The sequence below is a fragment of the Gorilla gorilla genome, chromosome 17 (assembly GCF_029281585.2).
Source record: "Gorilla gorilla gorilla isolate KB3781 chromosome 17, NHGRI_mGorGor1-v2.1_pri, whole genome shotgun sequence".
NCBI lineage: Eukaryota > Metazoa > Chordata > Mammalia > Primates > Hominidae > Gorilla > Gorilla gorilla.
In genome coordinates this window covers 78,305,226-78,838,972 of record NC_073241.2, presented here as the reverse complement: position 1 = coordinate 78,838,972, position 533,747 = coordinate 78,305,226, and the positions used below count along the sequence as shown (strand labels likewise).

The 533,747-nt window shown below is 39.9% G+C and overlaps 3 protein-coding genes, 2 long non-coding RNA genes, 3 other non-coding genes and 2 pseudogenes across 21 annotated transcripts; 7 read left to right on the top strand and 3 right to left on the bottom strand.

Moving 5' to 3' along the window:
• Window positions 1-57,993: 57,993 nt before the first annotated feature.
• On the top strand, window positions 57,994-60,196 carry LOC101124469 (signal recognition particle subunit SRP72-like; annotated as a pseudogene).
• A 2,210-nt stretch (window positions 60,197-62,406) lies between these two features.
• RPL17 (ribosomal protein L17) lies at window positions 62,407-66,471 on the top strand. Of its 5 annotated transcripts, none has more exons than XM_004059402.5 (7): window positions 62,407-62,496; window positions 63,370-63,422; window positions 63,509-63,549; window positions 64,004-64,138; window positions 64,384-64,482; window positions 65,397-65,588; window positions 66,382-66,471. In XM_004059402.5, the coding sequence occupies exons 2-7, from the start codon at window positions 63,383-63,385 to the stop codon at window positions 66,427-66,429; spliced, it is 555 nt and encodes a 184-aa protein (XP_004059450.1). In that variant the 5' UTR covers window positions 62,407-62,496; window positions 63,370-63,382; the 3' UTR covers window positions 66,430-66,471. The 5 variants fall into 5 exon arrangements, with proteins under 5 accessions (XP_004059450.1, XP_055224796.1, XP_004059452.1 ...); XM_055368821.2 differs by having other exon boundaries at window positions 62,435-62,496; window positions 63,121-63,422; XM_004059404.4 differs by having other exon boundaries at window positions 62,480-62,679.
• LOC115931478 (small nucleolar RNA SNORD58) lies at window positions 63,225-63,290 on the top strand. The gene has a single exon (XR_004067963.1). It is a non-coding gene; the product is annotated as a small nucleolar RNA SNORD58 (small nucleolar RNA).
• Window positions 63,607-63,671, top strand: LOC115931476 (small nucleolar RNA SNORD58). The gene has a single exon (XR_004067961.1). It is a non-coding gene; the product is annotated as a small nucleolar RNA SNORD58 (small nucleolar RNA).
• LOC115931477 (small nucleolar RNA SNORD58) lies at window positions 65,639-65,702 on the top strand. Its single transcript, XR_004067962.1, has one exon. It is a non-coding gene; the product is annotated as a small nucleolar RNA SNORD58 (small nucleolar RNA).
• A 1,201-nt stretch (window positions 66,472-67,672) lies between the features above and the next one.
• On the top strand, window positions 67,673-74,271 carry C17H18orf32 (chromosome 17 C18orf32 homolog). 2 transcript variants are annotated; one of them, XM_031003625.2, is made up of 3 exons: window positions 67,673-67,767; window positions 71,184-71,371; window positions 73,521-74,271. In XM_031003625.2, the coding sequence occupies exons 2-3, from the start codon at window positions 71,207-71,209 to the stop codon at window positions 73,584-73,586; spliced, it is 231 nt and encodes a 76-aa protein (XP_030859485.1). In that variant the 5' UTR covers window positions 67,673-67,767; window positions 71,184-71,206; the 3' UTR covers window positions 73,587-74,271. The 2 variants fall into 2 exon arrangements, with proteins under 2 accessions (XP_030859485.1, XP_030859486.1); XM_031003626.3 differs by having other exon boundaries at window positions 67,729-67,931.
• LOC134757375 (uncharacterized) lies at window positions 74,135-86,805 on the bottom strand. Its single transcript, XR_010131239.1, has 2 exons — window positions 86,662-86,805; window positions 74,135-74,781 (listed from the first exon to the last, which is right to left on the bottom strand). It is a non-coding gene; the product is annotated as an uncharacterized lncRNA (long non-coding RNA).
• Window positions 85,626-86,256, bottom strand: LOC129528437 (proline-rich protein 13-like; annotated as a pseudogene).
• A 7,875-nt stretch (window positions 86,806-94,680) lies between the features above and the next one.
• Window positions 94,681-504,712, top strand: DYM (dymeclin). 9 transcript variants are annotated; one of them, XM_063699213.1, is made up of 19 exons: window positions 95,297-95,608; window positions 121,499-121,707; window positions 122,985-123,177; window positions 159,640-159,692; window positions 171,538-171,631; window positions 172,598-172,731; window positions 188,067-188,139; window positions 217,361-217,486; window positions 219,207-219,349; window positions 264,740-264,922; window positions 269,182-269,360; window positions 280,776-280,901; window positions 292,566-292,679; window positions 293,948-294,042; window positions 341,276-341,440; window positions 385,636-385,738; window positions 430,485-430,667; window positions 451,889-452,002; window positions 504,310-504,712. In XM_063699213.1, the coding sequence occupies exons 3-19, from the start codon at window positions 123,038-123,040 to the stop codon at window positions 504,457-504,459; spliced, it is 2,175 nt and encodes a 724-aa protein (XP_063555283.1). In that variant the 5' UTR covers window positions 95,297-95,608; window positions 121,499-121,707; window positions 122,985-123,037; the 3' UTR covers window positions 504,460-504,712. The 9 variants fall into 9 exon arrangements, with proteins under 9 accessions (XP_030859481.1, XP_030859483.1, XP_055224681.1 ...); XM_055368706.2 differs by lacking the exon at window positions 121,499-121,707 and having other exon boundaries at window positions 95,277-95,608; window positions 264,743-264,922; XM_031003624.3 differs by lacking the exon at window positions 121,499-121,707 and having other exon boundaries at window positions 95,277-95,608.
• Window positions 500,039-524,870, bottom strand: LOC115931435 (uncharacterized). Its single transcript, XR_004067925.2, has 5 exons — window positions 524,834-524,870; window positions 524,264-524,351; window positions 522,421-522,537; window positions 508,468-508,536; window positions 500,039-500,385 (listed from the first exon to the last, which is right to left on the bottom strand). It is a non-coding gene; the product is annotated as an uncharacterized lncRNA (long non-coding RNA).
• Between the last annotated feature and the right edge of the window lie 8,877 nt (window positions 524,871-533,747).

Here is a 533,747-nt window from a genome sequence, read left to right as displayed (position 1 = left end):
TATATTTTTATTGGACATCCTAAAGCCTCAAGATCTGGCCGTTGGCCTCGTTAATGCTAATTCTGCAAGCTTCAGATAGCTGTTTGCATCCTTTCCTCAAAGCGACTTTCCCTCACCCCTTGCCTAGGTTTCCTATAAGCATATTCCCTTCTTTTGTAGAACTTACCTTAGTTCATAATTATACATTATTTGTCTGGCTATTTGATTAATGTCCATCTCCCTATTAGGGTAAAAGATCCATGAAAGCAGCAATTGCATTTGCTTTCCTTTATTACCATTCTCCCAGAGCCCAGAATAAAGCCTGGCAGATAGAAATAGCTTATTACATGATTACATAAATGAAGTGTGTTGTGAATCTTCAAGAAAGGGACAGAATTTTCAGCTTTTACTAAATTGATCTGACCACAGAACCCTTGCCCCACAAAGAGTTTAGTGAGTGTTACAGCAAACTAAACATGGCCTGAGAAGGATCTCTACTTCTTTTTTTGTTTGTTTTAGATGGAGTCTCACTCTGTTGCCCAGGCTGGAGTGCAATGATGCGATCTTGGCTCACTGCAACCTCCGTCTGCCAAGTTCAAGTGATTCTCCTGCCTCAGCCTCTCAAGTAGCTGGGATTACAGGTGTGCACTGCCATGCCCAGCTAATTTTTGTATTTTTAGTAGAGACAGGGTTTTACCATGTTGGTCAGGCTAATCTCGAACTCCAGACCTCGTGATCTGCTCACCTTGACCTCCCAAAGTGCTGGGATTACAGGCATGAGCCACCACTCCCAGCCAGGACCCCTACTTTCTATATTTCTTACTTCTATATTTCAGTCCTTGTGGACAAATCATAACCTAACTTAGTAGGTAGACAAGATCGAATGTTGTGGGAAGTCAGGAACCCTGAACGGAGGGACCAGCTGAAGCCATGGCAGAAGAACATAAATTGTGAAGATTTCATGGACATTTATTACTTCCCCAAATTAATACTTTTATAATTTCTTATGCCTGTCTTTACTGCAATCTCTGAACATAAATTGTGAAGATTTCATGTACACTTAGCACTTCCCCAATCAATACCCTTGTGATTTCCTATGCCTGTCTTTATTTTAATCTCTTAATCCTGTCATCTTCGTAAACTGAGGAGGATGTATGTCACCTCAGGGCCCTGTGATGATTTCATTAACTGCACAAATTGTTTGTAGAGCATATGTGTTTGAACAATATGAAATCTGGGCACCTTGAAAAAAGAACAGGATAACAGCAATGTTCAGGGAACAAGAGAGATAACCTTCAACTCTGACTGCCGGTGAGCTGGGCAGAACAGAGCCATATTTCTCTTCTTTCAAAAGCAAATGGGAGAAATATCGCTTAATTCTTTTTCTCAGCAAGGAACATCCCTGAGAAGGAGAATGCGTCCCTGAGGGTAGGTCTCCAAAATGGCCGCTTTAAGGGTGGCTTCTTTTACAGTTGCAGCTGTAGGGATGAAATAAGCCCCAGTCTCCCTTAGTGCTCCCAGGCTTATTAGGACAAGGAAATTCCCACCTAATAAAATTTTGGTCAGACCGGTTCTCTGCTCTCAAACCCTGTCTCCTGATAAGATGTTATCAATGACAATGCCTGCCTGAAACTTCATTAGCAATTTTAATTTTGCCCTGGTCCTGTGGTCCTGTGATCTCGCCCTGCCTCCATTTACCTTGTGATATCTTATTACCTTGTGAAGCATGTGATCTCTGTGACCTACACCCTATTCGTACACTCCCTCCCCTTTTGAAAATCGCTAATAAAAACTCACTGGTTTTACGGCTCAGGGGGCATCACGGAAGCTGCCAACATGTGATGTCTCCCCCAGACACCCAGCTTTAACATTTTTCTCTTTTGTACTCTTTCCCTTTATTGCTCAGACCGGCCGACACTTAGGGAAAATAAAAAAGAACCTATGTGACTATCAGGGGCAGGTTCCTCCAATAATTGAAAACCTAATTTAAGAGTATGTGCCTATAACAATAGCTGAGTCTTGGCCAATCCCAGCAGCCACACTTCAACCACTCATAGGCTGCTGAGTGTTCAGACTGTTCAAATAAGGCAAACACCAACCTGTAACTAATCCAGTTGTTTCTGTACCTCCCTTCTGATTTCTGTATGTCACTTTCCTTTTTTTGCCTGTAAGTTTGTTCTGACCACGAGGCATCCCTAGAGCCTCTCTGAATCTGCTGTGATTCTGAGGGCTGCCCGATTCGCGAATCACGCATTGCTCAATTAATCTCCTTTAAATTTAATTTGGCTGAAGTTTTTTCTTTTAACATGAGGGATCAGAATTCTCCAGGAACACAGTCTGGGAAGCACCGGGTGACAGACTACAGAGCAAGGTGACTGAGCCTAAATTGAAATCTCTACTTGCAGTACGACCTCAGTTCTCCTGAATGCTGAAGGTTGCTTCTGATAGGTGTATTTCGGTTTATCTCTTTTTTTTTTTTTTTTTTTTTTAGAGATGTGGTTTCACCATGTTGCCCAGGCTGGTCTCGAACTCCTGAGCTCAAGGGATTCGCTCACCTCAACCCCCCAAAGTGTTGGAATTACTGGGGTGAGCCACCATGCCTTGCCTGGTTTCTTTAATTTTTATGCTTCCCCTCATTTGCAAATCATGAGCTCCAATTTCTTGAAGGCTTCCATTCAGAGGACATCTAGGGGAAACTGAATAATTTATTTTCATACAACTTCATGCATGCTACTCATGCATGGTTGTGTTTTTCTCCTGCATTTATATAGGCAAGAAGCATGTGAAAAATTAGCTTTAACCAGCATTTGGGGGAGTTCAAAGGGATTTACTTGAGAGACCAGCCAGGCCTGGCATATTTCTTTTGAGAGAGGTTGTGCATGGTAATTGGTCACATTAGGAGAGGCTCAGGGAACAGTTGTTGGGTTCCACTCACCCCACCCTCCCCACTCCTATAAAAAACAAAATATACCAGAGTGGTTCAGCTCAGAGTGTTTTTTGTTGTTGTCGTTGTTTTTTGAGACAGAGTCTCGCTCTGTTGCCCATGCTGGAGTACAGTGGTGTGATCTGGGCTCACTGCAACCTCTGCCTCCTGGGTTCAAGCAATTCTCCCACCTCAGCCTCCCATGTAGCTGGGATTACAAGCGTGTGCCACCACACCTGGCTAATTTTTGTACTTGTAGAGACAGGGTTTTGCCATGTTGATCAGGCTGGTCTTGAACTCCTGACTTCAGGTGATCCTCCCAAAGTGCTGGCATTACAGGCATGAGCCACTGTGCCCAGCCCAGAGTATTATTTTAATTTACCGGATTAATATTCTTCTCCTACTTGTCCTATACACAAAAGCTAAATGACCACCTATGAGATCAGCCAAGAACTTCACAACTCTGAGCAAGCCTAGAGATCAGCAGCTCCTGTTGACAGTTGATGTGATACTTTGGTTCTTGTCTTCATGGCTTAAAATAATTTAAACAGGGGACACACAGCAAAGGAGGTGTAACATAGAGTAATCTGTTGCAAAAGAAAAATAGTATTTTGAAAGTTAGGTGCAGAATAGACAGTTGATATGGTTTGACCCTGTGTCCCCACCCAAATCTCACCTTGAATTACAATCTCCATAATCCCCATAATCCCCATGTGTCAAGGGCAGGACCAGGTGGAGGCAATTGAATCATGGGGGCAGTTTCCCCCACACTGTTCTCATGATAGTGAGTGTGTTCTCATGAAATCTGATGGTTTTATAAGCATCTGGCATTTCCTCTGCTGGCTGTCATTCTCTCTCCTGCCTGTGAAGAGGTGCCTTCCGCCCTGATTGTAAGTTTTCTGAGGCCTCCCCAGCCATGTGGAACTGTGAGTCAATTAAACCTCTTTTCTTTATTAATTACCCAGTCTTGGGTATTTCTTCCTAGCAACGTAAGAATGGACTAATACAACAGTGCACCCTGAGAGAGTTCAGGGGAGGCTGCACGTAAGGATGAGACAGCAAAAACTGGCACTAGGGGACTCCCTTTCTGGAAGTCTTACATGATTATTCATAAGGTGGGAAAAGGTGTTGCTAGTAAGCATGTCCTAGGAGGTCTTCTGGGTGCACATGTGCAGTAGCCATACATATTTGTTCATACATCTCATGTCTCATTAGCATCTTAAATCTCCACCCAGGGGTGTCTTTTACTATTATAATGAGCAAAGGGTCAGTCTGAGGACAGGTAAAATCAAAATGGACATGCTTTCTAGAGGGGAAAGTCCCTACTGAAGATAGCTTTGCTTGAATGACCTCAGTTACAATGCAAATGCTGAGGCTTATTGTGTTGGCTGTATGGTCATTGTGGTTGCTGCCTCCCAAGAACATGGTCGCTTCCTTGACCACCTATCCTGCCCCACTCCCAGGGATAGGACTGTAGCCAGCACTGTACTGATGAAACACGGCTGAACAAACCATGCAGCCCACCTGCTGGCATGCTTCTCTCTCCCATCACTTCCACAGACTGGAAGAGAGCAAGGCAAATCGCAGACTGGAGGCCTAGATCACCAAGTGAAGTTCAATTTTAATTGCTCTGGGCATCTCCAAAGTTCTGTGGGGGAAAAAAACAAAACAAACAAAAGAAAAAAAACCCGATCCAAAATGGTCCATTCTCTAGCAAAATATGTGATAAAGAACTGATGCTACAAGATATAGAATATCTAAATGGACCAATAAACACAAGAAAAAAATTAATAAAAATGACTATCCTATCCAACCTCCCACCCCAAAATGTCAAGGGCATATGGTTCCTCAGGTATACTTTTTTAAACCACCAAACTCTTGATTAAATCCAATTTTTCACCTATTCTGGTACCTATACCACCAGAGCAGAACAAACTAGAAAAAAGCACTGCTAAATTCAATTAATGACCACTAACCTCAACAGGTCTTTTAATTCTGCCTAGCAATAAAATTCTATTTCCCTGGACCATGTACCCCGTCTACTCCTCCTTCTAGACGACCCTCTCACATCTTCTTTCTCCTCGAACCTCCATCATCTCTCCCATCCTCACCCTCAGCTGATGACCTGACTTCATATTGTACTAGAAAAATAAAACAACCAGAAGAGAACATCCATGAGCCCCCTCCTCTATCACACCCATCCAACTATTTGTATCTGTACCATGTCCTCTGCCTCCCTTCCTGTTCAGACTGTCTGTGCTTCTATCTAAACTCACACCCCCTCCATTTACACACCAGATTCCATCCCCTCTCACTTACACAAGGCCACCACTCCAACTATTTTTTGCTGTCTACTGGATCATTCCCATCAGCATGCAAGTCAGTTATAATTTCTCCCTCTTTAAAAAAATGCAATTAACTTCCCTCTCTAGACTTTTTTGCTTCCCTTTACCATAAAATTCCTTTAAAGAGTCCTCTGTGCTCCCTGGTTCCAATTCTCCCCCATTGCCTCCTATTAGGCTCCAGCCAGCTTCTCCCCCAACCCCAACCATTCTCATCAAGGTCCCCTGTGGCCTCCACCGAGCCACAATCCTCTGTTCTCACCCCCCGCTCATGAACCACTCCCTCCTCCATGAAGCCCCTTCTGGTTTCCCTCCTCTCTCCCTGGTCCCTCATCTCAGTCTCCTGTGTTCACAGACTCCTTGTTGCTGAAGAGCCTGAGGTTCAGTCCATGGACCTCTTCATTTTTGTTTACCTAAAACCACTCCTTTGATAATCTCACCTACTCTCATGGTTTCAAAGCCATCTTTATGTCGTTCTCAAATCTTATCTCCAGCCTGAACCTCCTCCCTGAACCCCACACTTGCCTATTCCCTTACATACATGAAAAGCATCTCAAATGCATCATGTCTGAAACTGAATCACTGATCATCCCCAGGAATCTACTCCCGCCTCTGTCTTCCCAATCTCAGTAAATGGCAAACAAATCCTTCCAGTCACTCCAGCCAAAAACTGGAGTCAGATTTGACTTCTCCCATTTTTTCTTATCCCACATCCAATAGCCAACAAATCCCAGTGGATCCACCTTCAAGATTCAATGGGAATCTGACCACCTCTGAACACCTCCATTGCTCCCACACTGGTCCAACCACCCTGAGCTGTCACCTGAAATAAGCCACCAGAAATACCCTCCAGTGACTCCTCAATTCACTCATTGTAAAGATGACTCCTTACTCTCAGGGCCCCCTCTACCTCTGATGTGAATTCACACTTCTTTCCCCCTGGCTTAGCCCTCCTCATTCTGATCTTCTTATTGTTCTTTGAACACCCCGGGCAGTTCCCATCTCAGGGCTTTAGGACTGCTGTTCCCTCTATTGATCTCTCAGTACATACACAGCTCATTCCCTCACCTCCATCAGGTCTTTGCCCAAATGTCAATGCCTCTGTGAGGCTTCCCTGACCTCCTCCCCCTTTTTTTTTTGTGAGACCAAGTCTTGCTCTGTTGCCCAGGATGGAGTACAATGGTGCAATCTCTGCTCACTGCAACCTCTGCCTCCTGGGCTCGAGCAGTTCTCCTGCTTTAGCTTCCCGAGTAGCTGAGATTACAGGTACCCACCACCATGCTTGGCTAATTTTTAGTAGAGATGGGGTTTCACCATGCTGGCCAGGCTGGTTTCAAACTCCTGACCTTAAATAATCTGCCTGCCTTGGCCTCCCAAAGTGCTGGGATTACAGGCATGAGTCACCATGCCTGGCCTCCCCATTTAAAATGGCAACCCCTGCCCTGCCTCCTAGCACCTCTGTCTCCCTCCTCTGCTTTATTTTCTCTAGAACACTTACCACCACCTGACATATTATATATCTTAACTATTTCTTTGTTTACAGTCTGCCTTCCCCTGCTAAGATGAAAGGCATTCTTGTCTATTTTGATCATTGCTGTATTTCCAGTGCCAGTACTTAATAAATACTTGTTGAATAAATGCATGATAAATTCTGAAGCTATTTAAACTTTTTCAGAGACAGACCAAACAATAAAAGTGTCAAAATTTCTACAAAGCCAGAATAATACTAACAACAAATCTGAAAAATAATTGAAACGCAAAGAAAATCATAAATCAATCTCATTTCAAGTATTTTATATCTTTAGCAAATAAAACTCAACAGTGCATTAGAAGGTCATGACCAATTGAGGTTCATTCAACCCAGAAATGCAAGCAAGCGGGGCTCAGTACAAGGAAATCTACACACATAGTTTACCACATTTACACATCAAAGGTGGATCAAAAATGTTTTCAATAGGCATTTGAAAAACATTAGAAATGAAATACTTTAATAACAAGGGTGATTATATACTTAATATACAAATGTCTACTTTTTTAATTCAGTGGTAAGAATTTACTTTTTCAATCTCATAAAGAAGGGCTCTCTAAGCAAGATATAAACACAGAAAATAAAAGGGAAACATAATAAACTTGGCTATACACTTTTTTTTTTTTTTTTGAAACAGTCTTGTTCTGTCACCCAGGCTAGCGTGCAGTGGTGCAATCTCAGCTCACTGCAACCTCCACCTCCCAGGTTCAAGCAATTCTCATGCCTCAGTCTGAGTCATGTGCCACCCGCCCCACCCCACCCCACCCCACCCCCAGCTAATTGTTCTATTTTTAGTAGAGACAGGGTTTCACCATGTTGGCCAAATTTGTTTTTAACTCCGATGAAAATGAGTTAAACAAAGTCAAAGATAATTTGAAACTAGGTCACAAAATATTTGCAACATATAAGAACTTGTTTTCTTAGTTTTCAAAAAATTTTCACACTATTTTTTTAAAAGACAAAAATCCCGTGTGTCACTTTGATGCAAATTAGAAAAAGGACCCCCTTCCTCATCATACTTTACCTCCACTTTTTGGAAAAACTATCACAATGTGCTAATTTTATTAGAGCAAGACACTTCACTGGCATCTGCCAGAAAAATGGCATAATAAATATTAAAATCTATGATTTCTATGATGTGAATAGCATCTCCTAGGTTGGACAGAACTGAACAACTGTTAACATGTATATTCTAAATTTAGAGCATAGTAAACAGGATTTTTCACTTATATGAACATCCACCAGGATTAAAACATTGTGTTGGATGCAGGTAAATTCTTTTTTTTTTTTTTTAGGATGATAAACATTCTTTACTCCCCCAATTCCGTAATACCTGCAATCATTAAAACAATCAAAAATGCTCCCCAACCTTTCCAAAGTGTCCCCAGGAGATGGCATCCCCCCTTTGAGAATCAGAGGTCTAGAAGTCGGCAGGGAGGCGGGTATTTTAACTCTTAATTTTATGCTTTTTGATGTGGTTTGGATGTTTATCCCCTCCAAATCTCATGTTGAAATGTAATCCCCAATGTTGGAGGTGGTGCCTGGTGGGAGGTATTGGATGATGGGGGCAGATCCCTCATGAATGGCTGGGTGCTGTCCTCGCCATAATGAATGAGTTCTCTGGAGATCTGGTTGTTTAAAAGTGTGTGGCACCTCCCCCTCTCTCTTGCTCCTACTCTGGCCATGTGATGAACCTAATCCCTATTCGCCTTCCACCATGAGTGAAAGCTTCCTGAGGCCTCCCCAGAAGCTGATGTGGCACCACACTTCTTGTACAGCCTGCAGAACCATGAGCCAATTAAACCTCTTTTCTTAATAAATTACCCAGTCTCGGGTATTCCTTTAAAGCAACACAAAAAAGGCCTAATATACTTTTCTGTACAGCTTGAATTTCACCGTGTGCATACATAAAAAATGAATAACTAAAATATAAAAATATAAATAAATGAAATTAGTACTCTAAGGAGGAGATCAATGTCAGGGATGGAGGGGTGATTCCAATAAAAGACACATAATATTTATGCCGGTATATAACGGTAACAGAGGTCTGAAGTCTATCTCAGCAGTAACTAGTTGAAAAGCCTGGTCCAGAAAGCCAAAGGCTTGCATCTCATGGTATCTTGCACCTCTAAATAGATGGACGGCCAGGAGTGCAGCAGTGCTCAGACCCATTCAGATGGGAGAGCACCTACAGGTCATGATACTTTCTGCTGAAGTGCATTAAATGTGAAATACTTCATTTTATCACATAAAAATGATCTCACAAACACCATTCATTTAGCTAATGTGCCTTGATTTAAAATGTCAGCTTAATTAAATTTGCATGCTTTCAAAGATAATGGAAAACATGATTTTAAAATACAGAAGAAAAACCAGCTTTCTAAGCGTTATTGGCAACTCTTGAGTCTTTTCATTACAACTCCTCTGTTACTTGTTTATGTGTTATTTTATCTTTTGAAGCATGAAAGTTGTAGAAAGTACAAAAGCTTTTTTAAAAAGTAAGGTTTAATTTTCCACAACCCTGGCCAGGCAAAGCGGCTCATGCCCTGTAATCCAGCATATTTGGAGGCCATGGTGGGAGGATCACTTGCAGCCAGGAGCTCAAGACCAGCCTGGACAATAAAGCGAGGCCCCATTTCTACAAAAAAAAATTTTAAGTTAGCCAGGCACGGGAGTTCAAGGCTACAGTGAACTCCTAGAATTAATAGAAAGCTATGGTCTCACCGCTGTACTCCAGCATGGGCAACAGAGCAAGACTCTGCCTAAAAACATAGAAAATCAAAATAATTTTACGTAAGCCTAAAGTAAGTTCAGAATAAGTTTTTTAACACGATAACATTGGCCAGGCATGGTGGCTTATGCCTGTAATCCCAGCAATTTGGGAGGCCAAAGTGGGCAGATCACTTGAGGTCAGGAGTTCGAGACCAGCCCGGCCAACATGGTGAAACCCCGCCTCTACTAAAAATACAAAAATTAGCCCGGTGTGGTAGTGAGTGCCTGTAATCTCAGCTATTCAGGAGGCTGAGGCAGGAGAATCGCTTGAACCCAGGAAGCAGAGGTTGCAGTGAGCCAGGATCATGCCACTGCACTCCATCCTGGGTGACAGAGCGAGACCTTTTCTAAAAAATTAATGAATGAATGAAAATAAAAGGATAAAATTCAAGTAAGTTCCGTAGTTTAGTTAGTAGTATTGTGCAAATATTGAGCTCCTAGTTCTGCTCATTTTGCAGTGATTATGTAAAATGTTAACATTAGGGGAAGCTTGTGAGGGATATACAGGGCTCATTATACAATTTTTGCAACTTTTTTGTAAGGCAAAAATTAGTTCAAAATTAAAAATTAAGAACATTATGGGAGAAAACTTGCAATTGAAAATGACACTTACATTACATTAAGTTTTTTTGCAAATTGGGAAAAGGCAGTCATTCCATTGTAGTTAAGAATGTTTTATTCCTGCTTGAAATGCGCCAGAGGGAATACAGTTTGGAAAACAAGGTCTGGGGCTCAGAAGAGACCTGAGACCCCAGCCCGGCTCTGCTGCTAATTCAATCAATGCAATATCTTAGTTTCCTCATTTGCAAAATGAAGGGATAAGAACAAATGGGTTCCTTCCCAAGAAGCCCACACATTTGTGTGTTGCAAAAGCTCCTCAGGTGATTTGAACCCACACCCTTGGTAAGAATTGCAGGGGGAGGTGCTCTTTAAAGTCTTTTTCCAATCCCTTTGTCATGTCCATTTGGCAATGTCCTATTTATTCTTAAAAATCTAAGTCAGAAATCACCTCCTCTATGAAGTCCTCCTGCCAAGAAAAGACCAACTGGAATTCTGGAGACGCTGTTCCCAGGCGAAGTAAATTTATATTATAAATCTGGTGGAGCTGCCTGGCTCAAGGTTATACTGCAGTGGGCATAGCAGTGCATGATTCAAATGCCCCTCTCAGGTCCAATGCACTCATTTTCTCAGTTGATAGAGTGTTGGCAGCTGAGGATTCAGAACTGAATCCCTCCCTAGGAGTTACTCTTGGCTTGAGGGAACAAACCACCTACACATAAATCTCTTCATCAAAATCCATTTTCAGGGCCAGGCGCAGTGGCTCATGCCTGTAATCCCAGCACTTTGGGAGGCCAAGGCAGGTGAATCACCTGAGGTCAGGAGCTCGAGACCAGCCTGGCCAACAAGGCAAAATCCCGTCTCTACTGAAAATACAAAAATTAGCTGGATGTGGTGGTGCTCACCAGCTACTCGGGGGCTGAGGTAGGAGGATTGCTTGAACCCAGGAGGCAAAGGTTGCAGTGAGCTGAGATCATGCCACTGCACTCCAGCCTGGGCAGAGTGAGACTCCATCTCAAAAAAAAAAAAATCCATTTTCTGGAGAATCCACCTGAAGACAATTACTACTACCAATACCCTGTACTGTGCAAAGTCACATATGTGCAGGAAAATTTATTACAGCATGTTTTCAACAGCAAAACATTGTAAACATTGTCCATCAGCAGGGAGCCATAAATCATGGCACATCACACAACAGAATAATATCCAGCTGTAAAAAAGAATGAGAAAGCACCTTATGTCACGACATGACACAAACTTCAATGGGTAAAGTGGCTGGACACAGTGGCTCACACCTGTAATCCTAGCAACCAGGGAGACTGAGGCGGGAGGAACTTGAGGCCAGGAATTGGAGACCAGCCTGAGCAACATACCAAGACCCCATCTCCAAAAAAATAAAAATAAATAAAAATAAAAAATTAAAGTGAAAAAGCAAGGTATGGAGGAGTGTAATATGCTACCATTTTTTTTAATGAGAAGCTTTGACAAATAGAAGTAGCTAGTTTTAAAAATGAGGAGAAGGCCGGGCGCAGTGGCTCACACCTGTAATCCCCCCACTTTGGGGGGCCGAGGGGGGCAGATCACCTGAGGTCAGGAGTTTGAGACCAGCCTGGCCAACATGGTGAAACCCCATCTCTACTAAAAATACAAAAAATTAGCTGAGCGCGGTGATTCACACCTGTAGTACCAGCTACTTGGGAGGCTGAGGCATGAGAATTGCTTGAACCCAGGAGGCAGAGGTTGCAGTAAGCCAAGACCGAGCCACCATACTCTAGCCTGGGTGATGGAGTGAGACTCTGTCTCAAAAAAAAAAAAAAAAAAAAATTAGGAGAATATATATAGTCGTCCCTCAGTATATGTGAGAAATTGGGTCCAGACCCCCTGTGTACACCAAAATCCACGCATACTCAAGTCCCACAGTCAGCCCTGCAGAACCCATAAATATGAAAAGCAGCCCTCTGTATACAGAGGTTTCCTATCCTGTGAGTACTGTATTTTCCATTTGCATCTTGTTGAAAAAATATTTATGTATAAGTGGGCCCTCCAGTTCAAACCCATATTATTTGTTTGTTTGTTTGTTTGTTTGTTTTTGAGACAGAGTCTCGCTCTGTCGCCAGGCTGGAGTGCAGTGGTGCAATCTCTGCTCACTGCAACCTCCACATGCCAGGTTCAAGCGACTCTCCTGCCTCAGCATCCCGAGTAGCTGGGACTACAGGCGCGACACCATGCCCAGCTAATTTTTGTATTTTTAGTAGAGATGGGGTTTCACCATGTTGGCCAGGATGGTCTTGATCTCTTGACCTCGTGATCCACCCTCCTCAGCCTCCCAAAGTGCGGGGATTACAGGCGTGAGCCACCGTGCCCGGCCTCAAACCTATATTGTTTAAGGATCAACTGTATACATGTTTATATTCATATTTCTAGGAATGTTTAGAGGAAACTAGGAACATTGGTTGCCTCTTGGGAGGGCATTTTGGATGGCTGGGGGAAGAGCTGAAAAGAGAATTTCTTTTCATTATAGAGCTTTTTGTACCTTTTAAGTTTTGAACCACGAGTACTTTAGTCAAAACTAAAGTGATTGAAAAAAGCGAAATAGAATAAATGTTGAGGACTGAAGAGAGACCTTTGGGCTTGGAGAGCAGGAGCCATGGATGGTCCTCAGGAAAGTTTCAACAGAGTTATAGAAATAGAGCATTTTGGCCAGGTACAGTGACTCACACCTGTAATCCCTGAATTCTGGGAGGCCGAGGCAGGTGGATTGCTTGAGCCCAAGAGTTTGAGACCAGCCAGTTCAATGATGCAAAACCCCGTCTCTACAAAAAATACAAAAATTAGCCAGGCATGGTGGTGCGCATGCCTGTGGTCCCAGCTACTTGGGAGGCTAAGGTGGGAGGATCACTTGAGTCCAGGAGTTCGAGGCTGCAGTAAGCCATGATCATGCTACTGCACTCCAGCCTGGGAAACAGAACAAGACCTTGTCTCAAAAAATAATAAATAATTTTTTAAAAAACGTAAAGAAAAAAGAGAAATAGAGCTCCTCCTGAGGCAGAGTGTGTGGAGAACAGGAGGAGAGGAAGTGAGAGGATACACTCAGGTGACTCTTCCAAGATGTCTGGGAGAGCAGGGGAGGTTTCCTCTGTGTGTCCCTGGCCCCGTCTTCACAGGTGGACACCTGAGCCAAACACAGCTACTTCCTGGGCGGGCCAGCAGCCTGTGAGGTAACAAGCGCTCTAAACTCCGCCCTTTCAGGAACAAACTTGGCTAATCAAGTTTCTCTCTATTCAGCCTTTAAACTGGGGAATATGTAAAGCATCAAGGAAGAGCTAAGAGTGAAGCCAAAGAGATGCACAGAGACGGGCAGTTGGATGGCTGGGCGCGGTGGCTCATGCCTGTAATCCCAGCACTTTGGGAGGCCAAGGCGGTCAGATCACCTGAGGTCAGAAGTTTGAGAGCAGCCTGACCAACATGGAGAAACCCTGTCTCTACTAAAAATACAAAATTAGCCAAGTGTGGAGGCACAGCTTGTAATCCCAGCTACTCGGGAGGCTGAGGCAGGAGAATCACTTGAACCTGGGAGGCAGAGTTTGCAGTGAGCCAAGATCGTGCCATTGCACTCCAGTTCCATCTCAAAAAAAGAAAAAAAAAAAAAAAAAAAGAGAGAGAGGCAGCTGGATTGAGGGACCCTGTTAGGCCATGCAGGGTCAAAACCACCAGTGATAAAGCAAGCTGAGATGTAAAGACACAGGGAGCAGGAGATGTGAACAATCCTGAGAGAATAAAAGCACCAAAAATAGAGAAAATAGGCCAGGCACAGTGGCTCACGCCTGTAACTGCAGCACTTTGGGAGGCCAAGGAGGGTGGATCATCTGAGGTCAGGAGTTTGAGACCAGCCTGACCAGCATGGTGAAACCCTGTCTCTACTAAAAATACAAAAATTAGCCAGACGTGGTGGCGGGCGCCTGTAACCAGCTACTTGGGTGGCTGAGAGAGGAGAATCGCTTGAACCCAAGAGGCAGAGGTTGCAGTGAGCCGAGATCACGCCACTGCCCTCCAGCCTGGCAACAAGAGTGAAACTCCATCTCAAAAAAGAAAAAAATAGAGAAAATAGAGGAGGTAGCTACACAACCAACATGACTCCACATGGCTCAGGCCAAGATCCATGGGCGTCTGTGACTGAGATTGCCAGGCCTGCTTTAGACATGGGGAGGTCTCAAAGTGTGGGGCCTGGACCAGCAGCATCAGTATCACCTGCAAGGTTGTTAGAAATGCACATTCTCTGGCCTCATTTCGGTCCTACTGAATCAAAAATCCTGGAGGTGAGAGGCCCTGAAATCTGGGCTTTCGCCAGCCCTCCAGGTGATTCTGGTGCACTTTAGTTTGCAATCCACTATCTTATACCCAGTCTCCACAAGGGCCAGCTGTAACAGGACCCCTATGCGTGGATCCCTGGCTGCGTGTCTTTACAACAAATGCCACTGCTAAAGCTAGCAAAAGCTCTCTAGCATAAGATCTCGTTTCCTTCACCAAAAGAGCCTAACACAGCCATGCCCTGCTAGTCAAGCTAACTCCTATTCTTACTCTGAGTCACCTCCTCCAAGAAGCCTTCCCTGAAGATCTATCCCAGTTTAAGTTAGACATCACTCCTCCGTGCTCCTGCAGCCATCCTTGTTGTGCGGAACCCCTATCAACACCAATGGGGATGGCATCAGGTTCAAGAGGCCAAAGAAGAGACCCAAAGCCAGCCAATGAGACATGAGGTTTTTACTGGGTACTTACATATGGGGGAGAATGTCCAGGGCAGGGGACCGAGCAGGAGAACTGCAACCACTTGCAAAAGGCACACAGTTTCAATAGCATTTTCACATAGTATCCTCCCTCTGACGACCTCCACCTGGCAAGCTTCATTTAACCCCAAACAAAGGGCCTGGGTCCCCTGTACAGCCTAAATTCCACGGGATGGGGATAGGGTCGGGGGCTCAGAGGTTCTTCATAGACAAGGAATGAATCTCCGGGTAAGCCATGCCTGGATTCCTTAGCTCAGAACTCCCAACCGCATGCAGGGGCGTCTGCCATGCAAGGTCTTTCTCAGGGTATGCTTAAGTTATGCTATCAGGTGAGTTTACCATATGCCGCACCCACCCCCAACCCCCTGCAACTTCTAGCATAACACTATCACCCTGTCCTGTCAGCAAGGATTTATTAGTGCACCTCTCATTAGAGTGGGACTATGTCTTCTCTGTATCTCCAGCACTGGGTACTCAATTAATACTAGCTATTAATAACTATTATTATTAAGCAGTCTATACATAGAAGAGGGAGGACAGAATGCTTATTATTTTACATAAACCATAGCAGTTTCTTAAATGTCTAACTGCTATCTGGTGAGTTTGCCCAGCAGGACAAGCCTGCTGAGCCAAGTGATAATTATTAATAATCCTAAATTGAATTAAACCCATTGTTTCTGTGCAGGGAATTCCAGGTGGTTAGCAGATGATCATTGGGCAGAAGCAACAGAAGAATGCCAGGTGGCATGCCCAGTGGACTGGGCCTATGTTTGGTGTATATATAAAAGGTCTCTTCCCTCAAGGATCCTGCCTACCACGGAGGCAGACACATATCAGATCACTATAACACAAATGTTAAGTTCTACAGGGATGGTACGATAATGAGATAAAGAGAGAGAGGGGCTGGGTGCAGTGGCTCGCACCGGTAATCCCAGCACCTTAGGAGGCTGCAGTGAGTGGATTGCTTGAGCCTAGGAATTCAAGACCAGCATGGGCAACATGGCAAAACCCCATTTCTACAAAAAATACAAAAATTAGCCAGGAGTGGTGATGTGCACCTGTAGTCCCAGCTACTCAGGAGGCTGAGGTAGGAAGATCACTTGAGCCTAGGAAAAGGAGGATGCAGTGAGCCGAGATTGCACCACTGCACTCCAGCCTGGGTGACAGAGAGAGTTCATGTCTTAATGATAATAATAATAATAATGGGAGAAGGAGAGGGAGAAAATAAGAGAGTACTCAATATAGACACATAGCATATACATGTGAGTCAAAACCATGAGTGGATAAAGGGAAAATATGCATAGCTGCTACTATCTTCATTTCTTTTCTTTTTTGAGATGGAGTTTTGCTCTTGTTGCCCAGGCGCGATCTTGGCTCACTCCAATCTCCACGTTCCAGGATCAAGTGATTCTCCTGCTTCAGCCTCCCAAGTAGCTGGGGTTGCAGGCATGCGCCACCAGGCCCAGCTAATTTTGTATTTTTTAGTAGAGATGGGGTTTTTCCATGTTGGTCAGGCTGGTTTCGAACTCCTGACCTCAGGTGATCCACACGTGCCTCAGCCTCCTAAAGTGCTGGGATTACAGGTGTAAGCCAGCGTGACCGGCCTACTATCCTCATTTCTATGCTAGTCACAAGGCTGCAGTTGATAAGCCTTTCTTCTTCCACTAGTCATTCCATGTTCCATTTCCTCAGCCAGTACCTCAGCTGCTCAAGTTCTGTACTTGGGGGGTGACTCAAACCTTCACTCCCAAAGGGGCTGAATCCTTGGTAGGCCTACCTTTTTTACTTGCTATATTTTTACATTTAAATTCTCTTATTGGGTATGGTAGTACTAAGAGGTGTTCCAGAGACTGCTCTGGGTTCCAGACATGGCCCTCCTTGCCTCTATTGTGTGACAGCCACCAAATTCCCCCTGGTAATTGGAATCAATCACTCCAGCCAGTAGTTCATGGCCAAGTGGCCATCTTATCTCCAAATCAATGGAAGCATCATGGTGTCTCCTAGTGGAAGAATTCCCAAGACCTCCAAACCAACAGAGCCCAAAGTTGCAGGAATAGCAGGCAAAAATTCTGTGAATGGGTTAAGTGTGTAAAAAGAAACATCTAAGATACAATAAAATTTTAAAGACTTTGAGTAAGAAGCAATTTACAAATTGGGGAACACCAGGCCAAAAGAGGTTTAGTATTCCAATGACAAATCATCAGGGGCAAGTATTTTGGGGGTAAATGTGGAAGCAAAATTTAAAAATTATTTGGTTGCCAGTAATCAAATTGCATTTTTTATTGGAAAGTCCCTAGTCACATTAACTGGCTGCTTATGATTGGCTGAGCTTAAGTTTTCTAACATAAGCATTCACCAAAAATGACGAAAGTTAAGTTTCGCTTACATTCATAGTTATGACCCAAGTTAAATTTTGCCTGTGTTTGCAGTTTAAGCAAGGTTAAGGCTATTTTAAGGCCTAGCTGGTTTTGTTTGCTCAGGAATTTTTTAGGCTCGATCTCCATTTTAATTTTGCTTTAACAATTCCCCGCTTTTGTTCATCCAAACAGCAAGCTGAGAACGTGACCAAATAGCACAGTGTTACTCTTGGCTGTCACTACTGACATAGATGGAAGAAAAGTTAGGTAGATGCTGTTATCATCAGTAGATACGCTGGGCTTTGGAGACGTATAGCTGCTGCTAGGAATTACATAGTCAGTGTTTATTAGTTTACTCAAGTTGTCTGAGCCTGGTGGCAATTATTTGATGTATGAGTGGCTGCTGGAAAGCATTGAATACCCTCAGGAAGCATATGACATACCAGGGAGGTAAATACAATAACTGTAAGGAGAATGGTGGCCGTGGACTGAAAGATTCCTCTGAGCAAAGATTCCTGGGAAGCAAGATTTAACCAGCTGAGTCAATGCAGGAGGCAGCGCTCATCTGACGGAAAACTCCTGTTATTCTTAAAGACCTTTTAAATTTTGGTCAACAATGCCTGACTTGTTAACATCAAAACAACACTTGTCACCAATTAGGTCACAAGCTCCTCCTTGTTGAGCAATCGAAGTGTTCAGAACTCTTCTAGTTTGGAGTACTACTGAGGCCAAGTAATTCATCTCAGATTGCACTGCTTAGAGAGAATCCAAAATATCAGCAAAGCTTTTTTCAGGAGTTGCTGAAATATTAATAAGTCATTTTTCCAATTCAGAGATTCCCAGCTGAGGAGAAAGTACTCTTACAAAGGAATGGAGGCAAAACTCTTTTATATGATTGGGTTTGGGAGATGGGGGTGGGTGTCTTTTTATGAGGGGTCACTTCATGTACAAGTGGCCCTAAATTAAGGATTTCACTAGCATATAGGAGTCTCATTATACCCTCTTCCCTTTTGGAATTTGGGAAAAACTGACCAGCATTTAATTTCAACAGACCTTAAGTCTGATAGGAAACACAATCTATTCTCTCTGAAGCCTGCTACCTGGAGGCTTCATCTGCATGATAAAACTTTGGTCTCCACAACCCCTTATCATAACCCACATATTCCTTTCTATTAATAACAATTCTTACAACAAATTGCCAATAAGAAAATGTTTAAATCTACCTATGATCTGGAAGCCCCTACTTCGAGTTGTCCTACATTTCCGGACTGAATCAATATATATCTTACATGTATTTGATTGATGTCTCATGTCTCCCTAAAATGTATAAAACTAGGCTGTGCCCCAACCACCTTGGTCACATGTTCTCGGGATCTCCTAAGGCCTGTGTCACTGGCCATTGATCATTCATATTTAGCTCAGAATAAATCTCTTCAAATATTTTAGAGCTTGACTTTCTTGTCAACCATTTTAAGACCAGAATGTTTAACAAGTAAGATTCTCAATCTAGCCCTGTAATCACGAAGCAACTAATCTTTTTTTGGCTTACACATGTAAGCAAAAAATTTATTTTTCCAAGGTTAATGACATGCCCAGGAGGCAGGTGTCTGTGCCTTTCTTCAAAGATAATTTTGAAGGCTTTAATATTTAAAGGGGAAAAACAGGCTGGAGAGGAAAGAGGGAGGGTATGGTAATCCACGTGTTGCAAGAGAAAAGGAACAGGTAAGGGAATAGTCAATTATGTATTCATCTCCTGCTCAGTAAATCGTGAGATAAGATGAATATAGAGGAGCTACCTGTTGAGATATTCAACATTTTATCTGTAGCTATCTGCTTAGAAACAAAAGGAAAGGCAGTTTCTTACATACTCAGCTTTCAGCTTGATTTCTTTTCCTTTTGTCATAGTGAATTGGGGTCCCAAGTTTTTATTTTCCTTTTATATTCCTCCTCTGTTTTCTTTTGAAAATCTTTTGGAGAAAACATTTTAGAAGAAAATGAGTCGCTGGTCTTGGATTTTGCCTGATCTTTCATGGCTAAGAGAGTTTATTCCTAGACAAATAGGTCCTATGTTGTTGGGAATGCTCATTTGGAACAGGTTGTGAACTCTCACATCCTATGAAGAAAAAATAGGGGAAGGAAAAGAGAAAACAGACGGGAAAAAGGAGGCAATAACCAAAAAAAAAATAAAAGGAAGAAAAATCCCAGAAAACTGATACAGGCCATATTACTCTGAAGTCCACACATCAGTAGGCAGATATGAAAATGGTTTATGTATATAAATAGGTTGCTGTCATTTTCTTCCAAAGTTTCATTTGTCTAGCTTCAGTAATTCAAATCAGGAAAAATGGGGAGGAGGAAAAAGAAAGAAAGAAAAAAAATTGAAAACATTATTTTAAGACTTGTGGACAGGAAAAATTTCTGGATTCAGTCCAAATTTTAGAAAATAATAAAAATTGGAAAACACTGCACAAGGCCAGAATCTAATAACATGTGTACTATACATTATTTTGAAACATAATTTTTCTCTCTCCAATTTCCCAATTTTATTAAAGACAAAATCATAGTAGGACCAGTTTATTTGTAAAATAAGTTTTAGCCTTATTATACTTGGCTTGATTATTTGCATAAAGTGCAGCAAGAATAATCATTTGCCATATAGACTCTCTATTTTTTTTTTTAAATTGACTTTGCTGGAAGCTTTTCCTCAAGGCATCTGAGATTAGACCTTTTAAAAAACCTCAAGCTCAGCCTGGGTGACTTCCTCTTTTCAATATGCCAAGAAAACTTCGGATTCCTCGGCCTGTCAGAAACCAACATTCTTTACTTGTCACAGGTCAGAACCCTATGAAGGACAAGGTATGGGGCCAGTTTTTCTGAAGGGCTTTAATTGGCTCTATAGGTCAACCTCATTTCCTCAAGGCAATCTGAAAATATGCCATTCCAGTCAAAGACTTGGGAAAATAATCAGTGTCTCCAGGTATGGCCTGTAATAAAAGAAAGCAGGTTCCTATGGAACTTATACAAATAAGTATATTGCCATAAATTAAGAACACTCACAAATAGTTTCTGAATTTCAGAGAAATTAGGTAGAGAGAAATAAATTATGTTGTAAATTTTGCTTGCTAGAAAACACTTTACTCAACGTTAAAAACTGTAAATAACTTAAAAGAAGAAAAAGTTTTCTTCACTCTGAAAAACAAAACAAAAAGAATCAGCAAATGTGTTAAACAAAAAGTAATGAAAGATTATTTCAGGCTTCTGTTAGTTTAATCCATGCGATTAACTTCTGTTCTTCCAATATTGGATCAACAATCCTCATGAATACATCAGTTCTCCATGAGAGTCCTGGAAGTTTTTCTCTCTATTCCAATGGCACAATCTCTAAAATTATCAGAGTACTCAGAGTTCTATAGTTGATTATAAACCACTCTATAAAAGGATCAAAGTAAAACAACAATTGTGGATGACAAAGTCTTAGAACAGCCATGGTTAAAGACACAAATGACAAGAAAATTTGGTTACTTATGTGGCATGCAACAATTTTAAATAATAATCATAATACTACCATAATGTATACTAATACATATCAGAATTATAGGAATTTCATATGCCTTCATTTGGAAGGCATACTAATAATACATTTATATAAATATAATCCAAAGAGGGTTGAACACCATTTCACATTTAATAATGTTTTCTGTATGCTTTTATTATACGAAATAAGCTGAAAATGTGTCTTTTGGACTTCAGAGGACCTAAATTCAAAAAATTAATGAGGTCAAAAGGATTGAACTTAGAATTTGATTTTGGAAAGTTGGTCAAACATAAAAAGTTTTAAGAACATTTGATATCACAAAATAGGATCACAAGTCGATGTAAAATAAGTCATTTATTTAGACCACATTATAACTCAAAGATTTCCCAAAAAAAAAGAGGCAGAAATCTTTATTCTTTGAGAAAGGAGACTTAATTTCCTAAATAATAAGCCTTAATAAAGACAACATGAGGCCAATTATATCTCTCTTAAATCTTATCAACAAATCTATTACATTTTAATCATCTTGACCATCAGATATAATTTTCATAAGCCTTGTTATAACTGTTTGTAATTTTTTTTTTTTTGAGACCGAGTCTTGCTCTGTCACCCAGGCTGCAGTGCAATGGTACAATCTCAGCTCACTGAAACCTCCGCCTCCTGGGTTCGAGCGATTCTCCCGCCTCAGTCTCCCGAGAAGCTGGGATTACAGGCATCTGCCACCAAGCCTGGCTAATTTTTTGTATTTTCAGTAGAGACAGGGTTTTACCATGTTGATCAAGCTGGTCTCGAACTCCTGACCTCAAGTGATCCACCCGCTTTTGCCTCCCAAAATGCTGGAATTAGAGGTATGAGCTACCACACCCAGCCTATTTCCCATTGTTATAATTTATCTATAATTTATAAAGTTGTAAAATAGGCTGGGCGAAGTGGCTCACACCTGTAATCCCAGCACTTTGGGAGGCTGTGGCAGGCAGATCATCTGAGGTCAGAAGTTTGAGACCAGCCTGGCCAAGAAGGCAAAACCCCGTCTCTACTAAAAATACAAAAATTAGTTGGGCATGGTGGCAGGAGCCTGTAATCCCAGCTACTTGGGAGGCTGAGGTGGGAGAATTGCTTGAACCCAGGTGGTGCAGGTTGTAGTGAGCCGAGATCACGCCACTGCACTCCAGCCCAGGCAACAGAGCAAGACTCTGTCTCAAAAAAAAGTGGGTTAATTCTCCAAGAAAACCTTGTTAATCCGACACAGGGACCCAGATGCTGGTATTGTATCAGTGTGCCTTTGATATTAATGTTTAATTTATAGAAAAACTCTGAACAATTTTCTCTCTCAAAATCAGCCCTTACAATCTCATGTGCCTACCTCTTCTGCAATAGTCTCTGGGCCTAGAGAAGTTGAATAGTTTTAATTTTTGGCCCAGTGTCTCATTAACACAGTTTATTTTGATTGTCATCTTCTCTGGATCTGAAGATGAGGCTTTAACTGCTGTCAGTGTTTAAGGTTTAGCAGGATTTGAAGTCCTTTTTAGACCCAAGAGTCAAAGCCCTATAACTTAACAGCACAAGGACTTTAAAAGCAATGTAGAAAGTTATGTAGATGTGATAGCCTTGGATTTTTCATCTTAGTTTTCCTAAGCAAATCAAAACTTAATGACAATGAAGTAGGAATTATTTCAAAAAATGTAAAATCTGTTTGTTAGGCCAGTTACCAAACAGCAAATGAAAAGACCTTCTGCAGTGTGATTGTTTTTCCCTACAGGGAGTACATTTAGATAACCTGCAAGTCAAAACTCGTGAAAATGGTACTTGAATTAGTTAGAATAGGAAGACTGTGTCTGGGGTCATAAGTGAAAATCTTTGATTTCATAGAACAATTTAAACCCAACAGCACAGAATGTTACATTGGAAGAAAATATTTCCTTCAGACCTTTAAGATAAAATATTTTAGCGTAAGGCCACAACAGCAGTTAGAACCTGCAGAGATTACTTATGAAAACTGCGATAGTTATCATTTAAAGTTATTTCCCTGTTAACCATTTTTACAGCCTATGAATTTCAGTTGTTTACGTAAGTAGGAACCTTGAGGTTAAATAAATGGACTTTTTTTGCCAATAACTCAGAATTTCATTGTTTTCATTAAAACAACAACATTAAAGGTAATTCTCTTTTGGGCTACATTTATAGCTTTATAGCCCTCATGCCAAATTTTGACACCTTATAATATCTAGCAGAGATAAATATAAAACCACTTGACCAATAAATCTAAACAATAATGTATGTTGATAATTCAGAAGGCATTTCTAATTTTATTTTACCAATAATTTTTAAACCAGCTTATTTATTAAAGATTAGTGAGTCATGTGAACCTGAAAACGCATTTGAGCTTAAAGTCTCTATTTTTCTGATAAAATATTTGATTTAAGTGCCTCTTTTTTTCTTTAAGCTAATTAGAGCTCTTATATATTTTGGGTAGTGAAACCGAGAGAAGAGAGACAGACCCTCTCATATCGTTTTACATTGTTTTATACTCAGAAAAGAAAAGAAAAGTGAAACAAAAGTCAGGTAGCCCGGTGCCTAGGAACCAGACCCGAAGCCAAGGAACCAGACCCGAAACCAAGCCTGGGCTCACCTGACCTAAGCCTGGTAGTTAAAGATCGACCCCTGACCTAACCGGTTATGTTATCTATAGATTCCAGACATTGTATAGAAAAGACATTGTGAAACTTCCTGGTTTGTCCTGTTTCACTCTGACCACTGGTGCATGCAGCCCCTGTCACGTACCCCCTGCTTGCTCAATCGATCACAAGCCTCTCACGCAGACCCCCTTAGAGTTGTGAGCCCTTAAAAGGGACAGGAATTGCTCACTCGGGGAGCTCGGCTCTTGAGACAGGAGTCTTGCCAATGTTCCCAGCCGAATAAACCCCTTCCTTCTTTAACTCGGTGTCTGAGGAGTTTTGTCTACAGCTCGTCCTGCTACAAAATGTATACATGACACAAATACACAGATGTATCAGACACACAGGTAGAAGTAGATTCATGAGACTCCCTTTTGGCCGGACGCAGTGGCTCACATCTGTAATCCCAGCACTTTGGGAGGCCGAGGCAGGCAAATCACTTGAGGCCAGGAGCTTGAGACCAGCCTGGCCAACATGATAAAACCCCATCTCTACTAAAAATACAAAAATTAGCCAGGCATAATGGCAGGCACCTGTAATCCCAGCTACTTGGGAGGCTGAGGCAGGAGAATCACTTGAACCTAGGAGACAGAGGTTGCAGTGAGCCAAGATAAGTTCTCATACTGTGTCACCCAGGCTGGAGTGCAGTGGCACAATCATAGTTCTCTGCAGCTTTGACCACCTGGGCCCAAGTAATCCTTCTGCCTCAGCCTCCTGCATATCTGAGACTACAGGCATGTGTCACTATACCCAGCTAATTTTTGTATTTTTCATAAAGATGGGGTCTCCTTATTTTGCCCAGGCTGGTCTCAAACTCCTAGCCTCAAGCAATCCTGTTGGGAACAAGCGCCCCAAAATCTGGCCTTAAATGGCCCCAAAACTGGCCATAAACAAAATCTCTGCAGCACTGTGATATGTTCATGATGGCCATAACGCCCACGCTGGAAGGTTGTGGGTTTACTGGAATGAGGGCAAGGAATACCTGGCCCGCCCAGGGCAAAAAACCGCTTAAAGGCATTCTTAAGCCACAAACAATAGCATGAGTGATCTGTGCCTTAAGAACATGCTCCTCCTGCAGTTAACTAGCCCAACCTATTCCTTTATTTCGGCCTATCCCTTTGTTTCCCATAAGGGATACTTTCAGTTAATCCCATTTCCCATAAGGGACACTTTTAGTTAATCAAATATCCATAGAAACAATGCTAATGACTCGCTTGCTGTTAGTAAATACGTGGGTAAATCTCTGTTCGAGGCTCTCAGCTCTGAAGGCTGTGAGACCCCTGATTTCCCACTTCACACCTCTACATTTCTGTGTGTGTGTCCTTAATTCCTCTAGCGCCACTGGGTTAGGGTCTCCCAGACCAAGCTGGTTTCAGCACAATCCTCCCATCTCGTCCTCCCAAAGTACTAGGATTGCAGGCATGAGCCACCGCACCCAACCAAAGACCCCTTTTTTCCTCCTACTTTAAACTTCCAAATTCTTGGGTTTTGTTTCTTTTCTTTTCTTTTTTTGTGAGACATTGTCTCGCTCAGACAGGCTGGAGTGCAGTGGCAGGATCTCAGCTCACTGCAACCTCCACCTCCTGGGTTCAAGTGATTCTCCTGTCTCAGCCTCCTGAATAGCTGGGATTACAGGCATGAGCCACCATGCCCAGCCAAGACTTCCAATTTTTTGATAACCTGTTTCATTACCCTGGGCAATTGTCAGTAAGACAGCCCTAAATGTGCAAACTAAAGCAACAACTCCTAGGTGAAAATCAGATAGCAATATTTATATCTCCAAGTAGGGAGAGAGAGAGTGTTGGTGCATTAGAGGAAGATTAAAAATGCCTGGCAAGTCAAACATAAAATTATAGAAATCTACCACAGGATTGTATAAGGAGACCATTTTTATTTAGATAAGTAGTTTTAAACTCAGTCTCTGTCTTTTAACTGGATCTCTGAGCTCTGAGCAGAGCTCACAGGGAATCCTGGGTCTCCAAAAAAAGAGCTGTCGTGGGACTAGGCCGCGTAATGCTTTTACAGTGCACTTTGTTACAAAAACGTTTCTCTAAGTGTCTAAACCACACCCTTTCTTATCTTAAACACCCAAGAGTAGCCCCTGTTGTAATAACCGTAAACCAACAAGTATCTGAGACAAGTCTCAATCAATTTAGAAGTTTATTTTGCCAAAGTTAAGGACATTCCCGTGACACAGCCTCAGGAGGTCCTGACAACATATGCCCAAGGTAGTTGGGCTACAGCTTAGTTTTATACATTTAAGGGAGACATAAGACAGCAATCAATACATATAAGATGTGCATTGGTGGGACAACTTGAAGAAGCTGGTGGTGGGGGGTAAGATTGGGCTTCCAGGTCATAGGTAGATGCAAAGATTTCCTGACTGGCAATTAGTTGAAATAGTTTATCTAAAGATCTAGAATCAATAGAAGGGAATGTCTGCATTAAGATAGGTAGTTTTGGAGACCAAGGTTCTTATTATGCAGATGAAGCCTCCAAGCTTCAGAGAAAATAGACTGTTTCTTATCAGACTTAAAAAGTCTGTTCTGGACCGGCACCGTGGCTCACACCTGTAATCCCAGCACTTTGGGAGGCCAAGGTGGGCGGATCACCTGAGGTCAGGAGTTTGAGACCAGCCTGGCCAACATGGCGAAACCCCATCTTTACTAAAAATACAAAAATCAGCCAGGCCTGGTGGTGCATGCCTGTAATCCCAGCTACTCAGGAGGCTGAGGCAGGAGAATCACTTGAACCTGGGAGGTGGGGTTGCAGTGAGCCAAGATAGCACCCAGTGCACTGCAGCCTGGGTAACAGCAAGACTTCATCTCAAAAAAAAAAAAAAAAGTCTGTTCTATCAGCCTTAAGGTCTCTGCTTTAATGCTAATGCAGGGAGAAGCATATAATATCCGACCCCCACTTCCCATCATGACCTGAACTAGTTTTTCAGGTTAACTTTGGAATACCCTTGGCCAAGGGGAGGGTCCACCAGTTGATTGAGGGGCACTTAGAATTGTATTTTTGGTTTACATAACTATGTTAGTCAAAAGAAAAATCAGACAACACAATACAAAAGCAAGCAGTTTAAGATCTGAGCAGAACTTGTCTGTTCGTCCTCTTGGGATTCCATAAGGAAACACAGAGGAAAATTCCCCAAAAAGGAGTCTGGCACCTTCTCTGTTTTCTTTAAGGAATCCCAGGCTGTCAGAAATTAGTTTAGGTTCCTCATGCAGTAGAGGATGGCAAAAGGAAGGAGAGACAGGCAGAAGTAAGTGGAGAGAACTGGAGAGAACAGAATTCAGTTGACTGAGAATTTTAAAAAAAAACAAAAAACTTTTTCTCAAAAAACAAGATCCTGGGAGAGAAAAAAAAAGTATAAAGTCCTTTTAAATATGCACATATACATAATGGATATCAACTTAGAAGTTTATTTTGCCAAGGTTAAGGACAATGCCTGGAAGAAATAAACATGGAATCATAGAAACAGTCTGTGGTCTGTGCCTTTGCCCAAAGATGATTTTGAGGGCTTCAGTATTTAAAGGGGAAAAGTGAGCTGGAGGGGAAAAAGGGAGGGCATGGTAATCCAGGTGTTGCAAGAGAAAAAAAGCAGGTAGGGGGACAGTCGATTATGTATTCATCTCGCACTCAGTAAATGGACACGTTATATAAGATAAGGTCCCTGTGGAGATATTTCACCTTTTATCTGTAGCTATCTGCTTAGGAACAAAAGGCAGCTTCTTGCATGACTCAGCTTTCAGCTTGATTTTTTCCTTTGGCATGGTGAATTGGGGTCCTGAGTTTTTTATTTTCCTTTCACACCTGTTCGAATAATGGAGCAGTGAATCTTTTATGGAAAGACAATGGGGATAACTTCTAAAGTTTTTCAGCCATTTTTCTGGCATATTTGGGCCACCCTAGAAGTACCACTTGCATGACTGGCAGTACTTCCTCAGGCGTATCCCATCCTGCTGTGGCCATCCAGTTACTTGCCTCCCCAGGTCCCATCTCATGTCTTATCCTGACACAAATTGGGAGGTCCAGAGTCACGGGCTCCTGTGAGAATTCTAAATTCCTCAGCAAATTTTTTGAGGTTTTCTCTAAGGTTTGAAAAATCTTTTGCTATGACTCTGAGTTCAATTTTTCACCAGTTTTTTTACTCGGTTTTGAGCAAAAGTAGTTATAGGAACCAGACATGGCTGTTCTGAGGGCCTAACTTCCCATCTCTCATCATCTTCAGGGTATAAGCATAAATGGGCAAAAGGATTAGTAGGTGTAAGCTGAGAAAATGGGTGAACAAATATATTGAGGATAAAGGGCGGAAATGGTCAAAGTTATGTCAGTTACCATATAATTATTTTTATTTTCGTCTTTAATTCATCTCTTAAGCTTTTCAGTTTCCTTATTTGCCTTTAGAAAGGAGTCTTTTAGAGAGGCAATTTTGTAACCAATCAACCTTTTAGAAGCCTCCCTCTGCCAAACAGGAAATGCATCCTATTGTTTCTGAGACATGTGTGATCCCTCCTTTTCCAATATGCCCCATAAATGAACAGTTTTATCCAGCTCAAAACTTCTCATTGTTGTGAACCTAGGAATTAAGTTTTAGTTTTAAAAAAAAAAAGTTTTTAACCCATCCCACTGCCACTTTAAATGGTCTCTAGTAAGGTGCATTCATTTCTCTAGAAAACCACAGGTTTGGGGTCCATAATTTCTGAACATATTATTGGCTTGTGTTCTGGACAGAGGACTCCCAGACTCCTTAGATGCTGATGAACACATCATACCTTGTCCCTCTAAAATTTTACCTACCCGAAGCCTCCAACTGAACCCAGTCCAGTTCCCACTGAACACCCACTTCAACCTCTGGGTCCAGTCAAAAATAAAAATACTCCTGTAATCCCAATACTTTGAGAGGCTGAGGCAGGAAGATCCCTTGAACTCAGGAGTTCAAGGCCAGTCTGGGCAACGTAGCAAGGCCCCCATCTCTATGAAAAAATACATTTTAAAAAATTACCCAGGCATGGTGGCATGTACCTGTAGTCCCAGCTACTCTGGAGGCTTGGATGGGAGGATTGCTTTGAACCCTGCTTTGTCCAAGGCTGCAGTGAGCCATGATCACACCCCTGTACTCCAGCCTGGGTGACAGAGTGAGATCCTGTCTTAAAAAATAAATTAATTAATTAAATAAAATAAAATTACTCAGCCGGACACTGTGGCTCATGCCTGTAATCCCAGCATTTTGGGAGGCAGGCAGATCACTTGAGGTCAGGAGTTCCAAACCAACCTGGCCAACATGGAGAAACCCCATCTCTACTAAAGTATAAAAATTAGCCAGGCATGCTGGCATGTGCCTGTAATCCCAGCTACTCGGGAGGCTGAGACACGAGAACTGCTTGAACCCAGGGGACGGAGGTTGCAGTGAGCTAGATCACGCCACTGTACTCCACCCTGAGCAACAGAGCAAGACTCCATATCAAGATGATGATGATAATAATAATAATAATAATAAACAAAATTACTCAAACTTGGAGAACTCAGGACACAAACTGTGGAACTCAAAATCCAAGAGTTACTCACTCAGGACCTCCAGACGCAGTGAGAAAGCAGTGAGCATGGTGGGCCCAGCAGGTACCTCATGCCTGCTTCCTTGATGCTCCTGCGGGTTGCTGGGTGTCTTAGTCCATTTTGTGTTGCTAAAACAAAATTCCACAGACTGCATAATTTATAAAGAACAGAGATTTATTTCTCATAGTTCTGGAGGCTGGGAAGTCCAAAGTCAAAGGGCTTGCATCTGACAAGGGCCTTCTTAAGCTGAACTCATCCTTTTTTCAGGAACCCACTCTCTTGATAACTAGCCCACTCTGACTATAATAGTATTACCGCATACATGAGGGCAAGCCCTTGTAACCTAATCACCACTCAAAGGTCTCACCTCTCAACACTGCTGCTTTAGGAATTAAGTTCCCAACACACAAACTGTTGGGGACACATTCAAACTATAGCTGTAGGACAGGGGTGGTCGTCACCTTTGGATCCCTCTTTTGACAGCAAACTGCAAATGAAAAACCTGAAGCACAATAAAATTGCAAACTGTTTATTTGAGTAAGAAGTAATTCATGAATTGGGGACACTGGGCCAAAACAAGTTTAGTATTCCAATGACAAATCATCAGGGGCAAGTATTTTGGGGGTAAATGCAGAAGCAAAATTTAAAAATTATTTGATTATTTTTGCAATTACAAAATTGCCTTTTTTGTTGGAAAGTCCCTAGTTACATAATCATATAAATTGGCTGGTTATGATTGGTTGAGGTTAAGTTTTCTGCCTAACATAAGCATTCACCAGAAAAGACTCAAGTTAAGTTTTACCTATATTCACAGTCTTGACCCTGTTAAGTTTCACTGATGTTCACAGTCTAAGCAAGGTTAAGGCTATTTTAAGGGTTAGCTGGTTTTATTTGCTCAGGAATTTTGTTTCTTTTCTTAGAGAGGTGGTCTCTACAGCTCACTGTAACTTCGAACTCCTGGGCTCAAGCCATCCTCCTGCCTGAGCCTTAGTGGCTAGGACTACAAGGGCACGCCACCACACACAGCTAACTATATTGCCCAGGCTGGTTTCAAATTCCTGGCCTCAAGTGACCCTCCCAGCTTAGTCTCCCAAAGCACTGGGACTACAGGTGTGAGCCACAGCACCTGGCCTGCTCAGGAATTTTTTAGGCCCAGTCTCCATTTTAATTTTGTTTTAACAAAGGTCGTAATTGATGGAGGCTCTCCTGAATTCCAGACCCACATGTCTGGGGGAAATCAGTGTCATATTTTGGTCACTGACTCAAAGCCCATACCACATCCTATAAAAGCTACAACTTCAGTGTCTCAGGTTAGTGACACCAATTGGTATCACTGTGGGAGGCCAAGGCAGGATGATCACTTGAGCCCAGAAGTTTGAGACCAGCCTGGGCAACATAGTGAGACTCCATCTCTATTTAAAAGAAGAAGAAAAGAAAAGAAAAAGAAGTATGGACACCAGCTCCATGTGGCCTCTCTTCTGATGTTCTAATTCTGATGTCCCTAGCCTCTTCTTGTTCCTTCTGCCCCCGACCCTGGGGGTGGTAGCTGCTTTCTGTGCTTACTCTCTCTGGATTAGTTCAGTGTGCTATTTTTGCTCTTTCAGACAATGGGAAGTGAACTGTGGTGGGAAGAAAGGCCAGGGTATTTGACCCCCTCCCTCTCTGTCTCCAGGGGAGACAATGGCTCCAGCATGGCTCCAATTGCTATCAGCCAGATCAGCTGTGATTCCAGCCTCCTTTGGGTGATCCCAGCCCTTGGCTCTGGTGACACCACCTCCTTCCCTTGACTCTGACCTAAGGATGGTAGGGTATTCTTTCTACTGCTATTCTCTGAATGGCGTCATCAGCCCCTGTTCGGCTCCTCATCTCCTGCGTCCTCTGTGTAACTGATGCCCAGCACTGAATCTCCGCTGTTTCACATACTTACAGTGGTATCTCTTACGCTGGTTAGGCCCTGACTGATACCAGTATATTTCTTGATTGATTGAAGGTGCTTACACAAATCCATACCCTACCTCCATTGTTGCCTGGAAAAATTGTATTTCATGCTTCAAAGTTCAGCTTAAAAATTATTTTCTTTCTGAGGATTTTCTTATCTTCAACTCCCCACCTCATCTCACCTCATTCCCACCTATGAATTCACTGCTGTAACTCTGGGATCTCCTAGCACTTGGCTTCTCCAACATGTCCCATATAATTGTTTTTATGTCTATCTTCAGCTAGAGTAGGAGTTCCTTTTTTTTTTTTTTTAAGACAGGGTCTCTCTCTGTTACCCAGGCTGGAGTGCAGTGGTACAATCATAGCTCACTGCCGTCTCGATCTCCCGGGCTCAAACAATGCTCCCACCTCAGCCTCCCAAGTAGCTGAAACTACAGGCACTCTTTAGTAGAGATGGGGTCTTGCTATGTTGTCCAGGCTGGTCTCAAACTCCTGAGTTCAAGTGATCCTCCCGCCTCAGCCTCCTAAAGTGCTGGGATTACAGGCATGAACCACCACTCCTAGCCTATTTATTTATTTATTTATTTATTTTTGAGACAAAGTCTTGCTCTGTCTCTCAGGTTGGAGTGCAGTAGCATGATCTCGGCTCACTGCAACCTCCACCACCCGGGTTCAAGCAATTTTCCTGCCTCAGCCTCCCAAGTAGCTGGGACTACAGGCATGTGCCACCATGCCCAGCTAATTTTTGTATTTTTAGTAGAGAGCGGGTTTCACCATGTTAACCAGGCTGGTCTCAAACTCCTGACCTCAGGTGATCCACCCACCTCAGCCTCCCAAAGTACTGGGATTATAAGCGTGAGCCACCAGGCCCAGCCTCTAGCCAATTTTTAAAATTGTTATTATTATTATTTTAGACACAAGGTCTTATTCTGTTCCTCACTTTGGAGTGCAGTGGTGCAACTGGCATGATCATAGCTCAATGCATCCTCAAACTCCTGGGCTCCAACAATTAGGGTGGGAGTTTCTTGATGGCAAAAACTAAATTTTATTCATATAATTTCCTATTTATATATTTGACACATGATAGATACTCAGTAAATGTTTATGGATGAATGAAGGAGTGATATTGACTTCTTCTATTTAAGACAAAAACAAGAGGCTGGGGAGAGGGTTGACTAGGGACTTATTGCTTAATGGGTATAGAGTTCCAGTTGGAGAAGAGGAAAATGTTCCAGAGATGGATGGTGGTGGCGGTTGCACAACAATGTGACTGTACTTAATGCCACTGAACTGTATACTTAAAAATGGCCGACATGGTAAATTTTTATTATATGTATTTTACCACAATTTAAAAAAATAAACTAACAACTAAAATACACTTTATTCTCAACTATAAAATGAAGTTCCACACCCTATGGATCCTCAATTCTACTTCAAGATCTGTGTCTTCTGAATATTCTCACACTTGCATACAGGGACAGAAGCAAGTCTGTGGGTTTCATTGCAGTCTTACTTGCAATAGCAAGAAAAGGGGTATGGGTAGGGGGAAAGGACAACCTAAATGTCCAGTTAGGAAAATGGCTAAATTGTACCATTTCATACTATGGGAGAGTATATAATATTCCAAAGGAATCTATGAAAGCAACATGGATAAATCACAGATAAATCTCACAAACACAGTATTATGTAAAAAACGAAGGCTGCAAATGATATTGACAGTATGATGCCATTTTGTAAACCTTCTCTTTTTTTGAGATGGAGTCTTGCTCTGTTGCCCAGGCTAGAGTGCAGTGGCGCAATCTTGGCTCACTGCAACCTCCACCTCCCGAGTTCAAGTGATTCTCCTGCCTCAGTCTCCCAAGTAGCTGGGACTATAGGTGTGCAGCACCAAGCCTGGCTAATTTTTTGTATTTTTAGTGGAGACAGGGTTTCACCATGTTGGCCAGGCTGGTCTCGAACTCCTGACCTCAAGTGATTCACCCACCTCAGCCTCCCAAAGTGCTGGGATTACAGGAGTGAACCACCATGCCCAGCCAGATTGTATAAATCTTTAAAATAAGCAAAGCAAAGTATTATTTATGGCAGCATTCATATATATAGTAAAAATATGAAAATCTGCAACTTCATGTTAGTGGTTTGCCCATGGAGAGGGATCTGAAAGGGATGAGTGTATTGGGTTTTAGCTGTGCCTTTAATATTTTATTTCCTACAAAAGGAAGTAGGAAGTAAATATGGCAAATATTACACATTTGTTCAATCAAGTGAATGAACGATAGATGGGGGGTCAATTATATTTTTCTGTACTTTTTTGTATTCTTGAAATATTTCATAATTGAAATTTAAAAATTAAATTAAATTGATAAAATAAAGGTCGGATTCCTCTGTGACCACACACACTTTGACTAACCGGATTCTCACCACATAACAATCTGCCAGCCCAGGCCCTTGTGCACTTACCAACACACACTAGTCAATGTGAGACTCGAATACGAGGAAACACTTGCATTTGGATGATTTGGGCAATTAAAAATCTCACACTACACATGTGCATGTGCACACATGGACACACACCCAAACAAAACAACCAGCCATACAATGCTAAATTAAAAACCCAAGTGCCCGCTGTAAGATGGCAATAGAATAGAAATGGAATACTCTCTCTTTTGTATTAAGAAGAAAACCAATTAGGTCACAGCTTGGAAGTAAAAGCCTTCCACTAATGAAAGCCTTTGCACGTAAGATGGTTCCCCTGAGGCTGGTAACAACGCTGGCAGAAGAGCGGAGAAGGATACTGATTTCACTTCATCTGGCCCAAGAGCCCCACCAGGGAGAGCCAAGCAAATGGCATTGTGGGGCTTAGTAAGAGGGTAAGATAGGAAGGGAGGGAACCACCTGCCCAGGAGTTCCTGCGACTCACAGAGGAAATTTTGCCAAGGCCCCTAGTGCATGGAATCCCTAAAAAGCTCCCAGCCTAAGTGCCTCCCTACTGCAGAAATTGCTTTCACAGCTGCTCCTGTCAAACCTCCACTTAAACATTTCCAGAGTTGGGGCCCGACTGCTTTTGAGGCAGCCCGTTCCATTATTGGACCACTTTAGTTGTTGGAAGATTTGTATTATTTTTTAAGAGAAATAATCAGATCTGAAGCAGGAAGCACAATATATAATCACATTGTATAAAATGACCCTGAGTGTGTGAGTGTGTGCACATGTGTTTGGGAGGTCATATGCCAAAATACTAACACTATGAGAGCTGGAATTTCTGATAATTTTTATTTTCTCTTTTTTGCCTGTCTGTATTTTCTAAAATGAACAAATTTACTTGGTAAAGTGGGAAGAGATCATATTACATATTGTTTAGGATTCGTGGGAAGAGATCATATTACATATTGTTTAGGATTAGTGGGAAGCCAGGGGTGGTGGCTCATGCCTGTAATCCCAGCACTCTGGGAGAACAAGTTGGGAGGATTGCTTCAGCCTAGGAGTTTGAGATCAGCCTGGGCAACATCATAGGAACCCTGTATCCATGAAAAAAAAAATTTAGCAGTGCATGGTTGTTGCATGCCTGTAGTCCTGCTACTAGGAGGCTGAGGTAGGAGGATCACTTGAGCCTGAGAGGTCAAGACTGCAGTGAGCCATGATCGCACCAGTGCATTCCAGCCTGGATGACAGAGAAAGACTCTGTTTAAAAAAAAAAAAAAAAAAAAGGTTGGTCACGGTGGCTCACACCTGTAATCCTAGCACTTTGGGACGCCGAAGAGAGAGGATCACTTGAGATTAGGAGTTCAAAACCAGCCTGGCCAACATGGTGAAACCACATCTCTACTAAAAATACAAAAAAAATTAGCCAGGTGTGTTGGTGGGCACCTGTAATCCCAGCTACTTGGGAGTCTGAGGCAGGAGAATTGCTTGAACCCAGGAGGCAGAGGTTGCAGTGAGCCGAGATTGCGCCACTGTACTCCAGCCTGGGCAACAGGGCAAGACTCCATCTCAAAAGAAAGGAAAAAAAAAAAAAGATTAGTGGGAGATAAAATATTTTTCCTCCCACAGAGGGGAGATAAATCCTTTCATATTTTGCACCCATTGGTCCCAGTTCTGTTGGATCTACCCTCAAGTGGGCAGTGGTCCCAGATGGGGCAGCCAGTCAAAGGCCAGGCCAGAACTTTCTATGCTGCTGTTTCAGCCTGAAGACATGCCACCCAGTATAAGAGAAAGGAAGCTTTTCAGCAGCTGTGGTAAACTTAAGCACGTCCACACTTCAGTGAATTAAGAAAATCAATTTCTTCTCAGAAAAGGGGGTGCTCAGCTGTCATATTCTAATCAGTACTTTCCAGAAATTCAATGAATTTAAAGCCAGTTTAGGTAAAGACAGGTTAGTGGAGAAACGTTTTGGTCTGAGCGATGCAGGAGAAGAAAATTACAATCCCTGGCATTTTGCATAGCCCTTTGAGAGAAAATCTTCCACAGGCATGAGCTTATGCGACTTAACCCAGAATACCCTCTCCCCACACCACCCCAACCAAAACACACACTGCATCCAAAATATTGCATGGGTATGCATATTCAGTTTACAGGGAAGAAGGGCCTCATTGCATCAGATTCTCTAAGGGGTCTGTTAAAGGGTTAGGGCCACTGGTCTGATAGATGCAGCTCATAACTGGTTTTTAGCAAACTAAGTCCGGGTCCTCATCTGTTGAAAAGCAGTGTTGGGTGACATGATCTCTGTAACCTCTCCCAGCTCCTGCTGCCCCTGTCTTTGTTACACTCTCCAGGCGCTTGGAAGTCAGAACTTTTTCCAGGGCCTAGAGGTGACCCAACCTTCACCATCTATCACGGCCTGCCCCGGGACCTGTCATGGAGCGATGAGGATGTCTGCCTGCCTGGTGGTGGGATTTGCAGCCAATAAAACCCTCCACCAGGCAAGAGGATTGTGAGACCTGTCTGGCTACAATTTATTCTCCTTGGTCACTTTGACTGACTGCAGCCAAGTGCCAGGGGAAATTTGAATTTGAATGCTGCTGCCTGTGAAATTAGCTTAGAAAAATATACAGGCTCTCTTCAACAATGGGCAATTCCAGCTGAATCTAAAGAGCCACAATTGGGGTGGGATAAACAGACGCTGTCCAGTTCGGGAGAGTCTCAGGAAACCAGAGGGAGATTAACTTCTTACTGGAGGGAGCACGTTAGCCTGCAGCAGAGGCAGGCGCTCAGCTTAAAAAGGATGAATGGAGGCAGGAGAGACCAGAAGGGATGGGGGATAAGTCAGAAAAACATTATTAAGCTCATCTGAAGAATACATTCAGGAAGTCATGGGTGTAAGCAAGAAAAGGGCAGCTTCGAAAACAGTTGTGCAAGCACAGTTGTTGCAGCAAGGTGTGTGTAGGAGCAAAAGGTTGGAGGCAACCTACGTGTGCATCCCTCGGAGACCGCTGAAACATACTGGGGAATACTATGTGGCCATTGAAAAGAATGTGGTAGAGGCCGGGTGCCGTGGCTCATGCCTGTAATCCCAGCACTTTGAGAGGCCAAGGTGGATGGGTCACCTGAGGTCAGGAGTTCGAGACCAGCCTGGACAATACGGCAAAACTCTGTCTCTACTAAAAATACAAAAATTAGCCGGGTGTGGTGGCAGCCTCCTGTAGTCCCAGCTACTCAGGAGGCTGAGGCAGGGAGAATTATTTGAACCTGGGAGGTGGAGGTTGCAGTGAGCCGAGATCGGGCCACTGCACTCCAGCCTGGGCGACAGAGTGAGATTCCATCTCAAAAAAATAAGAAAAAGAAAAAAAAAGAATGTGGTAGATCAATGTGGACCGATATAGAAAAAACTCCACTTTTTCTTTGCTAAGTAAAGAAAAAAGCAAGGCATAGAAAAGCATGAAACGTATATGTGGAATATGTTATGCTTTATGCTTTTAAAGGGAAAATGCTTATAGATTTGTATTATCTCTCTGAAAGAATTCCCAAGAAACAGATCAGGAGTGGAAGGGAGACTCACTTTTCACCTTCTACCTTTCTAGACTTTTTAAATTATTTACTATGTGCCTGTATTCCTGTTTGAAAGTGTAAATAAGTGAATAATGTTAAAAAAGGAGAAGGAGGGGAAAGCAGTAGTTGCTGTCCTCCCTCCAAAGTCAGCTCTGCCACAGAGCCATCTTCCCTTTCCAGATGGGATGGTTAACTTCATGTGCCAACTTGGTGAGCCACGGTACCCAGAGAGTTGGTCAAACATTATTCCAGATGTTTCTTCGAAAGTATTTTTGGGGAGTTTTTTTGTTTTGTTTTGAGATGGAATTTCACTATTGTTGCTCAGGCTGGAGTGCAGTGGTGTAATCTCGGCTCACTGCAACCTCCACCTCCCATGTTCAAGCAATTCTCCTGCCTCAGCCTCCCAAGTAGCTGGGATAACAGGCATGTGCCACCACGCACAACTAATTTTTTTTTTTTTTTTTTTTTTTTAGTATTTTTAGTAGAGACGGGGCTTCACCATGTTGCCCAGGCTGGTCTCGAACTCCTGACCTCAAGTGATCCACCAACCTCCACCTCCCAAAGTGCTGGAATGAGATTAAATTTAAATCAATAGGCTTTGAGTAAATTAGATGACCCTCCATTGAATGGGTGGGCCTCATCCAATCAGTGGAAGGCCTGCATAGAAAATAATTCCTTCTTTCTCAGGGGCAAGAAGGAATTCTGCCAGCAGACTGCCTTTGGACTCAAACTGCAACTCTTCACTGGGTTTCCAGGCTGCAGGCCTACCCTGCAGATTTTGGACTTGCCAGCCTCCATCATCACATGAGCCAATGCCTTAAAATAAACTTCTCTATAGATATATACTCTGTTGGTTCTCTTGATCTGGAGAGCACTGACACTAGGGCTTGAGAGAATCTCTGAGCCCAGGCTTGTGCATAGACACAAGTGAGGTGGCCTTTGCTACCTGCTGGGGAAAGGGTGGGGTCTGCAAATCGTTCACGTGGAAACTGGACACTGACCTCACTCTGGGGTCAGAGCTGGGAGGAAGGTGGGTCTGGCCAGGCCTCTCCCTGCATATGAAGCAACCACCCATAGCTCTCCCATGGACACTTTGAGTACTCCCCAAGCATGAACTGGAAGCTCTATTTGCTTCCTCCTGGCCCTTCCTCACAATCTTTCTTTTCTGTTTCCTCTCTCACTCTCCAAGTCCTTTCCCTTCCATGTCTTCCTTGTGAACAAGGTTACACCAATAAGGCAAAAATAAAAATGTTGCTATGTTGCTGTTTCCTCCCCAGCTATGAGCCTATTCGCCTCAGTTCAGTTACTCCTCATGGCTTCCAGCGCCAGCAAGTTCTGCTGAGCAGAAAAGACAGCCGATCAGCTGGTTATTTTGTCTCAAAAGACCCAAATAGTAAGTTTGATCATTGTCCTCTGCTTTCATTGACCAAATAAAACCAGGTGATTCAAGTCAAAATGATTGAAAATGACATGTATATACCGGGCGCAGTGGCTCATGCCTGTAATCCCAGCACTTTGGGAGGCTGAGGCAGGCAGATCATTTGAGGTCAGGAGTTTGAAACCAGCCTGGCCACCACGGTGAAACCCCATCTCTACTAAAAATACAAAAATTTAGCCGGGTGCGGTGGCATGCTCCTATAATCCCAGCTACTTGCGTGGCTGAGGCAGAAGAATCGCTTGACCCCAGGAGGGAGAGGTTGCAGTGAGCCGAGATCACGCCACTGCACTGCAGCCTGGGTAACAGAGCAAGACTCCATCTCAAAAAAACAAAAAAAGAAAGAAAGAAAATGACATGTACAAATACTCTTTTTTTTTCTCCCTTCCCAACTCATGATACACTGCATTATTCATTCAGATTGTGTTATTCATTCCTTATTCCACCATGAAATATGGCATAAAATAATCTCAGACCTTGTATTGGGTGGTCCCTTTACACTAAGTCTCCTTCCCCATATTCCAAATTCAATTAAGTAGTCAATATGGAAAGACATACTGAAATCAGTTATGATGAAGGCAGCACACTAGCCACTGAAAAGATTCAAAAGGGCAGAAAAAGAGCTTATGGACAAGACAAGTGGATAAAGCGCAACACATAAATAGATCATAATAAGCAAAGCAGTATAAGGCTAAAGAAGTGACAGATAAGAGGAGAGCAGTCACCGTGGGCTGGAGTGTCTCAGAAGGCTCTGGCCTTGAAGATACATAGGAGGGCATTAAAAATAGATAAAAGTTTAAAAAATAATCCTGCTTTACCTTCTGTTACATCATTTAATCCCTATAGCTACCCAGCAGGGGAGGTGGTTCAGGCAAATCTTCCCATTGTCAGGCGGGTTCAGTTCAAGGAAACCAAATGTTTCCTGCCACACACCAGGAAGGGATGTTCAAAGAGGCCAGTTGCTTTCACCAATGTTATGGAGCATGTCAATGCCAGAATCAGGGCTGGAGCCAGGCTTCCAAACTCCATAGTTGGTGCTCTGGTCATTGAATGAGAGAGATCGACAAGGATTTCCAGGCGAGTGCATTCAGGCAGAAAGGCCCAGAGGCACAAGGGAGAGGAGCCAAGAAAAGTGGGCACCCATTCTCATTCTTATAGGACATGTATGCACACATGTGCATGTGCACACACACACGTGCATGTGCACACACACACATGCACACTACATTTTCCTCAAATTACACTTCTGCCTGAGAGAGTATGAACAAGCAAAGCCTTATGCACGCATCAACGACACCAGGATTCAAGAGGACAGCTTTGACCTCTAGGCTCTTGCCCCCCATAGGAATCGAGCTCCAAATTCATTCAGCAGGATTAATATGATGATAGAAAAGCTTGCATTTGAGGCCGGGCATGGTGGCTCATGCCCATAATCCCAGCACTTTGGGAGACCAAGTTGGGCAAATCACTTGAGGTCAGGAGTTCGAGACCAGCCTGGCCAACATGGCGAAGCCCTGTCTCTACTAAAAAATACAAAAATTAGCCAAGCGTGGTGGTGCCCGTCTGTAATCCCAGCTATGCGGGAGGCTGAGGCAGGAGAATCACTTGAACTTGGGAGGTGGAGCTTGCAGTGAGCTGAGATTGCGCCACTGTACTCCAGCCTGGGCAACAGAGCAAGACTCAGTCTCAAAAGTAAATAAATAAATAAATAAATAAGCTTGCATTTGAGTTTGTCTGACTTTATGTCAGAAACTCATAGAAGAAGTAATAGTGTAATAACTCTGTTCAGCCAAATAAATAAATGGAGCTTTATCAATCCATGCAAAGTTATGCACATTATCCCAGAGCTGATAGTTTCAGCCATACACAAGAGAATTATCACCAAGACAAGGAATTTGTTCTAGGAGCAGTAAATTGTGGGGTGAGTTGTTTACTTCAGTCATTGGTCTGGGCCTTCCAAATGGACAAGACTCCACCATCGGGTGACCAGCCTGGATACGCTATCACTGGGAGCTGTTACAAGCCCAGCTGATGTGAACAGAAAAGGAATGAGTGTGACCTGCCAGGAGATACCGGACAGTGGCCTCCACTTTCTCTACCTAGGTCGGCCAGTCTCCTTATCGGCACAGTCAGGATAATAAAACTCCAGGTTTATTTGGATCCCTCAGAGGACACTGCCACGTGGGAACAACTGAGCTGTCATCTTGGACTTTACTCCCCAGCAGACTCAGTGGGGAAAGGGGGAAACATTCTGGGGACCTCGGTAGAGGGGCTTCAGACCTGGATAGATTCCCAAGCAGGGTAAAGTTCGACTTCCTCCAGGATATTTCTTTCTGCTGCTGCTGGGTTTTGCAATGTCCTCCCTTCATATTATCTAGAAATCCAGACCCTCTGCTTTTTTTTTTTTTTTTTTTTTTGAGATGAAGTCTCACTCTGTTGCCCAGGCTGGAGAGCAGTGGCACCATCTCAGCTCACTGCAACTTCTGCCTTCCAGGTTCAAGCAATTCTCCCTGTCTCAGCCTCCCGAGTAGCTGGGATTACAGGTGCCAGCCACAACAACCGGCTAATTTTTGCATTTTTAGTAGAGATGGGGTTTTTTGTCATGTTGGCCAGGCTGGTCTTGGACTCCTGACCTCAGGTGATCCGCCCGCCTCGGCCTCCCAAAGTGCTAAGATTACAGGCGTGAGCCACTGTACCCAGCCTATTTTACGATTTTATAAGTTACAGACAAATTATAACAACGGAAAATAGGCTGGGCACAGTAGCTCACACCTGTAATCCCAGCATTTTGGGAGGCCAAGGCGGATGGATCAGTTGAGGTCAGGAGTTCAAGACCAGCCTGGCCAACATGGTGAAACCTCGACTGTACTAAAAATACAAAAATTAGCCGGGTGTGGTGGCAGGCACCTGTAATATCAGCTACTCAGGAGGCTGAGGCATGAGACTTGCTTGAACCTGGGAGGCAGAGGTTGCAGTGAGCTGACACCACACCATTTCACTCCAGCTTGAGTGACAGAGCAAGAGTCCATATCACAAAAAAAAAAGGAAAATAATTATCATTTAAACACATGCAAACAAACTCCATCCAGTGGAGTGACAATTCTCCCACTTCACCACCACCACCATTAAGGAAAAACCTGTTTTAGGCTGGATGTGGTGGCTCACGCCTGTAATCCCACCACTTTGGGAAGTTGAGGCAGGTGGATCACCTGAGGTCAGGAGTTCAACACCAGCCTGACCAAAATGGTGAAACCCTGTCTCTACTAAAAATACAAAAATTACCCAGGCATGGTGGATTATGACCACGTGCCTGTAATCCCAGCTACTAGGGAGGCTGAGGCAGGATAATTGCTTAAACCCAGGAGGTGGAGGTTGCAGTGAGCCAAGATTGCACCACTGCACTCCAGCCTGTGCTACAGAGCCAGACTCCGTCTCAAAAGAAAAAAAAAGTTTCACCTCCACTACACCTTTATTTTAATATTCCCAATCTTCTTTGGATTGTCCTTTTTTTTTGAGTCTCCCTCTATCACCCAGGCTCGAGTGCATGGCACAATCTCGGCTCACTGCAATCTCCTCCTCCTGGGTTCAAGCAATTCTCCTGCCTCAGCCTCCTGAGTAGCTGGGATGACAGGCACGCACCTCCACATCTGGCTAATTTTTATACTTTTAGTAGAGACAGGGTTTCACCATCTTGGCCAGGCTGGTCTCTAACTCTTGACCTCAGGTGATCCACGCACCTGGGCCTCCCAAAGTGCTGGAATTACAGGCATGAGCCACCGCACCTGGCCTGGATTGTCCTTTGTTTTTGTTTTGTTTTGTTTTATTGTTTTTTGAGACACAGTCTCACTCTGTCATCCAGGCTGGTATGCGGTGGCATGATCTCAGCTCACTGCAACCTCTGCTTCCCGAGTTCAGGTGATTCTCCTGCCTCAGCCTCCAAAGTAACTGGGATTACAAGTGCATGCCACCATCCCTGGCTAATTTTATATTTTTAGTAGAGACAGGATTTCACCAGCCTTGGCCTCCCAAAGTGCTGGTATTACAAGCATGAGCCACCACACCTGGCCTGGATTGTCCAGTTTTCTTCTTAACGAGTTAAATATAATCTTTTTTTTTTTTTTTTTTTTTTTGAGACAGGGTCTCGCTCTGGTGCCCAGGCTGGAGTGCAGTGGTGTGATCGTGGCTCACTGTAGCGTTGATTTCCAGGCTCAGCGATTCTCTCACCTCGGCCTCCAGAGCAGTTGCAACCATAAACACGGGCCACCAAACCTGGCTATTTTTATTATTATTAATTTTTGTAATGATGGGATCTCACTACATTGCCCAGGCTAGTCTCCAACTCCTGGGCTTAAGCGATCCTCCTGCCTCAGCCTCCCAAAGTGCTGGGGTTACAGGCATAAACCACCATGCCCAGCAAAATCTTATCATGTATTAACTTTTTTAAAAAATCTACTCCTGGCCAGGCGCAGTGGCTCACGTCTGTAATCCCAGTGCTTTGGGAGGCTGAGGCAGGTGGATCAGTTAGGAGTTCAAGACCAGCCTGGCCAACATGGTGAAACCCTGTCTCTACTAAAAATACAAAATTTAGGTGGGTGTGGTGGCAGGCGCCTATAATCCCAGCTACTCGGGAGGCTGAGGCAGGAGAATCTCTTGAACCCAGGAGGCGGAAGTTGCAGTGAGCTGGGATCATGCCACTGCACTTCAGCCTGGGAGACAGAGTGAGACTTCGTTTAAAAAAAGAAAAAGAAAAATCTACTCCTGATAATTCCCACCTATTGGATTTAGTTCTGCACCCTCATCCATGCTGTGATCCAAGTCCCAGAAGACTATCAACGTGGATCCCACTCCAGGGTCTTTTCTGTTCCAGGCCAAACATTCCCAATCTACCTAGTAATACACTAATTACAAGCTGCAAATCAGACAGGCCTGGTTTGAAATCCCTTGTCTACAACTTTATGCCTAAGTACCCTTGGCAAGTTACTCAGTATTGCTTATCTTCATTTCCCTCACCTGTGTAAAGGGAATAGAAATGCCCACTCCAGGCCAGGCGTGGTGGCTCACGCCTGTAATCCCAGCACTTCGGGTGGCTGGGGCAAGCAGATCACTTGAGGTTAGGAGTTCAAGATCAACCTGGCCAACATGGAGAAACCCCCTCTCTACCAAAAAATACAAAAACTGGGCTGGGCGCAGTGGCTCAGGCCTGTAATCCCAGCACTTTGGGAGGCCGAGGTGGGAAGATCATTTGAGGTCAGGAATTAAAGACCAGCCTGGCCAACATGGTGAAACCCCATCTCTACTAAAAAATACAAAAATTAGGTCGGGCGCAGTGGCTCATGCCTGTAATCCCAGCACTTTGGGAGGCTGAGGCAGGCAAATCATGAGATCAAGAAATCAAGACCATGCTGGCCAACATGGTGAAACCTCGTCTCTATAAAAAATACAAAAATTAGCTGGGTGTGGTGGCACGCACCTATAGTCCCAGCTTCTCAGGAGGCTGAGGCAGGAGAATCACTTGAACCCAAGAAGCAGAGGTTGCAGTGAGCCGAGGTCATGCCGCTGCACTCCAGCCTGGTGACTGAGTGAGACTTCGTCTCATAAATAAATAAATACAAAAATTAACCAGCGTGGTGGCGGGCTCCTTTAATCCCAACTACTTGGGATATTGAGGCAGGAGAATCGCTTGAACCCATGGAGGCAGAGGTTGCAGTGAGCCGAGATGTGCCACTGCACTCCAGCCTGCGCGACAGAGTGAGACTCCGTCTCAAAAAAAAAAATTTATATACAAAAAATTAGCCGGGCATGGTGGCACATGCCTGTAATCCCAGCTACTTAGGAGGCCGAGGCAGAAGAATCACTTGCACCTGGGTCTTAAAAGAAAAAAAAATTGCCCACCTCAGAGACGTATGTCAGACAGACTCCAAGATGGCCCCTGCGGCATTCACCTGCTGGTACTCATTCTCTTGTGCCACCCTGGGGAGCAGGGACAGGGTGCTCCATGCACCCTTTGCCCACAAAAATGATGGAGAAAAGCTTCTTCCGACGCTGAACTGGTGCCATCTAGTGGCCCATGGTGTCCCTCAGCCACTCCACCACAGAAATGAAGTTTTTGGGAATAGTAGTATTTAGGGCTTCTTTCTGGACTAACCCTTGGCAATATCCAAGACAAGTTTTCCCATAATTTTGGTATCCCTTTTCTGAAATTCTCTCCCATGACAGGCAGGTGTAATGGAAAGAAAGCAAACAGTGTCAGGCTCACCTAGCTCTATGCATAATGCATCCCCAACCACTTACTGCCTGTAGGGCCTTGGGCAAACTACCAAACTTCCCTGAGCCCCAAGTTCATCCTCTGTAAAACGTGGGTAGTACAATCCTCCTTACAAAGTTATTCTGGGAAATATGTGGGAGGAGCCATACCCAGTGCTCAACATGCAAGTAGATGCTCACTAAATAATTAGCTGTATTTTCATGTCTTCCCCTTTATCATAGTTCCATCCTATCTTCTCTCTGGGCTCAAGAATTACTTTCCATTACCTAAAATATTCATTGACACTAAGAAGCGTGAGACTGAATGTATTCCTCTCCCCAAGAACACAAAGGATTCATGCCAGGAGGCCTGGGGTTCCGTCCTGCTCCAGGTCTGCCATTTACTGGGTTAGTTAACCTTTCTCGTAACACAAAAATTGCGTTGTAAAGATTATTTGATTTAACAAATGCGAAAGTAACTCACATAAAATAAGCATTCAGGCCGGGTGCAGTGGCTCATGCCTGTAATCCCAGCACTTTGGGAGGCCAAGGAGGGCGAATCACTTGAAGTCAGGAGTTCAAAACCAGTCTGGCCAACATGGCGAAACCCTGTTTCTACTTAAAAAAAAAAAAATACAAAAATTAGCCGGGCATGCTGGCGTGCACTTGTAATTCCAGCTACTTGGGAGGCTGAGGCACTTGAATCTCTTGAGCCTGGGAGGCGAAGTTTGCAGTGAGCCGAGATCATGCCACTACACTCCAGACTGGGAGATAGAGTGAGACTCTGTCTCAAAAAAAAAAAAAAGCATTCAATAAATATTAATATTCATTCCAGAAATAGATGAATTTTACAAGAGGAAAGATGGAAGGAGGCAACTCTAACATAATTAGTCACTGGTGGAATTTTAGAAATGAAGTCAGATATCCAGGCACGAATTGTATCTAACTGCATTGCCGACTCTACATAGGTATGTTAATCCCAGTCTCATTGTCCCCTTCAAGTTTTTAGAAGAGTATTTGTCACTGGGTATGTAGAGCAAATCAACTCTAATAATTGTTAGTACAAAGGAGTTAGCACGTTGAAAAGAAATGGAACATGGTGAAGAGGAGGACGGGGAAGCGGCTGACTGCACATATAGACAGTGCTCACGCAGCTGAACCATCATTTATTGCCAGGTCATGGTGGCTACTCCTGACTCTGTCCATCACCCAGGGTCCCAGCTGGAAACAGAATTCGCCAAGTGTAGCTCAAGTGAAAAAACCCTAATGAAGGGACTCCCAGTAGAGGCATAGATAGAGTTAAGGGAGCAAACAAACAAAGACTGGTCACCTCCCCTTGGATAGAGGAGGAAAGGAGAAGATGGAGCTACTAGAGCCCGGTGAGACCTGATATCATGGAAGAAGACCACCATCGGGAGCAGGGATCATGGAGGAAACAGCTAGTGTCAGATTCTCCATTGCAAGCAGGAGACAGCCCTGGACTTTGGAGATTTTTGTCTGTAGAATTTTCCCTTGTGTGTGTGATTAATTTGACTATTTAAAAAATTTTTTTAATTAACACATAATAATTATACATATTTATGGGGTACATAATGATGTTTTGATACACATCATGTATAGTGATCGGATAGATCAAGGTAATTCACATACCCATGATCTCAAACATTTATCATTTCTTTGTGTTGGGAACATTCAATATCCTCCCTCTAGCTATTTGAAACTATATATTATTGTTAACTGTAGTCATCCTACAGTGGTAGAGAACATTAAACCTTATTCCTCTTATCTAGCTGTAATTTTGTATCCTTTAGCAAATCTCTCCCTATCCTTTTCCCTACCCTTCCAGCTTCTAGTATCCTCTGTTCTACTTTTTACTTCTATGAGATAAACTTTTTAGCTTCCACACATGAATGAGAATGTGCAGGATTTAACCTGCTGTTCTGGTTGTTTTTTTGTTGTTTTTTTTTTTTTTGGAGATGGAGTTTTGCTCGTCACCCAGGCTGGAGTGCAATGGTGCGATCTTGGCCCACCGCAACCTCTCACTCCTGGATTCAAGCAATTCTGCCTCAGCCTCCTGAGTAGCTGGGATTACAGGCGACCACCATCATGACAAGCTACTTTTTGTATTTTTAGTAGAGATGGGGTTTCAACATGTTGGCCAGGCTGGTCTTGAACTCCTGACCTCAGGTGATCCGCCCACCTCAGCCTCCCAAAGTGCTGGGATTACAGGCGTGAGCCACTGCGCCTGGCATCTGGCTTATTTCACTTAACATAATGTCCTCCAGTTCCAGCCATGTTGCCTCAAATGACAGAATTTCATTCATTTTTATGGCCGAATAGTATTCCATTTTGTATTTATATCATGATTTCTTTATACATTCATCTGTTGTTAAACACCTATGTCATTTCCATATCTTGGCTAGTGCAAATATTGCTGCAATAAACATGAGGATGCAGAGGTTTCTTCAATATACTGATCTCCTTTCCTTTGGGTAAATGCCCAGTAGTGGAATTGCTGGATCATATGATAGCTCTATCTGTAGTTTTTTAAGGACCCTCCATACAGTTCTCCATAGTGGCCATACTAGTTTACATTCCCAGGAGCAGTGCATAAGAATTCTCTTTTCTCTACATACTTGCTAGCATTTGTTAGCTTTTGTCTTTTTGATAATAGCAGTTCTAACTGGGAAGAGATGATACCTCATTGTGGTTTTAATTTGCATTTCCCTGATGATTAGTGATGTTGAGCATTTTTTCATCTATTTATTTGCCATATGTACATCTTCTTTTAAGAAATGTCTGTTCAGGTCATTCACCCACTTTTTAATTAGATTGTTTGATTTTTTGCTGTTGAGATGTTTGAGTTCCTTGCATATTCTGGATATTAATTCCCTGTTAGATAAATAGTTTGAAAATACTTTCTCCCATTCTTTAAGTTGTCTTTTCACTGTGTTGACTGTTTTCTTTGCTGTGCTGAAGCTTTTTAGTTTGATATCATCCCATTTGTTTATTTTTGCTTTTTCTGCTTTTGTTGCTTTTGAGGTCTTATTCATAAAATATTTTCCCAAGCCAATGTCCTCAAGTGTTTGTCCTATGTTTTCTCCTAGTAGTTTTGTTTTTTGTTTGTTTCTGTTTTTGTTTGTTTGTTTGTTTTGAGATGCAGTTTTGCTTTTTTGCCCAGGCTGGAGTGAAGTGGTGCAATCTCGGCTCACTGCAACCTCCGCCCCCCAGGTTCAACTGATTCTCCTGCCTCAGCCTCCCAAGTAGCTGGGATTACAGGCGCCCGCCACCACACCTGGCTAATTTTTTGTATTTGGTAGAAATGGGGTTCCACCATGTTGGCCAGGCTGGTCTTGAACTCCTGACCTCACGTGTGATCCACCTGCCTCGGCCTCCCAAAGTGCTAGGATTACAAGCGTGAGCCACTGCACCTGACCTTCTCCTAGTAGTTTTATAGTTTTAAATCTTACATTTAGGTCTTTGATGCGTTTTCAGTTGATTTTTGTATAGCGTGAGAGGTGGGGTTCTAGTTTAATTTTTCTGCATAAAAATAACCAGAATCATTTATTGAAGTGATCACCCTTTGCTCAATGAGTGTTCTTGGCATCTTGGTCAAAAATCAGTTGGCTATAGTTACATGAATTTACTTCTGGGTTCTCTATTCTGTTCCATTGGTTTATGTGTCTGTTTTTATGCCAGTACCATGCTGTTACTATAGCTTTGTAGTATATTTTAAAGTCTTGTAGCATCATGCCTCCAGCTTTGTACTTTTTGCTCATGCCTCCAGCTTTGTACTTTTTGCGCAGGATTCCTTTGGCTATACAGTCCTTTGTGGTTTGGTACAAATTTTAGGATTGTTTTTCTCTTTCTGTGAAGAATGTCATCAGTATTTTGATAGAGATTTTAGTTGAATCTGTAGATTGCTTTGGGTAGTATGGTTATTTTAACAATATTAGTTATTCCGACCCATGAGCATGGGATGTCTTTCAATTTATTTATTTATATATTTTATTTATTTATTTATTTATTTATTTTCTTTTTTGAGATGGAGTCTCGCTCCGTCGTCCTAGGCTGGAGTGCAGTGGCATGATCTTAGCTCACTGCAACGTCTGCCTCCTGGATTCAAGCAATTCTCCTGCCTCAGCCTCCTGAGTAGCTGGGATTAACAGGCATGCACAACCATGCCCAGCTAATCTTTTTGTATTTTTAGTAGAGACGGTTTCACCATGTTGGCCAGGCTGGTCTTGAACTCCTGACCTCAGGTGATCCACACCCCCTTGGCTTCCCAAAGTGCTGGGATTACAGGCGTGAGCCACCGCGCCCGGCATCTTCCAATTCATGTTCTCTTCCATTTCTTTCATTGGTGTTCTTTAGTTTGCTTGCAGATATTTTCTTACTTCCTTGGTTAAATTTATTCTTAGGGGCCAGGCTTGGTGGCTCACACCTGTAATCCTAGCACTTTGGGAGGCCGAGGTGGGCGGATCACCTGAGGTCAGGAGTTAGAGACCAGCCTGGCCAACATGGTGAAACTCCATCTCTACTAAAAAATACAAAAATTGGCCTGGTGCAGTGGCTCTCGCCTGTAATCTCAGCACTTTGGGAGGCCGAGGCGGGCGGATCACGAGGTCAGGAGATCAAGACCATCCTGGCCAACATGGTGAAACCCTGTCTCTACTAAAAATACAAAAAAAAAATTAGCTGGGCATCGTGTGGGAGCCTGTAGTCCCAGCTACTTGGGAGGCTGAGGTGGGAGAATGGCGTGAACCCGGGAGGCGGAGCTTGCAGTGAGCCAAGATCATGCCACAGCACTCCAGCCTGGGCAAAGAGCAAGACTCCATCTCAAAATAAATAAATAAATAAATACAAAAATTAGGTTGAGCGCAGCGGTTCACGCCTGACATCCCAGCATTTTGGGAGGCCAAGGCAGGCAAATCATGAGGTAAAGAGATCAAGACCATCCTGGCCAACATGGTGAAACCCTGTCTCTAGTAAAAATACAAAAATTAGCCGGGCGTGGTGGCAGGTGTAATCCCATCTACTTGGGAGACTGAGGCAGGAGAATCACTTGAACCCAGGAGGCGGAGGTTGCAGTGAGCTGAGATTGCACCATTGCACTCCAGCCTGGGCAACAAGAGCAAAACTCCATCTCAAAAAAAATATATATATATTCTTAGGGTTTGGGGCTTTTTGGGGGGGGGGTGTTAGGGTGTAACTATGGTAAATGGGATTACCTTTTAAATTTTTTTTCTTTTTTTTGAGATGGGAGTCTTGCTATGTTGCCCAAGCTCGTCTGAACTACTGGGCTCAAGCAATCTGCCTGCCTCAGCCTCCCGAGTAGCTGGGATTACAGACGTACACCATTGTGCCATCTTGATTTCTTTTCTTGTTTGTGTCTAGAAATGCTACTTGTTTTTGAATACTGATTTTGTATCCTGCAACTTTACTAAATTCACTTATTAGTTCTGAGACTTATTGAGTAGAGTCTTTATATTTTTCTCGTTTTTTGAGACAGAGTCTTGCTCTGTTGCCCAGGCTGGAGTGTGGTGGTGTGATCTCGGCTCTCTGCAACCCTCCCACCTCCCAGGTTCAAGTGATTTTCCTACCTCAGCCTCCTGACTAACTGGGATTACAGGCATGCACCACCACGCCCAGCTAATTTTTTTGTATTTTTAGTAGAGACAGGGTTTCGCGATGTTGACCAGTCTAGTCTCAAACTCCTGACCTCAAGTGATCCACCATCCTCTACCACCCAAAGTGCTGGGATTACAGGCATGAGCCACTGCGTCCGGCCTGATTTTTCTATATATAAAATCATGTCATCTGTAAACAGGGACTATTTTACTTCCTTCTTTTCAAATTGAATGTCCTTTTTTCTTTCTTTTGCCTAATTGCTTTGGCTAGGACTTCCAGTATTATGTTGTAATTCAAGAAATATTTGTTGAGAACTTATCATAAACAAAAAAACTATTCTAGGCATTGGAGGAAAAAAAAAACAGACAAGAACTATGTCTTCTGCCAGGCACAGTTGCTCATGCCTGTAATCCCAGCACTTTGGAAGGCCGAGGTGGGCGGATCACCTGAGCTCAGGAGTTCGAGACCAGCCTGGCCAAAATGGCGAAACCCCCTCTCTACTAAAAATACAAAAATTAGCCGTGGTGGCATGCGCCGGTAATCCCAGCTACTGGGGAACCTGAGGCAGAGGAATCATCGAAACCCGGGAGTCGGAGGTTGCAGTGAGCCAAGATCACGCCACTATACTCCAGCCTGGGCGACAGAGCAAGACTCTGTCTCAGAAAAAAAAAAAAAAAAGAACCATGTCTTCATGAAGCTTACATTTTTTGAAAAGGAGATAGAAATTTAAGAAGAAAACGAATAAATGTGATAATTTCATTCAGTGAGATATGTTGTGAAGACAATAAAACAAGATTATGTCAGAGAGGAGCTCCATAGACTGAGTGTCAAGGAAGGAGTTAAGGCTTCAGTGACTGGAAGAAGCCAACACGTGAAGACCTAGTTGTAAATCATTGGAAGGAAGGGCAAAAGCAAAGGCATCAAGACAGGAATGAGTTAACTGTATCCCTGAAGCAGCAAGGAGCTAATGTGGCTGGAGCAAAGTCAGTGCAGAGGAAAAGTATAGGAAATGAGGGCCTGGAGCTAGATCAGCCTGCACAGCACAGTAAGCAGTTTGGACTTTATTGGGTGTGAAATGTGAAGTATTTCAAGGGTTTTAACCTGGGAAGTGCTTTGGAGAGAAGTGGGGAGTGTTATATTATATAGTTTATATTTTTTAAAGATTACATTTTCTGGTTATAGTTATCATAGTTCTAGAAACTGTACTTTAGGACAACCAAATCACCCCAGTTAATAAGAGAAAGCTCTTTTTACAAAGAATGCCAAGCTATTCAGATTAAAGAAAAATAAAGAGACATGGCAACCAAACACAATGTCTTATTCTGAATTTGGCTCTTCGTCCAAAAAAAATTCTATAAAAGATATTGTTGGGAAAATTGGCGGCAATTAAATATGGTCTCTAGGTTAGATAATATTATTATAGTAAATGTTAAATTTTCTGATTCTAAAACTGATTATGAAAGAGAACAACCTGGCCAGGCATGGTGGCTCATGCCTGTAATCCCAACACTTTGGAAAGCCGAGACGGGCAGATCACCTGAGGTCAGGAGTTCAAGACCAACCTGGCCAACATGGTGAAACCCAGTCTGTACTAAAAATACAAAAATTAGCCAGGTGTGATGGTGGGCAACTGTAATCCCAGCTACTCAGGAGGCTGAGGCAGGAGAATCACTTGAACCCCGGAGGCAGAGGTTGCAGTGAGCCGAGATCGCGCCAATACACTCTAGCTTGGGTGACAGCAAGCCTCTGTCTCAAAAATAAAATAAAAAGAAACAACAACCAGATGTCATGTGGGACCTAGATTGGGTCTTGCTTTGTTTCTGGTTTTTGTGTGTGTGTGTGTGGCTGCTTTGGTTTGTTTGTTTGTTTGTTTGTTTGTTTGTTTGTTTGAGACAGAGCCTTGCTCTGTCGCCCAGGCTGGAGTGTAGTGACATGATCTCAGCTCACTGCAACCTCTGTCTCCCAGCTTCAAGCAATTCACATGCCTCAGCCTCCAGAGTAGCTGGGACTACAGGTGTGTGCCACCACGCCCTGCTAATTTTTTGTATTTTTAGTAGAGACAGGGATTCATCATGTTGGCTAAGCTGGTTTCGAACTCCTGGCCTCAAGTGATCTGCCTGCCTCAGCTTCCCAAAGTGCTGGGATTACAGGTGTGAGTCAGTGTGCCTGGCAGGTCTTGCTTTGAACAAACCAACTGGAAAGGACATTTGGGGAACAACTGGGATAACTGAAATTGAGGTTAGGTATTAGAAGAGATGAAAATGTATCAACATGGTAAAATTGAGATTAACTGGAAAAAAATCTGATTATGAAATAGCATGTACAGTATAATTTCACCTGGTAAGTATATATGTATATACATACACACATGAAGTATATATCTCACGCTATACTAGAAGGATATATTAAAGGTTAATCTTTTGGAAATATAAGGATTTTATTTTCTTAATCTGCTTACCTGCTATATCTGACTTTCTACAAAACACATATAAATAATCTTAAATTTTTGAATAATTTTAAAATTTTACTTTTTATTTATTTATTTATTTATTGAGATGGAGTCACTCTGTCACCCAGGCTGGAGTGCAATGGTGCGATCTTGGCTCACTGCAACATCTGCCTCCCGGGTTCAAGAGATTCTCCTGCCTCAGCCTCCCGAGTACCTGGGATTACAGGCACGCACCACCATGCCCGGCTAATTTTTTCTTTTCTTTTCTTTTTTCTTTTTCTTTTTTTTTTTTTTTGAGACAGAGACTCGCTCTGTCACCCAGACTGGAGTGCAGTGGTGCGATCTCGGCTCACTGCAACCTCCGCCTCCCAGGTTCAAGCCATGCTCCTGCCTCAGCCTCCCAAGTAGCTGGGACTACAGGCGTGTGCCACCATGCCCGGCTAATTTTTTGTATTTTTAGTAGAGAGAGACGGGGTTTCACCATGTTAGCCAAGATAATCTCCATCTCCTGACCTCATGATCCACCTGCCTCGGCCTCCCAAAGTGCTGGGATTACAGGCGTAAGGCATCTTGCCTGGCAACTTTTTCTATTTTTAGTAAAGACAGGGTTTCACCATGTTGGCCGGGCTGATCTTAACTCCTGGCCTCAAGTGATTGGCCACCCCGGCCTCCCAAAGTGCTGGGGATACAAGCGTGAGCCACCGCACCTGGCCAATTTTAAATTTTTTAATAAATAAATTGCTCTGGCTGTTCTAGATGGATTACAGGGGCAATCAAGAGTGGAAGCAGGTTGTCTAGTTGATCAGCAATATGCTTTTCAGTATCTGTTTCCCAAGTCTAGGTGGAAGCCAGATTCTTGCTGGAAATGAAGCTTCTCCTTCATGGGAATCCCACATACATGGCCAAAGAGATCTTATGTCTGGGAGCACAAACTGGGTATGTTAAAGGGCTTGATATTCTCCAGGGTATTTTGTTGTCCAACAAAGCTGGGTAGAGATTTGCACAGGTCTACGGAGCTGCTCAGTAGAGGGAGGGTCCGGAGGAGTGCTATCCAGCAGACTAAAGGCAAGGCACCAGCCCTCTTTGAAGTTATACACTGGTCCAGCCAGGGAAATCACAAGCACACACACATACCCAACATCAGTTAATGACAAGATAAGAAAGAAAATGTACTTTTGAATTTGATCTTAAAACAATTCACAACTCTTAAAAATTATGCAGAATAAGCCAGGCGTGGTGGCTCATGCCTGTAATCCCAGCACTTTGGGAGGCTGAGGCAGGTGGATCACAAGGTCAGGAGTTCGAGACCAGCCTGGCCAATATGATGAAACCTCGTCTCTACTAAAAATACAAAAATTAGCTGGGCGTGGTAGCACGTGCCTGTAGTCCCAGCTGCTCAGGAGACTGAGGAAGGAGAATTGCTTGAACCCAGGAGGCAGAGGTTGCAGTGAGCTGAGATGGCGCCACTGCACTCCAGCCTGGGCAACACAGCGAGACTCTGTCTCAAAAAATAAATACATAAACAAATAATAAATAAAATTATGCAGAATAAGTAGAGCTATAGTAATAAAAAGCAAACTTTGCAGCTTCAGGAATTAAAGTGTCTCACAAACGGAATGAAATCCCTTAGGAAAGCCTAGTGAAGAAAAATGTCAGCTATTACCCTAACTCTGGGAGGTAAGGGAGAGACAGCCAGGCGGCAGAGACGAGCAGCCAGCAGCCCAAGGTCCGGAGAGGCGAATAAAAGGACTCCAGCCGCCTGACTAAGGGATTACATTTTCCGATTGTTGTGAAAAGAATTCCCCTTTCCTAGCTAATAGAGCCAATTTCTAAGTGAAGCTCAAAACAGCATTGTACGGGAGGCTCCGACTGAGAAGAACAAAGTAAATCCCTGGCAAGGGATTAAGACTTTCCTCTCCCCCCACCACCCTACCCTACTGCCCGCTCTCCTGGAGGCCCAGGAGCCAATCCTCTAAAGAGAATTCTATGAGGGGCAGGGGAAGTGGATGATAATGCTAAAAGACAGAGCATTGAATATTCACTCATCTGAAAATCCCCAAAGACGTTGCTTTCTAAGAAGATGGTCAGAGTAATGCATACTGGCCAACTGATTTAATGTGCCACACTGACAAACCCTTTCCTAAGAATTTATAGCCTCAACTAAAAACAGTTGTTTGGACAAACTGTCAAACTCCTGCAGGGCCCACTTGACATCCGTCTTTGTCAGGTCAGTGAGGAGAATGGCTATTACTTTGAAAAGGCTAAGGGTTTCTTGTTTCCTGCTGCTCCCAGGAGATCTACAGAGTAAGCGAAGCCTCGGCGGTTACCACTAGGCAGAACCCAATAGAAGTCCTCGGGAGAGCCGTGTTTAAATTCAGCACTTGCCCAAGGCCGGCCAATCACTTGAGGTCAGGAGTTCCAGACCAGCCTGGCCAACATGGCGAAACCTCGTCTCTACTAAAAATACAAAAAATTAGCCGAGCATGGTGGCGGGCACCTATAATCCTAGCTACTTGGGAGGCTGAGGCAGGAGAATCGCTTGAACCCCGGAGGGGGAGGTTGCAGTGAGCCAACATTACACCACTGCACTCCAGCCTGGGCGACAGAGCAAGACTCCATCTCAAAAAATTAATTAATTAATTAATTAATTAATTCAGCGCTTGCTATTCCGTTCCCATCTTCTTGGCTCTTGCCTGGATTTCTGCTACAGGTATCCTGGTGCTCTGCTTGGAATTCAATCCCGTGTTCCTGGCCTCATGAATGTACCCAGCCTCAGCACCAGAATAGTCCTCCTCAACACAGCTTTCACTGGGTCCACTTTGATGAGTTCAGGCAGCAGCGAACGCGGAATGTGATGTGGTGGATCAAGCCCTGAGAACAGAGCCAAAGCTGGGGTGAAGAGAGACAGCTGACCAAGAGACAGACTGCCCGGGGCAGGACAGGAGAGCAAGACTAGAACAGAGAGTACAAGATTACCCGGAAACATGGCGGTCCCGGTAAGAAGTCGGGAAGGCATGAAAATGTGCGGAAATGGCAGCAAGGACGGTGGGAAAGAGCACAGGATTCAAAGGTATTAATAGATCTAGGCTGACATCCTGGCTCTGTCCCTTCTGAACCTCAGTTTTCTTATCTGTAAAATGACACATTAATACCTGCTGCGGTGCACACTGCGATGTGCTTCCCAGACACCTCCCAGGAATGAAGGACTCAGTCTCCCTCTCCTGAGAGTGCTGTTAGTCCTTTCTGAGAATTGGCTGAAGAAGACTGCCCCACCCAAGGTCACACCTTCTTCCTGGGGCCGCTCACAGCCAATGACTGAACAATAGGGGAGGAACAAATGCCCAGCCTTAACTCCAACGTGGGGCAGCTGCGGGAATCTCCAGCTACTGAATCCCCCCTGAGGTCGGGGAGAAGTGTTGGGGCTGCATCAGTCCCCTCTGCAGTTCGGCTTCCTGACGCTCCCTTCCAGTGTGGAACGCAGGCGCACGGTTTGCTCTCTGAGTCCGCTTCCTGGGCAGCCCAGCTTCCCACAGCCATCTCATCCAATCATGAGGTTCCGTTAACCTTGTTTTTTTGTTTTGTTTTGTTTTGTTTTGTTTTTGTTTATTGTTTTTTGTTTTACTGTTTTTTTTGTTTTCTTTTGAGACAAGGTCTCACTCTTACTCAGGCTGGAGTGCAGTGGCACGATCTCAGCTCACTGCAACCTCCACCTCCTGGGTTCAAGTGATTGTCATGCCTCAGCCTCCAAAGAAGCTGGAATTACAGGCATGTGCCACCACTCCTGTCTAATTTTAAATTTTTTGGTAGAGACGGTTTCACCATGTTGGTCAGGCTGGTCTGGAACTCCTGACCTCAGGTGATCCGCCCACCTCGGCCTCCCAAAGTACTGGGATTACAGGCGTGAGCCACCAAGCCTGGTCCATGATTAATAGTAAATGTGAAGCATCCAGCCACAACACGTGGTATAGGCTGAGTATCCCTAACCCGAAAATCCGAAATCCGAAATGTTCCAAAATCGAAAACTTTTTGAGAACCAACATAACACCACAAGTGGAAAATTCCACACCTGACTTCACATGACAGGTCACAGTGAAAATGCAGGTGCACAACCCAGTTTATTTAACATACCCAAGGAACAAAGACCCTCCCAGTGCCCTTCAGCTGCACTGGGTGCAGGCTGGACACACCAAGGGGCAGGTTCCCCTGGATGATGTCCCACATGGATCCAAGACCTACGTGAATTACTTATTGCAACTTTTTTGCTTATTCTCTGCTCTGTGGTATAAAAATATTGAAAGATAACCAAATTATTGAAAGAGGGAAAGTTCTTTTTTACACAAGTCCAATATAAAAAATGCTATGGAATAACAGAATTACAAAGTCATTATTTTTCAACACCTGATGACATAATGAATGTAGGCTCTGAACTTTAATAGCTCCTAAAGCCATTAGATGAAAAGCTGATGAGAAACTTCATAAGGAAGGGGTCACAGCAACAACTCCTGAACTCATTTGCCCATCTTTTTTTTTTTTTTTTTTTTTTTAATTTTTGGTTCTGGAAACGGTGTCTCTGTTACCCAGGGTACAGTGAAGTGGCATGATCATGGCTCACTGCAGCTTCAAACTCCAAGGCTCAAGCAATCCTCCCACCTTGGCCTCCCAAAGAGCTGGGATTATAGGCACGAGCCACTGTGCCCGGCCAACTGCCCAGTGTTAATATCAGTAAAAGTGAGACAATCAGATGACATTATGTACACACAAGGCAAAAACAGAGTCAAAAGTAATATAAGTAGTTTATCTGGGCCAAGTTTGAAGATTGCAACCTGGAAGCATAAATTCAAATTGCCCTAAATGTATCCTCTGGTTCACAGCAATTACAAGTGGATTTTTAAAGGAAAAAAAGAAGAGGCAGTTTCTAAATTGTTTACAAAGAATTTACAGTAAAATAACATAAGCTAACCAGGCGCGGTGGCTCATGCCTGTAATCCCAGCACTTTGGGAGGCCAAGGCGGGCGGATCACGAGGTCAGGAGATCGAGACCAACCTAGCTAACACGGTGCAACCCCATCTCTACTAAAAATACAAAAAATTAGCTGGGCGTGGTGGCACACGCCTGTAGTTTCAGCTACTCGGGAGGCTGAGGCAGGAGAATGGCTTGAATCCGGGAGACGGAAGTTGCAATGAGCCAAGATCGCACCACTGCACTCCAGCCTGGGCGACAGAGTGAGACTCCGTCTCAAAACAAACAAACAAAAACAACAACAACAAAAAAACAAACAAAATATAAGCTATTGATCGGCAGTATGTTGTTTTTGTATCACAAATTCCAGGAACATGAGAATAATGGGTAAGGCACTAGTCAGGAAACTACAGGAAAGAAAAGAAAGAACAAAATAAACAATAGGCCGGGCTAGGCATGGTGACTCACACCTGTAATCCCAGCACTTTGGGAGGCCAAGGCAGGCGGATCACGAGGTCAGGAATTTGAGACCAGCCTTGCCAACGTGGCGAAACCTCGTCTCTACTAAAAATACAAAAATTAGCCGGGCGTAGTGGTGAGCACCTGTAATCCCAGCTACTCTGGAGGCTGAAGCAGAAGAATTTCACTTGAACCCAGGAGGCAGAGGTTGCAGTGAGCTGAGATTGTGCCATTGCATTCCAGCCAGGCAACATAGCGAGACTCCATCTCAAAAAAAAAAAAAAAGAAAAAAGAAAAAAGAAAAGAAAAGGAATATTGCAACTACAACTGAACAGAATTAAGAATGCCTTGAAGACAACAGAAAGTGCCAACCAGCAGACAGACAAACTGAAGGAGTTTTATGGACAAGCATTATGCCGCTTGGAACGCTATGATGAATACTTAGAGTATACAGAGATCTCGCCTGAAACTCCCAAGATGATTATGATAAGGAGAGGAAAACAAACCTTTCAGCAGTTGTTACTCCTCAAAGCAATTGGGAAAAAGTGGTTCCAGAGAACTTGGGCCTCCAAGAAGGTGCACATGAGCTGTGCTACAACACTGCACATGCGCTGATTGGACAAGGCCAGCTGAACCAGGTCACGAAAATCCTACGAAAAGCTGAAGATCTTTGCCACTGTTCATGATCAGAAGACTGTGATGGGACTGAGAAAGACCCACAGGCAGGACTGGCCATCATTCACGGTCAGATGGCCTATATTCTGCAGCCTCAGGGTCGAACAGAGGAGGCTTTGCAACTTCACAATCAAATAATAAAACTGAAACCAACAGATGTGGGATTACTAGCTGTAAATGCAAACAACATCATTACCATTAACAAGGACCAAAATGTCTCCAAAAAGGTGAAATTAATCAATGCAGAAAGAGTGGAGTTTGAGCTTTCCAAGAAACAACTACAAGCTATAGAATTTAACAAAGCTTTACTTGCTACGTACACAAACCAGGCCAATTAATGCCGCAAAATATCCACCAATTTATAGTCCCAAAGTCCCGAGCATCTCCCACCTATGTTAATCCAAGCTGCCCAGGTTTGCCTGGAAAGCAGCACACAAAAACAACAGAGCTGCTTCAGGAATTTTCAGATCAACATCCGGAAAATGCAGCTGAAATTAAGCTGACCATGGCACAGTTGAAAATTTCTCAAGGTAATATTTATAAGCATGTCTAATATTGAGAAGCATAGAAGAGTTAAAGCAGAAACCAGGCATGGTGTCTGCATTCGTGATCATGTATAGCCATGAAGAAGATATTGATAGTGCCATTGAGGTCTTCACACATACTATCCAGTGGTGTCAAAATCATTGGCCCAAATCTCCTGCTCATTTGTCCTTGATAAGAGAAGCTGCAAACTTCAAACTCAAATATAGACAGAAGAAGGAGGCAATTAGTGACCTAGAACAACAATGGAAACAAAATCCAAAAAATTTTCACACCCTGACACAGCTTATTTCTGCTTACTCACTTGTAGATCCAGAGAAAGACAAAGCTCTTTGTGAACACTTGTCATTATCAGATAGCATGTCTCTAAAAGTAGATGTCAAGGCTCTTGAAAATTCTCCTGGTGCTACGTACATTTGGAAGAAGGGTGGCAAAGTTACTGGAGATGGTCAACAAAAGGAGCAAGGGTGGGGAAATTTGAAAAAGAAGAAAAAGATGGGAAAATTGCCTAAGAATTATGACCCAAAAGTTACCCCAGATCCAGAAAGATGGCTACCAATGCAAGAACATTCTTATTACCGGGGAAGAAAGAAAGGTAAAAAGGATCAGATTGGAAAAGGGATCCAGGGAGCAACCGCAGGAGCTTCATCAGAACTGGATGCCCGAAAAACTGTGAGCAGCCCGCCCCCTCCCCAAGACCTGGCAGTGCAGCGACACTATCTGCCTCTGCAAGTAACATCATACCCCCAAGACACAGAAACCTGCAGGCGCTCCAGCAAAAAAAAAGAAACAGCAACAGAAAAAGAAGAAAGGTGGAAAAGGTAGCTGGTGATGAGAATACTCTTGTTGCAGGCTGTTTTTTAAACTAGTCTCAGAAATATAATTTTAAACTAGTCTAGGAATATAATAAAGGTAACACACCAAGAAGCAAAAAAAAAGAGAGGCTGCAGTGCGCTGAGAATGAGCCACTGCACTCCAGCCTGGGCAACAGAGAGAGATTCCATCTAAGAAAAAAGTTCATTTAAGTTTTATAGGAAAATCACTGAAGGTTCAAAAGACAAACTATTCACTCAAAAGGAAATGATCTCACAAGGCTTAAATGTCTTCTAATCTAATCCAATGCTGGCTGACAGACTCAAATATGGTGTGACTGTTTTTAATTATAGGCTTGATTTCTCCCTAAAATCAGAGAAAATATGGTTGGAGTCCATAGGGGATGGAGAAAGAAGGGATAAAAGATGAGGAAGGCAAAGGCCAGATCATGGAAGGCTCTTATATCATCCCCAAATATTTGGAACAGGGGCCACAGGAAAAAAAAAAAAAAAAACCCAAAAAATGACATGATCATTCTGACAGCCATTTTAGAAAAATGACTCTGTCAGGGCCAGGCGTGGTGGCTCACGTCTGTAATCCCAGCACTTTGGGAGGCTGAGGTGGGCGGATCACATGAGGTCAGGAGTTCAAGACCAGCCTGGCCAACATGACAAAATCCTATCTCTATTAAAAATACAAAAATTAGCTGGGCATTGTGGTGGGTGCCTGTAATCCCAGCTGCTTGGGAGGCTGAGGCAGGAGAATCGCTTGAACCTGGAGGCGGAGGTTGCAGTGAGCTGAGATCACACCACTGCACTCCAGCCTGGGCCACAGAGTGAGACCTTGTCTCAAAAAAAAAAAAAGAAAGAAAAAGAAAAAAAAAGAAAAATGACTGTCAGGAATATGGAGGATATATTAAAGTGCAGAAATAATTAGGGCAAGAAGATCACTTAAAAGAATAATCCAGATTTTGTTAAATAATTGTATGTGCAAAGACAAGAAGAGGGGAGTCTCTCATCTTTCTGGTTTAAGATCCTAGGTGTATGGGGAAGTTGCCAAACAAGGAAGGGAGAAAGGCAGGGTCGCCTAGGGATGCAGAGCTTGATCACAGAAGGCTGCCTTGGATCCCAGGGCTGCCACTCCCAGCTGCCGGACCTTGGGTTTGCCGGGGAGTTCCTTTTTTTTCTTCTTCTTTTTAACACATTGTAGCAGCCAGATCAACTTCATCATTTACAAATGGTTGTCCTAAGGATTACTTGAGGAAATGCATGTAAAAACACTGAAAATACTGCCTGGAATCTAGTAAGCTTATAGAATCATTGTCTGTTACTCTTGTCACCATGCAACATAAAAGAGGAACCCGGAGGAGAAGACAAAGAGTTCTGTTTAAGGGCATGTTAGGTTTCAAATAACCTCAGGTCTTCAGGGACCTCCCAGAAAGGATGTCCAGGGAGTAGTTTGCTATCAGGGTCTAGCTCAGGAGACAGATGTGGCGCTGGGGTATTAATCTGGGAGTTAGCATGCAGTTGAAAGCTCATGTGAGGGGAGGGAATTACCGAAGAAACACCATGGAATCCAGCATCAGCAATGGAAGTGGAGTCGAGGGGAGAGACTTAGGGCTGAGGTCTCCTACACTGAGGTCAAGGAAGCAAGTGAGCCTAGCCTGGAGTCTACTCTCCTAGAGTTTGAGCTGCCTAGAAGGGTGGTGCCATGAAATAGAAGCCCTAACAAAAGCTAAGTGCATCACTGACCATGAGGGAATACCAGAGAGATGACCTGGGGAAGAAAAAAGGGAAGAAAATGCCAAAAGGTTTTCTCCTCCAGATGAAGATCTAGAAGCAGCGGGGAAAACAAGGATATTGAACCAGACCCTTCAGTTAGCGCATTTTTCACACAGGTTATAATACAATTGATTGGATGACATTCCCATCCTGATAATTTCCTGATTACCATAATTACGTCTCATCCTTTCATCTTTTTAATTGGCCATTTACAAACCACTTTCAGGGATACAGGGCCACATAATCAAACCTAACTAATGTTGACGAATAAATAAAATGTTTCTTTCATATCTAATAATACGTAGCCTGTCCTAGAACTACAACCCTGTTTTTAATTGACTGACATTTAAAACCCTGAATTTTTATTTCTGTATACAAAAAAGAGAACTTTGAGACAGTCCCTAAATGGGCAATTCGTTTTCACACGTTCTTAAAACATATTCCACACTCCCTTCGCTTTCCGCCTTCCTGCCTCCTCAGATCTCGTTTCTTCGGCTACGAATCTCGCGAGAAGTCTAGTTGTCATGAGTTCTCCCAAAATCCACCGCTCTTCCTCTTTCTCTAAGCAGCCTGAGGTGAGTGTTTCTCCTGCGTTGCTCCGAGGGCTCAATCTTCCTGCCATCGCCGCCATCCTGGCTTCGGGGGCGCCGGCCTCCAGGCCCCCGGGAGGAGAACTCCTAGGGCTACTAAATCCTCGCTGGAGGCGGTGGCTTATTATGCGGGAGGACGTGGCGGAGGGCCTGACTTTGGGAGCCGGGGTCAGTCGGCCTCTGAGGTCCGCAGAGGGACGTGATGGGCGGGAATGGGGACGACCGGGCTCCTCCACTGGTGGGGGCGCCGGCCCGCCGTGGGGTGCGGGCCGCCTGTGGTCCGTGCGGACTCCGGAGGTCCAGTGTCTAGTGGTGAGTGGTGGCCGCAACGAGGAAAAAGTTTTGGGGGAAAGAAAAGTCGGGTGGAGGCGTTACACGTTACTACAAGAGTGTTGTGTACCGGAGGGCTCTTAACGTGGGTCATAGCCCGAAGGTGTGGGGAGAGACGGCACTCACTACCTGCAGCCCTGACAGCAAAGGGGTTTCTGTAGAGCGGGAGGGAGGAGGTGTAGAGGGTTATAGTTGAGTTGTGCCATGCGGATGCGTCGAGTCATTTTACTGCTGGAAGATCCAGCATTGGATTGAAACAGGCTGTATTTTCTTCCAAAGGGTTGACTGGATTGGTGAGGCCCGTGTGGCTACTTCTGTGGAAGCAGTGCTGTAGTTACTGGCAGATAAAAGGGAAAGCAAGCCCTTGGTGGGGGAAAGTATGGCTGCGATGATGGCATTTCTTAGGACACCTTTGGATTAATAATGAAACCAACTACTCTCTGAGCAGCTGTTGGAATCATCTGATATTTATACTGAATGAGTTACTGTAAGTACGTATTGACAGAATTACACTGTACTTTCCTCTAGGTAATCTGTGAAAATGGTTCGCTATTCACTTGACCCGGAGAACCCCACGAAATGTAAGTGGACAGGAGGTAGATACCTATTTCCTACTTGGGGGTTGGCATAAGATACCAAAAATTAACCAAAACGTTTTATTTTCTAGCATGCAAATCAAGAGGTTCCAATCTTCGTGTTCACTTTAAGGTATGCGATTCATAGTTGTGATCCAACAGTTCCTCATGTTCCACTCAAAAAAGGTAGCTGCAGTGATGACTTTCTTAGGACACCTTTGGATTTACCGTGAAAATTAATAAATTCTGAGCAGCCACCTTATATTTAGGCATTGATGATCAGGGTGTAAGGATGTAGCGTTTGTACCAGAAAACCATTTGAAAATCTAGTGTGCAGATCAAGATGGGGCATTTTAATTGTAACTACATGATGATGGAATTTAAACATTTTATAGTGAGTAAATGGAGTTTTGGAGTTTTCTCTAGCTTCAACGAAGTTTACCTGGCTTTTAGTCACAAGTTTTTTTAATTGCCTTGCCCCCAAAGAATAGAAATAACTCGACATTTTGAAAAGCTGAAAATTTAATGTGTACTTTAAAAATTAAAGCTTTGATCTAGTTAACCAACACTTTATTCTTCATACTTAGAACACTCGTGAAACTGCTCAGGCCATCAAGGGTATGCATATACGAAAAGCCACGAAGTATCTGAAAGATGTCACTTTACAGAAACAGTGTGTACCATTCCGACGTTACAATGGTGGAGTTGGCAGGTGTGCGCAGGTGAGAATTCTTAGTTGCCATTTGAAAAGACAGATTTTAATGGAAAAGTGATGGGATAGGATAAGAATGGCTAAGATCTGTGCTGATGAACCTATTTCTGGTTGCTGTAATGACAGGACACCTTGGATTGATGGTGAAATAAACCATATGCTAAGAAACCTTGATATCAGATAAAATAAATTCATCTTGGCTGTAACGTTAATTTAAATCAAGGAAAATGACTCATCATCTCCATTTTCTTTCAGGCCAAGCAGTGGGGCTGGACACAAGGTCGGTGGCCCAAAAAGAGTGCTGAATTTTTGCTGCACATGCTTAAAAACGCAGAGAGTAATGCTGAACTTAAGGTACCCAAACCATTAACATCCTGTGCAACTTGGGTGGTTGTTTAATTAATGTTGGCTGTTCAGATCTATGTCCTTGATTTTCTTGTTTTCAGTAATTAACTCATTTAGGATTTTTTAAATTTCTACCTGCAGTTTCCACAGAATGAAACTATTTCCTTTTTTTTTTTTTTTTTGAGTCCCTTTATGGCAAAATTCTGTGAAGATCCAGAAGCGTGCTCTGTGGTCTCTTTAAGCCTAACACTTAGTATTTCTAGTTTTCTGCTGTCTTTTTAACACTGGAGGTACTTTACCAGGGGCTTTTACCCCTTTTTGTGACATACACCTTTGATAGTATGATTAATTATCAAAATGATTGCCTTAGCAGTGATTAATGTGGTTTGTGGCCTACCTTCATAATGGAGAGTCATGTTGCATTTCAGAAAGAAATTGTTTAAAATTTCAAAAAGTTTAAACAATGACAAACTTGTGTTGACAAAACACAAATTTCTCCATTTTGTGTATTACCCATTAGCCTTTTGCATTTGAAGGTCTGGGCCAGAACTGGAATTAGTTTAGGTCTGTATGGCTCCAAACCTTCTAAGCCATGCTGAGAAATTTTGTTTATCATCAAGACTTCGAATTAGGTTCTTCCTTACCCCTCAGCTCTCCACCCGTCTAAGGATCTTTGGGAAGGCCACTCATAGACAAAATGTATAGCACACTGAGTTTGGTGGCAATTTAGACATGTAAAGGTGAAGGCAGACAACTGCTTAAAAAAATGCTATTTGCAGAATAAAAGGATTGCCTTTCAAAAATGATTTCATTGAGGCAGGACTTTGGAGCAAGCCTGGGAATTCATATTTAGCAATGATAGTTTGTGGTGTTTTACGAATTAAGGATGTTCCTGGTTTCATTCTCTTTCCTTTCTTCCCCAGGGTTTAGATGTAGATTCTCTGGTCATTGAGCATATCCAAGTGAACAAAGCACCTAAGATGCGCCGCCGGACCTACAGAGCTCATGGTCGGATTAACCCATACATGAGCTCTCCCTGCCACATTGAGATGATCCTTACGGAAAAGGAACAGATTGTTCCTAAACCAGAAGAGGAGGTTGCCCAGAAGAAAAAGGTAAATAAGTAGTTGCTCAGTTTTGTTTGTGATAGTAGAAAGATTTGTGGTTGCTGTGATGACTATCTTAGGACACCTTTGGAATAACTATGAAAGAAAACTATTCTGAGCAACCCTTTCACCGGTCTTATTTTGGCTTTTGTAAGTTTGTTTCTTGACTAATAATAAATGGTAAGTTTTCTGTAATCCCAGCACTTTGGGAGGCTGAGGTGGGTGGATCACAAGGTCAGGAGATCGAGACCATCCTGGCTAACACAGTGAAACCCCATCTCTACTAAAAATGCAAAAAAAATTAGCTGGGCATGGTGGCGGGTGCCTGTAGTCCCAGCTACTCAGGAGGCTGAGGCAGGAGAATGGCGTGAACCCGGGAGGAGGCACTTGGAGTGAGCCGAGATCACGCCACTGCACTCCAGCCTGGGTGACAGAGTGAGACGCTGTCTCAAAAAAAAAAAAATGGTAGTTTTATATTCAATACCTCAGGCCCGTATGATTATCTGCTGATGGCCCCACTTAGATGTACATAGCCACTTCAAAATGGGCCCTCTCCCCAAATCTAAGAAGCTTGTTTTCAGTAATTGATCACATTTAGTTCTTTTAAGTCAAGAACCTGAGTGATTCTATACACTTCTTTTTACATCTAATGAACTTAAGTTCTGTTGATTTCTACCATTTAAGTATTTTTCCCCCTTAGTCCTTAACGACTAGGTTTCCTGCCTCCAAAATAAGCTGAAGTCTTCCAAGATGTACTGTGGTTTTCTCCAAGAAACTTAACAACACATTTTTCTTTCCCCAGATATCCCAGAAGAAACTGAAGAAACAAAAACTTATGGCACGGGAGTAAATTCAGCATTAAAATAAATGTAATTAAAAGGAAAAGAATGTTGGTTGTCTTTATTAGTGAACATATTTCAAGTGTCCTTACAAGATGGATCAAATGAGGATTTTTTAGCATTAGAACTAGAAACACAGATTGTTTACCCTGCATCATTAAAAACCATTTTCATGGCTGGGCACAGTGGCTCATTTCTATAGTCCCCAGTACTTTGGGAGGTGGAGGCTGACTGACTGAGCCCAGGAGTTCAAGCCCAGCCGGGGCAACATGTCAGAACCCTGTCTCTTAAAAAAAAGTGTGGTGTCATTTCCATGTAGTCCCAGCTAATTGGGGGGCTGAGGTGGGAGGCTGCAGTGAGCACTACTGCACCCCAACGTGGGCAAGACAGAACAAGACCCTGTCTCAAAAAAAGTTTCATTATCCCAAAAGGAATTTGCAGTGGTTTTCTTTGCAGAATAATCCAGTATGTGAATCTACCAGTTGATCATCCCCAGTTGGAAATGGCTCCATTGAGCATTGCCTTTGAGTATGATAACAGCACTCAGGCTCAGGTTTTGAAGCTTTTTAGGTTGATGCTCAACCTGTATCATTTCGTCAATTGATAAAGGGGTTTTGTTTTTGCTATTAGGAACGATGCTACTGTGAACGTTTGTGTGCAGATTTTTGTGTTTTCATTTCTTGAGTATATACTAGAGTGGAATTGCTAGATCATAAGGTTACCTGAGTAAACATCTGAGGAACTTCCAAATATTTCCAAAAAGGCTGCACGCTGCATTTCCACCAGCGGTTTATGAGGGTCCCAGTTTTCACACAACTTCACCAACACGTACTGACATCCTAGCGAGTGTCAGTACTTTTCGTTTATAAAGTGATGTAACTGCTTCTTTTAAGCAACTGACGTTTGTAAAGTTGGCCTTAATGTTAGTTTGCTCTGCCCTTGAATTTAAGAAACCAGTAAAACTAATAGCTTATCCACAGTTGCCTCAACGGCCTAGCTGCCACCTTCCGTGTGGGTGCCGCGCCGTTTGCACAGGCATCATCCTTTACCGAGACCGTTCTGAATTTTAATCCTGCGTTCTGGGTCTGGGTGTAGTCAGGTCAGGCATTCTTCCCGCAGCGGAGCTTTGAGTTGGGCACCTGGGACGCGCAGGACTTGCGCGTTACCTGCAGGCCGCAGAGCCGGAAGCCTCGCCGCGCCCCATGGGCAACACTGCTGCGTGCTGTGCGACCCCGGGCTGACGTAAGCGCGCCTTTGTCGTCCCCGTTGAAGGCGCCCATTGGCTCGGCTGCGGATCGTCCCTCCCTCCGGAAGTGCGGACATTGTCAGCTGCGTTTCCGCGGTCGCGGGTGAGTGTGCCCGGGCTAGCGGCCTGGGTTGGGCTTTGTAGCTGCTCCGCAGGCCCAGCCCGGGCCGCGCTCGCAGAGTCCTAGCCGGTGCGCGGCCTCCTGCCTCCTCCCTCCTCGGCGGTCGCGGCCCGCCGGCCTCCGCGGTGCCTGCCTTCGCTCTCAGGGTACCTTCCTTCCGCAAGCGCGCTCCTCCGCCCCGCCCTCCCCTCCCCTCTGTCTGTATTCTTTGTCCACCACCGGCGCCCTCGGTGCTTGCATTTGCCTCTCCGATACTTTATATTGATTTTGTTCTTTTCCGTGGCCAAGTATCGGTTTCACATCCCTTCTATGACCTTCACCGTTAGGCCTCTGTTCTCGTCTCTTTTCAGTCATTGTCATTGACTCAACCTGTCCCCGCTCCCTCTGTCTCCACTAAGATGACATGCTCAACTGGATGACTTGGAGGAAGGTGACTTTCCCTGTTATGCCTTCCCTATTTCGGATGGAGCCTCAGACTTTAACTGTCTACTCTGTTGTCTGGACTTAAGTCGAGTGAAAGAAGATTCCTCTGCAACAGCTTTAATCCGTTTTGCTCGCTTTGTTGGCTTGGAGCGAATAATTAAAATAATAATATTTCGTAGCCACCTTCTAGATTTTTCTGACCCAGTTTCCACATGTGTGAAGTAAAATATCTTACCGAAGTATTATTATGAAGATTAAAAGATAAGATACAAATAGGCTTCATTCCGAAGAGAGCTAAAAAGTCTCTTAAAAGCCATAATTGTGGCGTGATTATTAGTATTTGTTCTCGAGAGTTTATGTACATCGTACTGTGTGCGAACTTACTTAAAACACAATTGCAGAAGTAAAAATGAATCTTTATGATGGAGGGCCTGTCAGTCACTAAACTAGTACTGGTAGCATTGCCAGTTGTTTTGAAGGGGTTTCGTTGGTTTGGAAAGTTTGGTAAAAGTTTGGTAAAAACATGACCATTGTGTTTTTGGAATAGGAAAAGGCAAGAGCATTGAGGAAAACCAGAACTGGAAATAATGATCTTAGAAGCTCTAGTTACCAGTTACCTCTGTGAGAACTTTGGACAGGTTACCACTTTTGGATTTTTTTTTTTTTTATCTTGAGACAGGATCTGCCTCTGTTGTGGCCCAGGCTGGAGTCCAGTGGGCCATCATAGCTCACGGCAGTTTCGGCTTTCCTGGGTGCAAGCGGTTCTCTCCTTCCTCAGCTCCCCAAATACCTGGGACTACAGGCGCTTGCCATCACACCTTGCTAATTATTAAAAAAAAAAAAAAAAAATTAGGCCAGGTTCCAGTAATCCCAGCACTTTGGGAGGCCTAGGCGGGAGGATCATTTGAGCTCAGGACTTCAAGATCAGCATGGGCAACACAGTGAGACCTCATCTCTACTAAGAATTAAAAAATCTGTCGGGCATCGTGGCACGGGCCTGTGGTCCTACCTACTCAGGAGGCTGAGGAAGGGGGATAGCTTGAGTCTGGGAAGTCAAGGCTGCAGTGAACTCTGAACACAGGTGTATGTTTGAGCCACTGCACTTTAGCCTGAGCAACAGAGCAAGACCCTGTCTCAAAAAAAAAAAAAAAAATCACTATTGCCCCGGGAATTGATTTTGTTTTATTTTATTTTTATTATTATTTTTTTCTGGCACGGAGTTTTGCTCTTGTCACGCAGGCTGGAATGGCGCAATCTCAGCTTGCTGTGACTTCCGACTCCCAGGTTCAAGCAATTCTCCTGCCTCAGCCTCCCCAGTAGCTGGGATTACAGGTGCCCACCACCACGCCCAGCTAATTTTTGTGTTTTTAGTAGAGATGGGTTTTGCCATGTTGGCCAGGCTGGTTTCAAACTCCTTACCTAAGATGATCCACCCCCTCGGCCTCCCAAGGTGCTTGGATTACAGGCGTGAGCCACCGCGCCCAGCCTCAATTTACATTTTTGTTTATAGCTCTTGCTTGTAATTCATTTCAAAGACATTCAGATTTGATTCTCTATGCCACTGTTTACCTGTATTGTGAATAATTTTAAAATGTCTAAGCATAGTGATGGTGCTGACTCAGTTGCCAGCAGATGCTACTTAATTTGCAGTATTTTGAAAATAAGAAATCTTTTTTTTGAGACGGAGTTTTGCTCTGTCACCCAGGCTGGAATGCAGTGGCACGATCTTGGCTCACTGCAACCTCTGCCTCCCGGGTTCAAGCAATTCTTCCGCCTCAGCCTCCCGAGTAGCTGGGATTACAGGCATGCACCACCATGCCTGGCTAATTTTGTGTTTTTAGTAGAGACAGGGTTTCACCATGTTGGTTAGGCTGGTCTCGAACTCCTGACCTCAGGTGATCTGCCCGCCTCGGCCTCCCAAAGTGCTGGGATTACAGGTGTGAGCCACCACACCCGGCTCATTTTTTAAACTCTAAATAGACATAGTAGCAAGGGTACCCAACCTCACTGATTGAGGATTAAATGAGTTGTTATATGTAAACTGTCTAGCACCTACCAAATGTTGTTGTTTTTCCTTTATAATCAAATTCATGATTAAGGAGCAGTGATTGGAAGTTTGGAAGCAGGCACATCATTATTATTCATGCCTACCACCTATTATTTCTTTATTTTGAGATGGAGTCTTGCTCTGTCACCTAGGCTGGAGTGCAGTGGTGGGATCTCGGCTCACTGCAGCCTCTGCCTCCTGGGTTCAAGCAGTTCTGCCTCAGCCTTCCAAGTAGCTGGGATTACAGGCGCACGCCACAACACCCCACTGATTTTTGTATTTTTAGTAGAGACAGGGTTTCACCATGTTGGCCAGGCTGGTCTCGAACTCCTGACCTCATGATCCACCCGCCTCGGCCTCCCAAAGTGCTGGGATTACAGCCATGAGCCACTGCACCTGGCCTATTTCTTTACCTTGTAGATAGCAGCTTTTTATTTAATAATGTCTCTTTTTTTAGCAAATATAATAGTATGTTTTAAGTTTTTCCTATACTGTAGAAATAGTCCTTTCATGTATGTGTGTGTGTGTGTGTGTATATATATATATATATATATATATATTTTTTTTTTTTTTTTTTTTTTTTTTTTTTTTTTTGAGACAAAGTGTCTCTGTGTCATCCAGGCTGGAGAGCAGTGGCATGAACACGGCTCACTGCAGCCTCAACCTCCTGGGCTCTAGTGATCCTCCTGTCCCAGCCACTAATGTAGCTGGGACCACAGGAGTATGCCACCATGCCCAGCTAATTTTCTGATCTTGTAGAGACAAGGTCTCACTTTGTTGGGCTCAAGCTATCCTCTTGCCTCCCAAAGTGCTGGGATTACAGGCGTGAGCCACCACATCTATCCCCTTTCAGATATCTTAATCTTGGTAAATTCTTTCAGTTACTAATCTGTGATGAACTAATTTTTTTCTTCATATATATCAACAGTTGAGGAGCTCAAGCTTGGGAAAATGGTGTGCATTCCTTGTATCGTCATTCCAGTTCTGCTCTGGATCTACAAAAAATTCCTGGAGCCGTATATATACCCTCTGGTTTCCCCCTTCGTTAGTCGTATATGGCCTAAGAAAGCAATACAAGAATCCAATGATACAAACAAAGGCAAAGTGGACTGTAAGGTAAGAACATTCACATGCCTTGAATAAGAGCAGTGAAAGGGGGTGGTACTTGGGTGAAACACTTAGATTTTGGAAGGACAAGTTTTAGAACCAGAAGCTTCAATAGTTTGTGTAACATTTGGCTTAAATTAAAGTTTTAAAGTAGGCCTCTGATTAATGCATTTGTCCTTTGGCCAAAATGATAACCAGTATTTTCTGACTGGTAAGTGCAATGGTAAATAGCTAATGGATGAGGAGAGATTATCCTGATACAAACCAGTTTCACTGATTGATAACTTTGATAAGAGATTTAATTAGAAGGATCATAGAGATTTAAAAAAAAACAATTTTTTAAAAAATGAGTGGACAACTCTGTTGTCTTTAGAATTGGTGCTTTTTTAGATTCAACTTTGTACTCAGCTGCACTGATTTAGCCATTGGGCCCATTTCTGGAAGCAAAATGTTTTCACTCTGGAGCTTGTCTGTTTTTAAAGAGAATGTTTCTTAAGCCGGGCGCGGGTAGCTCACGCCTGTAATCCCAGCACTTGGGGAGGTCAAGATGGGTTGATCACCTGAGGTCAGGAGTTTGAGACCAGCCTGACCAACATGGTGAAATCCTGTTTCTACTAAAAATACCAAAATTAGTGAGGCGCGGTGGTGTGGTCGCCTGTAATCTCAGCTACTCAAGAGGCTGAGGCGGGACAATCGCTTGAACCTGGGTGGCAGAGGTTTCAGTGAGCCGAGATCGCATCATTGCACTCCAGCCTGGGTGACAAGAACGAAACTCCATCTCAAAAAAAAAAAAAAACGAGAGAGACAGAATGTCTCTTAATATCTTTTTGTTGTAATAATTTCTTTTGTTTTGTTTTGTTTTTGTTTTTGAGATGAAGTCTCGCTCTGTCACCAGACTAGAGTGCAGTGGCATAATCTTGGCTCACCACAACTTCCGTCTCCCAGGTTCAAACGATTCTCCTGCCTCCGCCTCCTGAGTAGCTGGGATTATAGGCACATGCTACCACATGTAGGGGTGGGTTGCCCCTACACACCTGTGGGTCTTTCTCGTAAGGTGGAACGAGAGACTTAGGAAAGAAAAAGACAAAGAGACAGAGTATAGAGAAAGAAATAAGGGGACCCGGGGGACCAGCGTTCAGCATATGGAGGATCCCGCCAGCCTCTGAGTTCCCTTAGTATTTATTGATCATTCGTGGGTGCTTTTCGAAAAGGGGGTTGTGTCAGGGTCCCAAGACAATAGTGGGGAGAGGGTCAGCAGACAAACACGTGAACAAAGGTCTTTGCATCATAGACAATGTAAAGGATTAAGTGCTGTGCTTTTAGATATGCATACACATAAACATCTCAATGCTTTACAAAGCAGTATTGCTGCCCACAGGTCCCACCTCCAGCCCTAAGGCGGTTTTTCCCTATCTCAGTAGATGGAGCATACAATCGGGTTTTATACCGAGACATTCCATTGCCCAGGGACAGGCAGGAGACAGATGCCTTCCTCTTGTCTCAACTGCAAGAGGCATGCCTTCCTCTTATACTAATCCTCCTCAGCACAGACCCTTTACGGGTGTCGGGCTGGGGGACGGTCAGGTCTTTCCCTTCCCACGAGGCCATATTTCAGACTATCACATGGGGAGAAACCTTGGACAATACCTGGCTTTCCTAGGCAGAGGTCCCTGGGGCCTTCCGCAGTGTTTGTGTCCCTGGGTACTTGAGATTAGGGAGTGGTGATGACTCTTAAGGAGCATGCTGCCTTCAAGCATCTGTTTAACAAAGCACATCTTGCACCGCCCTTAATCCATCTAACTCTGAGTTGACACAGCACATGTTTCAGAGAGCAGGGGGTTGGGGGTAAGGTTATAGATTAACAGAATCTCAAGGCAGAGGAATTTTTCTTAGTACAGAACAAAATGGAGTCTCCTATGCCTACTTCTTTCTATACAGACACAGCAACAATCTGATCTCTCTTGCTTTTCCCCACAACCTCACCCAGCTAATTTTTGTATTTTTAGTAGAGACGGGGTTTCACCATGTCAGCCAGGATGGTCTCAATCTCCTGACCTCGTGATCTGCCTGCCTCAGCCTCCCAAAGTGCTGGGATTACAGGTATAAGCCACTGCACCCGGCTTGTTATAATAATTTCTAAAATGTTTTTTTATTTTAGGGTGCAGACATGAGTGGATTACCAACAAAAGGACCAACAGAAATCTGTGATAAAAAGAAAGACTAAAGAAATTTTCCTAAAGGACCTCATCATTTAAAAAATGGACCTGATAATATGAAGCATCTTCCTTGTAATTGTCTCTGACCTTTTTATCTGAGACCGGAATTCAGGATAGGAGTCTAGATATTTACCTGATACTAATCAGGAAATATATGATATCTGTATTTAAAATGTAGTTAGTTATATTTAATGACCTCATTCCTAAGTTCCTTTTTCGTTAATGTAGCTTTCATTTCTGTTATTGCTGTTTGAGTAATATGATTAAATAGAAGGTTTGTGCCAGTAGACATTATGTTACTAAATCAGCACTTTAAAATCTTTGGTTCTCTAATTCATGTGAATTTGCTGTTTGCTCTAATTTCTTTGGGCTCTTCTCATTTGAGTGGAGTACAATTTTATTGTGAAACAGTCCAGTGAAACTGTGCAGGGAAATGAAGGTAGAATTTTGGGAGGTAATAATGATGTGAAACATAAAGATTTAATAATTACTGTCCAACACAGTGGAGCAGCTTGTCCACAAATATAGTAATTACTATTTATTGCTCTAAGGAAGATTAAAAAGATAGGGAAAAGGGGGAAACTTCTTTGAAAAATGAAACATCTGTTACATTAATGTCTAATTATAAAATTTTAATCCTTACTGCATTTCTTCTGTTCCTACAAATGTATTAAACATTCAGTTTAACTGGTAGTTCATTTTCTTTTAAAGTCTATTGAAATATTCAAAAGGGAAATTTTTCACCACGTCAGAAGGCAGAATTTGGATGTTGTGATGGCATCTGTGTAGTGGTGGGACAACAGTTACTATTGTTGTGTAACAAGACACTCCAAAATTTAGTGGTTTTCAGCAGCAGTGACTCGACTGGGCAGTTCTTTGCTGTTCTGGGCTCACTCATATGGCTGGCTGGGCCTGGGTCTGGACCTGGGCCGCTATGTGATTTTTATCTTGGGCCTTGAAAATTCAGTGTAGGGACCTATAAATATTCAAAGATGTTGAGATGCATCCTTATGTATTTTTTGTATTCACTCTGAAGCCGGGAAAGATTAAAAGGAACTCCTGCCCTTGGGTCCCTAATGAAGTCTGGGTCCTAACTCAGGCTCTATTAAGCTCTGTGGCTGGTCAAGTCACTGATTTACCTCGGGCTTTATTTGATATAAATCATATAAATCAGCAGGTCTCAGCTTTTCTGTCCAAAGCCACCTGAGGGATAAGATAAATTCTCATTAGCAAATAAACTTTTTTAAGGTATAAATACTATTATAAAAATAACAGATATTTACAGTACAACAATGCAAGAGGATCCTAAATGAAAAGCGAATGTTTTTTCTCAACTCTCATTCCCTTATTCCAGCTCCACAGAGGTAACCAATTTTTTTTTTGTTGTTGTTGTATGGTTTGTTTTTGTTAGACAGTAGTCTTTTCCTGAACAGTGCTGCTCCTTGTGGAGCAAGGCTAATTCATAGGCAGTGCGTCCAGAGTCCGCCCCAGTTGATTTTGTGTGTAACCTTCTAGCAACTTTTTGAAAATTAATTTGTTCTTAAATATGCACATCATTTTTATTTATTTATGTTTTTGAGACAGGGTCTCACTCTGTCACTCAAGCTGGAGTGCAGCAGCATGATCACGGCTCTCTATGGCCTCGACCTGCAGTCCTGAAGTGATCCTCTCAGCTTAGCCTCTCAAGTAGCTGGGACTACAGGTGCACACCACCATGCCCAGCTAATGTTTTTTGTAATTTTTTTAATAGAGACAGGGTTTCGTCATGTTGCCTGGGCTGATCTCGATCTCCTGGGCTCAAGCAATCCTCCACTTTGGCTTCCCAAAGTGCTGGGATTACAGGCATGAGCTACTACTGCACCTGGCCCGCACATCATCTTTTAAAAATGAAGTAATATTGCAACATTTCTAATTGTCCCTACTTCTTTGCTCCTCAAAGGTTTTACCTACTGAGCTGTGGGCTTTTTAAATTTATCTCCATATTTATAAATAAATTATAAAAATATAAACATTTTATTTTTTGAGACAGGGTCTCACTGTCACCCAGGTGCTGGAGTGCAGCAGCATGATCATAGCTCACTACAGCCTCCAACTCCTGGGCTCAAGTGATCCTCCCACCTCAGCCTCCTGAATTGCTAGGACTACAGGTGTGTGCCACCATGCCTGGCTAATTTTTTGTAGAGATGGGGTCTTGCTTTGTTGCCCAAGCGAGTCTCAAACTCCTGGCCTCAAAGTGATCCTCTTGCCTCAGCCTCCCAAAGTGCCGGGATTACAGGCATGAGCCACTGCCTGGCTATACTGTTATATTTTGAGCCATCAACTTCAGATATTGTTTCCCATAATGGTTGAGATGCAGCTATCTTACACTGCCTCTGCTCCTCCCACACATCCTCCCAAGTGCTTTTGTAAATTTTGCTTACATCATCAGTGTTCATAGCATGAGTGTGCCAGGTATCTTTCATTTGCCCCTCCCAAGTCTCTGCTCCCCTCATCCTGCTTTCAGCCCAAGGAAGCTGTATAGACATCAACAGACTTCCCATATCTCTGGGTTCTGCTGGGTTTGGCCAATAGCGATCCATAGCAGGAGATGGCTGGAGGGAGGAGAATGAAGGCAGAGTGTTTATTCCCTTGGCCCTCTCTCTGCAAGGTCACCTCAGGCCAACTATTCCTGAGCCAGAAGTCACTGTTCCTCAAGGAACACTCCAGGCAGCCAACTCCACCTGACTTCTTTTATTTTTCCTAACCTGTCCTTCACCCTGCCCTTTTGGGCCCAGGGGTGGTGGTATTTCTGTTACTGGCTCTGGGCTACTGCTTCCTCTCAAGAGTGCTGTCTGGCTTGCTGGGACACTGCCTGGGAGAATACTATTGCTCACTGAACAGGTTAATGCACTGTGATTGCGTCCCTTTTAATATACAGGTGGTGTCTTCCTGGAGTGACCAGTTTACCTTCTCCCCATACACCTCTCCTGCCTAGTTGTTGCCTAGACCTGGTGCACACTGCAGTTCTCGGGACTTTCTGTTGCCACCCTCCTGTATTGGACGTCTTGTTTCTGGATTTCCTATCCTCTTCCTTCTTGGTTTATCCCTCATTTTTTCTGTAGCACAGCAGTTTTCTAATTCAATACTTTTAGGAGGTTGAGTGTGGATAATTTTGGAAAGTGTCCCCAGGATGATTCCAATTTATTTAAGCCTGTTTTCCAGAGAGCTGCGGGTCTCCTAAGGCCTTTCTCATTTCTAACAAGTCTCCCTCTCTAGAACACTGGTTCCCAGTCGTCGTTTTCATACTAGCAACATTTTAAAAGCAGGATGGGGTGGCTAGTATGCAATTGCCAACTTTTGATTTTTCCAAGCAGGAGTATATCAGAAAGCTACAATTTATTACCAGTATTTTGTAAAAGACAGTTTGACACCAGAAGAGTGAAAAAGAACATGGGAATAGTGGATAAAAATAGCCATTAGCTTGAATAAGCGTATGAAAAGTGTTAATTTTATGAAAAATTCACTATTTTGTTCATGTTTTTCTTATTTTGGAGGCTAATTGTTAAAAGCTTTTATCAGTTATCCATGGGCTGGAGTTGGTAGCCACTGTTTGATACCACACAAATGTTTCTTTGCCCTAAAATATCAACATCTGTCTGTGTAAAGGTCAGGGCTGCCTTTTTAGTAAGAGCTACCCTTTGTTAAACACATTGTACCTGCACTGTTCAGGGGTGTTTCACACACACGAACCTACCTGGTCTGCATAAACCTGAAATACAGTCAAGAAAACAGGATCCACCAGAGGCGGTGACTCAAGCCTGTAATCCCAGCACTTTGGGAGGCCGAGGTGGGAGGATCACTTGAGGCCGGGAGTTCAAGACCAGCCTGGCCAACATGGTGAAACCCTGTCTCTACTAAAAATACAAAAATTAGTCGGGCATAGTAGTGCACACCTGTAATCCCACCTATTCCAGAGGCTGAGGCATGAGAATCGTTCGAAACCAGGAGGCAGAGGTTGCAGTGAGCCGAGATCGTACCACTGCACTCCAGCCTAGGTGACAGAGCAAGACTGTCTCGAAAAGAAAAAGAAAAACAGGATCCCAGCCTGGGCAACATAGGGAGACCTCGCCTCCACCAAAAATTAAAAAATTTAGCTAGGCATATGGTGATGTGCACCTGTGGTCCCAGCTACTCTGGAGGCTGAGGTGGGAGGATTGCTTGAACCCAGGAGGTCAAAGGCTACAGTGAGCTGTGATCAAGCCACTGCACTCTAGCTTGGACAACAGAGCAAGACCCTGTCTTAAAAAAAGAAAAAAAGAATAATGGAGTTTAAATATGTAAATGACAAGCCTAAGATTTCAAGGTTATACTTTTATGCTGTCTAAGGAGCCATCACAGCTACATATATATATTGTGTGTGTATATATAGTGTATATATATATATTGTGTGTATATATATAGTGTATATATATATTGTGTGTATATATATATAGTGTATATATATATTGTGTGTATATATATATAGTGTATATATAGTGTGTATATATATAGTGTGTATATATAGTGTATATATTGTGCATATATATAGTGTGTGTATATATATATAGTGTGTGTGTGTGTGTGTGTATATATATATATATATATATATTTTTTTTTTTTTTTGGAAGATGGAGTTTCGCTCTTGTTGCCCAGGCTGCAGTGCAATGGCGCAATCTTGGCTCACCACAACCTCCTCCCAGGTTCAAGCGATTCTCCTGCCTCAGCCTCCCAAGTAGCTGGGATTACAGGTGCACGCTACCATACCCGGCTAATTTTGTACTTTAGTAGAGACGGGGTTTCACCACGTTGGTCAGGCTGGTCTCAAACTCCCAAACTCCAGTGATCTGCCCGCCTTGGCCTCCCAAAGTGCTGGGATCACAGGCATAAGCACTGGGCCCGGCTGCCACAGCTACTAATATCTTAATTGTTAGTAATACCTTATTGGGAATAATTAGGCAGAAATGGAGAGGGTGAGTTTAGATTAATCAGTATTTGTGAACTTGTTTTAAAGTTTCTGGAGGCTGAGGTGAGAGAATCGCTTAAGTCCAGGAGGCGGAAGTTGCAGTGAGCCAAGATCATACCACTGTACTCCAGCCAGGACAACAGAGCAAGACCCTGTCTCAAATAAATAATAATAAAGTTAATTTTGCTAACCTTGTATCTTGACTTTTTAATTTACCTACTTTTCAACAACTTATTTTTGCTTTATGAATTTTAACAGCATTTCCTGTCTCATTTTATGAGTTAGACTCATTTTCTCAGGTAATTACTTGAGGCTAAAACTTGGGTTTCATCACTTTTTTTTTTTTTTTTCCATTACTAGGCTGCCTTCTTAGGAAACATAGGTGACTCAGCACTTCCTTAAAGTGACCATTCAGAACTGGCATGTTGACAGAATGGCTGGATTAAAAAGAAACTCCAACCGCTGATCTTTTCATTTGTTATTTTTTAGAGACAAGAGTCTCACTCTGTTGCCCAGGCTGGAGTGCAGTGGTGCGATCATAGCTCATTGCAGGCTCAAACTCCTGGGCTGAAGTGATCCTCTTGTCTCAGCCTCCCGAGTAGCTGGGACTGCAGGCATGAACCACTGTGCCTGGCCCAGGGACTGATCTTAAGCCTAGTTCAGTCGTAATCAAAGAGGAAATGGAAGTTTTCTTATGGTTTCCTCCACAGGGAGCTACTTGCTTGTTCTAACCTCAAAGCTAAATTTATTGACATGGCGACAGCTCCTTAATAAAGAAGCAAAGACTATGGGTTCTTTGGTTTGAATGTCCACTCCAAAACTCATGTTGAAATTTAATCCCCAATGTGGCAGTAGTGAGAGGTAGGGCCTTTAAAAGGTAATTGGGTCATGAGGGCCCTGCCCTCATGAATAGATTAATTCACTCATGGATTAATGGATTAGTGGGTTAATAGATTTAACGGGTTACCATAGGAGTGGAACTGGAAGCTTTTATAAGAAGAGGAAAAGGCGCCGGGCACGGTGGCTCACGCCTGTAATCTCAGCAGTTTGGGAGGCTGAGGCAGGCGGATTGCCTGAGCTCAGGAGTTCAAGACCAGCCTGGGCAACATGGTGAAACCCCGTCTCTACTAAAATACAAAAAAAAAATTAGCCAGGTGTGGTGGCATGCACCTGTACTCCCCGCTACTCAGGAGGCTGAGGCAGGAGAATTGCTTGAACCCAGGAGGCAGAGGTTGCAGTGAACCCAGATTGCACCACTGCACTCCAGCCTAGGTGACAGAGTGAGACACCGTCTCAAAAAAAAAAAAAAAAAAAAGAGGAAAAGGCTGGGCACCGTGGTTCACGCCTATAATTAACGCCCTTTGGGAGGCCAAGGAAGGAGGATTGCTTGAGGCCAGGAGTTTGAAACCAGCCTGGGCAACATAGTGAGACCCTCATCTCTACAAAACATAAAAATGAAACAATTAGCCTGGCATAATGGTGCATGCCTGTGGTCCCAGCTACTTGTAAGGCTGAGGCAAGGGGATCACTGGAACCTGGGAATTTGAGGCTGCAGTGAGCTATGATTACGCCACTGCACTTCAGCCTGGGCAATAGAAGGAAACCCTGTCTCAGAATAATAATAAAATAAATAAAAATTAAAAGACCCTGTCTCAGCAGGGCGCAGTGGCTCGTGCCTGTAATCCTAGCACTTTGGGAGGCTGAGGCGGACGGATCACAAGGTCAGGAAATCGAGACCATCCTGGCCAACACAGTGAAACCCCATGTCTCCTAAAAATACAAAAAAATTAGCTGGGTGGAGTGGCATGTGCCTATAGTCCCAGCTACTCAGGAGGCTGAGGCAGGAGAATTGCTTGAACTGGGGAGCTGGAGGTTGTAGTGAGCCGAGATTACGCGACTGCATTCCAGCCTGGTGACAGAGTAAGACTCCTCATAAAAAAAAAAAACAACAACAACAGTGTCTCTACAAAAAATTAAGAACAAATTATCTCCAGGCACGGTGGCTTATGCCTGTAATCCCAGTACTTTGGGAGGCCAAGGCAGGCGGATCACCTGAGGTCGGGAGTTCAAGACCAGCCTGACCAACATGGAAAAACCTGTCTCTGCTAAAAATACAAAACTAGCCGGGCATGGTGATGCATGCCTATAATCCCACCTACTAGAGAGGCTGAGGCAGGAGAATTGCTTGAACCAGGGAGGCGGAGGTTGCGGTGAGCTGAGATCATGCCATTGTACTCCAGTCTGGGCAACAAGAGCGAAACTCCGTCTCAATAAATAAATAAATAAATAAATAAATAAATAATCTAGGTGTAGTGGGACCCTCCTGTAAACCCAGCTACTCAGGAGACTGAAGTGGGAGGATCGCTTGAGCCTAGAAGTTTGAGGCTACAGTGACCTGTGATCATGGCACTCTAGTCCAGCCTGGGTGACAAAATAGGAAAAAATTCGAGCTAGCACACTTGGCCATGTGATGTCTTGCACTGCCTTGGGACTCTGCAGAGTTCTTACCAGCAAGAGGGCTCTCACCAGATGCAACCCCTCGTCCTGGGACTTCTTAGCCTCCGTAATTCTAAGGAATAAATTTGATTTATAAACTACCCAGTTTCAGACACTCAGTTATAATAACAGAAAACAGAAGAAGACAATGGGCAAACTTGTGCTTATGAACTGACAGCATGGAAGGTTTGAAGAAAAAGAGCAGAAGGCATTTGGGCAGAGAGTTGAATATCGGTAAGTTTAAATTGAGGATGTAAAGAAATTTCAGATTTTTCAAGTGAAGGGAGAGGGTGAAATTGAGAAAGTAACAACTATAGATGAACTGTGAAGGGCCGGCGTGTGGTAGACGATTCACAAAATATACCAAATGCTCAAACGTTGAGCTGGTCTGGACCTTAGGGTACGTTCAAACCAATCCTCTCATTTTTACTAAGGGCTAAAAAGGTTAAAAGCGGTAGCCCAGATGCTGTAACAGGGCATGAGCCAAGTTTCTTGCAAGGGTGCTGTGTACAGTGGGGCTAAGCGTGCGTTGCCCAATTTCAGAAGGCACCATACACATTGACAACAATGTCAAAGATTCCCCTAGGTCTATACTTTACACAAGGGTCTTATTCCTGACTTGATAATTCAGCAGGTGTAGTTCCGGAATTCCTTGGTACATTGGTTTTCTATAGCTGGATAACAAATTGCCACAAATGTAGGGGCTTAAAGCAACCCAAATCTATTACCTCCCAGTTTTAGGGGTCAGATGTCCTGGTATGGTCTAGTTGGATTCTCTGCTCAGGGTTTCACCAGGCTAAAATCAGGATGCGAGCCAGGTCCACAGTTCTCATCTGGGCTCAGGGGTCCTCCTCCAAGCTCACTGGTTGTCAGCAGAATTCATTTCCTTGTAGTCCTGTTTTCCTCCTAGTCAGCCAGGCCCTGCTCTTAGCTCCCAGAAGCTGCTCGCAGTTCCTTAGCATGTGTCCCCCAGGGTCAGCTCCCCACATTGACGTTCCCTTTCTTCCAACTCATCTGGAGCGTGTTTTTCTGCCTTCTAATCTTCTGGGATCAGCTAGAAAATTCTCTGCTTTTAAAGGGCTGAGTGATTAAATCAGGCATGACTGGATAACCTCCCAAGGTCAACTAATTTGGGACCTTAATTATACAGTATCTGCAAAATCGCTTCACAGCAGCAACCAGGTGAGTATTTTCCTTCTGCTTCTGCTGCTTCCTCTTCCTTTTCCTCTTCCTCCTCCTCCTCCTCCTCCTTCTTCTTCTTCATTTTTTGTTTGTTTGTTTTTTTGAGACGGAGTCTGTCCAGCCTATCGCCCAGGCTTGAGTGCAGTGGCACAATCTCAGTTCACTGCAACTTCTGCCTCCCAGGTTCAAGTGATTCTCCTGCCTCAGCCTCCCAAGTAGCTGGGACTACAGGCACGTGCCACCATGCCCGACTAATTTTTGTATTTTTATTTTTTATTTTATTTAATTATGTATTTGGGACAGAGTCTTGCTCTGTCACCGAGGCTGGAGTGCAGTTGCAAGATCTCGGCTCACTGCAACCTCTGCCTCCCGGTTCAAGCGATTCTCTTGCCTAAGCCTCCCGAGTAGCTGGGACTACAGGCGTGCCCCACCATGCCCTGCTAATTTTTGTATTTTTTGCAAAGACGGGGTTTCACCATGTTTGCCAGGCTGGTCTCGAACTCCCAAACTCAGGTGATCCACCTGCTTCAGCCTTCCAAAGTGCTGGGATTACAGGCATGAGCCACTGCGCCCAGCCTAGATGAGTATTTGATTGGTGTTTGGGAGAAAGTGCCTGTACTTCAAGGTCCAGGAATCTAGGGGCCTATCTTAGAAGTCTGCCCACCAAACTTGGCCCCTTTGCTGACAAACTATTCCAGTCCTTCAATTACTTGGGAACCCGCTGAGGATTGGAATCTCATAGTTCCCATCTATTAATGCCCCTAGGCTTTATTGATTTTAAACTCTGGAGATTTTATTTTCTTGTCATTTAGAGAGCCACTCAGCATAGTCTTTTCTGACCCTAAATTGGATGACTGGAAATCATTTCAGATGGAGGGGGCATGAGGAAGACAGTTAAATAAATAGTGTATTTCACATAGGAGAGGAAAGAAGACAGGTGCATAAATATGAAGACACAGGTTTCATAAGAAAAATGCAAATTAGAACCCTAATGAGAAACCACAGAATGGTTAAGATTAAATATCAAAGGTTGGGAGGATGAAGAGCAGAGGCAGTTCTCGTGTACTGCTGGTGGGAGTGCAAATTGGTACAACTGCTTTGTCAGCATTATCTGGTAAAGTTAAACATGCACAGCTGGGCGCAGTGGCTTATGCCTGTAATTCCAGCACTTTGGGAGGCTCAGTGGGCAAATCAATTGAGGTCAGGAGTTCGAGACCAGCCTGGCCCACATGTTGAAACCCCATCTCTACTGAAAATACAAAAAATACAAAAATTAGCCAGATGTGGTGGCAGGTGCCTGTAATCCCAGCTACTCAGGAGGTTGAGGCAGGAGAATCGCTTGAACCAGGGAGGCAGAGGTTGCAGTGAGCTGAGACAGTGCCACTGCACTCCAGCCTGGATGACAGAGTGAGACTCCGTCTCAAAAACAAAAACAAAAACACACTGTGATCCAGCCATTCCTTCCTAGAGTGTGGATCCCAGTGAAAATAGTGTACCTGTATACCTGGAGACAGGTGGAAGAATATTCTTGGAAGCACTGTTTGTGTTAGCCCCCAAAAAACAACATCCCCAAAAAAGTCCTTCTAAAGTAGGAAGGATTAAATAAACTGGTGTAATAAATCTCTGTTACGATGTTTTAAGTGAGTTTCAAAAAATACCATTGTGTAAACTGTAGACTCATGTCATTTTAGCTTAATCAAATAATGGAGGTAAGCTTGCTTAGCTAACCTCATCCAGAGATCCAAGAGCCAATAAGCAATCACTTTATGACCAAATTTACAAAATATAGCCAGGAATGGTGGTATGTGCCTGGAGTCCTAGCTACTCAGAAGGCTGAGGTGGGAGATCACTTGAGCCCAGGAGTTCAAGGCTACAGTGAGCCATGATTGTGCCACTGCACTCCAGCCTGAGTGACAGAGCAAGACTCTGGCTTAGAAAATATATATATATACATATATATGTATGTGTGTATGTATGTATAAAATATGCATATACTGGAATACTATGCAGCAGTGAAAAATGAAAGAACTCATCAGTTCTAAGAACTGATCTAAGAACAAACATCAGTTTGTTGCTTAGGTATGAATGGTGGTTACTTCTGTGGGATAGTAATTGGAAAGAAGAACAAGCGAGCTTTCTAGGGTGCTAAAAATGTTCTCTATCTTGATGTCAGTGGTGATTACACAAATAAATACATACAAATGTTAGATATACCCTTAACATTCATCAGCTTACCAAAGCAAGTGAATAAAACATAAATTAATTTAAAAACAATTATTAGATGCATGCATGCATCCACATGGGTGAATCTCAAAAAGAATTTTGAGAGGAAAAAAGGAAGTCATAGATTGATACATACTGAATGATTCTGTTTTTATATAGTTCAAAAACAGACAAAGCTAAATAATACATTATTTAGAGATACATAGAAAGGTAGCAAAATAATTTCTAAAAATCTAGAGAGTTATTAGAGAAGTCAAGATGATGGTTATCTCTGGGGAGAGAGAGAAGATCCCAGGATCAGCACAGCGGGGGCTTCTAGGATATTGTTCCTATTTTATTTCTTAGTTGGGTAATTGTTTTTAGCCTCACAATGTTAGAGGGTATTATCCTTTAAACTGTGTGTCTGACATGCACACCCACGTTTATAGCAGCACAATTCACAATTGCAAAGATATGGAACCAACTTATGTGCCCATCAATCAATGAGTACATAAAGAAAACTTGGTATATATACACCATGGAATACTACTCAGCCATAAAAAGGAATGAAATAATGTCTTTTGCAGCAACGTGGATGGAGGTGGAGGCTGTTTTTCTAAGTGAAGTAACTCAGGAATGGAAAAACAAATATTGTAAGTTCTCACTTTTAAGTGGGAGCTAAGCTAGGAGGATGTAAAGGCATAAGAATGATATAATGGACTTTGGGGACTTGGTGGGGAAGGTTGGGAGGGGGTGAGGAATAAAAAACTATATATTGGGCACAGTGTACATTCGGGTGATGGGTGCACTAAAATCCCAGAAATCACCACTAAAGAACTTATCCATGTATCCCTAAACCACCTGAACCCCCAAAACTACTGAAATTTAAAAAAAAAATTTAAATTGTGCATCTGTTATATATGTCTTTTCATTTATGGTATGTTTCACAATTAAAAAAAGAAACAACAGCAGCATAATCAGCTCTCTAAAACTTAACTTACCAACACATCTTTCCTAAATTTTAATTTTATTCTGCAAGTAATACATTAATATATTCGTACTGTAGAAGATTTATTTTAACTTGTCTTCAACATTTAGTTCATCATCTTCAAAAAATGGCTCCCCTGCTAAACTCATTAGCTATGTGATCTATCCAAGCAGCAAGAAAATGGCCATGCCATGGCAATCCTCTTCCCATTTTCCCTCGCCACTCAGGGCTCAACAGCAGGGTGAGGCTTGGGCGGGGGTGGTGGGGGGAGCACAAGGGCTACTTTCCCCCAGTACAACATGGCATCTGATGCTTGATGGGAGAGCAGAACTGGTGAGACTTGAGGGAAGAGTCTAGGGCCTGTATTCAGTCAGAGTCACTGCTGGAAGAGGAGGAGGAAGAGGAGGAGGAGGAATGCTTGCCATGCTTGTGGTGCTTGTGCATCTTTTTATGAGCTTTCTTCATTTTCTTCTACATCTTCTTGTCCACTATCACTCCTGGTCCAACCAAGCCAGGGGCCAAGGGATTCACAGGAGGCATTCCAGGGGCAGGCGGTGGGTATGGAGGAGGGTAGGGACCTGAAGGTTGGACACCCTGGCTGTGGCACAGGATGAGGGAGTCCACCTGGGGGGAAAGCTGGATTGCCCTGGGGAGCTCCTGAGGGAGGAGGAAAGGGGCCTGGGGGAAAGGGTGGATTGACAGGTAGTGGGTGGGCAGGATTGGAACCTCCAGGGCACCCGATGTTGGGGGGATGTGAATTTGGCCCTGGCTGCCTGGCATTGGGATTCCACATGTTTAGGTGTGTCCTCCAACCCCATCACCTTTCCACCACCGCCTGGGCTTGATGTGTTCTCTGTAGAAGATTTTTTAAAATACAGATAGTACAAAAATCCCTCCTGACCCCTCATTTGGATATTTTTTAATGGTGCCTTTTTTTTAATTGTTGACGTTCAAGATAGACTTTAAACAATCTGAAGGAAAATAAATCAATATCAATGACAGTCATGCACACTCAAGCAATCTGTTTCAAAGCCTAATCATTTGTCATCTATTCTCAGTGTTTCTATTATAATTTTTATTATAATAATAGTACAGGCTGAATCCCCAGCACCTATAGCAGTGCCTGGTTCAGAATCGATACTTAAATATTTATGGAATGAATACTAAATGTTCTCTCAAAAAATGATAATTCAGAAATATCTGTATATTGCAAAAAGTAAAAGGTCTTCCTTACCCTCCCCTGCTCCATTCTGATGATTATGTGAATGGAAAAGCCTCTATCCTTGGTGAATCTCTCATTTAGCTTTTCTTTTTTAAGAAGTTGTGTATTCTGGTGGTCTTTAACAGAAGAAGGCTATGTGTTATTGGGGGTTCATTGCCACCCGTAGGAGGCAAAATAACCTGTGATGAGTTGGCCCCATTGAAGTACCACACCTCTAGGAAGCCTTCCCTTCCTCCCCTTCTCTTACCCTTGTTTCTGCAAGCTCTGTACAACACTTCTTATCTGGGTGACCTTGCCCTACAGGTAGCTGGCTACCTGCTGTGTCTTTCACAGGTTGGTGAGCTCCTTGTAGACAGCGCCGTCTTTATCTTGCCACCTCCCACGGTGCCTTGGAGGGTACGGTTGCTAAACGTTTTGGAACTAAACAGAAAAAAAACACAGTACAATGAGAAATTACCATAATGCTAAATCAATAAATTACTCGAATCTCTTCCCCTGACACTTTAGTAGCTCTTGAAAGGGCAATTTCAGTGATCTTGTCAAACAGCTAAGTCACCTGGTGACCTAGAAGAGGGCTTGGAAGTTTGAGTCATTGCCATTCAGTACTCTTTCCTCTCGACATCCCGACCCCCATCCTCTGCAAAACCATGGGCAGTGCAGAGTAGGTCACAAGTATTGTGTTTTTATTTGTTTGTTTGTTTGTTTTTAGAGACGGGATCTTGCTGTGTTGCCCAGGCTGGTCTTGAACTCCTGGGCTCAAGTGATCCTCCCACCCTGGCCTCCCAAAGTGCTGGGATTATAGACGTGAGCCAACATGCCTGGCCTGAGTTGTAAATCTTCCAGGCTCGTGCCACTGGCTTCTGGGAGATTCACCTTGCCTAATGAGACTATAAGATATGACCTAGTGTAAATGGAAATAATTTCTACCTATTTGGGTTCAAAGACACCAATAAATCTGTTCTTGGCCACCGAGGTCAGTTCTATTTCTTCAAATCTTGCCTAGAGTAGTGTTTGCACCTCGTGTTATGGGTTGAATTGTGTCCCTCCAAAATTCATTTGTTCAAGTCCTAACCCCCAGTACCTCAGAATGTGATCTTTCAAAAGACAAAATTAGGATTGGGTGCGGTAGCTCATGCCTGTAATCCCAGCTACTCGGGAGGCTGAGGCATGAGAATTGATTGAACCTGGGAGGTGGAGGTTGCAGTAAGCCCAGATCGCGCCACGGCACTCCATCCTGGGCAACAGAGCAAGAAAAAAAAAAAAAATTACAACAAATTTAAATATCTTAACTGCTTTTATTTACAATTCTAGAATCAAGCAACACCTCATCCTATAAAATAAAACGGGTGTTCCCAAGAGCTGAGCAGAGGAGTTTGGTCAAATGAAGAGAAAAAGGCTAAGGAAACTGGAAACAGAAAACAAAAAGTGGATTGGTTGCTTCAGAGTTACTTTCTTGTTAAGGCTGAAGCAGAGGGGACTTCCTTATCATGCCGGCTAAAACTGGCTTCTTTGGGGATTTGGCTATTATCCCTCACTCTCTTCATTTCTCAGATGGTCAGATAAACAAATTAGTTTCGATTTGGTGACATGGAACCTTAGCATGAATGACTCCATTTTGGTTGGGCCTAGTGCAGAAGCTCAGTCCAAGCCAATGGCCGCCTATAAATTTTATTTAACAGGCTTTATTTGGAAATAGGTACATTGTGGATAGAATTAGGTTATAATGAAGTCACCAGGGCGGGCCCTAACCCAATATGACTGGCATCCTTATATAAAGAAGAAATTTCTATGTAAACACACACACACACACACACACACACACACACACAGGAACATGTGAAGATGAAGGTGGAGATAAGGGTGTTCCTTCTACAAGCCAAGGAATGCCAACAATTGTCAGTAGACCAGCAGAAAGTAGGGGAGAGTCATGAAACAGTTTCTTCCTCGCAGCCCTCAGAAGGAACCAACTCTGACAATGCCTTGATTTTGGACTTTTGGCCTCCAGGCCTATGAGACAATAAATGTCCGCTGTTTGTGGTACTTTGGTATGGCACCCTAGTAAACCAATATACCCAGGTATTCCAGTCAGATATTACAGTCCATGTTAGCCGGAAACACAAGCTAACTCTGAGGAAGCCAAGTGTGAGTCTTCCAACACTGGCAGTGTTGGCAAAAAGAGCTCTGGGACAGCCTTTTCCAGTGAGTGACAGTGTGGGCTGTGCAGCTAGACTGCTGGTGTGTGAGCTGCCACTGGCTAGCTTTGCAATGTTGGGAATTGTATTTAACTTGTTGCGGCTGTACAATGGGGGACAATAAATAAGTACCTTGTCTTAGTCCTTTTGAGCTGCTATAACAAAATACCACAGACTGGGTAATTTACAAAGAGCAAAAATTGGCCGGGCACAGTGGCTCATGCCTGTAATCCCAGCATTTTGGGATGCCGAGGCAGGCGGATCACGAGGTCAGGAGTTCCAGACCAGCCTGGAACTGGAAAAAAAAAAAAGCAGAAATTTATTTCTCACAGTTATGGAAGCTGGGAAGTCCAAGATCAAGGCACCAGCATATTTGGTGTCTGGTGAGAGCCTTCTTGCTATGTCCTCACATGGAGGAAGGGCAGAGGGGAAAAAAGGCCTAGGTAGTTCTCTCAAGCCCCCTGCTTTTTTCTGAGATGGAGTTTTCACTCTCGTTGCCCAGGCTGGAGTGTAATGGTGCAGTCTCAGCTCACTGCAACCTCCACCTCCCAGGTTCAAGTGATTCTCCTGCCTCAGCCTCCTAAGTAGCTGGGATTATGGGCATGCATCACCATGCCTGGCTAATTTTTTGTATTTAGTAGAGATGGGGTTTCACCATGTTGGTCAGGCTGGTCTCGAGCCCTCTTATAAGGCTAGTGATCCCACTTGTGAGGAGGGAGGAGCCCTCACTCCACTCAATCACCTCCCCAAAGGCCTCACCTCTTTTTTTTTTTGAGACGGAGTTTCACTCTTGTTGTCCAATCTGGAGTGCAATGGCACTATCTCAGCTCACAGCAATCTCTGTCTCCCGGGTTCAAGCGATTCTCCTGCCTCAGCCTCCTGAGTAGCTGGGACTACAGGTGCACGCCACCACGCCCAGCTAATTTTTGTATTTTTAGTAGAGATGGGGTTTCACCATGTTGGCCAGGATGGTCTCAATTTCTTGACCTCGTGATCTGCCTGCCTCGGCCTCCCAAAGTGCTGGGATTACAGGCGTGAGCCACCGCGCCTAGCCCTGGTTTGGTTTTTTTTTTCAGAGATGGGGTCTCGCTCAGTTGCCCAGATTGGAGTGCAGTGGCATGATCATGGCTCACTGCAGCTGTGATCTCTTGGGCTCAAGCAATCCTCCTGCTCCAGACTCCCAAGTAGCTAGGACTACAGGTGTGCATCATTATGCCCAGCTATTTTTTTGGTAGAGATGGGGGTCTCACTATGTTGCTTAGGCTGAGCTGGAACTCCTGACCTCAAGTGATCCTCCCTTCTCAGCCTCCAAAACTATTGGAATTGCAGGCATGAGCCACTGCACCTAGCCCCCATGTTAACTATTATTAGTTTGTGACTTTTCCTAATTTGTCCCAGACAGGAAGGAGACAGTGACAGCTGCACTGTGCCCCCTCCCTAGGTTCTGCCATCAAAACTGCTCCTCTGACATCTTTTCTGATGGCCAGAAGGCCACCAGGACCTATAGTGATCAGGCTGTCTCAACCTCTTTCCCCAGGCTAGGCTAAGGGCTCAGGAAAAGGAAGAATGAATGGGGGCTCTGTAGAGTGCATCTAAGCTCTCCTGCATGCAGGAGGGACTGGAGAACGAACTGTGTAGCCTCTTACCTTATCAGGCAGGCAATACCCAGGAACGCTGGAGTCACTGCTTTTGGAGCATTCAAACTCTCTGGAGCAGTTTCTGAGTCTTGCTGCTAACAGCTGGTCTTGCAAGGAATTCATTACCATAGCACCACAGGAGGCCTTAGAGGACGCCAGTTCAGGAGCTTGCTCAATCATTTGTGCAGCTCACTGGCTGTGCATCTCTGTCGGAATCCTCTCATGTCCCTAGAACTCAAATCACTAACATTCCCTACGCTGTTGTAACTTTATTTTACTACCTGTTCAGCCAGCCTCTGCTTGAACACATGCAGTAATTGGGATCTCATTTCTCTTCCACATAGACCATTTCACTACTAGTAAGCTTAATTTCACTGAACCACCTATGGTGAAGTGTTTCCTGAGTCATTAAATAACTTTCTACTGCACCCTTTCTCATAGGGTTGTTTGGGGACTTAAATAAGATAACAGTACCTTGCTCACAGAAAACAACCTGTAATGTGAATTGACAATTATTGTTGCTGATATTGTTTTCAGAAAGTTCTTATATGGAGCTGAAATCTGCATTCTGTAACTTCGAAAACTTGGTCTTAATTTGGCTCATTGGCATAACAGAAAATAAGTCTAATCATGCCCCCCTGAGGATGGTTCTACTTATCACAAGTCTCCTCTTAGTCTAGTTCTTCATACTCAGTTCCTTCAGCCGTTCCACATGGGACGTAATTTCCAGATCTCTCACCATCCTGACTGCCCTTCCCAGGAAAGGTTCTGTTTGACCTTCATCCCTCCTTGGAGGAGTGGCCAGGTGCTGGCAACTAAGACATGTGAGCTGTCCACCATCTGGATTATGCAGATGAACTAACATTGAAAATGACATGCTACATGCATTACTTAATTTCGTTCTCACAGCACCTTCATGAGGAGAAAACTGAGGCTCAGAGATGTTAAGTAGCTTTCCCCAAATCGTTTAGCTCAGAAATTGTGGAACCAGAATTCAACCCAGATCTGTCTGACTCCAAAGTCTGCTATTCTTTCTTGGGGAAGTGGAAGCCTGAGTGCTGTTCTTGGAACAGCCTCAAGACAATAATCTGGGGACTGTCTTGGTCCTGCTTGCAGAGGGTCCTTCTGTTACGTATGGGTCCTTTCTGGCCCTTTAGCTTCTACAAAGAAAGTCAGTCCCCCTCCAGCTCTAAAGACACATGAAGTCTGTTTGCAGTCCAGACCTGGCAAACTTGTAGTTATAGAAACCTCAGCCTACCAGGGCTTGAAGGATATTTGGCTCCACTTTACATCTCCATTCTTCTTTTCCTCCTGTTTTTAATGTAACCTGTAATCCTAGCACTTTGGGAGGCTGAGGCAGGTGGATCACCTGAGGTCAGGAGTTCAAGATCAGCCTGGCCAACATGGTGAAACTCCGTCTCTACTAAAAATATAAAAATTAGCTAGGCTAATTTTTAATTAGCGTGGTGGCCCGCGCCTTTAGTCCCAGCTACTCGGGAGGCTGAGGCAGGAGAATTGCTTGAACCTGGAAGGCGGAGATTGCAGTGAGCTGAGATTGTGCCATTGCACTCCAGCCTTGGCAACAAGAGTGAAACTCCGTCTCAAAAAAAAAAAGTATTCTGTCCACCATGTGGAATAATGTAATATTTAGTAATAAGAACAGCTGCAAGGTGTAGAGAGTTACCGTATATCCATCACCCAGCTTTCCTTAATGTTAACATTTTATGTAACCACAGCATCATTTTGTCAAAACTAGGTAATCAGCGTTGGTACAATACTGTTAACTAAACTCTAAACTTCATTTAGGTTTCATCAGGCTTTCCACTATTGCCTTTTTCAATTCCAGGATGCAGTCCAGGATATCCTATTGGATTTAGTGGAAGGATTTCATAACTTTTCTATTGCTGTTCCTGCACTAACTAGACACTGAAGTTGTCAAGTCAGTCAAAGTTATCATAATACCTTTTTTTTTTTTTTTTGAGATGCAATCTCACTCTGTCACTCAGGCTGGAGTGCAGTGGGGCAATCTTGGCTCACTGCACCCTCTGCCTCCCAGGTTCAAGCAATTCTCCTGCCTCAGCCTCCTGAGTAGCTGGGACTGCAGGCCTGCACCACCACACCTGGCTAATTTTTTTTTTTTTTTTTGTATTTTTAGTAGAGACGGGGTTTCACCATGTTGGCCAGGCTGATCTTGAACTCTGGAACTCAGGTGATCTGCCCACCTCGGCCTCCCAAAGTGCTGGGATTACAGGCGTGAGCCACCACGCCCAGCCATCATACTTCTGCAGGCAGTTTTGAAAGTTGGTGTCCAAGGACAATAATTTGCACATTACATGTACAAAAAAGGTGCATAAGGACTGCTACTCTAACTCAACGCTTCCTATGTAGTAAAAAATATTCCTAATCTTATCTTCTGATTTATGACATTTGCCTAGCAACATTATAACATTTGCCTAGGAACACAGGCAAGACTGTTTATTTCAAGTCATCCAAAAATGACCAAAGGGAGACGATGTAAAATTTCACTAATAGGATCCCCTTAAAATAAAATATTTTGCTTCTTGGGTCTATAAAGCCAGTTCTGAAGAGATGCTCACAACTGTTGCTGAGTCAGTCTGGGGAAAGTAGACTGTGTGCCAGGCAATATTAAAAAATATTTTGAGTTAGGTTTTCACGCCTGAGTCTCTTTTTTTATTTTTTATTTTTTTGAGACAGAGTCTGGCTCTGTCGCCCAGGCTGGAGTGCAGGGGTATGATCTCGGCTCGTGGCAACCTCCACCGTCTGGGTTCAAGTGATTCTCCTGCATCAGCCTCCTGAGTAGTTGGGGCTACAGGCGCATGCCACCACACCTGGCTAATTTTTGTATTTTTGGTAGAGACGGGGTTTCGCCATGATGGGCAGGCTGGTCTCAAACTGCTGACCTCAGGTGATCTGCCTGCTTCGGCCTCCCAAAGTGTTGGGATCACAGGCATGAGTCACCACGCCCAGCCCTGAGTCTCTTTTTGGTGTAATTTTAAAATAAAATTGTACATGTACTTCATATTCCTTGCAGAAAAATTAGAAAACATAGGGAAAAACTAATTTTAACCACACAGGATCTCATTACCCAAAGTTGCAATATTGTTAATATTATTTGTCTTTTTTCCAACAGCACATATACATAGGTATTATAAATATTATAGTAAACATTATATTACATGTGTTATATTAATATATCATTTAATATATTAATATAAATATTATATTAAGTGGCAAAACTACAATTAGTTTTGCACCAACCTAATATAATTCACTTATGAAAATTTGATACTATATGTTTCCACTCAGTGTATCATGAAAATGTTTTCAAATAAATATGCATCCGTAGCATTCTTTACAATGACTGCATAGTAGTGTCTATGGCTTTTTAGTTAGGTAGTTTGGGTTTTTTTTTTTTTTTTTTTTTTTGAGACAGTGTCTCGTTCTGTTGCCCAGGGTAGAGTGCAATGGTGAGATTATGGCTCACTGAAGCCTCAACCTCCCGGGCTCAAGCGATTTTCCCACGTCAGCCTCCCGAGTAGCCGGGACCGAGAGTGTGCCAACCACTCCCAGCTAATTTTTGTATTTTTTGTTGAGACAGTGTATCGCTATGCTGCTCAGGCTGGTCCTTCTGAACTCATGGGCTCAAGTGATCCTCCCACCTCAGCCTCCCAAAGTATTGGGATTACAGGCATGAGCCAGAGGGCCCAGTCTACTTTGGGTTTTGATATGTTTTCCTGTCATAATTCTGCAAGCTCAGTGAATTTACTGGCAGTCTATGCTAGAAAAGAATATCTAATATTTGTATAGTACTTTACAGAGTACACTGGCACATATTGACTATATAATGGGAATAACGGTGCTATCTGTTCCCTAGGGTCATTTTGCGAAATAATAGTGCATGGCAAATAGAAAATAATCCATAATGTGAATTGTTATTACTACAGTCATGTCAACATTTCCTGTAATGGCAGAATCATCATCATGTATATATTTTAGGTGAGGAAACTGGCTGAGAGAGGTGAAGTAATTGCTCAAAGACGTCAGTGTGGAAACTTCAGCTCATTTGACTTCAAATTCCATAGTTTTGGCACTATCTCATATTGCTACTCTTTCCCGTGGGACCTGTCCTTTCGGACAACATTGCAGGCAGGGCTAGCCCTGCCAGCTGCCTCCATCAAAAATTATTTTGCTATTTCTCAATTCTCCAGAATCCCACAAAATATTGCTTGACTTTGGGATGGTTATTCAGCTGCAATTAACAGAGGCCTTAATAAGGTTAAGCCGCCAGAACGAGCGGTGTAGCATGAGCGAGGACTCTAGCACCCGGCAGGTGAGGTTTTTGCGCTTCTCTCTCTCTCTTTTTTTTTTTTTTTGAGAAGAGTCGAGCTCTGTCGCAAGGCTGGAGCGCAGTGGCCCGATCTCGACTCACTGCAATCTCCGCCTCTCGGGTTCAAACGATTCTCCTGCCTCAGACAGCTACTTTTTGACTCACTGCAATCTCCGCCTCTCGGGTTGAAACGATTCTCCTGTCTCAGACAGCTACTTTTTGTATTTTTAGTGGAGATGGGGTTTCACCATGCTGGCCAGGATGGTCTCGATCTCCTGACCTCGTGATCCGTCCACCTCGGCCTCCTAAAGTGCTGGGATTACAGGCGTGAGCCACCGCGCACGGCCGTTTTTGCGCTTCTCGATTTCGCCACGTGGCTTTGCGGTAGCCCAGGAGGTACTAGCAGGGCGGAGGCACGAATAACACCCAAAGGACTACAGTTTCCAGAAGCCCGCGCGCGCCGCGTGCCACGTGACCGCCTGGCTGGCGCGCGCGCCTGGGGGTCTGGTCCCTAGCCGCGTTCTCGGTCGCTTCCCTCTTCTCTCGCCGCCTCCTGGCCTCCGCACCGACGCGGCCCGGGCTGGAGCCGAGCCGGGGCCGAGCTGCAGGCCGAACCGGAGCCGGATCTGTACCCGCTGAGACGTGGAAACATGGAGGCCTGAGCCGGTGTGCGCCACCTGGGGCTGCGGCGGCGACAGCGACTTCTCTTGACCCCTCTGCCACCCGCCCGTCCGTCCGCGGGTCCGTGGAGCTGGAGCAGATCCCCCAGCCGGCTGAGACAGGTGGGCTGTAGCGCCGCCCCTCTCAGCGCGGCCCGGCCCGAAAGCCTGGCTGTCCCCGGCCTCCTGTCAGAGGGGGTCAGGGGCCACCCTCCGCAACCCGGCCAGCGCCCCGGGGCGGCGGCGAAGGGACCCTCCCTTCCCTCCCCGCGGGCGCCTGGGCCACCCGGAGGCGCTGTGCTGACAGGGGACGGACCTCTGTCCGAGTCCGCTGTTGGGAGTTGGGGGATACCGAAGGCCAAGTCGGTGCTTCCGGAGATGGGGCGGTGTTGGTCTGACAAATGGGCGTGTGATGGGCAGGGTGAGCAATAGCTGTTGGGTTTTTCTTTCTTCTTTTTACGTTCATAGTTTATCGAGGTATAATTAACGTATCAGAAAATTAATCCTTTAAAAGTACAACTCAGTGGTTTTTAGTATATTCACAGGGTTGAGCAGCCATCACCACCGTTCATTCCAGAGCATTTTTTAATCACCCCCCCGCCCCAAAGAAGCTGGTACCCATTAGCAGTCACTCCTCCTTCTCTCCCCTACACTATTGATCTACTTTCAGTCGCCGTGGATTTGCCTGAGCAATTGTGTTTTGACTGAAAAGTGAAAGGGTGGGTGTTTGTGAACTGGGGGCAGTAGTGGGGTTTGAGGGTGTTGGTGTGGTAAAGCTGATTGGATAAAGCTGTTCTCTACTGAACAGGGGTAGAGAAGTGATGGGATGATTGTAATCGGCCAGCAAAGTGGGTACCCAGGATAGACTGATTAGGGGGCACAGATGGAGTGAGATCCTTGAAAGAGGAGAGGGGAAGTTGGAGAGAGGGGTGTGTAGAGCAAGGGTGATGTGCTGAAGGATGAAAACCTGGAGGGTGGAGGCCGTGGAGAGGAATGTAGCGTCCACCAGAGGAACTCAGGTGCTTAGGCTGATGAGTTGAGGGCTCAAGAGAAGAACGACGTGGAAGGGAAGAGAATCTATAGGAATGGGTGAATGGTTGTTGCAGAGGATGAAATTTATGAATATATGGATTTCTGGAGTGATTATCCTGCTTTGAAGTTTTATTTTAGATAATCCTCTCAGCAACTCGGAGATAGACCGGACAAGTATGAATATTCCCATTCTGTAAATGAAGAACTAGTCTTTTAGAGGTTAGGTGTCTGCCGTAAGCTCATAAACTGAGTACATAGGGCAAAATGAGTTGGAATAATTGATGAAACTATCAGTCGCAAGTGGATTAAATGGCAGAGAACTGAGTTGGGGCAATGTTAATAGGAAGGAGATTCAGCTATTAAGATGTCTGTGTTGTTATGACATATAGGTCAAGGAGTTTTTATGTTTTTGCACCTTTTAACCATAGAAAAGTTCACACGGTGAAATAATAAAGGGTACTCCCGTGTACCCATTACCCAGCTTCAACAGTTAACTCATGCCAATTTAATTTCATTTATGTCCCTATGCATTCCTATCCCCACTCACAATTATCTTAAAGCAAATCATAGACATTCAATTTCATCTGTAAATATTTCAATATATATCTGTAGAAGATTGAATTGCTTTTTTTTGTTGGTGGTGGTGGGAGGCAGAGTCTCGCTCTGTCGTTCAGGCTGGAGTACAGTGGCGTGATCCCGGCTCACCGCAACGTCTGCCTCCTGGGTTCAAGCAATTCTCCTGCCTCAGCCTCCTGAGTAGCTGGGATTACAGGCACGTGCTACCATGCCCGGCTAATTTTTTGTATTTTTAGTAGAGACGGGGGTCTCATCATGTTGCCCAGGCTGGTCACGAACTCCTGAGTTCAGGCATTTCACCTACCTCAGCCTCCGAAAGTGCTGGGATTACAGGGGTGAGCCACTGCACCTGGCCTGCTCTTTTTAATAGGCCCACAATACCATTATCACACATAAAAATTAATAGTTTTTAATATCTAGAAAGATTTACTGTACTTTAAAAAAGTGTGGTAATCCATTTGATACAAAGGATAAACAGTGCAAACGCTTTTATGTTTGACTCTGAAAAATGTGGCATAATTATCTCCTGATTTTTCCATTAGATCCTGCCATCCTGATTGTTCCTTTTTTTTTTTATTAATATGGCTCATTTTTCTACAGAAAGTTTGAAGAATTGTCACTTTGGTAGGCTTTTTAATAAAGGAGGGCAGGAGAGAAATAGAAATGAAATATGTTACAACATGTACAAATGGCTCTTTCTTATATTGCTCCAAATATTTGGGCAATTTGGTTATGCTTTTCTAGATAATTTCACATATTATTAGAAGTTGTTTAATGTTATGTATCAGTTTTCTATGATTGCTGTAACATGTTACCACAAAGTTAGTGGCTTAAAACAATGCATTTATTATTTTATAGTTCTGTAGGTTAGAAGTCAAAGTGGGTCTCACTGGCTGTCAACAAGGCTGTGTTCTTCTCTGGAGGTTTCTAGGGGGCATCTATGCCTCTTCCAGCTTCTAGAGGCTGCCACTTTCCTTGGCTTGTGGCGTGCCTCCTCTATCTTCAAAGCCACCAGTGTTGCATCTCTCTGATCATACTTCCATCCTCAAGTCTCTGACCACAAGTGGGAAAGGTTCTCTGCTTTTAAGGACCCATGTAATTAAATCAGGCCCACTTGGCTAATTCAGGACAAATCCCCCCTCGAGGTTCTTAATCTGATCACGCCTGCAAAGTCTCTTTTCCCAGCAACATAATCAGAGCTTCCATGGATTGGTATGTGGACATCTTTGGAGGCTATTATTCTACCTACCACAGTGTGTTTTGGAATATTTTGCCGAGACTTAAGAAAGTAGGTGATTTCTTTTGCTGCTGTACATGCAACGAGAGGGCTGTCTTTTACTTAGGATTGTAGATAATGGGAATGGTTAGATCTAGAGAAGACTGTTCATTTTTCCTTTTAGTGAAATATGGGAAATACCTGTGACACTTGTAGTATAGGCTTTGGTAAAATGAGACCTTTAAAAATGATTTAAGTATAAAAGCAATACAGCTCCATGTAAAGTTTTCCTATATTTCGTTTTGGTCTCTTTTTCATATTCATGTCTTAAAACATAGTATATATGTGTAATCAGAGGGCTAACCTGATACTTGACACAGGACACGCTGGGGGCAATGATGGTTCCCATGCCCAGGATGAGAAGGCAGGGACTCTCTGTCCAAGTGGGAGATAAAGGCACCCCCATTTCAGCAGCAAAAGAAGACTCCTAATGAAAGTGAGAGAACATCTTCAGGCAGAATGAACTACTGTGAGATTTGGACTTGAAGCAGCCTCTTCTCAGGTTCTTCTGTGACTCAGCTGGGAATGGTAGAGTGCTGTGGGCCTAGAAGAGCAGAGTGATAAGATGCCCATTGCTGCTTTTCCTTTCTTCGGACAGAGAGAGGACTAATCTTAAAGATTGAAAGGATTTCTGGGAGTCCTCCAGTTTGGTATCCTGTTTCCTAGTGGGTTTCACTTTCCTACTTAGCTGTCAAAGTCCTGACTGTCTCTAGGTATGAAGGTTCTGGCTTTCTGGTGGTGGTGCACCATTTATCAGGAAATGTGATGGGACTTATTAAATATCTGCTCTTGCCTTTAAGCATTTTGTTTTCTAGTAAGGTTTTTAGCAGAGCTTAATGCTTTGAACTTTGCTTGTAAACAGTTTGTAAGTTATCCTCACATTACTTAATTCTAGACAAAATGAACTAGTGGGGCTGGGAACAACTTTACATATAGGTCTTATTTAGTAAAAGTTTTTGTTTTTTTCATTTCTTAAGGAAGTTTGGTTAGTGATTTTGGTATCTTCTCTGATTTTTATCACATTCTTTAAAAATGCAGGCAATGAAAGTGGCTGAAACTTTCCGATAAGGACATTGGAATAATTATTTTTAAAAAGCTTATCTTTTCTTTTATTGCTTAGTCTTTTGGGCATTTAAAACCTTTTGTCCATCATATGATCGATGATAAATTTCTTTGTTAGGTTGAGTCAGTCACTGAATCTTGACAATTATTCCTTTAAAATATGTCATGCAACCCTCCACCCAGAATACTTTGAAAACCCTACCTGTATCAGTTAGGATTAGGTTTGGCTATGAATAACAGAGACCTGAAAAATAATAGCTGAAACGTATGACTAGTTTGTTTCTTTTGTAAAAGAAGTCCAGAGGTGGACGATTAAAGGCTGGTTTGGCAGCTCTGCTGTCATCAGGAACCCAGCCTCCTTGTAGTTTCTTACACTGTTAACCCTAAAGTATGGCCCTTGATTTCTGGGTCCAAGATGGCTGCTGGAGTTCTAGCTAAAATTTCCATGTTCCTAACAGCAGGATGGAGGAAGGGATAAAGAAGTGACTGTCCACTCTTAGAGACTTAAATATATCTTAGTTGAACAGGAATATGCCTGGTCAAAAAAATGGAGTTCTGTTACTAAAAGGAATATCATCATTCCCTGCTCTGGAGTGGCAACCCTAACTGCTGTTAGGGGGTGTTGGGTGATGACTCTTTCTGGCTACTTCCTGCTGAAAAGGGGCATCATGTGGGGATCAGCAGCTAGGGCTCCTCCTGGGGTCAATCTAAGGGTCCTTGGAAGAAAGGCATGTCCGTGTGTGGTTCTGTCTGCGGCATCATTTGGAGTTTGATTCTATTGCTATTCTGATGGGTTGTAACACTGGTTTGCCTCCACCAGATGTTGTTGAAATGTTAATATAAAAGTAACATTCCTTTTAGGATAAGTGGCATTGGATTTGGGTGGCTGGAGTAACTTTAATGTTAACCTTGGCTAGATCTTTCCTGCAGTTATCAATCCCTTCATGACTTCCACAGAAAATCTCTTTCCTTTATAACCTTCTTTGCATAGCCAGGGTGTGACATATTACCAAACCCAATAAGAAGTTCTAGCAAACTCGGTGATAGTAAAACTTTCATGCTTCCTTTTTGTTGGTAATTATCTCTGCTATCAGGATAATAATTAAGCAAATTCTACAACAATGAAAACTCTCTTTCCAGTATTTCAGTTAGAATGTGCTATTGTGTCCAGAATTGGTGGGTTCTTGGTCTCATTGACTTCAAGAATGAAGCCACGGACCCTCACGGTGAGTGTTACAGTTCTTAAAGGCGGCATGTCCAGAGTTTGTTCCTTCTGATGTTCGGATGTATTCGGAGTTTCTTCCTTCTGGTGGGTTCGTGCTCTCGCTGGCTTCAGGAGTGAAGCTGCAGACCTTCGCAGTGAGTGTTACGGCTCATAAAGGCAGTGTGAACCCAAAGAGTGAGCAGCAGCAAGATTTATTGCAAAGAGTGAAAGAACAAAGCTTCTGCAGTGTGGAAGGGGACCTGAGCCGGTTGCCACTGCTGGCTGGGGCAGCCTGCTTTTATTCCCTTATCTGGCCCCACCCACATCCTGCTGATTGGTCCATTTTACAGGGTGCTGATTGGTGCGTGTACAATCCCTGAGCTAGACACAAAAGTTCTCCAAGTCCCCCCCTAGATTAGCTAGATACAGAGTACTGATTGGTGTATTTACAAACCGTGAGCTAGATACAGAGTGCTGATTGGTGCATTTACAAACCTTGAGCTAGACACAGGGTGTGGATTGGTGCATTTACAAACCTTGAGCTAGACACAGGGTGTGGATTGGTGCATTTACAAACCTTGAGCTAGACACAGAGTGCTGATTGGTGTATTTACAATCCCTTAGCTAGACATAAAGATTCTCCAAGTCCCCACCAGATTAGCTAGATACAGAGTGCCGATTGGTGCATCCTCAAACCCTGAGCTAGACACAGGGTGCTGATTGGTCTGTTCACAAACCTTGAGCTAGACACAGAGTGCTGATTGGTGTATCTGCAATCCGTTAGCTAGACATAAAGGTTCTCCAAGTCCCCACTAGACTCAGGAGCCCAGCTGGCTTCACCTGGTGGATCCTGCACCGGGGCCGCAGGCAGAGCTACCTGCCAGTCCCGTGCTGTGCGCCTGCACTCCTCAGCCCTTGGGCAGTTGATGGGACCAGGCGCTGGGGAGCAGGGAGCGGCGCTTGTCAGGGAGGCTCAGGCCACGCAGGAGCCCACGGCAGCGACTTGGAGAACCTTTATGTCTAGCTGAGGGATTGTAGATACGCCAATCAGCACTCTGTGTCTAGCTCAAAGTTTGTAAATGCACCAATCAGCACTCTGTATCTAGCTAATCTGGTGGGGACTTGGAGAATCTTTATGTCTAGCTCAGGGATTGTAAACGCACCAATCAGCACCCTGTCAAAACAGACCAATCAGCTCTCTGTAAAATGGACCAAATCAGCAGGATGTGGGTGGGGCCAGATAAGGGAATAAAAGCAGGCTGCCTGAGCCAGCAGTGGCAACCCGCTCAGGTCCCCTTCCACACTGCGGGAGCTTTGTTCTTTCACTCTTTGCAATAAATCTTGCTGCTGCTCACTCTTTGGGTCCACACTGCCTTTATGAGCTGTAACACTCACCGCGAAGGTCTGCAGATTCACTCCTAAGCCAGCGAGAGCACGAACCCACCAGAAGGAAGAAACTCCGAACACATCTGAACATCAGAAGGAACAAACTCTGGACACACCGCCTTGAAGAACTGTAACACTCACTGCGAGGGTCTGTGGCTTCATTCTTGAAGTCAATGAGACCAAGAACCCACCAATTCCGGACACACTGCCGTGTATAATCCTACTGCAAATAGTAGAGTGAATATAGCAATTCCCACAAGTGTGGTGTAGTAGATACTTTCCATCTAAAATTTTATTTGCCAAGGTATCCAGATTTTTATGTTACCCATCTCTTTTTGTTTCTTCTAAGCTTCAGGAGATCACCACTTGATTCACAGGAATAAGCAGTGTTAGTCTAAAATGTAGGCACACAACTTAAAAACAATTAATGTGACTAGGATTTAATGACAAATGTATGATAAGCTTTGGAGCATATTTTCTCTCTCTAGTCCTGATTCTGGTAAAAACAAATTATGATAGGACTGTGTTGTTTGTAGAATAAACTTTAGTCTTATATTTGGCCTGGTTATTTGCATAAAGTTCAGCAAGAGTAATTATTTCTGCATAGTTCTTTTGGATTGGCTTTGATGGAACTCTGTTCCACAAGAAATCTCAGATAAGACTTCTTAAAGTTGAGCCCAGCATGGGTTTGTATCTTCAAATACCTGTGAGTTGGGTGATCCTTTTCTCTTAAGGTCCCAAGATGAACTTGGAGCTCCTGGACCTGTTAGAAAGTGACATTCTTTACTGACCAAAGGTTAGGAACCCTGTGCGGGGACTGTGTAGACAAGGTATGAGGCCAGTTCTTCCCATGGGGCTTTTTCAGCTCTGCAAGTGGAGGTTGACTCCTTAAAGGGAAGCATACACTTCCAGTCAAAGCCTTGATAAAATAACCAGTTTTTCCATTTGTGTCCTGTTGAAAAAGAAAAATGGATTCTTATTTCACTGATGCAAACAACTATATTGCCATAAGTTCAGAGTTCTCACAGATTAGAGGAACCAGGCAGAGAGAAACAAACATGCTTCAAGTTTTGCTCACAGGAGTATACCTTACTCAATTATTAAAGGCTGTAAATAGTTCAAAATAAGTTTCCTTGACTCTGAAAAACAAACCAAGGATCAGCAATATTCCAAGCAAAAGTCAAAAAGATTGCTTTAGCTTTCTGAGTGTAGTCCATTTAGTCAATTCTTGTTTTGCTTGATATTTGTGAACATTTCAGTTCATAAGTCCTGTACGTTCTTTCTCTCTTCCAATGTTACAATCTTCAAAGCTGTTAAAAACCTGCATTTGAGGACACCTGTTAAAAGTCCTTAATATAGCTTGATTATAAACTGTCTTTTCAGAAGGAACAAAGCAAAACAATTGTCTGTGCATGACAAAATTTCCAGGTTACAGTTAAAAACATGACTGAAAAAGTTTAGTTAACCTTAATTATGATTGATAGTATATACTTAGACATTAGAATTTTAGAAATCCCATATAATTTTGGAACATATATTAGTATTATTCACCAAAATATAACTTAAAGAAGATTGGACATCGTTTTGGCAATTCTCATGTGACTAAACATGTCAAATAATCCTGTTTACCTCTTCTCTGGATGTTTCAGGGGCCCTCTGAACAATCCAGAAAGCCAGGCATCAGGAAAGACAATTTTGAAACTTGAAGCTTGATTTTGGGATGCCTGTTAAATGTTAGAGGTTTAAAACACTTGATGTTATGAAATAGAATTCCAAATTGCCATTATTTATTTTGCCAAAATGATGTCACAAAAGGAAAAAATCTTTCATCAGCCTTTACTATTACATGAAAATCCTGTTTAAAGCCAAATTTTACCCTTGTATTAGTTTATTAAAGTTGTAAACAACCTTTTGATAAAACCTCATAGGAAAGTTCACCTAATCTTAACCAATGACCATGGGGTGAAGTCTTTACAAACCCTTTACAACCCCTTTTGCTAAAGGGCAGATTAGTGTCTTAAGACAGCCTTGCCGTGCTTTTCTTTCAATGCTCAATTTAGGAAAAGACCATATAATACCCTTTTGAATTTAGTTAATGTTTATACATTTTTGCAAGATTAATTTTTGTCTTCCTGTAACTTGCTTAAACCTTTAGCTCTGTCTTATTAAATTTAAGATAATCTCTTATCCCTGGGCAAAATTTATATTTTCATGCTTTCTTATAATCTTTTAGTAAAAGACACATTTCACTGTTTTTATAAGCCTTGCATATAGAACTGTTTAGAGATCTCAAATACGTGTTGCACTGTTAAGTCTCAGCAACTTTTACTTTAGGTAAAAAACCTGGTTAGTAAGTGATTTTAATTATATACCAGGTGTGGAGTCTAGCACCCAGACGAAGTCAGGCTTATGGGGTCCTGGGCCTGCATCCTAACCTAAGGTACCCTTTCTTTTGACAGAACGCTACAGAAAGACACACAAAGCACACCAGATTGGTTACAGCTTAAGACCAACCTCACAAATTCTTTTTTATTAATTAAAACTTTACAGAGAATAAACAATGATCCTTATTATCCTTGTTACTGGTTTGCACAGGAAGAGATAAGCCAAAATGTTGACTGGTAAAAAAACTTTTACCCTTTTGCCAGCATGTCAGGCTTCTGGGTTCCCTTCCCGTTAGCTCAACTCTAAGTCAACCATTTTAAGGTTTGGGGAAATTAACTTTTCCCACTTTGGAGGAACATTATAAAGGAAGAGACAGGAACCATTGTACACTGTGAAAGAAGGAAAAACACCATAGAAAAGTCTGGGGATTCCAGTTAGGGTTATCAAGAGGTACTGCCTCTCTTCCTATTGGGAATTGTGTTTCTCTTATTTCTTTGCCTTCCCTATTTTCTCTTTTCGTTTTAGGCCTACTATAGGAAATGTTGCTCATCTTTCAATTTCTTTGCTGCCTGCTCTTCAGCTGTAATTAGGGTTTGGCTTAGAAGCAACATAAAATCTCTTCATGAGAGGTGAAACACCTGAGTTAAATTTTGGAAAGCTTCTATATACCTATCAGGGTCTTCAGAAAATTGGCCTCAGTCACCTTTATTTGCCTAAGGTCTTGCAAAGAGGAGGGAACTTGAACCCTAGTGACATCACCTCCATTGGGCATTTCCTGTAGAGGTAAGAGTGAAAGTGGGGAGTGGGAAATTTTGGAGCTGGTGGAGGTGGAAGAACTGGTGGTATGGTTGGAGGTGGCCCTAAATAAGGGGGACTTGAAGGGCTGGGACACCCAATAGCTGCCTCAGATGATTTCCCCAGAAGTTGCTTCTCTAATTTTGGGGAATTATTCTCTTTGGGCCTGCTCAATATGATTGCTAAAAGGGCTAGGTTAATTCTGTAACGCTTGCAAAGGTCTAGTAAAAAGGCCATGCCCTGTGCAAAAGAAAATGAGCCGCTTTTTAAAGTTTCAGGGTCAAAGAAATCCTTGTGTTTCAGAATGCACTCCAGGGGAGTGCAGGATGAAGATGGTACCCACTTAGAGAAAAAGGTGGCCCTTTAGTCTCCTTCCTTTTGGTGTGACCCATGGTGGAGAGGAAGCAGTGGGGGCATCCCCCCTGCTTTTTTCCCCCTGTGTTTCCTGGGTCCCAGGCACCTTGTTGAACATGCTGCCCATGGTTGCAAGTGTGACCCCCAGTCATGGAACCAGAGGAACTAAGTCACTGGGGCTAGTCATGCTCACCCAAGTGGCTGTAGTCCTCTGCCTGTGATTTCCCTTTAACTTCCTAGACTTGTGTGACTTGCCTGGCTTCCCGAAAAATAGATTTCAAGAAAAACTACATAATAGTTGGGCAAGGCCCCTTTAATGCAGGGGATGTGCTAGATTGAACTCTGTATCCTGCTATTATGGCCTGTGCTGAAGCGTTTACCCTTAGATAATGGTTCCAGTTAACTTCCAAACTTAAAATTCCCTTACTAATTAAGTACTACTCTAATTGAAGGCAGAATAGGTGGCTTAAAAAAACTTAGGGATTGAATGGCCATTTTCCTGCTGATGAGACAGTATTGAGACTAAATTTTGGCTTTGGAGGAATATTTTACCCCTAATTGTTGAAGGCAGAGTTTTCTCATTTACAGAACCAGCATAAAGCCTGGTTTCTAGTAGAGAGGCACAAAAAGGAAAGAGAATTGGGAGGCTAGGATGTTTCGGTGAAGGACTGACAGTGTGCTTCATGGAGAGGATTCCTATTTCACTAGGTGGCGCTGTTGACCTTGAAACACCACATACTCTCTAGACCAAGGGCAGAGAGAGACCTGGAAAATGCCATGTGCTCTCCAGACCAAGGGCAGAGAAAGAGAGATTCTCACTGTTGGGGGGTCAGGGAGCCCTGTTCTTAGAAAATCACAAAGACGCTTCCCCTTGAGCTATATGCCTTGTTACTACGACATTCCCTGATCTTACCAAACAAGATTACTTCCCTGAACCATAAAACTTCCCACACATTTCATACAGAGAGGATAAGAGATATGACGCTTGTGAACAGGAAAGGAGGAGATTACAATAGGAAAGTTGGAGATCCTGTTGCCGACACCGCATTGGGGCGGTTGGAGGCTGGGGTCCAGAAGCCTTTGGATAACACCAGGGGGTAGCCCCGGCCAGAAATCCTCAGTTGCCCCAGGACTTCTTCCAGCCCCACAAGACAGCTAAGTCCTCCATGAAAGGTCTAAAATGGAAGCCGAGAACCTTGGAATGAAAGGACAGAGTTAGAGTTCGCTCTTCTACTTACCGTTGTTATGAATGTTGTACCTTGGTATCCCGGACAAAGCCCCCATTATGAAGTGGCTACACTATCTGGGGTGCATACCCTAGGGTTTGTTGTTGCTCGCCGAGAAAGAATTAGGACACGGACATGTGGGTGGGTTAAGGAGTGGAAAGCTTAATAGACAGAAAAAAGGAGAGAGGAGAGCAGCTCCTTGAGAAAGAGACGTGTTCGAAAAAGGTACTTTCTGGCCTCTTATGCTTCTGCTTTGATTCTTTTTCTGTTCCAGCCATGTTAAACTTCTTTCAGGTCCTTGAACAGGCCCTACCTGTTATTTCTTAACCACAGGGCTTCACACGTGCTGTTCTCTGCTTTGGAAGTTTCTGAACTCCCACATACACCCAGGCCAACCCTTCTTGTCCTTTAGGTCTTAACATTTTTTTTTTTTTTTGTGATGGAGTCTTCCTCTGTCTTGCCCAGGCTGGAGTGCAGTGGCGTGATCTCAGCTCACTGCAGCCTCTACCTCCCGGTTTCAAGTGATTCTCCTGTCTCAGCCTCCCAAGTAGCTGGGATTACAGGCGCCTGCCACCACACCCGGCTAATTTTTGTATTTTTAGTAGAGACGAAGTTTCACCGTGTTGGCCAGGTTGGTCTCAAACTCCTGACCTCAGGTGATCCACCCACTTTGGCCTGCCAAAGTGCTGGGATTACAGGCGTGAGCCACTGCACCCAGCTGGTCTTAACTTTTATGGTATGACCTCTTGGAAGCTTTCCCTTGGAAGCTTGAATAGTTGCCATCTTAACATTTCTTGTTGATTTATCCGTATCTCTGTATATCATTCCCTTCTTCACAACTTTAACCTTGGCACTTTGCATACTGCTGGCCACATAGTGAGCACTCAGGAAATATTTATTGACTGTTTGATAGGCTTCTTGTGCTTAATGTAACCATAATGTGATGTAGCTTATATATGGCTTATTTGGTTTTTCAACCCTGTACTTGTTCTTTAGTATTTGCACATTGAATTGTTTATATGAATTATTGATTATGAAATAGTAAAGCTTATTCTCTCCTATTTATTTTGATATTTTTTCTACTTAAAATAATACTTGTATATTGTTAGAAAAGGTAAATAATAATAAAGGCAGGTTATAAAAAATCAGCAGTATCCTTACCCATCCCCACTTTTTAGTCTCATTTTCAGAGGCAGTTACTTTTAAGAACTCTGTCTCTCTCTCTCTCTCTTTTTTTTTTTGGTAGAGATGGGGTCTCACTGTGTTGCCCAGGCCGTTCTTGAACTCCTAGCCTCAAACGGTCCTCCTGCCTGGGCCTCCCAAAGTGCTGGGATTACAGGCCTGAGCCACTGCACCTGGCCCTAAAAATTCTTTTAAGCTTTTTCTTTTGATTCTTACCTCTGCGTTTATAAATCTGCCTAAATTGCTATTTTGTGATTTATCAATTTTAGATAATACATATTAACTTCTTGTTATGGTAGGTGGGGTATTCTTCCCTTTCTTTCCTCTATGTCTAAAAGCCCTTCCAGTATAGGTATATAAGAATTCTTGGTTAATTTAGTGTTTAGCTTTTATATTATTATGACTACGTAAATATTGTTCACTGCTGGTGAGTACTTCACCATGTTTCCCCTTCCCTCCCCCTAGTTTGCTTAGTTTTCCATGGATATATTATTAATTTTTACCAAATACTTTGAACAGCCTGTGGGATTTAGTGCCTAAGAAATTGATGCAAGGTGTTACTCTGGCTACTGCTATTGCAGTTGTTTTGTGTCCCTGTTCCAGAGGTTTCATGCCTTTTTCAGCTTTGTCAGTAAAGTAAAATCTCAGATCCCCACCGTGCCTGACTTGACAGTGTAACATCCCCCATTTTGTTTGTGCTTTCTTTTTGGAACTGTTACTATTAATATATTAAAATCTTCTAAATTATTCTTTAAATTTTCTATTTTTTCTCCTCCTGTTTTTCACTTATTTGTCCTCTTGTTCTTTATTATGGGAGTTCCCTTAACTTTTATCTTTTCTCCGTTCTTTTAATCTTATTTTAAATTTCAGGTGTCCTTTCTTGTTCTTTATTTCCTTTTTTATGACATCCTACTCTTGCTTCATGAAGCAATATGAAACGGTTAAAAGAGAATGGTTTCTGTACCTATCCTACCTGGGTTTAAAACCTGATGTGCCACTTTCTAGCTCTATAATCTTGGGCAAGTTACTTAACCTTTCTTTGCTTTAGTTTATTCATGTAGGCTAGGAGTTGGTAGACATTTCATGTAAAGGACCAAATCATAAATATTTCAGGCTTTATGAGCCAAGAGGCAAAATGAAGGATATTTTAAATTATTTAATCATTTCATTATGTAAGTACTTATATAACAAGAGAGAAAACATTTCTACAAGTTTTTTATTAATAAAACTCAAAATGCGATACTAATAATGATTGAGAACAATTTTTGCAATAAAGGTTTGCTAATGAGAAGAATGAATGTTTTTTTGGAGGAGAAGGGATAACATTTGGCTTAATTGGAGTTTAAAGTTAGTGTTCTCTATCATCAAAATTGATTATAAATGTCCACCTATTAATGCTGATTTGTAATGAGATTTCATGTATTTCATCTTTGAAAATGTCTTCTTAGATACTGCCAAATACTGCTAATAGTCTGTGAACATATGGTTTTAATAGAGCATATTCATTGCTTGGATGACATTTACAGAATTCTTTTAGACTCTTTTCTTGATACTTAATGTTTAGCAAATCATTACACTGCAGACTAATCACTTCCAATTGAAGATTAGGTAGAAGCTCCTCATTGCACAGTTAAATGGTTTTTGAAATGTGGAATGTTCGTTTTTACTTGCATTGAGGTATGAAAAAATACTGCTGGAAATATTTGATTTTGGAAAATATGTCTGCTGCATATTTGTGTGGCAGTAGAGATCTTCTTATTTTAATTTTTGACAGCATAGGAAGTGCATGAAGCATCTTGACATGACTTGTGACTTAGGCAATGTTAGTTGTCCTTGAAATGACTGTCTCAATATAGGTTTTGCATGTAGACCCTGTTGTCCTTCTAACTTTAGGCTGAATTCATTAACATATATCAAGTCTGCAGCAACAATAGTGGTTGAGGGTCATTCTTTTCATTCAGAAAAATTTGTCTCAGCCTGGAGCTTGAAACATTTCAGTAAAACTCTGCCATTGTTAAGCCATTGTATTGTTTCGTGGCAGGACGCGTCAGGATATTTAGCTTCTATTTCTGACAAAAATGTCATGAGAACAAATGAAATTTACCTTTGACATTACGGTTCAATAACACATGATAGATTCAGATGTTTTCTGCAGAGTACCTGCTGATTGAGAATATGATTAATAGCCATAAGCTTTAAACACCTTACATTTCACAAGGCTTGTAAATTTTGTCCAGCTAAGCCTTTTTCTGCTTCGTACATATTTTTACCACCATCAGTTGTTACACATCTTAGCAGATTCTACTTCAGATTGTGCTGAATTAGTATTTTCTTGATTTTTTGGAAAATATTCATAGCTGTAATTGTTTCATACATACTGTACTTCGAGCCACTGTTTTCATGGAAAGAGTAGGATGTTAAAGATATTTATTTTCTCTGGACACAATTCTTTGGCTGCTGTAATCAAACACAATTTAATTAACTCACCATTGGTAAATACTTTCCTTGCTTGCTTAACAAATGAGCCATTTGGAAATTTACTTCGGTTGCAGCCCTATTTCCATTTTTAATTTTTGGCAAGACATTCTGCTCTGAGGAGGTATATCTTGTTTTACATTTGCCCATTTTCCTGCTCATTGCTCTCATGAGTTGGGAGTGAATGCTGTGTGTCAGGGCATATCGGGATACTGTGATGAGTGCTTAGTCTAGTAATACTTCCTATATTGTATTTTGCTGGCACAGCTTCGTGATGCTTTTACATAATAAAGTACTTTGACATCTAACTAGATTTAAACAATCTACAGTCCACTGTGACTTACAAGTGTGACATCAGAGTACTTCTGTTTTTTTGATGTGATAGTCACTGGTAAAATAGTTATAGTATGGCAATACTCATGACACTTGAAATGCTGTTGCATAAACCATGTCATTGAGATTTGTGGTGCACTGAGAGTATAAAGGGATGAGGGCACCAAATATGGTCTCTGTAGCAACTACCCAAGTCTGCTGTTGTATCAGGAAAACAGCTATAGACCATATGTAAACAAATGAGCATGGCTGTATTCTAATAAGACTTTATTGACACTGAAATTTTCTTTTCATATAATTTACACATGTCACAAAATATTCTTTTGATTTTTTTCAACGATTTAAAAATGTAAAAATCAGGTTGGGCGCAGTGGCTTATGCCTGTAATCCCGGCATTTTGGGAGGCTAATGTGGGCAGATCACCTGAGGTCAGGAGTTTGAGACCAGCCTGCCCAACATGGTGAAACCTGAAAATACAAAAATTAGCCAGGTGGTGCATGCCTGTAGTCCCAGCTACTAGGGAGGCTGAGATGAGAGGATCGCTTGAACCCGGGAGGCAAAGGTTGCAGTGAGCTGAGATTACTCCACTGCACTCCACCCTGGGTGACAGAGCAAGACCCTGTCTGAAAAAAAAAAAAAAAGTAAAAATCATTCTTCAGGCAGCACATAGGATTTAGCCCTTGGGCTGTAATTTGCCAATTTATGATTTAGGCAATGAGAAAAAAAAGTACCACGCCATAGTTTGTGGTGAGTGTAAAATCAGTTAGTATGTGTGAAACAGTTAAGATGGTGACTGGGGACATAGTAGGTGCTAAATAAATGTTTGGTATTATTATTGTTACTGTTTTCATTATTATCTATCTAAAGATATTTTAGTTTTTAATTTTTTCTTAGAATCATCTGTTTTCTATGATTCCTTTCTTTAGTTTGTTTCAGTTTCTTTTTTTCATTTTTGAGACAGGATCTCCCTCTGTTGCCCAGGCTGGAGTGTGGTGGCACGATCACAGCTCACTGCAGCCTTGACCTCTCAGGCTCAGGCAATCCTCTCACCTCAGCCTCCCAAGTAGCAGGGACTATAGGCGTGCACCACCATGTCTGGCTAATTTGTTTATTTTTTTGTAGAGGCGTTAAAAATGTCTCTATGTTGCCCAGGTTGATCTCCAAGTCCTGGGCTCAAGTGATTCTCTTGCCTTGGCTTCCCAAAGCGCTGGGATTCTAGGAGTCAGTCACCATGCCCGGGCTGTTTTGGTTTCTATATTTCATGCTGGAGGCTTTACTCACAAGTCTAATCATTTTTGACTGTCCATTCTTATTTAAAGTTGAGACTACCCAAAAACTGATTGGAAGCTCTTTGTGTAAGTAGATTTTGTTGAGTGGTGGGCATTGCTATGAGGTGACGATCTATTTTTTAAATTGGCCTGGCAGTTCCTAAATTTCTGTATCTTTTCCCTAGGTTCCTATTCAGTTTCTCTTGAGAGGAATCCTTCAGTCTCCTGCCTTGGAGGCAGGGAAACTCACTGTGGAGCTGTAGCAAGTTGACTTTGTCTTCATTCTCTTGTTTTCTTCATTTTCCACCTTATTACCCTCCCCAACCTTGGTGTTGGTCTCTCTAGTCGTATTTCTCTGGGGAGCACGCATAATAGTCTCTTCCTGGGGAGAGAGACCCCCAGACTTTAGCCCTGCACCTTGCCCCATCTTCCCCAGTGCCCTGTCTCTCGCTCTTTAGCCTTCCCACGGCTCCATGGGGTGAATTGCCTTCCTTCTTGTTGGTGTCCCCCTTGGCAGGAACTCCTTTTGGGGCTTCCTCAGGTCGGCTGGTTCAGGTACACTCCTCTGTCACCTTCCCATCTTCCACACTTCCCTTGATCTGATCTTTGTGGGTTTATATCTTTCTTTCCATTGCTTTTGTTTCATTGGGCGGGGAATACCCAACTCTACTTAATATAGCACTTGGAACCTAGTTGCCTTTCAGAGAATGTTCTATTACTTGTGGACTCGTGGCACCTGTGGCATTTACTCTGTCCTTTGGCTGGTGATTATTGCCCATTATTTCTCTGATCTCCTGTTTCAGGTTTCTCCTTAAAGTCTCTGAGGTACAAGTGGGGCATATATGTGTATTTGTACACACAATATATATAATATATATTATATATAATAATATAATATATATTATATTATATATAATACATATTATATTATATAATATATGATATGATATGATATTATATTATATATTTATATATAATATATAAATATATAATATATAATCACTTTACTCCTAAATATATATTAAATATAGCATATATAATATGCTATATTATATATCATATACTATATTATATATCATATATAATAGTATATGTATATTTCGGAGGAAAGTGATTCTGGAATATAGTGTAGAATTTGTGGATTATCAGCCTGAGAAGGGACAAAGGGCATTAGGGCATCATTTACACATTTTGAGGGTGTTAGAACAGAATTTGGTTATCATGGATTTTCAGACCCACCAATGTTTACTTTCCATTTAAGGCACATCAAATCAAGAGATAGTCAGTACACATAAAAGAGGAGATTGACGTTATGTATTTATCAAATATTTCACAAATATAAAATATTGAGCATATCATGTTTTATTTATTTATTTATTTATTTATGTATTGGTGACAGAGTCTCCCTCTGTTGCCCAGGCTGAAGTACAGTGACATGATTGTATAATAGCTCACTGCAACTTCAGAATCCTGGATTTCAGGTGATCCTCCTGCCTCAGCCTTCTGAGTAGCTGGGACTACAGGCTTATTAGCCATGTTGCCTGGCTAATTTGTAAATTTTTTTAGAGACAGAGTTTTGCTTTGTTGTCAAGGCTGGTCTTGAACTCAGCTTCTGGAAATCCTTGTACCTTAGCCTCCCAAAGTGCTGGAATTACAGGCATGAGCCACAGTTCCTGGCCTGTTACCAAGTATTTTTTAATGTTTACTAGTTTGATGGGTAAAAATGATATATTATTGTTTTAATTAGCATATTGTACTCAGAATTTAGTCTGAAGATCTTTTCATATATTTATTAGCTGTGAGACCTTGGCTATTTCAGCAAGTATTTTTTGAGTAATTTCTCTTTAGCAGTATGCTGGAGATTGATTAGGGATAAGGAAGAAGTGTAAGGCCTGATTCATGCCTCTCAGGAATAATCTACCTGGGGAGATATGTTATATGTACTACAGCAAAATAACATTTCAAGGCAGCTTTTACATAATTGCAGCTTTAGGGGAGTAGTGGAGAGTTTTAAGGGGTAACAGGGAGGAATGATAGAATCAGTTTTGCACATGTTAAGATTGAGTTCTTGACTACATTGCATTGAAGATAGGTCCTTTGAAAGGTTTACTACTAAAAGCATCAGCAATAGCCTACTTCTCATTTCTAGCATAGAGTTACATAAGGATCATTGTTACCAACAAACTTACCGATTATATTATATATATTACCCTTGAGTTAAAAAAAGTCTTAAATATTTTAGAGATATCAATAGAACTGGCTTCCTGGCCAGAGGTTGGGTCTAGAAGGAGAAATTTGAAAGTAGTATCATGGAAGCCACTAGAAAAGCCAGGAGATGGGATCAGTTACTGACAGATTTAGAGAAAGAAGAGCTGGAAGCCAAGGGAGTCTAATGATGCCCAGTGAGGGCAAAGGCAGTAGGACTCTTTGGAGATTATCCAATAGTGTTTTCTACTTTACTCTAGTTTTCATTGATAAGGGTCTTGAGAGTTCCAAATAAATTGGGAGCAGGCGATTGTGCGTGTGTGTTTGGAATCCTTGGCAGGAATCATTGCAGAAGAGATGCCGTTGGGGCTCAGTTTTCTACTTTGCTTTCTGTGGGGGAGCAGGTGGATCTTTCTGGCAAGAGTGCCTCAGTGGCTACTGGTCTTACTATGTCTGAACTTGTTCCTCCTGTATACTCCAGGTGCCCAGGGTGTTGCCTTCACTCTGTTCCTAGCAGGTAGCGCCCTGTTGTTGCTTCCTGTGGGAGTGAGGGCTTAGGCAGGGGTGTCTGCCCAGGTGCACTAGCCAAGCTTCTGTTAGTTGCTTGTGGGCCTTTTTCTGGCCTTTCCGGTTTTGTGCCGGAGTTCCTGTTCACACTCTTTGGGATGGTGCCCTTGAAGGCCCTTGAGCCTGCTCTGGGATGCTATTTCCCTTTTTAGCCCATCTCCAGCTATTTTCTACTTTATGGGGATTCTTCACAGCTTCTGGCCCCCTGTTATTTTTTGAGCATGGCTGTGTAATCACTGGCTATTTAAAAAATATGATTTATATTATTTCTAGGGTTTGGTGAGAAAAAACGGGGAAGGAGGCACTGTACTCTTTACTCAATTGGCTGTCTCGATTTTTTTTGTTAACGTTCTGTTCAGTGTCTCTCCTGATATGCTTGTAGGCTTTATTCATACTGTTTTAGAAAGATTTCATAGTGTTCTTGGACTGAGCAGTTATTTTGATTTATTAATTTTATTTTTGATACAAAGTCTTGCTCTGTTGCACAGTGCAGTGGTGTAGACGTGGCTCACTGCAGCGTCGAACTCCTGGGCTCAAGCGATCCTTCTGAGTAGCTGGGACCACAGGCTTGTGCCACCATGCCCAGCTAGTTTTTAAATTTTTTGTATAGATGGGCTCTTGCCCAGGCTGGCCTCGTACTCCTGGGCTCAAGCAATCCTCCTGCTCTGTCTCCCAAAGTGCTGGGATTACAGGTGTACAGGTGTTTGATTTAAGACTTAATTTTGTGGTCTATCCTAGCCGCTTTGAAAATAAAGTTTATTTCCTATAAACCAATAGAAAACAGTCATAGGATATGAACAGGTAATGGTCTTATTCACGGCAAGAGAGATGCAAAATAAAATTGTATTGAAAAACTGCTTTTTTAAAAAAATCTAAGTTGGCAAGGATCAGAAAGTTTGATTAAACAGTGGTGGCTGTGGAGTAGAGAAATAGGCGTTGCTGGTGAGAATCCAAGTTGGTACAACCTCTGTAGAAGGCAGCCAGGCAGTATCTATCAAAATTACAGATGCATATACCCTTTGACCCAGCAATTCTATTTCTCTGGATTTATCATATCTGTCTACTCATACGTGTGTGAAATATTTTATATGCTTATGTAAGTGATAGTATAAGATATAAGTAATGTATATATCTTGTTGGAGAATGACATTTATTTTTTATTACTTGGAGAATGATTTGTAATAGCAAAAGATGTAGACTACCTAAAGTCCATCAATATGGTATTTGAGGAATTATAAAATGGAATGTTACACAATTGTAAAAAGGAATGAAGTGCTTCGTATATGGATATATAATGACTTCTATATATTGATGAGTGGGAATAGCAGAGTAGAGAGGAATATGTCATATGCTATGGTTTGTTTAAAAAGAGGTTGAACATATGTTTGTATATAAACAGAATGTCTGTGGAATGATGCCCAAGAAACTGTGAATGTTTTCTCTGAGTTGAGAAGGTGGTTAGAAGATGGGATGGGAAGGAGATTTTCACTGTCTATCCTTTGAAGCTTTTGTATTTTGTACCATGAATATTACTGATACAAAAAGAACATAAAGTAAACAGAAACATCTGACAAATTTTGTTAGTAGACTCTTTGATAGTATTGTTTCTCATTGTTGCTTCACCTGGTGGGAGGAGGAGGTTGATTCCAAAATCAAATTTTGTTCTTTTGAAAATTCAGCATTCATGTACTTAAACTCCTAGAGTAAAATTGCTTGCTTTTAAGTTACCACACAAAAAAAGTAAGATACTGGCCTATTTAACTGAGAACAAATTGTTATGATTCTCATTTCTTTTGATCTGGTGTCATTTTTATCCTGTTAATTTTAATGAAGCACAGAGAAGGAAAATTGAGTACATGGTAGAGCCAGGAGGACCCATATTTAAATTGCTGTCAGCAAACCAACACTCTTTGAACTAACCCACTTTCATCCATACAGTTAGAGGTGCTTATTCAGTACACTAATATTAGACCTACAATCCTAACTGCTAATTAGCATTAGTCCCCTGATAAATAGCACACTGTAAACAAGTAGTCAAGGTCTTTTTTACTCGTTTGTTTAAACATATGTTTTATTGAGGCATATTCAGGGTCACAGGGATTATTGGACAAATAAAAATAATTTGAAAGCTTTGGCTAAAAAGGAACTAGCAATATCCTTAAGGAGGTGGTGGAAGACAAAATCTATTGTATACTCCTCAGAGTTAATGAAATTAATGCAGAATCCCAGAGGACCCAAGAACATTACTTATTTTGCTTTTATTGAAAAAGTTCAATTTTGAATAAAATCTGAAAGAAATAATTTATTGGGTAGCTGGGAGAGGTGGCTCATACCTCTAATTCCAGTGCTTTGGGAAGCCTAGGCAAGAGGGTCTCTTGAGGCCAGGAGATTGAGATTAGCCTCAGCAACATAGCAAGACGCCCATCTCTACAAAAAATTTAAAAAAGTTAGCAGGGTGTGATGGCATGTGTCTGTAATCCCACCTACTCAGAAGGCTAAGGCAGAAGGATTGCTTGAATTCAGGAGTTTGAAGCTACAGTGAATTATGTTCATGCCACTGCACTCTAGTGTGGGTGACAGAGTGAGACCCTATCTCTAAAATAAGTAAATAAATTTATTTTGGAAAACTAGTCTAAGTGAAAGAACATTCTATAATAGGACACCGAGTAACTAGAATATGAGATCCTATTATCTCATCATGTTTAATATGGACGATGAAGTAACAATATGTAAAAACAATCCTAGTGGTTGTGAAAGAAAGTACCTATTAGTCTGATTTGTTGGCACCTCTCTGGGACATGTAGATTCTTTTTTGTTTGTTTGTTTTTGTTTTTTTTGAGATGGAGTGTTGTTCTTGTTGCCCAGGCTGGAGTGCAATGGCACGATCTCGGTTCACTGCAAGCTCCACCTCCAGGGTTCAAGGGATTTTCCTGCGTCAATCTCCTGAGTAGCTGAGATTACAGACGCCTGACACTTCACCTGGCTAATTTTTTGTATTTTTAGTAGAGATGGGGTTTCACTATGTTGGCCAGGCTGGTCTCTAACTCCTGACCTCAGGTGATCCACCCGCCTCAGCCTCCCTAAGTGGTGGGATTACAGGCATGAGCCACTGTGCCCGGCCTTGTGGTTTTAATTGAGCATTTTATGAGATTAGATTTCTCTTTTCTTAGCATATCAGTTATACTTTTTTTTTTTTTTTTACTGTTTTAGTGTTTACCCTAGAGTTTGTAATCTACATTTACAAGCAATCCAAGATTGCTGTTAAATAATACAGTAACAACATCACCACTTCACAGATTGCGCAATACCTTATAATAACAAAGTATTCCTAATTCTTTCTGCCTGTCTGTTGTATTTTCAGTTCACATATACATTGCTGTCCTTCATTTCACTTCTTTTTTTTTTTTTTGAGATGGAGTCATGCTCTGTTCCCCAGACTGTAGTGCAGTGGCATGATCTCGGCTCACTGAAACCTCCGCCTCCTGGGTTCAAGTGATTCTCGTGCCTTAGTCTCCCTAGTAGCTGGGATTATAGGCGCACACCACCATGCTGTGCTAATTTTTGTATTTTTAGTAGAGATGAGGTTTTACCACATTGGCCAGACTGGTCTTGAACTCCTGCCCTCAAGTGATCCGCCTGCCTTGGCTTCCTAAAGTGCTGGGATTATAGGCATGAGCTACCACACCTGGCCCAAAAGTTTTTAATTTGATGAAGCTCAGTTTATACATTTTTTTCTTTTATGGGTTGTGCTTTTTTTGTTGTTGTTGTTGAAATCTCCATGCACCACCACACCTGGCTAATTAAAAAAATTTTTTTTAGAGACAGGGTATTGCTATATTGCCCAGGCTGGTATCTAACCCCTGTCCTCAAGTGATCCTCCTGCCTCAGCCTCCCGAGTTGCTGTGATTACAGGCGTGATCCACTGTGCCTAGCCAGAAAATATTTTATTTTTAATCAAAGTAGTATATGGACGTGATTTTGAAAAGTCAACTAATATGACAGACTTAATATAAAAAACTGCTCTACCACCTTCCCCACTCTAGAGTCCTTTTCCACAGGGGTGGCCACTTTCTTTTTCTTTTTTTTTGTTTTTTTGAGATGGAGTTTTGCTCTTGTTGCCCAGGCTGGAATGCAATGGTGCAATCTTGGCTCACTGCAACCTCCGCCTCCCGGGTTCAAGTGATTCTCCTGTCTCAGCCTCCCAAGTAGGTGGGATTACAGGTACCTGCCACCATGCCCAGCTAATTTTTGTATTTTTTTTTTCAGATGGAGTCTTGCTCTGTTGCCCAGGCTGGAGTGTAGTGGCAAGATCTCAGCTCACTGCAACCTCCACCTCCCAGGTTCAAGTGATTCCCCTGCCTCAGTCTCCCTAGTAGCTGGGACTACAGGCGCTTGCCACCACACCTGGCTAATTTTTTTTGTATTTTAGTAGAGACAGGGTTTCACCATGTTGGCCAGGATGGTCTCGATCTCCTGACCTCATGGTCTGCCCGTCTTGGCCTCCCAAAGTGTTGGGATTATAGGCGTGAGCCACCGTGCCCAGCCTAATTTTTGTATTTTTAATAGAGACAGGGTTTCATCATATTGGTCAGGCTGGTCTCAAACTCCTGTCCTCAGGTGACCCATCCGCCTTGGCCTCTCAGAGTGCTGGAATTACAGGTGTGAGCGACTGCGCCTGGCCACCATTTTAAAATCTATAAGCTGTTGCTTTTTGCTATTTACCTCCTTATTTATTTAATTTGAGACAGAGTTTCACTGTGTCGCCCAGGCTGGATTACAGTGGCACAATCTCGGCTCACTGCAATCTCCACTTCCCAGGTTCAGGTGATTCTCGTGCCTTAGCCTCCTGAGGAGCTGGGATGATGGGCATGCTCCACCATGCCCAGCTAATTTTTGTATTTTTAGTAGGGACGGGTTTTCACTATGTTGACCAGGTTAGTCTCGAACTTCTGGCCTTAAGTGATCCACCTGCCTCGGCCTCCCAAAATGTTGGGATAATACCACACCTGGCCCTACTTCCTTATTTATAACTAATAAATTTTTACTGTTTTTTGATTTACTAACTTTACGTATTTTCTATTGAGCACTACCTATTATGGAAGATGAAGGTTTAGCACTCGTAGACCACCAATCCTGCTGCTTCTTCTGGAATCTTCTCAGTAGAGTTAACTCACAATTTTTGGTTAAATATTTAGTATTTATATCATAGTGATTATATAAATGTTGATTACTGTTGAATTTAGTCGTATACTATGATTACATGACCTTTCTTGAATAACTTGTTTTTCCCAAAGTTTGTAGTCTATACGAAATTATTTACTTTATTCTCCATATAACTATTATTCATTGCTTCCAAATTCTCCTACAGTATTGTAACATTCCACAGAATAAGGTTAGACGCATCAAGTGAACCGTCAGTTCTATGCTTTCTTCTCCTGGTTGATCCGGGAGCTGTTTTGACTCTTGTTCCAGCCTGCTGCATGGCTGTGATTCTCTATACCACTGCCCTGTGTTGGATCCCCTGTTTCTTGAATTTCTTCCTTTTCCTTGGCTTGTTCCCTCATGTGGAAGGAGTACATCTTGTAGCTTCCTTATAGGTTCCTGGGAGGTCTTTTGAATCTCGGCAAATCAGAAAATGTTTTTATTCTACTTTCAAACTTAATTGGTAGCTTGAAAAGCTATAGATTTCTAGTTAAATTATTTCCTCTTGGCCAGGCTCAGTAGCTCACGCTTGTAATGTCAGCACTGTGGTTGAAGCCAAGGCAGAAAGAGTTCGAGACCAGCCTGGGCAACACAGTGAGACCCCATCTCTACCAAATACAGAATATTAGCTGGGCTTTGGTGGCATGTACCTGTAGTTCCAGCTACTTAGGAGGCTGAGGCATGAGGATCCCTTGAGCCCAGGAGTTTGAGGTTACAATGAGCTATAATCACGCCACTGTACTCCAGCATTGTACTCAGCAACAGAGTGAGGCCCTGTTTCTTAAAAAAAAAAAAAAAAAAGAAAAAAAAGTTTTAATGCTGGTACTAGCTATGAATAAATCCATAATATTTTTTGCCAGTTTTAAAATCTTATAAATGAAAGCATACCATATCTATTAGGTAGCTTGCTTTTTTTTTAAACATTTTATATTTTTGAGATGTATCCATTTAGCTCTGTTTCATTCATTTTCACTAGTGTATTATGTCCCCTTATAATTTTGATAGCTTAAAATACTATTGTAAGTTAGGAATTTATATATTTCAGAGAATTTCTTTCTTTCTTTCTTTCTTTTTTTTTTTTTTGAGACAGTCTTGCTCTTGTCGCCCAGGCTGGAGTGCAATGGTGTGATCTTGGCTCACTGTAACCTCCACCTTGTGGGTTCAAGTGATTCTCCTGTCTCAGCCTCCCTAGTAGCTGGGATTACAGGCACGCACCACCATGCCAGACTAATTTTGTATTTTGAGTAGATCACCTCAGGTGATCTGCCCGCCTTGGCCTCCCAAAGTGCTGGGATTACAGGCGTGAGCCACCGCGCCTGGCCTTCAGGATATTTCTTTTATAGCATTTTCTAATTGGGCTTAACAAGCCCTACTTTAAGAAATTAAACCTTATGATTAGCTGTCTTAATATAGAGGCTTAATTGAAGCTGAATTATTATTCAGTTGAAGTTGAATTGAGTTATTGGAGCCCCTGTCCCCTTGCAGGAAGGATGAAAGTAGTGGCTAGCCTCAGCTTCAGCGGCAGGCGATGAGGAGCCAGATCAGTATTTCTATCTCAGATTCAGAAGACCCAGCTGTCCATGTGCATCATCGGGGAAGCATCTTGCTCTCAGAATAAGCAGCTCAGTCCAGCTTCCAAATTCTGACCGTGGCTTCAGTGCCTTTGTGGAATGAGAAGGGACATGAGGAAGAAAGTGAGTCACTAATACACATTCTCACCTGACCTGAGCCGCCTATGGTCCCTGAGCCCATGTAGTTTCCTTTCATTGTGATGGTAATTTAAAAATAGTATAATGTATTATTTATCTTATCACCATTTTATTATTCAATGGGAGAACTTTTCTGAACAAATCAAGATAAAACATGATCTAAATCTATGTTAAGTGTGATTTAAGGGAGACAGTGATTCATATTTGTAACTAGTTTTCTTCCCTTAGTGACTGAGAACAACCAATACTGACTTTTGAAGAGCCTCGTGGATACTAATTATTTATTCACTCCCTTGTTCCTTCAACACACTGTTTAGGGAATTTTTTACATGCTAGTCTAGACAGTGGGCATAGACAGATTAATGAGATAATTCCTGTCGTAAAAATGTGCATGGTTTAGAGGAAGAGGCATATCAACTAAAACTACATATGTGCCCTACAGCAGAATGACAGAAACATTAAATGTGATTCCTTTGTAATTGGGATCTCTTTCACCTGAAGTTTGTAATTCAGGTTTGTCCCTATGACCCCCATAAGTAGAAGTAGCACATGGTAATTACTTGAGCTATGTTCCCTTCCTTGTACATTCAAGCCATCCAGATTTCTGTATTTCTTTGTCACCATTGTTTTGGTTGTAAAACAGCTTCATTTTCAGACTAATTATAAGTTACCATTATTATGATTTTGCTTTGAGACATTTTCTTGGGTAGAGCTATGCCCATCCTAAGGTACATGGTACAAGTACAATATAGATTTGGATTTTTGTGTTTGTATTGGCTAAGACAGGTGTTAGCTCCATATTTCTTTTTTTTTTTTTTTTTTTTGAGATGAAGTCTTGCTCTGTCGCCAGGCTGGAGTGCAGTGGCGTGATCTTGGCCCACTGCAACTTCTGCCTCCTGGGTTCATGTGATTCTCTTGCCTCAGCCTCTTGAGTAGCTGGGACTACAGGTGTGTGCCACCACGCCCAGCTAAGTTTTGTATTTTTAGTAGAGACGGGGTTTCACCTTGTTGGCCAGGATGGTCTCAATCTCTTGACCTCGTGATCTGCCTGCCTCGGCCTCCCAAAGTGTTGGGATTACAGGCGTGAGTCACCATGCCTGGCCTAGCCCCATATTTCTTGTAACTTTGTATCTGATGTCTAATATATTTATAAATACAGAAATATGTGATTTTCTTTAGTAAGTTTATAGTTTTTTTTATAGGTAGACAAAGCATGATGACTTTTGAACAAGTTTAAAGTTTTTTTTTTTTGTTTTTTATAGGTTGTCTTTTGGAAATGCAGGTTTAAGGACAAATTATCTGCTTAAGCTAGAGGATGGGATCGAATAGCAGCAGAATCGGCGATCTTCCTAAAAATGAGTACTTGAAAAAGTTATCCGGCACGGAATCTATCTCTGAGAATGACCCGTTCTGGAATCAGCTTCTCTCATTTTCTTTCCCTGCACCAACTAGCAGGTAAGAGATTGCCTGGAGACTGAAAATTTGAATAGAGGGCCATATCAACTTGTGTGGTATGCTGATTAAAAAAAATTTTAGAAATGTTCTGTCTATCTGTCTAGTCTATCTGTCATACATAGATCAGTAGAAAATCCAAAAGATTTGAAAGTAGGAAAAAAGCTTTTCTTTTTACCCAACTCAGTAGCCATCTCCCTTCTCTAGAGGTTATCACTGGTAGCAGTTTATTTTGAATCGTTCTAGAGATAATATAGGTTACTTAAGCATATATCCCATATAGTTTCACAAAATTGTTTAAATACAAATGGTAGCATACTACATGTACTGTTCTGTCCCTTGCCTTTTTTTCCACAGTTAAGTAAAATATATCTTGTATATGTAGCACATTTGCAACTTCCTTATTCTTTTTAATGGCTGTGGAGTATCTGTAGAATATATTTAATTGGTTTTTCTGTTGATGAACATTTAGATTGTTTCCAGTCTTTGTTGTGACAGTTACTGACGCATACATCATTTCTCATACACACAATATATCTTTAGTATAAATTCCTTGAAGTAGAATTGCTGAGTCAAAGTGTATGTGCATTTGCAATTTGGTAGCTATGCCAAATTGTGCACCATGGAAGTTGTAGCAATTTGCACACCTACCAGCAATGCATGAGAGGTGTGTTTCCCCATATCTTTGTCAGTTTGATGCATTTTAGACCTTTGACCTCTGCCAGTTTCAGAGGTGAAAAATAATATCTCATATTTAATTCTATTACAAAAACTGACAGACAATAATAATGTAGAATGAATAGAATATTGAATTCCCATACACTCAATAACTAGATTTAAAAATTTTTTATTTACTTTTTAAGAGCTTTATTATGATAGGCAGAATAGTAGCCCGCCAAAGATGTCCATGTCCTTGTCTGCAGAATCTGAATATGTTACATTACATGGCAAAGGGGAATTAAAGTAGCAAAAGGCATTAAGGTTACTAATCAGCTGACCTTAAAACAGGGAGATTATCTTGGATTATCTGGGCAGGCCCAAAGTAATCACAAGGCTTCTTGAAAGTGGAAGAGGGAGGTAGAAGAGAAAGTCAGATGTGATGTGAGGAGGACTCAGCCTGCCCTTGCTGGCTTTGAAGATGGTAGGGAGGTCATGAGCAAGAAATATGAGCAGCTTCTGGAAGCTGGCAGAGGCAAGGATGCAGATTTCCCTCTAGAGCCTTTGGAAAGGGATGCAGCCTTATTGACATCCTGATCTTAGCTCATTGAGTTGTCAGACTTCTGACCTACAGAACTGTAAGATAATAAATTTATGTTGTTCACACCACTAAATTTTGATAACTTTTGTAGTAGCAATAGAAAAATAATACACTTTTTGAGACATGTTTCATATATCATGTAATTCACCCATTTGAAGTGTATTATTCAGTGTTTTTATTCACAGAATTGTGTAACAATCACCAATTTTAGAACATTGTCATCCCAGAAAGGAACCCTATCCCATGCCCATTAGGAGACACTCCCCCAAACTCTAGATTGCACTAGCAACCACTTATTTATTTATTTATTTTTTGAGAGGGAGTCTCAGTCTGCTAGAGTTCAGTGGCGCGATCTCTGCTCACTGCAAACTCTGCCTCCTGGATTCAAGCAATTCTCCTGCCTCAGCCTCCCGAGTAACTGGGCTTAACGGTTGCATGCCATCATGCCTGGCTAATTTTTGTATTTTTTGTGGAGATAAGATGTCACCATGTTAGCCAGGCTGGTCTCGAACCCCTGACCTCAAGTGATTCCCCTTCCTCAGCCTCCCAAAGTGCTGGGATTACAGGCGTGAGACACTGCGTCCAGCCACTAATTTAATAACTACTACTAACTTTGCCTCTTCTAGACGTTTCATGTAAATGGAATTGTAACAATAGGTGGTCTTTTGTGACTGGCTTCTTTCTTTTTTTTTCTTCTACCTTTTTAGAGATGGGGTCTTGCTCTGTTACCCAGGCTGGTCTTGAACTCCTGGGCTCAAGCAATCCTCAGCACCCCAAAGTGCTGGGATTACAAGTGTGAGCCACTGCGCCCAGCCGTGACTGGCTTCTTTCACTGAATGTAATATTCATACATGTTGTAGCATGCACCAGTACTTGCATTCCGTTTTTTCTTTTTTTTTTGAAACAAGGTCTCACTCTGTTGCCCAGGCTGGATTGCAGTGGCGCGATCGTAGCTCACTATAGCCTTGAACTCCTGGGCTCAAGTGATTCTTCCACTTCACCTTCCCGAGTAGCTGGGACCACAGGCATGCACCGCCATGCCTGGCTGCTTTTTAAAAAATCTTTTGTCGACATAAGGTCTTGCCATGTTGCCCAGGCTGGTCTTGAACGAACACCTGGCCTCAAGTGATCCTCCTTCCTCTGCCTCTGAAACTGTTGGGATTTATAAGCATGAGCCACTGGACCCAGCCTCCATTCCTTTTTATTGCTGAGTGATACTCCATTGTATGGATATACTGCATTTTGTTTGTCCATTCAGAAATTAATAGACATTTGGATATTGTTGAGTGATACTCCATTGTATGGATATAGTACATTTTGTTCATTCAGAAATTAATAGACACTGGGTTGTTTCTATATTTTGTTCATTATTGTTTTTTAAGTATCTTAAAATCTTTTTTTTACATAACCATAATACCATTATCACACCTCACAAAATTAACAATAATTTCTGCTACCCAGTTCACATTTAAATTTTTCCATATTTAAATTTTAATTAAATTTAAATTAAAGTTGTTTTAATAGTTTATTACAATTAGGAGCCAAATAAGGTGCATATGTTGCACTTGCTGGTTCTTGTTCTTAAATGTCTTCTAATGTAGAATATAGGTGTCCACTTCCCACCCTTGCCACTATTTTTTTCCTTCATGTCATTTTTAAAACAAATTGTGTCAGTTTTTCTGTAGAATGTTCCATCTTCTGTATTTATCTGATTGCTTCTCACACCTTGTAACTTGTTCTTTTATTCCATATATTTCCTGTAAATTGGAAATGAGATTTAAAAGCTTGATAAAATTTAGGTTAATCATTTTTGGTAAGGTATTCCATATGTAGAAAAAGTATGTTTTATACCAGTTATCATGCTAAGATTGATCAGAGTTTTGAGTGTATTTTAGCATCTATTGATTTTTGCCTGAATCACCTGTTTTATAAGAGGTTACAAAATGGTAATATTTCTAATTTGGTCATTTCTACATTTAATAACTGGAGTTCTTCTGTAAAGAGGACTTTACATCATCAATTAGGTTATGTAAAATATAGTTCTTACTATATTTATTACTAATTAAAGGTAAGCACTTCAGTTTTTTTCTTTATCAATTTTCAGGAAGGGGTTGGTGTAATCATGACAAAGAAGTCTATACTTCTCGTTTCCCTTTACCTCAGAGGTAGAGGGCCTATTTCTGTCTTTTGAGGGTAAATTCACACACACACACACACACACACACACACACACGTGTTTTCCAGTGTGACTAATAGCAGTCGTTTTTCTTTTTGATACCCAGTTCAGCAAGTTTTGGATAGTGGTCCTTATGGTTTTATTTGCCTTTCTTTAATAATTAAGGTGGTGTTTATTTTCATATGTTTAAGGGGTATTGGTATTTCCCTTTCCGTGAACTGTTTATATCTTTTGGCAGTAAATTTTAATTTTTTTATTATTATTTTTTATTATACTTTAAGTTCTAGGGTACATGTGCACAACATGCAGGTTTGTTACATATGTATACATGTGCCATGTTGGTGTGCTGCACCCATTAACTTGTCATTTACATTAGGTATATCTCCTAATGCTATCCCTCCCCCCTCCCCCCACCCCACAACAGGCCCCGGTGTGTGATGTTCCCCACCCTGTGTCCAAGTGTTTTCATTGTTCAATTCCCACCTATGAGTGAGAGCATGTGGTGTTTGGTTTTCTGTCCTTGCGATGGTTTGCTCAGAATGATGGTTTCCAGCTTCATCCATGTTCCTACAGAGGACATGAACTCATCCTCTTTTATGGCTACATAGTATTCCCTGCTGTATATGTGCCACATTTTCTTAATCCAGTCTATCATCGATGGACATTTAGGTTGGTTCCAAGTCTTTGCTATTGTGAATAGTGCCACAATAAACATACGTGTGCATGTGTCTTGATAGCAGCATGCTTTACAATCCTGTGGGTATATACCCAGTAATGGGATTTCTGGGTCAAATGGTATTTCTAGTTCTAGATCCTTGAGGAATCGCCACACTGTCTTCCACAATGGTTGAACTAGTTTACAGTCCCACCAACAGTGTAAAAGTGTTCCTATTTCTCCACATCCTCTCCAGCATCTGTTGTTTCCTGACTTTTTAATGATTGCCATTCTAACTGGTATGAGATGGTATTTCATTGTGGTTTTGATTTGCATTTCTCTGATGGCCAGTGATGATGAGCATTTTTTCATGTGTCTGTTGGCTGCATAAATGTCTTCTTTTGAGAAGTATCTGTTCATACCCTTTGCTTACTTTTTGATGGGGTTGTTTGATTTTTTCTTGTAAATTTGTTTAAGTTCTTTGTAGATTGTGGATATTAGCCCTTTGTCAGATGAGTAGATTGCAAAAATTTTCTCCCATTCTGTAGGTTGCCTGTTCACTCTGATGGTAGTTTCTTTTGCTGTGCAGAAGCTCTTTAGTTTAATTAGATCCCATTTGTCAGTTTTGGCTTTTGTTGCCATTGCTTTTGGTGTTTTAGACATGAAGTCCTTGCCCATGCGTATATCCTGAATGGTATTGCCTAGGTTTTCTTCTAGGGTTTTTATGGTTTTAGGTCTAACATCTAAGTCTTTAATCCATCTTGAATTAATTTTTGTATGAGGTGTGAGGAAGGGATCCAGTTTCAGCTTTCTACATATGGCCAGCCAGTTTTCCCAGCACCATTTATTAAATAGGGAATCCTTTCCCCATTGCTTGTTTTTGTCATGTTTGTCAAAGATCAGATGGTTGCAGATGTGTGGTATTATTTCTGAGGGCTCTGTTCTGTTTCATTAGTCTATATCTCTGTTTTGGTACCAGTACCATGCTGTTTTGGTTACTGTAGCCTTGTAGGATAGTTTGAAGTCAGGTAGTGTGATGCCTGCAGCTTTGTTCTTTTGCCTTAGGATTGTCTTGGCAATGTGGGCTCTTTTTTGGTTCTACATGAACTTTAAAGTAGTTTTTTCCAATTCTGTGAAGAAAGTCATTGGTAGCTTGATGGGGATGGCACTGAATCTACAAATTACCTTGTGCAGTATGGCCATTTTCACGATATTGATTCTTCCTATCCATGAGCATGGAATGTTCTTCCATTTGTTTGTGTCCTCTTTTATTTTGTTGAGCAGTGGTTTGTAATTCTCCTTGAAGAGGTCTTTCACATCCCTTGTAAGTTGGATTCCTAGGTATTTTATTCTCTTTGAAGCAATTGTGAATGGGAGTTCACTCATGATTTGGCTCTCTGTCTGTTATTGGTGTATAGGCTTGCTTGTGATTTTTGCAGATTGATTTTGTATCCTGAGACTTTGCTGAAGTTGCTTATCAGCTTAAGGAGATTTTGGACTGAGTTGATGGAGTTTTCTAAATATACAATCACATCATCTGCAGAGACAATTTGACTTCCTCTTTTCCTAATTGAATATCCTTTATTTCTTTCTTCTGCCTGATTGCCCTGGCCAGAACTTCCAACACTATGTTGAACAGGAGTGGTGAGAGAAGGCATCTCTGTCTTGTGCCAGTTTTCAAAGGGAATGCTTCCAGTTCTTGCCCAGTCAGTATGATATTGGTGGAGGGTTTGTCATAAATAGCTCTTATTATTTTGAGATACGTCCCATCAACACCAAATTTATTGAGAGTTTTTAGCATGAAGGGCTGTTGAATTTTGTCAAAGGCCTTTTCTGCATCTATTGAGATAATTATGTGGTTTTTGTCTTTGGTTCTGTGTATATGATGGATTATGTTTATTGATATGCATATGTTGAACCAGCCTTGCATCCCAGGGATGAAGCCCACTTGATCATGGTGGATAAGCTTTTTGATGTGCTGCTGGATTCAGTTTCCCAGTATTTTATTGAGGATTTTTGCATCGATGTTCATCAGGGATATTGGTCTAAAATTGTCTTTTTTGGTTGTGGCTCTGCCAGGCTTTGGTATCAGGATGATGCTGGCCTCATAAAATGAGTTAGGGAGGATTCCCTCTTTTTCTGTTGATTGGAATAGTTTCAGAAGGAATGGTACCAGCTCCTCTTTGTACCTCTGGTAGAATTTGGCTGTGAATCCATCTGGTCCTGGACTTTTTTTGGTTGATAGGCTATTAATTATTGCCTCAATTTCAGAGCCTGTTATTGGTATATTCAGGGATTCAACTTCTTCCTGGTTTAGTCTTGGGAGGGTGTATGTGTCCAGGAATTTATCCATTTCTTCTAGATTTTCTAGTTTATTTGCATAGAGGTGTTTATAGTATTCTCTGATGGTAGTTTGTATTTCTGTGGGATCAGTAGTGATATCCCCTTTATCATTTTTTATTGCGTCTATTTGATTCTTCCCTCTTTTCTTCTTTATTAGTCTTGCTAGTGATCTATCAATTTTGTTGATCTTTTCAAAAAACCAGCTCCTGGATTCATTGATTTTTTTGAAGGGTTTTTTGTGTCTCTATCTCCTTCAGTTCTGCTCTGATCTTAGTTATTTCTTGCCTTCTGTCAGCTTTTGAATGTGTTTGCTCTTGCTTCTCTAGTTCTTTTAATTGTGACGTTAGGTTGTCAATTTTAGATCTTTCCTGCTTTCTCTTGTGGGCATTTAGTGCTATAAATTTCCCTCTACACACTGCTTTAAATGTATCCCAGAGATTCTGGTATGTTGTGTCTTTGTTCTCGTTGGTTTCAAAGAACATCTTTATTTGTGCCTTCCTTTTGTTATATACCCAGTAGTCATTCAGGAGCAGGTTGTTCAGTTTCCATGTAGTTGAGCGGTTTTGAGTGAGTTTCTTAATCCTGAGTTCTAGTTTGGTTGCACTGTGGTCTGAGAGACAGTTTGTTATAATTTCTGTTCTTTTACATTTGCTGAGGAATGCTTTACTTCCAACTATGTGATCAATTTTGGAATAAGTGCTATGTGGTGCTGAAAAGAATGTATATTCTGTTGATTTGGGGTGGAGAGTTCTGTAGATGTCTGTTAGGTCCGCTTGGTGCAGAGCTGAGTTCAATTCCTGGATATCCTTGTTAACTTTCTGTCTTGATCTGTCTAATGTTGACAGTGGGGTGTTAAAGTCTCCCATTATTATTGTGTGGGAGTCTAAGTGTATTTGTAGGTCTCTAAGGACTTGCTTTATGAATCTGGGTGCTCCTGTATTGGGTGCATATATATTTAGGATAGTTAGCTTTTCTTGTTGAATTGATCCCTTTACCATTATGTAATGGCCTTCTTTGTCTCTTTTGATCTTTGTTGGTTTAAAGTGTGTTTTATCAGAGACTAGGATTGCAACCCCTGCTTTTTTTTGTTTTCCGTTTGCTTGTTATATCTTCCTCCATCCCTTTATTTTGAGCCTATGTGTGTCTCTGCACGTGAGATGGGTTTCCTGAATACAGCACACTGATGGGTCTTGACTCTTTATCCAATTTGCCAGTCTGTGTCTTTTAATTGGAGCATTTAGCCCATTTACATTTAAGGTTAATATTGTTATATGTGAATTTGATCCTGTCATTATGATGTTAGCTGGTTATTTTGCCCTTTAGTTGATGCAGTTTCTTCCTAGCCTTGATGGTCTTTACAATTTGACATGTTTTTGTAGTGGCTGGTACCGGTTGTTCCTTTCCATGTTTAGTGCTTCCTTCAGGAGCTCTTTTAGGGCAGGCCTGGTGGTGAGAAAATCTCTCAGCATTTGCTTCTCTGTAAAGTATTTTATTTCTCCTTCACTTATGAAGCTTAGTTTGGCTGGATATGAAATTCTGGGTTGAAAATTATTTTCTTTAAGAATGTTGACTATTGTCCCCCACTCTCTTCTGGCTTGTAGAGTTCCTGCCGAGAGATCCGCTGTTAGTCTGATGGGCTTCCCTTTGTGGGTAACCCAACCTTTCTCTCTGGCTGCCCTTAACATTTTTTCCTTCATTTCAACTTTGGTGAATCTGACAATTATGTGTCTTGGAGTTACTTTTCTTGAGGAGTATCTTTGTGGTGTTCTCTGTATTTCCTGAATTTGAATGTTGGCCTGCCTTACTAGGTTGGGGAAGTTCTCCTGGATAATATCCTGCAGAGTGTTTTCCAACTTGGTTCCATTCTCCCCGTCACTTTCAGGTACACCAATCAGACATAGATTTGGTCTTTTCACATAGTCCCATATTTCTTGGAGGCTTTGTTCATTTCTTTTTATTCTTTCTTCTCTAAACTTCTCTTCTTGCTTCATTTCATTCATTTGATCTTCAATCACTGATACCCTTTCTTTCAGTTGATCGAATCGGCTACTGAAGCTTGTGCATGTGTCCCGTAGTTCTTGTGCCATGGTTTTCAGCTCCATAAGGTCATTTAAGAGCTTCTCTATGCTGTTTATTCTAGTTAGCCATTCATCTAATCTTTCTTCAAGGTTTTTGGCTTCTTCGCGATGGGTTCGAACATCCTCCTTTAGGTCGGAGAAGTTTGTTATTACCCATCTTCTGAAGCCTTCTTCTCTCCACTCGTCAAAGTCATTCTCTGTCCAGCTTTGTTTTGTTGCTGGCGAGGAGCTGCGTTCCTTTGGAGGAGAAGAGGCACTCTGATTTTTAGAATTTTCAGCTTTTCTGCTCTGGTTTCTTCCCATCTTTGTGGTTTTATCTATCTTTGGTCTTTGATGATGGTGACGTACAGATGGGGTTTGGTGTGGATGTCCTTTCTGTTTGTTAGTTTTCCTTCTAACAGTTAGGACCCTCAGCTGCAGGTCTGTTGGAGTTTGCTGGAGGTCCACTCCAGACCCTGTTTGCCTGGGTATCACCAGTGGAGGCTGCAGAACCGTAAATATTGCAGAACAGCAAATGTTGCTGCCTGATCGTTCCTCTGGAAGCTTCATCTCAGAGGGGCACCTGGCAGTATGAGGTGTCAGTCGGCCCCTACTGGGAGGTGCCTCCCAGTTAGGCTACTGAGGGGTCAGGGACCCACTTGAGGAGGCAGTCTGTCCATTCTCAGACCTCAAACTCCGTGCTGGGAGAACCACTACTCTCTTCAAAGCTGTCAGACATGGACATTTAAGTCTGCAGAAGTTTCTGCTGCCTTTTCTTCAGCTGTGCCCTGCCCCCATTGGTGGAGTCTACAGAGGCAGGCAGTTCTCCTTGAGCTGCGGTTTGGGCTTTCCGGCTGCTTTGTTTAGGTACTCAAGCCTCAGCAATGGCAAGTGCCCCTCCCCCAGCCTCGCTGCCGCCTTGTAGTTTGATCTCAGACTGCTGTGCTAGCAGTGAGCAAGGCTCCGTGGGTGTGGAACCCTCCAAGCCAGGCGTGGGATATAATCTCCTGGTGTGCCGTTTGCTAAGATTGTTGGAAAAGGGCAGTATTAGGGTGGGAGTGACCTGATTTTCCAGGTGCTGTCTGTCACGGCTTCCCTTGGCTAGGAAAGGGAATTCCTTGCACTTCCCCGGTGAGGCGATGCCTTGCCCTGCTTTGGTTCACGGTCCATGGGCTGCACCCACTGTCCTGCACCCACTGTCTGACAAGCCCCAGTGAGATGAACCAGGTACCTCAGTTGGAAATGCAGAAATCACCCGTCTTCTGCGTTGCTCATGCTGGGAGCTGTAGACTGGAGTTGTTTCTATTTAGCCATCTTGGAACCTCCCCCCAAATTTTAATTTTTAACTTTGTTGTATACAATTGGATTGGGCCTTAGAAGTTTACCTTAGTTTAAGCCAGTTGTGGTGGCTCTTGCCTGTAATCCGAACACTTTGGGAGACCGAGGCGGGTGGATCACCTGAATTCAGCAGTTCAAGACCAGCCTGGTCAATGTGGTGAAACCCTATCTCTACTAAAAATACAAAAAATTAGCCGGGCATGGTGGCGGGCGCCTGTAATCCCAGCTACTCGGGAGGCTGAAGCAGGAGAATCGCTTGAACCCGGGCAGCAGAGCTTGTGGGGAGCTGAGATCGCGCCATTGCACTCCAGCCTGGGCGACAAGAGCAAGACTCCATCTCAAAAAAAAAAAAAAAAAAAAAAGAATTTTAACTTAGTTTATAATTAATCTGATGGCTTGGATTAGATGTATTTTATATTGAAGTGGTTACTTATTCTTGCTTCTGAGATCCTTGGAAAATTAAAGGTGGCTGTGGATTGGTGGGAAAGGTCATACTGGGGATGAGCTATAGCATCAACAAATTTTGAAATCATTTCCTTAATCCTTGCAGAATTATCACTGAGTACTGCTGCTCATGTGATAGTGATACGACTTAGAGGAAAAGAGGGCGAAATGGAGAGCATGATTTATTGTCCAAAATAATTTTTCTTTCCACTTATGTAAATTCTAATGTAATTTATAAAGCTATTCCAAATTATAGTATATGGTTTTTACATTGAAATATACTAAAGTAGACTTAACTAGAGATATGTACCATGTTTAAGGAATAAGGAGACTATTGTAAAAATGTCACTTCTTTTCAAATTGACCTATAGATTGAAGACAATTTGAATTAAAATTCTGAAAGCCTTGTTTTGGAAGATTGGGGGATCTTGATAAGTTTATTCTGAAATGTGTATGAAAAAGTATAATGAACAAGAATAACTAAAATACTTAAGAATAAGAATAAATGTATGTGTATGTACTTGATTTATGTGGAGCTGGCATTTCAGTGGGGGAAAAAGATGAACTTCTCAAAAAATAGTGATGGGAATAATTTGTTAGCCATTTTTGTCTACCTGTGCCAGTGCCTCACAGTTTAAGTTATTATGGCTTTATAGTTTGTTTTGTTAATTACTATTTTTACTCAAATTTTATTTTATTTTATTTTATTTTTTTAATTTTTGAGACAGAGTCTCGCTCTGTCACCCAGGCTGGAGTGCAGTGGTGCAATCTCAGCTCACTGCGACCTCCACCTCCCAGGTTCAAGCAATTCCCTGCCTCAGGCTTCCGAGTAGCTGGGATTACAGGTGCCTGCCATCACGCCTGGCTAATTTTTGTAGTTTTAGTAGAGGTGGAGTTTCATCATCTTGGCCAGGCTGGTCTTGAACTCCTGACCTCCTGATCCACCTGCCTTGACCTCCCAAAGTGCTGGGATTACAGGCGTGAGCCACTGCGCCTGGCCACCATTCCCTTTTTTTAAATCACCCAGGTGATTTAAGAGAAACGTATAAAGGGATCTTAGAAAGTGAAAAAACTGTAAAGTAAATAAACTGCATTGTAAATCTGTGAGAGTATATTTATAAAGGTTTCTTCCCACCCCCACCGCCACAAGTGAGTTTACATGATAGAGGTTTCATTTGTGGTGTTGCATATACTTGTGGTCTGTCACTTTCTCTTTGGCACTGCCCTGCTCCTCACTGATGGTATTTCATGTTTGACCTTGGGACTGAGTAGGCTTTGAGGTAGCAGGTGCCCCCTCATTGACAGAGTCAGGGGCCAAAATTACCTAGTTCATGAATTATTCAGGGCTAAGATGAATCTCAGTAGAGGAGACTCTGAATCTAGATAATTCTGAGATTGTTCACTCTTGGAATTCGTTAGATACATATGTGCTGTCTTCAAATAAAGTCCATTTTTGTAGCCAAAAATTGATGTTTGCTGCAATTTTTAGAAATACTAATGAGGCCTTTAGGACGAATCTAATCCTTCCTTACTATTAACTATTTTTAGCATCAGAGTAATCAGATTTTGTAAGAGTTTCCAGGTGTGGTTCTAAAATCTTACTTAAATTATTTAATAGTTTTTATTTTTTCACCCTGTTAAAATTAGTTGTGCAGCAAAGATCTGAAACAAAATGAAGAATAATTAAAGACCAAAGGTTAATAATATACACTGTTTTTTTCCTAAATATTTTAAACTACTTATATGACTGATTTTATACATGTTTCTAAACTACATAATAGCAACAAAAATGAAAAACAGACCTGTGCTTATTATTTTTTGGTTCATAGGCATCTGAGGCTATGGTGTGTGTGAACATAATTGTGTGTCATGCTTATCATTGAGAACTGCTGGACCAGATGACCTATCTCTGAGTATCAAACTGTTATTCACTTATTTGTTTCAAAGGCTATAATAGTTAGCTGGATGTATGATGTCTCTTGTCCTTAAAGGCTTATAATCTTTTTTTTTTTTTTTTTTTCAGACAGAGTTTCACTCTTGTTGCCCAGGCTGGAGTGCAATGGCGTGATCTTGGCTCACCACAACCTCTGCCTCCCGGGATTAAGTGATTCTTCTGCCTCAGCCTCCCGAGTAGCTGGGATTATAGGCATGTGCCACCATGCCCGGTTAATTTTGTATTTTTGGTAGAGATGGGGTTTCTCCATGTTGGTCAGGCTGGTCTTGAACTCTCGACCTCAGGTGATTCGCTTGCCTTGGCCTCCCAAAGTGCTGAGATTACACGCCCAGCCAGAGCTTATAATCTTATCTGTAAATCAGCAAACAAGTATGGTGAAATATGATAAAGGGTATTATAGAAGAATTGCATTTTATGCATATGCAAACAAATATGCACATATATCCCTTCTCTTTTTTTGATAAATAATAGCATGTATATTATACACACTTTTTCACTTTGTGCTTTTTTTCATCAGTTATATCTTGAAGAGCCTTCTATATATTAACTTCCTCACTCTTTTTAATGGGGGGCATATATACCAAAATTAATTGGATTTACCATTTGGGTTTTACCATTTGGATTGCTTCCAGTGTTTTGTTATTACATATAATGTAGCAGTGAATAGCCTTATACAAGCTGGGAACGGTGGTTCATCCCTGTATTCCCAGCATTTTGAGAGGCTGAGGCAGGAGGATCTTTTGAGACTAAGAGTTTGAGACCAGCCTGGGCAACATGGCGAGACCCCCATCTCTACAAAAAATAAAAAAATTAGCTGAGCTCGGTGGCTTATGCTTGTAGTCCCAACTGCTTGGGAGGCTGAGTCAGGAGGATTCCTTGAGCCCAGGAGTTCAAGGTTGTAGTGACTATGGTCAGGCCAATGCTCTCTCCAGCCTGGGCAATAGAACAAGACCCTGTCTCAAACAACACCACCACCAACACCACCACTACCACCTTATACTTATGGGTAGAAGTGACTTCTTGTACTATAAAGGAAATGTGGCCAGATGACTTCTAGTAATGCTTCCAGTTTGTGTTGAGAGGAATGGGAATCAAGTGTAATAGGTTGGGAATGTAGAAATTGCTTCCCAACATAGTTCATGATGCTTCAGGGTAAATTGATAAGGCTGCTTGGGTCTAGAGTGGTCTGGGGCTCTGAAGGGTGTAGGGGCTCTAACTATGGAAGGCTGAACTGGGAAATAAAAATATGTCCACCTGTTACCTATTTTTGGCACACTTGTTAGAAAGCTGAGGATTAGAAGTAGGGTCCCTTGTAGGCTCTTGTTGAGTGGATTTGGAGAAAACATTGTTTCAGAGAGATTATTCTTTTAAGTAGGGTGAGTAGGTGGAAAGTGCAGGAAGAAAAACTAGGGCAGGAAAACAAAATCTGAGACATCTGCAGCAATATACCTGTGATGTGCTGAAGGTCTGAATTTCTATTACTGTGTAGGAAATGGAAAGTCCTACATCTCAGTAAGTGTGTGTAACCAGCTAACAGCAGTATAGAGAATAATATCTTTAAAAAGTTCTTTTGTTTTAAATTAATACTTGATTTGAGTGTTAATACTTAATGAGCTTAGAGTTCCAGATTTGAGAGCAGCTCTGAGCAGTATAGCAGCAGCCTGAATACTCTTCTCCAGAGGAATTGTTTTGCTAAAAGGTGCAGTGACTTTGGGTGAAGTGTGAAGAATGGAGACCATGTAGCATGGCAGGGGGAACATGGATTTTGGAGCCAAACTGACCTTGCCTGAGCTCCACAACTGACTAGTTTGTGAATTCAGGAAAGCTGCTTAATCTCACTGAACCTGTTGCTGCTTTTGTAAAATGGAAATAATAACCCCTACCATGTAGATTCATAGGGATGATGAAACACTATCATGCATGTAAAGTGTCTGACTTTGCTCTTCTTTCAAGGAGTAATTACCTATTAGTTTACAAAGACCTAGGACTCTGTCTTGAGAGTTAGTCTAAAATATTTGAGGAATGAAAATAAGCTGCAGAAATTTAACCAATTTTCTGATGACCGCTTTATCTTGATGATTGAAAGTCCTGTGCCTCTTTTGAACTAATTGTTCTGCTGTTTTAAAAATTAAGCCAGACAGTGATTATAGTAATAGTCATCTTTGTGTATAAGCAATCTACCTTTTTTTTTTTTTTTTTTTTTGAGTCAGAGTTTCGCTCTTGTTGCCCAGGCTGGAGTACAGTGGCACGATCTTGGCTCACTGCAGCCTCTGCCTCCCAGGTTCAAGTGATTCTCCTGCCTCACCCTCCCAAGTAGCTGGGATTACAGGCACATGCCACCATGCCTGGCTAGTTTTATATTTTTGGTAGAGACAGGGTTTCACCATGTTGGTCAGGCTGGTCTCGAACTCCTGGCCTCAAGCAATCCACCCACATCAGCCTCCAAAAGTGCTGGGATTACAGGCATGAGCCACCATGCCCAGCCACACCCTACTTTTTATAAAGGCTACTTTTCAGAAAACTTTACTGTGTTACAGAAATTGTATTATGTATACTGAGCACTAGATGGTGCTCATATAAGGCAAAAAGGGCAGCTCTTGGCACAGTCACCTAAAACTAATTTTTCTGAGTACCAAAGTAATGCATGTTCATTTTTAATACTTTTAAATACAGAAAAGCACCAGGAAGACAAAAAAAAGATAAAAATAATAACAACCAAGAGTAACTTGTTAACATTATGGTGTATATCGTTTTAATTCTCTCTCATTTTTAAAATTTAAAAAAAAATTTTTTTTTTTTTTTTGAGAGACCCAGTCTCACTCTGTCTCCCAGATTGTAGTGCAGTGGTTTGATCTCAGCTTACTGCAACCTCCACCTCCTGGGTTCAAGCAATTCTTCTGCCTCAGGCTCCTGAGTAGCTGGGACTACAGGTGTGTGCCACGCTCGGCTAATTTTTGTATTTTTGGTAGAGACAGGGTTTTGCCGTGTTGGCCTGGCTGGTCTCAAACTGCTGACCTCAGGTTGAAGCAGGAGAATCGCTTGAGCCCTGGAAACAGAGGTTTCAGTGAGCTGAGGTCACGCCACTGTACTCCAGCCTGGGAGACAGAAAGAAACTCTGCATCAAAAAAAAAAAAAAGTATTTTTTTGATTAATATACCTAAAAAAATAGTTATGGAATGTCTTCTAGTTGCTAGGGACTGTTTTTAAGGACTAAAAACATGAGTGAGAAAGTCCCTGCTCTCATGCAGTTTATATGTTACTAGAGGAGATGAGCGATAAACAAGTGAACAAATAAATATGTTAGGTCATTTCCGGAAGTGTCAAGTGTCAGGAAGAAAAGCGAAGCGGAGTGAGGTGATGGAGAGCAATAGCTTTAGGAGATTTCTTTAGCCAGAGAGTCTCTGGGAAAGCAGCATTTGAGCAGAGACATTATGATGCCAGGGAGTGAGCCATGCATGTTTTGTGGAGAGTATTCCAGGTAGAGGGGCAGCGAGTGTAAAGAGGCTGAAGTGGGAGTAAGTTCTGCTTGTTAGAAGAGCAGCAAAAGGCCCGTGTAGCAGAACAGCCAACACGAAACAAATAACATAAGGACTTGGCTGTGTGAAAGATCTTATAAGTTGTATGGTATTCCAGAGATGAGCCTGTTTCAATATCACTATTTGGGAATTGAGTCTAGTCTGCTATAATTTACTAACTATCCTATAATATGGAAAGATTTTATTCATGTATTTTTTTATTGTGGTAAAATAAACATAAAATTTACCTGTTCAACCATTTTTTAAATTATTGATTTTCGTCTGGTCCTCTTGACTCTCGTAACCTTTTCAACCATTTTTAATTGTACAGTTTAAAGTACATTCACAGGGTTGTGCAACCATCCCCACCATCCCTTTCCAGAATGTTTTCATCACCTTAGATAGAAACGCTATACCTATTAAACAATAACTTCCCATCCTCTCCCTCCAGTTTCTGGTCATCTCTATTTTTACTTTCTGTCTCTATGAATTTGACTACTCTGGGTATGTCATATAAGTGGAATCATACAATATTTGTCTTTTTGTGACTGGCTTATTTCATGTAGCATAATGCTTTCTTTCTCTCTCTCTCTCTCTCTCTCTCTCTCTCTCTCTTTCTTTTTTTTTGAGACAGAGTCTCTCTCTGTCGTCCAGGCTGCAGTGCAGTGGCATGATTTCGGCTCAGTGTAACCTCCGCCTCCTGGGTTCGAGTTGTCCTCCCGCCTCAGCCTCCCAAGTAGTTGGGATTACAAGTGTGCACCACCATGCCCGCTAATTTTTGTATTTTTAGTGGAGACAGGGTTTCACCATGTTGGCCAGGCTAGTCTTGAACTCCTGACCTCAAGTGATCTGCCTGCCTCAGCCTCCCAAAGTGCTGGGATTATAGGCTTGAGCCACTGTGCCTGGCCTAGTATAATGCCTTCAAAGTTCATTATCCATGATGTAATTTCCTTCCTTAAGTCTGACGAATTACCCATTGTAGTTATATACCACATCATATAATGTTTTCTAAACTTCAGTTTGCTGTACTGTTATCCTTTTAAAGGGCTTCCATTTCTCTTTAGCATTGTTAGTTTCCACTTGTCACTTTGACTTTTCTTTCAGGGATTTTTCTTACATGATAAAAAATTTAATTCTACTGAGATAAATGATAAAATAGAATGATAAAATGATAAAAGATAATGATAATATAATTCTGCTAAAAGGATTCGCTAACGTAAGCATCATTGTTACTTTACCAGTTATTTATTGAGCTCACTGTTTGTCAGATGCTGGACCCATTGCTGTAGACACCTCCGTTTTTTCAGTTCTGTTATTGTTATTCAAGTCTATTATTCCCATGTGTGAGAGAACTGAGGCCTAGGAAGGTTGTCTAAAGCCACACAGTGAGTAGCGAGTAAGGACCAGATTTAATTTAAACCAGGTTTATTTGTCTAAGTCCGGAGAGGAATTCCGTTGACCATCATGCCACACTGTCTCCTTGGGAAGCACAGGCTAATCTGAGACCCAGTTTCACATAAGTACTAAAGAGCTGCAACATTAAATCGTATGGTAATCTTTGAGAGTAGAACCACCAGATTATATGTTCACATTTTCAAGCATTTTTCAAAGCTGCAGATCATAATCAGAGGAATCTTGAGTGCCATCATTTACAGTGATCACACAAGCTGATGGGTAATCTGTTTAGTATTTTCACCTTGCCTTGAGTAGAGTGTATCTTCTCTCTTTTTAAGCAAAGCTGCCTGAATGATCCTTTGTCAAAGTTTCTTAGTCTGTTTCCTCAGTTGACACACAGGAAGAGAGACTTTTGTTTAATTAGGTCACGTTTTTAACTGACAGAAGCAAGTGATTGTAAAATTACTTTCTTCTTTGAATCTTTGATGCCTGTCTCTGTTTCTGTATTTTTAGGCTCTTTGGCACACTTTATGTTCAATTTTATTAGAACTTTTCAAGTTGAAAAATCTGCTCTGTTGTAGAGGTGGGCCTGGGATCGCTGCTAAACCATCTTCTAAATTCTGTTTTAACTTTTTCTTTGTAGGTTTGCTTGGTTGGTGACCAAAATAATGTACTAGGCTGTTTTACTCAGGGAATAAATAATTTGAGACTTTTCTTGGCATCTTATTATATTTTTCAAATTGAGGGACCACAAGAAGTTCAGTTTTTACATCTTGAGTCAAAACCTTTATTTCCCATTCTTTCATTTATACCTTTCTATGCAAAAATCATTTTAGAAGATGCTTAAATTTTCCCAGGATTAATCAGTCCCTTAAGCTAAAAGCTTAAATGGGGGAAATATATCCTTTAAAGCATTAAAGTAAAGGGACATGTAAGTTTTACTCCAGGTGCACCCTTGATTCCTCCCTCTTCTTTCTCACTGTGTTGGTTGGAATTTTGTTTTGTTTTGTTTTGTTTTTTAAGTCAATTTTTTTCTCTTTCTTGGGAAAATAAACACTGTATTATCTAGCATAGTAGTTGCTGACATTTTGACATTTTAATAGTTATAGTTCCTTTCATTTTGGCAGTTGAATGACAGCATATACGATTGTCTGTGAATCACATGAATGTAAACACCTTTTTGGTTCTGCATGGGTGCATTAAAAATTGCTATAATTTATATGCAGTTTTTGTCCTTTGACTTTTTCCTATGAATAGGTCCTCTTAAAACATTAACCTTCCCACAGTTTAACCACTGAATGGGCTGATTCTTGTTAGTTTTGTGAATGATTTCTGTAATTCTCTTTGCTAAGGTAAGGGGGAAAATGTCTTCAGAAGTGCTTCTGTCCTTTCCTGAATGGTTACTTGTTGATTTATTCAGGTTATATCTTTGACTAACATTATATATTTATCAGAATTTGTATGTTGTTGGCTGAAAATGACATCATTAATATAAAATGTCAGTTTTGAAAGAATTTTATGGCAGAACTTTCAGCTGAAGGGACTAAGGATTTTCAGTGTTTGTTATGAAACTTACAGTTTGATTGATTGTTCAGCAAACCTGTGTTCAGAGGTCTGTTATAACTTCTCCCCCAACAATTTTTTTGCCTATCTGCTTTTCTTAAAAATATTTGAGCTATTAATTTCTCGCTTTTCATTATTGAGATTCATATATGAGAACAGTGTGCCTAAAAGTAAAATAAAACCAGTCTAAATTACAGAAAACTGTGAAGTAGGGAATACTTAATTTAAAATTTTAGCTTCCTGACCACACTATAGTTTATGATTTCATAGCGGTTACAAGAAAGTCGCCTATCATCTTACCATTTTCCTTATTAGATTTAAAATTTTGTTTTCTTCCCATTCTTTATAATTCACATAATTTTTGCATGATTGGAATTATAATGTAGATATACTTTTTATAATAATTTATGTGTGACACAACTTCTTTTAGGAATATATAGAAATTCCAGCTAGTTGCTGGAGTGTTTCTAGGTTGATATTATGTGGGTTTGCCTTAAGAGTATCTCATTTAATATTATTCGTATTGAAAGAGTATTAATCTGGAAGTTAAATATGTTTATTCTTATACCGTGACATTGGACAAGTTACTCTGCTTCTCTATTTCTGTCACTTGTAAAGTGAGGATACTCCCATTTCCTCGGTCAACTTCTCAGGGTTTTTAAAAGAAATCAAATGAAATAATAAAGGTGAAAGAACTTTGAATAGTGTATATAGGCCTGTACAAAATGCAAGTTATTTCAGCAAATTTATTTGCATATGGACAATAATATGCTAACATCTTTAAACACATTTCTTTTGTAGAAGGTTAAATAATACTTTTTCTAAATCCACTTCTCCCTTGTCAAAATGATTTCTTTAAAGTATAACACAAAAGTCAGTTTCAACTCAATTTGTTTAATTTTAATTTTAATTTTAATTTTTTTGAGACAGGGTTTTGCTGTGTTGGCCAGGCTGGAGGGCAGCTCATTGCAGCCTCCACCTCCAGGGCTCAAGGAGCAGCTGGGACTACAGGCACTCTACCATGCCCAGCTAATTTTTTTTTTTTTTTTGGTAGAGAAAAGGTCTCACTATGTTGTCCAGGCTTCAACTCAATTTTAGGCAAACAGCCCCCAATCCTGAATTAGTAAATTTCAGATCGGTGAAGTCTGCTAAATGTATATAATAAGACTTTTTTTTTTTTTGAGGTTGTGGTGTTATTATACAACCAATTGGTAAGCTTTTCTTCTAAGATTATATATTATTCAACTTCTTATTTTTTTTTAACCTTAATCCCTGAGGACCAACACCATGGCCTGGCAGTGTCCATTGGTACCTCTTATAATACTTAACAATCCAGTGGCCGGGTACTGTGGCTTATGCCTGTAATCCCGGTACTTTGGGGGTCAAGGCAGGAGGATTGTTTGAGGCCAGGAGTTCTAGACCAGCCTGGGCAACATAATGAGACTCCATTGCTACAAAAAAAAATTTGCTGGGCATGGTGGCACACACCTGTAGTCTTGGCTACTCGGGAGGCTGAGGTGGGAGGATTGCTTGAGCCCAGGAGTTCTAAGCGGCAGTGAGCTGGGATCATGACACTGTAATCCAGCCTTGGGAATGCATCGAGACCCTGTCTCTAAAACACACACACACAAAATCCAAAGTGTTCAGATGAAGAAGAAAGAGACAGATGAGTTAGTAGAAAAGCAGATTGAGATGACAAAGGAAAAAAGTGTTGGATGATAGAAACCACTAAAGAGGCACAAATCGTTTCTTTAGATACTACGTAGAGGCTCCACGACCTAAGTCACAGAACATCAACTGAGTTAGCTTAAGTGTGCTGCTTCTGTTGACCCCAGTTGTGAGTATTTCACTTGCAAACTGTAGCCTGCCTGACCTGCTACACCAATTGACCAACATATTGTAAATACCTCTTGCATATTTTCATATGTGACAATTATCAGGACTAGGTATTTAGTTTATTAGATGGTCCATGTTATATATTTATTTTTATTGTGGAAACTTGAATTCTTGAACTACAGGCTTCATATGAAAGAGGCTTTTTTTCCCTACCAACAAATATTTTTTCCTTATTAATTTGCCAGGATGGGAAAACTAATTGACATCCAACAGTGGTACTCTGTTGATGAATGAAGGGATACATGCTTTAACACCAAGCTCTGGTCTTTTTATTCCATCATTCATGAGCTGTGGTGGGGTCTCCCCTGAGTTGTGGTAGAGAGCAGATCTACCATCAAGGCCACGGTTGTTTCTCTTCCATCACCTCCTGAATTGTGGCTGATGACATTTGGAAGCATTTTCTGCTTAAGCAGCAATATAGTCAATCATGTGTCTTTATAATGAACAAATATAATCCAGAATTTTTTATTTAACATTTGCTAAGTTTTTTTCTTTTTTTTCTTTTTTTTTTTTTTTTGAGACAGAGTCTCACTCTGTCACCCAGACTAGAGTGCAGTGGCGCAATCTCGGCTCACTGCAACCTCCACCTCCCAGGTTCAAGCGATTCTCCTGCCTCAGCCTCCTGAGTAGCTGGGACTACAAGTGTGAGCCACCATGCTCGGCTAATTTTTGTATTTTTAGTAGAGACGGGGTTTCGCCATGTTGGCAGGCTGGTCCTGAACTCCTGACCTCAGGTGATCCACCTGCCTCGGCCTCCCAGGGTGCTGGGATTGCAAGTGTGAACCACCGTGCCCGGCCCACATTTACTGAGTTTTTACTTTTTCTGTCACAACTGAATATTTCTGTATTTTGTTGACTAGACCATTCTTGAAGTTTAGGCCAGAGCTGTTTGTTATGCCAGAGGATTCTCACATGAGTTTAAGTCCATAGAGGTTATAAACTCTGTACAATATTTATGTGTGTGCCCCGTCCCTCTTGTTATTTAATACAACAATTGATTGCCTGGGACAGCTAAAGAATTTAGGTCATGTTGAATAGGGTTCCTTCTAAATTTACATGGCACGGTAATAATTTGCTACTTAGACATCATACCCTTTATGGGTTCCTCTGTAGGCCATTTTAGAGGGAAAACAATCCATATTTGTAATAAAGCTTTATGCTTGCTTAGTGTCATCACATACTTATTTGAGTTTAAAGATAACTGGATTTGGTGTCAAAAGATCTTGATTTGCAACTTTGCAAATCTAGCAATGTGTGGAAGATTATAAGCCACAATTATGCACTACTGGTTGGTAATCTTTCTGGAATATAATTTGTGACATTCATCAGAACAGAAGTGTTCACTGACCTAGCAATTGCACTTCCAGATTTATGTTAAGGACATAATTGAACAAGTTCAGAAATATATGTGGAGAGACATGTGTAAAGACATTCATAGCAATGTTTATGGTAGAAAATTGCTAACAACTTAAATGTCCACCAGTAAGATCGGCTACATAAATAAAAATGGTGCATGTGCACACTGGAACAACATATAGCCATTAAAAACAATCCTATGTTTTTAGATATGGAAAAGGACCTACAGCATATTAAGTAGTTAAAGCCAGTTATAAAACCATGTGTATAACATAATATTGTTCATGCAAAATTGTATATGTTTTTAAATGTATATGATATATTCATTTACATTTTTAATATAAGTTTGTATAGCTTTTTATGGTTCAGTTTTTTTTTTTTTTTGAGATGAGGTCTTGCTATGTTGCCCAGGCTGTTCTTAAATTCCTGGAATCAGGCAGTCCTCCCCTCTCAGCCTCTTGAGTAGCTGGCACTACAGGCATGTGCCACTGCACCTGGCTGGTTCAGTTTTTAAAACTTACTTGGAAATAATTTCGATGGATTAGAGGTTGCAAAAATGTACAGGGTGGTTCTTTAGCTCCCATAGTTTCCTGTAACTGTAACATCTTGTATAACTACAATACAGTATCAAAAATAGGAAACTGACATTGGTACAATCCCCAGAGCTTATTGAGATTTCAGCTGTCAGTGATACGGTTTGGATATTTTGTCCCCTCCAAATCTCATGTTGAAATGTGACCTCCAACGTTGGAGGTAGGGCCTGGTGAGAAGTGTTTGGGTCATGGTGGCAGATCCCTCATGAATGGCTAGCGCCATCCCCCGATGATGAGTGAATTCTTGCTCAGTTTGTGCACACAAGATCTAGTTGTTTAAAAGAGTGTGGCATCTCTTTCCTTTCTCTCTCTTGCTTCTTCTCTTGCCTTATAACATGCTGGCTCCTCTTTCACCTTCTGCAATGATTGTAAGCTTCCTGAGGCCTTACCAGAAGCTGAGCAGATGCTAACACCATGCTTCTTATACAGCTTGAAGAACCATGAACAAATTAAACCTCTTTTCTTTATAAATTACTCAGGCTCAGGTATTCCTTTATAGCCATGCAAAATGGACTAACACAGTTATTTATCCGTGCATTCATTTGTGTGTTTATGTATAGCTCTATACAGTTTTATCATGTGAGTAGATTTATGTAACCAACCATGATCAAGATACAGTGCTTACCCTTTATAGCCACACCCATCCTCTCCTCCCCATCCCCATCCCTAATTCCTGGCAGCCACTAATTAGTTTTCTATTTCTGTAGTTTTATTTCAGCAATATTATGTAAATGGAATTTTACATTACGTAACATTTTGAGAAGGGCTCTTTTCTTTCACTCAGCATAGTGTCTTGAAATCCATTGAAGTTGTTATGGGTCTCACTTGTTCATTCCTTTTTAATTGCTAAGTAGTGTTCTGTGTTGTAGATGTGCCATAGTTTGTTTAGACAGTCACTCACTGAGGGACATTTGAATCATTACCACTTTTTGGCTGTAATGAATAAAGCTGCTATGAAATTCATGTACAAGTTTATGAGTGAACATAAGTTTTCATTTCTTTGAGATAAATGTTCAAGAGTGCAATTGCTGTGTTGTATAGTTAGTGCATATTTAGCCTTATAGGAAATTGCCAAATGGCTTTCCAGAGTGGTTTTATCACTTTACTTTCCCACCAGCAATGTATGAGAGAGCCAGTTTATCCGCCTCCTCGCTGGCATTTGATGTTGTCACTATTTTTTATTTTTGCAATTTTGATAGGTGTTTAGTGTTGCCTCCTGGTGATTTTGGGATGGTTCACTTTTACAATAATAAAAAGTAATAGCCACTTTCTTTTTTCTTTTCTTTTCTTTTTTGAGACAGAGTCTCACTCTATCACTCAGGCTAGAGTGCAGTGGCATGATCTCGACTCTCTGCAACCTCTGTCTCCCAGGTTCAAGTGATTCTTGTGCCTCAACCTCCTGAGTAGCTGGGATTACAGGTGTGAGCCACCAGACCTGGCTAATTTTTGTATTTTTAGTAAAGACGGGGTTTCACCACTTTGGGGCCAGACTGGTCTCAAAATCCTGACCTCAGGTGATCTGCCTGTCTCAGCCTCCCAAAGTGTTGGGATTACAGGCGTGAGCCACCAGGCACATCCAAAGTAATAGCCATTTTCTTTTAAAAAATAAAAATAATGGTCATCCTAGCCTGAGCAATCAGGCAAGAGAAAGAAATAAAAGGTACTCAAATAGGAAAAGAAGAAGTCAAACCATCTCTTTTTGTGACAATATGCTCCTAGAAAATCCTAAAAACTCCTCCAGAAGACTCCTAGAGCAGATAAATTACTTCAGAAGGATACAAAATCAACGTACAAAAATCAGTAGCATTTCTATACATTGATAATATTCAAGCTGACAGCCAAATCAAGAATGCAAACCCATTAACAACAGCCTCACAAAAAAGAAAATACCTAGGAATACATCTGCCCAAGGAGGTGGAAGATCTCTATAAGGAGAACAATAAAACACTGCTGAAAGAAATCATAGACAATACAAACAAATGGAAAAACATTCCATATTCATGGATGGGAAGAATTGACATTGTTAAAATGGCCATACTGTCCGAAGCAATCTACAGATACAATACTATTCTTATGAAACTACCATGTCATTTTTCACAGAATTAGAAAAAACTGTTCAAAAATATGGAACCAAAAAAAGAACTTGAATAGCCAAAACAATCCTAAGCAAAAAGAACAAAGCTGGAGGCATCACATTATCTGACCTCTAAGTATACTATAAGGCTACAATAACAAAACCAGCATGATATTGGCACAAAAACAGACCAATGGAACAGAATAGAGAACCCAGAAATAAAGCCATATACCTACAGCTATCTGATCTTTGTCAAAGTGGACAAAAATCATAAGGAAAAGACTTCCTATTCAATAAATGGTTCTGGAATAGCTGACCATATGCAGAATAATGAAACTGGACCCCTACCTTTCACCATATAAAAAGTTTAACTGAAGATGGATTAAAGATTTAAATGCAAGAACACAGAGTGTAGGAATCCTACAAGAAAACCTAGGAAACACCATTCTGGACATGGGCCGTGGGAAGGAAGTTGTGACTAAGTTCTGAAAAACGATTGTAACAAAAACAAAAATTGACCAGTGGAATCTATTTAAACTAACGAGCATCTGCACAGCAAAATAAAAAATCAACAGAGTAAGCAGACAACCTACAGAATGGGAGAAAATATTTGCAAACTGCATTCAACAAACATCTAATATCCAGAATCTATAAGGAATTCAAACAGTTCAACAAGCAAAAACCAAATAACCCCATTAAAAAATGGGGAAAAGGCATGAATGGACAATTTTCTTTTCCTTCTTTTTATTTTCTTTTTTTTTTTTTGAGATGGAGTCTCACTCTGTCACCCAGGCTGGAGTGCAATGGCGCAACCTTGGCTCACTGCAACCTCCGCCTCCCAGGTTCAAGCAGTTCTCCTGCTTCAGCCTCCCGAGTAGCTGGGATTACAGGTGCCCACCACCATGCCTGGCTGATTTTTGTATTTTTAGTAGAAGTTTCACCACATTGGTCAGGCTGGTCTCGAACTCCTGACCTCGTGATTCACCTGCCTTGGCCTCCCAAAATGCTGGGATTACAGGCGTGAACCACCATGCCCAGCCGTGAATGGACAGTTTTCAAAGGGAGACATATAAGAAGCCAACAAACATGAAAAAGTGCTCCACATCATTAATCATTAGAGAAATGCAAATCAAAACCGCAATGATTTGCCATCTCACACCAGTCAGAATGGTGTTATTAAAAGGTCAAAAAATAACAGATGCTGGTGAGGCCGCAGAGAAAAGGGAGTGCTTATACATCGTTGGTGGGAATGTAAATTAGTTCAGCCACCATGGAAAGCAGTCTGGAGATTTCTCAAAGAACTTAAAACAGGATTACCATTTCACACAGCAATCCTATTACTGGGTATATATTCAAAAGAAAATAAATAATTCTACCAAAAAGACACATGCACTTGTATATTTATCACAGCAGTATTTGCAATAGCAAAGACATCACATCAACCTAGGTGCCCATCAACAGTGGATTGGAGGCTGGGCATGGTGGCTCACACCTTTAATCCTAGCACTTTGGGAGGCCTAGGCGGGAAGATCACTTGAGGTCAGGAGTTCAAGACCAGCCTGGCCAACATGGTGAAACCCCATTTCTACTAGAAGTACAAAAATTAGCCAGGTGTGGTGGCATACACCTGTAATCCCAGCTACTCAGGAGGCTGAGGCAGGAGAATTGCTTGAATCCGGGAGGCGGAGGTTGCAGTGAGCCGAGATTGTGCCATTGCACTCCAGCCTGGGTGACAGAAAGAGACTCCATCTCAAAACAAACAAACAAACAAAAAAACCAGAAAAAACAACAGTAAATTGGATAAATAAAATGTGCTATATATATGCCATAGACTATTATGCAGCCATAAAAGGAATGAATTCATATCCTTTGCAAGCAACATGGATGCAGCTAGAGGCCGTTATCCTAAGGAAATTAACATAGGAACAGAAAACCAAATACTGCATGTTCTTACATACAAGTGGAAACTAAACATTGATTACTTATGTATATAAAGATGACAACAATAGACACTGGGTACTACTATGGGGGGAAGAAGGAGGGGGACAAGGGCTAAAAAACTGTTGGGTACTTTGCTCATTACCTGAGTGATGGAATCATTCATATCCCAAATCTCAGCATCATGCAATATACCCGTGTAACAAACCTGCACATGTACACTCTGAATCCAAAATAAAAGTTGAAATTTAAAAAAAATAAAAAAACCTAGACTTAAACAAGTCTTTGTTCTGCCACTTAGTATTTTCTTTATCAGTGTGAATATCTCATCTATAATAGAAATACTACCTGCTATTCCTTTTTCACAAGATGGCTGTATCAAATGAAATCATATATTCAAAACCACCTTGTAAACTATAAAACATCATACAAATGTAAGTTGCTTAATACTGAGAGATGTCCTAGGTGTGAACAAGGATGTTGATTTTCTTTGTCATCTACTAGGTTTATACTTCTATTGTAATGAAACATTAATGTAAATAAAATCAAAGCAGATCACCTACAGTTGTTTAATAGAGCTGCTTTGGTACTATTTCAAAACGTATAACCACTTCAAAATTACTAAATGATGTTTTATACTCCCCTCCTGCTCAGTGCAGGGGAAGATAAGGGAAGGCTGATAAATTAGTAATTTAAGTGTGTATTAAGGGATAAATAAATATTTGACAGTTCAATACTTATGGGTTTTCTTGTTGTTTTTGGGGAGTTAGGGAACTCATATTTCTTGAGCTGTGTGCTGGGCACTTTCCACACATTGCCATATCATCTTCATAGCTGTCCTATGAGTTGGTGGCATTTTTACCTCCATTTTACACATGAGAACTGCGATTCTCAAATTAAGTAATTTGGCTAGGTCATACCAGTAGTTAATGAAGAAGTTGGAACTTAAATATGCAGCTTCAAAAATCGATCTCTTTCCATTATACCAGGGGCATATCTGCTTTTCAGTAACAAGCACAAGATTGGAAATCTATGTGAGCAGTGTGCAGGAGTTTTGCTAATTGATGGCAGTGGTTAAACTGAGAGGTAGAGTACACTTGGTGTATATGTTTTAAACATGATCCGCCTATGAATCCAGTGGGTGCAGAGACGTTCCATATTCTTGCTGTTGGAAATCCTTCCTAGTATTTTAATTTGGTCTATAATTTTAGTGGAATTAAACAAGAATTTTTAAAGATTATGTACCTGATTGTGTTGTGATTTAGTAACAGTTAGTGGTTCATCAAAATCTGCTAGCCAGACACTTGGCAGCAGTGGTTAATTATATAGGGATTGTTGTGAGCACATGGTTGGACTTTATCATATACTCTAGTGGAGACCTGATTATTGCTGTCGTTCTCATTATCTTTTTCTTCCCCCCTAAAACTCTCAGGATGGTTGTAGCCAGGGTCAGATATTTAACCATTATATACCCTGACCATCTTGCTGCTGCTCTAAGAGTTTTGTTAATGTTTGTTTTTTATTTTGTGCTTAATGACTCCCCATTAGATGTAGGATGGAATCCAAACTCCTTAGCATGACATAAGGATACTTCATTCTTTTGCTCTGATTTACCTTACCAGTCTTCTCTGCAACCTACACTTCATGTAGAGGGTGTGAGGTTGAGGTTGATGACAGTTGTCTCCCTAGGGAGATTCTCTTCATGAAATCCAAGGAAGCAAACAGAATATGGCCCAGAAGTGGCAATGGTAATGTTTAAGAGCTTCCCCTATAGTTGTGAACATTTTCTTTTTTTCTTTTTTTCTTTTTTTTTTTTTGAGACGGAGTTTCGCTCTTGTTGCCCAGGCTGGAGTACAGTGGTGTAATCTCGGCTCACTGCAACCTCCACCTTCCGGGTTCAAGTGATTCTCCTGCCTCAGTCTCCCAAGTAGCTGGGATTACAGGTGCGCATCACCACACTCAGCTAATTTTTGTATTTTTAGTAGAGATGGGGTTTTGCCACGTTGGCCAGGCTGGTCTTGAACTCCTGATCTCAGGTGATCCACCCGCTTCAGCCTCCCAGAGTGCTGGTATTACAGGCATGAGCCACAGCACCCAGCCTAGTTGTGAAAATTTTCATAACCACTTCCTTACTGAATTATCTTCCGGGTAGCCCAATGAAGGTTCTTAACCGTGTTTCAGATTGTGTGTGTGTGTGTGTGTGTGTGTGTGTGTGTGTGTGTGTGTGTGTGTGTGTAAGAGAGAGAGAAAGGTTGATTGATTGATTCTTGGGCATAGTTCTCCAATCCCTTAGTAATTGTTCATTGTGATGTCACCAGCAAAACTGACACAAAGAAATGACAGATGTTTGAGATGAGGATGCCCCAATTACCCTGATTTGATCTTACACAGTGTGTACATGTATCAAAATACCACATGTATCCCACAAATATTTACAATTATTATGTATCAGTAAAAAACAAAATAAAACTGAGATTCCAGTTTTGTGACTCCCATCTGTTTATGTTGCTGCCAAAGTGATAGTGTGGCCATCCTCTGAGAAGAAGGCTTCTAATATATGGATTGCTTCAGGGAGAGTCACACCTGGTCATTGGATCAGTATGGTTGTTGAGAGTTTAGTTTGTTTAGCTACTTTGACTAAGAGATTACTAGTTTTAAGTATTTATCCCTAATTTCCCACTATTGACAGTTTTCAAATTGACCTGGAGGTATGGAATTTATGTATGCATTAAACTTGAAGTATACTGTGTGATACTTATTTCGTCTGAATTAGTATGAATATTTGACAGTGCCTTTTTGCCCCCTTTTATGTGTTTTTACTGCCCAAATCTGCCTTCAGAAACAACATTTGGTTTCTAATTGTAATATTCTTGGAAACACTGGCATATTTTTACAGTGCCATTTTACTTTTGTTTACTGCAAATGATGGTTTGTTAGTTGCCTGCTGCCAGCACATCTGAGCTCATTTGTTTAACTAAAACAGTATTGTGCATAGATGCCTGTAACAGGCAGCAACAGTTACCAACCACCCCAGTTCCTTACTACCTCATTATGGCTCTAAGTCAAGCAAATGGGAAAGCAGATTATTCTTAAAATGTTCCAAGAAGTTTAGAAAATTGAGGGGTGGAAGGATGAGAGGAAAGGAATTCTATTATAACAATTGGTGTGTTGCTTTTGGCAGGGGTGTGCCTGGCTGATTTCTTCTGTAGAAATAAGTAACACTTCAGAGTGCAGAAATTGCTGGCATCCTGCAACAAACAGAGCTCTATGACTCCTTTAGTTAATAAATAATTACCAAGTGGTTTTTTTCTGGCTGAGCCACTGTATCAGACACAGTGGGGGATGTATAAATGAATGAGATCGTCCTGTTCTCTTGGAGCTTATAATGTGGGCTCTGAAGATGCTTCTGCTCTAAAGTGTTGATTGTTGAACAAGGCAGTGGCAGTGGTGCTGTTTCAGATTGTGGCTGTGTGTTGGGGGATCCAGGCCTGGGGGACATAGTCACAGAATGGCAGGTGCTGGCTGGCTTACCACAGTGGGGAGCTTTCCAGATAATTCTGACAAATCAGACTGCTTCAAAAGGATATGCTCTTTTATATTTGGAAAGAAAGAAATGTCTTTTAGTCTGGGTGCTATGGCTCACACCTGTAATCTCAGCACTTTGGGAGGCCAAGGTGGGCGGATCACCTGAGGTCAGGAGTTCAAGACCAGTCTGGCCAACATGGTGAAACCTCGTTTCTACTAAAAATTCAAAAATTAGCCAGGCGTGGTGGCAAGTACTTGTAATCCCAGCTACTTGGGAGGCTGAGGCAGGAGGATTGCTTGAGCCTGGGAGGCGGAGGTTGCAGTGAGCCAAGATCACTCACTGCACTCCAGCCTGGGTGACAAAGGAAGACTCCGTCTCAAAAAAAAAAAAAGAAATAAAAATAAAAATAAATGTCTTTTAAAAAATATTTTAACAGAAATTTAAACTTGAGCGGCAGACCTTGCCTTGAGGGCTGGAGACTGGGAAGTGTTTCCTAAGGAGCCAGGGGAAATAATTCTGTCTCCTGGTAATGAAGGTCTGAGTGGTGTCTGACAGTGCCTAACTGCCTGCTCTGTACCAGGCTGGAATACTGTGATGAACAAGGAGCCCACAATCTAGTGGGGGCCATAGACAAGCAACTGGGCAATCTTACTGCTGCGTGCTCAGTTTTATGATTGAGAGCTGTTGGGTGTTGGGGTGGAGAATGGACTTCTTACCTTGTCTTAGGTGAGACCTGATCAAAGAAGGCTTCCTGGAAGGAGTGATGTCCAAACCAACCTCACTAATGTATGTTGGAATTAATCCCCTTTTCAGGCTAATACTTTTGTAAAAATAAACCAGTGCCCTGTTTTGGTTTTTGTTTATACCCAAAACAAAAATGGAGAGACTGAACTTGGTATTCCAGCCGTCTAGAATACTTTTCCAGCTTTGTAGTTTGCCATTCCCCTGTGTTGATTAACCACCCCTTCCCAGGGCATGCCAGGCTCTCTGTGACTGCGATGCCTCTGCACGCACTATTCCCTTTGTTCTGCCTGCCTGATGTCTCTTGGCCCTTCAGGAAGAATAGTTACTTCCTCCAGGATAGCCTCTTTGATTCCTTCTATGGTACATTGAGTGCACATCCTGTGAGCGCACACACAGGGCTGGTTTCATAATTCATACTTCGCCTGTACTGAACAGTCTGTCTGCTTTTTCATTCCTCCATGTAGCCTGGAGGCAGAGGCAGCATCTTTCACGAAGCCTAGCATGTCCTAGGCACCCAAGCACTATTTGCTGAATGAACAAATTTAGCAGCTTCGAAGATTACAGCCATATGTGTATAATTGAAACTCTTGGTTCCAGTCAGCTTTAAAAGAGAGTGCCATTGACTGAAGAAAGTGAAATAGATTTTATGCATGTGGTCTAGTTATTAATTTCATAAAGCTTTTTACAATCCTTTGCATTTTATACCTCTTTTACTTTTTGTCTGAGTAACCAATAAACCGAGTAATTCATAGTTCCCATTTCTTGCCAACTACTAATGTGTATCATTAAATCTGACCACAGTGATTTATTAATTAGAAGTCTTCTGGTTGTCAACAAAAATCAATTTTACTTAGTATATGCCAGAAAATGGGGAAGATGTGATGAAGACACTGGAGTGTCTCATAGAATCCAAGATCAGGAACACACTCACGCTTCTGGAAGAACTGATCCTAGGAATTGGAAAGCCATCAGCAATCCTGAGAGTCCTTTCTGTTTATGTCTTTCTTTCTGCTAAGCTTTTACTCATCTTTCTTACTAACTGGCTTTCTCTGCCACTCTGTCGGTAGAGGGTGGCCTCCCACAGCCCTAAACTAGGCAGCCAAGTTCTAGCCAAATGGAAAGCCTGTCTTTCCATCTCAATTCTAAATTCTCTAAGACTTGGGCTAGGCTTGGGTTAGATGTCTATCCCTGGACTAGTCAGCTGTGGCCAGGAGCGGAGACATGCTGCACATATCTGTCTGCCTCTGCTCACCTCCGAAAAGTAGGTGGGAAGATAGAAAAAAGGGTAGGGAGGCAGCAGACAGAGAGACAGACAGCAGAGAGACATTGTAAGGCTGGCAGACACCTTATAAATATCTAATGTGGTGAGTCTCCATAAACTACTACCCTTAAACTATATCATAGGATCACTTCTAGGTTATTTTGTTAAAAAAAGTCAGTCCTAGGTGAAACTTAAAAAATTTAACTTTAAAAAGACGATATCTTTTAAAATATGCGTATAATTTGAGACTCTTAAGGTAATGGGATATTCACTATAGTTAGTAAGTTTCAGCTTTGTGTGTATATATGATATTTTTTATGCATGACACTCTTTAATTGCTGGGAGGTTCTAGCAGCTCTGTCCAGCAGAAATACAAGATAAGCCACATTTGTAATTTAAGGTTTTCTAGTAGCCACATTGAAAAAGTAAAATGAAAAAGGTGAATTTAATTTTAATGTATTTTATTTAACCCCAGTTTCCCAGATATAATCGTTATATGAATATAAAATTAATGAAATGTTTTACATTCTTTTAAAAACCTTTGAAATCTGGTATGTATTTTATGCTTTAGCAAATCTCAGTTTGGACCATTTCAGGTGGTCAGCAATTACACATGGCTAGAACTAAGAGCAATCAGTTTTCTTCCACAGTTTTTCTAAAATTTTCTTGTCAAAAACCTTGATGATATGAATTACTCTTTTAAAAAGTGCACTTCACCAGCAACAGAAAAGAACCCTGGAGGAGTACGGGTTTTAAAGCTGCTACAAAAGAGTTGCCCATTTGGAGGATTTACTGCACCATGTGTATTGGTAAAAAAGAAAACATAATTTTTAACCAAGTCACCAGGCTCTAAAGCCAGTTCTTGTTCTTCTCAGACTTCTGATTCCTGGAATTTTACTTTAAACTCCTTGGATGCCTCAGTTTGCTTATCTATAAAAATAAGGTTTATAATGGTCCTGTCCCACAGAAGAGATTTTCATGGAATTTAATTGCACCAATATATTTGAAAGTGTTTTGAAAGATATTTAAAGGGTTAAACAAACGTGAAGCATTATTTTAATTTATCATCTATGGGTAAATTACTACATTTTGGAATCAATAATAGTTATCATTTTTAAAAAGTTTTATTTTGTGAATATTCAGTTTACGCAGTACCATTTGTTGAAGAGATTGTTCTTTCCCCAATGTGTGTTCTTGATGCCTTTGTCAAAAATCATGTGTGGATTTATTTCTGGGTTCTTTATTCTGTTGAACTATCTGGAAAAGAAATAAGGTAATACATTTACAGTAGCTATTAAAAAACCCTAGCAATAAATTTAACTGAGGAGGTAAAGATCTCTGCAATGAAAACTATAAGATATTGATGAAAAAAATTGAAGAAGACATAAATAAATGCAAAGAATATCCCTTGTTACGTATCGGAAGAATAAATATTGTTAAAATGTCTATGCTATCTCAAGTGATCTACAGATTCAATGCAATCCATATCAAAATACCAGTGATATTTTTCACAGAAATAGAAAAAAAATTCTAAAATTTCTATGGCAACACAGAAGACCCAGAATAGCCAAAGCAATCTTGAGCAAAAAGAGCAAATCTGGAGACATTACGTTACCTGATTTCAAAATATACTACAAAGCAATAGTAACCAAAACAGCATGGTACTGTTATAAAAAAAAACCAGACAAATGAAACAGAATCTATCATTTGTTGAGGATTTACTTTGTGCCAGGCACTGTTCTAAGTGCTTTATCGATATCATATAATTAATTTAATCATAAACCTTATGAAGGTACTGTTACTATTTCTGTTTTATATATGAGGAAATTAAGACATAAAGATTTAACAAACCAGCCCAAGCTCAACTATCTAGTAGGTAGTTGAACTGGAGTTGAAATGCACTTAAAAAAATTGTGGTGAAATATACACAATGTAAAATAATCATTTTAACCATTTTAAAGTATATAGTTCTGTGGCATTAAGTATATTCACATTATTGTGCAATCATTAACACCATCCATCTCTAAAACTTTTTAATCTTGGCAAACTGAAACTCTATACTGACTAAACACTAGTTCCCTATTCTCCCATCCCCAGCCCCTGGCAACCACCTTTTTACTATTTCTCTTTAACTCCTCTAGGAGCCTCATATAAGAGGAATCATACAATATTTATCTTTTTGTGGCTGGCTTATTTCACTTAGCATAATGTCTTCAAGGTCCATTCATGTTGTAGCGTATATTGAAATTCCCTATTTTATTTTTATTTATTTATTTTTATTATTATTTTCTTTTGAGATGGAGTTTCTCTCTTGTTGCTTAGGCCAGAGTGCAATGGTGCCATCGCAGCTCACCACAATCTCTGCCTCCTGCATTCAAGTGATTCTCCTGCCTCAGCCTCCCGAGTAGCTGAAATTACAGGCATGCACCACCACGCCCGGCTAATTTTGTATTTTTAGTAGAGATGGGGTTTCTCCATGTTGGTCAGGCTGGTCTTGAACTCCCGACTTCAGGTGATCTGCCCACCTTGGCCTCCCAAAGTGCTGGGATTACAGGCATGAGCCACTGTGCCTGGCAAAATTCCCTATTTCTTAAGACTAAATAATATTCCATTGTGTGTATGTACATTTCATTTATCCATCTATCTGTTGGTACACATGTGGGTTACTTCTACCTCTTGGCTACTGTTAATGGAGCTGCCATGGACACGAGTGTACAACTATCTCTTCAAGACCCTGCTTTCACTTCTTTTGGGTATCTACCCGGAAGTAGAACTGCTGGGTCACATGGTAATTTTGTGTTTAATTTTTTGAGGAACTGCCATATTTTTGCCATAGTGGCTGCATCATTTTACATACCATCAGTGCACAAGGGTCCTAATTTCTCTGCATCCTTGCTAACACTTGTTACTTTCTTTTTTCCTTCCTTCCTTCCTTCCCTCCCTTCTTTCCTCCTCCTCCTCCTCCCCTCCTCCCCTCCTCTTCCTCCTCCTTCTTCCTCTTCTTCTTCTTTTTTTTTTTTTTTTTTTTGAGATGGAGTCTGACTCTGTCTCCCAGGTTGGAGTGCAGTGGCACGATCTTGGCTCACTGTAACCTCTGCCTCCTGGGTTCAAGCAATTCTCCTGCTGCATCCTCCCAAGTAGCTGGCATCACAGGCGAGTACCACCATGCCTGGCTAATTTTTGTATTTTTAGTAGAGATGGGTTTCACCATATTGGCCAGGCTGGTCTTGAACTCCTGACCTCAAGTTATCTGCCCTCCTCAGCCTCCCAAAGTGCTGGGATTACAGGTGTGAGCCCACCTCGCCTGGCCTCTTTTTTTTTTTTTTTTTTTTTTTTTTTAAATAAAAGCCATCCCAATGGGTGTGGAGTAGTATCTCGCTCTGGTTTTAGTGTTTCACTAATGACAAGTGATGTTGAGCATGTTTTCATGTACTTATTGGCCATTTCTATATCCTCTTTGGAAAATGGCTATTTAAGTCGCTGGTCCATTTTAAAATTGGGTTGTTTGGTTTTTGTTGTTGTTTAGTTGTAGGAGTTTTAAAAGTATATTCTGGATATCAATCTCTTATCAGATATGTGATTTACAAGTACTGTTTTCCATTCTGTGGGTTGACTTTTCACTCTGTAGACAGTATCCTTTGATGCACAGAAGTTTTTAATTTTGGTAAAGTCCAGCATGTCTGTTTTTTTCTGTTGATACCTGTGCTTTTTGGTGTCACATCCAAGAAATTGTTGTCAAATGCAATCTCAAGAAACATATTTTCTTCTAAGCTTTATTTCTGTCTCTGACTATCTGTGCCTCTTTTCTCTGTGTCAGCTTGAGTCTGTCTCTGTATCTGTTTCTGTATGTTTGTATCTTTGTATCTTTTTTCTATATATTTATAAACCACCAAAACATATATGTATCATCTCTCTTTTCTTGCTTTATTTCTTCCTTTTCCTTTTTTTTCTAGAACTTTTTGAAAGTATTGTAGCAATCATGACACTCCATGTATTTCCTAAAAATAATAGCATATTTCTAAACTATAATTAGTACTGCCTTTAGAATTGGGCACACAGGGCCCTTGCCTTGAGCTCTCTACTTTGGAGTGCCTTTCTTGAATTTTTCTAAGTCTCCCTGCTGCCTTAATGCCTGAAAGGCGGGTGCCCCAAGCTCTTCTCTTTAGGAGTCTCATATTTAGAAATACAGTAAATTTCCTAATTATATTGAAAATTGAAGCCTAACTTTTTTTTTTTTTTGCTGATCTTATTGTTCACTACTATGTACCATATTTTTCTTCTAAATTATTTTTCTTATCTTTATATATTTCTTTAACTGATTAGCATGTACATATTTAGTATTATAGTCATTAATTACCTTTATTCTTCTGTCTCTCCAGTACTGAGTTGAAACTCTTGGAGGAAGCAACCATTTCAGTCTGCAGGTCGTTAGGTAAGTGGGAAAAATGTGTGTGGGGTGTTGTTTTCTAATTTTGTTTTAGATTTTGATAGTATAATATGAACTGAATTAATGAAGTAATTATTCTTCTTTGATAGCAATAGTAACAATTTTTTCTATTCATGGCATTCACAGATGCTGCTAGAAGGTACCCTTCAGTCGATAGCAATATGGCACATGCTTGGCTATATCTGCAGTAGTGGTAATGGACTCTGCTAAGCCATAGACACTCTTTCGGCTTGTTCTTTTTGTGAATTTTGAAATACTGAAAATAATGTGATTTACCAAGTGCTGTTATTGACTATGTTCCCCAGAACAATATTAAAATCTATTAAGAATGTATATTAGGAAGTTTCTATAACAACTTGATATTATGGCAAAGAGCATGGAATCCAGAATCATTTTATGATTTTAATTTCAGCTGTGCTACCTATTAGCTGAGCCTTAATTTCCTCATATAAATTGAGGATAAGGACAACTATTTACAGGATTCTTATAAGGAAAAATTAGGTAATATGAAATATTCAGTACAATGTGTGTCATGTAGTCATTGCAAACCATTTATGTCAGCAAATGTTACCTTTTTCAGGTCTTGTTTATCAAATGCTTAACTTTCAAGTTCGTAGCAATTGGAAGGAAATTGTATATATTTTTAAAATGCAGGCAGTTATACTTAGATTGCATTGGTGCTTTGAAAAGTAAGACAATGTATCTGTGAAATACCTAGGGTACAGGAATGTAATAAGTGAGAACAATATTCTGTTTTAAAATCAGGCTGTCTAGGCCGGACACGGTGGCTCACGCCTGTAATCCCAGCATTTTGGGAGGCTGATGCGGGTGGATCACAAAGTCAGGAGTTCAAGACCAGCTTGGCCAAGATGGTGAAACCCCGTCACTACTAAAAATCCAAAAATTAGCCAGGCATGGTGGTGGGCGCCTGTAATCCCAGCTACTTGGGAGGCTGAGGCAGAGAATTGCTCGAACCTGGGAGGCAGAGGTTGCAGTGAGCCGAGATCGCGCCACTGCACTCCAGCCTGGGCGACAGAGCGAGACTCTGTCTCAAAAAACATTAGAAAAAAAAATCGAGCTGTATGGATAACTCCCATATAAACTATTTTGCTAAAAACAGTTTTTGATGATTAATTTTTTTTTAAAGAGATAGAGTCTTGCTTTGCTGCCCAGGCTGGAGTGCACTGGTGCCATTGTGGCTCACTGCAGCCTTGATCTCCTGGGCTTCAGTGATCCTTCCACCTCAGCCTCCTCAGAAGCTGGGGCTATAGGTGCATGGCACCACACCTGCCTAATGATTTTATTTTATTTTTTTATAGATGGGGGTCTCCTGTGTTGCCGAGGCTAGTCTCAGGCTCCTGGCCGCAAGCCTTCCTCCTCCTACCTTGGACCCCCAAAGTGTTGGGATATTACAGGTGTGAGCCACCGTGCCTGGGCCCAAATATTTTTGTTTTTAAAAACAAACTATGTTGATAATGAAAAGGTGTTATTGTAGTAGTTGTCTTGCCTTACAACCATAGCTTAGGGAATTTTTTGCTAAATAGAGCTGGCTTTCAAAAGCCATGTCGCAATTCAGTGCTGAAAATTAAGGAGTTTTATGTAACAATATTAGTGTAGTTACTGTGATAATGGCCTTTTAAGGTGACTTTGGGTTTTTATAAAAATTAAAAAATTAAAAGACGAAAAAACAAAAATATAACAAAGCAATGAGAAAACAAAGAAAAAAATTACATTAAGAAAACTGAAAGTAGCTGGGAGTGGTGGCTTATGCCTGTAATACTGGTAACTTTAGGAGGCTGAGGCAGGAGGGTTGCTTGAGGTCAGAGTTCAAGACCAGCTTGGGCAACATAATAAGACCCCATCTCTTACAAAATCTACATCTTACCCATCTACACGCAAAAATATTGAAAAAACTTAACCAGGCATGGTGGCATGTGCCTGTAGTCTCAGCTGCTTGGGAGATTGAGGTAGGAGGATTGATCGAGCCCAGGAATTTGAGGCTGCAGGGAACCATGATGGCGCCACTGGACTCCAGTCTGGACAATACAGCAAGACTCCAAATCTAGGGGCGAAAAAAAGCAAGTAATATTTACTCATTATACATAATGTGGAAAGCATACTAAAATGTAAACAAGGTAGTAATTGCTCATAATTTGAAAACCCTGACATAGGCATTGTTGATATTTTTGTATTTTTTCTTCTACTGCTTATTCAATGGATATAAATTTATATATATATCATCCACCACACACACACACACACAGACACACACACACATTTTAATCTGTGTTTTTCACTTGACATTGTATCAGGAATGTGTTACATGTTTAAAAATACGTTTGGGAACAGCAAAACAAGATATACATTCATTGCCCCAAATTCCAGTAATGTGATGGTATGGCTAAAATAAAAATCATCTCATATTAAACAGTACATATGTAATCACTGCTAATCTTTTGTGACAATTTCATATAAATGGTATTATTTATATTTTGTTTACACTCAGCAGCATGTCAGGAACCTCTTCACATCAATAAGTATAAGTGCATATCAACTTTAAGGGCTATGTGAGTGTACTTAGTTTCCTTTTTGAAAAAAAATGTTTTTTAAGTGCTGGTCTACTGGCAACAATTTTCCTTCTCTTTTTTCTTTTTTTTTTTTGTCTGAAAATGTTCTATTTTTTTTCTTGGCTTTTGAAGTATATGTTTTGCTGGATATAGAATTTTAGATAGACGTTAATTTATTTTCCGTACTTTAAAGGTGTCATTTCGTTATTTTCTAGCTTTTCTTGTTTTTGTTGTGAAGAAAGCAGTCAACCTTATTGTTGCTTCTTTGAAAATAATGGAATTTTTAACTTTGGCACTTTTAAGTTTTTCTTTTTATCTTTTGATTTTCAGTAGCCTTAGAGTGATGTGCTGAGGAGAGGTTTTCTTTGTTTTTTTGTCGCCTGAGTTTTGTAGAGATTCTTAAATCTGTGAGTTGGTGTCTTTTATCAGTATTGGAAAATTCTTAGCCATTATGTGTTTATATATAAAATTTTTGTTCTATTCTATCTCTCCTCTCCTCCTGGGACGCTTGTTACACTTCTATTCGATGTTTTGTTTCCATTGTGTCCCATATACTTGTTAGGCCTTTTTTCTTTTGTAGTTTACATTCTTTTTCTCTCTGACCTTCAATGAGATATTTTCTGTTAATTCATCTTTAGTTTCTAATGTTTTCCTTTTTTTTATTTTTATTTTTATTTTGAGACAGGGTCTCACTCTGCTTCCCAGCTAGAGTGCAGTGGCACTATCACCGCTCACTGCAACCTCAGCTTCCTGGGCTCAAGAGGTCCTACCACTTCAGCCTCCTGAGTAGCTGGGATTACAGGCATATGTCACCATGCCTGGATAATTTTTAAGTTTTCTGTAGAGGTGGGATCTTGCCATGTTATGTTGAACTTCTGGGCTCCAGTGATCCTCCCACCTTGGCCCCCACAAAGTGCTGGGATTACAAGTGTGAGCTACTGTGCCTGGTACTAATCTTTCCTTTTGATATGTCCCATTTGCTGTTAAAACTATCTACTGAGATTTTTAAAACAAGCTTTTAATTTTAGAATAGCTGTAGATTTATGGAAATGTTTCAAAGCTAGTATAGAGCATTCTTGTATACTCTTCAGCTATTTCCCCTATTTTATTATCTTATTTTAGTATGGTACATTTATTTCAACTAAGGAATCAACATTGGTACAGGTATACCCCAGAGATATTGTGGGTCAGTTCCAGACCACTGAGATAAAGCTAATATTGCAATAAAGTGAGTTGCATGAATTTTTTGGTTTCCCCATGCTTATAAATGTTATGTTTACATTATACTATGGTCTATCAAATGTGCAATAACGTGTTAAATGTATGTATCTTAATTTTATAACTGTGTTGCAAAAAAAATGCTAACACATCATCTGAGACTTTAATGAGTCATAATCTTCTTGCTGGTGACAACATGACATCAAAGATCACTGATTCGACCAGGCACAGTTGGCTCACTCTTGTAATCCCAGCAGTTTGGGAGGCTGAGGTGGGTGTATCACCTGAGGTCAGGAGTTCAAGACCAGCCTGGCCAACATAGTGAAACCCCATCTCTACAAAAATACAAAAATTAACTGGGCATGATGGCAGGTGCCTGTAATCTCAGCTACTCGGGAGGCTGAGGTGGGAGAATCGCTTGAACCCGGAAGGCAGTGGTTGCGGTGAGCCGAGATCACAACATTGCACTCTAGCCTGGGCGACAGAGTGAGACTCCGTCACAAAAAACAAACAAACAAGAGATCACTGATTAGAGATCACTATAACAGATATAACAATAAAATGCTTGAAATATTGCAAGAATTGGCTGGGCATGGTGGCCTGTAATCCCAGCACTTTGGGAGGCCAAGGCGGGAGGATTCTTGAGTCCAGGAGCAACATAGCAAGACCCTGTCTCTACAAAAAACTAAAAGAAAATTAGCCAGACATGGTGACTCCTGAGTAGCTACTTAGGAGGCTGAGATGGGAAGATCTCTTGAGCCTGGGAGGTTGAGGCTACAGTGAGCTGTGATCACACTACAACATTCAGCCTAGGTGACAGAGTGAGACCCTGTTTCAAAAAAAAAAAAAAAGTAAATAAATACGAAGAAATTTTTCAAGAGCTACCAAAACATGATGCAGAGACATGAAGTGAGCACGTATTGTTGGAAAAATGGTGCTGATAGACTTGCTCACTGCAAGGTTGCCACAAACCTTTAATTTGTAAAAAATGCCATGTCTTTGAAGCACAATAAAGCAAAGCACAGTAAAATGAGGTTATGTTAATTTTATTGACTAAACTACACCCTTCACTCAGACTTTCACTAGCTTTCTCCTAATCTGCCTTCACTGTTCCAGGATCCCACCTAGGGTGCCACATGACATCTAGTCATCATGTATTTCTCTGGTCTGCAACAGTTTCTCAGATTTCCCACATTTTTTATGCCTTTTGATGATTTTGGGGAGTATTAGTAGGGTATTTTCCAAAACGTTCCTCAATTTGAGTTGTCTGATGGCTTTCTCATGCTTAGACTGGGGTTATAGGTTTGTGGAAGGAAGACCATGGAGGTGAAGTGCTGTTCTCAACACACCGTATCAAGGGGACATGCTATTAATATGACTTATCACTGATGGTGTTGATGTTGATCACTTGGCTGAGGTACTATTTATCAAGTTTCTTCAGTGTAAAGTTGTTTCTTTCTCTCCTGATCCCTTCATTTTCAAAGGATAGTTTTTCTAGATATAGAATTCTTGGTTAACATTTTTTTTCTCTTTCAGCACTTGGAACATATTATTCTACTGCCTTCTGGTCTCTATTTTTTTCAGATAAATCTGACGTTAATTGTATTATTGTTCCCCTGAAAATGATGAGAAGTTTTTTCCTGCTGCTTGTAAGGTGCTCTCTTTGCCTTTTAAAAGAGTTTTTTGGCCAGGCATGGTGACTCACACCTGTAATTCCAGCTCTTTGGGAGGCCACGGCAGGAAGATTGCTTGAGGCCGAGAGTTAGATGCCAGCCTGGGCAACATAGCAAGACCCTGTCTCTACAAAATAAAAAGAAAAATAAAAATTAACCTGGCATGGTGGCATGCATCTCTTAGATGTGTAGATTAATGTTTTTCAACAATTTTGGGAAATTCATTGCCTTTTTTTTTTTCTTTTTTTAAGGAATAGGGTCTCACACTCTTATCCAGTCTTGTCTTGAACTCCTGACCCCAAGCATGCCTCCCACCTCAGCCTCCCAAAGCACTGGCCATTATTTTTGTTAGGCTTTTTGTGTTTAGCTTTATTACTTTTTTCCTGAATGTACACATAAGGTTTTCTGGATCAGATTTCTTTTTTTTTTTTTTTTTGAGACAGAGTTTTGCTCTTGTTGCCCAGGCTGGAGTGCAATGGTGTGATCTCCACTCACTGCAACCTCCACCTCCTGGGTTCAAGTGATTCTCCTCCCTCAGCCTCCCAAGTAGCTGGGATTACAGGCATGCACCACCACACCCAGCTAATTTTGTATTTTTAGTAGAGTTGGAGTTTCACCATGTCAGTCAGACTGGTCTCAGAACTCCTGACCTCAGGTGATCCACCCGCCTTGGCCTTCAAAGTGCTGGGATTACAGGCTTGAGCCACTGTGCCCAGCCCAGATTTCTTATTAAATACTTCACAGTAAATAAGACGTCCATTGGTCCTTCTTTGTCCTAGTTCTTAACCCACTAGGATGATGTGGTGAGAGCCAGGTCAGTTGTTTTTTATGATAGTCAGACTCCCTGTAGGTGAGGGATGAGGAAAAACGTTTGCCAGCTTTATAAAGGGTAAAAAAGCAGCTGTACCGTCCTCTCCTGAAAGAGTGTGCTCTTTAGCCCTTTGGCATATAAATACAATCTTTTCAGGAGCCAGGTATCCTCACTTCTTGTTTTGGCATTTTAACCTAGGGATATCTCCAAGTTCTGTGGCCTCATTTGTCCTTTTTTTTTTTTTTTTTTTTTTCTTTTTGTTCATGAGACTTTTTCCTTTAACCCTTGGTGATAAATATTTCTCATTATGCTTTTTCTCTTTATGGTTTTTCCTATAATTTGATGAGGTGTTTTGGTGTACGAAGATCTTTTTCAGTTCAGAAGTTTTTTTTTTTTTCTTTGTTTCACTATGGCTCTGATTTTGTGTTTTAGTTTCTTCTCCCTACCGCTTGATCACCTGTAATGTTCAGGTTGGATCTCTGTTCTTTACTTTCTGTATCTTTTCGTCTCTGTTCTTTTCTCATATTTCTTCCTTTGTATGATTGATTTCAATGTTTTCTACACTGCCAGTTCTCCTGTTTTACTGTTGTAGTGTATGTTTTAGCTGTTATTGCATTTTTAGTTTATTTCTTAATCATTTCTAGTCGTTTGTAGATCTTTTAATGTCAGGCTGCTCTCTTCTTTTCTTTTTTTTTTTGAGATGGAGTCTTGCTGTGTCCCCCAGGCTGGAGTGCAGTGGTGCAATCTTGCTCACTGCAACCTTCACTTCCTGGGTTCAAGCCATTGTCCCACCTCAGTCTCCCAAATAGTTGGGATTACAAGCGTGCGCCACCATGCCTGGCTGATTTTTGTATTTTTAGTAGAGATGGGGTTTCACCATATTGGCCAGGCTGGTCTTGAACTTCTGACCTCAAGTGATCTTCCTGCCTTGGCCTCCCAAAGTGCTGGGATTACAGGTGTGACTCACTGCACCCAGCCTTTTTTTTTTGGAGACATGGTCTCACTCTGTCGCTCATGCTGGAGTGCAGTGGTGTGATCATGGCTCACTGCAGCTTCAACCTCCTGGGCTCAAGCAGTCCTCCTGCCTGGCCTCCTGGGTAGCTGGTGGGACCATAGGCATGCACAACCACACCTGGCTAATTTTTGTATTTTGTGTAGAGATGGAGTTTTGTGATGTTGCCTAGGCTGTCTTGAACTCCTGGCCACAAGCAATCCTCTCACCTTGGCCTCTGAAAGTGCTGGGATTACAGGCGTGTGCTACTGTGCCTGGCTTGCTCTCTTTTCATTACATGCATTTCCCCCAGTGGATTTCTGTTCTTTTTTAAAAAATAGGTGATTAATTTTCCTGTTGTCTACTGTTGATTGCTGTGTATTAAAATTCTTTTGGCAATTTTGATTTAGCTTTTCTTCTGAGGTTTCAGCGTAACTCATTTCTTATCCTCTGGTTGCTGTTGTTGTTATTTTCTCCTTTTCATTAAACTAACACATATTTATGGAGCACCTACTATATTACAGGCATTATCCTATAAGCTTGGGCTGTGACTGCAAAAAACACTGACCCGGGTCTCTGACCTCATGGAGCTATTTCATTGAGGAACCAGAGAATAAATAAATATATCTGGTTTATATAATGGTGGCTGTTCAGAAAAATAAAGCAGAGTAAGGGGATGGGGTGTAACCCATGAAGCTGCATTGTTTGCTCCCAGAGAGGCTGTGTTTATTTCCTCTGTTGCTTATGTAGATCCTATAGATGCTTGTTGAATCTGCTGTTATTTTAGTTTGAGAGTAAGTTGATACAGTTTCCCAACCTAATTTATAGAGCCCAAGAAGGTTTTATTTGTCCAAGTTTCTTAGTTTAAATGGGACCTTCATTATCCTCACTTCTTGGCTTTGGGGTATGAGGGAATTTGGAAGTTCCCAGATTGAACATCTGTATCAGTGTCTTTCTACCTCTCCCTCCATCGTATGCTGCTGTGTTGTCCAGGCCGAATATGTATCTCTAAATAAGGATTCTTAAAAAAAATACCACTATCTTATTAAAAAAACAACTTTTAATATCACAAAATATTCAGTGTTCAAATTTGTAATTGTCTCATTTTGTTTGAATTGGGGGCCAAATAAGTTCACACATTATTTTTGGTTATGTCTTTACATTTCTTTTCAAAGCAAGTTTCCCTTTTCATCTGCCTTTTTCTTCTTTTCCCTCTCTCAGTGTATTTATTGAAGAAAATGGGTGGTGGAGTTTCCCACAACGTAGATTTTGTTCATTGTATCCCTGCGTGGGGTCATCTTGTCCTCTCTCCTCTGTATTTTCTCTACATTGGTTGTTGGATTTTAGAGCTCATGAGTCTTTTGGTGAGATCTTAGAAAAGTTTGTTTCAGGGTCTAGAAGCAAATTTAATCTCTCATCTCAAACAGAAATCCTGTCTACAATACCCTTATCTGAATGTTACCCAAACTTTGGTTGAATTCTTGTAGGGATGGGGGCATTCCCTTCTTTACACAAACATCACTAGTTAACAGACTGCTACAAGTTCAAGCTCTAGCATCAGGTAAGTTAGCTCTTTATTAAGCACTCTTGTTATCTTAATTTTACAGATGAGGAAACTGAGGCAGGGGCCAGTTAGGTAAGTTGCCAAGTGTTCTACAGCTGGTCAGTGGTGGAACTGAGATTTGAATTTTGTCAGAGTCTATAATCTAGTCCCATTACACTTTTCTGTTTTCCTGTCGGACCTCCTGTGTTGTTACTCTGGCTCCCGAAGCTCATTCAGCTTCAACATAGCATTTTATTTGCACCAATTAACTGTGATCATGTAAAATTTCTTTTCTTCTACCATTGAGATATTTTGGAATCTTGAATCTACCATGGAGTATTGTTTAAAATCATTGAGTGTATTTAATTTTATTAACTTATTGCCCTAATCTTCATCTTATCCAAAAGAGTATCATGGAAACTTTTTAACTGTCTTGGTAGGTAAGCTCCATGAAGACAGGGAGTTCTCTTTACAAGTATCTCCTTAGTATCTGAAACAGTGTGGGCACATATGAGTAGCTCAATAAATACATGCTGATTGAGTGAATCAATGAAGAAGGTACACGGTGCTTTAATTACATCAATCAAGTAGTCTGGTTACTCTTTCCAAAAACACAAGATGTTTTGTTTTGTTTTTTTAAATAGCTAATCATTTATACATTCAACAATTACAAGGCCATTCAGTAATAAAGGGGGCTGTTGAATGAACAAAGATTTCAAACTTGGGATTCTGAGTGGTGATTGTAGTCATGTTACCCTCAGCTTAGTTTGTTTCAGCATTTTGTTTGGATTTACAATAGCTAGATAATATTAAGTCCCACAGAGATGCGTTTGCAAACCTTAACTATTCTTTTTTTTTTTTCTTAAAAAGTTTATCCTGAGGTCTCTGGGTATTCTTTCATTAACCCTAAAGCTTGAAAGAGGAATAGGACATTTTTGTTTCAAAGTGAAACTCTTAACATTATCTACTATCTGATCACATATCTATTCTTGATTGTGAAGGCTGGACAAAAACTCCGCTGATTGACAACAAATGTTGCACCTTGCTACTCACAGTGGGATTCTCCAGCCAGCAGCAGCAGTAGTGGATGTCACCGGGGAACGGTAGAGATGCAGAATCTCAGTGCACATTTCACACATGTGCAGTCCATTTGCATTTAAATAAGAATGACTTGTGATTTAAATGCACATTAAACTTTGAGAAGTACTGTCAGCTTCAGTTAGGAGTATGGTGGACCTGGGATTCTGAACTTCCACCAAGCTCTCAGATAATGCTGTTGTGGCTGGTCCATGAGCCACGCTTGGAATAGCAAAGTGCTTGACATTTTATCACAGTTAGAAAGTTAGGTAGTTACTTGAATTGACTCTTAAGTCGTGACAAAAATATATATGCAGCAGGGAGTGAGCTTGGCAGTTAGTAAGCACAATGCAGGTATGCTGTAATGCTGTACTTATTCCCATGTATAATATTTTAAAATATATGTGTATGGGCCTGAATTTTAAAAAAATATTCTGGAAAACTTCATTTTTTTCAAATCTTGACGCATTTCAGTAAGTTCAAATATAGCAGCTTGGGCAACGTAGGGCAAAACCATCTCTACAAAAAATACAATTAGCTGGGCATGGTGGTGCATGCCTGTAGCACTAACTACCTGGGAGGCTGAGGCAGAAGGATCACTTGAACCCAGGAGCTCAAGGTTGCAGAGAGCTATGATTGCACCACTGCTGTCCAGCCTGGGTGGTAGACCGAGACCCTGTTTCTATGTTAAAAAAAAAAAGAAGTTCAAATATATGCAAAATTCCCAGATCTGCATAAGAATGAACTTTCCTGGCAGCCTAAGTCAGTGTGTTTGAGTGTTTGCATTTCCAGTTTTCAAACTAGTTAAAAATACACTTCAGAAGAGAAACAATTATCCAGGACTCTGGAATCTCACATTTTGAAAACCACTGGTCAAGGAAAAAGACTGTGTTTGCTACTAACATATTGTTGACTTTAAGCTCAGCGCTTAGCCTTTCTGAGCCTGTCTCTTCATCAGTCAAATGAAAGGTTCTACAAAATAGTCTCTCCCTTCTGATGAATTCTTAGCTTCTGTGCTTCTGTGACTTGCTGTGCAGCCCAATAGAGCTTTATAGTTTCATTAAGTCCAATTTCTTGATTATAGAGGTTGCTTCAACCTAGCAGTTTAAAGTCAAAGATTTGAGCCAGTTGATAAGGATGTTTCCTTGAGCAAGTAACAACCTCCAGGTGAGGATCTGTGAAATGGAAGTGATACTAGTGCTTTTCCTGGAGGGTTGGTGTGAGGATTAAGTGAGTTAATGCATGTAAAGCACCTACTCTATGTTGTTCAGCATATGTTAGCTGTTGTTTCTTTTACAGATGAGAAAACTGAGGTTGGAGAAGTACAGTGATTTGTCTGAGATTCAGTATTCAGTTAATTATAGACCTGGATCTAGAAACTAAATCTTCTGATTCCTGATACAGTTGCTGAAATGCCCATCGTTTAAAGTTAAAAAAAAATTCTTTGAAGTTTTGTCTGGTCAAATAGCTCCCTTTCTAGCTACACTGCTTTGTTGATATGTTTTCTTAATTTTTCATTCAAATGATTTGTAATTTGAAGAGTGTTTTAGATTTAATAGACTTTTATAGTTTATTATATTCTATATACTGGAGACATAGATGATCAATTTTTGAGTTTTTAAAAATCTCCTTTCTAGAGAAAGATTTAGTGTGTAAGTTGAATGTGTCTATTAACTATTTTTTCCTTTATGATTTTGGATTCTGAGATAAGATGGCTACTTGTACTGTTTCTATCATTTTCATTTTGCAAATCAGTTTTTGATGTTCAGAATTAAGACCAAGAGCAGCAGTTTCTCTCATTGCTTAGTTCTCTAATTAGGTATGAAATTAACAGTAAGGTTGGTCACTGAGCAATTTTAATATGACATTTGGTTTTATAAATGTTATGATAAGCTCACTTTGATTTTAGTTCTCAAATTTAACTTTTTAAAACCTTTTCTTCTCTTGCAGTTGAAAACAATCCTCGAACAGGAAATCTTGGTGCACTAATTAAGGTCTTCCTTTCTAGAACCAAAGAACTAAAACTTTCAGCAGAATGTCAGAAGTAAGCTGGCTAATTAAACCATGTTTGCTTTATATTTAACAATGTGAATTTTAGTTTTCATTTATTGATGGAAATGGACTGTGGTCTTTTGAAAATCTCTGTGAAGGAATTATTCTCATTATTAAGGAAAAAAGGTAGAGAGGTTTTAGGTTAGTGTCTAAGTCACTGGGGTGAGATTATAGATTCGGGAATCTGATTTCAGCTTTTTAGACAATCTTTAGATTATATTCTTTAAGAAGGTGAATAATGATGTAATTATCATTAAGAAGGTAATTCCCCTCCCCCCCATTATCACTGCTGCTGCTATCTAGTTTAAATGAAATGACTTAGTCTGAGTTTTATTTCATTCTACATCTGTTGCCATTATTTCCGTTATATTCTTTACATCAATGGAAGGTTAACTTTTTATGCACTGAAGCATTTTTCAAAACCATGTTTGGATGTCAGTCTCTGAAAAGATTAAAATATTTTGCATTGTCTTGCTTGTAAACAAATTACATTGAATCCAATAAAGTTTTTCTTGGGAGTTCATGGTCATTAATACAAATAAAAAGTATTTTACTGTGCTGCTGGCAATGCCTCATTGAAAATTTTGGTTACATATTTGCATATATTCTTTTTATGTTACCACAATTTTTTAAATTTTTTGGTAGCTTTCTTCTCTTTTAATTGCCTGTACGTGGTATACCTATTAAGAACAAAGAACAGTCATTCCTACAGTCATCAGTAAAGATTTTTATTAAGTAGATTCACTATGTAAAATACATGGAATGAACTATGAAGTAAAACATAATATCACTGGTACAATGTAATAAATCATGAGCCGTTAAAAGATATGGACATTATCCTGATATTACCAATAGGATGGACAAAATGGTTGTCAAATCAGGAAGAAATCATGAACTAGAAATAAACTATGGTGCTTATGTTTAAATATTGATTCTTGTATGATTTTGGTCTTTCTAGCCACATCTTCATTTGGCAGACACACAATGCTTTGTTTATTATTTGCTGTTTGCTGAAAGTGTTCATCTGTCAGATGTCAGAGGAGGAATTACAACTTCATTTTACTTATGAAGAAAAATCTCCTGGCAATTACAGTAAGTGTTGTTTTTAAAGATGTTCTGGATATAGCATGTGTAACATTTAAGGATAAAATTTCAGGAATAAAAGTATGATTTTGAAAATTCCAGTTATCCTTATAATTTTCATTTTAAAATCAACTTATACTGTCATTTTTTCTTTTTCTGTATTAATTTAAATGAGTCAAGACTCAAGCGTTTTTTGTTTTTGTTTTTCGTTTTAAATAAGAAAGCTGGTGGGGTTGAAGCTTTCATTTATTTTGACTTTCATGCATGTGGATGAAGAAGAAAGTAATATAAAAAATAAAACTCACACAAATATGTATTTCTTTCAGAAAACAGAGGTGTCAGTTTTAAATATCATTGCCAAGTCAATATATTATTAAGGGAGCCAACTAGTCAGATTTTATGGTAAAGGTTACTTTCATAGCGTGCAGCAATAGCTTCTGGGTCTGAGTGTCTTTGGGACTACGACACTTTATCAGAAGTAACATTTTCAAGGACAGTTTTATGATGCCAAAGTGTGTCATCTTTTTCTGAAGATACAGGGAAAGATTACCCTTCACACAGTCTTTCCTTTCTGAGGGCAAGGCAGTGTTGCCCCATAGTTTTCCGAGTTCTGTTTTCAAAATAGATCTCTGCCCTCATCAGGCTGACAGCGTCACCTGTGTGTTTCAAGGTCGTATGTTAACATCTCTTGTGGGAACAGGTATTGGGAGAGAACTTTGAGATGTGTATACTTTTAATGGAGGTCTGTGTGCTATGTGGATTTCATGCATATATATAATAAAACTTTCATATACCTAGGAGTAATTTTTCACTGTGGTTTCAACTGTGTTGCTAAATACCTGTTTTTAAATGTCAAAGTCAAATATTGACAAAGGGAAACAAACGTATAAAAGAGTTACTGTTCATCCAGGTCAACATCACAATGTACTGATTTTTCAGTATATCCATGTCTATGGGGAATATTTCTTAAATTCTATTATAGAATTTTTATTTATATTTATATTTTTATTTTTTTTGAGATGGAGTCTCGCTGTGTTGCCCAGGCTGGAATGCAGTGGTGCGATCTTGGCTCACTGCAGCCTCTGCCTCCTGAGTTCAAGCAATTCTCCTGTCTCAGCCTCCTGAGTAGCTGGGACTACAGGTGCATTCCACCAAACCCAGCTTAGTTTTGTATTTTTAGTAGAGATGGGGTTTCAGCATGTTGGCCAGGCTGGTCTTGAACTCCTGACCTCAAGTGATCCACCCACCTTGGCCTTCCAAAGTGCTGGGATTACAGGCATGAGCCACCGTGCCCGGCCTAGAATTTTTAAAAACATTATGGGGAAGTAGAAAAGATTCTGTGGAAAGTTAACCTTTTGTGCATTCAAGCATTTCTTAAAACTATTTTTAGACGGCAAAAATCTTATGGAAATTCTGGTTATATCATTTAAATGTATTAAGGTATTATGTTACATTTTGAGCAAATGAAATGACATGGTACCAGAAAACAATAGTTTACAATACTTTCAACTCAAGTAACAGAGTGACCATGTGTATTTATCTCTTCTCCCTCTGAGACCCCATTACCTGATGGTAGAGCAATTTTCTACACATACAGTTGAGCAACTTAGGACAGTCATTTCATCCTTCTTTAGGCTCCTTATGGCCTCTTTCAAGATCAGGAAACAGTTTTGGAGAAATAGAATATGAATTTCTGTTTTACTGCAATCTTTTTCTTCATTCTTATCCTCAGTGTATTTCCGAATTAGAAAAGGACATTCTTCTTGACTCACACTTTGAAAATACGATTTTACCATCTTCTAACATTTTAACAGCTTTTCTGTGACTGGCCACCTTGATAGCCATTTGGCAGGTTCATGTCCAAGGAGTCTTATCGCCTTTCATTTCTGTAAGGTCCGAATCTCACTAAGTTCTGCAGGTTTTGAGAAAACTGAAAGGTGGCAAACATCACAGGGCAGGAAACTACTGCCTCATAGCAATGCTGTGTGCAAGGCATGCAGAACATTTAGCAGGCAAGACCTCTTCATTTTCTTTGGTCAGAAGTTTGTAGACTAAATGGAATTTGCTGCAGTTTACATATGCCGTGTCCCCAAATAGGCAGATAGATGAGCAAACTCTAGTTTGTGCCTGAGCAAGATATCAGCAATCTTTTGTTTTCTGTTTATGTGGAAACATTTTTGTTTTCCTCTACTGATACTGGACAAATATGGTTGAGTGTATTTAAATTCAAGTTTCATCCTTGAGAGCATACTGAATTAAAAATATCACAATTAAGTTTGTTTCGTAAGTGTTCTAAAGTTTCTTTCCAACAGATGACATAGTTGGCTGGTTGCAGGGAAGGGAAATCATATGTTCTACTTTTCTTTGAAAGTTATTGTATTAGGGTTCTCTGGAGGGACAGGACTAATAGCATAGATGTATATATGAAGGGGAGTTTATTAAGGAGTAGTGACTCACATGATCACAACGTGAAGTGCCACAATAGGCCCTGTGCAAGCTGGGGAGCAAGGAAGCCAGTTTGAGTCCCAAAACCTCAAAAGTAGGGCTGACAGTGCAGCCTTCAGTCTGTGTCTGAAGGCCCAAGAGTCCCTGGCAAACCACTGGTGTAAGTCCAAGGGTCCAAAAACGGAAGAATCTGGAGTCCAGTGTTTGAGGGCAAGAAGCATCCAGCATGGGAGAAAGATGAAGGCCGGGAGACTCAGCAAGTCTGTTCCTTCCATGTTCTTCTGCCTGCTTTATTCTATTTGTCCTGGCAGCTGATTAGATGGTGCCCACCCAGATTGAGGGTGGGTCTGCCTCTCCCAGTCCATTGACTCAAACGTTGATCTCCTTTGGCAACACCCTCACAGACACATCCAGGAACAGTACTTTGCATCCTTCAATCCGATCAAGTTGACACTCGATATTAACCATCACAGTATCTCAGGTATTATTCTACATTTCATAGCTAAAATGTGGATAACTTTATTATTCTTGAATAAAGCAAGCATATCAATTTTAGCAGTTTTATTTGCTGTCATCTTTTATTTTCCCTTCTGTCCCAGAAGACCATTTCATGGAAAGTCACTTATTGTTTTGTCCACTTTTGAGTTAGTATGAATTACTACCTCATTAACTTTGGGGGATGGGGGGAAGGGGATAGGTACTGAAATTCTCTTTGATGCTGTTAAAAAAATGTTAAATTTCAGATACTGTACCATGTTATAATTTATTAAGAATAGTTTACTATAAAGGGTGAATAAAATGACAATGAATATGTGTGTGTGTATATATACATATATATATGTGTATATATGTTTATATATATATATTTTTTTCTTCTAAAGCCCAAGGCAGGTATAGATGTGTGTGTGTGTGTGTGTGTGTGTGTGTGTGTCTTTTCCCCTTTCCCACTTTGTAACTGTGAGAGCCCCAGGTGTTTAGGGGCTGCCCCATGAGTATTTCCCTTGGATAAAAATGTTTACCTTGTCTTCTCGGGGGAAACAACTCTCCAGTTTCACTGTAGATCAGCCATTCCTTACTTGGATTCTGTGCTTTCTACTCTGAAGTAATTCCTGCTGAACTTTTGAGATTCTGCTCTAAAAAAGATAGGCAGCCAATTTTTTTTTTTTTTTGAGACAGAGTTTCGCTTTTGTTGCCCAGGTTGGAGTGCAATGGAACGATCTCGTGTCACTGCAACCTCCGCCTCCTGGGTTCAGGTGATTCTCCTACATCAGCCTCCCAAGTATCTGGGATTAGAGGCATGTGCCACTATGCCCGGTTACTTTTGTATTTTTAGTAGAGACAGGGGTCTCACCATGTTGGTCAGGCTGGTCTTGAACTCCTGACCTCATGTGATCTGCCCACCTTGGCCTCCCAAAGTGCTGGGATTACAGGTGTGAGCCACTGGGCCTGGCCTAGGCAGCCAAATTTTATTGAAGCTACCTTTCATTAAGCTACCTTGGAAAAGGGAGCTGAGGCACAGGAAGCAAACTGAACCATCCTAATATTTTTAGAGATTGAGCATTTGTCATTTCACCAAAATTTATTTCAATAATAAAAGTCCCTTTGACTCCACATTTGATTAGTGGTACTGGAAAAACAGGTACTGCTTCCTCTTCCCCCTAAACTTTCACAGGCAAAATACATTTTCTGTCTCTTTCTCAGTCACTAAGTAGGAAAGGAACATAAGACCTTCTAAGTTGTTTCTGAATATAGCTAGATTTTTTGCTGGTCTTGATCTTCTTTTGGGATTGACCATTATGTTCTCTGACTACCATATAACTGTATGTTATAGTATAGACTTAATCAAGGATTTTGAGGAAGTTAACTAAGTTGGTGTGTGAGAGATACTGCAGAATTTTGGTATTTTGAATGTTATATACTTATTTTTTTCTAGGAGGGAATGTTTGTGAGAATTATGTAGAATCTAATTAATTTAATGTAACTATTCCCAAACCACTCCATCATCTTTCACAGTTATTGTTTATCATTTAGCATGATTTTCAGAGCTTGTGCTTTATACATTGAGTTTGAGTTTCAAGAGATGGATATGTTTAATTTACTATTTTGATCATTAGCCTTCTATATTTGTTAAGTATATACTGATGTCTGAAGTTAGAGCTTTTAATTAGAATTGTATCTTGCGTATGTTAGTTTTTTTAATGCTGGCCTTCATATTTGTGATGCCAGTAGTACCAAAAACATAGTTCTGCTTGGTAAGTTGCAAACCTTCCCATGAAGTGCTAGCAGCAAGAATGGAGTGAATGTTTATCCTCACAGGGCCCAAGAGCATAGCCCACTCAAAACCTGCAAACCCAGCACTTTGTTTTGTATTATGTCCTACAAAATATGCATATTTTATACTTTATTTAACATGATATTGTCAGAGGCGTGGGAACCAGAACAACTCCATCTTGAATAGGAGCTGGGTAAATTAAGTTGAAACCTACCAGGCTATATTCCCAGACAGTTAAGACATTCTAAGTCACAGAATGAGATAGGAGGTTGGCACAAAATACCAGTCATGAAGACCTTGCTGATAAAACAGGTTGCAGTGAAGGAGCCGGCCAAAACCCACCAAAACCAAAATGGCCACGAGAGTGACCTCTGGTCGTCCTCACTGCTACACTCCCACCAGCGCCATGACAGTTTACAAATGCCATGGCAATCTTAAGAAGTTACCCTATATGGTCTAAAAAGGGGAGGCATGAATAATCCACCCCTTGTTTAGCATATAATCAAGAAATAACCATAAAAATGGGCAACTGGCAGCCCTGGGGACTGCTCTGTCTCTGGAGTAGCCATTCTTTCATTCCTATACTTTCTTAATAAACTTGCTTTCACTTTGCACTGCGGACTAGTCCTGAATTCTTTCTTGCACGAGATCCAGGAACCCTGTCTTGGGGTCTGGATTGGGACCCCTTTCCTGTAACATATTTATCTGTCCTGTAACAATATCATTTTTATTGTAATATAAAATTATTTTTCATTATATACCATTAAGTGAATTGATGCATTTTAGAGATACACTGTATTTATTTTGGGGTCCAAATCTCAGAGTATCCCTGCACCCCCCACCCTTGTCCAAGCTTGAGAAGCAAGGTTTTTTGTTGTGCATCCTAGGTAACCTAATGTAAGGGTAGTGGGAGAATGACACTTTTTCAACCATAGGCCACTTTATCAAGATGGTTATCTCACTGAAAGAGCCATCTCTGTGGTAATCTCTCAGTGATTCTGTCCGCATACTGAGAGACCTTTTCTTTCTTTTTTTTTAATTTGAACCTATCATTGTGAATATATGCTTCCTTTATACAGAGTTGACAGTTCAGGATTTTATACATGGTTTTTTCTTTTTTGAGGCAGAGTCTTGCCCTGTCACCCGGGCTGGAGTGCGGTGGTGCAATCTCGGCTCACTGCAGCCTCCACCTCCCAGGTTCAAGCAATTCTCCTGTATCAGCCTCCTGAGTAGCTGGGATTACAGGTGCCTGCCACCATGCCTGGCTAATTTTTGTATTTTTTTAGTAGAGACGGAGTTTTGCCACGTTGGCCAGGCTGGTCACGAACTCCTGACCTCAGGTGATCTGCCTGCCTCGGCCTCCCAAAGTGCTGGGATTACAGGCATGTGCCACCTCACCCGGCCCTATACATGTTCTTTAGTGTTTATAATTGAGCCTACTCTTGGTCCACCAGCTTAAGTCCAATGAATATCTTTTAAGACTAAAAACTTTCTGTTTTTGGCATATGTAATTATTTTTACCTTAGTCTTCCATGTTGTTAGTTTGAGATTTCTACTTTAGCCCTTTTTATATTTTCTACCAATTTCTTTTTACAGTTGATAAAAGAGCAATAAAATTAAATGATTACAGAGATGCTGTTGAAACGGGGAAAAATGGAGCATCACCATGCAGTAGCTGAAGACATCCATTTATCAGCTGATATATGATATCTGATTTAGGTATATGAAAGACTGGGGTCGATAATATACAGTGGTACAGGTTGTTTGAAGGTCGAATTTACAAAAGTAGAGGGCCATCTGCAAACAATTGAGCAAAGTCAACTGAGGCATCTTAGGTATGTTGGCTTATTCCACATACAGCATTTTTTTCTTTATTCCAATCCATTGTAATACTGCTGTGATCACGTGGATATTGCTGGCATTTTCAGTGAAGCAGTCTTTATGAGAGTAATGTGACTGTCAGTAAGCTCTTAGTTTGTAATCTAAATTTGTGAGGATTTTGTATTTGAACATTTTCCCATAGGCTATGTATGATGTGGTAGCAGATTGTTAGGGAGAATTTGTATTATTATATGAGGATAGCTCTTCCATTAGTCCATGCCTTTGAGAATCAGTCAAAGGGGACAAAGCCAGCCCTAGGCAAAACTATGAAGTAATACAAAATTGTTTCCATTTTCCTTTTGCCTTCAATGTGAGTTTTTCTTTCCTCCGGCTTGGTATTATACCCCATTCTTGCCAAGGTAATACTGATATTTATTTTACATTTGGTGTCTCATAAATCCAATATTTTAAATCCTTAGGGGCCTAAATCTGCTGTTTGTTTTTGGAAACGCTTCTCATGGCTTGTTTCCTTATGTATTTGATGTCATTGATTGTATTATTATTATTATTATTATTATTATTATTATTATTATTATTTTGAGACAGAGTTTCTGTCACTCAGGCTAGAGTGCAGTGGCACAGTCACAGCTCACTGAAGCCTCAGCCTCCTGAATAGCTAGGGCTACAGGCACATACCATTAAGCCTGGCTAATTTTTAAAGATTATTTTTGGTAGAGATGGGGTCTCACTATGTTGCCCAGGCTGGTCTCAAATTCCTGGCCTCAAGCAATCCTCCTGCCTTGGCCTTCCAAAGCACTGGGATTATAGGCATGAGCCACCGCACTTAGCCTTGTTTGATCTTATTTGAGGCTCCAAATAAGGGAGAGATTTGCATTTGCTTCTAAAGGGATCCAGGGCCTGTAACACCTGATGCCATGTTAGCATCCTGCAGCAATTCTTGACTTAATGTGGAGTCTCAGGTTCAGGCCCCATTCCTTGCCACTGACTGAGGCTTAGTCAGTGGGCTTCATTCTAACTGGCATTCATCCTCAGGGTTACCTATCTTAGCGTTTGCTTACTTCTCAGTGTTTTACTCTGGATTCAAGTCCATTTATTTGCTCGTAGGTTGTTCTTTTGGTTATAGGGTTGGAGTCCTTAGAAATTTGCTTTACATTCTGGGAAGCCCATCAATGCACTAAAAAGTGTTATTTTAGCCAAGAACTAGATGTTTTGTACAGGAGGGCTTATTGGAGTAACTACTCCACCATGCTGCAATGATAGTTTCTTTTTCTTTTATTTTGGAGACAGAGTCTTGCTCTCTTGCCCAGGCTGGAGTGCAGTGGCATGATTTTGGCTCACTGCAACCTCCACCTCCTGGGTTCAAGCGGTTCTCCTGCCTTAGCCTCCCGAGTAGCTGGGAATCACAGGCGCATGCCACCATGTCCAGCTGATTTTTATATTTCTAGTAGAGATGGGGTTTCACCATGTTGGCCAGGCTGGTCCCAAACCCTGACCTCAAGTGATCTGCCCTCCTTGGCCTTCCAAAGTGCTGGGATTACAGGTGTGAGCCACTGAATCCGCCTATAGTTTCTTTACAATTATTTTTTGTTTATTTATTTTTTAAATGAGGGAAGAAGCCTTTGGAGATTGAGAGGCTGAAGATAAAAGCAACAAAGTGGGGGTGGTGGGAAATAAAGCTGAAAGGAAGGTCCAGGGAAGTAGGAGGTGCTAGGATGAAGAGCCCAGAGAGGGAGTTAGTCCTGTTTTTTTTTTTTTTTCTGAGATGGAGTTTCGCTCTTGTTTCCCAGGCTGAAGTGCAGTGGCGCGACCTTGGCTCACTGCAACCTCCGCCTCCCAGGTTCATGCAATTCTCCTGCCTCAGCCTCCCAAGTAGCTAGGATTACAGGCGTGGGCCACCATGCCCAGCTGATTTTTGTATTTTTAGTAGAGACGGGGGTTTCACCATGTTGGCCAGGCTGGTCTCAAACTCCCGACCTCAAGTGGTCCGCCCACCTCGGCCTCCCTAAGTACTGGGATTATAGGCGTGAGCCACTGTGCCCAGCGTTAGTCCTGTTTTGAAAGAGATTACCACCTGTGGCCCAGTGGGCAGCTCTGTGAGCACTGAGGGGAGGGAGGCAGCAGATCAGCTGCCCAGACCTGGGGCGAGCAAGGTGCTAGGCCCAAGACACTGTATGACCTGTGAGTACAGCTTTGTGGAGAGTAGGAAAGGGACAGGGACTTGACAAGGCCAAGCAGAAGCCTGGCTTTAATGGCACTTCCATGGCATAAAACAGTTCAATATAAACTTATTTTTAAAAAATTATTTTGTGGGACTTGCTCTCAAGCATAGTGGATTAAACATGCATGTTTGCTTTCTCCTGGTACTCCAATAAAATATCAGCAAAGGGACTTTTAAAAAGTCATGAATTTATTAGATTGAAGAAGAGAGGGGAACACAATGTTAATAACATTTTGAGAGTTGGAAAATGGAGTAATGATGAGCTTCACTGATCTGTGAAAGCTGAAAGCTAAATGGCTTCAAGGTTGGAGAACTCCAGAAAAAAAGCCAGTTCTTACTCCAGAACCCTGGAAAGTCTTAGGAATCAGAAGTGCCAGGGGTCTCTGAAGGCATTCAGGCTTGGTTGGAAGAAGCGGTTCTGTCCAAGGTTCTGTCCCTTCCCATGTGTTAGGAGGCCACCCCTCTTCCCAGTTTAATACTAGAGATCTGTTATCCATAGAGGCTGAACCCAGAGAGTCTCCTGAATGAACTCTCAGGCAATGGGGAAGGAGGGTGGCCTACTGACACGAGGGCTCAGTGGAAAGGCCACATATGGAAGAGTAAGGTGTCTTGACTAGGCTGCTAGAATGCTGGCACCAGGATTTTACCCACCCTATTCCCTTTCCTGCCAGATTAGTGGATACTCTTATAGAGAAAATGAACCAAAACGGGGAAAAGGCTTACATTTCAGCATCCCCCAGTGAAGCAGCCTGAAACCCTCCAGTGGGAACCGCCGTTTGGCAGGCTCTGCCTGTGCACACCGCGCTTTCAGTCAGCATTGGCCTCACGCTGGCAGGTCAGTGGAGAGCCAAGGATTCCAAACAGTGAAGGCAGTGGCTGAATTGTGAGAGATCAAAATGAAACAAAAAAGTGATACTAGATAGGAAATTTGTGGAAGTATATTTAAAATTTGTTAATTACCCCCTCTCTAACAGAAGCAGTTTCCTTTCCATTCTCCCCAGGCTTAAAACATTTTTGAAACTCTTTCTTTGGAATCACCTTCAAAACCTGTGGCATGTTTGTTTTGCCAAACTCGGTGGCAGTGAGTCCTGGAAACCAGCTTTGTTTTTCCAGATGGCTCAGGTGCTTCGGCTGCCACAGCAGCAGGTTCTCTGCTCTCTTTTCTCTGCTGGAACTGGGCCCTAAAGACTGGGGCAGGCGGTAGGTAGCTCAGGAGGTAAACCCAAAATTGTATAGTATGTGGTTGGGTCGTTTTTGCTTTGTTTGTTTAAATACCAAATTTAATAATTTAACCTTATTAGTTATAGGTAAGCAATGCAAAAAACAAACCCATATGGAAAAATGTGGCCCAGAGAAAAAAGAAAGCATGGACTTACTCCTTTAAAATATTGACTTGTAATATATAAGACTTGTAATCTGTATCTGCAGAAAAACAAAAGTGCCTCTAGGAATTCCTGAACTGTTCTTTGGTCATATAATAGGTGTGATTGTTTTGTCATATTTCTGTCTCTTCTCTCCCTTTCTTTCCCTTATGTTATCAGTGGAACAAAATCAATTAAACTTTTCTATAGGCACATTTTATAATCAAACCTGGTACAGTATATTATCTTTTAGGGTAATTAGAAACATTTCTGTTTGACCAAAATAATAGCAGTCAACCAGAATTATTACTGATCTGATTGGAATGGTATAGGACACAAGCTTATAAATACTGTAGTGCACTGAAATGCAGATCACTTTTCTTTTTAGAAGAGTCCTTTTGCCTTTCCTCTTTATGATTAACCTACAAGAGACATTTTTGGTTTTGCTAATTAGAAGTTTAAATCTAATATTTTAGAATAACTTCAATGTTAGTTTCACTATTAAAGTGGCAAAAACATAGACTCTACCGTGAGTCTTTTATTTTCTGAATATAAGTTTTTAATAAATATAATTTAATTATGTGTCTTCCATTTTAAGGAAGCCAATTTTATTCTGAACTTCTAAGGTACTCTGTTAACCTGTTTTTGGAGTACAGCCCTGTTCGATTAAGTTTTTAGTACTTGTATTTGGCACAGTGTAATTTGGGGCAGCATTAAAAAACTGGCAGTTCAACCTTCTGAACGCAAAGAAAACAAAGACAAAAACTCTGTCTTTTAACATTTCTTTTAATGACTGTATGTATTCTGATTTAAATCCATATGTTTCATTTTTCTGGTTGCTTTGTTTTCTAATGATCAGTGAGTGCTTTTTAAAAATAAATTTTTCACTGTCTTCTCTTCCCCTCCTACTGTGATGGAAGGCATTTGATTAGGACAGTATTGTACTGTTCTCTGCTTCTCTCCCTAAGGACAAAACAACAGTGCTGTCTCACTCAGCACATGGTGCTGAATGGATGCTGAATAGAATGAACTAACAGGGACTGCAGCTTAATTTTGGGTATAGATTATTAGAACCTTAAGGGACCCTAGATATCATCTCGCTTGTCTACTCCTTCCCCTGGTGAAGTTCTTAGGGACTAGAGCAGTGGGGCTTTAGAGTGAGAAAACTCCAGGGATAGGGCTGGGATATTAGTGACCTTGTTCTGCACAATATGGATGATAATAGCTTATATTTATTCATTGTTTTAGATTATTTGTACACTGGATTTTGAAGGAGTCAAGAACTTCTAGTATGTGTTGATGAATACATAGTATGTCATCTTTATGTATAAACTAATACGTAGTACTTCAGATGTCTCCCTCCTAACCGGGCCCATAGTACTTGGGGCTTTGTGTTTACAGTGTTCAGTAAAACATGAATTGGTTGAATATTTTCCCCCAACTTTGTATAGAAACATATCTTTAAAAATAATTTAAAGGATATTTTCCTTTTAATTTTTTTCCTTGAGAGTATAGATTTGAGTTCCAATCTGGTTTCTGCCCCTTACTCTAATTCAACTAACCTATCTGAGCCTTGATGTCTTCATCTGTAAAATGATGATCATAATCATTAACTATTCATCAAGAGTTATTGTCAGGATTAACGTTAACATGACATTGAGTATAAAGTGCTCATCACAATGCCTGTCAAAGAGTAGAGTACTCGGTAAATGTTTGCTGTTAATATGATCTTATAGAAACTAAGACTTAAAATATTAAAATATTTGTCTGGAGCTATTGTGGTAATTTAAAACTCTTTAAGGGAGAACTCTTGTTTGTTTGTTTTAAGAGACAGGGTCTTGGTATGTTGCCCAAGCTGGCCTCCAACTCCTGGGCTCAAGAGATCCTCCTGCCTCAGCCTCCTGAGTAGCTGGCACTATAGCAGGTGCCACTGCGCCAAGCACTGAGAGAGAACTCTCAGGAGAGAAATGTTCTTTCTTAGAGAACTCTAAGTTATAAAACTTTACAATACAGTAAACACACTGAATCTTTGCAAAGACCTTTGCTCAAAGAACCTCAGTTTATTTTGTCATTGACCTGCAAATTTCAAGAACTTTTAAGATTCTTTTTACTGTATGAAATGCTTGAATGTGTTACTATACTTTTTGTAGGTGAGTTTATATTTATTTTTTGGAACTAAGGAAGATATTTGGCCTTATAAGAAAGCTAAGGTGATATAAGTGCTAATTGGGAAATAATGCAATATGAATGGCTTGCTTGATGTCAAACCTAGTAAGCAGTCAAATCTTGTCAATCTTCACTTAAAATACAATTATTTACTTCTAGATTAGCTGAGAAACAAGAATTTAGAATTCTGAGGAATTTTTTTTTGGTGAATGGAAGTCTTAAGAGATTTCAGCTGGAAATTGCTTATTGTCTTGTTAGAGCTTTGGCCTTGAAATATTACATTTTACTTCTATGAAATATGTTTATCATCATCTTCATTATTTTATTAGATTGGTAACAAAGCTGTGTGTATACTCCTTAATTGACCCAACTGTAAATTTGGCCGAGGTTGTGATTTGAGTGGCACATGGAATTGAATAGAGAAACCTTGTCATCATTTTAAGATGTAAAAATTAGGTGTTTTTATACCCCTGGAAGTTAAAAAATCAAATCAGGCACCATCTGTGGTTCCTGAGTGCTTGGTCTCTCACCTTCCGTAATTAAAAAACTGTGCTGGCTGCTTGGCTGAACAGGGATGTTATTAAACTGGCATTTGGTCTGAAATGTTTCTTAGGGAATCACTGAGTGATTTTAAGTGTTCTTTCTTGGGCCTGGGACATTGCATCCTGTAGAATGAGTTAATGAGTGACCATTTAGCAAACATACATTGAGTATATATTACATACCAACAAATCAATTTGTTGGAGTAGGTTGTTAACTTGAGGTTACGTTGGACAGCCTTGGCAATGAGAGGGATTTTAGTTAGATCTGGTAACTAATCATGCAGTCCCAGAGACAAGTGTGACTTACTCTCTTATTTTTTTTTCTTCACTAATAATAGAGCCAAGCCCGATGTTTCTTGGAGTGAGATTTAATTTGGTTGTTGAACTGAGTCTTGCTGTGTATCCTTTTTAGCATCGATTGCTGTGTTCAGCATGATTTAATATTCTTTTTAAGATTTGTACTTACCTCTCACGGGGTTACTGTGCCAGTTCTTTTTGTGGCAAAGCAGGATGAAATTTCTTTATAATTTCTGAATGCTAGGTGATATTGTAGCCTAGAAAAGAAATTGCTAAACTTTTTTTTTTGAGACTCCAAGTGCTTTGATGCTTTGCAGTTAACTGCTGGATTTTTTTCTGAGATGCTTGGGCTCAGTTCAGCAAATTGTATTGAGTACATACTATGTGCAAGCTCTTTGTGAGTCATCATCCTCAAGAAGTATAGAGTCCAGTAGGGGCCTGCCTGCTTGTAGACAAAAAATGATGGCATAACGTAACCAACATATGCAACGCAAGAGGCATGCACAAGGCATAGATACTTTATAGATTATTCAGGGTGAGACAAGGGAGTGGGTTTCATGGAGGATATGAAACTGAGGATGGTTCAGATGGATACAGATGGGCTTTTTAAAAACTAGGTTTTTATTGTTGGAGGCTATTCCAGGCAGAGGGAATGTTACTGAGGTGTGAAATGGCATGTAGTGGATAGCTTGGCATTGCTGGAATATACACTGCAGTACTGGAGGAAGATAAAGGTAGAAAGGGATGCAGGACCTATATCTCCAAGAGTCTGGCATGCTGTACTTTGGAGCATGGAATTTTTCTGATATATATTAATCAGCTTAAAGTAATTGAAAAGATCTAAGCCAGGAGAGTGAAAGGATGGAGTTTAGTTAGCTCTGTCTGATTGCAATCTGGAGTTTGGATTGCAGAGGATTAAAATTGGAACTACAATACTAACTAGTTATGAAGGTTAAAGGAGTCCAGGAGTCAGTTTTCTTTCTTTCTTTTTTTTTTTTTTTTGAGACACAGTCTTGCTTTGTCACCCAGGCTGGAGTGCTGTGGCGCGACCTCAGTTCACTGCAACCTCTTCCTCCTGGGTTCAAGCAATTCTCCTGTCTCAGCCTCCTGAGTAGCTGGGACCACAGGCATGCGCCACCATGCTGGACTAATTTTTGTATTTTTATTAGAGATGGGGTTTCACCATGTTGGCCAGGCTGGTCTCGAACTCCTGACCTCAGGTGATCTGCCTGCCTTGGCCTCACAAAGTGCTGGGATTATAGGTGTGAGCCACCACACCCAGCCCAGAAGTGAGTTTTAATTTAGTAAACTTGTTTAGCTGAACTGTGGTGATGAGATAATGAACAAAAAAGCATGACAATGGTGGAACTCTGGGGAACATGCCAATAGTTGAAAGGTATTTTGAGGAAGCAGACACTGGGAAGAAATAGAAAAAGAAGTTGGTTAAAAATAAGGTATTATAGGAACTGAGAAAAGAAAGAATTTCATGAAGGAGTAGGTGTCAGTAATGTCCAAGACCAGAAGTCACGTAAGATACTGACTGACTTTGGGAATTTGGAGGTCACTTATCTGTAGTAGTTTGGGATAGGGGAACATTTCCATTGGAATGGTAATTTGCATCCTGCCATTGCCACTTATTTATTCTGTGACTTGGGAAAGCCCTTTTACCTTTGACTCATTGTCTGTAAAGAGGAGGTTGGCCTCTTTAATGGGGTTCAGTCTATGATCTGTGGAGTGCCAGAGGTTCATAAAAGGTACCTTGAGGCCCGCCCATCAAGAAATCAAGGGTAAGGCCAGATATTTGTTGGGGAGGGAGGGATAAAAGTCCTCTACCCCTGCTTCAAACAAAGCAGTGAGAGCAGCTTGATTTTTATCTGTTTCATATATTTGGCTTTAATGTAAGATTTCATTGAAAGAAACACAGTGCAGTATAAGAAATCTGACAACTACTGGCGTACAGGAGCCTAAAGTACCTTCAAGCTTTAAAAGCTGTATTATTAACAGCATGTGTAGATGAAGATCATCATAGATGCTAACCTATTCATGATTTGGATTTTATTCAGAGGTCAACATTAATATCTGAGTTTATATAATGATAACTGTTTGTATTCTCATTAGGAATGAAAATGTAACTTCTGAACCACTGTATTCTACTGTGTACTTTGTTAAAAAAAAAAAAATCTTTTTATGTGTGTTACCAGGTTCTGACTCAGAAGATCTTTTGGAAGAATTGCTGTGCTGTTTGATGCAGTTAATCACTGATATTCCACTCTTGTAAGTTCTGGCTAGGCCAGAATTTGTTTTATCTTCTTTGTATATGGCAGATAATCATTGATCATGTTGAGAAGTTTGTGGGTCCTGGTATAGTACTTATATGTGTGCCTTTTAAGGATTCTATATCCACAGAGTTCTTTTCTCTCTACCTAATATTTAGACTGACTATTCATTGTCAAAACAAAAATGTTACGTTGTTAAGAGGAAAACAGTGAAACTATATTAAGAATATGGTAGGCACAGAATTAATCTCTGTATTAAGAGATTTTATAGATCTTTGGAAACAAGATTTTAAGAGAGAAGCAATTTGAATCTGCTTCATATTGTGGTAGACACAGTGAGTTGAGTTCTCCTTATCTTCCTGACTTCCTGATTGTATTTCCAGCCTCTTTTGAAGCCAGGTTTTCGTTTCCAGCCTTCTTTGAAGCTAGGCATAGTCAGTGAGATGTAGGGGAAGGTCCTCCAATGAGATCTCTGGGTAAAGCTCTCTAAAAGGAACTGATTGAGTCAGCTAGGAGGCACATCTTTTTGATCTTAACAGCCCTTTCTCCTGCTGTCTGGAATGTGGATAGTCTTTTGAGTTGCATAGCCTTCTTGGCACCATGAACCAAGAGACTTACAGAAAATTCTGTTTTGATGTCATTGAGCTGCTGAACCAAAGTCAACAACTACCAGTACCACCTTTTTTCATCCTGGACTTCTCATGTGACAGAAATAGACCCTTATTTGTTAACACTGCTGTAACTGGGCTTCTGTCACTGCAGCTCAATGCAATTCCTATGTGATTCGAAATGTTCATCTCATTTGTTGCTTTTAAAAATTTAAAGTAGAGACAGGGCCTCACTATGTTGGCCAGGTTGGTCTCGAACTCCCAGCTTCAAGTGATCCTCCCACCTCAGCCTCCCAAAGTGCCTGGATTACAGGTGTGAGCCACCGTGCCTGGCCTCATTTGTTACTTTTAAAGCAGTGATTCTCCACCTTTAAAAAAAAGTATTGGCCAGGTGCAGTGTCTCACGCCTGTAATCCCAGCACTTTGGGAGCCTGAGGCAGGTGTATTGTTTGGATGCAGGAGTTGGAGACCAGCCTGGGCAATATAGTGAGACCCTGTCTCTACCTAAAAAAAAAAAAATTAGGCCGGATGCAGTGGCTTATGCCTGTAATCTCAGCACTTTGGAAGGCCAAGGTGGGTGGATCATGAGGTCAGGAGTTCAAGACCAGCCTGGCCAACATGGTGAAACCCTGTTTCTACTAAAAATACAAAAACTAGCTGGGCGTGGTGGCGCATGCCTGTAATCCCAGCTACTTGATGTAGGAGAATCGTTTGAACCAAGGTCGGGAGGCAGAGGTTGCAGTGAGCCGAGATCACGCCACTGCACTCCAGCCTGGGCTACAGAGAGAGACTACGTCACAAAAAAAAAAAAAAAAAATTAAAAAATTAAAAAAAAAGTTGTCCCCCTGAGAAGCCTTGTTTGACATTTCTTTCATAATTGCCTCTCCCACTTAATGAAATTTGAATCCCCAGACACACTGAATATCTGTTTATGTCCTGCAGCCCTTTGGAGGACCGCAAACCATTATTATTGTATCTATGAAGATTTTTACTTACCTCTGTGGAACCAATTTACATCTCCTGTTGAAAATGCATATGTACAAGGAATTATTTTTGAAATAAAAAAGTAGATTTTAATGTTTCTCATCACAGAATCTCAGTCTACATGGAGATATAATTGGAAATGTGCTATTTGTCTATGGCCCCAAAAGGAAAGACAGATATTTGTGAGAAAGTAGGCTCCAGGCTGCTGTTGTACATGAATGCAGCATCTAGAATTTTAATATAGATTTCGAAGTGAGAACCACCAACCCCTGTCGTGATATGGTCTGGTGGTATGCACCCAGGAAAGTAGGGCTGAGGCAGCTGAAGAGTCATCGCCTAGGGAAGGAAATGGGACAATTTCCCATTCAACCAGAGCTCCTGCAGCAGACACATGCATGCCATCCTTTCTCCCCTTCCATTCTAACAGAACTCCAGTATTGTTTAGAGTGGTGCTGTGTGCCCAGATTAGTTTTTCAGACATTTTGGCGGTTCCATGTGACCATGTGACATAGTTTGGGTCAAGTATATGTGAGCAGAAGTCATGAACTTGCAGAGCATATCCACTCTAGCCTTTTGCTCATTGCCTTCTCTTCCTTCCTGGAATGTGGAGGCAATGCTTGGGCTGTCTTGAAACTATGTTAATGAGCATTGCATGCAAAGACTAGTGTCCTGGGAGCATGGGACATTGGTGACAATATGAAACTATTACATTGGCCCTGGATCCCATATCTTTGGGTTTCCTCTTACATGAGAAAAATAGATACCTATTTGCTTAGGCCACTGTGGTTAGGTTTCTTTCACATGTGGTCAGATCAGGGAAGGGAAACACATATACTGTGTACTGTTTCTTTGTCATGGTATGTGGAGTTCTTCATGTGTTCCTGATGTAATTTTAAAAGTAGCACCACCTGCAATTTTTTTTCTTTTTTTTTTTTGAGATGGAGTCTTACTCCATCACCCAGGCTAGAGTGCAGTGGCGTGATCTCAGCTCACTGCAACCTCCGCCTCCTGGGTTGAAGCGATTCTCCTGCCTCAGCCTCCTGAGTAGCTGGGATTACAGATGAGCGCCACCACACCCGGCTAATTTTTGTATTTTTAGTAGAGATAGGGTTTCACCATGTTGGTTAGGCTGGTCTTGAACTCCTGACCTGTGATCTGCCCACCTCGGCCTCCCAAAGTTCTGGGATTACAGGCATGAGCCACCACGCTCAGCCCTAAATATTTTTTTTTTTTATATAACACAATACCAGGAATTTAGTATATATCCTAAATGAGTACACGCTTTTTTTTTTTTTTTGCCTTTATTGATAAAATGTTTTGGTGACATTCAGGGGGATGGAAACAGTAAATACCTTTAGACAGTAAATTGGCTCCAAACACAATGAATAGAGCAGCGATTTAAACACTCTTGAGGAGCAAGCCGATTGTGTTGTAATATATCAAACATTTCAGTGTTTTAATGTATTTATACCTTTTAAATTAGCTGAAAATGCACAGCTAGCCAGTTGTCTCCTATTATGTACACTCAGCTTTAACCAGCTGCTGAAACAATTTCTGATGATTTAATGTTCTTGGAACTCCATCCTACAAGAAGGTTTGTCTTGGTAACGGTTTCCATGTGAAACCAAACTACTCTTTAAATGTTTCATTTCCTCTAACTGTAGTGCAGTATTTATGGATCAGTGTATAATTTAAGAGGAAATAGGAATATATGCAAACCAGGAATGCTCTCACACCTGAACATCATCAGAAGTGCTATAAACGTTTCACATTTCACATTGGTAATTCATCCTGTGCTGCGTTAGCAGGTAAATAACAAGATGAAATGAATTTTAATGGCCACTGAGGGTAATTTAAACTAGCGTAAATGTTTCCTATGAGACTTTTAAAATCATTCTGTTAATATGGAGAGCAAAGGGTTTACCACGGACACATACGTGTGTATGCTATATATTTATTTAGAGATCTATAAACTAAAATGTAAATTATACCTTATTATAAAGAGAATAGGATCAGTGGCAGTACTTGAAATAAACTCCGAGAAGTTCATTACAGTGATCTTTGTAGGAGTTCATTTGTAATGAAGATTCACTTTTAAGTAGTTAGTGGCTACTGTTTCTCAGACACTTTGGATTTCTTGATAAAATATTAATTCACGGAGGTACTAATCTTCATTAAAATTGTTCTTCTTTCAGGAATCCTTCCTTAACTCCATAGCTCTCAGCATTTATATATTTAAAATAAAGATTAAGTCATGCACGGGCTTGACATTTTTCAGTGTATATTGGATCGATCCCACTAGAATTTAAATAAATCTGCCAAAAGCAAATCCTTGCCTTTGATTTTTATACCTTCCCTGTGTCTCAGTGAAGTAAACAGGAAAGTAATAAAGATAAAGTTATTTTCCTCAAGACACTAATATGGAGTGTTCTAACAGAAAGAACGTGGGTAGGTAAGCCAGAGGTAAAAGCCCAGCGCTCGGAATTTGTGACACTGTCTGGATTCTTGTAGTGTTACTATAAGGGCTGAATGAGACTTGTGGGAACCAACCGAGTGGTGGAGTTAGGTGGGGCCATAGCCGCAGAAGCAGTGATGCCGTATAGACCCATCCTTGTATTTTGGGGCTACTTGTGATGCTGTTTTGTTAAGAAATGGAAGTTATTTTGAGGACTCAAATTAGATTTTTTTCCCTTGTCTTTGTATCTGTTTTTGTTGCTGTCATTTTTCAGCAAATCTGTGGCTGTTAGTTGTACATGATGATGTCAGTGTCAAGCACAGGCCCCACTCCTCACTAGTGCCACCACTCTGGGCAGGTCTGCTCAGAGTAGGCCTCTTTCTATTGGCCTCAGACCCAAAATACAGCCTCTTTCTCTGGGATCCATTTCTGTGGTCTTTCTTATGAACCTGTGAACTCATTGAGGACTGTTTAATTTTTAGTCTGGCCCTGATTTGCAGATTTGTCAATTATAATTTAATCTAAGAAAACTTTTTGTAGTTTTTTTCGTAAGGTATAGATTGATAAAGATGAGAGTTTCATAATTAATTGCTTTCACTGCCTTTTTCAGGGAGTGTGTATCTATTTGTGTACTGTGACTTGTCGAGTACAGGGGATATCTGATGTCATCTGCTAACCCTCACTGGTGGTCTTGCTAATGTGGAGCATGCCAGTCCATGCTGTGTCTACTTTCCTTCTACAGTCTGTCTTCCTTTAGATATTTGCATGGCTCACGTTCTGACCTCCTTCAAGCTTTCATCTGCTTCAGGTTTTGTTTCTTTAGAAATGGCCACCCTGACTACCCTATAGAGTAGCTTTGACCACCTGAAAATAGCTCCCCTCTCATTCTGTGTCTTTTTTCGTGTGTTATTTATTTACTTATTTATTTATTTTTTTGAGATGGGATTCCCACTCTGTCACCCAGCCTGGAGGGCAGTGGCACAATCACGGCTCAGTGTAGCCTCAGCTGCCCAGGCTCAAGCAATTCTCCCATCTCAGACTCTTGAGTATCTGGGGCCACAGGTGTGTGCCACCATGCCTGGCTAATTTTTAAAATTATTTGTAGAGATGAGGTCTTGCTGTGTTGCCCAGGCTGGCCTTGAATTCTGGGCTGAAGCAACCCTCCTGCCTTGGCCTCCTAAAGTGCTGGGATTACAGGCAAGAGCCACCACACCTGGCCTGTTTTTTGTCTTAACACTTTTCACTACTCTTCATATTATCTGTTACCTCTCTTGCTCATATTTTCCCAATAAAACTAGAATGAAACCTCCATGAAAACAAGGGCTCTTGTGGCAGCATTTGGTTTGCTCACTGCTGCTGCATCCATGATATTCAGGTTAGCTTGGCACATGGTAGACTCAAATATTTCTTTACTGAGTAAATTAGTAAGGGTCTAACCTGTTCACTGTGCTTAAAGCATTTTGTTTGTTTCTCAGCATCTAGTCTATATGGAAACAGTATTGTGCTAAGGCATATTCCACTGCAAGTGTAATGGCTCATTTGTAGTTGGCACATTGTAACAACAGGGTGTCTTACTGACATTTGTAGTAGAAAGGGGCTACTGGAAGCTGAAACACTGAGACATAACACCTGAGAATGTTTAAGGGACTAGTAGATTAATTAGTTATAAATGCTGAGTATTCTGGGGCCGTTTAGTTTAGGGACGATGGGCTTTATATCTCAGTAGTCCCTAGATTATTCTTAGTATAATAATTTCTTTTTAATTCAGGTCATCCTCAAAAACAGATTGTGAATATACTATGTGTGTACAGTGGAGTAGACCCCGAACATAAAAAGGTGTGACTCTTGAAGAGCTTAGAGGTAGATAGACAAAAAGATACCCCGATGAGAAGAACATTGGTAGATGCCACAGTCATTTGGAGTTGAACAGATTAGCACTGGCTAAATCATTAAAGAGGCAGAAAAGAACTGGATAGGGACTTCTTAGGTATGAATAATGTATTTGGAAAATCACAAGCACATTAGGTTGAGCAGAGGGTTTGTGGAATATTAGGGATAAAGAAGCAATGTTGTTGTAGCAAAGACTCAAATGTTAGAGGACTAAAGATTTGATTATTTTTAGGGTTCTGTGTTTATTGAGATATAAAAAAGAATATAATTATTAGAAATATTTTTCTAAAATCCATTTTGGAAATATTTGAGTGTGAAACTGAGAATCTTATTTATAAAATTCAGTTTATAGCATTTTAAAAATGTAATAACATTATATAAGATGCACATTTATTGGACCCATAGACTAATAGTACTGGGTTAGATGTTCTACTGTGGAAATTTGAGTACTGAAAACATTTGGTAGTAACAGTGAGTAGATGGTTCAAGAACCTAAAGAGTCATAAATGGTTTCTTTATGGAGTCTCCAAGTCATTGGAAGAGAGTGAAGGTGCAGGAGAGACCCATGGTTGGCAACGAAGGGCCTAGCTGTTGGGAAAATGCCTTTCTACAGCCCTGCATGTTGATGCTAAAATACTTCTCTGAATCTAGCCGTAAGGTGGGTGGAGGAGTGAGGGTAGGGTTGGGGAGTGACTACAGCAAGTCAGTATTTTAAGTTTTAGGTGTTGCAAGGTAAACATCCAGTATAGCTTTCTGAATGAATTAGGCATTTAAGGCATCGATTGAATCAAAGAATCAAAGATTGTAGTATTTTCAGATACCAAGACAGTATTACGTATTAAGTTCACAGTAGCTTTTTAGTTTGAAAATTGATGTCTGGTGCCTTCAGAGAATTTTTCCTGGTGAAAAAACAAGATTGTTACTGAATGCTGCTGTTAATTTTGTTTACTGTTATTAATACATGTATAGCAAAATAGGAATAAAGTGATTTGACATTAATAACTGCAAATTTTAATTCTCCCAACAAACAATTGATTTTTTTCTTTTTAATTTTTTCTGACATATAACTTACTTCTTTACAGAGTAATTTCTTTTCAGACATAATCTAGATTATATTACATTTGAATATTTTCTGGTAGTCATTGATGCTGAATTTTAAGTGGTCATATATGTATGCACATGGTTTGGAGACAAAATCACATTGCACAGAGGCTTATAATGAGAACAAATGTTATTTGTCTCATCCCTTTTTAAATGTTTCCTCCTGAGAGACAAACTTCCTAAATTCTCACCTGTTCTGGTGGTTTATATAAACCTTTACCTTCATTTAACCTTTTATATTTCTAAATAATATACCATTATTTTGAAAAAATAAGTCTTTATATTTATTTTTTTACATTTAGTTTTGAGAGTAATTTTAGGTTCACCACAAAATTGAGCAGAAAGTACAGAATTAAAAAGAAAAAAAATTAGTTGTTTGTTGGGAGAATTAAAATTTGCAGTTGTTAATGTCAAGCCACCCCCACACACATATAGCCTCCTGCACCGTCAGTGTCCCTCAGCAGAGGAATACATTTGTTATAATTAATAAACCTGCATTGGCACTGGATTATCACCCAAATATAGTTTACTTTAGTGTTCCCTGTAGGTGTTTGTCTTCTACGGGTTTAGACAAATGCATGATGAAATGTATCTATCAGTGTATCATATTGATCAATATATCTATTGTATCTGTCAATGTGTTGATCAGTGTATCAATTGTATCTGTCAATTGTATCTATCAGTGTATCAATGTATCATCTATCTATGTATCATCTATCTATCAATGTACCTATCAATTATTGATAGATACATCTGTCTATACATTGATGTCTATCTATGATATCTATGATAGATATCAATGCATATCTATTGATATCTATATCTATTGATATCTATACATTGATAGATACATCTATCAATGTATCTATCAGTTTATTGATCAATGTATCAATTGTATCTATCAATGTATCAATGTGTTGATCAATGTATCTATCATTGTCATGTACAGAGTAGATCAATGGATGATTGTTAAAGTATGTTTAATTTTGTAAGAAATTTATATTCTATGGGATTAGACAAATGCATGATGAAATGTATCTATCATTGTCATATCATACAGAGTAGATCAATGGATGATGGTTAAAGTATGTTTAATTTTGTAAGAAATTTATATTCTATGGGATTAGACAAATGCATGGTGAAATGTATCTATCATTGTCATATCATACAGAGTAGATCAATGGATGATGGTTAAAGTATGTTTAATTTTGTAAGAAACTGCTTAACTCTTCCAAAATGCCTGTACCAGTTTTGCCATTCCCACCAGTAATGAATGAGAGTTCCTATTGCTCCACATCCTTGTCAGCGTTTGGTGGTGTTACTGTTTTAAATTTTGGCATTTGAATAGGTGTGTAGTGGTATCTCATTGTTTTAATTTGCAGTTCCCTAATGACATATGATGTTGAGCATCTCTTCATATGCTTGTGCCATCTGTGTATCTTTTTTGATGATGTATCTGTTAGTCTTTGGTCCACTTTTTAATTGGGTTGTGTTCTTGCTGAGTTTTGAGAGTTCTTTGTATATTTTAGATAACAATCCATTATCAGATATGTCTTCTGCAAGTGTTTTCTCCCAGCCTGTGGCATTTCTTCTCATTCTCTTCACAGTGTCTTTCACAGAATAGAAATTTTTAATTTTAATGAGGCCCTTGCTCTCAGTTATTTTTTTCATGGATCATGTCTTTCACAGAGTAGGAAACTTTAAATTTTAAAATTTTAATCTTACTATCAATAATTTCTTTCATGGATTGTGCCTTTGGTGTTGTATCCAAAAAGTCACCACCATACCCAAGGTCATTTGGATTTTCTCCTATTTTATCGTTTTAGAGTTTTATAGTTTTGCATTCCATATTTAGATCTGTCTTTTTTTTGCATGTGGATATCCAGTTGTTTCAGCATCTGGTTGAAGAGACTACCTTTCCCCATTATACTGTCTTTGCTCCTTTGCCAAAGACCAATTAACTATATGTGGGTCTATTTCTGAGTGCTCAGTTCTGTTCTGTTGATCTATTTATTCTTTTGCCAGTGTCATGCTGTCTTGATTACTGTAGCCTTGTAATAGGTCTTGAAGGATAATTCCAGTCCTTTTAGTTTGTTCTGCTGTTTCAATTTTGTGTTGATATTTATAGGCCTTTTGCTTTTCTGTATAACTTTAGAACCAGTTTGTTGTGTTACTACAAGTTACTACCAAGTAACTTGCAGGTGTTGTGATTTGAATTGTGTTGCATCTGTAGATCACATTAAGAGGAATCTTGACAATATTGAGTCTTTCTATCCATGAACATAGAATATCTTTCTATTTATTTAGTTATTTGATTTCTTTCATCAAAGTTTTATGGTTTTGCTCATACAGCTTTTATGCATATTTTGTTAGATTTATATCCAAGTGTTTTATTTTCTTGGTTCTTAATGTAAATGTATACCACTTTTTTGATTCATTAAATTATTTATTGACATCTGCTCAGATGATTATCTCCTTCTACTTGCACCTTTTCCCTTGCTATATTCTATTATATTTAAATTATCATTTTTAGTTTTTCTGTGTAATATGTCTTTATTCCTTCAAATACAGGCAGTAACACTTGACTTTCCCTTTGTAAATTAAAGATACTACTTCCCACACTCTTCATTCAGTTCTCTTTCTTTTCTCTTCTTATTTGTATTATCTGTACTTTAATATCTACTTATTTTACGCCAGGATGACAAGTTTACTTAAGAATATTCTTTGTAGGAAGTACACAAAAGGAAGCCAAAGAGCAGGGATTAGTTGGGTTCAATAAAAATAATGAGAAGACAGAACTCTCCGTCTCTTAAAGTTTTACGATGTATTTTAATTGTTTTAAAATATTACTAATTTCTAGATCAGAAGACATCTAGGTAAATCTTGTAACATGATTGGAGCTAAGTTAGGGGATACATAATCTAAATGGGAGAAGTGACTTGGAAATGTGTATATTTTCTTTGAGTATATTTATTGTTTTGAGAATTTACTTTAAATCGGCTAATGAAACTACTCTATGAAGACCTGACTAGGGAGGAATTTGGAAACTTTTTTGTTTCTACATTTTGGACCTATTTTACTCCCTCCCAAAAATCTGTCAGGATGACAGGGTATCAGAATTTACAGAGAAAGCAATATGTGTACTTGTAATTTGCAGTAGATATATTGTATTTCAATAAAGAGTATTGAAAAGCTTTTAAAAAAAAATCAGACCCTCCCAGTAATCTACTTAGGCACAGGGAGAGTTTAATAAAGTAAATCACTAGATACTGTCAGTTATTTGGGCATCAAACTTTGTAAATAATCCATTGTTGATTCCTTAAGAGTCAACTTCAACTACAAAAATCCACTCCAGTGTCACAGGAGGTTTTATTTTATTTTAAAAGTTAGGTTTATTGATGTATAATTTACATTTAGCAAAATTCATCTTTTCTATTGTTCAGTTCTATGAGTTTTGACAAATGCATACAGTTACACACACTGAAATTATAATGTAGAACAATTCAATTACATCCCTCTCAAGTTCCCTAGTTTCCCTTGTAGTCAGTCTGTATCCCAACTCCTAGTCCCTGGCAACCACTTGGCAAGAAGTACAGCGTGATCTACTTTCCCATGTAAGTTTTTGTTTTTCTTGGAATTTAATGGCATTTCTTAGCTTTTTGTGTTTTTTCCTTTATTTTAGCTTCACTTTTAAAAATAAAGCTTTATTGAGATAGCATTCATATGCTACAAAATTCAGCCTTCTAACTTCTACAATTAATTGATTTTAGTGTATTCACAAAATTGTACAACCATCACCATTATCTAATACTGGAACATTTTCAGCATCCCAGGCAGAAGCCATGTGCCCATTAGCAGTCACTCTTCATTTCTCAGCCCCTAGCAAAACCGACCTACTTTGTGTTTCTATGGGATTTGGCTATTCTGGACATTTCATACAAATTGTACCGTATCACATGTGGTCTTTTGTGTTTGCATTGTTTTACTTAGTATGTTTTCAAGGTTCATTCTAGTTATAGCATGGAACAGTACTTCATTCTTTTTTTATTATTTTAGCCTAATTTTTGAAAGTTCTACGTGTAGTCTTGGGACTACCCTCATTGACACCATCAGTCCTCTTGCTTCAATCTAGACTGGTTGCTTTCTAGGGCTATCACATAGCTGTGTCATCTGGGATTCCTCTTCACTATTTTCTTGGGTGGCCTCCATAGTTGCCTGATATTCTTTAAAGCCATTTTTGGTTTATTTCCTCAGTTTTCATGTAGCACATTCTCATGTAGCTTTTGAAGAAAGTATTAGTCCTTACTTATCTATATTTGTATGTATTTGTCTTGTATGTCTACATTTGAATGATAGGTAGGCTAGTTATGAGTTTCTGATAATCAGTGTTCCCTAGAGTTTTGAAGATATTCCATTATTGTCTAATAATATTATTAGTGTTGTTAGAGGGAATTCTGATGCCATCTGATTATCATTGCTCTGTATGGTTTTTTTTTTATTCTTTTCCTCGGTGGAAGATTTTAGAATCTTGGGTTTGTCTTTAGAATTCTGAAATATGGTGATGTGTTAGTGTGGCTGATATTTTTTCATTGATGGAACTGCTTATTAGTCAGTAAATATTTGTTCTTCAACTATGGGCAGTTTTTTGTGTTATTCAATATTTCTTTGTGCATTTCTTCCCTCTTTTTAAATGTATTTTTATTTATTTATTTATTTAGAGACAGAGTCTCGCTCTGTTGCCCAGACTGGAGTGCAGTGGCACAATCTTGACTCATTGCAACCTCCGCCTCCCGGGTTCAAGCGATTTCCAGCTAATTTTTGTATTTTTAGTAGAGCCGGGGTTTCACCATGTTGGCCAGGCTGGTCTTGAGCTCCTGACCTCAAGTGTTCTGCCCTCTTCAGCCTCCCAAAGTGCTAGGATTACAGGCGAGAGCCACCGTACCCGGCCCTTCCCTCTTTTTTTAAGTCTCTCTAAAACTCATGTTCAAGTCAGATACTGGACTTTGTAGATTTAACCTCTCTTATCTCAACTTTTTAAGTCTGTCTAAAACTCATGTTCAAGACAGATACTGGACTTTGTAGATTTAACCTGTCTTATCTCAACTTTTTACATCTTTTAAAAAAATTCTAACTTGTTGGAAATTTGTTTGATTTTTAGCTTTTGACCTCCCTCATCAAAATTTCTGTACTAAAATACTTATTTTTAATAGGTAATATGTGTGCATGGAAAAAAATCAGACGGTATAAAAGGGAATATAATAAGTCATCTTCTCACTTTGGACCCTTACTGTCTAATCTTCTATTCCCTCTCCCATTCATAGCATACCGCATAAAAAGTGTTTCTTGTTTTTTTCTTTTTTTCTTTTTTTTTCTTTTTTTCTTGAGACGGAGTCTCACCCTGTCACCCAGGGTGGAGTGCAATGGTGAGATCTTGGCTCACTGCAACCTCCCGGGTTTAAATGATTCTCCTGCCTCAGCCTCCCAGGTAGCTGGAATTACAGGCGCCCGCCACCATGCTCAGTTTAGTTTTGTATTTTTAGTAGAGATGGGGTTTCACCAAGTTGGCCAGGCTGGTCTCAAACTCCTGACCTCGTGATCCGCACACCTTGGCCTCCCAAAGTGCTGGGATTACAGGCGTAAGCCACTGCGCTCAGCCAAAAGTGTTTTTAAATAAAATTGATACCAGCCACACAGACTATTCTGTAAGTTGCTTTTATCACTTTTAACTTGATTTTTCCCAATCAGTAGCTATAGATCAACTTTGATTTTTTATAGCTATGTATGGATTGTCTGAATATATCATAATTTAATCAGTCTCTTATGAAAATTTAGTTCATTTCCAGTCTTTTACTGTTATAAACAACACTCCAATGAATATTCATGTACATAAATTCACTTCATATATACAGATATAGCCATCATGTATTTTAGAGTTGGCATTAATTGTGCACATTTTAAGTTTTGATAAAGATGTGATAAATTTGGTAACAATTTATTCCCTAAAAAGATTATACCAATTATAGTCCCACCAAAAGCCTCTAGTAGACCCTTGCAAACATTGTACATTATAAAATTTTTTGTAAGTTAAAAATTGAAGTCATACTGTGATCCTTTTTTAAATTTTTTTGAGACAGGGTCTCACTCTATCACCCAGGTTGGAGTACAGTGGTGCGATCACGGCTCACTGCAAGCTCAAATTCCTGGGCTCAAGCAAGCCTTCCTCCTCCACTTCCCTAGTAGCTGTGACTACAGGTGTGTGCCACCATGCCCAGCTAATTTTTAAAATTTTTAGTAGAGATGAGGTCTTGCTATGTTACCCAGGCTGGTCTCAAACTTCTGGCCTCAAGCAATCCTTCTGCCTTTGCCTCCCAAAGTTTTGGGATGACAGATTGAGTCACGGCGCCTAGTTATATTGTGATTCTTGTGTGCATTTTCTCATTGTAAGTGAAGTTGAATATCTCTTAATATTTTTAAAAGCCATTTCTAACATTTGATGAAATTTTACAATCATTTTTAGTTCTGGAGAGTTCTTTTTCTCTGATTATTCCATGTTTTATGAATGCAACATTTTGAGTTGACCTAATTGCACTTTGGACATGTACTTACCCACCATAAATTCTATACTTGTTACAATTTTGGAATATTTGCTTTATCATATGTCCATCTTTTCAATCTATCTTAATTTTTGTTTTTAAGAATATTTTTAATAACTTTTTTTGTGTTGAACTTTAGTTTATTTCAAGAAAATTTATGGCTATATTTTAAATATTTGATGCATTTTTTGCATATACAGTATAGTATTTAAGTTAATAAAAGTTCAGTTTTTAATATTTATGGTTTTATGTTTTGTTTGTTTGTTTGTTTGTTTGTTTTTTGAGACAGTCTCACTCTGTCACCCAGGCGGGAGTGCAGTGGCACGATCTCGGCTCACTGCAACCTCCGCCTCCCAGGTTCAAGCGATTCTCATGCCTCAGCCTCACCAGTAGCTGGGATTACAGGCGCCCACCACCATGCCCAGCTAGTTTTTATATTTTTAGTAGAGATGGGTTTTCACCATGTTGGCCAGCCTGGTCTTGAACTGCTGTGCTCAAGTCATCTGCCCACTTCGGCCTCCCAAAGTGCTGAGATTATAGGCGTGAGCCACTGCATCTGGTGTGGTTTTTTTTTTTTTTTTTTTATGGTGAGGAGTCTCACTCTGTTACCAGGCTGGAGTGCAGTGGCGCGATCATGGCTCACTGCAATCTCCACCTCCCGGGTTCGAGTGATTCTCCTGCCTCAGCCTCCCGAGTAGCTGGGATTACAGGTGTGCACCACCATGCCCAGCTAATTTTTGTATTTTTAGTAGAGACGGGGTTTCACCATGTTGGCCAGGATGGCCTCTATGTCTTGACCTCAGGTGATCCACTCGCCTTGGCCTCCCAAAGTGCTGGGATTACAGGCATGAGCCACCACACTTGGCCCATTTTTTTTTTTAATAAATCATAAAAAAATGTAATGGATATTTTAATTTGTGTGATCCATCCCTTTAGTTTTTATATATGATGAAGTTGATAGGTAATGTGGTCGATAACGGTACTGAGTGGCAGTTCTGAGACTAAAATCCACATTTCTTGAATCCCAAATGCCAAGCACTGTTTCTTCTAGTGTTAAGACTTTTATAAATGAGGAGTATTACCATGTCTTTGATTTGTTAATTTTTAAAACTAGCCATTATACTAACATACTTTTGTTGACAATATCTGTACTATAGCATATTATTTTTTAGTCTTTCCCCATATTTGACTCCTAGAATCTCCATGTTGGCATGCATTGATATTTCTAAATTTTGGTCTCAATCCTTTGAACTTGTCAGTTGTTTTTATTAAACTTATGTTCCATTTACAGTACCATCAGGTTTCTTATCCAATAGTAAGTAAAAGGAGGATGTTTTTTTCCTCTGTATTCGTTGACTGCCCTTAGCCAACACTAACACCCATTTCATGAAGTCTTTTGTCTTTATCCAAGTGTTCCACTGTGCCCTAACAGTGCAGTGCAGGGTCATGGCGCCTGTCTCTTTTTCTTCACATGAAATTAATAACTTGCTCCAGCAGTAGTTTGTTCTAGGACATTTCCAGAGCAGATGGTGGAAAGTTCTTGGGATAATATGGCAGCCAAAGCAGTATTTTGGCTTTTTAAGGTTGACTTTATTTTGATGATTGTGTAATGAAAATCTTCTGACATTAAAACAAGAAAGATCTGTTGGATTAAAACATTTTTCATCTTCTAAAAACCACCACACTCAGCATGGTAGAATTTTGGTTTCTTTCAAGTATTGGCCTCTCTGGCTCTTTTTCCTGATTATTTGGCACTTAAGATAGCCAAATTAATATATTTTTAATTTTGTCTTCACAGAAATGTAACATTGCTTTTGAATTCCTTTTTAAGAGCATTATAGAAAGTTACAGGAGGAAATGACATTAGAGGTCCTCTTGCACAGTGTACTTCTTTACAAATAAGAAAACTGAGACCCAGAGAAGTTATTTATTGAAGTTAACAGAGTGAGTTAATAGATACTTAGAAGCAGACCCTAACTTTCTTAATTTTGAATAGGTGACTCCTGCAGCATACTGTTTGTGATTAGGGTAACTTCATTTTTTTCTTTGCTTTTATTTCAATATGTTATATTTTAATGAATAGAAGTTCAGTTTTTAATATTTATGGCAGTCTTCTGTTTTTAGTTATTAACTTAATTTTTATATAGATGATGCATTTGTATTATTCAAAAATCCAACACATAAAAGTATGCATGAACAATCTCCCTCTCATCCTTGTCTCCCATCTCCCTAGTCCTTCCATTGGCCTCCATGGTTAACTGCTATTCTTAGTTTCTTACTTACCCTTCTTATAATTTTTCACAAATATAGAGATGACCTCCAACTTAATGATAATTTGACTTATGATTTTTTGAATTTACGATTATGTGAAAGCGATAGGCATTCAGTAGAAACTGTACTTCAAGTACTGTACTTCAAGTACCTATACAACTATTTTATTTTTCACTTTCAGTACAGTGTTCAATAAATTACATGAAATATTCAACGCTTTATTATAAAGTAGGCTTTGTGTTAGATGACTTTGCCCAACTGTAGGCTTATTTAAGTATTCACGCATGTTTAAGGTAAGCTAAGCTAAGTTATAATATAATAGGTTAGGGTATTTAAATGCATTGTTGGCTTTTGATACTTTCAACTTACAGTAGATTTATTGGGACATAATTCCATTATTAGTCAAAGATCATCTGTATATTCAGTTATGAATATAGATTCTTATTTCACCTTGCTTCCACATAAAAGGCAGGAAATTCTACATATTGTTTTGAACTTTATTCTTTTTCTAGTTAACATTCTATCCTGGCAGTTGTTGTACACTATATAGAACTTTCTCATTTTTATTTTTTAAATAACAACTTCATTGAGGTATATTTTAAATACTAAAATTTTCACCCTTTAAAAATATACAGTTCAGTGGTTTGCAGTATGTTCACAAAGTTGTGAAACCAACACCACTATCTAATTCTAGAACATTTTCATTATCCAAAGAGAAACTGTGCACCCATTAGCAGTCACGCCTCATTTATCCCTCTCTTCTGCCCCTAGTAACCACTCATCTGCCTTCTGTCTATGCATTTCCCTATTCTGGATATTTTATGCAAGTGAAATCATACAATATGTGGCTTTTGTATCTGGCATTTACTTTGTATAATGTGTTCAGAGTTCATTCATGTTATATAATATGTACCAGTATTTCATTCTTTTTTATGCTGAAAAGTATCCCATTGTCTGTATATACCACATTTTGCTTATTCACCAGTTGATATGCATTGGGTTTATTTTTACTTTTTGGCCATTATGAGTAATGCTGCTTTGAGCATCAATGTACAAGATTTTGTGTAGAAACGTTTTCAGTTCTTCTGGGTATGCATCTAGGAATGGAATTGCTAAGTGATATGGTAACTCTGTATTTAACTTTTTGAGTTAACTGCCAAACTTTTCCACAGCAGTTTCACCACTTTACCTTCCTGCCAGCCATGAAAGAGGGTTTCAGTTTCTCCACAGCCTTTCTCACTCTTCTTCAAAAGCTACATAATGTTCTGTTGTAGATCAGTATCAAAATATATTTAATCATGCCTTTATTGATGGACATTGTTAATTTGTTTTTGCTCATATCCTTTGCTCAGTTTGTATTGCCGCCTCTATTGTATCTTTCTAAAACCCTTTCTGTGTTAGAATTTAAATATTTTTTTCAGTTTGCCTGTTGACTTACTTGCTTATAGGATATTTTTGTTTTTATCATGATGACTTTTTAATAAAACAATTTTGAATAATTTAAATTTATCCATCTTTTATAGCTTTTAGGCTTAAGGATTTATAAGCTGACTCAGTTTTACCTTTTTAAACCTCATCTCTTACTACTCTTCTTCTTGCAGATTCTATTCTAGCCCTACTGGCCTCTTTGTTGTTCCTTAGAGGTACTAGGTGTATTCCTACCTTAGGGACTACGTGTGCTGGGCCCTCTACTTGGAAGACACTTCCCTTGCCACCTTGCTTCTTTCAAGTCTTTGCTTAAATGTCAAGTCCTTGTTGAGGTCTTCTTATTTAAAATTGTAACACACCTGTGATAGGTTGTCAGTAGTCCCCCAAATTTATCTTCTTTATTTAGAGTTTAGCTGGACAACGGCTGTCCAGGTAGAGATGCCATTTATCAGGATCCCCTGCAGCTAGGTATGGATGTACCAGAAGAAGAGATATATGCTTTTACATTTAAAAAAAAGAAATGACTTGCCTTGGAGTGCATTTTTTTCCCCTTCTCTTTGGTGGGAAATTATAACAACGGGCACAAACTTTGAAGCACATGCAAAGGGTAGTAGAGCTTCCCTCCCAGCATGGGCCTTGTGTATTCTTATCAAGTAGAGCCTACCTGATCTGGATTATTTTCTGGATTATGATATGGCAGAGAAATTAACTTTGATCCTGTTTTAAATACTTGAACTTTAGACCTCTTTGTCACAGCAGCTTAGCCTTTTACTTACCCTTCTACCCTAACCTGGCACTCTTGGTCCTACCTTTATACCCTTACTTTTTTCATAGCACTTATCTTTTAATTTAATGTATAACATATTTATTTATCTGCCCCTCTAGATTTAAGCTCTGTGAAGTTTGTCTTATAGTAGATACCCAATGAATGATTGGAAAGACCTTCACTAAAGCATGTTATAAAGGAATTCTTCCATTTCTTTTTAGATTTAAACCTTTGATATATTTGGGATTTATTTTTGTATAGAGTCTGTGGTATGGATTCAGGTTTGTTTGTTTTTTTCCCCACAAGGTTATACAGTTGTCCTACTATATGTATTAATGTCCTTTTAGAATGTTACTGATGAAGTCCTATTACTAACTTATATAACAATGATTTAAAAATAAGAAATGTCTACTCTTCTTCCTGATAGATTTCTCACGGGAGAGATAACTGCAGACTCAATCATCACAGATCAAAAGGAGATTTTTTTTAAGGCATTAATTCTTGTTTTCTCTAAATCTTGTATTTTTATTCGTATTAAGTGGTGTGTTGACATGTGACATCTCTTGTTCTTTGGCTTGTAGTTACAGGCTATTTTGTAAATAATCAAGAATAACAAAGTCCAAAGTCTTGAGTTATGAATATGAGTTAGCCAAGCAGTTTGGAGGCAGAAGGGGAAGTTGAAGCCATCACAGAGACTTAGGAGATGTGAGGGAACGTGGTAACAAGGAAGCAGTAGTTGATGGATAGTTGCATTTTGCCCACGTTTCTTTAAAATGTATTTCTTAAATGGCTGTTCCAGGGTTTTTCTGTTTACATCATTTTTTCCCCAGATATGTAGAACCCAAATTTGGGTTCCTTATTTTTAAACTGACTTTTGAAAAACATCAGTCATCTTCAATACCATTTATTACAGAAAATGGATTAAATGAAGGCATGGGCTACTTTGAGTAAGTCTTGTTTCAAATGAATGTTGAGTAATTATTTTTGTTGTTACTACTAGTTCTGTTACTGTGGCTCCAGGAGTCTAGTGATTTTTTTTTTTTTTAATGTGGTGTAGAGGTGGGGTCTTGTATGTTGCCCAAGCCTGTCCTGAACTCCTGGCCTCAAGTGATCCTCCTGCCTCAGTCTCCTAAAGTGCTGGGATTACAGGCATGAGCCAGTATGCCCAGGCATAAATTTTTCTGCAGAGTGTTAAATCATAAAAAAGTGTTTAGAAGCTGGGAGTTTCAGATATTTTTCATCATTTAAAATTTGTACACGAATGGATGTGTTTTTCTTGGTTTTGGTAAAATAGTATTAATTTCTCACTGTGCCTGTGAGCATAGTTGAAGAGACTATTCAAAAATATGTGAGTATTCACTGGTTGTCAGTCCTTGTTTTAGGTGCTAGGGATACAATACTGAATAAGATATAAATTCTAGTTGCGAGTGGGATAGGACAGACAATAAACACATTAATATGTAATGTTAGGATGTGATAAGGGCAATGAAAGAAATAGTAATGTGATGGTATTTTAGCCAAGATCATAAGGGAGGGCTTCTTGTGAAGTGGACCTTATAATAAAGTCAAAGACAGAGTCCTGTTACTGTTTGATGGGAGAGTATTCTAACAGAGGGAACAGCAGCTTCAAGGCCTTGAGGCGGTCACATGCTTGGTATATCCAAGGACACTAAGCAAGCCAGTAGAGCTGAGCAGAATGAGCAAGGATGGGGAGGGTATGTGGTAGAAGATAAGTTAGTATGGATGCAGAAGTCATAGAGGGTCTTAGAGGCTGAGTTAAGGACTCCGAATTTTATTCTTAGTGGGGTGGGCAGCTGTGGGATGGTGATTATCCTTGTCTGAATATTTTTGCCCTGTGTATTTAAATTTTCCCTTGCTTTGTGGTTATAAGAACTATCCTCAGACAACAAAAATTGGAAATTAGGTTCTTGACATCTTTGCCCACCTTCTCCCCACAAAATCATTCTGTTCTCGCTATTTTTAATATTTACACCTTTGCTACCATTTGAAGCTGTGCTTCATTGTGTATACAGTTATGCATTGCTTAATGATGGGGATATTGTGAGAAATACATTGTTGGGCGATTTCATCATTGTGCAAACATCATAGAGTGTACTTACATAAACCTAGATGTTATAGCCTGCTACACACCTACCCTGAATAGTATAACCTGTTGCTCCTAGGCTACAAACCTGTATAGCATGTTACTGCACTAAATACTATAGGAAGTTGTAACACAATGTAAGTATGTATCTACACATATCTAAACATAGAAAGGGTACATTAAAATATGGCATTATAATATGGAAGCATTATCATATATGTGGTCCATTGTTGACTGACATATTGTTATGGGACCCATGACTGTATTTTTATTATCCTCACCTCCCCACCTAATCTGGCAGATAGTATAACAATGAGTAATATTTTTATGCTGGCTGGTAGGCAAATTTTTGGTTCTTACTGAAATTAGCACATAATCTGATTCTTACTGAGTGCTAGTGGTAGGCAGACTAATGCCACTCCAAACCCCAAAGATGTACATGCTCTAATCCCTGGAACCTGTGAGTAACATAACTTATATGTCAAAAGTGATGTTGTAGATGTGTTTAAAGTTAAAGACCTTTTAATGGAGAGACTGTCATTCATTATCTTGTCGGGCCCAGTCTAATCACATGAGTCCTTAAATGAGCAAAGCAGAGTGGGTCAGAGAGATGTGATATAAGGAGTCACTCAAAGTCCTTGCTTCCTTCGAAGATGGAACAAGAGATCCACGGGCCAAGGGATGTGGTGACCCCTAGAAGCCAAGAATTGCCCTCAGTTTACACCCAGCAAGAAAACAGGGACCTGGGTCCTACAACCACGAGGAAATGAGTCCTGCCAAAAACCCAAATGAACAGGAAATGAATTCTGCTTTAGAGCCTCCAGAATGGAATGCAGCTTGCTGACACCTGGATTTTAGGCTCATGAGACCTGTACTGGACTTCTGACTCCCAGGACTGTGTGATAACAAATGGTGCTGTTTAAAGCTGCTACATTTGTGATGATTTGTTAATGGCAGCAATGTAAAACTAATACAGTGCTGATAGAACATATTCAGCTTCTCAAAGCAGACACCTTTAGCAAATTAGATTTAAGTACAGAATTTTCAATGGTTCATTCATTCTAATATTTGTTAAATACCTACTATTTTCTGGGAACTGTGGGAGGAGCTAGGAATAAGAAAGGCTCCTGACTTCCCCAAACTCATGGTCTACAGTCACTTCATAAATAGTCAATTTTTTAATTTATATTTTTGAATTTATGGAGAATTTCAAGCACATAAATATAGAGAGAATAATGAAACTCCATGTGCTTGTCACTCAGCTTCAATAACTATCAACTCATGGCCACTCTTCTTTCATGAATACCCCATCCACATCCACCCTCAGTGACACAAAGGAAATACAGACCTTGCTTTTTATTTTATCATTTTATCATCTTTTTTTTTTTTTTGAGATGGAGTCTCACTCCGTAGCCCAGGCTAGAATGCAGTGGTGCGATCTCGGCTTACTGCAACCTCCACCTCCCAGGTTCAAGCGATTCCCCTGCCTCAGCTTCCTGAGTAGCTGGGACTACAGGTGCCTGCCACCATGCCCGGCTAATTTTTTGCATTTTTAGTAGTTTCATGGGGTTTCACCGTGTTAGCCAGGATGGTCTCGATCTCCTGACCTCGTGATCCACCCGCCTCGGCCTCCCAAAGTGCTGGGATTACAGGCATGAGCCACCACATCCAGCTTTTATCATCTTTGTCATAGTATAATTTATCTTTGAATTCATTTGGAATTTTTTACTTTCTATTTTTTGTCATGAAATTTGGTCTAGGATTTTTCTGGTGCAAGTTAGAAAATTAATGTAGATTAGTTCAGTTAGCAGAAATGCTGCAATACTGATTTGGGGGTTACAAATAAATTTTAGTGAATAGGTGATTTTACAAATACAGAATCTGTGAATAATGAGTGTTGACTATATATATGGCAATTTTCCATTTCCTGTGTTCTTGATTTAGTTAATGGCATCACCATCTCTGGGTGCTACATTTAGAAAGCTTAGTGTTTCTTGATTAATCTGTTTTTCTTGCCCATTTTAAGTGTCTGATCTGTCACTGAGTGGTAGTAGTTTTATTTTATTAAATGTTATTCAAATATGATTGCTTTTTCATTCATGTTGTCACTGTTTTAGTGGATGTCCTCATTATGTCCCCCCAAATGATTTATTGCACACGTCTTTTATTTCCTGGATTAGTTTAAACATTTTCTCACATCAGTATGTTCCCCATCCTCTTATGTGTCCTTTCATCCCACAAGCCCTGGTTTTAGACTCATCAGACATAGGGTTGAATCTGGCTATTTGTCACATTCTTTAGCACTATTATCATCAGCTCCTGTAAGGCCTGTCCCTTCCTCCATTTAATATTCATCCATTCATTTATTCTCTTTTATCTCCATTCCCTATTTCCTTTTCTTTCCCATAGATAGCCATTCTAATGTGTTTAATATGTTTACTTCTACATATATACGTTCAGGTACAAAATGTTATTCGTATGTGTACATGTATTTTTAATGTATGTAAATAGAATTGTGTTATAGAACTCATTCTGTTTTTTTTTTACTTTTTTCCTCTCAAAACTGTTTTTAAGAGTTACTTGTGATGCAAAGTGAACATTTAGTCTGTGGCTTTTAAAACTTCTCCACGTGGGCCGGGTGCAGTGGCTCAGGCTTGTAATCCCAGCACTTTGGGAGGCCGAGGCGGGCAGATCACGAGATCAGGAGATCGAGACCATCCTGGCTAACACAGTGAAACCCCGTCTCTACTAAAAATACAGAAAAATTAGCTGGGCGTGGTGGCGGGTGCCTGTAGTTCACAGCTACTCGAGAGGCTGAGGCAGGAGAATGGCGTGAACCCGGGAGGCGGAGCTTGCAGTGAGCCGAGATGGCGCCACTGCACTCCAGCCTGGGCGACAGAGCGAGACTCTGTCTCAAAAACAAACAAACAAACAAATAAAAAACCCCCAAAAAACCCAAAACTTGCTCCATGTGTGGCTCCGCCTCATTTTACTTATTTAATTCATCGGTTATACCCGGATTGCCTCCAACTTTGCATGCCCACAAATAATGGATGTTTCGTGTTGTTCATCTATTGCTGCATGAAAATTACCCAAAACTTAGCTGTTTAGAACAACAAATATTATTACATAGTTTTTTAGGGTCAGAGATCTGAGTATACCGTAGCTTTAAGCCTCTGACTCAAGGTGTCACATGAGGTTGTAGTCAAGCTGGGGCTCTGGTCTCACTTGAAGCCTCAGCTGGGGGACGCCTTGCTTCCTAGGTCTCTTGGCTATTGGCAAGATTCAGCTCCTCAAGGGTTGGACTGAGGACCTCAGTTCCTCACTGGCTGTTGATTGGAGGCCTCCCTTAGTTCTTTACCGTGTAGACCTCTCAGTATGTTAGCCTACAGCAAGGCAACTGGCCGGCAAATGGAAGAGCAAGAGGGGCTACTCAACACACATCATAGTTATTTTGTAAGCTGATCTCTCAAAAGTGACATAACTCTCACTTTTGTTGTATTCTGTGAGGGGAGGGGATTACACAAGGGCATGAATAGCAGGAAGCAGGCATGATTGGGGTCATTTTAGAGGATACCTACTATATTTCTCAGACATATCTCTGTGGATTTTTCTTTGGCACGTGCGCATGCACACGTGTGTGTCTGTGTGTCTGTGTGAATGGACATAGGTTCTCTAAAACTGACTATGCTGGTCAGTATTCCCATCAGCAGAGCATGAGGGTTTTTATATCACCACATGCCTGGCAACACATTACATTCTCTAGGGCATAGGGGCATATCACCTTGTTTCAGATTGCCTGTTTATATCTTTTGATTTTTTTTTTCTAGCAGAGTTCCTGCCCTTTTATTGGTTGTTTGCAGGAGTTATTTGTAATAGCCTTGATATTAGTTTCGTGTTCTTCTTTCAGTCTATTATCTGCCTGTTAACTCTGTCCAGGGATTCATTTGCTGAGCAGTAATCTTTAATTCTGATGTAATTTAATGTGTAATTTTTGCCTTTGTGGTTTGTGTTCTTAGGCTTTTATTTAATAAGTCCTTTCTTGTGCTTATGTTACAAACTTATTGTACACTTCCTTCTATCAACTTTAGTTTTATTCACATCTAAGTCATTCAGTCTTCTGTAGTAGGTCTTGAGTATGTTGTAAAGTGTAGGGATCTGTCATTATGAAATAAAAGAGGTGTTTGCCATTACCATCTTCTGTACAATGTGTTTTTCTTCATTGATTTGTGGAGTAATCTTTATTGTATATTATTTCCATATATACACAGGTCTGTCTTTGAATTATCAATTGGGGTCCTTCGGTTTGTTTATTTTTTATACAAATACCATGCTGTTTTTCTTACTACAGCTGTATAGAGTGGCTTGATATCCAGTAGGGAAAGTGCCCCTCTTCATTCTTTATTGTCAAGGTTGACTTGGCTATTTGTTTATTATTTCATAAAAGTGAGTCAATTTATGGAGTTCCTCAAAAAAGTCCAGTGAGAATTTTGGTTGTGATTCGTTGACTTTCTGTATTAATCTGGGTAGAATTATTATCTTCATAGTATTGTCATTCTGTTCAGATCATCCACTGTGTCCTTTTTAAATGTTTTTCTTCATAGATGTCCTATGAAGGACCAAAACGTTTTATTCCAAACATTTTATTTATTCTGGCAGTCTTGCAAAATGCTGTTTTGTTTTTGATAACCTACTATTGTTGGTTAGTGCTGCTAAGGAGAAATGCTATTTATCTTTCAAACTTGATCTTGTATCTGGCCTAGTTGGATTTTTAAATTTATTTGAATAGTTTCTTGATTTTTTAATAACTGTTTTAATCTAACTTCTCCAATATATACATACTTTTTCCATTTTATTAATTTCTCAGCTCCCAGTTCGGGTCCCTTTGCTCCCACCCCTTTCCCCCACCTTCTTTTAATCTGTTTGATCGATATTGAATTTCTTATTTTCCTTCAAAACTACCAGACCTTTTTGTGGCTGCCTTTGTATGGTTTCTTCACTTTAATGCCCTTCCCCTTCTTCTGGTTCTTCCTCTGCTCAAATATCATCATCTTTGTGAAGAATTTCTCTTCTGACCCAGGCAGAATTGGTTGCTGTTATCTCTGTGTTCCTAATGCAGATAGTTCATGTTCTTTCATGGGATTTGCCGGATTTCATAGTAATTTCTTTTTCTATGTTTGATTATTCTGCTGACTCTTCACTAGGACTCCTCTCTTTCTTCTCTCCTTTTTGCTCCTTCCCCCTCAATCTCTTGTCACTGCTGTGATGTTCTCAATCTCTTGTCACTGCTGTGATTGGCTATGTTCTCAGGCAGGATCCATCGACAGAGAAAACCAGTAGCAGCTCTATCCATACATAGTTCTTAGCACTCACAATCTCAGAAGGAGAGAGTGCCTCTTTTCTGATAGTTCCAGAAGTGCTGGGAAGGATTTTGACAAGGACCATTTTTATTGGCCAAACGTGGATCACCAGGAGGCAGAGTCGTGCCCCATCCAATCCAAATGTATGGAGGGGAGGGAGGTTCTCAGGAGGACAAAAGGGCTGCTTTTGCCAGAAGAACAGGAGGTGGATGTTGGTCAGGCAAAATCAACAGAGGACAGCTGTAAGCCAGTCAACAACATTCTGGATCCTTCTTTCATGAAATTCCCTTTACATTTTTGTTGCAATGAGTATTCCATTTGTGCTTATGAATACATATTACCTGACCTCAGCATTCTTCTTCCTCTTTGCTATTCTAAGTTATATATGCCTTGTACGCTATGCTGATGGATCTATTAAGGAAGGTATTCAGTAAGTTTCCAGTCAAAATGAAAACAGTAAAGATCCCTCCATCTTTCCATTTATTTATCCATTGAGTACCTATTATATACTAGAGTTGAGAATATAAACAACAGCAAAAATGAAAGGTTCTCTAGCTAGAGTCTCATATATTATAGTAAGAAAGATTTGTAAGTAATTGCCACTCATACTCCAGGTTTTAAATGCCACTTTTTAAGAGACGCTTTCTTTTGATCCCATAGTTACTATCAGAGTGTCCTGTAATCCTCTCCTGTTATTACTTGTTTTTTTCCTTTGTAGTCCTTTTTGGAGTGATTATTATTTGATTTTTCTTTTTTCCACTAAATTGTAAGCTTCATAAAGGCAGGAGCCTTGTCTATTTGTTGATGGATATGTCCCCAATATGTAGCATAATGCCTGTCTAGAGATAGTAAGAATAAATTTTTAATCAATATTTGTTGAACATCATATGAGCAAAAATACTGTGTGATAAGCAATTTGATATAATTTGTTTCTCTGGGCCTATGGAAGACACACATGGTTCTGTTTAGGAATTTGGGGAAATGGGTTTTTAGCTTGGAGTGACTCTTATTGTCATGTTGTATTGCTTCAGTATTCTTATGTGCTGGAAGCTTTCCTTACCTCCCAGCATCAAACCCTCTACTCTTCATTCTTCTACATTTATAGGATTCCATGGTAAGAGAGGATGATCCAAGGTTAACACTTTTTTTGTTCTCTCACTTCTGATTGTGTTTGGCCCAATTAATTTTGAAGGAGAACAACACTTTTTTCTAAATACATATTCTTTCCCTAAGGTTATTAGACCTAGTAATTATTAGTAGTCATAGATTTTGGTTTAAGCAAAACTAAAACAATTTAGTAAAACAATTTGTTTCTAGATCTGAGGCATACAGTAAGATGTTAAATTGTAAACCACCACAGCTGATTCTTTATTATTGATGCAATGACAAAATACATTTGCAGTCTGGCACGATGACTCATGCTTGTAATCCCAGCAGTTTGGGAGCCCTAGGCAGGCAGATCACTTGAGCACAGGAGTTCCAGATCAGCCTGGGCAACATGGTAAAACCCCCTCTCTGTAAAAAAGACAAAAATTAGCTGGGCATGATGGCGTCTGCCTGTAGTCCCAGCTACTTGAGAGGCTAAGGCAGGAGGATCACTTGAGCCTGGGAGGTGGAGGTTGCAGTGAGCCAAGATCGCGCCACTAGGTGTCAGCCTAGGTGACAGACACAGACCCTGTCTCCAAAAAGAAAAAAAAAAAAAAAGACAAACGTTTGCAAATGTATTGGACATAGTCATCCATCTGCCTATCTAAATAGGCTCTAACTCACAGCCAAGTATTTGTTACGTCAGGATTTGGCTTTAAACTCTGACCCAAGTGAAAAGCCTAGCCAGGAGACTATTGTGTATGGATTCCAGACAGGCGTGGGCTATGTTATGAATGAATGATTATTGTGATACAAAATTTTTGGGGGTTCTGAGCACCCAAATCAAATCATCATTAGTAAATCATAACATGACATGAAACATCAAGTTTGTCTTTCATTCAATTCATGAAAGAAGAACAAATACAAGAATTGCTTTATTTTATTTTTTAAATTTTTTATTTTTATTTTTTGAGACAAGAGTCTCACTCTGTTGCCCAGGCTGGAGTGCAGTGGTGTAATCTCAGCTCACTGCAACCTCCACCTTCTGGGTTCTAGTGCCTCAGCCTCCTGAGTAGCTGGGATTACAGGCATGTGCCACTATGCCCAAGAATTGCTTTTTACAGGTTAATTTTTACAACAGTGATTATGGAAATTTCAGGAAAGAGATTGTTCTACAATACTTTAAAAGTCAGATTTCTGAGTAGAGCTGAGCTTTATTCAACCACGTAATAAGGCTAAGTGCGTGGGTCTCTTGTGTTTTTCTTTTTTATATGTCATTTTTAAATATATTTCTTTTTCTTTCTTTATTTTTTGTTTTTGAGATGGAGTTTCGCTCTTATCGCCAAGGCTGGAGTGCAATGGCACGATCTTGGCTCACTGCAACCTCCGCCTCCCAGGTTCAAGCCATTCTCCTGCCTCAGCCTCCCTAGTAGCTGGCATTACAGGTGCCTGCCACCATGCCCAGCTAATTTTTTGTATTTTTAGTAGAGATGGGGTTTTACCATGTTGGCCAGGCTGGTCTCAAACTCCTGACCTCAGGTGATCCACCTGCTTTGGCCTCCCAAAGTGCTGGGATTACAGGCGTGAGCCACTGAGCCTGGCCTTTTAAACATATTTCTATCAGTAATAACTCCTTAAGATATCTGGTAGAATTTAAATTTTTCTAGTTCTAGAATCAAGTCATCATTAATTTGTTTAATGAGCTTTCATTTAAGTAGGTGTTAAGTATTTTTCTTTGTTTTTCATAATTATTTCATTTTTATAAAAATATTTTAGTATTCTTTTGGTGCTATTGCTCTTTTTACTGCGTTGTTGAGGTTTCTACTTCCTTGGTCTTAACATGTTCCCCATTATAATCCTGTTTAAAGTTTTGCAGTAACTGGAAATTTCTGGATGCCTTTATTCCTCTGTGTGCTTTCTGTTCAGCTGAATCTTTTTCTTTTTATTTGATCTAAGACTTGTTTCTCAAAGGGGTTTATGATCTTGAGAGGACAGAGTAACCCTTCATAATCAAAATATGCTTAATAAAACAGGAATAACTTGTTTACTGTTAATATTTTGCTGAACATGCGAAGTTGACCTTGAGAAAGGTAGGCGCTAGAGACACAAGATCTAGGGTGTATTATTGTTCTGATTGTAAAGTGATCATCAGCATGAAAAGGCATTGTTTTCTTCCCTACACTGTACCTTCTCTTCAGCTTTACAATCTGAGTATTTGTCTCTGTATTATCACTAAACAGAAATGAACATAGAGGTCTAGAGTGGATCTTCAAAACAGAACACTGCTAGTAACTATTTCCATTATACACAAATAGACTTGTCATTTAATAGGAGATGGAAACTGGAAAATAGGGAAATAAAGGGATAACTAACCCAAATACACCAGCTAATGACAGGGAAGGAGTTTAATATTTTTGCTTGACTTAATTTTTGTATTAAACATATTAACATTTTTCAGTAACCTGAAAATACTGAATATTTAGATTTGAGTTTTTAAATGTATAGTTCATTTAGAAAAGAATAGTGTCTTAATCTTCCAAAGTGATTGTTACTCTGTTTTTCTTCCATTTCAGAGATATTACATATGAAATATCAGTAGAAGCTATATCAACAATGGTTGTTTTCCTTTCCTGCCAACTCTTCCACAAAGAAGTTTTGCGACAGAGCATCAGCCACAAGTATTTGATGCGAGGTCCATGGTATGTTTCTACTTTAAGTATGTCTAGTTTTTTCATTGTATAAATCTATATTTCTAGTCTTGTCCTTTTACCTGAGTATTGTCCCATATCTCCAACCAGGTATTTCCTCTAGTTGTTCTATTGTCTCTTTAAACCCAGTGCATAGGGAACCGCATTCTGCTTTCCTGTGCCATCTACCCATCCTCCCTGTTCTTCCTGTCCTGTAGCTTCATTACCTTCTCCAGTGGTTGCTTCGTAGAATTGAAACTTTGAAATCATCTTTTTCTTCCATCTCCTTCATTATCTCTATGTTTAAGCAGTCAAGTCATATTTGTTATTCAGATTATTTTTGTATCTTCCTCTTCTCAGCAGTCCCTTTGAAACAACTGTGATCTATGCCCCCTTACTCTCTTTGGACTTCTCCAGCAGCGTCTTCGCTGACTATTCCTACTTCTTTGAGCCTGCAAATATTTGCTGTATGCTAACCATGTGCCAGGCATGTTAGACTGTGGGGCTATGCTCTTGAGCAGAAGCTTACGATCTCCTAGAGGGTGTGGATGCAAATGACCAACACATATGCACATACCTGACCTTGTATTAACATAATCTTCACAAAACTTTAAAAATGTAAAACAAATCCAAATAAAGTACCTTTGAGGAAAGTTCTCAGATAGTGGGGAGCTTTGTCTTCTTCATATTCTTTTTGCTACCCTGATTATTCCTGTGGCATGTATGTTCTTTGAACATATTTGAAAATCACTGAGGGAAAGGATCTGGGCTTTGGAGTCAGAGGTTTGCATTGGAACCCTCTCTGACAGAGACACTCAGAATGACACTCAGAATGACCGTGGTTTGAAGTAGTGCTGGCATCGTGGGATTGTGTGCATCTTTGCTGAAACAAGATTGTGAACTTCATTCCTTATAGTGCCAGAGTATTCAAGTTGCTTTTTAAAAATAGACATAGAGGGTGTTAGTGTTCTTATTTTCTAAGTAAGGTTTTTATAGTATCATTATGGTGCCAAATATTTAAACCGTAATATGTTCTTTACTTATTTTTGTGGTTCATCTTGGAAACCATATTTAAAAAGCTCAATAGTACATTAAAGAATCTGTTAAAAAGTTTACTCTAGATTGCAGGAATTAGTTTAATACCAATTGAATAATTGAATAATTTCATACTTAAAAAGTGTAGTCCTATTGTTATTTTTAAATTCTTGCTTTTTTCTACTGATTCTTTATTACTACTTCCCTTCAATTGCCAGATAATGTGTTATGCACTAAATTTATAATAGCTCACAGTGTTATACAGAATGTAGATAAAGTAACTGGAGTTCAAGAGTTCAAGTGGGCTGGGCACGGTGGCTCACGCCTGTAATCTCAGCACTTTGGGAGGCCGAGGCAGGAGGATCGCTTGAGTTTAGGAGTTTGAGACCAGCCTGGGCAACACAGTGAGACCTTGTCTCTACCAGACCTTGTCTCTCCCCACTGCAGAAAAAAAGTATTTAAGTAATTTGATCAATATCTTATGATGTGATAAGAGGAAAAGCAAGGATTAAGCCTCAAAATTGCTCTCAAAGTCCATGGTCTTCACTGTTGTGTGCAGTGCTCAATTTCTGTGAGTTGTGCCAATAGCCCTTTTGTATTAACAGATAGTGTTAATGGCAGAATTATTTCTGTATTGTTATTCAGAATTAGATGACTCCCATAAATATGAGTTTGATTTTTTTTCCTTTTTGTGTAGTCTTCCATACACCAGCAAACTTGTGAAGACCTTATTATATAACTTTATCAGACAAGAAAAGCCACCTCCTCCAGGAGCCCATGTTTTCCCTCAGCAGTCAGATGGGGGAGGACTGCTTTATGGACTTGCATCAGGAGTAGCAAGTAAGTTTTATCAGATTTTTTCAATTCTTTGGTGCACATAAATTTTATCTATTTAGGCATAAGAAATTCTGTTTGCTTGGCTGCCGCCATTAATAGTTACATTGAATTTGTGCAGCTGGTTAAATGTGAAAACAAAGTAGTTAAAATATTAATCTTTCTGTTTTGTGCAGTGATTTATGTAAAATGTATGCAAATAATGAATGGATTACCTACAAAACATCGTTTTTCAGGAAGAATGTTTACACATAAATATGTGTATTGCATGAATTGTAGCTGTATAGTAAAAATAAAATTAAGCATTTGAAAACTTATAACACTACTTGTATTATAAGAGGAAATCTATTTTAGGTTATTTTAGGGTATATTTTGGTTAGGATTTCATGTGACTAATTAGGTGCAGTTTTCCTATTGCACTAAGTGCTTTCTTCAATGACAACTGAATATTTTGCAGAATTTTGTAATAAGCTGTGAAATGGCACAAACTTGAGTTTTGTTTGATTGGGTGCAAATTTCTTAAGTGAAGAAAGCTCTTCCCTACCTTACAATAAGTCCTCATTTCTGCTTCACTTCACAGTATTCGGATTACAGACACTAGAAGTAAGAGAGTAGTTCTGGTGGAGGGCCTGGGTCATGTGAAGTTATATAAATGAAACTTCCTAGAGCGACACTTTGGTACTTGTGAGGTCGGCCTGGGAGCTCCTTACTCCTCCTAAACCTGCAGCATGTCCTCTCCTTAATCACGCAGGACAGAGTCAAATGGAACACATTTCCACAGCTGCATTATGGCTGTGGCGTGCTCTACACTCCAGCTGGACATCAGTTTGATATGAAAAGGTAGCACTGCGATAACTTACTAGTGTTGGGAGCTTCTTTGGATTCAGAGACCTCTTCAAAAAGCAGTAGACTTGGTCTGTTAATTGACAGAAATCAGTGAACCAGACTTTCTTAGATTTGCCTTCCTTTGATTTCTTTTAATATTATGAATTGAGTCACACTTGTGATCACTTCTGCCTTTGGTGCTGAGCAGCCTGCCAAGAGTGCCACACCTGCATAGATTCTTTGAGTTACTCCTATCCAGTTTCCTCATTATTTCAGGGGCTTTTTGTGTCCCATTGGAAGGCTTAATTGATCTATTACTGTTTTCTTTTTTAAAAATCATTAAACTGGTATAAGTATTTAAAAGCTGAATATTTCCCAATATTCCAATATGGTTAGAGGTTTTTTGGGGGTGGCAGAGATAGTATAAGCCTGTAAGTGCTTTCTTCAAAACAATGGCAATACTTGGCAGTTTTTTAAAAAAGTAAACATGGATTTGTGTATGGTTTTTGGGTTTTCTTTCAGTTATGTGTCATATCAAAGGGAACCCAGTATTGTATGTGGTGTCATTAGTGTGCCAGGTGCCAAAAAACATGAATTTAACTTTAGATCTTTTCCTAACTAGATAGCAGGAAGGAAGCCACTTAATTTTCCTAGCTCTCAGTTTCCTTGTCTATCTAATTAGAAGGTGGGTTGAGATGGTGATTTCTGAGATTATTACTACATAACTTTCTATGGTCTTTTTTTCTCACCATTTTAAAATTTAATATTCAGTTAAGTGCGTTAAAATAGATTTATGGTTTTTAGTGTGCTATATAGTCACAAGACATTTTACACAGCTTTCTTCCTAAATCTTTATAAAACTATTCATGTAAAAGTATAAATCAAGATGGAGTAATTATGGATTCATTATTTCATGATATGTGTGACTCAAAGGATTATAAAAAAACAACAAAAGGACATTCTCCTAAAAAGCACAGCTACGTTCTGTGGGCAAAATGAAATGTAAAAACGATCACAGTCATGTAATTTTAAGTTAATCCACATTCCAGGAAAGTCAATCAAGTTGCCAGGATTTGACTTAAGTTGTGTGATCACTTCTGATGATCTTTTGGTTGGTAGTTAAAGAATTCTCTTACTTTACTATTGGCTTGAGAAAATATGATTTGGAAGTTCCTCACTGAAAAAAATTATATTCCAAAGCCAAATGTAAATTATAAACTCATTTGGATTATATTCATTTTTGTTGGGATTGAAGTTTTCCTGGATATAGCAAGCATTTCTTTTCATAGCAGTGTGTGCATTGTATGTGTTGCTTACATTATTTCCTTTGAAACAGAGTGCCTTGTTGTAGAAAACCTTACAGTTCTGGAGTGAAATTTGTTGTCACTGACAGGGCAGGAGGAGAATCCTTGTACTGGAACTGCGGCTGGATGAGTAGTGAACCACTTGCTTGGACCCTCCTATGAGTCAGGCAAGGCCTTCTGCAGTTTCTTCTCATTTACTTTTACAGATGTGTTTTTGGTTATCCTTTTGTTTGTTTCTGAGACTCTGTGAAAGAGTCTGTTACTTTGTTGCACCCTGATACTCTCCTTTTGCTTTCTTCTTTTTTTAAATTATACTTTTTCTAGGGTACATGTGCACAACGTGCAGGTTTGTTACATATGTATATATGTGCCATGTTGGTTTGCTGCACCTGTTAACTCGTCATTTACATTAGGTATTTCTCCTAATGCTATCCCTCCCCCCTCCCCCCACCCCACAACAGGCCCCAGTGTGTGATGTTCCCTGCCCGGTGTCCAAGAGTTCTCATTATTCAGTTCCCAGCTATGAGTGAGAACATGTGGTGTTTGGTTTTCTGTCCTTGCAATAGTTTGCTCAGAATGATGGTTTCCAGCTTCATCCATGTCCCTGCAAAGGACATGAACTCATCCTTTTTTATGGCTGCAGAGTATTCCATGGTGTATATGTGCCACATTTTCTTAATCCAGTCTATCACTGATGGACATTTGGGTTAGTTCCAAGTCTTTGCTATTGTGAATAGTTGCCACAATAAACATACGTGTGTGTGTGTCTTTATAGTAGTATGATTTATAATCCTTTGGGTATATATCCAGTAATGGGATGGCTGGGTCAAATGTTGTTTCTAGTTCTAGATCCCTGAGGAATCGCCACACTGTCTTCCACAATGGTTGAACTAGTTTACAGTCCCACCAACAGTGTAAAAGTGTTCCTATTTCTCCACATCCTCTCCAGCACCTGTTGTTTCCTGACTTTTTAATGATTGCCATTCTAACTGGTGTGAGATGGTATTTCATTGTGGTTTTGATTTGCATTTCTCTGCTGACCAGTGATGATAAGCATTTTTTCATGTGTCTGTTGGCTGCATAAATGTCTTTTGAGAAGTGTCTATTCATATCCTTTGCCCACTTTTTGATGGGGTTGTTTGATTTTTTTTCTTGCAAATTTGTTTAAGTTCTTTGTAGATTGTGGATATTAGCCCTTTGTCAGATGAGTAGACTACAAAAATTTTCTCCCATTCTGTAGGTTGTCTGTTCACTCTGATGGTGGTTTCTTTTGCTGTGCAGATGCTCTCTTTTTTCATGCCTTCACTAGGATAGAACAGTTGCTTGGAGTCCTCCTTCTCTCTCTGGCTCTTTATTTTCTGCCCATTCATCCATTAAGGACCGTCTTGAGTTCCACCTTCTCCATGAAGAACTTCCTTTGCTCTCCTGGCTAGATGCGATCTTTTCCTGTAACGCTTTACCACTATACCACTCTGCTTTGTAGTAACTTCTGTACGTGCATCATTCTCCCTGTGTTGGCTCCACATACAATAAAATGAGAACTAATGTTTATATAATATGAGTTTACAGTGCCACGTTTTGAGCATCTCATTTATTCTCATAATAGGCTCATCTATCAGAAATAGACGGTTTTAATTTTTTAATGATGGATGAAGAGTTTTTCCTGGTTAGTATGTTATTTTGTCTAAGATTACATAGGAAAGAGATGATGTTGGCTCGTTAATTTAAGCTCAGTTCATCAGACCCCTGAGCCTTTGCTATTTTTGCCTTTTGTTATTGTGATCACCCAAGTCCTGAGGGCATAAGCTCCTTGACTTGTGTGGGTGTCCCCTGCAGTATCCAGCAGAGCGCCATCCAACATCTGTGGACTGTGGTGAATACTGGTGTGCAATTAAATGCCAAAAGCTAATACTCAAGATAGATGTGAACTCAGTTGTAATAATGATGTCTGTCATTTGCTGAATGCCTTCTGTTTGCCAGGCACTGTGGTAGCTACTTTACATACCTGATTTCATTTATTCTTTATTTTTCTTTTCTAACATTTTATTACAGAAAATTTCAAAGATGTATAGAGTAGATGCCAGGTGCAGTGGCTCATGCACTGAGGTGGGTGAGGCTGAGGTGGGTGGATCGCTTGAGCTCAGGAGTTTGAGAACAGTCTGGGCAACATAGTGAGACACCACCTCTATAAAAAACACAAAAATTAGCTGGACGTGGTGGTGCGCGCCTGCAGACCCAGCTACTTAGGAGTCTGAAGTGGGTAGTTCGCTTGAGCCTGGAAGGTCGAGGCTGCAGTGAGCTGTGATCATGCCACCGCACTCCAGCCTGAGTGACAGACTTTGTCTCAACAACAAAAAGCAAAAACAAAACAAAACCCTAAAGATAGACAGAGTAGAGAGAATGGTAGAATGAACTCCCATCTACCCACAACCCCTGTTCAAGAATGATCAACAATCTTTTTTTCCTATTTATCTGCATTCTCCTACTTAAAAAAAATTTTTATTTTGAAATAAGTTCACACATATAGAAAAGTCCCCAAAATAAAAATATCACAAAAAACTATATGTAACTTTATCCAGATTGGTTTATTGTTAACATTTTATCCCATTTGTTGTGTTGTTTTTTCTCCTCTTCTGTCTCATTCTCTACTTTCTTCTCTCTCTCTCCCCCTTTCTCTTTCTCTCCCCCCACCAAACACACATACACACACGGTTTTTTTAAAACCATTTGAGGATAAGTTACATGCATCATAATATCCCTTTACTCCTAAATACTTTAATGTGTATTTCCTGAAAGAGGATATCGCTTATGCTACCACAGTATACTTACCAGCTTCAGTAAATTTAGCATCCAACTGTCCTTAAAAGCCATTTGCTTCTACGTCAATAAAAATAAGAAAATGGATATTTTCCTCTGTATTTTAAAGTCTCCTTTATTGAGTATAGCGTTGTTTGTATTTCACTTAAGTTGAATTTTTACAATTAGGTATTCTTGTAACCACTCTGCTATCAATTTATCTATCTTAGACTAAAAGCCCCATGAGGCAGGATCCACCTCTTTTCCTTCTGTTTATTATTGGCACTGCAGTACTCAGTGAGTGCTTGGTTGGCATTCAATCAGAATGTAATAAATAACTGGAAGAATTACTAATACCTTTTAATTACCACTAGTAAGTTTTTAAAATTAGTGTAATAGAAATTAACTTATAGATTTTAGGTTTTTTTTTTAAGCTTTTCAAATGTGTCAAGTGTGGTTTACTTCAGTCACTGGAAGTGGTTAGAATGAATTATATATTAATATATTTATCTTGTGTTATATCTGTGCTAGGTGCAAGCAAAGCTGTATTCCTAATTTTCCAGTACAAGAAAAAATTGTTTCCTTTCTGTTTAGTTTAACTATTCTTCTAATATGCTGACAAAATGGAAAAAGAATTAATTGATATATTACTTTACTAATTAGAAGAGGGTGTTGCAGTTTTAATTAATGTGGTATTTTTAAATGAACTTTTTACTGAATCATAGAATTCCAGAACCACCTGGCATACTTAAAAAAAAAAATATGTGTTGTAGTTAGAACTTGGAGTTTCTGATTCATTAGACATGAGGTGGGACCTGGTAATTCGCACCTTCAGTAATTATTCTAGGTGATTCTGATGTATCCGAGTCATTTCAGCACCACTGATGAATGCATCCTCCTTTCCAGTTCCTGAATCTCTTCTACTGTGGGCCTTTCATGGCATGTGGTTGAGCCAGTACTACTAACTACTGAGGAAATGTATTGTTTCGAGGCAGCTTATAATGGATTTAACGGACCCCTCCTCATGTATTACCTTGGTTTCTGTTCTTAGTGTGCTCTGTTGCTGATGAGGTCCAGTTTTCAGGATAAATCTGACAATGAGTGCAGTACTCTAACATGGAATAAATAAATTGGAACTCTAACTTCCCTGATTCTGGACTCTGCGTTTAAAAAAATAAATCTAAATGCACACTAACTCTTTTGGTGCTAATATTCAGTTATTAATAAATTTTTTGCCTATTTTATCATCTAAGCCTTTTCCAGATCTGTAGTTTTTATGTCCTATCTTCCTCTTTCAAACTTTATATATAAAGGTATGGCTCTCTGTGTAGCTCAGTGAGATTCAATTTTGTTAGGTGTGTGGCCCATAATTACAGCCAAGATTTGCTCTTATTTTCAGCTGCAGATGATCATTAAACCTATATTTTGGGGCTTTTTGCTTTTCTTCAGGATTGTGTCCTTGGTACCATATTGAGAGAGGAGTAGCACATTTTAATTCTTGTGTGGAGAGCAGAGTGTTTCTGTAGCTGTCACGTGTAAAATAACAACAAAAGTGAATGTAACTAGGGAGTTTTTGACTGTTTTTTATAGAATAGATTTCGTTTGCTGGAAGCCTGGTAAGGATTTGCTGTGAGGTCAGTAGCCTGGGTTTTCCAGGCAACAGACTTTAGAGTTAATAAGGAATAAGGATTCCTATAGTTTCCCCTGTGTTTTAGGACTTACCCACAGGAATCTTTGCAAAACTGGAGCTAGTAGTACACCTGGTGGTGGGAGGTGCCTGGGAGCCTCTTAGGGGTTCAAATCCCCCCGATATCTCACCCTGGATTATTATTATCCAGGGACCTCTCAGATGCCTTTTCTCATCTCCCACTCCTGGACATCCTGGTGGCTAAGGGTGGGTTCTAGAGCCTGATAATCAGAATCAGAAGATTTGGGATAGAGTCATAGCTCAGCATGACCTTACCAAGTTCTCCAGCATTTAAAATCTCATTACCTGATGTGTAATGCTGATAAATATGAGACCATTTGAACAGAGTTATTGTGAGGAATAAGTGAGATATTATATACAAAATAGAAAATTATACAACATCTATTCTCATGTAAATAACTGTTTTTGTTTTCTGCCCTGAAGCTGTGCTGGTGCTTATTAGTTAAAATAGAAAGAAAGAAAATAAATTTAATTAGAACAACAGCTAATGATCAGAAAATCCTGGACAAATTTATATAAGACAATTTAAAAATTTAAGAACTTTGAATCTTTTTGGTCTGCTCAAATTTGAAATTTATGTTAAAAATATTTTTGAAAAACTGACAAAAGTGAATATGCCAGCCATGTTTTCTCCAACTGGCTTTTCATTTTATGTGGTGCAAAATTTGGCCAATAACAGTTAAAAAAGGAAAATTTGATTGTTAAACAGATATTGCCCACAAGAGATTTCTCCTTGCTTCCTAAGTGAACTTGCCTTGACAACAATCACTATGGTACCATTTCTTATTGACTAATTTATCTAAAAGGTTATTATATTTGCCTTTTTGACAGTTTGTTTATAAAATTTGCCAATTAAAGATTTTCATAAAGAAAATATTTGATGCGGACTCAACTGGAATTACAATAAATATTTCAAATGTTTCAAACTAATCAATGATATCAGTATTATGGGTAGCCTTAAGTATAGTCAGTAAAGCAGTTAATAGTTAATTCTTTCTTTAATCTACAAGCACATCACCCTGCCGTGTTAAATATTTTTTTTTTTTTTTTTGAGACAGAGTCTATCTAGCTCTGTCACTCAGGCTGGAGTGCAGTGACATGATGTAAGCTCACTGCAACCTCCGCCTCCCAGGCTCAAGCGATTGTCGTGCCTCAGCCGCCTGAGTAGCTGGGATTATAGGCACCTGCCACCACTCCTAATTTTTTATGTTTTTACTTGAGACAGGATTTCACCATGTTGGCCAGGCTGGTCTTGAACTCCTGACCTCAAGTGATCTGCCCGCCTCGGCGCTGGAATTACAGGCATCAGCCATCATGCCCATCTGTTAAAGATGTTTTATAAAGCAAATGACTGAAGACCCCTACTTCCATAATTTGTTATGTTATGGGACAGGATGTTAGATGGTAAAGTATTGTCTTAGCTTGGGCTAATGTAACAAAATACCATAGGCTGGGTGTCTTGAACAACAGAAATGTATTTCTCACATTTCTGGAGGCTGGGAAGTCAGAGATCCAGGTGCCAGGAGATTCACTTCTTGGTGTAGAACCCTATTCCTGACTTGCAGATGTCCACCTTCTTGCTGTGTCCTCACAGGGCAGAGAAAGGAAGCTCTGGTCTTTTCTTATGAGGGCACTAAGCCCATCATGGGGGCTCCACTCTCACGATCTCATCTAAGCCTAATCACCTTCGAAAGCTCCACCTTCTAATCCCTTCACATTGAGACCTGTGGCTTCAAGATAGGAATTTTGAGGGTGACACAAAAATTCAGTCCATACCAGGTATTAAGTAGCTTGTGCTGGAATGCTCCTCACTGAAATTCTCAATTTGGAAGGCTACTGGTCTCTTCTGCATGTTGGCATCTAAGGTACCTTTCAGCTCTAGTCATTATCTTAAACCACAGCTCTGCTTAGTGGTGTTGGTGAGGACTGTGGCCAAAGTGGATCACTCACTACCCATTCTAACCCTGCTAACTTGTTTTTTTGTTATGTTTTGTTTTTGTTTTTTAAAAAACAAAAAACAAAACAAAACAGGCCAAAATGTGTAAGGAGCCCCTCAGAAAACAATTCTGTGATTGAAACAGGTTATCCTTTTTTCTAATTTTGAGGGCCACCACTTACATTGTCCTTTGGAGGATCTAGCTGTGGGTTACAATAATTTGGTATTACAGAAGAGGGACGTACTGGACTCTAGATGTTTGTGTTAGGTAGACCTGGAATTGAATGCCAGACCTGCTATTTATTAACTGCGTGTTCTTGGGCTATTAACCTTTCAATAACTTAAATTCCTCACAATAAAATGAGAATAATACCTTCCTTTGTGGGGCTGCTGAGATCAAATGAGCAAATGTATAGGAAAAAGACTGGTACCTTGGAAGTATACAATAAATGGTCACTATTAGTATCAAATATTATTACATGGTAATATTTAAAATATAACTTTTGTTTTAAAAATACTGAAAAATAAAGGCCTTATGATTTCCAAGTTTATTCAGATTTTTAATGTAAATAAATTATGAAAATTATCAGATGTTTGGTATATACACTGTTTATATATTGTAATATAACATATAATAATGTATACAATAAATATATAATAGAGATTCAGGTAGATGATGAAAGAAATATGTTGAAAATTTGATACCATGAGGTGAAATAAGTTGTAACATTTATTTTATTTTATTTTTTTTCATTTGATTCTGTCCTTACCACTTTGGACTTTTCTTTTAATATACTTTTCTCCAATGTCTAAAAAAAGGGGTGAAGCAAGGAAGTGTTGACTTTGAAATTTCTTCTGTGTTTTAAGTTATAAGACAAAGCTGTAATGTCATTATAATTATTTCATATTTTGGAGAGTCAAATCTAATTAAATGTGTTCTGCCAAACTTCATTTTCCACCACAAGTACTGAGGTTTTACACAATAACTTCTGATATATAGTTTTTCCATTTGAATGAGCCATCCAAAAAAATTTTTTTTCCCTTTGCTTGCAGTGGCGGGTGTCCAAGCCAAATTATAAGGCCAAAGGAGTGTTTATTTCTTTCGGCAAATGCTATGATAGAGAAATTCATACAGTAGAACTTGAAGATTAAAACTCATATTCCTAATTTCTGTTTTTGAGAAAGCTGTTGAATTCATTGTGATGGGTATGGTATGCAGTAATTATAATGTATTTTCTTTGATTGTTATTTTTCTCTTCAGTTTTGGCTTTTTCTAGGGTGACTCATTGAGAGAGAAAAACTACAGTAAGAGAAAAAGTATGTGGCAATCAGAAACAGGCATAGTTGTGAAAATAACAGATTTCTAATTAAAACACTTCTAACTTTCAAAAAAGAAACTGCTTAATAAACAATAATTATATTCTCATTTCATCTCTATTTGGAATAATTTGAGAGATTTTATGTGCTCACAGAAAGAATGACTTTTTTTCCCCCCTTTTCAGGATTGAACTCATTTTGTGACTTATAAAATATAGTTAATTTCTGTTTACTGTTTCTGAGCAGTGGTTCCTTGCAGGGATACATTGATGATTTAGAATAGTGTTTATGATGCAAAAGAACTATATTTAGTTGTAGAAAAATTATTTTATTTTTAATTGCTCTTTGACAAAAGTATGATTTTAGACTTCTTAAAAGGTGTTTTAAAAATGATATTCATTGGAAATAATCTAATGTCAAAATACAGCTTTGTTATCTTTTTTTCTTGTAATTTGCTGACAACCACTTTTAAACCAGTTCCCAGGATTGGCTTTGGGAATCATTAAGCCGACCTTCTACTCTCATTTTCTTATTAGCAGATTTGAAGGGAAGACTGATGGCCTCTTTCATGCTACAAACAGTTGAAGAACGAATTAGTTTGTATTTACAAGGAGGAATATAGAATAAAGCAATCAATTGCAGATGAAATCCTGGAATAAGTTTCTGAGGCTTGCTACAAGTGCCATTTATTTGGTGCTAATGATTTAATCTATTTTTGAGACTGAATTGTAAATTGTAGAATTTAAAAATATTTAAAAGTGAGAATATTAAAATTGAAATTATGGAATTCTATTTTTTGAGACTATAAATCTTATTCTTTGAAAAATGAAGTGGTTAAAACTTATTTGCTTTGAAACTGTTAAATTACACTGTCAAGTGAGTGTAAACTTTTATTAAGCAGCTGTTTTAATTTATGTTTATTTCAGAATGGGTGCTTGGAGTAAATTTAAAGATTAAATTTATTCAAGGTTACTCACTGACAGAATTTGTGTATGGTAGGAAAAATCCTCAAACTATAGCTTGTGTAGCTTTGAGACCACCTTTTACATGAATAATTCTTAATATTTATAATTACATAAATATTTTTTTCAAAGACTAATGGTAAGAGTTATTCAAAACTTTCCCTTTTAAAATAGAATCAGGCCAGGCACGGTGGCTCACACCTGTAATCCCAGCACTTTAGGAGGCCCAGGCAGGCGGATCACCTGAGGTCAGGAGTTCGAGACCAGCCTGGCCAACATGGTGAAACCCCATCTCTACTAAAAATACTAAAATTATCCGGACTTGGTGTTGCACCTGTAATCCCAGCTATTCTGTAGGCTGAGATGAGAGGATTACTTGAACCCGGGAGATGAAAGTTGCAGTGAGCCAAGATTGTGACATTGCACTTCAGCCTGGGCGTCAGCGTGAGACTCTGTCTTGATTAAAAGATAATAATAATAAATAAATAGAATCACTGTGTTTCTGCAACTTAACTTTGACATACGTTAATAAAATAAGTTACATTTATGGATGAATAGAGGGATTGATAGATGGATAGATATATTATCACAAATACAGCAAAATGTTAATGTAAAATCTTGGAGCTGAGTTTATGGGTATTCATTATAGAGTTTTTTGACTTTTCTATATGTTTGACTATTTTCATAATAAGTGTTGGAGGAAAATAGAATCACTGTGAGGATGAATTACTGTTGTAAATTTCAGTTTGTCTATTAAAAATGTATATCTTAATCTTTAGTCCTTCCAGAAGTGCTAGGTAAGACAGTATATGAAGAATGTGGGGTCTGATCAGACCTGACTGCACGCTAATAAGCTCTATACTTGGGAAAGTTATGTAATTTCTCCAAGCTTTTCCCTGTCTTTAAAAACGGAATGATGATGCTTTATAGGATTATGGCACATGGGTCTTCATTTTTCCCCACTTGTACTTGTTCATAATCTTTGTGATACCATGGTCCTTAAAGTCCCGTCAAACACAATTGGACAAGTGGTGGAGAGAGAGCAGGGTGCCATTCATCGTGGTGCTTAGCAGCCTTCATCTCACTTCTGCAGGACACAGGGGTCCCATACTTGACAAAAGGAAGAGAGGGAGAGAAGCAGCTGTCCCTCTTCACCAGCAGGGTGGTGGATTGGAAGAGGATACGGCTTTTGGCATCAGAAAGGTCTCACCTGGAAACCAGGCCCTGCCTTTTGCAAGTTGAGTCACCTTGAGCAAGTTATTTAACTTCGCTGAGCCCCAGTTTCCTCATTTAAAAATGGAATTTAGAGTATCTTTGTCTGTGGGCTTTTGTCACATTTAAATAACATGTGATAAGTGTCCAGAACAAAATGCGAGCTGAAAACAAATACTCGTTTACCATTCACCTACTTCATCTTTTTTTCTCCCTCTCATCTATGTCAATTTCTTTAGTTTTCCAAACAACCTTAAATGTTTTTATCTTTCTTGTTTCATGGTCCTTTAGCCTTTCAGCTTGCAAAATTACCTGCAAAATTAATGTAATTTCCCCTTTTTTTCGATGATTAAAAAGGATAATAAGTGCAGATTAACCCCAGTAGCACCCTTCACCATAACTTCATCAAATTGGAAGCCTTGCTAGCTATCAGTATCATTTTTCAGGCCTATTAACATTTTTCAGGACAATTAACTCTAGTCCTCATGCTGTACTTTAGATCTAGTTTGTTTATTTTAGAAAGTGTAGACTAGCAGATATTAGCTTTAAGAGAGCAGTTGTCTTCAATAGTAACTGTTTGAAAGTGTAAAGTTTTGCAACAATGTTTCTAAAAGTAGAAATAATGTTACCTATTTATGGCCGGTTGCATGGCTCACGCCTGTAATCCCAGCACTTTGGGAGGCCAAGGTGGGTGGATCACAAGGTCAGGAGTTCAAGACCAGCCTGGCCAAGATGGTGAAACCCCGTCTCTACTACAAATACAAAAAAAAAATTAGTTGGGCGTGGTGGCAGGCGCCTGTAATCCCAGCTACTTGGGAGGCTGAGGCAGGAGAATCACTTGAACTCAGAGGGCGGAGGTTACAGTGAGCCGAGATCGCGCCACTGCACTCCAGCCTGGGCGACAGAGTGAGACTCTGTCTCAAAAAAAAAAAAAAAGAAAAAAAAAAGAAATAATGTTACCTATTCATATACATGTTGATCAAGAGAGATGCTATTTGAGTAAAAAATTGTGGGGTTATCACTTATTTTTCAAGATAATTTTTAAATAAAAAATTGTGGGACCCTTATTTTTAAAGATAATTTCTTTCTCTTTCTCTCTCTCTCTCTTTTTTGTGGGGGGACAGAGTCTTGCTGTGTCGCCAGGCTGGCAGCGCCATCTCGGCTCACTACAACCTCTGACTCCCTGGTTCAAGTGATTCTCCTGCCTCAGCCTCCCACGTAGCTGGGATTACAGGCACATGCCACCATATCCAATTAATTTTTGTAATTTTTTTTTAGTAGAGATGGTGTTTCATCATTTTGGCCAGGATTATCTTGATCTCCTGACCTCTTGAGCTGCCTGCCTTGGCCTCCCAAAGTGCTGGGATTACAGGCAAGAGCCACCATGCCCAGCTTAAAGATAATTTCTAGACCTGGTTTGTTCTCAAGTCTCCTATTCTTGTCATCTCTCAGTTCCCAATATTGTTCGGATCCTTCTTCATTGCTCTTGGCTTAATAGCCCCTGCATTTCCTGCCTTAGTTTGCTTCTGTGTATCGTGAACAACTGCTTGCATCTCTGGGTTGCCATGATGCTGTAAGCAATGGTGGCTCCAGGAGAAACATTGTGGTCATGAGTTTGTGGACCTTGGGGCAAGGGTGTGGGGTATCAGGTGTAGGCATGGAGCAGAGTGAAATGGAGTAGAGAATTAGAGTGGAGAGATGGTAGGGTCTATGTAGAATCATCTGTTTTCCTGGGTAGCCATTGGTTCTTAAACTGCTCTAGGCTTCTCTGTTACCTAACTACTATCCCCTCTAGAATATGAAGAATGTGTTATTAGCAGGAGTTGCTTATTGTACCTGCACCCTCGGTGCATTAGCAGAGAGCCTGGGTTATGATATGGAAGATACTAAATATTTGTTAAAAGGATGAATGCCATCAAGCCTTTGTTAGAATGATGTGAGCAGTCTTGAAAATCTGGATGGCTTAGCCGGGCATGGTGGCAGGCACCTATAGTCCCAGCTACTTGGGAGGATGAGGCACGAGAATTGCTTGAACCCGGGAAACAGAGGTTGCAGCGAGCTGAGATCGTGCTACTGCACCACTGCAACTCCAGCCTGGGCGACAGAGCGAGATTGTCACAAAAGAAAGAAAGAAAGAAAGGAAGGGAGGAAGGAAGAAAAATCTAGATGGCTAAGGACTAGGGCAGTACCATTATATGAGTTGATTGTTTTAGTTAAAGACTTTTGGCAAACCTTCATTTCCAGGCCCACTTCTCACTGTTGCCCCATTTCAGATGCCTTCTCTACTTCTGCACCCCTGCCAAAGATTCTGCCAGGAATTTCTTTCATCCTCTTCTCTGAGAATTTGACTGTGTCTCACCACATTCACTGCTAACTTTCTACCAAAAATTGTTAAAATCCATCAACCACTTAAGACTCCACTATCATTCTCTTTATGGTTGTATCTTTATCCTTTTAGTTCTTTACATTTTACTTTAAAAATTAATAGGCTTTATTTTTTGGAGCAGTTCTAGGTTTACAGAAAAGTGAGTGGAAAATACATACAGTCCTCATATACAAATTTCCTCTTCAAGTTTCCGCTGTTAGCATCTTCCATTAGTGTACTACATTTGTGACAGTTGACAAGCCAATATTGATACATTATTTTGGACTAAAGTCCATAGTTTAGGGTTTATTCTTTGTGTTGTACAGTACTCAGGGTTTAGACAAATGCATAATTTCCCCGAATTGGAAGCAACCAAGATGTCCTTCTACAGATGAGTCAAACTGTGGTACATTCATAAAGTGGAATTTTATTCAGCAATAAGAAGAAAAGAGCTGTTAAGCCAGGAAAAGACATGGAAGAACCTTAAATGCCTATAGCTAAAGGAAAGAAGCCAGTCTGAAGAGGCTGTCTATACTGTATGATTCTAATTATATGACATTCTGGAAAGTGCAAAACAAAAAAAAAATAGAGATAGTAAAAAGATCAGTGATAGCCAGGGGTTCAGGGGGAGGAGAAGATACATAAGTAGGTAGAGCACAGAGCATTTTGGGGCAGCGACACTATTCTGTATGATGTGATGATATATCCTGCGGTTTAGCTGTAAACTTGATCACATTTCTCCTATTGTTATAAACTTCAGTAAACATTGTTTTTATTATCTCTTCTGTGTGGATTTACTATCATTTATTTAAATTGCATCTTATGTGCATTTAGATGGTTTATAAATGCTTGCTTAAGTGTCATTGCAGTAAAACATCTTTTTACGTGATGTTTTTCTTCTATAATTTGGAATTTTTTTCAGATATATTAGTTCTGGGACATTTTGATGGAGGCCTTCAGTTTTACAAAATAAGCCAGTGAAAACTTACATTCCCTTTCTTTTTGATTTTTGTAAAAGATTTCTCTATATTTAACTTGAAAAGTATTCATGATTTTTTTTTTTTTTTTTTTTTTTTTTTTTTTTTTTTTTTGTGACTGCATCTCACTCTGTCACCGAGCCTGGAGTATAATGGCGCGATCCTGGCTCACTGCAACCTCCGCCTCCCAGGTTCAAGCGATTCTCCTGTCACAGCCTCCCGAGTAGCTGGGATTACAGGCATGCGCCGCCACGCCCGGCTAATTTTAGTATTTTTAGTAGAGATGGGATTTCACCGTGTTGGCCAGGCTGGTCTTGAACTCCTGACCTCAAGCAATCTGCCCACCTTGGCCTCCCAAAGCACTGGGATTACAGGCGTGAGCCACTGCACACGGCCTATTCATGAATATTTTATTTTATAAAATACATGTATATTTTTAGCAGACTTGGGTATTTTATTGTCCTGGCACTTCCATTATATTTCTAAAAGAAAACACTTGTTTCATATTTTTCTTCAATAGACTGGTTTTCTCTAATTCAGTAACAAAGTGTTGACACAGAGTTCCAATTATATGGTTACCACTGAGATGTTTTCAGATTGTCAATGATTATATGAGTATTTTGGTACAACAAAATGATATACTATGATTCATTTGCTTTTAAGTTATATTTTTGTGTTTTAAATTTTTATTTGTATGTTTTATTTAAGATTCTGGCAGAATTAGAAAATAATTGTGCTAATTACTTGAAATGTATTTATTTTGAAAGATTTTTTAAAATCACATCTTTTAGTCTTTCATGTAGTCAGTGCAGAGCAGCATAATTTAAGTAATCAGACCATAAATGTTGATAGTTTTTTATGATGGGCAAAGATAGGTGGAAAGAGGCGACTTCTCTGGAAAAAACATCTTTGTTCTTGCGTCTGAAGTTTGTAACATCACATACATCTTCATAGTACATAAAACTCAGTATTTAAGAAATATATTACATTTTCTTACCACGGATGTTGCCATGCCTATTTTTCCTCCCATACCCGGTAGGCAGGTTAGATGTAGTTCTGATATTGAATGATAAAAATACCATACAATTTTTTGTGCATGGGAATTTAAATTTATGGAGCCTAACATGTATGTTAAATGGTTAAAGAAATAAGCAATCTTTCTTTCTTCTTCTTTTTTTTTTTTTTTAACACAGGGTCTTGCTCTGTCACCCAGGCTGGAGTGCAGTAATGTGATCTCAGTTCACTGCAACCTCCGCCTCTCGGGCTTAAGCTATCCTCCCACCTCAGCCTTCTGAGTAGCTGAGACTACAGGCATATGCCACTATACCCAGCTAATTTTTGTATCTGTTGTAGAGACTGGGTTTTGCCATGTTGCCCAGGCTGGTCTCGAACTCCTGAGCTCAAGCCATCCACCTGCCTTGGCCTCCCAAAGTTCTGAGATTGTAGGCCTGAGCCACCATCCCTCAGCCACTGGCCTGGCCTTTAAGCAATCTTAGTAAACATGATTGCAACACACAAAAAGAGTGAGACAAACAAAAGAGAATGAAGAGCTCTAATGACCTTGGGATTCTTGGTATAACTTCCAGAGATGCACAGAAGCCAATCATACGATATGAATATCTGAATTCCCCCTGCTGGTTCTGTGTGGAGCTAGATGTTGCTTATTGGACTGGAGATGTAATTTTACTCTTATTTTGCATAAAGCGAAAATGAATTAAATCTCTTTCAAAATTGGGCAAATATTGAAAACAGTACAATTGCCAAACTGGAAATGAATGTTACATTTAAATTATAAAAGAAGGCAGTGTGCCAATAGGAAATATTACTTTGTTAAGAATGTAGTTAGGTTCAGCTGCTTTGGTCTTTATTTAGTAAAACTGAATATGTATCTACTCTTTAACACACTGTCTCCATTCTTAGATGTACTCCATAGGAATTTGCACGTGTGTACCAGGAAGCCCATATAGAAACATTCCTAGCAGCATTCTTTGTAATGGTCTCAGGCTTGAAGCAAGTCAGAAGACCATCAGCAGTGGCATGGATAAAAAGTATTATGTTCAGTGTACACAGCTGAAGGACCTACAGCTACTCATATAAACCTGGATGACTCTTACAGCACAATGTTGAGTGAAAAGCAGCTTGCAAAAGAACACATATAGTGTGAAAGTTCAATAGGCAAAACTATATTTTTTGAAAACTGGCAAAACTAAACTATGTCATTTAGGGTTTTATTTACAGGTGGTTCTGTGTGTAAAGAAAAGGGAGAAAATGATTATCATAAACTTGTAAAATAATATTTGATAGGGAAGAAACTACCTATCCCTAGTTGGCCTGGCTGGTCTTGAACTCCTGACCTCAGGTGATCTGCGTGCCTTGGCCTCCTAAAATGCTGGGATTACAGGTGTGAGCCACCGCGCCTGGCCACTTTTGTTTTTTTCATGTGATGTTTACAATAGCCCTTGGAGGTAAGTGGTGCAAGACAAATGTCATCTTTATTGGTAATTTTATTTATACCAGTGGCTTTGTTACCAGACCCCACCACTTACCCAAAGTTAGCCCTGGGTCAGGGGTTTCCTCATTATTGTCTCTTCTGTGGGTCGCCAAAAAGATGTTACCAGAAAGGGGTCCCGATCCAGATCCCAAGAGAGGGTTGGATTTTGCACAAGAAAGAATTCTAGGTGAATCCATATAGTAAAGTGAAAGCAAGTTTATTAAGAAAGTAAACGAATAAAAGAATGGCTACTCCATAGACAGAGCAGTCCTGAGGGCTGCCGGTTGCCCATTTTTATGGTTATTTCTTGATGATATGCTAAACAAGGGGTGGATTATTCATGCCCCTTTTTAGACCATATAGGGTGATGTCTTGACAGGTTTTGGCCAGGTTCTTTACTGCAGCCTCTTTTTTTTTTTTTTTTTGTGACAGAGTCTTGCTCTGTTGCCGAGGCTGGAGTGCAGTGGTGCGACCTTGGCTAACTGGAACCTCCGCCCCCTGGGTTCAAGTGATTCTTCTGCCTCAACCTCCTGAGTAACTGGGATTACAGGTGTGCACCACCACGCCCAGTTAATTTTGTATTTTTAGTAGAGATGGGGTTTCACCATGTTGGTCAGGCTGGTCTTGAACTGATCTCGTGATCCGCCTGCCTTGGCCTCCCAAAGTGCTGGGATTACAGGCATGAGCCACCATGCCTGGCCTACTGCAACCTGTTTTGTCAGCAAGGCCTTTATGACATGTATCCTGTGTTGACCTCCGGTCTCATCCTGTGACTCAGAATGCCTTAACCTCCTAGGAATGCAGTCTAGCAGGTCTCGGACTTATTTAACCTAGCTCCTATTCAAGATGGAGTTGCTATGGTTTAAATGCTTCTGATAGCTTCAAGGATTAATTACAAGTGCATGTACATAACGCCTTATCTCTGGCACCCACCTTTCTTCTAACTTTGTGGCACATGTGATTAGGACTCTGTTAGTCTTAGAGGTACCTAAATCTGTGCTTCTACTCTACCTTTGCTGTCTCAGAAAACCTACCTTCCATTTAGCTCTCAAAGCCAAGAGCTAACCCAACTGATACAGGATTTTTCTTCTTAGTCACTTTGGAAGTTGGGGACTCCTGGTGGCGATGCCCCACCTGGGTGTTGCTTGGCCATGCTGACATGCCCCCGCTCACCTGTGTTATAGCTTGTACCCATGTTCAGTGGTTCCCAAGCTCTCGTACCATGCCCAAGAAGAATGAGGATATGCAGGACATTGAAGGGTGAGGAGGGCAGAGAAGAATTTTATTGAGCCATGAAAATGGCTTTCAGCAGAGAGGGGATGCATAGGGGATGCTTCCTTTACCTGAAGGTGGGAAAGTTCTCCCTGTGTGGCTGGGTCCAGGGTCTCTTATGGACTCAGACTGGGGAGTGTGTGCTGATTGGTTTGTGAGTATGCAAGAAAGGTTAAAGTGAAGACACCACTCAAAGGTGGACACGACAGTGTAGAAAACCAATTAGGAAAGGGTCAGTATATGTAAAATAGGTGAAGGGTGGGGACCAGTCAGGGGAAAGCACGCCAAACAGGAAGACAAGTTCTCAATCCAGTCTGAGGATTTAACTTGCAGCTTGGCTTTCAGGCTTTAAACTATCTTTGGCTTAGAGGTGAAGTTTCACTGGGGACCTGCCCCTGTCTGCCTAGACATTTGGCTGCCTCCTGCTGCTCTCACAGCCTCTGTTCTTGATTTCATCCTTTACGTCCCCCAATCCCAATATGCCCTCAGTTATACAGTCACACACGGTGCATCAACATAAGCAATAGTGAAGTTTATCAGCTATACCAGTGTCTGTAGCTTTCCTAGAGATAAAGATGGCCAGTGTATGACAAAAGAAAAAAAGTTACCAGGAAAATATAAATGTCCTAAGTTTGTAGGTACTTCTCAATTTTACCTCCAGATCATCTGTCTGCCCCTTCGTCTCATAACCTTAAACTTCGTCATCTCTCATGTGAATTCTTTTTTTTTTTTTAATTATTATACTTTAAGTTCTAGGGTACATGTGCATAACGTGCAGGTTTGTTACATATGTATACATGTGCCATGTTGGTGTGCTGCACCCGTTAACCCATCATTTACATTAGGTATATCTCCTAATGCTATACCTCCCCCCTCCCCCCACCCCACAACAGGCCCTGGTGTGTGATGTTCCCCACCCTGTGTCCAAGTGTTCTCCTTGTTCAATTCCCAGCTATGAGTGAGAACATGTGGTGTTTGGTTTTCTGTCCTTGTGATGGTTTGTTCAGAATGATGGTTTCCAGCTTCATCGATGTCCCTACAAAGGACATGAACTCATCCTTTTTTATGGCTGCATCATAGTATTCCATAGTGTATATGTGCCACATTTTCTTAATTCAGCCTATCATTGATGGACATTTAGGTTGGTTCCAAGTCTTTGCTATTGTGAATAGTGCTGCAATAAACATCTTTTGTGTGAATTCTTACAGACCTACCTTTTGTTACAGTTTTTTCCACACTTTTCTTTTGGAGAGAACTTTCTAAAACAGCTAAAACTTTATTGTGTTGGCTCTCTTATTTATACTCTTGGTGTGGATCTCACTGATAATAAGATTGTAAAGCCCTCAGTGGCACACAGTGACCATCGTAACTGGCAGTTTGCCTGCCTGTTGATCCTCAGTTCCACTTACATGATCCTTCCCTTCTCCAGCTGTGCCTTGTGCTTCTCTGCCTCTGTGGCTTCGGTCCTGTTGTCCCTCTGCTTAGACCCGTGCTGTCTCTAAGGAAGCCTCTAGCCACATGTGAGTTTGGAGCATTGAAATGCAGCTGCTTGAATTTATGTGTTCCAAGTGGAAAATACACAACAAATTCCAAAGATTCTTAAAAAATGCAAAATACTTAATTCATCATTTTTATATTGATTGCATTGAAATGCTAATATTTTGCCTATATTGGATTAAATAAAATATATTCATGTAATTATTTTTATCCTTTTTTTGTAATTTTTTAGTTGGCTACTAGAAAATTTAACATTATAAATGTGGCCCTTATTGTTTCAATTGAACAACATTTGGCTAGAATGCTTTACCTTCTTTTTGGCTTACCAAGCTCAACTGTAATCCTCTTAAGCATATATGTTTTTTAATGTAAAGGCAACATTTTCTATAGTGTATTGAATTAACAAGGTACTAATATAGAGGAACATCTTAGCAACAAAGTGAAATGGCCTGGAAAATACAGATATGAGTATATACTCTGTATTTGGAAAATATAGAGAACTGTAAAGAAAACTTAAAATATCTAATAATTCTTTTGGCCACACATAATTATGGTTAATAGTTTGATATATCTTCTATGTATGTGTGGCAAATATACATACATATACACTCTTTCACATGTATATGCATAACTGAGGTCATACTTCAGGTATGTAATTTTACACATGTGGGGGCATCTTTTGTGCTCAGAAAGTAATACTGGCAGTTACTCATGTTTTATACTAAGATTTTTATGCTTTATTAAAGTAACATTTTCAAGTTTACCCTTTCCTTCAGCTTTTAAGTTCAGGGTAACTTAAATTGAATAAATTTTAGCAGTAGCTTTCAAAAAGACCTTTGATTAATATTCACTGAACTCAGGTTAAACAGACTGAATCCCATGTAATTAATGTCATTTATAAACTTAGCTAATTAAATCCATTAAAATAATAAAACTGCCATTACAAATTTGATACATTAGATTTTCTTTTTAATCACTTGACGTGTCTACCCAAAGCACTTCCTATTCTTAAACAATCATAGTATATCCAATATAGTGAATTTCTAATTCTTTTAAATATTTTGGTATTATTTACAAGCTTTGAGTTTTGTATGTCTTGGTGCTGCACGCGTCCATGCTGTTTTACCTTAACACAGGGATGGCTGGCTATACACTGAACCATTATGTTGTCCCTGTGATAGCTAATAATTCTGGGTCCATGCCGTCTGGATAGGGTTGATTTCGACCCTTCTGTGCACCCATGGGTTCAAGTTACATTAGTACTTTATCCTTCAGGGAGATTTATGTTGGCCAGTGTTTCTTAACCTTTTTTTCCATTATTATTCCCCTAATGATCCTTTTTGGGTCATTTTTTCCTGATTGTCATTTCTCCTGCAATGGCAGGAAATTTTAAGACCACAGATATACTATATATTGATTATGTACTTTATATATCTGTGGTTTATACATTACAAAGTTAGATTTAAAAACATTTGTTTTTTTTAGAGACAGGATCTTGCTTTGTCGCCCAGGCTGGAGCACAGTGGTGCGATCATGGCTCACTGCAGCCTCAACTTCCTGGGCTCAAGCTGTCTTCTTGCTTCAGCCTGCTGAGTAGCTGGAACTACAAGCATACACCACGACACCCAACTAATTATTTGTTTATTTATAGAGACTGCATCTTGCTGTGTTGCCCAGGCTGGTCTCAAACTCCTGGCCTCTAGTCAGCCTCCTGCCTCAGCCTCTCAAAATGCTGGGATTATGGACATGAGCCACTGCATCCAGCCCGAAAAGTTAGTTAAAAAAACAAACAAACAAAAAACCTTTCAATCAAACTTTGAAGTTTGCCACCTTTGAGAGAAAATCCAAAGCGTAAGCATAAATCTGCAGCCCTCTACTTAGGTTGACCCAGTTTTCTCTAAGTATGCTTTTTACTGCTGGATTGCATTTTCTGTTCTTTTCATATCTTTCTGTCAGGCTTGGACATAACTTTCATAGATATTTAAATTATACTGGATTTGAATCTGAATTTTTTTATGCTCTTGTCTAGCTCTGCGGTAACAATACTAACATAATGCTAATGACAATATAGCTTTTAAAATCCTATCTTGTTTATGTACCATTGTGGTGTGTTTTCCATGCCATTAATATTTCTTCATGAATGTAATTTTAATGGTGTATTATATGGATCTACCCAAGTTTATTTAGCCTTCAGCCTATGGTTGGTCATTTTGGTGGTTTTCAGTATTTTGCCATTCCAGATAAGACTTTAATGAACATCTTTCTACATTACACTGCAGTAGAACCTCAGGAAGCCTTACTACCTGAGCAGGAAGCCGTTGGACCCATAGTTGCATCTGCCAGAGACCCCACAGTGAGCAAAAAGAAAAATGGTTCCCCTGTTCTTTTCCCCTTCCCGTCTCCTGCCAATGTCTCCCATTGTCAGACCCTAATCTGAAGCCAGCAGGCAAAGTAGTTTTGGGAATATAGCGTGCAAGTTTGTAGCTCCCTGCAGTACAGATCATAGATGGGAGGGGTGGAAATGAAAGCAACAGACATGAAATAGCTGATACTGTGGTCTTTATTGTAGAGAAATTATATAATTCTCACGAAGGTGCACAACTAGTAGACGGTAGGACTGGACTTTAAAATCATGTGTGGCTTCAAAGCCAGGATGTTTTCAGGATACCATCTGTTTCTATCTTTTCTTTTGTTGCTTCACTGCGGATTGTCTCCATTCTTAAGGTTACCCATGGTCCAGGATGGCTAAACCAGCTCCAGCCATCACATCTTCATTCAAGTCAGCGGACTTGAATGTGCAAGATATATATATATATATATATACACACACAAGTGTGTATGAAATGTCTGTTTATAAAATTTTAAAATGTTGCATAAAGAGCATTCAGAGTTCTGAAAATTAAAAAGTAAGTTTAGCTATAATTCTGTCTCTGTAAAAAAAATAGCTGTTTTTGGTCTTTCTCATTGTTTTTCAGTTTTTGTTCCTAGATATATGTATAGATTATATTTCAGCAAATTAAGTATTATAGTATTTATTGTTTAAAATGTTAAGTAATGTCATTTTATTTTGTCATTAGAGAATATTAAGGGTACATTATGAAAGCAAAATTGCATATTGCAGTATTTTTGAAAAGCTGGAGTCTACTAGAGAAAGGTGCAGTTTGAATCCAAGCTGTCACTTTTATTAATTTCAGTTCCTGACTTGGTCACATCAAGAAAGCAGGCAAATTCTTGCTGTCAAGCAGCTGAAGTCATTTTCCTCCTTCTTTTGGTTCCATGATTAATAGCACATGTTTTGAGGCACCTTGTTGCTTTTATTCAAAGGAAGGATGTTAGGGTACTTCTGCCAGTTTTCATGTTGTTAATGAAGCTCACTGGTTTATCTGGGCACAGTTGTTTGTTCTGATCTAAGTTAAAGAAAGGACATGAAGGACAGGGTATGGAAGGTAAACTATCTTTTCTGCCATATCAAGTGAAAAGGAGTATTCTTGGGGCACTGCAAAGGTTTTACTCAGATGAGGTGTGGCAGTGACTGCTAGTTGTACCCCTTCCTCATTTTAGCTGACCACGTGCACACCAAGAATAGACCATATTCCTCATTCTTCTTTGTAACCAGGTATGGTCCATATTTTAGCCAATGGAATGTAAGTAGAAATAGTATGGGCAAATTTGCAGGTAGAATTCTTAAAGGGAGTACATATGCTCATCTTTTTCCTGCTGACTTGAATGAAGATGTGATGGCTGGAGCTGGTTTAGCCATCCTGGACCATGGGTAACCTTAAGAATGGAGATAATCCACAGTGAAGCAACAAAAGAAAAGGATCCTGGCTTTTGACCATCATGAGGCAATGTGCAAGCTCTGCTGCCCTTACTTTTGGACTTTTGTTGAAGCCATTATTATACAGTTCTGTTGTAACTCTCCTTAATCCTGACTCATACTACGATATAACATATAGTAGATGAAGGCAAGACCATGACAAACTAGCTTTCTAGATTGAATTATTTGCAGAAGTGATTATCAGAACTTCATAACAAGCAGAAGAGAGTGGGATGAGAGAGAACCATATATTATACTTCTCCCTTTCTGCATACCAGTGATTATCAGAACTGCATAACAAGCAGATGAGAGTGGGATGAGAGAGAACCATGTATTATACTTCTCCCTTTCTGGGTACCAGTTTGTGTCCTCAGTCTCCCAATATTTTCGTCATACTCTTCACAAAATAAAACATTTAAATCCAGAGTAGAAGAAACAAAAACACAGTGAATTACACGAAGAATCTTCTTTGTTAAATAGACCTTGAATCCTGAAAATCGTAGTAATTCACAGTTTGTTGAGAAAGCCATTAGAGTGCTCTTTAAGCTTAGTCTTTAGAGTGGAAGAAAATAAGTGCATAACTCACTTATGAATCGAGAAGTTAGAAGCCTGTTACCACATGCTCAGGTTTCATAGTTTATCTTATAAATATATGCACATTTGAAGTTCTACTTTGGTAAATATATCCATGTTTGTTTTATTACTGAAAAGATGTAATCACATGCCTGTTCAATTACTTAATTAACTTCCTTGAATTCCTTTTAGAAAATTAATGTTCCAGGAAAATGTCATTCTGTGGTTTTGCTTATTCCTAGTGCACCATGGGCTGTCTCCAAGAATTCACACGTCCCAGTTCAAGAAGCGGGATAATATGTGATTTGTGCCTAAAGGAGTTTCTGAGCCAACTGGATTTTTCTGTCTTTCTTTTCTGAGTGATGTGGTATATTACAAAAAACATAAGACCTAGACTTAAGCCTGCTAGTTTTCTGACCTTAGAAGGGGAAAAAATAATTAACTCTCTACTTCTGGGTAACCTTTGTGATCTGAAGTTTTAATTTGTTGTGTTATGTCTCTGCTATTCGCCTTTCTTCTTAAAATGACCTGTCAGGCTTGTTGGACCTTCTTATTGTATTCTTCATGTCTCTTGGTCTCCTAGAATTTCCATTTCTCTTCCATCTGCATTTTGGGTAATTTCCTTGGATTTATCTTTCAGTCCACTAATCTTCCTTTCAGCTGTATCTGATCTACTATGAAATACTTTCAGTGACATTTTCTAATGTGTGAGTTATAATGTGTGTGCAATAAAGTACACATCTTAATTGTACAACTTGATGCAGATCTAAGTAAGTGATTAAGTAAGGTGAGGACTTAGAATGGACTGTTGGTAAGTGAATGGAGCTGGTACAATGGAGCTTGGTGGTTACTTTGTCATGACTCATTTATTTGGAATGGTGTTTAGGAAGCTAATTAGGATGGGTTGAAGGGAGAAAGGAAGTCAGAGTATAGGCAGAAAAATAAGGCAACAAATGGAAGGGTGCATGGATTCTAGGGAGGTTTTTTATTTTTGTTTTTGATTGGAAATTTTTACATATTTGTACACTGTGATAGGAATAATTCAGCTTATTTCCACAAATATTTATTAAATGCCTACATTTCATTGAGCTTACATTTTATTCAAAACAGAGAGATTGATATTCCTAAATATAGGAGGAAGGATATTTCATCTGAAGGCAGAATGTACATGTTGATACAGGTGAATGTGTAGATTTTAAGGTGGAAAGACAAGGTAGTTCTCTTCTGATAGATTCTTTCAGTTAAAAAGAGGTAAAAGTCAGCTAAGCATGAAGATTAGGGATTGTTGTTAGAAGTTTAAAGAGAACAATAGGTTTCCCCAGGGACTAGGTCAATGTAGTAGGATTGCTGGGCAGAGCTGGGGGTGCACTTGAGATTTGTGGTGATGAACTTAAAGTAAGAGCAAGTGGAATGGTTATATTGTTCTTCAGCTATATGTAACTGCCCTGGGACATGGAGTAGGTGGAGAGTTGGATTTAATCAAGATTAGGGTTTTGCCAGGCAAATATGGAGGAAAAGAGAAGTGAGGGAATTGGGAAGGCATCAGTAAGAAAGTGATTTCAGTACTGAACTTCAGAATCCTAGTTGGGTGAGGAGGGAAGTGAGGACATGAAGATGGCGATGGACAATGAGAAAAGTAGTAGAGATAACAGAGCGGGTCAAAAACTATTTGAGTCAGGACTAGAGGAAGTGACCTGAATGCTGGGAAGTGGTAGTCAGGGAGTGGAATGCATGAATTCAGAATTGTAGTGGCAGTGCAGTCACCAGTGGAGAGAATGTCTAGGCAGGGTGAGACTAAGGGGCTGGGTAGCTGAGGTAGAATAGAGGAAGTGAGCAAGCAGATCAAGGACTTAGAGGCTGTGTTGTTGGGTGCCTTGTGTGCAGGGATGTAGAAATTTACAAAATGAGCACAGGAGTAGTGTGGAGGGAAAGACAGTGAGCTAGGTGCTCAGATGATCAGAAAATGAGCAGGAGTGATGGTGATGTCTGCCGATGACTCGAGCAAGAAAGGTTGATGGATGGAGTAGTCTGATGGGCTATTTCAAGGTAGCTGGGATGTTTGAGGAGAAATGACTTGGAAGCAGTAATGAAGAGTCATCTCCATGGTACGTGGCTTGTGGAGAGAGAACTAAGAGGTCACCACTTGAAAAGCCTTCTAAGAAAGAGCTGTCCTCAGGGGACACCCAGGTTTCTGTTAGATCAAGGGTATTCAAGGAGGCTGAGGTTGACAGTATAGAAGGTTTTTTCCTAATGAAAATGTGTGCTCCAGAAGGCTCAGTGGAAGGGCTGGGATGAAGAGAGCTGTGGGCAATAAACAGGGATATAAAGCATAATATGATAATGTTGGTGTTTTAGGGGAAGGTAGGTAATGAGTTCTGATTCTAGCCTTTGACAATTTGTTGGGGTAAGGCTGTTGGCCTCCTGGCCAGGGAAGTGGGTGTCCTACTTGAAGGGTTGAGAGCTGTGGGAGCCTCTTTTATATCCTGCTGGTTCCTTATATCCTGGCAGGGGAAGGATGTTGGCAGACTATGGTCTTAACAGTCCATGCATCTCTGTATTGTGTAGGGTTAACCAGGGAACCTAAAACCATCTTTGACCATTTTAAAGTTAATAGAAACTTATAATTGAAAAAGCTAGCGTGCATCAGTTGAAGACTATGACCAATATAAAGCCAAATGCTTCAATAACAGAACATCTTTGTTCCAAATTGCAGGAATTCCAGACACCTGTGGTGTGTGTCTGTGTGTGCATGTATGTGCATGAGGAGCTCTGCAGCACAAACAAGCACTGCATGCATAGCAGCCAGACTGTTTTGTAGGAGACTTAGTTAGGATGTCCTGTAAATTCTAGTAATTTTCCCCCCATGTATATGAAAACCAAATGCAATATCCCATAATTCATTTAGTAAATTAATATTAAGTTGGTATTAATCATAGTAGTAAAAATGAAAATGAAAGATACATACTGTATGCCATTCATTTGTATGAATATAGGAAAGCACTTGAACTTTTGGCCTGTCTGTGGTCCTTCAGAATTGGGCAGTGGAACATCCTGTGGGAAGCACTGTCGTGGGTACCTCAGAGCCTGCCCTCTCTTTTCAGCCTTACCTCACTGCACAGCTCCAGCCAAAGGGCCACGTGCACCAAAGGGTCACACCTGACCAGCTTTTAATCATTCCATACACTGAAATGCCTTCCTCCTCTCCACTTGCAGATCTGTCTCTCTCCAGCACACTCCAGGTCATAGGCAGCCTTCTTTTGGAAGCTCTCCTGGAGTTCCCTAGCAGACTTCATCATCTGTGTTCCCACAGGACTTTGTAAACCTCTCATTATACAGTATTAGAATGACATTCCTGCTTGTTTTCTTCTTTAAAATCATGGGCACCTTCAATGTAGTGACAACGATTTATTCTTTGAGGAATTTGAGCAGGCCTGCAAAGAGACAGTTTAGTGAATGCTTGTTGAAGGAATGAACCATAAAGAAAGGGGCAAAATGCCTAAGAGAGATTGTCCCTCAGGAGAAATCAGGAAATGCAGATGCGATACCAAGATGAACAGATGGCAGAAGAGGCAACAAATCAAAACAAGCAAACACAAAAACTACAGAATTGCATCTTTTTGGACTAGCAACTGTTTCCTTTTGGATATGGGGTTCTGTGGATGAGGATGAAGGAGTGGGAGAGAAGTCTGGGAAGATAATTTGGAGCTAGACTCACTGAAAACCACAAAATGCTATTCTCTAGAACAAATACATTGAATTTAGGCCTGTTAAATCCCAGGTGCTGAAGTTCTATTCTATGGCAGATTCTAAACTTGTATTATTTTCAGCCAGGGTGAGGGGCCCCCTTTATGGTTTTGGAGTAGGAGAGGCATGGCCTGGTGGTTGAGAGCATCAGTTTTAGAGTTGGAACAGCATGGATGCAAATCTGCGTAGCATTCTGTTATGTGAGTAACAGACTTAACTCCTTTGAGCTTTAATTCTTTATGGGTAAAATTGGGTGAATAAAAATGCTAGTGAGATTTCAATGTAGTAATTTGTGTGGATCATCATTAAATAGCAGAAGCTACTGTTTTTCTTCCCCCTTACTTCTCTTCTTTCACTCATCCCCCCACCTCCGCCTTCAACAGTTCCTGAGTATGATGGACTTTAAACTTTATGGATCACATATCCCATCAATATAACCTTTTAAAGTAGCACCCTGATTTAGGTTAATTGATTTAGAAATTGTATAATGCATAGTTATATTAATTATGACAACTACAAATTGACATTTTTCCAAGGATAAAATTAAAATTTTTAAGCATTTTAAAATTGTGTTTTCACAGTAAGAAAATCTTTTATATTGGAAAAATATTAATAATCATCTGAGTAAGTTTTATAAAATGCTTTGCTAATCATGATGGCTTAATGGTATCATTGTTTAATGTTGCAAGGAACAGTATCTATTTAGAGCCATGTTCATTGTTAATAATGGTGGATGTAAATCTGTATTTCAGAGAGTCTTGGTAATGGATAGAAGAGCAGTTTTCTTCAGAGATCTGATTAATATTGTCTTTGTTCTTAGCTCCCAAAAAAATGGCTAACAGAGCTTTTTTTGTATCATTGTCATTGGCTTGTACTCAGATCATTAATGATTTCTTTTCATCTGGAATTTCTTTGCACGCAAGTTTTAAAATAGTTTTATGATTCCATTATTTTTAAATGGAATTTTATGAGAATCAGTTTAGTTAAACCTAAGTGGTAGGATTATGCACACTGAACCACCATGTGTCTTATTTTGTGAGAGAGAAGGAAGGAGAGGGTGCCTGTCACTCCTGTTGCATGGCAGGGCTGCACTCTTCTCTGAGAATACCTAGGGCATCTCACATGACTGTGACTTCCTGACAGATAGACCAAGTGCAGGTGCCACTGTCAGGCTGGATTATGCATACTGCTGAAGCTTAGCTGCTGCATATTTCTGAGATGAAAAACAAAGCTCTAATATTTTCTTTCCTCACCAGCTTTGGAGACTACTAGTGTTAGTGTATGCTTATTAACTGCTTGTTGAAATGAATTGAATGCTTTGGGGATAGTTTTTCAATTTCATAAATACTTTCAGATCATTCCTATCACTCCTATTTGCATATTTCACATTTACTACATGTAACTTTCTTTTGTGGATTACTTATGTCTTGGGAACCTTTTTTTTTTTTTTTTTTTTTTTTTTTGAGACGGAGTCTCACTCTGTCACCTAGGCTGGAGTGCAGTGGTGCAATCTCGCCTTGCTGCGAGCTCCGCCTCCCGGGTTCACGCCATTCTCCTGTCTCAGCCTCCCGAGTAGCTGGGACTGTAGGCGCCCACCACCATCCCTGGCTAATTTTTTTGTATTTTTAGTAGAGACGGGGTTTCACCATGTTAGCCAGGATGGTCTCGATCTCCTGACCTCGTGATCCGCCAGCCTCGGCCTCCCAAAGTGCTGGGATTACAGGCGTGAGCCACCACGCCAGGCCCAGGAACCTTCTTAATTCTTTTTAAGGAGTAAAGGCATACACATTTATTTAACATGCATACATGGAAGCCCCCATAATAAAGACCCCATATTAGAATGAAGACCCCTTGATTTATTAATTTGAAATCTTCTTTTTCAAATATTTACATGTGTCCCTTTATTTCAAAGATTTTAGTTTTCCAGTGCTTCCAGAACTCCCATCTTATTCCTCTCCTTAGGTTGATGACTTTACTATTGCTAACTTTAAGGTTTGAGGCACCGTGCTCCATAACTCAGGCTTTCTTCTTGGTATTATCAATAAAATCAAAATAAGAGTTTTGGGAAGAAACTCTTTCTATCTTTCCTTGAATATTACTTTCAACTAGGGAGTAGTAGTTACTCAAGGATTCCTTTACTTTTGGCCCATGATGATATTGCACAGAACCAATCCTTAATTCCCAGAAAAACTAACAGCCAGAGACCTATATGGAAAACATAACTCACCAGAGGTAGGAATATATCTATACAATGTACTTTATTACATCTGCTGTAATTGGGTTTATATTTACTGCTTCACAAGTAGAACTCAAGTTCACTTGAGTTTTTGCAATATAAGCAGTTAGCCTAAGATTTTACTATGTAGAAACCTTTTTTTTTTTTGGAGACTGAGTCTTGCTCTATTGTCCAGGCTTGAGTGCAGTGGCACGAACATCAACTCACTGTAATTTCCGCTTCCCAGATTCAAGCAGTTCTCCTGCGTCAGCCTCTCAAGTAGCTGGGACTACAGGCATGCGCCACCATGCCTGCCTAATTTTTAGTGTTTTAGTAGAGATGAGATTTCACTGTGTTGCCCAGGCTGGTCTCAAACTCCTGAGCTCAGGGAACCTGCCCACCTCAGCCTCCCAGAGTGCTAGGATTACAGGAGTGAGCCATGGCACCCGGCCTACTATGTAAAAACTTTTATTTGTAGGCCGGGCGCGGTGGCTCACGCCTGTAATCCCAGCACTTTGGGAGGCCGAGGTGGGCGGATCACGAGGTCAGGAGATCGAGACCACGGTGAAACCCCATCTCTACTAAAAATACAAAAAATTAGCCGGGCGCAGTGGCGGGCGCCTGTAGTCCCAGCTACTCGGGAGGCTGAGGCAGGAGAATGGCGTGAACCCGGGAGGCGGAGCTTGCAGTGAGCCGAGATTGCACCACTGCACTCCAGCCTGGGCGACAGAGCGAGACTCCGTCTCAAAAAAAAAAAAACAAAAAAAAAAACAAAAAAAACCTTTTATTTGTAGTTTCCAAACTGATTCTTTTTGGTTACTATATTGTTAACGTTAAGTTTATTATTTATGTTTTTGAGTATGTCAAAATATATATTATTGTTGATTGTTTCTGATAAAATCTCATACATAATTCAGGCTTCAATCTTGATTTTTATATGGAGAAAGAATTTCATGCGAATATATATATATTTATATATATTTATATATATAGTTTTTTTTTTTTTTTCTTGAGATGGAGTCTCACTCTATCACCCAGGCTGGAGTGCAGTGGCACGATCTCAGCTCACTGCAAGCTCCATCTCCCGGTTTTATGCCATTCTCCTGCTTCAGCCTCCCGAGTAGCTGGGACTACAGGTGCCTGCCACCACGCCCAGCTAATTTTTTGTATTTTCAGTAGAGACGGGGTTTCACCGTGTTAGCCAGGATGGTGTCGATCTCCTGACCTCATGACCTGCCCTCCTCAGCCTCCCAAAGTGCTGGGATTACAGGCGTGAGCCACCGTGCCTGGACCATATGAATATTTTTATATAAAATGTAAAAAATCATGTGTAAAAATGCAAAATTTAAATAATTCTCATTGTTTTCCTATTTAATGTAATACAAAAGATTGTGCTAGATCCTAGGAGTACAAAGGAATCAAACCATGGTGAAGGAGGGAAGGCCCTCTCTCAGGGAACCCACAGTTTAGCAGGAAAGATGGGTATGCATGCCAGGGCTGTGTAGTAGTGGAGGGTGGACAGGGTGTCGCAAGGTTAAAGTCTGTATATCGTAAAGGAACTGTTTTAGGAACAGGGCTTGTTTTGTTTGAAGGAGGAGTCTCTGGTGGTGGTATACACTATCAGATGCTTAGAGACTTGTCTGTTTTCCTAAAGGGTAATATTTCCAAAACTTTAGCCACATCCATGCCACTGCCATAATTTTGTCTTATATGAGTACAACTTGAATTCCAGTTTACTTAGTTCACTTTAGAATGACTTACTTTTTCAAAATTGTAAGCTTGTTATTTACTTTATTCTTATACTATGTGGTAAAGTCCTTGACCTTCTGAGATTGATGTGCTAGTTATATATGTCTAATATACATAACTATTAAAGATTTTTTAAAAAAGTTTTCCTCTGCTTACACCATCATCATTGATCCATGTACTGTTTCAGGAAACACTGCTTTAGGGGATGACATCGGGACATATGGAATGAAGTTTCTGGGAACCAGACACGGACTTGTTTAAAGGAAGGGTTGTCTGTCCCTCTGAGCTCACAGCACCCTTTCCTGTTTCATGGATCATAGTTAATTTGTTTATTCTTTTTGCATATGTGGGTGAGATAGGATTTATCTCTGAGGGCACAAGGCTTTTACATTTATTTTGTTTCCTTTTATGCGTCACATTTTAAAATACTACCTGCGTCATCTAAGTTTCTCATAAATGTTTATTGTAGGGATATGTGAACCAAGAGTTTTACTGAGACAGTTGAATTCTAGTACCTTTCATGGTTGTTCATTTTAGAAAACAAGTAAACAGGAATCGATCTTCATAATTACTGAAATATTTCCGTGGATTTTTTTCAACTTTTTGGAAACAGTTCTATTTTCTATTCTTCAAGGAATTAAACTTTAAAAAAAACTTCCATATGACATATATTATGCCAGATTATAAGTCAGAGAGATTCTGACAGAATTTTTTTTTTTTTTTGAGACGGAGTTTCGCTCTTGTCACCCAGGCTGGTGTGCAATGGTACAATCTCAGCTTACTGCAACCTTTGCCTCCCAGGTTCAAGCAATTCTCCTGTCTCAGCCTCCCGAGTAGCTGGGATTACAGGTGCCCGCCACCAGGCCTGGCTAATTTTTGTATTTTTTAGTAGAGACGGGGTTTCACCATGTTGGCGAGGCTGGTCCTGAACTCCTGACCTCAGGTAATCCACCTGCCTTGGCCTCCCAAGGTACTGGGATTACAAGTATGAGCCACCGCACCCAGCCACTTCTGACAAATTTGAACCTACAAAGGTGGATAAAAAGTTTTACTGTGCTGTGAGTTTTAAAAAACATTTTTCTTTGTTCGCCCATGTGTTTTTTTTCTTTCTTGAGATGGTCAAAGCATTCCTTTTGGGAGACAGGATGGGTTAGTAATATCGTGTTTTGTGTTAGGAAAATTGAATTTGACTCAAATCTGTTTTAGGAACTAGGAGTCACCAGATATTTGAAGAGTGCTTTAAATGTAAACACATGTAAAAAGGTGAAACTATTAGTGACCCTTTTTTCCCCTTTCCTAGCATTATAACATGATTGGCTGTCATTCAAGGTTGTGTATGTTACTGTTTTACATGCATTTTTAGGCTGGCAAAAATAGGTGTTGGAGACTGTGTTTTCTTAATATATATGTTGATTACATAGAAAAAGTAATACTTGAGGATTATGCCCTTTAATAAAGATGCAACATCAAGTATGCTTTTTTTTTTCTGATTACACCAACACTGTTTGTTTTAGGAAACATTGTTGTTCTAAGGCTATTCTATTAATTTTTTTCTAATTAAATTTTATTGTTTCTTTTGTTGTGTGTTCATTTTAGAAATCAAAGTATTTTGATGAGGAAAAAAAATCACCCAACATAAAAACATAAACACTTAAAGCATGATATATACCCATCATCATTATTATCATAATCATTTTCAAAAAGGGATACATACAGTGTTTTTCTTTTTCTTAATGGTAAACTTTTTTATTTAAGTGTAACATATAGAAAAGTGCATAATTAGCATGTGGCTCAAGTAATTATTATAAAGTGAATGTGTTCAGTCAGGTGAAATAATTCCAGCACTCCAGAACCTCTCTCCAATACTCTCATCTTCACTCTGCCTTCCCAACCACTGAGGATATCACTATCCCAACTTCTAATACGCTAGGTTAGTCTTGCCTGGTTTTGAAATTTATATTGATGTATTCTTTTGTGTTTTACTTCTTTTGTTTATTTGTGAAATTCATCCACATTTCTGCATGAAGCATAGTTTGTTCATTTTTATGACAACTAATTTCATTTTATTAAATAATTTAAATACAGTATATATTTATACTTCATCCTACCACTAGTGTCTGAAAGTACCCATCTCCTAGTGCCCTCATCAGCATTAAAGTATTACAACTTAAAATATAGGATTAAAGCCAATTGACACCTATATTTAGAACTTTGAAGATAACATCCTTTTCCTTTAAATAGCAAATATAAAATTCTTATTACTTGTACACTTTAAAAATATCCTTCACTAAGTACTTTGTGAAGGAATAAATTAAGTTTATAAGTTGGAGCCCTCTAAGATTTATAGAATGTGAAAAAGAGACAGCTCTTTCTCTTCAAGGAGTCTACAGGAAGACTTGTGTATATATAATACACATAAGTATAATCCAAGTCAGACAGTGGTGCAGATGATCATAGGAGATATAACCAGCATGCTATGAGAGAAGAGAAGAAAGAATAGTTGTTTTTTGGTTTGTATTAGAACAAATGACTGTGACTTGGACCTTGAAGAATTTTCTAAGCAAGGAAAAAAGAGAGAAATGAGAGACAATTTTAAAAAGGTAGGAAATAGAATGGCATTCTTGGTTGAATCTAAACATTTAGTAAAAAGTCCATCAACCAATGGTCAGTTAGTCATTGATAGATCTCTGAACTATTTCCCCCCACCAATAGTCATGACATTTAGGTAACTTTTCTTATTCCCCCCGACAAACTGACTGCAGTTTATTTATCTGTCTCTGTTTCATGTTAGTTTCTCCTTTAGATTGAAGCTGCGTGGGTAGGGCATTAGTGTCTTTTTGGTACATCATTTCTAATCCAGTTTTTTGTACTTTGCTCAATCCATAGCAGGCCCTTAATAAATGATTAAATGAATGTATACAAGTACATAGGCAGCAAATACACATTTGGGCACAGCAAGGTTCGTCTGTGGGAAAGTATAGATTGGTCAGGACCCTTGAAAGAAATCAACTTTGAAGAAATTAACTGATCATCAGACAAATATTTTTTTCCATATGAATGCTTCTAGCTAGAAATAGTATGGTTTTGGGTGGCTCGTGCCTGTAATCCTAGCACGTTGGGAGGCTGAGGTGGGCAGATCACCTGAGGCCAGGAGTTTGAGACCATCCTGGCTACCATGGCAAAACCCTGTCTCTACTAAAAATACAAAAATTAGCTGGGTGTGGTGGCACCTGCCACCCACTACTAATCCCAGCTACTCAGAAGGCTGAGGCAGGAGAATTGCTTGAATCCAGGAGGTGGAAGTTGCAGTTAGCAAGATCACGCCACTGCACTCCAGCCTGGGAAACAGAGTGAAACTCTGTCTCAAAATAAATAAATAAATAAATAAATAAATAAATAAATAAATAAAAACAGTTTTGGTTTTAAAAGATACTACCATTAGAGGAAGCTGGGTAAAGTGCACATGGAATACCTGTGTATTTTTTTTTTTTAGCAAAGCATGTAAATCTACAATTATCTTGAAATAACAAGCTTAAAAAATTGTGATGAGCCAAGAATTTTTTTAAAAAGCAATAATATTCTGGAATTTTATAATACATACCTGCATTAGTTAGGACATCAGTTTGGCTTTTAGTAGAGACCAGACACCAGTAGTTTAAACAAGAGAGAAGGCTTATATTTCTCTCACATGGAAGTCTAAACTAGTCTAGAAGCAGGCTTGCTTTCTGAGGTTATCCAGGGACCAAAGTTCCTCCAATCTTGTTTTACCATTCCTCCTGCAGTGTCCTCATACATGATCTGGCTCCCAACACTATGCCTGGGTTCTAGCCAATGGCAAGGATAAGGATGTGAGGAGAAAATAACTTCCTTTTAAGGATATGACCTGAAACTTGCATGTGCTGCTCCCGTTCATATCCCATTTGTTGGAATTTAGTCATGCAGACGTATTCTGTTGCTGCAAGAAAGACTGGGAAATGTAGTCCTACCCAGCTAAATCTAAAGTTTTAAAATTTTATTTTTATCAAAAAGAAGAAAGGGAGCATGGTATGGAGGTCAAGTAGCTCTGCCACAGTGTTTGTCCTGCAGTGCATGTTCAATAACTTTTTTGGTGAAACTTTCTTTCCTTATTATTTTACTATACTTATGTAGGAAAAGCATGGGTGTTTTAAGATTTAGATGTATTTGTTGGGTCATTATGGAAATAAAAATCAGTTTATATGCAGTCGTTTTAATGCTTGTATCCTCATTACACTGTTAACTTCCCCAAAGGAAGAGTGTTTCTTTTTTGTATTTTTGGTTCCTAGCATGGGACCTGACCCTAACAGGAACTCATTACGTGTCTATTGACTGTTAGCCTTTTATAGATGTTGACTGAACATCTCTAGCAGAATTTTTATACATCTCTGCTATCTGACCTGCCTTCTCCTTAATTCTTTCATGGTATATGGTTTGTATCAGTATTACAGTTTTAAAATATATGATATGCCCCTTTTAGGAGATTTTTGTAACTGTGGCTGACAGTGCATAGTATCTTTTTTTTTTGGTATAGTTCTGATTGAATAGTGTTTTGTAATATGTTTGTTAGATGTAAGAAATCATTTATAGTTTAGCAAGTAGCATGTTTAATATGAAAAAGCAGTAACTTACCTCTATTTCATTCAATCTTGATAAATTTATCAAGCATTTGAGTTCATTTTTTAAAAATAAGGGTTGTTTTTTCCTTGATTATTATTTTTATTGATGTTTCATACTTTGTGTCCTCTTCACATTTTGAATGTTAAGGATAAGTAGTCTTCAGTCAGTACTTTTTTAAAAAACTTGAATTGTCAACCACTGATCAAGGAAATAAGAGAAGACATGAACAAATGGAAAAACATTCCATGCTCATGGATAGAAAGAATCAATATTGTGAAAATGGCTGTACTGCCCAAAGTAATTTATAGTTTCAATGCCATCCCCATCAAGCTACCATTGACTTTCTTCACAGAATTAGAAAAAACTACTTTAAATTTCATATGGAACCAAAAAAGAGCCTGTATAGCCAAGACAATCCTGAGCAAAAAGAACAAAGTTGGAGGCATCATGCTACCTGACTTCAAACTATACTATAAGACTACAGTAACCAAAACAGCATGGTGCTGGTACCAAAACAGATATATAGACCAATGGAACAGAACAGAGGCCTCAGAAATAACACCACACATCTACAACCATCTGATCTTTGACAAACCTGACACAAACAAGCAACAGGGAAAGGATTCCCTATTTAATCAGTGGTGTTGGGAAAACTGGCTAACCATGTGCAGAAAACTGAAACTGGACCCCTTCCTTACACCTTATACAAAAATTAACTCAAGATGGATTAAAGAGTTAAACGTAAGACCTAAAATCATAAAAACCCTAGAAGAAAACCTAGGCAATACCATTCAGGACATAGGCATGGGCAAAGATTCCATGACTAAAACATCAAAAGCAATGACAACAAAAGCCAAAATTGACAAATGGGATCTAATTACACTAAAGAGCTTCTGCACAGCAAAAGAAACTATCATCAAAGTGAACAGGCAACCTACAGAATGGGAGAAAATTTTTGCAATCTATGCACTGACAGGGCTAATATCCACAATCTACAAGAACTTAAATTTACAAGAAAAAAAGCAAACAACCCCATCAAAAAGTGGGCAAAGGATATGAACAGACGCTTCTCAAAAGAAGACATTTATGCAGCCAACAAACATATGAAAAAATGCTCATCATCACTGGTCATTAGAGAAATGCAAATCAAAACCACAATGAGATAACATCTCGTGCCACTTAGAATGGTGATCATTAAAAAGTCAGGAAACAACAGATGCTGGAGAGGATGTGGAGAAATAGGAATGCTTTTATACTGTTGGTGGGAGTGTAAATTAGTTCAGACATTGTGGAAGACAGTGTGGTGATTCCTCAAGGATCTAGAACCAGAAATACCATTTGACACAGCAATCCCATTACTGGGTATACACCCAAAGGATTATAAATTATTCTACTATAAAGACACATGCACACGTATGTTTATTGCAGCACTATTCACATAGAAAAGACTTGGAACCAACCCAAATGCCCATCAGTGATAGACTGGATAAACAAAATGTGGCACATATATACCGTGGAATACTATGCAGCCATAAAAAAGATGAATTCATGTCCTTTGCAGGGACATGGATGAAGCTGGAAACCATCATTCTCAGCAAATTAACACAGGAACAGAAAACCAAACACTTCATGATCTCACTAATAAGTGGGAGGTGAACAATGAGAACACATGGACACAGGGCAGGGAACATCACACATTGGGGCCTGTCGGGGGGTAGGGGGCTGGGGGAGGGATAGCATTAGGAGAAATACCTAATGTAGATGGCAGGTTGATGGGTGCAGCAAACCACCATGGCACGTGTATACCTATGTAACAAACCTGTACCTTCTATACATGTATCCCATAACTTAAAGTATAATAATAATAAGACAAAAAACTTGTCAACACCAGATTTGTTCTTTTAGTTAATTTTAGTTTTTAGTTTTTAGTTAGATGGATTTTAGGAGTTCGTTTGGAAGACCCAAGGGATACAATTAAGAAACTTTGGGAACCATCCTAAATTTGGTTTTCGGAACACATGGAAATATATTGTAACTTTCCTTATTTTTCTGGTGGACAGGTTTTTGTGTTGTTTTTTTTTGTTTTTTTTTTCCAACAGGAAAAGGCAATTCCACTAAGATTCTTAGGTAATAGATCAGAGGCTTGGACCAGCAAAGAGAAAGGAACTTTTGGAAGAATCTTTGTCCAGTATTATGGGCCAGTTTAAACTGTAATGTAGGCAGTGACAGGCTGCTTAATCTCTCCGTGCAGTACTGTTTACCAGAAAAAGGAAGGAGGGCTGTGTGTGTGTGTGTGTGTGTGTGTGTGTGTGTGTGTGTGTGTGTGTGTGTGTGTGTCTGTCTGTCTGTCTGTCTGTCTGCCTGCCTGCCTGCCTGCCTGCCTGCCTGCCTCCCTGTCTGTCTGTCTGTGTTGGTGGATTCAGGGAAAGATGGAGAAGCTTCCCAATAAAATGATAGTTTATCTGACATTAGAAGCAGCTTCTCAGCCCTCTTGGAAAATCTTGAAGAAAGGAGAGTGAATCTGTGTTGAAAGGGAATCAGAATTTTGTTTGTGCAATTTATTCAGTAGTAGTCAACTCATTTCTACTAGCAATGAAGATGAGCAACTGTGAAGAGGATCCAAAAAACACTTCTATTTGACCTTGGGGACCACGTTGTGATTATTTTTGTTGCAGATTGAACTTTGTAATTGTGTTTCTCATTGCTCTGAATCCTGGAACACACAGTGATGGATATTGGAGCTGACTGTCATGGAGCATACTCTGAGTGGAAGAAAATGGCTTTAAATGTTTTAAAATGATACAAATAAACAACACAAATCAATCCCAAAGCAAATAATTAATACTTGGCTACTGGCTGTACCTTCTTAATAATTTTGATTTTCTTATTAAATGTCTCATGTTCTTCAACTATGTCATGAGGATTGTTTTGAATAAACTTAAATTTGTGGTCTATAATTACCAATTATTGACAATTTTAATTCAGATTTTCCTTATGAAATGGAGGGAGCACATTATTTAACAGAAACTTTCCTGTGTTCCTCAGTCATCTTAAAATCCTTCCTGTATTGAAAAACAAAACAAAAAAACCTCTTGCTGATCCTCGAGTTTGCTTATACCTATACTGAAAATTTATACCAGATTTGCAGTTTGAGGTTCCCAGTATACTCTTCTTTGAGGACCTCAAAATTTAGGGATGGGGACTATTTCCTCCCTTCCCCCATAACAGCTCCTTAAAAAAGTTAGTAGTAAAACCATTTCAGTAATCATTTAAAAAGCTTGTTATTTGTAGGCTCACAATTGTGTAGGAAATTACATATTTAGGCTATTCATAAGATACTTTATTTTGTGTGTTCAGTAAAAAGTACAAAATATTAGAAATGAACAGATGTTCACACTGAACTGTTTACAATGTAAAGTAGAAATAAAAAGTATCTGCCTGTGTTAGTTCGGCAGAAACAAAATGTTTCAGTTGCTTGTTTTGTTATACATAGTTTATAATTTATTTACAGAAGCACTTAATTCATTTAATAAGTGTTTTTGTAAAAAGGACACCTGCCCATTATAATAAGTAATAAAAAATATGTATATGCAAAGATTAAAGTTAAATATCACATCTATTGCCATGGTCCTTGATATAATCAGAGCTAACATGCTGATGATTTTTCCCTCCAAAATTATCAGGAGGTTTTCTGTTTTGTTGTTAAAGTAAAAATTACAGGGCTGTGTCCTAGTTCCAAAGTATTTGCATCACATTTTTGGGGGAGTTGGTGACCGGGAATTTTCCTCCTTCCCTTCCTTATTATTTTTAATTGCTTATTATGCTTGAATACGTCTCTGTTGTAGAAGAGTCAAGCAATAGAGTAATACTACACTGAACAAAGTCTGAGACTCTCCTGAAGCCACCTTCACTCCCACTCTGCGACATGACGAATGACCACTGTCTACAGTGGACCCTGCCAGGGACCTGTAGATGGACTTACATGCATAGATATGTGTATTTGCAAGTTCTTAAAACAAATGGAGCATGCATATGTATACATATATATCTATATATATGTAGTTTGTGAATGGCCTTTTTCACTTAGTGATTTCTGATGAGATTTTCCCATATTCTACATACTAATGGGATCTATATTGTTCTTTTTTTTAATTTTATTCTTTTACATTTATTTTTAAAGAAATAAATATATTATTACTGGGGAAAAATTAAACTATACAAGTAAAACAAAACTCTTCCTTGAATTCCTTGAATTCCATGCAATCCCACTTCATCCTCTAGAGATAATCTCTGTTTCCAGTGTGATGTATACTTTGTCCTTCTTGTTTTTTTTTAAATATGTACATATGGATACATATATGGTTTGGTAAGTGATTTTTTAAATTGTTACATCAGTTTTTCTGCAACTTGTTTTTTTCACTTAACGGTATTTCCTTGTTGGTACATAGACATCTACATCCTTATATTGTATTCCATGGTATAGTTTAACCATAGCTTATGTCACCATTGTTACTGGTGAGCATTTATATGTTGTTTACATTATTGGACCATTATAAACAATATTACAGTAAACATTCCTATACATGCTCTTTTGTGTGCCTATTCAAGTATTCCCTGGTATAGAAAAAAAAAAAGAATTGCTGGGCTCATGAGTATGTGCATTTTATTTTCAATGAAAACTGCCAAATGTACTTTAAAAAGTCCTGTAACACTTGGATCTCTTACTATTGATAATTTCCTATACCTTTACTGATACTACTGAGTCTTATCAGTGTTATCAGTCTTTTAAAAATGTTCTAATCTCATGGGTCATCTCATCATCATTACATTTTTAAAAATTATTTTTATTGTTTAGACTTTCGTTGTCCATTTAAAATATATGTGTGTATATATATATATTATATATATATATTTGAGATAGTGGCTTATTCTGTTGCCCGGGTTGGAGTGCGGTGGCACAGTCATAGCTTACTGTAGCCTCAACCTCTTGGGCTCAAGTGATCCTCCTGCCTCAGCCTCATGAGTAGCTGGGACTACAAGCATGAACCACCATGCCCGGCTATTTCTTTTTTAATTATTATTATTTGTAGAGACAAGGTCTCACTGTGTTGCCCAGGCTGGTCTTCAACTTCTGGGCTGAAGCAGTCCTCCTGCCTCAGCCTCCTTTATTGCCCATTTTAATTTTGGATTACCTTTTTTTTTTTTACTGATTTGTAGATTTTTTAAAAAATCCTTTTGTTATACATGTTACAAATGTTGCTTCTTCATATGTTACTTGTCTTTATGATGTGTTTTATCATGTAAAAGTATTTAATTTTTAAATGGTCAAATGAGTATTCTTCATGTATTCTTGAATGTTGTTTCTTACATAAGAAAAGGGCTTCCCTGACTCAAGGTTTATACACATGCTTCTATAATTAAATACTAACAAAATTTTATTGTCCCAAGAACACTTAACAGAATTTTATCCTTTTCTTACTGATCTGGCACACTACCTTTTCATAATCTTAATTATCAAATACATGTAGCTCTGTTCTGACCTAATTTCTCTTCTGTTGACCTATTTGTCTCCTCTGCTGCCAAATCACACTTTTACATGACTATAGCTTTATACGAATTGTACTATGTGAATGGATGTATACTTCTCCAGGTCAGTCTCAGAATTGTTTTCTTATGTATTTTTTCATGTAGAAATGTTTTATTTACACTGTATTACAAAATATCACATAAAGTCTTGTTGGTATTTTGATGGTTATTATACTGAATTTTAGATTTACTTAGAGACATTTGACTTTTTTTTGTTTTTGTTTTGTTTTGTTTTGTTTTTGAGACAGAGTCTTACTCTGTCGCCCAGGCTGGAGTGCAGTGGCATGATCTCGGCTCACTGCAACCTCTGCCTCCCAGGTTCAAGAGATTCTCCCGCCTCAGCCTCCCAAGTAGCTGGGAGTATCAGGCATGTACCACCACACCTGGCTAATTTTTGTATTTTTAGTAGAGACGGGGTTTCACCATGTTGTCCAGGCTGGTCTCGAACTCCCGACCTCAGTTGATCCATCTGCCTTAGCCTCCCGAAGTGCTGGGATTACAGGCATGAGCCACTATACCCGGCCTAGATTTGACATTTTATAGTATTGACTCTTTTTGTCCAGAAACATGTTATGCCTTTACATTAATTCAGATCTCATATGGTCTTCAAATTCTATGGTTGTCAGCCTAAAGGTCATCTCTATTTTAGGTTTATTCCTGAATATTTTATTGGATTTGTTGGTATTTTGATTGGAATTAAATATATTTTCTAATTATTTATTGATTGTATGTAAAGCTTTTAATTTTTATTGTTGTTGTTGGTGTTGACCATATAGCCATAGTACTGCACCAAAATCTTCTATTAGTTATAGTGTGTCAGTAATGGAGTATCAGGTGACTCTCTTTGATATTCTAGAACAATTAACTCTGTCCAATAGAAATATAATAGAAGCCATGTATGTAATTTTAAATTTTCTAGTGGTCATGTTCAAAAAGTAAAAAGAAACAGGTGAAAGTAATTTTAATACTAGTGTATCTAAAATATTATTTCAACATGTATTTAGCATAAAATATTAGTGAGATAATTTACATTCTTTTTTTGGTATTAAGTCTTCAAATTTTCATGTGTATTTTACACTTATAGCACAATGTAATTTGAGCTACAGTAGACTCACTTTAAATGCTCAGTAACTACAAGTGGCTAGTGGCCACTGTACTGGACAGTGCATTTTTTTTTTTTTTTTTTGAGTCGGAGTTTCGCTCTTGTTGCCCAGGCTGGAGTGCAATGGCGCGATCTCAGCTCACCGCAACCTCTGCCTCCTGGGTTCAAGCAATTCTCCTGCCTCAGCCTCCCGAGTAGCTGGGATTACAGGTGCCCGCCACCACGCCTGGCTAATTTTTTTGTATTTTTAGTAGAGACAGGGTTTCTCCATGTTGGTCAGGCCTCCCAAAGTGTTGGGATTACAGGCGTGAGCCACCGTGCCAGGCCTGGACAGCGCATTTCTAAGTGGACCAGAATATTGCTTGCAAATAATGAAATTTTTTCTGTAAAATTTTTTTGGTCTTTTTTTCTTTTGCCCTAATGTTTTTGCTTGAGCATTAGTAGTACTACGCTGATGTTGATGATATTAATGGGAATACTTACAATGTTTGACCACTATGAATTTTTGACTAGAGGGTTCCTTCCCTTTCTAGTTTGTAAGAATTTTTCTTTAAATCAGAAACTAATTTTAAGTTGAAAAAATATATATATTTAAATATATATATGAAAATGTGGAAACTCTCGAGATGACCATATTTTTTATTTTAAAAAATAGAAATAATACTTTTAAAATGGTGAACAATTCTTGTACTTTAGAAACAAAGCCTCTTGATCATAATGCATTTATTATTATTATTATTATTTGAGATGAGTCTCACTCTGTTGCCCAGGCTGGAGTGGAGTGGCATGATCTCAGCTCACTGCAACCTCTGCTTCCCAGGTTCAAGCTATTCTTTTGCCTCAGCCAAGTAGCTGGGACTACAGGCGCCTGCCATCACACCCGGCTATTTTTTATATTTTTAGTAGAGATGGGGTTTCACCATATTGGTTAGGCTGGTCTCGAAGTCCTGACCTCTTGGTCCACCTGCCTTGGCCTCTCAAAGTGCTGGGATTACAGGTGTGTGCCACTGCACACGGCTTGCATTAATTTTTTTTAGCAAATTTTTCTACTAAATTTCATTCACTTTTTAAAAAAATTTAGTTTACCTAATCATAAAAATCTCTATTTCTCTATTTTGTTGTAAATACAGTCAATCTTTGTCCAGTTTTTATAGCAAGAATTTTCTGGCCTTGTGAAATGTATAGACATGATTCTTGTTCTACACTTTGGAACTGCTCATTACCATATTGTATTATATTACACAGAATACTTTGCAGAAATACATTCATCTCATTGGTGGCAGCACATCCTAACAGGGTGTTTTCCTCCCCAGCAGGACTCTGGACTGTCTTCACACTAGGTGGTGTGGGCAGCAAAGCGGCTGCCTCTCCAGAGCTTTCTTCCCCTCTGGCCAACCAGAGTCTCCTGCTTCTGCTGGTGTTGGCCAATCTGACAGATGCCTCAGATGCGCCAAACCCCTACAGACAAGCCATTATGTCCTTCAAGAACACACAAGGTTTGTGGTATTTTTTCTCTAATATTCTTTGTAACGGGGAGAGTATTGCTTGTTCTATATTGTTTATTGTCTTATAGTTTTGGAGATGAGTGTCCATTTGTATGTTTTCATATTGGTCAAACATGAGAAAAACTTTAGCTTTTCCTGTCAATATTATCAGGAGGGTCAAGCATCCTTTATATCTGATCCTTTATATCTGTTTAAATCCATATTTCTTTCAGGGACAACCAACCAGCATGTGTTTAATTTGGGTCAGTCTGTACTACCTGTTAGGGATAAGAATTAACCTGGAAAACCCAAATGCTAGATTGTTTTAAATTTTCAGTTAAAGTCTGTGTTCTAGAGTTTTATAGAACTAAAAATTAGGTCTCAAAAAAAAAAAGATTAGAACACAAATCAGAAAACCTTTTTCTGTAGAGGATAGTGGCTTTGTGGAGCCACATGGTCTCTCCTGCAGTCTCTTAGCCTTGCCGTTGTTCCATCAAAGCAGCCATAGGTACTATGTAAACAAGTTAGATGGCTGTGCTCCAGTAAATCTTTACTTCCAAACAAGGGGCAGGCTGCCCATGAGCTGTGTAACTTGGTATTAATAACTCCTAAAGTAGAAGGTGAGCATATGGCTTCATGTTGAACCAGTATTATCTCTTTTCAAAAGGTTACATTCTAAAAGCAAGATTCCTGTAGTATAGTCAAGTGCTGCTCAACAGCAGGGCTGTGTTCCATTAGGCAATTTTGTCGCTGTGTGAATATCATGGTGTACTTAGACAAACCTAGATGGCGTAGATACTACACAACTAGGCTATGTGGTGTAGCCTATTGCTCCTAGCCAACAGACCTGTTCAACATGATGATGTACTGAATGCTGTAGTCAGTTGTAACACAGTGGTAAGTATTTGTGTATCTAAGCAATCTAAACCTAGAAAAGGTACAATAAAAACGTGGTATTATAATCACATGGAATCACTTTGAATATGTGGTTTATCACTGACTGAAACGTTGTTATGCAGTGCATGACCAGATGCTCAAGACATTTCGAACACTAATGTAATGAAGATGGGTGGGAAGTACAGTGATTGGATGGGAGCATTTGTAAGCCTTCTGATGCCCTGTGCCATGATTCTTCCGGGTTATTCTGATACACATTTCTTATAGACGTGGCTAAATGTGCCCATTAATTGCGCCTCTGCCAATTCTGGTATTATTTGCAGTGTGTCTTTGTCCGTTTGTGCTGCTCTAACAAAATACCTGAGACTCAATAACTTATAAAGAACAGAAATTTATTTCTTACAGTTCTGAAGGCTGGGAAGTGAATCTAAGATGCAGGCACTGTCAGGTTTGGTGTCTGGTGAGGGCTCAGTCTCTGCTTCCAAGTTGGATCCTTCTAGCTGTGTCTTCACATGGCAGAAGGGAGTCAAGGGCTAAAAGGGCTGAATGCTATGTGGGCCCTCTTTTATGAAGGCCTTCATCCTATTGATGAGAGATGGGCCCTTAGGACCTAATCACACTGTAAAGGCCCTACCTCTCAACTTTATTTCATTGGAGATTAAATTTCAACATGAATTTTGGAGAGGACACAAACAAACTATAACACAGGACAATAGAGAATTAATAACAATTTTACAAATTAAAAAACGAAAACTGGTGTATCTGTTAGTATTTTTCTGTTCCCATTACTTACTCTTCTTGGTGACAGTATGGCTTAATGGTTAAGAAAGCAAGTTTCAGAGTCAAGCATACCTGTCTTCACACCATACCTCTATCGCTTCAGAGTGTGAGACCTTTGACAGTTTGCTTAATCTCAATTAGCTTCAAAAGCTTTGCCTATAAAATAGAGATAATATCACCTAATAGTATTTGTATAAAGACCAAGCAAGGTAAGTCTTTAAAATGATTAGCCCAGATTTTGCAACAAAGCAGGTATTCAGTATATGGTATCTACTATGTTACTCTTGTTGCTCAGGCCAAATGTTGGTATTTAGGGCTGAACTTTGCTTGGGATGGTCATGGTTTGGGAGACCATGTAGTACAATGAAGCAAAATGTTGGCTTAAGGGTATTCATATCCATCAGGGCTGATCTTGGCAAAGTTACTTAATCCCTTTAAACATTTATTACATTCCATGTAAAACTGATCAGAATAATGACATGTTTGTTGTATGGGTTAAATAAGAGATAACACAAACGAAGTGTTTAGTATAACAGCTGGTTCATAGCATTTATTAGCTAGTAATGTATATATGTTGTGGATACATATACACAACCCACATATTTCCTTTGCAGTCAGGTATAATACAGGTTGGTGAATTTGTTACTTTCCTTCAATTTTAAAGAAGTGTAGTGTGTCTAGAATCTTCCTCCAGTGAGCATTCTGTAGATTCCATAATATCTGCATACTCACAGCACATGGCAACACTTCCTTTTGCCATCCCTTGCAAAAATATAAAGCCAACCACAAAAAAAAGGAATTATTTTTGTAAGTGTCAAAAATACAGTGTTAGTATTGAAAAAACAGCCTATATTTCAAATGTGGAAGGAATAGTGAGGGCACTGGATAGTAAACTTGAAGGCATTTTGATGCATTCCCCTCACAAATGTAAAGCTTAGGAAGGAGAATCTGAGAGGCAAGGATTGTGTTGGAACACATCTCTTTTTACATAAGAGCACAGCTTTTAGAAATGTTAAAGCAAGTTGTTTTGTTTTGGTAGTGCTTCTGTGTTTTAAAGGCTTAAAAATAATTTGGTGCTTTTTAGAACGTAAAAATGTTAGCTCTTTGTGCTACCATGTTCAGAGTTTTATTTGATTGGATGATGACTTTCTCTGAGTCCATTGAACTTATCTTTATCTTCTTTGTTGCTTCCTAACCTTGGTTGCTTCAGTTTCTCAGCAAATCCAGTTAACTGTTGGAAAGGGGCTGTGTCAGATTGGAATATCAAGAACTTTTCCTAATACAGGCTGTGATTTGTGCTTTTCATTGTTCCAGTGACTGTACTTTAAAAAAAAAAAAAAGTTTCTTAACAGTTGTAGTCAATTAGGTTTGCATTGGAGATTATATTTTATTTTACTTTAAAAAAAGTTATAGAAGTTTTCTGGTAGTTGTCTCAAGCTTGGTGTGCTCTTTTGATTATAGAACCTAATGTTGAACATACACAGATGGCCCCCAACCTGCAATGGCTGGACTTAGGATTTTTTGACTTTATGATGTGCAAAAACAATATAAATTCAGTACTGTATTTGATAAATTACATGAGATATTCAACACTTTGTTGTAAAATAGGCCTACTGTTACAGTTGGATTGATACAATTTAGAACTGTACACAAATATAATAGCTTAGGCTAGGCTAGACTACACTATGTTGTTTGGTAAGTTAGGTGTATTAAATGCATTTTCAACTTAGAATATTTTCAACTTATGATTAATTTATGGGAATACGACCCCATTGTTAAGTTGAGGAACGTCTATACTGATTTTGATATAAGTGGAAGTGGATGCTTCAGCCACAATTTATTTAAAGGCAGTTTTTTCTTTTTAATTCTGTCTTAAAAGAGAATTTTCTATTTTGTGTAGAAATTATATCTTTTTCTCTAGATATTCTTTATTTAGGACTCATGGTTATTTAGTTTTGGTAACAAAGTATTTTATCTCAATGTCCTGATTAAGTTGTATTGATTGGAGGGCCTTTTGCCTAGCTCATAATTCTGTTCATTTAAGTTCATGTTCTTATAGCTGATTTATTTCAGCTGTGTTAATGGGAAAATAGTAACAAAGTCAAAGTATATGACTTTGTTTAGTTCTTTTTAAAGTAAAATTTTTGTTTTGTTTTGTTTTGTTTTAGACAGAGTCTCACTCTCGCCCAGGCTGAAGTGCAGTGGCGCGAGCTCGGCTCACTGCAACCTCCACCTCCCGGGTTCAAGCGATTCTCCTGCCTCCTGAGTAGCTGGGATTACAGGCCCACGCCACCATGCCTGGCTAATTTCTGTATTTTTAGTAGAGATGGGGTTTCACCATGTTGGTCAGCCTGGTCTCAAACTTCTGACCTCATGATCCACCCGTCTCGGCCTCCCAAAGTGCTGGGATTACAGGCGTGAGCCGCCGTGCCTGGCCCTAAAGTAAATTTTACATAAATTAAAATTTTGAATCTGAAATGTAGTGACTTTCCATAAAATTAATGGGAATTGAGTTGTACACATTACTTTAACAATATTTTTATTTATATAAAGCACAGCTAGAAATTACTGATGTGCTGTTTTCTGTATTCCAGATAGCAGTCCTTTCCCCTCATCAATTCCACATGCCTTCCAGATCAACTTTAATAGTTTGTACACAGCTCTTTGTGAACAGCAGACATCTGATCAAGCAACTCTTCTCTTGTATACCTTGCTTCATCAAAATAGTAATATTAGAACATACATGTTGGCTCGCACAGATATGGAAAATCTTGTAAGTATCATACTAAACATTCCATGCGTTTGTATTTTTTTTAATTATACTTTAAGTTTTAGGGTACATGGCACAATGTGCAGGTTAGTTACATATGTATACATGTGCCATGTTGGTGTGCTGCACCCAGGAACTCGTCATTTAACATTAGGTATATCTCCAAATGCTATCCCTTCCCCCTGCCCCCACTCCACAACAGGCCCCAGTGTGTGATGTTCCCCTTCCTGTGTCCATGTATTCTCATTGTTCAGTTCCCACCTATGAGTGAGAACATGCGGTGTCTGGTTTTTTGTCCTTGGGATAGTTTGCTGAGAATGATGGTTTCCAGCTTCATCCATGTCCCTGCAAAGGACACGAACCCATCCTTTTTTATGGCCGCATAGTATTCCATGGTGTATATGTGCCACATTTTCTTAATCCAGTCTATCATTGTTGGACATTTGGCTTGGTTCCAAGTCTTTGCTGTTGTGAATAGTACTTCCATAAACATGCGTGTGCATGTGTCTTTATAGCAGCATGATTTATAATCCTTTGGGTTTATACCCAGTAATGGGATGGCTGGGTCAAATGGTATTTCTAGTTCTAGATCCCTGAGGAATCGCCACACTGACTTCCACAATGGTTGAACTAGTTTACAGTCCCACCAACAGTGTAAAAGTGTTCCTATTTCTCCACATCCTCTCCAGCACGTGTTGTTTCCTGACCGTTTAATGATCACCACTCTAACTGGTGTGAGATGGTATCTCATTGTGGTTTTGATTTGCATTTCTCTGATGGTCAGTGATGATGAGCATTTTTTCATGTGTCTTTTGGCTGCATAAATGTCTTCTTTTGAGAAGTGTATGTTCATATCCTTCTCCCACTTTTTGATGGGGTTGTTTGTTTTTTTCTTGTAACTTTGTTGGAGTTCATTGCAGATTCTGGATATTAGCCCTTTGTCAGATGAGTAGATTGCAAAAATTTTCTCCCATTTTGTAGGTTGCCTGTTCACTCTGATGGTAGTTTCTTTTGCTGTGCAGAAGCTCTTTAGTTTAATTAGATCCCATTTGTCAATTTTGGCTTTTGTTGCCATTGCTTTTGGTGTTTTAGACATGAAGTCCTTGCCCATGCCTATGTCCTGAATGGTATTGCCTAGGTTTTCTTCTAGGGTTTTTATGGTTTTAGGTCTAACATTCCATGTGTTTGTATTTTATAATATTTTGGAGAAAAACTTCTTTTCCCAAGAGGGCAAATTTATTTGCCTGGTTGCCACAAAGGTGATAGTCAAGAAATTGATAGGGAGATGTCACCAGACACAGACAGAGGGTAGGAGCTTCTCCAGCGTAAGACACAGCTCATGTGGAGGTGGCCTCCCAGAGCAGGACACCGCAGCGTCCCTGGCTGGCTTGACAGCATCCCTCCCTGTCCTTACAGTCTTTAACAGCCACGCGTTGCCCAGGATTCAGCCTGTTCAGGTCTTCCAAAAATCTCAAGGAGATTTTTAAATCATCTCGGTCGCTGCCATCTGCTAAGTACCCGCCCACCAAGTTCATGTTACTCGTCACAGTTGCAGAATATTCCTGATGAGAATGCTGAAAGGAAAATGATGTTTCAACTCAGCTGCCCAAATGTCCCACCCAGTCTGGCAGCCTTAGGCTTTAGGACTGTCTGAACTCACTCCCTGGAGTCTTATAGTCATTTTAAGGTACCTTTGTCAGATATCACTTAAATTACACTATCCATCACTACATGAATGAAATTAGTTCTCAAATTTTTGTTCATAGACAAAAGCTCCTGTAAGCAATAATTGATTTCCTTTATGACTAATGTGCAAACATCAGTGTTTCTATAAGGGGCAAAGTAAGCTACCTCACCAGGGTGTTAATGTTGTTTGAAATACATAGTATGTAGATAACTATGGACCCGTAATACATTCATAAAAATGTGAACATTCCCGAAATAGCCAGTAGCTGGCTGACAGCAATGAAATGTTCCCTCTGTACCAGTTTTTACAGGTTGATAGCAGGATTCTCCCAGTATTTGGTTACCATTTTTTCAGTGTTAAATATAAAATACTGCATAAATAGTGAAGAAACATGGAATACTAGAATTCATTGAACGTATTCTACATCAAATTGACACTAAGAACAAAAAGTGTGGTGAAAGTGTCTCCACAGCAGGTCTAGGTGGGAAACACTGCTTAAATAGCAAATTGAGTATGAAAGTATGCTGCTTATATGAGTAAAATCCTATAAAGAGAAGGCTTGTTTCCTGATGGGTGTGGATAGGCATACAGACAATTCTGAGTATGATGTATTCTAAGGGAAATGTTGGCAATAAGCAGGAAACCTGTGACATCACCTGTTTCAGAAAGTTGTATGGTAAGGATGCAGGTATATAAGATGGTGCAGAGAGCAGCTGTCTGCGTTTGATGACATACATGGTGAAAGGTTAAAAGGTTTTGTGTTGTAGTTTTTTTGGAGGGTGGTGTTTGTTTATTTGTTCTGGTTTTGTTGGATAATTTCTTAATTTATGCTCCATCTGTCCTTTTACCTTTCTTCTATAATAAATATGTTGAGGCTCTGATTAGAAAATATGTTATCAGTAGGAAATTTACTGTGCTGATCTGATTTTGTTGTAGTTATCAATTCTTTTATTCTGCAGTCTTTGACATTAAGAAGGTAATGTTTAACAGATTACAGTGTTTCTAAGAAATACCTTATTGTATGTAAATCCCATAAGGCTGGAGGCAGACCTGCCTGTATTCAGCGACAGGTGTTGGCTAACTTGGATTCTTTCTATTGATGGTCTGACTCACTACTGTTTGACTTGTTTTAACTCAAAACAAGTTAATTAATCTGGTATAACTTCTTATATAGTACATTTTTAGTTGGTATCTATTAGAATAACAATACAGTGACTCTTACATTTTCTTTTTGTATCTCTGAATAGTGTCTAAGGCGAATCCAAGTGCCTAAATATTAAGAACAGGGCATAAGAGGGCATACTTTTTAGAAAAACCCATTATGGACATGAACACAATTTTTATATTTTATCACAATTAAACGTTTACCAAGAAAAGCAGCTAGACATTTGAGATGGTCATGATTCTTTTAGTTGTAACAGACCCATTGCTTATGCCTAGCATAAGTGAAAAGAAATATATCTGTACAAATGAAAAATTTGTGCTTGTTTTTTGGCTTCAGTCATAGCTGGTTCTAGGGGCTGAATGATGTTATCCAGGCTTGGCCTCTCCATCTTTTGCCTTTGCCTTTTATAGCTTTGGCCTTATTCTCAGGCACACACTTTCCAAGTGGGGAGGCAGGTGGCCACCAGCAGCTCTGAACATATCATAAGCTAAAAGGAGGAAACACAGCTACTTCAGAAATATTTCATGAAGGGCTCCAATAGTCTCTTCTTGGGTTGTGTATCCACTTATTTGACCAATGACTATGGAAGGAGGCACACTTAATGCTAAGCCACCATAGCCACAAAGGTAAAGGGAAGTTCCTTAAGGAAGGGATCTTGGACAAATAATATATAGTCACTTCAACACTATATTGCTTGTAACTTTCTTAATCAGGGCATTATGAGTTAGTCACTCTTTTAATTTCTGTTTGTATTAGTCCAACAGAGATTCAGCTGGTATTTCCCTTAGGCCTCCAGCAGTCTTCTGCTTTTGGGTCAAAGCTTGAGCCTGCACAATATTGCAGATATGCAACCCCTGTCATTTTGATATCGTACTCATTTGAAACTTCACTGAAGAGACACTTAGAAAATGAGATTAATATTTACAGTGATATGCAGTCTATGATTTATCATTAATTATAAAAGAAATGACATAGGATCTTTATATCTTGTTTTAGATGGACTAATAGTCCTTTATTTTCTGAATGTGGTTTTTATATAAACATCAAAAAGGAAAAATTTTTTTTAGCCCTTTTGTTTTCATGCTAAGTTTCTTGAAAGCTACATTCTTTGCCTTTACTTCTTGTGCACTTTTCTACCTGTTGTGATCTAACATCTGTTCCTACAACTTCCTCATCAGCAGCTCCTGATTATTAGTAAATCTCTGGGCATGTTTCATAATTTTCTTATTTGACTGCATTGCTGCATGACACTGTTCATCTCTTCATTCTTTAAACCGCCAAATACCTATGTCTTAGTCAGTTCTGGCTTAGTCAGTTCAGAATTTAGTCTGGCCTGACTGCTTTAACAAACATACCATAGACTGGTGCTTAAACAACAGAAAGTTATTTCTCATAGTTCTGTAGGCTGGGATTTCTAAGATAGAGATGTCAGCCCCCTTGGAGTCTGGTGCAGAGCTGCTTACTGGTTTGTCAATAGTCATCTACTTGCTGTGTCCTCACATGGCAGTGAGCAGAGGCAGAGAAGAAGCAAGCTGTCTCCTATCTCTTCTTATAAGGGTACTAATCCCGTCATGAGGGCTCCACCCCTGTTACCTAATCTCCTCCCAAGGGCCCCACCTCTTAATAGTGTCCCATTGTGGGTTAGGGTTTTAACATACTAATTTTGGGGGCCCAAACGTGCAGTTCATATATCTACAAACATATACCTTGGCTTTCCAATCATTGTACTCTGCTGGTTTTTCCACCTCTATGCCTACTGCTTTTCTCTCTCTTTTATGTGTTATTTTTCCTTGTCCTTAAATGTGTCCTGCTGCAGGATTCTGTCCTTTTTGTTTTTTCCCTGTACTTCTCCCTAAAACATCTAAGCAAATTCAGTTGCCATTTATATGTTGCCAGTGTATATGTTCCCATTTATATGTGCCATATATATTCAGTTCTGTATTTGCAGTCCTGATTGCCTGTATCTCATATCCATGTATGCAGCTGCCCCAGACATTTCCCAGTGGCCGTCTCATAGACACCTTAAACCAAACATGTAAAAATTGGGTTCATTATTTTCCCTGCTCTTCCTTCTCTTACTCCTGTATTCTCTGTCACAGGGAGCCATCCATAGAGTTGGCAAAAGCTTTGACTCCTCTGTCTCATTCCCCCATATCCAACCAAATATTTTTTATTTTCTCTCCTTATTATCTTTGGAATGTATTAGTGTTCTTTTTCCTCATTGCCATTCCTTTGGTGTAAGCTGCCTTCATCTCTTATTAAAATTATTGCAACATCTTTAACTGGTTTTCCTGCTTTCTGACTTGCTATTCTTTAATATTTTTTATCCTGTTTCCAGAGTGAGTATATTAGAGTCAAATCTGATCATGTCACTTCCCTACTTTTAAAGCCCTTTCATGTCTCCACAGTGCCCTCAGGTTAAAGCTCTTACTCTTAATGTGGCTAACAAGACACTTTATAATTTTGCCACAGCTTCCATTTTGGGTCTCATCTCTTTGCCATTATGTTCTTTTTATTCTTTATTTAATCATAATGAATTAATTTAATGTCTCTCAATCTGACCTATCTCCTAAGTTTAGACTTGGTTTTCTCTCTAGAATACTTCTCCTTGAAATTTTCTCCTTTTTCCTCTTCTCAGATAACTCCTAATAGTTTTTCAGATCTCAGTTTAGATAGTTCTTTCAGAATTAAAGTGCTATTATAAGAGTAATTATATACCATATCCAAGTGGGATTTATCCCAGAAATGTAAGCTTGATTGGACATCTGAAAGTCAGTTATTGTGATATATCATATCAACAGAGTAAAAAACAAAAATCATATGATTATTTAAATAGATACAGAAAAAAGCATTTGACAAAGTAATCACTTTTTTATGAAATAAAAATATTTAACAAACTAGGAATAGAAGGGAACTTCCTTAGAGGAGTAAACGGCTTCTATGAAAACCCCACAGCTCACATCATACTTAATGGTAAAACACTGTTTTCTTTCTCCCCGAGATCAGCCACAAAACAAGGATGTCTGCTTTTGCCATTTCATTCAACATTTTACTGGAGATTCTAGCCTGGGCATTTGATTAAGAGAAAGAAATTAAACATATCTAGATTGGAAAGCAAGGTGTAAAATTATCTGTATTTGCAGATGACATTATCTTATATATAGATAATCCTACGGAATCCACTAAAAAACTCTTAGAGTTAATAGATGAGTTCAGCAAAGTTGCAGGATACTGGATCAGTATAAAAAGTCAATATGCAAAAAATAGTATTTTTATATATGAGAAATCCCAAAATGAAGTTAAGAAAATAGTTCTGTTCATAATAGCATCAGAAATTTAACAAAAGAAGTACAAAACTTACACTGTGAAAACTACAAAATATTATTGAAAGAAATGGGAAAACATATTCATTGATTGCAACATAAAAAAAAATAGAGATAGAGATAGGGTCTTGCTATGTTGCCCAGGCTGGTCTTAGACTTCTGGCCTCAAGCAATCCTCCCACATGGCCTCCTAAAGTGCTGGGATTACAGGCATGAGCCACCATACCCAGCCCTGATCACAGTACTTCACATTGTTAAGATGGCAGTATTCCCCAGACTGACATACACATTGAGCACAATACATATTAGAATCCTAGTTGACTTTTTTTTTATTTTTTTATTTTTATTTTTTTATTATTATTTTTTTGGGGGGGTACTGTAAAAACAGTGAACATTTATTTCTCATGGTTCTAAAGCCTAAGAAGTCCAAGATCCAGGCACTGGCATTCAGTGTCTGCTGAGGGCCCTCTTCCTCTCATTGGCGAAGGGGCGAAAGGGATAGAAGGGGCAGCCAGTTCCCTCACACACATCTTTTTTTTTTTTATATTTTTTATTGATCATTCTTCGGTGTTTCTCGCAGAGGGGGATTTGGCAGGGTCACAGGACAATAGTGGAGGGAAGGTCAGCAGATAAACAAGTGAACAAAGTTCTCTGGTTTTCCTAGGCAGAGGACCCTGCGGCCTTCCGCAGTGTTTGTGTCCCTGGGTACTTGAGATTAGGGAGTGGTGATGACTCTTAACGAGCATGCTGCCTTCAAGCATCTGTTTAACAAAGCACATCTTGCACCACCCTTAATCCATTCAACCCTGAGTGGATACAGCACATGTTTCAGAGAGCACAGGGTTGGGGGTAAGGTCACAGATCAACAGGATCCCAAGGCAGAAGAATTTTTCTTAGTACAGAACAAAATGAAAAGTCTCCCATGTCTACCTCTTTCTACACAGACACGGCAACCATCCGATTTCTCAATCTTTTCCCCACCTTTCCCCCCTTTCTATTCCACAAAACCGCCATTGTCACCATGGCCCGTTCTCAATGAGCTGTTGGGTACACCTCCCAGACGGGGTGGTGGCCGGGCAGAGGGGCTCCTCACTTCCCAGTAGGGCGCCTCTGCCTGGCCGCCCCTCACCTCCCGGACGGGGCCGCTGGCCAGGCGGGGGGCTGACCCCCCCACCTCCCTCCCGGACGGGGCAGCTGGCCGGGAAGGGGGCTGACCCCCCGCACCTCCCTCCTGGACGGGGCGGCTGGCCGGGCAGAGGGGCTCCTCACTTCCCAGTAGGGGTGGCCGGGCGGCAGAGTGTCTCCTCACTTCTCAGACGGGGCGGCCGGGCAGAGACGCTCCTCACATCCCGGACGGGGCGGCAGGGCAGAGGTGCTCCCCACATCTCAGACGATGGGTGGCCGGGCAGAGACGCTCCTCACTTCCAGGATGTGATGGCGGCCGGGAAGAGGCGCTCCTCACTTCCTAGATGGGATGGCGGCCGGGCAGAGACGCTCCTCACTTTCCAGACTGGGCAGCCAGGCAGAGGGGCTCCTCACATCCCAGACGGTGGGCGGCCAGGCAGAGACGCTCCTCACTTCCCAGACGGGGTGGCGGCCGGGCAGAGGCTGCAATCTCGGCACTTTGGGAGGCCAAGGCAGGCGGCTAGGAGGTGGTTGTAGCGGGCCGAGATCAGGCCACTGCACTCCAGCCTGGGCGCCATTGAGCACTGAGTTAACGAGACTCTGTCTGCAATCCCGGCACCTCGGGAGGCCGAGGCTGGCAGATCACTCGCGGTTAGGAGCTGGAGACCAGCCGGGCCGACACAGCGAAACCCCGTCTCCACCAAAAAAATACGAAAACCAGTCAGGCGTGGAGGCGCGCGCCTGCAATCGCAGGCACTCGGCAGGCTGAGGCAGGAGAATCAGGCAGGGAGGTTGCAGTGGGCTGAGATGGCGGCAGTACCGTCCAGCTTCGGCTCGGCATCATAGGGAGACCGTGGAAAGAGAGGGAGAGGGAGACCTGGGGAGAGGGAGAGGGAGAGGGAGAGGGAGCGACTTCTTTATAGAGATTGACAAGATGATTAAAAAATTCATGTAAAATTACAAAGGACCAAGAATAGCCAAAACAATTCTGAAAAAGAACAAATTTGGAGGACTCATACTTTCTAATTTCAAAACTTACTATAAAGCAACACTAATCAATACAGTGTGGTACTGTCACAAGGATAGACATAATACATCAATGGAGTTGAACTGAGAGTCTAGAAATAAACCCATATACCTATCATCAACTGATTTTTAGCCAGGGTGCCAAGACCAATGTGGAAAGAATAGGTTTTTTCAACAAATGGTACTGGTGCCACTGTGTAGTCACTTGCAAAGGAATAAAGTTGGGCTTTTGCTTCACCCCATATACAAAGTTAATTCAAAATGGGTCAAAGACCTAAAAAGAGCCCAAACTATAAACCTCTTAGAAGAAAATGGGGGTAAATCTTCATGACCTTGAATCTGGCAAATGACTGTTAGATATAACAACAAAAGCATGAACAATGAAAGAAAAAACAGGTTAATTGAACTGCATCAAAATAAAAACGTTTGTGCTTCAAAGGACCATCAAGAAAGTGAAAAAACAGCCCACAAAATGTGAGAAGATATTTGCAAATCACTTTTCTGGTAAGGAACTGTATCTATAGTATGTAAAGAACTTTTTAAACCCAATAGTAGAAGGACAACCCAATTAAAAAATGGATGAAAGATCTGAGTAAACATTTCTGCAAGGAAGATATACAAATAGCTAGTAATACACCCATGAAAAAAACAACGACATTATTAGTCATCAGGTAAGTGTAAATCAAAACCACAGCGAAACACCACTTTACTCCCACTGTGATGCCTAGAATAAAATGTTAGATAAGAAGAAGTGAGGATGTGGAGAAATCTAATCTCTCATACACTGTTGGTGGAAATGTAATATGATGCAATGGCTTTGAAACAGTCTGGTAGTTCCTGAAACAATGAAACAGTTACCATATGATCCAGCAATTCCAAGGCTAGATATATACCCAAGAGAAATGAGTATATGTCTGCAGGAAAACTTGTAAATGAGTGTTTATAGAAGCATTGTTCATAATAGCAAAAAAGTGGAAACAGTTCAAATGTTAGTCAACAGAAGAATGGATAAATGAAATGTGGTATGTTTATGCAATGAGATATTATTTGACATAAAAAGGAATGAGATCCTGATACATACTGCAACATGGATGAACTTTGGTAACATGTTCAGTGAAAGAAAGTCACAAAAATCTACATAGTGTATGATTCTATTCATACGGAAGTCCAGAATAGGGAAATCTATAGAGACAGAAAGTGGTTCCTTTGGGCAGGGTAGATAGGGGTCTGGGGGAGGTGATAGTTAAAGGGTATGGGGTTTGTTTTTGAGATAATGAAATTTTTCAAGTTGCCTGTGGTGATGGTTACACATATTTCCGAGTATATGGTAAACCATTGAATTATGCACTTTGAATGGATTGTATGGTCTGTAAATTGTATCTCAATACAAATATTTAAAAGAATGAAGTACTATTCTGACATAGTCTCATTGGACCCATTACTTACTCTTACATTATTATTTCTTTGAATATACCATTTGCTTGTGTGTCTTGTCAATATTTTCAGTACTCTATTGGTGTTATGTACTATAGGTAAGATGTGCTTTCTACAGGCGTAGCCAAAAAAAAAAAAAAAGGCATAAAATATACAGTCACATGTTGCTTAATTTGGGGAGGCGTTCTGAGAAATGTTTTATTAGGTGATTTTGTCATTGTGCAAATATCATAGCATGTACTTACACAAACCTAGATCGTAGAGCCTAACTACACACCTAAGCTTTATGGTGTAGCCTATGGCTCCTAGGCCATAAACGTGTACATCATGTTACCGTACTAAATACTGCAGGCACTTGTAACACAATGGTGTTTGTGTATCTAAACATAGAAAGGGTACAGTAAAAATATGATGTTGTAATCTTATGAGACAATAAACCACAGACTGTTATATATGTGGTCTGTCGTTAATGGAAATGTTATATGGCATATTGAAAACTCCAGAATCACAATTAACAAATGTTGAGTTAAATGACTAAAAAATGTAACTATGCTTACTAGGTAATGTGGAATGTGAGTACAATGTATTATGTTTGACAAAATGTCAGAAGGAACTCCAAAGACAAGAATGCCTGGGAAAAGAGACAGAGCAATGACTGCTTGGTAACTGGTATACTTTGTTCCTGGAAGTTAATAGTGCTCATGCACTGAACTTCATAATTTAGAGGAAGTTTTAGCTACAACTTGTAAAAGAACAAAACATACCAGTGACACATTTTAAAAGCTTCCTGCAATAGGTGTGCCTGTCAAAACACGTATGCCCCAGGCATACCAGCTTGTTTTGGTGGGCTTTGCATACCAGCCTGTGCTTTAAGGACTTGTATGTGTAAACAATTTGCTCATTACATGTGTTGTCTGATTTAGATGATAGATTTTTTTTTTTGCCTATTTTCTAGCATTCAGTGGATAGTGTTCGTGGTTGTTTCCAACAAGACATGCTATGTAGATAGTCTGCCCATCTTTAATAAATAATTTCAGTAACCTCCTTACTTTAGTGAAGAAGGAACAAATTGAAGGTGTCAATGATTTGAAATAAGCACAATTGTAAACAGCATTATGAAATGAAATGTTTGATAGATATACTGAAGAGCAGATCTTAATACACATGTTGAGAAAATGCACCTTGGGTTCCAAGAGGCTGTTTAATTACATATTTATTTAAAATATATTTCTTGAAATATATTTTTTACTTACTAGCTTTAAAAAGGTGGTGCTAAGCGCATAAATTAAAAAGTTAACTTCTGAGCAGCTGTGCTCTCCCCGCTACTCCCACTTTTTGGTTAAGTTGGGAGAACGCAATGTGACTTCTTAAAATCTTCAAAACAAACAACGAGCCTAAATGGTCCTTGCAGATCCAACCTTTATGTTGGTTAGACCTTAAGAGACCTTCACAGAGTTAGTGGTGATTTTCTCCACTGGCATCTTAGCTATACATTTGGAAAATACATTCAGTCAGAAGTGGGTTTATATGGTTTTTTTCTCTAATGAAAAATATAACTGATATTAAAGCAAAGAACACAAAATGAAAGTGTAAAGATTTAAAACATTTGGATTTATAATGAAGTATTGAAATAGTCAATTATAATTTTTATTCTCTAGGTTTTACCAATTCTTGAGATTCTGTATCATGTTGAAGAAAGGAATTCACACCATGTGTATATGGCCCTTATAATATTGTTGATCCTTACGGAAGATGATGGCTTCAACAGATCCATTCATGAAGTGGTAAGTTACCATTACTTGGGTTAGAGTTAGAGTTACAGAACAGACATGTCCCTATGTAAGATTTACTAGTCTTTACATTTCTTTCTGGTAGATGTTCCTGTGAGAACCTGCATTAGAAATGTTATGTCTTTCTTCAGATTTATGAAGCGGTGCCTTTTTTTTTTTTTTTTTTTTTTTCAGAATGACTATTAACCACTATTAAAAACTCTCTCAAAATGGTTCTTTGGTAATTGATACAAATGCTTTTGCTGCTACTGGGTTCATTTTTCTTCAGCATTTCATTTCCACTTTTTCATTGTGGCAGAAATTGTCAAATAGGTTTGCTTCATGCATACAGAATTAGAGAAGAAAAAGGGACCAAAATGGAAGAAGTTTGAGAAATCCATTGTTTTATGTATATATTTTTAAAGAACATAGCATAATTTAACTTTTTAAATTTTGGTCCTGTTGGAGAGTTTTATTCCCAAACTGGTTTTATGTTTTTCTTTGGCATTTTTTTATTTTATTTTTTGCATCAAAGTAATACACATATGTAGTTTTAAAACTTGTATAGAAGTACAAGGTTTTAATGAAAAATAACAGACCCATGTTCACCCTATTTCTGATTCCCACTCCTGTAAGGCAAATGCTTTCAGTTCTGTCCATGTTTCGAAGTAACATGCTTATATTGTGATTTCTTGATTTTTCAGTTGCAGACATTAACTATTATCGCCCTAAGATGGAAGATAGTCATTGGTTCTTCCTGCATTCCACAAGTGTTCCCTCTGGGTTCCCAGCACACTTGCCGGCACACAGACTTTTTCCTTTTTCCATCTTATTACCATTTTTGTTAACTCAGCTTTTACATTATTATTTTTGATGTTATTTTTAGTTCAGCTGTGTACTGTAGGATAATTGCATTTCCTTTCTTGAACATGTTTTACCATTTCTGTAGCACATCATTGCCCTGTTTTTTATTTGTGTACTAATACACTGATTCTACCCCTAATACTTCAACAGAACTGAAAATTTGCTCAAAATATATTCAAACTTACCGAATTTTCTTTTTGGACTCCTGTCTTTCCTGGAGCATCTGGTGGCCCTGGTTGATCTGTTCATCTGTAGGAGTAAGCACTAAGAAGTCGATTGGAAGTCCTGTGTGTGGGCAGGTCTTACTTACTGTACCTTGTTATACATAGTCTCTTTCTCTGGGACTCTGTCCCTGCAGGCCATTTTTTGGGTGGATTGTTTTTGATTCTTCCAGTCTCCTTGCTAGGGGTTCTGTAGGAGAAGGGGGCAGGGCTTTCACTCTTTATAAGGGTACAGACACTTTGTTTTCTCCTCATTTTCAGTAGGGCTTTTATATTATATTTATTCCTCTCTAATGTTCCCTTAAGTCATGTTTTTGCCTCTTACATAGTATGACCATAATTTCAACTAAGATTTAAGGAATCTTGACCATTGTGGAAGGGGTATAAAACATACAAATTTATTTTTTGTGTGTATATTTAAGGTATACAACTTGATGTTTTGATATATTAATACATGTACATAGAGAAATGGCTACTACAGTCAGGTAAATTAGCATATCCGTCATCTCACATAGTTACCTCCTTTATTTTTTGTGGCAAGAGCAATGATACTCTCCTTTGGCAAAAATCCTGAATACAATACAGTATCATTAACTACAGTCCTCATATTATACATTAGATCTCTAGACTTCATCCCATGTACCTGCAACTTTGACCTATATCTCCTCATTTTCTCACATCCACCCCCTGGTACCCATTGTAATATCCTCTATCTGTGTATTTGACTTTTTAAAAAGATAATCCACATATATGTGAGATCATGAAGTATTTTTCTTTCTCTGGTTTATTTCACTTAGAATAATCTCCTCTAGGTTTACCTATGTTGTGCCAAATGGCAGGGTCTTCTTTTTTAAGGCTGAATAATATTCCTTTGTTTATACAACCATGCACTACTTAACAATTGGGAAGCATTGTGAGAAATGTGTCCTTAGGCGATTTTATCATTCTGTGAACATCGTAGAGTGTGCTTACACAGCCAAGATAGTGTAGCCTACTACACACCTAGGCTGTGAGGTATAGCCTGTTGCTGCTGGCCACAAACCAGTACAGTGTTGTTACTGTATACTGTAAGCAGTTGTAACACAATGGTAAGTATTTGTTTATCTAAACATAGAAAAGCTACCATAAAAATACAGTATAAAAGATTTTAAAAGGCACACCTGTATAGGGTACCATGAATGGAACTTGCAGGACTGGAAGTGGCACTGACTGAATCAGTGAGTGAGTGGTGAGTAAATGTGAAGGACCAAGACATTACTGTATGCTATCGTAGACTTTATAAACACTAGACACTTAGGCTACACTAAATTTATAAAAATATTTTTCTTTAATAATCAATTACCCTTAGCTTACTGGAACTTTTTTGCTTTACAAAGTCACCACAAATACATGAATAGTGTGTTGTGCTACAATGGCTACAACATCTAGGTGATAGGAATTTTGTAATAATCATCTGGGACCTTCTTTGTATATGCTGTCTGGCATTGACCAAAACATTGTTATGTGGCAAATGACTGTATGTATTACATTTTCTTTGTCCATTTGTCTGTCGACGGACTCTCTGGCTGTGTCTGTCTTGGCTATTCTGAATAGTGCTGCAGTGAATGTGGGAGTGCAGCTATCTTTATAGGTGGTGATTTCATTTTCCTTATGCCCAGAAGAGGAATTGTGAGATGATACACTAGTTCTATTTTTAATTTCTTTAAGAATCTATATACTGTTTCTCACCTTGGTGGCTCCAATCTACATTTCCACCAACAGTGTGCAAGGGTTCTGTTTCCTGCATCCCCTCCCATACTTGTTATCTCTTGTCTTTTTCATAATGACTATCCACACTGGTGTGATGGTTTTGATTTGCATTTCCCTGATAATTAGTGATTTTGAGCACATTTTCATATACTTGTTGACCATATTTATGTCTCTTTTGGAGAAATGTCTATTCAGGTCCTTTGCCCATTTTTTAATGGGATTGTTCTTCTGTTATTGAGTTGTGTGAGTTCTTTATATATTTTAGATACTAGCCCTTTATCAGATATATGGTTTGAAAATATTTTATATCAATTCAGAGGCTGCTTTTTCATTTTGTTGATTATTTCCTTTGGTGTGTAGAAGCTTTTTAGTTTAATATAGCCCCATTAATTTATTTTTGCTTCTGTAGCTTGACCTTTTGATGTGAACATAGAAATTTCTTGGTTCTTGTTTTCAGTAAAATACTATGAGAAGTAATATTTTCACTGATTTAATCAACTTTTAAAACATGACTTTTAATAAGGAATTAAAAACAAATATGATTTTTAAAAACATCTTAAAATTGAAGTATAACATGCATATAAAACACATAAATTTTAAAGGAAAACTAATGAAAATTACATTCTATATTTGTGTCATTACCACCCAGATAATTATTTGCTTCAGCAGCAGCAATAACAAAATAATCAGAACAAGAAAAAGTAACTGTAACCACACAAAAAACTTTGAAGCAAACATGACAAAATGTTAGTTTTTGGCATAATTCATATGTGGTTATACTTTTTATTGTGCTATTTTCTATACTTTTCTGTATCCTCATTCTATAATTAAAACACTTTCAAGTTAGCAGAGAATTTTGCATTAAAATTAAACTTCGCTGACTGCCAAAACAGGGTTGGTAAGATAGGGAAAGTTCAGTTCACATTGAGTTCAGTTCCATTGGATTTCAGGATATTTTAGATGACATTTCAAATTCAAATATTGAAACACTTGTTCTTTTTCTCTAGAATCTGACTTTCTTGTTGATCTCGATTTATTTTGGTCCCTTCCCTTTCCATATGTAATAGTAGAAAAGAGTAAATTCAAATGTTTTACCAAGTTTCTCTACATGGAATCATTAGTGTGAACCTAATTGCCTATGATATATATATTGTTATCTCATTTTGATTTGAATTTGCATTTCTTAATACCCAATGATACAGAGAATTTATTTTTAATGTGCTTTTTGTGTGCATATATATCTTTTTGCCGTTTTTTAAATTACCTTTTTTATTTTGAAATAATTGTAGATTCACATGCAGTTTTAAGAAAAATAAGAGAGACCTCATATACCCTTAATACAGTTTTCCCCAATGGCAACTATAGTTGTAAAACTGTAGTTCAATATCACAGTCAAGATATTTGATACTTTTGTTTGTTTGTTTGAGACACGGTCTCGCTTTGTCTCCCAGGCCAGAGTGCAGTGGCAGGATCCAGCTCACTGCAACCTCTGCCTCGTGGGTTCAAGTGATTCTCATGCCTCAACCTCCCAAGTAGCTGGGATTACAGGCACACACCACCATGCCTGGCTAATTTTTGTATTTTTTATTAGAGACAGGGATGTTTCACCATGTTGGCCAGGCTGGTCTCAAACTCCTGGTCTCAAATGATTTGCCTATCTCAGCCTCCCAAAGTTCTGTGATTACAGGTGTGAGCCACCATACAAGACCTTCATTATGCAATATATTTTTTAATATTATTATATGGTGAAGAAAAGAGATTTTGGAAAGCTAAGATGTTAGAATCATTGTTTAGTTATTTTAAATCCATGTTGCAGCTGTAGAGAGAACCAGTGTATTTCTTAGTGAGAAACATGAGAACATTATTAATTCCACACTTCTTTTCATCTCTTTCTTCCAATTTTTTGTTAGTTTAATTATTTAATTTTGTAAAAATTTTTTTGAGACAGAGTCTCACTCTGTTTTACTCAATTCTCGTGCCTCAGCCTCCCAAGTAGCTGGGATTACAAGCAAGTACCACCACACCTGGCTAATTATTTTTTTTAGATTATTCAAAACTTATAACATTTCCATTCTGTTTTGTAACTCAAATTGCCAAAATTGCCTAATACTGGTTTTATTGGATGTGTTGTCTACCATCAGCCCTTTTACCATAGTTTAGTTTCTGTATCCCTGAGTTTGTTATTTTTATTCATCTTCTTCTATATATCTGGCTTTTGTTTTCAGTATTTTCTTCACAGAATATTTCTTTTTTTTTTTTGAGATGGAGTTTTGCTCTTGTTGCCCAGGCTGGAGTGCAATGGCGCAATCTCGGCTCACCACAACCTCTGCCTCCCAGGTTCAAGCGATTCTCCTGCGTCAGCCTCCCGAGTAGCTGGGATTACAGGCGCCCGCCACCACACCCGGCTAATTTTGTATTTTAAGTAGAGACAGGGTTTCTCCATGTTGGTCAGGCTAGTCTCGAACTCGCGACCTCAGGTGATCCACCGGCCTCAGCCTCCCAAAGTGCTGGGATTACAGGCGTGAGCCACTGCGCCTGGCCTTCTTCACAGAATATTTCTGTGGCATATTTTATTCACCTTCTCATGTTTGAAAATGTCTGAAGGTTCTCATTTTCTCTCCCACACCTCCTTTCACTATTTAGTCAGAAGAAGAAACAAATAAATAAACCTACCAAACTTGTTTCTCTCTCTAGATTTGGGGATTTTCATCAGAATTCTCAGGATTCTGTCAATTTTTCGAAGGGACTGCTGCCAGGTAAGGCAGGATTCAGTCACACATGTACTTCTTGAGCCTGCTCTCGGGTTTTCTCCTTTATCATCCATCATGGACCCCAGTACACCTATGACTGTGGGCTTGGGCTCATAGAAGCATTTTTTTTTTTTACCACATGTTACCATAGGACAGCCTGCGATTTATAGCACATATATTGTTTAGTGAGATTGTTTAAAGGACTGTATATACTTTGTCCACTCCCACATAGGCTTGAGACTCCACCTCTCAGAAGTTCCATTTCAGGGTTTACGTTTTAGGGAGAACTTCTTCAAATATGTTCTCGTGAGAACATATTTGAAAGAATTTTCACTGTAGCATTGTTAGTTGTATTCAGAAGTTGAATACAGCTCCATTAATGGGAGAGCAGATTACGTAAATGAAATATTGTAAAGCAGCTAGAATGAATGCGTAGAGCTACGTGTATTGATAATAAAACTCAAAAAAAAAAAAAAACGCCCATCCAATTTCAGGATAGTGGCTGCCTCTGGGGAGGCAGGTTATCAGTGTAGAACAATGAGGAGGCTTCAGGTACTTTAGAAGCAAGAATACTAACGTTTGATAAATCTAGGTGATGGATACAGTGGTGGTCTCTATACCAGGCTAATCATTCAAACTTTCTATCCTCATAGAAGTCTTCTGTGACTGCACTGTAAGTATGCTCACACCTGAAATGTAGCTAGTATGGCTGAGGAATCTATTTTACTTTTATTAAATTTTAATTTAAATATCCACTTGTGGCTAGTGCCACTATGTTGGACACTGCTGCTCTGTGCTTTTTAGTGTGTTAACACAGTTAATAGTAACTATACTTTTTTTTTCTTTTTTGAGACAGAATCTCACTCTGTTGCCCATGCTGGAGTGCAGTGGCATGATCTTGGCTCGGTGCAACCTCCACCTCCCAGGTTCAAGCAGTTCTCTGCCTCTGCCTCTGGAGTAGCTGGGATTACAAGTGCCTGCCACCAAGCCTGGTTAATTTTTTTATTTTTAGTAGAGACAGGGTTTCACCATCTTGGCCAGGCTGGTCTTGAACTCCTGACCTCGTGATCCACCCACCTCAGCCTCCCAAAGTGCTGGGATTACAGGCATGAGCTACCACGCCCAGCCTATACATTTATTTTTAAAAGAAGATATTCAAGCCGGGCGTGGTGGCTCACGCCTGTAATCCCAGCACTTTGGGAGGCTGAGGTGGGCAGATCACGTGAGGTCAGGAGTTTGAGACTAGCCTGGCGAACATGGGGAAACCACATCTCTACTAAAAATACAAAAATTAGCCGAGTGTGCTGGTGGGTGCCTGTAATCCCAGCTACTCAGAAGGCCGAGGCAGGAGAATTACTTGAACCCAGGAGGCGGAGGTTGCAGTGAGCCGAGATCGTGCCATTGCACTCCAGCCTGGATGATAAGAGTGAGGCTCCAACTCAAAAAAAAAAAAAAAAAGAAGATATTCAATGATTTGGCAATTCTGCTTCCTAGTAAATTCTCACAGATGTACTTATGAAGTCATGTGCAGGTATTTTTGTTTTCAAAATCTGTGTGATTCCTGAACTTAGGTAAAAGTCTGGATAGTAAGAATATGGAGAGTAAGGAATTCTTTCTTTTTTTCTGACTTTCATACAGTGAGATTTAGGATAGTGATCTGAATTGTAACATTGTTTTAAATAGGAAAACAACTGTAAATAGCCTAAATTTCCATTAATAGAGGAATGGATTTTTTTTAAATGTAGCCTGCTAATATAGTACTCTAGAGTGGTTACAAGGAATGAAGTAGACTTGGATATAGAGGTGACATTCAAATGACTTAAGTAGTATGGATGGCACCAACACCAGCCAGTAAGAATGGATGTGGACCACAGTTCTTTGTTTTCTGCTGTATATGACCTGGGGGAGTGGCTTGCAACAAAAGCTATTTACTAACTAGTATTGAGTATTCCATTTTAAAAAAAGAACTAGTACTATCAGACAGGCATACCTGGTGAATATTCTTCTTATATGTATCAGTATAGGAGGGTTACAGAAACATACTGAGTGAAAAAAGTAAGATGCGAACAAACCAGATGTGTGTTAGTTTCTTAGAGCTACTGTAACTGACCACCACAGTTACTGAGTACTGCTGATATAAATGAAAGATACTTAGTGTCTTCTAGAGTTGTCTGAGTACCACAGCTAGGTGACTCCTAACAATAGAAATTTATTGTCTTCTGTAGCCTGAAAGTCCAAAGTCAAGGTGTCAGCGTGGCCATGCTCTCTCTGAAGGCTCTAGGGGAAGACCCTTTCTTGTGTCATCCTAGCTTCTGGTGGTCGCAGGCAATACTTGGTGTCCCTTGGCTTGCCATCTATCTACATCACTCCAGTCTCTGCTACTGTCATCACATCCTTCTCTCAGGAGGTGTCTGTCTCTGTGTCTGTCTTCCTCATCTTACAGTCACCAGCAGTCAACTGACCTAGAGTCCACATTAATCTAATGCAGTCTCATCTTGATTATATTTTCAAAGACCCTCTATCCATGTAAGGTCACATTCACAAGTTTTGAATGACATAGATTTGGGGGGAAACCATTCATTCTAATACATTATGTATGGTACTATTTATGTGTACTAGAAAACACACAAAGGAATGCTGGTTTTTGGTTTTTTACATACATATGTATGTACATATATGTATATATGCAGATAAAGTAATTGAAATGGTCTAGAGTATACATACTAAACTCAAGATAGTGTTTGTTCCTCCATGGGGGAATAAAGTGAGATATATATATATTAAAAAATATTAACAGTTGGTAATGTGAATTGTGGGCATATAGACGTCAATTATTTTTTGTACTTTCCCAAACATATTTAATTTTTTAAAAAGAGTTGATATTATATAATGTTACTGTATAATACTCTATCATATATAACTTATGGAATTTATTTTTGAGAGAGTCTTCTCTGTCGTCCAGGTTGGAGTGCAGTCACTACAACCTCTGCCTCCCTAGTTCAAGCGATTCTCCTGCCTCAGCCTCCCAAGTAGCTGGGATTACAGGCACACGCCACCTTGCCTGGCTAATTTTTAGTAGAGACAGGGTTTCACCATGTTGGCCAGGCTGGTCTCAAACTCCTGACCTCAGGTGATCCATCCACCTTGGCCTCCCAAAGTGCTGGGATTACAGGCGTGAGCCTCCATGCCCAGCCAAACTTTTATATTTTTTACTTTTCAATTCTAAATAATATTTAACCACCATGTAGTGAGTATTTGTTATATGCCAGCCTCTGAGTGGAGAATGCAGTCAGGGTGGGCTTATTTGTAATGGGGGATGCTGGGTGATGTGGGGCCAGAGAGTTAAACGAGTGAAAATATGTGTACGGAAGGCACCTGTATGTACTTGTACTTTCAAACATATTGACATGAAATTGAGTGTGGTATTCCTTTGTGTTTTTATTCTTTTAATCTGTTTCTATACGCCCTTCTCATTCCTAATATTGTTTGGAATTTTTTTGTTGTTGTTAGACTTGCTAGAGAATGATCTATTTTAATCCTCTTTTAGAAAAACTAAGGTACAACCATATTATTTAGATTTAATTCTGTTTTCCTGATTTCATGGATGACTGTTGTGTTTGTTGTTGTTTGTATCCCATATTCTCCTTCTCTTGAATTCTCCTGGATTTGTCCTGCTGTTACTGTGTTGAGGAGGGGCAGCTAAATACTTACATGTGTTGTGGTGTTTTGGTTTTTTTTTTTCTCCCGGAAATGGTACATGGGTGGTTCATGCTGAGTTTATTTTGCATCATGCTTACATAGTAGTTTCTCAAGATGCAGAATCCTAGAATCATAATGTCTTCCCTCAAAAATCTTGAGACATTGTTCTGCTGTCCTTCAGATGTGTAGTGTTCAAGATGGGAACTCTAACATTAGTCTGCTTCTCTTTCCGTTGGTGATAACATGTTCTTCTGTCTGGAAGCCAATGGAACTTTCTCATATACTGCAAATTCATTAATCTTGTGAGAATGTTTTGATTGTTTTTCATGATTTTTTTCTTGGAATGTTGAATGTTTTTCTTTTCCTCTCAAAGAAATTTTCTCATATTACTAATTGTTCTGTTTTTCTTCTAGTTTATTTCTTCTGGAATTTTTAAGTGGCTATGACATCTGCACTTTTCTCTTATAGTTTCTGTGGAGAACTTCTCAGTTTGGTCCTTCACATCACAAATTTAATTTTCCATAGTGCTCACTCTGCTACGCCCAGGCTGGAGTGCAGTGGCAACATCTTGGTTCACTACAACCTTCGCCTCCTGGCTTCAAGCGATTCTCATGCCTCCGCCTCCAGAGTAGCTGGGACTATAGGCATACACTACTACACCCGGCTAATTTTTTGTATTCTTAGAGAGTCGTCATTGGGCCAGGCTGGTCTTGAACTCCTGGCCTTGGACTCCCAAAGTGCTGGGAATACAGACATCAGCCACTGTGCCCAGCTGCCATGATACTTTTATAATCTTAAGCAACTTTGCTTTTGTTCTGTGATTTTCCCTTTTCATAGCAGTCTCTTCTTATTTTATGGATGCAATATTCTGTCAAATCTCACTAGATATACTAATCAGAATTTTTTTAAAAAATTCCAGCTTCCTAAATCCTCTCTCTTTAATTAGAGGTCTGTTTGCTCTCCCTGTTCAGTTTCACAGCTTATTATTTATTTATTTACTTTATAAAGTTTTTATTATGAACACTATGAAACTTAAACATAATTGGAGAAAATAGTAGCATGGATCTTCATGTAGTCGTTATTAACACTGTGCTGTTCTTATTTCATCTACCCACTTTACCCTCAGCACCTTTTACATTTTGATTTCTATTTTTTAAAACAAATCTTCCATATAATTTCATGTGTAAACATTTTAGTGTGTTCTTTCAGTAAGTATGGACTTTAAAAAATATATCATACCATTAGTACATTCAATAAAACCAACAATAATGTTTAAATTCTTCCTAACAATTTATTATTTCCAGTTATCTTTAAAATATCTTCTAGAGTTGATTTGTTTGAATCAGATTCCAACGTCTACCGCATTTAGTTCTTAAGACTCACAAATCTATAGCACTCTCTCCCTATCCCAGCTTATTTTACCCCTTATTTGTTGAAGAAACTGGGTTATCTGTTTAGTAGGATTCCCCGAATTTGTCTTTAGCTGATTATGTATCATCATGGTATTTAACGTGTTCTGTCCTCTGTATTTCATGTGCACTGGTAATTAGAAGAGAGTCTTGATTTGGTTCAGCATATCACTTTCTTAGGTTGAATGTCTTCACTTGGTGGTTTTGTTATTCATCTGTAGTTATAAACACAAGTCTAACTAACTAGTTTTGCAAGGTGGTGGGTTCCCCCCTCTGCATTTGTGAGTGGTGGGGAGTCTGCTGTACTCTGTGGATGTGTGCCTCTTCTTAAGAGAGAGGGCAAGAGTCAGCCCAGCAGTCTCTTCATTTTTCATGCATAGGTAGAGAATAATATGGCACAGTGACTCTCCTTGAGTCACGGAGAAAGGATGCAGGAGTAACCTTAACGAAAGAGAACATTAGGGAGTTCTAGTGCTCGGCTGAGCCTGTTGGTTTTTTTTTTTTTTTTCCCCCATTTTACCTCTTTCTTTGGGGCAGCCCAGATTTGGCTGCTGTGCTGCCCAGTATTCGCACCTGTCTGCCTGCCTGCCTGCCTGTCTCTCTCTCTCTCTCTCTCTCTCTCTCTCTCTCTCTCTCTCTCTCTCTCTCTCTCTGTGTGTCTCTCTCTGTGTGTGTGTGTGTGTGTGTGTGTGTGTGTGTCTATGATCCCTAGGTTACAAATCTACAATGGAAATGTCTTAACTTAGAAAACAGTTCTTGCTTACTCAGGCCCGGAGGTGTGCGCCAGAGCTGCCTACTCTCCACAGCCATGGCAGAGCACTGGAGCATCTCTCCTTGAAGATCTGGACTCATTTGCGTGGCCTCTCTCTGTGCTGCTTAACTCACCTTCAGAGCAAAGTCATCGTTTATCAAAAATTGTGGACATGGAGTAATTCTTTTGTCTGTAAAGCAATCATTTTTTACTTAAACTTTTCTTCCCCATTACAGATACTAAAAAATATTACTTGGTATTCAGAACGAGTTTTAACTGAAATCTCCTTGGGGAGTCTCCTGATCCTGGTGGTAATAAGAACCATTCAATACAACATGACTAGGACACGAGTAAGTATTCCAGCTGCTATTCTATCTTTTTTGCATACAGTACAATTAAGACGATAGTTTAAAGCAATCCCAATTTTTAGGATGCTAAAATTCTCGTGACATATGGTAGAAAATACCGGTCACTGTATAGTCACTGTATTACATGATCCTAATGTAACATAAGGTCTTAATATTTAATGGATTGTATGATTGGAGATATTTTACATGAAATAGAAAACAAGCAATGCAAAACATTTAGATAAAAGCTATTGTATGTCTTTATTTGGCCAGTAACACTGATTTGCCTTTTTTAATAGCAGCAAATAACAAAGTACAAGAGGATATGAGCACAAGAAAATATGAATTAAAATGAAAAAGAAAGGTAGAAGAGAGAATATTTTAAAGAGTAAAAGAAAAATTTCTGCTGGATTCTCTTTACAGTACCTGGGAGCAAATTTCAGTTCTGGTTAATAGAAATATATTGTTAAAGAGAAGCAGCGTACAGAATTCATAGCTAAGAGAAATGACATTTTTTTTTGAGCTATGATTGTGCCACTGCACTTCAGCCTAGGCTGCACAGGAGTGCAGTGGCACAATCATAGCTCACTGTAACCTCCAACCCCTGGGCTTAAGTGATCCTCTTGCCTCAGTCTCCTGAGCAGCTAGGACCACAGGCATGTGCCACCACACCTAATTTTTTTTTTTTTTTTAAATAGCCAAAGTCTCGCTATGTTGCCCAGGCTGCTCTTGAATTGGTTTTGAACTCCTGTCCTGAAGTGATCCTCCCACTTTGGCCTCCCAAAGTGTTGGGATTACAGGCATGAGCCCCTGCTCCCAGCCCATTTTCAGTTATTTTCCTCCGTGGGGCTATTGCAGATACACATTCATGTTTTTTATCTGAAACCCTAGGAGCCAGCTATGTTTTAGAAAGCAGAAGTTTTTGGATTTTAGAAAGATAATTATAGTTTATGTACTCTACTATGTGTAACCATTAGGGCCTTAAGTAGCATGCTGTAATTAAACGTTATATTTCTGTAGCAAAATATTTCAATATTCACCATGGAGGGAATAATGAAGACTGTCAGGAACATCATCATTTTTTGTGTTGTGGAAAAAACTTTGAATTTTCAGTGCTTTATGGATTTAGGAATTAGAAAAAAAAGATAGTGGATCTGAACTTTCTAAAATCAGTGACAACTGAGTTTACATTTGCTTCTATTAATAGTTAACCTTGGTTAAAATATAGAGAAGACTTGATTGTATGTTTTACACCCACTGTTTCCTCACAGGACAAGTACCTTCACACAAATTGTTTGGCAGCTTTAGCAAATATGTCGGCACAGTTTCGTTCTCTCCATCAGTATGCTGCCCAGAGGATCATCAGGTAAATATGAACTTTAAAAGAAATACTGATTTGCCTCTGGCTGAGCTATTAAGATGGATACTATGGTGGTTCCTTTTTAAATGTTACCTGTGAGGACTATCAAATTTTCCTACTTAATTTTTATCACCTTCTTGTTTGGTTGAAAATAGCTTGTTCCATTTTGTTTTCTAACCTAACTTTTTGATCAAAGTTAATTGTATTTATGTTCAATCTTTTTATAAAATGTAATTTTAAGTGTAATGTTAGTTTTTTAGAGGAGCAGGTATATTTCTTAGTAATGCAAATTAAATATGAATGTATTTGATGTGCATTTTATAGAGCATCACACTACACTTTTAAGGATTTATCTGTGTGCGTTTTAGAGAATTTTTATAGCAGTTCACCCGTGTATTAGTTTCCTATTGTTGCCATAACAAATTACCAAAAATTAGTGGCTGAAAGCACAAATTGGTCATTTTAAAATTCTCCAGTTTAGAAGTCCACTGTGGGTCTCACTAGGCTAAAATTGAAACAGAGCTGCATTTCTGTCTGGAGGCTGTAAAGGAGAATCTGTTTCCATGCCTCTTCTAGGTGTCGAAGGCTGCCTGCATTCCTTGGCTCATGGCCCCTTCCTCTGTTATCAAAGCCAGCAACAGTAGATTGTTGAGTCCTTCTCATACCTCATCACTCTGACCTCCTCTTGTGGTTCCCTCTTCCATGTTGAGGACTCTTGTGATTTCCTGGACCCTTCCTGATCCAGGATTATCTTCCCATCTCAAAGTCAGAATCATAATCACAAGGTCGTTTTTGCCATGTAAGATAACATTCATAAGTCCAGGGGATTAGGACATGGACATTTTTGAGGGAGCCATTATTCTGTCTGCCAGAAACCCTTGTCTCTTCCCCACCCATTGCCAAAGACATGACTTTTTTTTTTTTTTTTTTTGAGACGGAGTCTCACTCTGTCACCCAGGATGGAGTGCAGTGGTGCGATCTCAGCTCACTGCAAGCTCCACCTCCTGGGTTCATGTCATTCTCCTGCCTCAGCCTCCCGAGTAGCTGGGACTACAGGTGCCCGCCACCACACCCAGCTAATTTTTTTTTGTATTTTTAGTAGAGATGGGGTTTCACCCTGTAAAGACATAACTTTGAAGGATAGGAAAGCTAACTAACCAGTCATAAGTGAATATCATTGCAGGGCTTTTTAACATATGGGGGTACTTTTTTGACTTCCTGTAGGATGTTCAGTATTGTCCAAGTAGCTCTCAAATAGAACCCCAGTGAAGTCATATTCTTTCCTTTAATTCTTACTTTTGGGGCAATGCAGGGTTTCTCTTCTTCTTTTTTTTTTTGAGACAGAGTCTCACTCTGTCACCCAGGCTGGAGTGCAGTGGTGTGATCTTGGCTCGCTGCAACCTCCACCTCCTGGGTTCAAGTGATTCTCCTGCCTCAGCCTCCTGGGTAACTGGGATTACAGGCACGCGCCACCACGCCTGGCTAATTTTTGTATTTTTAGTAGAGACAGGGTTTCACCATGTTGGTCAGGTTGGTCTCAAACTCCTAACCTCATGATCCGCCCACCTTGCCTCCCAAAGTGCTTGGATTACAGGCATGAGCCACTGCGCCCAGGCTTTTCTTGTTTTTTTAAGAGACAGGGTTTCACTCTGTCAACCAGGCTGGAGTGCAGTGGAGCAACCACAGCTCACTGAAAGCTCAAACTCCTGGGCTCAAGGGATCCTCCTGCCTCAGTCTGGGCATGTGGTTTTGACCATTCAGTTTTGTTTAGCAGTCATTGGTGGTGATAACAACTCCGTATCACTTTTAAATGCTGATCTCACATTCTCTTCATTGGTTAGCCATTGATTGACCTGGGCTCATTTTTAACTTACTCAAAATTAAGTTGTCTGTTTATCTTCAGAATTTAGGACAGGATATTTTGCATTGACTCACTATTTAATTTATGTCTGGTCTTAATACATTCCATTAGATTGTTTTTTGGGTTTGTACTTGAGAGATCATCTAGTTGACTGACATTGGACTAATGTGAACTTCACGATTTAAAATAAACATAGCAGTCTCCTCCTACCTTGGAGTTTTTCAGGTATTCTGAAGAGCCTTTAGTTTCCAGGAGTTAACCTTTGTCACCATGCTTTATTTCACCATAACAGAGTTAATGATTTCTGTGCTGCTTTGTAGGCTGTTTTTCTGTTTATGTGCAGTTTTATAATGGTTTCATGAAGATTTCATTACACAATTAACTTTTCTCAAATGATAAATGAACATTTAGCTTGTTTGATATGAAAATGCCAAATTAGCTGGTTGATAATTTAAGTTCTGATAAAATACATTTAGCACGATTAAATATTATTGAGATGCAAACAATTTTCTAGTTGGGAAAAATGCATATTAAAACACTGTGTCCAAGTTTTAATCTGTGATGGCAAAAGTAGAAAATAAACCAATCATATTTGAAGAAATAAGAAACATAGTTTAGATTTGTGATTTGAGAGCATTTAGATTGTTTATCATCAATAATGAGTAGTGCTTTACTTCATTTTAATAGATTTTTAGTTAGCATAATATGAATAAGGAACTATGTTAAGCAATGCAAGAAGTATCAAAATAAATAATAAAGTTTCCTGACCTCAAGCAGCTTGTAATTCAGTAGCAGGAATAAGACCAGGACCCATCTATGTGTGTGTATATATATATATATATATATATATGATACAAGGATCTTTTATACAGCAGAATGTTATATGAAATATATATTATATTATATCTTAATATTACAATGAAAGAAAAATTGCTATGGAGGGGGTGAATGGCTGGTTCCAAGAATGGCAAGAAGGCTTCTCATTGAAAGATTAAGCAGGGTGGCTACAGAAAGATGACATGATAGATAAGAGAAACTGGCTTGATACAGCAATCATCAACTACAACAAACCAAAGCAAAACAAGAGAGGGACTATGGTGAGAGAGCATGATTTATATGTAGAAAATAACCAGTTTCATGGAACTGGCATGCTGTGGACCTCTATGGGGATCACAGGTGAGAGGCCTGAAAGAAACAGCTGGGGCTATTACTGCGGAGGGGCTTAAGGGTTGGACTCACAGTTTAGAATAATCGAAAGGAATGGAGAGAAAAGAAGGTCTTTTCTTAATAACAACAAAAAAGAAAGTGTGATTGAATGAGTTTTTAAGTGGATTTTGAAGAAAAGAATTTAAGGTAAATTTTTTGAGTCACCTGTTTGAGCAGATGATAGTATCATGGTCTGTTTGTCGCACTGAGGGAAGTGTAGTTCTACCCAGCTCCCACATGCTGCCAACACTTTTCTTGTTCAAGGACCACATTTGAGTAGCCGGTGCGGACCAGAGCATCGTGTCATGCAGGAGGGAGCTTGTTGGAAGTGCGGAGTGTAGGTGTGGCTTTTGACCTACTGGATCAGAGTCTTCTTTTTAACAAGATCCCCAGATGATTTGTATCCACATTAAAGTTTAGAAAACACTTTTGAGTTTTGGCCTGGAAATCATTATGTATTTCCTGAGAAAATATTTGTCTTGAGCTGGAAATGGGGGCCAGCTTTTTTGTACTTTGAGGGAACTCATTTCCTACTAAATATTTGTGTTTAGGGTATAGAAATGTAAAGTATGATAAGGGATGCATGACAAAAACTGTTTAGATACCCAGAAGGGTTATTACAGCAGTACAACTCAGAATTCACCAGATGCTCTAGTAACCACTTCAAGTGAGAAGTAAGCAGTTTTCGTATACATGATTCCTAAATCGTCTTTTAGAAAGAGACTATACAATTTTATATTTGTCAGTTGCAAAACTTAGAAGAGTCAGTATTTCACATGATCTTCAACAAAATGCAAAACAGATAACATGTTACATTGCTATGAAAGGATGTGGATAAAGCTTTGAAAAGCCTCCTTAGCTGGACATAAATGTAAGGAATGATTCCTTACAGTACCTAGGCTGTTGCTCATACTTAATGACCATGTGCCTTCTACAGACTCTTGGTGTTCTAGGAGAATCACAGATCTAATTTGAGTTTTGCTCAACTTTGTAAGTCTTTTGGATATGCCATAAGTGTGCATATTTGCTGCGTTCTTTATTTGGGATTATGAGGTTATTGAATTTCAAGACATTTATAAAGAGTAGATTATATGCAAGGGATTGCTCTAGATTAGAAAGATACCATTTACTTCGAGCCCTTAAGACTGTCCCTTATTGTCTCTCATGTCCCTCCACTGGCTGTTTCCTCTGGCTTCTCCTTCACCCTTTGATTAACAGGTAGTTTTCTCTAGTATCTCATTCTGTCTTGTTTTCTTCTGTCTTTACACATTTTCTCTGGGAGATCACATATATGTCTATGACTTTTATCTACTGTCATTTGTATACTGAAAATCACCTGATAATGGTTAGGCTTTGTGTCCCCACCCAAAATCTCATCTTGAATTGTAATCCTCATAATCCCCACATGTGAAGGGAGAGAACAGGTGGAAGTAATTAAATCATGGGGGCAGTTTCCCCCATGCTGTTCTCATGATAGTGAGTCTCAAAAGACCTGATGGTTTTACAAGGGGCTCTTCTCCCTTGGCTGTGCCACTCTTCTCCCTGCCACTTTGTGAAGAAGATGCCGTGCTTCTCCTTCACCTTCCACCATGATGTAAGTTTCCTGAGGCCTCCCCAGCTGTGCTGGACTGTGAGTCAATGAAACCTCTTAACTTTATAAATTACCCAGTCTCAGGCAGTTCTTTTTTTTTTTTTTTTTTTTTTTTTTTTTTTTTTTTTTTGAGGCAAGTCTCACTCTGTTGGCCAGGCTGGAGTGCAGTGGCACAATCTCAGCTTACTGCAACCTCCACCTCCCAGGTTCAAGCAACTCTCCTGCCTCAGCCTCCCAGGTAGCTGGGATTACAGGTAGGTGCATGCCACCATGCCTGGCTAATTTTTGTATTTTTACTAGAGATAGGGTTTCAACATGTTGGCAAAGCTGGTCTTGAACTCCTGGCCTCAAGTGATCTGCCCACCTTAGCCTCCCAAAGTGCTGGGATTACAGGTGTGAGCCACTGTGCAAGCCTCGGGCAGTTCTTTATAGCAGCGTGAGAACTGACTAAAACACCACCCAAATCTAAATTCATAATCTAGATCTTTCTCCTTCACTGTACTGGCAGACAGTACAATGTAGAGGATAAGCACATAGCCTCTGAAGCCAGACTGCCAGGGTTTGAGATCTCAGCTCCAGAACTTTACTACCTATGGAATCTTGGTGATGATGTTCTTTACCTTCTCTATGCAGCAGTTTCCCATCTGTAAGATGGGAGCGGCAGCAGCTGCTATCTCAAAGGATTATGGTGAGGATGAAGTGCGTTGACATTTGTAAAGGGCCTCGCACATAATTTGCCCTGAGTAAGCATTAGCTGGCTGAGCACCAACCCCACTAGGTTCACTACCTGGGTATCTCATGCTTACTTCAGACTTTCATTATGTTTAAAACTGAACTCGTTTTCAAACCTACTCTTCCTTTTAAATCCCCTATCCTAGGTAATGGCCCTCACCACAGTCACCTAAATTGCCAAGCCAGTTCTGTAACTTTTCTCCCTTTCTCTCAAATTCTATCTTACTGGACCCTGAAGTTGTACCTAACTCTGCCATTGTAATTTGCATGTATATGCTCTTCTCTTTCTCCATGGCTGCTGTCTTGGTTCACATGTGTGTCATCTTCACCCACACTATGCCAGTAGTCTGACTGGGTATTTTTGCCTCCCTACTCACCCCTGCACACTGCTGTATTCACTGGAAAAGCAAATCTCATTGCTTCTTTTGCTTAAAAATATTAAATGGCTTCCTATTGCTATCAGGTTAAAAATCTGACCTGTGCTCTTCACTGTGATTTTGCCCCCCCAGGGGACATTTGACAATACGTGGAGATTTTATTGTTATTGCCAGAAGTGGGAAAGAGGTTGCTACTGACATCTAGTGGGTAGAGGCCAGAGATGTTGCTAAACATTCTACAATGCACACTACAGCCCCCACAAGAAAGCATTACCCAACGCAGAATGGCAGTAGTGTCAAGGCTGAGGATCCCTTTCTTAAAGTGACATAGTCTGGGCCCTGCCCTTTGCCCTTCGTCTTCAATTGCCATTTGCCATATACCCACTGCTTCTGCTTTACTGAATCATTACAGTTCCTTGCTCTTTCATAGCTATATCGCTGAATCTGGATGAATGTGGTCTGGAACTAGGAAAAAGTTGAGGCAGTTCTTTGTGTCACCTCTTTTCTTCTGTAGGTTTTTCTTTTTCAACCAGCTTCCCATCCCTTTATTCCATGACTTTTATCTTGAACCTGCAGTGGCTTCTTCAACTTGCTGAGGTCTCCCCAGTTCATCTCCTAGGCCTTTTATTTGGACCAAGCTGCTGCTAACATAGTTGTTTCATATTCCCCATTCTTCAGATTACAAAGAGAAAGAACCCATTTGGCCCTCTTCATCTCTTTGTAGCAGCCCATGGATCACTGTCAGTTTCTGGCCTAGGGGCTAGTTACTGGGGCTAGAACAGGAAGGAAAGACCCAGGAAAGGAGAAAGTTACGTGTTAGAAGATCTGGATATGGTTACCTGGCTTCTTTCAGAAGTAGGTGTGGGAAAGATAGAACTTCCAAGTCTTGACCTGTCCAGTGTAGGTACTTACAACATACTGGCCTGGCCTGGAGTTGCAAGTCCTGTTGCTTAAGCAGAGTAATAATTACTGGAGATAAAAGACTTATTTTATATTTCTTTGCATTACTTTACAGAGAGTTGCTCTCTCTAGGCACACAATAGACTTTTAATAAATATTTAGTGACTGATTCTTAGAAGATGGGCTGGCATCTGGAATTTAAACTTAGTTCTGGCACCCACTATTCTGAGACTTCATGCAAGTTGATTAGCATCTGGCTATATTTTGCAGATGTCTGCTGCCGCTTGAAACTAGTGAAGTTGATGATCTGGTGTCCATAAGATGCTTTAGACAGTGCCAGACTCTATTGAAAGCTTTCTGGGTTTTCACACCTCTTGAGAATAAAGTAATACAAAGTATAGATTAGGTTTTAATTAAAACAATTTTATGAGAGCAATACAGTTATTTCTGATAAAATTTAATCATGCAATTTAAGAACTTTAAAATCCTCAAATCCATGACTTATGCTTTCACTTTTTCTCACAGCCATCAGGAGTGAGTATATACACTTCAGATTTTAAGTGTATGGTTGTGCAACTTCCGTGTAGTAGTCTCAAGCTGGCATTTTATATGAGTTGCCTTTTCCTGCCCTGCACTCATGATGACACATATTTTAATCACCCAGCATTTTTTTGAAGACTACAAAACAGAAGTTGGTTGTTGAACTACGTGGTCAGCTCCTCTATTTTGGGCAAATAAGATCTTTTAGACCATTCAGGCTCATGGAATTAAAGAAAGAAAGACAATTTGCCCCCAGCCTTCATTTAAATAATTCTTTAATATTAACTTACCCCAACAGGCTTCCTCACTTCTGTTCCCACTGAATTAAGTTTTCATGGGTTTTTTTTCTCAAACATGAAAGGGAATATTAATAAGCAAATTGACCTGTTTGTTGGGATGAATTTATATTACACACACACACACGCACAATTCAAATATGTAATAACATAATATATGATTATGATAATTTTAGAAATATTGCCTTATTTTTAAAAAAGTCCATTTAATGATAAATTTATACCTGCCATCCTCAGTGTCTCACCACTTATCTCTCTTGTGTTACATTTAAGGCTAGTTGAAGTCTGGAGATTTAGACAGTCGAGGGTATTGTCTCTTCACAGCTGGTAAGTGGCTGTCCCAGGTTTGTCCAGATCAAAAGCCTGGCTCACTCCAAGAATGGCAGAATACTCTTTCTGAGAGTGACTCGCTCACCATGGGACCATGGATCCAAACTCCTGGGATTGATCTGGAACAGACAGTTCTCTACAATCTAAGGTAGCCGTGCCCTTGGTGGTCATTCAATTTGCTTTCCCCTAGCCCTGATTCCACCTGCCTCCCAATCTATCTAAGTACCTAAAGTTATAGTAGCAAAGACAGGAAGGTCTTTTCCACTTTTTTAGAACTGACATGTTTGAGACAGGTATGGATGTGTTCAGGTATTACAATACATGGTATGTGGAAATTATCCTGGAAAAGAGTGATAAGAACTGTGTGTCTTTTAGCCTGAGACAATAATATTTTTTATATCTAATCCTTGATATTAAACTTTATTTTTAATTTAATACTTATGAATGCCTACCACTGCTGAAGTCCTCTTTAATTTGAGATATGTTTTTATTGCAGACGAATGCCATTTGTTGTATCTAGAAATTAAGTGTTATAGTTGTTTTTTTTTTTTAAACTTCGATTTTATTTCAACCTCATGTTATTGTTAGCACTGTAGTCAGGAAATTATTTCTTTAGGGAAGGAATTATTTGATGGTAAGAATTGTAATGAATAGGTCAGTTCTGTTTCCAAAACCTTGCTGAGTTATTTAACTTATTTTTCATCTCTTGAATGAGATATCATACCTACTTCATTTGAGTGGTGTAAGAGTTAATGATGGCTTGTAAAGTCTTGCATCTCTATTTTCTCTATTATAGTATTATAACATTTTTGAGATATTTTGAATCTAAAAATAAATCTGGATAACATCTCTACAAAAGAATGTATTGGTCTCTGCTAATATTGCGAGATTCTGATTCCCTGCCCGATGGATTTTTGAATTGCCTATATTCCCCAAATATTTTTCTAACAAAGAAAATGAAGATCTCACTGAACATAGATAGAAGTTTTTAATAATTGTTTTATTGTAGATTGGTAGGAGATCTGAGCAATGGCTTGCAGTATAAATACTTCTCTTAAATGTATATGATTTCATTTTTTAAAAGATAGAATTAGCTTGCTCTTGCCCAATGCCCAGGCAATAAAAAGGTTCCAGTTTCTTCATTCCTTTGGTCTTTGCTGCTCCTTGTTTGATCTTGGCATAGCAGTAGCCAGGAAAGGAAGGAGGAATGTTTGTCTTGAAAATCTGGCTTCCTGTATTTCCTACAGCCAGTGGTACTTTGAAGGCAGCTAAGTTTTTCAGGGAAATCTGGCTTGGTTTGCTTTTTTAGTTTAGTCCTTTCTTAAGGAGTTACATTGAGAACATTTAGACAGCTCCTCTCTGAAAATTTATAAGTTTCCAGTAGAAAATGGTTACCTATTCAAAAAATTGCTAGTATTGTACAACAGGGTGTCTTGGCAGACTTGATGGGACACAAGAAAACTTCATAATTGGTTTAATTTCAGTTTAGACTGCTGGCACATTCAAAATGTCAGCTTTAAAGAAGCATGTCATATGTTTATCAGATTGTTTATTTCTTATAAGTAAAGACCTTTGTGGACAAAATTGCCACACAGCAAATTAAACTTTAAAATAACTTCCATAGAGCTTTATTGAATGTCACCATCATGTTACAGAGGTAACTTGGTGTGGTTCAACTTTGTCCTCTTAGCCGTGAATTATTAAGCCTCCATTCCTGTTTATTTTTATGAAGGTTGTAAGATTTTTACCTTCTTTCAAGCTAACAAATTTACCTGCTACAGTTTTGTAAATTCTGGTAGGACACCCAAGACTCCTGGGTCAAGGACAAAGGACAGTTTGTTATTGTCCTTTTTTTATATTTTTTATCATAAATTATTACTCGCAGCAGTAGTAGGAGCCAGAATATTCATTTCTTGTGTGGTTCCCATACCCACAGGGCAACATGACAAGGGCTAGGTGACACCTGTAAGTACAGTGGGTTGCAATACAGGAGCGGAACCCAGAGCTTGGGAATCCCCAGTCTTTTATGATAGCCTTCAAGCACACCTGCCCAACCTTTGCTATGAAGGGAGACATCTTTAATGTATTTGATAGCAAACTACTCTCTGCTCTAGAGAGAGACACTATCTCTGTCTTCCAAGTCTGTTCACTCTACAAGCATCCACGCAGAGATAGCCTGGAGCACAAGTCTGCTAATGCCTCTGCTTTTAAGACGTGCAAAACATGAGAGAGTGGGGAATTGTCTCGCAACACTCCTTACCTAGTTATGAATTTCTGTTGCCATTCTGTCACTGTTTCAGTAAGGTAGCCAGTTGATACTGCTCTAGGTTTTATCTCAGTTGCTAATGCATTGTATTTAAATATCTTAGAAGAAGCAAAGGATGGAATGGCCTCATTCCTCTTTGCTTTGTACATGTGTCATAATGAACCTCCAACTCAGATGTCAGTGTCATTAACTCCACCTCTAAAGCCTTATTTACAAGTCATAAAATTATAGACTTAGAAGGACCTTTAAAGATCATCTAAGGCAAATTTCCACATTTTACATATGGGAATATTAAAATCTCGAGTTATTATGTGACCAGTCCAAGTGAACACTGTTGCAGAAGCAGACAAAAAACCAAGTCATCTAGGTTCATAGCCTAGTATTTTTCCCAGAACAGAGAGAAAAGAGGCACGCTTTCTCTCTGTCTTTTACAAAATTGTGATATTTGATATGTTATAAAATGCTAAGGCCAGATAAGAAAAATAGAGTGACTTAATAAAGCATTTTCCTTCTTGATGAATTGCATGTGTTTCATGGACTTTTAAAAAGTACCTTTTCCAAGACAAAGAAACAGTGTTGTGTTAACAGGAGACATGGGAATAAACAAAGGTAAAAAGATTTAAAGTGGCTCACGTGTCCAATGTAAATACATACTGAATCAGATGTTGCAGAGATAGGACAAACAAGGGAAGAGAGAATGCTTCCTTAGGAGAGACAAGGATAGTTTGGAAAAGCTAGCTTTAAAAAGGTAGGTAGATAACTCCCTATCACAAGTATTGTGAGTTTTCCGAGCATTTACAATTTGTTCATTTGTTCAATGTCCTTCAGTTTCCTCCTTTACAAACTGGGACTACTGTCCTAGGGCCACTGTGAAGACTAAATGAGTTAATACATTTAAAGTGGTTAGAATGGCATCTGCTGAATAGCAGTCACCTATCGGGGGAACCAGCCCCCAATATTTCAATGTAGGTTCTTTTCTATTTTCCCTAAGTGTCAGCCAGTCTGAGAAATAAAGAGAAAGAGCACAAAGAGAAGAATTTTACAGCTGGGCCACCGGGGTTGACATCACATATCGGCAGGTTCTGTGATACCCACCTGAGCTGCAAAACCAGCAAGTTTTTATTAGGGATTCTAAAAGGGGAGGGGGTGTACGAACAGGGAGTAAGTCACAAAGATCACATGCTTCAAAGGGCAATAAAAGATCACAAGGCAAAGGCAAAATTAGAATTACTGATGAGGGTCTGTGTCGCACTGTGCACACATTGTCTTGATAAACATCTTAACAGGAAATAGGGTTCGAGAGCAGAGAACCAGTCTGATTAGAATTTACCAGGCTGGAATTTCCCAATGCTAGTAAGCCTGAGGGTACTGCAGGAAACCAGGGCGTATTTCAGTCCTTATCTCAACGGCATAAGACAGACATTCCCAGAGTGGCCATCTATATACCTACCCTCAGGAATGCATTCCTTCCCCAGGGTTGTTCCTTGCTAGGAAAAGAATTCAGCAATATTTCTCCTACTCGCTTTCTGCAAGAAGAAAAATATGGCTCTATTCTGCCTGACCCCACAGGCAGTCAGACCTTATGGTTATCTTTCCTTGTTCCCTGAAAATCGCTGTTATTCTGTTCTTTTTCAGGGTGCACTGATTTCATACTGTTCAAATACATGTTTTACAAACATTTTGTACAGTTAACACAATCATCACAGAATCCCGAAGTGACATACATCCTCAGCTTACGAAGATGACAGGATTAAGAGATTAAAGTAAGACAGGCATAAGAAATTATAAAAGTATTGATTGGGGAAGTGATAAATGTCCATGAAATCTTCACAATTTATGTTCTTCTGCTATGGCTTCAGCCGGTCCCTCTGTTCCAGGTCCCTGATTTCCCGCAACAGTTACCCAGTAATTATCAAAGGAAAAAGATCTTCCTTGTTAGAGGGCTCACAGCACCATGTCTTGTTCTTGATGGTGCAGTAGGTATTTGAATGAATGATGAAATTCTGATACTTGAATTGAGCTAAAACAAATGGTTAAAATCTACTGGCTCTATAGGTAAGGAGGAACCAGTGTGCCTATAGACTACCTTGTTTTTGGGTTTTTTTCTTCTTCTTCTTCTGTGAAGCTGGTATCCGTCACACACATACTGGATCCTATGCAATTGGTTATTTGTGTTATCCAATAATATGAGTATTATTTATATTTTATAATGAAGAAACTAAATCTCAGAGAAGTAGCTTGTCTATGGACAGTGACAACATTGGTATTTAAACCCACACCTGTGCTCTGTCTACAACACCTTCCTTTGCCAGTGCTTCTTATAAGTGAAGTTTTAAATTAAAAACAAGTAATTTGTGTTCTTGGTCGTTTAATATAACACTTTACTTAGGGGCAGTTGTTGCCAGCCTTTCTAAACATGTGATCCCCCTGTTGACATGTTTTTAAAAACTCATTGACTATCTTTCAGTAGTTACTGACTGAAAAGATTTGAGGGTGAATAGTGGGGGTCCCAGACACCCTGTGACAGATAGTCTAAGCAGCTTTTCCCAATCGGAGTTCATGAGAAAATCAAGTCCAGCGGAGAACCAGTTAAGTGAGGATTTCCTCAGTTCTCCCAAGGAGATAGTCATACGTAGCAAATACCCTCTAAATGAGTAGGAGAGAAGTTAGTTGATGACAAAACTTTTGCCTTCTTAGGAATCCTGGTTTAAAAGATCTGTGAGGACTTCAGGGTTTGAGGTCCACCGGTTAAGAAAAATTACTATAGGAACTCAATGTGACACTCCTGTTAATGACTTTTTTTTAAAAAAAATCTAAAATGTGCCTGCTTTCTTCATTAGTCAAACATGAAGATTATATTGAAGCGTGAGAGTATTTGTCTATTCTTTACTGAATAAACATTCGTGGACCCATTAGTCCTGGAAATTCAGAAGTATATACAACTCTGTCATAACTTACTGCCTGATATCGACATAATAATGGTATCTTAGTACATAAGCCAATCAGAGACCTTCATAGCATTATGAACTTCCAATTTAGGATCACTCAGTATTAAATGAATCACTGAGATTCTAAGTATGTTCTCTGAGAAACTAAAGAGACTGGTTCTAGCAATGATTTCTTTTTTTCTTTTTTCTTTTTTTTTGAGACAGAGCCTCGCTTTGTCACCCAGACTGGAGTGCAGTGGCATGATCTCTCAGCTCACTGCAACCTCCACCTCCCAGGTTCAAGCAGTTCTCATGCCTCAGCTTCACAAGTAGCTGGGATTGCAGGCACATACCACCACACCTTGATAATTTTTGCATTTTTAGTAGAGACAGGGATTTACCATGTTGGCCAGGCTGGTCTCGAACTCCTGGCCTCAAGTGATCCACCGTCCTTGGCCTCCCAAAGTGCTCATATTACAAGTGTGAGCCACCACGCCCAGCCCTAACAATGATTTCTTCGTGGAGTATTTTAAACAAGAGTAGGTATTTAGGGGACATATAATCATTTATCAGATATTTTCTGTGTGGCTACCATGTGTCAGACATCTCCAGGCATTGGCAATTCACACCATAGACTCATGCTGCCTTCAGAGAGCTTATCGTCTAGCAGGCTCTGTGTTTTACTGTGATGAAAGTGGGACCCAGGAGAAGGCAGCCCGCTCACCTGAGTGTCACGGAAGCCTTACCAGTGAGATGATTGATGCTTGAGTTATATCTGGGAAGAGGAGCAGGTCTCCTCTTTTAAAGTAGCGAGGAGGCAGCTCTTTTCTCTGTCCATCTGGCTCTTAGCTGTTCCCTAAGCTTCCTTTAGAAACCCTAGGTATAGGCCGGGCGCGGTGGCTCACGCCTGTAATCCCAGCACTTTGGGAGGCCGAGATGGGTGGATCACGAGGTCAGGAGATCGAGACCATCCTGGCTAATATGGTGAAACCCCGTCTCTACTAAAAATACAAAAAAATTAGCTGGGCGTGGTGGGGGGCACCTGTAGTCCCAGCTACTCGGGAGGCTGAGGCAGGAGAATGGCATGAACCCCAGAGGCGGAGCTTGCAGTGAGCCAAGATGGCGCCACTGCACTCCAGCCTGAGCAACTGAGCTAGACTCCATCTCAAACAAACAAACAAACAAACAAGAAAAACCCTAGTTATAACTTGACGTTTTTGGGTGTACTTCCCTTTCAGTGACCTACAGAAGACGCAAAACTTCCTTCATCGAACTTGACTCCCACAAGGTGATGAAAATAAACCATGTATTAAAATAAAACCCATCTAGAGGCTGTGTGTCAAGCTGACCTTCATCCAATTTTAATTTGTTTTCTTACTCAGGAAACTTTATTTTTCAATGTATATTACAGTTATCAGATGGTTGAAATACTCAGATTACTTTATGTATTTTTATTGTTATTATTATTTTTTGAGATGGAGTCTTACTCTGTCACACAGGCTGGAGTGTAGTGGCGCTTCCCCCTCAGTGCAACCTCCGCCTCCCAGTTTCAAGCGATCTTCATGCCTCAGCCTCCCAAGTAGCTGGGACTACAGGCACACACCACCATGCTCAGCTAATTTTTTTGTATTTTTAGTAGAGATGGGGTTTCGCCATGTTGGCCAGGCTGGTCTCAAATTCCTGACTTCAGGTGATCTGCCTGCTTCGGCCTCCCAAAGTGCTGGGATTACACCCGTGAGCCACTGCACCCAGCCCAGATTACTTTAAATTAGATCAGCAGTTCTCAGCCACAGTGGAATGATGGGGTGGGGTGAGAGCAAGTGGAGTGTAACTCTAGGCAGCCTGTCTGACTCATCTTTGCAGAAAGACGCCTGAAGAACATGTGTGGTGCATGTTGTAGTGCTGGGAAAATGGTTGATAACTCGCAGCGTAGAAGGTGACTTATCGTAGAAACTGAATTTGTACATTATTAACTTAACGACAGTCGAAGCATAATTATTATAGAAGCCTCAAATGAGTGATCAGCTTTTTCCTTTTTAATTTGAAAAATTCGAAATATGTTTGAAGAGAATTATATAATGAAACTTTAGATTGTCAGCACCTACCTTCGGCAGATATCAGTTCTTGACAAACTTTATTTCATTTATTTCCCCTCCTTTTTCTCCCTACCCTGGATTATTTGGAAGCAATTCCTGACATCATTTCATCTATCAGAATTGCATTATGTAAAGAGGTACATTTTTATGAATATCCATTTATTATTTGGTCCCTCTACAAGTGGTGGAGAGAAAAATAAAATCAGGTTACCACCATCTTCCAAAACATGGAAATTAGCCATAGTTTTGGTCCTTAGTCATTTAGAATCTGATTGAGTTCAGGGCTTACTCTATCACTCATATTGCTAGTCAGTGTTATATGGACGCTGTCTTATTTAATTATAAGTCTAGCCATCTATAAGGTACAGAATTTCTGTTTAATAGATGAGGAAACCGAGACTCAGACTGAAACTTAGCCAAGGTCATGTAGCTAATAGTATGGAGCTGAAATTGAAATCCAAGTTTGACCCTAGCCTAGAAATGTTCTTTTTGGCAGACCTGACATTGATAAAGCTGAAAAGGATAGGCAGACATCATCTACCTTATACCTGCACTCAGATTCTCAGTTGTGAATGAGTAGAATGTCCACTATATAAAGTTTCTGTGCAGTCTTGGATCACTTCTGTGCATTGATTCTCAAAGTGTGTTCTGTGGGCCACAGAGAGTCCATGGAGTCTAAGCCTTTTATAATAAGACATCATTTGCCATTTCCACTGTGCTGACATTTGCATCAAGGGTACAATAGCAAAGTTGGGGTAAAACTGCTGAGACCTTAGCATAAATCAAGTGGTGCCTAACTGTACTAGTACTCACTATATTTTCCACAACCACACACACATTTGCGGTAAAATAAAAACCATCTTCACTGAAAAATGTCCTTGGCGAAATAGTAAAAATGATTAGTTGTTATAAATCTTGACCCTTGAGTACATCTTTTTGATATGTTCTGTTGTAAAACTAGAAGCTCACATAATGCACTTCTACTCCATACTGGGTTCCGATGATTGTCTTGAGGAAAAGCAGGTGTGTGATAGAGTTGTGAGCTGAACTAGCCACTTTTCTGATGGAATAGCATTTTTACACGAAAGAACATGAGACAGTCTTGGCAGAGAGGAAACTGCCAGTGTTGGTTGCCAATAAAAAAAATTTTCAAGTCAAAATTAAAATTTCGAAAAACTTATATTTGGCATCATGAGTTTGACAACTTCCTAATAATTTAGACTTTTGTTATAACATCAATGATGTTAGTAAATATGGATTTTAAAAACTATTATTTGATGAAATGTGTCAACATTTGGAAGATCTGCATAATTCAGTGAACCAATATCTCTCAAATGACTAAAGGGGCTTTTTCATTAACTGTATTAATGTTAACATGTAATGTGTTTATTATTAAATTTAAATGAATTAGTAAATATTTAATATTTTTCTCAGTTTTAATATCTGTCAGTATAACTGACATATGAAAAAGTTCTTTGGGGTTCTCATTAATATTTTTAAGAGTTGAAAGGGGCCCTGAGAAAAGTATAAGAACCAGCACTCTAATGCCCTTTCAGGATGAGATAGGTAGAGTGGATGTGAGCATGTCTGTATTACAGAGTTCAGTGTATATACTTTTAAATATCTACTATTTCTGAATTAATTATACCTTCCTTCCATCAGTATAATCAATATTTAACTATATTTGTATTATTCATGCTTCCATTTAATAAATATTTATTGAGAACATAGTTATCAGAGGTTGAAAGAGAAGGGGTATACAGAATATATAAATCATGTTTATTCTCTGTAAGAGCTCATGGTCTCTATCCTAAAAAGTCATAAAATAGCAATGTTACTGTACTAAATTGCCTTTTAAGTTTATTGCTTATCTTGCCTGGGTGTGGTTATGAAATAAATTTGTTGCTGTTGTCTATTTCTGTGTAACAAACTACCCCAAAACTTAGTGGCTTAAAACAACAATTTGTAATGACCTCCACAGGGCTTTGGGTTGATTGCTTAGCTAACTGATTCTCTACTTGTGGTCTCTTGTTTGCCATCGTAGAGCAGCTGGGCTGGGTGTCCAGTGTGCTCCCATCTCAAGGCTGGCAGTTGATGCTAGCTGGGAGATCTGTTGAGGTGTTGCCTGGAACACCTCAGTTCTTCTCCTTGTGACCTTGCTATGAAGCTTGGCCTCCTCACCGCAACACAGGCAGGTTCCCAAGAGGGGACATCCCAAGAGTGGCAGAAACTATAAGGTTTCTTATGGCCTAGCTCAGCTATCCCTGAATGTTACATTTTATTGGTCAAAAGCAGGTCATGAGACCAGCCCAGATTCAAGAGGAAAGAACCACAGAAGGGCATAAGTGCTGGGAGATGTGGTTCATTTGTGGCCATCTTTGGATGCTAGCTGCCACAAGACTGCTAGGAGACTGTTGAATTAAGTTTTATAAATTATTGCTTATTGTAGCTGGGAAAATGAATACTTTCATTCTTAAGATCAACATCCAGGCTTCTGTTCAAAATAGAAAATTTAAGCTGAATCCATTCAAATGCTATTCTTTGCATTTTTTTCCTTTAATTTACATTTGACATTAACATTCTCTCCCTGACTTTTGCCTATAGTTTCTTCTGATGAGCAGGAAATGCCCACTATCTAGTACAGGTGTCTTCACTTATAGTCAAAATGGAAGAGGAGCAAGTGCACAGAGTTCCTGTAAGATGCATGTTCATGTGGCTGCACTTGCTGGCCACTGAGTTGTTGATATTGACCAAATCTTGTCTTTAGTCTGAGAAAATGTAGGGCTGTGTTATCTTGTGGCAGTGTGGCAGGCTGGGTGTTCACTCTGACAATAACAGCTCAAGTTCTATACAAGAGAGGCTGAGGGGCAGCATTTGGAGGGTGGAGTTTGAAGGTTGTTTGCAAGTGCCATTTAAACAGCATTCACAGTGTCTCCAGTTTGATTATGTATTCACAGTGGCTTGGAAATCTGGCTGGAGGAATTTTTTTTTTTTTTTTTTTTTTTGAGACGGAGTCTTACTCTGTCACCCAGGCTAGAGTGCAATGGCATGGTCTCGGCTCACTGCAACCTCTGCCTCCTGGGTTCAAGCGATTCAGCTGGAGGAAATTTGATAGGGAGATGCTTTAGCTAAAGCTCCCCCTTGGTGGTGCTGTTGCACTATAACTTCCAAAGAAAACATCTTTTTTGTTGCTCATTTTTTTAAGCAAACATTTTATTGGACACTAAGGTGCACCAGGCTCTGTGCTAGGCTTAGGGGAACTAATACAACAGTTAATATCCTTATAGTCTAATCCTGGCTATTAACTTTCTTAACATCAAGAGTGAAGAAATAATATTATTATATACTATTACATTAAATAATAATATTAATACATAGCTAATTAATTCAAGCCAGATCCATTGCTGCATGTAGACACTATGGAGGCAGTAACCAATTTGCCTAAAGATGATGAATTCACAAATTTCACAATTTTAAAGGTTACTTAAAAGGGTATCACATAGCTCTTAAATATAGCTTAAAATGCACAGTTTAACTCTAATAAGAAAATTGCAGTTTAAAACTTCACTGACATGCTATTTCTTACCTATCAGATTAGAAAAATCCATTTTCCAGGTTATGTGGAAACAGACCGTCTCAAAATTTTCTGGTTGAAGTGTAAATTGGTACAACTCCTGTGAAGAATGTGGTAATATCTATCCAAATTTCAAATAACATCACCCTTTGACCCAGCAATCCTACGTGCATTTGTGCAAAATGACAATGTACTAGTTTATTTTGGGAGTATTTTTTATAATAGCAAAAGATTAGGAACAACTCAAATATCCACCAACAGAGACCTACTTAAATATAGCACATTGATCTAGTAGTGTGCAGCTGTAAAAAAAAAAAAAAAAAAAAAAAAAAAGTAAGGTACTGATGGAAGGCTCTTTCAGATATATTACGTGAAAAATACAAGATATGAAATAATACATGTAGTATGTGATTAGTGCAGGGGAAAATAATATTTGTTTGCATTTATCTTTGTTTACATGCAGAAACTCTGGAAGGATACACAAGAAACTGATAAAAGTGGTTATGGGGTGGGAGGAGAGCTAGCCTTTTCACTGTGTATGTTTTTCCTCTCATCTCTTACCATGTAAGCACCAAAGGGGCAGTGATCTTTATTTTTTTCACTAGTGGTATCCTTATAACAATACATGGCACATAAATATTTTTAGAATAAAAGATTCAAAAATAACTCAAAGAACAAAAGTAACATAAGCTGATTACAAAAAATATAGACAAACTTGAAGCCAACTGTTAATATAATGTCTGCTTCCAAGTAATCCTTAAATTGATGTCTTGTTGTATAGCACTCTAGATAATTTTCTACTTGTGTATATGCAATTAAAAAAAAGTTTTATAGGCATTTTCCATAATATAATCTATGTTGAAAGATATATGGCCTCAAAATATCATTGAATTTATCCAGTGAATATTGCTAATGCCATATATTACGACATTTAAGTTGTTTATATAAATGCATGTCTAGACACATACAAACAGCTCTGGAAAGAAAATATTCACTCATGCATCAGAGACAGTGTATGACAGTGTGAACACTGGAATGGGAGACCCACCTCCATTTCTTGCCAGCCGTGTGATCTTGGGAAGTTACCTAACCTTTCAGTGTGTACAGTCCTTTAGTACTTGTCCCATAAAGTGATTGATTCCCGGGTTCCAAGCAGGAGACCCTTATGGATAATTTGCTTAATAAAATTGAGCATGAAGATACCTGGATAAGCAACTGCAGGAGAGTTTCTCTCTTCAAGAGGGTAAGGCTAGGTGAACTGCTCCCAGATCTGATGTGTGTCTTGAGCTTCGTTAAGCAACAAGGAAAAAGACTGAAAGTCTAGCAGGAGGAAGTTCAAGATGAGGGACCACTGATTCCTTGGTTCACCTTGCTAAGTTATATTTGCAAAGAGCAGATGGTTTGGACTAATCTGACTCTCGCGTGCGTGTTGTTTTCATCCTCTACCTCAGAGGCTGGGAGTTCTGCAGGCCCGGCTCCTACGGAGTGGCCTTTTGGGAGCAAGTTCACATTTTCCTATTTACTTACATTGTTATTTTTAAAAGACTTTGTTTTCATTTCCCATTGTTAATTGACTCTTGGAATTTACCCCTGCCTATTTCCCTTCCTGAATCTTGCCATTTATAAAGCAATTTCTTCTTTCCATATATTAGTTTTCCTAAAGTGGGGTATATTTGATCAAATTCAAATAGTTCTGAAATACCAGTAACATGACTGAGAATGGCTATTTATTTATTTATTTATTTATTTATTTTTTTGAGACAGAGTCTCGCTCTGTCTCCCAGGCTGGAGTGCACTGGCACGATCTCAGCTCACTGCAAGCTCCACCTCCTGGGTTCACGCTGTTCTCCTGCCTCAGCCTCCCGAGTAGCTAGGACTACAGGCGCCTGCCACCACACCCTGCTAATTTTTTGTATTTTTAATAGAGACAGTGTTTCACCGTGTTAGCCAGGATGGTCTCAATCTCCTGATCTCGTGATCCGCGCATCTCAGCCTCCCAAGGTGCTGGGATTACAGGTGTGAGCCACTGTGCCTGGCCTATTTACATATTTTTTAAAAATTTGTAAATGGGCATTTCGCAGGCCATTCTCATATAAGAGGGAGAATTGGAAGTCCTTTGAAATATGTTTTTTAAAAAGGTTTTAATTTTTAAGTTATCCAAAGTGACACCTGTAATGTGAATAGGACATTCCAGAACAAAAAAGTTGAAACAAAATTATCAGTGTGTTATACAAATTTTGTGCTCCTTGTGTAGCTAGAAATCAAACGTTTCATATTAAAATGAGAATTGAATTAGTTTAAACAAATTTTGTTTGCAGAAGTCTCTGATTCCTTATGAACAGGAAAAGAATATGAAAATTTTATAGTATTATGTTTTTATATTGCACTTACAAAATTGAGTGAATATTGTGTGATGATCGAAAGATTTTAGGCATTTTTTCAAGCCACGGTTTTTTTTTTCTTTCACAGTGATATATGGTGCTTACTGGAAATTTTACTTTTATTTCCTACCATATCATTTGCACCTGTTTTGCTGGTGTGTGTTGATTGGTCTTATTGTATCTTGTAAGTAATTACTAACCCTGACTGGTCCAGACACTGACTGGTAGCAGTGTAATCTCATGCCACTTAAAAAAGGACTTTCTTAAAATTGGGCCACAGACTACATGTTATTAAGTTTGAAGTATCACACCGTGTCTTTGTTGCAACTGAGAAAGTGAAAATAGGCCTTATTAAAGTCTGTTTAACTTATATCATTACATCTATTTTTAAATTTTTTTCACAACTTGAATAGTATTTCACTTTAGCTTCTGTTATTCTTTAGCTTTTGATCATGATATTGCTATGTGTTGAAAGGATTTCATCAGGTGTATCAGTCAGATTTAGGTTCAACTGTGAATAAGAGAAAAACCTAAAATTTGAGTATCTTAAAGAAGAAATAATTTCCTATATCTCCAAGTAAAGTCCAGAGCAGTCCTTCTGAGACTGATAAGGAGGCTCTGCTCCAGAAAGTCTGTATTAGCTTTCATTTGCTACTGTAACAAGTTACTGCAAACTTAACTGCTTAATCAACACAGATTTGTTATCCCACAATTCTGTATATCAGAAATCTGACTTGGCTCAGCTGGTTTCTCTGTTCCAGGTTTCACAAGGTTGAAATCAAGTTGTAGGCCTGCTGGGCTCATATTGGGAGGCTCTGGGAAGAATCTACCACTAGGCTCATTAAGGTTGTTGGCAGAATCTAGTTCCTTGTGATTGTAGAACTGAGTTCCCCCTTGCCTTACTGAGGGCTGCTTTTAGCTCCTGGAAACCTCTCTCTGGTCCTTACATGTGGGCCCCTGCATCTAACTGGCACATCAAATGATGCTTCTCATGCTTGAAATCCCTCTGACTTCTGCCACATGTCTCTGACTCCAGACAGATAAAGTTCTCTGCTTTTAAGGGATCATATGATTAGATTGTGCATATTTGGATAATCCAGGATAGTCTCCCGGTTTTAAGGACAATAATCTTAATTATGTCTGCAAATTACCTTTGACCTGTAATGTAACATGTTCACAGGTTCCAGGCATTAGGGCATAGACATCTCTGAGCAGGGGGAATTCTGCCTATCATAAAGTCCTCGGAGACTCACACTCTTTTCAGACGCACCATCCCCTAACCATCCCCTAGGGTTTGAGCCTCCTTCTTAGGTCCGGGAAGCATCTTAGTTCAAGCCACAGGATAGGGGAGGAGGCAAACAATAAAAAGTGAAGCGAGACACTGGGTGACTTTTCTTTTTTTTGAGACAGGGTCTCTGTTACCCAGGCTGGAGTGTGGTGGCACAATCTTGGCTCACTGCAATCTCCCCTTCCAGCGCTCAAGCAATCCTCCCACCTCAGCTTCCCAAGTAGCCAGGACTACAGGCATACATCACCATGCCCAACTAATTTTTTTCTATTTTTTGTAGACACAGGGTTTTGCCATGTTGTCCAGGCTGTTCTCGAACTCCTGGACTCAAGCAATCCTCCTACCTCGACCTCCCAAAGTGTTGAGATTACAGGCATGAGCCACCATGCATGGCCAGCACTGAGTAACTCTTTAGTTTTTTTTTTGTTGTTGTTGTTTTTTGAGGTGGAGTCTCGCTCTGTCACCCAGGCTGGAGTGCAGTGGTGCGATCACGGCTCACTGCAAGCTCCGCCTCCCGGGTTCATGCCATTCTTCTGCCTCAGCCTCCCGAGTAGCTGGGACTACAGGCGCCCACTACCATGCCCGGCTAATTTTTTGTATTTTTTTTGGTAGAGACGGGATTTCACCATGTTGGCCAGGATGGTCTCGATCTCTTGACCTTGTGATCCACCCGCCTCGGCCTCCCAAAGTGCTGGGATTACAGGCGTGAGCCACCGCGCCCGGCCAGCACTGAGTAACTCTTAATGAAGGTTCTCAGAAGCTGCCAGGAGACCTTCAATCTAGCAATCCAGAATTCGCCATGGGATCATACTTAACAGCAGTGGAAGCTGAGAAATATAGTCTTTATTAATTGCAGCCATGTGCTCTACTAAAAAAAAATCTGTTAGTGTAGAAGAAAGGGAGAAATGGATCATTGGGGAACAGTCAACAGCCTCTGCCCCACCAAGTGCATTTATCTAATCATTGGAAACCAGCAAACTGGAGGGAGTGATAGCACAACTACTACATTGTGGGAGTGGAGCAACAGCACCATCATAGGCAAGTTAGAGGGCCATAGGGTTAGATTGAAGAGAAATCTGTCATGTAACTACATCTGAACACAAATATTTTATACCTGAAAGAGCATCTAGAAGCTATTTCATCTGACTGAAAAAGTGGATGCTTTTTTCATCTGACTGTTCTGCGAAAGGTGTTTTTTTTTTTTTTTTTTTTTTGATGGATTCTTGCCCTGTCACCCAGGATGGAGTGCAGTGGCTTGATCTCGGCTCACTGAAGCCTCTCCCTCCTGGGTTCCAGCAATTCTCCTGCCTCAGCCTCCCGGGTAGCTGGGATTACAGGTGCAACACCAAGTCCAGCTAATTTTAGTATTTTTAGTAGAGATGGGGTTTCACCATGTTGGCCAGGCTGGTCTCAACTCCTGACTTCAGGTGATCCACTTGCCTTGGCCTCCCAAAGTGCTGGGATTACAGGCGTAAGCCACTGCACTGGCCAAAAGGTACATTTTTAGATATTGTATTAAATCTCTGCTAGACACCCCCACAGTTTGTAACCGATCCATGTATTTTTGTATTATATGGATCTTTAATTCTTACAACATCTAAATACCTTATCTACTGAAAGGGAGTGTGAAAGTACACTTTAAGTATAAGAAATTCCGTTTCAGGCTGGGCATGGTGGTCACTCCTGTAATCCCAGCACTTTTGGGAGGCTGAGGTGGGCGGATCACCTGAGGTCAGGAGTTCAAGACCAACCTAGCCAACGTGGTGAAACCCTGTCTCTACTAAAAATGCCAAAATTAGCCAGGCGTGGTGGCGCACATCTGTAATCCCAGCTACTTGAGAGGCTGAGGCAGGAGAATCGCTTGAACCCGGGACACAGAGGTTGCAGTGAGCCGAGATCTCGCCACTGCACTCCATCCTGGGCGACAGAGCAAGTCTGTTTCCAAAAAAAAAAAGAGGCTGGGCACAGTGGCTTACACCTGTAATCCCAGCACTTTGGAGGCCGAGGCGAGCAGATCACGAGGTCAGGAGATTGAAACCATCCTGGCTAACACGGTGAAACCCCGTCTCTACTAAAAATACAAAAAATTAGCCAGGTGTGGTGGTGGGTGCCTGTAGTCCTAGCTACTCGGGAGGCTGAGGCAGGAGAATGGCATGAACCCACGTGGATCTTGCAGTGAGCCGAGATCGCGCCACTGCACTCCAGCCTGGGTGACAGAGCGAGACCCCTTCTCAAAAAGAAAAAAAAAGAAAAAAGAAAAAATCAAAAAAGAAGAAATTCTGTTTCAATCAAGTAGAATTTCTGTATAGCCAGCTAATATAAGACAGAAAGTGATAAATTGTGCAAAGTATATGAATATGGAAAGTGGGGGGAGCAAATAGTTCCAAACTAGGATAAAGCAGAATACTTCATAACGTACCTGTCTTTCAAACAAGATCTTATCAGATGAATAGTATTTCAGTAGGTAAAAGGCAGGGGAACATGAAAATCACATGTGTAATTTAGAAACATCAACAGATTGCAAGAAAAAGAATTTTGGAAGGTATATATAACTGAGTATTATTATAAAGGAATTACATGTTTTAAAATTTTTTATCTATGAATGTTTACTTCTGAAGTTTTCTTGTCTCCAACCTGTGTTCCTTTTCCTGCCTGCAGAAGTAAAATCAGATACAGACGTTGCAGTTTTAAGAGTCATGTTGATGTGACCCTCTTCAAGGCTAGTTAGTACTTACAGTCTGTATTTAGAGGAATCTTTGACTAAGATTCCTCTGGTGACTTTTTAGCTCCAAATGTGCTAGTACACTACGAAGCATTGTAACAGCTGTTTATTTCATTAGAGTTGGATCTAGACTGCCACTACCTCAGAGGAACCAGATACAAGTAGATCCACTCCACTTTATTTGACAAAGGAAACATGCTGATCCTAATAACCAAAAGGAATGTGGCAACTCGTTCATGTATTTCAGTATCTTTCACATAGGACAGTGTAACTGTGACCTGCATTTTCACTTGGGAAAGAGCCCTGGGAAAGACCTAAGAGAACTTAAGCTGTTCAGCAGTGGCTGCACACCTTTGAAGGCACCATCAGAGAGATGGATGGAAAATTGGGTAAAGGGAGGTCTACCCCCTAATCCAAGATTCTGTGATTCTGATACCTTTTACTTTAAAGCAATCATTTTCAGGTTCTGTGTTTTGTTCTCGTACTCTAGATCTCGTGCTTTCTTTGCTGGTGTCAACATGAGCAGCTACCAGCTGCTCTGGGATACCCACTCTACTCCTCCCAGAGCAGCTCCCCTCTGCTTTGATCTGTTTACACGTTGCCATTTCACATCAGCCTTCATTGGAAGAAAGGGTTCCATTGCTTTAAATATATGCATATATAAGCGCATACATATATGAATAAATAAGTTGAAAATTAGAAAACCCTTTTTAAAGGATGGAGTAATGAGGTTGATCTTAAGGTTCTTTGAACTTCTCAAAAGGCAGTGTAGTAGTCTAAGCTAATATATCTATCTAAAAGATGAATATTGTGCATTAGAAAAATAGTATTCTTTTAGTGACATTCATGAAGTCATTTTTTAAATAAATAATGGACCCATTTGATTATTTAAGCTCTATGTGCATTTTAAAGTATATTCATCATGTAGAAATACTCTTTTTTGCCTTTTACTTATTTCTACATATAGGTTATTGAGTTTTTCTGCATGGTTCTATATCTCTTTTGTTCTCTGCCCTCTGCAGAATTTTATCTGATAGCAGATAGAATGTGGATTCTTAAGGAGAAAATCTGTTTTATTAATTATAAGGCGTATGTCTCAGACTACCAAACCAAGTATACTGAGTGTTTTGAATTAAATATTTAGTGCTTCATTGACTATTTCCTCTGACTTCCATTAAGACCTTGAGAAATAACTCTTCTCTAATAAGCCTTTTGTTTGTTTGGGGCCAATATACAGATTGATGTGGAATGAACCATTGCTGTAGTATTTAGGGTGTGGTAAGCTTTTCTCAGGAACTTATCTCATTTCAGTATAGCTCATTTTTGGTAGGATATTAACAAGTCTCTGTCATGGCAGGAAACACTTGGTTTTGTTCCCAGATGTCTGATAGTAGTTCTTTTTTGAGGTAGTAAGATTTTTTTGGATGCTAGCATGGGAAAGACATGTGAAAAGTGTAGAGAGATTATAAGGGGCTTGATATCAAAGGTTTTTAAAGACAAATGGTCTGTGCTTGAACAGGACATTAGAATTGAGCTTAAAATCTATAACCTAATTTTCTTCTTCCCTTGAATACAGTTGGTATATTCGACCAGCATAGGCTACTGCTTCACCTTAGTGACTGTTGTTTTTAATTTGTTAGGACACTAAAAAATGTATTACATGTAGAAAATTTCCCTTTTAGTAAATAGTTCTTTGAGTTGACAAACACATATAGTCATGTATTTGCCACCACAGTGAAGATAATATGTTCATCTCCCTAAAGATTCTGCTGTGCTACTCTGTAGTCAAACCATTCTTACTACCCAAGCCCCTTTCTGTTATTTAGTTTTCCTTTGCCACTTTGTCATAAATCTTATCATATGGTATTTAGTCTTTTGAGACTGGAGATTTATCCATGTTCTTGTGTGTATCATTCCTTTTTATTACTGAGCAAGTATTTTATTCTATGGATACCACAGTTTATCCATTCACTGATTGAAGCACATTTGGATGTTTTCATTTTGGGGCAATTATGTATGAAGCTGCCATAAATATTTGTGTAGAGAATTTTGTGGGAACCTAACATTTTCATTTCTCTTGGGTAAATACCTAGGAGTAGAGTTTCTCGGGCATATGTAATTGTATGTTTAACTTTATAAGAAGGTGTCAAAGTGTTTTCCAAAGTGGCCATACCATTTTGCATTCTTGCCAACAATATGTGACAGTTCTAGTTGCTCCACATCTTCACCAGAAATTAGTGTTTTCTTTTTGTAAAAGCCATTTTAATAGTTCTGTGGTGCTCACTCATGGTTTTAATTTGCATTTCCCTAATGACAAATAATGTTGAGCATCTTTTCATGTGTTCTTTTGCCATCCATATATCTTCTTTGGTGAAATGTCTATTTAGATCTTTATCCTTTTTAATATTGGGTTGTTTGGGTTTTTGAGTTTTGAGTGTTTGAGTGTTCGTTATATATTATTTTGGATACAAATACTTTGCAAGTATGTTGTTTTGCAAACATTTATTTCTTCCAGGCTGTGGCTTGTTTTTTCTCAACATTTCAAATAATCCATAATCCCCATTTATCATTTTTCCCCTGATACTTGTTTATAGACCACAGTACTTTATTTTGTCCCTGTTCTTATACCTCTTATTGTTATACATTTATTATTTTGTCTAATAGATTATTTGTCAAGTAGTTTGGAATTATTAGGTTAATCATTAGGTTAATAAATCTAAAATTAGTTTTATTATTTGTCAAATAATAAATAATATAGAATCATTTTATGTCTTGTTGTTTTCTTGTTTAACTTTTAGTAAATATGTGTATACTTTACATCTTCAACTAGATTATAAACTGCTTGATGAGTAACCATTGGTTAATTTTCTTAAAAATTATGTACAAAATAGAGATAAAGGGAACAGTTGAATAACTAATAACTGTTTATTCAGATGTGAGATAAATAAGAACCTGTGTCCTTTTCATCAGAATTTAGGTCTTCTTTGGACCCAGTTTTCTCCTTCTAGGAATGGCCACCAAAAATGCACTTTAGCTTGTCTTCCTATCCACAGTAAACTTCCTCCCAACCCCCATCATGATCTCTTTCATCGCACCTCACCCATTTCCTATATCCAACAGTTACAACTTTTACCTGAAAAAGGATAGGTAGCCTTCATAAGGGACCCTAGTTCTAGAGGTTGGTAGAAGTATTGCTGATTTTGATTTAAAATAATCTGAAATAATTCATAGAATGAATAAAGTGATAACTATAAAGTCTTCAGAACTATTTCAGTTTGGCCAACTGTGAGATTAATCATGTTATTCTAGTTCTCTATTCTGCTGGAAGAAAATAGAAAGCTTTCCTTTTGGCTGGGGACCAGGGATGATTATAATGATTGAATTTTTCTCACTTCTGTCTGCAAAATGGCCAAATTGTGGGGTTTTCTTAAGATTTTAAGAAATGAGCAGTTAAGACCTTGGGAATTATTGTGTAAGTTCCTGTTGCCAGTGATTTATAGGCCTTTGCTTACTCCTAAGGAAGGAAGTAATTTTATGTTTATGGTTATGACTCTGAATCCCAGCCCAGCCTAAACTGTGCTTGTCAGTCTAATATAAAGGTAATGATGATGCATAGAACTCCTATACATAAGATGACTTGTGGATCATTGAATATGGAACATTAGTTTTTGTCCATTTACTCCACTTAATAAATATGGTGGTTTCTTATGCCAAGCACTATAGTGGGTACTAGAGAAACTAAAATAAAAACTCAACATCTGCCCTCAAAGATTCTATGTTTATTGAGAGGGGAGATAGACAATAAAGCCATTTACAAATTCATTTTGTGAAGGTGTATGTTGGTAGTAAGCATAAGGCACAGCGGGAACCTAGAAGGGAGAGTACCAAAATGTGCATGTAGCAATCGGGGAGGGCCTCATAGAAGAGTCACATTTAGTGAAGAGTAGGAGTTTTCCAGAGGATACAGAGATTGAAGAAGCATCTCCAGATACTCAGCAGCAGGTGCAAAGACCAGAGGCAAAAGACTGCATAGCTTGTCTTTTTCACTTGGAGAAGATGCTGAGGTATATGCCTCAGTCACTATGGCAGTCAGGCTGATACTTCAATTAGACTGGTTAGAACATTGGACTGGTGAGACCAAGATCAGTCTTTTCATCTCCACCCATCCACCCCAGCAAGCTTCAATTTGTGATGACTACATTCCTGTGACAGACAGCTCCCACAATCCTCACCTGCCAGCTCACAGATGTGGGTTTAGTGTGTATCACCACACCATTCTGAGTACAAGGGTGAGAGACTGTGGATGTTTCTGTGTATAACCATGACCACAACTGAAAAATGACTCTGAGATGGTCTTCTGATAATGACTTAATGGCATAATTTCTGTGTATATATATGAAAACTTGTTCTTATTTTAATGACTCCAGTAGACTTTAAACTCTTACTGTTATGTAGCATTTTATCTTGTGTGTATTTTTACTGCTCTGCTATAGAAAGGATATGACATAAATATTTAATCAGTCTCAGCAGAATTGGCCTTATTTCATGGCTCCAGATTATCTAACTTCACTGATCTAATATCTGTGGCATGGATGTTGAAGAATCATAACTTAGAGCTCAGTTTTTTAGGAAGAATTTTATAATGGCTATAAATCGTTTTGCCAAGAGGCAGTTTGTACAAAATAATGACTTTAAAAACGAGCAAGCTTTTTGATGATCATAAAATGTGCTGAATGTGCTATTTTATACCTGTTTATTTGTGAACTCAATTTTTCCATTACATTCTTAGTGTTTATGCCTCAGATTATTCAGTGCAGACAGATGTGTGTGGACTGAAGAACAGTTTTGATTTTAGCATATAGTCATCATTCATGTCCCCCAAAGTCTAGATTTTTTTAAAACAAGTATCTTAATTTCTCTGGATGACATTAAAAGGTAAATTGTAATATTTTCAGGCTGAATTGTATGTCTTTGATGGCTATTTTTGTAATGAGCATGTGCTTTAGGTCTTTTTTTCCTTTAGTCAACTGCATTCCCACTGGAACCAATTTGGCATCTGTAGGAGTCATAGTTTTAATGTGTGCTCTGTCCATCCACCATTTCCTTTGGTACAAAGAGGAACCTAATGACATTGAAATGCTCCTTTCAAAATGTAAGTTGTAAACAAATCTAATCAATAAATTATTTTCAAGTAAATTTTGTTCTTATGAAATCTCCATTAGAGTTCCCTTCACCCTAACTCTATATTCATGACAAGAAAGTGCCAGAAAGAAATTTCAAATGAATGTCTGCATTTGTGGAGTTTTAGACCTTGCTTATTAGACCACAAGTAGAGTAGACAGCAACATGCTATTAACACATTGAAACACAACTTCAAGCCGTATAGCAAACTGTGCATTGCTGGGAACCAAGCCAGCTTCACATTGCTGCATGGCCATATTGGGCATTTGCAGAGCAAATGTCTGTAATGGAGAGCCATGACAACATTCTTTTTAAATAGTTGCTTTGTCCGAAGTCAGAAGACGTTTTTCATTCACATACCATGTAGGAAGGAATGCTGGTAATAAATTGATCTGTTTATCCACACCTGTAAATATAGATGGTACATCTGTAAAACAAGGGACAGTGGTATACTTAATGAGTTACCTGTACATTTTCATCTGTTCAGTCTCTGAATTTTAGATACCTGGTGCATATGACTTACTGTTTACAAAACTTTTAAAAACTATTTTCAGGTGCCTTGTCCCCTTTGCTTTGGTGGTATATGATAATCTGTGCATTTACTTTGTTTTCTATGTGGAAGAGAATGAGATTCTATAAACTGTGGTCAAGTCTTCAAAGACAAGTTAAAGTTCTCAAAAATATTCTTGGAAATAAAATTTATCCCTAAGAGATAATATGATTATTCCTGTAGCTATTGCCAAATTTATATCTGAACCTAATAATATTTACAATATTTTAAAATCAGAAAGCAAGTAATTTGACAAAGATATTATAAAATTGCTATTTAAGATATTTGGCTGTTATTTATGTTTCTACAAATGTTCAGGTTTTAGATCTTTATTGATGCACTTATATACCAGAATGAGTGGCTAATTTAGGATGAAAGCGCTTATTGGAAGGTTTTGAAATCAGCAGAGAATATGATTAAATCTCAAGTACCAGTGATGGTATACATTTTAATTGATTAAAAATTGTATTTTACTACAGATGTAGGAATTTCTTATTCTGAATTTCTTCAGCAATTAATAAAATAACTCACAGAAAAGATGCTAATATTTTTATGTTATATTGTAAAGAGGTTCATTATTATTATTATAGTCTCTATTATTTTATAAATCTGGCAGTGGGATGTTAGGTCATTTCATCCCCTTTGAGCTAGTACTAGATTGTTCCCTTCAATATATTTTCCAGTGTTTGAGCCAGTCTGTTAATCCTTCATACTAGAGATTCCCAGGATGTTCGTTGCTGGCAGTAGATTCAGCTCCAGGAAAAATGGCTTCAGCTGCCAAGGAATGAAATGATTCAAGGGTTGTGCTTGCACCACTGTTGTACAGTTTCCTGACATTCGTTCCAGATTTTCCTTTGCTTATTTTCTTGGATATGTAAGTTTTATACTGTGTAAAATTGTGTGTGTGCACGCACGCTATTTTATAAATTTTTAGTTTGCAAAAATTTCCCCTGGAAACTTAATGCATATTTAATGCATGTGAATGAGCTAATCAATGGGATTAAAGATATCTCAGGAAGTCTTACATTCAGATTATGTTTTAATCAATGGTATTTTTAATGTTACTAATGAAAAGAATTGTTGGTCACCAGTGACCTCCATATTGCCAAATCCGGTGTACATTTTCTGTCTCGTTTGTCCTTTCAGTTGTATTTGACACTGGTAACCACTCCTTCATCAAGATAACCTCTTCTTGGTTTCCTCATCTTCTTTATGGTTTTTTTGGCCACTCTTCAAAATTCTGTAAAAGTTTATCTTTATCTAGATTTGAAGTGATCTTGTGATACTTTAAGTGCTGGCATTTCTCAAAGTCACCCTGTCTTAGTTCGGGTTGCTATAACAAAATAGCATATACTGGGTAGCTTATGAACAACAGACATTTACTTCCCACAGATCTGGAGTCTGGGAAGTCCAAGATCAAGGCGCCGACTGACTTGGTGTCTAGTGAGGACCTGCTTACTGACCCAAAGAGGGCAGTTTTTTCTCTTGTCTTCCCATGGTGGAGAGTGTAAGCAAGCTCTCTTGGCCTCTTATAAGGACACTAATCCCATACATGAAGGCTCTACCCTCATGACCTCACCTAATCCTAATGCCTTCCCAAAGACCCCACCTCCTAATACCATCACCTTGGGGGCTAGGATTTCAACATATACATTTGTGGGGGACACAAACATTCAGACTGTAGCAACCCCTTCTCTTTTCTCTCTCTACTCTTTTCCTAGGTGATTGTAGCCACTCCCATCATTACACCGATAACTCACAAACATACATTTAGCTAGCCCTATCCTCTGGCTTCAGACCTGCATGTCTGATCAGATGACTAATGTCATCTTTTGGGTTTATCAGAGACATCTCAAACTCAGCATGTCGAAAATGGAAATCTTGCCCCTTCCCAGAGTCTTTTGATCCTCTTTCTCTGTTGCCACCTCATTGAATGACACCACCATTTATGCATGCCAGAAACCTGAGAGTCAATTTTGACACTCCCTGTCACCTGCCATATTCAATTCATTACCAAGTCTTGTCAGCAACCACCCCTCAAATCCATTCATTCTCCTTTATCATCGCCTTAGTGCCTACTCTACTGCAGTAACTCTTTAACAGGTCTGATGTCAACTCTTGCTTCATCAGTCTCCAACCAGCCGATCATTTCAAAATGCAGATCTCATCCTGTGACTCCTCTGCTATATACTCTTCAGATGCTTCCCATTGTTCCTAGAATGAAGGCATAATTCCTTGGTGATTTTACCTACCTCTGTTCTTCCCCAAGGTCAGCTCCTTACACATTGTCCTTTACTTTTGCATAGGAGATGTGTTTCCTTCCAGTCTCAGTCCTATGTCTGCCTTTTTCCTTTGCTTGTAATTATTTTCCTGCTTATCTTTAGTCATCTTGCAAATCTTGGCTGAATCGTTACTTTTATGAGGAAACTTTCCCTTACCTATCTATTCAGGCAAAATCTCATCTATTTCAAGTTTCATCTGTAGTACTTTGTTACTCATTTACATCAATTTGATTATTTAGTTTGTCCACTCAAGAATATTAACAACACTTCCCTTAGTATTATCTGATTCAAAACCCATATTCACATTATGCCTGATTATCTTTGAAAAAAATATGTTTATTTTGATTAGTTCAAATCAGGATTCATACAGGATCCCACACCACATTTGATTAGTCATGTGTCTTAGTTTTTTTCAGTCGAGCAGAGGCAGCTTTTTGTGAATGAAGTTTTGTTAGAACACAGCCATGCCCATTTGTGTGCATCCTATGGCTGCTTTCTCACATCAGTTGCAGAGTTAAGTGATTTTAAGTGAGACAACACAGACTGCAACTATTTGCTACCCGACCTAAGTTTAAGAAAAAAGTTGTGCAGTACCCCTTGCTTGCTTTTCTTTTTTAACTCTTCAACTCACATCTTTGACTAGTTGGTCAACAGGTAAGCTGTCTTACAGAATATCTCACATTTCAGATTTGTTTGTTTGCATCTTCGTGTGTCCTTCAATTTGTTCCCTCTCATCAATTTCTATAGTAAACTGAAAATTAACTCTAGATGATAGATCATTTAGATGGAATTTTTTGGCAAAAATACTTAATACGTGTTCCTGTTTATTTCATATTCTATCATATCAGGAGATACATAATGTCTAGTTATCCTGGAGATACTAAGATTGATTGGTAGGTTCAGATGGTGGTAGCTAATCCTTTCATTCTAAATTTCACCATCATTCTTTCATGTGACTTTCATTTGACTAAACTGTTTTATTATATATTGCCAAACGGCAAATTTCTAGTTACCATATTATGTGCATATTTGTGACATAGAGTTTTTCTGTAAAGAAGAATTTTCCTTCATCCACCGTGTAATCATAGTTGGAAAGAGGGGAGTAATGCTTAACTTTTTCCTTTTAATATTTAATTTTCAAAACTAGAGTTTCATGCATTTGGTACCTCTAGTAGTAATTGATACATTTTCATTTTTTGTTTCTTTATTTATTTTATTATGAACCTCTGTTCATATTGTCCATATAGATTCTATGTTTTTGATCAGTCGCAGAGCAGTTATTCTTTTTGGTTTCTGATTGTTTCATTTTTGGCCATTGGGAGATCCCTTATGTTGCCTCTTAATGTCCTTTTGACAGGACTGCATTTATCTTTGACAGTTTCCTTGCTTCCTTCCTTGCTTTTAGGCCAACAAGATGTCTCAGACTCATTTGTATTAAATACATTTCTTGTCTCGGACCTAGAAGCCACAACGTTGTTGGTAGGTGATAGGATGCTCATTATTGAGGAGTCTGTAATTTTTTTTAGGTCTCTTCAATGGACAAAGCTGAAAAGATATAAATTCTTGTAAAGAAAAAAGATTATACTCTTAGTTCTAATTCAAATTTTAGATTATTTAACAGAAATTCTGATTTGCTTTTTTGAATAACATAAATATAATGTTTTTCTCTTTATTCTATTCCGTGTGTGTATACAGTTGTTTCACAATATTATAACTAATTTTAAGTAAGTGAATGAAGTTTATGATTTTTTTGTGTGTGTTTCTATTTGTCCTTAGAATATAACCCACTGAGTATATAATGTCAATTCTACGTTTTAAAGTTATTCAAAATAATTCTTTGTCTAGTTTCTTTTTTTCTTTCTTTTTTTTTTGTTTTATAAAATAACAGTACTTTTATCCAAATGACCAAATAAAGGTTGCTGCCTGATTCTCAATTTTTTTTTAATTTTATTATTATTATAGTTTAAGTTTTAGGGTACATGTGCACAATGTGCAGCTTAGTTACATATGTATACACGTGCCATGCTGGTGTGCTCCACCCATTAACTCGTCATTTAGCATTAGGTATATCTCCTAATGCTATCCCTCCCCCCTTCCCCCACCCCACAACAGTCCCCAGAGTGTGATGTTCCCCTTCCTGTGTCCATGTGTTCTCATTGTTCAATTCCCACCTATGAGTGAGAACATACGGTGTTTGGTTTTTTGTCCTTGCGATAGTTTACTGAGAATGATGATTTCCAGTTTCATCCGTGTCCCTACAAAGGACATGAACTCATCATCTTTTATGGCTGCATAGTATTCCATGGTGTATATGTGCCACCTTTTCTTAATCCAGTCTATCATTGTTGGACATTTGGCTTGGTTCCAAGTCTTTGCTATTGTGAATAGTGCTGCAATAAACATACGTCTGCATGTGTCTTTATAGCAGCATGATTTATAATCCTTTGGGTATATACCCAGTAATGGGATGGCTGGGTCAAATGGTATTTCTAGTTCTAGATCCCTGAGGAATCGCCACACTGACTTCCACAATGGTTGAACTAGTTTACAGTCCCACCAACAGTGTAAAAGTGTTCCTGTTTCTCCACATCCTCTCTAGCACCTGTTGTTTCCTGACTTTTTAATGATTGTCATTCTAACTGGTGTGAGATGGTATTTCATTGTGGTTTTGATTTGTATTTCTCTGATGGCCAGTGATGGTGAGCATTTTTTCATGTGTCTTTTGGCTGCATAAATGTCTTCTTTTGAGAAGTGTCTGTTCATGTTCTTCACCCACTTTTTGATGGGGTTGTTTGTTTTTTTCTTGTAAATTTGTTTGAGTTCTTTGTAGATTCCGGATATTAGCTCTTTGTCAGATGAGTAGGTTGCGAAAATTTTCTCCCATTCTGTAGGTTGCCTGTTCACTCTGATGGTAGTTTCTTTTGCTGTGCAGAAGCTCTTTAGTTTAATTAGATCCCATTTGTCAATTCTGGCTTCTGTTGCCATTGCTTTTGGTGTTTTAGACATGAAGTCCTTGCCCATGCCTATGTCCTGAATGGTATTGCCTAGGTTTTCTTCTAGGGTTTTTATGGTTTTAGGTCAAACGTTTAAGTCTTAAATCCATCTTGAATTAATTTTTGTATAAGATGTAAGGAAGGGATCCAGTTTCAGCTTTCTCCATATGGCTAGCCAGTTTTCCCAGCACCATTTATTAAATACGGAATCCTTTCCCCATTGATTGTTTTTCTCAGGTTTGTCAACGATCAGATAGTTGTAGATATGCGGCATTATTTCTGAGGGCTCTGTTCTGTTCCATTGATCTATATCTCTGTTTTGGTACCAGTACCATGCTGTTTTGGTTACTGTAGCCTTGTAGTATAGTTTGAAGTCAGGTAGCGTGATGCCTCCAGCTTTGTTCTTTTGGCTTAGGATTGACTTGGCAATGCGGGCTCTTTTTTGGTTCCATATGAACTTTAAAGTAGTTTTTTCCAATTTTGTGAAGAAAGTCATTGGTAGCTTGATGGGGATGGCATTGAATCTCTAAATTACCTTGGGCAGTATGGCCATTTTCACGATATTGATTCTTCCTACCCATGAGCATGGAATGTTCTTCCATTTGTTTGTATCCTCTTTTATTTCATTGAGCAGTGGTTTGTAGTTCTCCTTGAAGAGGTCCTTCATGTCCCTTGTAAGTTGGATTCCTAGATATTTTATTCTCTTTGAAGCAATTGTGAATGGGAGTTCACTCATGATTTGGCTCTCTGTTTGTCTGTTATTGGTGTAGAAGAAAGCTTGTGATTTTTGTACATTGATTTTGTATCCTGGGACTTTGCTGAAGTTGCTTATCAGCTTAAGGAGATTTTGGGCTGAGACAGTGGGGTTTTCTAGATATACAATCATGTCATCTGCAAACAGGGACAATTTGACTTCCTCTTTTTCTAATTGGATACCCTTTATTTCCTTCTCCTGCCTAATTGCCCTGGCCAGAACTTCCAACACTGTGTTGAATAGGAGTGGTGAGAGAGGGCATCCCTGTCTTGTGCCAATTTTCAAAGGGAATGCTTCCAGTTTTTGCCCATTCAGTATGATATTGGCTGTGGGTTTGTCATAGATAGCTCTTATTATTTTGAGCTATGTCCCATCAATACCTAATTTATTGAGAGTTTTTAGCATGAAGTGTTGTTAAATTTTGTCAAAGGCCTTTTCTGCATCTATTGAGATAATCATGTGGTTTTTGTCTTTGGTTCTGTTTATATGCTGGATTACATTTATTGATTTGCATATATTGAACCAGCCTTGCATCCCAGGGATGAAGCCCACTTGATCATGGTGGATAAGCTTTTTGATGTGCTGCTGGATTCAGTTTGCCAGTATTTTATTGAGGATTTTTGCATCAATGTTCATCAAGGATATTTGTCTAAAATTCTCTTTTTTGGTTGTGTCTCTGCCAGGCTTTGGTATCAGAATGATGCTGGCCTCATAAAATGAGTTAGGGAGGATTCCCTCTTTTTCTATTGATTGGAATAGTTTCCGAAGGAATGGTACCAGTTCCTCCTTGTACCTCTGGTAGAATTCGGCTGTGAATCCATCTGGTCCTGGACTCTTTTTGGTTGGTAAGCTATTGATTATTGCCACAATTTCAGAGGCTGTTATTGGTCTATTCAGAGATTCAGCTTCTTCCTGGTTTAGTCTTGGGAGGGTGTATGTGTTGAGGAATTTATCCATTTCTTCTAGATTTTCTAGTTTATTTGCATAGAGGTGTTTGTAGTATTCTCTGATGGTAGTTTGTATTTCTGTGGGATCGGTGGTGATATCCCCTTTATCATTTTTTATTGCGTCTATTTGATTCTTCTCTGTTTTCTTCTTCATTAGTCTTGCTAGCGGTCTATCAATTTTGTTGATCCTTTCAAAAAACCAGCTCCTGAATTCATTAATTTTTTGAAGGGTTTTTTGTGTCTCTATTTCCTTGAGTTCTGCTCTGATTTTAGTTATTTCTTGCCTTCTGCTAGCTTTTGAATGTGTTTGCTCTTGCTTCTCTAGTTCTTTTAATTGTGATGTTAGGGTGTGAATTTTGGATCTGTCCTGCTTTCTCTTGTGGGCATTTAGTGCTATAAATTTCCCTCTACACACTGCTTTGAATGCGTCCCAGAGATTCTGGTATGTTGTGTGTTTGTTCTCGTTGGTTTCAAAGAACATCTTTATTTCTGCCTTCATTTCGTTATGTACCCAGTAGTCGTTCAGGAGCAGGTTGCTGAGTTTCCATGTAGTTGAGTGGTTTTGAGTGAGTTTCTTAATCCTGAGTTCTAGTTTGATTGCACTGTGGTCTGAGAGACAGTTTGTTATAATTTCTGTTCTTTTACATTTGTTGAGGAGAGCTCTACTTCCAACTATGTGGTCAATTTTGGAATAGGTGTAGTGTGGTGCTGAAAAAAATGTATATTCTGTTGATTTGGGGTGGAGAGTTCTGTAGATGTTTATTAGGTCCGCTTGGTGCAGAGCTGAGTTCAATTCCTGGGTATGCTTGTTAACTTTCTGTTTCGTTGATCTGTCTAATGTTGACAGTGGGGTGTTAAAGTCTCCCATTATTATTGTGTGGGAGTCTAAGTCTCTTTGTAGGTCCCTCAGGACTTGCTTTATGAATCTGGGTGCTCCTGTATTGGGTGCATATATATTTAGGATAGTTAGCTCTTCTTGTTGAATTGATCCCTTTACCATTATGTAATGGCCTTCTTTATCTCTTTTGACCTTTGTTGGTTTAAAGTCTGTTTTATCAGACACTAGGATTGCAACCCCTGCCTTTTTTTGTTTTCCATTTGCTTGGTAGATCTTCCTCCATCCTTTTATTTTGAGCCTATGTGTGTCTCTGCATGTGAGATGGGTTTCCTGAATACAGCACACTGATGGGTCTTGACCGTTTATCCAATTTGCCAGTCTGTGTCTTTTAATTGGAGCATTTAGTCCATTTACATTTAAAGTTAATATTGTTATGTGTGAATTTGATCCTGTGGTTATGATGTTAGCTGGTTATCTTGCTCGTTAGTTGATGCAGTTTCTTCCCAGCCTCGACGGTCTTTACAGTTTGGCATGTTTTTGCAGTGGCTGCTACCGTTTGTTCCTTTCCATGTTTAGTGCTTCCTTCAGGAGCTCTTTTAGGGCAGGCCTGGTGGTGACAAAATCTCTCAGCATTTGCTTGTCTGTAAAGGATTTTATTTCTCCTTCACTTATGAAGCTTAGTTTGTCTGGATATGAAATTCTGGGTTGAAAATTCTTTTCTTTAAGAATGTTGACTATTGTCCCCCACTCTCTTCTGGCTTGTGGAGTTTCTGCCGAGAGATCCGCTGTTAGTCTGATGGGCTTCCCTTTGTGGGTAACCCGGCCTTTCTCTCTGGCTGCCCTTAACATTTTTTCCTTCATTTCAACTTTGGTGAATCTGACAATTATGTGTCTTGGAGTTGGTCTTCTCGAGGAGTATCTTTGTGGCGTTCTCTGTATTTCCTGAATCTGAATGTTGGCCTGCCTTGCTAGATTGGGGAAGTTCTCCTGGATAATATCCTGCAGAATGTTTTCCAACTTGGTTCCATTCTCCCTGTCACTTTCAGGTACACCAATCAGACATAGTTTTGGTCTTTTCACATAGTCCCATATTTCTTGGAGGCTTTGTTCATTTCTTTTTATTCTTTTTTCTCTAAACTTCCCTTCTCGCTTCATTTCATTCATTTCATCTTCCATCACTGATACCCTTTCTTCCAGTTGATCACATCGGCTCCTGAGGCTCCTGCATTCTTCACGTAGTTCTCGAGCCTTGGCTTTCAGCTCCATCAGCTCCTTTAAGCACTTCTCTGTATTGGTTATTCTAGTTATACATTCGTCTAAATTTTTTTCAAAGTATTTAACTTCTTTGCCTTCGGTTTGAATTTCCTCCTGTAGCTCAGAGTAGTTTGATTGTCTGAAGCCTTCTTCTCTCAACTCGTCAAAGTCATTCTCCGTCCAGCTTTGTTCCATTGCTGGTGAGGAACTACGTTCCTTTGGAGGAGGAGAGGCGCTCTGCTTTTTAGAGTTTCCAGTTTTTCTGTTCTGTTTTTTCCCCATCTTTGTGGTTTTATCTACTTTTGGTCTTTGATGATGGTGATGTACAGATGGGTTTTTGGTGTGGATGTTCTTTCTGTTTGTTAATTTTCCTTCTAACAGACAGGACCCTCAGCTGCAGGTCTGTTGGAGTTTGCTAGAGGTCCACTCCAGACCCTGTTTGCCTGGGTATCAGCAGCGGTAGCTTCAGAACCGCGGATTTTCATGAACCGCGAATGCTGCTGTCTGATCGTTCCTCTGGAAATTTTGTCTGAGAGGAGTATCCGGCCGTGTGAGATGTCAGTCTGCCCCTACTGGGGGGTGCCTCCCAGTTAGGCTGCTCGGGGATCAGTGGTCAGGGACCCACTTAAGGAGGCAGTCTGCCCATTCTCAGATCTCCAGCTGCATGCTTGGAGAACCACTACTCTCTTCAAAGCTGTCAAACAGGGACATTTAAGTCTGCAGAGGTTACTGCTGTCTTTTTGTTTGTCTGTGCCCTGCACCCAGAGGTGGAGCCTACGAAGGCAGGCAGGCCTCCTTGAGTTGTGGTGGGCTCCACCCAGTTCGAGCTTCCCGGCTGCTTTATTTACCTAAGAAAGCCTGGGCAATGGCGGGCGCCCCTCCCCCAGCCTCGCTGCCACCTGCAGTTTGATCTCAGACTGCTGTGCTAGCAGTCAGTGAGACTCTGTGGGTGTAGGACCCTCCGAGCCATGTGCGGGATATAATCTCCTGGTGCGCTGTTTTTTAAGCCCGTTGGAAAAGCACAGTATTAGGGTGAGATTGACCCGATTTTCCAGGTGCTTCTGTCACCCCTTTCTTTGACTAGGAAAGGGAATTCCCTGACCCCTTGCCCTTCCCGAGTGAGGCAATGCCTCGCCCTGCTTTGGCTCGCACATGATGCGCTGCACCCACTGTCCTGCGCCCACTGTCTGGCACTCCCTAGTGAGATGAACCCGGTACCTCAGATGGAAATGCAGAAATCACCCGTCTTCTGCATTGCTTACTCTGGGAGCTGTAGACCGGAGCTGTTCCTATTCGGCCATCTTGGCTGCCAGCTTCTTTGTGTAGTTTCATTACCACTTGAGATGCAATTAAATTTGTTTTAGTTTTCAGTTTGAGGGAATTTGTTTTTCTTTTTAGTTCAACTTTAGTTTTTGAGTATGTATAATTTTAAGCTGCATTAATAGAGTATAATCTTTTCAACACTGCCCAAAACATGACACATCTAGAATAATCTGTTTACTTCTTTTTGCCATATTTTAGGAATGGCCAGCCCAGTATCAAGGGTGGGATGATACGAGTGGTTTATCCTGGATCTGGATGGCAATAAGGGGATATATTGTCTATGTCTGTAAAGAATTTCAAAACTATAATAAAACTAACAAAATTTGGTCTGGGTTTTTATTCTCACCATGCACCAGCAATTCTCAATACTACCAGTGAGAAAGTACTTCTCCCTTCACTGAGTATGTTGCTAAGAAGCTTATTAAGCAGTTTGAGTATCCAAAGGAGAGTAATAAGACTGACGAGGAATCCGAAAACCATAGCCCATGAGAGATGAACAGATTTTAATATCAATCAGAGAAGAAAAGATGAAGAAATTCACAATTTCCTCATCTATTTAAAGACTGTAGTGTAAGGAAATAAGTTAGACTTTGTGTACTGAATTCCAAGTTTCATTACTGGGTAGAAGTTACAGAACAAATGGATTTAGCTTATTATAAGGAGAAGTTTTCTAATTGTTAGAATTTACATATCTGTGGAATGAGGCTATTTGTCAAACTAGAGAGTTCTTTTTCCCTTAAAGATGTATAGTAAGAGCAGTGCGAACATCTCACAAGGGATGTTAGATATTCTTCTGTGGATAGATCTTGCACATGATGACCTCCTGGGCTCTCCCAGCCCTGTGATTCTGAGATCACAGTGCCCATTTCAGGAATCCTCACTGTCTAGACCCATCCACTAAAATGAATCATCATCTTATTCACATCTAAGCCCCATTACAAGTTTATTAATATCATCCCTTTCAGTGGAAATGTGAAATATTTTATTCAGGTATGCTAATGTAATTAGCTCATAATGTTGTCAAATGCTTGAGAAGTTGAGATTGTAGTTCTGCTGGGTATTTGTTTCTCTTGTCAAATATCATACCATCAGTGAAATTGTTCATAACCACCAAAATTAACAATTAGCCCCTTCAGCCCCTCTTCCACCTTTATCATAGTTATTTGCTTAACAAATTTATCTTGTTTTTTTTTTACTCATTGATTCTGAATCTCCCTCTATTTAAATGTATATTCTGTGACAGCAGTCCTCAACCTTTGTTGCACCAAGGACCAGTTTTGTGGAAGTCAGTTTTTCCACGGACAGGGGCAGAACAGGGGATGGTTTTGGGATGAAACTGTTCCACTTCAGATCAGATCATCAGGCGTTAGATTCTCATGAGGAGCATACAACCTCAATTCCTCGCATGTGCAGTTCATAATAGGGTTCGTCTTCCTATGAGAATCTAATGCCACCACTGATCTGACAGGAGGCGGAGCTCAGGTGGTAATGCAAGCAACGGGGAGTGGCTCTGAATACAGATGAAGCTTTGCTCATTCAACTGCCACTCACCTACTACTATGTAGCCCAGTTCCTAACAGGCTTCAGAATGGGGGATGGGAACCCTGGTTCTATGAGAGCAGAATCCATGTATCTTTTTGTACTACTGAATCCCAAGCATTTCGTGTTGGTACATTTTTCTGTAAGGGAATCCGTGTCTTTTGTTGGCTTTTAAAATGGCCACCTAAAAAAATTTAGGAACTACTATAAGAGTAATGGTGTCAAAATCAAATACCACTGTTGAGATTTTGAATCTGTGAAGGATAATTGCATTCTTTATATTTTGTCTTCCCTTCCAAAATCATGCTAGTTAGTGTTTCTTCATTTATTCAAGATTTCTTTTATGCCAAATAGTAAATTTTGGTAATTTTCTTTATATAGGCCATAAACATGTATTATTAATTTAATTTCTTGCTACTTTTTAATCTACTAATGGGTCTACTAATGAGCTTTCTCAAAGGAAGGAAAGGAGGGAAGAAGAAGGGACATTGGAAAAGGATATACAGAATATTTTTATCAGTCTAGGTAAAGGTTAACCTGCCTCTGGTAATCTCATTTTTTTTTAAGTTCTTTAAGCATATAGATAATTAAGAAAATAAATTGGCTAGGCACTGTGGCTCGTGCCTGTAATCCCAGCACTTTGGGAGGCTGAAGTGGGTGGATTGCCTGGGGTCAGGATTTCAAGACCAGCTTGACCAATATGGGGAAACCCCATCTCTACTAAAAATACAAAAGTTAGCTGGGCATGGTGGCATGCGCCTGTAGTCCCAGCTATTCAGGAGGCTGAGACAGGAGAATTGCTTGAACCCGGTAGAATTGCTTGAACCCGGGAGGCGGAGGTTGCAGTGAGCCGAGATCGTGCCACTGCGCTCCAGTCTAGGCAACAGGGCGAAACTCCATCTCCAAAAGAAAAAAAAAGTTAGAAAAAGTTCCTATGGAAATGTGTTATAATTTTATTATTAAAGTACTGAAAAATACATTATTAGAAAACTTCACCTTGGAATCTTTTTTAAGCATTACTTTTTTGCTTGTGGTTTTTGTCATCTTTTACAGACTTGAATGTTGTTCTAGGACAGAATATTGTCGTACTTTATTTTAGTGAAGCATAACCATATCGAATAACATTTCAGAACTATACATTGCACAATCTTGGACATTTTCTTGTAAGAAGGCACTAAGGAAATTTTATTTTTGTGAAAGTAATTCTTAAGTAACAGTGACTGTTTTTTATGGGCTAGCTCCAGACCACATTTGCCTACTTCCCATGATCTTGTTTTTCTGATGTCCCAAGCTTTAAGTATAGAGGTCAGAATGACATTTTAGGGCTCTAGGTTTGAATCTTATAATCTTAAAATGGATATTATTCAGTTTATCAAAAAGATCAGTTCTATTTTTTTTCAGATTAAAAATAAATTAGGCTGGGCATGGTGGCTTATTTCTGTAATCTCAACACTTTGGAAGGCCAGGGTGGATGGATCACTTGAGCCCAAGAATTTAAGACCAGACTGGGCAATATAGTGAGACCCTGCCTCTAGTAAAAATTTTAAAAATTAGCTGAGTGTGGTGGCACACACTTGTGGTTCCAGCTATTTGGGAGGCTGAGGTAAGAGGATCACTTGCCTAGGTAGTTTAGGCTGCAGTGAGCTATGATTGTGGCACTGTACTCCAGCCTGGGTGACAGAATGAGACTCTGTCTCAAAAAAAAAAAAATTAGTTTTACCAAAAATAGTGCAAATAATTTTCATTTACCTTTAACTAACATTCCCAAATGTTAAAATTTTACCACATTTGCTTTACTATTGTGTTTGTCTCTTTTTTTTGAAATGGTTGAGAATAAGTTTACAGACATGATGTCCCATTGCTAAGTACTACATGTTGTATTTCTTAAAAATAAGGATATTTTTCAAAATCAGGAAATTAACATTGATAAAAACTATTTTAAGTAAAAAATGCCTTTTTTTCTCCTCCAAGTCAGGAATCTAATACCAAAATCATGTTACATATAGTTGTCTTCTTTCATCTTTTTTAATCTGGAATGGTCCCTCAGTCTTTCTTTGTCTTTTATGGCCTTTAAAATTTGGAGAATACAGAACAGTTTTTTGTTTATTTGTAGAATGTCCCTCAATTTTGGTTTGCTTGATTTTTTGGGAATTAGATTTTGGCTATGCTGTGATCATATCAGGAGCCACATGACATCTACTTGTTCCATTACTGATGTTAATGTTAACTGTGATCCCTTGTTTAAAGTGCTGGTGATACACATTTTTCAAGAATATCGTTCTTGTATTTTCTTAAGTTTTTGCTCTCTTTTGGTAGATGGAGTCCTAGAATCCTTTCCAAGACTCAATAGAAATATCTCTTTAAATATAAGCCTACTTTAAAAGATTTTAACTACTCTGTTTTGGAGATTAACAGCTTCTTAAGACTTTCTCTATTTCAGAGGAATTTTGTTTTGTCTAATAATCTGTCTCCTGCTCTAGGTTGTAAGCTCCTTAAGGGTAGGGATTGTGTGTACATCATTCCCCACCCTGTCTTCAATGCCCAGCACTATTCCCACATGCAGTAGATAGTAGTTACTGCTTGACTGATTGGTTGTTTGATAGGCTGGTGGTTGAATGGATGAATGGATTGTTCGTTTGTGGAAATTTGCCCATTTCAAATCTTCTAACTTACTAGTTTTGAGTTCAACATACTTTAAAAATTACCTATCACCCTCTTGGTATTAATACTTTGATATAGTTTTGATGTAGTTCTTCAGACATGATTCTCAAGGACTAATAATAGCCAAGGCATATCAGATGATATGTTCACTATTTTGTTGATTCACCTTTTCAGATTGATTTTACATTCTCTTCTCTCTAGCTTGCTATTTTTAAATGGCCTGAAATGTGGCATCAGTGAAATTACTCTGACAATAATAGTAATAATTCTTATTGGTCCTCTTATTACTTTATTTTTTTGTAATATCACTTTAAAATCTTGGAGCGGTTTAAAATTTTTTACTTCTACGTTGTTCACTTATGGGTTTGAGGCTTAGAGAGATCATACAACCACTATTATAAAGCTGCCAATGGGTGAGCGGGATTTAGGTTTCTAAGTTTTGTCTTTCTTTAAAAAATTTTATTTTTGCAAGCACTTTTCCAAAGGATTTCTAAGTTTTCTGACTCCTAATTCAGTGTTCTCTCTACCATAATCTCTTCCATATTGTAGTAGTATTATTGCCTACTTGCCAGGAACATATTCCTAATACCGTGAAGAAAAAGTATTTTGTATCACTTTGTTCTACCAAGGCGTGTTTTATGTGGTTCACTAATGACAGCCTATTTTGAGACTTTTCTCCCGGTGAGTATGCCTTTTCTCCCCTAAATAGACTTTTTAAAGAGCAGTTTTAGGTTCACAGCAAAAGTGATCAGAAAGTATAGAGTTGCCATATATCCCCTGGCCTCCAACCTCCCCCACTATCAACATCCTGTGCCAGAGTGACATATTTGTTATAGTTGATGAACCTGCATTGACACATAATCATCCAAACTACATAGTTTACATTAGGGTTCACTCTTGGTGTTGTATATTCTTTGGTTTTTGACAAATGTATGTATCCACCATTATAGTATTAGTACAGTAGCTTCACTGTCCTAAAAATCCTCTATGCTTTGTATATTCATCCCTCTCTCCCCTCTAACTCCTGGCAACCCCTAATCTTTTTGCTGTCTCCATAGTTTTTCCTTTTCCAGAATGTCATATAAATGGAATCACACAATATGTAGCCTTTGCAGATTGGTGGCTTTCACTTAGTAATTTAGGTTCCTCCATGTCTTTTCATGACTTCATAGCTCATTTTTTTAGCCCTAAATAATAATCCATCGTCTAGATGTACCACCGTTTATTTATTTATTCATCTACTAAAGGATACCTTGGTTGCTTTCAAGTTTGGGCAGTTATGAATAAAGCTGCCATAAAGACCTGTGTGCAGATTTTTGTGTGGATATAAGTTTTCAACTCTTTTGGATAAATTCTAAAGAGCACAATTTCTGGATTGTATGGTAAGAGTATATTTAGTTTTATAAGAAACTGCCAAACTGCCTTCCAAAGTAGCTATACCATTGTGCATTTCCACCAGCAGTGAATGAGAGTTCCTCGCCTGCATTTGGTGTAATCCATGCTCTGGATTTGGGCCATTCAAATAGTCTGTGGTGGTGTCTCATTGTTTGAATTTGCATTTTCCTAGTGATGTATGATGTTAAACATCTCTTCATATGCTTATTTGCCATCTGTATATCTTCTCTGATGAAGTGTCTGTTTAGATCTTTTGCCCGTTTTTTATTCTGATTGTTCATTTTCTTTTTTAACTTTTTATTCTGACAGTTTTTTTTTTCTTGGGCACCATCTAGTGAAGATACACAGAAAGCTTTGAGGACATAAAAAATGATTTATTTTTTCAAAGGAAAACTCCTCTCTTTCTGTTTCTCTCCTTTTACCTTTGTCTTTCAGTTATACCTGCCGCCACTTGCGGAGATATGTTTATGTGTTGGACAAACTGTATTTCCCCCACTCTCACTGTTCTACGCTTCAGCATTGCTTCTCGACCCTCAGTGACAATGGAGAGGAACTCTTGTCTTTAACTTGCTCTCACATTCTCAGATCCTATGCTTCCAGGTTATTAACCTCTGCTGTCCATTTACTGCATGCTGCATGTTGTATATGACTGACAATTGCATGTTTTAATAAGACATGTGTCAATTAAATTATTAAAGACAACATTTATATTTGAAATGGTACTAAATAATTTTTTTAAAATAATAGCTGGATTTTGTTTCCTTACAAATGTCTTCTTAAGTAATTTATATTATGTTTCATGGGAGAGAGGAAAGCTTTCAACCACAGAGTTGTCTATATAAACTTGCCAGAACTATTCTATACCGCATTCCATTTGGGAATCTTTTGATTTAATTTATAGTAGTTGGAGTGCTCTGATTTTTATATGAAATAGACTCTACAGTTACTATGACCTTTGAGTTCTCCTTCATGCAAGCACACCTGAGAGCTAGCTGTAGGATTTCACCTATGTTCCGATAGAGGTGCATTCAGTTGAGCAGGTTGATTTTATAGGAAGGCAGAAATTATACTATTGGGGTTTTGTATTTTGTACTCGTTTTATTTACATACAGAGTGGCTATAAAATCATATAAAATCAGCAGGTTGCAATGTGTCATGGATGAATGTAGATTAAACATAATAGTGGTAGGTGGAGTAAGAAAGAGACAAGCTGTCAATCTCGAATATCAGAGAAAATCAACACCTGCTGTTTTGTGTTTATCGTGCACCAAAATAGAGGGGCAGTATGACATTACCACTTTGTGCTTTGCAGTTAACATTTTTAACACTTTTTTTTTTTCTAAGTAAGAGATGACTTATACCAGCACTATACTGTTAGCTAGATATGGTGATTTAAGGCAATAACTTCACTGCCAGATGATTTAGATGAAGAAGGAGAAAACTCCATGACAACCTTAACCAGAAATTAGCAAACATTTAGAATTTAAAATAGACCTTTTCAGATGATGAAACATATAAAACTTGAGACTATACATAATATCTAAGTGAAAACACTTGATTGCTAGGAAAGGAAAGCAGTCTGGTGTGTAAGTTGACAGAGACTTTTCTTGGAAGCAGAAAGATTTTATAGACTCGTGATGATGTTGATCAGCCTCACATCGAGTCAATGTAGATACTTTTGAGAAATAAAAAACTGAGGGTTAGAAAAGTAAATGAAAATAATAGAATTAACTGTTACGTATGTAATGTTAGAAGAATTTATCAAATTTAGCAGACTAAACCCAGTGACTTTCCACTGGCTTATGGAAAGTGAGGGAATATCAGGTAAGTTGCATGATACTCTCAGGAATTGGAGACAGAGTGTGTCTGGTTTCGAGGAATGAGGAGAACTGCTGCTGATCATTGAACTTCTGAAATGTGCAGGATAATTGACGTCTTTTTCTTTTTTCTTTTTTTTTGAGATGGAGTCTTGCTCTGTCACCCAGGCTAGGCTGCAGTGACTCAATCTCCGCTCACTGCAACCTCTGCCTCCCTGGCCCAAGCAATTCTCCCACCTCAGCCTCCTGAGTAGCTGGGATTACAGGTGTGCACCACCATGCCTGGCTAATTTTTATATTTTTAGAAGAGATAGGGTTTCACCATGTTGGCCAGGCTAGTCTTGAACTCCTGACCTCAAGTGATCTGCCCGCCTCGGCCTCCCAAAGTGTTGGAATTACAGGTGTGAGCCACTACACCCAGTCGACCTTACTCTTATTTACTAGTGTATCATCGGACTCTCCACAAAACCAATAGGAGATTTTATATGTAAGTGGAGAGAGAGAGACAGAGACAGAGCTATTTTGGGAATTGGCTTTGGCTATTGCAGGGGCTTGCAAGTCTGAAATCTGTAGGGCAGGTTGGCAGCCTGGAAATTCAGGTAAGCCTTGATATTGCAGTCTCAAATTCTAAATGCACAGGGCAGGCCGTCAGACAAGTGACTCAGGCAGGATTTTTATGCTGTGGTCTTCAGACAGAATTCCTTCTTCCTCGGGAAACCTCAATCTTTATAATAGCTTCAGCTGATTGGGTGAGTCCTATTCATGTTATAAAAGGTACTCTGCTTTCCTTAACATTCCATAAATGTTAATCACATCTGCAAATACCTTCACAGCAACATCTAGACTAGTGTTTGACCCAACAACTGGGCACAATAGTTTAGCCAGGTTTACACATGAAACATCATCACACTATGCTTCTCTTCTGTGTTCTTTGTTACCACGTATCTGTTCCATGTGTTTTTCTTTGTGTATATCCTATCCTGTCATATCTCTCCTATGGTTTTGTGGAAACTATAAGCCTTCTGGGGGTAAACACTATATCTTGTTCATTGTTATACATCGTATAGCATATCATGCCTGGCACATTGTTAACCCTCGTTAATACAGCTGGCAGCAGATTTTAGCATTCGTCATGTGTGACAGAGGCCCCTGTCTTTTTTCTCCTGGAGTCACACTCCTCACCTAGCAGGAGCAGACAGGAGACAGAAATACACGTTCAGCTGGGAAAATAAAAGAAAATGAAAGAAAAAGGAGAAGGAAGACAAAGTAGGTAAAACAAAAGTTTAAAAATGAGGAGAAAGATGGAGACACCATGTGGTGAAAGCAGTGTCCAATTCCTGAGCCTCCTTCCCCTGATGCCCAGCAGAGTTCAGCCAACACTCAGTTTCCGAGTCAGTGTAGAATTTATTCTGCATTTTCTGTTTCCTCTTTCAACACCTTTCCTGGAACCCCCTCATTCCTTACCCACTTGGGTTTCTCGGTACTCTCAGCTGGGGTTTACAGTATGAAGCCTCCAGAGGGTATTTTTTCAATACCAAGCCCTCCTGAGGCCCTGCCCATTTTTTTCTGAACAACAGAGAAGAAATACAGTGTTAATATAGTGTAGTGGCTAGGGGCATGGGCTCTGGAGTTAAGGCTTCCTCACCATACCCCCAACCAACTTTCACTCCTTGCCTTACCACTTGCAGTCTGGGACAGGACAGAGGACACTGTTCTATTCAGGACAGACCTGAATAGATTTGCATAAAAGGAATTACCTCGCCATCTTCTCTTGCCGTGTTCCTTTGCAGGTGACAAACATTTTGCATACACAGTGACACATGGCCAGGTGGAGTGTAGTCCCTGCAGTTGAGAGATTTTCTTCAACAGAACTACATTATATAGAGAGACAAACCAAGCCAAATATCTGAATGGAGCAATCATGGACTTACTTAACAAAATCAAATAGCTTTCTGTTATGCGGAATTTAAAAATGTAACTCAGTTTCTAGAGAGAAATATAAGCTTATTTCTTAAAAACGAACTTTACCAGCTGGGCGCGGTGGCTAATGCCTGTAATACCAGCACTTTGGGAGGGCAAGATGGGCAGATCATGAGGTCAGAAGATCGAGACCATCCTGGCTAACACAGTGAAACCCTGTCTCTACTAAAAATACAAAAAATTAGCCAGGCGTGGTGGCACATGCTTGTAGTCCCAGCTACTCAGGAGTCTGAGGCAGGAGAATCGCTTGAGCCTGGGAGACGGAGGTTGCAGTGAGCCGAGATTGTGCCACTGCACTCCAGCCTGGGTGACACAGAGCAAGACTCCGCAAAAAACAAAACAAAACAAAACTCTACCTTAGTCAAACATGACTTACTGCTATAGATAGAAGTCTTACTCCACTGCAAACTTCTTCCAAATGTAAGAATTCGTTTCACAGCAACCCTGAAAGAGAGCACTTCTGTGTGCTGCTTACCTCAGAAGGCAGTAAAGCTCTTGCTGTTTCATTTTTAGAAAGATTAGAATATGTTAAGCCTGCCTACCAATAATTTTTGTATATTGGCTATAGCTCTGTGCTTTAGAGAAACACACAAATGTATAAACTGTGCTGTCTATGAGGTCCCCTTGGGTTTTTGAAAACACCTGTCTTTGACTCCCCTTAATTTTTGTTCTCTTCAGCTTAAATACCTTGGTCACTTAAACCATTCCTGACAGCCGATGATTTTTAGATTATGCAGTCTTTTTATTATCTTCTTGGATGATTGCTAGTACCCATCATAAAATTTGATATCCAGAATTTGATATAATATTTCAGTATAGTTTATAATTTAAAAATATGAATTATAAAATTATAGTTATAAGTTATATGTATTTTTTTCTCATCTACTATGGCAATCTGTAATAAATTATACTCTTAATTTGTCCTAAGACTGGAGTGATTTTTAAAAACAGGCACGCCTTGACTCATATAGAATTACCAGATCTTTTTCACACAAAAACACATTTCTCTAGATTTGTATATTTAATTATTTGAATGTGATTGCAGGGCTTTACATTTGTTCTTATTTAAATGTAATGTATTGAGGCCAGGCACAGTGACTCACGCCTGTAATCGTAGCAGTTTGGGAGGCTGAGGCAGGTGGATCACCTGAGGTCAGGATTTCAAGACCAGCCTGGCCAACATGGTGAAACCCTGTCACTACTAAAAATACAAAAAATTAGCCGGGTGTAGTGGTACATGCCTGTAGTCCCAGCTACTTGGGAGGCTGAGGCAGGAGAATCGCTTGAACCCAGGAGGCAGAGGTTGCAGTAAGCCAAGATCACGCCACAGCACTCCAGCCTGGGCAACAGAGTGAGACTCTGTTTCAAGAAATAAACAAACAAACAAATATATGTAATGTACTGAGTTTATCTTGTTTCTGAGTCGCATTTTGTGAAGCCATAAGCCTTTCAGACCTGTTAGCTCCTCCATTTTACCCCCAGAAGCATTGAAATCAGCTCTCAAACTACCAACCTTGGATTTGACTTCTCTAGAAATCAAATTTAGAATTTTGAGTAAGCGCTTGAGAATTTCAATTCATTGCTAGGCTTTTTTGGTTTGTGTGTGGACTTCAGTAGCGAGTTGAGGTTTACTTAGTGCTTTTGAGAATGATTGTGATATGGTCAAAGCATGCTGCTTCTGATGACTGTCATGCATTTAAGTGAATCTGAGAGGAAAGAATCTGACTTTAGGTAACAGACCAATACTGCTTAGAGTTCCACGTCCAATTTTAAGTTCTAATTTCTTAGGTTTCAGGGTGGAGTAGTGAATAAGTTTGGTGAGAAATCTGTGAAGTAAGAAAGTACCTATTTGTCTTTATTTTTACTTCACATACTTTGCTGATGTCAAAAATATAGCTGCTACTATTGTTTTAATTAGGCCTGAGGCAAGGAAAAATGAAGGGCTAAGTTTAGTGTTGAGTTAATTCTGTTGCAGTGGCACAATTTATTTTGAGTTACTATTAACTCGGCTCTTCAGATTGTTGCTGCTTGATGAGAGAAAGCTGAAAAGAGCATCAGAAATGTTTAAAAATTATTTTCTAACACACATTGAGTTAAAAACATTATATTCTCTTTTTATAAAGTAAAGCATGTTAACACTGAAGTCCTTGACTAGTTAATACTTTGCCAGGATCAGTGGTTCCTGACCTTTTGGGGCTCATATAACTCTTCTACAATCTATTAAAAATTATAGACCCTCTCTTCAAAAACCAGAAATAGGAGTGGACCTGATTTAGGCTTACATGGACCTGATTTAGGTAGAATTTTAGATATAGGTGCTGTGTAAAAGAGAGACTCCCCTGCCTAAATAATAGTGGCTTAAAGAAGCAAATGGAAGTTTACTTCTCAAGTAAAAGTATGAGCTAATGTGGCAGCTCTGCCCCATATTATTTTCAAGACCCAGAGTTCTTTTCTGTTGTGTTCCATCACCCCCTGTGTGTTGCTCTGACCAAAAGGTCTCGAATGGCTCACCACAAGCTCTGCATTTCAGATAGCAGAAGAGTGGAAGGGACTAGGGTTGGATGTACATTTCCATTTTAAGGGCATCACACATCCCTTTGGCCAAAAGTTTGTCATAGGACTACCCAATGTGCGTGGTGAGCTGGAAATAAAGTTTTCAGCTAAGTGACCCTGTGGCCTGCTAAGTATTCTGCTGTTGGGTAAGAAGGGAAGATGGTTATGGGGACAACTAACAGTCTCTGCCATACAATAGAGAGTTCCTGTCCTGAGTAATTAACAAATGCTTACTCAGTGATTACCGTGTGATTAGTCCTGTGCCAAACAGCAAATGGGGTTCATGGTGAAGACAGAAAAATAATACCATTGGGAAAAAATCATTACCTTGTACTGTTAGTTAAATATAAAATTAGTAACATATAAAAAGCGATCTCTTCTGACAGGAGAATCTGAAGTAGTCTGAAACAGGATTATCTGAGCAGTAACTAAGAATAGATAATGTGCTATTAGCAGAGTAGGCATGGAAAACTCAAGTCCGGAAGTTCACATATAGAAGAGCACATGACATATGCTAAGGCAGTAATAGGATGTTTGGCAAAAACAGATTTATCTGTGATATTAATCAGTATTGCAACGAGTTACATTCTCTAGGGCCAGACTCCCGAGGGCCTTGAATGCTAGGCCAGGCCATTTCATATATTTTATTTGTTTTGGCTTTTTTTGTGTATGATTTTGGTAGCCCTTTGAGTTTTACTTGGTGCTTTTGAGCCTGACTGATGTGGTCAAAGCATGCTGCGTCTGATGACTGTCGTGCATTTAAATGAACCTGAGGTGAAAGAATCTGAATTTAGGTAATAGACCAACACATAGACTACCTGATTGTGGCAGTAGAGATGGAAAAAGAAGGACTTAATGGAGGTGAACTTTGAAAAAAAAAGGAATTGAAGTATGATATTGAGAGAACATAATTCAACATTGAAATGGTGTAGTATGAAATATTAGTAGGAACTGTGTTATTACTTCTGTGCATGTAGTTAGTTCCTATCAACATGGCAAATATTTAGTATGTATCATTTGTGTGGTTTATATTTTATACTGTAAGAGGAGTGTGCTAGGGGTATTCTTATTACCGATACTCATATTAAAAGCTTTGTGTAATCAGTTGGTAAAAGAATGATTTTTTAAGAGTGAAGATTTTTTGAACTGTCCAACCATTTAAAAATTTGTTATACTAAAGATATGGCATAATATGTGATTCTGGATTATTTTCCAGCCATACAATGCAATACAAAGAATGGCGATTCAAGAGATCTGTTTCACAACATGGTGATTATTGTTAATAACAATGTATTGTATACATGAAAATTGCTAAGAGAGTAGATCTTTAAGTGTTCTTACCACAAAGAAGTATGTGAAGCAATGAATATGTTAATTTGCTTGATTTAATCATTTCCACAATGTATACATATATCAAAACATCATTTACATCATAAATATATATATAATTTTTGTCAATTAAAAAAATTAGTAGTAATGAAGATAGTGGATTCTATAAAGAAATATGCTAGAAGTATTTACCAAAAGTCATTAAAATGTTAATATATTGGAATTTATCTTAAGGGAAGAACTTAACCTAAAGAAAGAGTTATATTTAGGAACAAAATAGAAGAATGGTCAAATAAACTATATCCTATCAACTCAATGGAATATCATACAGCCATTAAAATATTATAAAGAAAAATAAGTAGAAATATGGAAAACATTTGACATACTGTTTATGAAAAAAGAATATAAGCTTATATACTGCTATTTTGTATTTTTAGTAGAGTTATATTTGATATAATGTTTAATAAAAAATATAAAATTATATACTGCTATTAAAACAACTATATAAAAATTATGTATGTGTCCAAAAACCACATAATGTATAAAAATAGCTGTGGAACAATAGTAAAATGTACATGACATTTCTTTTTTAAATTATTTAAAATTTATCTTTTGCAAGTTTAAATAAATTTTTTCTCTCACTTTTCTCTACCCTCCTCCCAACCACCCCTAAGTTACATGTATGTCTTTGGATTTTCTTTCCTTTTTTCCCTCTACTAACATAATGCAATGCCACTTTATTAATAGGCAAAGAACTGCAGTGGTTTACAGGATTAGATAGGAGTTCTTCAGTATGATCACAGAGAATTTCTCCCATGGTTTATTTTAGAACTTTCATAGATTTGCTTTTTTTCTTCTTTTAACTGAATGGATTTATAATTCTAAGTACGTGTAACATGAAATCATTTTTATATCTCAACTGTAGCACTTTCAAATTTAGGAATATTTTTACCCATTTGTCATGTCTTTTATACTGTGCTTTAAAAAAAATCACATCTGGTGCCATTTTATTACTTTCAAAGGATTGCATCTTCAGTCTAAATCTAAGACAAAGCTCTAATGAGTTTCCTCAAAACAAGTTTTAAAAATTGCTGGAATGGTCTTGTCATATAATATGCTATTCACTTAACCTGTAATGAATAAATACTTGAAGCTATAGTAATAATTTTTCATGCATATGATGCTGTCGTAATAATTCTGTTGTGGCTGTGCTTTATTGATTTCTGTGCCACTTCTGTGGCATGAAATGAAATGTATTATCCCACTTAAACCATTATGGTTTCCTTTTGAATTACATATTCACTACTTGATCCTGTCATCAAGCCTATTCTATTTTCCATAATGTGGTATTCAGTCTTAAAGATTTACAGCGTTAGTCAGTGCAGTATAAGTCAAAATAGGACAAGTAAATTCAGATCAGAAAAGTTGGTAAGAAAATGTAATAGATAAATTTTTTTATTTAATTATACTTTAAGTTTTAGGGTACGTGGGCACAACGTGCAGGTTTGTTACATATGTATACATGTGCCATGTTGGTGTGCTGCACCCATTAACTTGTCATTTACATTAGGTATATCTCCTAATGCTATCCCTCCTTTCTTCCCCCACCCCACAACAGGCCCTGGTGTGTGATGTTCCCCTTCCTGTGTCCAAGTGTTCTCCTTGTTCAATTCCCACCTATGAGTGAGAACATGCGGTGTTTGGTTTTTTGTCCTTGTGATAGTTTGTTGAGAGTGATGGTTTCCAGCTTCATCCATGTCCCTACAAAGGACATTACCTCATCCTTTTTTATGGCCGCATAGTATTCCACAGTGTATACGTGCCACATTTTCTTAATCCAGTCTATCATTGTTGGACATTTGGCTTGGTTCCAAGTCTTTGCTATTGTGAATAGTGCTGCAATAAACATACGTGTGCATGTGTCTTTATAGCAGCATGATTTATAATCCTTTGGGTATATACCCAGTAATGGGATGGCTGGGTCAAATGGTATTTCTAGTTCTAGATCCCTGAGGAATCATCACACCGACTTCCACAATGGTTGAACTAGTTTACAGTCCCACCAACAGTGTAAAAGTGTTCCTATTTCTCCACATCCTCTCCAGCACCTGTTGTTTCCTGACTTTTTAATGATTGCCATTCTAACTGGTGTGAGATGGTATCTCATTGTGGTTTTGATTTGCATTTCTCTGATGGCCAGTGATGATGAGCATTTTTTCATGTGTCTTTTGGCTGCATAAATGTCTTCTTTTGAGAAGTGTCTGTTCATGTTCTTCACCCACTTTTTGATGGGGTTGTTTTTTTCTTGTAAATTTGTTTGAGTTCTTTGTAGATTTTGGATATTAGCCCCTTGTCAGATGGGTAGATTGCAAAAATTTTCTCCCATTCTGTGGGTTGCCTGTTCACTCTGATGGTAGTTTCTTTTGCTGTGCAGAAGCTCTTTAGTTTAATTAGATCCCATTTGTCAATTTTGGCTTTTGTTGCCATTGCTTTTGGTGTTTTAGACATGAAGTCCTTGCCCATGCCTATGTCCTGAATGGTATTGCCTAGGTTTTCTTCTAGGGTTTTTATGGTTTTAGGTCTAACATCTAAGTCTTTAATCCATCTTGAATTAATTTTTGTATAAGGTGTAAGGAAGGGATCCAGTTTCAGTTTTCTACATATGGCTAGCCAGTTTTCCCAGCACCATTTATTAAATAGGGAATCCTTTCCTCATTTCTTGTTTTTGTCAGGTTTGTCAAAGATCAGATGGTTGTAGATGTGTGGCATTATTTCTGAGGGCTCTGTTCTGTTCCATTAATCTATATCTCTGTTTTGGTACCAGTACCATGCTGTTTTGGTTACTGTAGCCTTGTAGTACAGTTTGAAGTCAGGTAGCATGATGCCTCCAGCTTTGTTCTCTTGGCTTAGGATTGACTTGGCGATGCGGGCTCTTTTTTGGTTCCATATGAACTTTAAAGTAGTTTTTTCCAATTCTGTGAAGAAGGTCATTGGTAGCTTGATGGGGATGGCATTGAATCTTTAAATTACCTTGGGCAGTATGGCCATTTTCATGATATTGATTCTTCCTACCCATGAGCATGGAATATTCTCCCATTTGTTTGTATCCTCTTTTATTTCATTGAGCAGTGGTTTGTAGTTCTCCCTGAAGAGGTCCTTCACGTCCCTTGTAAGTTGGATTCCTAGGTATTTTACTCTCTTTGAAGCAATTGTGAATGGGAGTTCACTCATGATTTGGCTATAATAGATAAATTTTAGAAAATCGTTCTTCTAACTTAATGTGTTTCTGGTTTGGGGTTTTTCTTTTTTTCAAGAACCATGGGAGTGAATTGTTTACATGCATTCTAGGGGAGAGTAGAAGGCACATTTTGAGAAACTTCACCGCCTTCTTTACTTGACCTCAACAGATGAGCTAGGTAGTGCGGCCCCACCCTCTTTTGGCTTCTGTGACAGCATACTCCTGGCTTTCTTCCCTCCCTTTTGCCATTTCTTTTTATGGTTTTTGGTTTTAAACATTAGAACTTTTAAAAAGCTTGTTCCTAAAGCCCTTTTCTGTACTTAAACTCTTACCTTAGCCATTTTCATCAATTTCTATGACTTTACATGACATCCACGTGCCAATATGTTCCAAATTGATAGTCCAGCTGAAACTCTGAGCCCTTGTCCTGTCCTGAGAGCTGCCTTACTGTTAACATCAACACTCATACCTCACATGTCCCATCTCCCAAGAGAACTCTTAAACTTTCTCCATAAACCTTTTCATCTCCATGAATGGTGCCTGTATCCATCAAGTTGCTTCTGCCCACCATCTAAGAGTCAGCAGCATTTCCCCCTCACCCGCTGTATTCATCCCCACTACATCCATTTCAGTTCTCTATCCAAAGTATAAATCAAATCTGTACTTTTTTTTCTCTGTTACCACTGCCAGTCACCCTAGCTCAGACAGTCCTTATCACACACCTGGACTCCTACCTGGTCCTTTTCCTCAAGTTCTGTCACCCCACCCTCACCCCTAATTCCCGATCCAGCAAGCATCTTCATAGATTCTAAGTTACATGTATCTTCCTTGCTCAACCCTTTAGTGACTTTTCTTTGACCTTAGGATACTACATTCTCTAGCCATATCAATTGTGCTTTCTCTTCCAGGAGTTGCTCACCCCTTTTCTATCTCAGGACTTTTTGCATGTTCTTTCCTGTCTTTTTCGTTCTCCATATTTTCTTAACATTTGTCACTTCCTCAGACAGGTTTTCCTTTATCCAAAACATTGTTATGTTAATATTATGGTTCCTCTCACACACCACCCCTCGCACTCTCTCACTCTTGCTGTCACTCTCACTCTAAGAGTAGATCATTAGTTCCATAAGGGCAGAAAATGTGTGTGTGTGTGTGTGTGTGTGTGTGTGTGTGTAACCACTGATCCCTAGCACTTAATATGATACTTGGGTATTCAATAGGTGCTTCATATTTGCTGAGAATGGGTAATTTTGTTTTGCTGAAATGAACTTAACTTTTTGCAGACTTGCTCAGTCTACTAATGACCACTTTTCAATAGACTTAGAGAAGCAGTAAAGTGTGATCCTGTTATAAAGCTACTGTGTCTTAAAAGTAGCATTCAAGGCCGGGTGCAGTGCAGTGGCTCACGCCTGTAATCCCAGCACTTTGGAAGGCCAAGGCGGGTGGATCACCTGAGGTTAGGAGTTCCAGACCAGCCTGGCCAACATGGCGAAACCCCATCTCTACTAAAAATACAAAACATTAGCCGGGTGTGGTGGTGGGTGCCTGTGATCCCAGCTACTCGGGAGACTGAGGCAGGAGAATTCACTTGAACCTGGGAGGTGAAGGTTGCAGTGAGCCGAGATCGCACCACTGCACTCCAAGTTGGGCAACAGAGTGAGGTTCCATCTCAAAAAAAAAAAAAAAAAAAAAAAAAGATGGTAGCATTCAAGAGAGCATAATTAGATAATGAAGTATTTGGTTGTAGTTCTCTGGTTATAGTTTCTACCGATGTACAGTAAAACTACCTGACTAAACGAAGGCTCCCTAAGTCTTCTTGAATTTGTGGAATTGCATTGCTTTTCCTCCCAGTGAAATAATTTACAAATTTTCCACTTATTGAAATTATCTGATAACCATGACCATCAAGGCAATATCAACATGCTTTGAAACATCCCTCCTAAAAACACAAAAGTTTTTCTTGTGGTTGTATCTATAGTGTTGGTTGGGTAGGGTGCTTTGGCTTCAATTCTGGGTAGATGCAGTAGTGTAGATTCTGTTATGATTTCCTCAGCTAGGAGGGGAGGATAGGGAGAGGCTGGTTAATGAATACAAAATTATAGCTAGCTAGAAAGAGTGAGTTCTGTTGTTCTGTGGTACTGAAGGGTAAATATGGTTAACTACAATTTATTGCATATTCTCAAAAAACTAGAAGAGAGAATTTTGAATGTTCACAACACAAGGAAATGATGAATATTTGAGGTGATGGCTATCCTAATTACCTTGATTTGATCATTACCCGTTGTATACACACATAGAAGTATCACTCTGAATCGCATGAATATGTACAGTTATAATGCATCAACTAAAAAGGAGAAAACTTAATTTTAAAGTAACACAATACTTTGAGTAGACAGTGAACTGAACTAACAATTACATCTTGTTAGGTAAGAATAAAGTGTTGGGAAAATATATACATATATGACCATTAATTAAATAAAAGCATGAAAAAATCATAAAATAACATTTACTCTGCTAGCTTCAGCTAAGCAGAAGAGCACAGAAGGGAAAGCAAAATTATTTTACATTAAATTTTGCCTCTTGACATTTAAACACAAAATTGGAAAAATTTGAAAATAGAGTAGTCCTAGCAAGCTTTACCGTCACCACTCACTCCCCCAAAAAGTTTTCCTTTGGCATAAGTAAATTATGGAGGCTGATGACTGCAATAGTAGTAACAGAGTGAAGTTTCAGGAATATAGGTAAAACATAAGAAAATATGTATTTGTGTATATTAAAAATACCATTTAACTTTTTAATTCAAAATGACTTAGCAGAAAATCAAATAAATTTGTACTATAACTGGAAATATTTTAAAAATATTTTTGTTGTATTACTTATGAGAGTATTGTTAAGATTTATTGAAGACTAACAGTAACATTAAAACCCCACCCAGAATAAATTTTAGATTACTAGCCTGCCACGGTGATCTACACTAAAATGTCACCAAATTGTAGTATCATTCAAAAATGGAAGAAATTAAGTCAGTGACTAAAAATATAACAAAAATACTTATTAACTAACTGGATTTTTAATCTGTAAGAAGGATGTCATGAGAATTTTGGCATATGGAAACAATGTAAGAATAGGACCTTAGGAAAGAACGATATGAAATTCATATTTGATCCAAAAAATGGTAGTAGATCCTTTTTTCCCACCAGATGCTCCTAGGTGTAGATCGCATTGGTGAAGGAGGCACTCTAGTCTCAGTTGATGTAGAGTGCATAGGTGTGGGTGTGTAGGTGTGACCAGAATTCCTGAATATGGACATGCTAAATAACAAATTAAAATTTCTCGTGCAGTTTAAACTGTGTATGGAGGATTTGGATTGGATACAAAATTCCTCAAGTTGGATGCTCTTCCTCTGGGCTGCCATTTGCAGGGAATTTCATGTACATATTCAGACATGCAGACTTGCACAACTGCTTATTATAGAAATATTCTTTGTTACTAAGTGTCTAACAGACTTAAACATACAGGGTTTCCGTATATGGAGAAAAGTGATTCCACCCACTCCATGCCCTGGCACGTCATGATGCCAGCCCTTAGATTTATTTGACTTCCACAATTTAAATAGACAGTGATGTAAATCAGAAGTTAATGTTTCACCTACTGGCACTAAGTAACTAAATCATCACACTGGTGATGAGGAAGGTAAATCCTTTTCAGTTTGGCTACAGAATGGAAATGACATTTATTCCAATATGATCTAAGTTATATTGACAACAGAATGATTTATTTCTATGTTATAAAAGATGAAGAAGGAGAGGAGAATACAGAGAAGTTAAATGGTTTGGCAGTGATCACACAACAAGCTGAAAGTAGAATCCAAGTCTCTCTGGAGTCCCTTCTCTGATCAAAGTTTCATCTTATTGAATGTCACAGCATTATAAAGTGAGATAAATGTATCTCACCACACATGTGCTTAGTGAATTATTCTCAGTAGATAGCTTCTTCTATTTTTAAAAATTTTGTTCTGAGATTTTAAAATTTCAGTTCTATTCTCTTATGTTTTAAAACCGTGTTTACAGATTTGAGCTAAAATGGGAGTCGAAGAGTGACTTTGGCATTTTTCCATGACTATTCTTGTATTGATCTTAAACTGGCATCACACGTGTTCCAGGAGGGCACTTGTTTTGCACAACAGTTTTACAAACTAGCTGTCTGTAAGAGGCAGTTCATTAAAATTTAATGTTTTTAAATGATCTTTAGATGTATAGAATTTTTTAAAGACTACATATTAGAGAAAGCATGCATACAAAATGGTTTTTTTTTTGCCCAGTAGTGGTGATAATAGCTAACATTTATTGAACTCTTACTCTGTAATAGCCACTGTTCCAGTGATTAACTCTTTATTTTAATTTTTTTAATTTTATTTTTATTATATATTGACAAATTACAGTTATATATTTATGGGGTGCAAAGTGGTGTTAAGATTTTTTAATACAATGTGGAAAGATTAAGTTAAGCTAGTTAGCATATCCATCACCTCGATATTTAACATTTTTTGTGACGAGAACATTAGAGATTTACTGTTAGTGATATTGAAATGTATATAACAGTTATATTCACCATGCTGTGCAATTGATCTAAAAAAGGATCAAACTTATTCTTCCTGCCTAACTGGGGCTTTGTACCCTTTGACTGTAATCTCCTTTTCCCCGCTACCCCCTTGGCCACTGGTAACCACCATTCTACTGTCTACTTCTATGAGTTTAGTCGTTTTTCAATGCAATCTCTATAAAAATTCCAATGCCATTTCTCATACATATAGAAAAATAATCCTAAAATTTATATAAAACCACAGAGAAACCCAAGTAGCCAAGGCAATTGTAAGCAAAAAAGAACAAAGCTGGAGCATTACACTACTAGATTTCAAACTACTGTATTCTATAAAATGATAGTAATTAGAACAGCGTTGTACAGTATAAAAAAAGACACATTGACCAGTGGAACAGAGTAGAGAGCCCAGAAGAGAACCCATGCAACTGTGGTCAATTGATCTTCAACAAATGTATCAAGAATATACAGTAGGAAAGGACAGTGTCTTCAATAAATGGTGTTTGGAAAATTGGATATCCATATGCAAAAGAGGGAAATCGAACCCTTACCTCACACCACCTACAAAATCAAATCAAATTGGATTAACATCTTCAGCATAAGACCTGAAACTGTTAAACTACTGGAAGAAAACATAGGAGAAAAGCTAAATGACATTGTGTCTGGACAATGATATTTATAGTTATTAAATATTTTTATTTAAATACTCAAAACAACTCTATGAGATATTATTATTCCCATTTTATGGATAAGGAAACTGATGTACAGAGTGATTAAGTGACTTGCTAGAGGCTAGGTGCAGTGGCCCATGCCTGTAATCCCAGCACTCTGGGTGGAAGGATCGCTTGAGGCCAGGAGTTCAAGACCAGCTTAGGCAAGACTCTGTCTCAAAAAAAAAAAAAAAAAAATTAGCCAGGGATGGTGGCACATATGTATAGTCCCAGGAGGCTGAGGCAGGAGGATCACTTGAGCCCAGGTGTTTGAGGCTGCAGTGAGCTATGATTGCACTATTACACTCCAGCCTGGGTGACATAGTGAGACCCCGTCTCCAAAATGAATGAATGAATGACTTGTTTAGAAAGCTATTAAAGCAGTATTGCAATCCAAACATTCTGGCCCCCAAAGCCACACTTTTGACCTTATTCTTTGCCTCTTAATAATCCTTTTAATAATAGTATGATTTCATTAGCTTTGCCCTTGAAATCATTTTGACTCATCGTAGAGCCATTACAAATTTAATATTATTTGATGACTATACATTCTAAATTATATTTGTGTCTAAATTATTGAACTTCTGTTCTTTACCTACTCACAATTTCACTAGGAGATAATTTATAAAACTGGCTAAAATTTAAAATTGATGTGTAAACTGTAGAAACAGAAGAAACTCAAAACCATTTTTCTTGGTCATTTAAATTCTTTATTTTCCATTTAGTCTGGTCTCTGTTCTCTAAATATATAATAATGTCTCTTGTTTTCCAAAGCTGCTAATCCTTATAAAAATTTCATGGTGTTGTATCCAAAATATCTAAGTTCGGTTTTGATTTTTTATACAGGTTTGATTTTTTTTTCTTCTCAAAGTAATAGTGGATATAGGGTATTTTCAACTAGATTTCACAAAGTAAGCATTTATAGGCAGATTTTCAAGGTAACCCAAAAGGTAAGTTTTAGGTTTTACTTTGTACTGGAAGAGGAAAAATTAAGAGTAATTACCAACTGAGTATAATTTACAATGGTGATTAATAGTCTCATAGCTTCCTTGTCATTCTTCTGTTTAGTTACTAACAATTGTATTTATTATTCTTCTAACTTTAAGTAAACAAGCAGAAGCTTTTCTGGGGATTCTGAAGTATAGTTACTATCCAAATATAGTCGACCCTTGAACGATGTGGGGCAAGATGCCAACCCCCAAACCCCCCTGCACTCCCCCCAGCACAATCACAATAGAACTTTGACAAATAACTTTGCATATGACTTTGAACTTCCCCAGAACTTAACTACTAATAGCCTACTGTTGACCAGAAGCCTTACCTAAAAAATATACAGTTGATTAACATATATTTTGTATGTTCTATGTTTTATATACTGTATTTCTACTATAAAGTAAGCTGGGAAAAGAAAATGCTATTAAGAAAATCACTATTTATTATGTAGAAATGGATCATCATAAAGGTCTTCCCTGTTGTCACATTGAATAGGCCGAGGAGGGAGGAAGAGTAGGGGGAGGTGGTCTGCTGTCTCAGGGATGGCAGACGTGGAAGAAAATGCATGTATAAGTGGATCTGCACAGTTCAACCCTGTGTTGTTCAAGGCACTGTATGTACACTTTTATACAGGTAACATTTGCACTGTATGTACACTTTTATACAGGTAACATTTATACAGAGACTTAAAAATGTTCACTTTTAAGTTCGTTCTTGTATCTCATGTTGATACCATTATTTTCATATGTGCATTTATTTTCAAGTAGCACATACTATATGCCAATAAGAAGTTCAAGACCCTATTAATTATGACAGTAGAAGTCTTAAGAATTCAATGTATTGTCTCTGCATCCTAGCATGCAATGGTTGTGGCATCGAGAGTCTGGGCAGAGAGAGCAATGTATGTCTGGTTAGGGTGGTTTCATTAAGTTTCATGTGATATCCTTCAGTCCTAAACCTCCAAAATCACTTTTAAAGATAGCAATGTAACCATATACAATGATATTTCAGTCTTTTCTGTAAAATGTTAAAAGTAAAAGAAAAACCAATGTAGTATCAGTGAATAAAAAGCTGCAGGAAAATTTATTTCTGTGTGTTCAGTTAGAAAAGTGTGTTTGGGAAATACTTTTCACAGTTTAGCTGATTGTACAATAGCCTCTGAATTTTTCTTACTATCCCTAAATGGTCAAGTCAGAGAGCATCATTATGGTTTAAATACTGGTCAGTAAAACACAATGGACAGTTATCTGTTCTGTGATTATCTTTGCTGTTTTCTTGTCTTGCATAACACTATAGTACTATAGCAGGCAGCTATTGAAACAATGTTGTGATTGTCTAGTTTAATGGAAGGAAAAGACCTTTTGTTTTCATTAGTTTTTTAATATTCCTTTTGAAGAATCATTGTCATTTGATTTCGGTGCCTGGCACTAAGCAGCAAATGCAAGAGGTATGCAGACTGCCAAATTTTATGTAACAGTTGATGTGACTATTGCAAGAGTTTGTGGTATTTCCTATTATCATGGTTGTTTAGAGAAATTTTATTTCACCCTCACTGTCTAGTTTTCTAGTCCCTCCTTTTCCCTGTGGCTTTATTACTGATATTAATAACCTGTGCATTGATTCCATATACAGTAATAATTTGTGGTTCTACAGAAAGATGATCCATTTGAGCTGGAATCATGGTATAAACTAAGAGGCACTGGTTACAAAGTGTAAATGTAACTCACTTATGCCTGTGACTTTTGGGTTATTTGGATTTATTTTTCTGTTACTTTTTTTGCCCACATGCTTGTTATTTGGTCATTTCTGGGCTTGGGTCATTGTTTGGCAGATAGTAAATGTAGATTACTTGTTTTTTTAACTACTCTGGAGACAAAATATGGTAACAGCATATTATCTAATGCTTCCCAGTGCTCCATATGCCATTTAGAAGTTTGGCCAGAACTATAAAAGCAAAGTTCTTTTGCCCTGGAAAAGAAGAAGCAGTTGAACTCATATTCTTTTCCCCACCTCAACCCCTTTTAAAAAAATTTTTGATTCAGGGAATACATTCAGGTTTGTTACAAGGATATATTGCATGATGCTGAGGTTTGGACTTCTGTTGATCCCGTCACCCATATAGTGAACATAGTACCTGATAGGAAGTTTTTCAGCCCTTGTCCCCTTCCTCTGTCCCCACTTTTGGAGTCCTCAGTTTCTGTTATTCCCATCTTTATGTCCATGTGTACCCAGTGTTTGGCTCCCACTTATAAATGAGAATATGTGATATCTAGTTTTTTTTCTGTGTTAATTCACCTAGGAATCGCTGCAAAATACATGATTTTGTTCTTGTTTATGGCTGCTTAGTATTTCATGGTGTGTGTGTACCACATTTTCTTCATCCACTCCACCATTGATGAGCGTCTAGGTTGATTCCATGCCTTTGCTATTGTAAATAGTGCTGTGATAAACATGCAAGTGCAGTTGTCTTTGTACCCATATTCTTTTTTTTTATTATTATACTTTAAGTTTTAGGGTACATGTGCACAACGTGCAGGTTAGTTACATATGTATACATGTGCCACATTGGTGTGCTGCACCCAGTAACTCGTCATTTAACATTAGGTATATCTCCAAATGCTATCCCTCCCCCTTCCCCCCACCCCCCAACAGGCCCCAGTGTGTGATGTTCCCCTTCCTGTGTCCATGTGTTCTCATTGTTCAATTCCCACCTATGAGTGAGAACATGGGGTGTTTGGTTTTGGTTTTTTGTCCTTGCGATAGTTTGCTGAGAATGATGGTTTCCAGCTTCATCCATGTCCCTACAAAGGACATGAACTCATCATTTTTCATGGCTGCATAGTATTCCATGTGTACCCATATTCTTAAGAGGAACTTGTCATTTATGAACAGCCAGATCTTAGAGGCCCATTTTCCTTTTCCATTGTCTGTGTGTCACAGACTACCCCTGACAAGGTATATTAAGAATATACTTCTTCTGTGCTACATTGTCTAGCTGTGATGGGCCTCATAAAACAAAATGGACAGAACCAGGACCCCCTGGATGGAGTACTTCTACTTCCCACCTCATATGAATCTTTTCTTTAAATGAGACCAAGTCAGTTTGGTGTTAATTTGAAATGCCTTCTCCACAGTCAAACTGGTGGTGGTTTTGTTCTGCCATAGTGATAATGCTACCCCCCAAACAGCCAAATGAACGCTTAAAATGATTGCTTTATAGTTAACTCAGCTGTGGGATATTTGTATTCCTGGATTTCAGTTTGTTGGCACACAACTTAAATCACTGCTTTTTACGTATTGGGGAATGTATATCCTTATTTGAGTAGTGCTTTTTAACTTCAAGAATGAAAAAGAATCAATAAGTTGTTTTTTTCAGAGGATGAGGTGGCCTCATTGATTTATAACATGTGGAAGTTTGATATCTCTCCATAATCAAAACCACAGAACTCACTTTCTCAATACCTATTGTGTTTTTTAGCATAAAGAAGCCATATGTATTATCATGTTATTTTTCCTAACATGGTTCTGTAGGTGATAGTCTCTGATTTTGTACATTTAGAAAAGTGAATTTTTCCCTCTTACATAACCAAATGACATTTCTTCTGGTGGTCTATATTTATATAAATACAATAGTTATTTTCTGGCCTATTAATATTTGTTACTCAAATATTTGGGGAGAGTTTCATTCTCATTCTGTTATTTTTAGATATATTATCATCCCATTAAAAATATCTTTGATGTCCTATTTCAGCTTTGAATTTTAATTCCTTGTATTTGTCTTAAACTGTGATGTTCAAAAATCAGTGTTACCTAGAATTAATTGTCTTGTTTAATGTACAGTTCTGCTGAAAAATATGTTAATGGGATTTCTAATGCCTTAGCTCATTATACTAGCTCACTAAATGTATAGTGTTTGGCCCAAAAGTGACAGCTTTCCATGTGTGCTGTTTTGTTTATTTATTACTGTCCTTACTGTCAATGTGAACAAATGAGCACAGAGTTGATACTCAGAATTGGGCAAGTTGTAGGTGTTAGGAGCAGGACAAGACCAGATCTTCACTTCACCCATTTTCCCCATGAGATTGCGAGAGTAACTTTTCTTAGATTGTGTACCAGCAGCAGCCGGGCGCAGTGGCTCACACCTGTAATGCCAGCACTTCGGGAGGCCGAGGCGGGCAATCACGAGGTCAGGAGATTGAGACTATCCTGGCTAACACAGTGAAACCCCGCCTCTGCTAAACATACAAAAAATTAGCTGGGTGTGGTGGCAGGCGCCTATAGTCCCAGCTACTCGGAAGGCTGAGGTAGGAGAATGGCGTGAACCCAGGAAGCGGAGCTTGCAGTGAGCTGAGATCGCACCACTGCACTCCAGCCTGGGTGACAGAGACTCCATCTCAAAAAAAAAAAAAAAAAAAAAAAGATTGTGTACCGGCAGTGAATGTATGATCTCCCTTTTGACAATCGGATATTCACATCTGAGCGTTTGTCCCTATGTCCTCTGAAAGTGATGGTTGGATTTATAATTTTTTAGCAAGATCCCTCTGGATTATGCATGCATTTTTGGTTACTAGATATAGATATACCTGAAAGCCCTACTTTTACATTGTAAAGTTTCTTAGAATTCACATTCTCTTTGGTGTGAGTGAAGATGGTGAACCTCACAGTAGTGTAAAAATAATAAAAAACGTTTCAAATCTGAGCCTCAAAGAGGTTGGCCTGATGGATTCAGTCCATAAATAGGACAGGTGGGTGGATGGATGATCTTAGGTAGGCTTACTGACTAAAGTGACTTTTAAAGAAGTTATTGGAGGACAGACCTTTGGTGGATTAATAGGTTTGTTCCAAGCGTAGGGGGTGGCATAAAAGAAGATATAGGCAATAGTGGGCGAGAGAGACAAAGGATTCGTTTAGGAGAAAACAACAGGGAATGGGACAGGATGTGGGAGGAGATGAGATCAGACATAAGAATTGGAAAAGAGTTGTGGACCATTTAAAGACAAGAAAAAAAGTTGTGCTTTAAATGTTGAGAGCCAACACTGATTAGAAGTGTGTTTGAACATATACTCCCTCTAAAAGAGAGAATGCTAGCAGTTCAGTAAGTTTCATTGTTTAATTAAAAAAAGACAGTGGGCAGAGCAAAAAATAAAGTGATTATTAAGTGAGTGATTATATAATTTATGATCCAAACCTGGTCACTTTAAGAGAGTGAAAGGGATACTATTTAGTGAGACAAAATGTGTAAACTGGGACTGGACAAATCAAGATGTGGTTATCCCATTATTATTAAATAATGACTTGGAATTCATTAATAGATCACAAAGACAGGAAAAATTAAAATCCTGAGTTTTGAAAGTGGCACATCATAATAATCCTTTTTTAAAAACTAAACAAGAAGGTGTCAGATTTTGGTCAGGACAAGCAGAAACAGTTGCTGAGGTTGATAGACAAATGTTGGTGTTTTCATAGCATTGTGCACATGGTGCTTAGGCTATGAGTCAGGCTGCCTAGGCTTGAGTTCTAGTTCTGCCACTGACCAGCTGGTAATCTTCAGCAAGCAAGTTGGGAATAACAGGGAAACCTGCCCCTCTGGGTTGAGGCCAGGTTTAAATGAGGCAATGTGTACACGGAAAATGCTTTGCACAGTACCTGTCACATGCTAAGCACTCACATGTGGCTATTATTTTTTTCTACTATTACTACAATAACAACTACTTTTTATACATTAGCAGTTAGCATATTTTCAATTTAAAGATAAATACTTTAAGCTTCCTGATGTTGTTGTGAGCTTTCTGCCTTTTATTTCTAGCAATAGTTCAGTAATTGATGAAATAAATTCGAAAAACTGTTTTTCATTCCAGCTTTAATATTATGAAGCTCACATTACAACTTCTACCTGTCTAGGCTGTTCTTACTTTTCATAAGTAGACAAGTTTCCACAGTCATATAATAGAATTATTGAATACAGTAATTCTCATTTTACATTCAAGTAAGTCTTAAAGATGTAATTTTCAGCAGCATTGTGTTTTTCAAATCCAATTCCTGCTCTGTAGCAGATAGGTTCTGTTGTTGCTATAAATGATAGCTGAATAGTAATCATTTAATTTTCTCTTTTAAGAAAGATGAAACTTTTCTTGGGGATGGGGGATGGTTCTTGGCAAACAAAAATGATGTGATTTAGGTCTTTTAAAGAAATTCGTGAGATTACTTGTAATTCAACTTGAACATGTCCTTCTTGTATTTATTGTTCCTTTTTATTGAAATACTCTTTCTCAAGATTGTGCACAACTCACACACACACAGCATCTTCAGGTCTTTGCTTAAATGACACCTCCTCAGTGAAGCCTTCCCTGACCACCCCATCCAAAAACTAAAGCCTCCTTCTAGCACTCCTCGTTCCTTCTGTAGCTTTATTTTATAATGTCATAAATGATTGTTATTTTAGAAGCCCTGTAATAGTTCTTCTTACCTCTGAGATATATGCGGTGGTCCCCCATTATCCTCGGTTTTGTTTTCTGGGGTTTCAGTTACCCACAATCAAATGTAGTCTAAAAATATTAAATGGAAAGTTTCAGAAATAGAAAATTTGTAAGTTTTTAATTGTGCACTGTGCTGCGTAGTGTAATTAAATTTTGCCGTGTCCCACCTGGAATGCGAATCATCCCTTTGTGTAGTGTATCCCTGTTGTATATGCGACCTGCCCATTAGTCACTTAACAGCCATTACTTAGCAGCCATCTCAGTTATCAGATCAAAAAACCATAGTATATATTGGGTTTGCTACTATCCATGGTTTTGGGAATCCACTGGGGGTCTTAGAATGTATCCCCCGTGGATAAGGGGGGAATACTGTATTGCTGAAGTATCTCTGAACTCTGACTCTGTGATGGAATAAGGGTTTGCACTTCTCTACTACCTCAGTAACCCAGTCCTTAGGGAATTGAGCTTTCTTTTATAATTAGCTTGCTTGTAAGAGAACTTATGGAATGTCTAATCTTAGTTGGGAGTGAGTTGTGGCCTTGGCTAAGGATGAAGTGACAATACTCTTTCAAGCATAGCCCTCTGGAGAAAAGGCCACTTCCCTTCCCCCGCCAAAAAAAAAAAAAGGTTTTTGGTTTTTTGTTTTTTGTTTTTCCCAACAGAAGAGTTTTTACTACTGGAGACCCAAGAGCCCTAACTTGCTTTTTAGTGGGAAGAGAGGAACTGCCTCATCTTAAACACATCCCTATATATATTAGTCAGCTCAGGCTCATAACAAAATACCATAGACTGAGTGGCTTAAACAACAGAAGTTTATTTTCTCACTGTTGTAGAAACTGGAAGTCCAAGATCAAAGTGCCAGTAGGGTGGGGTCTGGTGGGGTCTGATGAGGGCCCTCCCCTTGGGCTGCAGATGGCTGCCTTCTCACTGCATGTTCACAAGGCCTCTTCTTAGTACTTGCACAGAGAGAGAGATCTGTGATGTCTTTTCGTATGAAGACACTAATCCTTTTGGGTCAGAGCCTCACCCTTATGACCTCATTAACCTTAATTATTTCCTTATTCCAAACACAGCGATACTAGGGGTTAGGGCTTCAACATAGGAAATTTGGGGGAGACACATACATTCAGTCCCTAACACTATGCATCCCAAATTATTTCTGAGTTCAGTTCAATTAAATAAACATTTTTTGAGACCCTGTTAAATGTACAGGCACTATGCTAGGCATCAAAGAGGCAGAAGTGAATTATCCCAGGCTCAAGAACTTAATATTTAGTGAAATAAAATGTATATAATTAACTTGAAAATGTGGTAAATATTTTTCTAAGCTACATTTTGAAGGGTGAATCGAAAATTGCCAGGCAGGTTTGTATAGGGGAGGGAAGTGAGTGTAGGCCAAGCAGTTAACGGAGGAACAGAATGGAGTGTGCAGGAATGATGAGCGGACTGATGTGGAGTGAAGTAAGGAGTGATGGGCACAAATTTAGAAGTTCAGGACTGCCTTGTGGTGTTTGTCCTTCCTGATGGTGCCGCAACGTTTTCTGGAAAAGTAGCAAGTACCTAATATGTTGATTTTCACAATGAAGGATAAGTTTTAAAAGACTAGCAATGACTGGCATTTACAATCTACAATAAGAGACTAGTTGTGCAAATAAAATACAGTGATACAAATCACTTAATTAGTGGGATTAAGTGAATAAAATTTCCCCACAAATACGTAGTGTTGTATTTGAAAAATCACGGTGAAATTTAAAATACTGTGGTTATCAGAGATGGAAAAAAAATGTGCAGTCACCACTTCAAGTAAGGAAAAACATTACATTAAAAATCTTTGGTTTTCTCCAGTGTTCCTTAAGTTTCTACGTAAAATATCTAAAACTGTGGGGTTTTCTTCACACAGATGTTCAAAAATCACTATTCACTTCCAACCAAGATAGAGTAACAGAGACTGGATTTACCCTTCTGCCTGAAACAACAACCAAAACAGACACAGTATATAGAACAGGGACTTTGGAGACACTGGGCATCAGGCAACAAAAGAAACAAATCCCTGAGAGATGTTAGCAATTGAGGGGAGCCCTGTGAGTATTGAGAGTTCCCAGACCACTGTTCAGAATTATAGCTAATAAGCCAACAAATAGAATCATAAAAATACTCAACCCAAAAGAAGGCAGAAAAATGGAAAAAGGGGAAAAAAAGAATAAATAGGACAAATGGAAAACTATAGCAAAAGGATAGATATACATGCAACCATATCACTAACACCAGCAAAAGAAAGCAGGAGGGACTTATCAGGCAAAGTGACTTCAGAGAGGAAACATCACCAGAATAAAGAAAATTATTTCATAACAATGAAGGAATCAGTGTATCAAGAGGACTATTATAATCCTAAATGTGTACTTTATAACGTACACATTTGAAGCAAAAACTAAAAAATTGCAAGGAGAAACAAATTACAGTTATAGTTGGAGCTTTCAATATATCTTTGTTATTAATTAATAGAAAAAGTAGACAGAAAATGAGTAAGAGTGTGGAAGACTTAATGCTATCAAACAACTTCACCTCGTTGACATTTATAGAACACTCCAACCAATAACAGCTCCAGCCAAAACATTTGCATAGGAACATTTGCCAACAAAGACCATATTCTATGCCATCAAACAAGTCTCAGTAAGATTCAGGTTATAAGATTCAAGTCATGGAAAGTTTGTTTTCTGACAACAATGGAATTATAATAGATATCAATAATGGATAGCTTTCTGGAAAATCCCCATATATTTGGAAATTAAATAACATACTTCTAAATAATTCATGAATCAAAGAAGAAACCAAAAGCGATTTTTAAACTAAGTGAAAATGAAAATGGAACATATCAAATGTTGTGGGATGGCTGCCACTAAAGCAGTATTTTAAGGGGAAGGTATAGCCTGAAATGCCTATACTGGAAAGAAAGAAAGATCTCAAATCAATGACTTCAGCTTTCACCTTAAGAAATTAGAAAAAGAACAACAAATTAAGCCCAAAATAAAGAAAATAAAAATAATAAAAAGCAGGAATCACTGATATAGAAAACAAATGCAGTAGATAAAATTAAAACCAAAAGCTCATTCCTTGAGAAGATCAACAAAAATGATAAACCTTTGGCCAAGATTGTATGTGGAGTAATTTTGGGCTGTATCTTGAATATATGATGGTTACACAGATTAGGTATCCCTAATCTAAAAATCCAAAATGCTCCAAAATTCAGAACTTTTTGAGCACCGACATAATACTCAAAGGAAACATTCACTGGAGCATTTTGGATTTCAAATTTTTGGATTTGGTATGTTCACCTGGTAAGTATCATGCCGATATTCCAAAATTTGCAGGAATTCAAAATTAAAAACACTTCTGGTTCCAAGCATTTCAGATGAGGGAAATTCAACCTGTATTGTGGGGACTCTGGACAATTCTATTATAAACCAGCTGGTTTGTGTCTCATAAAACAGAATAACATGTTCTCTTTACTGGGGGATCAAGGATTAAATTAAAATGCATTTACGTAAAAATTAAAGATTTTTTCATTGGCATGTAAATATAGTTCTGAGTGATCTCAAAATCATGCTGTTCCACGGAAACATTCATTTTGCTTTGGGTTTCTCTCATAAAATCATCTTAACCTTTACCCTTGACTTTTTCTTACCAGAGCACATCTCTTTTGTTTAAAATACCCATCTAACTCCAACACAACCTTGACTCTAGATGGTTTGCTGCATTTCATGACATGTGGTATTTCCAGTGATTCTCCAAATCAGAAACTGCATACTAACGGCCTGCAGCCTGGACTCAGGCTAGAGAGGTGCTGTGTTTGGTTTGCACAGTATTTTTTGTTTGTTTGTTTTTGTTTTATTGAAGTTAGAATTTGTTGCTAACATATAACAAGTTGGAATAGCTGGCAATGCAGAGCCCACAGTCCTCCATGCCAGAAATCAATTGGAACTGAATGGTGACTTTTTCCATAGGTTCTCTCTTAAGGGTTTTTACATTAATTCCCTCAATTTAACCATCACAGCAACTCTTAACTGCCACCATCATTATCACCAAGTATAAGGAAACTGAGTCTCAGAAAAATTAAGTGTCAGAAATCCCATGAGCTATTAAATGGAGGAGCAGGTGTTTAAATACAAATGTGTCTGAATTAGCCTATATTCCTTTCTGCATAACAACAAAAATGAGGTTATTTTATCTTTCAGTTGAAAAATCATTGGTATCCATAAATATTATATGATGCTAGCTATAGTGCCCCAGGTATCAAGTTTATCATGTTAAATTGTGCAAGGTTAAAATTTACAATCATTTGTCAATTTTCTTTAAGTTCCTTAATGTGGAGTTTACCATAGGCTACTTTCTCGTTTCTAGAATATTGACATTTGTTACCTGTACTGTCCATATAGGTTACTGATAAATAATTGAGAAAGGTGTTCACTTTAACATTGTTTTCCTATTTAAATTATTTATTTAATATGATTCCCATTTATGAAAATAACAACTAATCACTACCAGAGAACGAGGATGGGCACTGACATCTATAGTTTTCTGGTTTCAAAAGGAACACAGAAATTAAACTTCATTTTGAATAAAAGCTGTCCATGATTTAGATAATAATTTATATCTCTTATCAAGAAATAAAGTCTTCCTTACAAAGATAGACTTGTATATTCTAGCTTAATAAATATTTACTTTTTGACTGAACAGATTAGATTCTTTAATCTGGGACTGTTTTTTTCTATCTAACTAGCATTGTTATCAGACTAGAGTTAGGTTTTTCCATACAACAGATCACTTGACAAATAATTAAATACATCTATTATACAAAAGTAAATTGGAATTAAATACTAACATTTATAGTCTAGGTCATATAATTTCCTCTACCAAAAGTAAGGAAAATATTAACCCTCTCCACTTAAGTATAAACTTTAAAGAAGTTCAACAGATTCATGCTTTGAATAAAGTATCTTTTGCTTTCTTTTTTTGCCTTAAGTGGAAATGATGGTGCTGGTAGTAAGAGATTATTTTACTGTTGCTATCTCTGCTGATTAAGAATGAACAAAATATCAAAGCATTTACATACAGAGGAAGCAGTAGATACTTCGTGTTAAACAGACCTTGGGCAATTTACTTTCCCTCAGCTCCCTTCTCTGTAAAATAGGGATAGTAATATCTACCTTATGTTGACAATGATTTCTCTAAAGACCCAATCCTGTATTCGTTGTGTAATAGATACTCTATAGATGGTAACTATAAGCCTATTCATCGTTGTTGTCATCATCATCATCATCATCACAACAAAATAACTTTATGGTTTTGACAGACCTGAAGATATATTGTGTGGTAACTATATATTCCAAGTCAAAAGTTGTGACATAGTTTGTAAGCAAATGGTAGAATCACATTAGGTGACATTTTAAGTACTCAGTATATCAAGAAACTTTACAGTAGGTGTCTTAAATTGGACACTGTTCAAACAAATTAGAAATGGAGACACTCTTTAAGCCTAATAGATCTTTACTGAATATTGGTCAAATCTCCTTATCAGTTGTATTACAGTACAGTGAAAAATCTGTGTAACCCAAAGATACTGAGCTTCAGATTTTAAATAACTCGTAGCAAAATAAAGTTCAGTAATAGTCTCATACATGAAGGCAGTGAGATCATTATGGAATGGAAAGAGCACTGGATTGGGAGTCAAAAGACCAGAGTTGTTCTGGCTCTCAGAACGCTTTGTGACTGTGGTCTAGTTGTCACCTCTCTTGGTTTTCATCAACACTCAAAGAAGGGAGCTGGATTACATTGTGAAGATCCCAAATATCAGTGCCCTTCAGTGTGCTGTAATGGGAATTAACTGTAGCTTTTGAGCCAGCAGAGGGAGCACGAAGCATGAATTTATGTCTGGGTTTTAGGAAAATGGGGGCTTGGTAGGGGGGTTACATGGTTAAACATTAATTACAGTTCTTAAAATAGATTATTTCCTATCAGGTTATACCCAACTTGATTTGATCTATAATATTATCTGGAGATGGTGGCATTCTTACAACTACTGATAGAATTCTACCTCTATAATTATCAGTAGTTATAATAAAGGACTATATTCCAAAAGTACATTTAATCCATGGTTATTTCTGAGGATTACTATCGTTTATTTTCTCTATTGTTAGTGTATTTTTATTAGAAAGAATTATAATTTTATCATTTTGGAAATATTCTGTTGATATTGAAATAACTGGGCTATTTGAAACCGTAAGAATCTTTAAGTGATACCTCATTTATCTAGCATTCTTGGGAATCGTGCAGTTCCACATAGTTTCCAAATAACAAAAGTATGTTTCACTAAAGCACCACCTTAAAAATGTTAGAAAGCATTTGGGATAGAGATCTTGCTATTGCAGACTTTTGTGAGTTTGAAGTAAAGACCTTACACACATTTGAATCTTTTTCTCATTGCTGCGGGGTTGTTGATTTCAGCATGTACTGATGTACTAAACCATAGTGGAATTCTGAGTTTGCTCCTTCTTTGATGTTGAGGCCCATTTTTCTCTCTTTGGTCACACTACTCTTAGATTTTTCCCATTTCCACATATTCCCATTCTGGTTTTCCTTTCTTCTTTGTTGCTTTTATTATTTAGAAGCTTTCGCTGAGGAAGCCAGTAACTGAGCTTTCTGAGAACTGTGTTAAATTAAGACTCTAATTTAAGGCCTAAGGAGTTAAATCCATGGCTTTCCTATAGGCGTTGATAACAACTTCATTCATGGAAATTGTTCTCTCTTTGTGGTTTCGGTTTATGTATTAAGAGGTTGGAAAGGGAGCTACTTCTTTATTCAGGATGAGTCACAGTAGAGATGGGTTTCTTATGAAGTTACTGTAAATATATGATTGGTTTTGTGGTTTTTCTAAAAAGTAGTTTTAGAACTTTAACTCAAAGAATATCTTATCCACCAGTCAGTAGATATTTTATTTAAAAGGAAAATGAGGGGTCATTAACCCACTGAAACCATTGGTATATACAGGAGGCATTGTGGAAGTGTTAAAAGAAGAAAAGAGGAATGGACATCTGTGCCCTTGAACTTGTATTCACATAAGAAATGAGACAAACCTACGAACAAAAGATAAAGGAAGACATGGGAAAAATGTGTAGGACAAGTATAAATTAATAATTAGGTACACAAAGATCAAAAGGAAGTTGAAATAAATGGATAAAGTTTTTACAGACATAAGATTTTTTTATAGTGATGAAGCTAATAGGTGTTGAAAAAAGGCATTTACCAGTAAAGACCTATAATTCCAGTTAAGACTTCCTGTTCCTATGGCCATCCCAAAGACTAATTATATTCACTAAATTAAGATTAAGGGCTAAGCAAAAAAGAAATTTCAAAGCTCCAGTTGGGATTCTCAAATTAAGGGTCCAACACCTGGGAAATATTTTGGCTTTCAATTGTGTTATAACGTAGTTATAGGTACTCTGCAGCATTTCCCCAAAGTTAGCAGTATCATGTTTCCCGTGACTATCTTTGTAAAATCTGACATATAGTAAACATGCTTTATTTGGTAGGTTTCCCCTGAGAGGAAATTTCTTTACACTTAGGAAGTGCCTTATGACCTGTGATAATAATAACTTCTACACTGCCATCCTGGCTCCTCTTGCACTCACTGTGAGGTCATTCCACTTTCCAAATGAATTTTCTCTTTCAATGTTATTTCGATCCCAATTATTCCCATAAATTAGTGACACTGTGCCATAGGATTTTTTAAAAACTGGACAGATTTGCTATTTCCTTGGCATGCAGTTTTCTCAAGAGACTAAGAAAGGGTTACCGAAAAAGACAACCAAACTTCTTTCAAGTCAGAAAATCTCTTTCTTTTACAGAACATAATTTTCTAATAGAGAAAATACCATAAAACTTCTAACAAGATTGATATCTTTAGAATTGCATACTAATTATAAAAAATTAGTCTTTCATCGTAGTTTGGTTTATAAAGGATATATACATTTTTAAAATCCATTGTCCATGAAATATGTATAAAAGGAGTAAAGTGCTTTTTGGATAAATTACCAATTTTTAATTTTGTAATTTTTGCTAAATAACATTTCTGACCAAAGCTAGTCAAAATTGGAAAGAAGCCAAGCACAGTGGCTCACACCTATAATCCCAGCACTTTGGGAGGCTGAAGTGGGAGGATCATTTGAGGCCAGAAGTTCAAGACCAGTGCGGGCAACAAGGCAAGACCTCATCTCTGCAAAAAAAAAAAAAAAAATAGTCAGGCTTGGTGACACGTGCCTGTTGTCCCAGCTATTCAGGAGGCTGAAGCTGGAGAATCACTTGGGTCCAGAAGCTTGAGGCTCTCATGAGCTATGATTGCACCACTGTACTCTAGCCTGGTCAACAGAATGAGACCCTGTTTCTTAAAAAAAAAAAAAAAGAAAAGAAAAAAATTGAAAAAAAATTGAAAAAAATGTGCTTATGTTAAAAACACAAATGAAATTTGCATGAATGTTTTTGTGGAAAATGAAAATAATTGTCTTTAAGCTAATGTTAGATTCTCTTATTTCAGTCTCTTATAAATTTGGTAGTATAGTTACCAGAGTGTATATTGACAGATTGTGTATTTTACCCGTTATTTTCAACATATTTTATCAGTAATAATTTTTGTAACATCATTTTTTAAGTTGTTAGCCATCTTTCAGTTTTCTTTCTATGTCTTCCACATTTTGACTTTAGTTACCTTAGCTAGGGGAAATTCAATTCCTGAGTTTCAGCATTTTTTTAAAGAAACATTGTTTAGTCCAATACTTTGCCATGTTGTATGACTAGTTATTATTGGGTTTACATATAATTTTTGATTATGCAGTCATACCATGAAGGTCATACTGAATGTTGTACTATAATTTTGAGTTCTTGCTAAGATACATTATGTGTTTTTAGGATTCCAGGATTGGCTTCTCCAGTTACAATGCAGGGTGTGCCCTTTTGGTGGGAACCTCTTTCACTAAATATCACACATATATTTCTTTGTCTTTTGCTTTTACTATATATAGAGTTTTTGAAGAAGATGAGTTATTGTGTTTTCTTTATAGTGTTGAAATATGGAGCAGTAGGTTCCACTAGAACATGTGTGGTGCTTAGTGTACTGATGGACACATCTGTTGTCCATGCATTATGCTGTGTACTGCTAGTCACAAGACATTTGCATTTTAACAAGCATTACTTGACAGTCAGCAAGCTGGTGGTGCTGAGTTTTGTTATTTTGTTCTGCATCTTTTATGCCATAAAATCAACATCATTTTAGCTCTTGTCCTGGATGGAAATGAATTTTAAGGTAGTTATTATAAACCTAAAATAATGTTTATGGTTAGTAAGGCAATTAAATGTGAATGAACGGGCAGTTTACCCTGCCCTAACCTTGCTTCTTTGTATAAATGTCAGTGTTCTTAGCAAAGATTGTTACGTAATTAGTCTTTCCTTCATTTTAACTTTTGGTCCTTAAAGATAAGATTTTTAAACTAAAATCAACTAAGACTGCTTGTTTCTGATTTTGTAAGGCAAGAATACCGACGTCATTGCAGTTTCTTTTATTGGAGTAAGAACGATAGAAAAGAAGATAAATCATCAATTAGTAGTAAGCATATTTTAGACCATGTTGTGCGCAGAACACTGTCCAAGGATCTACAATCAAGGCCTTAAATGAACTTGGCATTTGGAAAAATACATGTTTACAGTACAAATATGCATTACACTTGTGTGTAGCAGTTTAAGAGCAACTATGAAGCCGCATATTGAAGCAAACAAATAATTAAGATGACATAATTTGATAGAGAAAAAAAGCTTGGGAAGTTACTATTTCTATTATAATCTGCAAGTAAAAAGAGACAAGTTTCATAACATGAATTTGCTCTGTCTTCGTCGGCTTTGATGTTTTTTTTGTTATGGTGTATTAATCCTCACATGTTTTCCGTATTTGTTAGAACCATCGTTATCTGTCCCTTTCTTCTTCAGCCTTTTCCCTCAGTTCTCTCTCTCTCTCTGTCTCAGCTTAAGTTCACTTCATTCTCTCTTCTTGCACATGGGTTTTCTCTGTGAAGCTAAGCGTGACCATAGCCAACTCCGGGATTACGTCTTTACAATCTTCTAACCAGAGAGAAAAAGCAGCTTTCTCACCCTTTCTAGTTAGTAAAATCCTAGGGACTATTTCCAGCTGGCTCAACTAGAGCTTATATTCATTGACCAATCTTTGTGACTCAGGGAATGAGCCTGTGTCATAATCTCACTTTTTTCAGGAAAGTAGTTTCTGTTTCTGAAAGTAGGGGGTGAGAGTGAATCATATTGGACAAGAAAAAAAAATAGACATCATAATTAATAAATCTCCATATAAGAGATAATGAAGTAGTGTAATGAGTCCATGGTCTAGACTCGGATTACCAGGCTGTGAATTCTATCTCTTCCATTTATGAATAGTATAGTCCTTGGCAAGTTAATTTACTTCTGTATGTCATCACTTATAATGTGATGTTAATAGTAATACTGTCTTCATTAAGGAGTTGTATATTTAGTTAACAAATGTAAAAGGTTAGAGAGATGTGTGGCATAGAGCACATTCTCAGTAAGTGCTAGCTGCCATCATTCTTATTATCTACATCATCATCATAGAAAAAGATACCACTGGGACCCATCCTAGGAATGTAAGTCTGGTTTAACATGCCATAATCAATCAGTACAATCCACTACTTTATTAGACTTAAAAAGAAAACTATATGATCATCTCAGTAGGTACAGAAAAAGCATTTGACAAAATTCAATGGCCATTTATGAAAAGAAATGAAACCCCAGCTTTCACATAACAAGGAATAGAGGGAATTTCGTCAACCTGTCAAAGAGCATTGATGAAAACCTTACAGCTAAAATCATACTTAGTGAAAAATGATACTTTTCCCCTAAGATCAGGAAAATGGCAAGAATATGTACTCTGACCTTTATTCAGTATTGTACTATAGGTCCTAGCCAGTGCCATAAGTCAAGAAACAGAAATTTTTAATATCCAGATTAGAAAAGAAGATTTAGAACTATCTTTTAAATTCTATTAACTATTTAGCTATTTGCACAAGACATGAATATGTGTTTTAAAAGTCCTAATGAATCTACAAGAAACCTACTAGGATTGCTAAATGAGTTTAGCAGGATCATAGGACACAAAAAGGTCAGGATATAACAATTTTATTGTTGAATTTACTGTTAAATTTGTTATTGTCAGCATATAGCAAATTTATTTCTACATTCTTGCTATGAACAATCAGTAATTGAAAAATAATGCCATTTACGGCAGCATCAAAAATATGAAATAACTTAAGAATAGACTTAAAATACATTCAAGACCTGGTACACTGAAAACTATAAAACATTGCTGAAAGAAAGTAAGGAAGACCTAAATAAACAGGGTGATTTTATCCTCATGGATTAGAGACTTAGTATTGTTAAGATCCTGAAATTGATCTATACATTGAACACAATCCTAATCAAAACCTTACCAGGTGATTTGGTAGAAAATGACAAGTTGATTCAATATTATACAAAGGACCTAGAATAGCCAAAAGCAATTTTGACAAAGCCTAAGTTGAAAGACTCACACTACCTGATTTCAAGATTTACTATAAAGCTGGTGTAATCAAGACAGTGGGATAATAGTGTATGACAGATTTATGGACCAATGGAATTGAATAGAATCAAGAAATAGACCAGTGCATATATGCTCAATGAAATTTCAACAAGGGTGCCAAGGTAATTTAAGGGGGAAAGGATAATCTTTTCAACAAATGGTACTGGAACAATTAAATAGCTATATGCACAAATTAAAAAAAAAAAACACCCAAACCAATTAAATAAATTGTGACTCTTCATGCCATATACATGTATTAATGCAAAATGGATCATAGACATAAATATAAGAACTAAAACTATAAAACTTAACTATAAAACTATAGAAGAAATCATAGAAAATCTTTGGGATCTTGGACTAGGCAAAGATTTCTTAGATAGGACATAAAAAACAAACTTTTAAAAATGTGATGAACTGATGAATTTCATCAAATTTAAAATTTTTGCTCTTCAAAAGACACTGTTTTTTGAAGAAAATGAAAAAGACAAACTGCCCCACTACCACCACCCACAGGCCATAGACTAGGAGAAAATATTTACAAAACTTATACCTGATAAAGAACTTGTATCCAGAATATATAAAGAACTCTTACAACTCAAGGAGAAGAAAAACAACCCATTGTTTTAAATGGGCAAAGATTTGAATAGACACTTCGCCAAAGACAACGTATGGAGCACTAGAAAACTCATTTGGAAAATGCAAATTAAAACCACAGAGAAAATTACTTCACACCCACTAAAATGGCTAAAGTGAAAAAGACTGAAATGCCAAGTGTTAGCAAGAATGTGCAACGGTTTAGCAGTTTCTTATAGAGTGAAACAAATAACATAAATCCAGCAATCTTACTCATAGGTATGTATTCAAGAGAAATGAAAACATATGTTCACACAAAAACCTGTACAACTGTTTACAGCAGCCTTCTTCATAATAGACCAACACTGATAAATAAAGAAATCGAGGCACGTCTGTGCAATGGAAAACTACTCAGCAATAAAAAGGAATGAATTACTGATATACAAAACAGCATGGATGCATTTGAAAAGCATTATGCTGAGTGATAGATGGCAGACACAAAAGAGTACCTAAGGTATAATTCTATTTGCAGAAAATTTTAGAAAAGGCAACTACAGTGACAGGAAGCAGATCAGTGGTTGCCTGGAAGGGTGAGGGGAAGGGTATTGGAGCAGGAGATTGAGTGTAAAAGAGCCCAAGGGAACTTTTTGGGGTAATGGAAATGTTCTGTATCATTATTGTAGTGATGGATTACATGAATGTTTACATTTTTCAAAAACATTTTTCATTGCACTGTCTACTTAAAATTTGTGAGTTTTATTATATAAAGATTATTTCTCAATAAAGCTGATTAAAACTAAGGTAACCAGTAGCATAGGGCTGTCATTAAGGACCACCAGTGGTTCAGAAGCAGGGAGAGCACAGGTTTGAGAAATCTTTCCCAAAGGGTGCGGAATCGGTGGTATGGGGGCTGTAAGGACTTGCAGGAGAGAAGGAAGGAGGGGTGTCTACACGTAGAGGGAATCAGTGTCTACAGATGAGAGCATGACACTTGGTGTGAGATTTGGTTTGTAGCTCCCACTCCACCTCTAATAATTTTAATAGTTTTTGGTTTTTTTTTTATTGTTTTACAATTTAGTAGCTCTTTAGGATTTATAAAGAACTTTTGTATTCACTACATAATGTAAATTTGATCACGGGTCAAGCACCTAACTCTCTACACCTAGGTTTCTTTATCTGTAAATCATCTGCTCCCAGGTCTTTTGTGGAGTTCAGTTACTTCTCTTTTCCCCCATGACTGCTGTTACTAGTGTGTTAGAGGAAGGACTGAGGCATGGAGAGAGAGGTTGGCTGAGAGTTGTGAGGATTGGCAGGGCTCTCATAGGAAATGTCTGAAACTTTCAAAGACAGAACCTCCACACCCCCTCCCAGTAAGTGACCTTTCTGTGATGCGTTCCCTTTCCCTTCGGAGCATTACTCTAGCACTCTGCTCCCCAGCAATGTTCAACTTCTTAAAAATCTACACCTATTTTCTGTACTTCCTCACATCCTACTTATTTCTCAAGCGCTGCAGTCCAGCTTCCGCCTCCTCCTCCCCTCTGACAGTGGATAAAGTCACCACTGATTTGTTTCCTTGTGCCAAATCCAGTGACTTCGTTTTTTGTTTTTTTGTTGTTGTTGGGTTTTGTTTTTGTTTTTGTTTGTTTGTTTGTTTTTGGTAAATCCTACTTTACTATTTGACAGCTTTTAACAGTGATGATTATTTCCTCCTTAAAATTGTTCTCTTGGCTTCCAGAATGTCTTTCTTTCCTAGTTCTTCTCCTACTTCTTATTTAAGTGACCCTTTCTGGCCTCTGTTCACCCTTTCGGTCTTGGTGTTTCCCACAGTTGCTTTTTTTTTTTTTTTTTGAGACGGAGTCTCACTTTGTTGCCCAGGCTGGAGTGCAGCACTTGAGAATCTCAGGTCACTGCAACTTCTGCCTCCCGCGTTCAAGAATTCTCCTGCCTCAGCCTCCTGAGTAGCTGGGATTACAGGCACGTGCCACCACGCCCAGCTAGTTTTTGTATTTTTATTAGAGATGGGGTTTCACCATGTTGATCAGGCTGGTCTCAAATTCCTGACCTCGTGATCCACCCGCCTCGGCCTCCCAAAGTGCTGGGATTACAGGTGTGAGCCAGCACACCCAACCTCATACAGTTCTTTCTTACATTACACAATATCCTTGGGTGATCACCTCCACTTTTGTGATTGCAGCTGATGCAAATAGCCTAAAATTTCTCCTCCTCTCTCTTCTGAGCACCAAATTAGTATTTCTAAACTGCCCATCTGCTTCTTTCTGACCATCTCCACCTGTTGTTCCTGAGCACCTGTAGGTTTCCTAAATTTGTTAAGAGCACAGATTCTAGAGCCAGCAATGCTAGCATTGACTCCTGACTCCACCACTTAGCTGTGTGCCTGGGCAAATTACTTTCTCTGGTTCAATTCCATCATCTATTTATAAAAGGGGGAGAGAGAATGGATAATGGTAGGACCTACCTCACATGGTTGTTAGATGGACAGCACCTGATATATAACTCATAACTGCTGCTACTGTTATTAATTTCTTTTTCTTCCTGAGCGCTCTCCCTCCCTTTCAACTTGTTTGTATTCCTAGCATGTCAGTCACCTTACCAGCTAGCCACTGTGTTTCCCAAGTTAGAGACCTCAGTCAGCCCTGATTCCCTTCTTTCCCGCTCCATGCTGTCTCTGCCTTCCACATAGCTCCCATTTGCTTTAAGGCCTCTTCATCTCTTTATTTGGATAATATGGATGTTTCCTAAAGGTTCTGTTTCTACTCTTGTTCACTTGTCATCTCCTGTCCATCCTTTTCTCCAGGAGCAGAGGAGTCTTTCTAAAACAAGTAGAATTTTATACCCTTGGCCCACATTGCTCAGGTCAGTGGTTTTCAACCTTTGGTTCTAGGAGCCCTGAAGTTCCATGGTAGAGACTCTGGGGCCACCATAGATGGCAGGGTATAGGGAGGAGGCTTAGGACATAGAGGCACAAGGAGTAATCCGCCATCCTTACTGCTGAGCCCTGCCTCCCACCTCACACCTCAATACCAAACACAGCAGTTTTGCGTTGATCACTTTCTCATATTGTAGTCCTGCTTTCATAGAACACCTCTGGCTTTCAGGATAAAGTCCAAGGTCTGAGAGAGACATAAGGCAGTTGATAAGCCATCCTCACTGCTACCCAGCCTCATTGCTGTGCTCTGCTGTGTACTCAACACTTGATGCACATGCAGTGCTGTTTCCCCCACCCACAGGACTCGTATTTCTCTGCCCAACTCACCTTTGTGGTTGCCTGATTTGCTCAGCTGACTCCTAATTGTTTCTTAAGAAGCAATGCAGGCATCATCTCCCAAAGTGATTTCCTCTTTCTCCCTTCAGGTGCAGTTGAGCAGTCCTCACCTGTGTTCCCCTAACATTCCATGTTCACCTCCAGTCTATTTAGGCATGTCCTTTCTCACCTGACTGCGCCCTCTGGGGAGGCAGGACAGAAACTGTGTTGCTTTTGCTTTCACATTGCCTGGCACATACTAGGCCCTGGGTAAATATTTGACTCACTGTCTGTCTCAATGGCTGAGCAAGATGAAATGCAGACCTCTTAGCATGGTCCATGTGGCCTTCTTATTTGGCCCCTCTTGTCTTACCGGCTTCATTTCTTGCCACTTCTCACCTCTGTGAGTTTTCTCTATTCTTGCCTTATAAGTTATGGGTATTTCCTTGAAATCTCCCAGTGCCTTTCTAAACACTTTCCCCCTTCTGAATTACTCTTCCTCCCTGTTTGCTTTTCCAAATAGCAAGTCCTCTAACTTTCAAGGCCACAGTCAAGACAGATTTCCTCTGTGGAATGCACCTAATCTTCCCCCTGTTCTCCCACAGCGCTCTCTTCAGACCCATGGCATTCTCTGATTTCAGTATTGTAAATTTTTTTTTTTTTCTCATCCCAGTAGACTTGAGTTCCTTGGGGACAGGGAGCCATGTCTCTTTCATTATTTTGTAAGACTGATGTTCCATTAGCTTCTCACTCCGAATAGAATAAAAGTCCAGGGCTTTTGATGTGCCATAAAGCGGCCCTTCACAGTCTGGCTTCAAACTGTCTTCATTCTGGTGTCATCTCCTGCCACCATCTGTGTACCCTACACTACAGCCATTTCCACCAGCTTGTGATTTTCTCAGCGTGTTCCCGTTTGGACTAACCACACTTATTCTGTTTACATGCTGCTTTCTTTTGTGAAATGCTGTCATTGGCAGGGGCTCTGTTTTCTTCAGGATAGCATGTTCTTTTTATCAGATTTTTAAAACGTTATATAATACTTCCTGCATACACAAAAAGTAGAGCAATATACCACTCTCTCATGTATGTATCCAGTGTTACCAAAAGAACATTTTATATCTACTGTAAATGTGTCCATATATATATATATAGAGAGAGAGAGAGGGAGTACTCATGTGAGAGCTGGACTCCCTTTTTCCTCCTTCCTCAGAGAACAGTGGCTATCCTAAGTGTAGGATTTATCATTTCCATATATATTTGATGTTATTAATATATTTTATCTGTAAATGGTATGTAATATTGTTTTCCATTTTAAAAACATAAAATCAGCTTGTTCATATTTTCTAAGGATTCCTGCCTATTTTTTTACTCAACATTGTTTTTGAGATTTATTCATATTCATACGTGTAACATTAGATAATTTTAAATTGCTATAATATTTCCTTGTATAAATATCCCACAGTTTATTTACCCATTCTGTTCTTGATTAGTGTTTTGGCTGTTTTCATTTTTTAAATTTGTAATGAACATTCTTATGCAAAAAGAAAAACTAGTCTTTTTCAAATTTTAAAAAAGTATTCTAGCAAATAGATCCCAGCTAAGTGAATATTAAGCTAACTTAAAGATCATTTTTATTTTTAACACTGATTTTTAAAATCAAATTTATCCATTTACATATAAACATCATATATCTTTATTACTTATTCTGATTAGCATTAAGCTGGGGGTAAGTACGTTGAATGCAAAGCTTTAAGCAAAAGTTACTCTTTTCACTAAGCAGTTTGCAAGTCATGTCTCATATACATTTTGCCTTAAAAATGTTAAATAAAAGCCAAAATTATAATGTTTAAATAAAACTTTGAAAGCACTTGCTATAAGATTTTAGTAAAATGCCTGTTAAATTGTATGATAGTAGCAAAGTAAGTGTGAATTCTCTGTTTCTCTTTGATGGAGAGCTGAATGTGACCTCAAATGATCTATTCTTACAGAGAATTTCTTACAGATAGCTAGAAGCAGTATCCACAGCTTCTTGGGGTGTACCATTTCAACATTTATGTCCTTAGTAGTAAAATTTTCCATTATGCTCAACCAAAATATCTCATGTTTGAATTGAAGCTCACTTCCTTGTTTGGTGTCCTACTAGCAAGCAAAACAGAGTGTTCATACTCTCTTTTAAAATCAATAAACAAACAAACTAGCCTTTCTTCTCTAAAAGAAACAGTTTCAAGTGTTTTTTGCTCTGGTCCCTAGGACTGTTTAATAATTTTCTTAAATTGATGATGAGAGTTACTATAGATCACCTCTATTGTTCTCTGATAGTGCACTAATAGGGGACACAGGCACACACAAACACACACACACACACACACACACACACATACACACACACGGAATGTGACAATGAACATCCCAGGTTTGCTGAACTCAGGAAGCACCTCCTGAGTTATTTTTTCTTCAACTAAGCAAAGTATGCTGCTGTGCTTCACTTGTTCCCTTTCTTCTTCCTAACACCAAGAAGCTCACTTCTTTCAGGCATATTTATTGCTTTTCTTTTTTTGTTTGGGTAGCCAATTTGTGTTTTTGAGTCTTGCCACACCTTGTGCAAGAATTGACTACCCAAAGTTCTTTTAGTCTCAAAAAATTTCTGAAATTCCATTTATTCCAGAAAATATACTGCAACCAATTAGAAGCATATCACTGATTTCCTTCTGTATGCATTTCCATGTAAACATGTCTTATAAACAATCCCAATTTTTTTACCTTTTTTTTTTTGCATCTCCTGCAAAATAATTTACATACTTGAAAATATGGACCCCCTAATGCAGTTCAGTATTATGTTCAGTTACTCTTACTCAGCAGTTATGCTTCAGGCAATTTATCTGAAAGATAGTCTCACTCAGGCATGCTAAAACTTATTTACAAGGGTGTTCATTTCAATGCTGTTTATAATATAAAAATTTGGAAACAATTGCAGTGAGTGACTAATAATGGACTAAATAAATTATGGTATATCCATATCCTTTGATATCAAGTAACAGTAAACACTCATGTGTTTGTTGAATGAATGAAGGAATATATTGTTAGATAGACAAAGTGCAAGGTACAGCATAGTATATATTTCATGGAATAAAAAAGATGGATATATATGTATACAGTATGCATTTGTTTACATGCATTAATGCATATAACGTTTCTGTAATCATACACAATAAACTTAATATTAGTTATCAGTGGGTCATGAGAATAATGGTGAGTGGAAAGTATGGTGTTTACTGTTAACCTTAAAAAGGAAAGATAAAGCAAAACTAAACCTCAAATGGAGAAGACCCAGAAAAATAAAATGATTGGAAAAAAGTGTGTGTGCTCTTATGTACTGAATTCTGTTTTCTACTTCTTGTATAGTACCTCCATTCCAATTTTCTTGCTCTCTCCTACTTTTGCCTCTGTGCTTTGCCTTCTATTTGGAAGTGCCTTTTATTCTCTCTTGCACAGATAACTCTTTCTTCTTTTTCAAGACATTGTGTAGGGCCTAAGGTGACCTTCATGAAACTTCACTGGAGTATTTCATTTCAGGAGTGTTTCATTTCAAAGAAATCGTTCATTCAGATATATCCTCAGCATGTAACCAGTATCATAAAATTTCATACTTATTCATTCAGTAATTACTTCATGTAATTATTTTTCTTCCCACTTTATTTAAGTATAAACGTAAATAATATTCATTGCCTCTGTTATGTTTGTTTTGTACAACATCTAACATTACCAATAAATGTTAAGGAGTTTTTTTCCTTGATGATATGAGTTGAAACTTAATCTAGAAAGGCTACTTAGTGGCCCTGTCTTCAATGGATATCCTTTTTAAACCATCTGAAATAATTACGGATTTTCCTAAATTGATATTTAAATATTTTATTTGTAAGGGGATTACTAAATACTACAGTGAAGTTTTGGCATAAAAAAATACTACGGGCCATACTTCAGATTTTTATGGGAAGTACATGGAATCAGAATTGCCTTTATTTTTAAGCTGCCATCTATCCCAAAGAAGAATCCTTTCTTTATTTGATACAATAAATTTAATATTGGGATCATATAATTATAATACATACCTCTGAAGTTCTTTTATTAGGCACATAAGTATTTAGGATTGTTATGTTTTCATGGTAAACTGGCTTTCATCATTATAAAATCTCCCTCTTTATCTCTAGTAATAATAATATTGTTCTTAAGCCTACTTTGTCGGAAATTAATATGGCCACTCCAACTTCCTTATGATTAATGTTTTTATAGTATGTCTTTTTTGTATCCTTTTGTTAACTTGTCTGTATCTTTAAATTTACAAGTGTGTCTCTTTTAAATTGCACATGGTTGGGTCTCGCTTTTTTATCCAGTCTGAAAATCTCTGACATTTAACTGGAGTGTTTAGTGCATTTATATTTAATGTAAATCAACTGTATTCTTTGAAGATTGTTTGTTTTGCTCTATTAGGGTGCCTCTTAGAATAAAGTAATTTGCACTCTAGAGTAGAATAGCCTGACTCCTAAAGCATGGCCTTTCTAAGAACTCAACTGAACGTTCATGTTCATTGATTTTTGTCTTCTGGCTGGTTGGAGCTCCAATATCCCTCAGTCTGTTATGGTCCCCAAAATCTCTGTTTAATTTACAGCTCCTGGGTAGTTGTTTACTGCCACACCTTGTGGAGTCTTGCTCTGCACATTACAGCTTAACATTTATACAAACATTCAAGAAGACACTTGGATTTCTGGACCTGCTTTCTGGAAATTCTCTCCTCTCTAGTATTCTGCCTTGCAAAATGCAGTTGCCACAGCAGTGTTAAATTCGTCTCTCTGTCTTAGCTCAGCACAACACTGCTGTGTACTCTTTGGGTCCCACCTTCCTGGACCATAGTCTGCAATGTTCCTCGAGACAGAAGCTCACCATTATGGGGCTCATCTTCATCTCCCTTTTGTTAGGGATTATAATCCTTTACTTCACATGTTGTGTTACATCTGAAAACAGTTGTGTCATTTTTTTTTTTTAGTTTTCAGTTAGTGATAGCAGGAGAGTTAGTCCAGTATCAGTTAATCTGTCATGGCCAGAAGCAGAAATCTTATAAATCATTTTGAATCATTATTTTTGAGAAATAAAGCTATAATACAGAACCATAGACTCTGTATGACAGTAGAGAAATAATCTTGTCCAACACACTTTTTCAGAAGATGAGAAAATACACAAGCTCAAGTGACTTGTAGTAGATTGCACTATGAGTTAGTCATAGTCTACATCTCAGGTTTTCTCCACTATTCTTTTCCCTATAGTAATCTTATGAAAAATGCTCCTGTGTTTGAAACATAATTTTAAAATGTCATTAAAAATTTTTTTAGAACTCTTATGATTTAAACATCCTCCCTACTCCTTTTTTCTTACATAAATAGTATTGTTAATCTTGCTGTTAACACAGGCATGAAGAAAGAATCATTTACAAGTATATTTTAGAATAATTGACATGCTGTGGAACTATATATTTCCACAGAAGACAGAAAACAGTTCCTTTAATATAATTGGTTTTTTGTTTGTTTTTCCAGTTTATTTTCTTTGCTGTCTAAAAAACACAACAAAGTTCTGGAACAAGCCACACAGTCCTTGAGAGGTTCGCTGAGTTCTAATGATGTTCCTCTACCAGATTATGTAAGTAGTTACCTTATTCATCAATAAAAAATTTTCCTTTCAGCCGGGCACAGTGGCTCATGCCTGTAATCCCAGCACTTTGGGAGGCCAAGGCAGATGGATCACTTGGTCGGGAGTTCAAGACCAGCCTGGCCAACATGGTGAAACCCCATCTCTACTAAAAATGCAAAAATTAGCCGGGTGTGGTGGTGTACACCTGTAGTCCCAGCTACTTGGGAGGCCGAGGCAGGAGAATCACTTGAATCCGGGAGGCAGAGGTTGCAGTGAGCTGAGAGCATGCCCCTGCACTGTAGCCTGGGTGACACAGTAAGACTCTGCATCTCAAAAAAATAATAAATAAATAAATTATTTCATTGTAAAATTTATAATAGCATTACCCCTCTTTTCTCAAGATCTTACTGTGCTGAAAAATCTTTGCTGCCCGAGAAACCTCTAATATGCAAATAGAAGAGTGATGTCTCAAATCAAGGGAACAAGTTGTAAATGATTGTTAACAAGTGGTTGAAGAAAATCAACCTTAAACCAATAATTTGTACATAATTAAGAATCTTTATATCTGAGTTGAGAAACCCACTCAAGCTAATAACACAAAAACAAAAGCAGGGATGATTTTATAGGAAGTATGCAAAGATTCCTCATTGAACTTAAGGGGAGCAAGTACACCTGGATTTCCCAGAGATCTGGAACCTAAAATTGAAAAGCCATTGGGTCCTGTTTTGGGGGTCATTTCGTTTCTGGTCTCTGCTTCCTTTTGCTTCTGCTTTATTCTGCTGCTGCTTTCTACCATCCAGGATTATCTGTTTGCTTACTTGGACCTAAAATAGCAACCCCAGCCCTTCCTCTTCTTCCCTCCAACGTTGTGAGTGCAGTGCCTTTAGCTGTCTTAAAGTCTTAAAGTCCTCATTCTCAATTCCTGAGAAAGAGAATCTAATTGGCTCTGCTCTCATCAGGGTGTGACTCCAGTCTTACCAGACATGGTCAGAAGAGAGCAGCAGTAACATGTGGCCTTTGTTCCATCCACCTTAATGACGAAGAGCTTATTACCAACTGCTACGGTTGAATGTGCCATCCAAAACTCATGTTGAAACTTAATCCCCAGTGTGGCAGTATTGAGAAGTGGGACCTTGAATAGGTGATTGGATCCCTTATAAATGGATTAATGAATTCATGGATCAATAGATTAGTGAGTTAATGGATTAATAGGTTAGCATAGGAGGGGAACTAGTAGCTTTATAAGAAGAGGAAGAGAGACTTGAGCTAGCATGTTAGCGTGCACTATGTGATACCCTGCATCATCTTGGGATGCCACAGAGAGTCCCCACTAGCAAGAAGGTTCTCATCAGCTGCATCTCCTTGACCATGGCCTTCCCAGCCTCCATAACTGTATAAATTTCTTTTTCTTTATAAATTACCTAGTTTCAGGTATTCTGTTCTAACCGACAGAAAATGCACTAAGACATCACCTGACCTTAGAGGATGCTGATGGAATAGAATAGAAACAGCACAGGGGCGAGCATAATATAATAATAGGAGAGAGAATGTGTTATAAATTTTCTTAAAGCAGTGTGACTACCTGTGACATTTCTTATATTTTGGAATATGGCTTTGATGAAGATGCTAAAAATTATCTTGCCATTAACCACAGGAGAAGTTCATCAAGTTCTAATAAGGATGGCTCTAAATCTCCAGACAACAACATAGTGGGTTGGTATTTAGAAACTTTATTAGAGAACTCTTTAGTTCTGAGTTTGCAGTGATGATGCATACCAGACAGCTGTAGAGTTGCCTTGCTTCTTTCCTGTGGTTTGTTTCATTTCTAAATGGTTGTCCTGATATGAGACTGTGGGAACAGTACCCAGTCCAGATATCAGTCAACGCTAAACAAAGATAGCTGTGTGCAGCCACAGCCTGACTGGTGCTAGTTTTTTCTCGTGTGTGTGTGGGTATGTGATGTCACAATCTGTCATCCCCTTAAGGTATTAAGTTTATAATTCCAAAATGTATCTTTTAAGATTTTCCTGTTAAGTTGAATGTTCTAATTTTTTAATTAGCATAACAGCTCACTTAATTCTACACTTGCCATACCTGTGATAAGAAAAATATATCTAATAACTGTTTAGAAACCCTATCGGGGCCAGGGTGGCAATGGGGAGTTGTGTTTACCAAAAACTTGAATTTGGGTCATCTGCAAATGTTTTGTTATTTATAAGCAATTATTATTTGATTTATGTAGTATTCCTGTGCCATTTACTCCACAAAAATGTGTTGAATATGTATAGTTCTGAAGCTCTGATGTTGCCTTAGTAGCATTCTTCTTTAATCAGAGATCTATAAAATTAATATTTGAGGAAATAGGTCATATTTACTGGTATTTGCCAATCATGGAGGTAATTATGCCATGATAGGACAATTTGAATTTGTAACAGTCCTGTGAATTCTGCTACTGAAGTTTACAGATTTTAGAGTCACTGATTGAATATTTTCTTCTTGTATAAAATTTTCACTAAGTAAAAATGAATTTCTTAAAGCATCTGCTTCCGAGAAATAGTGGGAAAATTCCATTTGGAATCTGTCATTGACAATCCTTTTTTTTTTTTCTTAACATTTATGTGTATGAGACTTTGTAAATCACAACATTTTTCAAATGGGTTTATGAACTTGAATTTTGCTGCCTTTTCTCAGATTTAATTGAAGAGGATGGTTAGCACTGATTCAGTAGGAGAGATGACTGTGAATCACTCCTGATAGAGACCTGAAAGGTGATTAAACAAACAGCAGTAACCTTAAAAATAAGCACCGTTATATGTTCTTTCATGATACTTCAATGTTTTGTTGGTCATTCCCATTGCTCAAAACACTGTTGTATAAGTGATTTAGACATTTGAAACCATTTTCTCTTTTACATTAGTCATTAACTGGGAAAATGAACATGTTCCTTCCTTTTCTTTCGCAGAAGTTTTACTTAAGTACCTTTGCCAGTAACCACAAAAAATTCTGTGTCCTGGACTAATGCTTTAAACCACTTGTTGGTAAAAGATGAAAAAGGAAAATGAGAAGGTCTTAATGCAGCAGTGGATTCCTAGATTTGTACTTTTTTTTTTTTTTTTGAGATGGAGTCTCACGACATGTAGTTTCTACACCAAGACTGAATGTACTGTATTAGCAGAGTTTGAATAAGTACTTAAAAATAAGGACAAGTTTTTCTTCTCACTGTAGTACATAGAGTACTTTCAGTCTACCTAGAGATTTCTAAGTTTATTAAGAAAATGTTTATCCTCATTATACTGTATAATTCACAAATCAGTTGAGTAACAACATAGAAAGCAAATCGCAAGTTCCAAAAACATTAGTATTAGTACTTTAGTGCAACTATGTTGGTCTGAACATCTCTAGGGAAACCTGAAACCTTCAACTGAGTTCCAGATAATGAGGAAACTGCCCTGGCTGTTTAAGGGGAAATAAAACAAAAATTGTACTCAAGCCTGTGGGGGGAGAAAATGCCTCTACAGGGGCAGTAAGGGAGTTTAAGAAAGCAAGTAAAGTTCCATTGACTTGGCTTTGCTTTGGTGTTTGTATGATCAGGATTACATACAATTTAATTCAGTGACTAACGGGGACAGGAGAGAATTGTTAAAGGAGAATCTTTCAACAGATTTTTTTTAATAAAAACGAACTGAACTTTCAGAGAAGTTTGGTCATATATAACCAAATATGGAACCTGAATATAGAAAATGAAACAAAGATAATAAATGAGTTATGAATGCTTTTTAAACTATAACCATATGAATATTTAAACTATAACCAATGAGGAATATTGTTACTGTACCATATAAGCTTTGTTTCCCTAGTTCCTAACAATTTAACTTTTATTCTAGTTGCAACCATAAGGAACCAAATTATATCGCCCTGTGGTCATCAAATAACTTTGAATCTTTCTGTAGGACTGACTCTACCATCTAACTCCAAAATGTAGAGATTGAGTCTCACTATATTGCCCAGGCTGGTCTTGAACTCCTGGCCTCAAGTGATTGTCCTGCCTTGTCTTCCCAAGGTGCTAGGATTACAGGCATGAGCCACTGTGCCCTACAGATAGCTTGCTTCTAAACTGTAACTTTCTAAAGAGTAAAAGCCATCCATATGAAATTTATTTTCATCAAGTCATGATCGCTTATTATTATCATTCTATATGGAATTCTAAGATACTGTTAACTCTGGACTATATCATTGGCTGACCTTTTGACTTCATAGCTTTTATTAATAATCTTTTAGACCTTGTTTACAAACTTTTAAATCTGCTTTCAGACATTTAGTTTCTTCAGAAATGTATTATAGGATATTCTGATCTGATTTTCATATGACAAAATTTAAATTCAGAGATGTTTCTATTTTCCACCCCATCCTTTTTAGGTTGTTCTATTATTAAGATTCTGTGTGGTGTTTACTCTTTGACTTAGATCTCAAATTCATTTGACTCAATAGTTGATGGATAAATAATATTGAAAACTATCTTCAGTCAATTGTTTTGTACAGTGTTTGTGCCTTTACTGAGCTAGTGTTAAAATGCCCCTTTGTACACACGTGTACATAAATAATACAAAGATATACATACATATTCTTTGTATATAATGGTATTAGAGTATTCTTTTTTAAATTTTTATGGGTACATAGTAGATGTATATATTTATAGGGTACGTGAGATATTTTAATACCCACGTACAATAAGTAATATCAGGATGAATGGGGTAACCATTTATCCTTTCTTTGTGTTACAAACAATCCAATTATGCTCTTTTAGTGATTTCAAAATGTACAATAAATTATTGTTAGCTGTAATCACCCTGTTGTGCTATTATCAAATACTAGATCTTATTGATTCTATCCAAATATATTTTTTTACTCCTTAATCATCCCCTCCCTGCCCCAACTACCCTTCACAGCCTCTGGTAACCATCCTTCTTGTTAAGTGAAACAAGCCAGGCACAAACAAACAAACATCACACGTTCTTACTTATTTATGGGAGCTAAAAATTAATACAACTGAACTCATGAAGACAGAGAGTAGAATAATGGTATTCATTCTTGATGGAAATGTCCCTTAAAGATTTTTCTGGAAGATTTAAAGGCTGGAGTAGGTAATTTAACACTTATATAACATGGGAACAGTTATCTTAGTAGGTATGCTGCCATATCCAAGAAGTTTGAAAAGCTGAAATTTGTTACTCTTAAAACAGCTCCTTTCACATGTTGTCACTTTTGACAATTGCTTTTGGGGGTCAACTTTTCATGCATTTATTCTAGTGATGATAACAGCAATCAGAATATTATTAAAACTTTTGTTTTACATTACTTTACCACGGTGTAAGAGGTAAAAATGAAGAAGGCATAGTACCTACTTACAGGATAGTTAAAACAGATACACAACTAAAATACAATTCAACATATAACCAATTTTATAAAAGCTACAGAACCAAACTTGTGGGTTGTCAGAAGAGAAAGTGAGAGAGAAGAACTTTTAGGAAGAAGGGGAGGTACTGTGGCAGTCTTCATTGAAAGGAGTTGAAATTTGAGCTGGGTAATATTTTTCAAAGGAGAGATTCAGGCAGGAAAACATTCCAGGTGTTATGCTTCTTCAAAGAGGGCATGAAAGTGAAAAATGGTCATGTGTCATTGTCACTGAGTTGTTTGTATCCAGCACAGTGTCTGGTGTATAATAGTTGTTCAATAATTATTTGTCACCCCTCACTCATTCTATACACAAGAATTAACTCAAAATGGACCATAGACCTAAATGTCAGAGCTAACATTATACAACTTTTAGAATAAAATATGATTAAACCTTCACGACTTTGGGTTAGGCAAAGACTTCTTAGGTGATGCCAAAAACTCAAGTGACAAAAGAAAAATAGATAAATTAGACTTCATCAAAATTTAAAACTTTGTGTTTCAAAGGATGCAATGAAGAAAGCAAAAAGACAATCTACAGAACGGGAGAGGATATTTGCAAATAATCCATCTGATAAGGAACTAGTATCTATAATATGTGAAGAGATCAATAATAAAAAGATAATGGAATTTTAAAATGGGCAAATATTATATTTTGTGAACTGGTTCTGTGGCTTGTGACCTGTGTGGCCTTAAGTATGTCATTTTGCCTCACTGGGCCTCAATTACCTTTTCTGTACTATGATGGCCAGAACCAAAAAGACAAATAATTATGAGAATTGAACACCTGGGGTTCTTTTGAGGATTAAATGAATGAGGTAGGATCCTTGGCATGAAGCAAGTGCTTGATAAAGTTAGCTATTACAGTCATAACTGTAATATGCTGCCCATGTGTGGGAGAGACAGTCTGGAACCACAGGCGTTAGTTCAGAAGATGAAACTGTCTCTGAGCTCTTTAGTGCAGAAAGAGCTTCTGCAGGAGGAGGAGTGGTGTGATATTAGATGGAGAGGTAGGGATCACAACAGCCAGCAGTCACTAACTACAGGTGAGCAGCAACATCTGGGGGATTTTCTAATCTGTCTGGGAACATCTGGGTAGTTACTTGACATCACAGCGTGTACCTGAACCCCAAAGATGGACTCCCTCTTCCCAGGGTGCTTCCTGACCTTGGAATTCCCAAGGTCAGGCATGTCCAGGAGACCCAGAAATAAACCAGAGTGACCACCAAGAACAAAGAAATGGGGGTCATGTTGGCAGGCTTCCTGTCAACCAGCTGCTTTTCCTGAATGCCAGGTATGTGCCAGGCACCCCACTAGGCTTTAGGTGAGGCAGAGACTGGCCAGATGCTCCACAAAACCCATTTCCTCTCCCAGATTACACAGCAAAGCAACATTTTCCAGCTCCCTCGCATCTAGGAGGGGGGCATATGACTAGCTCTAAGTCAGTGGAATGTAGGTAGAAATGCTGTCTTCCACACTTTTTTTTTTTTTTTTTTTTTGAGACAGCGTTTTCACTCTGTCGCCCAGGCTGGAGCACAGTGGCACGATCTCAGCTCACTGCAGCCTCTGCCTCCTGGGTTCAAGCAATTCTCCTGCCTCAGCCTCCTGAGTAGCTGGGACTATAGGCATGCACCACCACGCCCTACTCATATTTGTATTTTTAGTAGAGACGGGGGTCTCATCATGTTGGCCAGGCTGGTCTCGAACTCCTGACCTCAGGTGATCCACCCACCTCAAACCCCCGAAGTGCTGGGATTACATGCGTGAGCCACCACGCCTGGCCATTTTTTGTTGTTGTTTTTCTTGGGGGGGGGGCGCGGTTTGTGTGTGTCTTCCACACTTCTCTTTTCTCATCATTTGCTGGCTGGTTGCAGGAGACCCAGTGGGAGATTCCAAGTTCCCACAGGATAACATTTCCTGGATCCCTGGATCCTCTCACGGAAGGCCAACTGAGCATCTTGTTGGACTGTGATACAAGTTAGCAATAAAATTTTTACTCATTTTTTAAATGGGAAAAGTCTTAATAGACATTTTTCCAAAGAAGATATAAAAAGTGGCCAATTAGCACATCAAAAGATACTCAACATCATTGGCTATTAAGGAAATGCAGATCAAAACCATGAGATACCACTTCACACATCTATTTTGATGGCCAGAATAAAAAGGCAGATAATAACAAGTGTTGGTGAAGATGTGGAGAAATTAGAATCCTCATGTACTGCTCATGGGAATGTTAAATGGTGCAGCCATTTTAGTTCATCAGTAATTAAACACAGAGTTGTCATATGATAGAGAAATTTCATTTCTGGGTTTACATACAAATGAATTGAAAACATATGTCCACCTGAAAATGCACATGTTCATAGAACCATTATTTGCAATAGCCAAAAATGGAAACAACTGAAGTGTCCATCAGCAGACAAATGGATAAATAAAATGTGGTGTATCCATACCATGTGAGATACCATGTGAGATACTACTAGCCCTTCTCAGTGCATCATACAATAAAAAGGAATTAAATGCTGATACATTCTTAATCATGGATGAACCTTGAAAACATGCTAAGTGAAAGAAGCCAGTAACAAGGCCACTTATTGTTTGATCTCATGTATATGGAGTGTCCAGAATAGGCAAATCTTATAGAGGTAGATAGTAGATGCCTTAGGGCTGGAGTGTGAAGCAGAATGAGGTGTGACTACTAATGGGCACAGAGTTTATTTTGGGAGGTGATGAAATGTTTCAAAATTAGGCTGTGGCGATATTTGCACAACTCTGTGAATATGCCAAAAACCATTCAATCATACTTTAGATTGGTGAAGTATATGGTATATGAATTGTATCTTGATGAAGCCATTGAAAAAAAAGTAGTGCTTTGAGCACTGGGGGAAAAAGAGAGCTATTTGTTGGGTGTGTGTACTAGTAGATAAAGATCAGCATGGCTAGCATTATGGCACAAAGGTGAATGTAGGAAAATAAATCTTGTACTTTGAAATAATTAATATTTTAAGGAGGCAAAATATGTTTGAGTGATTTGACTTTAGAAACTGCGAAAGTCAGCTAGATATGCAGTTCCACAAAGGTGTGTATATTATTCAACCTTGTTTAAGAACAAAAAATAGAAATAAGCAAAATATCCATCAATAAGGGACTTATTAAATAAAGTATAAATTCATCCAGTGCAGTATTCTACAGCTATTTTTTAAACGAATTCAATCTACATGGGTTTATATGAAAAGATACCCATGATATATAAACCAGTAAGAAAAATACTTTATAGCATGTAGTTTATACATACATGTATGCTTGAAAATATGCATTAAATTTTTCAATAATGCACAAGAAACTATTAAATGATGGTTACTTCTGGGGAGTCAGACTGAAAGATCTCAAAGAAAAAAAAGAATAACATACTTTTTACTTTATATTCTTCTTTGTAGGTGTAGATCTTGAATTTCTGTCAAGTATACATGCAACTTGCTTTCCCTCCATTCCTCCATTAAGATAATTTTAGACTTACAGAGATGTTTTAAAGAATTTCCAGCTGGGCGCGTTGGCTCACACCTGTAATCCCAGCATTTTGGGAGGCCGAGGCAGGTGGATCACCTGAAGTCAGGAGTTTGACATCAGCCTGAACAACGTGGTGAAACCTTGTCTCTACTAAAATTACAAAAATTAGCTGAGCATGGTGGCACACGACTGTAATCCCAGATACTTGGGAGACTGAGGCAGGAGAACTGCTTGAACCCAGGAGGCGGAGGTTGCAGTGAGCTGAGATTGCGCCATTGCACTCCAATCTGGGCGACAAAAGCGAAACTCTGTCTCAAAAAAAAACAAAAATGAATTTTCATATATACTTCACCCAATTCTCCCTTTTGCTAATGTCTTACATGATCATGTAACATTTATCAAAATAAAGGAATTAATACTGGTACATTACTGTTAACTTTAATAACAATCTCATTCACATTTTACAATTTTAACATTAATGCCTATTCTTTTCTGGGACCCAACCCAGGATCCCATATTAAATTTCCTTGTCATGTCTCCTAAGTCTTTCTTGTCTTTCATGACCTCAACACTTCTGAAGACTACTAGTCAGTTATTTTGTGGAATATCCCCCAATTTGGATTTGGCTGGTGTTTTCTCATGATTAGATTGAGGTCATGCATTATTGACAAGGATTGGGAAGAGGTGAGCCCTTCTCAGTGCATCATACTGGGAAATACATGATATTGATATGTATTACTGATGAGGTTTACCTTGACCATTTTGCTAAGGTGAGGTATGCCAGGGTTTTTTTACTGTAAATTTGTTATTTTTCTCTTTGTAATGACTATATATTTTGGGGAGATACTTTAAGACTATGCCAATATCCTGTTTCTGCTTGCAAATTTTCCCACAAATTTTGAAATCCATTGATGGATCTTGCCTGCAGCGTATATCACTGATTTACTAGTGATTTTCTTTTTTTCTCATTCCTTCTGCCATTATTAATAGAATTCTATAAGGAAGAGTTGTCACTTCTCCCTCGTGTATTTACTTATTCAATTATTTATTTCTATCAGTTTGGACACATGGATCCTTGTTTTATTCTGTGTGTTATAACCAATACTGTTATTATTCTGTTGCTCACATTGTTCCAGCTTTGGCCATTGGGAGCTCTTTCATGTTGTGTCCTCTGCCCTCTCAGTTTACTCTTATCTTTTTTTGAGACCATCAAGATGCTCCAGTTCATCGTGTATTTTCTCTGCCCCAGCCCTGGAATCAACCATTTCTCCAGGAGGATCATGAAATTTGGGTCAAGATCTTTATATTTACTTTCATATTGAAGAAACTGTGTAAAACAGTTAGAGCCAAACCCTGTGAATAAAATTGGTGAACATCCCTAGTACAACTGCTTTGAACTTAAATAGATTCCAAGCCCTACATTGATTAGGTCCCAGTGAGTTTCTTCTTTAGTGCAATCGATTTTTTCCCAGGTTTATGAGTCATAATAAATAAAAATTTGTATATTTTGGAGTATATGACATGATTTGCTATATGTATTCATTGTGAAACAATTACCACAATTAAGTCAATTAACACATCCATCACCTCACAGTTACCATTTTGTGTGATGAGAACACTTATGATCTACTCTGTTAGCAAATATCACGTGTACAATACAGTATTATTAACTACAGTCACCATGCTATACACTGGGTCCACAGAACTTACTCATCTTACATAACTGAAAGTTTGTACCCTGTGACCAACATCTCCTTTCCCCCACCCCGTGGCAACCACTGTACGGCTCTGATTCTATGATTTTGACTTTTTTGGATTTCACATCTAAGTGAGATCATGCAGTATTTCCCTTTTTGTCTCTGTCTCATTTACTTAGCATAATGTTCTCCAGGTTTATCCATGTTGTCGCAAATGATAGGATCTCCTTATTTATGGCTAAATGATATTCCATTGTGGATATGCACCACGTTTTCTTTCTCCATGTATCTGTCAGTGAGCACTTAGGTTGTCTTCATATCTTAGCTGTATTAATAATGCTGAAATGAATATGCAAGTGCAAATATAGATACCTCATTTCCTTTGGGTATATACCCAGAAGTGGAATTGTTGGATCATATGGTCATTCTATTTTTAATTATTTGAGGAACCTCCTGCTGCTTTTCATAATGGTTGTACCAATACAATTGATTTTAAAATTCAAGCAAAGTCTGTAGCGAGTAAGCAAACTCCTCATCCCCCCCGATCCTACCACTTTTTTCCTCATGAAAAGCCAGGCCTGACTTTGACATAAGACGACCAATTTTCATGCTTGTGTTCTAACTTGGCTAGGACCTGAGAGTTCCAAAAATGTTCTGAGAGTGATTCTAAGGACAATATTGAGTTGGAGGGCTCCCCTCTTTTTTAAAACAAAAACAAAACATTCCTTCATTTTTAAATTGAAGGATCGAATGAAACACTATTGCCTTTTCTTACTCCTGAAGAGGAAGATCGTTCTGTCCCTTCTTATGGAATATGGTAGAATATTATTTTTAAGGACTTTTAAAAAAATTATTAAAAACCTTTTATGTTCCTTCGTCTCTCTGGCTTATAAAAAGAAATAGGATGTGTTTGCATTGAAATCTGGCAATGATTAATTAACTTTCTAAGTGAAGTTTAAAGAATACAGAAAAAATAACCCATGCATATTCAGTAGTAACGTGTGATAGATTTCTAAAAACCAGTGATCACAGTTTCTTTCCCCCTCTTTCCATTCTAGTGAAAAAGTTACTTCCTGCTGCATAGAGCTAATATAAAAACACCTTTTCCTGAAATGTTTTTAAATTTCCTTTTACTTATTTGAGGAATCTTTAATTTTCTGTTTGCTCAGATCTTGATTGTTTTTCATTCTGTTTCTCTCTTTCTGCCTGTTCATAGTTCCAAATAGGAAGAAAAGAAGTCTCCTATTTGGAATTTTCTTTGATTTATCCTTGATTTACATGGCAAATAGAAAGCAGCTGTCTATTTAAGCATCTAATTCTTGAAACCATAGTCCCCTCAAGCGTCATCTGGAAATAATGTAGCTTGTAAAACAAAGCTAAGAAGAAAAGGCAATGTTTGTTTTATGTGGGATGAATGATTTCTGTTGGGGTCCTTTAATTTGGCTATTATGAGGGTTATTAAAAAGCAGTATTACAAAAGAGGCTTAAATGAAAAGAATTTTTTAAGCTGGTATCTTATTATTACAGTTGATTATAGTCAAAGCTACAAATGTTTTATAAATGCCACTTTATTTGAGTTTCTCTAAATAAGACCCCCAAAACCAGTAATTTTATTCATTGTATGAGTGGAAATTCAACCCTTTCCTTGGTTGATTTAATTTCTGAAAACAAATTGTATTCGAGAATTCAGCTCTGCTTGTTTTTCTGGAAATTTCATGGATTTCTGACAAATTCATGAGAAGAATCCTTAACAGGAGTATTTGAGAATTACCTTATAAATGCAGAGAATGAACATGAAAAGCATCAGACTTATCTAGACTTAAGGTATTATTAGAAAATTCACTGAACACTAGATAAAGTTAAGTCCTAAATTGTTTCTTAATTTATTCATGAATTCTTTGAGTTTCTGAGATAGAAATTTGGAGATCTTGGTAATGGGCAGTGGTATACTTTGGGAAGTAGGAAGGCCAGTTGATTTGTGCTTTGATGGTTGTTAGAGGTCATTCCATGATTGGAATGTGTTGATTTTCTTGATTTATTTGTTATTACAACAAAGCAGTTATTCTTGGACAGTTGACATTTCAGAACTAAACAATCCTTAAATATACTTGGAATTACAGAAATGGAATTACTTGGCACGTTTGTTTAATAATCAGCAGGGCAGTCCTGTTTAATTATTTTCACACATTTGAGTCACCTGTAATCTCTCCCCTAATCTCTTCTATGATCTTAAATTTGCATCATGCTTGACATCATGAGGAACATTGTTGCTCAGAAACATATCCTTTGTCCTTTAATAGGCAGTGCTAGCTAATCAGTCTGGTTGCTGAATGAATGATCCATCCTCTGTAGGGCCATGTTTTAAGCCTGTGTTAGTCAGCTCAAGATGCCATAACAAAATATAGACTGGGTGGTTTGAACAACAGAAATCTATTTCCTCACAGTCCTTGAGGCAGAAAGCCCAAGATGGAGTGTCAGCACAGTTGGGTTCTGGTGAGGCCCCTCTTCTTGGCTTCCAGACAGCCACCTTCTCAATGTGTGCTCACATGGCCTTTTGTTAGCATCTATGTTAGCAGAGAGACCGAGAGCAAGCTCTCTGGTGTCTTTTACTATAAGGGTACTAATGTCATCAGACTAAGCTCTGCCCTTATCACCTAATCTCCTCCCAAACACCCCCTCTCCAAATATCATCACACTGGGGGTTAGGCCTTCAGCATATGAATTTGAGTGGGAACACATTCAGTCCATAACAAAGCCTAAACAGTACTGAGCCTTTAATAATGAGATATGATCTCTCTTAAGTTTCATACTAGTTAATGAATTCCAGTTAGACTAACTTTTGTTCCATTAGTAGTAGTGCTTTAAACCTCTATGTGAAATAACTCATTAACCAATTCCAAGTCCTAAATTTCCCATACCCATTATGAATGAGCTATAAGTTATAAACATTCTCCAGGTTACCAGTTTTAAATAGCAATTGTGAAAGACTAATGCAAGTATAAAAACACTTTGTGAGGCTGGGTGTGGTGGCTCATGCCTGTAATCCCAGCACTTTGGGAGACCAAGGCAGGCGGATCACGAAGTCAAGAGATGAAGACCATCCTGGCCAACACGGTGAAACCCCGTCTCTACTAAAAAAATACAAAAACTAGCTAGGCATGGTGGTGCGTGCCTGTAGTCCCAGCTACTCAGGAGGCTGAGGCAGGAGAATCTCTTGAACCCAGGAGATGGAGGTTGCAGTGAGCCAAGATTGTGCCACTGGACTCCAGCCTGGTGACAGAGCGAGACTCCATCTCAAAAACAAACAAACAAACAAAAAATACACTTTGTAATGGTGCTTGAAATTTCTTACTCTTTCATCCAACAAATATTTAGTGAGCAGCTTCTATGTTCTGGGCACTGTCCTCTGCCCAGTGACAATAAAAAAATCTCTGCTCTCATGAAGCCTTCGTTCTAATGTAAGGAGGGATATATAATAATTTCATACATAGGTGAATGAATGAAAAAATTAATAAAATGTTAGAAGATAACAAGTTCCATGGGAAAATAAAGCAGGATGAAGAGATTGGGAGTGTTGGGAATGGGAAGGTAGCAGTGCATATGGGTGATCAGTGAAGCATATATCTCATTTAGATGGTGATAGTTGAGCAAAGACCTAAAGCAGGAGAGGGAATGAGCTTTGTAGATATCTAAGGGAAGTGTGTTCTCATGGACCAATATGGTCCATGGGCTGTTGGAACTGAGCCACACAGCAGGAGGTGAGCGGCGGGCAAGTGAGCAAAGCTTCATCTGTGTTGGCAGCTGCTCCCCATCACTCCATTACCTCCTGAGCTCCACCACCTGTCAGATCAGCAGCAGCATTAGATTTTCATAGGAGCGCCAACCCTATTGTGAACTGTACACGCAAAGGATCTAGGTTACACATGCCTTATGAGAATCTAATACCTGATGATCTGTCACTGTCTCCCATCACCCGCAGATAGGACTGTCTAGTTGCAGGATAACAAGCTCAGGGCTCCCACTGATTCTACATCATGGTAAGTTGTATAATTATTTCATTATATATTACAATGTAATAATAATAGAAATAAAGTGCACAATAAATGTAATGTGCTTGAATCATCCCAAAAGCACCACCACCACCACCCCGCATCTGTGGAAAAATCATCTTCCATGAAACGGTCCCTGGTGCTACTCTAATAAAATAGAGCAGGGAGTGCAAAGGCTTTGAAGCAGGAGCCTCACAGACCCCTAACAAGGTAATGGGGCTGGAAAGGAGTTTATCTGAATCTTGTTTATAATCATCTTAAACAAATGATAATTGAGGAATGATCCAGAAAAGTTTTGGATAGAGTGACAGACTGAGAATTAGAAGACCTGAGTTCTGTTTTTCAGCTAACTTTGATTTACTATGAGCTTGGGCAACTTATTTTGCCAGTTTGACCCTTGATTTTCTTGTATTTAACATGTATCTTAAAGGCTTGGTGCCGGGGCTCGCACCTGTAATCTAGCAATTTGGGAGGCTGAGGCAGGAGAATATCTTGAGCCTGGGAGTTCAAGACCAGCCTGAGCAATATAGGGAGACCCTGTGTCTACAAAAAATTAATTAATTTAAAAAATGTTAAATATATTTTAAAAATGTATCTTAAAGTACATTTTCTATTTTCTTTTTTTTGTTCTTTTTTTAAAATTATACTTTAAGTTTTAGGCTACATATGCACAACGTGCAGGTTTGTTACATATGTATACATGTGCCATGTTTGTGTGCTGCACCCATTAACTCTTCATTTAACATTAGGTATATCCCTAATGCTGTCCCTCCCCCCACCCCCCACCCCACAACAGGCCCTGGTGTGTGATGTTCCTCTTCCTGTGTCCATGTGTTCTCATTGTTCAATTCCCACCTGTGAGTGAGAACATGCGGTGTTTGGTTTTTTGTCCTTGCGATAGTTTGCTGAGAATGATGGTTTCTAGCTTCATCCGTGTCCCTACAAAGGACATGAACTCATCCTTTTTTATGACTGCATAGTATTCCATGGTGTATATGTGCCACATTTTCTTAATCCAGTCTATCATTGTTGGACATTTGGCTTGGTTCCAAGTCTTTGCTATCGTGAATAGTGCCGCAATAAACATACACGTGCATGTGTCTTTATAGCAGCATGTTTTATAATCCTTTGGGTATATACCCAGTAATGGGATGGCTGGGTCAAATGGTATTTCTAGTTCTAGATCCCTGAGGAATCGCCACACTGACTTCCACAATGGTTGAACTAGTTTACAGTCCCACCAACAGTGTAAAAGTGTTCCTATTTCTCCACATCCTCTCCAGCACCTGTTGTTTCCTGACTTTTTAATGATTGCCATTCTAACTGGTGTGAGATGGTATCTCATTGTGGTTTTGATTTGCATTTCTCTGATGGTCAGTGATGATGAGCATTTTTTCATGTGTCTTTTGGCTGCATAAATGTCTTCTTTTGAGAAGTGTCTGTTCATATCCTTCACCCACTTTTTCATGGGGTTGTTTTTTTCTTGTAAATTTGTTTGAGTTCTTTGTAGATTCTGTATATTAGCCGTTTGTCAGATGAGTAGATTGCAAAAATTTTCTCCCATTCTGTAGGTTGCCTGTTCACTCTGATGGTAGTTTCTTTTGCTGTGCAGAAACTCTTCAGTTTAATTAGATCCCATTTGTCAATTTTGGCTTTTGTTGCCATTGCTTTTGGTGTTTTAGACATGAAGTCCTTGCCCATGCCTGTGTCCTGAATGGTATTGCCTAGGTTTTCTTCTAGGGTTTTTATGGTTTTAGGTCTAACATCTAAGTCTTTAATCCATCTTGCATTAATTTTTGTATGAGGTGTGAGGAAGGGATCCAGTTTCAGCTTTCTACATATGGCTAGCCAGTTTCCCAGCACCATTTATTAAATAGGGAATCCTTTCCCCATTTCTTGTTTTTGTCAGGTTTGTCAAAGATCAGATAGTTGTAGATATGCGGCATTATTTCTGAGGGCTCTGTTCTGTTCCATTGGTCTATGTCTCTGTTTTGGTACCAGTACCATGCTGTTTTGGTTACTGTAGCCTTGTAGTATGGTTTGAAGTCAGGTAGCATGATGCCTCCAGCTTTGTTCTTTTGGCTTAGGATTGACTTGGCAATGTGGGCTCTTTTTTGGTTCCATATGAACTTTAAAGTAGTTTTTTCCAATTCTGTGAAGAAAGTCATTGGTAGCTTGATGGGGATGGCATTGAATCTATAAATTACCTTGGGCAGTATGGCCATTATCACAATATTGATTATTCCTACCCATGAGCATGGAATGTTCTTCCGTTTGTTTGTATCCTCTTTTATTTCATTGAGCAGTGGTTTGCAGTTCTCCTTGAAGAGGTCCTTCACGTCCCTTGTAAGTTGGATCCCTAGGTATTTTATTCTCTTTGAAGCAGTTGTGAATGGGAGTTCACTCATGATTTGGCTCTCTGTTTGTCTGTTACTGGTGTATAAGAATGCTTGTGATTTTTGCACATTGATTTTGTAACCTGAGACTTTGCTGAAGTTGCCTATCTGTTAAAGGAGATTTTGTGCTGAGACAATGGGGTTTTCTAGATATACAATCATGTCATCTGCAAACAGGGACAATTTGACTTACTCTTTTCCTAATTGAATACCCTTTATTTCCTTCTCCTGCCTAATTGCCCTGGCCAGAACTTCCAACACTATGTTGAATAGGAGTGGTGAGAGAGGGCATCCCTGTCTTGTGCCAGTTTTCAAAGGGAATGCTTCCAGTTTTTGCCCATTCACTATGATATCGGCTCTGGGTTTGTCATAGATAGCTTTCTATTTTCTAATGTGGTTTTTTTGTGTGTGTGGTTGTTTTTAGCTTCAGGATTCGCTCATTTCATCATTTCCTTGAGGTTACCCTGGATATAAAGAAAGGGATTTAGGATATTACTTTAAGTCAGATGCTGGGAGAGAAGGAGTAGGAAGAAAAGGAGGCAATTAGCTAATTTCAATGTTACATATAGTAGGGAATCAATAGAAAATGACAGTTAAACTAAGGGGACTAGGGAGTTATATAAAGTTATTCATGTAAAGGGAACTATTAGAACAAATATATAAACCTTCCTAAATAACAAAAAAAAGGTAAAAACTAAAATATAAAAAGAAAACAAGTAAAATAGACCACATATTGAAAGACTACTTGCATAAAAGACTTGAATACATAGACATATATATAAGGACATTAAAAACAAACAGATAAATCTTCTACCTACTGCTCCATCAGTAAGAATTCGTTGAATAAGCTTTGGTACATTCACACAAGAAAGTATTATACCATGCAGCTATAAAAATGAATGAAAGCATCTCCATATGAAGCTCTATATGCCACCACATAGGCATCCTTGGGACAGGTTGATACTCATTTGTATCTGTTTATATTTTGGAAACAAATAGGGGAAGGACAAACTATAGAAAAAATTGTTAAACAGTTACCTGTAAAGATAGTGAAGAAATTGGGTAAAAGTGAAAGAGAATGAAACTCGACTTCTTTGAATATTTTTTGTTCTTTAATGTAACTTAAGAACTCCATAAATATTTTACATGATTATGAAACAAAAGTTTAAAGGAGCAGTCTCTAAAATTTAAATAAATTGAAATCAGTGAACCTAAATATATATCCATTTGGTGGCATAACTGAACATCTAAGTGACTATTCCTGGTAGGCTATACCTTAAAGACACAATTGAAAAAATAGTTTTTACTAATGACATTTGTATAGAAACCTTTATATTGTTACTTCAAGACGCGTGTAATGTGAGTTTAATAAAACACATTAGTAATTGTGAAATATTCTAATTTTGTTTTCCCATTGGGGACCTATATTTGTATATTATATATATAAATTATATATATATAAATTATATATATATATATATGAATTTTTTTGAGACAGGATCTTGCACTGTTGCCCAGGCTGGAGCTCAGTGTGTGATCATAGTTCACTGCAGCCTTGAACCCCTGAGCTCAAGCAATACTCCCGCCGCAGCCTTTTGAGTAGCTGGGACTATAGGCACGCCTCACCACGCTCAGCTAAGTTTTTTATTTTTTGTAAATGCAGCAGGGTCCCACTGTGTTGCCCAGGCTGGTCTGAAACTCGTGCCCTCAAGCAGTCCTCCTGCTTTAGCCTCCCAAAATGCTGAGATTACAGGAATGAGCCCTGATGTGCCTGGCCCAGGAACCTAGATTTTGACATGGAAACATTATATGCAGATTTAAAATAGAAGAGATTAAGTAAGAACCCTTTGATCTTGAATTTGAATAGGAAGTACCTGCATGGACTTATGCTTTTGTTGTTTTAATATTTATAGTTATGTCTAGTCATTCTACTTCTGTCCTTTGAACTCATGGTAACAGTGACCAACCCAATAACAGCTTTGAGCATCTGTAACAACCAGATTTCTACTAAAAGGAACTGGGGATTTGTCCTGCCTTTCAAATAAGATAGTAATGCTAGATGTCAAAATAGTAGATATGGAGAAGTTCCACTTTAGAGAAATATTCATAATTGAAAAAGAAATGATAGAATTAGAATATCATTATTTTGCAAACCCTAATTAGTAGATTCAAGCATTGAGCATTAGTGACTGCGAACTTACGTAAAGAGGGAACCATATATTGTGTTTCTCCTGATGTAGAACACACCACCATCTATGCAGTAGTCTTGCAAAAAAAAACCCAAAAACTAATCAGACCAAGCCTCTAAATTTAGCTACCAATTTTCTGGGAAAACCCAGAACAGAGAAAAATTAAACATCACCAAAATCCAGGTTGCAAGAATCTATATAGGACAAATAACCTGGTTTCTTCAACTAACAAATTGCAATAAGAAAGGAGAGAGAGAAAAACACATTAATGAAGACCAATTACACCATAGAGATTTTATTTGAATTCTCATTCTGCCTGTAAGAAACTTTTTTTAAAACCTAATTAGAAAGTTGAGCACTGGCTGGATATGTGGTAATTTTCAGGGATTACTATTAATTTTTTATGTGTGAAAGTTGCATTGTGTATATTTTTTAAAGAATCTTTATATTTTAGAGATACTTAACCAATATATTTATGGTTGAAAGATTTGTTTGGACTTTGCTTCAGAATAACACTGGAGAAGAGGAAATGAATGAGTATAAGGAAACAAGATTAGCCATGAGTTGATGGGCTGGGTGATAGGTACATGGAGGTTCATTATACTATCCTGTCTGCCTTTGTATATATTTGAAATTTCCCAATAAAGAAAGTTACAGAGGTTATACAGTGTGTGAATATGCTTGGCGTCACTGAACTGTATACTCAACAGTGGTTACAATGGTAAATTTTATGTTTAGTTCACCACAATTTTTTTAAGTTAAATAATATGAGTATTGGAATCAGAAAGAACTAGATTTAACCTTTATGTGACCTTGACCTTAACCTCTCTGATATTTGGTTTTCTCAACAGTTAAATAAGACCAGTATCTGGCTTGCCAAATTTTATGAGAATTAAATTAAATACTGCATCAAAAGTACTTAGCAAAATATTTGGCATATAACAAGTACTGTGTAAATATTAGTGACCTTAATTACTACCACTACAGCTTCTACCACCTGAAAGATAGGAAGATATGCCCTTTATTCTCTTATCACCTAAAACCAAAGCTTATTACTGAGGAAGGCTGTTTAAAATTCTCTTTTCATTGCACTGTGGCATAAAGGAATAAACTTACACTGCAAGTTAGACAGACTTCACTCCCCATTTTAGGATTTACTAGCTATGCTGTGTTGGTTAGTAGTTACCTTAGAGAAGTTACTGTGCTCTCGTGTATAAAGTGAGAATACTAATATCTACTTTCCAGAATTGGATTGAATATTAATAATTATATGTGTAATGTTCTTGGCATAATGCCATGATCATAGTAGGTTTTCAGTAAATGATAGATATGATCATATGATTGTATTCAAATATGATTATCATTGTTCAGGAATGGAAAGTAAGAAAAGGTCTTTTCCATATATTTTTCCTGAACGAAATTGATCTGAACATGAGAACAATCTATTTCTGATTTAATTATGGGCTTTAGAATATATTATTAAATGGTATCTATTTTCTCAATTTTAAACATTTATAACTTTCTTTAACTGGGGTTTTATCAATAGCACCTTATCATCTTTCCTATTAGGGGGATGATAAGTTGCTACTGTGTTGGTTATTGCGGCAGATTAAAAATAACTGGTAAGTGATGCCCAGGGTTAACCTATTCTTTTGTGAGTAACTTGAAAATTTTATACCAAAAAGGACTTGTTGTTTACCAGATGCAAATAGATAAAGTACTCTGCCTTTCCCTTTCTTTACTGGAGATTCAAGTCCAACAGAGATGAAGTCTGCATCTAACAGAAATGTTTTTAAAACAGACTCTGGAAATTTTTTGTCTGGAAAGAGACAAAAAAAGAATTGATTGTAGAAAATCTGTATTCTCAATACATGAGTAATGTAATAACATGCATCCTCTTTTTCAGAATGAAAGCAAACCCTTCAAATTCTCATTTCTTAAGTCATTGGTAAATCACTTTATATGTCCGAGCTTCAGTTTCCCCACCCAAGAGCAAAGACTCTAGAAATATCTGGATTTGAATCCTAGTTCTGTCTCTTAATAGCCATGTGACAGTGAGGAAGTTACTTAATCCTTTTGAGTTTCAATTCTACATCTGAAAATAAACACAACACTGTAATTAATTAGCTATAATTAATTATCTTTTAAATAGAGTAGATATAGTAGATGCGGAAGCAAAATGTGGAATAAATACAAGGAAAACATCATCCATAAATATGTTTAAAACATATTGGCCATGCGCGGTGGCTCACACCTGTAATCCCAGCACTTTGGGAGACCGAGGTGGGCGGATCACAAGGTCAGGAGATCGAGACCATCCTGGCAAACATGGTGAAACCCATGTCTACTAAAGATACAAAAAAAAAAAAAAAAAAAAAATTAGCCGGGCGTGGTGGCGGGCGCCTGTAGTCCCAGCTACTCAGGAGGCTGAGGCAGGAGAATGGCATGAACCCGGGGGGCAGAGCTTGCAGTGAGTGGAGATTGCGCCACTGCCCTCCAGCCTGAGTGACAGAGTGAGACTCCATCTCAAGAAAAAAAAGAAAACATATTTATTGATTTTATTCATGTCATATTTTGTCCCAGACATTGAGTCCATAGCGATGAATAGGCAGTCATGGACCTTGCCTCAAGAAGCTAGTGGAGGGAAAATAAACATCATTTAGCAATTAAAAATGGAGCTAAAATAACAGGGACATAATGCAAGAGAATCGCAAGAATCCTGTTTTAGATTTAGAGGCTTAGGATTCAGGGGTTTGCTCTCTGAGAAAGTGATATTTAACTGAGACCTGATGATGAATAAGAGTTGCCAGAGAAAAAATGAGGATAGAGTGTTTTTAACAGCATGTGTGAAGGCCTGAAGCAGGATGGAGCTCTGTTTATTCAAGAAACTGTTAGCAGGCCAGTATAGTTTGGAGTGTGGATAGTGGGGGAGAGTAGCATTAAATGAGTATGAAGGAATAGGTCATTGTAGGGCTGTGTTCAAGGCCTGATGAGCCCATTTACGGTAAAGAGTTTGGAGGTTAGCCATAGTTCAGCATAAAGTCATTGAAGGATTTTGGGCAGTTCAAAAGCACTGTGGAGAAGTGACTTAAAGGGCTAAGTGTTGAGGCTGGGAGTCCAGTTGTCAACATGCTGAGAGATTACAGTGGCTTGGAACTCAAGAGGAAAAGGCTAGGCTGCAGATGGAAACATAGGTGACATCAGCATAAATAAAATGTTCGGAGTCATGGCAATTGATGAATGAACAATGGGAAGGAAAGAGGGATAATCCAGAGCTCTGAGAGACCTCCAACCTTCAGAAGCTGGGTGGAAGAGAAAATGCTAACAAAAGGAATCAGAAAAACCACAAAAGCGTGGTGTCAGGTAGGTATGTCTTAAAGTGGAAGAAATAGTGAACAACTATACATTGAAGATTGAGGGTAAGATGAGGATTAAAACACATACATTGGATTTGGCAAAACAGAGGTGGTGTCTGGGCATGGAAAAGTGGGGATTATTTTGAATAGTATAAACTGACAAGTAGTTAGATTAATTAATCATGAGAGGATTCTCTTAGGGAATAGGTTTTTTAGTTGAAGTCTAACAAAGGGCATGAAATTTATTATTCTCATTCTCCTATTTAGCCTGTCTTATCTTAGGATATGTCCATACCCCTGTTCCTGTTTTTTAGCCAACCCAACTTTATGAAGTTCTTGTGGAGTCTAATGATAATAGATAAACTTGTTTAAAATACAAGTTTTATATCACTACATTAATTAATAACAGCTCATAATAAACCTTATAGTTGCTAAATGTCTTGACTTTTTAAAATTCGTATCAGATTTTAAATTAAGTTATGCTTAATAAACCAAGTGAAAAATACTAAAGTCAAAGTGTATTACTATATCTTAGGTTATAGGAAGCTCCAAATGGCCTCATCATAACACTGGAATTATTTCCATGAGATTGCAGGATGTATTTAAGTATCTCTTACATTATATAATAAGCCTTGCAGTGATCAGCCCATTTCAAGGAAATACTCCTTGAAAGTATGTATAAATGTGTTTCTGCTTTACAAATGTTTGTCATTTTCCTATCAAAAACTATAGAGGAAGAGGTTTTGAGAACTGAGTACAAATGAGGAAAATGAATGCTATGTGGCAAAGGATGACAACTGTGTGTGTGTATGTGTGTGTGTGTCTTCTGAAAAAGCTTTAGACTTTTTTTCTTTTTAATGTTTTATCCTAGCCTCTTTACTATTATGTTACTTATGTAGAGCCCTCTGTCCGTTGAGTTCAAAGCACTTAGAACCATCAAGTCATTTATTTTTTGAATTTATTGAATGGGTGCCCATTGTTCAAAAGCCTGTGGGCGTTAAGTACAGAGTTATAAAAACACGCAAATTAAATGTAATGGCACAGGAGTAAGAGAGAAAGCCAGCAGGATTACCGCTGTGCCTATTGGGAATGCCAGACTCTTAAAAAGAAAGAAAAGAAGAGAAAGCAAAAGAGAATAAGAAAAGGAAAAAACCAACAACCTAGGATTCATCATGTTCTGAGAGTTAAAAAACAAATTTGTCAGTCAAAGGGAATGACCATGGGGTGCAGTTAAGAGAGTCCTAATTGAATTTGCAGGGCACTCTGAAAATGCTCCAGCACTCACAGACCCAGATTTTCCTCTAAAAACTAAGCCTGATAAACTATTGTTCTGTTTTCTTCATTTTAATGATAGACATTCAGATATGAGGGGATTTGCTTAACTGCCATTGTCTCAAAGCAGTATCGTAAATTTGAAGCATGATCTTATTCTCAGATTCCCAGTTAATTCTTGGTTTTGTTTCTTTCAGTCATTTATTTTAGAGGAATATCCATTTCATTTTAGTTGTCTCCCTCAAACAGTAGTTTTAAAAATGGATATTTTCACAGTTTAGTATATCAGTAAAACTTAGTAAGCTCCTTCTAAAATCAATTTAGAAGAGGGAATGCCTCGTTTTTTAAGAGTAAGAAGTCAATAGATAATTGAAAATTATAAAATTTAAAATAATAGTACACATTATTTCAGAATAAGAAAGCAAATGTTGGAGGAAATAGAAAAAATGGTTCAAAGTATTTGCCTCTAGGTCATGGATTTGGGGAAGGGAAAGGATGGATCAGAGGGCTGCTCTTTTTCTGTTTTAAGTCTAGTAATCTTGAATTTCAACTGCTCTCTTATCACTCTGATAAAAATTAAAATTACAACAAAAGTTTAGGAAAAAGAAAAATGAGAACAGGAAAGCTATTCCTCATGTACAATAAATTTTTGAAATCATTTTCAAAACTGAGCTTCATATATTATTTTCTAAGTATTAGTCTGTACAGTTAATAGGTTCATCAGCACCCTCCCTCTCTAAAGCATAGTCTAACTCTCGGAGAGATTGGCTATAACTGCTAATAAATTATGCATTCCACAATTAGGCCTTTTCTCCTATTTCTGGTATTACTCCTCATTTAATTGGAATTTCTAATGACGCTTGACTGAAACTCTTGAAAGTATTATAATATGAAGACTTAAAACGGACACTTCCTGTACTTCTGTATTCAGGCTCAGTCTAAATTGTATTAATACTTATCTATCCTCCCTTTTCTCTGCTTTCATAGCATTTTTCACAATTTTCAGTTTCTCCCCTACTGGACTCTAAATTCCAGTTAGTACAGTACCTGTTCATAATGTCACTGTTTAGTATTTGTTAAATAAATGACACATTTCATCTGGGAATATTGTGGTGTATAACTGATAGCTATTGGGAGAACTGATTAAATTGCATCAATTAGCCTGTTAATCTGAAGACGTTAATAAAACCTCCCCACCTGCCTAGATTACATTGAACCAAACCTACCAAAACCAGTAAATTACAGTGAAACAGAGAATGCTGGGCAGGTATTAAGTATCCATGTTATCAAAGCCCCTAGGAGGTGGAGGGAATATTCCGATAGCAACTGTTCTGGGATCTTTTGTAAAAGGCAATTTGCAACTGTGGTTTTTTGTGTGTGCAGTTAATGCATTTTTAATTTCTCCCTCTGTGTCTTTGCCTTTCAGTTTTCTTATTCTTGTTGTTCAGTGTGTCTGATTCCTCATCCAATTTACTCAAAATTTAATTGACGTAAAGTTGAAGCCATTTAGAAGGTTATAATCATTCTTTTATTTGTCTTGTTGACATACCAAAGGGTTAGAGTTAGCAGTGACTATTGAATAATAACCAGTAAATTAGTTCAAATAATGGCACGACATGTTTCTTATATATAAATCAAATACATAAAAAAAGAAAAACCCCTCCCTAAACATTTTGCTTGGTGAGGCAATTTTATTAAGAAGGCAATTAGATTACAAAAATTGGTTTTATACTACCATTTTCCTATTCTTTGGGCATAGAGATTTCTTGTTCACCTAACTCCCAGTGTAAAACCAAGGGGTTTTTAGAACTATTTTAACTGATCATTGGCTTTATTGATGAAATGTGGCAGAGATTTTCTAGTTGCTTCTGTGCACATTTAGGCGCTTCCCAAGGTTAAATGAGTTGTGTTCACTACAAAACACTTTCTGTTGCTGCCTATCTCTGTGATTGGTGCTAAGGTGGTGTGTACAGTCTGTCCCACTGGAACTGGTGCCTGTCTCATGACGTCTCTGACTTTGGATCTTAGGGAAAGTATGGTTTGCTTTTAACTAAAGAAAAACTATCTATTATTTATGAACTTAGAGGACAGCTGACCAAAGAGAATTATGGCCACTTCCTTTATCCAATGCTAAATTATCTACCCTTATTGCTCTTTCTTAATATTCCTGCTAAATTAGGGGATGGCAGGGTTTCTAGAGTCAAAGGCAAAAATTCAGTCTTAATCAACATGGTTGATTATACATTTCTGTAGCATTTACAGTTAACAAGTCATTTTCAAATTAGTCAGTTCTCATAAAGGCAGGCAAGCATTATATTTCTACTTAACAAAAGAAAAGAAATTCTCAGATTAAATGAGTTGCTCAAACTCTGAGGCGATTATTTAGCAGAGTCAGGTCTAGAACTGAGGTATTTTGACTCCCTGCCAGTATTCTTTCCATGTCACCAGGACAGGACTGAGAAAGTGTTCTGTTACTACTTGCCAAGTGTGAGGCCTGTACTGAGTGTGTTATTTAACTCATTCAGTTCTCATGGCACCACCATGATGAAGTAGGTCGGTGCAGGAAGGAAATGTCTACTTGTCACATTGGTCATAGCAGAAGATATGCTGTGGTGGTCAATTCAGTGTGTTCTGGTGATAGGATTGTCCTATGCAAATGTTACAAGGTTCACACATTGTAGAATCAGCTGCATCTTCATTCTGTACTGTCACTATACTTTGATAAGAAATGCTACCAAGTAAATTTTAGCTTTGTTGCCATTGATACTAGTATGAGTACTGAATGTTTTCTTGTTATAGTGTATTCATTACCATAAAATGTCTTTTACTTGCATTCTGTGTCTTCCTCATAACAAAATCTTTTCCTTATACCCAAACCGTTATGAGTGGATTAAAGAAATGCAATAGAAGAAAGGAGGGAGTTGGGTAGGGATCACATTCCTTCTTGCCAAGTAAACTTTGACTGAGAACACCCTTTAATAGCATTTTCCTGCATTTCTACATTAATATCAACTTTTCTTTGCCTCAAAAAAAGAGGATTTCCTTCATGCCTGATTAAGAGTATTTTTATTTCTGGTTTTATATTTTACATATTGAGAGTTGTTTCTACACACTTCTTCCCAAGAAGACTCTCAGGAAAATAAAATTAAGCATTTGTCTCTTCCAAAGAAATTGACACCATATAGCAAAATGACAGGCAGCTCCCAACTCATGATGTAATTGATTGCTAGAATATGATTCCCAAGTTGAGCCATTTTAAGTCAGACCCTTATAAATATTATACATATTAAGTCCTATCCCCCCAAACTAAATTCATTATAAAAACACAAAAATAGATTACAACAAATGAAAAATTTGTGTTTTAAAACCATGTAATCATAAAAGTAGCTAAAAATTGGGATATATATATAACATATATGTATGCTTTTGGGTTCCTTTGGGGCTTTGAAAATGTAAGTCCAGTGCTATTTGGACTGAAGACATCTTGTTATAGTAACACTTGCTGTAGTAAGGATTCTTCATTACTCTAAGGACTTTCAAACTGTTTTTAAAATTAGTTTCTGCCACAGGAAATAAATTGCAAATTTAATACAGGATTGCCTCCTAAAGTTCTTGAATGGCAGTGGCTGGGCCACAGGGAGTTTCCATGGCAACCTCAGTGATCCCTTCTCTAATTATACCAGCAGACTGAGTTAGCCTCACTGCTGTTGACCTTGACTGAATCATGAGCATTAGCAGTTGTTTGGACAAAATGTAGGCATTGATGCAATTCATTAGACAACCATAAATACAACTTTTGGTCATGATTGTGAAATATAGTTATAATGCAGTGAGGTTTCAAAGCAGGCTGTCTCCAATCAGGGTTACCTATATTTCAGCACTAGACTTAAAATATTTTTTAAACATATACGTAATATTTTCTCAGGAGATTAACCAGAGTTTAGTATAACAATAGCATTTAGGTTCTTAAAGATCTCAGATTCACAGCTTAGAGCATTTCATTGTAATGCACTTAAATGTTCTAAAATTCAAATTTCAGCCTGATGGAAACACTTCTCTGTAAGAAGACATTAAAGTACAAGTCAGAAAACGTTAGTTTCTCTTAGTGCCTGATAGCCTTCTTATACCTCCTAAATACATCTGTACCTAATAAGAAACATTTGTTATTACCATTGCTTTTGCTAGTAAAAGCAACAATTTCTTGAGCTGCTACTCTGTATTAGGCATTGGGGTAAGTGTTTTGCATGTTCATTGTCTCATTTCCACTCTTCTGTAATAGTTTTGTTGATAATGAAATCAAGGTTCAGACCCTCGCCCACGGTCACATAAGCAGTAAATAGTAGAACAAGGATTCAAAGGCAAGTCATAAGGAGCCTGGCTGTTAACTCTTGTGCCACAGTGTTTCCTCTTGTATATCTGGCCAATTTTTCATACAACTGGGGAGTCTTTAATACACAGAGTAGTAGCTCCTGATTTGAATCTATGACAGTAGTTTTTTGTGTCTTCAGTAAAGTTCAGCATTCTTCAATTGTATTTACAGTATTATTTCCAAGTGGAAATAGTCATTTTTTCTCTTTTTCAAAGTGTTGTTTATTTACGTATCTGGAGAGAAGTGGTTTTTTTATGTTTTGTTTTTTTCTGAGATGGAGTTTTGCTCTTGTTGCCCAGGCTGGATCGCAGTGACACGATATCAGCTCACTGCAACCTCCGCCTCCCAGATTCAAGTGATTCTCCTGCCTCAGCCTCCCGAGTAGCTGCGATTACAGGTGTCTGCCACCACGCGCAGCTAATTTGTTGTATTTTTAGTAGAGATGGGGTTTCACCATGTTGACCAGGCTGGTCTCGAACTCCTGACCTTAGGTGATCCGCTGCCTCAGCCTCCCAAAGTCCTGGAATTACTGGCGTGAGCCACCATGCCCGGCTGAGAAAAGTGTTTTTGATAGATTTCTGCCTTACAAAACTAGACAAGATTTTATAACTCCAAGGTGAAATAAATGACAAGGACTACATCTTATTTCATGTCCTTGGTATCTATTCTCAGTGCTTAAGACAATGCTACATGTCATGATGTTGGCACTCAGCTAATGTTTGTGAAATCATCGTGGTTATTTTCTATTCATTTTATTGTTTGTCTATTTCAATAAACTGAGGATCTGTTTTGTCAAATTTTGTTAAACTGTGAGGTAGATTCACTTATTTCCATGTAGAAATAATTAAATCAAGACAGCATTCGTTTTATGTGTTAATTATTCTAGAGGGAACTTTCCTTTTGAAAATAAAAATTCCTCAAGCATATTATTTGGCTTTTCACTAACAATTCAAAAAATGCATCCTATACTATTGCTTTTCTATTTTAATTTGCTAATTACTTGAAAAATAAAGTGAGGTGATATTTAATGCTGTTTGAAACTTAATCTCCTTATAAACCATTATGCAAAAGCTTACTCCTGCTGCTTCACTAGAAATATCTTCACAAATGTCTAGATTTTCACCCAGTGAAGTTGGATCATTGGGGCTAATTGGTTTTTTTCTCCAACATTTTATTATTAAAATTTTCAAATATACAAGAAAGCTGAAAAATGTTGCAGTAAATGCCCATATACCTACCACCCAGATTCTTCAGTAAATTAACACTTTACTGGACTTGCTTTATTACCCTCTATTTATCTCTCTGTTCTTCTATCAATCAATCCATCCTGTTTTATGCATTTCAAAGTTAGTTACATGATACCTCATTTTAATAGCTTCATGGTATTGCTTTGTCCAGATGTACTATAATTTAGTCAGTCATCTACTATCGGACATTTGGAATTGTGGTAGGTATAATAATAGCCCCTGAAAAGTGTCCACATCCTATCCCCAGAACCTGTAGGTATGTTAAGTTACATAGCAAAAAGGACTTTGCAGATATAACTAGGGTTATGGACCTTAAAAGAGGGACATTAGACTGGTTTTTCCAGATGGGTCTAACCTAAACACACAGGCCCTCAAAAGCAGAGAACTTTTTGTCCAGCCAAAGCAGGAGAGATGTACCAGATGGAGATCTCAGAGAGCTTCAAAGCTGAGTGGCATTTGATTTGCCATTGCTGGTTTGAAGATGAAGGAGGCAATGTGATGGGGAATGCAGGCACAGACTCCAAGCTTATACGAGCAGGAGAATAGCTCTGCAGCTACAAGGAAATGAATGCCTCTAACCTGAATGAGCTCGGAAGAGATTCTCTCCCTGAGCTCCCAGAAAAGAACCCTGCTCAGCTGACACCTTGCTTTTGGCCTCATTAGATGCGGAGGAACCAAACCTATCTGAATGTCTGCAGAACTGTGAGACGACAAATTTTGTGTTGTTTTAAGCGGCTAAATTTGTGGTAGTTTGTTATGACAGTAACAGAAAACAAATTCAGGGATGATGAACATTTTTTGTTATTGTGCAATAGACATCCACAAAGTAAATCCGTGGGCATGGTCTTATTTCCTTAGGATAAATTTCTAATATTAGAATTGTAGGGACAAAGAGTCTTCACATTTTTTAAGACTCTTAAGTACATATTTATAAATGGGTCCCTGGAAAAGTAGTTTCAGATTATACTTTCATCAGTGCTCTGTTGAGAATGCCATCTCCTTTCTTCTTGACAACACAGAATTATAATCATTTGTTATTTTTATAACAAAAACAAATGGCAAAGAATGTATAGCATTATAATTTAACAGACATGGTATAACTACCAGCAAAGTTGAACATATTTTAATATTTTATCTTTGGTAAATTGTGTGTTTGTGTCTATTGTACATTATTCTTTCGAGTTGTTTGTCAGGAAGCCCCTTTATCCTACTTTACTAAAACAGTTTTTTATATGAGAAGTGCCTATTGACTTTTCCCTAATTCCTTTTCAAAATCTATTAAGATGATCATGACTTTTTTCTTCTTTGAATATTTACTGTGAGTACGTCAATAGATTTCCTAGAATTGTACTCTTCCAGAATTCTTGAAATTACTTGGATTGTAACCCTTTTAGCACAATGTTGAATTTAATGTTCATATGTTTGAGTATTTTAATGATGGTTTTTATTTTTATTTTTCAACTAACTTTACCAATTTTTGAAATTATTGTTGTTACCCCTGTTTAAGGAAGAACAAAATGAGAAACGTTCTTTTTCTCTGATTTAGAAAGCTTAAATGGCATAGTAATTATATATTCCTTGAAGATATAAAGGAGTTTACTCATAAAACCATATGAACCCAACCCCCTTTTTTAACAGTGTGTCTCTGACAGATTTTTCCCTTTTTTCATGGTTATTCTCTTCACATTTTTTGTTTGATCTTAGGTCAAGTTGAGGAATTTATAGTTTCCTACACAATTTTTCCTTTATTTAAGTTGTCAATTTAAAAAATTTTATTATGAAAAAGTTCAAACATACACAGAAGTATTTTAATGAACCCCCATATCTCATTACCTTGTTTCTGCAATTAGATTTTGTCATATATCCTTTATCTGAGCTTTTTATTTTTCTTGTGCTGAAGTATCTTTAAATAAATCTTGAGATTTTACCCCTTTATATTTTGGTATGCATCTCTAAAAATAATAACATTTTTTTTCATAATCACATATCATTATCACATGTAACAAAAGTAGAAATATTTCCTAGGTATAATCTAATGCACAGCATATTAACATTTCTCCGGAAGTCTCAAAAATGGCTGTTGGCAATGTGTTAAAATCAGAATCCAAATAAAATTCACACATTTGGTTGTTGTGTCTCCTGTCTCTTTTAATCTAGAGCAGTCCTGTCTTTCTTTTTCCCCCCATCCAATTATACGGCAGAAATTGAACCATTTGTCCTGTAGAATCTTTCACATTCTGGTATGTCCTTTTGTTTCCTTTTGGTGTCATTTACCTTGTTCTCTGTCCCTCATATTTACTATAATTAAAATTAGCTCTAAAGTCTTAAATAGATTCAGATTCTCCTTTCTTGTTAAGAATACTGCATAGCTGGGTACTATTTGATTCACAAATGAGAAGGTATGATTGTCTCACTTTAGTGATGGTTAAGTGTTATAGACTAAACTGTTTTCTCCAAATTAATATGTTGAAGCCCTAACCCCCAATAAGACTGTGTTTGGAGACAGGACCTTTAATGAAGTAATTAAGGTTACACAAAGATGTGCCCCTTATCCAGTAGGGGTGGTGCTCTTATAAGAAGAGGCAGAGACTGGGCATGGTGGCTTAGGCCTATAATCATAGCACTTTGGGAGGCCAAAGCGAGTGGATTGCCTGAGCTCAGGAGTTCAAGACCAGCCTGGCTAACATGGCAAAACCCTGTCACTACTAAACATACAAAAACATTAAAAAAAATCAGTCAGGCGTGGTGGAGCAAGACTCTGCCTCAAAAAAAAAAAAGAAGAGGCAGAGACACCAGAGCTCACTTGCTTGCTTGCTTGCTGCTTACAGAAGGCCCTGTGAGGACACAGGGAGAAGGTGGCATCTGCAAGGCAGGAAGATTGAAATGTCCTCCATGTCTGTAGTCACATTCTCTTTGTCATGTTAAAGTTGGATATTTGTGTTTTTCCTCCTTTTTTCTTCCTTCTTGTTTTGGGTTAGCATTTTGTCTGTTGTTTGTGGTAAGTATTATAATAACCACCAAGTAAGGAACACTCTTTATCTGCTACGCAAGACCATAAATAGTTTTAAATATGTTATTTAATCCTCACATCCTCTAAAGTAAGTAGTTCTCTCATTTTTCTCACGGGAAAGCTGAGGCTCAAAAAGGTTCAGTGAATTGCCCAAGGGCACACAGCTAACATATGGTAAAGCTGGGATTCAAGGCTGACTCCAGGGCCTGTGTTCCTACTATTTGTCTATGTCCTCCTCCCCACAAAACCCCCAACCCTATTCCAAGTGCTCCCATAGCACCTTGTACTTTCACAGGGTGCCTCTCCCCTAAATGGTAACCTGTGTGAGGGCAGGAATATGTCTGGATCCCCACTCCAACCCAGCATCTGCCATAGCACCTACCAAGTCATATAGTCCATTGTATAGTTCTAGGAAATCTATTGATGTACTCATAGTAAATATTCAAAGGAGAAAAAAGTCATGATCATCTTAATAGATTTGAAAGGGAATTAGGGAAAAGCCAATAGGCACTTCTCATATAAAAAAAATTGTTTTAGTAAAGTAGGAGAAAGGGGCTTCCTGACAGACAACTCAAAAGAATAATGCACAATAGACACAAACACACAATTTACCAAAGATAAAATATGGACTTATGGACTCAGGTGTCTCATTTTCTACTGAATGCCGGACATTGTGCTAGGACATTCGAATCCGAGGTTAAAAGCATTTATGCCTGTAAATGGGGAGACCTTTGCTTTTAGACTATTAATGGGAGTTGGTTCCTTCTTGAGCAGAGTTGGGTTTTGTGTCTTCAGTGCACCACCAGCTTCAGATTCCCCTAGCAGCTCTTTATTTTATGCTTAAAGGGTGGAGTCTGCAGTGTCAGAGGGCTTTTTTCAGTGTTTCTTTACTACTCCGTTTTCAGCAGTCCCAGCAGTAGGGCTGGAGAAGAGACCTCTCTGTTGTCCTAGTCCAGCCTCAATCCTGGAGAGTCCCTGTGTGCACCTGGATCTCAGAGGTAGACCTTTCTCTGCATTCCTGTCCCTTCTCCAGTGGTAGCAGACCTGTGCTTGATATTTGCATATAGGATCCTGAACCCAACTTGGTTTCCTGCCTCAAATCCCAGGACTAGAAAGTTTTTTGCTTTTATTCCTCTATCATCAGGATTGGATCTTTATCTATGTCCTGGAGGTGAGAGAGCTTCCTACCTCTTGTTCAGGGGCAGACATGTTTCTACCATCCCCCTAGAGACAATGAAAATTTGCCTGTGCTACAGGCCAAGAGGGTTTGCTGCCCTGTAGCTTACGGCTTTTTCTTAGCATGAGAGAAGAGTCAGGGAAGAAAATGAGTCTTGGAGCCTGCCCCCAGCAGCAGTTATCACCTCCTGCAAGCTTGAGCAGTGGTAGAGGGGCCCTCTTCAGTCTCCTGCTCCATACCAGCCTTTCTCATGAGCACCTAGTAGAAGATAGTGAGAAAGAACTCTTAAGTGAACATAAAATCTCTTGCATCTGGGCTTCAGGTTGCAAGACTGACACATTAGCCTTCAATAATTCATCAACATTTTAGCTGCTTTCTTCTTTGCCACTTCTGTGGACACCACTTCTTCCTTGCATGCTCAGCCAAAGGTGAATGTTTGTGTTCCTTCTTTCCTTAGAAGAGGTACTTGACCCTCTTTGGAATTCATTTATCTGGTTGCCTTGTGAAATCATATTCTGATGAACTTAAGAAGATTTAAGATTTATTAAGTTACCTGGTTTTTTTCTCCTCACTAAGGAGGGTCATTCTTTGTTACTTTCCACATCCTACACGGAAACCGAAGTCCAGGTTCCTTATAATGTGTCCACACGTGACCTAGAGAGCCTATTTATCCTACATTTGAAGGAAATGATGCCTGCGAAACTGATGTGCCCTGTCCATGGCAAAACTGGGACTAGAACCCAATCTGGAGCTTCTCTCCATGGACTTGGAGCTACTCTGTTTTTCTTTCTTTTTTTTTTTTTTTAACTTGAGCTTATTACACCCCTATATGTGACCCTTTACTGCCTTTTTTGGCATCACTGACTCTTCTTCCCAAGAAAGAATGAAAAAAAGGCATCAAGCATCATAGGTCTCTGAAGTCAATGTGTAATCCATGACACACAGGTTTACAGATTATTTCCCTTCTGTTTATTAACAGTATCAAAGATAAATAGCATATATTGAAAACAGAAGAATCAATAGGTTCCTTGGGTTGGAGAATGATTATTTTGAAACTTAGCTTTGTGCATTTTTACTTATAAAGGTTTTTGGATTTTCTTCTTCTTCTAAAAACCAGTAATGACTCTATTCAAGGTGGCAGGGTAATCTAAATTCTGAATTTTCCTGAAGTTTGAAGTTACCCTGAATACGTTTCTATTTTAATTACATTTTTTGGTTATATTAATAAAATTTACTTTCCAAATTCAGTATTGTCTAAATACTTTATGAAGCTGAGACTTGAGACTAGGAAGGGGTTTTAAAAAATTATGTAAGTACTTATTTTTGCAAATAAAAACTGTAACTCAAGTGATGTAGCAAAGGTCACAGCTAATTATTGGCAGTGCTGGGACTCCTGGATCTCAGATTTGGGATGAGACAAGGCACTCAGTAGAAAGTCAAAGACTTTTTTTAAAAAAGACACATCTTCCTAAAGTATTGTTTTACTTAGATTTTACTTTTCGTAAGCTGTGGAAAGGGATTTCTTTTTCTAATAAAACACCAATATAGTCGAAGAAGAGTGAAAATGAACACTAATACTTAAGGTAAAACATTGAACTTTTAAAAACAGAACACCAAGCCCTGGTACGCACTTGTCTCTTCTGCTGGCAGTGGGCCTGAGGAAGGGTGAGAAACTCTATTCTGCACCCCAAGTTCTGTCCAGTGCAAGTGACCTGCTAACATAATCTGATTGTCAGGGGCTGCAGCTTTGCTGGATTTCAATCAGAACACTCTTTGTATGAGTTCTCTGGCTCTTCTCCAGATGTGGAAAAACGTGGCTTTAGCCAGTGTACCCTAGCAGCCACAGTTCTCTTGTCACTGCCTCCAGTGCCTTTGCAGTAGTGTATGTTAAAGAACGACTTTCCAGAGTGTTGTGGTTGAGGCTTGTGGGTCACATTCAAACCACATCCAAGGAGTGTAGGAAAAGACCACATGGTTTTACATCCCCGCATGAGACCAGTGGTGCAGTGACTGCTCTCTGCTTACTGCCTCCCCCTCCCACTGCTTTATTAAGGTTACCCATTGTCTTTTTAGGTCACAGGATTTATTCTTCAGCTCTGATTTTATGTGTAATATAAAACCTGTTCTTTCTATCAGAAGCTCAGTATTTTGGACAAATCCAGTTCTGGCTAGAAATAACATGGCCACAAAGCTTTCCAGTGTGTGCACCAGTGAATTAGCAACTTAAAGATAACAAGAGTCTGTCACCAAGTGATTGCCTTTGAAGGCCATTGGCGCATTAACTTTAAAGAGAACTTTGCTTGTGCATTTCCTCCCCCTACTCCCCACTTTTGGCAAAATCCCATTAATTTTGTTGAAGGTTTTATTTTCTGCTGAAAATGCAGGAAATTTAGACAACTCTCTTGGAATCCCCCCAAAACTAATACAAACAAGATACATATGCTTCTCTTAAGGAAACTAAAAATAAAGATTTGAAACTATTTAACTGTATAAATTCCCTCTTAAAAGGAAAAGGAAGTTTATAGAATGAGAGGCAACTCTGACTGCTGTTAACAAGGTAAAATATTCCCACAATGGCCAACTTCTCTATTTGATATGAAATTACTACTTCGCATAGAATTTGTTGAGCTTTCATTCCCAACATATTTGATGTATCAGAAACATCGGAAAATGGGATCATTTTCTTGTTTTTACGTTTGAAATTGTCTGCAGTAAAATAAGTATGCCCATTTTTTGGAGGAGAAAGCCTGTCTGATATGAGATCTGTTCCTGTTACAGAAGCTGTAAGGACTAAGAGGAAAATACCATGGCTGCTCCATTGATGAGCTAGCAGATTCTATTATGGCTGCTCCATTGAGGAGCCAGCAGATTCTACCTCTGACAAAGCTAATTTTGACACAATACTGAGGAAATATGGTTAGTTTTCAAAAGCGTGTCTTCCATAAAATCTTATTTCATAAATGCAAGTCAGTTTTCTATACATTGACTACTTTTATAAATTAATAAGAGTGGGATTTTGGACTTACATTTAAAACTAAGAAACATGAGTTCTGAGTTCTTTGCACTTATAGTAATTTCAACTTTGGAAAGCCATTTATATTTTTTATGATAATGTCTAAAGCTAAAATGATTTTTCTCCTTCAAAATACTTCGAAAATATGTTTGTGGATGTTTTGGATAACACTCACATAGTGCTTACCATGTGTTACACACAGTTTTAAGGACTTTACAAATGCTGCCTCATTTAAAATTTATGAAAAAAATCAAATAATATTAAATACCATTTGAAATTCTGACACCCAAATCATGAGATTAGATAACATTTTAGGTCTATTTAAGTACTGAAATTTGGATGGTTTTGTAATTTTAAAGAAACTCCAAATTCATGCTTTTTCTTCTTTTTACAAGTGGTGATTATAACCCAATAATGCTTTTAAAAAATGAAACATAAAGGATTTCATTTATTACCAAGGATGTCTGCACCAGACATCTAATCATAGTAGCAAGTTGAAGATTCAAGTAACTGGGAAATTATAGTTGTTGAGATAGTTTTCCTTAGAAATTAGAATTAGTCAAAAATTTGATACTTTGTTTTTAGTAAATCAGAATCTCAGGGTACATAATTTACCCCTCTGGCTCCTGATTATTTCATGATCTGCTTGGTGCCTTGAAGCTGTAGTTGATCTTCCAACACCAATGGGAGGATCCAGAGCATGGTTTCCAGGAAACGACTTACACGGTAGGAATTCTGGCTGTTCCCTAAAGGATAATTAAAGTAGTGGTTAGCAGAGAACTGTTGTCACTTAAAAATGGAAATGGATTAGTTGCAAGGATTACAAATGTATAAATACTTATGTATCTTAATGGAGATAATGGAATACACAGCATTACATCTATGATCAAAACAATCCAAATGCTAGACATCTAGCAAAGTGCAAATAAAATGATGAGAAGGCTTTAAGCCAGGTTGTATTGAGGGACACTTGAGGTTGCTGATGGGCTTGAGAAGAAGATGATAGCTATAACAGTGGAATAGACTGAAGGCTGGCGAGTAGGAGTAGGGCGACGGACTTCTGCCAAACTGCAACAGCTTTCTGTACGCATAGAAAGAATGAGGAGCCTTTCAAAAGTGTTCTGTATTCAAGGATGGGCTGGTTGACCACTTGGGATGAATGTTATAGAAGGGATTCTAGCATTAAGGGGAGTCACTTTAGTGTCTTTTGTATCTTCTGAGTGTGTTTTATAATTTTACGATTCTTTGACCAAATTCTAAGCTTTCTAATTGGATAGATAGTAACTGAATTAGAAGTAAATTAAAGAATTGCTGAATTGAATAAAGTAATGCACGTAGAAATTCTTGGTATAGTTTTTGGAATATAATAAAACCAATTAACATAGACCTGACTTCAAGGAAACTTCATTTTATTTTTCTTTCTTGAAAGAGAGTACTTATGTCACTACTACCACTGACATCCAGCCAATGCAAGCTAGTAGGGCTGCCCTGGTTGTGCTCAACCTGCATCCACTAGGACTAGCAGTGCCAACTAGTTGTTAAATATTTGGAATTTCACGCCTGGGTATAACCAGAAAGGAAACTATTCTTAACGTCATAAAAATGGTATTTATGTTGAGGTTTATAGGGATTCTTTATATTGAAATTTTAATAACTTTATTTATTTGTTTACTTTTGAGACAGAGTCTCACTCTGTCACCCAGGCTGGAGTGCAGTAGGCAATCTCAGCTCACTGCAACCTCCGCCTGCTGGGTTCAAGTGATTCTCCTGTCTCAGCCTCCTGAGTAGCTGGGATTACAGGTGTGTGCCACCACACCCAGCTAATTTTTTTGTATATTTAGTAGAGGGGAGGTTTCACCATGTGAGCCAGTATGGTCTCGATCTCTTGACCTCATGATCTGCCTGCCTCAGCCTCCCAAAGTGCTGGGATTACAGGCGTGAGCCACCGTGCCTGGCCTAATAACTTATTTAGAGTGTTACATATTAAAGTAAATATTGACAGAAAATTATAATTAGCCACTCTTTAAACTTATTTCTGAATTATGTTATTCATTTTTGTTTTTCAAAATAGTTGTACATTAAAATACAGAAGATTCTTTCTAGCCTGGCAGTCCAGCCAAATACGATATCATGTAAAATGTGTTTGCTGTAACCTCCCACAGTATATTGTTGGTCAATTTGAGTAATGCTAGAAATGATATGTTCTTGTCATTTAATTTATAAATCTGCAACTGAATATAATCTATAAAAGATGACATTAGAATTTGTCACAGAAACAATGTCAGAGAAGTTTGGTAAAATACCCAATAACTCTAAAAATAAGAGGGTTAGTGTAACTCTTAAAGAGCCTTTAGTCAGAGTCATGCAAAGTAAAAACTAATGTAGAACATGCTTATTAATATAAAGTTTCTTTTTTTTTTTTTTTGAGACAGGGTCTCACGCTGTTGCCCAGGCTGGAGTGCAGTGGCATGGTCATAGCTCACTGCAGCCTCAAACCCCTGAACTCAGGCAATCCTCCTGCCTCAGCCTCTCGAGTAACTGAGACTATAGGCATGCACCACCACATCACACCTAGCTAATTTTTAAGTTTTTTATAGAGATGGGGTCTTGCTCAGTTGCCCAAACTGCTTTTGACTCCTGGCCTCAAGTGATCCTCCTGCCTCAGTCTCCCCAAATGGTAGAATTACAGATGTGAGCCGCTGTACCTAGCCTCAAGTTTCTATTTTATACTTTCCCTGACTTGGGAATAAAATAAATAGTCAGTATTTTAGCCTGGGTTTAAAGTAGCAGGTGCCCAGTTAGGAGTTGGGTGTATCACCCTGTTTGTTTCAGCAAATTACTTATTTAAACATTGAGAACAAACTCTCAATGTGTTTGAAAGCAGAAATTGTAAGCTATCTGTAGATAATTTTTGAAGTATAAGTTTCATATATCAGCACTTATACTTAGCATAAGTGAGTGTATAAAATATATATGAACATAAAATTCTACAGAAAGCTAATATTTTGACTTGATTATATTTCTAAAGTAGTCATACCATTTCATTGGGTTGCCCTTAAATGACCGTGAGAGAGAATTCTGAAGCTTGAAGTCTCTTCCTTCTATACTAATTCAAATACCAAAATGAGAAGCAAATATAATTCAGAGGACTTCTGGTCAAGATTATCTTGTTAGTTCCAAATTTGAAGTCTCATCTCCTCCCCTTTGCTTCAAAAACATAACAATGATAGATGAATCATAAAAAGAAAACATTTTAAACACATAGCCAAATCCCAAAATGAGACAGCTATTTCTTGATGGAACAGAAGCAGAAAAAGCAGTCAGAACAGTGAGCCTGCTGAGCTGGAAGGAGGAGAAGTGGTTGGGAGCTCAGCTACTGTAGGCCAGACACTAGTGCCAGATTCCCTGCTAGAAATTAGGAGCTGGAATAGATTCTTTATTGAAATAAAGAGCCTGAATGAATGGGCTAATAATAACAGTTAAATTATATGTCTAGGGAGGCAAGAGTACACAGAAACAGCCTCACCATGGGATCTTGAAACAAACTGATACTGGTATGGTGATAAACCCGGCCAGTACTGTCTTTAGTATGATTGCAGGGCAGGAGCACTGAGGCACCAATTATGAGACCTGGTTTCAGTCTGAGACTCTAGGAAGCCACCACATAACCTATAGATTTGGAAGTATTAAGCCATATTAGATAAGCTTGCATAACAAAATACATGCGGAAATTAACAATAGAAAGATAACAGTCATGATAATAATTAAGGTAAATTTATCCAAATAAAATTAAAAACTAATAGAATAATTTTGAAAATACTTTGAGCAGCCTCAAAGATAAATGAACAATATTCATAAAAAAGAATAAATAGGAAATAAAAACAGAAATAAGTAAGAACATGACTGTGAGAGAGAACTAGTTAACTAGAAAGCTTAAAATGAAAAATATAGTCATTAAAATTCAAAGCTCAGTAAGCAACAGTGATCTATACTGGACACTATCAAAGAGAGTTAATAAATTGGAAGATAATAATTAGAAAAGATTATCCAAGTTATCTTTATGGAAGAGAGTAGGTTGTCAGGTCAAAATGCACTCCGAATATACTGAGCAAGATGAATAAAAATAAGCCAATACCTAGACTTGTGGTTGTGATGCTGAAGAATATAAAGCAGCGGTCCCCAGCCTTTTTGGCACCAGGGACCCGGTTTTGTGGAAGACAGTTTTTCCATGGACTGGTTGATGGTTTCAGGATGATTCAAGTGCATAACATTTATTGTGCACTTTGTTTCTATTATTATTACATTGTAATATATAATGAAATAATTATACAACTCACTATAATGTGGAATCGAGGGGAGCACTGAGCTTGTTAATCTGTATTTGCAGCTGCTCCCCAGCATTAGCATCACCTCCTCAGTTCCACCTCAGATCATCAGGCATTAGATTCCTGTAAGGAGTGTGCAACCCAGATCCCTCACACGTGCAGTTCACAAGAGGGTTCGCACTCCCATTCAGGGAAATGGTCACTAAGGTAGTAACAGTGTATTTCTCTATATCTTTCAGGTAGTGAGTTTTAAAAAGAACAAGTATGCCTGCTGTTGGTGAGAAAATGGTAGAAAGGGCCTTCCTACATTGCTAGTTTAAGTGTATTGTCATCACCCTAAACAATCTGATGGCATCTATTAACTTTACAAATACAGCCTTTTCAGCAATCCCTCTCCTGGAATCTATCCCAGAGACGTAAAAGTACCCATATATAACACATCTACCAGGAGGCTTATTAGCCTTATTCATAGAAACAAGGAAACTGGATATACATTGGATGTCCATCAGCAGAATGTTATGATATATTTTACATGTTTTATATATATATGCTATAAACCTATAATACATCTCTACTATTTTTACTTTAGAAGTCAGCTCTCTTTTAGAATGATTAAAAATAAAAATATCTCGCTTCCGTTGTGGACATCTACATTTCTGTCTGGCTTCATATTTCTTCTGCCTGAAGAAATACCTTTAATATTTTGTATAGTGCAGGTAATAAATTATCTCAACTTATTTTTATCTGAAAAAGTCTTTTTTTGACCTTCATATTTGAAAGATATTTTTGCTGTGTATGGGATACTTGGCTGTTATTTCAGTGCTTTAATGATGCCACTACATTTAGGTTGGACTGCATCGTTTCTCCTAAGTCAGCTGTCATTCTTATCGTTGTGCCTCTGTATTTAATGTGTGTGAGTTTTTTTGTTTTGTTTTGTTTTTAGCTGTCCTCAAGATTTTCTCTTTGTCTTGGTCTTTAATAATTTGAATTTGATGGATCTAAGTACATGGGTTCTTTTGGTTTTTGTTTGGGGGTGGAGTGACCATGGGTATTTTCTGACGTGCTTGAATCTGTTTGATTTTTTTTCATTATTTATAGGAAATGCTCAGTCATTGTCTCTTTGAATATCTCTTTTGTCCCCTTCTTTTTCTCTTTTCCTTCTGGGAGTCAATTACATGTATATTAATGCATTTCATATTATTTTACAGCCCTTGTTGGATTCTCTGTCTTTTTTTCTTACTCTTTTTTTCTCTTTGTAGGGTTAGTTTGTGCAATTTCTGTTAACCTGCCTTCAAGTTTGCAATTCATTCCCAAGCTCTGTCCAGTCTATTATTGAAACCTATTTAAGGCATTCTTCACTGCAGTCACCACATTTTACAAAATTTCTAGCATTACCATTGGTCTCTTTCTTATAGTTTTTAACTCTGCTGAGATTCCCAATCAATTCAAACAAATTTTGTAGATCACAGTTCTTTTATATTCCCTCTTTGATATTTTCAGAATGTTTTATCTCTGTGTCATATTCTGCTGATGACTTTGTTCAACATGGATTCTTTTACTTACTTTTTTGTGTGTTTCATACATTTCAGTTGAATGTTAGACATTGTATTTAAGAAAACAGAGGCAAAGGCTGGGTTCAGTGGCTCACCTATAAAATCCCAGCACTTTGGGAGGCTTAGATGGGAGAATTGCTTGAATCCAGGAATTCAAGGCTGCAGTGAGCTAGGGTTGCACCACTGCACTCCAGCCTAGGTGACAGAGTGAGACCCTGAGTCAAAAAAAAATTAAGAAAGACAGAGGTAAATTGTATGGAAATAGGCATCTCTTAAGCAGGGGAAGTAAACTTTTCATCTTTTAAGCAGGGGAAGTACACTTTTTCTGTAAAGAGCCAGATAGTCAATATTTTTTATTTTATAGGCCAGATAGTCTCTGAAGTCTACTTTACCTGATACTCATATAAGTCAGTCCTCCATATTTTGAGTGACACATGCACAGATTAAACCAACGCAGATTGAAAGTACATACAGTTGGCCCTTCATATCCTCGGATTCCACATCCACAGATTTAAAAAATCTGTGGATGGAGTGAGCAACTGTAGTATGCCACTTTGTATAAGGGACTTGAGCATCTGCAGATTTTTGGTATTTCCGAGCCAGGGGGATGTCCTGGAACCAATCCCTTAAAGATATGGTATACTGTATAGCCACTCCTGCTTTCTTTTGACTTACATTTGTGTAGGTATCTTCTTCCATCCTTTTACTTTCAACCTAACTATATTAGAAGTTTCTCATAGATAGCATATAGTTGGTTGGTGTGCTTTTAATCCACTCTGCCAATCCTCGGATTTTAACTATTGTGGACTATTTGCAATTAATGTAGTTATTAATGTGTAACTACCATTTTACTTTCTGTTTTTAGTTGGTTTCCCTTTTTCATTTGCATTTTTTCTGCCTTCCTGTATGGAAATTTTTTTAGAATCCCATTTTGATATATCTCTAGTTCTTTTTTTCTTTTTCTTTTCTTTCTTTTTTTTTTTTTTTTTTTTTTTTGAGGCAGGGTCTGGCTCAGTCACTCAGGCTGGAATGCAGTGGAGCAATCTCAACTCACTGCAACTTCCACCTCTCAGGCTTAAGCCATCCTTCCCCCTCAGCCTCCCAAGTAGCTGAGGCTACAAATGTGTGCCACCACGCCTGGCTAATTTTTGTGTACATGGGGTTTCGTCATGTTGCCCAGGCTGGTCTCGAACTCCTGAGCTCAAGTGATCTGCCCACCTTGGCCTCCCAAAGTGCTGGGATTACAGGCATGAGCCACCGCACCCAGCCTTGATATATCTATAGTATTTTTGTTTCTCAGGTAGATTTGCTCTAGACATTACATTATATGTACATAGCTTATCGCAGTCTAGTTGTGTTGATATTTTACCAGTTCAAGTGAGATGTAGAAACCTTTGTCCTTTTAAATCCCTTACCCACCTTTGTTGATAATTGTTTTAGATATTCCTTTACATACATTGAGAACCACATCAATGTTATAATTTTTGCTTCAACTGTCAAATATATTATGGAAAACTGAAGACGAGAGGAAAGTCTGTTGTATATACCCATGTGCTTGCTCTTTCCATTGCCCTTTTCTTCCAAGAGGTTTGCTGATTGCTTACTTTGAGCTTTACTGTTTGGCAACTATTTTATGTTCAGATTCCCAAAGACTATTCATTATGAGGAAACAGTGATAAAATCATAGTCTGTTTATCTGAAATACAAAGACTGAAATGACAGTGTAGAGAAATGAAGTCATCTTCTGAATTAGGCATTTTTCTTGGAATGGGTACAACCCTACCACTACTCTACATCATGGAAGTCTTAACAATTTAGGGTAATACAATAATGAGAATACCAATATGGATCTATTAAATGAGGAGCTGAGTAAGCTCCAAATTTCCCTCTAGATTGGTAAGTCTATAATTTATTATATGAAATTCCTAATTATTACCATACTAAGTTCAAAAGATTTTAACCCAAATCCTTTAGTAACTGATAAACCTCATTCTTAAGATTCTTGACAGAAATAATCTTGATGAGCTTCTCTTCATGATATTTCCAATGCTGTTATAGTTTTGAGGCAATTACTCTTATTTTCATTAATTCTATTGCAAGGAGGAAAAGACTGACTCTGTGTTGGGATTTCTTTTCTCTATAAGGCACAAGACCTAAATGTCATTGAAGAAGTGATTCGAATGATGTTAGAGATCATCAACTCCTGCCTGACAAATTCCCTTCACCACAACCCAAACTTGGTATACGCCCTGCTTTACAAACGCGATCTCTTTGAACAATTTCGAACTCATCCTTCATTTCAGGATATAATGCAAAATATTGATCTGGTGAGTGTAAATGAAGACATTTATTATGATTCTTTTTTAAGTATTAAAGCAGAGAATGTTTAATAAGCCTTGGTAAGAACTATAATAGTAAGAGTTTCGTCTTTCAACATTAACTGTATTTGCAGTCTATTTTGCTATAATAGTTGTAGTAATCTGTGTGTGTATTGTATATACACACACATACATATTTAATACAATTGAAGTCATACTTCATACAGTTTTTTATTCTGCCTTTTTTACTTTACACTTAGACCATGAGCATTTTTCTGTGGTATTATCAATTCTTTGAAAGTCTCACATTTTAATTTCTATCTAGCCCATGTTTGTGTCCTAAAATATATATAACTATTATCCCATTTTTGCTCATTTATTTCCAGTGTTTTATTATAATGAATGAAAAGTTTATAAATAAGTCTTATCTCAAATTTTAAAATTATATTTTTGATATGGTTTTAAAGCTGGAATTTTACTAGTTTTTACTGTCAAAAGGTATCTTTATTTTCAAGACTCAACACAGGTTGCCAAATTGCTTTCCAGAAAAACTATAGAATTTATGCCTGTGGGCCGGGCGTGGTGGCTGATGCCTATAATCCCAGCTACTTGAGAGGCTGAGGCAGGAGAATCGCTTGAACCGAGGAAATAGAGGTTGCAGTGAGCCGAGATCACACCATTGTACTCCGGCCTGGGCAACGAGAGTAAAACTCCGAGTCACAAAAAAAAAAAAAAAAAAGGCTGGGCACAGTGGCTCATGCCTGTAATCCCAGCACTTTGGGAGGCTGAGATGGGCAGATCACGAGGTCAGGAGATCGAGACCATCCTGGCTAACACGGCGAAACCAACCCCATCTCTGCTAAAGCTACTATAATATATGTTCCATCAACACAAAGTAGTAAACAAAGAAAGACGAAGACAAAGGAGCCAGGCTTAACCAAAAGAGAGCACTGAAGGCAGTTCCCAAGAATACACTGTAGTGTGTAGAACCAGCGCACAGTGGGTGTGGCAGGTAGCAGGTCTCCATAGAAAGAGCGGATTTGAGAATGTTACTTATCTGTTTGACTATTTAGAGAGGAGTTTTAGAGTTCTGTTAAAAAGTTTGTAGCTGTGTTAGAGATTGGATATTTGCAACATACAACCAAGAAAAGTCTAGAATCTAGAATATAACAATAAAATATATATTAATAATAGATAAATAACTAAATAGAAAAACTAACAAGAATCGAACAGGCACTCCCAAAAGAGGAACTCTAAATGACTAATAAAGATATGAAACACATAGGATGTATTAACTGCTGGATACTCTGGAATCTACACAATTAAATGTGAGTTTAACCTACAGTTGAGTATACTGTTGCAAATCCATTCATTGATTTTCATGGCTTTTTCATGATTGCTGGTAAACAGAAATTAATATTAAAACTCTTCTGTCAGCTTAATTTCATTGGCTTTCCTTAAGCTGCTTCAACTATATACCTAACGGTTGCAGCTATAGCAAAATATTTTGCCATGGACACTCTTGTCATTTTCCTAAACTTATATCGACATCATTTAGGTATCATTAACAGAACTGGGGAATTTGGGTATAGTTGCCATCAGTGCAATCAAGATAAAGCAGAAACACCATTTCACACAAGGATGTTTATTTTAAGAATCAAACTTTGACATTTTAAGGGAAATCTTTATGAACCAGGACTCTGTGTAGCTTCACTGATATTTAGGATGTGTGTGAGAGCATCCTTAGCAACTTCTCGATTATTTCATCTCTGGCCCCATGTCCTTCTTGTTAACTCTGAGTTTTAATTAAGAAGTATTGGTGGTGTTAATAAGATCTCTTTAAAATTGAGAAGTGTCAGTGTTAATAAGATTATGAAACAAAGTTTTGCCTAAGGAACACCTATCACGAGTTAACTCCGTCTTCTTTTATGGGATAGATTATTTTTGACAACATGGTAAATTGTGGTTTATAGTCTAAGAATTCCTGTTAGTTTTATGCTTTGATAGAAGATGAGAATGCAAAAGTACCAGTTATTAAGGAAAGTAAAGAGTCCATGGGGGCTGAGGGGTATCTCATGGGAGAATGCCATCCCTGCTGTCATCTCAGCTCTCAAAGAAACTATCTGGAACTCAAGCAGGGCCTTTATCCATTCCTCTTAACAGTTATTCCTGCAAGCAGTCTTAAGGATTATAACATTCAGTAGAAATCGTTCTCTGTATGAAGGCAACTTTATAGGCTAGCTGTTTACTTACTTCTGAAAAGCTTTTTCTAACATATTATTCATGAATTTGTCCAAATTCATTTCTATTTCCTCCCAGTAGTATTTTTGGAGGTAAAATACTGAGTTTAAGACTCATTATGCTTGTGGGTAAAGGTTTCACAAAACTCTTTCCCCTTTTACATGAGAAATCGGCCTTGGGTTAAGATGCTTCTAGCTCAGTTCTCTAGAAATCTAATGGAGGTAGAATGTCAGTTGTGTTACCAAGCAACACTGCTATGATAAAATGATGATGTGATAAAATGACATTTGATTGGTAAGCTGAGTCATTACTTGGAGGACTATGAATGAACTACAAATACTTGATGAGAAGCCATCACTTTGGGCTTCTCCAAATGAGAGAATTCTTATAACTGGGCATGTCCTTTACAAGGACGTAGAAGCTGAGACTGTCACAAGGATATTGGTTTCTATTTGAGACATGGTTTCTAAGGCAGGGTGGCTATTGCATCTACCTACAGTAGTCTCATTCTCTTGCATCTGAGCTGTCATTTGAAGGGTCAAAGACTAGCCCAAAAACTGCTATAAGGATTCCCAAGGGAAAAAAAAAACCTGTGAGACTATGCTGTTGGCATGCTACTTTTCCTATCCTTCTATCTTTTTAAAATTAATCTGATGCAAAGTGTGGCCTTTTATAGTCTTGAGACTCTTGATGTCTAATATTTCGTCTAAGAATATCACCCAAGAATGGGCACTGTAATACTAAAATAGTATTTTCTTACATTTGTTTATTAATGTATCTCTTTCAAGCTCCAGGAGATATTCCTGGTTTTCCAAGATTTATTCAGATCTTTACATTCTAGAAATATCCAACATGTCCATTTTCAGTCTTCATGTTTCTAAACTGTGTCATCCCATTCATTTCAGTCTGCCCTTGTGGCAGTCCTCTATCCCATCTGTTCTAACTTTTACCTTTCTCTCTGGACCTCCCTCATTCCAATTTCTTTTTTCATTCCTTCCTATCTTTTTTCCTTTAAAAAAATGTTTAAAGATAGTCACCTGAACTATGGACTATGTATGTCCGGTAATATACACCTGCAGTAAATGGGAGAGAAATAATCTCTAATTCCCAGTACCTTTCATTGTGATAGGCAATATTTTCTTTGTATTCCTGACAAAAGACTAAACCAGAGATTTTTTTTTTCCCTGTGGTCATAGCTGCAGTAGCTGCAATATTACACATCATTTGGAGTATTTAGCTTTAACATTTTATTTAAACCACATCAAAAGCCATTTGCTTCTTTTCTAATCATCACTAGCTTTTATTGCATACTTGCTAAGCACTTACATGCAATAACTTACTTAATCCTCATTAAAAAATAAACCATGAGGTATATTTCATTTTAGCCCTCAATTTACAGATAAAGAAACCAAGTTAGAAAGATTAATTAACTTGTTTACTGTCACACATTCAGAAAGTGATACAGCCAGAACTTAAACCCAGAGTTTGATGATAAGGACTATGTTTGTAATAATTCTGCCTAACCACTATACACATTCACTAAATGCTCCCACAGTTGCCTATGAAACCATCTGATCATATCCACAAACCTAATTACTTTCTCTTTCAAAATCAGTTCTAATGATGTCAAATCGGTCTTTATTCCATCAGTGGTGCAAGGAGGAACATTCTTAGTAACCAGGCAATTGATAACCTTAAAAATGTCTCTGAGAGCCAGGCGTGGTGGTGCACTGTTATCCCAGCTGCTCAGGAGACTGAGTCAGGAGAATCTCTTGAGCCCAGAAATTCAAGACCATCTCTTAAACACACACACACACACACACACGAAAGAAAAAGAAAAAAAAAAGTCTCTGAAAGACCATATTAATTTTTTTTAATCAGGACACACAGAACCATGCAAAGAATTTAAACTACATCCATTTGAAACACATTCTCGTTTGGAAGAAGTGAAAAGCAGAGTGGAGGTAAGGAAGTAGAAAGGACCTCACTGTAAGTACACAGTATAGAACCATATAAAAATAAAAGCAGGATGTTAAGTTGGACTTATACCCAGTGCTCACTTTTCTGTCATTGTCGGAAGAATGGGCCACTTATTTACACTTCACCTGTATTCAGTGAAAACTGCATTCTCAGGCTAAACATTTGACTATATGCTGTTATGCAGTTCTTAAAACCACATAAACAAATGCCTAAACAGTTTTAAGTACACCTTCTAAATGATGGGAATGAAGCTTGAGTGCCTCATGTATATGACCTCTTTTACCATCCTTAATCCATGTGAGCTAGGATTATCATCCCACTTTACAGATAAGAAAATCAAGATGCTGAGAGGTTTCTCAGATGCTATTAATATACAGTCCTGCCTAAGGATCATTGTCTTGGATAGTTATCACATGTCATTGCAGGGGGCTTTATGTCATTGGCCTTTTCGCCATCCCTAGGAGGAAGGGAGAGAAGGGAAATAGTAGGCTTGAGATCACTTAGCTAGCAAGTCAGTCAACCAGGCCCTGAATCCAGGTTCTCATTCTATTAAATCCCGTGTTTTCAGCATTCACTTGGATAAACCTAATTAAGATTCCAAATGAGCAGGTTTTCCAACAACTTTTTGTTGAATACTATCATCCAAAATAGTGCTGGGCACACTGGAAATTCATTTAAAAAACATTTTAAACTCCTTTTACATATTTTGAAAAGATGCTGTGATAAAGATATAAATAACATCTCTACTGTGTGCCTTTTTCAGTACTTTACCTTCCCCATCTATCCCCCAAAGATCCCTGAAATTTTGGCTTAAACAAGCTTTTGCTACTTTCTTCTTTCATAGAGTTAACCTTCAAAAGTTAACTCTGTGAAAGACTGTAGAAGAAAAAAGTTGGTGGAGGAGACGAATCTACTGTTATTTTTAGTGGGCAGGGAGTTGAGAGTTGATTATTTTTGGTTAAGACATTTAGCAGCACTCAGTATCTCAGAAGACAGAAGTGGCTAACCTTGGAGCACTTTTAACGTCTGCAGAAGGAATTAGATAGATGTTTTTCAAGTGCCCACATTTTTATTACACACTGGTGCCTATCTCTCCCATCTAAAACATAAGGTGATATGATCAGGCTGAATTAAGCAGCAAGACAAGGTAGAATATGACACCAAACAAGAGAGAACATAAAATAAATTGTCTGGTTACCTAAGAAATGGCTGAATATGAGTAGAGGACAGATGCAATGAACTATAACCATTGTATAGTAAGGTAAAGGCAAGAAATCTTGTTATCTCTGGACAGTGTAGAATTCACATTAGATCTTGTGTATTTCCAGACCTGACCATCCTTATCAAGCTCTAAACTAGCACATTAGGCTACTGACTTGACAGTCCCACAATTGTTAAACAAGGTTAAATCATAATTCTTGATTTTCTGCAAAAACCAATGCAATATAAAATATTTTCTTCTATAGTCTTTCTTACCCCAATATATGACATCAATATCTACCCAGTTGCTTAAGGAAAAAAAAAAGAGTAAGAAAGGAGAATAATGAGAGCTCGTTAGAATACGGGCAGGAGATTGCAGATTTAAAGACTGTAATCAGGTGCGTTTGAGCCAAAACTTGAAGCAGGTAGAGAGTGAGCTATGCAGCTATCTGGGGACAGAGCACTCTAGGCACAGAGAATAGTGGGTGGGACGGAGTTATGGGGAACTGGCTGGGAAGGTGGAGTGAACATTCTGTGATAATGAGGGGCAGATGGTTACAGGGTATGCATATTTGTCAAAACTGGTTGAACTGTACCATTAAAATGAGTATGTTTATTTTATTGTATGAAATTGTACCTCAGTAAATTTACTACTAAAAAATAAATTCCCTACAGTGGACTTCTGCTTAGGATATAGAAAGCTAGGAAGAGTTCTACCCTAACAAAGAGAAAAAGAGGTAAACTACAAAATCATAACTTTTCTTGAACCTATCAATGAGCTGAGGTCACAGGCAACCAAGTAGTCTAGATCCCAAGGAGGGGTCATCGGCCCACCCACCCCTCAAGTTGAGGTGAGACACCAGGACTGGATCACCTGTGGCAGAGCACAGGGGTAGGCAGCCACCATACAAGTGGGTAAAAAGAAATCAGATGCAATTTTAATAACTTGCTAAAGGTTGAGTGTGGAGTAGCATGACATTACAGAACACCCAGGAGACCCAAGCACCAGAGGAATTTGCACTCACAGGCTGTTTTCCACTGAGACTGAGGGCACAGCAGGAAGCCAGAGAGCCTCCCAAGGTGATGTACCAATAGAAAAATGCGTAGCATCATTCCCCTGCCAGACCTTTCTTTCATATGGTGCAAAAGCCTTAGATTGCTGGCAGGGGTGGGGGTGCGGAGGGGAGGGGAGTGCAGAGGCAGGCACCAAACCTTGTTGCCCTCGGGGCATAGGTAGAGACCCATTATTGCACGTAAAAGATAAAACAAAAAACTCTCTACTTCTGGGTAAAGGGCAGGAAACTGTCGCAGCCCCAGGGTTCTATAAGAGTACCATTAGAAGTATCCTACCAACAACTCATCACAGATACAGGGCAAAGTCTGGCTGCCATCGGAAGAAAGGGAAGAGAAAGCTAAGAAAGCCTTATGCCCTAGGCCCAGGCATAGAGAGCCCCATTTAAGACTGAGGTCTTAGGACAGCACGTAGAGAATCCCCTACCTTCTGCCACCAGCCTAGCAAGTACTGAGTAACAAGCAGCAGCATCTGCTGCTGGGAAAGATCAAGGGCATGGATACAGACCCTGCTCTGGGACCCAGGTATGCAGAGCTCACTGAAAGCAGAACGTGGAGCATGAACGTTGAAAAACCTGTGGCACTTCAGATCCCAGCAAAGCACAAGGCATCATTAGAGGATGTGGTACACTGAAGGTAGCCACAGCAACAGCAAAACTCAAATTTAGCTCACCTTCTGAGTGAATCAGCTCAACCTCCAAGCCTGACCTAAGAAGAGATGTGCCCTAATTTATCATAAATAGTATTTCTGTCAGTCTCTACAGTTCTACACATGATGTCTAACATTCAGCCAAGCATTATGAGACATGAAAAGGCAAGAAAAATATAATGGTGTCAACAGACAACAGACCCAGACTCAGTGATGACTCAGATGTTGGAACTGTCAGACTGGGACTGTAATTATGATTTATCAGTTTCAATGATCTGGTGTGAAGGTCAACTAAGTGGGACCCATCAGGTAAATGCAGCCCACAGCTTGCATTTGTACAGCCTGTGAAATAAGTATGTTTTTTACATTTTTAAAGGATTGTTTTTTAAAAAAAAAAAAAAGAATATGTTACAGAAACTATATTGGGACCCACAAAACTTAAAATATTTACTACCTGGTTCTTTATAGAAGACATATACCAACCTTTGTCCTGGGGGAAAAGGTGACAACATATATAAACAGTTCCAGAGAGAGATGGGAGCTGTAAGAAAAAATAAAATGGGAATGCTAGAAGTAAAAAACATGTGACAGACAAAGAATTGCTGTGACTGGCTCATTAGTGGGCTTGTGAAAAAAATCTGTGATCTTGAAGATAGGTCAGTAGAAATTATGCAAATAAATACAATAAGAAAAACATGTGAAAAATGAGAACCTATCATCCAAGAGCTATAGGATGACATCAGATGATTCAATATACATATAATTGGAGTCTCACAAGGAGAAGAGAGAAAGAACAGGTCAGAAGAAATATTTAAAGAGATAATAGCTGAGAATTTTCCAAAAATACTGACATCAAACCACAGATCCAGGAAGCCCAGAGAACCCCAATCAGGATAAATCCATTTTTTTAAAAGACATTGTATTTAAACATCTGAAAATCAAAGATAAAAGAAAAAACATAGTCTTGAATTCAGCCAGAGAAAAAAGAAACATTATATACAGAGGAACAAAGATAGTAACAGCAGTTTACTTGGCAGAACCTAGCTAGGCAAGTCAGATAATGAAGTGACATCTTTATAAGGCTAAAATGAAAAAAAAAAAATCTTACCCTCAAAAATGTCTTTAAAAACTGAATACAAAATAATGACATTTCAAACAAAACTGAGAGAACTTATTGCTAGTGTGTACTATAGACTAGTTAATGGAAGTTATTCAAACAGAAGAACTATCATATCTGATAGCAACTTGGATCTACAAAAAGAAATTAAGAGCTCCAAAAATAGCAAAAATAAAGGTAAACATAAAAAGCTTTTTCTTATGTTGATTCACTGTATAAAATAATTGACTGTTGGAAGAAGAGGTCCTCAAACTTTTTCTGTAAGTGATCAGATTGTAAATATTTTAGTCTTCACAGGCCACATAGTCCCTATCACAATTATTCTACTCAACAATTGTAATTCAATGGCAGCCATAGACTATGTGTAAACAAGTGGGTATGGCTATGTTCCAATAAAACTTTATTTACAAAAACAGACAACAGGCCAGATTTGGCCCACAGGCTATAGGTTGCCAACCCATTTTGTCTAAAATAAAAATAGTAACAATGTATTGTAGGGTTTATAACATATAAAAGTAAGATGTGTGTCAGCAGTAGCACAAAGGATGAGAGGGAAGAATTGGAAGTTGACACATATCTGTGTTGGGAGATAATTTTCCACAGATTTCATCTTGAGAGCAAAGGCACTGACTCTCCTTTGCTCTAGATTATCTTTTCAAAGATGTTTGTATCTCCTTCTGGAGTAAAAGATAGGCATGGTTACTGACCACTCTAAGAGATTCGGGTTCCCTAAGCTCAGGGTTCTGTCCTTTAACATAATTTACTGCATGTGCAGGTGTTGTCTGACCCTTGTCACATAACCCTAAGCAAACTGGGGCTTGGGGAGCCAGTGTGGTAATGCAGATGCTCTGATCACTGCTATTGCTGTGACTAACAAACTTCCCTCCGTCTCTGACCCAGAAATATCTCTTCTTCCAGGATCCATGAACTATAGACTGGATAACTTGTTAACTCACAAGTAGGGTACCATTTCGCTTTTCACAGTTCTTCACAGTGTCAAGTAGTATAATATTATTTGAAGATAGACTGTGATAATTAAAGGTGTATAGTATAAACTCTAGGGCAACCACTAAAAAAAACATTAAAATAGAAATATAAGTAGTAAGTCAAAGATGAAGATAAAATAGAAATCATAAAATTATACCCAGTCCAAAGGCAGGCAGGAAAAGCAGAATAAATAATAGTGGAACAACAACAACAAAATAGTGGAACAACAACAACAAAAATCCATCCATGTATTTAAATCCATCCATGCCAATAATTAAATCAAATGCAAATAATCCTGATGCCTCAATTAAAAGACAGAAATTTTCAGATTGGATAAAAAGCAAGACCTAACTATGTGTTGTCTATAAGAAACCCACCTTAAACATAAAGAAATAGATTGGTTAAAAGCAAAAGGATAAAAGAACTTTTACTATGTAAGCATTAATAAAAAAAAAGGGTAGGATGACTATATTAATAGCAGACAAAGTAGACTTCAACAGAGGGAGCATTACCAGGGATAAAGAGGGACTCCATGTAATGATAAAGAAGTCAATTCACCAAGGAGACGTAACAACCATTAATGTGTATACAACAGAGCTTCGAAATGCATGAAATAAAAACTGATAGAATGGCAAGAAGACACAAACAAACCCATAATTGGAGAAGTCAACACTTCTTTCTCAGTAATTGATACAGCAAATAAACAGAAAATTTGTGATGATATAGAAGACCCAAACAATACTAACCACCAACTTGATGAGTTCACATTTATAAAACATACCACCCAACAACATCAGTGCACGTGAACCATTCTCTAAGACAGACCATGTATGGGGCCGTAAAACAAACCTCAGCAAATTTAAATGAGATGAGATCACTTAGAGTATATTCTTTGACCACAGTGAAATTAAACTATTGAATAGAAATCAGTAAGAAGAGCCAAGATGGCTGAATAGGAACAGCTCCAGTCTACAGCTCCCAGTGTGAGCGATGCAGAAGACGGGTGATTTCTGCATTTCCAACTGAGATACCAGGTTCATCTCACTGGGGAGTGCCGGAAAGTGGGTGCAGGACAGTAGGTGCAGCGCACTGCGCGTGAGCCAAAGCAGGGCGAGGCATTGCCTCACCCGGGAAGCACAAGGGGTCAGTGAATTCCCTTTCCTAGTCAAAGAAAGGGGTGACAGACGGCACCTGGAAAATCGGGTCACTCCCATCCTAATACTGTGCTTTTCCAACGGTCTTAGCAAATGGCACACCAGGAGATTATATCCCGTGCCTGGCTCGGAGGGTCCTACACCCATGGAGCCTCGCTCATTGCTAGCACAGCAGTCTGAGATCAAACTGCAAGGTGGCAGTGAGGCTGGGGGAGGGGCATCCGCCATTGCCGAGGCTTGAGTAGGTAAACAAAGTGGCCAGGAAGCTCGAACTGGGTGGAGCCCACCACAGCTCAAGGAGGCCTGCCTGCCTCTGTAGACTCCACGTCTTGGGGCAGGGCATTGCCAAACAAAAGGCAGCAGAATCCTCTGCAGACTTAAATGTCCCTGTCTGACAGCTTTGAAGAGAGTAGTGGTTCTCCCAGCACGCAGCTGGAGATCTGAGAATGGACAGACTGCCTCCTCAAGTGGGTCCCTGACCCCTGAGTAGCCTAACTGGGAGGCACCCCCCAGTAGGGGCAGACTGACACCTCACACGGCCGGGTACTCCTCTCAGACAAAACTTCTAGAGGAACAATCAGGCAGCAACATTTGCTGCTCACCAATATCTGCTGTTCTGCAGCCTCCGCTGCTGATACCCAGGCAAACAGGGTCTGGAGTGGACCTCCAGCAAACTCCAACAGACCTGCAGCTCAGGGTCCTGACTGTTAGAAGGAAAACTAACAAACAGAAAGGACATCCACACCAAAACCCCATCTGTACATGACCATCATCAAAGACCAAAGGTGGATAAAATCACAAAGATGGGGAAAAAACAGAGCAGAAAACCTGGAAACTCTAAAAATCAGAGTGCCTCTCCTCCTCCAAAGGAACGCAGCTCCTCACCAGCAACGGAACAAAGCTGGACGGAGAATGACTTTGAAGAGTTGAGAGAAGAAGGCTTCAGATGATCAAATTACTCTGAGCTAAAGGAGGAAGTTCGAACCCATGGCAAAGAAGTTAAAAACCTTGAAAAAAAATTAGACGAATGGCTAACTAGAATAACCAATGCACAGAAGTCCTTAAAGGACCTAATGGAGCTGAAAACCAAGGCACGAGAACTACGTGATGAATGCACAAGCCTCAGTAGCCGATTCGATCAACTGGAAGAAGGAGTATCAGTGATGGAAGATCAAATGAATGAAATGAAGCGAGAAGAGAAGTTTAGAGAAAAAAGAATAAAAAGAAACGAACAAAGCCTCCAAGAAATATGGGACTATGTGAAAAGACCAAATCTACGTCTGATTGGTGTACCTGAAAGTGATGGGGAGAATGGAACCAAGTTGGAAAACATTCTGCAGGATATTATCCAGGAGAACTTCCCCAATCTAGCAAGGCAGGCCAACATTCAGATTCAGGAAATACAGAGAATGCCACAAAGATACTCATGAAGAACAACAACTCCAAGACACGTAATTGTCAGATTCACCAAAGTTGCAATGAAGGAAAAAATGTTAAGGGCAGCCAGAGAGAAAGGTCGGGTTACCCACAAAGGGAAGCCCATCAGACTAACAGCGGATCTCTTGGCAGAAACTCTCCAAGCCAGAAGAGAGTGGGGGCCAATATTCAACATTCTTAAAGAAAAGAATTTTCAACCCAGAATTTCATATCCAGCCAAACTAAGCTTCATAAGTGAAGGAGAAATAAAATCCTTTACAGACAAGCAAATGCTGAGAGATTTTGTCACCACCAGGCCTGCCCTAAAAGAGCTCCTGGAGGAAGCACTAAACATAGGAAGGAACAACCGGTACCAGCCACTGCAAAAACTTGCCAAATTGTAAAGACCGTCGAGGCTGGGAAGAAACTGCATCAACTAACAAGCAAAATAACCAGCTAACATCATAATGACAGGATCAAATTCACACATAACAATATTAACCTTAAATGTAAATGGGCTAAATGCTCCAATTAAAAGACACAGACTGGCAAATTGGATAAAGAGTCAAGACCCATCAGTGTGCTGTATTCAGGAAACCCATCTCACATGCAGAGACACAAATAGGCTCAAAATAAAGGGATGGAGGAAGATCTACCAAGCAAATGGAAAACAAAAAAAGGCAGGGGTTGCAATCCTAGTGTCTGATAAAACAGACTTTAAACCAACAAAGATCAAAAGAGATAAAGAAGGCCATTACATAATGGTAAAGGGATCAATTCAACAAGAAGAGCTAACTATCCTAAATATATATGCACCCAATACAGGAGCACCCAGATTCATAAAGCAAGTCCTTAGAGACCTACAAAGAGACTTAGACTCCCACACAATAATAATGTGAGACTTTAACACCCCACTGTCAACATTAGACAGATCAACGAGACAGAAAGTTAACAAGGATATCCAGGAATTGAGCTCAGCTCTTAACCAAGTAGACCTAATTGACATCTACAGAACTCTCCACCCCAAATCAGCAGAATATACATTCTTCTCAGCACCACACCACACTTATTCCAAAATTGACCACTTAGTTGGAAGTAAAGCTCTCCTCAGCAAATGTAAAAGAACAGAAATTATAACAAACTGTCTCTCAGACCACAGTGCAGTCAAACTAGAACTCAGGATTAAGAAACTCACTCAAAACCGCTCAACTACATGGAAACTGAACAACCTGCTCCTGAATAACTACTGGATACATAACAAAATGAAGGCAGAAATAAAGATGTTCTTTGAAACCAAAGAGAACAAAGACACAACATACCAGAATCTCTGGGACACATTCAAAGCAGTGTGTAGAGGGAAATTTATAGCACTAAATGCCCACAAGAGAAAGCAGGAAAGATCTAAAATTGACACCCTAACATCACAATTAAAAGAACTAGAGAAGCAAGAGCAAACACATACAAAAGCTAGCAGAAGGCAAGAAGTGACTAAGATCACAGCAGAACTGAAGGAGATAGAGACACAAAAAACCCTTCAAAAAATCAGTGAATCCAGGAGCTGGTTTTTTGAAAAGATCAACAAAATTGATAGACTGCTAGCAAGACTAAATAAAGAAGAAAAGAGAGAAGAATCAAATAGATGCAATAAAAAATGATAAAGGGGATATTACCACCGATCCCACAGAAATACAAACTACCATCAGAGAATGCTATAAGCACCTCTATGCAAATAAACTAGAAAATCTAGAAGAAATGGATAAATTCCTGGACACACACCCTCCCAAGACTAAACCAGGAAGAAGTTGAATCTCTGAATAGACCAATAACAGGCTCTGAAATTGAGGCAATAATTAATAGCTTACCAACCAAAAAAAGTCCAGGACCAGATGGATTCACAGCTGAATTCTACCAGAGGTACAAAGAGGAGCTGGTACTATTCCTTCTGAAACTATTCCAATCAATAGAAAAAGAGGGAATCCTCCCTAACTCATTTTATGAGGCCAGCATCATTCTGATACCAAAGCCTGGTGGAGACACAACAAAAAAAGAGAATTTTAGACCAATATCCCTGATGAACATTGATGCAAAAATCCTAATAAAATACTGGCAAACCAAATCCAGCAGCACATCAAAAAGCTTATCCACCATGATCAAGTGGGCTTCATCCCTAGGATGCAAGACTGGTTCAACATACCAAATCAATAAACATAATCCAGCATATAAACAGAACCAATGACAAAAACCATATGATTATCTCAATAGATGCAGAAAAGGCCTTTGACAAAATTCAACAACACTTCATGCTAAAAACTCAATAAATTCAGTATTGATGGGACGTATCTCAAAATAATAAGAGCTATCTATGAAAGACCCACAGCCAATATCATACTGAATGGGCAAAAACTGGAAGCATTCCCTTTGAAAACTGGCACAGGACAGGGATGCCTTGTCTCACCACTCCTATTCAACATAGTATTGGAAGTTCTGGCCAGGGCAATCAGGCAGGGGAAGGAAATAAAGGGTACTCAATTAGGAAAAGAGGAAGTCAAATTGTCCCTGTTTGCAGATGACATGATTGTATATCTAGAAAACCCCATCGTCTCAGCCCAAAATCTCCTCAAGCTGATAAGCAACTTCAGCAAAGTCTCAGGATACAAAATCAATGTACAAAAATCACAAGCATTCTTATACACCAATAACAGACAAACAGAGAGCCAAATCCTGAGTGAACTCCCATTCACAATTGCTTCAAAGAGAATAAAATACCTAGGAATCCAACTTACAAGGGATGTGAAGGACCTCTTCAAGGAGAACTGCAAACTACTGCTCAATGAAATAAAAGAGGATACAAACAAATGGAAGAACATTCCATGCTCATGGGTAGGAAGAATCAATATTGTGAAAATGGCCATACTGCCCAAAGTAATTTATAGATTCAGTGCCATTCCCATCAAGCTACCAATGACCTTCTTCACAGAATTGGAAAAAACTACTTTAAAGATCATATGGAACCAAAAAAGAGCCCACATCGCCAAGTCAATCCTAAGCCAAAAGAACAAAGCTGGAGGCATCACACTACCTGACTTCAAACTATACTACAAGGCTACAGTAACCAAAACAGCATGGTACTGGTACCAAAACAGAGACATAGACCAATGGAACAGAACAGAGCCCTCAGAAATAATGCCACATATCTACAACCATCTGATCTTTGACAAACCTGACAAAAACAAGCAATGGGGAAAGGATTCCCTATTTAATAAATGGTGCTGGGAAAACTGGCTAGCCATATGTAGAAAGCTGAAACTGGATCCCTTCCTTATACCTTATACAAAAATTAATTCAAGATGGATTAAAGACTTAGATGTTAGACCTAAAACCATAAAAACCCTAGAAGAAAACCTAGGCAATACCATTCAGGACATAGGTAGGCATGGGCAAGGATTTCATGTCTAAAACACCAAAAGCAATGGCAACAAACGTTAAAATTGACAAATGGGATCTAATTAAACTAAAGAGCTTCTGGACAGCAAAAGAAACTACCATCAGAGTGAACAGGCAACCTACAGAATGGGAGAAAATTTTTGCAATCTACCCATCTGACAAGGGGCTAATATCCAGAATCTACAATGAACTCCAACAAATTTACAAGAAAAAAACAACCCCATCAAAAAGTGGGTGAAGGATATGAACAGACACTTCTCAAAAGAAGACATTTATGCAGCCAAAAGACACATGAAAAAATGCTCATCATCACTGGCCATCAGAGAAATGCAAGTCAAAACCACAATGAGATACCATCTCACACCAGTTAGAATGGCAATCATTAAAAAGTCAGGAAACAACAGGTGCTGGAGAGGATGTGGAGAAATAGGAACACTCTTACACTGTTGGTGGGACTTTAAACTAGTTCAACCATTGTGGAAGTCAGTGTGGCGATTCCTCAAGGATCTAGAACTAGAAATACCATTTGACCCAGCAATCCCATTACTGGATATATACCCAAAGGATTATAAATCATGCTGCTATAAAGACACATGCACACGTATGTTTATTGCAGCACTACTCACAATAGCAAAGACTTGGAACCAAGCCAAATGTCCAACAATGATAGACTGGATTAAGAAAATGTGGCACATATACACCATGGAATACTATGCGGCCATAAAAAAGGATGAGTTCATGTCCTTTGTAGGGACATGGATGAAGCTGGAAACCATCATTCTCAGCAAACTATCGCAAGGACAAAAAACCAAACACCACAAGTTCTCACTCAGGTGGGAATTGAACAATGAGAACACATGGAAACAGGAAGGGGAACGTCACACACTGGGGCCTGTTGTGGGGTTGGGGGAGAGGGGATGGATAGCATTTGGAGATACACCTAATGTTAAATGACGAGTTAGTGGGTGCAGCACACAAACATGGCACATGTATACATATGTAACTAACCTGCACATTGTGCACGTGTACCCTAAAACTTAAAGTATTAAAAAAAAAAATTAAGATATCTGGAAAATCTCCAAATACTTGGAAATTGAACAATACATCCATGTGTCAAAAAGAAGTTTACAAGGGAAACAGAACAAATTTAAAGTGAACATAAATGAAACTGTAACATGTCAAAATTTGTGGGACCCAGCAAAAGCCCAGAGAGAAATTTACAGCCTTAAATAAGTTAATGTCTGCCCAGCGCAAAGTGCTTTGCACATGGTAAGTGCTCACAGAGCGTTAGCTCTTACTGTTATTAGGTTTATATCAGTACCCTCATTTACAAAATGACAAAGTTGCCACATTATCATTATTGGTTCCTATGCAGTAGATGCTGCAACTTTGTCACTTTGAAGATATTATAAGAAGAGGTGGGATTTAAACCCAAGCAGTCCGACACCAGGTAAGTTCTCTAAACCACTGCATCATGCTACATCTAGATGTTGAGTGTTTTACAAGTCACATTGCTAGTATCAGAGGCAGGACTCAAATCTAAGCCTTCTTTGAGTAGTTCAGTATCCACTTTACCATGATGTCTATTCTAATTATACAGGTTTGATCTGTCTTATCTCACAAATTACACTGTGTCTTTCTTCAAGAGAGAAAATGGTATCATCTGTTTATTTCCCTGGTAAATCCTCGGGAGAGCTCCTCTGCTGAATGGATTGTCAATATATGTATTGATTAAAATACAGTAACTTGAGGGGAAACCCAAACAAGTCAATGAGGAAATATATATGTATTTTACATGTTTATCGTTGTCTTAAAAAATAAAAATAAAATAAAATAAAACTTAGCTGTCTACTTCTACCTCTTAGGAGAGTGGCCATTTTTAGCAAGCAAGCGTTTTGCCTGAGGAGCACATACTAGCTCCTTTTTATCCTCCTCTACTCCAGAAAAGCTTCTCATTTCTATTAATCTGTGATCTATTAATAATAATCATTCACTTGTTTCATGACAGGTGGTTAAATGTGATTTGACATTACTCAAAGTATACAACTGATTAATCAGTATATGACAGTGGGCAATTACTGTTCAAAGCTAATAACATAATGGAAGGTAATATGCTGTACTTGGATTTCATGAGTTACAGCCAAATATTGTAGGTAGAGGAGGGTTGTAAAAGATGCGCTTTGGAAAAGTACCTTCCTTTGAAAGATTGTCTTTGAATTACACTGACAAAGCATTCATCCCCACTTTCACTAAAGGTTTTACTTAAATTTTTTCGGTTATTGGCTGTGTCTCATGCAAAGATTTTCAGAGGAATAAAAGTTCATCTATTTTAACAGTTTTAATGGTTGCTATAGAAATGGATAAAAGCCACACATCTGTTGTAGTCATCATCACTAAAAGTACTATTATATGCAAAATTATAACCTGGGAGTAGGAAATAGAAGCTCTTATCTTTGAATGAATTGTTTCACGTTCTTTGCTGGTGTTGCAGTGAGACAACATCTGAAAGGTTTGGCTGAACAACTTACACCTTTCACTTAGATATCTCCTATTTGAAAAACTAAGCTAATGCTCCATTTTGCTACACAGGAATTGCCGGAGACATGATAAAGTAAGAAGAAATACCTGAGCTGGAGTCCTACTCCTCCCACTTGCCTGGGTCACCCCAGTCTAGTTTGTCTCTGATCCTTTTTACAATTCTGTAGGACAGAGATTTTTATCAGCCTCAAGGGATTGTCATGAGAATTAAATAAATAGTATATGTACAGCACACAGTCCATGATAAACATTCAGGATAGATTTGTTTCCTTCGGTTTTGATACATAAATTATACTTCCCTTCTGCAAGTGGTTGTTTTATCATTTTCTAAAATCATGTGAGTTTGAATGCAAAAACATGAGAATGTCAGCTTTAAAACATACAAATGAGAACCAGTTTGAAAAAGGAATTTAGTTGGAAACCCAGCCTCATGCCTCCTCTGCAGCTCTCCCAGTGGAAATGGAAATTCCTTGTGGCTTAGAGGAAAGCCAGTATAGGCCGCAGAGTCAACAAAGCAAAACTGTCATTGCATTACTTTGTTCTTGGTGGTGTGACACATAAGTACACTCCCTTTTGTTGGTTTGTCGTGTCTTTGAGTAGTAAGTGAATACTGTGAGTTCCCTTTAACTCTGATTATGTGCATTTTGTTATCTCAATTAGTGATAATCAAAGCGGATGGCTGCACATGCCCCAGAGATTGCACTAACGGTTCATCCGTAGAAGCATGGAAAGAAAATATTAGAGCTGTTATTTATTCATCTAAAAATAAGGAGATTTAGTTTTACTAATAGTATTGGCCTTTACAACCTTCCAGGGTCTGTGTCAGCCTCAGTACTCCAGATATCCCGAGGGAGGAGATAGGAGTTCCTCAACTTGTAGGGCTTGGCATACATGTGCTCACCTGTTCATTCACGTAAAGCTTAGTGTAGTATATGTGTTCCTGGTTACAGTATCTAGATTTAGTTAAACCCTCACGAAATAGCGTGTTTCCCCACACACTGAAGGTGATAGAAAAATATAAGCACATATGACAAAAGATAATGGCAGAGCTGGCATCCCCCTCCTCCTGGAACAAGTGCCACATTACAAGGGAAAAACAGTGATGAACCAGTCTAATCTCACAGAAAATGGATCCATAAAAGTTATCAGGAAGACTGTTGGCACTATGGATTTAATATTCACTGTAATAAACGATGCATCTTACCGTGGGTGAATACTGTGCTTGCTGATGGTCATGTGAAATTGCTGTGGTTAGTAATCTGTAATTACCCAGATTATTTTCAATGACATTTTAATGAGTACAAAAAACGTGTTTTGTATCATTGGTTTTTTTAATCTAATTTATTTTATCTTTATCTCATTCTTTTAAATTTATTTTTTGAACATTTTATAATATGTAAAACATCAGTGCTGTAGTATATTGCATGATTTATAAAGAACTAGAACATATATTGCAAGCACATCCTCATTTTTTTAGTTGTAGATGTGTACAACTTGAAAAGTTTGGAAACCTCTGGTCTGGATTCTGACTGATCATCAAAATCACCTGGAGAGCCTGATGTATAATAGAAGGTCCCTGACTAGGCCCTGGGATCAGAATTTCACAAGGCTTCTCAGCTACTTCTGATGATCAGCCATGCTTGAGAACTACTCCTTGTCTATATGATCTACTGCTATAAACAAAACAAAAATCCAGTAGTGAAATATCAGCTTTCAGCACGTTAGAAAGAAAAAAAAAATTCAGTAAGCCTCAAGCATATGTAACATCTATCTACTTTTTAATTATCATTTTTTTATTTTTTAGAATGTGTTTTTAACAGATATGCTCCTACTTTTTAAATATTTTTTGGTCAAAGAAGATAATATGCATAGGCGTTAGATTGACCCATATGAAATTTCTAACATTAAACCATTTTTTTACCAACAAAATTGGCATTTCATATGGTTAACCAATTCTTTTCTCAGAAAAACTATGCTCAGTTTACAACCTGTGAAGATATTTACACAAAAGGAAAGCATTTATTTTGTGTATTCATTGTTGCATATTTTTAAAATAGGATTTTAATCTATTACAATATGTTTTGCTATCTGTGTTGTGTCTTTCTTCAAATATTTATTCACTATATTATAAAAATCAATTTTTGGACCTGCTGTGTCTAAACTCTGTGAACAAAATATTAATCCCAGAAACTCAAAAAGAACTTAAAATCCGACATGGGGAAGAACAAGGCCCACAGGCACATACTGAAAAGCCCACTTGTGGACAAAATAAGCAGCTTGCAAAGTAGCTGGTGGTGCCAGCAAACTGCTTGAGATAAAGAAATGGTTTATCTGGAATCACAAGCAGTGTCACCAGCCATGAGCTGCCTTTGTTCTCACTCATTGCCACAGAATTGTGAGGCACATGCTTGTTAATGGCTGTGGCGCCAGCTAAGTCTCTTTACCTTCCAGAACAAATGCATTTAGTGGCATTTATGTAATATAGTGTACTTTCCACTAGAATGGATAAGACAAAAGTTATTGTACTCTTAAACAATTAGCATTTAGGAGAGTAATTCTGAAAGAAAATGCATAAAAACATTTGTGAAGGATTGTTTGTAACTTAGTATATTTTACCTATAAAATAGAAAACATGAAAGGTAATGCTCAACTTTACAAAAACACAATAATTTTTTATATTTTTGCATGTCTGACTATAAACATCTAAATGTTATTCTCTTGAATTTAAAAGGGATCTGCAGTCTTCTTGATTTATGAACATTGTGGTTTTAAAAATAATTTGCTGAAAAATGATGTTTTGTTTTCATTTTTTAGTGACAAATATTTAGGGACCGTGTATTTCCAGAATGCTACTGTGTTAATATCTTGCTGCATACTTTGGGCTGTGCTATAACATGAAGGAAAAGTAATTATAGGTTGCTATTTGTTATCCCTGGTGATCATGATAAGGGAAATGTGGCTAAATTCATAGATAATCCCCAAAACATCATTTTAGCCATTAGTTTCAAATTCTTTCCTGTTAAGCCCTTTTGAGAGAGAGAGAGACAGAGAGAGAGAGAGAGAGAGAGAGAGCACTAATATTAAGCTTCAAAAGTGATAGGCTTTAGGGTTTAGCTTTCTCTCCCGACTTTCTGTTGGATACTGCTCTATAAATGAAATATAAATGCAAGGTCAGGCAGCACAAGAAAGAGTAGAATTCAGGAGGCTACTTAATTCACAGAATGAATAATCAGCCCTGGATATTGAGGGGTTGCCTCTGATTCGGCTATCAAACCCAACAGAGAGCAAACTGCGTTTAGGAGGGCTAGTGAATTAAAAGCCGGGTCACTGTAGGAATGGAATCATGATAGTTTGACTACCGTGTGAGAAAGGCGGCTACTAAAAATACATTTCATACCTCTTCTTGTTTAAAAAATAACACTTTACATTACAGGTGATCTCCTTCTTTAGCTCAAGGTTGCTGCAAGCTGGAGCTGAGCTGTCAGTGGAACGGGTCCTGGAAATCATTAAGCAAGGCGTCGTTGCGCTGCCCAAAGACAGACTGAAGGTAAGAAGGCTAAAGAAATGTCCACTTGACACTGCCGTGTCCCTTGATGTAAATGTTAGTGTCTTAGCAGACCCTATCCAGAATCATGCTGCTTATCCAGTACATAGACTAGAAGGGCTCCTCAGAACTGTGACAAAGGTTTCTGACAGCTTTTCAAAAGAAGCATTAATACTTTCATGCCACTGCATATCCTACAAGTAGCCATGGCATGCACTATAATTCATATACTGTTAATAAAAGGACACCTTATTTTTTCACCCAGTGAAACAAATTCGGCCTTAAGAGTATCATCAAGAGTTAATGGGAAGGTGGTGATGAAGATGATCACAACAGTAGCTAATATTTCCATAGTGTGACTCAGTGCCACACAGGTTCTAAATGTGTTATATCAAGCTCATTCAGTCCCTACCACGGCCCTTTGCGGTGGGTAGTGGTATCATCCTAATTTTTCAGATGAGGAAACTGATGTACAGTGAGGTTAAGAAACTTAGCCAAAGCCATACAACTGGAAAATGATGGGGCCTGCAGATTGAAACCCAGGAAGTCTATCTCCAGTGCCCACATTCATAATTGCTGCACTGTTTACTGTGTGCCTGGGATGTAATAGTGGAAAGAGATGCACTTCGTGGAGAAGGTGGGGGAAATGCTGTATTTGAAGAAGGCATTTACATCTGTTTGATAGATGTATTCCTGAAGCAGTCTCACAATATAAAACTCATATTTCAAGACTAATTATCCCATAAGAAAAATATGTAAAGAAGATCCTTTGGGGAACGCATGAATGTACAGCATTGCAGCTTACTTTTACTTTACTGTTCTTTTTAGTTTTTTCTTCATTAGCTCTAATTCTTCAGAGTGCTTTCACCTAAATTAGCAACACAGGAGATCATAGTGGTTATTTGACCTTCACAGTGTTTTGTCACAGCTCACGTCTGTTCCAGTGTTGTTACTGTTTTTGGGGGCTGTGTTTTTCAGCACTATCACTAGAACCACTGCTTAATGAATGCTTGAGAGATATTGTTGTAGGATATAAAAATATTTTCAATTATAATAACAGAGTTTGTAAAATAACAGCACATTAGTCATCATAATCACTTACTGAAGTTCCACTGTACATAAACAACAGGGAGATTCACACGGTACTGAGCAAAGATGGCAAATGTTCTGTTTATCAGCCAAAGTGGCACCACCATGTGGTAATAGCATAAAAACAGGTTACAGTTCACTGGGCCCTCCAGCTTGGATGTGTTCCTATTCCAGATAATTTTTTTAAATATAGAGAATTCATATTGTTTCCATTTTTACATAAAGTAAGACCTTGGTTTGTTGGTTGGTTTGGGGGTATTTTTGTGGGATTTTTTTGAACTATTTCAAATTTATGTAAACTATACCATGTGAACCAGTACAAAAAAATCCATGAAGATTAAAGTGGCTACTCCCAGGAAGTGATGGATCTTGGTGTGTAAGCTCAGTCAAGAACAAAGTAGAAATATCGAGGCTGCCAAAAAAGGACACTGCAATGGAGTCTGGGGAAGGTTAATCTTGTAGTTCACTGTAATACTTACCTTAAAGCAAAATGAATTACAGTGTGCAGGCTAAGTGCTGGAATGTTAATATTTGTTCATTTATTATACTATATTCAAAAATAAAATGTCATTTATATTTGAGACAGTGACATATAAACAAAAATGTAACTCTTTTCGTTTTTCAGAATTATGGCTAAATAGAGAAAATAATTGATCTATGGTGGGTCCCAGGCAAGTTGACTCTGATTTAGAGCAAGATCCTATTGAGGCCAAGGTCATGGGTAAATTTCTTAAGAGGGCCAGTTAATTTGGTTCTGGAACATAGCAAGAAGTTGTACTCCTGACCTCAGCTTGCCAGCTCACTTCATGGTTGCAAAAGGATAGAGGATGGATGATTCAGTTTTAAAAAAAAAACAAAAAAAAAAAAACACTATCACCAGTACTAGAAAAGATTGCATTTACTAAAATTACATTTACCCACAGATGGTGAGTCATCCTAGTTGGTTTAAATGATAGCATATTATTACCACAGATGTTACTAGAAATAAAAGGCTGTTTATCCTTACAATCAAGCCTTATCTCAATTATTTTAATCATCTTTTTGGATTGAGTGTTTATAATAAAATGAGTCACTTAAAATCTCTAGAGTTTAATTCACAGAATACCACAGTATCTAAAGTTGATTCAAAATTCAAGCTGTGTTGAATAATGTTTACATTATACTACATGACAGCACATTATAGTCTTTGGAGTAGTTTACTAATATGTACTGATAAAATAATTGTCGGGTGTGTAATAATAGTTTCATACATGATATTGATGTAAAAGAGTTGGTTTCAAATTGGAAATGCTGTCTTAATAAGCCCTCTATGAAAATGTGGAATAATATATACTAATTGATTTGTTGTTTCTTAAAATATATAAATTAAACACTTAGAAACTCAGAATTCTTTACTACTACCTTCTGGGTTGTTAAGAGGATCACAGCGCCCCTTACTCATGAAAAATTCACCAGCTAATGTCAGCTGAAGCCGATGAGCCAAAAGTTTTAGAACTTTCCCTTGCATTGTAGAATTGAAGCCAACTTTGTAGAAGTAGTATTCTTCCAATTTTGGGCAAGCAAACAGTAAGATCTGGAAGCCCATGGAAGAGTAATTGACTTCCAACCAAATAAAATATTTTTCAATCAAATATTATTTGACATAGCCTTCTAAAATATTTGTGTAATATCCTATGTGGGAATGCATACTCTTTGGATAAATCTGTCTATATAGTTAAACAACTTGGCTGTTCAGAGTAAATAGTATTAATATCATTCTAAACATTCTCTTCTTACTGGTATTCTGTGAAGTCTGGGAAAGGCAATACCAGGTAATTATTTTTTCCGGAGCCTCCTGCTTAAACAGAGACCTAAAGAACAGGCTCTGAAATCCTGAGTCACTTATTTCTCCTTTAGGATTTGGAAGGAAATAAATAAAGTTAGTATGTCCTCTGGGAGCCGACTTAGAAGCCGCAGCTCAAAGCTCTCACTGTCTGTATCCACAACAGGGCATGTTCCTGGCTCGCATTTTGCTTACTGTGGAGCAATTTGAATGTCATGGTAATGGGTCAGAATTCATCCAGATCCGTGCGTGTTCTCATACCACTACCACCTCAGATTTTACTATGTTGGGCTCTCAAGTCCCCTCTTTTCTTCAGTTTAGTGAATTATCTATGTCATTTGAGGATTAAGAATTTTACTGTATTTAGTGTTTGAAAACTAGGTAGTGCTTTTCAAGGGGAATTAACCAGAAGATAACTTACCTTTTAGTGTAAATAAGAAAGTATAGAATAATATGTTATTGACATTAACCAAACTTTTCATTTACTCAAGACACTTGATAAGTCATAAGAATTAAAAGTAATTACCAGTTTCACACTAAATGATTTTTAAAGCCTTTATTTTATATCCACTTTTTAGAATACTTTAATGGTTGTTTTTAGTTGCATAAAGAAAAATATAAAAAATCGTATTAACTGACTTGCTTAAAACCTTTTCCCTTGCTCCTATTCAGGGGTCTCTTCCCTATCTCACCCTAAGCATCTTTCGTTTCTTTGTCAGTTCTCTATCCCCAGAGCAGATTCCTGAGTGCTGTACTGGGAGGGCCCCTTGGGGTCCCACAGGAACAACCCCCGTGTGTCCACAGTCACTCTCTTCTGCCTCCCCACACATCCACACTCCTCGTGTATCTCTACCTGTGGAAATATGAATAGCCAGCATCCTCCCTCTAACACAAAAGTACTGTTAGATCCCAAACCCTAGAAATTCTCATTTCTCAAGTCATTCCTTTCCCTCCACGTTGCCACCCTCCCATGTGGCTGCTCCACATTTCCCCCACAGTCTATTGCTGTAAACTCCTAATTGGGGTCTCTACTTCCACATCCTTCTTCCTCCCCAGGTGTCCTTAGTCCTGTTGCCGCCCTTACACCCTGCTCTGATCCAGCACACAAGGCACTTCATGGCCTAGCTCCTGACTTAAGTTGTGTTCTTTTTCCTCCTACGGATCCTGTGCTCCGACGCTGTCAGCCACTGGCCGATCATCAGGTGGACTGAGTCCTTGCATGCCAGGCCTTTGTGCATGCAGCTTCTGGGTTCTCACAGTTTCATGGCTTGTCTGTCAGGTGAGCCGATCATACTCCCCACTTTCTATGAAGCCCACTCAGATTCACCCATGCACACTCGGTGGTTTTCTCCACATTCCTATGGCACACGTATGTCCCTCCATTATAGCAAAACCATCCTCCAGCACACCCATCTCATTCAATACATATTCATGGGGTAAATTAACTTCTCCACCCTGCCTCTGGATTCCTATTTCTCTCCTTCTTCTCAGCCAAAATCTTGATTTCTCCTTTGGTCCTTCAACTCTCCTTATTCACTGCACAGCATTAGTGCAGAACATTAAAAGAGGGACTCCCAGTGAAGAGTGAGGCTTTTCTCCATGGCTTGCTGTCCCAAGGACCTCTCAGCCCAGGCTCTCCGGTGGAAGACTAAGGGTCTCTTACCACTAAGCTTTCCCTGCTAGTTGGTTTTCCTGTATTTGGCCCTTCTCCTTCTACCACCCTTCTCCTTCTGTCCCCAGATTTGCTTCTCAGGATGTATGCACCCACCTGTCCCTTTACATTAATTTGCATCATCACTGATATCACCTATAATATACAAGCAAAGCATCTCTTACAAATGTGGTTTGTTTCTTCCTACTGCAGCTCGTTATTTTACCCCCACTTTGATCACAACATTGCTAGGACGTTGGGGAAACAGAAGTGTGTAAGACACCACCTCTGCCCTCAGAAAAATGTATCACCTTTCAGGAGAGAAAGGCACCCCCTTGCACTGCAGAGCTGAGTAGAGCAGGGCACTTTACGCTGCGTGTCAAATGAATGGTGTAGAAGTTAAGTTCTGGAAGAAGGAATGGAGACACTGCTGGGAAGAACTAGTCAGGGAACATTGAAGAGAAACCTGGACTTGACCTTCTCTGTCTTAAAGGGATGGTAAGGTTTCCATAAAGCTGGGATGAAAGAGAAATCCAGATGGGAAAATCTGTGTGTGAGTACAAGAGAAGGCCCAAGGCAAGTTCAGCTTAGTGTCCAACTGGAACAATAGGACTCCCCTAATTCTCTCTGCTGTATTAATGTGGCTTGTATTATTTAATGGTACAGTAAAGTAATTAGTGGCTTTCAAACTCTTTAGACTGCCACCCACAGCAAAAAATACATTTTACATCATGATACAATTCACACATTTATATACAACTGAAATGAAAGTTTGATAAAACAGTACTTACCATCATTAAATGTGATGGGCTCCGATATTGCCTATTCTGTTTTCTTTTTTTAAAATTGCTAGTCAGACCCATTATATTGATTTAATGATCCAGTATTATTTAGTAACTCAGAGAGTTTTAAAAATAATGTGTCAAGGCTGGGCGCGGTGGCTCACACCTGTAATCCCAGCACTTTGGGAGCTGGAGGCGGGCAGATCACGAGGACAGGAGTTCGAGACCAGCCTGACCAATGTGATGAAACCGAGATCGTGCCACTGCACTCCAGCCTAGGGGACAGAGTGAGACTCCATCTCAAAATAAATAAATAAATAAATAAATAAATAAATAAATAAATAAATATTAAATCACTGTTTTTCAAAGTGTGATCCTCATAGCATCATCAGCATCCCCTAGGAACTTGCTAGAAATGGAGGTTCTCAGGCCCTACCCCAGACCCATGGAATTAGAATCTATGGGGCTGGGGCAGTCAGCGCTTTAACATCAGCCCCTGTGTGAACTGATGCCTGCTCCAGTTTGAGAAGCACAGTACTAGGTAATTGCTCCAAACACACCAGCCCTCTCCACTCTTAGAGCCTTGCCTGGCTCACTCTCCCTGCTCCAGATATCTGCTGGCCTCATTCCTTCATGTCCTTCAAGTCTTTACTCTCATGAGCAAATGAAATCTCTCTCTCCATCATGCCTGCCCGACCTTCCAGGTAACATTTCTGCACTCCCAGCTCCCCAATCCTACTGTATGTTTTCTTTTTCCGCAGCATTGTCATCTAGCATACTGTATGATTATTTATTATTATCCTCCTAGATAATGTAAGCTCCAGGAGGCCAGGGGTCTTCATATTTTGTTCACTGGGATATCTGAAATGTACCTGGCACATAGTGGGCACTTTAATATTTGCTGAATGGGAGGGAGGGAGGAAATGAGAAAGAGAGGGATACCAACGAACAATGGGCCTGTTGACCATAAAATGCTGCTTCAAGAAAACATTCTTTGAAGAACAGCTCTCCATAGACTCTTAAAAGGTCAGCTTTTATTCCAAAATATTATAAAGAAGCTCAGTTAAGACTGGAGGTCTTGGTCACTTTGTTGGAATAGTTGCTTTTTAAAAGTCTACATTATTCCACATTTATGCATTCTTATAGCTACAAAACCCTACTGTGAAGACCTCCACTTTAGTAGTTCTCATCAGTAAGCTAATTCCTATGTAAATTGGCCTAACTAAATTTTTAATAGTTTCTCTGGGGTTCTCTTCTTGATTGTCACCTGCAGTGATTTCATAGTTCAAGCAGAGTAAAATATTCTGATTTATGGTATTAGGATAAATTTTTCAAGTGATCTCATTTTTTCCTATTTCTGAACCTTTCTCAGAGGGTGAAGAGCATGGAGGGCCTGTCAGGCTCTATGAGAGTCCAATAAAGAGCCACTGTTTGCTTTTTCTGGTTCATTCTCTCTACTTTCCCTGATCCATGTAGAGCATGTGTATGTTCAGGGCCTGACGGAAAGTCGAGGAGACCGAGTGCCTGACACCGTCCACCAGCCCAACAGCAAAACCTCTTCTTCAGACTAAATCTGCTGCTAGCTTATAGCTACTTAAATTGTACGAATGACGTCATTTGACTTTTTTCTCCTGTTTTTATTTTTATCACTTTAGACTTTTAAAAAATTGTTTTCTCTCTTTCCTGAAATATTGTTACCTTTTTGCTGGGGGATGAGAGCTAGGAAGCATTCAGCATAAAGGAGATAGCTCTGTGCTGGGCTTCTATCCTCAAAGGAGAGATGGCATTTCTGCCATTTCACCGGGCCCAAAATGATCTCTGCAGAATTCAACAATCACAGTGGCTCTCCCTCCCATTCTGACTCTCCTTGAGTTTCTTGTCCAATAAAGACAAAGATCAAGTCTTATAAGTTACTTCTGCCTCCCATGGAATAGTAAACACAGGCTCATAAATGGATCCGGAAACTGCTAGAATAATGTAATACCTGATTCTTAGAACCATTTAATCCTCATATGAGAAATTTTATGTTATGAACTCCATGGTCTGACATGCACACGTGCACACACACACATTTGCACGATGTTGGTACAGCTTTCCAAGTCACCAGTTCTACATATTGAGAAGGAAGCAAATGGGAAATCTTAGCCAAGGCCAGTCCCTCAGTTGAATCCCTCCAGAGTCATTTTGCAGGACAAGGACTGTAGAAAGGCATAATAGAACACCCATAATGTTGATACTAGAATCTCTTCTGTATTGGGGTTATCTAAGAAGGAATCTGGTCACATTGATTCTCCCTCCATCAAAATGAGGATTTCAAGAGAATTCTCTTAATTAATGAATAGTCATCTGGAGCACTCTTTTCATATGCAGGTTCCGGATCCCACCTGAGATTGTAACCTAGTAGACTGGTGATGAACTCAGGAATCTGTCTGGTTAAACAGTTCTTTGAGCAGTGCTGATAACCTGCCAGATTTGGGAACCACTACTGTATGGACCAGTTTTCTTCAATTGCCTGCCCTCACAAAAACTAAGGAGATGATGGCTAGGATTAACAGTTGGCCTTGATAAGGTTGGAGCTGTTTTCTCCAACTTCCCTACAAAAGACAGAGAACTTTCACTTTGTGATCCTTGAAGTAGATTCCTTTAAAGTAGAAAATATTTTACATGTAACCCAAATATAAGATGAGAATTACTTTAAAATGAGACAGAGTAGTAAAATTTTCCATTAATAAAGTCTGTGGCCTTTTAAATGTTGCATATGCTTTTCAGTCTGTTGTAAGTATCCCTCTTTTGACTCAACTTCCTTCTTCTTTGTTGTTTACTATTCAGTTAACATTAATTGAGCACTTGCTCTATACCAGGTGCTCTGGTAGGTATTTTTATATAGGTGATCTCATTTAGTCTCCCTAGCAATTCTATGAGGTGTAAGCATAATTTCCATTCTGCAAGTGAAGAAACTGAGGCTAAGGAGTTCTTTGGAGCCAGGTGCAGTGACTCAATACCTGTAATCCCAGCAGTTTGAGAGGCTGAGGCAGGAGGATCACTTGATCTCAGGAGTTTGAGACCAGCCTGGAAAACATAACGAGACCTCATCTCTACTAAAACGCCCCCCTAAAATATTAGCCAGGTGTGGTGGTGCACACCTGTAGTCCCAACTATTCAGGGGGCTAAGGCAGGAGGATCGCTTGTGCCCTGGAAATTGAGGCTGCAGTGAGCCCTGATCCTACCACTGTACTCTACCCTGGGTGACAGACAAGATTATTTTAGTCCCTCTTATCTTTGAGCCATGAATTTCAGCTATTCCTTCTTTCAGATCCTAAATTTTTGCTTCCTCTTAACCCATTTGCTTATTAGACCAATTTGTGTAACTGAAAGCATACATAATACACCAAATTAAGTCCTTGAGTTTGACAATATTTGTACTCAGTGTTGTAGAGTAACCTTTGAAATGTTTGAAAGTTATGTCCATTGCTGCTTTATGGAGTACTGTTTAAAAAAGGCTGTTAGGCCTTTTTTTTTTTTTAAGTTCTAGGGTACATGTGCACAATGTGCAGGTTTGTTACATATGTATACATGTGCCATGTTGGTGTGCTGCACCCATTAACTTGTCATTTACATTAGGCATATCTCCTAATGCTATCCCTTCCCCCTCCCCCTACCCCACAACAGGCCCTGGTGTGTGATGTGAAATGGGGAAAGGATTCCCTATTTAATAAATGCTGCTGGGAAAACTGGCTAGCCTTATGTAGAAAACTGAAACTGGATCCCTTCCTTACACCTTATACAAAAATTAATTCAAGATGGATTAAAGACTTAGATGTTAGACCTAAAACCATAAAAACCCTAGAAGAAAACCTAGGCAATACCATTCAGGACATAGGCATGGGCAAGGACTTCACATCTAAAACACCAAAAGCAATGGCAACAAAAGCCAAAATTGACAAATGGGATCTAATTAAACTAAAGAGCTTCTGCACAGCAAAAGAAACTACCATCAGAGTGAACAGGCAACCTACAGAATGGGAGAAAATTTTTGCAATCTACTCATCTGACAAAGGGCTAATTTACAGAATCTACAAAGAACTCAAACAAATTTACAAGAAAAAAACAACCCCATCAAAAAGCAGGCACAGGATATGAACAGATATTTCTCAAAAGAAGACATTTATGCAGCCAAAAGACACATGAAAAAATGCTCATCATCACTGGCCATCAGAGAAATGCAAATCAAAACCACAATGAGATACCATCTCACACCAGTTAGAATGGCGATCATTAAAAAGTCAGGAAACAACAGGTGCTGGAGAGGATGTGGAGAAATAGGAACACTTTTACACTGTTGGTGGGACTGTAAACTAGTTCAACCATTGTGGAAGTCAGTGTGGCGATTCCTCAAGGATCTAGAACTAGAAATACCATTTGACCCAGCCATCCCATTACTGGATATATACCCAAAGGATTATAAATCATGCTGCTATAAAGGCCTTTCTTGTACATAATATTGAAATTGCAGTAAACATACAATGGCTTAATGTCATATTTACTTTTGGCTAATCATTCTTGATAAACAGGCTAGCCCATGATATTCATTATAATGTCTTACATTATTTTTGTTTAATTAAATATATGGTAGATGTGTAAGCAGTTTTTAAGCTGTTTTTTTCTTTGCAATGGATAAGCAAATTAAGCATAGTTTTTACTTTGTAATCCTAGAGTAGAAAAATTTAGTCTTTATTATCATTGCATCTTGAATGTAGTCATAAACTAAAACACTTAATTGAAAAGTGATAAATATCTAATTTTTTTGGTAGCAAAATAAATCTTGCCCAGTATTTTAGTTTGTTCAGGCTGCTATAACAAAATACTTTAAACTGGGTAGTGTGTAAATAACAGAAATTTGTTTCTCAGAGTTCTGGAGACTGGGAAGTCTAAGATCAACATGTCAGAGGATTTAGTGTCTGGTAAGGGACTGCTTGCTGGTTTATAGATGGCCATCTTCCTGCTTTATCTTCCACATGGCAGAAGGGGTAAGGGAGCTTTCTGGAGTCTCTTTTATTTTTATTTATTTATTTTTTTAATTATTTTTTTTTTGACATGAGCTTCACTCTGTTACCCAGGCTAGAGTGCGGTGGCATGATCTCAGCTCACTGCAACCTCCACCTCCTGGGTTCAAGCAATTCTCCTACCTCAGTCTCCCAAGTCGCTGGGATTACAGCTACGCACCACCATGCCTGGCTAATTTTTGTATTTTTAGTAGTGATGGCGTTTTCCCATGTTGGCCAGGCTGGTCTCGAACTCCTGACCTCAGGTGATCCGCCCACCTTAGCCTCCCAAACTGCTGGGATTACAGAGCCACCGCGCCCAGCCCTGCAGTCTCTCTTTTGAGGGCACTAATCCCCTTCATGAGGCTCCACCTTCATGCCCTAATTATTTCCCCAAAGCCTCACCTCCAAATACTATCACACTGGAGATAAGGATTCCACATATTAACTTTAGGGGAACACATTCAATCTATGGCACCTAGTTCTCCAGACCATGGTGCTGTGGTTTGAATGTCCCCTCCAAACGTATGTTGAGACTTAATTCCCCAGTGCGGCCGTATTGAGAGGTGGGGCCTTTAAAGTGTAATTGGATCATGAGGGCTCTGCTCTTGTGAATAGATTAATCCATTCATGGAGTAACGGCTAATAGATTAATGAGTATCATGGGAAGGGGACTTGTGGCTTTATAAGAGGAGAAAGAGAGGCCTGAGCTAGCACATTTAGCCCCCTCCCCATGTGATGCCCTGCACTGCCTTGGGACTCTGCAGAGGGTCTCCACCAGCAAGAACACCTCACCAGATGCAGCCCAACCTGGGACTTCTAAGCCTCCATATCTGGAAGAAATTCCTTTCTTAAAATAATTACCCAGTTTCAGGTATTCTCTTATAAGCAGCAGAAAATGGACTAGGACACATGGTTTCCAATGACTGCAGGACCCAAGTTCACAATGCAAGGGCAGCTCTGGAAAAGGCTGGCACTCTTCAGTAGGAAAGGAAACATTAAGCTGTGTGATTTTACCTTGAAATCCCTGCTATTAGTTTTGATAGAATTTTCTTTGGTCAGAAATGTGTGATTCACAAACTAAAATTTCCTAAAAAGATAATCTAACTGTGGTGCTTAAAAAAATAGAACCAGTTGCCGGGAGCAGTGGCTCACGCCTGTAATCCCAGCACTTTGGGAGGCCAAGGCGGGTGGATGACCAGTCAGACGTTCAAGAGCAGCCTGGCCAAGATGGTGAAACCCCGTCTCTACTAAAAATACAAAAATTAGTCAGGCGCGGTGGCAGGTGCCTATAATCCCAGCTACTTGGGAGGCCGAGGCAGGAGAATCACTTGAACCCGGGCAGCAGAGGTTGCAGTGAGCTGAGATCACACCACTGCACTCCAGCCTGGGTGACAGAGTGAGACTCCATCAAAAAAAAAAAAAAAAAAAAAAAGGACCAGTTGTCCGTATTCATCTGCCTCAATTTTGACTCTTCTGTTAGATTTGTCCAAATGTTGGACCAGTATTTCAGGGAACTTCCTAATCTCTGACTAATATAATGTCAGTTACTGGATTGTGAAAATCACTCCCAGCATGTTCTACTTGCCCCACTTGAAGAATATCCACTATTTTTAAAAACCCTAACATTAAAAATGGTAAGTTGGAGACGATTTGTGTCTAGAAATGATCTTTGCACATCAAAGCATGTTCTTTCAAATAGAAATTACCCTATTAGAATTAAAATATGAAATAGTTCACTTAAAGTCACCTTTTCTTTGGCATTAGATAAGTTAAACTTGAGATGGGTTTGGTATTAAATTATATTGTTGCTCACTAGTCTCACAGTGAGATTGGAGGGAACATATTTTATACCCAATTTCGGAAGTTTATTGAGTCATAAGAGTAATCCCTGTTTTTGGTCATACATCGTATCTAGAACATAGTCAAGGTCTCATCTACTAATAAAGCTACACCCCTTCTTTTTTTTCAGTGTAAATTGAGAGATCATATATACAAATAAACTATAGATGTATACTGTAAAATAATAGTTAGAAAGTGAGTATCCATATAATGGCTTTTCATATCAAGAAATGGTCATTGCCAACAGCCCAGAAGTCCCAATATACCCTCTAGAAGTAAAAACTGTCCTGACTTTGGGTATAACTGTCATCATCTTCATAATTTTACCATCTGTGTGTATATTTCTAAACAATGTGGTTTCCAATTCTGACCTTTTCATAAATGGAACCATGCACTATATTTTCCTTTGCCACTTTCTTCTTCCACTCAACATTTTGTTGATGAGAGCCATTTATGTTGTTAGACAACATTTGTTCCTGTCCACTGATGTATTAGTATTACATTATATAAATAGTTCACAGTTTATCCATTCTTTTGGTGGACATCTAGATTATTTCAAATTTTGAGCTACTAAAAAAATTCCCCAAAATAAATGAAACAAAACTTGACAGAACTGAAAAGAAGTAGAGACAATTCAAAAATAATAGTTGGAGACTAATGCCCCAGTAATAGAACAACTAGATAGAAAGACAGCAAGAATATAGGTTTAAACAGCACTATCAACCAACATGAGCTAACTAACATCTATACAGCATTCTACCCAATGGCAGCAGAATACATATTCTTTTCAAGTACACATGGAACACTCTCCAGGATAGACCATGTGCTGGGTCACAAAACAAGTCTCAGATTTGAAAGGATTGAAATCAAACAGATATGTGTATTGACCACAAAATAATTAAATTAGAAATAAACAAAAGAAAGGTATTTGGAAAAGCTTCTAATATTTGGAAATTAAGCAGCATACTTTTAATAGGTCATAAGGAAAATTTAAAGACAGTTTGAACTAAATGAAAATAAAAACACAGCATATCAAAATTTGTGAGATGCGGCTCAAGTGGTGCTTACAGGAAAATTTATAGCTTTAAATCCTATGTTAGAATAAAAGAAAACATCAGATAATCTAAGCTTCTACCTTAAGAAACTAAAAAGAAAAGCAAATTAAATCTCAAATAAGCAAAAGGGCAGAAATCATAAAGATCAGAGCACAAATCAATGAAGAGAAAACAATAGATAATATCAGTGAAACTAAAAGCTGATTCTTTGAAAAGATCAATAAAATGGATAAGACTTTACCTAGAATGAGCAAGAAAAAAAGAGGAGACACAGATTACCAAAGTGAAGAATGAAAAAAGGGCACCGTTATTGACCCTGTAGAAATTAAATATAAAGGAATACAATATTAGAAACAAATTGAAATGAACAAATTAAACATTGTAGATGAAATGAGCAATTCTTAGAAATATACAAATTATCAAAACTGACTTAAAAAGAAATATAAAAACTGAATAGACCTATCACTATTTTTTAAATGAATTAGTGATTAAAATCTTCCCATAAAGAAGAACACAGGCTCATATGTCTTCACTGGTAAATAGTTTTTGCAAAGAAATAATGTGAATCCTACACAGACTCTTTCAGAAACTAGAGTAAGAAAAAGGAATGCTACCCAGCTCATTCAGGGAGGCCAGTATGACCTTGATAACAAAATCAGACAAAGACATCACAAGAAAAGAACAGACCAGTATCTCTCATGAACAGAGACACAAAAAAATCCTTTACAAAATATTAGCAAACTGACACCAGCAGTGTACAGAAAGGATTGTACACCATAACCAAGTCAGATTTATCCCAGGAATACAAAATTAGTTTAATATCCAAAACTGAAATAGTATAATATGCCATATTAGTAGACTAAAGGACAAACCACATGATCATTTTAATAGACCAAGAATCAACAAACCACAACCCACAGGCCAAATCCTGCCTGCCACCTATGTTTGTAAGTACAGTTTTCTTGGAACACAGCTACACCCACTTATTTATGTATTGTCTGTGTCTCCTTTCACACGACAGTAGCAGAGTCAAGTAGTTGTGACAAAGATCATATGGCTCACAAAGCCTAAAATGTTTATTACTGGGCCCTTTATAGAAAATGTTTGCTGACCCCCACAATACACACAGACAAAACCTAACATCTGTTCATGATAAAAATTCCCACAAAACTAGGAATATAAGGTAAATTCCTCACCTGACAATAGGCACCTGGAAAAAACCTACGGCTAACGTCACACATAATGATGAAAGACTAAATTCTTTTTCCACTGATCAGGAACAAAGCAAGAATGTCGGCTCCCAGCACATGTATTCAGCATTGTGCTTGAGGCCCTAGAAGAGCATACAACAAGATAAAGAAATCAAATGTATACAGATTAAAAAATGAATAAGTAAAACTGTGTATTTGGCCAAGCACAGTGGCTCACGCCTGCAATCCCAACACTTTGGGAGGCTGAGGTGGGAGGATAGCTTAAGGCCAGGAGTTAGAGAACTCCTGAGCAACATAGCGAAACCACATCTTTATATTAAAAACAGCAACAACAACAACAAAAACTGTATTTGCAGGTGAAATTATCTGGTTTTTGGAAAATCTTAAGGATTCCATAGCACAACTAATAGAACCAATAAATGAGCTTCAAAAGTTGCTGGATAAAAGATCAGCATACAAAAATCAATTGTGGTTCTTTATACTAAAAACAATGCTGTATGGACAGTGGTATTCTGTCAGTATTGAAATTGAACATACGCATCTGTTCAATTTCAGATTCAAACTGCTACCCAAAATGGTTGTGTCAATTTATATTTCCATCAGAAGTATTTGAGGGTTCTTGTTTTTCCACATATTCAAAAAAGGATGTCATCCCTTTTACTTTTCAATCCAGTCGATGTGTGTCAGTATCTGTGGTCCTATATATTCTTTATACTTTTCTGCTTCCTAGAAGATTACCTCTTGCTTCTGGAAATGCCATCTAAAACAGGAAGTTATTCTGGCTTCTCAGCTGCCTCTAGATAGACACCGGGGATTACTCCTTCATCTTCACCATCCCCTAACTATAGGTCTACCTTATCATTATGTCTTTCACACTCATGGCCATGCCAGTCTCATCAGCCTTCCACTGTTATCCGCACTGAACCATGTACTCTTGCCAGAGCATTACTTGCATTTTTCTACCTCTGTGCCCTTGGATCTGTTCATGATAAAAATTCTCACAAAACTAGGAATATAAGGTAAATTCCTCACCTGACAATGGGCACCTGGAAAAAACCTACAGCTAACGTCACACATAATGATGAAAGACTAAATTCTTTTTCCACTGATCAGGAACAAAGCAAGAATGTCGGCTCCCAGCACATGTATTCAGCATTGTGCTTGAGGCCCTAGAAGAGCATACAACAAGATAAAGAAATCAAATGTATACAGATTAAAAAATGAATAAGTAAAACTGTCTGTATTTGGCCAAGCATGCCACTTCCTGTCTTTCTTTGAAATTCTACCCAGGTTTCCAAAAGCATTGCCAAAACCCTCTCTCCAAGTTCTTCTTTACCATTCTGTACTGTTTTTATCTCCTGCTGCCTTGTGTATTAATATGTATGTGTATACTTTAATCTCATTTCATTTTTAAGTTAATTGTTGTGTTTTCTATGTTTATGTCACCCCATAGCATATTGACATAATACACTACCTTGCACAGAATAGCTACTTGTTAAATATTTCTGAATAAAGTAATGCAGCGTGGTTGAAAGTTGGCTTGGGAATTAAGTTTTTGCTTCTAGGTATCAAGACCCTACCAGATAATACACCCTACAGAAAACAAGTAGAAAGTCTGAACATATAATATGAAACACAACTACTTGAAGATACTGGAGAATGAATAGAAGCAAACCATTTCAGGCTGTTTATGCTCATTTAGAGGAGAGGAAACAGGAAGCTATATACATACATTTCTATTTCCATGGCTTTTAGCCTGGGACCAAGTACAGTCCATGTAGTTCGTGGCATGGTGGCAAGCACCTCACATGGAAGACTCTTGATATTTCTGGCCTGGGAAATCACAGAAGAGAAACTGGGAAAGCATGAATGCTGAAGAGAGTAGAAGAATCCTAGAAGGGAAAGAGCTGGAAGGGAATTCCCAAACTGCCTGTCTACATCTCTGAATCATAGCAGCTCAGCTAGAAACCAAAACTCTGAACTAAGACCAGCTCTGAAGATACCGAAGAGTGAGCAGATGCAGAGACTCTCATGAAGAGGGTGCATTCTTCACTTGGAGGATGGAAAATAACAAACCTACTTCCTGACACTTTCAGCCTTGGGCTGACTGCAGTGACAGCATCACACTGCACACAGAGCAGAGGTGGGGCACATGTGGAAAAGTAGCAGAGCCTTTCTGGCCTGAAAACCAGAAAAGAGAAGTTGAGAATCCATAAACTCTGAAAATAGTGGAGGAATCCCAGAAGAGAAAGAGTCAGAGAAAGGAATCCTTAAACTCTGCCAGTCCACATCTTTGACTAAACCTTGAACCACACATCTGCAGAACAAACTTTAAGCAGCCTGGCTAAAAACAAAAGATCAAAATACAGAGTTTTCAGTTCTAGCCCAGACAAGAATCTCTACAATGTAACATTAATATTATTCAGGATACAATCCAAAATGTCCCGACATCCACAGAATCAAGAAAATGGAACACATTTTCTGCACACAGCAATCAAGTTTTCTACCCCAAGACGAACCAGATGTTAGAACCAACAAAGATTTTGAAGTAACTACTATGGCTTTCCTCATTTTTTTTCTTTGCATGAAACATGTTTTTAATGCATGAACATTCCAGCAGAGAAAGGAGATGTCTCAGCCGAGAAATAGAAACAATTAAAAAGGGCCAAATGGAAAAAAGACAGACAGTTGCAGATATGAGATGCTGACACCAAACAGAATAAACACAAAGAATCTCATGTCAAGGCATTTTAGCATCAAAGCTGTTGAAAGCCAATGACAAAAACCAAGAGAAAAACAACAAAGTATAACATAGTACCAAGTTCCCTTATGCGGGAACAACTCAATTAACCTTGCACTTCTCATTAGAAGTCAGAGAGTCTCAAAGAGAATGGAACAGTGCTAAAGGAAGTTCTTCAGGCTGAGCAAAAATGATGCCGGATGGAAACTCAGGCTTTCAGAGAGGAAGGAAAAATATTTACAAGAAGTAGTAAATATCTAAGTAAATATATAACATTCATATTTATATTTTCCATTCTCTTTGCCTTCTTCCCTCCCTCCCTTTCCTCCCTTCTTTCTCTTTAATTTTTAAATAAACTAAAATTCCTAAATGACATGGTGGCAAGCACCTCACATGGGAAACTCTTGATATTTCTGACCTAGAAAAGCACAGGAGAGAAGCTGGGAAAGCATAAATGCTGAAGAGAGTAGAAGAATCCCAGAAGGAAAGAGCCGGAAGGGAATAACCAAAATTATCACATTGGTTTTTAGGATTCATAATCTATGTGGATGTATATATAACAACTATAGTATATAGGAGAGGAGAGGAGGATATGGCCCTGTATGGTTGTGACAGTTGTATAGTTTACATGAAGTAGTATATATATATTTTTTTTTTAATTTTTGTGGGTGCATAGGTATATTTATGGGGTACATGAGATGTTTTGATACAGGCATGCAATGTGAAATAAGTACATCATGGAGAATGGGGTATCCATCCCCTCAAGCATTTATCCTTTGAGTTACAGACAATCCAGTTATTCTCTTTAAGTTATTTTAAAATATGCAATTCAGTTATTACTGACTATGGTCACCCTAAGTAGTATATTATTATCTGTAAGTTGACTGAGAAAAGTTAAGAGTGTATATTGTCATCTCTAGGGCAACCACTGTAAAAGTAATAAAAAAATGAATAGCTCAAAAGCCAACAGAAAAATTAGAATTCTTAAAAACATTCAAATAATTTTTTCCCCAAAGCAGGAAAGAAGGAACAAAACAAGAGAGGATTTGAGTAGAAAGCAAAATATAATATTGGCAGACGCAAACCTAACCATATCAATAATTACATGGAATGTTAATGGACCAAACACTCATTAAAAAGCAAGAATTGTCAGAATGGATAAAATAAGACCCAACTATATACTGTCTGCAAAGGATGTGCTTTAACTATAAAAATACAGGTTGAAAGCAAATCAGAAAAAGAGGTACCATGCAAACAGTAAGCATAACGTGGCTTTACTAATGTCACATAATACAGATTTCAAAACAAAACCAAAGATGAATGAGGATACTTCATAATGATCACAGGGACAATTCAAGAGGAAGACATAACAGGCACAAATGTGCATGTGCCAATAGCAAAGCTTCAATATCATGAAACAAAAAGCTGACAGACAACTCCACTGTGTTGGAGACTTAACCCTCCCTCAGCAACTGGTAGAACATCTAGACCAGAAAAATTCACTGAAGACATAGAAAATCTGAAAAAGACTATCAACTACCTCACCTTGATTGATATTCCCAGAACATTTCACTGGACAGTGGCAGAAATTCACATTATTTTCGAATGTATATAACACGCTTACCAAGATAAATCCTATTTTGAGCCATAGAACAGATCTCAATAAGTTTAAAAAATTAGAATGGTCAAAGTTAAATTGATGAAATCAATAAAAGCTAGAAAAGGCAAAACTGAGAGAGAAAGCAGATCTGTGGCTTCCTTGGGCCCAGGGGGACAGCACAGAAAATCATATGCAAAGGGATGGGAAGGGGCTTTCTACTCTGCATCTTAATTGTGGTGTGATCACACAACTGTATACAAACGACGAAATTTATGAAATTGAACACTTAAAATTAGTAAATTTTATCTTGTGATCATCTCAAGAAGCAAAAAATAGGAACAGTCAGTTTGGTCATTTTCATCTAACAAATGCCAGAGTTCAATTTTAAAATGTAATTGGAGACCAGAAAAACATTGCCAAAAGGGAAAAAAGTCCTCCTGTGAAGCTCCCGTGTTGTGCAGGGCACCATATGTTTCACCACCTGAGACAAGAGCTAATTTATGGTTAGAGCGTTTAAAGAGTCCAGGTTTTTTGGGAAAAGGAACTATATACGAGTTAAGCTTCTGAGGAAGACTCAAGAGCATTCTTTCTCCACATTCCTTCTCGCACAGCCCAGAACTAGTCTTGTAACAGAAGAAAAGCTGTGAAAGAATCACCCTGAAAAACCAGGCTTCTTTATGTGCAATGAGAAGATTTTTCATCTAAGTATATTATCTGTTAAAAAGTGATCAGGGCTGACAGCAGCAGTCTGTTCTGTGGCATCCACAGCCTCTCTATGGTGTTCCCAGGGAGAATTCTGGTAATAACAGATACCATATTTTTGCAGTACCTTCAAGGGTTGTTTTAAAGCAGAATGTACAATTCACCCCTTCCCAGGTGTCATCAGGATGTGAACATGCGGCACTTTATACTGTTATTACATTTTACATGATAACTCTTTATATAAAACGTAAAATGGCTCCAGAAAAATGATTTTATATGGTACCTACTCTGAAAACCTAAACAAAATGGTGCTTGTTATTACATTGGTGTTGTGAATTACTTGAACTATTACGATAGCATGTTTCACTAAAACATATTTCAATAGTTTACTTTTGGCATAATATCTGCAGCATGGAGAATAAGTGTCATCTCAAAGTAGAAAGGCATGGCATTTTTCGTAATGTGTCTTTCAGACTCAGTTTAAAACATCATAATATTTTTCCTGTGATTGCTACTATTTTTATATTCATATATCTCTACACACATATACACATACAGAGACACACAGATACATACAGAGAAACATTATTCCCCAAAATGAAAATACTTACTTTGAGCAATAAAATTTAAGGGTGAGTTGGTTGGTTGATCAGTTTTGCTTTGCTTTTTTGAAATTTACTTTAATGTTGTTATACTGCCTGTACAGTAACAGGGTGCCCCTGCTAACACATTTCTGACATTGCCCTATCAAAATGGAGGATAAACATTGCCACAGCCCCAATGAAAGAAAATATGTGTTATCAAGCTTTTAAGTGTATGGGGTTTAAACTCTTCTCATGTTATATCAGATCTTTACTGTAAACTAGCCAGAATATTTCCCAGCAGAAAATAGTAAGTGTGTCTTCAACTGCAAAGAGCACTTCATAAAACTCGTTTCACTACAAAACAGAGTAAACAGTCTTTTGATCCCTTCTTTTTCCCCACCTCAAAAGTTAAACTGCCATTCCTTGTTTCCAAGACTCACAGTAGTAAATGTTTTGAATTTTCCGTGTTGGAAAAATTCTGACATGGCATTATCTACTACCCCCACCATCAAAATGAGGATGGGACTATGTGTCTATAGTTTTCGTCGTACCAGTGGCCATTTTCCCAAGCAAGGATCCAGAAATGTGTATTTTCCTCTTGACTCTGCCATCGATTCCCTGTTTATCCTTCACTGAATCCTTCTTTCCCTACATTTCCTTGGCTCCATAATGGACATATTGGCTCACTTTAAATTAAAGATTCCTGAGTGACCCTGATCCTTGGATGAAAATCTGAAGAGAGGGATAAGGAGTAATGGGATGGGAGTAGGGGAGTATTCCACAGCAGTATTCAGGAAACAAACCTTCAGCATTCAGGCTTTGTCTGTCCCCAGCCAAGCCAGCACAACCTCCTCCTCAGGGGCTGCACACTCAGCCCTCAAATGGGATGGTATTGAGACTCATGTTGATGGACAGAAACCAAGAAGGAAGAGAAAGCAACTGAAAGAGGGAATGTCCCTGGCTTCTCATCATCATAAGTACTTGAGGTCCTTAGGGTTATGGGTCCTCACTGATTGTCTAGCTGTAAAATCTATGCTGTTCGTCTCTGTTCAGCAAGGAGACAGAAGTGAAAGCTAGGTTTCCTGGCCTCCTGATTCTGGGGTTGATGAGCATCAGAGGAGACACCCAGCCTGTCTGTCTCCCCCATTGCTTATCAGCAGCCCCTTCCTCAGGACTCTGTGAGTCCATTGCATCCAGCCTTTTCCATAGTAGTCTCAATATTAGTGAACTTTTAAGCCTTCTCTGTCTTCTGTGCAACTCCCACCCACATCTGGCTTCTGAATTTGAGACGATCTGAAAGCAACCACATTCAAAAGAAAACAGAAAAACATTTTAGTTCTCTTGGAACTTATTGTATAAGAAACTCATGTGCTTTGCGGAATATTTACAAGTAACGGTTCTTCAGATTAATTAGAGGTCTCAGATTTGCTTTTGGCCGTTAAACTCGGTAGTCATTTGTAGCTCTGTTCTACAAAGCACTGATGAGTGTCCTCTAAATAACTCAATTTTCATGTTATGAAGCAGACTAATTCTCATACCACAGGTAATGAGCCCTATTTTTGAATCAAACCTTTTGATTTTTCCAGTTTGGCTTATTTTCTGAATTTAAAAGTACCATGCACAATTATATGTAGACAATTAAAGTTTGAAATGGTTCCTAAGCACAATACAGTTATCTCTCTGTATCCATGGGAGATTGGTTCCAGGACCCCACCCCCAAAACAACTGCCATAGATACCAAAATCCACAGATGCTCAAGTCCATAATATAAAATAGTGTATTTGTGTATAACCTGTGTACATCCTCCTGTATACTTTAAATCATCTCTAGATTACTTACAATACCTAATATAATGTAAATGCCATATAAATAGTTGTTATACTGTATCATTTAGGGATAATGGCAAGAAAAAACAGTCTGTAATGTTCAGTGCAGATGCAACTATCCTTGTTTTTTCCTCAGAATATTTTAAATCCATGGTTGGTTGAATCCAGGGATGTGAAACCTATGGATACAGAGAGCCAACTGTGTAAATTTAGTTTTGCTTTTTATTTATAAGCTGTGGAGGCCAAAAGAACCTTGCTGTTAAAGTGGTCATCTTTTTCAATTCATATGACTGATCAGAATCACAGCTCAGATAGTTTTAAAATAACCTACGAGACCCCCTTTCCCTTCCATCTTAACGTTTTGATACCAAATTATTTTACCTTAATAAAGCGAGTGTAACACTGCCTCCCTATAGTGAATGCACAGACTTCTCTACTTATCCTGGGCCTGGACACAACCCAACTCAGTGTCACCAAGAATCTAAAATTGAAGTCAAAAAAAGAATGTGTCTTGTGGTTCCAAAACCATGGAAGAAGAAAAAATGGATTAAATGGTTAAAGAGGAAGCTTAGGGCTCATTGGCATTCCCCCATTCCTTGTTTTAGACGTGGTTATTATCGGTGGGTGAAATTAGCCTCAGCCTCTCTGTAGACCTCCAGCATGTCCTTGTTGCTGCTGTGACGTGGGTTTGCAGGGTGAATTTAATCAACTCCAGGCTTCCTTACTGCCAGGCCAAGGCTACCAGCCTCCTGAAAGCTCACTCGTTTCAGATTTTGTTTTTTGGGTTTTCTAATTTTTTCTAATTGAGGGCCTGAAGCCATTATTTAAGACTTTTCCAAACTTCTCTTGCCTTCAAGTGTTCATTTGACTATTTTATGGGGGTGGGGGGAGGTGGTATTGTTTGTGTTTTCTAAGCAAACCCAAATTACATATTTTTTAATCTGTCAAGTTAACCTTTGACAAAAGTTTACTTGAATTCAGTAAACATATTTGTACTTTGGCCAATTCTGAATTAACTTGAAAAGTGTTAAGATATTTTTAAATTTTTAGGCATAAATATAGCACATATAGAGTTATGAGAATTGCCTTTTAGTTTACTTAAACATAAAGATACTCATTTCAAGTTTAAAATGTAAATGATCTTGTGATGAATGAGGCTATTCACATTTCAGATGAACTTGTTTCAATACTTTGAGGCACTTTCTATTTGTCACAACTTCCCTGAGATTGAGTCACTATGTTTTACTCTTATTTATGCACGTATGTGTTCATTTTTATACATTACATTTTCCCAACTCTAAATCAAAACTGAATGCCGAGGATATTTTGTTTTTGGTTGGACGAGGGGAGTTACATTTAAATGAGAAGACTATTAAACCTGCTCTTCTGAAATAATTTTAATAGGCATATGTTTCCAGCCCTACAGGTTAAAGAGCCTAGTCTAATGGAAGGGGCACACGATAGCAATGTCCTTTCTTAAAGGGATATCACATGTTTGTGAAGCCCTATCAGTTGTGCTTCAGCAAGGGCTCTAAATGGAGTCTGGCAGCTCTCCTGTTTGCACGGCGCTGTCTGTCTCAGCAATGATAAGCAAAGACAGGCTGACTCCTTCAAGGAGCCTTTCATAAAGTCTCAGCTCTCAAACGTTCCGAAACTCACTGGTGGACTTTCCCCTGTGGACCATTCATTTATCAGGAAATGAAATTGGTTACAGGGTTTCTCACGTTGCCAAACCTCACTGACGAAATCTGGTTTCTTCCAAAGTTCGGGAAAAGCATTTACTCTTTTTTGCTGTTCACTACTTCTTGTCTTTGTGGGAACCACAGCCAATACAAGGGTTTGAGAACTCCACAGGGGAAAGGTTGGAGTGGGAGGTGGCCAGGGAGTGAGTCTGGGGGCTACTTTCATAGATATCAAATCCCATCCCTTTTGAATGGGATTTTTTTTTTATGTTGGCATTTTCGTCTTTCAAACTGCAGTGTCAGTTTCACAGGAGTGATTTTTTCCACTTCAAAAATGAAATCCTTTAAACATGACACGAATCACCTTATTGGCAGCATAGCCTTGTAACTTAGACCAGAGATCATTGTTTAAACTTTGTGAAACTAGAAGGAACAAAAATAAAGAGAAACATGTAGTTGTATGGCACAGAGAATGTTTGGATAAGTGAAGGTTAAATTATTACGAAGTATGTAATCTAGTTCATATGTTTAAGGAATGGAACTAGGCTAAATTATCTAAAATATTCTGACGTACCGAATCATTTCACTTTGTAAAACAAAATCTGACTAACAGGGCATTCTGTTGTAGGCCAGTCTGTTGAGTGCAGTGTGCAACCTCCTGTGTTTGGAATTAGCAGGCCCAGGGGTAAGGCGCAGCGTGCATGTGGCAGTTATTATGGCTGTGGAAGTGGTTGCTAGCTAATTGATAGCAGTAGCAGTAGAAACAACCTTATTTAATTTTCAATAGTCCCTATGACAAGACGCTATACATGGGATCCTTTGTAGTCTTACCATTATTGTCCTTTCTCTCCCTGCCATTAAATATATGGTAGTTAATATATACACTTGATGATATTAAGGAATGAATTCCTTTTACTCTTTTTTCCCCCTTTGGAGCGTCTTCACATTTGACTTCTAACCCTGATTATTTTAGGCCCCCAAGTAAGTAGTGATTTACTATCAGTGAGCCTGTTACCCTTGACCGTTGTAGCTCCGATTTGCTAAAAATGTACTTGTGGTCACAAAGTCACCTCTTAGCCTATGCTGGCTGGTGGTTTTGCTCATAATCTGAACCCCAAAGAGACACACTGGTTCCATAAAGGGAAAATGAATGAATTGTCTTCTCTGTTCATCACGGGGAGATAAGCTTTTGTGAACTTGAATTGCTTTAGAGCATTGTGTCTGTGGTTTCAATTGTATCACAGAATGTTACACAGACTGAAGTTAAGTGGTTACTTTTTGTCAGGGGTTATCTTATTTTTCTCCATTCAGTTTAACATGTGTACTGCAAAAGACAATATTTTTGGAAATGAAGGCATAGTCTTTCATTTAAAACATGCATCAGAGGGATTTCGCTAATGAAAGCATTCAAATCATGTGCCTAGTTCTTGTTTCTAGCAGCCTCTGCCATTAAATAAATATCGGTCTTATCAAATTCATGCATTCAACATTTTTCCTGTTGATACAGGCATGAAAAATAAAAGCAGGTAGGCACTATATAAAAGATTTGCCTTCATCTTTGGTGATCTGTATCCCAGCCCTAACCTACAGGAACTGAAAATGAAAAATCAGTGATTATTTTTGTCCTTTATAAATGGTCTGCACATTCCACCATACAGCCTCTCATTGCTAACAGTCCCTATTGAAGAGAAAACACCAAACCCAATATTGAGAGTTTTTCAAATCAGGGCACAATGGGGTATAAGGAACCATGTGGACTCTTGATCATTATATTTATTTATGGTGTTCTCACAGTCTTTAGGCCTCTGAGTCTTTGAATAAATATCTCCAACATCCAGCGGCTAACATTCCTTTTCCTACAAAGCTACTATTTGCAATAGAGATTTTCTTGCCTTTCATTTATTTGTTCAACAGTATTGATTGAGCAACTCCTACCTGCACAGTACTCTGCTAGTGGTTGTCCCTTAAAGAACCTTACTGTTTAGGGGGGCACAGTTTCTAAAGTAGCATTCAAAGAAACGGCTTCTCTACTCCCTTCCTTTTCAAATGTGAGGAACTTAAGAAAATTAGAGAACACAAATGGGCAAAGGGGGCTTGGGAGGCAAAAGAAGACTGCTCAAACTCAGAGGACTTTGAGCTGCAGTGGTTTCCTTGAGTGTGAAATGAAGAATGGCTGTGGACAGAATGTAGATTCTGAAGCACATAAGTGGAGAGGCAGGTGGGATGCTGGAGGGCTGAGAGTGAGTCCCCAGTCCTGCAGTCTGGGGCAAGTTATTTCACCTTCACTGTGCATCAGTTTCTCACCTCAAGGACAGGTCTAACTCATCACCTTACCTACATCCTGGAATAGTTGGAGAAATCAAAAGAAACAATGCACGTAAACGCCGTAGCACAAAGCAAACTCTCAGTAACTGTTAGCCAATGTTAGTTTCTCACATATCTATCAACCTCACTTTTCCAGAACAAAGCCAAAAACTAGAGTTGTAGATTCTGAACAATCAAAATGGATGGCTCGGAGCTCTTGTACTTTATTAATCAGGGAGCCTCTTGCTCACAGCCATACTCTTTGCTTGATACAAGTTTTGTTTGTTTATTTGTCTGTTTTTGAGACAGAGTCTCGCTCTGTCGCCCAGGCGGGAGTGCTGTGGCGCGATCTTGGCTCACCACAACCTGCACCTCCCGGGTTCAGGCAATTCTCCTGCCTCAGCCTCCCGAGTAGCTGGGATCACGGGCATGCGCCACCACACCCAGCTAATTTTTGTATTTTTAGTAGAGATGGGGTTTCACCATGTTGGTCAGGCCGGTCTCAAACTCCTGACCTCATGATCCACCTGCCTTGGCCTCCCAAAGTGCTGGGATTACAGGCGTGAGCCAATGCGCCTGGCCCAATACACAGTTTTAATAAGCTTAGCCATCTGATTCCCAAGTCCATAATAGACTAGAAGCCACAACTTAAAAGAACTGCTACAAGTTAGTACACTAACAGTTATGAAAATCAAGGGCCACTTGTCCTGATTAGCAAGGGAACAAAACAACACACATGAGTCTTACTTTTATAAGTATATGTGTTGTTTTATAAACTAAACAACACACAAGCCTTACTTTTCAGTACCTTATAAGAACTTTTACATGCTACTCATGAAAATATACCAAAAAGAGTTGTGAGTCTGTGGCAGTCATGACCCTGAAGAAAAGTTGGGATGATACAGGACATAGAGCTGGTATCATCTCCACCCTTGAGAAACACAAAGCCCTGTCTTTGAGAATAGTGAGTGGGTGACCTAAGCCCAAAGAAGGCTCAAGGTGCCAGTCTGAACTTTCAGAATAGAGAAATTGCTGAGTGATTTTCTTTAGCAGGTTAGTTTTCTTTTTATTTTACTTTGGGAGGGATCATAGCAAGATTCTTGTAAATGCTGACTTTAATGTATGATTTGGTGTATAACAATTTAGTTTATTCACTATTTTCCATGAACACATTAGTATCTCTGTCAAGACTAAGTTGTCTAATTTAACTCACGCATCATCCCATCTATGTAGGTAATTATTTTACTAATATGTTGTCAAATGAGGGTAAACTAGGCTAACTCCAAAGATCCCTTCTTTCCATAATCAATTTATTATACTTCTTTTGTTTTGCCTGTGTCTCCTCAATATACATTCTATTCTCACAATAAGCAAAAACTGAAAACTTGACATTGTAAACTTTCTCCTGGTTCCAGTGTTTGTATTTATGAAAAAACATCAATTCCATGCAGATGTGTTCACGTGAACTATTTAGAATTGACCCTGATTCCGAATCCCATAAGTGACACTTTCCAGTAGAATAAAAAAGATGGCTTGGAATGTAATCACTTCTGGAGAGGAAATAGGAGAAGCTGTTTCCTTCTTTTAGATTTCCACTCTTTTATTCTGCTGAGAGAGGGCATAGAAAAAGGGAAAAAAAGGAATTTCTCCTTATCCTCAGCATATGAGAGCTGCATGTGGCTTTTTAAGTTTTTAAAAAAGCAGCCAAGTGTCAGGGTACCCAGTTCATTTTTGGAGTTGTTCTGGCTTGTCATATACTCCTCACCTCCAGCAGTCCAGCCTAACAAAAGCTGTTACAATGACTTAAAAACAATATTCTCTGGAGCTCCTTTCATTTCTAAGGAGCAGCATCAAACTGTGCCCTTTCTCCATTGTAAGCCTTAGGATTTGTGGGAAATGCTTTTGTTTAAAGAAAGGTATGAAGGAACCAGTCATGAATCTTCTGTTCCTAAGGAAGTGGACCAAAAAAATATCCTTTCTCTCAGCATTAGTTGTTAGAATGGAGAAAGAAGAGATACTTGAGAAACCCTCTTTTCAACTCCCTTATTTTATCAATAGGGGAAATGAGAATTGCCTCATCCAAGGTCACCAGGCTGGTGGGGGCAGATCCAGGCTCCTATCCTGGACTTCCTGACTGCACCTGGTCATGTCCCTGCGTACTACACATGGCTTTTCTCTGCATTCAAGGGACACTGTAACTGTTAATATCAGTCCACAGTCCCCTCTCAAAGCAGCCTCAAAAAAGCTTGAAAGTCCAACTATTACTAGTCGTTGCCCCTGTGCTATTCTTTGTGTAGAAGGATGATGCCATGAGTTTTGGCTTGATGTTTATGATGTATTTATGTTAACTCAAATTCCCTTTCACTGACCTATCCTCTTTGTGACTAATGAAACGCCTTTGCAAAAGGGCCAGTTTTGGAGGGGTGGGTGTTCTGTCAGCAGTAACATCTCAGATCTGTTTATGCCTTGGAGGGACCATGTCCTCAGGCTAGATCTCGGGGGCTCAGTATTCTAGTACCATAAATATTTTTAGAACTGTCTTTTTGAGTTGTACTTTCATGCACATTTGTGACTAATATTTTTAACTGGCATACTTTATTTTGTTATGTGTATTTAACTGCAAGTTGATCTTTAACTGGCCATTTGAGAGGCAGATTCTTCTGCTCTGCCCTTGCATGTGGCATGGACAATTGTTTCAGGATAACGTTGATCCCTCCCAGTTCTCTGAACATGGCATGCATGCTCCCAGCCTCAGCCTGTGCTTGTTTCCCACGAGGGCCAGCGAAGGCCAGAGCTTCTCCCCAAGATTTTCACACATCACCCCACTCCTTCCCTACTAAACTTCCGTAACACTCACATCACCCCACTCCTTCCCCTACCGAACTTCCATAGTGCTCACATCACCCCACTCCTTCCTCTACTGAACCTCCACAACACATCACCCCACTCCTTCCCCTACTGAACCTCAATAACATCACCCCACTCCTTCCCCTACTGAACCTCCATAACACTCACATCACCCTACTCCTTCCCCTACTGAACCTCCATAACACTCACATCACCCTACTCCTTCCCCTACTGAACCTCCATAACACATCACCCCACTCCTTCCCCTACTGAATCTCTATAACACTCACATCACCCCACTCCTTCCTCTACTGAACCTCCATAGTGCTCACATCACCCCATTCCTTCCCCTACTGAACCTCCATAACACATCACCCCACTCCTTCCTCTATTGAACCTCCATAGTGCTCACATCACCCCACTCCTTCCTCTACTGAACCTCCATAGTGCTCACATCACCCCACTCCTTCCCCTACTGAACCTCCATAACACATCACCCCACTCCTTCCCCTTCTGAACCTCCATAGTGCTCACATCACCCCACTCCTTCCCCTACTGAACCTCCATAACACTCACATCACCCCACTCCTTCCCCTACTGAACCTCCATAACACTCACATCACCCCACTCCTTCCTCTACTGAACCTCCATAACACTCACGTCACCCCACTCCTTCCTCTACTGAACCTCCATAACACTCACATCACCCCACTCCTTCCTCTACTGAACTTCCATAGTGCTCATTATCTACACCATTTATTAGCTGTTTAGTATATGCTGCTTCTGGTAAGATCTTAACTATATTTCCTTTTTCCAAACTCGGTTATAACACCAGATGTCAAGGACCTGCTATCTGCCTTTTTATATCCCCAATAATCAGCCTGGGACCCTGTATACAATAGACACACACTGCATGTATCTTCATTGTGATGGGATGAAGAGGTATGAGTGGCCAAAGTACAGGAGGCTATGTTGGCCAAGATGCAAGTATGATAGCCACCTTGTAAGGTGTAACAATATCCAGGGAAGGTTTGATATAGGGCAAGATCAGGGATAAGAAAAGCAGTAAAGAAGGTATGATGTGGTCATGAAAACCTTAAAAAAAAAAATCCAAATTGTACAGATACTTTGGAAACCAGTTTGGCTTATCTGCTAAAGTCGAACAGATGTATATGCATACTCTCTCCCACTCCTAGGTAAGCATCTAACCTAAATGCCTGCCCTTGCACACGAGGAGATGTGTAAGAATGTTCATAGCACAATTGTTCATAACAGTCCAACCCTGGAAACAACCCAGTGTCCATCAGTGGTAGAATTAATTAATAAGTTGTGGTATATTCAGGCAACAGAATACAGCAATGACCGTGAATGAATCACAGCCAACCCCAACATGTTTCAATCTCACATGCATAATGGTAAGTGAAAGAATCCAAATACAGAAGGTTATACACTGTGTAATTCCATTAACATAAAATTCACAGATAGAACTCACCGAGAGTGCTATGGAATGCAGGTATAGGTGGTAAAAGTAAGTATAAGAAAGAGCAGGGAGCGCCTACCACAAAAGTCAGGGTGGTGATGGCCAGGGAGATGGGACAGAGTTCCCTGATCAGGCTGGAGCAGTAATTCCACAAGTGTTCACCTTCTGCTATAGGTTGGTGCAAAAGTAATCGTGGTTTTTGCTATATGGCAAAAAACGCGATTACTTTTGCACCAACCTATTTAGTTGTTACACTTTTACACTTGGGAACTTTTCGGTATGCATATTATATTTCACAAAATAAAAGTTGTTTTTATAAAGTGGGGAGGGGCGGTCCATGAAGGCTCCTTTACTTAAAAAGTGAACAAACTATGGTAAGTGATAGAAATGTTAAAGGGATTCCAATGAAGGTAAAAATCACCTATGTAAAATTATTCTCCCTCTTTCCATTTGCATATAAAAATCAAATGATTTCACCCATTTTTGCTGTCCTAAGATGTGATCTATGCCCCTCACTAAAAGGACTAGAAAGAGATACATCAAAGTATTTCATAGTTGTTATATGTTTGGATTGTGGAACTAATTTTAGTGATAATTTTATAAGCCCTGTTTTTAATTTTTTTTCAGTGAATAATATATTTGATTTTACTACAAGCATGTAGTTAAAAAAAAAAATTGAGGCCGGGCGCAGTGGCTCATGCCTGTAATCCCAGCATTTTGGGAGGCCAAGGTGGGCAGATCACCTGAGGTCAGGAGTTTGAGACCAGCTTGACCAACACGGAGAAACCCTGTCTCTACTAAAAATACAAAATTAGCCGGGCGTGGTGGTGCATCCGTGTAATCCCAGCTACTCGGGAGGCTGAGGCAGGAGAATTGCTTGAACATGGGAGGCGGAGGTTGTGGTGAGCCAAGATCGCACCATTGCACTTCAGCCTGGGCAACAAGAGCGAAATTCTGTCTCAAAAAGAAAAAAATTAACTGTTTCACTAGAAAAAGGAAAACATGGCCTAGGCAATACGAGTTAGAGGAAGTTGTTGTAATGAATGTATGGACCTGGAGTTAGCAGAGTTACTGGTTTTAAAGCAAATAGGAATGGGAAAATAGATTATATCCCTGATTTCTCTAAAATCAAGACCCAAGCCTTCTGTGGGTATTTTAGTGATGTGCAGTGCAAAGAAGCCCAAGCCAAGCTTGTGATTTGTCTGTGAGCACTTACAGCCAATTTGTATTTTTTAGTTACTCTCTCTGATCTACTAATGAAGTGGCTAAACAAGTAACTTTTAAGCATAACTTAAACAATTCAATACTTTCAGAAATGAGTGTAGCTAATTTAAATCATGTAAGTAAGTAAAAACTTTGAGAAAACAATTTGTTAATAGCTTAGCAACCCTTGGGGATAGAACATCTGTGTTTTTAAGAGACAATGTTTAGTCATGAAGTGACTATAAATTCATACTAGATACATTATGAACAACAAAGAGGTTGAATTCCAAAACAGTATTTGAAAGTAAAGAGAGAAACTACAATTTTGAACATGGTAAAAATTAAACCTAAATTTATTTTAGTTGCAGCTTTAGAAGTGTGAAAAGAAAAAATATATACGTATTTTGAACATGCTATCTCAGTGATTTATTAATAGAGCTTAATACACTGTTGCTGGAGATTTCAAATGCCTGCTAGCCTCTCCACATATAAGTGCAAAGGCTAAAACTTCCCTTGCATCAGTCTAGCTAGTTTTGTGTTATTTTTAGTTTTCAAGTAGAATTTAATCAAATAGATCATAGCACGGCCCTCAGAAAGTGAATGGGAAATTTCTTACTGTTAACAGTTTCTTTAGGGAGTATGAAGTCATAGACCCTGGTGTGGAGAGCTTCACAGAAGTGGATCTATTTTCAGAATTATGTTTGATGTGAATTTTTGCACGTTTACTTCAAAGGCATTTATTTTCATTATAAGTGACAAATGACTTCTGAGGAGGATAGAATAAAAAGATTAGCTTAAAATAATTGAAATCTGAGAAGTTAATTTTGTTGACCAATGAATAGGTTTATGAAGCATCCCATTTTGAAATCAGAAAATTTATATTTCCAAACTCGAATCTGCCTAAAAATGCTACTTTTCTAGGCATGGCAGTTGTTCTGATTAGATTTTGTATAATGTACATGATTAGACTATCAGTTTCATGTAGGATTCTATATAGGTTTATAAATTGTAAACTCTCAGTATATAATAAATTAAAAATAAGAAGCCTAGTCCTTTTGGGAGTGACTGGTTCTACTGTCTCCCTTCTAAATATAAAGTTATTTTCATTGTTTTTGCATACATGACTGTATTCAGATTTTTTCCCAATGTCTAAAGTGCTTCTTCCCTACCCAAACTCACCCCTTTCTCTTAGGGTTTAGAAATTATTACCTTCAGCCAGGCACCGTGGCTCACACCTGTAATTCCAGCACTTTGGAATGCCAAGTCAGGTGGATCACTTGAGTCCAGGTGTTCAAGACCAGCCTGGTCAACATGGCAGAACCGTGTCTCTACAAAAAATACAAAAAAGTTAACCAGGCGTAGTGGCAGGTGCCTGTAATCCCAGCTACTTGGGAGGCTGAGATGGGAGAATCGCTTCAACCCAGGAAGCGGAGGCTGCAGTGAGCCAAGATGGCACCACTGCACTCCATCCTGGGCGACAAGAGCTAAACTCTGTCTAAAAAAAAAAAAAAATAGAGAGAGAAAGAAAGAAATTACTACCTTCTCAGCAAAGCCTTTCCAACCACTTAGCAGCCCAGCTATTAGAGCACTTCATATTTTGAATTATCACCTTGTTGTATGGTTGTGGCTGTCCCTTTAGAGAACATGGTCCCCCCAACAGTGACTGTCCTAAACCACATTTAGTTTCTTAGTCCTGTAACAGTGTTTTTCATATATATATTTCTTTAGTTCTGTTCATATATCTATTTACAAAATATAACTTATTTCCCAAGGTTTTTAGTAAGAGGGAAATTCTTTAGGCATGGATTTAAAAAAAAAAAAAAAGAAAAGAAATCTGGCTTTTCTCTTTGGATTAATTCCTAATCTTGCGGTTTCACTCATCCTTCTCATGTGATTTCTCCCTGGACAGACCTGTGTCAGGTGTGGGAAATTGGGCAGAGAATGTAATAATCTCAGTGGAGGGTTCTGTAGCAGTTGTTTTTTAACTTGCTGAATATGTGCTTTTTCTCTTATTTGTTCCTTTGTCCTAAAAATAGGTGTGCTTTAGTGAAAGTTCCAATTAGTAGGGTTCCATTTCCTGTAGATTTTGCTACACTGGAAGTGAGAGGTGGCTAAAAACTGATCGTGGCAAAATATTCCAGACACAGAAAGCTCCTGCACAGGGAGTTGGTTGCCTTCTGCCCACAGATTAAGGCGTATTGCCTCATTGGCTTTCCAGATGGATTATAATCTCCTTCCCATCACGACATCCATTTCCACCCTCATTTTCAAAGGTGAAAAGGAAACAGGATGAGGAAGAATCCCTGGGGTGAAATTTGAATGCACACTTCTGAAGGGGAGGGACTTTTTCTAAACTTTGTAAAGAGGGTGACCCCTCACTGAAGTCAGTTTTTCTAAGGTGGAACCGTTAGCCCTAGTGTGTTCCAAAGACTCCTATTTCCTTTCCAAATAATTCAGGAGTCAGGTGGAGGAGAACAAATGGCAAACAGCATGGCCACCCGTGTGTGTTCTGTGCATGGCAGTCAGGGCTGGGCACTGTGCCGTTGGTGCAAAGCACCTGGAGTCTAGTCCACTTTAACTCTTGTCTCGGGAATCTTAAGGGCTCATGGTTTTCCCTGAAACCTGTGGGAGGAAGCTTGCTGGCTTCCCATTTATGGCAGGAGGACCAGAAGAGTCCATCAGTGGCTGCATTTGCAGGCCTCGGAGATCCCACAGTCAAGGCCTGGGGACTGACTAGGTCATAGTCAGCAGGTCCTGAGCTGGGCTAGATAAGAGTGTGCTCCCTAGACTGTGATCAGAAAGTTAATCGTTGGTGACAGTGAGTCTGCCCTTGTTCCTAAGCCATTCTTTTAGTTTTGTAAGATTTACAGGGCTGACAATCAGATTAAAATGTGTAGAATAAGTAAAACCTCCTTCCTTCAGAAATGTGTATTGGGACTTTCTCCCAGTCTCTCTCTCCCCGTTTTCTAACCTTTGAAGATAAAGGCAGGAGAATTATAATTCTGACAAGCCTTCCAGACAGCTTGCTTAATCTGGGCTATGAGGCTATCAGGCCTGGAGGCTTGTCTTTGCAGCTACTGCTAAACTGACCATCCAGGCACCATGAGGTCAGCTGCACAGAGACCCTTTCCCAGAGGCAAACTGGCTCAAAGAGAGACCGTATCAGAAAAATAAAGACTTATTAGGATGGAGCCAGATGGAGGATGGAAACAGAATTTTATTTGTCTGCTCTTTTGTTTCTAGGGAAAAACAAAAGCAACATAGGTCATTGGACTCTAAACATATGAAGTTTGACTATTTACAGAGGAAGCTCTTGGATTCATTTCTAGATCTCTTCCTTCCCAGCCCTGATTTCCTTCCCTTTCTGGGGAGAGGCAGCTGTGAAGAGCTGCCAAGTCTCTCTGCCCACTCACCCTGGTGGCACTGCCAGCTCTCCTCCGTTCCCACTGTCATCTTTGGGTCCTGGCCCTCAGCCCCCATCGCCTAGACCCTGCACTAGTCCCCCAGCTGCTCCCCTCCAAGGGCTGCTTCCCTCCCATCCAGAGGGACCACATTGTTTCCCAAGTAGTCTCCCAAGAGCACGCTGAGGTCCTGGGCACAGCTTTGCTCAGGTGCATGGAGTGGCCCCACTTTGTATGCAGAAAAGTCTAGGCTCTCAGTCTCAGCAGATCTCCATAAACCTGCCTTCCAAGCTATTTTCACATTCCCCCTCTTATTCTCAAACACACCGGCTGGTCCGTGGGCACCCTTGTGCTTTTCTGTCTCCCTGTCTGTGCTTCTATTATTCCTCTGCCTGGGATGCCCTTTCCCCCACCTCCACATGCCCAAATCCTACCCTTTGTTTACAGACCACCTAGGTGCCTTCTCCTCCTTGAAGCCTTTCTTGATGCTTCCAGTTTAATTTCTCCCTTCCCTGGATCCCCACAGATTACACTTATTTGCACACTTCAGATGATATTATCACCTCCTATCTTGTCTGATAGTTATTTTTGTACATGTTTTATCTCCATGTCTAGATTAGGAACACCATGGTTCGAAGGCGCTGCCTCTACTTTTTGGTATCTTCTGTGGCAGTGGTTTCCATTGAGAAGCCATTGAGATTTTTTTAAGCACAGAGTAACATGATCAGATTTTTATTATGGACTTTTTTGTTCATGCCCCCCTCACTACCCAGGAACTGCTCAGAAAGGGATAGTTCAAACCTTTTTCTCAGCCAGGCTTCTGAACAATTTCCCTGACTAGACAGTGCCTTACACTTCTCTCCTCTCCATCAGGACCACCCCAGGTGAATTATCTTGCCAGCATCCCCTGACTGTACTTTTCACAGTCTCTCTCTCTCTCTCTCCCTCCTTCTCCCTCTCCCTCTCTACCCCCCCTCCCCCTCCGTCTCTCCCCCCCTCCCCCCTCCCTTCCCCTCTCTTCCTCTCCTCCTCTCCCCCTCTCTCCCCCCCTCCCTTCTCTAATACTGTTCTTCACTCAGCAATGCCTGACCTGGGGCTGCATGGCACACAGAGGGCCTACCTTCAAATCATTTATGTCCAGTAGTGAATGAAAACTATCCAAACCCATGTCCAGCCAGGCACTTTGTAGGAAATATACAGGTAATGCTGTAAGCAGGCAGATACTGGGCACTGGAGAGGACCACTTAAGACTCTGGAGGGAGGGAAGCATCCGCACCAGCACTGTAGGAAATGGAAGTGTGGTGGGAAGGACATCCTAGCTATAAAGGGACCTGTCAGAAAAGACATGGAGGCGGGCATTTGCCTGAAGTGTGCAGGGGACCCCAGGGAGCTCACCTGGCAGAGGCTGATGGTTTGCTTAAAGGAGAGGAAGCAAATGAAGCTCAGAGGTCCTGGGCACCCAGTTTGTGGAGACTCCAGAGTCCATACAAATCAGAACTGGCAATTATTACATTGTACTTTCTAACATTAGGTTATGTTAGAGGATTGCTTTTTAGTGATTTTTTTTTCATTTGCATTTATCTTAGCTCTCCAAGTAAATGTTAAGATCCTTAAGGGCAGGGACCATATTTCATATTTTTATTAAATGCTTTTATGGTACGAAGCGTCACCCTATAATTTATTTTATTCTCATATTGGGTTTTCTTAAAGCAGGGTAAAATGTTCTTACCTGTTTAATTAGGTTAATATTTAAGAGTGAAAATATATAATGTCCAGAATTAGCATCAAACTAATTCAGAGGAGGGAAGTTGGGGTAGCTTAAATGAGTGCCCATGAGTTAATGGCTTGTAGCTGGTTGATGGGCACACAGTGTTCACTGTATTATTTTCCCCACTTTGGTGTGCATGGGTAATTTTCCATAATAAGATGTTGGGTCTGCGGTGGTACTGAGTAAGCCTTCAGCTTGCAGGACTCCCAGCACAGCCCCCTCCCTCATACCACCACACTGTGTAGCAGCCACCTGGGCCCCTAACTGCCAGCTGAGCCCCTTGCTACAGGCCTGACCTCCGGAACAGCCAGGAAAACAGCTAAGGATCAACCATTGTGTTAGGGTTCTGGTACAGTCACAGCTCAGTGATGCAGACCCATCAACCAGGTGGCAAAGATGACCATTATTTTGTATCACCATTGTATTTGTTAAAGCACTAGTGATTATAGTTATAATGTAAATATTAATAAAAAGGAAAGAAGGATGCATGGGTGAGCAGGTCACCTTTTGTCTTAGTTTGCTGGGGCTGCTATAACCAAATACTGTGGAATGGGAGGCTTATAAACAACAGAACTTATTTTTCACTGTCCTGGAGGCTGAGAAGTCTAAGATCAAAGCACCAGCAGATTTGGTGTCTGCTGAGGGCCCACTTTGTGGTTCGTAGACAGCACCCTCTAGCTGTGTCCTTACATGGTGGACGGGACTAGCTGACTGGCTGTGGTCTTTTCTATAAGGACACTAATCCTTGCAAGAGGGATTTAATCAGAAGTTTTATCTTGAAACATCTTTCTTCATCAGAAAGTGTTTTGTATGCACTTAGAGGTAGAAACCATAGAAGATGTATTTACAGTGTAAGTTTCTCTTTAAATAAGCACATCATTCTATCTTCCTTAAATCTGCTTTTTCACTGTACAAGTTCCAAAACTCAGATGTTGTCACCCCTTTTGTGCTGAGCATACATTAGTTCTCTCTAGGGGAAATTTAGAGTTTTCACTTTTTCTTATGTATAACAAATTTTGATTTAAAAAAAAAAAAAGGTATGTTCTACATCCTCTTGCTCTAAATAACCCCAAATATAAGCGTCTTATTATAGTATGTTGATTATTTAAATTTGGAATTTCCTTTTGAAAGATCCTTTAAAATGTTTTATGGGTGTTTCCAAAGTAACTCTCAATGTTGTTTAATTTTCATGCTTACAGTGTATAACAAATTGAATTATCTATCATTGGTCCCTTAAGAGATAAGCAGTGTGTCTTTCTTTATTGAAATATGTAAATTTGTGTCAGGCAGTGTGGCTCACACCTGTAACCCAAGCACTTTGTGGAGGTCAAGGCAGGAGGATCACTTGACCACAAAACCAGCCTGGGCAACATAGTGAGACCCCATCTCTATAAAAAATTTAAAAATTTGCCAGGCATGGTGGTGCAGACCTGTGGTCCTAGCTACTCAGGAGGCTGAGGCGGGAGGATCACTTGAGCCCAGAAGTTTGAGGCTGCAATGGACTATGATCACATCACTACACTCTAGCCTGAGCATCAGAGCAAGACCCTGCCTCTGAGAAAAAAAAAAAAAAGAAGAAAAAGAAAAAAAATGTAAATTTAGCATAATTGGAGCCTGTGTTATAAAATATGAGTGCTTGCTCTTAATTCCTTGTTTTGAAAATGACTAGAGATCTCCAAATGCTTCATCTACAGATGTTTTACTTGCCTTCTGGGGCATTGATTTGAAAAAAATCATGATAGAGAAGGGAAAAGTCTTGTATTTTCCAGTTGTCCTTTGGCTTTGAATCTTGTTCCAAGGCAGAAGATGGACTCCTTTGAGGCCCTTCTCTGGGACTGCTTGGAGAAGTCAGAGCAAGGTGCTAACAGAGTCTAGCCAGCAGTTGTGCCTGGCCCTCACTGGGCCTCTCAGCCCTGCCCGCACCACCTCAACATCACAGTCAGTCTTCAGCTCCAGTCTCCACCAGTCAGAGCAGACCTCATCAGCCGTAATGGTTTACAGATGAAGTAACTAAGTGTCAAAGAGGGACATGGTTTGTCCAAGTTTATTAGTGTCAGAGCCACCTCTAAAATCCAGACGTCTTGAATTTTCCCTCCATGATACCATTCATAGCCTAAATGGGAGAGGTACATGGTAGTTTTAAAAGTTTACACTTCTTTTTCATAGTATTTATTGAAATTTCAAGCAATTGATCAGTGCGACAGTTGCCATGGGGAGCATGAAATGCCAGCTGCCTGCTGCTCTTCTGCCTTCCAGCCTGTCTAGGCTGAGGAGAGGAAGACAGCAGATGTCATGGTGGTGTGCCTGGTGCAGCTTCAGCTGTCAGACTAGGAACAATGGGGCAGGGTGACTCCTGGGCCACCACCAAACCCCCCACCCCAGTTAACATGTGGGGCAAGTGGGAATGAGCATGACTCCCAGCTCCCTTGCCCTGGCTCTTTCTGGCCCCATCGTGCCACAGGCCTACCTGGGAAACACTGTGCATGTTCGTCTGTGGCCCTGCCTGAGCCAGCCCCTGAGCAGTGTCCACGAGAGACCTGGGCTCAAGGAGCAGCAGTCCGCAGAGGTGTCAAGTCCTTCCTCTCTGCGGTCTCTTTGTCTGATTGGTCAGCATCACTGCTTTGCCACCTCTGAATGTACTTTCCCTCTATCCTGCCCATGGTGTTATTGCTAGTTCATAAAGTTGTAAACTGTGAAACTGCTCCCTTCATAAGAAAATTACAAAAAAAAAAAGTTCAGATCACATGGATTTATACCAGTGCAGTTAAATTTCTAGCCTGCCCCAAGGCCAGATCAAGACCCTATTTTGGATATGGTGAGCCAGGTTTTACATTGCTAACACACTGAGATATGAAACTTATGACCTATGCCTTTTTGTACAGGAAAGGATAAAAGCAGGAACTGGGCCAGGCCATGGCTCATACCTGTAGTCCCAGCACTTTGGGAGGCTGAGATGGGCAACAGATCTCTTGAGCCCCAGAATTCAAGACCAGCCTGGACAATGTGGCAAAAACCTGTCTTTACAAAAAATACAAAAATTACCCAGGTGTGGCCGGGCGCGGTGGCTCACGCCTGTAATCGCAGCACTTTGGGAGGCCAAGGTGGGCGGATCATGAGGTCAGGAGATCGAGACCATCCTGGCTAACATGGTGAAACCCCGTCTCTACTAAAAATACAAAAAAAAAAAAAATTACCCAGTCGTGGTGGCATGCGCCTGTAGTCCCTGCTACTAGGGAGTCTAAAGTGGGAGGATCGCTTGAGCCTGGGAGGTTGAGGCTACAGTGAGCTGAGATTGCACCAGTGCACTCCAGCCTGGCTAATAGAGTGAGACTCTGTCTTTAAAAATAATAATAAAATAAATAAAGCAGGAATCATGAATGAAAAAGAATAGGCTTTTATTAATGGAGATTCAGTCTTTGTTTCAGCTTACAAATACGAATATTTTTACACTCATTAGCCCTCTGTGAAGATTCTCCTCTCCTCAGTGGCATGTAGCCTGAGAGCCAAATCCTGTTTGATTTCTGATCACATCACCTGTCCCTTGCTTATTAGCTTTCTCTACTTTGGTTTTGGAAAACAGAGTTTCAAGTATTCTCTTTCTTTTCTACTCTAACAGTGTCAATGAAAATGGCCTGTCTTCAGTGGCATTTAGGGCCTCTGTGGCAATGCTAGCAGAAAGCAGGGCCTGAGCCCATTTGGTGGCTCTTGAGTCTCTGAGTTGTCTGAAGAGTCCTGCCTCCATTTCAGGAAAGTGGGAGCAGAGGGTGACAGCTGAAGAGACAGGAACGACTTGAGAAACCCCAAAGTTTCCTTCAGCCTGCACCTCCCCCAGCCCCCTCATTACTCACTTCCCCTAGCCAGGCTCACGTGGCTGCTGGGCTGAGTCGCCTCATCTGCCGTAGCAGCGTCACCACCTCCATCCTCACTGGCCAGCAGCGGGGAGCCGTTGTTCCATTAGAGTCAGCCACTGGTTGCTTGTTCATCTTTTGCTGTGAGCCCTCCCAGGATATTTCCTGGAACGCTGGAGGGAAACATTTCTTCACCCAGCCTTTCCAGGCTTCAGCTCATCGTAGTCTTTGCCTTCCCATTCTCACAAAGGTGGGGAGACCTTTGTCCAAGAAAGGGAATTCAGGTTACTCACCCACAGCATGCTGCTGTGCTTTAGTTTAGCATTCTGCCCATTTGGCCCTCGGCATTTTGGGAAGCTCTGCAGCTTGGCCTGGGGCTACTAATGGGCAGGATCCCACCCAGTCTGTTGAGAACCTCAAAGACAGCATCACTGCTGCGGGTTAGGAAGGACTCTTGGCACCTTGTATTCAGATTCTGTCTCTCATTAGTATCATCACCTTTGAAGACAGACAGCAGAATTCTCCACTTTTGCCCCCATCTCCTACCTTGGAATCAAAATATTCTCCTTCTCCCAGCCTCCTAAGTGGGAATTGATTTGCATCAGGCAGTTTGACTCAGTAATGCAGTCAGCCTTCCTGAGGAGTTGACGTGTAGGCAACTTCACCTGCCGCCCCGCAGCTGATGGCTTTTAGATCACGAGTCTCTGTCCTCCACCTGTCCTCTCGACTCTAGGCTTCCCAGGTGAACAGGCTTCCCTCAAGGCTGCCTCCGTGCCTCCACCCACCTCTCCAAACTTACCTCTAGCCACACCTCACTGCAGATCGGCCCCAGAAGGGTGCTGTCAGCCTCTGTCTGCTCCAGAGGGTCCCTCCACATGCAGTTCCAGCAACCCCCACCCCAGCCCTGTCTCCACAAGTCACAACCCTGCCACACACCAAGGCAGCAGGAGAGTCTGTACCTTCCCACCAGCCCCCAGAAGAGAGAAATTGAAAACCGAAGATTAAGTTTCTCTCCTTTCTGTGAATCCCCTTAGCCTAGGTCTGTGACAGAGGTCCTACCAGGGACATTTGCTCAAGATTCAGACTCAGGGGGGCTTCCAGTTCTAGCCAATGATACGATGGTTTGTGGAGAGCTTGTCCCGAGCATGGGGCTCCACTTTATATCCTCCATGTTTTCCCGAAGAGTCTTTTCGCCCTTACTTACAAAAACTGTTAGTGTCACTTGTGGACACTCCACAGTGGTGAAACCATTTCCTGAGCTCAGGATCCATGTCTGCCAACCTTGTAAGTGCCCCTCTTGGGTGGTAACTTAGTGCCCAGAGACCCCCTGCCCAAGTCCCTCTGTGTCGCCAGCCATGGTGTTCCTAGATATGCAATGTGTTGCAACTGTCTTTTGAGCCACTCTCATGATGGGCTTCTTAATTTTAACTTTGTGTTTCTTAACTTGTAACTTCTAATAAGTGGTCCTTTATAATTTTCTATATTTTAAATTTAGTTCTGGCCCAGCACAGTGGCTCATGCCTGTAATTCCAGCACTTTGGGAGGCCAAGGCGGGCAGATCACCTGAGGTCAGGAGTTCAAGACCAGCCTGGCCAACATGGTGAAACCCTATCTCTACTAAAAATACAACAAATCAGCCGGGCGTAGTGGCGTGCCCCTCTAATCCCAGCTACTTGGGAGGCTGAGGCAGGAGAATCACTTAAACCCGGGAGGCAGAGGTTGCAGTGAGCCGAGATCGCACCACTGCACTCCAGCTTGGGTGACACAGCAAGACTCCGTCTCAATAAAGAAACAAAGTTCTTCATTAATTGTAAAATTAACATAAAATGACACTTTTCCACATTCATTGCTGATGTTATTCATAGACCAGTGCTTATCTTCTTTTTGTTAAATTATAATATTTGATAGATTTGTCACTCCCTGCATTACACTTGGAAGAGCCTGCACTTCAGTCTTGATCAACAATTTAGCTGAACTGATGATTCATTATTTCTCCCAGAGTTTGCTGTCCAAGCCCACCTAAAACCTCCTGGCCCCAGTGTTCGCCAGAACTACCTGGGAGAGCATCCTCCGGGAGCACCACCCACCTCCCATCCTGGGTCATGCTCCCCGCTTGTTCTTGTTTCCTCCCGCTAACTGACGCACCCTGTTCAAGGAGCAGAAGTTATTCCTCTCTTTCCTCTACAGCCAAGCAAATGCCTCCTGTTTAGCTGAAGCCCACCAACATTTGGTTTAAGGACTCATCATTGACGAACTAAAGTTACACAGCAATAGGATATGGAGGAGGAATGATAGTGAGGCTACGTAATCCCCAAATTTATCCTTCACCCCCGGAATTAAAAGAAGAATGTAAATGCGTCCTCTGCTATTTTATGACAGGATCTCCAAACCTGTGTAGTTTTCATCTGAGCAGGACTGCCCACCACAAGCCCTGCACATGCTGTCTGTAGTCACTAACCCGTCACTCCTGACCTGCGCCATCTGCCAACAGTTACTGGTCTGCCTTGCGACCAGCAATCTCCCATTTCCTTGTCTATTCAGAGGCTTAATATGGTCTTGAATTTTTTTTTTCAATCTGCTATGTAGCTATTGGATTTTAAATTGTATTAGACTCTGGACCTGTGCCAGGTGCTTGCTAGAGTTTCTGATGCTATCTTATATCATCTTTAGGTGGAAGGGGGAAAACTCCATTGAACTTTTGTGGTAATAAAATTATTGCAGTTGTGCCCTCCATCTGTTCACTGAACTTCCTGTGGGTTTTCACCAGATCACATGACTGACAGCAGAGACGGGTTTCAGGCTTTTGGTCTGCTTGTTGTACCCAAGTCTCAACCACCAAACCAGACCCTTGCTTTGTCTCTGAGCTGGGCGTCCGGATGTCCCACTGTGGTAGGTTGATTCACTGGAGCTGATAAAAACATTCCAGCCAAACTTGAGAGTCTAGCATTACCTCTGGCTCCAAAAATCAAAACAACAGGATTGCTGTAAGTAGCTTTGGATTGAGACCAAGCTACAAGCTTGAGGGATGAGTTTTCTCTCCTTGTTGAGCTGTGTCACAGGACAAGTATCTCGGAAAGAGAAGCGTGAAAGCCAGGGGCTCCTCACCAAAGTAGCCTGAGCTTGAGATAACCAGTGCCCTGCCCTGTGCCAGCCAGTTCTAGCTGAATTCCTGCCGTAACTATGAGATCCAAGCCCCCTGGTCCTTCCCAGGCACCTCCTCTGCCTTCCCAGAGCTTTAGTCTAAGTCCTCAAAGCACGTTGACCTGAGAGTCACTAGCTAGAGCCCAAAGGGGTTCTGAAAAGCCCAAGGGAGGGAAGATGTGGGCAGAGAAGAGCCAGACGGATGTCAGAGCTAAGAGGGCCTGGCGATACCTGAGCAGCCGGGGCCCTGGGCCACCAAGAGGGTTTGTTGGCCATGGCAGAGATGAAGACACTCTCAAGTGAAGAAGTTGGACTTCCCTTAGCCTCACAGGATGGCATCATTGTTCTCTACAAAGGGACATAAAGGAAAGAGTGACCTTTTCTAGGTTGTTGATTTGACATTCAGACTGACATTTCTTGGACTCAGTCCTGACAAAATGTGTCCCCAGTGTCCTTAGTGCTAAATTAAACCTTTTGTCTTTCTTTTCCTTAGTACTTTAGACTTCTAAGACATCTTAGAGGGAGAAGCACATATTTTTAAGAATTGCTATTTAAGTCTCAAACCATGCTGGCTTTCTCTATAGGAAGGTAGATGGACAGGTAGATTCGGAGAGGGGTCAAATTAAATTCAGCTCGGGCCTACCCAGGTTGACTGAATAACATTCTCAAAATTCTTTTATGATTTATGCCTAGTGTTCACCCTTTTAAAGTGTTCCCAGGCACTGCCCTTACAAACAACTCCCTTCAGGAAAAAGGAAGCTCCTTACCGTGTGCTTCCAGGTATTTACTCTGTGTAGCCAGTCCTGGAGAACATGCATAAATAACAAACAGAGTGCGATTCCCCTTTCTGAATCTTTTAGGTGCTGGTGAAAAGTTACAGGCAAACAACCCTAAGGAACAATCTCTCTGCTCCCTTGCTCACTGTGGGAGAGGAGCTGGCGCTATGGTTCGGGGAATGCGCAGTGCTGTCTGCATGCTCAGGTTTTCCAATAATGGCCGTGTGTTCACGCTGCTCTCTCTACCCGCTCTTTCGGTTCCCCCATGACCAGTAGTGCACACTTGGGAGACAGCAGTTTGGGAACCCAGTCTGTGGAGGGGACCAGGCCTTCACTAGCCAGCACGGACGGGGGCAGCGCCTGGAACCTCAGCCCACTTAGCTGGGAGCTCCCAGGCCACAGAACAGCTCAACAGCAGCTTCAAGCTTGTCTTTGTTTTCAGCAGTTGGGAGCCTTAGCCTTTAAAAATGTCTATTGTCAACCTCCAGGACATTCAGATACCATCTCTAATGCAATGTCTGTCTAAGTAGAAATCAACAAATGCTTAACTTCAAGGTTGCAGCTGAACCCAGGCCCAACCCATTCAACCCTTTCTCCAAGTGAACCCTGCAGAGCCTAGAGGCATGGCAGGGAATACACCTTTAGACCTTATTGGTCTAAACATAAAACCACACCTAGTCAGAATTGGAAGGAGCTCAAAGGTCCTTCATTTTTCACAAGGCTAGAAAACTGAGTCCTGAGAAATGCTATGACTTGCCCCAAACTGCCCAGCTTGCCAGCTGCTGAGCCAAGACAGAGCCAAGGCCTCCTGTCCCCAGCCTGTGCTCACCTGGTGATCAACCCCATCACTCACAGTGAGGAAACACGGCCACAAAAGGTTAAGTGAGTTGTTGGTTAGGAGGATATTGAAGAAATATCTGAAGCTCATTATTATTACTTGAAAGACATGAAAACCTAGTGTCCACGTTGGTCACAGACATTTTAAGGGCACACTTAGGTCCCTTTTGACCCTGGGGAGGCTCCAGAGGAAAGGCCTGAGCTTCTTTCAGCTTCTGGCTCTACCACTCACTGCTGTGGCCTCTTTTTCATGTGACTTATTCTTTTGGGGCCTTGGTTTTTTAAATCTCTATAATAGAGTGAATAATACCTGTGTCACAGGATTTTTGTGCAGATTTTATGTCATTCGTTCATTTATTTAATTCCTCATTCAGCAAACGTGCCTTAAGATGTCAGTGACATGCCAGATGCTCATAAGGTCCCTGCCTTCTTAGAGCCGATGTTTGTTCTAGTTGGGGAAACAAATGGTGCACAAGTCAACAAATAAGAGAAGCACCAATTGCACTGAGTGTTGTGAAGGCAATAAGCCAGTGAGCCGAGAGAGGCCACTTTTGTTTTTTATAGGGTGGTCATTAGTGAAGCAGGAAGTGCCTGGTACATGGCAGCTCTAGTCAGAGTCATTTCCACTGAGCTTCCTACTGGGCTGTCTGTGAACTTCAAGCAGAAGGCTTCATTCCTGGTCAACTACAGCCCCCACAGCCCCGTGTGGCTCAGGGAGTTAGCTGCCATGCTGGGTGTTGTTGAACATGCTGCACGATCTTACAGGAAGATGGTAAACACCTAGGTCACATACATTGCAGAAGTTACCCCTTCTTAGATGGTAAACCCTTCTTAGTTACCCCATTAGATTGCAAAAGCCTAATGTCACATACATTGTAGAAGTTACCCCTCTGGACTGGGCGCGGTGGCTCATGCCTGTAATCCTAGCACTTTGGGAGGCCGAGGCAGGCAGATCACCTGAGGTCGGGAGTTCAAGACCAGCCTGACCAACATGGAGAAACCCCGTCTCTACTAAAAATGCAAAAAAAAACTAGCCGGGCATGGTGGCACATGCCTGTAATCCCAGCTACTAGGGAGGCCGAGGCAGGAGAATTGCTTGAACCCGGGAGGCGGAGGTTGCAGTGAGCCGAGATCGCGCCATTGCACTCCAGCCTGGGCGACAAGAGTGAAACTCCATCTTAAAAAAAAAAAAAAAAAAAAGGAAGTTACCCCTCTCTCCACCTTATCATAACCATAAACCCACTCCAGGGCCAATCTTCTCCCCTCCAGTTGAGCCTGACTCTGAGACAGAGAAAGAAGGCAGTTCTTCAGCACCTGCCTTCTCTTACTGAAACAGCTTTGTTCTTTAAAAATGTTGATGAAGATGAGCTCAGTGCCTTTAAGCCATTTGCCAGCACTTGTGTCTGGTTTTCGTGCAGGGAGGCTTATTTCTATTATTAAGAGTCAGTTGCCAAGTGAGAAGTATCCATTTGGGTGCATAAGAGAAATGGGCTTGTAAGAGAAATGGGCTCTGTAATCACATCTAAAGACTAGACTTCGCCATGACCAGGCCATAGTAAACATCATAGTATGTCTAGTCTTTAGGTTTGATTACAGAACGTTATAAGAGCATCCCTTATACTTGCATGTCATTTTAATGTCAGTAATAATAGCCAACATTCATTAAGTACTTACTCTGTGGTGGGTACTATACCAAGCCCTTCACGTGGCTTATCTCATCCGATTGTCAGTACAACTCTGTGAAGTAGGAAGGATGGTTACATTCCAAGCCTCAGAGTATAGTAAACCTTAAGAGCCTGGTCTGAGCAAGGATGTGAGACTAGTCCAAGTTCACTCAGCTAATAAGGACTGGCCTTTTAGCTCTTGAAGGCTGGGACCCCATGTGTCCTAGTGGCTGTATTTTTAGTCCTGTGCTTACTATACACTAGGCCCTCAGTAAGTATTTACTGAGTGAATGAATGGGAAAAGATGGGGCTGAAACTCAAATTATGTGCCTGCCTTTGGAGTTGCTTTTTGTAGTTGTTTCAAAGATGAAATGAGTAACTGTATGTAAATTCTTTGAATATGCCTGCCATATAATAGGTAATCAATTGTATTAGCTATAAATGCTAGGTATAATCTCAGAATTTATTATTTTTATGGAGAACTTCTATGGAAATAATGATCGGCTTAAAGAATAACTTCATAATAAAATCTACACGTCTTCTCTTGACAGATAAAGTTTATACTATTTTATACCATTTTTGTGTACTATCATATGCTATATACTCGATGTTCCTGAGATTTTGTTTGCAACATTTGAAAGCCATAGTTACTACCAGCCAAAGAGTGTACTTCTGATTAGAGGAAAGATCTCTGTTGCTGAGAGATGTCCTGTGCCTTTGTGGAGGGTGAGATGAGTTATTGTTTCAACATCAACTTGAGGCATTTTCACTTCTGATTGTACCAGGTGGTGGGAAGGATAGTCATGGGGGTGCCAGGTATTTTTCCCAGATCCTCTTTTGCAGGATTTAAGGGCAGTCTTTGACTCATTACTCCTTCTAGCGGAATAGTCATCAGAGTTTCCCCAAAGCCATGAGGGCAGGAAAACTTACTGCCAGCCCATAAACTTAGTAGCAGCTCTTGCCTAAGTTTCTGTAATTCCGCTGGAAGGAATTCTTCTGAGAGCAGTTTACAGTTTATTGGTTTTATTTCCCATTCCACCCTCCTTAGAGATGCGGAAAGCAGCCTTGCATAAGCTGCCTCACAGCCTCTCCTAAGGCCTTCATGGGAAAACCCCCACGTAAGTCACTGAATGGAGAAAAGCTTTCACATCTTTGAGTCATTTTTATTTCTAACAATGAGAAGTGCATTTTAACAGCGATATTACCACATAGAAATGTAAGATGTTATTATTCCAATGAAAACAAGCCATTGGGGGACTCTGCACCCCCACCTAGCCCCTCTCTTCTCTCTGAGTCCGTGTGAGGTTTTCTAAAGTTTGAGGCCGTCCTAAGAACTAGGATTTTCGTCTCCATTATCATGGATGAGTTTCATTTCTTCTTCACATAGCACCACAGTCCTCTCGTGATTATTGCCCTCGTGTGGTTCTTTTTTTAAGGACCAGCAGCGTGCTGAGCTCTGTACCTCACACCCAGAAGGGTTTCGTGGAGCCTAAGAGAATCAGATTTAAGGATGAAGCATTAGGGTGGCCAGAACTCTGATGTCACTTTTCAAACTAACTTTGCACACAGTCAGACCCAGGCTTTAAACCTGACTCCACTCCAGCAGGCTGCATGACCTTGCACCGAGCACTTAGCCTCTCTGAGCTCCGATTTACCTTCTCTTCATGGGGTTGGCACTGGCCTCAGCGGGACATTTGGTGACTGACCAGGATGCCGTGGGAGCTTCAGACGGCATGATGTGTGGGGAGCGCGGGTCGGTGGGAGCTACTTGTTGCCCCCCTCTTGCTACAAATGCAGATTTTTCACAGAAAAGAACATCATCGTGTTGGTACCTCTAAGACACCTGATTCCATGACAAAGACTTCCCTCTAAGCACCCACATACCTGAGAACCCCATGTCAGGCTGGAATCAACACAGTGTATGAGGAGGCTCCCAAACTCTCCAGGCCCTAGGATACCCCCCCCCCCGCCCCAGCAGTTAGGGAACACCCGAGAGCACTGTGCAGGGCAGGTGGGGTGCAAGGGGACTTCAGGAGTGGACGAGGAGGGAGTAGAAAGCTGGGGGCCTTAGGTGTCAGCTGAGAGGAGGGAAAGAATAAAGAAAGAAAAAGGAAGCTGGGGCCTCATTGAACTCTGGCTCGTGTCAGCAAGTGCTGGAAGTGGTGCCACATCCTGAGCTGATCAAACTTTGTCAGCCAGACTGAGCCAAAGAGCCCAGCTAAAGAAGTTGTCCCCTCCGTTGCAGTCATGAGCAACATCATCAGCAGACACTGAGACTTCCAGCCTGCGCTGATGATGGCAAAGAGCTGGAAGGAAACACTGATGGTCTGAAAAGGCACAGGTTTCATTGAACTAGAACTAGTAGTTTTTGAAAAGGGGACTGCAGTGTGGGGGTGCAGGGCGTGGGGAGATCTAGGCCTAGGTAGTGCTAGAGCTTGGCGTCTATTTATATAACAGTCTGGTAGCCACAAAGTGGGGAGCTGCTGATCACTGAAGCCATAGCAGATGGGGGCTGTGTGTTGGAGTTACATCAATGGCCAGAACACCCTCCGTTTTAGGAATTCTTACACTTTTTCAAGATGTAACTCTTGCCACAAAGTCTTTGCTGCTTCACTCTGCTCCTCTCTGATCATTCTGGAACTCTGAAGATCCAGCACTTAGATGTTTTTAGTTGGTTTTCTTAAATTTATTTTTCAAATTTAATTTTTTGGTTTAATTATTTTTAGAGACAGGATATCACTCTTAGGCCCAGGCTAGAGTGGACTGGCATGATTCTAGCTCACTGAAGCCTCGAACTCCTGGGCTCAAGCAATCCTCCCATCTCAGCCTCTTGAGTAGCTACAGACATGCGCCATCACATCTGGCTAATTTTTAAATTTTTTGTAAAGATAGGGTCTTGCTAGGTTGCTCAGGCTGGTCTTTAACTCCTGGGTTCAAGTGATGCTCCTGCCTTGGCCTCTCAAAGTGCTGGGATTACAGGCGTGAGCTACTATACGTGGTCCAGATGCTTTTAGTCTTAATCACTGCAAATGTTATTTTAAAATTCTTGTTACTGTGTGTGTCTGTGTGTGTTGTGTCTGTGTGTCTGGTGTGTGTGTGTCTGTATGTGCATGTCTGTTTGTGTATGTCTGTGTGTGTGTGTCTCTGTGTGTGTCTGGGTGTGTCTGCATGTGAGTGTGTGGGTATCTGTTTTGTGTGTACTGTGTGTGTGTATATGTCTGTGTCTGTGTGTTTTGTCTGTGGTGTGTGTGTGTGTGCATGTCTGTGTTTGTATGTGCGTGTCTGGGTGTGTGTGTATTGTGTGTGTGTGTGCATGTCTGGGTGTGTTGTCTGTGTGTATATGTTGTGGGTATGGATGTGTGTGTTGTGTTTGTGTTATGTGTGTGAGTCTGTGGCGTGTGTGTCTGTGCGTGTCTGTGTGTTTTATCTGTGTGTGCGTGCCTGGGTGTGTCTGTGTGTGTGTCTATGTGAGTGGTGTGTATGTGGGGATGTGGGTGTGGGTGTGTGTGTGTGTGTGCGCGCATGCAGCTCCTCTACCTGCTCCTCCCGTTTCCTAAATATCTTTTAAATCCACCCAGCTAGCATCATCCTAGTTCAGGCCTGTTTCCCCCTTCCCTGGACTAGGCTCCTGCCCCTGCCTGCTGCACTGTGCCCTCCAGTTCTCCCCGCTGTGATGGGAGCAGCCACTGCACAGTGCCATTCTCATGCCATAGCCTTCAGGCCCTTCAGAGGCTTCCGGGACCTTATGTGCAGCTCCCCAGTCTGGCCTCTGCTCCCCGGTGTGTGCTCTTCCCCCACCCCCTCCTTAGCCTCCAGCATGCTGTGCCTCCTGCCTCACACCCAGGCCTTTCCTGTGTGGGGCCCTCCAGGGGAGCTCACCTCCCCTTCGTCTGGCTGCCACCTCCTCCCTTCTGGCTCCTTGTCCTTCCCTGCCTTGCTGCCCTGTTATTATTGGTTTTTTGTTGCTGCTGCTGCTGTTTCTGTCTCTCTCCTCCATGAAGATTTACCTTCCATGAGAACAGGAGCTGGGTTTGGCTGCCGCACCCCCGTATCTCTAGGCCCTGGCCCACACAGTGCCTGCCTGGCACCTGCCAGCAGATAGTCAGTAGAATGAAGAATGAGTGAATGAACAAATGAATGGACTCCCATAAGAAGGACTAAATTAGATAATACATACAAAGCATCTACAGTGTGTCTGGGACATAGTTGGCCCTCAATACATGGTTGATTGCTTCATTGATTCATTCACTCATCAGTTTATTAAGTGCCTGGCTAATATCCTTGGGGATGCAGCAGCTGACAAAACAGATAAAAACCTCTCTGCCCTATGGGCCATGTCTTCCAGTATAGTATAATAAGTGTGGCTGTGGATGCATGTGGGGAAGTATGTGGTTTCCTCTCTTTCAGCCCCCTCTTCCTCAGCCTTCCACCATCCTCCTCCTCCCAGGACCCTGTCCCCTCTCTCCCCACCCAACCTGGGACAAGGGTCACCAAGCTGCAGCCACTCCTGCCAGCAACGCCTTGGCAAAGGAGAGGCCCAGGGGCCTTGGGTAGACTCTAGCCACTCCTCAAGCTGCTGAAAGTGGAATCACTTCCTCTGCCCTGGCTGGAATAAATAGGCCAGGAATAAAAGTAGAAAATCAAAAGCCCAAATCCCAGTGATGTGCTAAAACGCAAGTGCCGCCTTAGGCCACTGAGCTGCACGACTCCTTACATAACAGAGGACTGGAGTTTGCAGACCAGGGCACCTGCGATGTGTTTGTAGAGCCAGGCCTAGGCCTTTTCCCAGACTCCATGAGGAGCAGCCTCGGGCTCCCTCTCCGCAAAGCCAAAGCCATTGCTCCTGCCTCCAGGGAGGAAGAGACTGAGGCCAAGCTATGGCCAAGAAAGCTGGCCACCCCAGACCCCCGCTCCTCCAGAGTAGCCCCCCTCCACCGGTGGCACATGCCTACCCCTTCAGGTCAGGGCTCAGGATTGTGAAGGGGAAGGTCCTCACCTCCAGAATGGCGGAACCCTGAGGACAGTGCCTCTCAAAAGCCAGTCCCTAGCATTGCACTCTGGGGAATATCAGCCTGAGTCCTGTCTGCCTCCCAGGCAGGGTCCATGTCTCAGCTAGGATATTTCTCATCATACCTTAACCACTGTTGGGGTCCCTAGCAGGGAACTATCAGCCAAACTGACATTAGCCAACCAGGACCCATTGTGTTACTTGCTCTCTCCGTCGGTAATTCACATTTTCTCAGGAGCCATTTGATAGCTGAAATATTTTAAAGCCCCAGAGCTCTCACGCCCTGTGACCAGTTGGCAGGGGTGGGTGGGCTCCCCGCACACCACAGCACCACTGGCAAACTCTCACCGCTTTTGCTTGTGCATGGAACTGTGGGATTATAAAATCATCTTATTTTCATTGCAGAAATTTCCAGAATTGAAATTCAAATATGTGGAAGAGGAGCAGCCCGAGGAGTTTTTTATCCCCTATGTCTGGTCTCTTGTCTACAACTCAGCAGTCGGCCTGTACTGGAATCCACAGGACATCCAGCTGTTCACCATGGATTCCGACTGAGGGCAGGATGCTCTCCCACCCGGACCCCTCCAGCCAAGCAGCCCTTCAAGTTCTTTTATTTCTGGGTAACAGAAGTAGACAGACAGATTACTTGGTGTATCTTCTGTTAAAGAGGATTGCACAAGTGTGTTTTCCTCACATACTTTGATTTGGAGAATTGGCGCCAGCTGGCAATAGATAACTCAGCGTAGATAGTAGTGCAAAAAGGGGAGGAAATACACAACAATAATAAATGTAAAAACCTGCTATTCAACATGCAGTTTTATTTCGAAGCCAAAAATCTAGAGCTTTCCCAAGATCCTGTTGCCTTAGGCACATCACACTTCAACAGTGCACACTATCCAACAGTGTACACTATTCAACAGTGCACACTATTCAAAAGCGTAGACTATTTTTTTGCATGTTCAAGATATTTGTTTTGGTCTTATGTGTGTGTGAGAGAGAGAGATTTCTTTGACATTAAGGAGCATCAATGAGAAAAGATGATGAGGCAGGAATTAATAAAGAAATGAAGTCATGTGTGTTTGGTTGCCTGTCAGAGGGCCCATAATTTCATAAACACCATGCCTGGACAATTTGATATTAATCTTTAACACCTCTGCATCTTTCCTTAAAAAAGAATATGGGCCAGATACAGTGGCTCACATTTGTAATCCCAGCACTTTGGGGAGCCAAGTTAGCAGAATCCCTTGAGCACAGGAATCTGAGACCAGCTTGGGCAACATAGTGAGATCCCATCTCTACAAAAAACTTAAAAATTAGCCAGGCATGATGGCACATTCCTGTAGTCCTAGCTACTCAGGAGGCTAAGGTAGGAGGATTGCCTGAGCCCAGGAGTTCAAGGCTGCAGTGAGCTAAGAACGTGCCACTACACTCCAGCCTGAGCCACAAAGTGAGACCCTGTCTCGCAAAAAAAAAAAAAAAAAGAAAAAAAAGAAAAGAAAAGAAAGAAAAAGAAAATGGCTACTTCTCATGAAGCCCAGATTAACTTTTCTGTGAATATGGCCTGTGAACTGTTGCTGGAATTAAATTGGAGTGTAGCACAAATTAAGTTAATCTACTCTGTGTTAATCATTGGGAAAAAGAAAAGCTTCATTTGAAAACAGTCTTTTTCCTTCACCCACACTAATAGAAAAAGGAGAGTAATTTGTTCATACTGTATTCCACGTGGGATGAAAAGCATGTTTTGCTCTTTGTTTCTGGGCCGGTGTGATCCGTGTGTTGGTGCCTGAGCTGAAGGAAGGAGCTTCTTGCAGGGAAACAGCCACTGGGGCCACATTGAGGGCCAGTTGGGACCTTCCTTTCCAGTCACACTCTGTGTCCTCACGGGCCCCTTGACAGTCTAGATAAGGAGCCTAGTTTCATTCTCAAAGAAAAAGTATTTGCTCTTCAACATAGAAAGCACAAAAGCCCAGACGAGACTGAGCACACTGTTCGAATCCACTGCCAGCTCATCTGTGTCAGGGCTGGCTTCTCCTGTCCCGTGTCCCAGGGCTGCAGGCCCGTGTTATTCGAGTCCATCAAATCTTCCAAGGGCCTCGGAGGAACCATTCTCAGTCACCCCAAGCTCTGTAAAAGGTCAAAACACTGACAGCCTCTCAGTGCACCACTGTGTGGGCTCCACACGGGAAGGCCTGGCCAAGCTGCGCTCTTAGAGGCTGTCGAGGTAGGGCAGGAAGCTTCCCTATCCTCGTCTGGTTGGAATGAAACAGAGGTTCCCTAAGGCCAAGGGACTCGTGGAGCGCCCATCCGTGGTGGGGTCCCAGAGGTGAGTGCAGCTTGCCTCGTGTCCCCAAGGGGCTTGTTCTGTCAGGCCTCCTCCAGTCACTGCTGGAGTGGGGACTCTGACTCCTGTGTTCACCTCAGAGCCCATGTACAGGCTAGAGGTGAGGCTTGGCAACAACTTCTACTAATACTTAGCTTTGTGGCAGAGCCAGTCTGAAGGAGGAGAAGCAGCGCTCTCAGCCAGCAGGGGGAGTGATGATTATCATTTCAGGTAGCAAGGATATGTATTTACTATGTGGGGAAATAATTTGCAACTTTAATTTGTTTCCAAAGCATTTTGATTGGCTTCCTTTTCCTTTAAACCAAAAAATTGTTTAAATGTTTAAGGGTCATGTGAAACAGCTGAGCTTCTGGCAGGACCACAGAACTGTCCTCTGAGTCTGAGGGCTGGGCAGTGCCACAGGACAGTCCCTGGGCTGCAGGACTGTCAGTGCTTGTCGTGTGAGGAAATGAGGCCCTTCAAAAACCCAGTCATCTTGACAGAGGGCACACTCCCAAGGTAGGCCTGACTGGGGAATCATACAGCCTCTCCTCCAGGCCTCTGGGCTCACTGAGGTGCCCCCAGAACCCTGATTGCCCTCCCCTCTTTCCCTTTTCTCATTCATCACACAGTAGAAGTACTCACTGGCTAACAGCTCAGCTGGGGCAGCAGCATCCATGGAGGCCTGCAAGTGATGCTCCCAGTCCTGGTTCCCGCTCAGGAGGGAGGCCCCACCACATGCATCACTGCCTCAGCTCTGCAAAGTCACCAGAGGCTTCTTCCTGATTTTTGTGAAAGATTTATTATATGGCAATAAATCTGAATGATAAACTTTCATTATACTTGCATTAATTTTGAGTATTAGTTTGCTTAGAAATTTTTACACGAAGTAAAAATGTGTAATGATGCAACACAGGATCATCGTGTGTTCAGATGGAAATTGGCATCTGATTTTACCCCAGATCTGAAGCTGTTACTGCGTTGTGTCATTTTATCAACAAAGACTTCTGCCACAATATTTACTTTTAAAAGAATTTGTCCCTTTCAGTAGCATCTTCCCTATCAAGAGTTCAAGGCACTTTGCAGAAGAGCTTCAGATTTCTACCTCTAGTTCCCACAGTCACCCGTTGAGGCTGGTGTCATACAGTCTATGAACAACAACCTTGCAGCAGGACTGCCACCATTCAGCAGTGCAGACAACACAGCTCAAGGACAAAGACAGAGAAAGGAAAGAAGAGAAGGTCCCTGAAGGTGAAGCATAGAAAGTACACTGCACACACAGTTCTCTCTGGAAGGAAAGCACAGGAGCTGGGAAGTAGACGATAGAAAGTGGAAAGGACACAGGACCAGCATCAGAACACTCAGTAACTTCCTAAGAGCTTGCTAAGGTACATCCAAGAGAAATATTTAGTGAGGGAAACTTTTAAGCACTGGACTTGTTAATATATCATACTTTAAGCAACATTTCGTCCTTTAGATTCCGGGGAGCCAGGGTTTTGCATTGGGTGGTAGAGCTCTCTGCATCATTGAGTCACCCTGTGCTTTTTTGCAGAGCCATAAATTAGTTTTGGCACTTGCTGATACTTCATAGGCTGGAGTCTGCAAGGTCAACCCTTTGGGTCTCTTAATTCTTTCCTAGGCACTATCCTGCAATGTCAGTAGTTGCCACTTGATTTTAGGGACTGATCATTAGGCCTTCTGACTCCAAATTCAGAACAATTCCAGTGTCCTACATCACCTCCTGGAGTCAAAGAGGTCAGTTTCTATTCAGTGATGAAGAGCTAAGCTAGCTATGCATATGAAGAACTGAGAGGTAGATTATAACACACAATCCACAGCAAATAATGCATATTTATTTTGTATGAATTAAAGCATAAAATTTAATCTCATTAGCGTATAGCTATTCAGAGTTCCCACCCAAAGCAAGGGAGACTCACCAGTAGCCCCAAGACCCTTGGCCAGGTCATACTCAACCCCTAATCTAACTTCACAAGGCTGTCTAAATGTCAGCTACTCAGACACAGCCTCTGGCATTAGCAAAATCCCCCAGAGGAAAAGCAGCCCCATAGAGCTGGACAAGTAATACTTAACTATCTTGTTGACTCTGGGATCCTTCAAGCAAATTTTAAAAATATTTTTACCAGATTTCCAAGTTGTCCTTAGCTTGAGGGTTGGTCCTCCATTACTGTCATTGGACTATCCCTCATGGGTAGTGCAGTTCAACTTCTAAACCACCTCAGTACCTGAATGTGGTCCGAGATGAAACCAGATTACTGATGCCTTCAGGTGCCCAACTGAAGCAAATGCAAATTCTGTGGAGGAAGTAAACATAACCCAAGGCCTCAAATTATTTCTGCAGTGTTGCAATCAGAAATACCCAGGTATGGGAGAAGACCAGACAACATTAATTACTTGAATTAAAACCATTAGAGGAAAACACAGACAATAGAAATATCCAAGCGGACTCCAGATACAGTTGTCGCAGAATTTAAAACAGCTATGGTTACTGTGTTCAAAAAAATGAGATGCATGGTCAAGAATTTCAACAGAGAGTTAGAAACTGTAAAAGGTCCACTGGAAATTCTATAACTAAAGTACTGTAATGAGAAGAACAGTGAACAGGTTTAAGAGCAGATTAGAAATAACTGAAAAGAGAATGAGTAAGATGAAAAATTGAGAGTGAGGGGTGGGAGCAGGAATTATATAGTAAAAAAAAACAGAACATGGAGAATAGAGGGTAAGAGACTTAAAGGGTACAGTGAGCATGTCTGACCTGCTCAGACATGCAGGGTAGTTGGCATCTCAAAAGAGTAGAAGAAAGGAATATTTAAACAAATGGCTGAGAACTTTTCCAAAACTCATGAAAGATATCACACCAAAAATTCAAGAATCCCTCCCACAAACTCCAAGTGGGATAAATAAAAACAACCCACACCTAGAAACATCATAGTAAAACTGTTGAAGACCAAAGGAAAATAATATTTTAGACCTGCTGGGGTGGGAGAGGGAATATAACCATTAAAGGAGCAATAATATTAGACTGACAGCTCCTTCTCAGCAGAAACAATGGAAGAAGTGAAATACTGCCTTTTATGGTTCTGAAAGAAAATGACTGCCAACCTAAAAATTTCTAATCAGGGAAAATATCCTGCAAAAATGAAGAGGATATGAAGACATTTTTAGAGAAACAGAAGAATTAATCAGCACGCCTACCCTAAAGGAAAATTTAAAAGGTGTTTTACAGGCAGAAGGAAAATAATCCCAAACGTAAGGACAGAGCCCTAGGAAAGATTGAAGAGCAATGAAAATGACACATAAATATTGACTACATAAAGCAATAATTATGTCTTATGGAGTTTTAAATATATAGAGAAATAAAGTGTATGAAAATAAAAGGATTTATGTGGGAATTTTAAGTGTTCTGAGACACTTGGCATCGTCCAAGAAGAGAGTAAAAATTCATTTAATATTAGTCTTTGATAAGTCATATATGCATGATAATATTTGAGATATCAATAAAAGTGTATAGCTTTCCACATAATAAGAGAGAATTCGAATAATCAATTCAGTGGAAGATTTAAGAATTGCAAAAGAGTCTAAGAAAGAAGAAAAAGCAGAACAGGTGGAACAAATAGAAAGCAAGATATTTGTGATAAATCCATTATTACACTAAATGTAAATGGACTAATGCTCAAATGTTGACAAATATTGTCAGCCTTGTTTTAAACCATATGCTATTTACAGGAGACATTTTTAGAACATGAATTTAGAAATTTTGGAAGAAAAAGATGGAGAAATACATACCCAGCAAACAGTAACCATGAGGAAAGTGGCGTAGATATATTTAAGTAAACTTTAAGGCAATAATTTTTTTAAGAAATAAAAGGGTCAATTCAATTACTAGAAAGATAATCTAAATTTATATGCACTTAAAATATAAACTCAAAGTATGTAAAAGAAAATTTGATAGGAAATTTAGACAAATATGCAACCAGAGTGATATTTTAACATGCCTATTTTGTTAATTGGTAGAAAAAAACTAGCATACAAAAATCAAGTTATAGAAGATTTAAGCAATGAAATGAGCAAACCAAATGGATGTATGTAGGACACCAAACTCAATAACATACTTTTCAAACACAAATGGCACACACTCCAAAATACTGGGCTGTAAAGGTTTCAACAGGCTAGGCGCAGTGGCTCACATCTGTAATACTAGCACTTTGAGAGGCCAAGTTAGGAAGATCACTTGAGCCCAGGAGTTTGAGACCAGCTTGGGCAACATAGTGAGGCCCCACCTTTACAAAAAATACAAAAATTAACGGCATGGTGGCATGTGCCTGTAGCCCCAGCTACTTGGGAAGCTGAGGCAGGAGAATCACTTGTGCCCAGGAGGTTGAGGCTGCAGTGAGCTATAATTGCACTACTGCACTCCAGCCTGGGTGACAGAGCAAGACCCTGTCTCAGAAAAAAAGTCTCAACAAACCTGAAAATACTTCAAATGAAATACGTTCTCTGACCATAATAGAATCAAGACAAATTATTTACAAAAAGATAATTTTATAATCCTCATATTTTTGGAAATAGATTTCCAAGTAACCCATCTGTCAGAATGTTAATGGAAATTTGAAATATTTTGAACTGATCATGAAAATACTACATATCAAAACTAACAGAGAAAAAACTTGTGGGATGCAAATAAAACTATGCTTCAGAAGATGTCTTTTAATTTTATTTTAAATTTAAAGAGTACATGTTCAGGTTTGTTACAAGAGTATATTGGTGATGCTGAGATTTGGGCTTCTAATGATCCTGTCACCCAGATAGTGAACATAGTACCCAATAGAAAGTTTTTCAGCACTTGCTTCCCTCTCTCCTTCCCTTCCTCCCTCGTTTTGGAGTCCCTAGTGTCTATTGTTCATATATATATATATACATATGTATATATATATATATATACATATGTATATATATATATATATATACACACACACACATATATATTTAAATGTTTATGTTAGAAAAGAAAGGTTAAAAATCAATTAAGCAATTACCTCAAAAATTTTAAAAACAGCACATGAAACCCAAAAATAAGCCAAATTACTGATATAGAACACAAATATACAATAAAGGGAATCAAAGTCAAAAGTTGGTTATTTAAAAGGATGTAAAAAGATTAATAGGACTCATTGGCTGGGCATGTTGGCTCACACGTGTAATCCCAGCACTTTGGGAGTCACCTGAGGTCAGGAGTTCAAGACCAGCCTGGCCAACATGATGAAACCCCATCTCTACTAAAAATACAAAAACTAGCTGGGCGTGGTGGTGGGCATCTGTAGTCCCAGCTACGCAGGAGGCTGAGGCAAGAGAACTGCTTGAACCTGGGAGGTGGAGGGTTCAGTGGGCAGAGATTGTGCCACTGCACTCCAGCCTGGGCAACAGAGCGAGACTCCGTCCGAAAATAAATAAATAAAAGAATTCATAACCCCTTAAAAGACTGATCAAAGAAGGAAGGAGAAAGGGCAGGAGAGAGGAATAGCCAATATCAGAAAGGAAAACAGGTAAGTTACTTCAGATTATGCAGACATTTAAAATATTTAAGAGCCAGCCTGGATAACATGGTGAAACCCTCCTGTCTCTACACACACACACACAAATTAGCTGAGCATGGTGGTGTGTGCCTGTAGTCCCAGCTACCGGAGAGACTAATGTAGGAGGGTTACCTGAGCCCAGGAGGTAGAGGCTGCAGTGAGCTGTGGTCATGGCACCACACTCCAGCCTGGGCAATGGAGTGAGAGACCGTGTCTCAAAAATATGTATACATATTTAAGAGAATATTATGAATACCAATAAATTTTAAATCTAGTTGAAATGATCTTTATTGCAGTGATAGGTGTATACATATGTCTAATCAAATTGTACACTTTATTACGTATGTGCAGTTTTATATATTAAGTATGCCTTATTAAAGTTGTTTTTAGATTTTGCATAAAATTAACAAATTCTTTAAAAAAAAAAAAAGCTCTCCAAAACTGACATGAAAAGATCCTGAACATTGGAATCATCCTATATCTAGTGCATACATTGAGTCCGTAATTACAATCTGCCACAGGAAATTTACAGACCAAGATGGCTTCAGTAGTGAATTTAACCAAACATTTAAGAGTGAAATAATGCCAATTTTAGACAGTCTCCCAGAAAATAGAAAAACCTTCTAATTTGTTTTATGAAAACAGCTTAACCTTAGATATAAAGAATATGCCAAGAACAATACAAGAAAGGAAAATTATAGGCCAGTCCTCATGGTATAGATGCAAACAGAAACCAGCAATCTACAAAAACAATGTGTAAAAATACATCATGATCAAATTGGATTTGTCATTCACAAATCAAAGAGTTATTCACAGAATACAGAAGGAAAAGTAAATGATCTCAATAAATGCAGGGGAAAATGTGATAAAATTCAGCAGTCTTGAGTGATAGAAATGTTTAGCGAACTAGGAAAAACGGAAGCTATCTTAATCTTATAAATATTATTTTAAAACTACAGCAAACGCATCATACTTAAAATATCAAAAGCTTTCATTCTGAGATCAGAAGCAAAAAAAGGATGTCTATTATCACTTCTATTCAAAATGTCGCTAGGTGATGCTATGCATGCCTAAGTATTTAGTGGGGAGTGTACTGGTACCTTAAATTACTTTGAAATGCATCATGAAAAGGGAAAAAAGGATGGCTTGATGGATAGATATATATGTGATAAAGCAGATATAGTAAACTTGGTAAAATCTAGAATGGTAGAATCCAGATGGTGGGTATACAAATGTACACTGTACAATATTCAATTTTGCTATACGTTGAGAAAACTATCACCTGAGTTCCTGGCCTAGTATGGCAAGATTTCCTTTTAAATTAATTGGGCAGGGTCAGAAGAAAATGAACTATCATTATTTGTAAATGACATGATTGAGGATATAGATAATTTAAAGAATTAGCCAATAAACTAGTAAAATTAACAAGGTTTCTGGACACAAGGTCACAGACAAAAATAACTTGTATTTCTGATGCTAGCAATAAACAATTAGAAAATGAAATTGCAAAGGATATGAACAGATACTTCTCAAAAGAAGACATTTATGCAGCCAAAGACACATGAAAAAATGCTCATCATCACTGGCCATCAGAGAAATGCAAATCAAAACCACAATGAGATACCATCTCATACCAGTTAGAATGGCGATCATTAAAAAGTCAGGAAACAACAGGTGCTGGAGAGGATGTGGAGAAACAGGAACACTTTTACACTGTTGGTGGGACTGTAAACTAGTTCAACCATTGTGGAAGACAGTGTGGTGATTCCTCAAGGATCTAGAACTAGAAATACCATTTGACCCAGCCATCCCATTACTGGGTATATACCCAAAGGATTATAAATCATGCTGCCATAAAGACACATGCACACGTATGTTTATTGCAGCACTATTCACAATAGCAAAGACTTGGAACCAACCCAAATGTCCATCAATGATAGACTGGATTAAGAAAATGTGGCACATATACACCATGGAATACTATGCAGCCATAAAAAAGGATGAGTTCATGTCCTTTGTAGGGACATGGATGAAGCTAGAAACCATCATTCTGAGCAAACTATCCCAAGGACAGAAAACCAAACACCACGTGTTCTCACTCATAGGTGGGAATTGAACAATGAGAACACTTGGTCACAGGGTCGGGAACATCACACACTGGGTGGGACCTGTCGTGGGGTGGGGGGAGGGATAGCATTAGGAGATATACCTAATGTGAATGATGAGTTAACGGGTGCAGCACACCAACATGTCACATGTATACATATGTAACAAATCTGCACGTTGTGCACATGTACCCTAGAACTTAAAGTATAATAAAAAAATAAATAATAAATACTCACTCAGAGATCAATCTAAAATAAAGTGTGATTGAAACTAAAGATCTAAATAAGGGTTCCCTAAATAAGGGACCACTCCAGGGTCATTAGATTCATAAGTTGGAAGGCTCGATATCTCAGAATTGATCTACGGATTCAATGCAATCTCAATCCAAATCCCAGTATTTTGGGGGAATGGGAAAACTTGACAAATTGGTTCTAAAATCTACATGGAAATGCAAAACGCCTAAAACTGCACAGAAAACCTTGGAAAAGAATAAAGCCCATACTTACATTGCTAGATGTCTACAACTTACAGATGTACTCTAATTAAAACCTATAGGCCAGGTGCAGTGGCTCACACCTATAATCCCAGCACTTGAGAGGCTGAGGTGGGAGGATTGCTTGAGACCAGCCTGGGCAACATGGTGAAACTCTGTCTCTACAGAAAATTTTAAAAATTAGCCAAGTGTGGTGGTGCACACCTGTAGTCCCAGCAGCTGGAGAGGTTGAGGCAGAAGGATTGCTTGAGCCCAGAGGCAGAGGTTTCAGTGAGCTGAGACTGCACCACTGGACTCCAACCTAGGTGACAGAGCAAAATCCTATCTCAAAACGAAAACAAAGACTTACAAATTTACTCTAAGTTTAGTATTGTTATAAGGGTAGACAAAACATATTGATGAAATAGAACTTAAAGGTCCACATATATAAGGACAATTGATTTGACAAAAGGGACACTGCTGGGTAATGGGGAAATGATTTTTTTCCCCAATAAATGGCGTTGGCACAGTGAAGGGAAAATGAATCTTGACCCCTACTTCACTCTGTCTGCAAAATCAGTTCCCAGGGGACTATAGAGCTAAATGTGAAATGTTAAACCATAATATTCTAGAAGAAAGCATAGGAGACTATCTTCATGTCCTTTAGATAGAAAACAAAAAATACTAACCGTAAAGAAAAGGTCAGATAAATCAGATTACAGTCAAATTAGGAACTTCTGTTTGACAAGAGACATCAATAAGAGAGTGAGAAGGTAAGCTACAGAGTGAAAGCAGATCTTTGTAATGTATAGAACCACAAAGGAGTCAAATAAAGACTATATAAAGGATTCAATGAGGAAAAATAAAATTGGCAAAAGACAGGCATTTCTCAAAAATGTTTTCAGTTCACCAATAACATGGAAAAATGCTGAAATCAAGGAAAAATTCAAATTGAACCCACAATGAGATACCCACTACTCACTCACCAGAATGGCTAAGTTAAAAAGGTCAACAACATCAAGTGTTTGTGAGGATGTGGAAGAACAGGAAATCTGATACCCTACATGTAGTCTATGTAGGACTATAAATTGATAGCACTTTGAAAAACTGTTTAGTAATATCTACCAAAGTTGAAGATACTCATCCCCTAAGACCTAGCAACAGGTTCAAGACTGTTGATAGTGCAATTATTCATAATACCTAAAAACTGGAAACACCAGGAATATCAACAGTAGAACGTGTAAATAAATAGCAATATATCTATGCAATGTAATACTATACAGCAGTGAAAACTAAATAACCAGCTGCATTCAGTTACACAGATGAAACTCAAATATTATAGCATCTAAAAGAAGACTGATACAAAAGAATACATACTGTATGAGTTCATTTACATAGAGGAAACAAGGCCAAAATAAACCTATAGTTTGGGATGTACACTTAAGTAGTAAAACTTTGAAGAAGGACAAGTACATGCCTAATGTGAAAGCCAGGATATGGGTTACTTTTGGGAAAACAGAAGCGACCGTGATTGGGAGAGGTATAGGAGGGACTCGGGAAGCTGGCAGCGTTCTATTTCCTCATGGCCAGTGGTCATGTAAGTGTTTCATTGGCAATAAATCAGTGAACTGTTCATTTTCATCTTGTGTATTTTCTGTATGTTTATTAGATTTTACAGTTAAAACTGTTAAAGCTAATCTAAAGCTAATTTGCATTTTAAACAAGACTGATAGAAATTTACCTCAGAATAAGTTAGTCATTTCTCTTAAATGTTTCCTCACCCACTAAATTCTAGATGGGTCTTGCTAGAGGAACAGTATTGTAACTAGTCCTAAAACAATGAATGAAACAGAGAAGATCTGGCTTCTGGGAGGTTGAGTTGGTTGTTTTTCTTAAGTTCTCAAGCTTTCCTCTTGGATATTCGGTTACTGTTAAATGAATTTCTACCGACTGATGCATGGAGCCCAGTGAAATGGCCGTTCATTGAAATGAATGCCAAAATCTCCCCACCCCACAGAAAGGCAGTAGGTGTCAGTAAGCCCTGATGAGCCCAGTCTCTACCCCCAGCCGCTTTCCCCTGCCCAGTGCTGTCAGGCCTCACACCTGAGCATGAGCAGGGCGACCCCCCGCACCCAGCCAGGAACACTGCCTGCCATGAGAAGGGCCCCATCCCCCTAAGCATGGGGATTCCTGGTCTGTGTTCTTACCACTTCCTGAGGCAGAGGAGGGGCCTCCAACCCAAGACAGGGAATTTCTCTACACGTGTGGCAGCTGCTATCTGGGCTTTGGGCCCCCAGCTCTGAGCCAAGGCCATGGAGAGACACTTAAATGTAAAGCCCTCGTGGCCACCCTGGGCTTTGGGGAAGCAACTCCACTCTTCACCCTACTCTGGCATTCACTGGCCGCGTGGCCTTGGCAAGTCCCCCACACTTCGTGACGTCACCATCTTCCTTGTGAAACGGGACGTTTACATGAGACACTGTGTAAGGGGGTGACATCCTCATGACATTACAGTTCACGTTTCCATCTTCTCACATGCCTGTACTCATCTGGGCCCCAGCCCCACCCGTGATAGAGGAAAGACAGAGAAAGAGGCTGAGAAGTCACACCGCACCTCAGATCTCATCATTCTCCCACACCCCACCACTGTCCTCAAAATCCTTATTTTTTTGGAACATCGAGGAGCCCCTTGCACCCAGCTCCCACTATGTGGATGGGGACATGGATTGCTTCCTTGAAAATGTTGCTATTGCAGCTGATAGAGTGGGTTCACTGTCCCTGAAGGGGGCCCAGGAAGAGCTTGTCAGAGAAGAGACCTCCTCCCTGGCCTCCAGGGTCCTTCACTGCACTTGGGGAGATGAGACAGATTAGCGTGTGAGCCAGGGACGTAATTCAGCCAAACCATCACGGAGGCCTGGGGGTGGGCACCCATCCGTGATCATCTTTCCTGACTCCAGAGCCTGAGTTTCAGTTCCATGTGCCAACTGTGAAAGCTCAGGCTGACACAGTCTCTTGGGGGCTCAGTTTCTACATCTTCCTATACCAAGGTGTGGTGGAACAAGGTTAGAGTCATCGAAAACAGGCCATTTGCTTCTTTGGGCAGGGTTACTAGAGGGTTAGGGCACCCGCCAATGGAGAGGTGGTGACCTAAGCAACAGTTCTCAAAGTGGGATCAGGAGACCTGGGGATCCCTAAGGTGCTTTCATCATCATCATCATCATCATCATCATCATCATCATCATCATCATCATGTTATTTGCCTTTTCTCTTTCATTCCTTCATGAGTGTTTGGTGGAGTTTTCCAGAAGCTGCATGTGTGTGATATTGCAACAGATTGAATGTGGAAACTGATATGAGAATCCAGCTGTCTTCTATTAAGGCAGACACTAGAGATTTGCAAAAATGCAAAACGATGCCACTCTTTTCACAAATCTTTTTTTCTTTTGAAACATAGTATTCTTCATAAAAGTTATTTATGTTAGCATGTCATGGGTTTAGTATTGTTACTCTTTAGTGAGTTACTATTTTTAAATTTCTGTTTAATTTTTTAATAAATATGGACAGATCTAACCCACATAAACAAAAGTTTTTAGGAACCCTCAGTAGTTTTTAAGAATGCAAAGTTGTGCCAATCCCAGACACTTTGAGAACTGATCTGAGGATGGTTTCTAGAGGGAAGGTTCTGGTCTCTGCTTCTCAGCCCAGCCCTGTACAACAGTTTTATCAGCGTGTGGAGGAAGATATAGAAAGAATGTTCTCCACATCTGTGAATGATGAGGTGACGGGGCTACTCAATACAGCATATGATAGAGAGGATCCGGAGAGAGGAACGGGCTGAGTCCCAGGGATGAGATGTGGCAGGAACCATCGTGGAGCTCAGCCTTTGCGTCTGGTGGTTTGGGTTTAGGAAAATGAGTCTCACTCGGTGGCTTCACTCAGGACAGTATTTAGGAGTTCCAGTTGTGTGTAGTGGCTGCCAAAAATGATGATGTGATTATTCCTCATTGGTAGATATAATGGGTACCCAGGACAGGGTGGTCACCATGCTGATGACAAATTCAGCTTTTGTCTATCTATAAATGCCTTTCTTTTATCTTCATTTTTGAAGATGTTTTCAAAATTCTAGGTTGGAGTCTTGCTCTGCACAGGCTCAGCTTAGCCAGTGACTTAAGAGGAATTACTGGCAAATTTGGGGCTCCTTCCTCTCTAGTATATTGTCCCTCTTCTTCCAGCCACACTGGCTACCCCAACCTGCACCCTCTGACTCGCAAGCCCAGGAAGACCGTGACTTTGCTTGGGCTCTATTTCCTGGGTCCTGGTGCACCGGAGGGGCCGTGGGGAAATGCAGGTGAAGGAGGATGTTACTTAATGATGTCTCCCTTTCCCTATCCAACATCCACCACGCACAGCCGCCTTCCCCTGCAGAGAGCACCACACACCCTCCCCAGAGAACAGGAGCCCGAAGAAAGTTCCATGTTGTGACTGCACCGGCCTCATGTCTGGCTGTGGCCTTCCTTCCTACATACAGGAGGCAACAGTTTGACCTAACCTTTTTCCACTGCATAACAAGAGACACCAGCTTTCTACCCATGCTGGGTGAATTCCCACCATCTACCACCAGCCATCTCCCGTAAGTGCATTTTAGGTGATGTTATTTGCAGTAAACATGTAATCTACTTGAGCTAATTTGGGGAAAAAAGGGTTTATTTCTGAATATTAGATAGCTACCCAATTCCAGGGTGAGCCAGGGACCTAAGCTTGGATGACACCCAGCCAGGGGAAACTCCCAACTGCTCCCCAGGACTGAGAGGCAACATGGCTGCTGCCCTGCCCAACACTCGGCATCCTGCCATGCAGCTAGAGACCAGTCGTGAGACTCTGCCCACAATGACCCCAGAGAAGCCAAGGGCCACTACTTTGCCCGCATGCCCACGTACTTGCCGTACCCAATGCTCACTCCACTTTCCAAGTCCCAGCTGGGTGGCCCTTCTTGGAGAAAGCTGGGCTGAATGCAGAACCCCAGCCTCAGAAGTGCCTGGAGAATGAAGCCTTTTGCTTTCCAGCCTCTACTGTCTGGAGAGCCCTCTCTATGTGGGGAGACTGTGTCTCGAAGACAGACCATGATGTGTGCAATTCAGCTTAGGCTATGGTTTGAGGCTTAAGTGAAACAGCATTCAAAGAATGGAGAATGTGGCTGGACCTGTAATTCCAGCACATTGGAAGGCCAAGATAGAAGGGTCACTTGAAGTCAGGAGTTTGAGACCAGGCTGGGCAACATAGTGAGACCCTGTCTCTACAAAAAAAAAAAAAAAAAATAGCCACATATGGTGGTGTGTGCTTGTGGTGCCAGCTACTCAGGAGGCTGAGGTGGGAGGATTCCTCAAGCCCAGGAGGTCAAGGCTGCAGTTAGCCATGACTGTGCCATTGTATTCCAGCCTGGATGACAGAGCAAGACTATATTTTTTTAAATGGAGAATGTACCTTCTCAGGGAGCAGGGATTTATGTGTGATTTCTGCACATCTGCATCCCACACCTTGTAATCTACCTGATTACAAGAAATAATGGTTGAATAATGTGAGCATTTAGCACTGTGTCTAGAAATGGTAAGCCCTAAGGAAACCAGAGCTGGTGTCATCTCACAGGTTAGGAAGCCCCAGTGAGGGCGAAGGCAGCAGCTCAGTGCCATCCTAAGGTCCTATGCTGTGTCCCTCTGTACTTGACACCCTCTGGCTGGCTTCCCTCATACTCACAAGAGGGCTGCCACAGCTCCTGGTGTTACATCAGAGCGTGATCTCATCTGGAGTACAGCTCAGGAGTGAGGCTCCTCTCCCAGAGGCCCCTTCACATTTCCATGCCCAGGCCTGTTTCCCACACCCATTCCTAAACCATTATTGGCAAGGACAGGAGTCCCCATCATGGCACCGAATCAGGGTCGGGGGCCAGCCCACTTAGCTGCGGAGAGGAGAGTGAGTCCCAGGATATTAATCAGGCTCTGATATGGTTGGGATGTTGGTCCCCTCCAAATCTCATGTTGAAATGTGATCCCCAATGTTGGAGGTGGGGCCTGGTGGCAGGTATTGGATCATGGGGGCGGATCCCTCATGGGTGGCTTAGTGCCATTCCCTTGGGGATGAGTGAGTTCTTAGTTAGATCTGGTCATTTAAGAGTCTGGGGCCTCCCCCTTGGCTCTCTTGCTCCCTCTCTCGCCACGTGATACACTGGCTCCCACTTCGCCTTCAGCCATGACAGTAAGCTTCTTTTGGCCTCACCAGAAGCTGAGCCGATGCTGGTGCCATGCTTCCTGTACAGCCTGCAGAACCATGAGCCAATCAAACCTCTATAAATTACCCAGCCTCAGGCATTCCTTTATAGCAACATGAAACAGACTAACACAGACTCTTTCAGGAAGAAGGACAGGGAACGCAGGGATGGGCAGGTGACCAACCATAGTTTGCCCACGGGCAGAGGAGAAGGTCATGGCCAGGTGTGTAGTGAGAATCCCCATCCAGAGCCCTCCCAAGTCCCGGCTCTCAGCCCTTCAGTCAGATGAAGCTGCTCCGGAGCCAAGGGACAGTTCCCAGGACAAAGGCCAGCTCTGCCCATGGTTGGCCAGGAGGCATGGAGAACAGACATGTCCATAGCCCTTCATGGCCTCCCCAGCCAGTCCTCAGCACCCACTACACACACACACACACACACACACACACACACACACACACACACACACAGACTGCATGATGGAAGGCAACTTCTCCATCTCCCGGAGTCTGCTTAATAGGAAACAGGGTTTAGTGGAACAATTGATGGCAGCCCGAGACCTCAAACTGGAAACATCTGTCCTTGCCATAGCTCACCCTCCCCAATCCAGCCCCAGCCCAGCTCCTGAAGGGGCCCACCCGCCTGGCCTGGGGGACTCAAAAACCTTCCAGGGATAAGAGTGGAGTCCCCAGCCTGGGAGAGGTCTGCAGGCTCCCAGCTCTGGACCCCAGTGCCGACTCAGGGCTGATGGTCCCAAGGAAGCCCTGAGCTAGACTATTTACCCACCCCACTGGGGGCCAGGGCTGAGCAGAGAGATGTCTCAGGGGAGGGGTGTAGCCTTAGCTCCCCAAGACCCTCACTCGTCCCCCTGCCTCTGCTCTGTCCGAACCACCCTTTCTGTCCCATCTCCCTGGTCAGTCACTGTCCCCCTTCAAGGCCAGACTCAGCAGCTGTCCTTGCAGCCAACCCAGCTGGTCAGATGCCCCTCCCTGGGCCCACAGTGTCCCAGTCGGGACCCTGACTCCATGATGTTAGGAAGCCCCTCAGGGCAGCGTCATGCCATGCGCTTCACACAGGAGCCCCATCGCCATGCTGGCATCTGTAAGGTCCCCAGGAACATCTGGACAGGAGAGGTGACCAGATGCTCCTGAGACCAAGGAGCCATGGCACAGGGTTGGGGCCACACTGAGTTCCAAAACACGGAAGCTGATACCCACACACTTGGCTCCCTCCTGGCCACTACTGCTGGGGCAGAGACCAGGGTGCTCCCCACCTCCCCACCTGGCTACCCTGGACAGAACCTGGCCCTGGAGCAGCTGCCTGGCTACCCAGGGGCACCTGTGTGCCTGGGCTGTCACTGGACTCTCTGAGCCTCAGTTTCTCCATCTGTACCTGGAATGCCAAGCCTGTAGAAGCAGGAATGTGGAGCACAAGATGACAGATGCAGAGTGCCCGGGAAGCAGGGGATGGAGAAATGGCAGGGGCTCAGTGGTGGCGACTGTCACTGCAGGCTGCCAGCAATATTGGTCCCGACCTGAATTCACCTGGATGACAACCTCATGGAGGGAATTTCCCTGGGTGTGTGTTGAAGAGATGCAAAGACCAGGCAGTGGAGCAGAGCAGCACCTAAGCCCCAAGAGCTCTGCCCAGAGCCTGGCATGGGGGGCCTTGTGGTGGGGCTGTCTGTCTTTTGGGTGAGTGTAGAGGGAGCAGAAGAAACTGCCTGGGGCCAGAGCCTGGGTCTTAGCCACGTCTGAGGAGGACTCACCTCATTGACCAGTTTAAATCCCGCCTCCTCCAGGAAGCTGCCCTGGATCAGCCCAGCTCCAGTATCCTTCCTTCCCGGGCTCCCAAAGCTCAACCACAGTCCTGCCATTCCCGTTACCTGCCAAGCGCACAGGACAAACAAAACACCAGCGTCAGCGATGAGGAGCTGGCCCTTCCTGTGCCCGGTCACCAGTCTGCATAATGGGGATGACATTCTTCCCTACAGACCTCAGAGGCCGTGGAGGCCAGAGGGGAGGTTGGCCCACCCTGAGGCTAGGAGGAGGCTTCCACTTGGCAGGGGGCTGTTGGCTGAGGGATGTAGGGGCTGAAGGATCTGTTGTCACTGGGAGAGGCTGGTGCCAGGGTGTGTGGAGAGGGGGCACTCAGGGAGGTGAGTCCTGCTCAGGGTCGGTCCCGCCCAGCCACTGGCTGCACCAGTTAAAGCCCCACCAGGACAGAGCTGGCAGAGCAGGGGGTGTCCAGGGCAGAGAAACATCCTCAAACCAGCCACTCCCCACCCCATAGAGAGCAGGAAGCCCCAACTCAGCCTCCTCCTGGGCGTAGAGACCAGGAAACCAGATGTGGCGAGACGGCCATCTCAAAATGCACACATCTTCAAAGCGGGGCTATTTTCCATGTCCTTTGGGCAATTTTAGAACAAGTTTGTAACACTGGGATGCTAACAGATGACAGTCATGCTGTGTTCATGCAGGCATCTGTGTCTGGGCACCTTCGGAGGCTGTTGCTGATACAGCATCTTGGGAGGTGGGGTGGGGAGGTGTTTCTTAAAGGACCTCCAGATTTCCTTTTAGGTTCACTGCATGTTGCAAAGGACTGAACCTTCAGGAATTGGGGGAGGGGCTACAGAGCCAGCTGGCGAGGGGGTGTGGGCAGCCCTGAGGACCCCCTGTCTGGGGGGTGGGGGTGGAAGGCACAGTTTCATCTGAAACCACCCTTCACACACCCCTTCTCCCGGCTCCACGTGGAATCCAGGTGTATTCACGCGCTGAGGCCACCATGACAAAGTGCCACAGACAGGGCGGCTGAAACAACAGATGTGTATTTTCTGACCATTCTGGAAGCTGGATGTCCATAATCAGGGCATGGGCAGGGCTGGCTGCCCCTGAGGCCTCTTGGAGAGGCCTTGCCTGGCTCTTGGAGCAGCTGCCCTTAGTGGTGGGGCTTGCAGACGGCCACATTCCTGCCGCGGCCTCGCATGGTTGCCCCTGGTCTGAGTCTTATCTGTGCCCTAATCTCCTCTTCTTTTAAGGACATCTGTCATGTTGGATCAGGGCCCACCGATATGGCCTCACTTTAACTTCACTACCTCTCTTTAAAAACCCCATCTCTGGGCCAGGCACAGTGACTCATGCCTGTAACCCCATTGCTTTGGGAGGCTGAGGCCAGGAGTTTGAGACGAGCCTGGGCGACATGGTGAAACCCCGTATCTACAAAAAAATACAAAAATTAGCCAGGCATGGTGGTACATACCCCTCATCCCAGCTACCAGGAAGTCCGCGGCAGGAGGATCTCTTGAGCCCAGGAGGTAGAGGCTGGGGAGGGCCGTATCATGTCACTGCACTCTGGCCTGGGGGACAGAGTGAGGCCCTGTCTCAAAAAAACAAAAACAAAACAAACCCATCTCCAACACAATCCCATTCTGAGGTACCAGGGGTTAGGACTTCAATGGAGGAACTGGGGGGACATAATTTAGCCACAACACCAGACACCTCTCATTACTTTGGTCTGACCCTCAGTGCTTCCCTGTTTAACCACGTTTCTTTGCTTTCCTCTTCTGTCAGGGGCCCTCCCCACTCCACACTCCCTGCCCAACATACACCCACCCACACACAGGATTGGGGGTCCGAGAGCAGCTCCTTTGCCATCCCCGCCAGCCTGAGCTTTCTTCTCACCCAGCAGAGCTGTCCATCCCTGAAGCAGAAACGTGGGGTCCACTGCTCCCAGGCAGCTCTCTCCCTGTGAACTCTGATTCTGCCTCCTCCTGGGGATGAAGGCCCCAGGGTTCCCCATCAGCCCTCCAGCCTGGCCTGATTTGCACAGCCCCTCCCTGGACCATCTCTCTGCGGCACCCCAGAGGCGGCTCAGTAGACCAGGTGACCAGGACAAGGGCCGCAGGAGGTTCGGGAGGAGAGGCAGGCCAGGGCCAGGGTGCTTTGGGCTGCCGAGGAGACGTCCCACAGGCCACCCAGGATGTGGTCTGCCCCGGGGACATGGATTTGGGGTCCTGTGCATGGGAGATAAGCATAAGCTAAGGTGGAGATCCTGGGGTACACCCACATTTAGGGGTGCTGGACAGAAGGGAGCTCCTTGGGGGGAACTGAGGCCCAGGCATGGAGGAGGAGGAGGGAACAGAAGGGAGAAGGGGTCATAGAAGCCAAGGGCCAGGGTATCACCGAGAAGGCTGGAATGGGGCTGAGAGGTGAAGAAAGGTCACGCAGAAATGAGCACAATGAATTCAGCCACCCAGAGGTGCCAGGCTCCGTGGTGACAGGAGTCTTTGTACAGGGTGGGCAGGAAGCAGGTGGCACCTGTTTTGTTTATCAGTTACTGCATGACAAGTAACGCCAGAACTCAGCTGCTTCAAACAACCGTTTTCTTATGCACCCAGATTCTGTGGTTAGGAGATTGGACAGGGCGCAGAAGGGGCAGCTTGCCCTGTCCATTATGTCTAGGGCTCACTGGCAGGTCTCCAAAGCTGGGGCCAAAATGACCTGTACGTGAATGTCTTCCCTCACGTCTTGGGGGGCGACGCTGGCTGTGGTCTGGGACTTCAGCCGGGGCTGTCAGCTGGAACCTGGCCTAGGGCCTGGGATTCCTCCCAGCATGGGACCTCACAGTAGCTGGACTTGGACGTGGTGGCTCAGGGCACCAAGCAAGTGTCCAGCACACCAAGCCAAGGCTCCATGACCATTCACTCCAGAGCCTGAAAAGAGGGAAGGCAGCATCATAGAGGGGCTGAAGAACATGGACCCCGGAGACAGACCACCTGGGTTCCAATCACACTCCAGCACATACTGGCTGTGGGACCTCTCAGGGCCTCCATTTCCTTATCTATAAAATGGAGGTAATAATTGATGTTCACGCAAAGCTGTTACGAAGATTAAGCCCGTGCTGCAAGGTGGCGCCCTCAGAGCAGAGCCTGATGCATCCATGGTCCATGCCTCACAGGTGTGTGTTGCTGGAAGTGTTATCCCGAGGGGAGCTCCTAAGAGGCAAGGCATGGGCACGCCTGTGGGAGGGGAGGCGGGAGCCCAGGGAAGGGAGAGCCTGCAGCCTCGGGGGTGGGTGGTGCAGGCCTTCCAGGGGCCAGGGCAGCCTCCACGTGCAACGTCACATTTCAGCTGTGCCTCAAAGTCCATATGGGGGAGATCCAGCTTGGGGACACCATGAGCAAGGGCTTGGTCAGCCCCAAATCAAGGCAGGTTCAGAGAATGGGAAGTGGCTCCACTCAGCTGATGCCATGGCCAGTGGAGAGGGTGGCCCCGGCCCTGGCCCAGTGGGTCCTAGTTAGGGCTGTGATGATGATTTTGATATTTGAGAACATGTGGCAGGCCCAGCAAAGTGGTTTCAGGTCAGCTCTTCCATTCCAAGCCCATTCCCCTGCCCAACAGTCACTCCTTTACTTCACTGTTGCCATCCTTAAACAGGGCAGAGGCCGTGTGAGCCCATTAGGACACAGGTGTGATATAACTCCCCAAGAGGCTGTGTGTAATCCCAGTACTTTGGGAGACCATGGCGGGAGGATCACTTGAGCCCAGGAGTTCAAGACCAACCTAAGCAACATAGTGAGATCTTGCCACTAAAAAGCATTTTAAAATCTAGCTGGGTGTGGTGGCACACACCTATAGTTCCAGGAGGCTGAGGCGGGAGGATTGCTTGAGCCCAGGATGTCGAGGCTACAGTGGGCTATGATCATACCGTTGTACTCCAGACTAGGTGACAGAGCAAGACCCACCTCTTTTTTAAAAAAAAAAAAAAAGGCTGTGTGGACCCAAGTATGCATGTGTGTGCATGTATGTGTGTGTCTGCATGTGTGTGTGCATGTGCATGTGTGTGTGTCTGTGTGTAACAATCAGGGCCATCACGTTGTGGTCCAGCCAGCATGTCAAGTCTGTGTGTGGGGCGCCCTCTACAGTTAAGCAGTGCACAACCCATGCAGCCGTACCTGGCAGCCCTGAGTGTGGACTGTGGGACCGTCTGCTAGGTAACCTCCCTGACGCCAGGCCCAGGCCCCGCCTCCCAGCCCCTCATGCCCTGCCTGCGGGAGCTGCAAACCTGAGCTCACCACTCTACAGGCTCTTTTCCCTCTGGTGAGGCTGCTCCCTGGGTCTCTGGTCCTGGTGTGCCCCTCCTGCAGATGCTGTGGGGACAGCAAGGTGTAGGGCGGTGTGACCTTGGCTCTGAGACTGGCTAGGCCCCTCCTCTGTTACCTGAGTCATGGAATTCTCCAGAAGTGGGCAGGGCTGAGCCCTGGAGCCAGGAGAGGTGAGGTCATGGGTTGTGTCTACCATGGGCCCTGCCATCAGGCAGAGAAGGGTGTGTCCCCTCCGTGGGACGTGGCGGGGGAACCCAGGTTTCCCGGAGCTCCTGGCTTTGACCTAAGCCTGAGCGTCCCTCCCGCAGGCCGGAGCTTTCTCGTTGGTGCTGCACCTCCATCCGGGGCTACATGTCCCCTCCACCTTTCTCACCCAACACTGGACAGCAGGGAAGCCCTGTGAGGGAAGATGGGGTGAGTTAGGGCCCCTGGGGGCTGCGTGCTGCAGATGGAGGTGGGGGACCACACTAGCTGTGCGCTTTGCCTGGAGAGGTGGGGATGGGATGTCCTGGTGAAGGGCTAGAGGGGTAGCCAGGGCCCAGCTGTGGCAGTGGGGGCAGTGGCACTGGACTCCAGTGTGGTGACCATGCCGGCCCTGGAGGGGTCTGAGCCGGGGCATGGCTTGGCAAAGGTCATGGTGGAACTGGACAGCTGTGTGGGAGGGGAGGGGAGGCCAGGGTAGGCAGGGTCCTCACGGGCAATTGCAGCCAGGCCCTGACGACTGCAAGGGTTCCCATGCGGGATCCGGGACCCACACTGGACGAGCCCCCTGCCACTCTCCACACACCTCACCCAGTCTCAGTCACTCTCCCACCAGCTCCGAAACAGAGGGGAAACTGAGGCCTCAGGAGGTGCTCTGGGCCCCAGCTCACACAGGGACTGCAGGGGCTTGGACCCAGCTTCCCCAGCTCCAGAGCCAGCGCCTCTTTCCCCTTGCCCGCCACGCGGCCGCCTCTGTCCGTCCTGGTGGGATTTGGTTCCAGGTGATGGCCTCAGGCTGGGCGCCTGGGAGGACGTCACTGGAGGGGGTGGTGTGTTTTGGGGCCGAGGGGAGATGAGGAGGCTGTTTTCAGGCATGCTGAGTCTGTAGTGGGGATGACACATCCCTGTGGACATGCAGAAACCACCGGAGACATAGGTCTGGACTCGGGAGAGGCCATGACTGGGGCTTCCAATGTCAGCTCCCCAGAGGCAAGAAAGACAACTTCAGGCCACCTGAGCCTTCAGGGGATTCAGAGAGCAGAGGTGCCAGGATGGGGGAATGGGGGTAGGGTCTGGGTTACCAGACTTCCACCCCAAACCACAGCAAGCCACCACCAGGGAGCCTGGTTTGGGGTCTGTGACGATCTATAGCAGGGGTGAGGGTGGAAGAGGCATGGGGCACAGGGTGAGGGGCAAAGGGCAGCCTCCCTGGGCGGAGAAGAAGGCCGGGGGTGGGGGAGTCTGCATATCCACCCAAGTCCCCTGTCCCTAGGGCTGGCCACGATTCCTCCTGCCCCAGAGCTGCTGGGGGATGCCGGGGCAGGAAGCTGGGGCAAGGGTTACAGCCAGGGCAGCCTGATGGCAAGAGAGGCCATCCCCTCCTGCCTGACACCCTGCTCCTGTGTGGAGCACATTCATGGTTGTCACCCCGGTGCTGCCTGGGGACCAGCTCTTCACGCTCAGCAGTTACAAGAGGAGCCAGGCTGCTGGGAAACAGTGGATGTGTGGCCTGGGGGACCTTGGAGCACTTTTCCTCACTCAGTCCCAGACTCACAGGGATCCACGCATGTACGTGCACACACACACATACACACACACCACACATCACACACACTCATTCACACACACACCACACATCACACACACTCATTCACATTCACACTCGTACACAGCACACACACGCTCATTCACTCACACACACACACCACACATCTCACACACAGCACACATCACACACATTCACTCACATTCACACTTGTACACACCACACAATGCTCATTCACACACGCACGCCACATCACACACTCTCATTCACTCACACTCACATACCACACACACCACACACATCACACATGCTCATTCACTCACACTCACCACATATCACACACTCATTCACACTCACCACACATCACACATGCTAATTCAGTCACATTCACTCACACTCACCACACACCACACACATTCACTCACATTCACACTCACACACTTGCTTACACACACTGACTCACTCACTCGTGAGTCACATGCTCGCACACACTTGCAGCCAAGATAGGGCTTATGTCATGGGACCAGGGGGACTCCAGGTGGGCGGGGGGTTCCCTGGCTGGGTGTCCTTGAGGGAAAGTTGCACTTCACAGCTGTGGCCTGCAGCCAGAGAGGACAAAGACTGTGGAAGGTCATTCAGCCTGTCGGGTGGGCCAGGGCTGGATGGCAGAGCTGTGCCCCCCATAACCCCGGGCTCCCAGCTCATTTACCCGCTGTTCTCCCGCCTCTGCTTCCCTTCAGGATGGCACCGCCAGGCCTGGGACACTGGTGCCCCAGAGCCCAGGCCTGGAGGGGCCCCTTGCAGGTGTGTGCCCAATGCCAAGGGCGTGACTGTGTGCCCTGGGGTGGCCCCGCCTGAGGACCCTACCCCAGAGACTGGTTCCCCAACCTGCACCCAGAACTCCAGTCCCTTGGCGGGCAGGAGTCCCTCCCACCCCTGCCGTGGCCTGAGCCGTTCCCCAGCCATGTCCTGGGTGGTGAGGAGATGAACCAGACAGCCCTCTGCAGAAGGCTTGCCCCGAACGCCCCAGCTGGCGGCCCCCTGCTCACGCCTGGCCAAGGGGGTCTGAGGTGTCGGAGGAGCCGGCAGATCCTGGGGTACAGCAATCCCCGGGCTGAGGATCAGTTCCCGGGACACTTCAAGTCCCTGCTCTGTCCTTTCCCAGGACGAGGACACGCCCTCTCTAGACCTCACTCTGTTTCGGCGGTTTAATAGAATCCTCCTCAGGCTACTGCTGTGGAGGTTAGATGTGAACATGCGTGGAGAGGACTTGGTGGCGCTCTCGGTAGTGGAGGCTTAGTAGATGACACCGTTAACCCCAGGCCCAGGGTACAGTGGCCTCTGTCCCTCAGCCATGCAGGCTGAACTCAGGTCGGGGATGAGAATAAGCGAGGCCAGGGCACCCCCAGGCCAGGGATAGAGGCCTGGCCCAAGGCTTTGCCACCAGGGAACCCTGCTCATCCTTGTAGGGTGCGAGGGGCAGGGTCTGCCGGAGAAGGGGCCTGCTGACCACAGCTAGGGAGATGCAGAGGTTTCCTGGGGTTACCAGCCTCCAAGGGCAAAGCCACCCCAGAGCTGGGTACATGGCGGCCCTGGAAATGAAGATGGCGGCCCTGGAAATGAAGCGAGGCTGCCTGGGCCTCTCTTCCCTCACCTTGAGCAGGGCCATTGCTTCGTAAGGAGTGGCAGAGCGGCCTCAGGGCCTCTGGGCCAGCCAAGGCCTGCTGAAGGGGCCCTAGGAGTTCACGGTTGCACGAAGCCCAGCCCCTCCTGGAAAGGCGCAGACTCAGGCCCAAACCCAGGCCCCTTAGGCGTCAGGAGCTCAGCTCGGCTGCTCCTGCAGGCCCACCTGTTCCTTCCGTCTCCTGTGTCTTCCTGGGTTCATGCCACTCTTTAGACTCCCCAGCGTGGGGGCAAAGCCCCTGCCTTGGTTTCCCCAATAGTGCCTGGCCAGGTGGGGCAGGTCTGCAGCAGGGGAATCCCCTGGGAGGGCAGCATTGTGACCCCCATGAGGAGGAGTTGGGGTGGTGCAGGCGGGGACCGTGGAGGCAGGGTGGACCCTGCACCCGGATCCACCTTAGAAAGGAGCCGGCCAGGCCAGGGGCGGTGGCTCATGCCTGTAATCCCAGGACTTTGGGAGACGGAGGCAGGCGGATCACGAGGTCAAGAGATCGAGACTATCCTGGCCAACGTGCTGAAACCCCATCTCTACTAAAAATACAAAAATTGGCTGGGTGTGGTGGCACACGCCTCTAGTCCCAGCTACTTGGGAGCCTGAGGCAGGAGAATCGCTTGAACCCGGGAGGCAGAGGTTGCAGTGAGTGAGATCATGCAACTGCACTCCAGCCTGGTGACAGAGCGAGACTCTGTCTCAAAAAAAAGAAAGGAGCCGGCCTAACTGGGCCTTTTTGTGCTAACAGCCCTGATTTCCACGGGTTTGGTGGAGGGAGCAGGGGGCCTCCTGCTTCTTGAGATCCTCTGCCCACAGGGCGGCATCTGTGGGTGGACCCTCTCCCTCCTGGGCCTCAGTTTCCTCCTCCTGCGCCTCAGTTTCCTCCTCCTGCAAGTTTGACACCGACCTGGGACGCCTGGGGCCGTCCCCATGAGCACTGAGGTCATGGCTGGGAGGCCACGAGGCTCCCCCAGGAGGACGCGCCATAAATACCTCCTTGGCCTCATTATCTTCATTAGAGCCCGGGAGCCCAGGCGTGCAGAGCTGAGCAGGCAGGGCGCATGAGTCACCATAAAAGAATGCCCCCCTCCACACACACACACCCTGGATGTGGGAGAATGGGCTTCCAGCGCTGGAGAGGGCTCCCCCGAGTCCCCCAGCCCTTGACCCTGAGGTCTCTCCTGCTCCACCAGCCCCTCTCGCTTATCTTTTATCCCTCTCCTCCCCAAACACACACACACACACACACACACACACACACACACACACACACACACACCTCTCACCTCTGCCTGTAAACCCAGGGGAGGAGCATCCACTGTGTGCCACAGCCAGCTGTGACAATGCTGCCAAGGGTGCTGAGGGGCCAGGGGTGGCCTGGAGGGAGAGAGGGCTCTCCGGGTGCAGGTGCCTCCTGAGGAGGAACTAGGAGACAGGGAGAAGGAATGGGCAGAGGTAAGAAGGGGTGCTGTGCCTGGAAGGGGTGCCTAGAGGTGGGCAGGGTGAGAGAGCTGGCCGAAGTGCTGGGAGTGACAGCAGCAGGGGGACAGTCCCTTCTCTGGTCCCCCACGGCTCCCTGTCTGGGCAGGCGTAGGCCCAGCCCATCAGCACGTTCTGAGCTGGTGACAGGAGACCCACAGCCACCCCAGCTTGGCCCTGCCAGCCCCTTTTCCCTCCTCAGACCCCGTGTATCTGAGGGCTATGAGCTGACAGCTTTCCCTCCCTCCATTGTTGACTCCCCTCTCAGCCCTCCTCAGTCTTCCCCCACCCTGCCCCCTTCCAGGCTGTGTCCACTCACAGGCCAGGGGACTGGGCCCTGCCCTAGCCCCAACAGCCTCAGGGCTGTGATGGGTTTTTATTTTTATTTTTGTTGTGGGAGGGTGTACATTCACGGAGACAAAGCTCTCCCCTTCTGAGACTTGAATGGGAATCGGAAGACAAGACCGGTCACCTCTGGGGAGGAGGCAAGGGGTGTGGGGGTAGCACTGAGTGCCTCGTGCAGGGATCAGACAAGCCTGAGCAGGGGAGGGGCTGTGTGCCCTCCTGCCATCTCTTAAATAGTCTTATGAGATGATGATAGCTTAAAACCTTTTGTGATAAAACCACTCAAGAAACTATGAACAGACGGGAACTTCCTCAATCCCATAAAAGATTTCTATGAAAACACATCACTAACACGGTACTTAGTGGTGCAAGACTGGATGCTTCTCCCTTAAGAGCAGGAACAAGGCAGGGTGTCCCCATCACAACTTCTGCTCAGCGCGGTGCTGGAGGTTCCAGCCAGGGTGATCGGGCAAGAAAAGAAGTAAAAGGCCTCCAGATTAAAAAGGCATAAGTAAGTCTGGGCGCGGTGGCTCACACCTGTAATCCCACCACTTTGGGAGGCCAAGGTGGGCAGATCACCTGAGGTTGGGAGTTCGAGACCAGCCTGACCAACATGGAGAAACCCTGTCTCTACTAAAAATACAAAAATTAGCCGGGTGTGGTGGCGGGCACCTATAGTCCCAGCTACTCAGGAGGCTGAGGCAGGAGAATTGCTTGAACCCAGGAGGCAGAGGTTGTGGTGAGCCAAGATTGTGCCATTGCACTCCAGCCTGGGCAACAAGAGCGAAACTCTGTCTCAAAAATAAATAAATAAATAAATAAAATAAAAAGGAAGAAGTAAAATGATCTCTGTTTGCAGATGACAAGATCTTAAGTATAGAAAATCCTGAAGAATCCATTAAGAGACAATTAGAACTAATAAGTTCAGCAAATTCGCAGGATATAAAATCAATACACAGAAACTGACTTTATACACTAGAAATGAGGAACCTAAAATGAAATTTAAAGAACAATTCTATTCATAATAGCATAAAAAAGAATAAAATACTTAGGAATAACTTTAACAAAAGAAATGTAGCATTTGAGAGCGTGAGGCAGGCAGATCACCTGAGCCCAGGGGTTCAAGACCAGCCTGGGCAACGTGGCAAGACCCCATCTCTACAAAAAATAAAAAATAGCCAGGCTATGCTCTCAGCTACTTGGGAGGCTGAGGTGGGAGGATCACCTAAACCTGGGAGGTCAAGGCTGCTGGGAGCCATAATCTCACCACTGCACTCCAGGCTAGGTGATGGAAATGAGACCCTCTCTCAAAAAAAAAAAAAAAAAAAAAAAAAAAAAAAGTAGATCTTTTTATACTCTAAAAACTATAAAACCTTGTTGAAGGAAATTTTTAAAAATTACAACAAATAGAAAGACATCCCATGTTCATGAATCCCATGTTCATGAATCCCATGTTCATGAATCCCATATTCATGAATTGGTCTTGTTAAGATGGCAATACTTCCCAAATCTATCTAGAGACTCAACACAATCCCCCTCTCTTAAGGCTCTGAAATGTCTATTTCTGTGAAGCAGACATGGGGCCCTTATTTGGGAGAGTTGAGGGTCTCACCTTTCTCATTCCCTCAGGACTGCCCGCAGCTAACACCAGAGGACTGTCCACCTTAGGGCAGTAAGTTTGTTGTGGAAGGAAAACCTGGATTCTGGGGCCAGACAGACCTGGTATGAATTCCAAAACTATGTGACCTT

Excerpts from the sequence above, each read along its gene's own strand:
- DYM (XM_031003624.3), top strand. The coding sequence starts at position 123,038 with ATGGGATCGAATAGCAGCAGAATCGGCGATCTTCCTAAAAATGAGTAC. Across the intron at positions 292,680-293,947 it reads ACAACATGACTAGGACACGA|GACAAGTACCTTCACACAAA; the intron begins GTAAGTATTCCA and ends GTTTCCTCACAG. Across the intron at positions 452,003-504,309 it reads TGCCCAAAGACAGACTGAAG|AAATTTCCAGAATTGAAATT; the intron begins GTAAGAAGGCTA and ends TTTTCATTGCAG.
- C17H18orf32 (XM_031003625.2), top strand. The coding sequence starts at position 71,207 with ATGGTGTGCATTCCTTGTATCGTCATTCCAGTTCTGCTCTGGATCTAC. Across the intron at positions 71,372-73,520 it reads AAGGCAAAGTGGACTGTAAG|GGTGCAGACATGAGTGGATT; the intron begins GTAAGAACATTC and ends TTTTTATTTTAG.
- RPL17 (XM_004059402.5), top strand. The coding sequence starts at position 63,383 with ATGGTTCGCTATTCACTTGACCCGGAGAACCCCACGAAAT. Across the intron at positions 63,550-64,003 it reads ATCTTCGTGTTCACTTTAAG|AACACTCGTGAAACTGCTCA; the intron begins GTATGCGATTCA and ends CTTCATACTTAG. Across the intron at positions 64,483-65,396 it reads AGAGTAATGCTGAACTTAAG|GGTTTAGATGTAGATTCTCT; the intron begins GTACCCAAACCA and ends TTTCTTCCCCAG.